General features: G+C 42.0%; 1 protein-coding gene and 1 long non-coding RNA gene across 4 annotated transcripts; one reads left to right on the forward strand and one right to left on the reverse strand.

Moving 5' to 3' along the window:
• The first annotated feature begins 206 nt into the window (after positions 1 to 206).
• Positions 207 to 265,880, forward strand: Mllt3 (MLLT3 super elongation complex subunit). Of its 3 annotated transcripts, none has more exons than XM_087904864.1 (11): positions 207 to 463; positions 1,818 to 1,998; positions 158,599 to 158,681; positions 164,673 to 164,816; positions 201,084 to 201,794; positions 244,428 to 244,503; positions 246,529 to 246,658; positions 249,088 to 249,187; positions 254,904 to 254,975; positions 256,237 to 256,308; positions 265,617 to 265,880. In XM_087904864.1, the coding sequence occupies exons 1-11, from the start codon at positions 452 to 454 to the stop codon at positions 265,746 to 265,748; spliced, it is 1,713 nt and encodes a 570-aa protein (XP_087760990.1). In that variant the 5' UTR covers positions 207 to 451; the 3' UTR covers positions 265,749 to 265,880. The 3 variants fall into 3 exon arrangements, with proteins under 3 accessions (XP_087760990.1, XP_085542362.1, XP_048309008.1); XM_085686236.2 differs by lacking the exon at positions 207 to 463 and adding an exon at positions 757 to 894; XM_048453051.3 differs by lacking the exons at positions 207 to 463; positions 1,818 to 1,998; positions 158,599 to 158,681; positions 164,673 to 164,816; positions 201,084 to 201,794 and adding an exon at positions 232,525 to 232,679.
• A 92,068-nt stretch (positions 265,881 to 357,948) lies between these two features.
• On the reverse strand, positions 357,949 to 363,641 carry LOC146895075 (uncharacterized). The gene is made up of 3 exons (XR_015737573.1): positions 363,458 to 363,641; positions 361,271 to 361,423; positions 357,949 to 358,192 (listed from the first exon to the last, which is right to left on the reverse strand). It is a non-coding gene; the product is annotated as an uncharacterized LOC146895075 (long non-coding RNA).
• Positions 363,642 to 576,716: the final 213,075 nt, after the last annotated feature.

Raw genomic sequence — 576,716 nt, forward strand, 5'->3', positions numbered from 1 at the left:
AACCTGTTACTTTAAGCGAGGCGTTCCAGTGTGGCGCTGCGGGCCGCCGGGGTTTCGGGAGGCGGCCGCTGATTGGCTCTTTCGAGCTCCCCCTGGCTCGGTCGCTCGGCCTCCCCGCGCGCTCCGCCCCGCCCGCGCGCCCTCCCTCCGCCCCGAGAGGCTTGAAGCCCGGGTGTCAGGCGCCACGGCGCATGCTCCGGACTCATCCTCTGGCCCCGGAGCTGCTGCTGCTGCTGCTGCTGCTTTTGCTTTTGGGGCTGAGTTTAATAAGCGAGCAAGAGAGAGAGAGAGCGCGGGGTGGGGTGGGGGCAAAGGCAGAGCATGTCCGCCATCTACCCTCCGCTCCCGGGCGCGCTCTCATTCATAGCAGCCTCTTCATGAATTACAGCTGAAGGGGGCGGGGGAGGGGGGGTACCACACAACACCCCGGCAAACCTCCGGGCCCCCAGGCATGGCTAGCTCGGTAAGTACATGCAAAAATAATAATAAAAGCCCCCCTCCCTCTCCTCCTCCGCCCCGCCGCAGCCCAGACAGCGCCAGCGCTCCGCGGTTCCAATTAGAGAAAGGTTGGTTTTGCTCGCGGGGAGCTGCCGCCTCTCCCTCCTCCCCACCCCCCCGGCGCGCGCGCACACACTCGCACACTCGCCGCCACCCCCCCCCCCCCCCCCCCGCGTCTCCCGCCCGCCTCGCCTCTTTGCAATCGCAAGAAGCGCACTCACACTCCCTCTGGCTCACACGCGCGCACACACACACTCACACCCGGTGAAAGGAGGCGAATAATAACTCAGCCATATTTCAGCCGCCGCCGCCGCCGGGAGCTGCGGGCACGGTCCGGGGACGCGGCGAGCAGCCTCTGCGGCCGCACCTCCGCCGAGCGCCGCGGCCGCCACGATGGTGCGTTCTCCGCGGCGCGCGCGTGAGCCCGAGTGTGCGGGCTGACAGCGGCGGGGCTGCTCGCAACTTTGCCCCAGCGGCCGGTGTGCGCGACCGGGGCTCGGCGGCGGTCCGCCAGCAGCCCTGCCTTTCTGCATTTCGTGGCTTTCGGGGAGGCGGTGGAGGGGGGGGCAGGAGGGAGTTTGTGACCACTTTGGCTCTTGAAAGTGTGCAGCGGGGGCTGTGTTGGGCTGGCCTCGCCGGTCGTGGGGGGCTGATCGCTGAGGGGTGCGGGGTGCTTTGAGTTATGGATGCCTCGGCGTGTTTTCGTGCGGGCTTGTGTGTGTGTGAGTGAGACGACGGCTCATTCTTGTGCATGAACCCCGTGGTAAGAAAGAACACGGGAGTTTGTGCCCATCAGCAGAGGCTGCCTGTAGTTTCCATTCCGCCTGGCACCGCGCTCCACACGCACACACACACGTACACAAAGACTTCCTCGGCGTGTGCCTGTCGCCGCTGTACTTTCGGGGAGGGGGCTCGCCAGAAACCCCCGATCCCCCATCTCAGCCACCCCCCCTCCCACGCCGGGAAAGCGCCCGGGCATTTCCTCCTGATTGTCTCTTAATTTGTTACCGACGCGTTTGTTGTGCTTGCTGTGGTGGTCGTGTTCTCCCCTTTCTCCGACCCCCTTCGCGACTAGGGGTAACATTCCGTTACAATCCCGGCCGCTGTGTCGCGGCGCCCGGGGCCCCTGCGGCCCCGCTCGGTGTATCTGGGGGTGTGGGGTGTGCGCGCCCACGCGCGTGAAACGTGGATGCAGAGGGCACTGCCGTTTCCTTTTATGTGCGTTTCAAGGAGGAGGGAAAAAATGTCAGGCGCAATGTTGAGCAGTGAACAGTCGCCTTCCTGTTGTTCACGGCTGTCTCTCCTCCCCCTGCCTGCAGTGTGCCGTGCAGGTGAAGCTGGAGCTGGGGCACCGCGCCCAGGTGAGGAAGAAACCCACGGTGGAGGGCTTCACCCACGACTGGATGGTGTTCGTGCGCGGCCCGGAGCACAGTAACATTCAGCACTTTGTGGAGAAAGTCGTCTTCCACTTGCACGAAAGCTTCCCTAGGCCAAAAAGAGGTAGGGCTCGAATACAAAAGAGACTTGATAAAAAATGTCTTTGCTCCAGAGGAAACAATCGCGGGGCCCGGGCGCTCCCTGGGCCGTTCCCCGCCCCCCGCGTCGCGCTTGCCGGTCTAGCCTGGGACCCGGGGGCGCGGTGTCTTGCTGGCCAGGTCCCTGCTGCCGCCCGCGGTCCCTGCTGCCGCCCGCGCGCGCGCAAGCGGTCGACTGGGGCTCCGGTAAAGTCAGCGCAGAGAAAGGACCGTCAGGTGTCGCGTGTTTATTCATCCCAGCCCTCTTGGGTTGCTGTGGGTCCTTTGGGGAAGGTACAATTAGTTACTGGGTTTGGAGCTTTGGAGAGTGGGGCTGGAGGGAATAAACACTTTGCGCCTTTTCTTCTCCTCCTGGAGAAATTGAGATTCACCTGTGTTACTAGCCACGCATGCATTGGAGGGAGTTATTGTTCCGTTTTGAGAAGTCAGTTCTCTAGGCTTCTGTGGCCTCAGTTTGAGCCACTAGGTGCCAGTTGCTGTAGACTGTCCCTTTGGGAGTTAGCCTCCAGCTCACCTCAGCCTGAGTTTTCCTAGTTTGGGACTTACTCCCCACTCCCCCCCACCCGCGCCACTTTACTGCCCCAGCAGATATGGAGCACATTCTGAAGTGTCTTCTGGTTGGGACTCCCAAGGGAAGGGGGGGAGTGTTCCTTTAAGGTTGAAAGCTAAGTTTCAGGGAATGATACTGTGTTGCCTATGAGTTCTTTCTACACCTTGATCCTCAGTCATACATTCGAGCTTTTACATACTGTTGCTGAGGCTCAGTGGTCCTCAACATCTTCAATAAAAAGCAGGACAGTTTGGGTGGGTGCAGAAAAGGGATGCCATTTAAAACGATGTGTGAAGAGGTTATGAAAAATACTGGTTTCCCTTCCCTTCTGCCTCTGGAAAGCTGCTGTCTGGTTGCTTTAGTTGGATTACTGGAGGCAACAGTACACATACAATAAGGTGCTTTGTTTGTGTGCAGCTTTATTTATCTAAGTGGACACAATGGTTGGTAGTTATCTTCCATTTGATCTGTAATCTTTATTGGCATCTAGAACTCCTGCCGTTTCTTAGAGTAACATCATAATAAATCCATTCTGCTTAGAGTGATGTGGAAATTATTGAACATTCAGGGGCTGAATAAAGGAAAGAGAAAGGAGGTGTCCCTTTGAGGTGGCAGAGTTTGTGTTTTCTGTGTTTATTTTCATTTTCGGTGCTTGTGTAATGGGAAGTAGGATTTTGGTTTTGTGCCTTTAGTGGTTAGGTTTATAGCTCCTTTCCAAAACTTGACCAGTTGAAATTTTGATAGGCTTTGTTGAATGGTTAAGGAGTCCATCCATCTTCTAACAGAGCTAGGAATATACGTGGCCCTATAGGAGGTAACACTTAGCATCTGTTAGCGTTTTATATGAACATATAGACAGATACTCTGATTTGCATCTCCTCCAAGCCATGATGAGAATGAGCCTTGCCAGGCTGCCTGCAGATGACTGGGGGGATGTTGGTTGGACCCTCTCTCTCTTCCCGAGTCTGGAGAGCCTCTGCAGAGGAGTTTAAACAAAAGAAACACCTTCCGAGCTCCTTGGTATTCTGCCCCTGCAACTTAGCTGCTGTTCACCTCAAGGCAAACCGCATATTAAACAGCAGTATTTGTTGTGATAGGGAAAATCAACTCAGTTGTTAGAAAATGTTGCTCTTAAGGTAACTTTGTTTGGGCACCTTGCTCAGAAGCTAATTGGCCCATAAAATCGACGCCCCCCTCTTTTCTACTTACCCCCATTTCTCTGCTTCTGTGGGTTGAGTGGTGATGCTGCCCTGTAGTTCCCATACTGAATGATCTTCTGTCCAGCCTGAGGGAGGCGGGTTTCTGTTCACAGGGCACTCACCTACCTGCAAGGTGTGTTGAGCCCTTGACAGTAGCCTCGTCTTCTCCATCTCTCTAGTGAGGGCCGTCTGTTGATTGGACTTTACGGCTTTAATTCTCAACTGCGGAGTTTCTTCTTTATGCCGTCTATAAGCCATTGTTTTAAAATGTTTATTTTTGGATTTTTATTTGTGTTGTGTGGTTCCCATGATGTGACAAGTCCTGGGAAAAATGCCAACTTCTGTCGCCCAGGAGGGACCTTGTCACACTGTAATTACTGTGATTCAGACTGCTAGAGATTTCACTGTTCGCTGGGAATAACTAGTTGTAAACTCAAGCACACCAAGCGTGTTGCTTAATCCCGGGATCCATTTGTTGACTTATCAAATCTTTGAAAATGATAAGAATAAAGGGAGAATAAGATTGCCAGGCATGTATAAGGCTTCTACTAGTATCGTTTAAGATGCCGTGTCTTGCTGTATAGTGGATATAATTGATAGGATAAAATTTAATTGATTGGAAATCAGAGGAACTGCAAAAATGAATTTGAGAGAGCTCTGAATCCAGTATGCTTAAAGGAATACTTACACTCTCAACTATTAGCAGTGACAAGTTAATGCCCTTGCATTGTATACAGTAGCTAATAAGCTGAGGAACCCCAGATCTGAGCATGAGCTGTTCAGCCATGAAGATGGATGAGTTCTTAGCTTTGTAATCCTTAGTTTAGAAAAGCAAATTGATTTTCAGGTTGATTTCCTTTACTTCACAATAATATTATGAGAACTTGTAGAGGAAGAAATTATGGTATTTTCAACTTGTTGCCAAATGAGAATTATATATACTATTTCAGAATTGAGCTAATTGGATTTGAATTAATGAGGTTTTATTCTGTCACAAAGATGTGTGGGAGACCTTTAATTTAAAACTACTGGCACACAGTCCTAGAAAGAGATTTTGATGAAATAGTGAAGCCTAGAATATCCATTAGCTAATGAAGAATAGGCAGGTCAGAGTTGATGCATTTTCAGACTATCTATTTGCAGGAAAAGACCATAGCTTATGTATTATTACCAAAGATTTATGCTGGTCTGATATGACTGAAATGAATAGTTATATTCAAAACATTCCATTTAAAATATTAATGTTTTCATTTTTAGTCAGATCTAAGTTTCAGCGAACTTCCAATTATAGCCATTCTTACTATTGCCATCTGTTCTATTGACATTTATGATGTGAAAGCTGCTGCTTATTATTTTATGAAAGCTAATTTGGCCACTGGTATGATTTGATAGCTTTCTATTTGTCACCTTTAGTCCTTTGAGTGGGCAGATGAGACATAATCAGTACACCTTCACAGCTCTTGCTGGTTTAGGCATTCGCGATTGGCTTTATTATTTGGCTCTGATTTGTGTCTGTTAGGTAATTTGGACTAGTATTTTTATGGAGGTACCTAGTATTTGAAGGTTTATTAGTTGAGGACTTTGTATACAGCCTGTGTATTTTGTCTTTGGAGACATTTAAAAACGTACAAATTAAAGGAATAAGGATGGGCGAATCTCAGTTGTGTATGGTTCTGATGGGAATTGCACTGATCAGCGAATAGGGTGAAGTAGCAGGAACACCTTCCCAAGCCACTTGACAGATTTGTTGCTGGAGGATCTCATCTGCGGCTGGTAGAAATGTCAACTGGGCATGGGAAGTTTGGAGGGCTTTTGGCTAAAATTGATTATGATTTCAAAATGTCTGTATCATTGAACCAAGCAGAATAGTAGGAATTTTCTAGCAGGTGTGACTTTGCAAGTACGCGAGCAGATCAAATATTTCTTGCGACTTTTTAGAAAGCAAAAATTAGGAAGGAAGCCAAATAGGGGACTTCAAATAAGTGCCCATAAGTGATGGAAATCTGTAAAAAGTGGCAGATCTGTGTGTAAATGTCAGGACATCTTAAAAAGCTGTTAGCTGGTGAGGCAGCTTGCCCAGGTGATCCATTAAGGAATGTGCTTCCCCAGAGGTTCTGGTTGCTGGGCTTCTGTCTTGCCAATGGTTGCCTTGAGGGGGTGCTGGGATTTTACTTGAAGAAAATCCCCTATGTTTAAAAGACCATGATGATCACAGAGAACTCTGTGAGATTGAAGTAGAAGTACAATCTGATAGAATAGCTCTCCCGTTAGACTAGCATGTGGCCATGTAAGAGTGATCCTTAACTATGAATGTACTGTTGCTTCATGGGAAGAGAAATAAGGGCCAGGAAGTACAGACTTGTCCCCAAGGCTGGGTTAGGCTCCCCCTTGGGTCACTGTCTTTTTTGTTGTTGTTGTTTCTTTTTAAAATTTAATTTGTGTTGCGAGAATAGTTGTAGAACTACAGCTTGTAAATCTAAGGTTAGATATGCCATCATTCTTAAACTTAGGAAATTATAGACTGTATTCTCAGAAATCAGCCTTGAGAGCCTTTCTATGTAAAAATAACCAGCCTATGATCTGCCAGTATATATTGTTTTAATGAAAAATACTTTTTAAACAAGAATTAGTGTGGAGTAGCATGCGTTTACGGTACAAGTGTCTTTGATGTCTGGTTTCATCAGTATGACCAGTGGTTACTGTATCCACTGCTGTATTCAGTCAGCTGTGTTGCTTCCTGCCACACAGTCCCAGATACACTGTGTACTGCTGAGAATGAGACAAAGAAACTTAGAGTCACTGTGAAAATGTACTGTCACCATTCTGAGAAATAGGTCTGAGAAATAGTGGAGTCTGCAGAGGACACCCGGGACCAATATAAACTAGGTATACAGCCTGACATGGATAGAAAGCCTACCATGTATAAAGCCAGTTCCCTTTGTAGTCATTACTACTGTTGCCAGTGATAATACTCGTGGTACAGAAGAAGAAAAGGCAGGAGTTACAAGGTTTTTCCCTCCTCAGATGCCAAGGGAGGGAACAACAGTTATTTCACTGTTTCCTTTCACAAGAGGATAATCCAAATTGGAGTTTGGCTGGGTGTAGTTTATAGGTGTCTCTACAATCTGTCTGATACTGTACTCTTTGTCTTATACAGAGGTTTGTTAGTACAGGAATTATTTTAGGTGAGCCCACGCCCCATAGAACTTTCTCTGTGAACTAAGAATACTGAGGCACCGATTGGTTTGATGATTTTACCTTATTGATGGTGCGGCTGATGCTGTCTCCCTGCCTCTCTCCCCTTCCTCCTTCCTTCTCTTCCCCTTCTCTCCTCTCCTTATTCCCCCCTCCTTTTCCCTTCCATTACTCATCTCTTGGTGATCTATGTCACCCAAAGAGATGGGAAATTACTGGGCTGGAATCATTGCTCAAGGTTAAGAGTGCTGGCTGCCTTCGCAGGGGACCCTGGGTCAGTTCCCAGCACCACATTGGTGACTTCCAGCTGCCCTAACTCCAGCGCTGAGGAATCGTTGCCTTTTTATGGCCTCTGCAGGCAAACCTGCACAAATATTGCATAATCTCAAAGAGACCTACATATAGACATATAAATAGATTTATTTATTTATTTACTTTTGTTGTTACTGTTTTTTTTGGGGGGGAGGGGTACAGGGTTTCTCTGTTTAGCCTTAGCTGTCCTGCAACTTTCTCTGTAGACCAGGCTGGCCTTGAACTCAAAGACCAGCCTGCCTCTGCCTGCCTAGCACTGGGATTAAAGGCGTACACCACCACCTGTCTGTAAGTAAATCTTTAAAAGAGTAGGAAATTGCATGCTGCAATTGGACAGTGTTCTTTATGAAGTGTTCATATCATTTCAAATTTAAATGAAAATCGTGTTTTTTTCTAAAGTGTAGATATACATACATTTATTTTAAAAAGGCCTAATACAGAGAAAGAAGTTATTTGAAATTTTTATAGATAATTGGTTAATATTTCTGTAGTCAGGTATTGTATCTATCTACTTGTATGTACATGTTTTAGCTGTTAATGTCTTTTAATATTTTTTGTAATGTATAATAATTTTGCATATATTGTATATAATATATGTAACGTGTGTAAAATAAGCATGCAATGCATATGTAACTAGAATATTTGCATTATGTATAGTGTATATATTACAATAATACAGAATAACTATTTTCGCAACCTTTATCTGTCTATATCTGTTCATTTTGGGACAGGGTCTCACTTTGTAGTGACCTGGAACTCTATGCACACAAGGTTGTCCTTGAACTCAGAGACCCATCTGCCTCAGCGAAGGGATTAATGAAATACACATACCTAGCCTGGTGGTTAATGTTAGCTCACTCAGCAAGGGTGTTTTAGAGTGATTAGAAAACATCTTGGTTCTGAGGGTAGACAGATGAGCATTTCCACTCTCATAGAGAAGCATCTCTTTACACTATTCAGTTTCATACCATGGATTAACTGTGCATTTATCATGCTTTGCTTGAACCTTTAGATTGCTCCCTATTTTGATTTTAGTTTGAATAATGTTGCAGTGGATAGCCTTGACATTCATTTTTTATGATTTTCTGATTTTTTTATAGGGGAGATAGTCAAGTAAAAAAGCATGCAGATTTGTTTTTTTTTTAGCTGGTTGTGCTGGTACACGCCTTTAATCCCATTACTCTGGAGGCTTTCTCTGTGAGTTCAAGGTCAGCCTGGTCTACAGTGAGTACCAGGTCCATCTGTAGGTAGGCCACATTGTGAAATCCTATTTCAAAACCCAAAACAAGCAAAAGGTATACAGATTTTAGAGTTTTGTATGTGTTCATAAACTTTCTATCAAACTTTGTAAACTTTGTAGTTTATCCTTACTCAGGGCTTAGAGCATTACCCTACTCCTGCATGGTTACCTAAACTTGAAATTAACAGTTTAAAAAAGAAAAAGAAAGGAAGGAAGGGAGGGAGGGAGGAAGGAAGAAAGGAAGGAAGGAAGAAAGAAAGCCTGTCAGTTTGTGGCATAAAATAAATACTTTATTTTATTTTGCATTTATTTGAGCCGTAATGTCAAATACATATTCATTCACATGCATTTGTTTGCTGTTTGCATTTTGTGATGTGCTTGCTTTATGGCCTGTGTAGTTCATAGTTGCCTTTTTTCCTTTCTTGAGACAGGGTAGCCTTGGCGGGCCTGGAAGTCAGGGATTCACCTACCTCTGACTTCCGAATACTGAGGTTAAAGTCTTTCAATATCACACCCTGTTTATTCTCCAAATGAAAATATAAATAATTATATAACAAAGACTCAAATTTGTACTACCAAAAAAGAATAACTATTTATATTCCTATCTTAGTTTTTTGTTTCCGTTCTAAAGCATTAAGTCTTACAGGTGTAGCCGAAGGGTTTTATTTAAATGCTTCCCAAACTTTCCCTCTCCTTCTTTAGCCTTTCTTCTTCTCTGTTTATCTACACTTGTGCGCTTAGATTGTGTAAGTGCTAGTGTGAAATCAACATGGAGGGTGTCTCCACTGACTAAATTGGTTTATTTTTTAAATTGAGATACAATTCACATACCATAAAAGTTACCCCTTTACAGTACACAATGGAGCGTATTTAAGATAGTATCCTAATTGTACACCCATTGCTTCTATATACTGTAACACTTTCATGCATGAATACTTTAGTATCTTGTCCCTTCTCTCAGGGTGTACACCTCTAGCCACCTTTCAGCTGTCGGAGCCGATTCGTTTCTTTTAATGCCCTTCCCCCAGTATTTCATCGTGGGAGTATATTGTGGACTTGGTTTTATTTTTCTTTTATTAAGGAAGACTGTATAGATCATTTTCTGCCCTCTGCAGTGTGCATATTTGCACCTTAAACCTTATGCACATGGACCAGAGTTTGGAAATCAGCCTAGAATTTGAGCCATTGATTGCTGACATGTGCATCTTTATTTGTGCTAGACGTGGTCAGAAATGAGTTTCATTTTTTTTCTCTACATTTTTGTCAGTATAGGCTATTTATGTTATTTTTGATATATAATTTGATGTATAATGGAAATGGAATATTTTTGTTTGTGGTTAGTTTTCATTCATATTGGAAGTATTTTAAGCATTTTCCCATGTTTATTGATCATATGTTTTCTTTGTTTTTTTTTTGAGACAAGACTTATGGTATATTTTAGGTTAGCCTAGAACTCATCTCAAACTAATGTTCATCTTGCCACCATGCCTTTGCTTCTAGATTTCTGTTTTTTATTGAATTCTTTTTTTTTAGTTTTTCAGAAGGTGATTAGGATGTTCCTATTTTGTTTTTGTTGCTGTGTATAGGATGCTAATCCGTTATTTGTATTGAACGCTCTTTTCTCATAGCCTAGTTTATGGTATTTTTGCTGTATACAAGGAACTAATTTTGTCAGATTGATCTATTTCATCTTGTCTTTCTTTGATTTAGAATCTTGTTTATAGATGTGAGAATTTGCTTAACCAGCAGCCTTTATTTGTATTTGCAAGAGATGCAGTAGGAAAGAGTTGTCCCTGCCTTCAATGAACTTTTGCGTCTGAGAGCTGGAAACCACACTTGAGGGTCTTCATTTTTGTTTACTCTTTATTTATTTATCCATCTCGAGGGGGCCTCGTGTAGCTCAGGCTACTTTGAGTTCCCTCTGCAGTTGAGAGTGGCCTTGAACTTCTGATCCTCCTGTTTCCCTAAGTAGTAGGATTCCAAGTATGTGCCGGCACACCCAGTTTACGTGGTGCTGGGGATCCAACTTAGGGTCTCTTCCCTGCTAGGCAAGCACTTAGCCAGCCGAGCTAAAGCCCCAGCCCTCTTTTTTTACTTCTAATCAGACGGTTATAAATATGTGGGGATTGTGCATGTGGACAGAATGAGTCATAAGTGTCCCTGTGCAAAGAGAAGTGGTAATAAATGGTGGTCAGTGTTTACTCTGAACGCACTGGGTAGCTGTTCACTTATATTAGCAGAGAAATGTTTAGTAATAACCGCTTTTATCGGCTAGGTTTAGTTATGACTAAACCTAGGTTTAGTTAAGTGGTGACGACCACGGCAGATAATATTTTAAATGAAAAAGTACTGGGGCTACTTTCATATAAAATCAAATTCCTTTTAAAGATTGATTTGAGGTATTCTCCTAGGGTGGGAGGCTGGAAAAATTGCTCTGTGGTTAGGAGAACTCGCTGCTTTTGTAGAGGACCCAGGTTCAATTCCTGGTACCCATTGGCAGCTCACAACTGCCTATAACTCCAGTTACAGGGAACTGGCTATTCTTTTGCTTCTGTGGACACTAGGAGTGCACATGGTGGACAAACATGCGTGTAGTCAAAACATTTACACACATAAAATAAATATTAAAATAATTTCCCTTGTACCAAAGTCGTTAGGAAGTTGGTGCGTGGTGGCAGGCTGTCTCCGCTGTTCTCTCTGGCAGTCTTGCAGTGGAATGAAGGGTATAGAATCTTGCTATAAGAAATAAGGCCGCGTTACTACATTATTTAAAATGTAATAAGTTTGCTGTGGTTGAGACCTACGAAGGCTATTATTGAATTTTTAAAATGATGATACTAATATTTGGGTTTGATCTATTTAGTATATAGCAGGAAAGCCAGTGACCATTGTCATTTTTTTTTTAATTTAAAAAGCTAATTTTAAACACCTTTTCAAAGTTAGTTTTTTAAATTTTTTTTTTTTACCATATGTATGTGTGTTTTTTCCCCTTGAGGCAGGGTTTCTCAGTAGCTTTGGAGCCTGTCCTGTAGCTAGCTTTTGTGGACCAGACTGGCCTCGAACTCAGAGATCCGCCTGCCTCTTCATCCCGAGTGTTGGGATTAAAGGCGTGCACCACCACCACCTGGCTTTTTGTTTTGTGTGTGTGTTTTGCCTGTTTTATGTATGTCTGTGTTTCATGTATGTGCCTGGTGACTGAGGAGGATGCAAGAGGGCGTTGGTTCTTCGGGAAATGGAGTTATGGAGCTGCCATGTGGTTGCTGTGAATTTAACCCTGTCCTCTGCAAGAACAGCCAGTTACTTTACCAATATCCCACCGCTCCCCCTTTCTCGACAGGGTCTTACTATGTATTCTTGGCTGTCCTAGAACTTTTTATCTAGACCAGGCTGGCCTCGAACTCACAGAGATCCTCTTGCTTCTGCTTCTTAAGTGCTGGAATTAAAGGTGTTTATTATTTTATATGATGTCCCTGCAACGGCTGTTTTTATATGTGTGTATGTGTGGACACGTGATGTCCCTGTAACAGCTGTTTTCATATGTGTGTATGTGTGGACACGTGATGTCCCTGTAACAGCTGTTTTCATATGTGTGTATGTGTGGACACGTGATGAACCTGTAACAGCTGTTTTTATATGTGTGTGTGTGTGGACACGTGATGAACCTGTAACAGCTGTTTTCATATGTGTGTATGTGTGGACACGTGATGTCCCTGTAACAGCTGTTTTTATATGTGTGTATGTGTGGACACGTGATGAACCTGTAAAGTTGCTTTTATCCTTCCACTTTGCTGGTCTCAAGCACACAAGGTGAACTTGGCAACGAGCGCCCTTATCCACTAACTGTGCCATTTTGCTGGCCTTCAATGTTAGCTTTATTAGAAGAAATGAAGCTTGCCTTTACTTCTGTTTCTGAGGTCAAATTACTTAGAGTAATATTCGTTATTGATTATAAAGATGATTAGTTATTATGTTTGAAGATTGACATTCTCAGAGTCAAATACTTTTTTTTATTTGAAAATATTTAATTTTGTCAGAACAGTTTTTGTTTGTTTGTTCCTTTCTTTCTTTTCAGTAGAACTTATCAATTACGTTATCACCTAAACCAGGTCAGATGTTTGGTGCATATATAGTAATCTTAAAAATCAAACTATATTTTAACAATTTCTTCAAATGTTAGTTACCTTTCAGTGTGGGCTAGGAGTGTGGCACAGTAGTTAAGAGCATGCAATGCTCATGTAGGGGATGTGACTGATTCCCAGCACTCCTGTAGGATGCTTTTTATGACCTCTAACTCCAGCTCCAGGGGATCCAGTACCTCCGTAGCACCTGCACTCACATGCGCCTACCTGCTTCCCCCAGTTAAAAAGTTTCCATTATAAAAAAGTCTTAACAATGTCTTAGAGAACAGGAAGCTTGTCATGTTTCTAGGCATAGATTTAGTTGCAGGATACCTTTTAATTTTCGTAACAAAGTTTTGTGTCTGTTTCCTTCTCCCATTAAGTGATTATTTCGGGTGTCTGTTCATTTTGATAAACATCTAATGTGCTTAGAATAGTAAAAGACAAGGTGCACCGTACCCCTCTCCTGTCATCTACACTCCCCACTGTGTATATGCATTGCTGGGTAGTGAACGGTTTCTTAGTGTAGAAGAAACATTGTATTGAACAAAACCCTTTTCTCTTTTGTTTGCTCTTCTGATTCTTGTGTTATTGGTGGCTGCTTTGAAGCAACTCAGTAAGAACAAGAGGGTTTGGGCTGCTGGAGTTTGCTTGCTTTTAGGGATGTGTTATTTAGTGTGCACATGGCCCGGAGCTGCCACATCGTGCTTCTTGTATGGCTTCTATATGTGCTAGGTGAGTTGCTTGCAGGAAGCTGCGCCTCGGATGCAGCATGGAGTGTCAGGCGTAGGTGTCTCGTGTCACATGCTTATCCATGCTTCACTTCCCTATCCTTGTCTGTGTATCTGTCCGTTTTCTCTTAGATTGCATCAGAGTTGGGCATAGGACAAGCCTGGGTTTCTGTGTCACTAGATCCTACTGACATGCACTTTCTAGGTACTGGAAGTTTTGGGCATTATTGGAACAAAGGTAGATGATACAAATAAGAAAGGGTTTTAGAGTCCTGGATGCATCTTCCAACCTGCTAAACTGTAAATTGCTTCTCATTTCTGAAAATCATTTCCTCTACAGCTCAAGCAAGAACTGATTGGGCAACCAAAATCATTATTTGAGTTTAGTGAGAAACATTGTGTATGTTGAATCACTTTTGCTAGGATGGGTCTAGCTTTGTTAATAAGAAAAAATAAAGTTCCCTCCTTGAGACAAAATCAAATTTTGTATCCTGGTCTGACCTAGAAATCAATATATAGACCAGGTTAACCTCAAACTCACAGATAACTGCCTACTTTTACTGGGATTAAAGGCAGGTACCACTACACACATACTTTTTTTTTCTTAATAATAATTATTGTTAATAAAACGTTCGTGTGTATCTGTGTGTGATATGTTTGTGTAAAAGGGGAATGCATGTGTCATGGCGTGTGTGGATAGGTCAGAGGACAACTTTTCAAAGTCCACTCTCTCCTTCCACCATGTGGATTGTGGGGATTGAACTCAGGATGTCAGGCTTGTGTGGCAAGTCATCTTGTCATTTTTTTTTAACCCTCATGTACCGTTCCCCTCCATCTTAAAAATATTGGGTGTATATGTGTGTGTCAGTGTGTGTCTGTGTGCACCGGAGTGCAGTACAACAGAGGCCAGAAGAGACTACCAGGGTTCCTAGGAGTTAGAGGAGGTTTGAAAGCCACCTGATACAGGAGCTAGGAACCGAACTTGGGTGCCCCGTAAGAGCATTAAGTGATCTTAACAACTGAGCCGTCTTTCTAGCTCTGTATTCATCAATTTTTGGTGTGTTTTAGAAAAACTGGACAGATTTGAAAGAATTGGCCAACCCCGGCAATTATTTTACTGAGTTCATGCGACACAGCCCAACTTTGGGCTGTCGAAAGGAGCCCAGTGACTGGGGAGCAGTATTTGCGGGGCTGCGGGAGGCCCTGCCTGCCCTGAGTATGTCTGAATGATAAATTGGGTTCTTTAAGCTTGGGAAAAAAATACTGTTTTTGTGCTTTTTAAAAAGGACAGATCCATGTTTTTAATTGGTCTAATGTTTTATAACAACATAGTAACCTACATTTGTTAAATACCCATTCCTTATCTTGCCAGGCAGTGTCCCTGTGCTATTGTATTTAATTTTTACTTTTTCCTAAGGAAAATTATTTGGAAAAGATTACTCCTCCCCCTTTTCCTTTATGGAGTCTGGAGATCCGACCCATTGTCTCTGTGTGTTCAGCCACTAAGTGTCCTACACTGAGATACACCCCTAGTCTGGAGAAGACTCTCTTTGCAAATTGATGTATGAATGTCAGTATTTTAGGATCTTATGATTAGGTTCTGGTTCTGTTTCTGACTGGACTGATATCATTTACATCGACCACCAGCAACTACTTCCATGTTGAAACATTTTAGGGTTTACAGAAACCCTGTGTTTATTTGCACCTTCTGAAAACTGAGAGTCTTGGTGGTGTCAGTGGATCCTTGGCCTTTCCTGTCTTCATTCTGTTTAACATTGCCATTTGATTTGAGACTGTGTTAGCTGATTTGCTTTTCGGAGCTGTAATTTAACGTGTATCTGCTTGTTTTCATTACTAGAGTAATAATTGATGTACCGGATCTGTATTGTATCTGCAAGCAGGATGGAGGGAAAGATACCCAGTATTTGGTCATTCCACATGCTTGGGAAGTTGTCAGTCTAACAGTTTGGGTAGCATTGTAAAATGCTTTTAATTGAATCTTAATTGAAGTTGCTTTGGAAGGCAGTTGCTCCTCATTTCTTGTCTGTAACGTGCTAGGTACCTTTAGGTCAGGGGAGAAACTGAAGATTGTTATCCTTGTTAAGACAAACTGTCAAATGACTGAGTAGAGCCCAAGATGGAAGCTGTGTAAGATATACAAATTCAGCCGCTGTCTCTAATGAGAGATTTGTCTTGTTGGAACGGGGACGTTAGCCTGTGTGTAGTGTTTGATGTTACATTCTTTGGCAGAGGCTCTTTCTTGAAGTTCATTCTTGCTGATTTTAGGACTTAATTTAGTTTATTTTCTTTGTATCAGAATGACCATAATTGTTCATTTTTGCACATATTTGGAGAATCTTGTGATTGGTATAATTATATCAGTGAAAAGAATGGAAGGAAATGCTTCAGCAAAATGCTTCACAAAAGTGTGTGTGCATTATAATGCTGGGGTCTGAACCTTGTGCAAACCCAACCCAGTACAACACTAATGGGAATTAGCCCCCAGGAACAGGAGATCAGGAACCTCTTTTTGTTGCTAGTAAAGTTTGTTGGATTTTTTTACAAGATTTTCTTTCTTTCTACTTGTACATATTGGGCATACACTTGCTTGAGGCCTGAGGGCAGGTGTTGTTCACTGTGGATTTAAAAAAATATTAAGATAATATAGTCTTAATATAATTACACATGCATGCAGGCACACATGCATACACACACACACACACACACACACACACACACACACACACACCAGTCTCCCTACATGGCTGTCCTGGAATTAACTACGTAGACCAGGCCGACCTTGAACTCAAAGCCACCTGCTTGCCTCTGCGTCCAATGTTAGGATTAAAGGCTTGTGCCACTGTTGGCTTTTTGTCTGTTTTTGAGACAGTGTCTTTCACTATCTTAGAACTTTCCAGATATCTAAGGGTTGACTGGCTGGCTACCTGACCAGTGAGCCCCAAGGATCCTCCCGTGCCTACCTCCAGGGCACATGGCTTAAAGCAATTCATTTTTAGTGTGGCCTCTGGGGATGAAACTTAGGTTCTTGAGCTTCTAAAGCAGGCACTTTACCCACAGAGCTGGTGTCCAGCCTTTGTTTCTGAGACTGGGTCTCACTGTCGCTTTGGCTGGCCTTGAATGTGTAGCGATGCTCCCGCCTCTGTCCCCCAGATGGCAGGATTACAAGCGTGGACCACCATGGATGAGCTTTCAACTTAAAAAAGTCAATTTGAATCAGGACCTTTCTTTCAAGCTTTCTTGATTGTAGACATTACCTTTGTGAAATCAAAACTAGAAGTTTAAATCTTTGCATAGACACTTTTATAATAAGCTGTTTTTCTCAAAAAGTAGTGATGTCATTTGGTGCACAGACAGGACTGTTTTTGCCCAAGGCGTATTTTCATTTCTCATGATATAAAATTTTTGTCACCATGTCTTATTAAATCCTTTCCTTTGATATCACTATAAATGCAAACATCGATGCTACCTAAGTGAAGTTTAGGCTTTAAAGAGACATGTAGAGCATGTTTTAAATCTTTCTTAATTTATATGGTTATGGTTATTTACAAGTTTAACTTATTATCTCATTTAAGGCATTTTTTTTTTTTTGTGTGGCAGATACAGCCACGTTTCGTACTTCTGTTTTGTACTGTTGGCCCTTGCTGTCTAGAGGGGGTGAACATCAAGGTGACTTTAAATACTATGATCTGTGGCTCCTGAAATTCCTTCTATGAACTGGCTTAGAGGTGCCTGGAATCTACAGGTTTCCATGTGGATACCTTGAACCATTTCTTGATTGCTTATAAAATGTAAATGCTGTGCAGCTGGTTATTTTGCTGTCTGTCCTTGACTGTTGTTTGTTTGGGAGCTGAGGAAGGTACCCAGGGCCTTGTGCACTGTTCTGTGAGCTAAGTCCCCAACCCCTAACCTGGACGCCTTAACTACAAAGTTTTTCTCTTCTGCCATGCTTGATTAGGTCTTCAGATGTGGATGGAGCCTGAAGATGCCTGAAGATGATGAGGGGTAGCTACAGTTTGGAGTACATAGGGATCTTTTAGATGCTTGTCTTTTTTTTTTCCTGTAGAATTTTGATAACTTTGTTAATTATCTTTTTGTTTTGTTTTGTTTTGTTTTGTTTTTCTTGAGACAGGGTTTCTCTGTGTGTAGCTCTGGCTGCCACGGAACTCTCTCTGTAGACCGGGCTGCCCTCAAACCCACAGAGATGCACCTGCATCTCCCTCCCGAGTGCTGGTACTAAAGGCATGCGCCACCACCATCTAGCTTTAACCTATCTTGATGTATAGTGTTAGAAACATCTGACTTTGCAAATGACATGATGCTCAAGAAGTTGGTCAGAATTATTGTGACAGTGTTAATAATCAATGAAGTCTATCTATACTTGGAAGGAGAGGCCCATTCCTGGGTCGTTGATCTTTGTACGTAAAGTTGATCATGAAGTGATAAATAAAAGGTATCAAAGTCAGGCCGAATAATACACTTGGGGCAGGGAAACATTGGGTGTTAACTTGGTATCAATTGCATAGCAACAATTTTAGGAGAGTTGGGAGAGTTAGTGCAGCATTTAGCCTATACCACACCTTCAGAGGCCCTGAGTTTGGTTCTCAGCATTCACACTGGGTACTTTACAACCACAGGTAGCTCCAGCTCCAGGGGATCTCATGCCCCTGGTCTCCACCCACCTACTTGCACTCACATGCACACACACACACACACACACACACACACACACACACACACACACAATTAAACAAAACAAAGCTTTAAAAGGCCAGTGATACAATACATTTTAAAAATAATTTTTGTATTTATTTTATGTGTAAAAGTGTTTTGTATACATGTATGCCTATGTAACATGTGTTTCTGGTGCACAGGGAGGCTATAAAAGGGTGTCATATGCCCTGGAACTGGAGTTACAGACATTGCGAGCTGTCTTATGACTGTTGGAAACTAAACCGGGGTCCTTTGAAAGAGCAACAAGTCCTCAACTGCTGAGGCATCCATCCAATCCCTCTATGTAGTCTTAATTGGGTTTCATATGTAAGCTGTGAAGTAAGTTTTGAAAAATGAAAATAAAATTACATGCTTTATTTGTAGTATGGATGAGAGCTAAGACTGTATCACAAAAATAAAGAAAAAAATTCAAAATAACATGGTTAATTTCAGTTTTCTTCAAAGACACCTTTATTGCATATTTTGTCTTTAATTTGTGATTTCCTTTTTTTTAGGAAGCATCTTTCGCTTTTTATCAGAAAGATGAACTCATTACAAATGTACTGTGGACTAATGCATAGCAAAGTTGTAGGCCGAGTAAAAGTAACTATTTTCCCTTTAGCATTAGGTGCTTTTTACAAAGTCATGGTTAGACCGGCTCCACTGTAGGATTCTTGCTGCATGCAGAACCCCATGTTTGTGCCCTGAGTGTTGCCTAATGATCGGGTGTGAAGTTGAGATTTCACGTTTTATATGCTAGCGTTTGGAATGACATTGTTTTTCTCGGACTTCATTTAGTTCTGCTAATTAATTTTCTCCTTAGCTATTTCGGTTTCTTTTGAGAGAACTGCAGATGGGCTTTGTGGGGGCCGTGGATTCCCTTCCTTAGCACTGAGGTATGTGCGTGAACACGGAAAGCAGCCCTGACTCTGTGACTAAGGCTCGCAGCATTTATGTGCTGCTGTTTCTAATCATTAACTTACGTAGCTGTCATAGCCAGAAATAACAGGCAATAAAGTAATTGTTTTTAAATAAAGTCACTGTTTTAAGATTTGTTCCGACTGTGTGCCCAGTGGGCTAAGTTGAGGGCTTGAGAGATGGAGTAATCTGGAGGGCCAACTTGAATACCGCGGATTGTTGGAGATTCCAGACTCTGTTAAATGAGTACGCTTGTGTGTCTTGTTGCTGGATGGGCAAGGCCATGGTCGTTCCAGATAGTGGATAATAGCCTTTATTTGCAGCTTATGTAGTGGAGCATATTTTGAAGTAAAGAGGAACCGAAGGACAAGGTGTTCTCTACTTGTGGGCTTGTAAAAGGCTCAGGGTTTTCTTTATGCTTTTGTAGAAGGACATTATTTTTGCTGTGGCATGCTTAAAACTAAAGGGCAAATGATCCAAAAGAATAATCTTGAAATTCAATAGCAAGAAAACTACTTGACATTGTGGGCCGGAGGCCAGCAAACGTGGGGCTTTCATTGAATGCGTGGGAAATGGGGCAGGCCTGGCATTTAAAGGGACAGGGTGCAGTCCCCCAGAAAAGAAAAGCCCTCATGTATGATTTGCTTACTTGGAGAAAAAAAATAGACTTAAGGTTTTCTCTAAAGGATCTTTATTGGATCAACCATTTAAGGCATTGAAAGACACTGAGTGAATTTTTCCTGACCCCACCTCCCACACTCTTCAGTCTTCTCTTGTCTGAAATTAGTGTGGAGTAAAACGGTTTATAACAGGAGAGAAGCAGTTTTTCCAAATAAAAGTACTTTGTAGACTGTTGAGACGGAGTATCATGTAATTCTCTCTGAAACCCAGCACTCACCACTTTGTTTATGTAGCCTTTTAAACGGTGCGGGTAGAGTGAGGAATGGGGGTGCTCTAGGGACCTGGGCTTTAGACTTTTCTGCTTTTTTCTGTCTGAGTTTTCCTCCCCCATCCACTCCTGAACCTCCCTTTTTCCCCTCCACCACCTCCCACAATCCCTCAATAAAATAGTATTTGAAAGACTTGAGTGACCAGTCCTGTGTGCTAGCTTCTTGCTTGGGGCAGTAATATACTGTTTTCAATGGGTGGTCTTCAGTCTCCATGGGAGATTTTACAGGCAGTGGGCTCTGAGATCCACTAAGTGCATTATATTGAACATGACCAGCTAAATTCCCAAGCTATAGAAAATTCAGAGATAGCTTTACTTTGCTGAATTCCCATCGGTAATTAGAAGAAATACTAATTTGTTTAATTGTGTTTGAAGAATTTATGGCTTAAGCTTACAAAAGTGGGAGCGTATTAACCTAGTATTTGGGATTTAGTTTTTAAAACAAGTCATGATATGTGAATTGAGGACTATCCATTAATATGTGTATTTTAATTCGTCATTTTTAAACAGTTCTTAATCCTTTAGAAAATCCACTGAAGCCAGATTTCCCCCACAGCATTGTACAATGATATGATCTTCTCACAGTAGAAAGTGTATCTGATATGTTCTCAGTCAGAACCTCTTAGCTTTGGCGTGTTCTAGCAAAACAACTGATAAAATAAACAGGATTAGAATTATTATAAATTAATACTGGGTTAAAATTAGCTTTTATAAAACAAGATAAGATGCTCCTGAGACCCATGGACACAAATGAAGTAATATATTTAATGTCTAGAGTCTAAATATTGAAGTGGAAATGTTGAAGTCATGCCCCTTTCCACATAACTTTGTTTGTTATTTAGACTCTTTCCCGCATTAGCCTGTGATTCCTAGACATATTAGAGAATAACTATAATTATAACTATATATACATACATACACATACAAACACACACACACACACACACATATATATGTATATATATATATATATATATAAAATTAGGTCACTGATTTCTTATTCGCATACTTCAAAGACTTGATCTATGAAGACCATTGGGTTTCTATTTAAATAAATATCTATTCTTCCCAACTAGATGGAATACTTGTTTTTCACAGGCCAGGTAGAAGAGACTTGAGGGATCCGTATCTCATGTGTTAGTGAGACTGGGTGATGACAGTCTGTAAAAAAATGGCTTTTGTGTTTATTTTGGATGGTGTAAGTCCTTTAGGTGGAAAAATCCTTGGCCTTGAGGAACCGAGTTTGTTCTTTATGAGAATCATTGCACAGTGTCTTAGGTCACGTAGAAATGGCACAAATTCAGCAGTTTTCTTCACTGATTGGGTCAGAGATCTGTGGCTAAGCCTTCTATAGCAGTGACTAAATGTTTACCTTCTCCTCTTTGGCTCATTTCTGCCCTGGAAGGGCTAAGACATTCCCAGTAGTCTTTATAATGGTTTTAAAGAAGCGGTAGCTATCTGAGGTTTCTCTCATGCAGCCAGCATTTAGAAATTATTATGGTGTCTACGCACACGGAAAGACACGACTCTTGTGGATTCACAGGAGGACAAACGCTAAAGGTTGGTAAAAATTAGCTTGTCAAGAAAACTTACTGACCGAGGGATGATTTTGTTCTCAGTGTCCCTTGGCTGAGAATGAAATTGCCACGGTCTGGTTACCAGGCCAGTGCTGCCTTGGATGGCTTCCTCGGGCTTTGGCCGTGCTCGGAAAAGCACGGTTAGGCAGTTGCTGTAGGTTTTGCGTGGCCTCAGGAAGAGGTTGTTTAACTCCTGTTAGTTTCTGATGCTGCCATTTCTAATCTGCAGATGAACCTGCTGTGTTGGGTGTGCCCTCTGCGCTTTCGGTGTGACTGACCTTCTGCCTCCTTGGTGGGCCGGAGAGCAGGAAGAGACTCGCTTTTTCCAGCAGGAGTAGAGTTTCATGTCTTGGAGTATGACGCGTCCCTTACCTTGTCTGCTTCTATTCAGGCAGAGCTAAGAATGTGGAGACTGAGAAGGACTCACGAAAGTTGAGCTGTAGTCTTTGAAATTTGGGCATCTTGGTGTACTTCTAGGTGTAGTGGAGCAAGAGGAAAGACTGAGTCATTGACTCTAAACTCATTTTGAGTTAACTGTAGGATTAGAGCAAGGCCGTGTATCACCAACATCGGTGTAATGATGTCCAGAATTCCAACACTGCTGGGTTTCTCTGTATCCCGTTTGCGTTATTGCTGTAGGTTCGAGGGGCAGGGAAGTCCTGCACTGCTAAGGCTGAAGAGGGCAAGAGTTCGAAGCCACTGCTGTGTGATTAAACCCGTGTGTTTGCCCCGAGGCTCCAGCCATTCCTTCTGAATTCATAGCCTGAAATTTTGGATTCCTTCTCTATTTGAAAATAACACTTTTTAAACATTTTAAGACCGACTTTGCCCACCAGAGTGCAAACTATCGAGATTATGAGTGTTAAGGGTTTAACGCAGTCAGACTGATGGTGCAGTTCGGTATTTTAAAGAGAAAGTTCACAGCCATTTAACATAAAATTTTACCGGTCTTTTCATTAATCTAAAATAACTGGTCTATAAGTACTTTATCAGTGCAAACTGCCCAGCATGTGAAATGAGGGCAGAAGAGCGCAAAGCCTTCCTGCAAATTAAAGGCACAATGCGGACTGACGGACTTCCCGGCCATCTCCAGCTGGGAGATTATTACAGTTTCTGCAAACCCTTTTCTCTCAAAACTAAATCAAGAATGGTGGAGTCCTGATAAAAAGAAGTGTGGAAAAGCCTAAGTAATCCTTAGATGAGTTACTTCAAACGGGCCAAAATAGAATAAAATCAGTTAACTAGCACGGATTAAAGGTTACTTTTAATGCATTTTTGTCACTCGTGGTGAGAATTTTCTTGTATGTTAATGCATTTAGCCTTGCTTAAAAAGCGCCGGAGGGGGAAAATGTAATTAAATTTGAGAGATTACACAATCACGTTGTTATGAAGAAATTTAGTACCATTTCTCGATGCCAGGCTACGAGATAAGAGCTGCTCTGGAGAGCAGGCCTGTGAACAGGTGGCTCTTGTTTTGAATGGGGAGATTTGGGTTCCAATGCGAGGAGTTGCGTGGCATTCTAAGAACCGACTTGTCCAGATTTTAGCAAACAGGGTAGCTACATGTCTTTGGCTACGTGTGCAAAAGTGAGTCCTCGGTGTGATGACTGAAGATTGCCAACTCAGCTTGGGACTAATGTCTGAAAAGAGTTCAAGAGCGGACAGGGTGAAGTTCGAGGCAGATCTCTGGTAGCAGATACTCTTTACTTTTTGGGCCTGTGTTTACAGTGCTCTGCTTCTCTGTGAAGACCATGCCTCCTGTACCTTCCATTCCCACCTGTTTTGACAACTACCTAGTTTGAAGTCCTGGCATATCATTATCGAACTGCCAAAGGTTTGGGGTTAAGGAAAATCCTTTTGGCTTCGTGTCATTGATGGGAAGATTTTTTTTTTTAAAGGCACACTTAGTAAACATGGTATCTTTTTTTGTGCTGATACATGTGTTAAAGATGTATGTGACTATATCTGCATGTGTTAATAATTTTTTACATTTATTTTATGTATGTATGTGACACGTGCTTACCATGGCACGAGTGGGATGTCAGAGGACAGCTTGCGGAGTCTTTTCTCTCTTTCCGTCATATGGATTCCAGGCACCCAACTCGTTTCATCAGACTTGGCTGCAAGTGCCTCCAACCTCTGAGCTCTCTTGCCAGCCCAACAAAAATTTATTTGAAGAATTCGGGCAATGGGAGAGTTCAGGTTATATTTGCCTCCGATCCAAGATGCCAAGTAGTAAATGTCTGCAGTTGCTCTTCATACCTTCTCCTTATTGCAAAAGATGCAAGCTAATGCTGCAACTTAACTGGTGGCCTCCTCACCGCTGCTTGTAGTACCTGTGTGTGCTGTGTGCATTAGGTGTTCGCGTGTCACCCCACACCGCAGTAATGTTTTATGCACCCCTTGAGAATGCAGTCCTGTTAGTTTATAGGCAAAACACACAGTTGCTCAGAAGCATCCTCTGTTGCTCTTCAAACCACACTTTCCCTGATTCAAAACGCGCTGCCTTAGTGAGTTATGCTGTATCACATAAATGTGTGCTGTGCAGTTATTTATGTGCTCAAGACCCGAAGTTCCCTTCTATCCCAGTAAGTTCCCCGGGGATAAGTTATTTTAGTAGATCAGAAAACTTCTCTGAAAGCAAAGTGATTCCTATTTTTTTTTTGAAGTTGAAAATGGGCACAGTAGCCTTTACGATTTCCAGGAAGACAGTCTCATGCGCCCATACCATACAAAGTCGATTCCCCAACTCCCTAGTTCCCCAATTCAGCTCTGCAGAGTGTATAGTCATGTCTTTGTGTGCCCGTGGGAGCTGCAAGCATTCTCTCTCCTGTGTTTCTGTTGTTTCTCAGCAGTGCCCTCAGAACAGTCCTAGAGACTGGCTTTGAAGCTCCGGATAACCTGGTATCAAAGAGCAGTAGGAATTTAACAGTAATTGTTTTATGGCTGGCTAGAAATCAGACCTATTTGTATCGGCTGCACACAGAATAGCTGTGATTTGACAATTTGGTTCTATTTATGCTGACCATAAAAAAAAAAAAGCAAAGAAAAAGTTAAAGGGGTATTTTGGAAACAGGAAATAAGCTGTAAATGCAAATTGCTCCACTATTTTCTCAAAGGAACAAAAAAGGAAAAGGGTTTGGAAGTTTTTATTGAAGGTGTGTCATTGAGGGTCTGTCTACTCCAAGGGCTTAGTGTTGCGCTCACTAAAGCGACACCTCCTTTTGTGGTGGATTTCTTCTTTCTTCTTCTGTTGCCATCTGACTAGAATAATTTTCAGTGCAGCAAAAGAAACTTTTCCGGAGGAGAGGTAGAGAAGTCAGAATTTCCAGCTCTACCTAGCAGACATTTCCAGGCCGTCTTCCTTTGGCTAGTTAGCTGGGGGAAGGACAAACGGTTGCACGAAGTGAGTTTTTCCACTCTAATGAAACCCGTCCGTCCAGCACACAGCTTCAAGTTATTACTGTGATGTGCGGCAGGCTCTGCCAGGCAGATTCCCGTGGCCCTTGGGAAGGAAGCGGAAGAAAACATTTATGACTTCCTTGACCGCCAGCCGGAGAAGTCTTCTGGAATACAAAGTATCAGCATTACTTGTTTCTCTTGTCTGAAGTTTATTTTCAACTCAAGGTGGGCAGAATAGCAGGTACGCCCACATTGAAGTTTGACTGTTCCCAGACCGTCCTTCAGACTTAGGGTGTCTGTTGTAAAACGCCTCATTGTTGTTTTGCAGTCTCCACCCCTAGAGCAGTCTGAGTCTGGGGCAGCAGAGCAGAAAAAAAAAGCAGACGTGTTTGTGATTGACTGTACTTCAGAAAAAGAAAAGAAAGGAAAGAAGCCCTAGAAGTGCTTAAGTAGGTCTTTGCCCCAAATTAAAATATGATTTTCTTTCTTTTTTCTTTTCTTTTCTTCTCTCTCTCTCTCTCTCTCTCTCTCTCTTTCTTTGTAAATCACAAAGACTGTGCTGTTGAATTCGTACTGTTAATTTGCCTTTATCTTAATTTTTTTCTCATTGGATTCTGATTCTCCCATCCTGAGTGGAATTCGTGTTTATTAGGTGTCTTCATTTCCCAGTTTAGTCTGCAGTCTGGATGAAGTGGAGACTGGTTGACTTGGTGTTACTTTCTCTCTCTGATTCCAGCACGAGGGTTTGACACTCTTGTATGTAGAGGATCACAAGCTTTGCAGTGAGGATGTGGAATACGAAGTTGCCCAAAGCAGAGAAATCAGCAGATTATCACGGTAGCTTCCCACTAGGGAGATAGCTGTAGCCACTGTGAGAGAAGCAATGCTCAGGATCCTTTCATTCTGTAGACTGAGTGCTTGGAGGGAGACAGGTAAAGACGAGTGTGGAGGGCCAGAGGGATAGTTCAGTGGGCCAAGGGACTTGCTACTGCCAAGCCAGCTGACCTGAGTTCAGTTCTCTGGGGTCTCACATGATGAAAGGCAAGAACAGACTCCTACAAGCTGTCCTCTGACCTCCACGGGTGCACTCTGATACACACACGTCCATAAGAATACACAGGCAAATGTCATAATAACAAATGGTGTGTAGTTATACGTGTCGGTTTGAGACACGGTTTGTCAGTCCTGGAACTCACTTTGTAGCCCATTCTAGCCTCCTTGTCAATTCTAGATCATCCTTCCTCAGGCTTCTGAGTGCTGGGATTGAGTGGGTTCTGTGTCGCTGTGAGAGTTCGAACAAAGTATTTGGGAAAATTATAGCAGAGCTGACTGGTAACAGCTTAGATTAGAAGTTCCCATAAATCAGCTAAGGGTAGGTTTGCCTCTCCAGTGCTTCCCTTTTGTGATGCTTACGGAGCTTTTGAGCCTCTGAACTCTGAACTCACTAGGTGTGCTGGGTAGGATGTAGCTGAACCCAGCTGAAAGAGCGGAGAGCAATTCTGGCTTACTCTGAACATGTGAATCTCATGGGGGAACACTGATGTGGTAGGCCAAGGTAGGCGATAAAGTAAGATGCCCATGGAGTTTAGGGATAGAGCCACCCCTATGTTTCTTGAGAACAGTCCCAGGTTGTGCCTATTATTACATTACTATCAAAGCTATTGCTTTTTTGATTTTTTTTTGGGGGGGACAAGTTAATTACCATATAGCTTATACTGGCTTCTTTAATTAATTAAAATTTATTTATTTATTTATTGATTGCACTATATAGCCTTGACTGTATAAAGTTTCTGATCTGGAACTCAATATTTAGTTCAGGTGGCTTTGAACTCATAGAGATCTGCCTGCTTTTACCACCCTAGTGCTGGGATTAAAGCCATGAGATAATATGATTGACCACTATTTAATTTTTTAAAATTTATTTTTATTTATTTATTTATTTTATTTATGAGCCTTGGTATTTTGCATGTGCATCTGTGCAAGGGTGTTGGATCATCTGGAGCTGGAGTTACAGACAGTTGTGAGCTGCCATGTGGGAGCTGGGAATTGAACCTGGGTCCTCCAGAAGAGCAGTCAGTGCTCCTAACCACTGAGCCATCTCTCCAGCCCCTTATTATTATTATTTTTTTGACATGGACTTTCTTTGTAGCCCTGGCTGTCCTACAACTTTCTATCCTGGCCTCAAACACACAGAGATCTACCTGCTTCTGGCTTCCTAGTGCTAGGATTAAAGATAGTGCCTGGTCTTAAAAAACTGTTTGGTGTAACAAGATTTTACTTATTTTAATTTTATGTATTTGAGTATTTGCTTAGATACAGTATGTGGGAGCTGGGGATTGGAGTCACAGCCTCTGGAAGAGCAGCCAGTACTGTTAACCACAGAGCCATGTCTTGTCCCCAGCCTCCCAGCTGTCTCTATGACCAAGGCTGGCCTTGATTTCCTCTGCCCCTCTCACCCTGTACTTCCCAGTGGCTGAGATTACAGGTGCTGGCCGACATTCCCAGTTTTAAGTGGTGCTGGGGATCGAACCCTGGGCTTCATGCATGTTAGTAAAGCACCGGACCAGCCGTCTGTGTCTCCAGCTATATGGTCTGTGATATCTTGTGTGTGTGTGTGTGTGTGTGTGTGTGTGTGTGTGTGTGTTTAAAACATGAGCACGTGTGCCATGTGGGTCACATGGAAATGAGAGGACAGCCTTTCCTTTCACCTTGATACCAATTGAGTCTGTCTTGTGACTCACCCCTGTGTGGAAGCCGTGCTGGCTAGTTAGCCTCCTGTCTCTGTCTCCTCTTTACAGGGGCACTGGGCTTCCAGAGATGTCACCATTATGTGCAGCTTTTATGTGGGCTCTGAAGAGCTAAGCCCAGCGTGTCAGGTCAGGTTTGTGCAGCCGGCACTACCCACTGAACCACTGCAGTGTTTGAGTCTGCTGGATCAGTGAGGGTTTGTCTTCCGACCATTGAACATGGTGCTTTCCCTTTAGCACCCCCTCCCTTTCCACCTAAGCAGGAGCGAGAGCAGAAGATCTGGTCTGAGGAAAGTGATTGTAACTTGGGGAGGAAAACTGGAAACTGCTGTGATTTGCTCTGAGTTTCTCCACCAGGCTTGCTGGGCAAAGACTAAATGTGTCCCAGTGCTCCTTTCCGTGGACCTCAGCATTTTCTTTCACAGAGATGTGGATTCAGTGGCCCATGATGGAGTGATGGAATATGAATGGATTTGATTTACAGATGATAGTGTGCGTTCTCCTGTTTTGTAGTCTTCCGTCAGAGGAGGATAGCATCTGAGCAAAGTCTATAGACAAGTTCATGTTTAGAATGATGATGGTGGGGTACGGGGAGACTGGAGAGATGGCCCAGTTGTTAAGAGTCATGGCAGAGGATCCAGGTTCAGTTCCCAGCACCCACGTGGCAGCTCATAACACTCTGTAACTCAAGGTCCCAGGAAGTTTGATGCCCTCTTCTGGTCTCCATGGGTACTACATGCAAGTGGTGCAGGGACATAACATACGGACAAAACACCCACACACATTAAAAAAGAAAGAAAAAAGAAAAGAAAAATGCTTAATAGCAGCCATCAGTTTTGGAATGAAGTAGAGGGGAAGAAGCAAGCCAAGGTCTCTGTGGCAAGCTTTAGGTTAGATGATGATGGGGTGAGCCGACGTGCTTCATGCTCTATGCAGGCATTAATTTGCTCCCAGAGTTACACACCTCTTCAGCAACATGGCTTCTTTTTTGTTTGCATAAGACCAGAGACAAGGGAAAGGGAGCCGGCTAGTCAGTCAGCAGGGAAGTTACTTTCTTACAGTTGGGTCGGGTTACAGTTATGAGGTGTGGGATCAGGGGGCAGTAGAGTGATGCTCACACTTCTCCAGCAGATGTTGGAACTCGAACCTTCTCATGGTCTGTCCCGGTTTTGGTTTATGCAGCATTTAATGTTTTGCTTTTCTTTTCAGAAACTGTTTATAATGCAACCTGACCAACGCAGCGAGATTCTTTAGCTCAAGTTGTTATGAAGCCAAAAATAGATCTGGGCTACAGTTGGACTTTGTGGGACAAATTGTGGTTTGTAGGTTTGGCTGTTATTTTTCTAACAAATAACTGTAATTTAAAAATTATTTAGAAGCAAAAAAAATGCTGCTTCGATAAAAAAGGGGACCTGGTTGATTTTGAAGGTTGCTTTTAAATGCTAACCAGATGTCTAAGTTTAAGGGAACGTTTGGAGTGAAAATGTTTTAGCTAAAAAACTCTCGGTAAGTGCTGTCAAGTAAGCACAGAGGACGCAGGGCTGTGGGTCTTGCCTGTTGCGCTCTCCTTCCTCTTGTTCTTCATTTTTCTTGGTTTTCTTTGGAAGTCAAAAACACGAATAGGTTTGAGAGAAAGGGAAACCAAAGTTAGGGATACATTCAAACCACCTCCCTGTCACGTTGGTACAGCGCTGGACACCAGCATCATCTTGCAACAATACTAAATTTAAAGAGATACATAATGTTCAGTAAGAAACACAAACGTTAAAAATCAGGAGAGGTGAACTTCATTGCTCAGCTTAAAAGCAAAGGGTTTCCCGAGGCTCTTAAAGGATGAATGGGCAGTTTTGTTAGAAAGGAAAGCTTGCCATTGAGGGTCTTCACATCACACGATGAACGCATGGGGCTCTTGTCTCAAAGTTGTGAGTTTCTTGTGGACAGTTATGAAAAGATTATAGCACAGCCTTTTCACGTATGCATCGAGGCAATGTTTTATAGTAAACTATCTTTATTATAAGACATTTGAAGAACATAAGTATATGTTATAATAGAAACTGGCGTACAGCGTCTATGTATCAGCCTGAGGAGTATTCTGCAAGATTCACTTCGTTAGGCTACAGGGTCAGGAAGTATAAATCAGTTGCACATTTTACACATTTGTAGTGAACAATCTGAGGATTTAAATTAGTAAAATAATGTACTTAAAATCAGAAGACAGCAGGGAAGATACTTAACAAAATAAGTATAAATTTATTCTCAAGTTATAACATATTAGAAAAATGAAAGAAATAGAAATAAATGAAAAAATTCCTATGTTCGTGGGTTGGGAGATTATATTAAGATGTTGATACTCCCAAGTTGGTACAGTTTTGGTAAAATCTCTTCAGAATCTCCTTCATATGATATCTTTGTAAAAACTGATGAACTGATTTAAAATGCAGATGTAACTCCAAGGGACCCAGAACATCCAAAATACTATGGGAAAAGAATAAAAAGCTGAGAAACTCACACTTTCTAATTTTAAAACTTACTTCAAAGCAACAGTAATCAAAATAGTGTGGTACTGATGGTATAAGGATAGATATACATCGGTAGAGCCAAATTGAAAGTCCCAGTGTAGACCTGTGTACTCTTGAGTAACACACGCTTCACAGGAATAGCAGTCTTTTCAACAAGCCGTGCTGACAGAACTGGATCTATATGTGAATGAATTAAGTTGGAATCCTCCTTCACATCGTACATAAAATCTATCTCAAACTGAAATGAAAAGTTTACCTCAAAAAGACTATATGTAGTAGAAGAGCTATAATTTTTCAACTTTTAGAAGAAAACCTAAGGGTCCAGTTTCATGGCCTCAAGTCTTCAGCTGAGTATTGAGCAAGGACAGCAGAAGCAAGAGCAGTAACACATGGTACATTCTATAGAAACATGGGATATCTGTGTTCTAAATGACACTGAGTATAAAGACTCCCCAAAGATGGGAAACATTTGAAAATCATTTCTATTAGGGAATTGTCTTCAGGCTCTATCTTTTATAACTCTAAGACTAGCCAATTAAATATTGGTAAAAGATCTGAGAAGCCCTTTTATTCTTAAGTTGACCAACAAAAGACCAATAATTACATGAAAAGAATGCCATTAGCCAGTAAGGAATGGAAATCAAAACCATAGCGAGACACCAGCTTTATCCTACCCAGCAAGATGGCTGTCATAGAATGCCAGACACAGGTGATGTATTGATGCGGACACAGAGAAATCTGAAACTTTGCCCACTGTTGAAGAGAGCGTTAAATGCTGCGTGCACTGTGGAAAACTGGAGTTGAACATTTCGGAAATGGTGAAGTGTAGGGTTCTTGTATTACCCCGCAATTCTATTTCTTGGTCTCTCTGTCTCTCTGTCTCTCTGTCTCTCTCTCGGGGTTTGGCCTGTGCACAAACTTAAACATGAGTATTTGTAATAGTATTGTTCTTAGTAAAAATGGCAAAAGAAAGCCATATGCTTGTTGTCAACAAAGTGGTGGTGGCAGGTGAGGGGTGGTGGGATGGAGGAGGAGACTGGCTACAACAGAAGACGTTATGTCTCTCTGTTATGTAGGTATCTAGAACAGGGAAGTTTATAGAAACAGGAAGTAGCCCAGTGATACAAGTGGTCGTGTAGGGTAGTCATGAACCATGCATGGCTGCTCTTTGAGGTAATGAAGATATTCTGAAGTTGACTGTGGTACTGGGTGCAGACTTACCAGTATGAAGCCATTGAATTGCATACTTCTTTTTGTTTGTTTTTTGAGATGGGGGGTCTCACTGTGTAGCCTTGGCTGGTCTGAAACTTGCTACATTGTCTAGGTTGGCATTGAACACACAGAGATCCGCCTATCTCTACTGCCTTCTTGAGTGCTGGGATTAAAGACCCGGCCTGAACAGCAAACTTTGAATATGATTTGTGAATTATATTTCAGTGAAATGGTTTTTTTTTTTTTTAAAAAAAGGCATTTGCCCAATTTCATTGATTAAAAATGTTGAATTCAAATAGTTTCATCATAGTTTTGTATTTGGGAAATAAATTGCTTTGGTAGCTTGGCTGTTCTCTCCTTCCTTCCTTCCTTCCTTCCTTCCTTCCTTCCTTCCTTCCTTCCTTCCTTCCTTCCTTCCTTTTTTTTGTTGGTACATTACAGCAATCCAAGGTTTTTAGTTTCTCTAAAGTTATTGTTAAGTTGAGGAAGACGTAATTATTTATCTAGCAGTTTCTCTAAGTTTGCTCCATGTAACTCTTAATGTGTTTTGTTTCAACCCATTGAAAAAACATGCTTGAGTGCTTGGTTAGCGTGAGTAAGGTCTAATCCCCGGCACTGAAAAGACAAAGAAGTCAGAAAAAGTTCCAGTTTGATAGGTAATAGTGGTAAAGAAGATTAATTGGGTGCTTATGTGTAGGCACTATTCTAAGTGATTTTCTTCTTAACAAAGTTGAAAAAGAATCTATAAAGTATGGAGACTACATTTAAAACAGATAGTAGCATAAGTCAGGTGGCAGGTTCCAGGCTGGCTGTGGTACTAGGTAGGGACGATGGTTAGTGGTAGGTACTGGCGAGGCAGAGCCCGTGTTATACAAAGGATGCCAGTGGCAGTATGTGTCTAAATAGGTTGTGAGTGCCAGCCAGGCGGCTCGGTGGTAGAGTGCTTGCTGCTGAGCCTGCTGATCTGGATTTTAGACGTAAGGAAAGAACCAGTTACTACCAGCTGTCCTCTGAACTCCAGGGTGCTGCCCCCCCCAAATTAAAAATGGAAACAACTTTGTGAGTACAGTCATACTTTTTTAAGAATTTACTTTAAATGCACACTCCAGGGATTGACATTTGTGACCTCCTAAGTCACATTAGCTCAGGGCAGTTGGCGAGTGCACTGTCCTGTCTGACAGTTATAGTGACTTGGAGTAGGTTTAAAACTGAGTTTCATTCTGTGAGCTTTTAGTAAGGGCTTTTGGTTATTTTGAAGTTTTTCCTTAGTTTTGCCCTTTTTAAAGCTTATGAATAACAATGTCCTTTTTTTTCTAGTTCTGCATGAACCATATAGTTGCAGTGTCCAAAATAATAGCCACAAGGCACACATTACTATCTAAATTTAAATGCAAATTAGTTAAAAATTAAAACTCAGTTTTCCAGCCTTAGCCAAATTTCAAGGATTAAGAGTTACATGTCGTTAGTGATTACCACACTGACTGGAGCTGGGTGGACAAATAACTTTGTCTGCAGGGCATTGTTTTATGATAGAATTAAATGATTTATGGTATTATTTCAGGAAAGGAAAAATAGGTAAACACCTGATAAGACTTTTTGTATAAAAGTAACATCTAATTATGGTCGTGTGTGTGTGTGTGTGTGTGTGTGTGTGTGTATAAATGTGTATTTAAGGAATTCATTAAGTGCCATTGGCTCCTATTTATGAACATGTAAACCATGTCGAATGCATGTGTATCTCATCTGAAAGTGATATAATTCTCTATCCTGAAGGCTGAAGGTCTTAATATGTAGGACAAATCCCCTAAGAGCTTTTTTTTTTCATAAATACTTCTATCTTCACACAAGAAGAGAAAAATCAATTGCTCTCTAGTATCATATAGATTATCCCCCCCTCACCCCAGAATTCTGAAAAGGATCACTTAGGTCTTTACTCCTGAGGGTCCCCTCCGTGACATAGCAATGGTATCACCTCTCTTTTGAAGAGTTTCAAACACACAATAAAGCGGAGGGAAACATTGCAGGGGGTCCTAGGTTCACTGCTAGTTTTTGCGGATGGGCTTTATCTTAGTTTATGTTCCCGTTCTCCAGTTCTTTAGAAGTAAGTTGCACATATCATGACCTCTAACTCCTAAATGTTTATAGCATTTCTCCTAAGCACAGTACTGTTTTCCTAAAGAGCCCTCCCACAGCCATCACGCCCAGGGTGATGAGTTGGCCTTTAAGTGTTATGTCTCTTCCGTGTCCGTTTATCCAGTTCATTTCCTTACCTCCTCTCATTGCTCCGGTTTGCCTTTGACATCTCTTCAGAGGCGAGGCTAGTTGATCTTTATAGCTGGTGAGGGTGTGTGTGTGTGTGTGGGTCATTTCCATATAGAGGGGTTTACCGTGAATGCGCCTACTTCTTTTCTTGAGAATTGGAGGGTCTAGTCTACACCCACAAGCCTTGTTCAGTGGAGGCCAAATATTTTTAGCAGGAAAGTTGTGTGGGTGTTCTCTGTGTCACTTCCTGTCACCGAGCACCTAGTGCCGATTACTCCAGTATTGGCTTTATCTGCTGACTAAAAGTGGCAAAAGCCATTTTGAAGATAATTTTCTTTTTCTAGTCACCAAGTGATTGGGCTGATGTTTGTATCTTTCCAATGTCAGGTTCCACAAGCCTTTCACCTACTTTGTTAAAAGCATCAGTTGATGATGTGGTATTAATGAACATGAATTTGTATTTCTCTGGGATTGGACATTGGTGGTTTTCGGGTTCAATAGCACATAGCTTTAAAAGGACACATACAAGGTCTATTCCGGTTCCTCTTTCATTTTTCCTCATTAACAGAGTTACTGACAGTTTATATAATGGCAGATTTTTCCTGTTTGTGATGTTATAGTCAATTTATGTATTATAAAATTCTCTCCATAACTTAATTTCCCTAATAATTTTTAAAATTGTTTTTTATTTATATGTATGTGCGGTAATATGTGAGCAGAAGATAATGTGTTCCCAGGGAAGCTAGAACAGGGATCAGATCCCTTGGAGGTGGAGTTGGAGGTAGAATTGAGCCTCCTGCTGCGGGTGCTAGGAACCAAATGTTTTTTTGGAAGAGCAGCAAGTGCTTTTAGCCACTGCACCATCTCCAGCTCTCTAGTAATCTGCAAATGTTGAGACCTGGGGCTGGGTGTGTGTGGCGATAATTCTAGGGTGGGAAGTTGGTTTTAATCAAATGTTTATGACCATTTAAATTTAGACTATTGACACCTTTGCTTTTTCATTTTATGTGCGTCTCTTCTGAAGAGTCGTGCTGCCTCTGAGACATTTCTGCTCATGTGAATATAGCTGTAGCCCAGGAACGTTTGTGAGCTCTTACTAAGCTCTGGGCATGGACGTCAGGAATGCCATCATACACTTAACAGCGTGGAAACAAGCGCTGGAATGTAGCTGTATAAACTTCCCCCCATGTGGCCTTAGCCTTCATTGCTTCTTTGGTTTTATCACTGGGATGGATGTGAAGGCAGCTTCTCTGAGATTTTGTTGCCCTTATGAAGTGACTTAAATTTCCCAGGATAGTTTAAATTTATTGACAGTTTCATGCAAGCTTACAATATATCATGGTCATATCTACCCTTTCTCTCTCTGCTCTCTCTCCCAAGAACCCCCACAACCCATCTTTTTCCCACCTCCCTGTCTTTTTTTTTTTAAGTCCATTTACTACTGTCCATATGTGCACGGTTGTGAGCACTGTTCATTTATCAGCAGCCATGTCCTTGAAGAAAATTGACTCTCCCTCCCCAGTAGCCATTGATATCGGAGGGTCATCTGTGTATGTGTTACTTTCATTGGTTAATAAAGAAACTGCCTTGGCTTTTGATAGGACAGCAGCTTAGATAGGCAGAGTAGACAGAACAGGATGCTGGGAGAAAGAAGCAGAGTCAGGCAGACGCCATGACTCACCTCTCCGAGATGGACGTGGGTTAGAATCCTCCCGGTAAGCCACAGTTTCATGGTATTACACAGATTATTAAAAATAGGTTAGTCAAGATGTGAGAGTTAGCCAATAAGAGGCTACAGATAATGGGCCAGGCAGTGTTTAAAAGAATACAGTTTTCCATGTAATAATTTCGGGTAAACTAGCCGGGAGCTGGGTGGCGCAAGCCATCAACTTTCAATAACTCTTCAACTGGAGGTAGGGCCTTGCGAACCCCTCCTCCAGCCCTTGCTGGAGTGTCTGCTGGTTTGCTCTTGTGCTGATTCACTAGGGATGTGTTCATGAGTGCGATCACATGTCCAGGAGACAGCGTTTCACAGCGTTTCAGCCTGGAGTCTGACTCGTTCATTCTTTCTGTCCCGTCTGTTGTGATGCTCCCTGAGTCTTGCAGGCAGAGCAGGGCTTGGTGTAGATAGTGTGTGCATTTAGAACTGAGCTCTGTGACTAGCTATGAGAGCCTGAGTTAACCTGCCCACTGCAAAAGGCAGCTTCTCTGTTAAAGGTTAAGAACAGTACTAATCGAGGAAGATGTGGGTAAGACCAGCAGCCATGGGACAACTTCAGAGCTGATTCTAAGGATGGTAGAACAGAATCCTACGGAAGTAAATTTGAATGTCAGGAGAGGCCTGACTAGTCCTAAGTATACATTTTTGTACACTTTGCTTGTGGGTATTTGATAAGGCATTTTAAGGATTTTTCTGGATGCACGCATGCACGTTGCTTTTCTATTTTAAGAGTATGAATGTAGATCGATCCTGGCACAGTGTTGTATACCTGTGATCCCAACACTCAGGAGGTGTTAGGTAGATGATACCAAGTTTGAGGCCAGTCTAGGCTACGTTGAGGCCCCATCAGTGCATACCTATAATCCTAGCCTTTTGGAGACAGGCAGGAGAATTGCTGCAAGTTTGAGGCCAGTCTGATTTATTTAGTGAGGTCTGAGACCTACTAGGACTGCATAGGGGAACCCTACCTACAAATCCCTTAAAAAAGTGGTGGTGAGGGTTATGGGTCAGAGATAGTCAAAGGATAGAGTTACTAGTTAAAAATGGGTTATAAGGTTAGGAAAAACTGAACTGGGAAAAGGCCACTCTTGTTTTTAAAGCATCAACATTATTTGAAAGGTATTTGTATTTGAAGACTATAATTTAAGGGTCTGTAACTAACTTAAAATGTTATAATTATCTTCTGTTTACTCTGAAATAGATTCTTTTGTGTGTGTACAGGGACTAATGTATTTCGATGTCCTTTGTTCACTAAGGAAGTTTCAGGATAAGAGTTAAGTGCATAGGTCTTCTGTGCTTAACCCTAGTCTGAAAGGGTCTTGTGACTCCGGGGAAGGCAGGACCGATGCTTTCATTTACCCTGGTATCTTGGATCCTTACAAGGTTGGAAAGTTGGCACTCATTGAGGTGGGTGGAACTGTGGAGGGTTAGTAAGCTGGAGGGGCTGGTGAGAGGAAAAGTTGAGACGGGCTTTTCAGCTTTTAACAGCTGTCCTAGGTGATTCTGTAAATGGACTATTTGTTGTCTACAAAGTGGCAGGCCCTGGCAGGTGTCATGCTCCCTGGAAATAAGTTAGCACCGTGGTCTGGAACGGTTGCTATCATAAAAAGAACTCAGAAACTATAAGCCTGTAAGGAACCCAAGCCATGAGCCTTTTTAATAACAAGGTACTGCGCTGTGCTCTAAAACTACACCGGAAATGTTTCTCTCTAGATGTGTGGAAAGAGAATAGTCACTTCCCGGTGACTTGCATGTTAGGCATTGTAAGCTAGAAAGAGTAGACGCCTTCTTGGTCTTGGAGATGGACATCTAGGTTTGAATCCTGGTTCTCCAGCCTGCTAATGACCACGTGCCTAGACTTCCCTGACATCTGGGAGATGAGGCTTTCAAACTGCAAACAGAAGAGACAGCAGCTAGCTCTCACCGGTTACCTTGCATAATGGCGCTAACAGAAATGAATTCGGAAGATTATGTGGGACACCATCCGTGATAAGATGCTAGTAAATCAGTGGCTTGAAAGTTTATTACTGCATGTTAGCGGCAAAAGCGTAGAGCTTTGAGAAAATACTCTAGAGTTGATTATAGCTGAATATTTTAACCATGAAAGAATTTTTTTTGATGCTTTTTGATATATTTTATTGGCATTATCAAAAGTTATCCTTGCCTGGCGGTACAGGCCTTTAATCCCAGCACTTGGGAGGCAGAGGCAGGCGGATCTCTGTAAATTCAAGGACAGCCTGGTCTACAAGATCTAGTTCCAGGACAGGCTCCAAAGCTACAGAGAAATCCTGTCTCAAAAAAACAATAAATAAATAAATAAAATTTATCCTTGAAGATATGAAGTTGTTCAGAAATCACGTTCTCGGCTTGCCTATATGTTGGCACTATGCCATAATTAAAATTTCAACTGTGTCATAAAATGTATGGGAAGTTAGTATGTTAACACTATTTTATTTCAAACTGTAGAACCGTTCGTTCCGTTTATTTCGTACTTGATATTTTGCTAAAAACTTATCTGGTTACTACCTGGAAAGTTTGAAGGAAATTAATTTACCAGATCTTTTACTTAAGAAAGAGTAGCGTTTAGAGACAGAGTGTATGCTTCATTTTTAGGCTGTTTTCTAAAATAAAGGATGTAAAAGATACGTAACAAAAAAGAACATTACTCAGAAAATTCGAGCTTGATTTGTGTCCTGTCATTCTTGGAATAGCTTTTCTCCTTGTTCCTTTGCTTAGCTGAGCTTCCAGCCACACACCCAGCCTCTCCCTCTTCTTGGTAGGTTAGTGTAGCTTATTTTAGGGAGTGGGTGAATCCTTCTACTCCCTCTCATTTACTTTTTAATTCTATGTGTATGAGTGTTTGTCTACATATATGTATATGTGCCACATATGTACCTGGTGCTTATGGAGGTATGAAGAGTGTCGAATCCTGGAACTGCAGTTAGAGATGATTGTGTGTACCCCTTTGGGTGCTGGGAACCCAGGTTCTTTAAAAGAACAACAAGTACTCTTAACCACTGAATCATCTCTCTAGACCCCACTGCCTTAGCTAGGGTTTCTGTTGCAGAACAGAGACACTTACAGACATGAGAACTCTTATAAAGGAAAACATTTAATTGAGTGCCTTACAGTTTCAGAGTTTTAGTCCATTATCATCAAGGCAGGCCATGGCAGTGTACGGGCAGACTTGGTGATAGAGAAGGAGCTAAGAGTTCTTATATCTTGACCCACAGGTGACAGGAAGTGGTCTGTCTCACTGGGTGTGGCTTGAGCATATATGATACCTCCACAGTGACACACTTCCTCCATGAAGACCACACCTACTCCAACATGGCCACCTCCTAATAGTGCCACTCCCTTTGGGGGCCATTTTCTTTTAAACTACCACACCCAAATTCAAAAAAATATTTTAATTAAAAAGTCAATGAGTGATAAGAAGGTAACTGCTTTCAAGTTTCTTCAAAGAATCCACTAAGAGTGTGGCGGCTTATTGATGATTCCAGTCATTTCCTTGTCTGTTCACCTAATGGTCCTTATCCTGGGGCCTGGACATGACCTGGTCTTGTGGGTTTCTAGTAAGCAGCACAGGTGAGCTTTCTCCAAAGTGGACATGGTGCCACACTCTGGGAACCACGACGAAAAGGACATCTGCTCGTATGTCCTCACCAGTAGCACATCTGACGTGAGAAAATGCTCAGTGTGCTTGTTAGCAGAGGATTGCCCATCCGAACAGGAAATGACGGGAGATAGCTCAGGGGTTAAGAGCACTGGCTGTCCCTGAAGAGGACCCAGGTTCAATCCCAGCACTCACGTGACAGCTCACAACTGTCTGTAACTCCAGTTCCATGGGATCTGATGACCTACACAAGCACCACGTGCACATAGGGTCACAGGCATACATGCAAGCAAAACACCCATATACATAAAATAATATATACATATATGTGTCTATATACACACACTCAGACAACAAGCAATGAGGTGCTACTGCATTCCCATGAGAATGCTGGGAATGACGTGTTACATGAGCTCCTATTCACTTGGGACTGCAAAGTGATACAGCCACTTTGGCAGTTTCATAAGAAGATAAACATGTTTTTACCATATGTTATGGGATAAATGCTTCCGTCCTTCTCAAATTCCTGTGTTGATTCAGCCCCCAGTTTGATGATGTTTGTACGTAAAGCTTATGGAGGTAATTAAAGTTAAATGAGGTCATGGGGGCAGGGTCCTTATATGACACAGCGCTGTCCTTTTGAGGAAACTTAGGGCGTGGGTACCATGCCATGCACATAGCCTGTGTTTTGTTATCAATTACAAATAAACTCAGAAAACACACACACACACACACACACACACACACACACACACGTGCATGCACACACATGGAAGGAAGGAGAGGAAGAAAATGGGAAAGAGGCCTTCTGTTGCTGCCGTTTGAGGAAATAGTGGCTCACTACAGGCCGGGAGTCTGGCCTTCACCTGACTTCAGCTCAGGAAGGACATTGGCCTTGGATTTCTTAGTCTCCAAATCTGTGAAAAATTATGTTCTTTAAAGTACTCGTGTATGCGGGGCATGGTGGTGCACATGAGAGGTAGAAACGGTTGATCTCCGTTGAATTCAGAGTCATCCTGGTTTACATAGTGAGTTCCAGGATAGCCAGAGCTACACAATAGAGAGCTGTTGTCTCAAATATAATAATAATAATAAAAATAAATAACACCCAGTCTAGGGTGTTTGTCTTGGAAGATTAGCACATGGGCTGGCGCAGAGACCATGATCTCAAGTTCTTACACAGAGGATTTGGAAGTCTTTGTCTTTCTGATGAAAGTACGCAAGTGCTCTTGACACCAGTGTTCACAGTCGCCTCAAAGCTGGGACCAGATATAGTGTGGTCCATCCAGACAGCGGAGTACTATTCAGCAATAAAAAGAAATGGGCTGATCATGGAAAGACGTGGTAGAACCTTAACTGTGTGTTGGTTAGTGGAAGAAGCCTGGCATTCAGAGAAGGTAAAACAGAAGACGTTGAAAATGTCCGTGACTGTGGCGGTCTTGGCAGAGTGTGGAAGGGTGATGGAGGGTAGCGGAGTTTTAGTGGAGTCAAACTGTTCTGTATGGTGATGCCATTATGCTCTTGTGAGAAAGCACAGGGTCAGAATGGCATTTATGAGTTTGTAATGTGCCATTGCTGATTTATCCATTGTAGCAAATGTGCTCGCAGTGCAGAATACTAACAAGGAAAACTCAGGAGAGATGGAGGGGCAGACAGAACGTGTGCGAGTGTACTGTGCTCTTGGTTGGATTTTCTGAAACAGGATGCAGAGTTGGCTCAGTCGTTAAGAGCACCGCCTGCTCTCTCAGAGGATCCCAGGCTCAAATCCTAACAATGGCAGATCGCAACCTCTATAATTCTCGTTCCAATGTACATAAAATAAGAAATAAGTAAAAATAAAAGCAGCTCTTTATAGTTTTCTGAAATCTCAAATGTTCTAAAATATACAGACTATTAATTTCAAAAGGGGGATTTTTTTGTTTGTTCGTGTTTGCTTTGTTTTCAAAAGAACTGGAATTAAGGAAAATAAACTCAAACTTTTCATTGCAGTTGGTTGGAATGAGGGCTTGGAGCACACCTTTAATCTCTGCACCAAGGAAGCAGAGGTAGGAGGACATTGTGAGTTTCACAGTTCAAAGGCAGCTTGGGCTACTTAGAGTAGGCAGCTAAGAGGAAAGCTAAGGGAAGCAAGATGGAGGGAGGTCAAAGGAAGAACGCTGGAGTGCCTGTTCCTGGCTGACCGTCGTTTCGAGAAAGAATGAAAGGCAATACTGTTATTTTCTACCTAACTGGAAAACTACGTCCGCAATGGAGTGTTGACCGTGCCGTGTTTCCCTGGTACCTGTTAGAATTGTGTACCGGTTTCCATGGGTTGTGGAAGATCAGCAGTATTTCTGCAGCTGCCCTGGGTTCTGTGCAGTCCAGTCTGCTGGCTGCCGGTCCCGACAGCTTGAGCGTTTTCATCTCATCCTTGTTCTGCATCTTGAGACCTGCCTTTTAGACGTGTTCGGAATAAAACCAACCACTCCAAGAGCTAAAAGAAGTGCGTGGTCTCCTTTAGTTAAAAAAAAAAAGTTTCAAGTGAATTTCTAGTGTGAATTAAGGAGACTTAGGCTGCCTTTTTAATCATTAAAGTGGCCTCTTAGAGCTCCTGATTTAATGAAAAGATAAAAAATGTTTTGTAATTAGCAGATCAAAGCGCTACTGGGGCTGATGTTTACATTGTCAGTATGTAAATGAAACTTCTAAAGGGATTGAAAAGAATTTGTTTAATACCTCTTTAATTTTGTTTATGTAATTCCTTGGCTGAAAATTCTCTCCCCTCTCTCTTTGCATCAACAGTTCTAAGGTAAGCTTCACCCTAGCCACTCTCCCTGTGTAGGGGAACTTAGCGGCACTGGAGCTGTAGCGCTTCACCATACTTAAGTCAGACTGAGTTTACCCATACTTAAAGCAACAACTCTAAAACATAAAGGAATCCGTTGATGGATTTGAAAGAAGTGTCAGACGATTGAGTGTGCCCGTTGTAATCTTGCACTAGGATTTGGCACTATTCTGTGTAAATTAACAAGTCCAGTGTGACTTAGCTTGCACAGCTCCTTGGAAGTGCAGTCACAAATACTAGTGTTTGTGAGGGATTGGCTCCAGAACCTCCATCCCCATCCCAAATACTGAGGATGCTCATGTTGGCAGTATCAAGAGGTGTAGAACTTTCATATGACTTTCACATCCCTCTCCCATTAAACAAAATCTACAGATTATGTATACCTAATACGATGTCTTAGTTACTTCTTAGTGCCTTCACGAAATACCATAAGTCAACTTATAAAAGAAAGCATGATGTTTGGGGTCATGGTTCACAGAAGTTAGAGTTTATGACCTTTAGGTGCTGCAGCAGCAGCTGAGAACTACATCTGATCTATCTCAGGGAGGTGGATAACTAATGTGGAAGGACGTGGGCTTTTGAAACCTTGACGCCTACATCCAGTGGTGTGCTTCCTTCGACAAGGTCACAGGTCCTATTCTTTCCCAAATAGTTCCACCAACTGGGACCCAACCAATCAAATATATGATACTATGGGACCCATTCTTATTCAAACTACCACATACAATATAAGTGTTTAAATTGTATTGTTCAAGGAATAATGACAGACGTCTATATATGTTCAGGACAATATTTTAGAATTTTTTTGAAAGCAAGTGTTTACTAATCAGTATATATATTTGCATGCATGATGGCTTGTTTGCTCATGCATATATTATGCGTGCATGTGTAAGTCAAGAGAACTACCCTTGGGCATTAGGTCTCTCCTGGCACCTTCTAAAATCTGGGGCTCACACTCAGGTAGTTAGACCTGTGCATGAATGTCTCTACCCACTGAGCCATCTTACTAGCTAACAGTTTTACTTACTGAATTGTGTGTGTAATTGTGCACACACATGAACTGTTTCAGTTCATTCCTGGTTAGCAATCCAGGACTCAACATTATACATGTAGTGAACAGGGTCCTGATCAAATTGTTCAAAAACAGTTTCATTAGAGAATTATTCAAGACAGTTCATCATGGGTGTGAGAGAGGCTCATGAAGCCCGGCTCCCTTCCTGAGGAGCTGAGGTGAGGGTGGGGTAGGGGTGAGTCATTTTCTTCAGTGGTGTGGCCACTGGTAACCTGCCTGTGCTTCAGTCAGTAACCCACAGCCCATGCTTGAATGAGGAACCCTAATTAAACTCAGTCACAAAGAGGTGAGCAACCGCAGGAAGAAGACAAGTGGCGGTGGGGGAGAGGAGACTGGGCCTACAAATGACAAATGCATTATGTACGTGTAATTATCAAAGAATTAAAGAAGTTGTCCAAAAAGTGTCCCGAAAGCTTGCTTATCCAGAGCCTCAGCTCTTCCGTGGTAACTCCCAGTTGAAATTGCATCAAGGCAAAGACAAGAATCGGAGGGTTTCCATGGAAGAATATCTTCCAAAAAGGGTTTGTTCTGAGGTCCAAACTGAGCATAATAAAAAGTTAGGTTAGTTCGCAAGCAAGGGTTAAATGTAACTCCTTGACTGTCTAGCTAGAGCAGTGGAATTGATTTCCATGAGTGGAGAGAAGGGAGTTTGAGCTTAACCTTTGTTGTTGTTGTTGTTTGTTTTGAGGAGTGATACCTATTCCATGCTCCCGGCGAAGAGTGGGGAGGTGGGACCGAATGGCATAGTGGTTTTGCGCTGGTCCTGCATGCCTGTGAATGAATGGGGCAGGTAAACTGTGTATAATGACAGGCTGTGGTAGGCCAGAGCCCTGGGGTCCAGCTCAGGCGACAAGCCAGGGCTCTCTATTTAATGGGCTTCATTAGCTTAACTGAAACAGGAGCTGGTGCTTGCTGTTAACCGCATGCAAGTCCAGTGAGATTTAATTAGTTATATTTACACGAGGCTACCCGGGCTGACGTCTGAATCTAGCCCGTAGCCATCTTTCTCTGTCAGACGTACTGCAAGAACAAAAGATAGGGTTGGACATGGTGGCACAGGCCTTCAACCCTAGCATTTTAGAAGCAGAGGCAGGTAGTTCTATTGAGTTCAGGGTCAGCCTACTTGCCATAGTAAATTCCAGGACAACTGCAGCGACTTAGTGACAAAAAAAAAACAAAACAAAAAACAAGCAACAACAACAACAACAACAAAACCAAACATCCCCAATCCCCCAACAACAAATGAAATCCCCCATTAATAAATGAATAACAGAAAAACACCTTAACAAACCATAACCTGATAAAAGGTGGTTTCTTACTTCTCCACCTTAGAGTGTTGGGGAGAAGAGGTCCTGCCCCTGTTCTCGGTTCTCCAGTGGGTCAGCAGGATGGAGGCCTTTCCAGCATCTACTTTCTTGTCCTGCCCTTTCTTGTCTCCTGCTGGGCACAAGCACAAGGGTAAGGCTAATGAAGAGCCCGTCCTTGTTCTAACCACAAGACTGCTTCTCCATGACTTTCCCACTTGTCAGTGTCATAGAAAATTAAAGCATATCCTTAAAATATAAAATATATCCCAGTGGGTTTTTTTTTTTTTTGATTCCCTGTGTGTCAGGTTTGTTAATGATGAGTGAGATGTCCCCTTAGGTGCACACTGTAAATAGAAGTGTAATAAGCATAGTAAAACTCATGTAACTTTTAGTTGCCTAATAGCTACATGCAAGAAGGTAAAAAGAAACAAGTTGAAACTCATGCCATTGATTTAACTGTTTATGTGGATGAGTGTGTGCGCGTGTCTGTGCTCATGTGTGTCGGTGCTCATGGAGGGCAGCAGGAGTGTCTGACACCTGAAGCTAGTTACAGTCGTGAGCCAAAAGGTGTGGGGGCCGGAAACCAACCTTGGGTCTTCTGGAAGAGGAGCAAGTGTTCTTAACTGCTGAGCCATATCTTCAGCTCAGTGATGCATTCTTTGAAGTCAGTGTTGCAGTCTGTACCCCAAGATGTTACAGTACCCCAAGATGGCCCTCAAGCTGTAGTTCATTTCTAACACATATTCGTGAAGTGGTGGGATTACAGGCATGTGGTACCATACCTAGGTAAAGTGTATTTGTAGTTATTTTGGAGACAGGGCCTTCTCTGGCTCAGGCTGGCCTCTCCTTTGAGTAACTTCCAGATCATCTAATTGTGTTTTTCTATTGCTATATTCCTATGATTCCCTTTCTAAAGAATACCCCTTGCTAATCATGAGAATATAAAGGAACTTCCTTTCCTTCCTTCTTCCTTTCCTCTCCTTTCCTCTCCTTTTCTCTCCTTTTCTCTCCTTTCCTTTCCTTTCCTTTCCTTTCCTTTCCTTTCCTTTCCTTTCCTTTCCTTTCCTTTCCTTTCCTTTCCTTTCCTTTTCCTTTTCCTTTTCCTTTTCCTTTTCCCTTTCCTTTTCCTTTTCCTTTTCCTTTTTTGTTCTTTAGGCCTAGATTCTCCTGTTGATAGCATCAATTGCTCTAATATACTTTAGCAGGGAGGGATTTGATAGAGGGATTAGGTGCTTAATATATCTTGAAGGGTCAGAAAGGACTGCCGTGGTCTGACTTTCTAGGAATGACACCTAGAATGAAATTGTAGAGCTGGCTTGTCAAGGGAGCTGCAAGGCCTGCTGGGAAAGGCTAGCTGAGCAGCCAAGCAGCTGCTCCTTGTCCCAGCAGCCTGTTTCAGGGGCTGTAGTCTCCTGCTGGCTACTCAGTGTGGTTGTCAGCTACACTTGAAGCCGAGGTCTGACTGACAGCCCTGTAGTGTTAGGAGCTCAACCCGACCACAGAATTTCCCTCTAGCTGTCTCATCGTTTCCATTGGCCTTTGGCTTGAGACGCTGCCCTTCAGTACGCTAAAGTGTAGGATGTGTTCCACATGCAAGTGTGCACTCATTGCCCAAGTGGTTAGCACATAGGCGTGAAAGTCAGAGAGTGGTTACTGGTTAGCATGTGGGCGTGAAAGTCAGAGAGTGGTCAGGTGACTCTTTGAGGCCTCGGGACTGTTAGTCTTAATGGGAACGTTTACTAGATTTAAAGTTTTGTGAACTGAGATGGCACTTTGGAATGAAAGCTGTGTTTTCTTCTCTGGAGGGTAGTTTTGGTTTTCAGGTCAGTGTCTCTGGAAAGATAAGAACAAATCTTCAGATTCCTGAATGGAACCGATTACTTCATGGTTTGAAAGATCCGAGAGTTCAACTCCACAAGTTCAGTGTGTCAGTGTCGTTCCCCTTGTCAGGTTCCTGTTCCTGCCTCGGAACTGATGCTTTCTTGCAACTGAGTGTTGAGCCTTTTATAATGACAAGAAAAAACCGCTAACTGAGACTTCTGCTGTCTTCCCCGGGTAAGTAACTAGTCAGATCCAGGGATAAATCATTACAAAGAGTGATGTGCTGTTCTGGAGCCCACGGTAGAAGGAAGTATTTCTTAGACCTTCTCTGGGAGAAGATACTGGACATGGGACAGTGTTGCAGGACCTATCCTGGGTCACAGGCTCCGCATCTACACTATAGTGACTCTTGGAAGAATTGTCCTCTGCAGAATGTGTGGCATACGTTAAATACAGTCGTTTTTCAGTGTCTTCAGGGGACTGATTCCAAGATGCCCCATAGATATGAAAACCCAAAGATGCCCAGGTCTTTCATTTAGGTAGAATAACCTTTCTGTGTAACTCATGCACATCCTCTTATGTACCTGAGTTGTATCCAGATTCCTTTTAATACCAAACAGAATGTAAATGCTATCATTTTAAATATTGCATTTTGAGGAATACTGAAGACTAAAGGAAGCCCGTGGATGCTTAGTGCAGATGCTTAGGGCTTTTTACATGCAGTCGATTGAATCCGCAGCCCTAGAACCGTTATGCTGGCTGTAATTTGAGAACTCAGGCTCTGGAATCAAGTTCAGTTAAACACTAGTCATTCTTCTCTGCCTGCACTTGAGATCTTCAGCAGCTCTCCTGTTGATCAACGTACAGAAGGCAGTGGGTCATTAGTGTGTAGACGAGCCTCAGCGTCTTCACCTCCCGGCTTGTCAGAAACAGAAATGATCAGGCCTTCCCTCCAGCCTGTTGATTCAGAGACTCTGGGCACAGTGCCCCAAACTCAGCAGTCTGCTTTTTAATAAGTCCTCTGATTTTAATAATTGATATGAGGATTCAGTGTTCTCCTAAGTATCCTAGTCTGGTCTGTGTCACTCCAAATCAACAAATGAGCAAAACTACAACATGTTTTATATTGGGCAGATTCTCTTAAGCTCATCTGTAAGTGGGAAAATACAGTTTTGGCTTTATGGAGGGCTAAATGAGATAGATGGTTTCTGTCATAATTAATGTCATGTATGAGATGAGTTCAGTAATTAATTATCATTATTACGTATTTATAAAAATCATCTGGGAGGTTAATTCCATGTCACCAGGGTTAGACTTCAGCTTATTACAATTTTGTTTTAATCTAAAATTAACTGTACTTGAATTTCCTTTAGCTCGTTCTATCTATCTATCTATCTATCTATCTATCTATCTATCTATCTATCTATCTATCTATCATCTATCTATCTATCTACTATCTATCTATCCATCCATCTATCTATCATCTATCTATCTATTTATCTATCATCTATCTATCTATCTATCTATCTATCAATCATCTATCTATCTATCTATCTATCTATCTATCTATCATCTATCTATCAGACAGGGTCCCAGTATATAGCTCTGGGTGCCTGGAACTGATTGTATGGACTAGGCAGGCCTTCAACTTACTGAGATTTGCCCTCCTCTGCCTCCCAAACGCTGGAATTAAAGGCATTTGGTACTGCCTGGCTGTTGACTTATTTCCTTATTTGTTCTCTGTGTTGTTCAGGTGGCCCTTGAATTTCTGCAGTTGAGCAAATCTGCCTCAGGCTCCAGAGCAGTTAGGTTACGGGGTAGTAGCTTTACTCTGACCAAAGTCTCAGACAGGGAGGAAGCTGTAAAAAGACTGACATCATGACCAAGTATCTTGAAGTCATCTTGCACAGCAGCCTGCAGACACTTCTTTTTTTAATTTTTTAAAATTTTATTATTATCATTTTATTACTTAAAAAGTTTTAAAAATTTTAAAAAGGTTTTGTTTTAAATTCATAACGATGATGGTCTCATGATATTCTCACATGTATAGTGCATTTTTATTATATTTATACCTCCATTAATGCCCTCACAATCCTCTTCTGAGAGACTTTATTTTGTCTGTGCAGATATGCTTTTTTAAAAGGAGAAAGTGTATCTGTGAGTGAAAAAAAAAAACATTTGTTTGATTAAGAAGAGGCTTTGTAGTTTTTTTTTTTCTCTGTGTGTGTGCTTTTAGGAATAGAACCAAGGACTTCAAGTGTGCTAGACAAGTGTTTCTCATCTGCAGATGGAGGCTTCTTAGTGTTAATTTCCCTTCATATAAATAATAATAACAACAACAACAACAATAAAAACAACAACAACGAACTAACTCATGAGGTTTTTTTGTCCCTAAAACTAAACAAGTGGAATGAGAAATCTTGAAGTTATTATTGTTAATTAACTTTTAATTGACATACTCTTATACTTCTTGGAGTATGTTTTTGATATGTACATATAGAAAGCGAAATACTAATGTTAAGTTAATTAAATTACCTACCACTTCATATGCTTTTTCAAACAGATGTATTATTTTTACTTTATGTATATGAGTGTCTTCCCTGTATGGGTTTATATGTACTGCATGCATGTCAGTAGTAGCCAAAAGAAGAGGGTGCTGGATGCTTGGATCTTCTGGAACTAAAGATGACTGGGGGTGCAGAGAGAATTTCAGACATATAAATGCTGTGCTTCATTTTTCTAAAGCTGGAACTTTATTTGGACCTTTGTCTGCCTAAAAGATAGCCTTCATTATCATAGCCGACACTCAACTGCTGTTAAATATCAACAGTTCTAATAACTTGAAAGGATTTTTATCTACAAAAGTATGAGACGTTTTCTTGGTTTGTGTTACTTTGTTGACATATTTACTATGACTAAAGGATTGATGTGTTATATTGATTATATAGAAAAATGCACATTGTGGTGAGAAGTAGTGTAAATAGAATAAGATTTTTTAAAAAGGCTACCATGTAGGTGCTGGGATCTGAACTTGGGTCCTCTATAGGAGCAAGTACTCTTAACTGCTGAGCCGTCTCTCTGGCCCCACCCTCAAACTTTCTGTAGTGAGAACATTAAAAATTATTTCTTAGAAAGTTTAAAATGCAGATACATTATTATTAACTGTGGTCACCAAGATCTCCATAACTTACTCTACCCTCCCACCCTCCACCAAGTGAGTGCAGTCCCTGGTCACACTGTGCTTCATGTTTAAGTGAGGTTATGCAATATTTGCATTTTGATGTTTGGCTTATTCCACTTTGGTCATTTATGCTTTTGCGAGTGTGGAGGCTCTCCTCTAAAGGTCGGCTGATCTTGTGTCCCTACACACCTTCCGTATTTGTTCACCGGCTTGTGACACCTGCTGTTCTGTGCCTTGGCTTTGTGAACGGGGCTGCAGTGAGCCAACAGCGCCGGCATCTCTGGGGCAGTGTGCAGGGTTTCCCTTCCTCCGTGTCCTCACCTACATCCGCTCTTTTCTTGAGTTTTGAAGAAAGCCACTTTAGCATGTGAGGCGCTGTTTCCAACGTGCATTTCTCTGATGTTGACCATTTCCCACATGCCTCTTGGCTACTACTGCCTGTCTTAGAAATACCTAGCGAAATGTTTTTTTTTTAAATTTTTCTTCCCCACTTTAATAAATTTTTGTTTTGCTATTGAGTTGAGTTTCTCATTTATTTTGTATGTTAGTATTTTTCAGATTTGCACATATTTTCTTGCATTCTATAGGTTGTTTCTTCACCGTATTACTTCCTTTACTGTGCAGACTTTTCTTCAGTTTGCTGTAATCCTGTTGGTCTAGTTTCATTTTTGCTGCAATTACAAAGTGTCTTTGGGAAGGGAAAAGCGTTTGTTGGCAGTTGTTCGGAAACTCACCTGTGTTTGTTAATACCTACTAAAAAATTACTCATTTCCGAAACCCAATAGAACTATATGAAGATAAACGTATGCCCAAAGGGAGGTTGTGTGTATGTGTGTATACCTGGTATACCTGTGAGGGTCATTGTTGTCTTGCTCCTCTGACTAAGTGGCCGCCTTTCTCTGCTGCAGTGACAGGCCTGTCTGCAATGAGTAAGAAGCCCTGGGTTTTACCCACAGTTTCTTAGCTTTGTAGGAAATACAGTCAGGCAATTGTGGAGTTAGTTTACAAGGTCTGCCCATGACTCATCTCCAGTGGCTTTTTTCACATTAGACTTAAAGGTCAGAGTCCTTAGTCCTTAACCCCACATTCTAAGTGGGGAGTAGAATCAAAAGGAGTTTGAAATGGGAGTGGAGGGGAGGGGGGAGGAAGAAGAGAGGAATTTGGGAGGGGGGCTGGATCTGGGCCAGTAGGTTTTCCCTTTAAAGGGTTGTTTTTCAGAGAACAATCAGTTTTGCTATGATTTCCCAGAATTACTGACTTGAAACTTTCTGTATTTGACAATGCTGTTCATGGAAGTTGGGCTTTTGAAGTTTTAATTTTGTTTAAACCTTTGATTTCTTTATCATACCAACAGTCACAGAGAGTTCTTAAATGTTTAGCGTGCCTTTCCCCACCCGTGTCATAAGTGTACATGCATGTAAATCTCCTTTATTGTGGACATGCTAAGAATCTTATTTAAGTAAAAATACTTGGAAAGTAATTAGCTTGAAAAAAATGCAAAAAATTCTTATGGGTGAGGAGAAGTCGTTTTCATGTGTGAAAGTGTGGTGTTCAGCCTTACGGATTTGAATTTCCCTTACATTGGAATCAGCGAGCGACACTGAAAGCAGAAAATCCTTTTAGTCTTCGGTTACATTTTCTTACTACCCCGCTAGTAAGGTCGATGGGAGAAAATTGAGACACTCTGACAGAATTCTCTGGAATTCTGACTGCTGTCCCTGTTTAAATAAATAAAACAACTGCCGGCAGCTCACAGAATTTTTTTTGTCCCTGGGACAGATATGGTGTCCTGGCGTTTTTCATATTCTATTATCAACGCCAAGGTCTAGGATTTTAAGTGGGTAGCTGGCACTGGAATAATAAAATGCCAAACAAAGCCCATCTGAAAGTCCAATAAAGTAAAATTGCAGCATTGAGGAATAAGAGAATTACTGAACTAAATCCCCCAAATTTGAGGATCTTCACTCTGAAGATGTATTGTGTGGGAAGAAGGGAGGGAAAGGAGTTTAGGCTAGCTGGGGCGTTCCTCTGCTCCCCAGATGAACAGCCAGGTTTTTGTGAAGTAGGAAAAGTACTTGTTGGAAGAGACCCATTGCATCATGGGAGGAAGCTTGGTTGAACTTCTGATCCTTGTTGAGGATTGAGCAGGAGTGCCATGTGCTCTACCTATAAGTAGGTACTGTTAGCCCACTTAGTAGGAACCAGGAGTGAGCTTAAAGTAGCCAGAGAAAGACTTCTCAGAGCCATGGAAAGTAGAGCTTCCAGGGGGTGACCTCCTCACCCCTCCCCACTTCTTTCTAAAGCTGCTGTTGTAAGTGCTGAGGGCTCCGCCATATTTTCCTTAGTTCCTCTTTGTGGGGTTTTATTGAAGTTTGTCATGATCAGCTTGCACACTTCTTGTAGTGTCAAGCCTCGTTCCAAATACGTTGTAAAAAACCCCTTGTGTAATTGTCCTGACAGCTGTAAACCTTTGGGAAGTCTGGAGACATCTTGATAAGTGTTGTGATTGGGGGCTTATCGTGTGGGAGTGGAGATGCTGGCTGTTCAGAGTGGACATAACCACGTCTGCGGAGCAGTGAGCCACAGTTTCAAGGACCAGCTGGGCTTAGTGGGTCTAGAAGTCAGTTTCTGCTCACCAGCAGCTATGCTGAGTACGTTCTCTGGCTTCTCTGAGGCTCAGTGTTTATAAAATGGAAATAATATTTCTTCACAGCATTTATGAATGATACAGTGTCCGTTGTTGGTACTGGTCTTACTGGGATTTGTACCGTTGTTATAACTCTACCTGGCAGGTCCCATCTGGGATTTCCTCGTTGATTGTAGAGATGGGCGGGGGTGCTGTTCTCACGGAGTTTATTGAACCCAAGGCTGCAGATAGTTTTCTTTGGGGGATTCTTTTGAAATAGATTTTACACCCCTCCCTTTCAGGTAAGAACTAGTTTTTGTATTTATCTCTTTTTACATCTTCAGTCAAAGATGTGATTCTCAGATCCTTGTTTGGAATCCGTACTCTAGCTCACCTCACTGTGATTAAATTCTCTGAACCCGAGTTTCCTCAGTTCTGAAGTTAATACTGTACTTCCTGTTAGGACTATCAAGAGGATTAGGTGGAAATACAGACAAGTTATTTGTACATAGCAAGGGCGCAGTCAGCTTTAACTAAAAGGGAAAGATGACCCCTTTTTAAACAGAGGCTGTTGCCTCTCAGGTAAAGGAATTTATTATTTGTTTTAATTTCTGTTGGGATGTTTTTGCCACATTCTTTTCATTCTATACTTGTATCCTCATTTGAAAGGATGTAGGTTCTGGTGTGTGTGTGTGTGTGTGTGTGTGTGTGTGCGTGCGTGCCTTGGGGCACACTAGTTTGAAGTGTGGATCTTGCAGCAGCTTGGTTTGGTGGGATTCACATGACTGTCTGGAGAGGAGGGTCTCACCAGAAAGGTTTTGAAGCACTATCATGAGAATAATACGTATTCATGTTCTGTTTGTGTTTGAGACAGGTCTCCTGTAGACCAGCCAGGTTGGCCTCACCCCGATTCCTAACTGATGAGGACCTTGAACTCCTGATCCTCCTGCCTCTACCTCCCACTTTCTGGGTTTACACACCACCACACTTAGGTTTGTCCGGAGCTGTGTCTCAGACCTAGGCTAGGGATTGGTGCATGCCAGGCAAGCACACTGTCTGAGCTACATTCCAGCTTTTAGGTATGTATGTATGTATGTATGTATTTATTTTGAGACACAGTTTTTCTGCAGCTTTGGAACCTGAAACTAGCTCTTGTAGACCAGGCTGGTCTTGATCCACCTTCCTCTGCCTCCGAGCGCTGAGATTAAAGGCATGCCACCACCGCCCGGCCATGGTATTTATTTTTTAAACACAGAAATGGTGTGATTTTTGTGGAAAAGCTAACAGAAGAAAGCAAGAAAGTCCTTGATTTTCACCATCAAGAAACCATTAATATTCACACTTTGTTACATATACTTTTGCTCACTCGTTATCATGGAAATGAAAATATTCAGAAAAGTAGACTATTATAATAAATCATTTGCATAAGTTTTCAGCTTCAGGAATTATTAACTTACTATCTTGTGTCATAAAATGCCTCACCCAAACCTCATTTCTAACTAAATTAATTTTCAGATCATCCCTAGAATCTTTCCATTTCACCCATAGAAGTGCCTCACTGGCATATACTTTTGAAATGCTATTTATCACAGTTGCTATCACCCACATCCTCTGTTCCTTCAGGACATATTAAGTTTTTATTTCCGGTGACTGTATTTCATTCTCCTTAGCTTAGGTTTCTTACTTTGGCAATATCAGTGAGCCCCATAGAATCAGGACTGCGAGTTACCCTCTTAGTTATCTCTAAAGGCCACTCTGATGGGAAACGGAAGTGAGAATTCTTGTGGGTAGTGGAGGAGTTGGGAGGTGGGTATTAAGAGTTAATAAACTCTGTCCTCAACCACAACAGAATAGGGAGCTGTTAGCTTTCCAGACTAGATGCCATATATTGGTCTATGTAGCTTTCTTGATTCGGAGCTATCAGATCTGTTCATTTAAAAACGTGTTACTATGAGAGACACTCATTGTCTTGATGTTCCTCTTTCTGTAACTATGGATAATGATGTTAATGTGGCTAGAAATATTTTTATTGACCACATTGTGAGATGCTTCATGAACAAAATCTTGAAGTTACACTTGTTTGGGGCCCTGGCAAGGAACAGACAAACTAGTAAAGACAACTGACTCAATTCCAAATTCCATGCTGAAGACTCAAGTTTACTAACACAGTTTAGTGTAGAATCTCGACTACATATTTTATGTTTAGTACTGTTTTTGCTTGGGGTGATCATTGGTTGGTAACTTTGAGATTGCAGCTTAGATGACTAATAACTTTTTTTTAAGAAGTTGGAAATGGTGAAAAATTTGTGCTTCACAATTGAGTTATTTGCTAATCAGTTAAATAAAACCTCAAACAGTCTTACTGAAAAAAGAACCCCTTTCAGCTCTTGACTTTAGAAACGTGTGATTCAGCTGCCTGGAGAAAAGACTTACTCTAATTTGAATTTTTTAGCCCTATGTCTTACTATCTCTTTTCTTAAAAGTTTTTGAAACTTTGAATGATAATATTTTCTCTTTTGGTCAGATCCTGAAATTACAGCTCTTTTTTTGTCACCTAAAATATGTTCACACATTTTCAAATGTACGTCTAACATAGTGTGAACCTATGAGTGACCTATTTCACGAAGACGTGGATGCCTTTCGAGCCCTAGAGGCAGCTGCTGGGATGCATTTTGAAGATAATTAACAGGACTGCTTTTGAGATGCAGTACTTAACAGTACATAACAGCCTACCATAATCCTGAGCAGATCTGGTCTGTTGTGTTCCCTCCCTCCCTTCCTTCCTCCGTCCCTCCTTCTTTCCCTCCCTTCCTCCATCCCTTTCATCTTTCTTCCCTCCCTCCCTCCCTCCTTCCCTTCGTCCCTCTCCCTCCCTTCCTTCCTCCATCCCTTTCATCTTTCTTCCCTTCATCCCTCCTCCCTCTCCCTCCCTCCCTCCCTCCCCCCTCTCTCCCTCTCTCTCTCTCTCTCTCTCTCCTTCTCCCTCCTTCTCCTCATCTTCCTCTTCCTTGTTTTGGTTCTTCTTTCTCTTCTTCTTACTCATTTTTTTTTTAATAAGAAAGATTTCTGCTGTGCTCAGTATCCCTGTACTGACCCTTACTAACCATTTGGTTATTTTTGTACCACCTGGAGCTCCACAGTCAAGTGCTTTCTGACCCCTCAGTCCTTTAGCCCTCAGGTAAGCATAGACTCTGACCTGTTTTTAAAACACAGCTATTTAGTTTCTCCTGTGTCCAGGGCCACCGCGAGTACTCCTCTCTGATCATTGATTGGATGTGTTTTTCTTGAGGAACTATTTGTTTCATCAGTGTGCCAGGCCCTAGATGCAGATGCACATAAGGAAATCTTGTTCTCATGGAGTGTGAAGCCTGTTAGTTGTGATCGTCTGGAACCAGAAAGAGTGTGCCTGTCTTACTGCAGGGATCACATATTTAATGAGGCTTGGAGGGAGGTGAGAGGATTGTTTTTGCTGTCCATGCTAGTTATTATTTGAGTTTGTGGGCATATATTACTCATGCAGTTAAAACAAAGAGATGATGTCTAATGATAGTTTCAAGAAGTGTGTGAAGAACACCGGGAAAGTGGTTAGCTCTGTGGAGAGAATGAGGTAAGAAACAGCCCCTCTGCCCCCAGTAGTGGAAACTGAACTCAGGTCCTTGTATATGCTAGACAGATGCTCAACCACAGTGCTATTTCCCCAGATCCCAGGGAATACTTTTTCTTCCCTCCTTTAAAAATTATATATATTCATTTGGCACGAGTGTGGAAGGTCTGAGGACATTTGGTAGGCTCTGGCTCTCTCCTTTTGTCATGCAGGTTCTGGGGATTGAATTCAGGTTGTTGTTGGGGTTTTTACAGGCTGAGCCATCTTTGGGAGTAGAGCGATCACATGAGCAAGTGCATTCTTTTGGCACTTGTGATACTTTTGATGCAATAGATGTAGTCTATGTGACATTTTCGTGAAGTCGCTATACTTGATGGCTTGATTTCCAGCGAACCTGGAAAAAATTAAAAGATTCCTGACCCGGGTATATGGCAGAGTTTGACTGTGGTCAACTGTCTTTCAAGTCCTTGTCATGTGGAAGGCCACCAGGAGGCAATGCATTAGACTGGGTGAGAACCTGGGGCATGTCTATAGCAGTGATCCTGGAACGTGAACCGTCAGGTTACTTAGTCTAGGGAGGTACTGAAAACTTTCCTTTTTGAGTTTTTCATGGTGAGTATTCCCTGCTGAGGGAACAGCTGCATGACATGTTAGTGCCTCTTCGTCATCCCTCCCAACTGTAGAGCACGGGTGTCTCAAAGTGTTGTGAGTCCTGAGTGGATTGCCATACAAACCGGCCAGCGACTGGAAGCACGTCACTGGCAATGAATGCTTTGACAAAGAATGCCCAGTGAACTATCCTTGTATTCCCCCAATTGATGGGAGAAAACTCAGTGCAGGGGGTGGGGGTTACATGGTTGGGCAATGAACAGCTACTTTCCCCAATTTGTGTGAAATAAAGAACAGAATTCATCCCTCTAAGCGTTAATGCTGTAGCAGTAGCCTTTCTGAAAGTTGCCAGGTGGTTTTCTTTTTGCTGCTGTTGCTCTCTAGCTTTTCACAGATGAATGACAGGCATAAGAGCTGAAGTTTGTGTAGAAAGTAACCATATTAAGTGCCACCAGTACTGTGGTATTTTCCCCCTTTGCCTGTTGGGAGAATAGATGGCTCAAGGGATTAGTGATCGGAAGTGGAGGTTTTCACATTGGTTCAGATTTGACCTTGGTCAGTGATGCTTGAAATTCAGTACTATTTAATAGGCATTAAGAGAACCCACTTTTTGATCCACTTCCAGTGGATACATGTCCATAGTTCTTTAATGCCATAGTTGCGGAACTAATTGGCAGAATTAAATGACTTAAGAACTTTACTCCCCCTTTGCTCTCAGAAACTAGTTGGTTGTTGTTTCAATCAGAATTTAAGAGATGACTGGGGTTGTTCTGAGGATCTGAGACCAAGTTAGCCTTTGTAGACTCTACCGGGAGAACTGTGTGCCCTGAGTCTTTCTGTAGGGAAAGCTAGGGAAGGGGCTGCTTTCCCCCATCTCAGCTGGCCGCCCCACACTTAGGACTTTGCTCACCGCTTCCTAGGCACAGTTGAAGAGCGGCGCAGTCATCCATTGTCTAAGACCTATCCCCTCTTCTCTGCCATCAGAGAAAGGGAGTGTGAGGGTGATTTATTTTCTGCCTTCTTCTTTTCCCTCCCCGGAAAGAATTTGAGAGCGTAACACTTATTATGACACCCTACTTTTGATTGATACTAGGGACTTTTGCTCAACTGAAGTGAGCAGTGTTTAGCGTTTTACCCTCTGTAACTGCCGGACTTGATTACTCTGTATTTATAGAGCTTCCAGGCAAGGGTATACGCGCAGGGATGATATATTACCTGCTAATTTGTTTGCTGAAAGATGGGCCCATATATTTAGAATGATGACAGATCAGAATATTTGGCTAAATGTATCAGTCAGTGTCTCATTTTTCAAAACAGGAAAGTTCCAGCATGTTGCTGTATAAATGCCATGCTGAAGATAGATTTTGCTTGCTAAGTTTCTGCCCTTACTAGATTCATTTGTTCGTTTAAAAATGCCATTCCTAAGTTATACCCTAACTTGGGTAATAAGAACTTTGGGTAATTCTTTGGCAAGTTCTGTTTGTCGTTCCTGCAGCTGAGATCCCTTATCTCACGGTATTGGTTATCAACATTGGTACCATGGATAGAAGGGCGAGCACCAGAGGCCAGAGGTCTGACTTGTCTGTGACCCAGAGCTTCACTGGACGGAAACTGGAAAAGACAAAAACAAACTCAACTGATAACTTTGCTTATAAGACGAATAGAAGAAGCACCTGGCTGGGCGTGGTGGCTCACACCTTTAATCTCAGCACTGAATTGGGAGTGGTAAATCTCTGTGAGTTCAAGACCAGCCTGGTCTACATGGCAGGAATTCTAGGTCAGCCGGGGTTACATTGTTGTTTGGGACACTGAAAAAAAAAAAATCAATGACAGCAACAAACAAAAATAAAACAATAACCCACAACATTTTGTGACAGCTGCAAATTGGATGTTGTTTATTCCTAATGTCCCTATAGACCTTTGTAGAGCTGCAGAGCTGTCGATCTCCCGGAGAGCCTAAAGAATCCATAGCTGTTTAGGTTTGCTTCTGGGAATGGACTGTTACCCAGAGGTCAGGAAAAGGCTGTCTTCAGCTGTCATTTGTCAAGTATGTAAAGCTATGCCTTCCTCAGCTAGGGGTCTGGGCTCACTGACAGCAGGTTTAGACAAGAAGAGATGTCCTCCATTGCAGTTTTCCGGGTACAGCAAGTGAGGCCAGAGGAAAGTGTAAGAATGCTCGGAACTCAGGCAGTAGGATCCCAGGCAGACTGGCAACACTGCTCCTCAGTGACGGACGTGTCAGCCATTTCCCCAGGACTGCAGTTGTGATCTCTATGTTTAAAAGGTGTTGACCATAGCCGGAGCGTAAGTTTCCTCTCTTGACCTCTTGGAAGCCTTCCCCAGACTGTCAGTGGGGCTCTGGGAGGTAACTTGTATTTCTCAGTTTTGGCATCTAGGATCCCAGCTTCTCTGGGTAGGTGTGGAGTGGGGTTTGCTGGAAGGTGTTGGTTTCATGCGCAGTGTAACTATAGTGAAGACTGAGCTTTCTTGTCTACCCTAGGAATTTTAGGGAACACTTACTCTTTTCAGTTTATGCAATGGAAAGATAGGCCCACTGAAGCTATTATTCTTAATAAGATTGTCTTAGAAAACCTGGATGAATAATCCTCTCTACCCAGTCTTCCTTGGTGCATATCTTGCCTGTGTAGGCAAGAAGGGGATTCTGTGACCATTAAAAGTGCTTATTGCTGGGCTGGTGAAATGGCCCAGTAGGCAGAACACCTACCCGACAACCTGAGTTCCATCCCTGGAGGAGCCTGCCATGGAAGGAGAGCACTGGTGGACACTGGGGCTTGAGTGTCTTCAGTTTCCTCTGTTGCATTTCGGCAGCTTTTGTCATTGAGCAGATTTTCTCCGGGATCATCTTTGCTGCTCATTTCGTTTACAAGTATGCCTCTTTGGTGATAGAAAGTTTTAACTTAGAAAGTTTTGAAAAATACAGTTCGACTGTGAGCTTTTCGTGTGCATGGGATGCAGGAGGATGGCATTAGTGGGAGCAGTGCCATGCACAAGAAAGAGGGATGGCAGAATTCACCCACATTTGAACACTTCATTTCTTTTGCCAAGCCATATTTTTGTTGTTTTATGTAGCCAATCACTGAAAAGTTTCACAGATTATTAAACTTTTTTTCTGGATGATGCAGAACCATTTAGTATAAGAACCTGTCTCCTTTTACAAGTGTTGTTCTATCCTACATTGTAAACATTGACGTACATGGCTTTGTCTGTCTTCTCAACAGTCAAAGTCATTAAATAGCATATGAAAAGAATCACATGTAAAACATTCATAAGGAAGACTTTTGAAATCCTTGCATCTGAGTCGTGCTTAGAATTCTCTCATCCCCAGCCCAGATCCTCTATACTTTTTTTTTTTTTGCTCTAACCTACCCAGCACACACACACACACAAACAAACCCCAAACAAACTCTAAACCAACACTCTCCATTCTTCCAAAGGACCAGAGAAAGTTAATTGTAGTGATATGCAGCCAGTGGGACAGCAAGGGGGTCAGGCGTAGTTGTTGGTCTGTCCTGAAGCGTACAGAAGGTTCTTATTTCATAAGCAAAGATAATTTGTTTTTCTCTGTGTGCCATATGGTTTTACAACTGCAGAGATCAAACAGATTTGTGGATGTAAACTTCAGTTCTCTGCTTAAAAATCTGAGTTGTGTGGAGATTTTCATAAAGTACTTGGATCACTGCTGCCAACCAGGTCTGCTGGAGTCAAGGATCGCTTGTTGGTTCTGTAAGCAACTCTGGATGGTGGTTTTTATTTGCCTTGGACTTTAAAGACAGCTTTGGAAAGGAAACTTGGAACACAAATTGTCAACTAGAATGCAGTGATTTTTTTTTTTTTAATAGAGAAGATGATTAAAACCAGCCACTATTAGCATACGAGAATGGTTCCGAGTCTGCCCAGGTGGTCTCTGGAAAGGACCGGCAGTTTCTCTTAGAGAAGTTTAATTACACTAAACTGTTTGGGAGATTAATTATTTGGGGGCTAGATTTCAGAATTAAGAATTAGTTTTTTGACTGCTATGTTTAAAAGGGGGCAAAGAAATAATAAGTGTGTCAGTGATTTCCCTGACTTCTACATCTCCAGGTGAGAGTGTTCATATTCATCACTTGGTGCTCTTATGTTAGGTAGCTACATGGTTCCTGTGCCCCTGGTTTTCCTAATGGTTTTCTTTCCTATATTTGAGAGGGGGTTTCATGTAGCACAGGCTGACCTCAAACTTGCTATGTAGTAAGGCTGACCTTGAATTCTGAACTTCCTGCTACTACTTTGGAAGTGATCATTTATGGATGATTGCCAACACGCCTGGCTTTCAGTTACAAAAACTAACAGGTAGATTATTTTATTACTGTCCTGCCCTTGTGACAGAACATCTGACAAGAGCAAGTTAAAGCAGGAAATATAACCTATAATACCAGGAAGGAAATAGTCATCAATGTCAGGAAGGAAATGCAGTCATCAGTATCAGGAAGGAAGTACAGTGGTCAAGACCAGGAAGGAAATACAGCCATCAATGTCAGGAAGGAAAATAAAGTCATCAGTGTCAGGAAAGAAATACAGTCATTAATGTCAGGAAGGAAATGCAGTATCAATGTTAGGAAGGAAGTACAATCATCAAGACCAGGAAGGAAGTACAGTGATTAAGACCAGGAAGGAAGTAAGTCATCAAGACCAGGAAGAAAATATAGTCATCAAGACCAGGAAGGAAGTACAGATCAAGACCAGGAAGGAAATACAGATCAAGACCAGGAAGGAACTACAGTCATCAAGACCAGGAAGGAAGTGCAGTCATCAAGACCAGGAAGGAAATATGGTGATCAAGACCAGGAAGGAAGTACAGTTACCAAGACAAGGAAGGAAATACAGATCAAGACCAGGAAGGAAGTACAGATCAAGACCAGGAAGGATTTGCGGTGATCAAGACCATAGGGCACAGCAGTAGAATTGGGTCATCCATAGGCTCAAGTTTACTTTCTTTCTTCTCCTTTTTAGTCTCTGGTACCTCAGCGCATGAGGTGGTGCCATCCACATCCAAGGTGGGATTTCTCACCTTAGTTAGACCTTTCTGGAAACTCCCTCATTAACATCCCCGAAGTTTTATCTCTTAGGTGGTTCTAAATTCCATCAAAGCGTCAAAGGGTGCCTCTCCGCTTGAACGCGTTCTCCTGAGAGCAAGCACTGCACCTATGCTGTGTCAGGGAAAGCTCCCGGCTCTCACTTCCAGCTTCTCATGTGTTGAGGTTTTCTGGGGATGCCCTGCACATATTTCTTTTGTGTTACAGTCAGCACATTTGTGGTAATTAATTCTTTAATTTTAATTTGTTGGGCTCTTCCTTCATTTAACTGGCTTCTATCTGTAGGAACTGCTTGTCTTATTTTTGTTCTTTTCCCAGTTCTGGGCACACAGTAGTTGCTCAGTAAGTATTTGTTGAACACATGATAGTACAGTTAGTGTAAATCATGCTTACTTAGTATGTAAAAGTATCGCTTCTTCTTCTTTGGATAATTTGCCTATAGAGAATCTTCCAAAAGAACAGTTGTGGTTTTTTTTTTCTTCTCTTTTCTTTTTAAAATGACTGTATACCTTTTGCTCTCTTTTATTCAGATCTAGTGCCTGGGTATCCAGATGTTTCCCCTGATTTTTTTTTTCACTTCAGCTTGTGCATGACAGCTATTATTTTATATTTCCCAGACTTATAATTCCATAATCCACAGTGGGAGTAAGCAGATCGTAATGAATTTCTCTGCAAGCCTTGCAGTATGTTTCATCTTTGCTGGTTTGGAGCCTGCTTGAAACTGCACGAAGAATCCAGAATCTGAGTGAGCTCTAAGAATCCCATTGTCCAACTTGGCTCATTTTACTTCCGATGAAACCTGGGGCAAAGGGCTTTGCCTGAGGTGAAATTGCAAGTTTTTTTTAGGAGACCCAGTCAGCTGTCCCTTACTTGGTACTTTCCTGCTGCAAACCTTTTGTGTTTGGCAGAACTTCAGTTGTTCTGTTTAACAAAATATTGCTGTACATATCAAATATTCATGAATGGCTGTTGCACACATGTGAGTTTTATACTCTCCCAGGCAATGGCAATAACAGATATTTAACACTGGTAGCATGAATATTCTGTCTTATGTAACTCAAGTTGATGTGGTACTCCAGATTGAAGGATACAGTGTGATGCTTTTCAGGACATAATGAGTTGGCCACAGGTTCTGCATATGGTGACAGAGAGGCTACAGTCTGTCACCATGCCTTTTGGTCTGTCCAGTCGAAGGTGTTGGATGTTCTACCAAATATCCTCCTTCTGTAAACTCAGCATTGTGTTTGTGGGCAGGGAAGTCAGGTAAGTGGAATGCTGCATCTCACTTCTAAAAAACAAAAAACAAAAAAGGGAGTTTTATCTTACTAGAGTGTTTTTCTTAATTCTATTGCAAGTGGAAACCATTTCTTCGATACCTCCAGATAAAAAGCATGGGAACGGGAGTGTCACTTGAATGCCAGAAGCTTCAACTAGTTAAACGGAGCTTTGTTGGTTTTATGTTGCATTTTAGTAACAGACTGTAAACATGTCTCATATTTAAAAATTTGAATATTTTATGTGCACGAGTGTTTTGCATGTGTGTTTGCCTATGCATTGGGCGTTGAATCACCTGGAGCTAGAGTTAAAGACAATCGTGAGCCTCCATGTGGGTGTTGGGAACCTGCGCTCTCTGGACGAGCAACCTGTGCTTACTGCTGAGCCGTCGCTCCTTTTCCTCGCTTCATCTTCTAAAAGAAGTCCAACATGGTTTCCAAAGGAGTGTCTTTTTTTTTTCTCTGTATTTTAAGGAACAGAAATATTCCCTCAAACAGGTATTAATATTAGTATTTAAAAAGTGGATCACATTATAATGTATAAGAACTGTGTTTTTACAGAAAGTTGCTTACAATCAATGCATTAGGGAAACTGGCCAAGGAAGAGAGATTTCTAGGGATTGTATCCTGTGCAGCCCCTCTGCCAGCTCTGGCCCTCTGCGCATAGCGTGGACAAGAACGGGATAGACTACCATCACTATTCAGCCTACTGGTGGGCGAGATTGGTAGCAGCACAAGGAAGACTGATATTTCCCTTCATGTTAGGCTAATGGGACCCTCAGCAGACCGTGTAGACTCTCTGGGAAGATGCTCTGTCACCCTGTGTGCAGCGACTGCAAGCTTCAGACCCAGAGACATTTACAGTCATGATTCCAGCCTCGTGGAGGTACAGCCTGCCAAGGAAAATGAGGCCAACAGATTTCTCAGAGTGGGGAAAGTGAATGTAAATTGGATTTACCAAGTGATATTCCAGGGCTGCCTTGCAGTCAGAGCCTGTAAAATTATCCTGTACTTAAAATTTCTCTGAGAATTTGTTTTAAAAGGCAGATTCTTGATCTCTGCCCGTGACTGAGTCAGATCCTGGGCATCCAGGACACTGTGTTTCATACGAGCATGTGATCCTAATATGCCTGGGTGCTGGCCCATGGGTGAGAATGTGAAGTGGTGATGCTTATGTATGTGTCTGTACAGTGAGGTTTAGACTTATGCACTAACAATGTTATATCTTGGTTAGAATGGAAAAGGTGCTTCCCTAGGACCAATTGTGTGGTCACACTTATTACAACAATTTATTAGTTACCAGAAAAAAAAAATGAAAAAACCACGTTGTTTCCCAAATATGTGATTTTTGAGATGGTCAGGAACATTGCTGCGATCACTGAACGTCTGTGATCTTATTCATTGCCCTCCCGCACTTCCCAGGCCTCTGCTTTGACAGCCTTCTGCAGTCTTCTTTTTCTTTGCATACTCAGTTGTGGCCTGAGTGTCTGAGAGGGCCAAGCAACAGTGTCCATATCTATTTAGGAAAGTGTGGCCTCTTCACTTTCTGGTGTTTTCGTCGGCCACCAATACAGTCAATTCTTTACCCCGATTATTTTCTATGCATTCTCTTCTGATTCCTATAAGGAATGGGAAGAAGTCCGGGCTATACAGTATGACTTTGAAGTTTTCTCTCCTCAGGAATGAACTCCTTCCTTCTTTTGTTGCCTACTACTGTTAATTTTATTTCATTTTGCCCCCCCTTCCCCGCCCCAAACACACAAGCAGAAGGTATCACAAAAGCCGAGGGCATTGTGGTTAAAAACATCCTTGCCCATGTTTTTTTCTTAGTTATTTTACATAAACGTTTTATGGACTCTCCTGTGTTTTCCATAGCAGGTTTTTTTTTTTTTCTTTCTAGGCTGCTGGGACAAATGTGGTACCTAGATAGTCTTGTTTGCTCCTTTAAATAGGTGAGGGGATAGAGCTCAGTTAAAGCTGTACACTGGAGCATACGGAATGAAAGATGTAGACCGGGGGTGATTCCGGGTTCTAGTAGCAGTGGTGACTGTGGTAGTCCTGTTGCCATGGCCGTAGAAACACCATGCTCAGCAACCTTTCAGGGTTTAAAAACAGTAATGCATGCCATTTCTATAAAATCTCACCGTGGGTTATTATTACCCCCGCTTCATAGAGGAGAGGAAACAGGATCACCAAAAGTTGACCCAGTTGGCGTAATTCGGGGAGTCGCATAGCCCGACTTTGAACTCAGAACTTGCTAGGTGTTTTCTCTATACTAAATACAACCCAGTATTTTTTGGTTACCTTTCCAGATTGGCCGTGAATGGTACCTGACTCTAGCTGGTTCTTACTGGAGAATGATCGGATGAGGATGAGGGCACAGCCTGCTGATGTGGAGCTGGTTCATTTGGGGAGAAGGAGTGGGTGGAGTCTGTCTCGGTAGTATAAATAGGTCTAGTGGTTGGAAAAGCAAAGCACCAGTAATGGCGAATCAATCCCACACCAGTTATGTTTTAAAGGGGTATTTATTTTGGGGGGTAAAACTTACATATACCATAAACCGTCAGGAAGGGAGCCTAGTCACTGGAGCAGGAGCCGGGAGCAGGAGCTGGAACCAAGAGCCGGAACCAAGAGGCTTGCCGCTCTTCTTTTAAAGAGAAATATACCACGCCCCAGTGGGCTGGTATTTCAGCGGCTATTGGCTGATGGAGCGGAAGGTACTTCTGCAGCACACCAGGGTGTTAATGCCCTGAGACTCCCAACTGCAGGTGCAAACTCAGGAGCTGAAGAGGAGAAAGTTTTCCTCAGAGAGTGGGTCATGGGATTGCTGCCTAAGGCTGTGTGGTCTTAAAATATCATGTAGGTAGTTATTTTTCTTTTATTTTAGGCTGCTTCAAATGATGTAATTTTGAGCTTGCTGTAAAAATTGCCATTTAAAAATCAATGCTTGACATGATGCACTTAGTATAGCTAATAGAAATGTATGATTTTCACATCAGCTACTAGTTAAAAAGGACAACTAAGCTCTTTAATCATAAAGTTTGTGTTTACTTCAACTTTCTCCTTTCAGATTTTTATTCTTTAATTTTTTATTAATTAAATGTATTCATTTATTTTATATCTTGACCGCAGTTTAGCCTCCCACCTCTCCTATAATTTTTCCCCAACTTCCCCCACCCTTTTAATCCGCTTTTCTGTTTCTGTTCAGAAAGGGGCAGGACTCCTGTGGGTGTCAAGGAAGCAGGCATATCAAGTTGAGGTAGGACTAAGCTCCTCCCCTGTAGTAAGGCTGGGCACATCACTCCAGTATTTGGAATAGGTCCCTGGAAGCCAGTTCATAGCGGTGTTACTCATAATAGCCAGAACCTGGAAACAGCCTAGATGCCCCTCAACCAGATTTTTATTCTTATATAATACGTGTTTATGTTTCAAATTCTTTTATGGATTATCATGTCATATTTGTACAATAAATTGTGTCAAAACTTAAAACTTTATGCTGGTGAAATGGTTCAACAAGGTACATGCTGGCAAAGCTGATGACCTGTGTTCAGTTTCCTGGTCCTACATGGTGGAGGGAAAGACTCTCTCAGGTTGTCCCCTGACCCCACAGCACATGTGCACCTCTGTACATATGCGTACACATTCAATAAGTGTAATTATACAAAATAAAAAATGTTCTGTGCCTGCAAGGACTACTCATATCAGAAGCTACTGTCCGTGGATGTTTCCATCTTAGTAGAAGAGAGTTGATCAAAATATTACAGTTATTTTCCTACTCTGACAAGTGACTAATAAAAATAAAACGTTGAAGTGTATCTTTCTTACATCTCTATGAGTGCTTCCAATTACCGTATTTATCTCTTACTAGATGATAAAAGATTTATTTCTTTTCTCTGTCCTTTTTTGTAGATACAGGCACTGAAAAAAAAAATCCTGTTACCAAAAATGACAAGGGAGGGCGTGTCCTCAGAGTTGGCTCTCTAGATTCTTTCTGAAGTGAGGTGGAAAAATCCTGGCAGTGATCTGCCATCAAAAGCTACCTTTAATGATCTACTGACTGGCAATTTTGCCTGAAGCAGCAGAGCTAACAAAAATGTTTTTTCCCTATCCTTTTCAGTATTATTTCTTGCTTGTTTCTCGGAGTCAAAACCAGTTTCTTCCCGTTGTCTCTCTTGACTGCTGCCCTGGAGGGTTGTTTTGAGGCAGGGATACTGCTAACCTACACTGGCCTCAAGCTACACATAGCCAAGGATGGCCTTGAATTTCAGTTTCAGCAGGGCTACTGCAGCACTCAGGCATTTTATACACGTGGGCAGCTGATACTGGGCACGGGAGAGGGGGTGTGGATGGCCAGTGGGGATGCTTAGTTTAGAAAGCGAGAGAAAGGTAGTTAGGAATGATATGACTTTCTCAGGCAATTTTTTCAAAAAAAAAAACAAACAACCCAACAAAACAGGATTCAATTTAGAATTTTATTTTACCATCAAATATGTGGAACACTTTGTGTTTGAGTGTTCACGAAGTCAAAAGTTGATGAATAAGAACAAAGTATACTGGTTTGTGTGTAAACATGTCACATTAAACTTTAACAATAGCCATCGCACAAATTGCCCAGAAAAACTATGCGACCGAGTCAGCTGCCTGACCGTCCACGAGCTCAGCTTCTCTCCTAAGACAGCTCACAAACTGTGCTGAGGGCGGAAGTGAACAAAATGCTCCGACTTTGGGAATAGCCTCAAGTTCTGCTGCTGAGGTTTAGAACAGGGGTGAATACACTTCCAAACACTTAGAAGAAGCCGGGCTTTGCACCAGTCTGCTATTTCTGGCATTTCACTAAGCCAGAGAAGCCAGCCACACTTTAGGCTCCAAGGATGACTTGTGAGGTCAGTTAGGTGAGCACCAAAGGCTGGGTGGGCAGGAGTGGGAAGGAAGCTGATAGAGAATGGAGTGACCCCCACTTCAGGCTCCTCCAGCCTCACAGCCTTTCTTCATGCTCTGTGATTGCACTGCTTAGCTTTGTTCTTGTTGGTTTAAGCTCGTTAGAAGAGAAGAATTAAGATAAAAGATGAAAATTACTGCTTCTTCCAGTCTCACGTTATTTTCATAGTTCATCGAGCAGATATTAATCCTCCTGCTTGTTTCTACTATTTGCAAAGCACTTGACTTAAGTTTTGCGAAGCAGTCATTATTCACCCTTATTTCAGCGGTTTATGAAATAGTAAATTACATGATTACAAGAGCCAGTGGCCCAGAGCAAAAACAAAAATCTAGATGTGGGAACAAACAATGCCTCTCTTGTGTTAAGAATGTTATTATTGGAAAAAGTGTATTAGTCAGTGTTCTTTAGAGAAGCAGAACTTAAAGGATGAATCTGTCTGTCTATCTATCTATCTATCTATCTATCTATCTATCTATCTATCTATCTATCTATCTATCTATCATGTCTTAGCTGGTCTTCAGTATACACCAGAATCTCCAAGAATTAGTCTCTAATGCCAATGAAGAAATGGACTTTCTGGTGAAAGTGAGGAAAGGCAGGCAAAGAGAGAGCAAGCTTCCTTCTTCATCCTTCATCAGAGAGGCTGCCAGCAGAAGGGGTGGCCCAGTTTAAAGGTGGATCTTCCCCCCCTCAAAGATCCAGGTTAGAAGTGGGTCTTCCCACTTCAAATGACTTCATTAAGGAAAAAAAAATCCCTCACATGTGTGCCCAGCCATTTGGGTTGTATTTAATTCCAGATGCAGTCAAGTTAACAGCCAAGAATAGCCATCACAAGAGTGTTCTTAGCTATACCTGTCCACTTTGGGGAGGGGGAGGGGCACTTTATCTTAAAGAGGGAAAGTCAGGTAGCAATTAAAAATACACATAGTTGGCTTTATTTTGCTGAGATCTGTTTTCAGTGAGATTTTTGCCAACTAAGAATCTTAATTGGGTGATGGTGACATGCCTTTAGTTCCTAAACTAGGGAGACAGAGGCAGGCCAACCTGGTCTACAGAGTAAGTTCCAGGACAGCCAGGGATGTCTTGAAAACCCAAAAAGAAAGAAAGATACTTAGAAGGCAGAGACAGGCAGATCTCTGAGTTTGTAGCCTTGTCTACAGAGTGAGTTTCAGGAGAGCCAGAGCTACACAGAGAAACCTTTCTTGAACAGCAAAAAACTCCTCTTCCATTCACTAGTTTTCTTTCCTATTGTATATGCACAGTTGACTGTGGAAAGACTGTGTGAGTGGGCTTTATTCCCTACCTGGTTTTGATGTTTAGATTCCCACCCCTGCAGACATGGTCTCACCATTGTCATCCTGGCTGGTCTGGAGGTGGTCAGTATTTTAACAATGAATTTGTTGGAAGGGACAGGAGCCTGGATATGGAATTTGTTTTCTGTGACGGTGATAGACACAGTTCTCTGTTGAAGTGTCACGGAACTTGTTGTTATTGTTATCTTACCTAATGAGGAGCACAGGTTTTTAAAAATTGTGAACTGAGGACTGGAGAGATGGCGTGGGGGTTAGGTACACTGATTGTTCTTCTGCAAGATCCAGGTTCAATTCCCAGCACCCACATGGAGGCTAACAAACATGCGTAACTTCATATGCCCTCCTTTGGTCTCCTTGGGTACCAGGCATGCAAATGTTACTCAGACAAGCAAGCAAAATGCCTATCCACATAAGCTACAATAAGATTTTTTTTAATTGTGAACTGAGATTTATTTTTCTCCCCAAAGGTGAAGTGAAAGCAGCTCTGTACAGACAACTAAGTTTTGGGGTGAGGAAGTGGAATTGGTCTGACTTCAACCATTAATGTTCACTTAAGGAGGAATTAGGTGAAAAATAGGAGTCAGAGAGTATGATGCCAGGTAACAATCAGCAATGTGAAACTGATCCAGGTTGAACACACAGTACTTAGTACTGAAGAGAGACAGGGAATGTCTTACGTGGAAGGAATTGGTTGTCATTTTCAAGGGTGTGGAAAACCAGTGGCCCATGACACTGGTCTGACTTTTCTCTAAAGAGCAAAGCCTGACTCAGAAATATGTGGTTTTAGTTCCCTCAACTTAATATCTTGTTTTCTGGGAGCATTTTCTTTTGCTGGCAATGTTGCCAGTGTCTGCTATTGTGTAAGTTAAGAAACACTGTTTGTCTTTTAGCTATGAAAGTTTTACATATTAAAGGTGCTGTTTGTTTTCTGTCTTTGTTATCTATGAGATAAGATGCTTAAAAGGGCAGATACTTGGACTAGCTCCATTAAGGATGTCTAATGGGCCCCAGCACTAATATTTAGTGATGAATTGCCAGAGGTGTGGGTTAAACGTCTGATGGAGGAGGCAGGAAAAGAAGCAGGACCTTATTTAGGAGTTGCTCAGTGCCTGCTGTTTAATGAGAGTGATGGATGAGTTGAGGTCAGGTGGAGTGTGCGTGGATGGTTGGCAAATGTGAGCGCTTGCACGCTTGTACTTCTCTGCACTCGTGAGTGCCCAAACACATTCCTGGTCTGGCTTGTGGCACTCTGCCATCTTTTGTGGAGGCTGAGATGAATGCACATTCAGGGGCAAGGTCTACTACTACCTCTTGTGAGTGTGTATGTTTACATAAATGCTTATATTTTGAGGGAAGAAATAGCCAGAATGATAGTTGATAGTTGTGTTATGTCATTCTCCCCCCACCCCATCTGTGTGCAAACACATGCTATTAAATCCTTTTTTCAGTCACCCAATGTTGAGAGTTGAGGGATTTGTTGTTTGTGCTTTTTGTTTTTGAGGCACAGTCTTACTCTACAACTGTGGCTTCCTCTCAAACTCAAAGAGGTCCTCCTGCTTCTGCCTCTCAAGCACTGGGATTAAAGATGTGCGCTACTATGTAGGCTAAAGGATTTGTTTTTGAAGTGTTATTTAAAGTTAGTCTAGGATTCCTGAAGTTCAAGTATTGAACTGCAGCCATAAAACAGGGACTTAACTTTGTGATTCTGACATTTGCCAATGAAGAAAGAATCCAGTTGTTATTTTTAGCGAGGTTAGATTTTTGGATGTTTTATAATACTTTCTGGTTGTCTATTACAGAGACCATCTACTAGACAAATATTTTGTATTTAAATTAAAAAATATTATTTACCTTATAGTCTCTTATCAGTTCACCAAAGGACATTTGGGATGTCCTTTTAATAAGGCTCATCTTACAAACTTGTTTTTGGGATATATTAGATGTCAAAGTACAGTCTGAATGGGGTTTTTATTGGCTGATAATACTCGTCCATTTGGTTTTGTAAAGCTTTTAATAAAGCCTTTTCCTTTGTAGAACTAAGGTTTATAGGATCAGAACCACTCTGCTACCAAGGAAATCAGGAACATGTTACTGATAAAGAGTGCTCAGGTCGGCTTTTTGGGGTTCACATAAACAAAACTCAGAATCACATAGCTTTATGCTCAGGTCTGCACAAGCCATGGGGTTTGTAGGTCTTTTCATCCCTTTCACTGTCCCATGTCTGCCCTCTCTTTTCAGCCATCACACGACCTGGAGCAGAATATGTTCCAGTACCTATAGTCTGGTCATCAGTGCCGCTGTTAAAGGTGGTGACAGGGCTGTGGAGTCACCAGACAGAGCAAGGCTAGCCTTCAGTTGAAAAAGAAGTGTGGAGTTTGGTAGCTCCGGGATTTGGAAGTCATACAGCCCAGCTCTTCTGATAGCTATAGAGTCACCGGCACTCTCTTATGGATGTGTCCTTCCCTAACACCTTAGACGAAGACTCCGAGGTGACTGAGGTTCTTTCCACATAGACTTCCACGTAATAAAGCATTTGAAATGTCCTTTACTGTTATTGTTCCCTATTATCCCCCCAATATGCGTCTGAGAATTGACTAGAACTCTATAAAAGGAAAAGAGGTTATAGTGTATGTGTCTGTGTGTGTGTGTGTGTGTGTGTGGTGGGGGAGGGTTGGACTTGAGGAATAAGTAATCCATAAACTTTATAGTTATCGGGTATCCAGGTGGGTGGATCTGATGACTTGGCAAACCAGAGAGGGAAGCACGTATAATTGTTGATTTTATCAGAGCAGGTTGAGTATGCACGCATGGGGTGGGGGTTGCATATAGACTTAACGATTAACATGGATTTCAAGAGGTTATAAAAGTCACCTGCTATTTGAATTCCTCTCTTGTCTGTGCGTGTGGAGGCTGGAATAAGCAATGTTTTGTGTCTGTGGGGTATGCAGACTGTAGTAAGCACACATGCAGTTTGCTCAGTTCCTGGGGTTTGTGTTCTGGGCCTCCAGGTAGTTGGTGTTATCATTGGGAGTTTACAGAAGCTAATTTTATTTGAATTAGCTTCAAGCTGCATCCTGAAATCGCAGACTGTTCCCTTTCTTGGTCGCACAGCCAGCCTTGTTGGTCTGATCCTGGAATCTCAGCACTTGCAACTTTGAAGATTGCTTCATGTTTGTTTTTGAATAGAAACGAGCAGAGGGAAGGCCGGCTGTTACATTCATGATTAACTATGAGTTCACGGCACTCAGAATGTTTGGTAAATTCCTTTCATAATAAGACATTTCTTCTCGATCTTTCCCCGAGGAATGTGATTCTTGTTATAATTTTCCAAGGAGGTTGAGAAAATGACCCTTTGTGGGTGGGTGTACATGATGCTTTAGAATGTTCTTTGCTGTGTAGAATAAAGAGTTCTATGAGGGCTGGAGAGATGATTCAGTGTTCAGAGCACTGGCTGCTCTTCCAGAAGAGCCAGGCTCTAGTCCCAGCTCTTACGTGGAAGCTTACAGTCATCTGTAAGTCCACTTCCAGGGAATCCAGTGTTGTCTTCTGACCTCATGGGCACTAACCACACACATGGTTTACAAATATACATCTGGATAAAACACTTACGTGCATAAAATAAAACATTTCATGGGATACAGCCAGAAACTGGGATACCAGATATGAAGTGCCTTAAAAATTAGGCAGGTAAGTTATTCTTTCTTGAGAAGCTTAAAAGTAAAATCAAGAGTTGTTATTTCTTTTTATTCACAGGTCTGGTGATGGCTGAAGCCGTTTGGAAATTGTAACCAAGAGATTAACCCATAAACTTTCATGACAAGTTTTTTTTTCCCTCTTTAGTGGTATTGGTCATCTATAGTAAATGTTACAGTGCACAAAACAAACTTCAACAAACATACATGGTTAAACAGATGGCACCAAGGAAGAAATCTGTGCGGAAAGAGGAAATGCGTAATAAGGGTGGGAAGCTATCACAAAGTGCACGTCTTGGATGAAGCTAGGTCCTTTTCTCTGCTCTTCAGTTCAGCTATCCTGTTATTATTCGTACATCACTTCTATCACCAGGTGTTTGGAGCTTAGGGGAAGTGACACTGGGGGGACCTGAGGCAGCCAGTGGGCAATTCACTAACAGCTCTGATGTGAGGAACTGGAGTTCCTGTCTGAAATAGGAGTGTGAGGTTTTGAGTTTTAGCTAGTATATCTTTGCATGCTCCTATGCGCTCTTACTAAAAGTTGTTTGGAGTTTGGGATATTCATAGCAATTTTTTTTTTTGGCTAAAGATTCCTGCAGATTACGGGTAAATATTGGGATTTCTGTTGGGATCAATATTCAATTGCATGAAATCCTTGGGAGTGTAGTGGTATAAGAATTTCCTAATTTGGTTGTATTATTTCTTCTTGAACCAATATTTCTTACTGCGTGCTTTAAGAGAATCTACAACAGTTAGACATCTTCATATTTCTGGGTATCGTTGGTGTGCAAGTGTGGAAAGTGTTTTCACGTATTCATTTGAAAGTCCAAGTTATTAGTGACGTTTCTGTTCTCAGTAGTAAATTCAGTAGTTTTTGGAGTATAGAGTAATGGGGAAATGGAGCATGTTGAATCGTGCTAGCTTGCTTGGATCTCAGATCTTATTCCAGTCATCTGTGTGACCTTTGTTCATAATTTTTTTTTTGTTCTTTCATCGTCTTCAGAATGGGCACCCTAAGTGTGCTAGTCAGACATTTTGCTGCTTCAATAAAGTTCTTGACATAACTTGAGGGAAGTAGTAAGAGGGGAATAGTAATAACTTTTGCTTACAAATTCCAGTGGCTTCAGTCTAAAATCGCTTGACTTTGCTGCATCTGAGGCTGGCAGGATCATCATGGCAGAGAAGGAGGAAGGGCAGAACTGCTCACTTTATGGTGGCCAGAACGCAGAGATAGGGAGAGACAGGGTACGATATATAATTCAGATATCCCCCAATGACCTACTTGACCTACTTCTCCAGTTAAACAGATTATTAATTCCTAATATCCCGTTTACTATAAACACACCAGTGGGTTACTCACTGATGAAATTAATACCCCCATGATTCAGTTACCTCTCTGTAGATCCCAACAGCTGGGACCAAGCTTTCAACACTGAAGCCTTTCTAGTATGCTTTATACCCAAACTGTGGAACTGAGATATCTACTTGATAAGGCGACCACACAAGTGAAACAAGGTAATAGATGGAAAATTCTCAGAAAAGTTCCTTTTTCAGAGTAAATTCCAGATGTCTAGGGAAGAGCTACTTGTTTTGGTAGCTCTTACTATCTGAGCTGATGGCAGATGAGTGTCCTTATAGAGAAAGCAAGCCCATGTTTTTTTGTATTAGTGTTTTGGTACTTACACATTGAAGTTATTTCGTCTTATTTTCTATTTTGACATTTCCAAGGGATCTCTTAATTTGCTGGTAGTTTAAATGGTCTATGTCTTATCAAATGGAGGTGATTAATATTCATAGTTCTTGTTTTGTTTTGTTATTTTAATTTTAAAAATTGTGTATTATATATAATTTCTTTCCTTCCTTTCACCCTTACTTTTTTCCTTCTTCTTCTTCTTCTTTTTTTTTTTTTTGAGAAAGATGAATCCTGTCTTATCTAGGTTGCCCTTGGATTTCTGCTTCCCTTCAGCCTTAACACTTAGGAATATAGACATGTGCCCCTATACCTCTCTATTAGTTTGTTCCCCTGTTAGTGTCTTACCGAATGTGTGTGTTGGTAAATCTGAGCAGACTGGCATTCTCAGAAAGGGTACCATTGGCTGCAGATAACCTTCAGAGTATGTGGGTGAATGTTGCTCCCTCTGCATCTTCCCTCTGCCTTTTGATCAGTCTCCTGTTGAAAGCAGATAAGAAGGACTACCTTTAAGACACGAAATGACTTCTTACAACATTCCAAATGGATATGAGTTCAGTTTTACATAATTAGTGGGTGGAAGTTTTTACTCTCATATTTCTGATTATTTTAATTATAGTCCATTTGCTGTGTTGTACCCCAGTGGGATATCAAATCTCATCTGCATTTACACTTTCTTGACTAACTTAACATATTTTCACTAATTATTATTCAAATTTGTAATGCGAACTGCGTTGTTGAGTGCAGAAATGGCTTCCTTGGGAGGATGCTGGTCTCAGGTTGTCCTGACTATATTCTGTGTGTAAGACAATGTAGATGTCTCTGTATGCACTGGTAGTCACTGGCCACTTCTGACTTGGCAGTACTCCATATATAGCTATTAACTAAATCCCAAATTTTAATTTTAATTCAGTCTAATCAGAGACCTGATTCAGTTATTGGAAAAGTTGTAAATAAGCAAGCTGTATATGGGAAACCTACTTTTTGGATATGTTGTGTTTTGGACTCTGGATATAAGTGAAGAAGTTCTAATGTAAACATGTGCCAACCATCAGGTTCTAACCACGACTGGACATGGCTAAAAGAACGTATCAAAATCTTAGGCTTGCATCCAGGTCCTTGTGCATGTTAAACACATATCCTCAGCTAGTCAGTAGTTAAAAATAGTATTACTGGTAAGTCATAGGTGTGGAGATACACAGATTAATAGAAGTTAATAGCTAGTAATAAGCCTGAGCCATTGACCAAATATTTATAATTAATATATAACCTCTGAGTGATTATTTTATAAATATCTCAGGACACAGAAAAGCCTCCAGTTACATTTGGCGCCCCATGTTGGGCATCATGTATAGGAGGAATTTTCTTGTCTTGACTACCTGTTCCCAATCCCAGTAGCTGCTTTCAGATTACCACACAGAGACTTAATATTTATTAATTTTCTGCCAAATAGCTTAGGCTTATTACCAACTAGCTCTTTTAAGTTAACCTATATTCCTTATTTACACTCTGCTGCACGGTAGCACCTTTTTCCGTATGGCGTGCCCTTATTGTTCTCTCAGCATCTAGCTGGCATGTCATTACTCCGCCTTTCTCCTTCCCATCATCCTTAGTTTGGCCACCCCGCCTATACTTCCTGCCTGGTTACTGGTCAATTAGCACTTTATTAAACTTTTGAGTGACAGATCTTTAGAGTCTACAAGAGGATCATTCCACAGCATACAGTGATTTCTCATTTTGGTTTTGACTAGTGTTTCTCTAATTTCCGATCTAACCTCTTTTGTGTAGCTCTACGGTGACTACCAACAGTAGCTTTTCAGGAAAGAGGCTTATGTTGGTTGGCTCATGATTCTAGATCTGGGGTTCTCAACTTGTGGATGGCAACCTCCCACAGAGGTCACATACCTGATACCCTACATATCAGATATTTACATTATGTTTCATAGCAATAGCAACATTTCCGTTATGATGTAGCAACAAAATAATTTTATGTTTGGAAGTGTGTTAAAGGGTTGCAGCGTAAGGTTGAGAACCGCTGCTCTAGAGACTGAAAACTTCAGTTCAGGTGATCACTCCTGGCAAGGGCCTCACACTGTTTCATAAAGTGGCAGAAAATACCAGAGGGCAGACGTATGTGTGAGAGCTGCTAGCAGTGTGTGTAGTCACACGGAGAGAGTGGGTTTGCTTTGTAGTAGCTTGCTTCTCTCGGAGTCCCACAAGACCTAACCCATTCCGTGCTGATGAGTCGTAATCCTCCCCTAATCCCTTCTGAGGGACCTGGTGCTCCCATCACCTAATTACTCCTGTTGATAAAGATTCTACCCTTCTTTGGTGCCATCTCACTGGGAATCACACTGCTAGCCCAGTAGGCCTATATCAGACCATATTCTGGCGCTTCACTCCTTTTCTTTTCCTTTTTCAAAGTTTATTAAATTATGAAAGTTTCCATTTCCGCCCCTCCTCCCAACTCCACTCCTTTTCATATGCATGCTGGCAATTTTAATATCTTCTTTGGAGAAATGTCTGTTCAAGACCTTTGTCCAACTTTTAATTACATTATATTTAGTTACTGAATTGTAGGAGATCTTTATTATGTATTCTGGGTATATCCCCTTATAGGTCGTGACTTTTTTTTTTCTTCATTGATTGTTTCTTTTGTTATGTGAAAGTTTGTAGGTTTGGGACTCGGTGCTAGCTGAGCAGTAAAGCATTGCTGCCTAAGCCTGACAGCCTGGGTTCAGATGCAGTCAGCTGTGTCCTTGAGGCTTCTCTGGCGGGTGGGGGTAGAGCCAAGGGAAGCCCTGGAGGTTTGCAGACTAGTGAATCGAATCAGGTGTATGTACAGTGGAGAGCAAGAAGTGAGACCCTGGATCAAACAGAGTGGAAGGTGAGGACCAGACACTTGAGGTCAACGTCCGAGCTTGTAGTCAGAGAACAGTGGTATGTCCAGACACACGCCACATTATAGAACACACATGTGCACAGTTGATAAATTGGATACAGTGACACTTGTTTTTTTTTTTGTGCGTTTGTTATCATGGCCAATAAGTCCCCACTAAGCAATGGAAGGAAACTGGCCCTCTGTTATCTTCTAGTCTTAAAATTTCAGAGTTGAAGTGCAGATTGAGTTCATTTAGAGTCAGCTTTTTATATGATGTTAGGGTCCAGCCTTCCTTTTGTTTTCTTTACCTGTTGCTGTGTGGGATCACCCTCTTCTCATTGCATGGTTTTGGGGCACTTGTGAAGTACCATTAAACCACTTAGAAAAAGAGTTCTCTGTGAGCTCTGACTTCTTTTCTTTTAATCTATTTAATCTATATGTTTTTTTTAACAGCCTCTCCCTCTCCTCTTCCCTCCCCCCAACCCCTGTGTGTGTGTTGGGGAATCTAACCTACAGTCTCCTGCATGCTAGGTAAATGTTCTTCCCGTGAACACTCCTTGCTCTCCATTCTAGACCATTGTATTACATTTAAGAAGCATCGTTTTATCCATGGTCATAGGGCATTGACCACAGTAAGAATGCATAGAAAACTTCAAGTTTAATTCTTTATAGCTTTTGGCATTCTGTATCTACTGTCTCTATCCTGGAGGTGGAGAAGGATTTCTTCTCCTTGCCTTTAATCTCAAGCATCTTTGGAATGATTTGAGGAAGTGAATCTACCTTTTTAAAAGAGCTGGTGGTGAATCTTCGCCATCTTAGGTATTTCTCCCAACCCACCCCAGTTAGTGTCTCCCGTTGCCCAAGCTGGTGTTGAATTCACTATGCAGGGAAGAATGATCTTGAACTTTTGATCCTCCTGCCTCCCACCTCCCCAGTGCTGGAATCTCAAGCATGTGCCACCATGCCTGACTTTTACGCAGTGTTAGTGGAGCTGGACCCAGGGCCTTCATCATGATAGACAAGTACTCAACCACTCGGTATATCCCATCACCCTCAGGTATTCCTGGTCTTCAGGTAGAGATGGGGAGTCAGGGATGGAAGATGTGAAGTTTGACGTGATCTGCTCTACAAAGATGATTAGGTTAAAGATGGCCTGGCTTTGAATCTCAGGCAGGATACACACTTAGCTGTCTAAGTAATTTGATTCCTTTAAGTTTTATCTCTGTAAAATGAAGTTAATGTTAACATTTAACTCACAATATCTTGGAGGTTAAATGGATTAAAAATAGTTCTTGGCATGGATTAAATGCAATTTAAGGATAGTGCTTTTTTGCTCCCGCCCTTCATGTTTGCTAGGTAAATACTTGACCACCGAGCCACTCCTCCAACGGTAGTCTTTTTTCATACTTTGAATAGTACAAATCAAAATGAGAATTCTGGCTAAATTCTTAGGCTATGCAGTGTGGATAACCTTTTACTTCTATCTTAAGTAACAGTGAGAACTTGGGTCATGAATGATTTCTGTCTATAAAAATTCTCTGACCTGTATAAGGCAATAAGGTTATAAAGTCTTTAGTCAGTGGAGGTCTCTAAATCTTCTAATGATTAAATGAGCATTGCATTTATATTAAGGAATATTATAAACACTGCCATGTAGTTTATCACTTGTCTTCAGGTTTGTAATTAGTTTTTAAAATGTATGTTTAAAAACTAGGTGAGATGAAGATTAATGTATTTGAACAGTATAAACCATGATGAGGTTTTGATATTACCATGCTTATAATATGCCATGCCTGTCAAATAAATTTTGCAACTCAGACTTTATTTTCATAGTGTAATAAATCACTCCGAAGGTTATAAATTTAATGGTCGTGCTTTTAAAACTGTTTTCTTGGTGTTTTAATTACATTGAACTTTTAAAGTTTGAATTGCTTTATATTTAAATTGTTTCAGATATTTCAAGTACAAAAACATGGAATTTCGACTTTTCCGCTTCCCCCTTCTCTCTTTCTCTCTCTCCTCTTCTCCCCTGCCCCTCTCCTCTTCTCTTCTCTCTCTCTCTCTGTCTCTCTCCCCCTACTCCCCTTTTTCCTTCCCCTCTATAACTGCTCTAATAAATGTTCAGCTTTATCTACATGAAAAAAAAAACCATGGAATTTCATCTTGAAGACAAGGATTTTTCCAAGATATATCCATTATATATTCTATCAAGTGCCAGAATTTTCTCTCCTTTCTTTTCATTTGTAAGTGGATGAAAACCCCCAGTTTATTTTTATTAGGGAATATACACTGAAACTTTTTATTCCCCATGTAGGTGAATGACGAGCATATACCCAGAGAGGCCAAAACATTTTTTAAATAACAAAGTATCTGAAATACCTTTCTTGGATTGGAGAGATGGCTTCAGTAGTTAAGAGCACATAGTGTTCCAGAGGACCCAAGTTTACTTCCCAGCACCCACATCTGTGGATCACATAATCTCCTGAACCCCAGTTCCAGGGCATCGAATGCCCTTCTCTGGCTTCATGAACACATGTGCTCATGTGCACATACCCCACATAAACTTGCGCATGTGCACGCACACAATTAAATAATGTATTTTAAGAATAGAAAATAAGCCATCTTTTCTCGTATAGAAGGAATCTAATGGACATACTTTTCCTCCAAGTCACTTATGTTACTGAGTAAAGTAGCCACCCTCCAGTTCTTGACAGTGCTGGCGCACCCTTGCCCTTGTTCGGTACATCTTTGAGAAGGAGTGTTTGGCAGTGCCAATCCCCTGTGGAGGTATATGTTAATTTTTCCTTAGGAGTTTCTTGCCAGCTCTAACACTTGCGTTCTTGTTTACTTTTTTTCAACCTGTTTGAGAGCGTGCAGTGTTTTTGGTATTGTAGGTAAGCACAAGGTGAGTGTGTGTGATTGTGCATGTCGAAGAGGCTCACGTTGGGGCCTTAAGTAACTGACTCAGTCGGGGCTCCCAGGCTATGGCTTCACAGCTGGCAGTGCAGGGCTGGTTCCGGGTGTTTATGTGGCTCAAGTCCTCATTCTAAGTGAAGAACCAGATGGTTGTTCTTCACTCCGGCTGCTGAGCTGCCATGTCCGACAAAGCTGCTCCTGTCTCCAAACGCAGCGCTTCTGTTTTCTGTGCCCTGTGTGCCTGTTGGCACGGCTGCTGCTTCCTGAGTTAAACAGCCACTACCTGCAGGAGCAGCCACATACCGGAGCAGTCACAGCCAGTGGCCGTCGCATACTGGGTGGGGAAGAAGTAGTCTCAGTTGAATAGTTTGCAGTAAATTCACAGTAAAAAATAAATAAATAAATAAATAAATAAATAAATAAATAAATAAATAAATAAATCCACACAGTGGATTTTATTAAAAGAGCCCTTCTACAAACAAGTACCCTTCCGGAAAAGTCATGATTATTGCATAGCCAGTTTAAATTGTGAAGACCTGATTAAAGGGCCGTGCGGGCAGGAAGAGCAGCGTGTCTGTCGTCTGAGTACTGCTGTCCTGCAGTCTTTTCTTCGGAGTGCACTGTGACTTGAAGCGGTACACTAGATGGAGTAACGTATACATAGTCACGAGACTGCAGCATCTGTGGTTACCACCACCCAGCGGTGCATAGTGGTTTTTAGGTCATGCTCACTCTTAAAGAAGGTAGGGGAAAACCCAAAATGACTCTATCATGTCCTCTTTTATTGCTGTGTGCACCACCCACACCCGGAACACCAGCTCATCCCCAAGGACAGCGAGAGAGCTGCAACTCACTGGAGTCAGAGCAAAGCTCTGGGTGTAGGATGGGCGTCTTGTCTGCTGTCTGTTAGTCTTCGCTGTCCAGCTTTAAAAAAAGACGCTTGTGGCAGTGCTCTTCGCATGGCTGAATTAATGACAGAGTGCAGATTTCTGGCTCTTTGATTTTTCTAATGGATTGATTGGCTCTCTGCCTGCTAGACTGCACAATGAAAAAAAAAATTCCCTCTAAAAATTACAGTCCAAAATTATACCTGTGATGGACTTTTAAAAGCTCTTTTATATTTAATAAGCATAGGAGGTCCTCGTAAGTTTGAAGTACTCTCTCTTCGCTGCCCCAGCCCTTTGTTTCCTAATAGAATCAAATGGCCACGTTGGCCTCTTTGTGTACTAAAAGGCAAAGCAACCTCACCGGGTCTAATTTATGGCTTGTTCGAGTGTTTCTAGTAAGAATAGACAAATATTTTACCATTTCTCCTTTTTGAACATGTTTCCAGGATCAGACAGTTTGGTGGTTATATCAGCAAGGACATGGGATGTCACAAAACTGATCGTGGATCTCCTGATGGACCGTGTTGGTGTTGAGCACATCTGCCCACTGAGAGCCGGCGCCTGTAGTGCTGTGCCGGTTGCCAACTCCGATCCTTGCAGGGTCTGTTTCTGTGGACCGAATGTGGTTTTCTTGTAGTGACTATTTTGTCTCTCATTACTCAAATATTTTATGATTGATTGCTTTTGGATGTGCATTTCCTTCCTCTTTGTTTCTATTAAAAGTACATTGTGTTTGCAAAAGCCTTTCAGGGTCTGGCCTCTGGCAACCGGGCTTTTCTGAGGTAGCCCAGATTACTCTGTGAGGTGGCGCTGTTCTTTCCTTGAATCCCTGCGGCTGAGAAAGCCTCCCCCATGGGCTTCTCAGTCCTCATTCTCCTTTATAGAAAGCTTGATTGGTTTCTTTGTCATCAGCCTTTGCTTTCTTCCCAGTTCTGCTTTTACTGAGAGGGATCACTAGAAAGTGTACTTTAAAGTCAAACTCCCTTCCCCTCCCCTAGGGAGGAGAGATCAAGTGAGAGTGAAGGAAAATGGTCTCACAGCCCAAAACTTGTGTAATTCTGTCAACTACTCACTCTATGTAGAACACTACGATGTTTAAATTGTTTATTTCACTTAGTACTTAGAAGAAACAGAGACATAGGATCTCTGTTTTAACTGACACCTTCCCAAGGCGTTTTAGGTGTAGTAAACTCTGAAGAATAACTTTACAGCAGAACTATTTTTTTTAATTATTTAGACATTTAGATTTATTAGTTTTGTCATTTTATGTGTATGATTATTTTGCATGTCAGTATGACTGTGTACCAAGTGCATGCCTGATGCCAACTGAGGTCCTAAGAGGGCATTGAATCCCTTGGGTCTGGAATCATAGCTGATTGGGAGCCAGCATGTGTATACTTGGAATTGAACTGAGGTCCTCTGCAAGAGCCACAAATGCTCTTAACTGTTGAGCCAACTTTCTAACCCCAACTTTTCCATTATTGCTGTTGTGTTTCTTGTTCTTTGAAGATTAGATCAGTTCTCTCCTAACCATAATTTTTTAAAGACCCGTCTTATAGAATGAACACAGGTATGCTGAATGTTTTATTTTATAATTCTGAATTTTGTGTATCCACTTGAATTTTTTATGTATCTATTTTTAAATTTAATTTTACATTCCAACCATAGATCTCAACTCCAACCCCCGCCCCACCTCTTCCCTAGCCCACTTCCCATCCACTTCTCCCAAAGGGTAAGGGCTCCCATGGAGAATCAACAAAGCCTGGCCCATTAAGTTGGGACAGGACTAAGCCCCTTCCCCCTGCATTAGGCTGAGCATGGCATGCCACCATAGGGAGTGGGCACCAAAAAGCCAGCTCATGCACTAGCTTTGTACACCAGCTAGGTACACCAGGGAACCGTCAGATAGACCAAGCTACACAACTGTCTTCCACATAAAGAGGACCTAGTTTGGTCCCTTGGAGGCTCAAGAGCTGTCGACCTAGAGTTTATGAGTTTCCATGAGCTTGGTTCAGATGTCTCTGTGGATCATGATTTCCCCATCATGATCTTGACCTCCCTTGTTCATATATTCCCTCCTCCCTTTCTTCTGCTGGATTCCCGGAGCTTGGCCTGATTTTTAGCTGTGGATCTCTGCTTCTGGTTCCATCAGTTGTTTGACAAAGGCTCTATGATGACAGTTAGGGTAGCCACCAATCTAATTACAGGGGAAGGCCAGTTCAGGCACCCTCTCCACTATTGCTAGGGGTCTTAGCTGGTGTCATCCTTGTGGATTCCTGGGGCGATTTCCCTAGTACCAGGTTTTCCCCTAACCCCATTGTGGGTCTCTCTATCAAGATATCTCTTTCACTTGAATTTTCTGTGATACATTTTTTTGGTGGGCTGGATGATTCTATTTTAGTTATAGAAAATAATGAATTTATGATAAATTCGCATTGCGCACGCTCACAGCATGCAGTGTAATGATGTGATATATGTGTATCCTGCCTCTCCCAGCACAGCCTTTTCTGTCCCATGATGGTGGAGATTTTGTGGTATTTTTTTGTCTGGTTTATTTCACTCAATGTGGTGTCTTTCAGGTTAATAGTGTTGTTATGAGTTACAGGAATTTCCTTCTCGTGACTGAGTAATACTCCCTTGTATATGAGCACCAAAGTTTGTTTCTCCATTTGTGGATGATCACTTAGGGTGTTTTCACATCTGGCTTCTAAGAATAATACTGCAATGAATATAGAAGTAGAGATTTCATTTCAGGTCTAGGGCTGGTACCCAGAAGTGAGATTTCTAGATTGTAGGGTAGCTGTGTGTGTGTGTTTTTTTTTTTAAAATAACTATTACTTTTCCATTATCTTTTTGTTTTTTTTGAGACAGGTTCTTTCTATTATGTAGCCGTGGTTGTTCTGGAACTCCCTATGGAGACCAAGCTGGCCTCTAACTCACAGACATCCACCTGCCTCTTTCTCCCAAGTGCTGGGATTAAAGGGTGCATGCACTCAGACATACATGCAAGCAAAACACTTATACATAGAAAATAAAATAAATCTAAAAATAAAATTTAAAAAAGTTAATTGTGTTTACTCCGAGGCTGATGAGTATTTCACGAGTATTTCCTAAGTTACTATATTGCATTTCTACCAAGGGGGCAAAATCAGCGTTGAAGCATTCCTGAGAATTTTTGAAGATCCAGCTTGAGCAGTCATGACTATATTTTTGCAAAGACTTTACCATGTAGTTGAATATCTTATTTTTACAAATAATATGATAACTGGTCAGGTTCAATATATTGCCTGAAGTCATGACATATTGGGGCCAGTACCGTCTCTGTAATTGAACACAGCTGTGAAACCAACTGTGAGATTAATTTAATTTGGTAGTTTTTGAGGGAACTTGAATAGCGCTGCCATCACCATTCACAGTGATCTTTTATAGTATGTGTTTAGTTCCAGTGTATAAACAATTATGTTTTCGGCTTTCCAGAGAATCAATGGTTTACAGACACAGTATCTCAAGAAACCTAATGGGGAATTGGAAAGGAATTTTCAAACCATTCTGCAAGAAGATTTCTCAAATTATTAATTATGTTTAAAGAAGGAGTCTCATTGTGTAACGCTAGCTGTTCTGTAGCTCTGAGAAGTCTGCTTGCCTTTGCCTCCCAAGTGCTGGGATTTAGGGCACACACCCGCCCCAACTTCACGTGAAGTTACTGCTTCATATGTTCAGTACTTTGAAAACGACAGGGAAGAGACGGTCTGTGAATCTGAAGTGCAGTTCCACATTGAGTTGCGTACATCCTGCCTTGTTTGCATTTCATCCTAGTGAAAGCGAGAGAAAAGGTTAGGGCAAGATAAGGAAGATGTATAGGCTAATTTTCAATATGGTAGGCACAGAATTAGAGTGGTCTCCGAGAGGATGGAGTGCAGAACTTGGTGAAATTTAAGTAGCAATAGGACTGGGGATGTAGCTCAGTGGGTAGAGTGTTTGCCTAGAGTACTTGAAAGACTGTAGTTAATCCTCAGCCTCGAAGTGTGGTGCTTGGAAAGAGGAGGCAGGAGGATCAGAAATCCAAGGCCATCCTCAGCTATGTTTGAGGTCCTTTCTGAAGTAAGAAAGCAAACAAATTAAAAATTTAAGTAACTTGTGTTTTAAAAACCCATTGTGTAATATATAGACGGAGAGAAGCTGATAGGTGCAATCCTGGAACCAGATACAAGCCAAGCTCATGTCTGAGTGTTTGAGGCCAGCCTGGTCTACACAGTGAGAAATAGACAGGGCCTCAACTAAGTACCATCAGCAAAAATCCTTAAAAGTAAAATCCTGGAGATTTTGTATGCATGATTGTAGGCATGATATTTTATGATTATAAGTGTGTGCAATGCATTTGGGTAAGAGAGCGTGATATAAAGAAAAGCTGTAATTCACAATGTTTTCAAAATCTGCAAGCAGGTTGTAAAAGACTTTTGGATTGTGACTTTACGTTTGGTAATCTTGAATAACTGTCATCTAGGAACTGACGCAATGTTTATATTTTTGTATATTTAAGCCCTGAAAAATAATGGGCGACTTTGTTTTTAATAAATTGGATTTTTCTTTTTCTGGAATTTTGAGACAGGGCTTTACTCTGTAGCCCAGTCTGTCCTTAAGCTTATGCCGCTGGCTTCCCAGTTCTTTATCAGATGAATAGTTTGTTGTTTTTTTTTAAAAAATTTATTTATTTATTTATTAAAATTTTCCACCTCTTCCCCACCCCCTCTTCCCTCCCCCTCCCCACCTCCCCCTCCCTCTCTAGTCTTAAGAGCAGTAGGGTTCCCTGCTCCATGGAAGTCCAAGGTCCTCCCCTCTCCATCCAGGTCTATAAAGGTGAGCATTCAAACAAACCAGGCTCCCACAAAGTCAATTCATGCAATAGAATAAAAACCCAGTGCCATTGTCCTTGTCTTCTCAGTCAGCCTTCATTGCCAGCCACGTTCAGAGTGTCCATTTTGATCACATGCTCCATCACTCCCAGTCCAGCTGGCCTTGGTGAGTTCCCATTAGATCAGTCCCACCATCTCAGTGGCTGGACACACCCCTCGTAAATATTTCCTCCCCTTCTATAGATTGCCTCCTAACTCTTGCTTTGCCTTCTTTTTTTTTAAAATCTCTGCAGTAATTTTAGTTTGTATGATCATATTGGTCAGTTTTCATTTTTATTGCATGTGGCTCTTTTTGGAATCATACCGAAATCTTTTGCTTGCACCAATATTTGGAAGTGTTTCCCTATGGATTCTTCTAGTTGCTTCTTAATTTGCGGTTTGCATTTATGTCCGTCTTCAGTTTTGAGTTCTGTTCTTCTTTTCTTTTTTATGAGAGAGAATGACTTAGTTCCCCTCTTCAGCATGGGAATCTCCAGTGCCCCCAGTGCATTTACTCAGCAGACTGTCATTTTTCTAATGAATGTTCTTAGTGCCCTTGTTGAGAGCCAGGTGCCTGTAAGTATGTAGATCTGTGCCTGAGTTTCTGGTTTGATTCTAGTCATCTCTGGGTTTTGGTGCCAGCCCTGTGTTCTTCTACATCGGTTACTGTGGTGTCTTCAGCTTGTTCTTGCCCCCAGAATTGCTGTGGTTCCTCAAGATCTTTTGTGGCACCCTGACATGTTAGAATTGCCTTTTCTATTTCTGTGGAGAATGTCATTGGTATTTCCCACGCATTAATTTTTTTTTTTTGTAATCGTTATCAGTGGGGTTTTCTTGACTTCAGCTCATTTGTTTAGAAACACTACTGAATTTTGTGTGCTTGTAAGCATCCTACATTGCTTTACATTTATCCTAAAAGTCTTTTTGTGGTTGGGGGTTTCCTATATAAGTCATGCTGTCAGAACATAGGAGTGATCTAATTTTCTATCTATTGTCCTTTATTATATTCTCCTGCCTAGTTGCTCGGAGTATGGTTCCATTTTTAAGGATCTCTGAAATGTCTTTTTCCTATTGGTTGTGTGTAAGGTTTCTCTCTTCTGCCCCATCCTGTGGCCATTTCTAAATAATCACTCAGAGGCTTAATATTAATTACAGAATGTTTGGCCTATAGTTTAGGCTTATTATTAACTAGCTCTTACATTTACATTAATCCATTTCTACTAATCTATATATTGCTATGTGGCCATGGCATTATGGGTTGCTCGCATCTTGCTTTTTGGGCAGCTGACTCGTGCCTCTCTTGACTTTGTCATTTTTTTCTTCCTGTATTAATTTTGACTTTCCTGCCTAGCTGTATTCTTCCTTGCTATAGGCTAAAGCAGCTTTTATTATCAACCAATAAGAGCGACATACATTCACAGCATATAGAAGGGTTATCCCACTGAAGTTAAGTATTTGGCATTTCAGTGTATCTGAATATAATACGGTAAAACCAAAGATTGATAACTCTTATAAAACAACTTAAAGATTTATTTATTTGTGTGTGTGCATTTATGTAAGTATGCGTGTTCAGGTGTACACACTTGTGTGTGAGTACATGGAGGCCATAAAGAAGGCATTAGAGTCTTCTGTCATTCTTCCTGAAACTGGAACTTGAGACTTTCCTCGTACCTTCACAGCTCGGCTAGAAGTCAGCCATTGGCCCTGCGGGTTCACCCCCATGAGTTACAGGCATAGGCAGGATGCCCAGTGGGTTACACGTGTGCTAACATATTAATTTCAGACCTCATGTTTACCCATACACAGGCTCTTAGCCAGTGAATTATCTCTCCAGCCTCCTTAACAACGGTCATAATGAAACATTCATCTTTTGGTCTTGGTAATTATTTTGTCCATGTAAGTGATAAATAGGTTTAATGATGAAGTTTCAACCATACATGACTTTTTGGCGTGCTCTTTTTTCATTTGTGAAATTAGTTTCTTAAGGTATATTTCTGCCACCTTTGCAGTCATTCATTATGCTAATCATCCAAACAAAACTCGACATTTTAGTGTGTAGCTGATCAACATTGACATTTCTGCCTATCCTTTGACTTTCAAAATATTTCAATTTTTTTAAATTTTAAATTCACTTTTAAAAATATTTATAAAGATACATCTATAGAAATGGAATTAACTGATTTTTTTTGTTAAGTTTCCTTTCTTATCTCTCCATAGATAAGTCCATTGAAATGATGAACTAAAGTACAGCTCCAAAGAAGGAATAAGAATTACAGACAAAATAACATCCTGGAGTTGGGCTATTAGCCTGGGTGAGGGTAAAGCATTGGGTTAATGATCTTGCTCAGTCTTTGATGGACATTTCATTTAAAACACATGTGTAAGAAGCAAGGACAATTCTGAAATGATTTTACTGTTCTGTGAATTCTTTCTCCAGATAGTGGTTTTAAAGCAAGCATAGCTTGCGAATGTTTAGAAAAACATCAATTAAATTAGATGTAAGGTTCTATGTTATGACGTGAGTGACTCTGTTTTCTAAGAACTGTGTATAAGTGTGTGTGTGTGACCATGCCCCAGGGTTGCTATGGAGATCAGAAGACGCCATGCTGCAGTCAGTTCTCTCTTTCCACCTTTCAGGTTCTAGAGATTAACTTTAGGTCACTAGGCTGGCTTGCTGGTGAGCACCGCTATCCACGAGCCAACTCCCAGCCCCAGGTCAGTTATTAGGACTTCTCTTAACATCTCAAGTTAAATAAAGGACATGAGTTTTAAAGAGATTCTTTTTTCATCAGTAAAAAAGGTGGTTGTCTTACACTGATAGGGTTCCAAACCAGGGAATGTTCTCTTTACCAAAGATCCTTTCCCTGGGTAGCTAATAGCTCCATTTCATTGTGTGTTTCCTGCTTCACTCGATGGTTGCACGTTTAGATCATCTGAGGCATACTGACCCCAACGTGGATTGCATGTCCATTTAGTGGTCTCTGATGGGGCCCTAGCATCAGTCCGGTAGAATGCTCTAAGGTGGACTTATTGTTCGGTCAGAATTGGAAATGCTTCACTAGACTCTTGCAGTAGTAAGCTTTAATGGCAGATACTGCCAGTCTCCCAGGTTTCTAGAGTATAGATTTCAGTGCGCACCTGGTCTTTCTTGCAGTAACAATTATAATTCCATAAATTTCCTCTCTCCTATGTAGAGCTTTAAGATCTTAACTAATGAGTAATTTAAACACTCAGACAGCAGGCTGTTATCATGAGTGGAACACTGGCCCGAAGTTACGCCTACTTTCTAATCCCTGCAATCTGTAAATGTCACCTTATTTGGAAAAATGTTAAGATCAGGAGATCATCCGAGATTGCATGGCTATATCCGACATGTCCTACTCATGGAAAGGAGACTGAGACATGACAGACAGAGAAGAAGACAACGGGAGGATGGTGCCACAGATTGAAGTGTTACCGACATGAGTCAGGGCATGTCTGTGGTCCTCAAAGTTGTAAGAGGCCAAGAACAAATTCTCCTAGAGCCGTTGGAGTAGCACAGCCCTAGTGACCTTCACTTAAGCATGGCAAAACTGAATTTGGACTTGTGCCCTATAGCATATTGCTGTTTTAAGTCTCCAAACTTTGGTAGTTTGTTTCAGCAGCCCCAGGAAAGTAAATATCATTATATAAATTATATAAATATAATTGCCTTTCAGGCAGAGCAGTGGGGTTTGATCTATGTTATCCTTTTCTGCACAGGTCTAAATTTTATCTATAGTAGTGGAGACTTGCTTTGTGCATTTCTGTATTTTATGAGAGCGGTTAAAGCCAGAGAAAGTCCTCACAAGTGTTTAAGTGTGTATGATAGTGTGTGCAGCGTGCATTTTTCACCCCCTCTTAGCAGGAGTGGTGTAGCTAATCTAATAAGTGCTAGAGTCTTAACATGACTGAGATAAAGGTAGAAATCATTACAATGGCTTTCTAACCTACATTAGATGCTCATTATAGTTAAGCTGTGTTTTTAACGATCAAGCAAAAGGACGCAATTAATGAGCATGCACCAAAGGCTAGAACTATTTTGTTGAAAATTGTTTCTAAAAACGTGAAAGATAATTAGGAATTTTAATAAACGTCTGGTACAGTGGGAATAGCTTATCCCTTACAACATTTACTGTGCTCCTTGATTCTAAGGTGTACTACTTTCCTTACCTTGGAAATCAGGGTATCTTCATCGCAGTGTTGACATCTTTTCCTCTGCTTCAAGGTGTCACAGAATTAATGGTGTCATTCTGACCTAAGGGTGGTTTATAATTGTACTTCTGCTTCTTGACTTCTGTTGGATTCTTAGTTGCTTAATTTGCACACTTCTGGACAGTGTTGGACAAGACAAGCAGCTGCTGTGTGAGGTTCTGAAGGTTCTGTTGTCCTCTTTTCTTCTAATTTTTTGCTTCAGTTCCAAGAATTGCCATAGTGCAAACTAATCTTGCTGGCTGAGATGCAGGATGTTTTCTTTTTTGTTGTTGTTTGTTTTTTGTTTTGTTTTGTTTCCCCCCAAAATCATGGCTTCTCAGTGTATGGAGATTTCAACTCTTAGGTTTATTCTCTGCTGATTGTCTATGATATTAGGTGAGCCATTTAATTAGCTCCCTTGCTAAGTGGGAGAGAATGTCTGTATGTCATGTGACTGGATAAGATGAAGTGTTTAAAGTGGAAAGGCTGTCTAGAACTCAGAGCCCATTGTTATCTGCCTTATTCTTACCCGACTTAGTTACCTGATGCCTAGTAAAGTCTTGAACTAAGGAAAGAAATATCTGCCCAGGAAGAAAGCTCAGGGAAATTTGAACTTTGCTGCTGATGGCTCCTTATGTTCTTGCTATGATCCCTCTGTTTATTTTATTTACATCTGTCACTGTATTGATGGCTTGCCTCAGTTTCCCTTCAATGCAATATCCTTCTGGGTCAACAGCAACCTTAACTTTATCGTTCCTTCTTCTGGACTGTAGAGTAATTGTACACTGTTCTTGGACTTTTCCATGTATATATGCATTTGATGTTTGTTCCAAACAGATTAAAAGCTTCTGCCCAAGTATTTATGTGCAGAACATGTGCAGAACTTTGCCAAATCAGTGCAGGAAAGACAGCTAATTCAGTCGAAAAGCGAATGAAAGGCTCCCAGCAGACCCTTCTTACCATGTTCCATATGTCCCATAAACATAGGAATGTTACCATAACCTCATTATTCATGAGGCAAGTGCTAACTAAGCCACAGTGTGATCTTACTTCCTTCTCACCAGAATGGCTAAAATTGAGAAAGGCAAAAGTGTTGGCAGGAATACAGAACAGTTGAAGCTCTCACCTTCTACAGGTAGGGATGTAACTTAGTGCAAGCATGCCGGAAAGCTCGCCGCTAGTATGCTAACCGCAGATACACCTAGCAATCCAGCTATTCTACCCCTCAGCATGTGTTTGTGTACTTGGGTCTTTGTATGTGTATAGCATGTAGAAGAATATCCGTAGCTCTACTAGTCATGAAACGGTCCGTTACAGAATTTGCCTGTAATGGAATGATAAATTACGAGTGGGAATGAACTAACTACACTTCTGTACTCGCCGCGTGAACTTCACAAACAGACTGTTAGTTTAGGAAGCCAGACCCCAACGAACCTGTATTCTGTACCTCTGTTAATACAAAGTTCCAGAACCAGGATGGCATTCCCCTAGGGCAGGTTGACTTTGTGACACAGGACTGGGGGCGGTCACTAAGGCGAGCTTCTGGGAAGTGTATATTTCTCTCCTGGGTGGAGGAGGGCGCGCATCGTTGCATTCTTCTGCATGGGAGCATCCCCTTCTTCAGTTCAACTACCTTAAAAATGTTCCTTGTTGTCAGCCAGCAGAGTTTGTGGGTCACTTGTGGGCATCTAATAAGCATATGGGTGTGCCTACTTTCCTTTCTTTTAATGCCTTATGGATTTTTCCCATGCAATATTACAATGTTTTCTGCTGGCGAACCCTCATTTTCCCCCATGCAGTATTCCCCACCACCTCCCTCATTTGCCAATCTCCAGACCATGACCAAAATTACAAAAGATACTGCCATTTTGGTCTTGTTACAAATGTGCTTGCTGTGATTTTTTTCACAGATGCTTTTAAAGAATGTCACAACATGTAAATTGGGAGAGTCAGGCTTCACGCGGAACTCCTCTGGGTCTTGCGAGACCAGTTACAAGTAATAGTTTGATGAAAGGCATTGAAAGCCTGAGCTGACACATTAAAAAGACTGAAAAAAAAATCTTACCACAATGAGGTTGTTCCCCAAACCTATTAAATGGAGGCGCATGTGCGCCCAATGACCTTGGACTGACAAGCTTGTGTTTGAGAGTTGACAGGAATGGCTTACAGATGAATGAAATAAGAAGCATGTGTAGGGAGTGGGGGCTGCTTCGTTTGATAGAAGAATTGAAACAGAGCTTTACATTTCACTCCAAATCTCTATACTTAAAAAACAAAACCAGAAACAAAAATATCCAGCCCCCTTATTCCACTTAACAACAAACAAATAAACAAACAAACTGAGCCAAACAAAACCCCGAGGATCGTATCTTTCTGTGAGTAGACCTTGGAAGTTAAGGAGCTGAGAACTCTCCTCTGTTTTATTTTCCCTGTTGTGGTGACATCCTCTCTGTTCTCACACTTCTCACACCTCTCCCTTCCCTTCTCTCAGACCCACACCCTTCCCTCTTTGGTCCTAGCCAGTAGGTGGCCTTGAATGTTGAGGACAGCTTACCCCGTCTCTACTGCAGTCAGAAGGGTTGCTGATTCCTTCTTACTGAAGATGCGTGTAAGATTTTATTATTTGGTTTTATTTCCCTTTTTGTAAAATCAATCTTCCTGTCTCTTTTGGGGACTGTGTTTAAGAAAATGAGCAGGGGTGAGGTTGACTGTGGAGTTGAAGCAACTTAGTGAGGGTGCCGAGTAGGAACCTCATCTAGGTATTAGCTGTTGGGGTGAATGGAATTTAAGCAGTTATGAGTGGAAGTCAAGGCTGACTATTACCAGAATGTTCTAATTTGTTATTTATGACAACTTCTCAGTGCCACAGTAAATTTCATTGATGTGTTAATTTTAATTAATATTTCCTTAAACTATTTTAATTTAAAAATGTTACTTCTAGTTAACCATATACATTCATTCCTTCTGCTTTAAAAATGGAAAATATATTTTTAATTTATATATTTTCTGGCAGAGAGATTTCATCATTTCATTTTACCGTGGAACAGTTTATAGAAGTTCTCACAGAGTGCTGTGTAAGAAAAATGGCGACCTTATTTTTGTGTCTCCACCCAAAGTTTCAGCAGAGAGAAAAACATTTGTATTTTAAAAGTTTTTCTTTTAGGAACCGTCTTGGGCTTCCATCAAAATTAAACAAAAGGTCCAGAGATTTCCCATATGCACCCCAAGTGGTATGCTTGCTACAGTCTGTGAAGCTATACACGCATCATCACCACCCCAGAGCCTCCAGCTGATCTCAGTGCTAAGTCGTGGAGCTCTGTGTTCCGTGGATTGAGACAAGTTCGTAATGGCGTGTGTCCACTGTTGTTGTAGTACATGGCGAAATTTTATGGCTGCAAAAATTACCCTGTGCTGTGCTTATCTCCCCCATTATTGTTAGTTCTCGGCCACTGTTGACCATTTCTCCTGTCTCTGGCCTTGAACTCACAGAGATCCATCTACTTCTGCTTCTGCAGGGTACTGGGATTAAATCCGTACATCACCAAGGCAGGTGGAGAACTAATTACAATGGTTAACATTCAATTCATCTGTTACAGCGTGAACCGTAGGAGGGTTGTTTAAAGTGTTTAAAACCTGCATATTATTTATTTAAGTGCTTGTATGTGTATTTCCGTGTGACACTTGTGCCACGGCATGCCTGTGGAGGTCAGAAGATAACTCACAGGATATGTGGTTCATTCTGTCATGTGAAGCCTGGGGCTGGAACTCAGATCATTAGGTTGGGTAGCAAGCATCTTTATCTGCTGAGCCATCTCACCAGTAATTGTAAAGTGGATGCTTCTTTGGGGTCATTTTCAAAGTCTAGAAAGCTTTGATTATTCTTATATGATTGAAATATGAGTTATCTGAAGGTTTTGCTTATGAACTTGTCTCTACTCTGGTGGTACTTTTAAAAGTTGACCCATTTCCATGATGGTATCTTTCTTTCCTCTGGAAAAAAAAATAAGAATTAAAACCTGTTTATGGGTTCTAGAAAAACATACTTCTTCGTTTCTGTATCCTGGGTGGTGAGGAAGCAGCTCTGTTTTACCACACCAGAAGTTCTGTAACCCAGAGCTAAATTATAACCCTCTCTCTGAACGGCCCTTCCCCTCTTCCCTGTCGTACTTCCTGTTTTCTTCTACGCCATTCTTGTGCTCCTTCTTCAGACTGCTGAAGCTGTGAAATAAGTGGAATGAAAATATTATACTAACTTTTTAATAATTAGTGTTTTCTAGCTGGTCATAATTGCTCATGGTATCACAAACAATAATTTTTTTTCAGTAAATTCAAGATTCAGTAATTATTGAATATTGAAGAACGGAAAGTCCTGAATTATCTTTTTCATCTGTTACTTGAGAACACATTTTCTCACCTTCCTTTTCTGCCCAGAGCATTGACATTTAAGTTTCTTCCAGTTTAAAACTTTGTTTGGAGATTATAGAGGGTGGTTTGTGAGATGGGGTTTCAACTTTGTGGACCAAGTAGTCCTCTAGCTACTGGTAAACTTCTTATGGAAGCTTGTGGGGTAATGGCATTGCAGGTGTGCGTCACCAGGCCTGCCTTAAAATGTCCTGTTTTGGTAGAAATTCTGAAGTGTGAGTTTCAATGAAATGCTTTCTTCTGTTGTCTTGAGGGTCTTGTACACACCGTTTTCCCTCTCTTCCCTTTGACGCTCCCTCTCTCCCTCTCACCCTTTTTTGACAGTGTAAGGCCCAGTTAAGGATTCAGTCAATTGGTATAGGCTGGCCATACCCTTGTAACCCCAGCACTTTGTAGATGGAGGTGTGAAGACAAGAAGTGCAGAATTATGCTCAGTTACAACATGAGTCTAGCCTGGAATGCATGAAACCCTGTATCCAAAAATAAAAGCAAGCATAACTGTAAATACAAATCTAAACTTCTGGCCATTAAGTATTTTTAAATAATTTTTCAATTTAATTATTTAAAACCTTGATTTTTTTATTTTCTATCTTTTATATCAAGGAAGAGTTAACTCATTAATTAAAACAATAGCTAGTTTTGAAAAGATCATAGATTACCGTATCGCTCAGCTTTTGTTATTGTCACAGAATCTAGCGGTGTTTCCCTGGTTGCCTAGCACTGTGGATTTAGCCCAATTTCAGGGTGGTCAGATGGATGGTAGAGGTAGAAACAGAATAGATAACCAGGCTGAGTACAAAATACACTTTTAAAATCTTACCAGTGACTATCTTCTTTCAACCAATCACCACCTCCCAGTAAACCCACTGAGGTATGAATTTACTGGTGAGTTATTCCATTGATGAAGCTAGGACACTCATGATCCAGTAATTAGCCTAGCAGACTATTAGAGGGTCCATAACCCTTACAGGGAACATTTTAGATCCAAGTCATAAGGGTCAAAAAGACTGAAATAGCCACCCCCCCCCCGAAATAAAAAGTAATGGGGCTGGAGAGGTAGCTCAGCAGTTAAGAGTACTTGTTGCTCTTGGAGAGGATCCAAATTTGGTGCCCAGCACCCACATGGTGGCTCCCAAGCATCCATAGCTCCACTTGTAGGAGATCATACGCCCCCTTCTGACCTTTGCCAGCATCAGGTACACACATGGTACATAAATATACATGCAGGCAAAACGCTCATACACATAAAAAAATGCCCAACATCACTCACACACCGAAATAAAAAATTAAAATGGCTATTGTCTTTTAAAACTTGGTTTAATTTAATTATATTGTGTCTGAGTGTTTTGTCTGCATGTCTGTCTGTATACTATGTTGAAAGCTCAGGACCTGAGGAGGCCATAAATGGGCATTGAATACCCTTCAACTGAAGTTACAGTCGGCTGTCAGCCACTATGAGGGTGCTGGGAATTGAACCTGGGTCCTCTGGAAGAGCAGTAATTCTTGTAGTTACAGAACCATCTCTCCAACCTGGTTACCAGGGGTTTATTTTATTTTATTGTGCATTGTTAACCTGTTTTGTTGTTATGAACATAGATTATTCATAGCTTTTCTTTTGTGTCCTATACTTTTTTTAAAATCATTTTATCTATTATTATACTGCAGTTTTGGTCAGGTTTATGTCTAGTAATGTTTTGTGGGTGGAATTGGCATCATAATCTTCCATTAAGCTTTTAGACGTTGAGATGATTCTGGTTGTAAAGATTTTCAAAAAGCAAAGAAGAACCTGACCCCGCATTATGCAGCCTTTCCTGCCTTCCGACTGAAGGACTCACAGAACAAGCCCCAAAGCAGAGTTGGCCTCAGTTGGCATTTATTCGGATTTGTCAAGTAGGTGTTTTTTTTTTTTTCTACCCCAGGATAGACATTACAACCCCCCCCCCCCCCACACACACACACTTCATTTAGTCGTAGTGTTTTAGTTTCTCCCGCGGGTGGCAGTTCTTTCATCTTTCCTTATCTTTTTTGACATTGAGGTTTCTGAAGCGTACCTTCAATCCTCTGTCCAGCGTCCCTTGGTTGGTTTATCTGACGTCACCCCCCCCCCCCCCACATTTGATCATGATTAGATATTATTAGGAGCGATTCCTCCTCTTGTGGAGCGCTCCCTCTCTTGTCAGTGTGTGGTATTAGTGGTAAACTCGTTCATTTGACTAGGGTGGGGTCTGCTAGAAGTCTCCCATATCGAGTTGCCACCCTTGTTTTTATGCTTTCTAATCTTTTGAGTGATACCTGGACCGTGTGGCGTCTTGTTTGTGCTTAAATTTTACCGGTGACTCTCTGCCTCTGTCCCCGTGACTTCTTGCAGTAACCACCTCTGGGGTGTGTCAATTGTTTTCCGGACTTTGTTAACTGAGACTCTTTTGTGATGAGAAGGTGCTGTTTTGTTGACTTGTATTTTGTATGCCACCGGCCTCACATGGTCCCTCCTTTGGGTGGCCCTGTCCTCTGTCTTGTTTGCATTGTTCTAACTCCAGCCAGTGGGAGTTCTTTCACATTTTCCCATAAGCTTTTCCACAGGTCTTCATCTTTTAGTTTTGCCGTCTACGTCTTTAACGTCTTTATTTCCTCTCCTGCCAGGCACATCTCGTGTTTTCTCTGACGCTGCGCTGGGTTCAGCCACTTTCCCAAATAGTTTACCCAGTGTCCCCAGGACCCTGGTCTGTCCCATATTGGAACCACACTTCGTTAGTGAAGATTTGCAATCCCTGTGATGGTGACTTTATGCCCTTCTCAGTAGCCGGAGCATCAAGCACTTCCTTGATGCTGGTGTCTCTGCAGTCTACGCAGAAACTATTTATTGGCTGTATCATTTCTTAAGACTGCAATACGGATTGGATTCTCATTTCCCTTTTTATGTTTCTTAGGAAATATGTGCACAGTTTAATGACATTATAATACTCGTTAACTATTCTATAACACTGAGATTGGAGCTCCTTAAAGTCTGGAATGATGTGCCCATGCTGCAAACGAACAGTAAATAAATGTTCATTGGACAAAATGAAATTAGACTAGCTTAAATAGATACGAAAACTACCTCAGTATAATTATTTTCCTTAGCTAATAAAATGGAACATTTATCCTTAAGCTGGATAGCAGCTTCCATCATATTAATTGAAAATTTGCTAGATACTTAAAATGTATGTATTTAATTTATTTTAATATATTTTCAGATGTTAATTTTTAAATCTAATATTCTCTTCTTGGGACAGATTTTGCCTTTTACTATACGTACTGAACTTTCTGAAAAAGAGTTCAGGTACAATCTGTTTCTGACTTGAGGTTCTCACCCAGTACCCTCAATTATTGTCGATAGTTGATGCACCATTAGAAGAAACATTAGGTTTTGATCCAAGTGTGTCTGGAAATGATTCTACACATTCTGTAGGTGGAAGAGCATTGTAATAGGCTTGGATAAAAAAAAAAAGTAGGTTTTTTTTTTTGCCCAGTGTAGTAACTAGACTTTTGTGGGAGAGTGTGCCTTTCTGCCGTGGCACAGAAAATGAGGAGTAGCAGGGGGTTCCCAGTAGTGGAATGGAAATTTTGGAGGGAAGCTGAGGAATAGAGAGAGCAGGAGACTGTTGAAGCTCCTGGCTTGCTAAATTTAAACTAGCTAAAGTGTACTGTGTAGCACAAATAGTAACAACCCAGAGACAGATATTGGGGTTGTGTAGCTGAAGATGAGAAAAGCAAAGCAGCCAAGCTACTAGAGAGTTCTTACCTCTACCAAGGTAAAGTTCCGGGATTAAAGGTGTGTGCTATTTCCTGGCCTGTAGCGTCTTAGCTCTGCGCTCTCATCTTCAGGTGAGCTTTATTTATTAGAACACAAATAGAATATCACTATAGTACCATATGCAATGTAGAGTTTGTACGGTTTTTTTTTAACCTATATAGACTGGATTAGTGTGATTTTGTGTATTAAGTTTGCTAAACCTTGTACTGGTTATGACAGAAGTTCTGGGTAACCTAAGCACTGTCCATGCTGATGTGATAGAGCCCGTGAGATGAGAGTGAGGAAGATGTTGGGTCACAGGTGGGATTGGAGTAGCCTTGTGCAAGTCAGAAGATTGTGTCTGTGTGGTGCTTCCAGCTTCACTATCCTGGAATTGGGCCTGAGGTTTTTGGCTGACACCTCTGAATGCTTCTTATTGGTTTGTTTCTGAGGTTCTGTTTTTATTTTTCTGTCAGTATAGATTGTACGCTTATGGTGTATAGCACAGGTTATCTAGTGGCATTGTGCGCCGTTTTCTTATGTGAAGCCAATGTACATTATTCTGATGTACATTGGTTCATTGGTTTTCAGACAGATGCCTAAGCCATAGAGTCTTTACATCGGAGTACCTGCATGGACTTGGAGGGAGTTCACAGGCACCGGGATGGCATAAGTGAGGTCATTTTCAAGAAAGGGGTAATTGCCTGTGAACCCAGCTAACAGGAATCAGAGGTTGAGGTCACCTGCCATAGCAGGGGCCACTTAGGTGAGCTTGCCTGATAAACCATTCAAAGAAAAGCCAAACACTAAACACCCCCTCTCCCCTCCCAAAAAACAAGCAAAAATTCCCACTCTTAGCCTTTCTACAATTCTGCTTGTACCTCCCACCTGCCAGCTGAAAAAGGCACGTGGGTGGGGTAGGTAAAAGGAGACTGGTTAGATTATGGCTGTTGGCCATACTGAGGAAAGCCTGCTGCCTAGGTTCCTTCTTCCTTCCTCACCATTTTCTTCTTATCCCATCAGATACAGAAACCAAAAACTGGCTTTATGTGGCTGTAGCCCAAGGAGGGGCCAGAGGAACTGCAGCTCCTTGCGCTCTTCCATACACAGAGAGTATAATGGCGACCAGACTTTCCTGATTTAAAGACACAGCTGTCAGATGCTAGTCTCAGCATTGGAGCCTCCAGCAAACAAATAGTCCAACCTTCATATTTGTTATGAACAATTGACCAATTGCCTAGATACTGTCTCTCTTAAGACATGAACTCTGGGAGTCTCTTGCCTCACAGACTCTATTCTGTAACCAGGACACATACTTTACTTTTTAGATCGCTCATATCAGGGTTCTTGAAAGAGCCACCAACCCCTTTGATGTCATTGATGGGTCCAGATAAAAGCTTGGAATATATAATGATTTCAAATGACCCCTTTCATGTTCCAGTCCAGCAAACCCTGAAGATGTCTGCCTTGCCTGGTCTCTTGCCCCATTGTCTCCCTTACCCTCATTCCTTAGTGGCCAGCAGCCAGATCCAGACCTCCCATTCTTTTGGGACCCATTACTGGTAGATTATCCTATGGCTCCAGCAGCTGCTCATTTGATATGGGAGCTGTTTGGAAATTAATTCCACCACAAAAACAAGAATAGGGACCTGCTTCACTGGGCCACACCCACTATTCTGTGCACTCTTGGCTTTCAAGTGACTTGAATGTTTTATTGGCTCATGAGCCAGAAGACACATTTAAATGGGTATCCACTTGAAAAGGACACCCTAGGCCTCTATCTCAGATGATATCACCTACTCTAGCATCTCCCCAGAGGAGATGACTTTCTCCTCTGTGCCAGGGAATCTCTCACCTCTGGCATTAAAGCTTCCACCCAACAGCACCCGTGGACTGTGTCCCCTAAGGTGTATTCAACACAGGGTCTTTTCCCTCCTCTTCCTGCTGGATCCCTGCCTGCTCAGCCCACTCTCCTGGGATACTGTTTGCTGGCTGCTTTACTGTCATCCTCTTGCCTTCTCAAGATGACCCTATTCCCTAAAGATTTTATTTTCATTTTAAAAATTGTGTGTATGCACATGCTCATGTGTGCACACAAATATTTGTGTGCCACAGAGGCCAAAGGTATCAGACCCCCAGAGACGGAGTTCTGTGTGCTTGTGTCCTGTGCGAGTGCTGGGAATTGGACTCAGGTTCTCTGAAAGAGCAGTGTGTGCTCTTAACTGCTGAGCCATCTCTCCAGCCTCTGGTGAGTTATTGCTTTTTCATTGCCTTGGAATCTGTTCTGAATCTAGGTCTAACTTCCTCACTCCAGATTCAGGACGTCATCAACCTTAGCATGGCTTCCTGTCTCCATTTCTTTCTGGTTTGTCCGTGTTGTGCGGCCAGATCTCTGCCTTATACAGCCACCTCCTGGTGGCCACCTGCACCTGGGACATCCGGATAGCCTTTGTTTAACTGGCTCCCGTGCCCTGCCTGGGCCGTGCATGTGTGCTGCAGTGACCTGTCTTGGTCGCCCTGTGGGCTCACGGACTTGTGCTGATTGCTCTGTTTCACCCACAGGAGTCCTGCGTAGGGGAGGCCCTAGGCTTCAGTAAAGGCCTTGGCCCAATGCGTCTCTCTGGCTCCCCGCCTGCTGATTGAGCTTATTAGCCCATGCCCTTTCCATCAGCCACCACCACTGCCCTTGTTCCCTCAGGGATCTGTGAGAAATAACCTCCTCCTGTTATTCATGTGTTTCTGTTCTGTTGTCCCTTTCGAGTTTCATTGGATCAGTGTGCTCAGACCTGACTTTTCTCCCAGTCAGATTCTCAGAGAGTTTCTGTCGTGGCTTGAATAAGTTGGCTATGGGTCAAATAAGAGCCATGAGAGTGTCTGCCAGTGAAAACCTGTTTGTTTTTTTTTTAAATAATAGGGACACCTGACCAAAGGTCAGACACTTAGACATTAGGCTGTCTGCGATGATGAAGAAGCATCCCGTGAAAAAAAGCACATTAGAAACATCTACAACTGCATCTCACATAGCCCCCTAAAGACAGAGCTAGAATGTGTAGCCACTCTCAGAGAGAGAGAGAGACCTCAAGGCCAAGTTATAGAGAAACACAAGAGCCTAATTTGGTCTTATGCCAGAAGCAAGTATCCAGTAGATGTCTGATTGGCCCCCTTACTCCGGGAATGAACACTGCCAACTTCCTCATGTTTGTCGACCACCTTGCTCTGAGTTATTCTGCACAGCAAAAACAGCCATGCATGTGTTTCTTGACATAAAGCATAAAGGTAAAGTCTGTAAGCGCAGGAATTCTATCTAGAAGCTGCACTCTGCAAACTGCTCACTTACTGTGGAGAGGGTTTGGCTATGTGTCGAGCTTTGTTGTTGATGGTGGAGATGGAAGCTGTGGTGGTGGTGGCTACATCTATTTTGGTAAACCCAGTTACTGGCCTCTGGGAACAGTTTGTTGAAAACACAATCAGCTGCATTGAAAAAACAAACCCACACATGAACCTTGGTTAATGATATCATTACACGCTATGTTATGGAAACAGCATTGTTACTGTTGAACTTCACATGTGTGCAGGATAACAACACCCTTGCACATAAATACTGTTTATAGATGGATAGCTTGAAGCAGCGGTCTGAAACTTCAGTGGGGGTCAGAACGAGAACAGGCTGGAAAGGTTGTTTTTACTTTCTGCTTCCCCCCCCCCAATCAAGCTGGACTCCCTCCCTAAAGTTTTGCCTTGCTCACTTGGAGGTGGGTGAGAGAATGATGGTCCTCGGTTTGAGGATCACAGGTTTAAGGTAAGGACCCACCAACAGCAAGTGTCTGATATGACCAATCCACAGTGGTATGCTGTTGCTTTTTAAACTTCTAAGAAAAGCCTACCATGGAATGAAAACATGTTGGCTAATGGAATTTCAGACTGGGAGCCAGATAGGGAGACATCTATTGCTCCACAGCCCCTTAAAATAACATCCTTGCAGCCTTCTTTGGAAGCAGGCCAAGCATGAGTGTTTTCTCCTGAGAGAAATGGAATAAATTGAGAGGGAGGGAGGGAGAGAGGGAGGAGGGGGTTAAGAGAATAAGAGGGACTTTTAGGTTAGCAGTTGTTGGGGGATTGAACAGTGTAAGGTAAGAAAGGGTGGGCAAGAGACCTGGCTCTCTGTTTCAGCCTGTACTTGGAGTTTTTCTCTGACAGGCTCAGCTACACTTTCTGCCTGTCTGAGCCAGGGATGGCAGGAGGGGTTCTCTGGCTTTAGCGCTCCAAGGCTGCTGAGGAAGAAGAGTGTACTGATTGGTAGCTAATGTTTGGTGAGGTGGTCGCTGCTCTGCTCTGTCTTCATCAGAGCAGTCCTGAAGGTCTTCCAGTTGCTATCCGGTAGATGTAGGTATCTGTGATGCTCCTGGATCTGTCTGTGACACATTTAGTGTTGATGGTCATCTAACCCACCCTCCGTGATCCTATGACATAACACACTTCTGCTTTTCCTTCTATTAATGGGTATAGCCTGGCACATGGACTTGCGAGAAGGTGAATTATAAAGCGTCTTTCACGAACTTTTTTCTATTAGGACCTGCATTGTATTGCATTAAAAATAAATTAAAAATATTATAACCCTTCCCTCTTTTGGAAAACAACAACTGCAATTTACTCATTTTTTTATTGTTTATTTGTGAGTATTCTTTCCAATACTGGATGTTATCAATTTAATTTGGTCTTAATCATTTATTTTCCTTTAAGTTTTTTTCAAATTATAAAAGCAATGGATTTAGTTTTACATGTGAAGTGCCTCAGAAATAAATGGATACCAGTCCCCTCTAGTAAGAGCCTAGTTGTAGTGAGCAATGCTGGCCTGCTTCTGTTTTATATTTTTATATGGTCCATTTTAATATTTTAAAGTGGATTTTGAAAACTGTATTATGTCATCTGTATCCTCCAAGTTTAATTTTTAATTTTGACATATCCTAGATCTAGTTGAAGTTAACAGAAGCAGAGATATTTTTAATTTTTTTCAGACAGTGCCTTGCTGTGTAACCCCTACTGGCCTGGAACTTGTTGTGTAGACCAGGCTGGGCTTGAACAAGAGTACTTTTATTGTTTTACTGTGTGTGTGTGTGTATCTTTGTGCATGTATACCATGTGTAGTGTGGGTGCTCCAGGAGGCCAGAAGAGGGCGTTAGATCCCCTGGAGCAGGAGGTGCAGGCAGTTGTGAGCCCTCAAACTTAGGTCTGCCAGAAGAGCAGTGAGTGCTCTTTGCCCCTGAGCCATCTCTCCGGCCCTGTAATTCATGGTTTTTAAAAGGTTGAATAATATTCTGTATAGAGACTCAACTGTGATTTAGTCATATTGAATATCTTTTCATATGTTTTTGCTTACATTGCTTGAGTTATTTTTCTTACCAAATTGTTGGAGTTCTTTAAAGTTAATATTCCTTTGTCTTATATTATAGAGCTTCACCTTCATGGCTTTGTATAGAATTTCAAGGTCTGTAGGGTATTTACAGTTTGCTTTCATAGTTACTTGACATAAATAAGAAATAGTGTTGTTATTCTTCGCCTTAGATGCGAATCCAGAGCTAAAAGGAAGCTGCATAGTAGAGAGCATATTTAAATTAAACTTTATAAAATTCAGTAACCTGACCAGGGATCTACTTACAGTACAAATTATCATACAAATCATTTATTGGAATATAGAACAAAAGTGAGTAGTGTTAATGAAGTGTAATGTTTGGAAGGATAGGTAGGGTGCAGGATGTACATTTTGCTAGTGAAAGATGCATTGTATACGTGGCAAGTGGCTGCGGCCGTGGTATAATCAGCAGTACAGTGCCAGGCTGCTTTAAACAAAGGATCACACAGTATTTCAATGATTTATACCTAAAACCCCACAAAATCCAAAATGTTGAGATAAGCGCACACCTGTTTGAGGAGAAAGCGAGGCAGAGGAGTAGCGTAGGTTCACAAGGGCACTTCAGTGACTCAGCCACAGGTGTGACTCAACTGGATAAGCACCTTTACCTGTGACCGAGGAGAACTGTAAAGGAAACACGCTCTTTTGCTTGGTGTCACCTGATGTTCAGGCAGACCCTTCCTTTCTGCATGTATTTCAATGTGTGCACTGTCCATAGTGGAAATACTCAATAAACTCAAACAATCGATAAACAAATCAAAATCAAAAAGAAAAATAGTAAGTTTGTCAGGCAGATAGGTAGACAGGCAGAAAGGCAGATATTCATCCATAATGTGTAACTAAGGGTTATGGGTCTCCCTGTACTGGAGTCCAAACAGAGATGCTGCTCCCTAGGGTCTTCACGGGACACAAGCGTTGTGAGTATTAACGCACTTGGAAAAGTGTGGAGCCGGTACACTTGGTTTCAGTCTTGTATGAAGAGAACAGAGTTCTCCTTTCTTCTTATTCCCATTGGATTTTGACTTCTGAATCCTTCTTGAGTCTTCAGTTCCTCTCCCTAACAGTTACAGAATTTTAAGAAGTGTTAGTTTTCTTTTGCATGGAATTATGTTCTTTTGTCATGAGTTCTTTGAGCAGATAGAGCTGACAGCCATCTGAGTCAAGGGGACATAATACTGAAACCATTTGAGTACATGAGACTTGGGGACTTTTGTACCTGTATCTGTAGGGTCTGTCTGTTGTTCTCCCTGATTACCTCAGTGAACAAGTTTGCTGCCTGATTTTAAATTAAAAAGAAAGAAAATATTGCCTTTAATTTTCAGGTTTGGTTTTGTCCTTTTCCCTTCCCTTCCCCTCTTTTCCCTTCTTTTTTCTTTTCTTTCTTTTTTCTATGCTTTTCTGGTTTTAGAAGAGGCAGTGTGTAAACTTCTCTTGTATAAAGTCCGGCTTTGTGAAGCGCCTGTGTGCTCCTCTGTGTCTAGTCCTATCTTCTAGCCCGAATCTCTGACCACTCTTTTGTCCTCTTTATTCTACACTATGAGATTCACTTTCAGCTCCTCCTGAAAGCTATGACTGGGGTTTTGTTGACTAGAATTTCTTCTCTTTAGGTCTCTAGATCCTGGGACGATAGTGTTGGCACTAGGGTAGTGCCTCACCTATCTCTTTCTGCCATCTGTAAACACTTTCACTCCGCCTTTAGTGGATTGGCCTCCTGAGGATACGCGATGCAGAGTGTGTGTGAAAGAGCTGCTAAGACTGTAGACATTTTCCTTCAGTGGAGAGGAAGGGTGGACTGCGGGAGAGGTAGGGGATGGATCTGTTGTCACCACTGCACACGCTCCAAATGTCTGCTTTAATTTACCCACAGTTTTTTGAGGTCAATAAATGAATTTTATGACTGGGAAGTTACAAATATTTTGAATTTACTCTAGTCTCAAGAGCATGATATTTGATTATGGCTGGTGATAAAAACTGAACCATATTTCTGCGATTCATCGACATAGAGCTTATCATTCATATTCAGGACAGAGAATATAAATGGTAATATTCTTTTTCTTTTTGAGATTGTAGTATAATTACAACATTTCTCCTGTATGTAGATGTGGCTGTTTTAATGTAATTTAATTTCCCATTAGAGCTCACCTCTTCTTCCAATTTAAACTATTTGCGTTCATATCCTTATTCCCCATCTCCACTCCTACCATAGTCCAAGTTGGCATGGAACTTGCCTGTCTCAGCTTTCCAGGTGCTAGGAAGATAGACATCAGCCACTGTGCCACTGTGCCTGACTTTTCATTCTTTTTTATTTTAATGCCTAGACTGGGCCTTTCATATAAAGATAATATATCCTTTCTGTAACATATACCCTCGCAAGACAGGATTTTCCTGTGTAGCTCCTGGCTGTCCTGGAATTTGCTCTGTAGACCAGGCTGGCCTTAAACTCAAGAGAACTTGCCTGCCTCCACCTCCCAAGTGCTAGGATTAAAGGCATGCACCACTACGCACAGCCAATGCTTTTCTTTTGAATTATAATTTTAACATTTAAAATGTCGAACCAATTGACTTACTTATTCTGAGTCTAGGGAGTTGTGGGTTTTTTTCTTTTGTTTTGTTTTTGTTGCCTTTATATATATATATATATATTTGGTAAGAACTACATGGTCTTACATGATTGGTTAACATGTTTTGTTAAGGAAGGCCATGAAGTTAATATTTTTAGTAAATAAAATCCTATGTACACAGAGAGGATGAAATTGTGCATCCTTGGAGAATTTATCTAATAGCTTTGGTATCTGATAGCTTTGGACCTGAGGTTAATTTTGCTTAGGATTACTGTGTTATATCAGGTTTGGGACGGAAGTGGGCACTGAAGAAAAGTTATCTTAAGAAAAGAAAAATCTTACCTTGTTAAATTCTTTTAAAATATTATACTAATATAATAATAATCAGAATCTGAAAGTACATTTATATGTTTGTGTATGTGTGTGCACATGTGTGTGTGCCATGGTGCACATGTGTAGAGCAGGGGACAACTTGTGGGAACTGGTTCTCTCCTTTCATGATGTGGGTCCCGGCAACTGAATTCATGTCACCAGGCTTGATGGCAGCTGTCTTACCTGCCACGCCATCTTTTTGACTGTAAATATTTTGAATAGATACCATTGTTATTTTTTTAAGTGGTAGAAGTTTTGAGTGTAGGCACAGACTACATAGCAGTGCTTTTATCTTTAAGAAGCATTTGCTTAGCTTTTCATTGGCCATTGATATTCTCCCAGGGCCTTGAAGGTAAGGAATAGATTGCTCCGGAATCCAGCATTCCAGATCTGAGGCAGCAGAAGGATCACGATCGTGACCCTGGCAACATAGGAAGATCCTGTCTTAGATAACTTAAAACTGAAAGGGAAACAAAGTAGATTGCTGAAGATGCCGACTACTAGACTATACATATGAACTTGTAGATCTGGTCTCAGTTTACCCCTTCTCAAAGATAAGTTTACTACTAACCTTACATTTTAAGGATCAAAAATCTTTGCAAAAATATAAATGTCCTCAAAATTGACTCTGCACTTTAGCGTTAAACCAGGCCTCCGTCTCTCCAGTAAGGACTCAGGAGTATTTTCACTCTTGCTACTGCCAACGGGAGTGCATGGTAAGTATTGATTTGGGACAAGAGAATTAATTTTATATGTTTGAGACAGATTCACCTTCATGTAGTATTCTTTCTCTCGACAAAACAAGTGATTAACCACTACTTTAATTTTCAATTAATCAAATTAGGCTTCTACTGGTGGATTTTGATTACATGCAGCCCTAACAGCTTCCAGACACACTTCTCTTTCCCATGTGCTTGCCATATGCTGAGGAAAGCCGATGTAGAATAAATTAGTGTGCAAGTAGGAACACTCAGTTCTTTTGTAGAGTTCGTCTTGAGTGACAGAAGACAGCTCAGAATCATTTCAGCTGGGAGGCACCTTTGGAAAAGTGATATGGGAAAGAACCCATTTATGCGTGCCAAGGTCTGTTTTCATAAATGTAAATTTGAAAGTTCATTAAAATTTTGGCATGTGATTTGGAATGCATAATAACTGGAAACGAGTCAAAGGCAGAAATCTGTATCCTTATACCAACAGTGTGTTTCACTGAAGACTGGCCTTGTGTGGTTGTTTAATATTTAAAAGGTTAAAAAAAAATAGTATTTACTCGATGGTAATGACTCTGGAAACACCTCGGGATGGAGAGGCTGCAAAGGCAAGGGGGTGTTTGCCATCTCAGAATGCTCGCCAGCCATGCTCTCTGCATAATGAGACTGGTGACTTCTTCACAGTAACCGCTGGCCCTCTATTTTAGGGACAAACGTAAAATGCATATTCACTACTGACTTTGAGACTGGGAAGGTTGACCGTGAAGGACATTTCAGTTCCCATAAGAACAGCTTAAAGATGACCCCTGTGGGCTGAGACTAGGTGTGTCTAGTGCTAGTAGTTAGTGTGCACAGTTGCTGCTAATCTGCAACACTGGCCTTTCAAAGTAAGGCTGCAAAAGCACAGGCAGCAGGAGAGAGCCACCAGCAGTTTGTTCAGGCGGCCCCATTTCTCCTGCGGGAACAGAAAAGCATGTTTCCACCTTCCTTTCAGAGATTTACCTGTGAGGCACACAGTAGGCAAGGTAACAGTGAATGATGAGAAATTAGCCAACACGGGGACATTTGTATTTTAAAGTTTGCATAACTTCAAAATTTTGTATTTATCCCCTGTCAGTTGTTGCTTTTGCTGTTATATGTGTGTGTATGTCTGTACAGATTCCAATTTTTATTATTCTTGCTGCTTTAATATTTTAGTTTGTGCATACAGGTGTTTTGTCTGCATTTGCGTTTGTATACTATGTGCTTGCCTGGTGCCCACGGAGGCCAGAAGTGGGTATTTGATGCCTTGGAGCTGGAGTTACAGATGGTCATGAGCTGCTGTGTGGGTGCTGGGAATCAAGTCTGGGTCCTCTAGTAAAGCAGGCAGTGTTTTTAATGAGCCATCTCCCCAGCCCTCTTGTTATGAGTTTGGTTTTAAAGGGTCTTTTTCTATGACATGTGGGCTGCCTTGTGTCTACATTCCGGTTTTGTCAGACAGGAAGAAGGTTAGCAGTGTACCATAGTAGGGCAAAGAAGGGGGTCGCCAGCATAGCATGCTGTGTTCTCTGAACTCGTGACTGTGCCCAGCTTACCCTGCCACATAGTGTGCCATTTACGGGTAATGTTTATAATTAACCAAGATCCCGCACAAAGTAAGTTTATAATCACTGTCGTCTTGGCTTATTTCCTCTCTTAGCCTTTGATCCGCCTGACTTTGACACATGCTTCTCACTAACTTCTGTAGATTCTCATTCTGACAGGATGCTTTGATTATCCACCCCCTTCCCGGCTGAGTTCAAGCTTGGAGTCCCTGAGCTGAGGCTCTAACATTTGATTTTCACTTCTCCAGTGCACTGTTCAGGGCTTTTCTGGGCTTGAATTTATACTTCTCCTCCTTCCACGTGGCCTCCCCTCAAGTGATTTTTCTACAGCATGGCCACTTCGTCTAAAAATGGGTCTTCCATCAAAATTTTCTGCTTTCTTGAAAACCTATTTAATTTCATGATTTTAGCCAGGTCTCGTGCAACCTGGGCTGGCCGCATCATGCTTGTTGTCAGCAAAGGATGGACTTGAGCTCATCCTGTTGTCTGTGTCTCCCCAGTGCTGAGATTACAGGCGTGGGTACCATGCTTGGCTCTTAAACCTTTTATTTGACATAAAATTGTATATATTTATGGTATACAACATATTTTAAAGTATGTGTCACATATTGTGACTGATTAAGCATATGTATCACTTCACGTATCATTTTTTTTTGTGACAAGCACTCTCAAAATTTATTGTCAAGTGATTTTCCAAATATAATATATTGTCATTAACTATAGCCCACTCTGTAAAGTGTTTCCCTTGGTCTAATCTCTCGTAACTGGAGCTCCATATGCTCCGGGTAGTATCCCCCACCTCCTCCTTCCTTATTGAGAATCCACATAGAAGTGAGATCATGTGCTCCGTCTTTCTGTTTCTGGCGCATTCCACTCCATGTAATGTCCTCGAGGCTCATCCAAGTTGTCGCAAGTGCTAAGAGCTCCTTCCTTTAAAGGTCGGGTGATATCTATCAAGTGTGTATAACACAGTTTTCTTAGCTATTTCTCCACCCATGAGCACTTAGACCACTCTGTGTTCTGGCTCCTGGGAATGCAGTTCTTCATTGTATATATGTATGTATATATTACTGGAGCAGTAATTTTATTTTTAAGGATTCTACGTGGTGTTCCCCATAAGGCCGCCCTGATTTCTATGCCCACCCCAGGTGTGTAACTTACCATCTCCTTGCCCCAATAATGTTTGCTCCATCTTTCGCCAATAGCCATTCAGAATGGACTGTGGTGAATTCTTCTCATCCTGGTGCTAATTTGTCTCTCCTTCATGATTGATGATGCTAAACTTTTACCTTTATATGTCTTTTGGTTTTTTAAAAGAGATATTTATTTAGGTCCTTTGCATATTTTTTAATTTTTGTCTATGTATTTATCTATGTATGTATGTATGTATGTATGTATCTATCTATCTATCTATCTATCTATCTATCTATCTATCTATCTATCTATCTATCTATCTATTTATCTGCTGTTGAGTTGTTGGCGTTCCATCCAGATTTTGGAGACTAGCCCCTTAGGAGATGCATGGCCTGCCAATATTTTCTCCTATACCACCAGTTTCCTCTTCCCTCTCCTGGGCATAATCCCATTTGTCTGTTTTCCCTGTTATGGCCTGAGCCTTTGTGTTCATAGCCAGTGAATCATCACTCAGTTAATGTCCTGAGCCCTTCCCCTTGGTTTCTTCCTAGGGTCATTCTTCATGGCGGAGTCTCCTGTGCTTTCCCGTCGCTCAGGCCATGTATTCTGTGTACCCTGGGCATTTAAATCTCACTCTTATCTATTTTGGAAAGGAAACTTTTGGAGACAGAACCTTATGTAGCTCAGGCTGGCCTTGCATTCACCATGCAACCAAGGATTACCTTGAAGTTCTGCTTTCATCTCATGAATTCTGGGCTTACAGGTGTGTGTGCCACCATTCCTGGTTTTGTGTGGAGCTAAGATCACTCTACCAACTGAGTTACATCCTCAGTCCCGATTTTTGAGATTTTAATTAGCATGTGACATTTACATATATTTATGAGGTACCTAGAGTAGGATAATTTTATATATATAGCATGTAAAGACAAGGTTAGAATAATTGGCATTTCAATTTTTTGAAAATTTCCTTTTAATTGAAAAAAATGTTGTATTTTTAGTTTTAAAATTTTTCGTAATTGTGTGGGGGGCATGTACAATGGAGGCCAGAAGAGGTGGTCAACTTTTTCTGAGAGAGAGAGAGAGAGAGAGAGAGAGAGAGAGAGAGAGGGAGGGAGAGAGAGAGGTAGATACTTTTGGGGGACTTAATCACAGGGAGACCATCAGAGTGGATGACAAAGAAGATGATGCATTTTCAGTCAGGAAATGGTCATCACCTCTGTTAACTTATACTCTGAACCCATTGTCTATAACACAGTACACTCCCCGACCCAAGTCTGTATTTTGTGTTAGCCTATTGGAGACAGGTGGAAAAACAGTATTGGCAGAAACAAGAAAAGTAAAGCCCCTAAGTTTCTCCTTAGCCATTCACTGAACCAAGCAGGTAAATGAAGGCTTTGGAAGCTGCAGAGAAACCTGTCACAGGTTCTGAGGCGAGATGCAATTTCCAAATACTTCTGCCACATTTCTGTCTCACCTGCTTGGTTTTGACAGTCTGTCACTGGGAGATGGGTGGTGGTGGTGGTGTTTACTCCTTTTGTTCTGGCTGGCTGAACCAGAGAGGTGTTGCTCCAAGGTGTCTGAAACTGCATCACAATAGACAGCGAAGCTTGTTCTTGTTGGAGTGCAGCGCGGGTTGTGGAACCTGGAGTGGTCCGGAGGCCGTTCTGTCGTGGGAGAGACCCCGCCACAGGCTCCAGCTCTGTTCTCCATCCGCTCTGCTCCAGCTACCTGACTAGAACCCTGTGAGAACTACTGATCCAGAACGACCCACTTGTGCCTTGCTTGGTTTCTGACTCAGAAGCTAAGACCTACAGTAAAAGCGCTGCTGCTGTTCTAAACTGGGTGTGGCGTTGTGAGATGACCCCAAAGGTCCTCATAGCCTGGTGGCACAGAACTCATAGAGACTGCCCGGAGAGAACCATCTCCAGAGAGCGGTCCTCTGATCTACACATGTGCATGTATAGGTACACCCCTTCCACACACTAAATGTCACTTTAAAAGTAGGTTTTTTAAAAAAATAGTATGAATTGACCTTTTGAGGGGTAATTTTACGTTCACTACAAAATTGAGAGGAAGGTTGAGAAACACCTCTTATCTCATTCTGGCAGATATCAGCAATGTACTCTTAAAGAAAATACTAAATCTGAGTGCCTGTTATGAATTGTGCCTTCTGATGTTTTTGTTGAATTTCTAACCCCTAACACATTTGAATATGTGTGACTTCTTTGGGAGTCAGAGCTTTTTGCAAGAGTGTCCTTTACCTGGTGTCTGCTGCAGAGGCGCAGAGGGGAGAGGGTCATGGAAATGTATAGGAGAGATGAGGATTGCATTGCCACAGCCTAGGAACCACAGGGTTGCCAGCTAGACAGTGGGAAGGATTTCTCTCCCAGAGCTTTCAGAGGGGCATCACATGGGTACAGGACTCACAGGACTGTTGTTGTCAATGCCCAGTGTTTGGTACCTAATATGGCATCTGTAGGAGCATAATACCATGCCTCAAGTTAAGTGAGGAAAATGACATAGTTGTGCCCACCAAAAGCTGTAAAAATGAAGAAACACCACAGCATGCAACAAAAAAAATTGTTAACCGTCTAAGAACATGAAGTTAGAATTTGCAAACAAAGCCATGTGACAATTCATTTTAACAGTAGGTTTGAGATCGGATCTGTGGTGCCGCTTGGCATTAGTCTTAACACTCAGGTGGCAGAGGCAGGCGGATCTCCATGAAGTTGAGGCCAGCCCAGTTACACAGGAAGTTCCATGCCAGCCAGGGCTATTTAGTGAGGCTGTTCAAAAAACTAAAAAGTGTAAAAAAATGTAAGTAAAGACTTCATCAGAGAATAAGCATAGTGCTCATTTTTATTAGTGATAATATTTATTTCATATATTATTTTATATTTTATAAATCATATTTATTTATAATATATTTATTATAATTATAAATATAATACTATTTTAAATAATAACATTATTTTAAAATAAATTTATTATTATTTTTATTATTCATTATTATTAGCAATGAGATCGTGTTAATGGCTAAAGTGTGTGTGTGTGTGTGTGTGTGTGTGTGTATGTGTGTGTGTTGGGGGAGTTTACCATTCTCTGTGAAGAGAGTAACAACTGAAATCTATCTTGTTTGTGGATAGATACAAAATATTATGATATCCGTGGGAAAGCCTTTTATCTTCTTAATATGCTAAGTGTGTTAGATACTTTTTTTTTATTACTCTGACTGCATCCCTGACAGGAAGCAATCTGAAGGAGGAAGGCAAGAGAGGCTTGTGGCTGTGGTGGTGGTGGGGGGGGGGTGAGGAGGGCCCCTTGCACCTTATCTGATCACAAAGCAGCTTGGGAGAGACTAGGGCTAGAACTGGGGCAGGGATCTAACTCAGAAACCTGCAGGCAGATCTGGCCTCTCCGAGGATCTGTAACCCCTCAAATAGTGCCGCTAGCTGGGGATGAAACTTAAACACATGATCCTCGGGTGGAGGTGGATTTCACGAGAGGACTATAACACTAAACATATGTGCACCTAGTCATGTTGTTGTAGGTAATATTCTCTTATCCAAGATTATTGAAAGCATGTGTCCATCTAAGGACTCCTGTGTGTATCTGTGTTTGTTTGCTGGAGCTTTATCTAGCTGGCCCAAACTAGAAGGAACTCAAATGTCTACCAACAAATGGGTGAGTAAACAGTCTGCGTAAAAAGGAACAAGCTGATGATGTTTACATTGGCGTGGGCGAATTTCTAAGTCTCTAAATAATTACATTGAAGAAGTTAAGAAGTCAATCCAAAGAATGCATGTTGTATATATTACATATTAGAAAAAACTCTAGGACGGACTGGAGAGATGGCTCAGCAACTAAGAGCGCTTGCTGCTCTATCTTTAGACCTGGTCCTGATGCCCAGCACCCGTGTGCGGTGCACAGTCATCTGTAACCCCGGCTTCAGGGGATCTGAGGCCCTTCTCTAGCCTCTGTGGACACCACACAGGTATGTGGGGCACAGCCACATATGCACAAATAAAACTCTTACGTCTAAAAATTAGGAGAAGGTAAGATATTAAAGTGTTATGAAGTACTGAGCATTTACATTGACAGAAAGATGCAGTGTGTCCTGGAGATGTGAGATGCACAGGCAGGGAAGAAACGGGATCACTAACAGACAGCAGGAAGTTTGAGATTGACGCTATGGTACCTTCATTATATTGGTCATGTTGATGGCATTTTGTGAAATATATTTATGTCAGGACATATGTAATGTTCCATGTTAAATATATGACTTTTAAAATTTCACTTCTGTCTCTGTAAATCTAGAAGAGGAAGATTAAAGGTAAGAGAACATGTAGCTTTGTTTAAGTGTGTGTGTGTGTGTGTGTGTGTGTGTGTGTGTGTGTGTATGGGTAAACCCCAGCCCTGCTGTTAGCAGAAGGCAACGTGTACTTATTTGTTTACTTTTGGACGCCTGTCTTTAATGACAAAAAGCCATTTAAATGCAGAGTTAGTTAATTACATGTGGAGAATTAGATTTTAATAATGGAAGATAAGCTACGGTACATTATAAAGTAGGGAACTTAGCAGAAATTAAATCTTGAGCTGTAGGGGGAAGTGAAGGTCCAGGAGAGAGGCTAGAGGATCAGTGGCGCCTTGACTTAGTGAATGGGAGACCCACAAGTCACAGCTCATAGGAAAGGGTCTGTGGAAGCTGTCCCTCCTGCCTGCTCATCTAGAGGGCCGGCTGGAAAGCTGAACAGGTTTGAGTCTACCAGAATAGCCATACTGTGCACTCTCCTAACCATGGTGTCTTTCTGCATTCCAGTTTGCTCATTAGGCCACTATAACCTGGAAAACCCACAGAAAAGAGGATTCTGGGAAAAGAAGCTTCTGCTTGATTGACAGCAAAACAGATCTTGTTGGTTGATGAACTTGGTTATTGTAGGGCTTACTATGAACCTAAGGCCCACACTTCTCCTGTAATAGGTGGGTTTTAATCAACACATGGAGAATGTATATCAAATGGAATGCAGGTCCACGCACAGGCAATTGGAGCAGGCTTTTTCACTGTCGGTGCTGATTACAGTATGAACAATGAGCAGACTGCATCCGCTTGCACACAGAAGGTGTTTATAGTGACATAAACACCTTTTCTGCACAGTTACATAAACAGTTTCTCAAGGAAACATTCTCTAGCATTCAGAAATGTGTCTTACTTTACAAACAAAAAGTGTGTTTTCCTACAGATTTAATTTACTTAAGGGCTCTGAGTAGAACAAGGCTGTGATTGTAGAGGGGTAAAGTTACTCCGAGAACACTTTGGGCTTAGGCTCTGGTTAAGTCCTTAGAGACAGCATCTTGTTTGAATATCCGTGGATTAGCAGAGCACAGGTCGGTACAGGTGGGCCATATTACATATTGGACACACTCGAGAAAGTTGTACTGTTGTGAGTCTAATTGTATTGCAAATTCCCATGAGCTTGCAATTGTGTATTTGCTTATTTCTGAAGAGCCTCTATTGTAGGCGGTTCTGAGCTCAGGACCCATGCTAGGGAGAGTACTTTGTGTTAACCAAGCACTGTTTACTCATTTCTAAGGAAAAGAAATATTTCCTAGAACTGGTAAGTTAGGGTTCTATTAAAACATTTAACTTTTAATGTTAAAGGTAGATTTCATCCATAAACTCATTGTAACTTGGAAAGGACAGGGGTGGTCCCGTCCTCTTGGCACAAGGGAATCCCCCAGGAGTCTATGAGGAAGACCCCAGCTTAGACTCCTTAGCAGTAACAGATACATAGCAAATACATCTGTCCATTCCTGTGACCAGATTGGTGCCTAGCCCAGCTGTCATCAGAGAGTATTCATCCAACAACTGATGGAAACAGATGCAGACCCACAGCTGCAGAAGATGAGGAGAAAGGATTGTAGGAGCCAGAGGGGTCAAGGACACCACAAGAAAATTCACAGAATCAACTCACCTGGGTTCATAGGGGCTGACAGAGTCTGAACCAACAAACATAGATCCTGCATATGATCTATGCATATATGTTACAGTCGTGTAGTTTGGTCCTCTTGTGGGACTCCTAACAGTGGGAACAAGGACTGTCGCTGCCTCCAACTCTTTCCCTGGCTTTTGGAAGCCTTCTTCTAATACTGGGTTGTCTTGCCCAGAGGGACATGCTTAGTCCTACTGTGACTTGATGTGCCATGTTTGTTAATATTCATGGAGACCTGCCCTTTCCTGAACAGAAACGGAGGATTGGGGGTAGGAACAGAAGGAGTATGAGGAGAGGGACTAGGCAGAGAGGAGGGAAGGGGAAACTGGGGCTGGGATGTAAAATAAATTCAAAAAAAGTAGTGTGGTAGGAGTGAACGCCAGGCACTTAGGGCTTAACAGATAAATGGTTAATTCATTTTAGATTTATGAAGGTGGTTCAGTTTTAAGGTCACCCTCTTATCTATATGTAGATTCCCCTAGAAGTAAATAAACTCATACCATATATCTGTGGAGTATAATTATGGACCTTTGTCTTTCTCCTGGAAAGATCCATTTAATGTCTGTAATGTCAATGCAGGAACTGCTAAGAACAGAACACTTCCTTAGCATGTGGGAGGCCCTGCATCTCTTTCTCCGCACTGAAAACAAATTCTCTGTTCATATGTGAACTCAATGACTTCTTTGTGGCTATTCAACTAAACACCAGGCCAAATTGTGATTTTTTACATAATATTCCAAAACGGAGGATTGTTTGCCTTAGGGAAACTTGTCTTCTCTGAGGACGAAGACAGGGCGTTAATTTTAAAATGCTCTACTGGTATATGTTTGTATGTATGTGTGGATATTTATTGAGTATGTATGTGTAGGTGTGTGTGTGTGTGTGTGTGTGTGTGTGTGTGTGTGTGTGTGTGTCAGGGGTGAAGAGGGGAGAATGCCTTCATGCTGTGTCACACGTGTGCAGGTCAGAACACAGCAGTCAGGAGTTAACTCTCCTTCTATTGTGGGTTCTGGGGACTGCACCCCGGTCACCTGTCTTAGATAGCAAGCACCTGTTATCTGAGCTGTCTTGAAAACTCCATGACCAGTCAGACCCAGGGACCTCTGCCTTCCCATTGCAGGGATCACTTTCTTTGCTTTCCGATTGTTGCTGGACATCCCAACTCAGTCCCTGCTTGCGTAGTGAACACTTCATGAACTGAGCCTGCACCCTGAAAATAGGCATATTTTTATATTTATTTATTGGCTGATTGGTGGGATGGTTGTGTGTGTGTGTGTGTGTGGTGCCCTGGCAGAGAACAGAGGGTAACTTAAGGAACTGGTTCTCCTTTTTACTAGTTCAGCTTGGGCATTCTTCAGCGTGGTAGAAAGAGCTTTTTATCCACTGAGCCATGTCATCTGCTATGAACATGCTTTTTGACTGTCAGCATTTATGTTGATCTTTTTAAGTAGGCATCCTGAAAATGTATGTAACATTGGACCACAGGCAATCAAAATTGGTTGTTCTTTTTAATGTCTTCAAAGAAAACTCGAGGCTACTAGATGAATTTGGAGTTAGAAAGAAATATTTAGAGAGGGTGAAAATATAAATGTTCTATGTAATGGTTTACTCATTTCTTAAAGTTTCCTAGTATTTGTTCATTGTAAGTTGAATGTGGATAGTGTAAAACAAAGGAAATTTATAAACAAGAGAAGGGTTGGCAAGATGGCTCAGTGGATGATGGTGGCTCTTGGCAAGCTGGAAGATCTAACTGGATCCCTGGGACCCATGTGGAGGAAGGGGAGGCCTGCACGTTGGCCTCTGGCTCAGTACATGCTGTGGCATATTTTCTGTTTCTCTCTCTGTTTCTCTCATTGCATATGCTCACAATTCTGTTTTAGAATTAAAAGACTGCCAAGGACATTGTTATATCTTCCTGGACCGGGGCATGAATTGTACTCCGCTTGAAGCTTGGTTCGAGATGCCCCCAAGTGACTGTCTCTGTGGAGGGTGTGATGGGCCACAGAAACCTGTAAGCATCCATTGAGCTGTTGAGGATCCTGACATAGGTGGCCAACAGAACTTGTAGCAGTCTGAAATCCCAGTTTTGCTTTATCTGCTGTGCTACTCATCACGGTGAAATGCATTTTCCAGCCCACAGCATTTCGCGGTGCCCAACCTGACTTTATTGTCTGGTTAGTTAATAAATGAATACTCAGCAGATGAATGCATCTTCCAAAGACCAACGCTGTAGGTTCTGTGGGAGAATTTCTCACTCGTTCCAGGTGATCGGGCAGAAAATATGCTTTTTAGGAGGAGCGTATTCCATAGGAAGAGACGGGATAGAGGTGTTTAAAGTCGGAACAGTAAGGAAACTCTTGGGGTGGCAGGGGAAAGATTATATACATGCATTGAATGCTGTTGGGAAATGGCAGGAGTATAAACACTAGTGGGGTTTCTAATATTTTTCCAGTCTTAAGAGATTTATTATGTCATTTCATTTCTTCACACATTCTGTAACACATTACATCAGCCCCCTTTGTAAAGCATTTATTGTTCTGTTGTTCTTGGACTGTGGAGCCCAGGCTGACCTTGGACTTGGTATGCTTCTACCTCAGCCTCCTCCTGTAGTGCTGGAAGAGTTGTGAGCCCCCAAACTGGTGAATATTATTTTGATGTGCATATAATGTTTCACTTATAAAAGAGATAGTATTTGAACAGCATCCTGTGGTATGAGGTGAATAAGTGGATTCTGTCTTTCTTCATATGAAAGACATTCCCTTGTTTGCATGGAACTGTCACCTCAGATTAGATTGCCAGAACTGCAATTTATATTATAGGAAAGCTATCCTTTGAGGCTGGTCTATGAGGCTGAGGGACTGTGTACAAACACACATTCGCTAACCTTAATGTGGAGGCGTTAAAAGCTAAGCTGGAGTCTCATGGGTCAGGTCAACCTGCCGTTACCTTTCTCAGGTATTTTTAACAGCTCTTTGAAGGGCAGGTTGGGGATGGGAACACCAACCAAACCAGGCTGAGAAGTCTCTGGATAATGTGAAATGTTGATATGTAGCAAGTGTTCCTTTATTTTGAACTAGTACTTAAAAGTCTAAAGTTGAACATGTTCATAGATATCACTTGATACTTTAATTAATTTATATAGGATAATGCTTCAATCAGACTAAATCTACTTATCTCCTCAAACATTTGCCGTTTTTTTCTGGTCAATGCTTCTGCCGTTAAGGACTTCACACGGTGTTATCATCGCCCATCTGTGTAATAAAGACATCAGACCTTTCCTTCCTGTGCGCCGTGTGTGAGCGCTTAGCAGCCAGCCCTCCCCAGCCCTCCTCCCCAGACTTCACCCCCCCACCGTGTGTGTGTGTGTGTGTGTGTGTGTGTGTGTGAGAAAGAGAGAGAGAGAGAGAGAGAGAGAGAGAGAGAGAGAGAGAGAGAGAGAGAGACGTAAGCTTCATTTCACCTGCGGCGGAGGTAATGCAGTCTTTTGCGCTCTGACCGAGAAAATGTTTTGATCTATAGTTGTACCCATGTGCTCACAGATGACCTAGCTTCGTTCATGCCACTGTACACAGTGAGGTTGTGAATGGCGCTCCATCCTAGTGACCCTGCCACACAAGGTCATGCACAGTTCTCTTGGGCATACTGATGTCATATCCTTTGGATTGATCCAGAGGAGGGATTGCTAGGCCATTTGGCAGTCCTATTTTTAATATCTTGAAGAACTTCCATATTGTTTTCTAATTTACATTTCTACCCCCAGTGTGCCAAGGCTCCATTTGTCTGTGCCCACACTTGTTACTTTTCTTGTTTTAGTGATAAGCACTCCAACTTGGAGTGATGTCTTTTAGCAGATATTTTTAAATTGTCTTAGTATTTCCAGCTGTGATGATGTACACCTTCAATCCCACCACTCAGAGTGCAGAGGCATACAGATCTCTGTGAGTTGGAGGCTAGGGCAGTCTACATACAGTGTTCCAGGCCAGCCAGGGCCACACGGTGAGACGTCTGAAAAACAGACAAACAAAATCAGTACATTTTCTTTATATCAAGAGCAGAAGAGCACTTAGAGACAGTTTTTGATCATAAGATCAAACTTAGATGGTTTAGCCTATCATCCTCTGGACTTTATAAAAAGGTGTTGGAGTCATCATTTACTAAATGGCAGCAACAGATAGGATGGGCAGAAGGCTCAGGAGCTGAAGGGTTTGCTACTCGAGCTCGGGGGGCCTGGATTCTCATCCCCATCACCACACTAAAGAGAGGGGAAAAAATCGAAAAAGCTTGGTGTGGCCATGCATGCCTGTACCTAGTACTGTCTGGGATAACAGGGACGGCCAGTGCTTGACTTGCCAGCCTAACTGCATGTCTAGTCAGAGGCCCTGTCAGAGCAGCGGGGTGAAGGACTAGAGCGGATGTCCGATGTTCTCCTCTGTGCTGCACACCGGTGTCCATACCTGCATATATATGTTGTGTGCACACCACACCCTCTATTCAGTGCTCCCTACACACACACACACACACACACACACACACACCAGAAGTGTGGGAAGTGAGATCGATAAATGTAATAGAAAAAGAAAATATTAGATGATTGAGATTACAAATTGATTTATGATGCTCATTTTTGGCCAACGTTTAGAGGTAAGACAAACAGTTGGATGGACTTATTACAGGTCCACCCTGGGCTGGAGAGATGGCTCAGTAGTTAAGAGTTTTTACTGCTATTCCGGAAGGCCCTAATTCCATTCCCAACATCCACTAGCATGGCTCAAAATGTCTGTAACCGCAGTTCCAGGGGACCCAGCAATCTTTATGGATTCCAGTCTCCTGTACCATATTTATCCCCACCTTAATTAAAAATAAAAAAGTATATGCTCTGTATATCAATACCCCTAAGCTTTGAATTAGCCATAGGATTTTACAGAGTTGCCTAGCAATGAATTTGAAACCAGAACAGACAAACCAGCTGTATTAGTTGTATTTTTTTCTGTATAATTTACTAAAATAAATTTAGTTTTGAAAACGTAGTGTTTTAGGATATTCCAGTTGTTACATTCTTATGCTCCTCTGTATAAGTAAAATGTCTAGAAATTATTTTTTTTCTGATACAAAACACCAATGTACCTAGAAATGTATGCAGGAAGTGGAATTAATGTGTGAGAAGGAAGGAAATAGTTTTCATGATCTTATTTCTATATTTATAACTATATTTTGTCATCTATCACCGTATTTATTCAAATTTTGCAATACAAGATCCACATAGGAGAATGTATGTTATATGTAAATGACCATGCAAAATAGTACAATAAGCATCTGTGAAAACCACTTCCAACTCAGCTGAACTAGAACATGGCCAAAACTCTCCCTAGATTCCTCTCCAACCCTATTTGGTCTTGTGAGGTTTACAAGTTAAAAAAGTTTCAGTGTCTGCTCTGTGTGTTCTGAATTGTATTCAGTGTGCGGCTAGCCTTTGAGAAACTAAAAACGGACATGGCTAATTAACCTTGGGACACGTGCAGATTCATGATTGATGCTGGTGCATTTGTATAATTCTCTAAGATGAAGGTAGTATGAAGCTTTAAAATAGAGTGACAGTATTGGAAGCTAGTAATTGTGTGGCGTGTGTGATGGTTCAACAGTTTGTCACTAAGCTAGATGACCTGAGTTCAATTCCCAGGACCCATATGGCAGAATGGGTTGCCCTTTGACCCCTGCATGTGCGCTGTGGCATATGGACTTTCTTTCGCTCTCTCTGTCTCTTTCTGTTTCTGTCTCTGTCTCTGTCTCTCTCTCTCTGTGTCTCTTTCTCTCTCTCTCTACACACACACACACACACACACACACACACATGCACACACATACATACATACAAACAAACAAACAAACAGTAATTTCTGGCTAGATTTAAATTTTGTGGGGTTTCTTTTTGAATTAGAATTAGTTTACTTTTCTACATAGTTCAAAAATTACTTTTATAATTAGATTTATTTTGAACCTAGAAACATGGGTATATATCATTCATACATCCATGCTCATTTAGCAACAGAAGTTAAGTTATTTAGTGGCGGGTAAGATTGGGCGTTTGAGGAGGAAGTTAAATATGACATGACTGAAGTCCTTTCTGGTGTCTGCGCCTTATTCTTGGAATTGGTGACTGTATTGTTAAATGTCAGACAAGAAGACATTAACACTAGAGAATTGGTAAGTTAGTTAAGTCCATGCATACATGTAGAGAGTTGACATTTTCCTTTTAGTATTCTTTCTCCATTTTTACATGTGGTAATGTTTCTGAACCAATTCTTTCTCTATCCTGTAGTGCCAGGGATCAGACTTCAGGTCTTATGCATTCTGGTCACTGCGTTGATTTTTTTTAAAAAAAATATTTATTATGTATGCAGCTTTTTTATTATATATACGGTATTCTACCTGCATGCATGCCTTCATACCAGAAGAAGGCATCAGATCTCATAATAGAAGTTGTGGGCCACCATGTGGTTGGCAAGAACTGAATTCAGGACCTCTGGAAGAGCAGGCAGTGCTTTAACCTCTGAGCCTTCTCTCCAGCTCAGAGTTGATTAAAAAAAAAAATGAGTCTTTTAAAGACCAGAGACTTGAAAATTCTTAATCCTTAAAGTTTTTTGGGAATCCTTTGAGAATCAGTGTGTGGTTATTTACAAGTATTTTTCTGTTGTATAAGATAAATATTAGACCCCAGTTTTGATCTGCAGAGTCTTCTTGGTATCTCTCTTTGTTCTTTCATTGCCGGTATCTGGAATTCTGCTGTCTTGACAGGCGACTGTGAGACTGAGAAGTGGGATATATTCAATGCCAATTCTTACTTTGTTTTTCTTTAAAACTACCATATGGCTCTTCTAATCCCTCAAACCTGTTTTTTTCCTTGTGTATAATGTCTCTGTGTGTACATCTTTGTGTGTATATCTGTGTGTGTTTGTGCCTCTGGGGGTTAGAGATTGACATGAAATGTCTTTCTTACTCTTTCCTTTTTGAGTCAGGGCGCTTACCAGCTTGTCCAGACTGACCAGTGAGCTCTGAGTAACCTACCCATCTGCTGTCCAGTGTGGGGACTACAGGTGTGCACACTCAGCTTTGCACACTGCTGCTGGTGATCCCATCCTGGGCCCCCACGTTTGCACGGCCAGCACGTTTGTGTAGGCAGGCACAGCTGTTTCCCTAGCCCCACCTTGTTTTCTATGATACCTTATTTAAAATTGAATAAAATGACAGCTGACTTTACATTAAAATTATCCTTTTATTGAGTATCTTGAAAAAGTAATTAAATAGTTTTGACTTTCTTAGTAAAACAGGTCATTGTGTATATCTTGCATAAGGACATTATAGTACCCTACTGATTGAAAGTGTATATGTTGTAAACTATTTTATTTTTAACTTAAAAAATTATCATTGTGTTAGCTGAAATTCAGCCAGATTGAACCTGGAGGTTTTAGCTCATGTTATTAATATTAGCTTTCTTGTCCATAATAAAGTACTCTATTATTACTATTAAGCACATGCGTGTTTTTAAGCATGGTCTTTAAATTTTCTAGTTCTGTTTTCGTTTTTTCTTATGTAGAATAGAGAGTGCTAACTTTTTGGGGTCGTTAGAAGAATTTGATTTTTATATTGCTGCTGTAGCAAATTCACACAATATTTAATGGCTTTCAATAACACTTGCCGCTTAGTTCTGTGGAGCAGAAGCTGGGACTGCTCTGTTGATGGTCCTAGGTTTCAGCAGATTTGACACCTAGGAGTCAGGAAGTAGAATTCCTGGACTCCTGGGCTTGTTGACAGAATCTGCTTGTTTGTGGTTACGGTAGAAATTGCATTTCTCTATGAATTGTCCGAGCAGGTTCTCAGCAACTAGAGAGACCTTTCTCTGGCTCGCCCTTTTAAAGCCAGCAGTGGAGTGACCCATTCTCTCACGCTGGTCCCCCATCTGGATGATCCAGGACCGTCTCCGTGTTCTGTGGACCGCTGTTGGTAACCTTAGCAGGTCTCCTCAGAGCACTGCCTCCCTTGGTGTTTGATTGAATAACCACAGGGCAGGTGTATCTCAGAGAACCGCCTACTGGTGGAATGATTAACCATAGGGCAGTGGAGGACGGTAGGGTACTTTCCTCTTCCTTGTACCAAAACACTCAGCAGTAGGAATGGAAGGGAGGAAGGGCTCACTGGACAGTTCTAGGCTTTGGTGACTTTCAGCTCTTGATGGGGAGGTAAGAGTGGCTCTTGCCAGGAGAGGTTGAGATGGCTGGGCAGACCTTAGCCCGAGGACAGAACGCCTAGAACACTGGAACTGGAGCCAGGTCTAGGAACTCCCGAGCCACGCCCTTCATGACGCATATCTCGCAGGTGAACGTACATCCCAGAGGTTCCCGACTTTCTAGGCTAGTGCCACCAGCTGTGGAGGGAGTGCCTAAACACAAGAGGTTACAAGGAGAATTTCACATTCAGACCCCACGGACAGACACAGAGAGCCTTAGAACGTCCCCATCCTGGCGCTCGGTTCATTTTGGTGGCAGATGGAGGTTATGAAGGTGACTGGCGCTGATGAAGGAAGTTACTTTGTTCAATTTGGAGATTAAATTCCTTGACAGCAGGCACCTTCTCTTCCTCCCCCTTTAAAATTTTTTGGGACCTTTAAATAAGTACTTTCCATTGACTGATGACTTGTAATAATAATGTAATATAAATATAATATTCATTTGTTCCCTCTGAGTCAGTAGCGGTACTATAGGAACCCCCAACCCTTTAAATCAATGGCACCTTACTGCAGAGATTAACTGCATATACGACATTAGTTTCTCCTCATTTTATTTCCCAGTTTTGAGTTCGAGTCGATCGTAAAGAAAGTGACTTACTGTTTGTATAGGAAGCTGCCGTGACAGAATATGACCTCCGAGTTGCTTTGTCACGCCAGTTCTCAGGTTTTGGTGTAGTTTTTTTTTCCTCTTTAAAAAAACTGTGTTTCCAGCCACTTCTTCTGTGAGTAGTGTGTATTGTTCTTGTTGAGTGTAGAGCTGGCAGTCACTCAGGGGAAGGATGCTCCTATTACAAATAGGACCCTTAATCCTGCACCACTTGGCACAGGCCATGAAAGGCGATAATAACCCGCTGTTCTTCTTATCATCTGGGAATACTTTATTCATCAACAGAATCTTTATAATGATTTTGTTTGACTTGTTAGAGACCTGCTAAGAAAGTGAGTTTTATCGCCATCTTTGAGATGCCAAGACCTGCTGGGCCTGGTGCCAAACAACTGTTATCTGTAGGGGAGATAAGGAAGGATCAGGGGATGGAAGGATGGGGAGACATCAGCTTTGAGGCCAGTCTTGGTTATAAAACAAAACACACAAAACTGGAATGGAAAACCCAAGATCAGGGGCTCCAGAAGGCGTGGTAGGAGACAGGGTGTAGCACCGTCATGAAAGGGCCTTGGGTTTGTTGGAAACACATGGTTAGTGGAGTGCTGCTGTATGTAATGCTAGCACTCGAGGATCATAAGTTCGAGGTCATCCTCAGCTACATGTCAAGGCAGGCCTGGGATACAGAAAACCTTATCTCTAAACAAAAAGAAGCACCCCATCCTCTGAAATACACACTATGAAAGCCCAAATCCCTAAAACAAAAACCAAGATTGGGAGACTATCATTGGAAGACTCTTCTAGACTTTCTTTTACTGATTACATTGGCATTACTCAGGGCCACTTCCCTGCACCCCACCTCTCATAATCCTTGTTAAGATGAAAGATATGAATTTGTTTAATGTTCCTTGTTAAATAGTGTTCGTTTTGTCACTTCCTTTCTTAAGGAATCTCTTGGGATTCTTCTTCTTTTCTTTCAATATAAATCATGTCCCCAAATATGTGTCTCTCTCTCTCTCCCAGAAGAGACTATAAAATGAAAGCACTCTTTTGTGTCCCTTCTTCCCTCCCTGCCTTTGAACTGAAGTAGCTGGGCTGGCTGGAAGTCCTGCTGCGCTCCTTTCAAGATGCCTCTCTGTCTAAATCAAGGGTCAGTGTGTCCACTCCCTGCTCAGACCTTCTGTAATTCTGTAGACTAATGTGACAGTACATTATCTATTACGGGAAACTGTGCGTGTATGCTTTTTGAACTGAATTTGAGCCTTATTAAGTTGTACTTCAGGAGAACAACTTAAAAGAGTTGAGTAACTCTTTGAATGTCAGAATCTTTGTTCTGTTCTTCATTAACTTTTTTTGAGGGAGGATGTTGTGTTGTGTTGGCTGCACTGCAGTTTGGTGAGATGCTGGGACTGATCTTGATGGCCCTGTTCTCCTGCCTCTACCGCCTAAGTTCTAGGCTGACTCTTGGTTCTTAGCTACTATTGAAGAGTTAGTTTTATCACCAGAGTACCAAATTTGTTTAATTTGTTAATGAAATCCTCATTCCTATTGGTCTGATTAATCATTAATTAGGGAAATGATATGCACTCATTTAAATTACTGATACAGTTTTACTCTTTCTCTTCTGGTGTAGACTATTTAATTTGTCATGCAGTTTAGATCATCAGTCAGGTTTTTAATTCCCTTTTTATTGTAAATTATAAAATTTGCTTTTCATAGTCTTTAGTTGTGCATTTCAGTGGTTTAAGAACATTGAGATTATCTAGAGAAGGTACTAGATTTACAGAGACCAGACTATACTCTCCAACTAAGGAGTTAATGGCCTCTGACTGCTGTGTATATGTTGATTATTTTTCACGGGCCGAATTTGAACACCAAATGCATTAATATAACTTGTTTTTTATGTAGCTAGCTATGCTATTAAAGCAAAGAATAATGGGTTGAGCTTTCAGGACGTAGTTTTGCATTTTTGCATATTGTCTTATTTTGACCAATATTTCTGTTTCTGACAGTTTTCACTGGAGTGACTTTTTTCTGCATATTTGATTTCTCTGTGTTTATGACTTTTAAAATTGTAATCACTATAATTTTCAAAACAGTTTTTGTTTTTAATTATGGTGGTGCTGGCAATCATTCCTTTTTTTTTTTTTGTCTCCCTTCGAGATAAGGGACTTAACTGTGTAGCTCAGATGGGCCTTGAACTCATGCATCAGCTTGAGTCGATAGAATTGTGGGCTTGCAAGCATGCACCACCATGACTGGGGCAGTAATAATTCTTACTAAAAGTATTCAAAAGTTCAATGATACCATTTTGGGTAAAAAAAAAAATGCGGATCTTTGTACCTGACAAACATGAATGGTATAAATGCTTTTCAGGAAATGTATGGTTTGATCATGATTTCTGTACAAGTGAGTGCTGCTTACTAACTGATGATAGTGTGTGCGCATCTGTGCTTAGTATTGTGCCATTGTTTGGACACTTGGCCAGAAAGTGCTCCATACGATTTTAGACTTGTTTGTTCAACCTTATGACACCTAAAAATACCAATTTTTATATCATTTTTGTTTGATAGAGAAAGCAGATTTATTAAGGAAAATTGAGAAAGAACACCTGAGAGGGACTCCAAGGGAGGAACTCTCTTAATGACCGTTAATTTAAAACTTATTTACCTTTTTATTTGTGCATGTGTGTGTATGCACACATGTGTATTGTTAGTGTCATGGAGCATGTGTGAAGGTCAGAGGACAACTTGTTGCCCTTTCTTTCTATCATGTGGGACTTGGAGATTGAACTCTGAGTGTCAGGGTGGAGGCAATGTGCCTTTACCGTCCGAGTCTTCCCACCTGCTCTTATTTATCATTTAAAAATGGAAAAGGTTCTCCTTATTATAATCCCACCTCAAGTAGGAAATCAAAATAAAACTGGTTTTGCACTTTACTAGTGTTTTCTGTATGTGTTTAGTCATTTCGTACACACATGCATGTAATATATGCCAATGCATGTATTGTGTTTATATATGATTTCATAAAATAGAATAGTTTCAATCAAAAGATGATTGTAATGTTTAAAAACAGAAATATTTTATACATCATAGCTTTTTAAATGCATATGAGAAATAAATAAATGGCAATATACTCTATTAAATAATTTATTTAAAATTAAAATGTATTATTTGGGTATGTGTGCATGTAAATTAATTCTAGGAGCCAGCTAGCTAAAAATTGTCTAAAAATCATGTGTGGGATTTCTAGTTCCCTTAGAGAATTTCACCGGTTAAAATAGATTAAATGCAACAGGTATTTCACATGTAAAATAAAAATACTGAGTCTTGAATATGATCTTGCTGTAAAATATGATTAAGAAATATAATTATGAATTTTGCAACAAGGGACTTATATAAATTTGATTCATAAATTCAAAGATTTTTACCATAGTCCTACAAAAGTATCTCACTGTACTCATGATGTAGGTGTGGTTATTAATCATTGTCTATGAGATGTATTCTCTTTTGTTCATAATTGTCTTTAGTATTTCATCAGACATTTGAGTATTTTGTGTCATATACCATACCAAGCATTGGTAATACTCAACAAGAAAAACATAATTAACACTAAAAAAACTACCCCCAATGAAAACAGCAAAAATACACATTCCAAAACAAGCCTGCAAGGGAAAATTCCATTAGCAGATGTTACAGACTGTTGTGAGAGGTGGGCTGGGGGCAGAGAAGCACATTGCATATGTTCAGAATTCAGTCAGAATTCTAGAGTCCACAGTGGAAATGCCAGGTGCTTTAGGAAGAAGATGCCAGAAAAATCTCAGTGAGCAAAAAGATGAGAAACATGAGTTTTCAAAGATGAATAGGTGCTGATTGGTGGTGGTGCACACCTTTAATCCCAGCCCTTGGGAGGCAGAGACAGGTGGCTCTCTCTTAGTGTGTGGCAAGCTTGGTCCACAGTTCCAGGAGTGAGGTCCAGGACAGCCACGGCTACACAAAGAAATCCTGTCCCCCGAGATGAATAGGGTTCCAGATAGGTGGATGGGAGAGGAATCTCGTAGTTGAGAGGTGGGAAGTAAACAAAGAACCCACCTCTGGGTCTAGAACCCATGGTTGCCTGACAATGGCCATTCAGGAGAACTTAGCGGAGTGGGTCCTATAGTGTAGCAATACAGGCAACGATGATAGAACAACTATTCTGTGTTAGAAAAAGAAGTGGAAAGAGCTGAGGAAATAACCTGGAGAGCATCAGGCTGAGGGAAATGTACCTTCATTAGGAAATTTTGAGTAAGGTTAAAACAGCAAAAATACACATTCCAAAACAAGATGGTATTAGGGAAAAAAGAAACATTCACTCTGATTTGTTCCCATTACCAATTTTTCTCTTAATTAAAAAATATTTATTCACTTGTATGGGTGTTTTGCCCACATATATGTCTGTTCATTTTATGTGTGCCTGATACCCATGGAGCCCAGAGACTTAAAACCTGTGGTAATTTGAATCTAATTGTCCCATAAGCTCATAGGAAGTAGCATTATTAGGAGGTGCAGCATTGTTAGAGTAGGTATGGCCTTGATGGAGGAAGTGTATCACTATGGAGGCAGGTTGTGAGGTCTCCCACACTCAAGCTGTGCCCAGTGACACAGCTCACTTCCTGTTGTCAAACTGGAGCACTTCATCTGTTGCGACTGTCTCACTATTCCATGACATAATACCAAGTTTGAGAATCAGGGCATTTTACCCCTGAATGTGCCATTAACTTTATACTAGTTCCTTTATTTTAAAAGTTACATATATATGGTATGTGGAAAGATTCTGGTTGTTTTTAGTGGTGTGAGGAACATCCATTGTGGCTATCACTGGGCGTTTCTGATCACTCCTTCAATATGAGCTCTAGGGTACTGGGATTACCATTTAGCAGCCAGGAATCCGAAGTGGTCACAGTTGTTGCACTTCAATTGCTTCTTTCTTCACATTTTTTTTTCTTTCAACCCAGAGAGTGCCAGTCACTTGTCATTTGTCATTTCCGGTTCTTAGTAGGTTCATAGATTCAGTCTCTGCATGGCAAAGACAATTTAGGGTAGCTGGGGCAAGAGGCAGCAGGCCTGTCTTTATAATAGGAGCAGTGAACTAATAGCTTGTAGGGTAATAATGTGTTAAATTCATGACTTTTATAAAAGTATCAGGCACAAGTAAATGACAAAGACTGACATGTGTTGTCTCCAAAGGCAAAGAAAGACTTATTTCCCGAGAGATAATATATATTCAGTTGAACTCTTCTTGGTGAAAAAGAATCCAAACATACCTGTAATAAATACTCTTGTATTCATCTTCAGAGTCAACATGTGCTGCCTCTCTTAGAGCTTAAGGGAATTCAGTATTTTATAAAAATCGACTAGTGATAGTTGGGAAATCGTAGTGAAATATGTTTTATACATGTAGAATATAATTTTTTAAATTCAAGAGCAACTTAAACAGGGCACTAGAATATGTGATGATGATCCTAGCTATTGACATGCCTTCTCTAAAGAGTGTATAGAAGTTTCCCAGAGGATAGGAAAGGCCTCGATTGGGAGTATGTTTCCCAGTATAGTTTGTAGGCTCCCATTGTTGGATGGTTTGTTTTTGGACTATGTAAATGGGTTGTGGAAGGCAGACTGAAAACTGTTAGTGTGTGTGGGTCGAGGTCTTTAGTGTCAAGAAGAATTGGGAGCCATTTACTCTAGTAATTTTTTAATGGGCTGCAGGGGGTGATGTCTTTTCCTGACAGTGTGGTCCAAATTGGGAGATAAAATTTTAACATTAATCATGATTTTTTTCCTCATTCAATAGTATTCTTTTTGTTCTATGAGGAAAGAAACCAAGGTTGCAATTGCTTTTTATTTTTTTTAGAGACAAATTTTTAACCATGTAATTTCATATTCACAATTCTGCCTCAGCTTTTAGAGTACTTGGATTACAGGCAGGCATCATTTTACTTATTGAGAAAATTGGTTTTCTTTTACCTGTACAGCAAAGCTGAAGAGAGCAACATTTGGAACTTGTATAACTCAGCGTACTTAAATTTCTAAGCAAAATTAAGTCCTTACAGTAGCACCAAGCTATATGTTGCCAAAAATTATATAGAGATTTTTTTTTTTACCCTGTAGTCTTAGGGATGAAACCCAAGACCACACAACACTATGGAAGATATGTAGTACCACAGCGTGATTTCCAATTGAAAATAGGTCTTGTCTTGGAGAGGGAAAGACCTTAATGTACATGAAGTACCTTGCAGCTGTAGAATATATGATCGACCCAAAGCAAGAGACGGAGGGATGAGAATAAACTACAGCCGGAGAGATTAGAGGTGACATTTCCCCTCGCACCCAACACTAGACGGCATTCTTTGCGTAGTCTTAGGAAACCACCGACTTCTTGTTTGGCGTGATTTTTAAGGTACATCCACCCAGAATTAGACACAGTTTTTTATGCTCTAACTGCCCCTTCTGGCCTGGAGATTTAATATTGTAACTTTGATATTAAGATATTTATCAAAATGACATTTTCTGGTTAAACTTGTTGAGGTAGGAAGTTGACAAAATGGAGTTGAGGTTGAAATATAAAAAGGAAAAAAAAGAAAAAGAAAAAGGGAGGAAAAGAAAAGAAAAACATGAGGGTTTGCTCCATCCCAGTTTTCTTAATGGATGGCTCACTCTTTTCCCATTTCATTTGTCTATAGTTCATATTCCATGTTCTGAACTTCTTTGCTACATAGTGAGAGACACTTGAGGTCATGGACTTTTGTATTTATATGTCCTGATTGGACAGAACAGTGTTCACTACTCTTTGCAGCTGCAGGGCGCATCCCTGGTTCTCTCGATAATTGACATTAAATGGGTCACTAGTCTAGTCTTAGCCACACTCCGTGGAACTGCTTTTTTTTTCTGTACTAAGGACGGAAATTTTATCCTAGCCTTTAAAAATGCCATTTAGCATTTTAGATGCTATCTTGACTTTGATAAATATCCTGTAACCCTTTTTAAGTACTTGTGGAGTAACTAAATGATCTTCAATGTCCCATTCCTAAGAAACCTTAATAAAAGGCGTGTCAATCTGATGATAACCGTAGCCCTCTTTTTACTATAGTGAATTATTTCCTTCGAACTCAAGTAGATGTCTGAAAGGTCAGATACTATACAGATCCTGCAAAAATTATGTTTTCTTCACTCTATATAAGTATCTGGCATAAAGTTTAATTTGTAAATTAGGAACAACAAGAAAAGTAGCAATAATAACTCACATTGAAATGGGAGAATTATAACAATATACGGCGAGGAGATTGACTTGGATGTGTGATGTCTTCCTTTCCTTTTACCTTACCTGGAGGTGACACTTTGTAGTTTCTCCTTGGCAGTTTTGAGTTGGCAGTGTCCACCCTTCTGCTTTAGGGTCATTATTTAAGTTGAAATGTTACTGAATTAAGGCTATGCACGTGGCGGTTGATCTGGTGATGAGATGGGGGAGAAGGGACTAGTCACTGGCTGTGCTGGAAAATAACTGAGAGGGAAGCAGGAAGGGGAAGGATTTTATGATGTCACTCATTGTGATAGACACTTCAAAGCTTCTGCAAATCTTTTTTTCTGGCGTTTCTCATCTAATATTTTGGGATTAATGTGAATCCTGGCCAACTGAAAATGTGGATAAGGGGTAAGTGGTGAATTATCGAGGGAAGGATCCACTCGGTAGGAAAGGAGAGTGACGCGGGAGGTATTGGAACGATTTGATTCCCAACTCTTCTTGTATCTCACATGCATACCAAGAAATTATGGACCTTGAGTACATCCTGTTAGATATATCTCTTAAATAAAATTATTCTTCCTCCGGGGACCTTCAGGTTCCCAAAGGAAATGGAAAAATAGTGAGTTTTGTGACATTCATTGAAGAGTTAAATGAGAATTCGACTGAAAAATTTCAGCATTGAGAACCTCATAGTCTTGCCCGGGTGCTAGTGACACACATCTTTAATCCCAGCACTTGGGAGGCAGAGACAGACGGATCTCTGTGAGTTTGAGTCTAGCGTGGTCTATAGAACAAGTCCCAGAACAGGCTCCAGAGCTACACGGAAAGACCCTGTTTCTAAAAACAAAACAAAGCAAAGCAAAACAGAAAAGAAAACAAAACAAAAAAAACCAAAACAGAAAAAGAAGAAAATTAATAAAGAACTTCTTAGTCTCTGGTGTGGTGGCACACACCTTTAATCCCAGCACTTAGGGGATCTCTGTGTGTTTGAGGTCCTCATGGTAAACATAGTGAGCTCCAAGACAGCCAGGGCACAGTAGAAAGGGCAAACGAAAAGAACCCCTCTGACATCTGTTTGAAATATGCAAGTTTACCAATGTCACTGTTCTTGTCGCCAGAGCTGTTCAGAGTTCTTGTTAGGGAAGAGACAGCTCTGCTGTGTTCACCTTCAGTTCCCGCCCTTCTTACCGCTGGGTCCAGCCATAGGAGTGCGGTTCTGCCTAGAGAACTTCCTTCAGGCATATTGCCGAGCAGCCTCCTGTGGGACAGGCCCTGCCATACTTGTTCTCTTTGCTTTTCTCGCAGCACAGTTTGCTGTGTTTAGGTTCTCATTACCTGACAGAATTCCTGTCTGAAAAGATACAAGGAAGGAGATGATTAGCTTGCCTCTTGATTTTGCAGTGTACACTCAGGATGACAGGTACACAAACAGGAGCTTGTGGCTACTGCTTCTTTCTGGGATATAGAAAATAACTTGAGGCTATTAACCACCACGGCTTGCTTCAGAATGGCCCACCTCCACCCACCAGCTGGAGACCTGGTGTTTAATCCCATGAGCCCACAGGGATCATTTCACATTCAAACCACATCTGCTTACAGCTTTTCCTTTGAATGCCATCTTTTTGCTCCGGCTATTTTTCTTTTTGACATTGTAGGTGTGGAGTGGCTATGGCCAGTGAAGAACTGACTGTCTAGCATCGTTATTATGACACACTCTGCAGTCAGATGATGGCTTGGTCTCTTTAGTTGAGGACCGTTGCCACCTTTGGAACGAGTACAGGGGCCTATTCACCGAGACAACACATCTGTGTACTCTCATGCTAGGTGTTTATCCTCCTGATACCATTGGGCTACAGAGAGCACATGGTGCCCTGAGGAGCAAGATTTGGGTGAAGTTCCTAGAAGTGCCACATGGTCTGCCTGACGCACGGAAGAATCTTGACCTCTTGGTCGATGCAGTTTTGAAGTAGAGCACTGGGCTAGCCTGGGTGTGGCTGCCAACTGGAAGGTTTTTAATTTCTTGATGGAAGTTGGTTTTTGTTCTGTTCACCCTGGGAATAACTCAGACTCATCTGTTTGTATGAAGGGAAGCTTGCAGAACAGGTGTCGCTCAGAGAGATGGTGAGGAGCAGAAATAAAGCAGCAGCAGCAGCCTTGTCCCTGGAGGAGGGGCTGCCTGTCTTCGTTTCTAGGCATCCTTCTCTGTGGAAAGACTCAAGGATAAATGCTCCAACAGGATTGTGACTTAGGTAGAGCGCAGCCCTTGAGACCACAGAATCATCTCTGTCTGAAAAGTTAAAAGTTCTGTCGCAGTTCTCCAGTTTGTCTCCAAGTTTTACGTATTTTGTTTCCTTCGGCCTGCTTTCCAACGACCTGAAGAATGAGAGGAAGAAAGATTTGGTAATGTAAAAGAACAGAGAAAGTGCCTCCCTTGTAGTAAGGATTGTGCCCTGTTATGGGCTGTGGCATATTCCCCGTTTCCATTGTAAATCACCAGATGCTAACTCTGGCCCATGGCAACGCAGTATTCAGGTGGCTTAGAACATGGGTATTAGGTAGCTTTGATGGGTATTTACCTCAGTCTCTTCTGTCTGAAACCATCTATCTATCTATCTATCTATCTATCTATCTATCTATCTATCTATCTATCTATCTATCTATCTATCATCTTTCTATGATCTGTCATCTGTCTGTCTATCATCCATCTATCTATCTATCTATCTATCTATCTATCTATCTATCTATCTATCTATCTATCTATATCTGTCTGTCTATCTGTCTGTCTGTCTGTCTGTCTGTATGTCTGTCTGTCTATCATCTATTGTATGTGTGTGCGTGTTGAAGGGAGGTGCTTGCTGTAACACTTAAGTGACCGTCAGAGAACAACCCTTGAGAGTCAGTTGTGTTTTGTTTCCATGTGAGTCTCAGGAATCCAGCTCAGGTTCTCAGACTTCGTGGAAGGTACCTGTGTCTGCTAAAGCCATATTGCTGGCCCACTCCTCCTGTGTAATATATACAACAGCATAACTAGGGATTGTAAAGTATTTCTATGTCTTTATTCAATTGATTATATGCATAAGCAAGTGTATTATCTATGTGTTGCTTCAAATGTTTTAAAATATTTTTTATTTCTACAATAATTTTTCTTTTTTGGTAAAATATGAAGAGTGTTATTTACAGTCTAGGAAAGAAACCTAGACTAGATATCAATGTCTTCTTAAGGAAACTGAGGTACAGAAAGGAACATTAGCAATGGAATTACTCTTACGAAATCTTGTAACCACACTGTTATTGGCAAGCAAGAACTTTTACTTTCCTTTCTCTAATTTGCTTGGTTTAAGTCAAACAGTTTGACTTTTCCCAGAGGAAGGTTTCAACTATGAACTTGGTATTTGAAAAATGTCTGATCCCTTTTAAAGATTTTATTAGAGTTTATTTCAGATGGAGAGAGGGATTTCTTGTTTTTGCTCCTGCAATCTAAGAAAGAAAAAAAATCCCCAGTCATATATATTAAAAAGATAAAAATCAGATGTGGTGACTCATGGTGGTATTCTTAGTTCTTGGGTGGTAGAGACAGGAGAACCAGCAGTTCAAAGACTTGAGGCCAGCCTGAGCTACATGAGACCCTATCTCTAAAGAATTGGGGGTGGTGAAAAGAAAAAAAAAGACAAATAGTTTGATCTAAAAGTGAACAGAGACCAACAGTAATAACAACAAAAATGTAAATTAATTAGTGAAATAATTCTACTGCTTAAAAGACGCTGGGTACAGTAATTGCTTTGGAACACAAGTATAAAGTCTAAAACTTTCATAAGATGCCAGAGCACATAAAAAGAGAGGGTGCACCCCTTCCCCCAACACTCAGCCAGCAGCATTAAGTCATTTTAGAACCATTAGACTTGTAAAGGAAACCAATTTAAGTAGTTCCTCCCAAATTACCTAGCCCTCTCTAATTAAAGAGATTCATCATCTTAGGGATAGCATGAGAAGGAATTCGGGCCCTGCCAGATGAGGGCAGAGCGGGATCTCTTTAATTGAGAGCCTTCAAGTCTGAGCTGTCGCCGGGGCTTGTCAGTCTCTCTGGAGCTGCTGTTCTGAGCCAAGCCCTCTGTGGAAAATTCCATTTTGAAATTCCTAGAGATGGAGCTTCGCTTCTTCTGAAGCTTAGGCTTCGCAAGACCCTATTTTGTTTCTTTGGTTTTTTTTAAACAAAACAATAACAACAACAACCAAAACAAACAAACAAAAAGACAATAAATAGTTCTCTCCCTTGCTGCACACAGTCCCTATTGGTACTGTCATAAAGTAGACACCTTTCTCAGTGCAACTGGATGGAGAGTGAATGCATACTAGCCCATCGTTACACACAAGCAGAGTTGAGAGGTGCAGGTGAGTCATTGTGTAAGTGGTGGATTTAGAGTTTGAACCCAAGCTGCCCCATTTAGCCCTGCACTCCTCCCAGTTGCTGTTGTGCCCATCCTACCCTGTTCCTACCATGCTGTCTCTCTGTCCTCCACCCTAGTTTCAAGATCATTAAGAGAGAAAGAAAAAGATGTTTGTACCTATCTTTGAGCTGGAACTCTTTTTTTTTGGACAGAGTTTTATTTTGTAGCCCAGGCTGGCCTTTGTGCAACCCTTGTCTCCTGAAAGCTGAGATGTATTGGAAAATAAACAAGAGGTGGAAAGGATACTAGCTCTGTCTTCGTGTTATCGATATTTCATGTCAGGAAGAAATTACAGAGCTCCTATTTGGGTCAAGCAACCCAGGTTTGACTCTAGAGAATGTAGGGAAGGAGGTATTCCTGTCCAGAGGTTTATCTTCTCGGCCATTAGAAGAATATTCTCATCAGGATAGACTGTCAGCTTTAGTTTTGGTAGCAAATTGCTTCCCTAAGCTGGGGTCTGTTGTCCAAGGTCTTTCTCTAGGGTTATGAGAGGGGCTTTTTCAGAGTTTGAAGGCCAAATGCTGTGGCAAAGCCTTTTTTTTTTTTTTAAATACTGCTTTAAAACTTCTGGGCACAAGCAGTTTGTAGTGTTTGTTGACTAAGATAAAAAGCTTTGAAAATTCCTCTCAGGACACAGTCTTGCAGCCAACACATTAGACTTTTTATTTTTGTTCCACGTTCCTTTGGCAAGGAGAAGAATGTAGTAAGAAAGAGCCATGATATTTCAAAACACATCAGATCTAAGACCACGGCATTCAAAGGTTGTATGGAATCCCTTCAGCAGTTCATCCTACTGGGCCCCAGGGAAGGGAGAGGACAGAAATCTATCCTGGCTCTGGTCAGTGTTTGTTCAATTAAAGGTGAAATTGTTGACCAGGCTATTTATAGCATATTCATAACATGATGAGAGCAACAAAGGACATTCATTGGTTTTGAAACCTGGCCTGGGAAAGTCTGTTTTTAAATAATAGACAGAAGTTTTTGTTTTTAAGTAAAAACCAAAGATTGAATTATTGAAGTGCTCTGCCATTTTTGACATGAATTTAAATCTTGGCACTTAATCAATTTTTATCATAATCATTCCTAACAGTTTGTGTTTAATATTTAGAGATCAGTGAAATGTCAGGTTTTTGGATGAAAATTTCAGTTAAATTGGGCCTATCTGGACTTCAATATAATATACTGTCTTAGCATTGAAAGTTTTCATTTTGAATAATAGCAGATAGGTTTTCATTGGCGTTTCTGATGACCCTGACCCAAGTGGAGCCACCAGCTATATTAACTGTATCAGCTTTGAATTTCTGGTTTACAGTACAGACATTCTCAAACTCCTTTCATTCTTTCCCCGTATCAGTGAGGTCATTGAAGCTAAAGTTTCTCATGTTCTAAACTCTCCAGTCCCCTAGACTTTCATATCTTTTAATTTAATATGTCCCTGTCTTTTATTTTAAGGATATTAATGATGTGATTGGGATTTATATCACAAAACAGAAACCTGTAGACTAGGCATGCTGAAGTACAGAGGAGCTATACTACATAGAATTGTAAGATCTGTTAACTAGAGTTTTCACAGCTTGTGTCAGTGTTATGGACTATTAAGATGCTTTACATTTGCTTATGCTCTGGAATATTTGTTTAATGATAGAAAGATGTGTTGCATTCTTTTATTTACTATTTGATTATCTTTGTGAACTTGTGTTACTTTGCTTGTCTCACACACCTAATTGGTCTGATAAAGAGCTGGACGGTCAGTAGCTAGGCAGGTGGAAGGGTAGGCGGCGCTGGCATATGGAGAGAATAAAAGGGAGAAGAGGGAAGAATGAGACGAGGAAGCAAGGAGCATGTGTGAGGAGTGGGGTTGGGGATGGGGGACAGCCACACAGCTGGACATTGAATAAGAACGTCAGAACAAAAAATACAGAAATAGAAAAAGTTAAAAACCCAGAGGCATGAGATAGGGTAGTTTAAGAAAAGCTGGCTAGAAACAAGCCAAGCTAAGGCTGGGCATTCATAAGTAAGAATAAGTCTCTGCATATTTATTTGGGAACTGGGTGGTGGGCCTCTAAAGAGTAAAGAGTAGGAAAAAAAAAACCCAACTACATGTCAGTGGTTCTGTTCCACAACATTCTCTGATTTCAGCATCTCTAGCTTCTTTAAAAATCAAACTGGCGTACCTGCTTTAAGATGTATGGAAAAGATCTGGGCATGGGACTGCATGCTTTTTAGCACTTGGGGGACAGATTTCTAGGCCAGTTAAGGCTATATAGTGTGACCCTGTCTCAGACCAATTAACCAGCTAACCAACCAATGTATTCAGAGATGATCCAATGATGTGCACATTTTTCAAGCATCTTCCCTCCTATTTTTAAAGCTCTCTTAATCATATGACATCCAGAAATGTCTTCACTAAACAGAAACAAGACTGTTGAAAGACTAATTTCTTATGTTTGGATTGACAAAATAAATGTGAAATGACTTGGAGAATTTCAGGTAGCACTCTTTTTTTCCTCTTTTTTATTGTTTATATTGAGCTATATATTTTCTTCTGCTCCCCTCTCTCTCCACTCCACTTCTACCCTCTCCCATGGTCCCCATGTTCCCAATTTACTGAGGAGATCTTGTCTTTTTCGACTTCCATGTAGTTTAGATCCATGCATGTCTCTCTTAGGGTCCTCATTGTTGTCTAAGTTCTCTGGGATTGTGAAGTGTAGGCTGGTTTTCTTTGCTTTATGTCTAAAAGCGACTTATGACTGAGTACATATGATAATTGTCTTTATGGGTCTGGGTTACCTCACTCTATATGATGTTGTCTAGATCCATCCATTTGCCTGCAAATTTCAAGATGTCATTATTTTTTTTCTGCTGTGTAGTACTCCATTGTGTAAATGTACCACATTTTCCATATCCATTCTTTGGTCGAAGGACTTTTAGGTTGTTTCCAGGTTCTGGCTATGACAAAGAATGCTGCTATCAACATAGTTGAGCACATGTCCTTGTGGTATTGCTGGGTCTTGAGGAAGGTTGTTTCCTAATTTTCTGAGAAACCGCCACACTGATATCCAAATTGGCTGTACCTGTTTGCACTCCCACCAGCAGTGGAGGAGTGTTCCTTTATCCTAAATCCTCTCCAGCATAAGTTCTCATCAGTGTTTTTGAAGTTGACCATTCTTACAGGTGTAAGATGGAATCTCAGAGTTGTTTTGATTTGCATTTCTCTGATGACTAAAGATGTTGAACATTTCCTTAAGTGTCTTTCAACCATTTTAGATTCCTCTGTTGAAAGTTCTCTGTTTAGGTCTGCATTACATTTTTTTTAAAATTGGATTATGTCTTCTTTTTGTGACCAATTTCTTGAGTTCTTTGTATATTTTGGAGATCAGACCTCTGTCTGATGTGGGGTTAGTGAAGATCTTTTCCTACTCTGTAGGCTTCTGTTTTGTCTTGTTGACCATGTCCTTTGCTTTACAGAAGCATTTCAGTTTCAGGAGGTCCCATTTATTAATTATTTCTCTCAGTACCTGTCCTGCTGGGGTTATATTTAGGAAGTAGTTCCCTGTGCCAATACATTCAAGTGTACTTTCCACTTTCTCTTCTATGAGGTTCAGTGTGGTTGGCTTTATGTTGAAGTCTTTGATCCATTTGGAGTTGAGTTTTATGCATGGTGATAGATATGAATCTATTTTCATTCTTCTATATGTTGATATCCAGTTATGACAGCACCATTTGTTGAATATTATTTCTTTTTTACATTTGATATTTTTTGCTTCTCTGTCAAAAATCAGGTGTTCGGAAGTGTGTGGATTGATATCTGTGTCTTCTATTTGGTTCCTTTGATTCTTCTGTCTGATTTATGCCAATACAAGGCTGTTTTCAGTACTATAGCTCTATAGTAGAGTTTGAAGTCAGGGATTGTGATGCCTCCAGAAGTTTAGGTAGCACTCTTAAAATTTCCACTTAGTAAAATATGTGCACTATTAATTAATGAAATATGTGGTTCAGCATGTAGGATAAATTTGTTACTAATTAAAATAACCCCTGATACACAGCTTTCTTGATAGACGTTCTTCAATCTATCAACATAAAATATATGCACTTTTGGATAAAGACTTACTATTGATGGGTCATTTGTTCCCACATTTACTTTCCACCAAGTCCTGGAAAAATCAAGAAATGAGAAATGAAAGTTAGTTGAGGTTTTCTTCATAAAGTCCATGACATCTCTCCATTCTTTTCCCGAATATCTTGAACTGGTTTTTATTTTGCTTTTTTATTATTCAAGCATCATGTTTACTAAGTTATTAATGATTTATTTCTGATCTTGATGGATTCTCTTTAATGTGTACATGACTCATTTCAATATAGAAGCATCATAAAGTTTTATGAAACTTTAATACAAGTCAACATAATCTTACCTATTACTTAGTTGAGCATGATTTGTTGTCTTGGTTTTAATATAATAGATCAGATTTAGGAACTATACCATTAAAGTTAATAAGATCAATTATGGATTCAAGGAAAGAAGAATTGATGTGGTATCATTGTGAAATGTTGTTAAGATTTAGGAATATGTGACAGGCCTTTTATGTAAATTATTAAGGGACATGTGTTTGGCTGTCTTCTTTTGCATTATGCAAGCTTAACTGCCACAGAGTGTCACCATGCACAGCAAAGTCTTCAGCATTTCTGCTGTGTTTATTTGTGGATCAGCTATCTTATCCATACAAATGACTTCACCATGAACCTCTAAGGTTGTCTACATCCTACTGATGTTTGTATAAATAAACTCTTAAGAGCGGGTTTCTCACCCACTTCTGCTGCTGCTTCATTATGTCAAGTAGCCTCAATATTGGCTTCCAGGAGGCCTTACTAGGCATATGGTCTATTGGTGAATTCATAGCACCAGGCTGTTCTAGATCTGTTTTGAGTCTTATACCAGCTTAAATTCTGTCTTTAATCATTTAGGACAACCTTGTACAATCTCTTAAAAATAGCCAAGAGATTCTGGTGGGATTTGGAATAAACATCCCCGAGCATATTCGGTGATTTTTTTCAAGTACTCTTAGAAGTATTGTCTCAGTTTGTTAGCCTTCATAACCAGTTCGCTAATTTTCATAACTGGTTAACTAGTTTTTATAATTTACTTGCTATAGGGATTTTCTTCATTAGCATAGTATCTTAGAAGACTTGTTGGTCTCTTTCTTTTCCTCTCTTATCTCATCCAGCCACAGTTTGGGCACTTTCCTTGAGAAGGCACTGTTTGTAATATTAACTCAAGCCAAGATTGAACACAAGTTAATATGGTTTTGTGGTTTTTGTTTCTTGTTATTTTGTTAGCGAGAGGCAGAGAGAGTAGGGAGCAAGAAGAGAGCAGGGGGAGGGAGAGAAAGAGAGAACACAAAGTTGCGTGGGTAGGGAAGTAGGGAGGATTTGAGAGGAATAGGAGGAGGCTGATCAAAATATATTGTATGAAAAGTTTTTAATTAAAAGAAAGAAGTTAGCGCATAGTGTCATAGGTCTCTGCTGAACTAAGGCAGAGACTTCGGGTGCAGGGTGAGGTTTGCAGTTTGTGGACAATGAGATTCATGCTCCAAGGCAAACTGGCAAGATACGAAAGAATCGTTTTTAGTAGTATCTTGAAAGTAATTGAGTTAATGTAATGAATATTAATTGTGGGTCAAGTAGTCATTGAGAACGAAATGTGCATTAGCTTTCTTCGGAAATTAATATATATCTAATCCTAACTCCCTGGACACTGTAGTCTTCTGACTCTGTGCCACCATATCAAACACCCCTCTAGTTTGTTCAAGTCATTTATTTTGACGGATTATCATAAACATTTTTGTGTGATCTTATGGTGAAATTGCTGAATAGTCTTTTGTTTCAAATTAGGCTTATAAGAAGACATGGGAATGATGTTGAGATCTTCAGAAATCATGTGTGTGTGTAGGTGCATAATGTGGTGTGTGTGTGTGTGTGTGTGTGTGTGTGTGTGTGTGTGTTACAAGGTCCAAGAGACAGAGAAAAAAATTCTCTTAGGTGACATTTGAAACCAGAAGCATCTGCAACAAGGTCATTCTCCTATGTGGAGATGTCCTGGCCACATTGTCACCATTTGGGCAGTCTCCTTTAATCATGTCATTAGGCATATGACACTTCCGTTGGACATCATCTCTGGCCTTCTAGGAACAGACGTCAGTGGAGAGTGTGGCATAACACATTCTATTTGTGCAATGACCAGAAAGTACAGTAGTCATTTTGCAAGTTGCATAATACTTATTTATGTATTGTATTTCAGTGTTGCATGCTGGCCAGGCTTGAGCTAGTGTTGCGAAGTTGCTGGCAGCTGCTTTGTTCTCAGTTTATTAACTTGTTCTCATTTTTTTCCCCCTTGTTCTTATTTATTTATTTTGGTTGGCATTATTTTTTAATTTAAATAGGACTTTTGGATTTTATTGCACTGACATAATGGGATTACTCTGTTCTTGATATTCCTTTTGGGAGAAGTTTGATTTTATCTGCTGAACTCAGCTTGAATTTTATGCCTTATCCTTTTCCCTTATAATTAAAGCAACAGTTGAACATCATCTAGAAAGTTCCTCACATGATCTTTCCATCCATTTTTGGCAGAAAATCTCAAGCAGGAAACATGTACCTCTTGTGCTATATTAAGATCCATAACCTTGCTAGGCATGATGGCACATGTAATCTTAACACTTTGTGTGGCTGATTCTGGGAGACTGTGAGTTCAAGGCCAGCCTGGCCTATATATCTACACAGTTGAGAGTTAGCCTTAAAATAAAGGTGTGTGTGTGTGTGTGTGTGTTTTATTTTGTTCTCTAAAAAATTACATTTGGTGATATAATGATTTTGATATTGAAGTAGTATTAGAAAAGGAGTTTTTAGTGGGTGATAATACAGAATACTCTGGCCATTAAAAATTTATGTCTTAGTAAGGGATGCTGTTTTATAGGGCTAGGGGGAAACAGTGATTCAGTAAGAAGAAAGAAGAAGTATGAGAAAGACAATGGATGGCTTCTCTCACCATGGTGACCGTGTGAGGCAATCTCTTGGCTTTGAGCGCTGAGCATGTCAGAATCACTCAAGGTTTAGGACAGCAGACTGCTGGGCTTACGCCGGAGAAGTCTGAGACAGTCAAATCATTGAATTAAGATGAGAATTTCAAATGAGCCATATTTGTAAGAGAAGAAACATCTGAATTCATTTTCCTTGTTGTGTTAATGTATCTCCTTCCTACTACAGTTTCTTTATCCTCAGTGTTGGCAACGTGTTAAGGTCCGTTTAACTCTTGGTTAGATACTTTGGCTAAACAGCACCATGTCTCTGTTCTTGTCTAGAAATAAGCATGTCAGCAAAATGTTTCTTTTTGAGACTAATATTTCAGTCTGGTAGGGGTTACCTGACCATGACTGCAGCACTTGGAGGCTGAGGCCGCCTTGTTCAAGGCTATCCTTTAGTTATCCTGTAAGCTCTAGGTGAGCTGGGATTCCAGAGTGAAACCCTGTCTAAGGAACAAACTAAAGCACTTCACTAGTATTTGGTAGGAGCTTATTAACATTCACAGAACAACTTTGTCTTAAAATGCACAGTATATTTACAGTGAATCTGCTTGGCCCTGCAGTGTGCTGTTTGTGCCTGGAAGAATCAGATGGAGAGAGAACCTATGCTACTTGCCTAAAGCTAGTTACCGTGGGATAGGAAGTGGCAGAGAAATAAAAACACAAATTAATCAGCTGGCTGTATACCTGGTTCCTCCATGAAACTGAGCTGTTAGTGTCTTGTATTGTGGAGCTGTGGGTTGTATGCACAGGAGGTACCTGGAGGTCTCGGTGCTTCCTGACTATGAATAATTCGGATTCCAGACTACTGTTTGCCGAAGGATTTTCTCACATCACTCTTTAAAGATTTTTTTTTTTTATTATGTGAAAACTGTTCTGTAAAATAAAGTAAGAAGAGAAATTAGCAGGAAGAAGAAAAAAAAACTTTAAATCTAAGCATCCAGTAGGGAGTGCTGGGCACAGAGACCATTAATAAATATCTATTGATTGAATGCCAGGAATTAGCTTCCTGACCCCAGAGTAAATTGCTTAAGCTGTCATATTCTGTCTGCACGAAGGGGTGGTTGGCAGGGCTCCTCTACTGCCTCTCTTCTCCTTACGGATTTATGTGACATCAGTGATCTTACAGGGGCTTGGCGAAAGCGTTAAATAAATCAAACCTTTAATCCTGTATTCAAGGAAGAAGTGATTTTGTATTTGCTGTCTTTAACTATCTTACTGCTCTTTGCCATAGTCGGGAATCACGTGGCATATTGGCAAAGTTTCATTTCTACTTCTTTAGAGGGGAGGGTATGTGGGAGGCCAAATGCATTTATTTATGAATAAATTATTGTGTTATAAAATATTAAAAGCTTCTTCCTGTTAAATCAAGTTCTCTTGCTAGATTTCTACCTTTTCCAAGCCCAGATTACAGTCAATGGAATTAGGGTTTACCTACCAACATTTCTTCCTAAAAACAAAATAACAGGGCTGGAGAGTTGACTCTTCCTGAGGGTTCAGGTTTGAATCCCAGAGCCCACAAAGCTTCTCTTAACCATCTGTGAGTGTTTGTACTCTTGGACCTTTTGTGCGAACCTACATATGCAGTCCTAGACTAATAAAAAGTAAAATATTAGCAGAAAATATTAACAGAAAATGAATTTTGATAATAGTTCTATTTTTATAGAAACCGATTCTAGTCCCAGGGGATCTGATCCCTCTTCTGTCTTCTGTAGGCATCAGGCATGTGTATATTGCATATGGACATATGCAGGCAAAATACACATACACACAAAATAATAAAATCAATAAAACTAAAAGAAAGTCACAGTAACAATGATGTGGGCTCATGTATATTAGTTTATGTGACTTTCTGTATTAGGTGATATCAGTGTCCTGTTACGGTGTGTGCCTGTGTGGGAGAGAAACTAAATGTGATAGTATATTTTTAACATAGGCAATGGTGGCAAAGAAAGTATGATTTTTCCTCTTGGTTATTAAAAATCTGTATTGCTGTATATTTGTTGTATGAGACAGTATCTGCACATATGCTACTTAAATACATGTATGTAATATACTTGTTATATATATATATTATATCATGAAATGTAATATCGTACTCACTCCCACTACCTCTTGTTCACCTCCCCAACTGACCCCCTTAAAAAAAATTATAAAACAAACCACACAAACTTCAAACAGGCCTGGATTCTCTCCCTCTCCTTGTTTGATAACAAAAATTTTGTCATCCACATAATTATTTATTCATATAATAAAAATATTTTCTTATTATTTTAGCTTACTTTATATTCCCCACAGTTTCTTATGGATAAGTTTGTATTTCATTTCTGCAGTTCTGTATGTAGAGAGATGCTGGCAATCAACCATGTGACTCCTCTGGAGAGATGTGTCAGAACTGGTGGCAGGACCTTAGCAACTAATGTGGGCAGAGTCTGCCTACAAACCAAAGGTTCAGGAACTGTAGCCGGTGCTCTATTCTTTATAAACCCCCTTTCTTTTTTTAAGTAATAGGTTTCTATAAAAGCATAAAGCTCTTATCAAAATTAATAGTTCTATTACTATTATAATTTTTATAATTCTGGGATTTATTTTTATGGTATGATGTAACAGGAGAAACTGCATGTGTAGGTTTGCACAAAGGGTCCAATGGCTTTTAACAGTGGGTTTCTAAGGTGACCAGTCTGACTTAAAATTTATCAGAATTACCCCGAGCAAGTGAATGCTAGCAGCTCTTCATTGCTGCAGTCGTAATTATTATCTTGTTTGACCTTTGCGTATAAAATTTGGTTTGCGTTGTTTTCTTTTCTTTCAGTGTTCCAACCACTGGCAGGAGCTTTATTTAATCTCTGTTGAACCATCCCATCTCCTTCAATAGGGCACAAACCTATTCATCAACCTATCTTTTATATGTGCAGTCAGGAATACTATTAAGATTGACTGCATTGTGGCAGGGTGCTTTGTAGTTAAAAAGTAATATAATAGGCTTCAATGTGATTAAGACCAGAGGTTACTGCAAACGCAATATATGGTAAAATCACAGCACGAAGAGCTTTTTACATAATGTACTATGCCTAATGTGCAAACAGTTGATTTAATTTTCTGTTCTACCTCTCTCTAAAAATAAAAGCACGGTGTTTCTCATAAATGCCTGCATTGTATCTTGTTGTTTCATTTTGTACCACTTGAGTTGATATGCAGCTATAACTCAATTATATCAAGTCCTAAGGAATGAAGTTTCTGTTTTGATTTATATATGTGAAATGGGGTCTTGTTCAGCAGATTTAATCACACTCCACAGTAAGGATGGAAATGAGTAAATGAAAATCTAATTTATAGAATTTCTTTTTTTTTTAATGAGGCAGCCTCTGTTTAAAAAAAATCAGTATTAATGGTCTAATAAAAATAAAATTTGTCACTGATTATGAAAAACCTTTACCAGAATGCACTTGAACGAGTTCAAGTGTTGAAGCGGAGTGTGTAGCTCAGTCCTAGAGTATCTGGCCTGCTTGGTTGAAGCTGGGGGTTCAGCTCCCAGAATTATAAGACAAAATCCAAACCTGAATATGGTGGTGCATGCCTGGAACCCCAGCATGTGGGATGTGGAAGCACAGACATCAGGAGCATAAAATCTTCCTTTTCAGGCCAGCGTAGGCTACCCGAGACCCTGGTCTCAGTCCTCCACAGGTAAATGTACACGCACACGCATGTACGTTCAACACAGCAGCAAGAAACCAGTTCAAGAATACTGTTGAATCCTTGTTGTGTTTGTTTTATCTCAGGTTTCTGATTTTTGTTGTAACAGATGTGTTAATCAGCCCATAGAAATTTTATGCTTAATTGAAGCTACTAATATGCATTGTACATTCCCTTTCAAGTTAGTAGCGGCGTACACAGTTTGTCTTTGGAATAATAGAACTTTTGGGTGCTGAAGCAGCCTCTGAAGTGGAAGCCGGTTGCTTTGCGATGACAGAGGTCCAAAGCAAGTGTTTAAAAGAGACTTGGAGCCAGAGCCTTGTCTCTTGATTTCCTGCTAATTTGTCTTTTGCTATACAATGTGGGTCTTAAAGCGAGATTATGTTACCATTTTCTAGTCTGTTCTGTTGCAGCATTTCAACACCCCTATTTTTCAATATACTTGAAATGTTAGCTGAGAATGTTTAAACTAATTACACATATGTGTATTTTAGGCTGCTTTTGGAGAAGGGTTTTAGGAAAATCCAAAACAAGTTTCCGTGCATTTTCGGTTTGTATTTGACTACTTTTCGATCAGTGGGTGTACCTCAATATACAGAATTTTCTCAGTGTTAGTAGGGATTACCTCTAGACCTTTAGAATGGATGTTGTTTTTAAGTATGCAGGAGCTATATGAAGTAGGAAATAGTGTCACTTCATTCTATAAATGATGGAACAGAATTTATCTTGTGAGTGCCCAAGCTGGATTTGCGACCAGAGGTCCTTTTCAGCAACCCTGAGTACTAATTGACCACTAAACTCCTGTCTGTTTGTCTGTCCATTGGTTCCTCTCTTCCTCCGTTCCTATCTCTCTCCCCCTTGCCATAAGTTTGTTGCTGAACTCGGTTTCCCAATGGGCCCTTGATTTAGGTGAGCAAAACACCAACTCTTCAAGAATCCTTAGCCATGTGCTTTATCGTGCTTGCCTTCTTAATGAGTACCATAGTGATTTCCAAGAGCATCTTCACCCACTTCCTTTTATTATAACTTCCCGTTTTCCTGTTCTGTCTCATTTTTCTGTACTCCCCATCCATCCCCTTGTTTATTTAGGGCAACATTGCTCCCTGCCTATTGTTTGGATGCCATTGTTTCTTTCTGCAAAACAATAGGTTTCGGGTTTGGTGTTGTGTTTCTTTCCTGCTCTTTGATTCTGGAGCTAAAGCAGTTCCTCTGCTTGGATAAGCTACTCAGTGCTGACCGCTGCACAGAGACCAAAAGCGTTGAGTTGATAAGATGCTGCAAAGAAGTCTTGCTCCTCTGCACCCTTTCTGTGAGGTTCGGGCAGGTTTTGATCCTTCTCTGGAAGCATTTTTTTTTTTCTGTTGGAAAGAGAATAAAGCAAAAATTGAGGAGTGAAAGCTAAGTTACTGCCCTTGCTGGACTGCCCTCCTTTAGTGGCTCTGTGAAGTTTGATTGTGGTGGTCTCAGCTGTTTATTTTTGTTGGAAATGGGTTTTGTATTTGATTTATTATATTTGATTACTTCATAATGCATGGCCATGTCTGTCACCCGAGCACAGCTGGTAGCTCTCTTGCGTGTGTCACCGTGTATTGTTCTCTGGCTTTGGAAAAGAATAACACATCAGAATAAGAAATTGAATTGTGAGCAATACGAGAGAATATTATTGTTATGCCTTTAAAAGTAGCTCTGAAGACACTACTGATTTAAAGGGAAAAAAACCCTTCTCATTTTGGTTGGAAGGTACATTTTTAATATGAGCTTATGCTTGAGAAAATAAACTTTTCTCTCCCAGTATTCTGAATAGTCACCACTCTTGTGCTCCCCTTCTGAAACCGGTGTTTCCCCCATTGTCACGTGGTTTTCTTACCCTAAGAAAATAGCTTTGCACTTGCGATCTTTTATTTTTGAAAAATTGCCCTTAAAACTCACTGCCTTTTATATGGCTAAAACTCTTCAGTTTTAGAATGCTGCTTTTGTACTGTTCAGGAACAGGGGCAGGTTTTTATTTAAAGTTCATCATATGCTAAGAATATGTCTAGTTATCAAATCTTAAGACCCATTGCTTTCTCTGGAGCTTGTAGCACTGAAAAGTGTAAGGTGCGAGAAATGAGACTGAAATGTGAGGCATATCTGTCCAATCAGGACAAGGGGGATTTGGGATGGATGAGAAGTCCTATTAGACACTATGTAGGAAAGAACGAGTGCCCCTCACCTTAGAGGAAACCAGGTGAGAGCTGAAGGAGCGCTGAGAGGTCGAGTAAGGACAGGCCTCTCAGTGGTTGTTTGTGCATCTTCCTGTGTCATCGTAAAAGTTATTTATTTTCTTGCAACCCCCCCCCAAGCCTTTGTCTTGTTTTTCTTTTAATTCTTACACATGACCCGCTTACTCCATGCTCCTTGCTTCCGCCTCTTTTATTGTTACTCCACTCTCTTGTCTCTTTGTAGCTCCCTTCCTTAGTATTTTCTGTGTGCATATTTCTTCTCTATTCTTCCCCTAATTTTCTGTGTGCGTGTTTCTTTTCTATTCTTCCCCTAGCCTTGTTTCCTTTCTCAGAATAAAATGTAGCCTCAGATGTAACATTATCTGGGATGCAAGGTTGGGTCAAAACCAATGCCAGAGGAGTTTTCTGCGTAGTGAAATCATTAGGTGATGCTTAAAATAATACCCTTTATTGGCCTTTTATATACTTGATTTAAAAATGCAAACAGAGGGCTGGAAAGCGGCTCAGCAGTTAGGAGCACTTGCTGTTCCTAGGGAGTATCTGGATTCTATTCCCAGCATCCACAAGGGAGCTCATAAGCATCTATAGCTCCAGTTCTGGGACTCTTGACACCCTCTTCTGCACTTCAGGTACATACATGGAATGCACATGTTCAGACATCTGAACAAAACCCTTATATACATAAAATGTGCAAAAATTAATCTTAGAATAAAATTTTAAAAGCTACAGAGCTTTTAACACTGGGACCATTTCTCAGTTGCTTCCTTGGAAGGTCATTCTCTATCTACCAAATGCTGCCTTTTCAGACAGACCTGAAATATGACTGCTTTGTGTGAGATTTTGGTGTTTTTTTTTCTTTTTCTTCTTCTTCTCCCAAACCTCTTATCTTTTTGCTTCTTTCTTTGTTCTGTTTTTCTTTTGGGGAAAGAAAGTGCAGCTTTCCATGTGTGGCCTACCCTGTCATCTAACTCACTTCTTTCACCACAGCCTACCAAGTGCTAGGATAGTGGTCTTTCATGGGATAAAAATCTCAGCGCGTTTCTGTCTGAATAACTCTCCTTAAAAATTAGGTTTATCTCTGATATAAACTTTTTAAAGATGGAGTTTTGCTTTTCCCATCCAATTAGCCTGGAAATGTATTTCCATTGGGCTATTTGTTTAAAATTGTAAGATCAATTTCCTGTGCTTTTGGAGGAAATGTAGGCCAAGTTGCTAGGAGAAGGATCAACATTAGCCTGGAGAATTGTTGACTATTTCCTAGCAATTCCTATTGTTTTCTAGTTTGGGATAGTTTTTGTTTTGGTGGTTTTAACAAATATTGTTACAGTAAGTTCCTTAAAAAATGGTTGTGATTGTATTTTCTTAAAAGGAAATTTATTGACTTAGTTTTAGCTACCTGGGCTTGGCTAATTCTGACAGAATTTGTGTCAAAAGGCTGGAGGGGTCACTCAGTTGATAGAGTGCTTGCCTAACATACCCAACACCTCAGTAAGATCCTCAGCACCATGTCAGCTACAACAAAACACAGTGTAGAAAACAAACAGCTTTCTACTGAATTCCCTCTTGGAGAACATACCAGTCCTTTTTTTGTTGGGTGATAAACTACCATGACCATGAGCAACTTAGAGAAGAAAGAAGTCATTTGGTGGTGCGGGAGAATTGTCTGTATTCTGTCATTCATGTTTTAAATAAAACGCTGATTGGCCAGGCAGGAGGTGTAGGTGGGAAAACCAGCCAGGAAGTGGAGATGATGCAAAGAGAGCAGGAGAATTCTGGGGAGGAGGAAGTTGATTTCTCCCAGTCATGCCCAGATCACCGAAGAAGCAACATGTGAGCTGCCCCACTGAAAAAGGTACTGAGCCACATGGCTAAAATAGATCAGAAAAATGGGTTAATCAAAATGTGAGAGTTAGCCAGTAAGAAGCCTGACCTAATGGGCCAATCAGCATTATAACTTATAGGGATATCTTGTGTGGTTGATTTTCTTTGAGGCCTGCCAGCTGTGGGGTACCAGGCGGGGACAGAAAACACAAACAAGCAGGCCCAACATGTTACAATTTGGGGCTAATGATTTCTGAGGGAGAGTCTATGATGGCAGAGAAGCTTGATATGGCTGCTACCAGTGTAGCCAAGAGGTGACATCTTATCTACACACAGGAAGCAGAGGGCACAGGAAGTGGGGAGAGGCTACAGCTTCTCCAAGCCCACCATCAGTGACATAATTCCTTCAGCAAAAGTACACCTCCTAAAGGAATGGTTCTTAACCAGTGGGTCACAGCCTCTTTGGGGTGGTCACATACCAGCTATCCTGCACAGCAGATATTTACATTAAATTTCATAACAGTAACGTAACACTTATGAGGCTGCAAGAGGATAATTTTATGGTTGGGTCACCACAACATAAGTAATTGTATTAAAGGGTTGCAACATTAAGAAGGCTGAGAGCCCCAATCCTAAAGGTTCTATAATTTTCCCAATGACCTGAACCAAGTGTTCAGATAAAGTACATGATCTTTAGAACACACAGAGAGGATAAAGATTTTCCAAACACGTATGGAAACTTCTAAGTTACCAGCAAGTGAAGTCATCGTATGGGTCCTTGAAAGTTTTGCAGTTTGACCATCTTAGAGTTGGGAGCTCGTAGTTTAGATCTAGGGCTATTCTGGAGCACTGTGACATAAATGGCCCTTTCCTATGTGTAATTTACACCACCCCCACAGGCTGCGTCTGTGTTATTTTGTGCCACCATTTTCAAAACTGCTGTGTATATGATGGCCTTTTTGTCATACTCTGCTTGACGTCTTGTCCTGTTTCCTTTCTTTCTAACTCCCAGGCCTGTACAGTTCCTACTTTTAAAGCTTACATTAAAGTTACATTTTTTTAATTCAATCCAGTTTTATAAATGAAAGAATGTACCTTGGGTAGAGGTTGATGGTAAGAGTTACATCAGGACTAACTAGTTTGGTATGATAAGAAATAGAGAGTACGTTTGGCGTCACAGTGTTAGCAGAAGGCTCTCCGGAGGCAGTGTTGTTTGAGTTGGGCCGTGTGGTAAATCTGAAGGAAGTAAGCTGTGGTCCACTACTACTCCAGTCAGAGGGCTGTGTTTCGTTGGTGGTTTCTAAAGCTTTATGAAAAATGTTTGTGTTCATACATAGTTGTCTGTTGCTTGTGGAAAGGTTTATATTTCAGAATTGCACATGAACTTTCAAAATGAGTAAGGTGAAAAACTCCACAATACAGTTCAAAAAGGCCTGATGCTATCTTTAATCCCTTTTCAGGAAAATGAAGAACATGTAATAAAGACAAAGGGAGAAAATTTCGTTTGTCTGTTGTTTAGAAACTGGCCAAATAGAAGCAGTGATGAATAAACATGTGTGTGTATCTCTCTCTTTCTTGTGTGTTTGTGAGGGGGGAGACTTATAAATATGAGTCCACATGTTCTTATAAAAACAAATACAGAACCCAACTGTTGATTTTTGTTCTTTTTAGAATGTCATACTGCACAGGCATAGGCCATGTTTAGGGATAGTGTGGTAAGCTATCCCCCTGGTGCTCCAACTCTTAGATGTGGATGCCAGGCTTTCAGACGCTGGGACGATGAGATGAGCTGTGTCGGGCACTGTGTTCCCTGTTTCTGGAGACTCTGCTGAGGTGAAACTGAACTGGCAAGGGCAGGAGTCTAGAAATGCGCAAGCTGGAAGCAACAATTGACACAAAGCAGTGATAATAACCAGTCTATATATAAGGAGATTGGTGTGTTTCCTTCCTGAAGGGTTCAGTGTAGTAAATAAAGTAAGACCAATAATTATCAATGGGCAGCTGGGCCATGTTTTTTATAGAAGTATTCAGACCAGCATAAATCATAGTGTCTAAGCAAATAGTCTTTAGAGAACTGCTTTGGAAGGGAATTTACCAGCTGTTTTCTTGAGAAATAGCGAGATAGGTGTTGCTTAATAGTGTCTTTAATGCTTAAATGATGTCTTTTGGATTTGATAAAGGATTTTTATGAGGCTTTTTTAAAACCAAAAACGGGTCCAGTTATTGTATAAATTAAATTTATTTTTGTATATGTAATTTGTTGTGTGACCACTAGTTTGTTTATTCATCTAAGAAACTTTCTTTTTCTGTAGTAAGTGTACCTCTTTTTCAGACCTTTTTTCATAAATGAAAACAGTAAAATTTTCACTTAGAGTTTACTCATTAATAAGTATATGGATTTGTATTATTCTTTGTTAACAAAGTTATGGCCTTTTGTCTTCCTGTGTGTCTTTCTTCCCCTTGTATGATTTTCCAAGGTCAGAATAAAATAGGCCCATGTTCAGTGTGTGCAATTAGCTTTAGCCACACATTGTGTGCCTGTGTCTCTGCTGTACCTACTGTTTTGAAGAAGTTGCTTTAGGAAAGCACGCACCACCCTCACTGGCTCCATGTCTTCAAGTCTGATCCTGCTTCTTCTCTAGAACTAGCCCAGACATTCATGTTTAGGGTTCTAGCATTCTAGAGTGAAGAAAGCTCCCCGATATTCAGACAAGAACTATATATTTATATCACTTTATTTGTTATGTTGGTTTGATCTAAACCTGGCTAGGAAGATGGCTCTGTCAGACAGGTGCTTGCTGTGTGATCCTGAAGACTAATGTTAGATCTGTAGAACCAATGTGAAAACTGGCCAAGCTGGTATGCTCTTGTAATCCCAGTTTTGGGGAGAGACAGGCAGATCCCTGAGGTTTGCTGTCTAGCTATCTTAGTCTTAATCAAGTACCAGGTCAGTAAGAAACCCTGTCTCAAAAATTGGTACATGGCTGGGCATAGTAGCACACACCTTTAATTCCAGCATTCAGGAAGCAGAGACAGGCAGATCTCTGTGAGTTGCAGGCCAGCTTGGTCTACATAGTGAGTTTCAGGACAGCCAGGGCTACATAATAAGATCCTGTCTCAAAACAAACAAACAAACAAACAAAAAAATAAACAACACAAAGGTGCATGGTGTGTGGGGGGAAATGAAACCCAAAGTTGACATCTGGTTTCCAGAGGTACATGCACGCATACCTGTATGAACATACATGTATGTACATCTGTACACATATACACAGTTTTAATTTGTCTTTTAAACATTTTTGTTATATTTAAATTTATAATTGTATGTGTGTGTGTACACGCACATATGTGTGGAAATCAGAGATAGCTTGGGGAAGTTGGTTCTCTTCTTTCTTTGTGTGTGTTCCAGGGATTGGACTCAGGGAGTCATATTTGTGGCGAGTGCCTTTACTGGCTGAGCCACCACACTGCTCTTACTATTTACTTCTAGTTAAGAATTCAGGGTACTGTATAGGTATTGTTTGTTGTAAATGAAAACTTTACATTTAAAAATAATTGAGATGTTAAGTTAATAAATATTTTCCCGTGGGACCAGACTTATACATAACATTAGTACACAGCAGATCGCTTCCTTTAGGAGGCTGGAAAAAAAAAATCCCAAGATTTTCAACTCGAAGATGTACCCACTAACAGCTGTTTCCTATAATTGGAGCAATTCGCATGCAGAATAGAGAAAATGAATTATACAAAAGGGTTCAGAGAGGAGCAGCCATAACTCCCTGGCGGGTGCCGCAGTCCACAAAATAAACTTCCTTCAAATGACACTGGCATTATTAATCCCAAGCAACCTGGACACCAAAACCGCTGTCTAAAAATAATTCCATTAATTCTTTGAGGATTTCATACACTGAAATTGCCATTTTCAAGGGCCCCACAGTTTAGAAAGGCCACATGTGTAATGATGCCAGCCACCAGCACTGGGTGGGGCTGCATGTTCACCCCAGTCTTCAGGTCATTTGAATATTCATGAAGATTGGCAGGTGGTCAGGGGATGAGTGACCGCCACTATTCTTAATCCTTTTGCTCTTTCTTTTTCTTTTAAATAGAAAAATGTTCAAGATAAAGTGAGTTGCTTAATTCTTGACTTTTTCTGATGTCATTTTGGGAGATGATTTTTATCAGGTGGGCTAACAGAGATAGTCGGATGTTAACATCTCGGCTTCAGCTTGTTTGGTGGTACATTTCTATCTATAATTCTTGAGATTGAGGCAGGAGGACGGAGAGTTTCAGGCTAGCCTGCGCTACACGGTGAAACACTGTCAAGAAGAAACAAAACAGACCCTCGTGGTCCACTCACTTTTGTGTAGCCATATTCCTGTCTGTGTCGTGTGTAGCCAATATTCATGTGTATCACCAACATCCCTTTAAAAATAAAACTCCCCATGTTTGCAGTGTTCCCTGCCTGCAGTCACCTCGCACACTGCAGCAGTGCTTGCAGGTGTATAGATGGTGCTTTTTCCCTGTTCGAGGGGAAGGAAGCGGGAAACTGCCTACAGATCTCCATCCCAAAGCTGTGGCTCACAGTCCTGTGTTCCAAACCCAAGCCTTTCTTCTTCTTCCTGTTTCCATTTTGTTTTCATCTGAGAGGTTATGTGGTGATTGGCTTGCGTGAGAATGGGTTTCTACGTAGAGCCCCTTGCTACATTGTGTGTATGGATCATCTACTTGGTTTGTTCAAGCTGTCATGACAGAGTACAGTGGACCTAATAGCTTAGAAACAGGACGTGTCTATTGCTTGTCATTCTGGTGGCCTGAAGTCTGATGTCAAGGTGCCATCACGTGCAGATTCTGATGTGAGGGTTCTGTTTAGGATTGTTGACTAGCGTCTTGCTATGTGCAGATTCTGATGTGAGGATTCTGTTTAGGATTGTTGACTAGCGTCTTGCTGTGGGTTCACAACGGGGGGGTGATCAGGGTGCCATCACGTGCAGATTCGGATGTGCGGATATTGTTGAGGATTGTTGACTGGCGACTTGCTATGTGCAGATTCTGATGTTTCGGATTGTTGACTGGCATCTTGCTATGTGCAAATTTTGATGTTTCGGATTGTTGACTGGCGTCTTGCTATGTGCAGATTCTGATGTTTAGGACTGTTGACTGTCTTCTTGCTGTGGGTTCCCATGGGGGAAGTGATCAGAGAATCTTTGGACCACACTCCTACTAGTAGTTCTTTGGGAATTTTGCACAGAGAGTTGAGTTTTGACCATTTTCATCCCCTCCCCTATCTTCTCAGCTTCACCATCCCCCCACGCCCAGTTTGTGTCCCCTCTTCTCCTGATGCGCATCATGCCCAATTGATGCGGTCCAGATGTGCACAGGTCTGTAACCTGCTAGAGCATGGTCGATCTAATAGGGGCCAAACTCCCGAAAGTTCTCACTGTGAATAGCCCTTCAGCTCGGAGTGAGGTTCCATATCCTTCTCCCCTCTGTCCTGTGGTTTGTTTGCTCTTGGTTGGGTTTGCATAGGGGTTACCGCAGCTGCTGTGACGTCATGGATGCAGCTACATGTTGTGTTCAGAGGGTATTGTAGCTCTATGTTCATCCACTGTCTCTGGCTCTTACAGTCCTTTCCTCTCTCATCTGCAACCACCCCAAACCTTGGGAAAAGGAGGTACGTTCTAGGTGTTCCATTACTGTCTCATATTCTCTGCACCTTAGCCCGTTGTGTTCATTGCATCTACTGCACATAGAAGCTTCTCTGAGGGTTGGGAATACAAAGTAAACTCATTCATGAAGGTTTCACCTCTTTACTTGATCACCTCTCAAAGGACTCTTGTGATACCATTAACATCAGAGATTAGAATGTCAACACAAGAATTTGGGGGAGCACAGACATTAAGGATATGGCAATCACCATGCTTGTTCTTCAAACTATTTAGAGGAGGATTCCAAGGTTCAGGGAAGTGAGGCAACTTTGTAGAGGTAGACTGAAGATTGAACAAGATCGTAGATTGGCACTCAGGTGTGCCAGCTTTCGCACCTTGATCACCTGACCTAGCTTTAACTTTCCAAGGTAAAATAGTGTTTGTTTTTACTCTGTCCATGAGGCAAGGGGAATAAACAGGCTGGGTTTTTAGTATGTGGTTTGAAGGAACTCTGTTTAGCTTCAGAGTAGTGTTTAGATAATTAATGCTTCAGGTGGGTGTAAGGAGGTACTCTGTGACCCAGGAAGACTTGGTGAGGAACTTGCGGTTTGGATAAGGAAAGAAGAGTGGAGGGAAGCATTGAGCGTAGGTGGGAAGTGCTGGGCATGTCTGAGGGAAGCCAGAGTTTGAAGCCCAAGGGTTGTGGTGGGAAACACTGTAGGGAAGCCTGGGCTGCTGATGAGGGCTTGGTGTCCGGGAGTGCATCTTGACATTTAGTAGATCTAGTTTTACGTTGTTACACTATGGAACCACCTTCTTTTAAAGATGCTTAGTGTACTGTGTGTGTGTGTGTGTGTGTGTGTGTGTGTGTGTGTGTGTGTGTACGCGCGCATGTTTGAGCATATATGTGTACCACATGCATGCAGGAGGCTGTCAAGCTTAGAAGAGGGCAACAGATCCTTTGGAACTGAAATTGTAAGGTGCCATGTGCATGCTAGATAATGAACCCAGGAGCAAGTGCTCCTGACTCTCCAGCCCACAATACTTAGCAAGAGTAAATTCAGTTGGCTTGTGATTTAGAGAGTTGATTTAGAGAAATAAATTTCATTTTCCAAGGTCTCTAATTCTCCAAGATCTTGCTTTAATTTTGTTTTAGTCTAGGAAATATGAAGATCGTTTATAGTCTTACCATGTGATTGAGTTTTGGGAGTTTTGTGGTGGAATCTCATTAACCCTTATTTTTTGGTGGCTTGGGGAAGATGGAGACATTGAATCTTAGTATGCATGAGAAATGACAGAGCCTGGGTTTCAGATCTCTGAGGAAGGAGACCACACAGGACATCTCAGAGAACAGCAGCTTAGGCAGGGAGTGAGTTTCCTCAACTCCCAGTTTTGGCTGTTTCTTTACTTAGAAAATTCTGTAGTTCATTTAGTCCTTTTTAGCTTTGATTACAGGCCCTGTCCTGTTTCTGAGAATTATAACTAAGTCACTCACTGTGACCATGGTTGACTGTAATGAGCTATACTCCACCCAGATTTTAATTAAAAATATGGATAGGGAAGTTATTGTTTTAGGTCCCTGAGAAGAAGGAATCAGAGACTTTACTGTGAAATGGGAAAGGGTTGTGAAAATTGGGCATGCTTTAGATGGTGGAATGTTTATAGCAATGTATTTTCGTCTGCCAGACTTACCTTTCCTATTTTCTTTTTTAATTTTGCAGTGTGCAAAGACCCACCTTACAAAGTAGAAGAGTCTGGGTATGCTGGTTTCATATTGCCAATTGAAGTTTATTTTAAAAACAAGGTATGTAATCCTTACCCATTAATCTCTCAGAAGATCCTCTGTTAACCAAATAAATAATGTTTAAACTAATACATTGATAAAACTTCTAATACTATATAATATTAAAGCTAAACTTGACTGTAGAATTTTTCGTTACCACAACTCTTTAATCATAGAGGAAATGGCTATAAAAATAATTTCAGTAATATAAAGTCAGGTTATATAAAAATCACTAGATATTCCTTGGTAGAATGATTACCATTCTGAACAAGATTGGAGATGTTTATATGGAAGAGAAGGGGAATTAGAGGTTTTCCAGATGTTCCTGGTCTTGCTTTCATATTTAGGATTACAAAAAAAATCCTGTATTATCTTTAGATGAAAAACATACATGATCGGTATATAAAGTTATTGCATTCTGAGGTATTATGGGTTCGACTGCATGGAAAAGATGCCAGCACTCTATGACATGGATGATTGCTGAACCTCATGGGCTTTCCCTTATTCATGATCTGGTAGGTAGGAGGGTCCATCTCAGAAAGTAGTTAGATGTTGTAACATTATCTCATTCATAAGTAAACATTTATTCAGTGCTGGGCTTTTTGCAGCATTAGTTTTCTGGGTTTTGTTTATAAACATGATAGATGATTGTCTTTTTTCCTTGGGCTATACCTTTGGAGACAAGCAGGAGCCGAATCAGCAGCATAAGATGCAGTGGGCTGTGCGTGAGTGGGGAAGCTAGTACACCTACCACTAAGATCCCATGCCCGCCTGCCAGAGCTACTGCTTGCTGCTTATGCCCTGTAGTCATGGGTCAGTGATTTTGGTTACCTCCCAGGAAAGCATTCAGCCTCGTGTCAGGCCTGCAATAGTGCTTGCAGCTTTTAAATAATGCTGTTCCTTGCTTTTCATTCAAAGGTATCGTAGTTTCTAAATGTGCCCTAAAGTGAGACAGTTCACTTTCAAAACAAACGAAAAAGCAACCGAGAAAACAGAATTCTGTTCTTTGAGTCAATATTCCATTAAGTCTGGTCCTGCGGACAGTAGCAGCAGCAGCTCCTAAGAGCAGATGAGAAAGACGTTTCCCCAGTCCGCCAGATTTACACAAGCAGCGTCCCCAGAGTGCAGCCTAGGATCTTCTGTGCTGAATGGCTTCGGTGCACAGGGTCAAAGCAGTGACAGGCCACTCTTTAACACTCAGCACTTTCCACACCAACAGTGGCTTTTCCATGCGTACAAGGCTCAGCCTTTCAATTCATCAAAGATTTCCGTGTGACTATAAAGCTACATTAATATCATCTCATAAAATAAGAATGTGTTAGTGACAGGGTATGTTTTATTTTTCATATTTTTTTTTCTCACTGTATGTGTCTACTTACCACACTTCTGTCATGTCATCTTTAACAAGTCTTCAACCCCTATTAATTAGGGTGTACACACACACACACGTACACACGGGGCTGGGGAACAGAGACAGAAAGACACAGAAAGAGACAGACAGTCAGGGAGACACACAAAAAGACAAAGACATGCTTGGCAAGAACATTTTTCTGTACTAGTTTGGTTTCCTACTTTGACTTTGAGCAGAGGCTCAGTGCTTTCCTAGGTTTGCAAGAACTTTTGAGAAGTAGAATTCATCCCTATTATGAGATGTCTTAATACCTATTCTTTTTTTATACCTGAATACTATTCTATTCATCTAAATAATTCACATTTTGATTTTCATTTGTGTGTTGATGGGTATTTGACTTGACTCCACTTTGTGACTCTTAGGAGTGAGGCCACTCTGAATAGTCATTTATTGGTTTTCATGTCAACCTGTGTTTTGAAATCCCCCTGGGATCATATAGTCCTATTATATGTATGTACTTATGCTTACCTTTTGGGACAACCACTAATTGTTTTCAGAGTCACCATGCCATTTAGTGCATTTTATATTCCCTTTAGCAGTATTAAAAAAGTTTGAATTTTTCTAATGGATTTTATGTTCATTGTTTTCTTTTTAACTATGATTATCCTGGTAGTTGGGAAACCACTCTTCATTGTGGTTTTGATTTGCATTTCTTTGAAGACTTATGATGTTGAACATCTCTTCATATGCTTATTGTCCATTTATTTATATTCTTTGGAGAAATGCCTTTTCTTATTTTACAATGTGTTTGGAAATGATTGTGTTTATGAGAAGGCATTTGGAGCCTTTCTTCCTTTCATAACCACTGTCTTTTATTGCTGTGGATATTTAATTAATGAAGATGATGTTGGGCTTCTCGCATCCTGTCATACCCTCATAACTAGTGTTCTAATTTTATCCAGTGGTTAGATTATACTGTTGGAAGAGTCTAGGCCTTCACCCCCAAAGCGTTTCTCTCACAGAGTGAAGCCCCTGATTTCCTGTGAGAGAGATTGTGACTGTGGGTACTCTCTGTCACTCAGGTGAATCTGATATTGCACTGCCTTCAGCTTGGACATAATCCCCGCACATGGGAGGCAGTGGCAGGCAGAGCTTTATGAGTTTGAGTCCGGCCTGGCCTACATAGTGAGTGCCAGGCCAGCTTGAGTCGGGGTTGAAAGCATGTGCCACCACACCTTTTTAAAAGCTGTGGCATGTGAACTGCGGTGCTGCTTCTGATTGATGCAGGACTGTAGCGGACCCCAGGAACTTCTTTGTTTTGTATCCTGAAATGCAGTGCTAATGTTGATATCACCCCCTAATCTCAGATTCTGGCAGCTATTATTCTAGTCTTTTATTTTATGACTCTGGTCGCGTAACTATTTTAAATGCCTCTTGTAAATGAGTCATACCGTGCTTGTCTTCTGAGACTGGCTCATTTCATTTCGTGTAGCGTCCTTGCAGTCTAGATAGACACACTGGTTTTCTTCTGACTGAGCTGACTAATGTGTAAACTGTCTAGCAACTGTCGGTCATTTCTGCAGAATTTTCATTTCATTTTGAGTGTAGTGTTTATTATTGTCCTTATTATAAGTATCTGTGGTCTCGAAGAGTGCGTGTGCACTGTAGAAATAGTTCCGTCCTCTCCCGGTCTTGGGCTTGCTCTGATGAGTGTGTCTTCAGTTCTGCTCATTGGTTGGAGACAGCAGAGTCAAGAGGGCTAGTAGAGTCTAGGTTGTTCTCTTGAGTCTCTGAGTGTCGTTTTGTATTTGAGTACAATAAAGCCAGCCTGTCTATGAAAAACATTTGTGTTTCAGAAGATAAAAACAGCATTCACATTGAACCTAGATCAGTCCTGGTGCTCTAGTTTGAAAAGACTCCATGCTTCTTTCTCTCAATCTGTTCTCAGAGACAGTGTGTGGGAATGACAGGGACTGGAGCCTGTGTACAGTGAGGGGAAATCTGATGTCACCAAAGCAGATTGCCACTCCAAGGAACATGTTTGTCTTATATTTATAACAAATTCACATTTTTCTTATCTAGATTTGTTTTATGTGTTTAAGTGCTTGCATGTGTCTCTGTGTATCATGTGTGTGCTTGCTCCCCTCAGAGGTCAAAAGAGGCACCGGATACTCGGGAGCTGTAGTTATGGCTGCTCTTCCATCACCTGGAGTTATATGCTGCTGTGGGTCACCATTCACAGCCGGGAATCTAACCTGGGGCTTTGTAAGCTGCTGAGTCACATCTCTAGCTCCTTTTATTTGAACTTTGAGGAGTAATCTTTTCTGAGGAGGAAAACTTAACATCATATTGATGTCTGTCTTCTAAGCAGAGATTTCTAGTTGATCAGAACACAGCTCTATGGGCATATTCCCCTCACTAAATTAAAAAAAAAATAAGCAAGACCAAACAAACAAGCAAACACCTTTAAGAGAAAATTGCACCCGGGATTCAGAAGCACTTTTTTAGTCCGAATCCTTAGGTTTCTCTGAAAAGTAATGGCCTTTTGTTTTGTTTAAACCTTCTGAGGGCTCATAAGGTTACTACTACTGCTCCATTCTTCTATTCTTTAGTGGTGTTTATTTATATTTGTCAATATATTTTTCTTTAAAAGTACACAGGAATGAATGTTTTTATGAAGAGAGTGTGGAATAAAATTACCAAATTACTTAACTCTACCTAATGATTGTTGAGTACATGATGTAACTATTTTCAAGTTTCTTTCCATGTGTTAAAACATGTTTAAAACATGTTAAAACATGTCGGCACAGAGCCTGGCTGGGTTATGATATGTCATACTTTAATATTTTTCTGTGTATTTCCCTTAGTTTACTTACATATATATCTCCAAGTAATAATTTAAAATATCTAAATGAAGAGGCTGGAGAAATGGCTCAGCCATTAAGAGCACTTATTGCCTTTGTAGTGGACCTCAGTTTGCTTCCCCTTACCCACAACTCCATAACTCCAGTTAAAGGGGATCTTATGCCCTCTTCTGACCTTTGTGGGTATACATAGATACACTAAGATACCTACACATATATATGAAGTAAAATAAATAAATCTGTAAGATATCTGAATTATAGTCTGTGGCAAAATGTAGCTCATTCTTAAGTTTTTCTATTGTAATCAGTGCACCATGAATACTTGCAGTCATATTTGAATATTTCTATTCAAGAGATTCTTAGTACTAGAGTCAAATATGATGGACATTTATTATTGCTAGATCTTACCAAATTGATTAAAATGTCTTTATCGATTATATTTCCAATTTCAAGGTTGACTACTGCTTGACTTCTTAATTCTAAGGTTCCATTGAATAGTTAACAATTTTGAGGTGAGATGAGACAAAATTATCATAATTCAGAGGGTGATAATTATGCTAGTGGAGGAGGGGTATATGAGAGATGCCTAATTCAGGTTGCATTGGGTGGGCTAGGACGACTCTACAGAGGAGCGTATACTCCGCTAGATCGCCATCTGTCAGTGTAGTCTAACATACTTAGCCTTGTAGGGAAATATAGCGGCAATGTTAGGTATGGGGGGAGCATTCTGTGATAAAACCAAAGTCATTAAGTACACAAAACATGTGGGGACTTCAAGAACTTCAGAAATGTGGAAGAAGGAGAGAATCTTGTAAGAAGGCAAATAAAATACAGGAAAGGTGCTGAAAGACTATGCTAGTTGTTGCTAGAAATGAGAATGTATCATTGAAAATGATGTGCCTTTAAAGGCTTTTTAAAAAAGTAATGGAATGATAATCAGATTTTTTTGCATTAGAGAAAAGTCAGCCACTTGTCATTATGGAGTGTAGACTGAGGCAAGCTTGAAAGCAGAGGACTGCAGGAGAAGTCGTGATGGTCTAAGCTGAAGTGAGTAGTTCCGGTGTCCAGAGAGGAAGACTAGGTAGATCTGGAAGAAAATTTGACTGAGATGAAGACGAAGGAAAGAATGGAGGATGAGTTTTATGAGCTTTAATGTTGATAAGCAATCACCACTACCTTTGTGAAGATAGTGGCATGGCAGATGAGGGAGAGCTGGCCATCAGTTGTGTAAAGGAGGTATATTGAGACAAGAATCCCAGAGCCAAATTACGAAGGCTCTTCTGTAGCATATATTTCTCATTAGATTTTTAAGCTGATATCCATTGGAAACTGATGACATTTTAACCAAGGAATAAAAGTTAAGTAGACATTGGATTTCTATAGATCGTTTTGAAGGCTGACTGACAGAAGTACTGAGAAGAATGCATCATTGGAAGGCCTAGCAGAAGTAGGATATGTGATAGTTTGGACAGTAGTCAGCAAGGCAGTAGGACGGAAGTCTTGACTTAGGTGCTGAAGGTAGAAGGAATAACATAGGTTTCCATTGGGTGGCTGTGTTCGTGGTGTGGTCTACTTGAGACACCAAGGGGAGATGGTGAGTTTATTCTTCTTGGTTTTCCCCTAACACAAATGAATTTTTCACGTATTTGTAGATTGCTTTATATGTATTCCCAGAAGAATCCTTTTAAGAACTACTTTGACTCAACTGTTAAGTATCTAGGACTTTTCTGTTCCATATGTGAGTAAATCTTGTTTTTAAATTTTCTGCTTTTGCCTCTTAATTTCCTTCACCTCCAGGAAGAACCTAAGAAAGTCCGCTTTGATTATGACTTATTCCTGCATCTTGAAGGCCACCCACCAGTGAATCACCTCCGCTGTGAGAAACTTACTTTCAATAACCCCACCGAGGACTTTAGAAGAAAGTTGCTGAAGGCAGGAGGGGTAAGTGCAATCTCTTTAAAAAAAAAAAAAAACTTTCCTCTTAAAAATATTGCTTGCTAGTATGTGCATTGACATTCTGGAAGAGTTCAAAGAGCAAAGTACAATAATGATTTAACTGTGGACCCGTGGTTTTGAATATAGAGGAAGGCAAACCCTGAGGCAGGTGCAAATCTGAAATGACATCACTGGTTAGAACAGCCTTAACATCTCAATAGGTCAAGTGTTTTTGACAAAGCTGTGTGTGTTACTTCTCCTAGGTATATGTGAACAAACACCTTCATCCTTGAGAAGGTGCTGAAAACAGGCCAAAGGAATGATCCTGCCCAAGAGAACTCAGAACCATTGAGTGGCTGGAGTTACTTTTATGAGCCTGGTTAATTCAAAGATATCAAAAATCCCAGCTAAACAAAGGCAATAGTAACTCATGAAATCCACGTCTGTAGAGCTCCCTAGTCTAGCTGAGGTCAACTCTTCAAGAGAGTCTCTTCTTCATGAGCAATTACTTGCCAACTACTTATAAAATCTTAGAGATGGGCTTGTGAGTCTTGTTTTATGCGCTTCTCGAGTCTTGTGACTCTGTTTCCTCCCACTTGGAGGTGTGTTTGAATATGGGAGAAATATCTATGTAACAAAGTCCAAAACAAGCAACAAACTGCACACAATTAAAGACTAGGATCTGCACTTGTCCATGTCAGTTTATAGAAGGCTTTTGGAAATGTTGAAGGTTATGTGAAAAAATACATAAAATGGAGTTGCTGTCCAAATTTTCTTTATCGTAATGAAGGGAAATATATTTCTTTCATATAACATGTTTGAGTTCTTTGAATATCTATTTTTTATTTTTGAGCTGTAAGTAGGAGAAATTTCTTTTAGATGTAGGTAATGGGTGGGATATTTTTGTCCTTGTACTTGGTATTGCTGGCACAAGCATTTAAGATATTTGTTTTTAGCCAGTTCAGTGACACAGATAAAGATGATGAATTGACTAAAATCTGCTGTAAGATTAGTGTCACCCAGGCCATCAAACCCCTTCTTCAGATGAGCTTTCTCAGTCAGCGTGTGTGCACAGCTCAGAGGCACGGCAGATCCAGTTCAGACGTCGGCTTGAAATTTGTTCATCACTCTCAGGTCCTCTGGATTTAGCTTGTCTGGAAGGGTTCTATGTAGTTTTGTAGTCATGAACTTAACATTTTCTTTAGCATTTATAAGCTCGTTCCACATCACTATAAACTCTGCCTTACGGCTGTGTAGGACACAGTGGATTCTTTTGGTGCCATGCTCTTCCCCTTAATGGGTCATAGACAGTTACTCTACAAACTGTCGCACAGCTTTGAACCCTGGCACGAGAAGTTGCCTGGCTACACAATTGTGTGGCCATTTTGAATTATGTGGACCCATTTCTTTTACAGCCCTGTTTCACTAGGTTTTTGTCCTTTTGATTGAACTGCTAAAAATACATTTGAAGCTATGAAGTGTTTTTTACCGTGTTTAGTTCTTCACTATACTAATAAGTTTGTAGGTGATGGGTTAAATAGGTTTTGGAGAGCAGCCTCAGAAACAAGGAAATATGTGTTCCTGACAGAACGAGCTTTTATAACATGTTAAAATTTGGGACTTTATTGCTTCTTGGCAGTTTGTATAAGTGTAAAAATGGGGAATTAATATACATTTATTAAGAAAGTTGTTTTTTTTTAATGAGCCTTTTGAATTGTTTTAATCATTAACAAGAGTGTAGTGTAGAAGCTACCTATCTACCTGTCCTTAGCAGTAACGTGGTCTGTTATAATTCCTGGTACCCTCAGTAGTTTTATTTTTATGAAGGTGATGCCTTAGGCTTTTTGGATATGTTTTTGGATAAGTAATTGAATTTGTGGATTATGGGACTTGAAGTTATCAGATTAATGATAATGGTTATAGGGAAAGGTAACTATGATGTAGAATATTTTATAATAAGCACGTAATCCCAGAATGTGGAAAGGTTAGAGGTAGAGATAAGGCAGTGCCACATCCTGGTGTAGTGTTTATTTTGGTCATTTGTTATACTGGTGTTTTTTTCCCAGTGACCTCTGTGACTTCTAACTTCCTTCTTTGTGTTTCTCCAAGTAGCCTTTTAAGCCTGGGGATATTTTCCTATTAAACTTCAAATGTGTCTTGATAAGTTTAAAATGTTTGCAATGTGGAATATTCCTTGTAGAGATCATTTGGCATGCTTACTAATTTATTTAAGGGACTTACTCCAGTGAGTTTCATTACAAGGAAAAGCTACAATTTCATTTGAAATCGCCGTATCTATAGATTCATCTTATATGTGGAGATTAAATTGTCTTCTATGAAAATGTTCAAAGCACTTGTGGACCAATCACACATTTTTTTGGCTAAGAATATTTTTAACTGACATTGCAAAATTTACTGTTGTCTTAGTGTTAGCACAATCTAAATGCTACAGATTTTTTGATACATTTTACTTTCATTGAAAATTTTCTGTTCAGATAGGTTCTTTTTTTCCTTTCTAATGGCTATATTTTGGGGGATGGCAGACAGGGAAGGTGCTGTGTTCTTTATTCCTAAATACTACATTAATATATGTGGCAGATGTGTGTGTGTGAAAGAAACGAGACCTTCCTCATTTGTACTAATGTAATCATTATGAAGAGCTTCAGGCATGAGTGAGCCTTTATGGCTTTCTTAAACTTCATCTATTTGATGACCCTTTTCACCTGAGAAATTTTTTAATAAATTGTTTTTATTTTACATCCTGGTCACTATTTCCCCTCCTCCCAGTCCTTCCTTCCATCCCCACTTTGTTCCCACCCCCCAGTCCACTCCTTCTTCATTTCTGTTGAGGACAGGCCCAGTCTCCTATGAGTATCATGGCATATCAAGTTACAGTGAGACTAAGCTCCACCCATGTATTAAGGTTGGGCAAGAAGAGCCAGTATGAGGAAAAGGGTCCCAAAAGCCAGTAAAAGAGTCGGAGACAGCCCCTGTTCCCACTGTTAGAGTCCCATAAGAGGACCAGGCTACACAGCTGTCACATATATGCAGAGTGCACAGGCCAGTCCCATGCAGGCTCCCTGGTTGTCAGTTCAGTCTCTGTGAGCCCTGATGAACCATCACCTGAGAGACTTTTAGTTGTGCTTGAAATGTAGATATATAACATAGATGAGTAAATGAAAATTACTGATAATAAATCATAGAGAAGTATATTTTAAAACGTGGATTCAGAATGCGTATAATTTTGCCACTTATTAAGGACTAAGTAAGATTTGCATATTGAGATGAAGGTATTTCATTATTTTTACATGAAGAATTAAATCTTGGCCAAATGGTTTGCATGAAAGAACTTAGAGAATCTTAAACATTTTTCTAGAGTTCACCAGTCTTTTGATTTTATAGTAACGAATATTGAGAATGCTGATTTATATAAATAATATATCATGACAGAAATATGTATCCATTTCAGAAATCATTTGGATTCTGCCCTAATCTCAAACCCAAGTCCATTAGATTTTTTTGAAAATGAAACTCAAGCCAGAAACTCAAATAGCAACAATTTCACCACAACACAATACGACTCAAATATATTAGGTATATTAATTTGATACTTAATGTGCTGAGGTATGATCATAAAAATACTGCTATGTTTCAATAGCAACAGAAAAATTTGGTGTGTCCAGTGAAATCACATTAAGCATTGGTGTTGCGTGGTGTGATGTACCCGCAATGTTAAGTGCTCATGTTCTATGTTCAGGACTACAAGGAAGCTTTGCCCTGTAACACAGGCATGTGCTTCCAGAATTACTGTAGATTGACTACGCATATGATTTTGTAGTAATTTTTGTTCATTGCATACCAGAAACTGCATGCAGATATATATATGTATATATATATATACATATATATACATGTATATATATGTACATATATGTATATATATGTACATGTGTATGAAGGCTGGAGGTTAATGTCAGGCAGGCATCTTCCTCAATTCTCTACCCGACCTTTTAAAATTTAAGAGTACCCATCTTATATTATATGAGTGATTTTCTCACACGTATGTGCCTGGTATCCAGAGATCAGAAAAAGACACCGGATCCCCTGGAATGGGAATTATGGGTGGTCGTGAATTGCCGTGTCGGTGCTAGGAATCAAACGCAGGTCCTCCTTAAGAACAATACGTGCTTTTAACCGCTGAGCCATCTCTCCAGCCCCTCTACCTTTCTTGTGAGCCAGGTTGTCTGCACAATCCTGAGCTCAGTGATTTTGTTCGACTAGTTGGCAGCAAGCCCTGGGGGTCCTCTTTCTCTAGTTCTCTAGCATTGGGGTTACAGATAAGCACCACTCTGCTTGACCTTTTTATGTTGTGGGCACTGGGGGTCTGACCAGATTTCTGTACTAGCTCAGCAATACCAATGGTACCATTATTACAGCTCTGAAAGCTTTTTACTGTTGCCAGATTTCCATGGCCGGGACATTCAGTTACATGACCCACTATGGGCTCGCCACCCACAGTTTAAGAAGATGGGCGGTAGTCATTGTTGGCTTCTTCTCTTTCCCTTTTTTCTTTAATGCCGAAAGTACACAGTGCTATTAAAAGTTGAACTCGGCTTTTCTTGAGATCAGAAAGGTTACTTTTAGAGCTGGAAAGCCTCTTAAAAAAATGTTTTTCAGCCCTTAGAAGAAAACGATTCCAAAGAACTTTTGCCAGAAGAATCTTGAAAACTTGCAGATTTTTTTCTACATAATCATCTTCAAACCAACAGCTAGATGTCAAATTTCCCTCTTACTAGATTTCTTTCTTTCTTTTTTAACATTATAACTGTTTTCCAAACTGTCTCAAAGAAATCTTCATGTACATTTTCCTGGTGAGAAAAGTATCTTGTGTTTCTCTACTGAATCACCCCTTAATATTAAAAATTTCTTTTTATTAAAAGAATAAAAGTTTCTGGTCCAGGTGCACTTGGATTTAGGTATCATTTTCTGAGATTATTGAAATACAGATGGTCTTTTAAAACCGAATCCCAGATGATAATTTCCTCTAAATATGAGATACCACAGCAGAACTTGCTGGGAACAGTGGATATAGTTTAGTCTCTACCTAGCCCTGCCAAGCCTTGAGTTCAAGCATCAGAGAGTAGGGCTTAGATGGAAAGGACCAACTTAAGAGCGTCTTTCAAAGGCCATTTCTATTCACTAATAAGTATCCATTTTTATTTATATTCATGAATATATTAAGGGAGAAAATTGCTATATATTACGGGAGGAAATTCCTTTATTTTGAGGTCTTAATTTTTGATTAGCAAAGAAGGGAGCAGTGAGCAATAAACCTTTGAATTTCAAGCAAAAGGATCAGGATTCCCCACCCCCACCCCCAAGGAGCAATACCTGTCTGTTCCGTGAAGTATTTTGGTTATTTCCTGTAAAAACAAACTGGTGATCACCTTTAACTCAGTCCTGGAATTGTGTTGCTCAGAATGCTGGGATTAAAAGGTTTGTGTCAGCGAGAGATGATTTCCCCTTCCCTTCTCTTCTTTTAAATGCTGAAATCGGCTTCTCCTCTGCGTTTACAAGTGCAGGCGTCTGTTACTGTTGTGTGTCCATACACCTGAGACTGCTGGTCTAACTTGTGTCTGTCTTTCTGGTGAGAAGGTGCTACAGGTCTTTACTCAGGCAAGTCATGACCTCAGGTCAGAGCGTCAATTCTGCTGTCATCTAGACCTCTTGTCCTGGAATCTCAGTTCTTCTCTTGTGGAATGGATGGGATGCTGGTTTCGCCATCGAGGATGTGGAGACATGTTGAGCTGCCCTGGAGACCCTAGGGTCTTGGTTCTTCATCTTTGGGTCTATTCTTGGAGGATAAGCAGCTTCATATTACTTTTATACTAAACACTTGAGGATTTAGTGGGAAAAGTTTGTTATTTTTGCAAGCACCTTGGTACTGACAGGAGGATGTGGTTAGCATTGGAGTAAACAGTGGAGGAGTGATGGACCCACGCTGTGTGAAATGCTTGGTCTGTGTCACTCTTTTCCTCTACCAATTTATACTCTGCCTTTTTGTGTTTTGTTTGCCTAAAATTTAATTTCAGGTTTATTTAGAATATCAGTATTAAAAGATTTGAGTCTTCATTAGAAAAATTAGTGATTCTTGGACTGAGCCCCCAAGGTCCAAATGAGGAGCAGAAGGAGGGAGAACATGAACAAGAAAGGCAGGACCGTGAGGAGTGCGTTCACCCACTGATACAGGGGACTGATCTAATGAGAGTTCACCAAGGCCAGCTGGACTGGGACTGAATGAGCACGTGATCAAACCGGATTCTCTGAATGTGGCTGGCACTGGGACTGTCTGAGAAGCCATTGATAATGGCACAGGGACTTGTTTCCTCTGCTTGTACTGGATTTTTGGGATCCAGTCTGTTTGGATGCTCACCTTCCTAGACCTGGAGGGAGGGGGGAAGGAACTTGAACTTCCCACAGGGCAGGAAACCCTGACTGCTCTTAGGACTGGAGAGGGAGGAGGAGAGGGAGTGGGGGGAGTGGGAGGGTTTGGGGAGGAGGGGCGGAAATGAAAACTTTTATAAATTAATAAAAAAATAAATAAATATAAACTTTCTAAAAAAAGATTCATAAATTCATATATGATATATCAGTTGATATATCAGTATCAAGTAGTTTGAGGACAGACTGTATTGCATGCTAAATGAAAATTTATGGAGTTACATCTGGCTTCTGAAGTATTAAACAGTAGTTACTGGTAAAAAAAAAAAAGAAAGAAAAATTAGTGATTCTTACCATTCTTAACTCTCAGATTTTCACAAATTAAAGACTTGTGAAAGCTTTGTCCATTTAGAGGCATTCACATGTGTTACATGCAGCAAGGTGGTTGCATCCTTGTGGTGCTGTGACAAAACCCCCAAAGGGGCCGACTGTCTTGGAGTTAAGTTTATTCCATAGCTGCTTCATGCTTTGGCTGGACATCAAGTGTTACCTAGTTCTCTAGAGGCTAGCGGTGGGGTGTTAGTCTCCTTCCCTCCCACCCCCCATTCCTCTAACTCTACAGGGCAAAGTCTAAACATGTTGTTCAGACTCTTTGCGGATCACTGGCAAGCAGTTGATTTTGAAGTTTGAAAAATTAAAACTAACCACAGCAGTTGTTACAGCCAGGGTTTCTATAGGCAGAAGTCCAATTCTGTTCAGACACCACCTGCTTCAATAGGACATCTCAGGCATCCGTTTGGCAAGGACTGCTAAGGCATGGGGCGCATGCTTCCAGTCTGTATTAAGTCTGCAGCAAATGCAGCCCTGGTCCTCAGAGTGACAGTTTCATTTCTTTAGGATCTGGTTGTGTGAAGAAATAGTTGGCACTTCTCTGAAATGCTGGTTGTCATGAAGTGGACCTCCAGCAAAGAGTTCTGCTTGTTCAAGCACCAGAGTGATCTATGGTAAGGAACTTTAACCCCTCAGAGGTGCCACGCCATTTGAATGTGGTCATGTAAGGTCTGGAAGTAACCTAGGCAGTGCCATGCAATATTTTCTCCTTAGAGTGTTCTTAGGGACACTTTTGACTTCTCAACTATAAAGACTACATCCCGTCTGCTTTTCTATTATAATTCCTTGAATAAAAAATGCAAACACCCATCCAAAATGATACACAGTGAACTTGCTTGCAGTCACCAATAATACTGAAGCAGATACTCCAGTTCTTGCTGACGGAGGAAATTAAATTTCTATGCCAGTAAGAGAAATTCCAAGGAATACCGTTGAAGATTCAAGGCACAAAGTGGAATTTAAATTTTGATGGGCATTTACAGATATCTTGTTAAAGAGGCTCTGCTACTTAGTGCTTGCACTAACAACCTATGAGAGTACTCCTTTCTCCACACTGTGATTTATTACCCAGCCACGGTGGGTGGAAATAGTATCTCATTTTTAACTCACATTGCTCTTGTGAGTGATGATGAACAACTTTTCATATGCTTAAAAAGCCATTTTCATTTCCTTTCAGAGGCCACATTTTAATGTATTTTAAATTGGAATATTCTAAGTGTTTCAGCTTTGACTTAAATTTATGGGTATTCTTCCCACATACTTAAACTTGGAAATGCTACAAGAAGATACGGAAGCCTTTTAACCAAGGTCTGTGTTTTCAGGCTTTCTTCAATTTGTAACAAATTATGTTCTTAGGAATTGATTTGTCAAGACTTTGGCTTCTAAAAATATAAGTGGCTTTTGTGGCAAAGTCATCCCCACAGTGCCCAGAGATGAATGGCTGGCTGCTGCTTATAAAAATGACTCAAAGCAAACAACCCAGAGAAGATTATTTTGGTGGCTATCACTAGGCAGCTTCATTGGACTTTGGATATTTGTTTTGGAACAAGTATGGCCGTGTTTGTTGTTTTCTAATATATATCATCCTGTAGTTGTCTACCACAAAGGATAAGGGAATGCTGCAGTTTTCACTAGCACTGATAAAGGGTGATTTATTTAAATAAATCTAATATGGTGGCCTCATTCATTTGGTGGTTTTGCCAAAGTTATTTTTCTCATATTAGGGTTTTTTTCCTTCTCATCTATGTTTGGCTGCCTCTTTCCTGACTCTAAATTAAATCATGAAAGTGGCACATATATATATAAATGAATAGTAGGATGTCAATGTGTGACACACTGCTGTGTGTCTGCTATGACACAGATCTCTTGAATCTCTTAAACAAAGTGCGGTCTTTACAGTAGAAAGTTATTTATGCCATTCAGCATATTTAGTGGCTTTATGGTTTAGTGTCTTCTGTAAGTCACGCAATCGATTGCAGGTTAGCTCAAAGCTTTGGAACCATGATGCTCACTCAAAATAATCAAAGGACAATTTTGTCCTCTAAAGCCATTCTCTTGCCTTTGTTCCTTCCTTCTCATCTACCTGTTTACTTTTTAAATTAGGAAGGAACCTAAATAGGAAACATACTGTTCATGTCATTCAGAGTTCAGGTGTTCTGCTGGAACAGTAAGTAAATACTCAGAGGAAAGAAGGACAGATGGGTGTTCCCATGGTGTGTGATATGCCGTCGTAGGATGCAGTGTTTGGTTCTGGATGGTGTTGCTCAGAAGCTGGACTGTTCCCATAGTGTGTGATATGCAGTCCTTGGTTTTGGATGGTGTTTCTCTGAGGCTGGATTGTTCCATGGTGTGTCAGTCGTAGGGTGCGGTTCTTGGTTCTGGATGGTGTGTCTCAGTTCTTTGTCGGCTTCTTAGGAGTAGAAGTTCAGCTAACTGGATGTCGGAAGCTAGTAATGTTGTAACCTCAATTTGGGCTTGAAAGGTCTGTGAAGGGTGATGATGTGTGGAGGGATTGGCCACTCAGCCCTGCTCTCTTCCCATCCCCAGGACACAAGAAACTAAGAAAATAAGACATGAACACAGAAGAGAAAAAACAAACAACAACTTAAGCAAAGACGAGAAATGTGAGCTTCAGAGGACTTTTTAAAACTAAAAATAAGAAAAATTTAAAATACAAAAAGACTAAAAATGAAATGATTGACTCAGTTTCCCTCTTCCTGGGTTGACTGAACCTCAAAGCTGCATCCAGAGTTTCTCATGTGACCAAGTCTCTTCCCTTTCGTATGGTAATGAGAGAGTTGTTTTATAGAACAGCATAGAACAGCTAGATGGTCTGATTGCTCTCAGCAGATTCTGTTTTGTTTTGTTACTGCTCTGTAGTGCTAAGTGAAAGCAGTCTGGGAGTCGGGGGTAACACAGGAAAGAGGGGCCCTGCTCTCTGATTTTATATCATCCCATGAGTTACAAGAAAACCTGACAGTGATCAGGATCTGAACATCACAGTTTAAGAAAATAAATGCCTGAGAGCCTTGAAAGAGACCTTTGTGGTTTATTTCCGGGGAGTGAGGATAGATGATTCATGGTGTAATATAATAATCTTTATTACCGTGAGGGACACAGCCATGGGGTAAGAAAAAGAGTGTTTGAATTGATATCTGTAGGCACAAATTCGTTTTTGAATCTGCTGCCAATTTGCCTTGGGCTTTAGGTTGGTATGAAAATAAGCATAATATCCCATACTTTTCACTTGAGATTATTAAATACAGTTTGTTACTTGGTTAAACAACCAGCAAATAGCTTTTATTTATTGAAATAACCTTCCCTCATTTGGGGGGTTAAACCATGATTTTTGTTAGCTGAGAAGGGGGAAACAAAGAGTTTCCCACTGAAAATATTTAAAATAATGATCGTGTTCTACTGGAAAGAACATACTTTAGCTTCCAGGAGTATATGGGGGCACATGTCTGTAATTCCAGCTCTGGGGAGGCTGAGGTGGAGGAATTTTGAGTTTGTGGTTTGCAAGAGCTACACAGTAAGACCCTGCCTTAAAAATAATGATAATAAAAATTTTAAAAGAATGAATTTAACTTTCCTCCAATTTTAAAATAAAAATTTGCTAATTTTTTGAGAGTATGGGTTTTCTAGAGGAGCAAAGAGAAGAAAAATTGCCTTGCCTCCTCTGTGACTGTAGCCCTGGGCAGGTTTCTGAGTTGGGGTAGGGGGAGAAGACCTCATGGAATGTTTTGTCTTTTACATTTAATTCACTAAAACCTAAATTGTACACTTTTTAAACCATGTGACTTTATACCCCTCTCTCCCCTCCCCCTTGTGAGTGCTCTCTCTCACTTTCTCCCCCCCTTCACACACACACACACACACACACACACACACACACACACAACCCCCCCACATTTGTATTTACTGCCCCCTTGGCTCTCTACTTTCCAAAATTGAAATTATTGACTTAAGAGTACAATGATAGTTATATTAAGAATAAGAGAACTGACTTTGCATGAATTTGAGATTTTATCTTATGGTTCTGACAATAAGAATTATGTTTGCTAATTTTGAGTTATATGGAAGCTCTTGTATGTGACAGGAGTTTGCAATCTCTAGCTTGCTACAGTGGTCTTATCTAAACCCTTGGCTTCTGCATCTTAAACCAGTCAGAGGTGCTTTATGGGTACCTGTGAATGTTGGATGATGCCTTAATAAGCCAAGAGCAGCTATTTGGAAAGATTTATATTTTAATCTAGGTTATTGTAGGTGTAGATTTTAGAAAATGGTTCATCTCTGTCATTGTCATTTCTGTCTTTCCTCTTGTAGGGAATTTCAGGGCCTGTGATATTATGAAATGATGAAGTATCAAATATTTATTAATTTTAAGACCTTATGAATTTCAACTTTGGTTACTCAAGGTAGCAATGAAAACAGAAGAACCCTCCCTCCCTGTGGTGTCCATGGTATCTCTAGCACATGGAAAACAACTGTTCCCACTGTCCCCACCCCAGAAACCCAGGCCAAGATTCATGACAGCTGGGTGATCACAGCTCACCCTCATCTAGTCCCCATCCTACCTTGTGCGGGGGACAATTCTGCAAGCATTTTTATCAGTATGATTGAAATTCCTTGGGAATAGGTGAGTTTGATGTCAAACAAAATTATCCTGTCTGAGAAAAATAATTATCTGCAAAAAATATTACGGTTTTCTTCGGGGCTAGGGGATGGTAGAGGGCTTGCCATGCACTCACATGAAATGCTGGGCACAGCAGCAACATGTCCTTGTAACCCCAGATCTGGGGAGGCGGAAACAGGAGGACCCTTGGGCATGGTTGGCCACCCCTGTTCTAGCTGAATTGGTGAACTCCAGGTCCAGGTAGAGACACTCTTTCAGAAACTAAGTTAGGGAGTTCCCGACGGAGACAGCTGCTGCTGACCCCTTGTCTACACACATCACCACCACCGCCACCATTATTGTCATTGTCACCACAGCCAGAAACATTCTTATCTGGGCCTGATTAGGTGGCTTTGGTTGAAGGTGCTTTCTGACAAGACTGTGGACCTCGTTCCGTCTGCAGATTCCTCTCTTGGTGGAAGGAGAACTGATTCCTGTGTGTTGTCCTTTGACCCCTGAGTGTGAGTACAACATGCAATTAATAACTGGAAAAAAAAACCCAAAACATAGTAACACACCTTTCTTCAAAATAGGAACTTCACCATTAATTATGAGTAGTTATGTCTTTCTGAGTGTTAGTCTGGCCACTTTCTGCCAGCCCGCTTCATGATATTTAACCATGTTCCTACATTCACAGGTACCCATAAAGGTCTGACTTAAGTGCAGGGACATTTTCTTTAGTTAAGACCACTGTGGCAGCCAGGGGTTTCGGATGGCAGGGATCATGAACTTCTCTTTGAAAGATTAGGGCTCCAAACCTGAAAAACGTTAAATAAAGTTTTGTTTGCTGAGGGGTATGTCACACAAAATATTATGATTTATTATCGTCTTTTGTTTGTTTGTTGAGACAGGGTTTCTCTGTGTAGCCCTGGCTGTCCTGAACTTGCTGTATAGTTCAGGCTGACCTCATATTCACAGACATCTGCCTGCCTCTGCCTCCTGACTGTAGATGAGAGGTGTAGTCTACCGCACCCTGCTATTTATTTACTTTTTTAAAGTAAGATTAAGTACAGTGGAATTTTCCTTCTTGTTGCTTTCAACTCTGAATACTGTGGCAAAGTGATCCTCACTGAACCATTCGGGTCACTATTACTATGTCCCCAGGCTAAGATGCAACTGTTTAGGAGTGCTGGGGCTCAGGCTAGGACCTGTCCTTGAATCTTTTTCCCTATGCCCTCTGTGCTTTCTCTTCCTAGATTTCTCTTTTAGCACTCGATAAGAAAGTCTGGTTTCTGTTGTCCACCCCCCAGCCAGGGCCATGTTTCTTGAGTTCCACACTCTTTCCTGGGACCATCTTAGGTTGAATTCTTCTGTTATTTCTTTTCCTTCTTTTGAGCAGATCCTTGTGATTTATAGACACACTCCAAGTTTACTTTCAGTCCCTTTTTTTTCATCTAATTAAAAGGAGCAGTAATTCCATCTTTGTTCTGATTTATGTTTCCTTAAGTGCAAAGACATTCAGGTCAAAGGTATATGTGGCTCTGTACTGAAAACCAGCGCAGGAAGCGACTGCCTCAGACGTACGGGGTTGAGCGCTCTACTTCACCACGCAGGCTTGCCGGGTAACAAAGCCTGCACGAGTTGTGGCCATGCATAGCGGCTTTCTCTCTGCTGTTTTCTGCACACCTATCCTCATTTCTTTTGCCTCAGCGAATGTAAAAAAGAACAGACTCCAAACAGATCCTTTAGTCAAAGGCTGCTGTTGGTGTCTGTCGATCTGTTTTGCTGTGACTGACACACACAGGACGCTGCAAAATTCATTATACAGACGAGTAAAGAAGGCATCAGGACGATGACGATCCGTCCCCCAAGGAATGCTGGTCAGGTTTTCCTCCACTGACCTTGAGTGCCCTGCAGCAGCGCTGTGTGGTGCCCGTTTTCTTTTTAGAAAGGCATAAAAGAACATGGCGTGTTAAAGCTGATTCCCCCGGGCCCCTGTTTGCAGCTTTAGGGCCCATAGAACAGTCTTCTGTGAGTCCCTGGGGATAAACTGCCAGATCAGAGTGGCTCACCTGCCAGCAGAAGCCTTTGTTCTGTTTGCTTCTCATGGCCTCACATCTCTGTGTCCTCAGGGTCTCTATAGTTCTCCTGCTTCTGAAAATACAGGTTAGGTAGAGAAAATGATAACTTCGCCCAATGTTTTCTCAGTACTGAATTTTAATTCTTTAGGAATTTCATATCTGTGTGTATGCAATGTAGGTTGATCATATTCACTTCTCAGTGCCACTCTGGAGCAGCTTTGTGTCATTTTTTTTTCCTTAATAACCTATTTGCATTGCCCATATACATTCATGGATGTCGGGCATCCACTGGCCATAGCCCTAAAGAAAACTGACTCTTCTTCCTCCAGAAGTCCTCAAACATCAACAGCTCCTTAGCTAGAGATGGGACCCCTCCCCACTGCCCCCTGCCCCATCCACGTTGGAGTGTTGACTAGCTTGGTCTTGTGTAAGCCTTGTGCAGTGACTGGTTGTTATGCGTTCGCCATGTCCAGAGTTCACTGTTGCCCTCTGGTCTTTTCAATCCTGGGACTTACGGTCTTTCCATCGTCTCCTTCCTTGGTCTCTGAGTTCTGGGGTGGGGCAGTATGTGATATACAAGTCCCACTTGTGGCTGAGAACTCTACTGCTATTCAACCAGTTGTGAGTTTCCGCTTTAACTACAATCTTTAACTACAATCACACCAAGAAAGTCCTAGGCTGCACCAGTCTGCTCACAGACTTTCTTAAACCACCATAATTAATCTTAATCAATAAAAACCATGAGTCAGATATTAAGGTTAAAACCTGAAAGATCAGAAGGGAAGCTGGAGCAGCCGCCAGTTGCTTCCCACCTGTCTCCTTCCTCTGTCCATAAAGGCTGAGATCCTAACTATACCTTATCACTTCCTGTCTCCATCTCCCAAGTGATCGGATTAAAGATGTGTGCCACCACTGCCCAGGCTTCTATGGTCAAGTAGTGGCTGAATCTGCACTCTGATCTCCAGGCAAGCTTTATTTGCCAGAGCACAAACGAAATATCGCACAGACCTCAGCCTGTCTTCAGGGGGCTGGTTAAGATTTCATTCCCTATAATCTAGAGAGAAGCATAATTGGGGGAATTGCTTAATTAAAAAAAAAGTGAGCGACAAGGATTGGCATGACTTTAGAAGAAGTGTTCCCTGGCCTTAACCGTCATTTGACAAAACGTCTCTGTCCCAAAGGTAGCGACGTTGGAAGTAGAGATGCATGTGTGTCTTGGGTTATGGTGCGTCTCTGAGTTATTCAGCAGGTAGCAATACGGTCTGGGCTAGTCGCTCTCTGGATGCTCTGTCACAGTTTGGTCCCCTTATTGTGCACATGCCGTGCAAAAGCGGACATGGAACTTAAGAGTAGAGAATATTTACAGGCCAGGGAGGACAGGTGTGGAAGGAGCACGATGCTTTTTGTGCTTCAGGTAGATTGCATCCCTTTGCATTTTTTTCTCTTTTTTTTTAATGATAGATCTAAGACCCCTGAATAAAACGGTTTTCTTAACTTCTCAACATCAAGTTTAAGGGAAGGACGTTCCTCAGTGATGTTCTGCCCCTTTTTGTTTGCGGTTACCGTCTCTCGTCCCTCCTACAATGGAGTAGGAAGCTGCGTATTTAATAGATTTTAAAATAACAAAATAAAATGTCTTCCAAGGTCTTAAAAAAAAACAAAAGAAACACAAAAGAAACAGAGCCTGTCTTGTTGAGGGCATATGAATACTTTTCCCCGAAAAATGTCTGAGGACCTCCCTATGGGCAGCAGACTCTGGGTATGAACCAATATCGAGTTGCTCTTGTTTCTGTCCACCCTCACCCTTATTCAGTTTTCAGTGCATAGCAACGTCTCATCCCTTCAGAGGACGAACAGTGCATCTCTGTTTACTAGGAAGACAGACTCCTGCCTACTACTTCAGGCTTCATTGGAGTGCTTTTTAGGAGAACAGGCTGTAGGACTTTAAGACACCTTTTAGTGGGGAACCACCCAGCCCTCAGCTCACCCAGAGAGCAAAGGACAGCAGACAACAGTGCCTTCTATTTCGTAAACCTGATCGTTTGTCTAAATTGCCAAGGCGAAAGCACAATTTTGTCCGTGCAACAGATCCTACCAAGTAGAGCTGAGTTTTCCCAGTCAGCCAAGTGAAAGCTGCCACACACATCCCTGAATTTAGATTTCAGTCTTACAGCCCTCCGCTACAGCAGGGGTAGTGGTTTCCAGTTTAGAGGGGACACAGACGAGGACTCCACATCCCATCTGAGATTTGTTTGCCGTGTGTGATAGAGAATGCACGCTCACTTGGCATTCTTCTTAGAAGCAAGCTGCACTGCATCTTCTCTCGGTAAGAACACCTTGATTTCAGTGAAAAGTCTAATTTATCTCAGGAAGTCTTGTTTCCCCTGGAGGGTAGATCTTTTGATTCTTGGTAGAAGACTATAGCACACTTAAAGGGTCTGTTTAGTATCTTCACGGGTTCTTAGAGGAAAAGGCAGATGACACGAATTTCACCAGGCTTGCAGACCCTTCTTGGCCTCTGCTTTAAATGTTCTTCTCGTGGTCCTTAACTCGCTGTTCATAGACTGAGGAACAGGGCACTCCCATATACCATGACTTGTTCATTTTCTGTTTTAATACTCTTGACAGTGTCCTCAAATTTTAGGAAAGTCACAAGCTCAGTACAAAGAACTTTGCTCTTCTGCACAGTGAGTCACCAGAGCATTGCTCCATTGTCCTGAGTACTCTAGGATCTGTTCCCCCAAAACAAGGGTGCTCACTGTTAGCACAGCACAGAGATAAAGTCGGGAGTTAGAATCATTGCACTAACAAACCTTCACCTTCAGGTCCCTTTCAGTTGCTCACATAGTTCCAGTAATGTCTTTAATTTCGTTGCAAAAGGCTCCAGTGTGGAATCAACACCTAACGGTTCATTCTCACATCTTAGCTTCCATCCACTGGGGATGGTGTCTTCTTCCTCGCTCTTGCTTGTTTTAGAAGTTCAGTCCAGTTTTTGAGTAGATGGCCGACCCTGAACTCATGTGATAGGAGCTTATGACTAGGTCCAGTTGTGCATCATTGGTTGGACATCACAACTTTATCCATCCCACAAATTGTTTTCTTTGTTGTACCTTTGACACTCATGTTGACTGCAGTTGGTTCAGTGTGTGTTGTGTGTCATGTTGCTTTCTTTTCTTCTTGTATTATTTCATTGAGAAGCATTTTGAGAAAAATATAAATATTCCGCTATTTCTCAAACACGAATTTATTCTCATTTTCATTATCTTGTCCCAGAGTATAAATATGTAGGTATCATTTCAAAGGGTTGCAATCCACTATGATACACATTTGTTTTCTTGTCTAAGTCTCTTTTGTTCACTAGTCAGAGCTCTTTAATTTCTACATCTAGTCAGATTTGTATACTTTCTACTTAATTGCTACAAAAAGATGTTCTAGCTTTGATCCCGTATTCAACTATTTCCCCAGTGAAGGAGTAGCCATCACCCACTACCCAGAAGCCCTTTCTCCCATTACTTTTCCTCCCTCCCTTGCTGTCTACTTTGTTAGTCTCTCTACCTAATGGCTTTTGGGAATTGAATCATTTATGAATAAGGAGGGTACTGTTTATTTTGATTTAATGACTTGTGTTAGCTCTATGTGGATGGGGACTATGACTTATCTGATGAGACATTCCCTGGAGTCTACTACATATAAATGCTCAATAAGTTATAGATTCACTCCAAGGCAAATACTTGTTATACACCTATTAGGAGTTAGTTGCTATTCCAGACACTGGAATACAGCCATCAATCAATAAGGAAACCACATAAAAGATTACTTTTCTAGTGGACATGACATGAATCAAATTTAGAAAAATAAAAAGTTATTCACGTGTTTATCGGAGTTGTGTGAATGTTAATAGCTCATTGTGAGTGATGAAAATACTTTCATAAAGTTTCAGTTAGTTCACATTAATGTGTGCTCAAGGATGGAAGATTTGGCCTTTCAGTTTCTTTCTTGCTGTGCTGTTGATTGAACAGGCCCTGCGTATGGTACTGCTTTGCTTTGTGAAATTATAAGGATGTGTACATGTGTATGTGTGTGTATGTACACACATATATATGCTTATTGTGTGTGTGCTTATGTGTGCTTATGTTCATATCTGTGTACATGCATGTAGAGAGCAGAGTTTAGTGTTGGGTGTCATTCTCAATTACTCCCTCCTTTGTTTTTTTTTTTGAGTCTGGGACTGCTGCTCACTGCACCTGGAGCTTGCTGATTCAGCTACGTTGTCTAGCCAGTATGTCCCAGAGAGCCACTGTCTCCATCTCCCAGGGCTAGGTTTACAAGCACACGCTTGACATTTTAAATGTGGGTTCAGGGGGATGCTCAGAGCTCATGCGTGCATGACAAGCACTTTGTCAATGGAGCCATCTACTCAGCTTGAAGTTGGTTTTCATTAGAGTGCACAGAATAAATGTGTCACGGTATTTTTTTTTCCTTTCACTGATTCTTGTGATAAGACAATTCTGCTTTCTCTCCACATGCAGAATCTGGTGCCTAGACTAGTGCTAAGTGCTTTAAAGGGCAAAATGGGACTCTTAGCAACATAAACATTTATATTGCCACATTATAGACGATTAGTTTCTGTATCTTTGATTAAAGACATTTTCAGATGAAAGCTTGATTTGAGTATTTTCTGTTATAATATGTGTATACATATGTTTGAAACAAGATCCAAGCTGGGCTTGAACTCCTGGAAGCCTTCCTGGCTTGATCTCCCTAGTCCTATTGTTACAGGTTTCAAATGCCAATCTTTGCTGTAAATTTTTGTCTGTCTGTCTTTCTGTCTGTCTATCATCATGTGTATGCGTGTTTTGACTGCATTTCTTTGCAATGCATTTCTTTGTACCACATATGCACATCACCCACGGAGGCCGGAAGAGAGCATTAGATCCTCTGGAACTGGAGTCACAGATAATTGTCTGTATTCATATGGGTGCTGAACATCAGACTTGGGTCCTCTGAAAGAGCAACACTTTCTCTTAACCCCTGAGCCCCATCTCTCCCACCCCATAATTTTTTTTTAATTTAAAGGCACTTTTTAAAAACTACATGTGTGTGTGTGTGTGTGCAAGTGTGGAGTTGTGCATTTAAGTGCAAATGTCTGTGGAGGCCAAAGGAGTGCCAGACCTTCTAGAACTGGAGTTATAGTTCTGTGGGCTGCCTCCTGTAGGTGCCGGGAACTGAACTCAGGTCCTTTGCAAAAGAAGCAAATGCTCTGAACGGCTGCACCATCTCCTCAGTCAGCTCTGTTATACTTCTGATAATACATAATAGAGTATAGGAAAAATAGAATCAGCAACAATTCTTTACGATCAAGCGTCTACACTTCAGTTAATTTCCTGTCATAATTACAACAAATGTTTATAGACTTGAGCTCTCCCTTTTCAGTATTAGAATATTATACCAATATGAACTCATCCAGCGCACAGTGGATTGCCCGTTCTTATCCACGTAGCTATTTTGCAGTACTCTTAGGAAGATAAATGAGCTGCTTTGTGGACTTTGCTCATAAACACTAATGAGTATGTGAGCACTAGATGTGAATTTCTCTTATTACACTATCAGGAATTACGATCATTTTAAAAAATAAAAATGTTGCAACTTTTATGCACTTGGGGATTTCTCAGTTGTGCTACAGGGATTCTTGTTTAGGAAGTCTGGGATTGGTCTAAAACCCTGACTTCTCCCTCTCATATTTTTTTATTAGCTCATAGATAATTCAAAGCCATAAGTTTCTGACAGAATCCAGGTAGTACCCATGCTGTTGTCTGCTGACCCCCTTCAGTTTTATGCTGGTTTTGTTGTGTAAGCCATTTGCATATTTAGCTTCATGTTATTTTGTGCAACCATTTGGAGCCCTGGACTCCAAATGAACACATTGAGATGTACATTCATGTTTAGTTTTCTGAGCAGACTTACAGGCGTAGCGACACGTTTAGAAGACATGTTGACTTCTGCCGTACTGTTTACTTGGTTCACGTTTTGGTGTGTAATACAGTCGGTGTGTTTTCCGCCAGTCACACCTCTCCTTTTGGCATATGCATTTATAACTTTTGCTTACTTTTTATGTTCTGTAGCTATAAGTTCATTGTTGATTATATTTACAATTAATATATTTTCCTAAATTCCCTGTGACTTTTTTACCTTATGATATCCTTTCATAGAAGAGGAAACCCTTTTTAAGAATAGATTTATCTCATTTTTAGTTATGTATTGTGTATCTGTCCGTGTGTGTAGGGAGTGAGGGATTTTTGCATGAGGGTAGGTGCCCATGGCTAAGAGTTCTTGGCTCCCCTGGAGCTGGAGTTGCACACTGTTATGAGCCACCTGGTAGGGGTGCTCAGGTCCTCAGGAAAAGCAGTGCTTCCTCTTAACCACGGGGCCCTCTCTCCAGGCCCTAGATAAAACCTAAATTTTTTGAGACATGGAAGTTGAAAATTCTTAATTTTAATGTTATCAAATTTCTTTTTAAAAACATTTACTGTTTTTAAAAATAATTTCTTTAATGTTCATTGGTGCTTTGCCTGAGTGTGTGCTCATCCAAGAAAATTCAACTCAGAGGGGCAACAAGAAACAGGGATAAATATATTGGGGGGGGGGATACTTTAATTTTAGCATTCAGAAGGCAGATCTCTAGGCCAGCCTAGTCTACATAGTGCCTAGAACAGCTCCAGAACAGCCAGTGAAACCCTGTCTAAAAAATAAATAAAATAAAATAAAATAAAGGAGGAAGGCATGAAATTCAGAAGATGCCTTCTTTGGAAGAAGGTGCACAGAAGAAGTATAAGGGGATAAGCAAGGATAACCGTTGTGAGCATGAGCAAGATACATTGCACTTACGACATTGGTTATAAACATGCATGAAACTGTCAGAAAATAAAACGTTTATTTTTTAAACAAAACTACTCCCTCTTCCCCCAAAATAGTAGCTAGGAATAAACAAAACTTACGAGCAGGCAAACATTTCCATAAACTTTCTTCATACTTTAGCAGCACTAAAGAAGGCCTAGATAAGATGACAAGTCGAGTTCACGGATGGGGATATTCTATCATCTGAGGATTCAGCGCGATTTCACCACAAATCCTAGCAGTTTCTCCAATATTAAATTGATCCTAAAACTTATGTATAAAATACTAATTATAGCCGGGTGGTGGTGACACACATCTTTAATCCCAACACCAAGAGGTAGAGGCAGGTGAATCTCTGTGAGTTTGAGTCCAGCCTGGTCTACAAGAGCTAGTTTCAGGATGTCTCCAGAATTACAGAGAAACACTGTCTTGAAAAACAAAACAAAACAAAATGAAAGAAAACCAATTCTATAGTAAAATTTGTCAATCCTCCTGGTAAACAGTCTTATAAAATGTCCCTCGTTACAACAGTATGTGCTGAAAACTCAGACTACCCGATGGGATGAAATTTCCTCAGTCAACTTCCAAATATGTTAAAAATCAAAGTCTGATGGGAGATTGGTGGGGAAAGTGTAGACATCTCAGGAAAATATGCTGCATAGGATTTTCAACACAGGAAAAAAATTGTAAATTAGATCCTTATCTCATACCATTCTTGAGGTGAATTCTACATGTTTAAAAGTATTTCAGTATTAGACAGAAATGCTAGATGTGCATTTATATGACATTATGTAATAGAACTTCATATTAAATGAGAAATAAAATTGAATTAATCATTAAGTAATTTGATCATGGACCAGAAGGACAGAAGACCCGGGTTTAATTCCCAGCACCCACATGGCAGTGCCCACTGCCCATAACCCCAGTCCCAGGGCTTCTGACAGCCTCACGCAGACAGACATCTAGGCAAAACACCCATGCCCATTAAAGAAATAATTTGTAAAAAACAATAAATGTTAAGAAAAAGAAATTAGGTAACATTAAAATCAAACATTTCCATCTTCCACGTCTCAAAAAAAATTAGGTTTATCTAGAGCCTGGAGAGAGGGCCCTGTGGTTAAGAGGAAGCTCTGCTATTCCTGAAGACCTGAGCTCAATTCCCAGCACCTATACCAGGCGGCTCACAACAGTGCGTAACTCCAGCTCCGGGGGAGCCAAGAGCTCTCGCCTTTGTGGGTCACTTATCAGTTGCTATGGCACTGAAGAAAATGACTTCCTGCCCCTAGCGTCTTTACTGCCAGTAGCTTCTCAGGGATCGTAGGGCCTCCTCAGCCCCTTTCTTGTCAGGTGGGCGTGTTAACCGGCTTGGTCTTGTGCAGGTGGCCGCACCTGCTGTGTGTTTATTAGTCCTGTCTCCTGTCACCACCCAGTGTCTCACAGCGCTCCTCCCCATCCTTTTCCTGTATTCATGTTTTCCTCACTATTGACATACAAGCACGCAGTTCATCTTTGCACTTGTCATGCTAGTCATCTTACAAACTTAACCAATTCAAGGAGTTCTTCTGTGTAGAGCATTGCTATTTCTATGTAGATAGTCATACATGAGCATTCGTTTTTCCTGTATTGTATGATCATATGTCAGTAGAAACACAACAAACTTGTTGCTGGTTCTAATGGGGCTAATTCTAGTGACTTGCCATTGAGAATGTTGTTTGCACGGAATTTTGTTAGCTGCCATTGTCACTATGGATGTAAAATCATGACTCCATTTTAACGGAAATAAAATCGTTTTTTCTTAGCCAAATATGTGTGTCTATAGGACTAGAACACAGATTCAAGTTATTTTGACGTGTTCTACCATGTAAGAAGTTACATGAATTTTTGTAGTCACAGAGCAGAAGAAAGTCATTAAGTAAACACATTTGTGATTACATTGGTGGGAGCATCAGATAGACAGTAGGCATGGGTGAGCCAAGGCAATCTCGTCCATAGGTTCCTAGCATTGTCTTTTAATATTCTTCGCTTTAGGATTGGTGGAGACAAGAGTTCTGCTAAGCTTAACAGTACATTCCGAGATGTGTTTCTGTTAGTAAGGAGACTGGTAGGTCAGATACAAAGTCGGGGTATCTGGTTTTTAAACGGTCAAAGACAACCCAGGATGATTTTGGCTCTGGGTCTACGACATTCCCTCTCTGCTTAGTCATGGTCCTCCAGTCAGCCAAGGTCAAGCAGCTGGGGGATTTAATATGGAGGCTGCTTCTTTAGAGAATGCCAGTTCATATTAAGTTAAGACACTTTTTTTTTTAAATTTCTGGGTGGATTTTGATTTTATCAGACAACTTTTCAGCATTACTTAAGATAATGCGGTAGTTTTGTTCTCCTCTGGTCTGTTGCTGTGGTCCTTTACAGGCCTTTTGTCCTAGTAGACTGCTCTTGAGCACTTGAATTAAGTACAGTTGGTTTCTGCCTCTTTAGGTGTTTCTCCCCGCTGCAATTGGGTTGATTGTGCGCTATTGTTTTCATCTGTATTATTGAGTTAGATTGGTCTGTTTATTTTGCATTCTTGGCTTACATTGTTGCTTTGGTAACATTAACTGTATAAATCAATGCTTCCTCTACTTATGGGAGACTTTCTGGAGATTCAGATTATCTTTTTCAAGAACTTGCTTCTAAACTTCTTGGTCCCAGTGTTGTGTTTGTAGGAAGGTTTTAGACTACTTCATTGATATTAATAAAGTTCCCTTCCTGAATACTTTTTTTTGAGGTGGGTGAGTATCAATTTGGGTAGCCACATTTCCTTAAAAATTTACTTTCAAATTTGTTGAAATAAAATTATTCTTTCCTGATTTATCTGTGTTGTTCTTCCAGGTGTATTTACCCTTTTTGAAAATTCCTACTGCTAATATGCATTTTCTTTATTTTGTCTGTTTTTTTCTTTAAAGTTTGTTTCTTATATATTTTGATTATGTTTTCCTCTCCTATAATGTCTCCTAGATCCTCCACATCCCACCGTCCCAACTTTATGTTCTCTTTCAAAAGCAAAAATCAAACCTCACAAAATAAAATTAAAACAATCAAAAGACCAGTAAGACAAAATACGACAAAATGAAACGAAAAGTTCACACAAAGTACCACTGAGTTTGTTCTGTATTGGCAACTACTTCTGGACAAGGGGCCTGCCTTGGAGTATAGTTGGTGTGCCCAGTGACACTCCCATGGAGAACAATTGGTTTTCTCTTTCCCTACTGGTATCAATTGCAAATAGGCCTAGGTTATGGGAAGCACACTGTGTATACTTTACCTTCTTAGTGTCGGGCCCCTGGTTGGTTTGAATCTGCACAGGTCTTGTGGATGATGCCACAGTCTGTGAGTTCATGTGCGTATCAGTACTATTGTGTCTGGAAGACTCTGGTTCCTTGGAGCCTTCCATCATCTTTAGTCTTCTATCCTTTGTAACCTTTCTACCTCCTTTTCTGCACAGTATCCTGGGCCTTGGCTGGTGCTACTGGTGGGTGGGTGGTTGGGGGTATGAAAATTATCATTTGGGATTGAGTGCTGTGGTTCTCTGTGCAATAAGATGATTCTCTGATGAAGGGCAGACGAGGCACTGATCTGTGGGTATGGCAGAATGTCATTTGGAGTCATTTATTGCTATGTTCATTTAGCATAATAATAGTATTAGTTTTTCCCCTAGGGTCGTGACCTATCTAGTCTCAGGTTCTTGGCCTCTTTACCAGTGTCATACATGGGTTCTATCTCATGGAGTGGGCCTTAAAAATCTAATTTAAAAAGTGGTTGTTTACTCCTAGAACATATGTACCATTGTTACCCCAGTATATCTTGTAGGCAGGTTGCTATTGTAGGTTACAAGTTTATAGCTGGATGATATTGATAATCATTGATTATCTTTGCTAGTGTTCAGTTTACCTTTCAGCATCGTGAATGCTAGTCACTAGGGTTGAAGCTTCTCATGGGGCACCAGCTCAACTTCTTCATAGTCAGTTCATAAGTAAGTGTTGCCTTCATCAATAAGGCCTTGCCCTCAGGTTGTGGAGGGCAACCAATAGCCTTGGCAATAGTCTATGATGTTAGAGGGTTTCATGGGACTCCTTTGGCCAACACTTCAAGGTGTGAACCACCTTGAAGCACTGGAGGTTTTACTTGATGACATAACATGTCTAGTTGGGACATTATCCCTCCTATTTTTGGTGATCCGTTTAGATTGCTTTTCACATATGTATGTTCTTTATTAAGCGTCTATAGAAATAGGTTTCTATGTAGCTTTTCAAAAGGGCTTTAGTGTTAGTTGCCCCTCTCTGTATTCCCTCCATTACCCCTTTCCCTTTTCCCCTCTCCCATTAATCCTCCTATTCTCATTTCCTCTTTCTTTCTTAACATTATATTCTATATGCGCTTCCCTGGAAGATCCTCTTTTAGCCCCAGCCCCTTACTATCTGCTTAATGTCTGTATTCATTCAGATTGTAGCTGATGGGTATGGAAGCCCCGTCCTGCTCAGAGGAAAGTGGTCTTCAACATTTGGCTTTTCCTCCAGCCTTTGTATTCTTTCCTAGTCTTCTTTTTGGATTCTAAATTGTATTTCTGTGTTGCCTGCCCTCCCTCTCGTCCCTCCTTCCCCTCCCTTCTTCTGTTTTGGAATTTTTATAAGTGTAAAAATAGTCTTAAGTATACCTAAGTCTCTCTCCCACCAGCTACTGGTACGCTCTCTCCTCCTCTTGCTTCACGTCATCATGTCTTTCTTCTAGAACCTACTGAGTTTTCTTTGTGTGGCCCATATGAACAAGGATTTGGGTTCATTCACTGGGGCCTGGGCCAGCTGCCCATGGCTGCACCCCTGAAGAACAATGACTCTCCCTCCTCCGGTAGTCAGTAATTGCCAGGGGCTCCTTAGTTACAGCTGGGGCCTTGGGAATCCCCACCTGTGTGCTGGAATTTTTACTCACTTGATCTTCTGCAGGTCTGCGCAATAATCATAACTGTGGTGAGTGTATGTGGGCAGCTGTGGAGTCGTGCCCAGGGGACAGCATTGTGTAGCCCTTGACCCTGTCATGCAGCTCTCAGTCTTTCTAACCCCGCTCCCCTTGCTTGATGTCCTGGGTGCACAGGAAGGCGTTAGTGTAGATGCTCCCTTTGCCACAGAGCTCTCAATCACGCTGCTGTTTCTTAAGGAGGTAAAAGCCCGTCTCCCTCCCTCTAAGACGCAATTTTAAGTTCTTCTCTTAGGAACATGTGTACGATTCTAGATGTTGAATTCATCTTTGTATTTCATTAGCTATGGTCCATATTTGCTCTTGCTTCATGGACACTAAAATTTCTCCTTGGTTCCCCATTTCCATCTTCCGAGTCTTTTATTCAAATCCTTTTTATCAAGGTTAGGAACATTGTTTTATGTAATGAAACATTAAATCTTCTATTCTCATTTTAACTGTAATAATGGTAGTAATTAAAATTGTATAGTTTTTTCCATATTCTAAGCACATTGTTTATGCTAGATATATTATTTATAATACTTACTGAGTATCTTTTTTACTGAAATGATTGGGACTTTTATTTTCATGTTTTTGTTTTGGGATATTTATTCAGACTTAATAAGATGCCTTAGGAAATTAGGACCCAAGTCTAAACATTTTTTGGTGTAGACATAGCCTTTAGGTGTCTAAATGTGCCACCCGCCCCCTGGCTCCGACATTGTAGACGCCATTGTCAGCTATCTTTCTCTAGCTTTCTGCCTCGTTTTGAGACAGACTTTCTCACTAAAATGTAGATAACCATCTCAGCTAGACCGGGTGACCAGTGGGCTCCCAGGACCCACCACCTGGCTTTGTCTCCCAGGGCTGAGGTTGCAGGCATCCCTGCCACCCCTGGCTTTTCACCTGTGTTCTGGAGCTACAAATCAGGTCTCTGTGGTTGTTGAGCAGACCATTTCTCAAGCCCCAAAATGTGATTTCTTAAAAAAGTAAACAATATTTTTGGTAACTTTGAGTTGTGACTGTAACTTTAGGACAGATGTGGAGGTTTCCACTCATGGTGTCAGGTGAGCGGCCAGAATTCCCTCGTGTTGGTGATGGAAACCTCTCTGATTTCTCAGCGTTTATGATTTCAGACTTTGGAGGTCAGATCTGTGCAGCCTGTACATCTGTACATGCACTCATGTGTACATACACACATACATATATGCACAAACATACATATATACACACATACATGTAGTTTTATTTGTGTTAAACTTATTTAGTCATCAGGTTGACCTTACTGTGTAGATTAATACTAACAAGAAAATGTAAAGTACTTAGCAAGTTAAGTAGATTTCTAAAAACTGAAAATTGGTGAACATTGTTTATTGCTATAGTTAGGTAAAGCATCTATTCTGTAAGATGTTTATTGTTGAAATATTTTCTTGCAGTCATTAATTTCTGTGGCTTTATAATTTGTTGTATTTTGCATTGCCACATAGTTTTTGAGATAAATTTTTCAAATTCGTGTTCTTCCCTATCACTTCCTGTAAGGGGTTCTGTAGGGTGTTCTGATTGTCTTCACCTTACTGTTTAGGAGGTGTTATTTAGTATTTGCTCTGAGTACTGTAAAATGTTAATTCATCTAGCTTACAGGAATTTAATGATTGTGAGCTGAGAATTATTACATAAGCCAACTAAATACAACCCTTCAAATGAGTCAGTGAGCCTTAAAATATTTGGCACTAAATGATCCAAAATTCAGCAACCTTTAAGTATACAGAGAAAGAGGCCTATTTCGAAATAAATTATTTGCTACTTAACTCTATCAAAAACCAAACAAACAAAACCACCACAGTGTACCCCCACCTACTGCAAGTAAATGGAACTTTGTTGATATGATTATGTTCCCGCTGAGACTACAGTTCCTGTCCTTTTCCGCATTGAACTCTTGCCCTGTTATTCTCGTTCTTTCATTTCTTGCTCAAGTTATGTTGTCAATGTTGACAGGTTTTTTTCTAAATCAACAGAGTTAATGTAGAAATCCACAGAAATACAGCAAAGACTACAGGTACTGGAGTCGGACAGCTTGGACTTAAATTTTAGTTCCACCACTAATTTTGTGTGCATTTGTATATGGGCATATAAGTGTATATTTTTGGGTACGTTTGTGTCTATGTCTCGGTTTCCCCATTTCCCTGAGGCTGGCCTAGTAAGCATCTCTTCAGTGACCTGTCACCGTTGCCACCCCCACCTCACATCCACATAACATAGTCCTCTGAGTGACTTATTTCCTTGCCTCTGCCCACCCCAACCTCTCTACCACATTGCCACTGTTTGTCTTTCATAGAGTGAGCAGTTTGGATGGGTGGAGACTTTAGATTCCTCATCTCTTTGCTTTCCACATAGGGACGGTCTTCGTGGTTATCCACAAAGTCAGGCTGCTCTCACGAAGAAGTGGCCGAACTCAGTCCAGGTGGCTGAGGCAAATCTGTCATCAGGACCAGATTCTCTCTCTCTCTGAATAGTCAGCATCCTCTTGCATGTTACATGCTCACTTCACATAACCAATAGGATGACTGCAGCCCTTACACCATGCATGCAGTTCCGACGTCTCTGTGTCTATAGATGTAGGTGTCCGTTCTAGTGGGGTATTTCCAGATGCAGACAAATTGAGGGGTTTTAGGCATAATGCAACGCTGCCTGCTCTCTTTCCTGGTCCAATTTAGAAACGGCTAGTTGCCTGAATTTCTTTGTTTTCTGTGATATTTAGTAGAGTTCGCCCTAACTTTCTGGGTTGAGTTTAAACTTGAAAATGAGATCACTATTGAACCGTCAAGGCCAGCACTCCTCATGACAGCCTACCTTTCATGTTCTTTTTTTACTTTGGCCACTCAGATAGTGGCTGAAGGAAAGATTCCAGTTGCTATTCTTAAATGCCGTCTCTCTTCCATGCCTGGCGTGTTCTTTTAGGCCCCCTCCCACCCACTGGGAAATGCTAAATTTTGAACCTTGTTGACTCTTGTTAGTCTCAGTGTTTAAATTAGTTTCACTAGCTGTTTACATATTTTCTACCTCACCATACTCAGTTCCACATTGCCTGATATTAACATAGCCTGGTGCTTTCTTTTAGGTGTGCTGAGCTGATATTTTATGGCTCACCCAGTTGTTTTAATTTTTTTATTTTGCAATCAAGTGATGTTACGGATTTCTCACAGTCTATGTGTGATCTTAGCTCTTGTCTAGCACGATGTCAGCGGGAGAGGTAATTCAGCACTTTGATTTTGATTCCAAGTGTCTCTTTGTGCATTGTTTATACTTGCTAATATTTTTTCCCTTAATTCTGCTTATATTTTAAACTGATAACCAGTTCTCACTTTCTGTTATTCTTCTGTCATTATTGGCAATGTTTTTTTCCAATTCCTTATTATAAAATTTTTTTGTATTTATTTTTTAAAGAAGAAACAATCTATCTTTTTTCATTATACATACGTAATCCAAGTTCCCACTCCCTCCCCTCCTCCCATTCTCTCCACTTACCTCTCATCCCACCCCTCGCCCACTCCACAGAGAGGGTAAGGCACATTGCTTTAGGGAAGGTCCAAGGCCCTCCCTACTATATCTCGACTGAGCAAGGTATCCATCCAAAGAGAATAGGTACAATCAGTAGGGATAAATCCTGGTGCCACTGCCAGTGCTCCCTCAGTTTGCCTCAGCCTTGTAACAGTAAACCACATTCGGAGGGATTTGTTTTGTCTTATGCTTGTTCCTTACTAGTCTGGCTAGTGTTGGGAACTCCCATTGGCTCAGGTAAGCTGTTTCAGTGGGTGACCCCTTTGTGGTCTTGACCATTTTGCACATATTCTCACTCCTCCCACTCTTCAGCTGGACTTTAAGAGCTCAGTCCACTGCGTCGACACAGGCTGGGAATCAACCTGCCTCATGATCCAGCAATACCACTCTTGGGCATATACCCAAAAGATGCTCAATCATACTACAAAGACATATGCTCAACTGTGTTCATAGCAGCATTATTTATAATAGCCAGCACCTGGAAACAACCTAGATGTCCCTCAACCAAAGAATGGATAAAGAAAATGTGGCACATTTACACATTAGAGTATTAGAGTATTACTCAGCAGTAAAAAAACAATGAATTTTTGCATGTAAATCAATGGAACTAGAAAACACTATCCTGAGTGAGGTTACCCAGACCCAAAAAGATGAACATGGTGTGTACTCATTCATAAGTGGATACTAGTGATAAACAAAGGATATTGAGCCTATAGTTCATGATCCTAGAAAAGCTAAGTAATAAGGTGAATCCTAAGAAAAACATATATAGATCTACCTTGAAAGTCAAAATAGACAAGATTGCTTACAAAATTGGGAGCATGGGGGTTAGGAGGAGAAGGGAGTGTGGAAGGACAAGAGGAGGTGAGAAGGGGAGGAGCAAGGAGAACTTGAGGGAATGGGATAGTTGAGAAAGAGGATGGGGAGAGATGAGAACAAGGAGAGAGATATCTTGATTGAGGGAGCCATTATGGGGTTAGCAAGAAACCTGGCTCTAGAGAAATTCCCAGAAATCTACAAGGATGATCCTAGCTAAGACCCTTAGCAGTAGAGGAGAGGGTGCCCGAACTGGTCTTGCCCTGTAGTCAGACTAATGAATATCTTAAGTATCACCGTAGAACCTTCCTATAAAGTTTTCTTACACTGTATAATGAGAAAGTTTACTTTCTTTTCCGTCCCATCACTCCCTGCCATTCACACATTTCTGTGTGGATGATGCACTTGTGTAGGTCTGGGTTTCTGCTATGCCTCTGCTGTGTCAAGAACCCATATATTCGTACAGTTCGTTGTCTATTTAGATTTAGTTCTGTGTCGATTGCAAAGCCCATTGCATTCTCTCTGTTTGCCTCTTGCCATCTTCACTTGTGTAGAGGATCTGTTCTCTGATGTGGTTTTTTTGACTAGAATGTCTTGTCCTAATGGATGGGGCAGTGGACCGTGTGTTCTTTAAATCATTACACATTGGCAGATTCTTCGTTGACACTGCCTTGTGTGTTATGTTTGAGTTATATAACTGTCTCCTATTAGCACAATTTTACTCTCTGTGGTTTCAGTTTCCTGCAGTGAACCAAGGTGCAAAACTATTAGATGGAAATTTCCAGAAATTAATAAAAATTTTAATTTATTTTAATATCTATTACAATCTTATAATTAATGGCTACTGTTCTCTACTGTAGATAATTTATAAACTAATTGTATCACAGGTAAGTATGTTTAGGGGAAAGTGTAATATACTTAAACTTCAGTACAAGCTAAGATTGATAAGGGGTGGATACTGTTGTTGGTTATTTGTTTCTTTTTTCCCCACAGGCATTTTTATGCCCCGTGTATTAGATCTCTGTGTTACAAATGAGAATTCTAATTTCAGTAGATTCTTTCTACTTTGAAGTTACTAATTATCATTGGTAATCGGTCAGCCCTTTAATTCTTAAGATTTTCTAATATGTTTTTTTTAATATTCTGCACACCTGTATGCATGTGAGTGCAGTTGGCTATGGAGGCCAGACAAGGGCATCAGCTCTCCTGGAGTTAAAAGGTAGCGTGAGCCACCTCATGTGGATATTGGAAATCAAACTCAGGTCTTGTGGAAGGACATTCCAGCCTCCTAACCACTCAGCTTCCTCCACTCCAAACCCTTGATGTTTAGGAACTTTAGTTAACACATGTGCATATGTGTCTTTTATCACTACTTCCCCCTGGGCGCTGACAGTTCCCTCTTTCCTTTAGTTCTTAGACATTTTTTTTTCCACACCACTTTCACAGCCCCCCATTTTGTCCTTTAGACTCTTTTAGAACTTCTCTTGTGCCTTGCTAGTTTGCCTCCCTCTATTCTTGAGTCCTTTCATTTCCCATCATTCACTTCTGTGCCTTTACTCTGTGGTTTCTTCTGACTCCTTTCCTGCCACTGATTGCTGTGTTTCTCTCCTTGCCCTAGTGAATTACCTAGCTTGATAATTTTAATTTTTATTGTTCACCGAACTTTAAAAAATTTAGGAATTACCATTTTATTACACTTTATTCTCTTTAATTTAATCATGGTTTTAATGCCAATACTTCGTATGTCTTCTCCAGAAGTCTATTAGGTCTTCCCTACTTCTTCTGTATGCATTGGGGCTCATGTAAGTGATGAGAGGTTCAGGCTCTTCAGCCCCCAATGCACCAGCAAGCATGTTTACAGTTTCTTCTCTATATAGTTATACATGTCTTTGCTTTTCTTTTTGTCTCCTTGCATTGCGTAGCCTCAGGAGTAGAGTGGACTCCCCATCCTATGGGATACTCTGGGGCTGTGCAGTCATTTGAATGATAAACTCCTGTGGTCCTAATTTGGAGCCAATGAGATCCTATACTAGCCCTTTCTCACAAGAGTCCCACAAACCTATGGCCAGCTCACCTGCCTTCTGCCTCTAGAATTGACTGGCTCAATAAAAGAGAATTGAGTTGAGTTGGTTGCATTTTAAATCAAAACCAGGAAGTAGATCAAATTCTAGGCCCCTTTCCCCTCTTCTACAGGATCCTCAATTTTTATATTTTATTCATATTCTCAAATGGTATCCTCATCATTATTTGTGATCTATTTGGAAGCTTATTTTTAATATTATTCCTTCCTATACACAATCTCTTGAAGTACACACTGCAGGTTGTACGAATTATCCTGGTTAGATGTTTGGACAAATAAACTCCTCCGGAAAATTTTATTGGTTTTTGTTAGCAAAAAATTTGTGTTCATTAATTTGTCTGATTCAAGTTCCATTAATCTGAAAATCTTCCACAATGTAGCAGAGCAGTTAGAACAAGACAGAGGAGAGCTAGAGGGAGGAAACAGGAAGTGAAGCATCAGCATGGAGTCGTCAACATGGCGAAGACAAGGAAATTGAAAGCCACACATAGTTAGAAAGTTCAGTTCCTACAACCTCTCTTTTCCTTCGGCTATCTGCTAGAGTTATGGACAAGTCCAATTAGACAGAATTAGACACCAAAGAGACCATTCTGCTCCAGAAAATGAAGACAAAGAAGCATTCAATAAAATTGCATGGATGAAAGTTGTATGCCTCAGCATTACAGGTTGCAAAGTTTATGCATGTATATTTATGTTTAAATAGTCATTTACTTTTCATATTTGAGATTTGAATTATGCACATGTCTTCTCTGTGCATTACTCGATATTCAGTCGCTCCGATTCATCTTTAGGCAAAGAGATTTGAATTATGCAGCACGTGTAAGCTTCACATAGAATGGTAATTAGTCGGCGCTCTTCAGTAGCATTTAATGTTGAGGTTAATGATTTAGAAACAGTTCTTAAAAACCCACTGACTAGATTCAATATATATGAGTTAGATCAGCTTTTATTCTGTGTCAGTGGCAGTTGGATGCAAATGTGTCTAAGCTACCATTTTTTATGTATAGGAGTGTAGAGTCTGGTGACATGTCTTTAAGCTGTCTGCTACCAGCCCCAGCTAAAGGAAATGTTCCTCTGTGTGTGGCAGAAACCCTCTATACTTTCGTTACTTTCTGAATTTTGCCATGGATGTTCTTATGGAAAGTATTTGTCTGATATTTGACTTTTTGCTCAAAGAAAGCTTTTTAGAAATATTTGATTTAATTTTTTATATTTACTTATTTTGTATGTTTGAGTGTTTTGAAGGCATGTATGTATGCACACCATGAACATGCAGGGTGGGTGTAAGATACCAAAGAACTGGAGTTAGGAATGCTTGTGAGCTGTCACGTGGGTGCTGGGTGTCAATCTCTAGTCTTCTTCAAGAGCTGCTACTGCTTTTAAGCACAAAGCCACCTTTCCAGTCCTTATTTGTTTTCCAGACAGGGTTTCACTATGCAGCCCTGGCTGGCCTTGAACTTGCAGTATGGAAGAAGACTAGGCTGGCTTTGAACTCTCAGAGGTGTGTCTGTCCCTCCCTCCTGAGTGCTAAGATTAGTAACTCTCCTGCACCCAAGAAAGCTTTGTGAGGTGATGATAAAGGGAGGATAGTGGAGCTTGTTTGAATAGATAAAGAGAGCATTGAATAGCTCACTTTATAAAAAATACATTTCTGGGTTTCTTATATATACACTCATGTGGTTAAGACAAAAACACAAATGATCTACAACATAAAAACTTGTATCTAGTATCACTGAATACTTTGTTTATGAATTTGAGTTACATTTATTTTGTGTGTATGTGCTCACATGTGCATGCATGTGTGCATATAAACATGTGGGCCACCTGTGGAGGTCAGAGGGCAGCTGGTATGTGTGTGTTTTGGTCCTTCCACCACGCTGGTCCTGGGAACAAATGCAAGTTATTAGGCTTGACAGCAAGCACCTTTGCCTGCTGAGCCAGCTCTCTGACCCACCACTGTGTCCTTTATTAAGAATTCCTGTTTATTCTACAGATATTATTAATAATTTAAGTTTCACTTTAGACGTCCCCCACTTCCTGATGTTTATTGGTTTTTAATGTGTAACATTAGAAGTATGTTGATCGTGTAGGAAGTTATTTATTAAAATATGTGTAATGCTCCATATAGATCAAATGTTTAGCAGCAATGCTTGGGTATAGGCATAATTAGCAAACTGATTTCAAATTGCCAAAATTCAGTGAGTCAACAAACCAATTAAAAAAAAAATCTCAAGGATATTAGATTTGAAAATGTTCTTCCTTAATTTAGTTTGTCCGTTATATGTTATTTTAATTATTCATAGTATTGCTGAACATGCCAGGAAATGTCCTGTAATAGAATTTATTAAATAATGTAGTTCAGTAATATTGAACATGCTATATTTAGTAGCATGTTTTAAAGTCTCATATTAAAATGCTTTGTAAAGAGCTACCTAGCCACTTCAAAGCATGAAAGCAAGTCTTTGCTTGGTAACTCTATCCATTCTGTAATTTTAAAACCAAATGCTCTTTTCAGAAAAGGAATAATTTGAGCTATTTTGCTATACATAGAGGACAGATGATTTTTCTAGGAAACAAAAATACATATTCCCATTGTCATAGAACAGTGACCTTCACGTAGGGTATCGCTTTCTGATGTGTATCAGTGAACATAGATTCCCACCCCTCCCTCCTATGGGTGCAGTAAATAGGAGATTGCTCCTTTGGCTGAGAGGCTCTGCATACATCCGCTTTGTTGTGTCGTGCCAGACGGTTAAGGTGTATCAGATGGGTTATACAGCGCTGGGCTTAAGTGAGTGCATTAGACGTGAAGGAGAATGAACCTCAAGATGGAGAATCTGAATGGAATTTATCTTCGGTTCCATTAGGAGGTTGAAGGGAGCATGAAAGAACTATTCTTATAGTATTGATGTGGATTTTTGCATGCCCAGGATCTCCTATTATTTATTTTTGCTATTAATAGTAAAGACTCACAAATATGGTAAGTATAGACTTAGATTTTGTTCCTAAATAGATTATGTAGAGATTTTATGTAGATATGTGTGTGTTTGGGAGTATCTATTTTAAAATTTACTTATTTTTGTGTGGGGCTGTTTTTCCTTTATGTGTATGACTTTGTACCATGTGCATGCAGTGTCTGTGGAGGCCAGAAGAGGGCACCAGATCTTCTGGGGCTGGAGGTTGTGGGCCACCTTGTGAATGCTGGGAATTGAACCCAGGTCCTCTGGAAGAACAGCTAGTGCTCCCAACTTCAGAACCATCTTTCCAGCTCAGGTTACATGTTTTATGTTTTGAGGTATTGTGATGAGTAAGAAATGGAGTCACATTTAAAATAAAATATGAATAGTTACCTCCTTCTCAGGATTGTTCAACAGTAATTGCCTAAGATCCTGTCCATTGATTGGTGAGGTCTTTGATGTGTTCCCTTGCTTTCTTCTTTTCCCCTCTTGTCCTTAGTGAGAGAAAGATATTCTTCAATTGATAAAAAATTTGCCTTAAAAACCTTTTAGCTTACACTGAGAATTCTTTCTTTTTGTGACCGTATGGTTGGCATAGATGTTTAGGATCTCATGTAACCTGGCTTCATTGTGTTGCCTGGACTGGTTTTCTGCTTCTGTCACAATCTTGTGCTGTACCTAGGTGCTGCTATTCAGATGCAGTCTGTGTTGCTCCTTCTTTGAGTTTTCATTCTGGTCAATTAGTGCTACCTCCCGTTCTTCTGTTTCTGATAGCAGTAGCCCGCTTATGCTACTGGTTCCTCTGTCGGTTTCTTTAGAATTAGGATGTATTTTTCCCCCATGCTCTCAGCAGAACTCAGTAGCCCCCCTTCTTGTAGTTGCTACGTACTTTGGAGGTGGTGCTTTCCGTGCCCATCGACCATAGATAGGTATGCCGTAACTGTTATTAGTGGGGCCGTGCGCCACTCTTATGTCTTCTAGAACAAGCATATTGTTAGCATTTGTTGATTATAAAATTTGCCTTTCCATGGTTGAAGAGATAGCTTGTCCTATGAAATTCTCTGATCATAATAACTCTCTTATATATGTTTCCCTGTTAAACTGCAGTTAAAATATTGGGTATTTTAGGGGTGGCTTAAAAGCAAAAGACAGATATTTTGTATAGCTGGAGTTCACAGAAGTTGACTTTAGGCCAAGGGTTCTTAATCTATGGATCGAGACCCCTTTGGAGATTAAATATCAGATAACGTGCATATAAGATATTTGCATTGTGATTCGTAACAGTAGCAAAATTACAGTTATGTAGTAGCAATGAAATAATTTTATGGTTGGGGGTCACCACAACATGAGGAACTGCATTAAAGAGTCACAGCATTAGAAAGGTTGAGAACCAATGCTTTAGGTTCTTCATTACTATTTTGTTTTGAGAGTTTGATTCTCTTCTCCTTTTTGCAGGACCCTAACAGGAGCATTCATACCAGCAGCAGCAGCAGCAGCAGCAGTAGTAGTAGTAGCAGCAGCAGCAGCAGCAGTAGCAGCAGCAGCAGCAGCAGTAGCAGCAGTAGCAGCAGCAGCAGCAGTAGCAGCAGCAGCAGCAGCAGCAGTAGTACCAGTTTTTCAAAGCCTCACAAATTAATGAAGGAGCACAAGGAAAAACCTTCTAAAGACTCCAGAGAACATAAAAGTGCCTTCAAAGAACCTTCCAGGGATCACAACAAATCTTCCAAAGACTCCTCCAAGAAACCCAAAGAAAACAAACCACTGAAAGAAGAAAAAATAGTTCCTAAGATGGCCTTCAAGGAACCTAAACCCATGTCAAAAGAGCCAAAAGCAGACAGTAACTTACTCACCATCACCAGTGGGCAGCAGGATAAGAAGGCTCCCAGTAAAAGGCCCCCCATTTCTGATTCTGAAGAACTCTCAGCCAAAAAGAGGAAAAAGAGCAGTTCAGAGGCTTTATTTAAAAGTTTTTCTAGTGCACCACCACTGATACTCACTTGTTCTGCTGACAAAAAACAGATAAAAGATAAATCTCATGTCAAGATGGGGAAGGTCAAAGTTGAGAGTGAGACGTCGGAGAAGAAGAGGTCGACGTTGCCGCCCTTTGACGATATTGTGGATCCCAACGACTCAGACGTGGAGGAGAATATGTCCTCAAAATCTGACGTGAGTAGCCGTGGGCCCCCCTCCTTCCCTTCAGCAAGTCTTGGGTTTTATTTCAGACAGCTTCATGGTGTGAAATGAGAGACCATGGACGCTGTCCCTGCAGGAAAGAGGAAGGGGTGTAGCCTAAAAGTGAATTTCCTTAACTAATGGGAAGAAGGAAATGCAATCCTTGAGGAATCTGTGGAGGTCTTTAGACTGTAATCGCAGTTGTTAGGGAAAGATATATCCCACAATGCAGTAAAGGTTATTTGAACGGCAACATAAAGATTCAGTGCCTTGCAAGCTTTGTTGTCGCGCTCTGTGCTGGTTGCTGACTTAAATTGTGTCCAAGCATTCAAGCGTGAAGGGAATGGAAAAACAAGTTCAGAGAGAAACCTAAGAAGCACGGTACCACTTGTGGTCATTAATATAAAGTAATTTTTAAATATTTTTAAAAAATAAATGGAGAATTGGTTACAGTTTGCTGTTTTTCTGTGTGGTGCTAGGGACTGAACCAAGGCCTTGCCTGTCAAGCAAGCACACTCTTCCTAAGCCAGACCCTAGTGCTAGTATTTTTAACAGAGTTAAAGGAAGTTTTGTTGTACCTGCATACTATGCATATTGAAATGTTGATATCCATACGTACCTGTAAAGCTATTTTCAGTTTGAAAATCAAGCTGTCTTTTTCTTCACGGGGTAGCCTCTGACTGGGAAAGAGGTAATGCATAGTCTGCTGCGTGTTTGCCGGTGGGCAGGATTATCTTCTGAATGCCTGAGAAGGCATCTCACCATCTAATACCCCAGTTGTTTGATATTGTGATGTGAGCTTATAATTACAGATTTGCAGAGTTGGCCGGCAGGGATTTGGTAGTTATCTGTTTCAGCCTCTTACCTGCATAAGAAATCTTGCACATCTAGTGATAGGGCTGTTGGAAGGCATTTGTTTCTGTTTTCAAGACTAAGTATTGCTTGCTATGAGGTTCCATCCTCTTCCAGGCATCCTTCCTTCTTTGACTGTCAGGATGCTAGATCAAGGTCAAGAAGGGTCACTGACTACTTTAGAGCACCTTTCTTTCTGTCCTATGATGTTTACTGTGGATGTCCCTTACTTAAATACCGGTGAAGGATAGGAGGCCTTTCCCATCTGACTTGGATTTGCCCTGTTCTATATCACAAGCCAGCTAGAATCAGGACAGGGTGCCGGTTCCAGTTCTCACTGGTTCAGAGATACCTTCTCCTCATATTCTGTAGGGCTGGTCCCAACTTCTTATTAAAGATCAGATTAGAAGCTTGTGTCACTCAAAATGCTGCGGACCGAGTGGTTTGTGCAGCGCTAGGGAAGGATTAAATACTCACAGCTTGTGAAGTGAAAATAGGTAGAAGGAGTTATTCCACTCACCCAAGTATTTTTTTGTCCTTGTTTGCTCCAAACCTCCCTCTTAGCTTGAGACTTATTCGTAATGTATATACTACTTTTATGTGTATTTAGCGTTTGTTTCAGATCACCCTGAAATGCTCTCAGCGTGTGATTAATCTGTCAGGATTCGAGTTTGGCAACTCTCTCTGTGTTCTGAAATGTTATGACTTTTCTAGAAAGAAAGCTCTGAGTTGGGCTGTGAGTCACTGGTAAACTATGGGATCCACTTAGCGTGTCATCGGCAGCGTTTGAAGAACCAGAATGCATTGTCATTAGTATGCATAAGTGATGGTTTATGGAGATTCTATTTTAGAAAGAATGTGTTTCTTCAATGATCAGAATTTTCAAAGGCCCCTTTCTAGGATGTTTGTTGATTTGTTACGAGACCACACGGCAGTTGTAAGGCACTGTGGATCTTTTGCATGAACTTGTCACACATGGGCTTCCTCCTCATCTGGAAATTTCAGTCTGTTCTTTTATTCGTTCCTTGTTCTTTCCTCTTTAGGCATGTTTTATAAAACGTGCCTTTCTTTTAATGAAAGTCTTATTCAGCTTGGTATGTTCATCCAAATGGATCCCCTGAAAGGTCTTTGAAAGCCAAGAGTTAGAACTGTTAATTACTTACAGTGGATAGTAAGTTTTTACAATTATTGGGGACGTAAGACCAGTGATCACAAAAGAAATGTCAGCCATGTGCTGTGTGTAGCATGGCAGACAAAGCATCAAAAGCTTTTGAGTGTTGTTTAGGTATAAAACTCAACAACTAGGCTTTCCTTATACATCTTTTGGTACTAAATGCTTTTATTTTGTTGCTGTTGGTCCAATTCTTTAAGCCATGGATTCAGGAGACTTTGCCCTTAGCAAAGGGTGCGGAGAGAACTAGAATTCAGCTTCTCCAGTGGTTTAGATAGCCATGTAGATTGTCCCCTATTGCCATGTCACCCGTGTTCAGGGCAGTACCACAGGAGCTGGAATGCTTCCCCGAGCATCCAGGATCACTCTCAGCTTTAGGAGCATAGCTCCCATTGTCTCAGGGAGGGGGGTGAACTTGTTGGCCTCTGAGTATGGCTGTGATCCGATGACCTGGTTTTTCCCGGGTCCTTTCAAGTTTTAGGATTCGATTATGTTCATTTGTGGGAATGGGGTAGTAAGTAAGCTTAAATAGAGCAGGTAGAGATCATGGACTCTGGAAATGAATAAAGATGTATGTATGAGAAGAGTTTCAGAATTAAGAAAGCTACAGAATAGTCTAAGGAGAGGGTCAGTCTTAAAAGGGCTTGCTACACCAGTGTGTTTTATCTGTAGTGCCTATATAAAAATCTAGGTGTGGCAGGACACATCTATCACCCATCTAGGGTTAGGTGTAAGACAAATGGATCCCCAGAGTTTGCTGACCGGCCAGTGTAGCCAGAGGTGAGCTCTATGTTCAATAAGGGGTCCTATGGGGCGGGGGGGGGGGGGCGGCGGCGTAAATAAGACCTGAAAAAGTGTACTACCAATCAACCTGAAAATACGGAAATGGAGAATCTCATGGGGCCCTGCTCCTAGACAAAGAACTGCAGGTAACTAAGGAATGCTGAGAGAGGGAGAAATCATCTTCCTCGGGGAAAAGCCTAATTGATTATTCGATAAATACCAAGTGGCCAGCCCTGAAAACAACACAAACTGAACAAGTTATATATTTAGGTGTGTGTGTGTGTGTGTGTGTGTGTGTGTAAGGCATAAGAAGTAAAGAAAAGGAGGCTATGATTTCAGGAGAGAGCAAGGGGAATAAGGGAGGGGTTGGAGGTAGAAAAGGGGAAGGAGAACACGATGTAATTATATTTTAATTTTTAAAAATTTATTTCAAAAGTGGAGAGTGAGGAAGACACCCAGTGTTGGCCTCTTGTTCCCACATATATCCACCAACATATCTGAACATGTATATAATTTATACAGCACACATACAACAGCAGCCAGCAGAAGGCTGGGGGGAGCAATTATACATCTGATATGTTTGTAAGGACATCTTGTCTCTGTGTAGTCTTCTTGTTGTTGTTTGAAATAGGGGTTCTCTGTGTAGCCCTTCCTGTAGCCTGGAACTAGCCTGGCCTTGAACCCAGAGATCCACCTGCCTCAGCCTCCCAAGTGCTGGAATTAAAGGTGTGTGCCATCAGACCTGTCTTCATTCGGGATAGACTTTGACAGTTCAAGGGAACAGTATTCTAAAGAAGCTCTTCCATAGCCAAGACTGGAGTTGTTGTTTGTTTGTTTGAGGTAGGTTCTCATTCCATGGCCCAAGCTTGTCTGGAACTCACTATTTAGTCCCAGCTGGCTTCAAACTCACAACTATCCTTCTGTTTTGGCATCCTAAGTGCTGGAATTACAGTTATCATTCCTGGCTAATGTGTGTGTGAGTGCAGAAAAACATGTCAGAATCAGTTATATCAGGAAGCATTGGGGAACCTAACTTGTTGATTCGTACGGGCCCTTTTGGCCAGATTTGCATGTGTATTTTGTATATGAGAAAAGGGAAACCAGCTGAGTGCCCACAGTTTTGCTGCACGTTTTCCAGAGGCCTCGTATTTGTTGGAAGGTCATGAAGAGACAGGTGACGGGAAGCCTGCCAGCTGTTGGTGATAGCCCGTGTTTGTGTCCCTGGTGCCATCAGGATTCTGGGCAGTAATGTTCAGAGGTTCTTGTCTGATCTGTGCTGTGGGAGTGTTATGAAAATTAAATCAGTCCAAGTAAAGCCGTTAACACACTAATCAGGAAAACAAAATGCTCGCTACTGCTGTGTGTAACCTGGCTTCTGAGAAGCTTCACAACCTTGGCCCTGAAAGAGATGTTCTGGTCCTCAAGAAGGGACCGCAGAGCTCCCTCCCTTTTCCGGAAGTGTAGCTCTATATGGTGGGGATGGGGATATTGCCATGTGCCATTTTGTCTTGGCATAGTCCTGCGATGGCATGGTCCTGGGAAAAATAGGGCTCAAAGTGTGGTTTTATACAAAAATTAAGACCCGATTTCACAAGATCTTTTAGCTTTGTATTAAATGTGATCAAAGAGATTATTCCACCTAGCAATGCAGTAGGTCGGACATGGGACTCTTCCTTCTGCCTTCCCTCCCTTTCATGGTAAAAGAGACATATCCAGAAATGATTCATCCTCGAGTTCCATTAACATAACCAAGGGAGTTCTTTCTGAATGTTTGTGATCCTCTAGATAAATTTTCATTTTCAAAGAAACTGAAGTTTATCACACCAAAGTTCATCAATAACCTTCCCTGCAGAGGAATTTGGATAGGAGGAGGAGGGAGTGGAAAGAAGAGTCCTGACTCAGAGAGAGCAGGCAAATAGAGGAAACTTGCTAAGGGGATGCTGGATTGAGACTACTTTACACCCAGGAACCTTGGGCCACTTGTATTAGACTGTGCTTCTCAACCTGTGGGTCACAGCCCCTTTGACAAACCTATTTCCAAAACTATTTACATTATGATTCATAATAGTAGCAAAAATTATAGCAGTGAAAATAATTTTATGATTTGGAGTCACCACAACGTGAGGAAATGTATCAAAGGATCCCACTATTGGGAGAGTTGAGAGCCCCTGCTTCAAGGCAAGCAGTTCCTGGTGTAGAGTTTCTGATGCTGCATGCTGACGCTTGGGCCTTGCTGACTGACAAGCATCTGCTCTTGCTGCCGACTGTTATGAACAGTAGTCGAGAAAGGTGAGAGTCTGGGTATATCATTATCCACATGGTATTTATAATTGTGTTTCTTTTATTAAGCTGCACATATTTTAATGGATAATAAAAATAATTCACACCTTCTGTAATTTCTTAGTTTCTTGCAGTTGCTTTTTATGTAAGTGTTTTAAAGGAAGCCTATGGAATCGAGTGATTGATTGTGGGGGGGGCAAAGTTTGTATTCATAGAAAAGTAGGAAAAAATAGTAAATAAGATTTTGAGATGGCTATTTATGATTGGGTATAGTTACAGTGAGAATTTCCCCATCTTCTGCCTTCGTGTCTTTTGCTTTGCACTGTAGAGATTTATTCATAATGTACAGGTCATGCTCAGTTCCATCATCTTTTCTTGAAGATGGACGCATGACACCTGGTGAAAACATTCTTTCCAGTTGCAGTGGAGAGAGTGAGACTTCAGCCGTATCTTCTGTGGAATCTGACTGACCAAGGTGTTCTCTTGCTTAGAAATCATGAGGGACAAAAATAAAATCTCAGCATATGGAGCTTCCCCTCCCTCTGACACCCTACCCCATCCCCAGTGGACAGGGGGGGCCAATACTTCAAACCACAGTAGCAGGGGTTTCTTTGAAAAAGTAAAAGGGAGACAGAAAGAGAATCAACATCCCCTCTTTTGCTGCACCTCATTTCCTCGCGCCCCACCCTGTTCATTGCCCTTCTGAAACTGTCTGGGGCTGGCAGTAAATGTCCTGCTGCTGAAGGCCTGGCCTTAGGTTTTTATGTGGGGGAAGGAAGGGCACTGCAGCGGAGAAGAAGGTCTTTATTGTGTTTTCAAAGTGGCTTTTTAATGACTTGTAAGTCCTGCGCATGCAGGGGCTGTAAAGGCTGTATATGGGGAGCTCCAGCTGGAGAGGCCATTCATTAGGGGCTGCCTCGCTCCAGGGGGGGAGCCTCTCATTCTGGGCTCCTGTTTTCTGTGTTTTATAACTGAAGGTGGAATTACCTGAAGGGGCTACAGTTCTTTATTACCCTTGGCATATTTAGCTCGGTGGAGAGCATTCATTAAAACAAGTGGATGAAAGTGAACATTGTGGTATGAATGGACATTCTCACCTGCCGGTCTCCACGGACTCTTGGTTTTCTGGTTGGAGGGGATCCGATTGATGATGATATGCGCCAGCCAACCACATTGTCACGGATTCATTCGCAGACCCAACTTTAAAAAGAGGAAGTCAGATAAGGGTAAGAAGTAGCTAAGATATTTTTAGGTTTTTTTTTTCATGCATATGATTGTTTGATTGTATGTGTGAGCACCCTGCGTGTACCTACTACCCATAGAGGCCAGAAGAGGGTGTTGGATGCCCTGAGTTGGAGTTACACACAGTAAATAGCTCTGTGGTTGCTGGGGTCTAAACCAGGTCCTCTGCAAGAACAGCAAGCTCTCTTAACACTGAGCTGTCTCTCCAGCCCCTAAAAAAATAAAATAAAATAAAGACAATCTTAAAAAAAAAACAAACAACTACTACTTCCTTGTTTCAATACAGGCTAAACTCAGTATGATATCTTAGCCTCAAAATTAAGTAATTCCTAAAGATCCTTGGGTTACGAAGGTTATAAACAGACAAAGGACTTTGTCATATAGTTGGCTGTCACCAGCACTTGTCACTCGCGTACATTGGTCTGGCATCCTTTCCAGTACACTCTAGATCTTTGAAAGGATTTCATCACCCACCTATGCAGGGTACTATTTCACGTTTTATTTTCTGTGTAACTGTGCTCTTTCTCATCGTTAGGCCCAGCGCAGTCTCTGCAGAGCTGCTGTTCCATACCAAGGGAATGTCCCACAGCTACAGTTGGACTTCTCCTGAGCAATTCCCATGCTCATTACCTTGCTAAGCCCTCAGCACAAGTTTGTGAACTAAGGGTCACAGTGGCCATCATTCTGTAGATGAGGAGATGGAAGCTGGGAGATTAAGAAACTACCCAGGATTGGCATGTTCAAAGGTTGTGGAAACTGGCCCTGTGTGATGACACACACACATACTTGATCCTTTAAGACGGGCGGCTGAGGCAGAGAGGCAGAGGCAGGAGCTGCCAAGTCTTCTGACAGCTGCTCACTGTAAAGTGTCTTCTGACTCATTCCCGTGCTCACAGATAGTTCCCGCTTGCATTTGCTTGGGAGTTTATGTTCCACAGAACTAAGCTGCAATATCAAGCCTACCCAGGAGGTGCCACCAAATAGCAAATGCCCCTCCCCCCACCCCCAGTTGAGAGGCTCAGTTTGGACTCTTTGGCTTCTATTTTGTAAGTCTATAAGGGCTGTGCATTCTTGACGTTAGGTGATAGGGAGAGAGTGGTTGCCTTCGCTGGCTATGCAATTATTTAAACAAGTCTGAGAAATTGTCCTCGGTGGGCAACAATTTATGACTGTAAACTTTAAAGGCTGTGTCATGGTCCACAAAGAAAAATCACCCGTGCGGGGCTTCTTTAGGTCACTAAAGGTCACTGCTCCAGAGAATGTCCAAGGTTCTTCTGTTAGGCAGGAGAAAACGGAAAAGCATTTACTTAGGTGTTTGGAGACAATATTTTTGCTTGGGAACTCTGAAAACACCCCCAAATGGGGATTTTTGTGTGTGTGTGTAGGCTTGGAGCAGGACGTCCTACAGTGTGCAACACAGAAAAGACAAACTCCTTCTTCTTCCTTAGAAGTATATCGTCGGTACTTCCCTAACCAATCAAGATGAGCAAGCAGGCCCTAACTAGGGACAGCAATACTTAGAACTACAGATCCTTGCTTTATTATGAGACCTTTCCACCATCCCCATCCCCCTCCTCCTCCTGGACTTGCGGTGAGCTCTGTAGTGCCAGGGATAACTCTGAGCCGCTCATCCTCCTGCCTGCATCTTCCAAGAGCTGAGATTTTGGTGCGGCCGTGCCAGCGTATGCTATGTTGGTATTAAAGCCAGAGCTTCCCATTTGGTAGGCAAACACCTCCCCAACTCAGCTCTGAAGTCTTTTATTTGTTTTAGAATATCACAAACCACCCTCGGACTTTGAGTCATTATGTGTGGGGTGGGGGTGTGCACATGTGTGTGTGTGCACGGTGAGTGTAGGCTGGAGGCTGCCTTCGGGTGTCTTTTTCTGCTTGCCCCCATCTTACTTTTTGAGACAGTCAGTAAGACTGACTAACTAGTGAGCTCCAGAGATCTTTGTGTTTCTGCCTCCCCAGCACTGGGGTTGTAAATGTCTTCCGCCCCATTGTCTTTCACATGAGTAATGGGTTTCAAGCTTAGATCTTCATGCTTACGCAGCAAAGCATCTCACCCAACTCTCTCCCCAGCCCTGAGGGTGTTTGTTTGTTTGTTTAATGTTTTAAATAAAGTTTTTCCCTGTGTTTATATATATGAATATAAAATAATGGGCCTAATTATGACATTTTTATGTGTATTTTCTGCATTATACTTTGCTCATGTATCCCTCTCTAGTACCAACCCTTCCTTCTCTTCCCACTGGTCCCCTTTCTTCTGTGGTTCCATTTCTGGGTTTTTTTTTTCTGCTCCTGTCGCTTTCCTCCTTCCACTCCCATTTCCCCTCCCTCCCCATCGTTTTGTGTTATGGAAAACATTTTTTTGAACATGTTTTACTGTAATATTTTTGTGTACAGATGTTGGATCATAGTTAAAATGCAAATGATTTTGTTGCTCTTTATGCAGTGCCCTGTTAGACTTGTCCAAATGGCACACAGTTGGAATTTAACATGTCCTCTTAAGTATGGCTCGGTGAGAGGAAGATTTGGGTGAGAGGAAGGTCTGCAGAGCTTGGAAAGTGGAAACAGTATGAAAAAAATATTGGTGACCAGTGTCGACAGTATATGTCCTCTTCACTGAAATAAAGAACTGTGGTGCTTACTGAATGTGTATATATATATTTTATATAATTTATTGTTAGTGTATGTGCTTAGTTCAAAGGACAGTCTCGGGAGTGGGTTCTGTAGAGTGAATTCAGGTTGTCAGGTTTGTGAGCAAGGGCCTTTATCACTGAGCCATCTCACGGGGCTCACTAATGTTTTTGAGGGAAAAAATGGAGTTTAGCTTTCCTCTTTCTGGCTTCCTTTGGTCAGCTGGTGCTGGTGCTACGCTCTGGTGAGATGGTAAGAAAGAGGATGCCGCTTGCAGTGTCTGAGAACCTGGATCCGAAAAGGAATGCAGGGAGAACGGAGATGATTTCTAAGACACTGGTGCTTCATATGCATTTGTATCATTTCTAAGGAGCACAACTGAAGAGTCTGTGCTAGGGAGCTTGTTCATCAGTGTACTGTCTTACTGTGTTCTTCATGCGCTGTCATCTGCATTGCTCCTGTCTGTTGTTCTGTGTGACCTAAAGTTGTATACATGAGGTACCTGAGGAAGGGAGATCGGGTACCCTAGTTCTGAAACGTAGCCATGCCTGACTGTTAACTGTACCTTAGGAAGAATGCCCATGGTGTGTGTGTGATCCAAGAACAATACTCCGAGGGTCAGAAGACAGACAGGTTCCGTTTATTTATAGAGACCTATAAAATATAGATTTTAGTGATAATACTTACCTTGTGAGATTATAGCTTATAGATACAACCTGTCGTTTAGGTATTAATTAGGTGAAGGAAAAACATGTCTTTTGCAAAAACATACTACTTGGTAATTTTATGGATTGTATTCTGTGAAAACCTAACAAAAGTGAGACAAAGACCAAGACACTCTGCAGAAACATGATGGTTGTGTAATCCATGACATGTTTCAAGGTTTCTGTATGTATTTGTGTGTGTGTGTGTGTGTGTGTGTGTGTGTGTGTGTATACATGTGTATGTTGGCTAGATCTGGCTGGCCAGAGAGCCCCAGGAATGCTCCTGCTTGTGTCTCCCCAGTGCTGGGGTTTAGGAGATATGCTGCCATTCCTGGCCTTTATTGTAGGGTGCTGGGGAATGGACCCCGGTTCTCATACTTGTATGGCAAGAACTTCACTGATAGCCATCTTCCCAGCCCTGCATGTATTTATAAAATAATTGTTTTCCATTTGCCTGGCCCATGCTTTTGTTGGAAATCAAAGAAGAATCTTTCTGAAACTGGTCTGATTTTATTTAGTCCGGCCAACCCCACTCAGAGTGACCTAACACACTTCAGTTTATGAAGTGCTCACTGCATTCCAGCTTTCCTCTGCTTCTCCATTGTTTTTTCAGCATTGATTTAATTAAAAGTGAACCTCATACTTATTCCTGGGATTGCAATAGGGCCTTTCAGTCACACTATGTGGATCCTGTGGGTTAAAGTTAATCTGTCAGTCAGACTTCATAGTAAGTGCTTTAACCTGCTGAGTCCTAAACTTTTGTGTGTGTGTGTGTGTGTGTGTGTGTGTGTGTGTAGTAGGTGTGTGCACAGGTGTGAGTGCAGGTGCCTGCATTCCCTGATATCCTGTGGAAGCTGGAGGATAACTCTAGGGAGTCAGTTCCCTCCTGGTAGCTTGTGGGATATAGGGATCGAATGCAGGTAATTAGACCTGCATGTGGTGAGCATTTTGACCTGCTGAGCCATCTCGCCAGCCCCGTGATATGTTTCTAATTGCTAGTTTTCTTATGCCTTTAAGTCAAAATTCAGCCACACTAGAATGCTAACTGCGGCTCCCTCCACTGTTGAGACACTCTCGGAGACTTGCCATTCACCTCTTGCCCCTCACCCAGAGGTAAACCACCCACAGTTCTTGCTTTGTGTAATCAAATCAGGGATGTCATAGTTTCCTTCCAAATGCAGAGGTTTGACAGACGAGATGTGTCGTGTCCGCCTGTGTCTGCTCCCATCAGGCCTGTTGGCCTGCTCAGAGCTCTGTGGTTCCTTTACTCTTGTCAGGAATTGTAAAGATGAAAACGCATTCTTTGGTGTGAAGGTTTATGGTCAAATTTAGAAACCGTACAAGACATCTCTGCAGTGCTGGTGATTTAGCCACAGGGTTCTCAGGCAAGATTTCAGGACATCTCTAACAGTTGAGTTTTGCAGAGGAGAGCTGGAGGCCATATTCAGTAATTTACATGAGATACAGAAGATTAACCCTAGGACCTAGGCCTTCATCTACATGCTGTTGGCACTTTGCCCACTGAGTCGCCTCACCAGTGTGTGGCCACCCTTGAACATTTGAAAGTGTCCCCTAGCTTGCCATTACTACCAAAGAGTGGGTCCACACACAGTGCCTGAACCCCAAGCTGGTCAGCTGTTGTTATCTCAGCCTGCGCACCTGTCTTGGGTGCATGTATCTGCGGTTTCTTATCCGAGCAGACCTTCTCTGGAGCATCTCTTGTCCTGACAAACTGAGATTAAAGTGTAAACCCAAGTGGATATGACAGAGCTGACCAGTGAACATTCTGGTAGACTCTGCACTGGTCATCTATGACTGTCTTAGAATTACTGACCAGAATAATGATTCCATATATTTTAAGGAAGAAAAATCCCTAGGCAAAATAGCTAATGATACATTTAAATATCTGACAGGTCCAAAGTCTTCATGCTGTTTAATATGAAAACACACAGAAAGCATCATAGTCCTCTAGTGTAAACGGAGTCTTCACACGTACAGCTGGAACTTGGATGTGATGTCCGGTGCTCCAGTTACTATAGTGTGGGAATCTATGCTAAGCATACAGAAGCATGGATACAAGGAGGAACTGGGCTCCTCGCTCCTAATCTCATGGAACTACCGTGCTTACCCTGTCAGTCATGCTGGATTTCTCGTTCAGTGAAAGACAACCACGCTCTACAGTTCATTTCTCACGTGTCTTTTACTAGTGGAAGCTGTGCCTTGCATGAGTTCACCCCACCCATATCACCAAGCCCGTCTGTGCATAAGTAGGTTGGTATGCAGTCTGCCTATGTACTAGTCCCTGGGCAGTCGGGACAACACAGCAAATGCATACAGATGCTTCCAGTGGCAGCTGTCCTTGGTGCAGTGCAACGTATGTCTCCCTTCAACCTCTTTTCAGTTGGCCGGCTTTCCAGGTTTAGTCCCGAAATGTCTATGGATCTGTCACCTCCTTTTCTCTGCTTCATGAGAGCGAGCTGCTGTTCCGTGGTTCCCCACCCTGACCTAGCTCTCTGAGTTGAGACTGCATTGTCACCTCCCAACTCCTGCCTCATGACTTTTGGCCAGTTTTAAAAATTTCTCCCTTGAGTATGTTCCTATAGGTCTACAATAAATATGATCCTGTCTATTCCCCCAGAGTCCCTTCCAACTTCCTCTGGAATCCCCCAACTTGTCCACATCCCAGCTTTATGTCCTTAAAACATTAATCCACTTTCATTTTTGACATTTATTTATTGTAGGTGTGTTTGCGGCGGGGCATGCATGTCCCGTGGCCTGTGTGTATGAGTCAAAGGTAAGATAGTGGGTTGAGTTCTCTTATTTTCATCCTCTGGTGCTGAACTCAGTTGCTAGGCTTCATAGTGTTTTTACCTACTAAGCCACATCCTACTGACCCTCAAGTTGTGTCCACCCCCTTTCCCAATTTTCTAAAACACAGATCCATTCTGGAAGGAAATAGACAAGAGAATAGATATTAATTCATTAAAATGATGACGTTATTGGTCCTTTTTGGAACAATATTGTATCTTTATGTTTTGCGAGACAACGTCTTACTAAGCAGCTCAGACTGGCCTCAGAGTTACTGTGTATTCCATGCTGGCCTTAGTCCCTCAGTGCTGGAGTTTCTGGCATAGGTCTCCCTGCCTGCAAAATACTAGCTTTAGAACCTGCCATTTTTCATAAACCATTTCATTGTTTCACACATGAGATCCATTTGCGGATAAGAGCCAAATTATATTGAAATGTCCCATTTTTATTTTTACTGTCTCTCATTTATAAGTTTTTCATGTATATGAAATATAGAATAGTATAATGAACCTTTTACATTCCATCAACTGATAGTTGATTTGTTTCTTTTATTCTACAGTCGAATTCTCCTGATTTCTAATAAGATTCAATATACCTTATTCCACTCATAGATATTTCTCTGTGAATCTCTGGGAAGATCAGGGTTTTCAAAGAACAGAACAAAAGCATCATGGACATAGATAAACTATTTCGTGATGCTCACTGCCGTCGGCTATCCAGCCACCGAGGAGATTTTTAATAAAATCAAAATCGCGCAAATTCTTTGCGTTACCTGTATAAATTGGAATTCAAATGAAGTCCCAGTTTTATACTCTGTAATAATATCTGTTACCTGTGTTTCCCCTTCTCTACCCCTTGAAGCATTAAATCATTAAATGCAAGGGGAACTAGGTCTCCTGTCCTAAATTGTCCGTTTGGATTCCAGTGTCTTTGTGATGCACTTTCTGCAGATGAGTTGTCGGGGAAGGAGCACGGTCAGAGTCAGGTTACACTTCAGGAGGGGGGCAGAGGATTGTTTCATGGGGTTCCAGGGTCTTGTCCCTTAGGCACTACCAGGAAGGGTTTCTGTGTTAACAGCTTTAGCTGTTCTGTGCCCACAGGCTCTAATTTATTAAGAGTTTTAGGGGCTGGAGAGACGGCTCATTGGTTAAGAGCACTTGCTGCCCTTGCCGAAGATGGGACTCTGGCTCAGGCAGCTCACAAGCACCTGCCACTCCAAGGGTTCCAACACGTTTCTGGCCTCTGCGGATGCCTGCAGTCACACACACTTTCCACATGTGTGTTTATAAGCAGTTCCGCTTTTCAGTAGTAAATTGGAGATATGTATGCTATTATCCCTCCTTTTTGGCCCCTCCTGCCTTGTTATGTGTAGGCAGAGGTGCAGTTGTGAAGGAGAGGGAGGCTGTCTGTCTCATACTTCCCCCTTATCACTTTTTAAAGGAAAGAGTTTGGTTCCTTGGCACACTGCAACAGTTTCAAGCACTTTAAATTTCAGTTATTCACTTATGTATGAAACTCTGGGTGTTGGATGTTGGGCTTGGCGCATTCCGTCAGGTGTTTTGCCACTGAGCCTTGCCTTCTGTCCTTTACACTGCGTTGTGTGCCTTGCTCTTTATCTTTTAAACCTGACTCTTGGCTTCCTCATTTTTCCCCCTCTCCCCATGCTTTCTTCCTTCTATAATGTTGGAAATTCTGGATATCCGGGGAAATGAGTTTGAGCCTTTTATGATCTGCTTAACTAAGGCTTTTTCTAAGTAATTGCCTCCGCCTGTTGTCCTTCACAGCCTTGTGCTTCTTCCACAAACGGTTTATATATATACTTTGAGTATAATTGCTATTTTCTTATCATATTTTTTTCTCAATCAGTTCAACCCGTTAAGGACATAGCTGGTTAAGTATACAATTTCTCAGATCTTTGCACTGTGCCTGTCCATAATTGCTCCTTAGCAAATGTCAAGGAGTACAAAGATGTGTGAATGCACATACGCACATCCTCTTTACTAATTCATATACTTATAAGTTGACAGTCTTCGCTGTGAATCTATCTTAGTAGTTACAACCACTGATGTTTGGTCTGTCCCCTCTGGAGATAGAGTCGGCAGGGGCAAGAGTACTCACTGTATCAATAAGAGATGTCTTGGCTCTCACACCAGCACACTCACAGAGTCTAAGCCACACGTGTGCAATCAATTTTATACAGTAAAATCCTGGGGTAACTTGGGAACCAAAGTAAAGGTGTCTGGGTGCGATTGTGTGATGGTTGCCTGTCTTTGTGTTTGAGCACATGAACTTGCCAAGTGTGAGAATTCCAGAACGTCTTGGAAAACCCTTTATAAAACTGCTTCTACCTTGAAGAATATTAAACAACAAGAAAATAACGGGAGGGGGAGCGAAGATTACAAATTAATCTTTTATTGTGACAACAGAAAGATGTGGACCTGAAAATCCCCAAATATTTGCTTCTGTGTTTTAAAAAAGCAAATAGTTTCAGAGAAATTTCAATAACAGGATGTTGAAGTGAAAGAAGTTTCTGCCTCCCTGTTTCCTACAGAGGACTGTGCAGAGGCCTGATAACGTGAGACTTTCAGGACCACCTTGTTTTTGCTGTCTGCATGGTGAAATACGAGTCCATTCCCTCTAATGTTTATATGTGCTTTTGAAATTATTGCAACTGGTAAAATGCCACTTGTGTGTAGTACAAAATGACAGTGTTTTTCCCTGCCTGTTTTCTCAGGTTGCATAATTGTCAAGACAAATTAGTTTAATAACTTTAATTTGATGGGCCAATCTTTACTCCACAGTCATGCTTGCGTATCTGCAACCGCGCAATTAAATGTTTATTATATATGTGGAAGAATTAGTTAAAAAAAAAAAGTACCGCAGGAGGTGTCTGGTAACGCAGAGTTAGCTGCGCAGTCATCCAGCAAGAGAGCAAAGGTGAGGGAGTGCAGTTAGTTCCCTTGAGGAAGTCACTGTATTTGTGTTACCACTGCTGCTCCCAAACACATATTTAATTATGCACACTGGAAGACCGGTCCATAGTCAGAGTGGTTTTACCAGAGTCATCATGACCTCTAAAGAGCAAAACTTAAACCCAAATTAATTTTTCACGATGGGAGTTTGAATCTCCTAAGAGAAAAAGTTACTATTTCGACAGAGGAAAGGTTGCTGCAGCCATCTTTCTTTCAAACTTACTTGATCACACCCAGCCCTCCTGTCTCCTTTCTGTGGACCCTCCTACCTTTATGTCCTCATTGCTTTGTTTCCTGTAAGGCTCTGAATTCGATTAGTTCTGCCTGCATGAGCACGGACAGACTAGCAGTGACCACAGCCACGAAGGAAAATGACCCTCCATTCACCAGTTACCAATAGCCCCTCAGCTATTGGAATGCATTCTCGGTGCTGGCCAGCATTTCTTAGCGCTGCTCATCCACTGGCTTCTTCTTCTATGATGTTCCCTGAGCCTGTGGGATTTGATATAGATGTCTCATTTAGGATTGAACATTCAGCGTTCACTTTTTATCAGCATGTTGACCAGTTATGATTCTCTGTTTACCGCTTCCCACTGAAAAAAAAAAAAAAAAAAAAAGCTTCCCTGACCAAGGTCGACTATAGCACAAATATATAGGTGTGAGGTGTGAAAACAAATATTTAGAGTGTCTGCTTAACAAAGGCAGCAGTCCTGGATCTGCCTGCCTCAGCCGTGTGCTTTTGACCAGCTTTATGACAGCAGGCATGAACCTTATTGTCTAAAGGGATCCTATCTTGCGTGTGAAGAAAGCTGATGTGAGTCTTTTCTGTCTTTATTTCTGGGATCCTCTAAGTTGGAATCTGTGTGCTGCTGGGTTCTGCACAACTATCCTTCTTCCCTGGCAAGTGCCTTCAAGTGTTACACACAAAGGTGGGTGGAAGTCTTGCACCAGGAACATGCCTCTCAGTCCACTCCAAAGGTTGAATGAAGGGTTCACTTACCAAAAGCCGGCGTCGCTATTCCCACGTGATCATGTCGTCCCACTGGTAATTGCATCAATTAGATAAGATATGTAGGTGGATGTGTGTTTAATGAGTTCCAGTGTTTTCCGTCTGACTGATCTCTAACAGCCGGCTTAGTGACTGCTCCATTCTCGTGACCTGCTGTGCCTCCCTTTGCTCTTGAATTAGGACAAGCCTTACTCCAGGCAAAACACACCGTTGCCTCTCCCTTCGTCCTTTGGTCCACTTTGGCCACGCTAATCTTGTAGGTGACTCATGTCTGTACACACAGCTTGCCGGTTGACTCCAGAGGCTCTTCGGCCTCGCAGCGCTGCTCCTGTTACCAGATGCCTTCACTGCACCTGTAAACGTTCATCTTTCCTTTATGTGGCTTGAGTTCAAGTCTTCCCTAGTCACTTTAAATAGAGGACTAATTGTCATCAGCTAAACTTACCCGACAGACTGCTGGAAAGCACCTCTCCTACCAGACTGTGTACGTAGAGAGAGCCCGTAGTTTTCCTTTCTCTACTTCCGCTCCCTTCTTTCCTCATGTTCTGGCAATCACTGTTCTGTCCTTTACAACCGTGAGGTCAGTGTTCTTAGCTTACACATATGTAAAAACATGCTGAATTTTACTATTTGTGTCTGGTTTATCCCACTTAATGCAATACCTTCCAGTTTCATCCCAGTTACAACAAATGGCAGGATTTAATTCTTTTGTGAATAATAATAATAATAATAATAATAATAATAATAATTTCATTGTTTTCTCTGCCCCCTTCAGCTGTCAGTGAGCAGTCCATGTGTGGTTTTTTTTTTTAATTAATAAAGCAAAAAGCTACTGCTCCATAAAGAATCCTGAGGCCTGGGTCTCATAGTTGCACTAGCTTTGTGGTCTAGAGCAAAATGCTTATTGATATCTTTGAGAATTATTTTTGCAATCTCTGAAATGTGAATACTCTCTAACCAGATTGTCTAGTAGATCAGTAGGTAGTAAATGATGTGTGGCCTTAGTTGATGCTTTGCTAGTACTTATAAAATTACATGTCTCTAAACAAGTTTTCTCTCTTTTGTAATAAAATGGGCATCCAGGTAATGTACAGCCTGGACTATATGTTGGGCTTTATTTATGAGGGCCTTCCCCAGGTTTGAGTGCTGCTGCAAGATGTTAGGGATATGTCTTTATCTGCAAAGTATAACGTGAAAATGCAGTGGCGTGAGCATTTGATTGCTTTAGTTGATAGTTTATTCTGCTTTCATACAATACAGTGCCAAGTGCTGTGTTTCCTTGTGGAGCTAACATTTGATAGCCTGCATCTCTCTGCCTTATGGATTTTGTAGGTGAGGGTTCCCTTTCTTTAATGTAAGCCTCCATGAAGACCCAGCCACGGAGTCCGGTGTTGAGAAGACTTTGTGGTATAGTTAGTCACCTGTTACTTCCTGTCACCCTAATACCTGCCAGCCCTTCAGTAGCTTAAAGCCCATAAAAAAATTAGATGTGGCTAAGATGTTTTAATCCATCGGAAGCCTTATTAATTATTATTATTATTATTATTAATTATTATTAGTCCACCTTTATTGTGTGTGGTTGAACTGCTTCAGAAAGCCAAGGAAAAGGCTCTTAGTTGCTGTAGGAGGAACAGTTAAATGCGTTTAACCTAGATTTCTTTTCCCGGATGCCAAATATTCTTCCAAGGGAGAGAGATGCCAATTCCTCTTTCTGATTAGTTCATTTGCAGAATAGAGAGCACATAGCCAAGATGAAAAGGTAACACGATTTTGAATTAGATTCATAACTCCATATTTTAAGGAAGCTTTTTAAAGCTACCCATAAAAATGCCACTTTAAACCTGGCATCAGATCTATTAATTTGACTACTATGAATATGTAGGGATATTTTTGAAAACTCCTGTGGTCTTGTAAAGCCTCCAGGCCCTTATTAGCTGAAAACTCCTGCCTTCTGTCAGGGCATGGAGCCAAGGTAAGGTCCTTAAGTAGATAACGTTTAGCATTTGAAATAATAATAATGAAAGGGAAGTCCATGTGGAGCTTTCAAGTCGCGATCCATTGAAATATCCGTATGGAGCTGGAGGCCGAGGGAGAAGATGAAGCAGATGTCAGGTTTGCTTTAGCAGGATGCCCTGCCTAACCACCTTCCCTCTGAAGAGTTTGATGCCCAGCATCCTGGGGAGGCAGTGACTAATTCATCTGATCCATCTGTTGCCTTGGGAGGCACTATGGACTAGTTCCTCCAACTGTTAGTATCAGTAGAGAATATGACCTTACTTTATTCTTGTGGGGCCTTTTTCCCACCTGCCCTTCTCTCACATGACTCACCTTGGACTGACACCTCCCCTTCAAATCTCCTCCTCCCCTACCACAGAAAAAAAATTGGGAAAATTCCTTTCATAAGCCCATTCAAAATTAAAAATGAAATAGGCTGTGACTTTTTTTTAACCTTCTCCCCTTAAAGACAGAGTTTCAAAGCATTTCATGAGCTAGTGTCTTACACTCTGACTACAAGCAGCCCCAACCGAGGTGTAGGGAAGTCACAACTCTTCCGTGGTCTGAGTGTGCAGGCCTCCCTCCAGGCAGTGCAGATGGATGGTGAACATGGACTGGTGTTTTCTTTGTGTGCCTTCAATTTGCCTTCAAGGGGAAGTGAGCTAAATAATCATGATCCATTAGTCCCCCTTCTACACCCTGCCCGGACAGGACATTTTAGCTGTAGGCTCTCTATTTCACGGCCAGGCTGCCGCTCAGGGCCTACAAAGGGAGAATCGTACCTCCCCATCTTCTCGTCTGTATACGGCTGTCTTCCAGTGTTCAGGGAAGGAAGGGCTTAGCTGCCTTCTCACAGACCCAGCAAGCAACAAATAATTGAAACATTGAGTCTGACTCTAGGAGAATTTCCTCCACCCCAGCTGTTGTCTCTACTTTTTTATTTGGATGAACCCAGTGTTTGATGTCTCAGCCTGTAGCCAGAAGCCAGAGTGGGAATTCAGCCAGGTCTTCTGTGTTATCTAGGTGAGAATTCTAGGACTTGCCTGTGAGCCATTTTTTCTTACCTGGAGAGAAGCAGGTATGGCTCACTGAGTGATTTCATAGAGTTGCTAGGCAGGCTAATCAAAACGACACTTTTAAAGATATAAAATATTAATCGGTGTCAAATATCAAAACATTTAAATGATGCCATTTATATCTCAAGTAGGGTCATCACTTTTTCTTTCTGCTGTGGTAGTCTGTGGCCTTCAAAGTATTATCTAACTGTTCCAGTTAAGACATTTTTGCCTTTTAAAAAAAGTCATGAATAATTATTTTATAGAACCAATAATTACTTTTTTCCTTCCAACCAGTGTTAAAAGTCCAAGGTTAAAAGTCGTTCAGCTGTTGGAACAAAGCAGGAAAAAGACAATGCACGCATTTGCAGGTCCTGTGATGACTGAGATCCTAAAACATTTAGACCTTCATTTAAATGTAGGTCACAGCAGATGTATAATACCCTTCACAAGGAAAGTATCCCAAATGAGTTGTTAGCATGGAAGCTTGGAAACAGAGCAATCGACACTCAGAGACTTCCAGAAACTGTCCGTTGGTCCATTGAGTCTTTGCCGTAAAACTCTAGAGCTGACTTGGCCATATGTACTAAGGAACAACTTAAGAAGTCCTACCAGGTTCTATCTGGTTACTGTACGTAACTAATCTGTTTTCTTTGTGTATGAGGTTGAGAACAGATCATAATGACTCATGTTACTTCTGTAAAAGTACCCTCAGGGTAATGTAGTGGCACGCTTAGGCTTGGGATTCCTGACGTAGGACAGCACTGATTCTTAAGTGCATTTGGAGTCCATGACAGCCTTTGAAGAAATCTCTTATGGCACAGTACATGACTTTGCATTTTGCTGTGTTATTTTTACAGGAAGGCATGCTCACCAGTCACTCAAAGCTAAGAGGTATTCTACATCACCCTAGAATTATGATAAAAATCTTGATCATCTAGAACTCTGGACTCAGCTCAAGAACGTGAAATTTAAAACTGTGAAAAACAATCTAAATTCCTTCATTTAAAATCATGTAATTGTTATGATTAGTAAAGGATTAGGGAAATCAGCCTTAGAAATAGTTTACCTAGAGAGGCATGGTATTACAGGTTTAATAGTTGTCAGTTGAATGTGAATTGTATTCATCTAAGCCTGTATAATAAGAAAATTCATATGGAAAAGTGCAGCACTCCCATCAAGCTGCATTTGGATCCTGAGTTTGGCTGTATGGTTTACAGATGCTAACAGAACAGAAACTTCATTCAAGAGTAAGCTGTGGGCGTTGGGGGCTCCGAGAAACCCATGTGTAGTTTTAGGAACACTGGTTAGGAGCAGGCATAGGAGCTGGTTAGAATTGTGTTCCTTGAGACTCTCAGTGTGTTCTGATCAACAGTGGAAGGACGTAGTGAGCAGGTGGAGGGGCTGATCTGGGGGAGCTTGCTCTGCCTCGGGAGGTGCACTGATTCTTGTTGCCAAACCTGCTCTGGTCTACCCCTTCCTAACCTCTCATTTGGCTGTAGTTTTCTTGTTCCTTTCTAATTTTCTGCCTTTAATCTTAGGTAGTATCTGGGCTTTAAAGTATCCAAACAGTAAAATAAATGGAAAGATATAAGAATAGATAATCCAGCTGGGTGTGGGGGTGCAAGTTTTTAATCCCAGCACTAGGGAGGCAGAGGCAGGTGGATCTCTGATTTCAAGGACAACCTGGTCTACAAAGTGAGTTCCAGGTCAGACATAGCTGTTAGACAAAGAAACCCTGTTTCAACCCGTCCCCTGCCAAATAAATAAATAAATAAATAAAATTAAAAAAAAAGAGATAGTATTATTTGGGAGTCAGAGGCCAGCCTGGTCTACAGAGTGAATTCCAGGACAGCTGGGCTACATAGAGAAACCATGTGTCTCAAAAAACAAAAATAGATGATACTAAAATCTTTATTTTCCAAAACTTGAGTACTTTCTGTTCATTCATTGGATAGTGATCATTGCGCATGTTTTCTATCTGTTAATTTTGTTTCAGAGAACTGCTTTTGACTGTAATGACGTCATATTCTTTGTTTATCCGACTCTGGGGGGAAAACAAGTTTATAGAGGCAATGCTAATATGCAGCCTCACAAAGTTATGTGTGTATAAAGAGGTAGAAGCAGAAAATGGGGTCAGGGAAGGGAAACATCAGTCCTTGTTCATAGGTTGGCATGTTTTTTCATGAAAATTTTAAGTGCATACATTGATGGGTGCACTGGACAGTAATTCTCTGTGATTTAGGCTGGTCCCCTCCCCACCTACGCTCACCTTGCGCTGCTTCTTTGAACTAGTTTGAAGTGTTTTGGTCCCTAAGACTGGTAATTTCCTCATATTCTCTACCCTCCTATACAGTGTGTAGAGTCGACATGACTCTTGCCAGCTTGGGTCCTTCACCATTCGCAGGCCTGGTCTGCTTCCTTTCTTCTTTCCCTGCTACACACAAGGGATTAGTCATTTACATATGATCCTATTCCTCCAGAATGATTAAGATATGTCAATGGAATGACATTTGCTGAATTCCCTAGGAGAGGGCAGGAAAGCCAGCATCGTGACTGCCCTGTCACTATGCAAAGCGGGCCTGCGTTGAGCTGTGCTGTGTCTCGATCTGATGGTGCTTACCTCAGTGTGTGGCTATAGAAACATTGACTGAACCTCTCAGCTTGGTTTGTATATTTTTACAACATTCAAATTACATCTCAATTAACCTATAAAATATCTTGTCTTATAGACATTATTTTTCCAACTGATTAGTTTGTATTCCTAACTTTAAGAAAAAAGAAACATTTTTCTCTTAAGTATGTTAGAGAATATTGCTGTTTTCATGTTTGAAGAATTCTTGATGTATTTCAAATATTATAGCAAATGTCAGGTCAGCTTTAAGTCATATATTAGAGCATAAAACTGGTTAAGGGATCATATCTGACTTGTCCAGCACTGTCTGTCCAGTGTGCTAACACTTTTAGACACATGAAAATATAAGTCAACAAAAGGACTGTGCAATTTCTATATATATATATATGCTGCTTAATGATATTTTATAGGAACAAATTGACTTTAATATGGGTAACAATACTTTTATCATGTGTGACCTTTGTATATGCTTCTTAATGTCAAACTCTCCAATCTATTCTTTGTCTAATGCTTCACATTTTATCTACAGTTCATTAGGTTGCTGCCGAACTCACCATTAAATCCTCTTGGTTGATCCTCATGACTTTCCACTTGCAAATTCATTTGATAGGACACAGAATTGCCTGGTACTGCCAGATGTATGTAACTGATTTATATTTTAGTCTTTTGAGATATAAAAATTGAATCACCTGGGCAGGGTGCTGTACTTCTTTAATCTCAGCACTTGTAAGGCAGAAGCAGGCAGGTGTCTGTGAGTACGAAGACAGTTTTGTCTACAGAGTGAAAACAGTCTCCAACAAAACAGCAAAACAAAAATCCCCAAACACAAGGAGCTGAATCAAATTGCCATACTAGATAGAGGAGGGCAATGAAACACAATTAAGTGAGCATCTGGTGTATGTTTGATATTGTTTAATAAAAACGCCTTTAAACTGTGCTGGAAATGCAACGCTGCTATTGAGGGGATGCCATTGGATAGTGCACACACATTTGACAGATAACTGTTTATACTGCCTTCTTAAAGGCAGCGGATTCTCCATCATTCACAAGAGGATTTATTTAACTAAGATATGCTCTTAAGCTTTCTCCAAAGATGAAAATAAATAAATAAAAATCAGCTTTTATTGCAATACAGTTTGCCTATTTGATATAATCAGTGTAATGTAGAATGTTTATATTCAGAGTAATACAACCATTACTACCACCAATATATACCCATTAACTCTTAGCTTTAATTTTCCCATTTCTAGAGCCTTGGGCAACCATTAATCTATTGACAGAATTTTCCTATTCTGAATAATTTGCATCCATGAAATAATTTAAATAATATGTGATCTTTCGTGCCTGATAAAAATATACAGACATGGTATTTTGAAGGCTAACACATAACACGAACAAAACTTTATTCCTTTTGTGATTGAATAATGCTCTAGTATGTAAATTTGCCATACTTTAAAAAAAAGATTATTAATCCTTAATGCATGGTTGTTGTCTGAGTGTATGCGCACATGTGTGCATTGGTACACTAGTTGTGTTTACTCACATGAGACAGAGAGAGGACTGGGCACCCTTTCCGTCATTCTCTTCTTATTCTCTCCAGCAATCCTCCTATCCTTGTCCAGTTTGGATTTGGGATTGCAGGTTACAACGCCCAGCCTGTTACTGGATGTTGGGATCTGAATTCCAGGCCTTATGCTTACAGAGCGCTGTTAACCATTAGACCCTCACTCCATGGATATTTGCATTCTCTTTACATTTGCCTATCCCGAACAATGCCGTTTTGAAAAGTTAGGTGCTGGTTTTTCTGTGGCTTCCATGTAGTTTTACATAATATATTATTAATGACGCAGTCCCTTCTGATCCTATAGCAGTATTCTGGATTCTTAATGTTGTTGATATGGCTTTCCGGTTTCTCTGTGACTTGGTGTCTTGAGGAAATTTGGGGACTCTGGTAGATGTTGAAGGGAGTGGGCCATTTCTCTTTTGATTAGACCACCCCATTGCGTCAGTTGTTCCCAACCTTTTCACTGCAGAAAAGAAGGAGAACTAGATGGTCGCAGTCACATCTTCGTGTCTGGCAGGGAAGCTCCTTCCCCAGTTTGCTGGCATGCAGCTTTATGAGACATTGTCCTCCAGGATCTCGTCTAGTGGTATCATTTCACCCTCAATTCCTGGTTGCTTTTTATGTCTGGCAATTATATAATTATTGTTTTTCTTTACTTGCAAATTCTTTTGAAGGGAAAATAAATTTAAAAAGAAAAAGACAAAGCCTACCATTCCTTCTCAACATTTTTTATCAATTATTATTATTACTGATATTTTGCCAACTGTTTTGCCTATTAGACTAAGTGCTCACAATAAAGTGTGGACTTCTTATTCGTTCAGTACTTTATCCACTTTTTAACTCAAAGTTTACAAATGAATCAATTTAATTAGAATTTCTAGTGTAGTGATTTTTTTTTCCTAGGTGAAAATCAAGGCATTGATCTTCCTCAATGTCAGTTTGAACTTGGAGCTGTGTGTGGAATGACTTGATTGGCTGTTATTTTTAGTGCAGGTGATGTGAAGGCCCTTCCCTTCCTACCAGGAAAAGGAGCCTGTCCCGTGTTTCTGTTTACAGACCTTGGACTTATCAATAGCTAAAATTTACTACTCATTTTAAATACCCACCTTACCAAAGAGTTAATGGGTTGCACTTGCTAAAAGAATGACCTGGGTCTAGCTCTCTTATAGGAATTTGTAGCAACTTAGGAGGTTTATAACTTTTCCCCTAAATGCCCTTTTCCAAAACCTTGCTATGTTAGCACTAATTGCTTATCTGGTATAAGTAATTTTATTTTATTGGTGAGACTTTTATTGGTATTTGTACACATTCAACAAAACAAATGATATAAGAATGCCCACTTTAGGATAGTATATTACAGTTAGGTTCTCCACAGTAATTCCTGGAAGTGTAGACAGCAAGGTCAAATCATTGCTCTTCCAGGATAAGATGTTGAATTGCTATAGAACAGGAGAAGTTGGAAGTCTTAAAGGAGCAAGCAGAAAAATGCAAGGCTTGTGTGTGGGATCATTAAACAGCCCTTTCCTTAAGAAAATGCCATTTTTAAAAAGTTTCCGCCTCCTCCTATCTCCCATTTCCCTCCCCCTTCCCTCACTCCCCTCCCCCTCCTTCTCCAATCCAAAGAGCAGTCAGGGTTCCCTGCCCCATGGGAAGTCCAAGGTCCTCCCCCTCCATCCAGGTCCAGGAAGGTGCGCAACCAAACAAAGTAGGCTCCCAAAAAGCCAGTACATGCAGTAGGATCAAAACCCAGTGCCATTGTCCTTGGCTTTTCAGTCAGCCCTTATTGTCTGCCATGTTCAGAGAGTCCGGTTTGATCCCATGCTCTTTCAGTCCCAGTCCAGCTGACCTTGGTGAGCTCCCATTAGATCAGTTCCACCGTCTCAGTGGGTGGGCGCACCCCTTGTGGTCCTGACTTCCTTACTCATGTTCTGCCTCCTTCTGCTCCTCATTTGGGGGAATAAATAAATAAATAAATAAATAAATAAAATGCCATTTTGTTTTTGTTCATGAAGGAAAAATAGACAAAGTGAAGTCACATTTTAAACCAAGCCGGAGAAATATGCCTTAGCAAAGTTACTAAGTTCCTCACCACTGTGAGTATGCAGCTGTGCTAGGTACCCATAGGTAAAATGCAGCCCAGAACCCAGACATCATCTATTGCTTGTTTTTGTAAATAAAACTTTATTAAATACGGTCATAATCATTTGTTTATATTTTGCACTTCTCTTATGTCATGAGATCGTAATTGAGTAGGTCTGACAGAGATTGTAATGCCTGTGCAATGCAAAATCTTTGCTGTTAGGCCTTACATGGGAAAGAGTTACCAACTGCTACCGTAGAGTATACACAAGAAAGCAGACTCTTTTAATTTTCCTTACTGAGTGGAATCCTGGGGGAAAGTGGTTAGGACAGATTTTAAGATAACTCATGCCCAAAGTAAAATGTACACAGTAGACAGACATGAGAAGGAGGACATGAGTGGCCATCTTAGTACTTTAAGATAGCACAAACCAGAATGTGTGTGTGTGTGTGTGTGTGTGTGTGTGTGTGTGTACACTAGCCTGTTTTTCACTGTAGCATTACACTGGCTAGCACTAATAGCCAAAAAATAGGCAATCAGCATTTTTTAAACTGGGGATTCTCTCTGGTCTGGAATATTCGTTGTACTTAGATAGTCATATAGCTGTATCATTCCAGGGCATCTTTAGAATAGATGGCCAGGGCATCCATGGAATGGGGTCTGCCATCTCCAGTGATGTCTCTGGCAGCTGAAAGCTTCTATAAATAGGCTTTATTCCTTCCTACAAGCTCCATTACTCTGGAGATTAGGCCCCCAGACACACATTGATGACAGGAACCAAAAAAACCTCCTTTGTTGGTCCTTTCTTTAGCTAAGCTATAGCCAAAGCAGAGAATCCTTCATAGACACACACACTCCTCAGGGGTAACCTGCCAGATTGTGGGTTTATTGGCTTCAAAGAGAATAGACATAGGACTGCCGACCTAAAGTACATTTGAATGGCCCTATTTTTTCTGGCATTCTGTGTCTCTGCAAACTCTTATCTAGTCCATTGTGTTACTTTCCCTACAGAGACTTTCCCTACATGAAAAACACCAGTGATGTGGCTTGATGCTCACTGATCTCACTGCAAACCCTCTCATTCAAGTAACGTTATATGAAGAACGGTACATTTTGAGCCCTGTTAACCAAATATCTTGTGTCTTCACTTGTTTTGTGCATGACATACAGAAATGGCAGTGTCAGCTGGAAATGGGAATTTGGTTTCAATCTAGGACTGGTCCACCAGACCTAGAGTGAAGACCAGATCACTAAAGAGGAGGGTAGAACCTAAATACCTCAGGAGCCAAAGAGTCTGGTTTGCTCCAAACTGTGCATTAGCATCTAGGTTAGAGGGAGGCCACTGAACTGTCTTGTCAGACCGAAGGTGGCAATTCTCAGTGATCTTGAGTGTGTAATTTTACTACAATGTAAAGCCAGTTGGTGCCTCACTATTATGTAAGGCTCTGTAGATGACTTAGATTGTTTGGGGTGTAGTTCTTAAGCTGGACTAATTCTTAAGTGCACTGGTACCCTTGACATATGCAATTGTCATGACCTGAGTATGTATGTGTCTGGTTGAAATTTGGGCATTTTAGAATAAATTATTAAATCTAAAATTCTTCTGGACTTGGAAAGAATATTTGGGGTATATTCTCATTTGAACCAAGACAAATGTTTTGTTTTTATATTTCAAACAGAATTATTATAAAAGTATTTGGAAAGTACAGATTAATTTTTTAGAGACTATAAAATGCTATGGTCCTAACATACAGTCTTTTGGATTTTTTTAAAATGGAAATAGAATTACATCATTTTCCCTCCGTTTCCTCCCTGCAGTCACTCCCATGCACACCACACCTTTTGCTCTTTCTTAGATGTTCTCTTGTGTTCTCAACATTGCTCAGTGGCCTGTAGTTCTTTGTCTAGGGTTAGGGTCCTCTTGAGATTTCCCTCTTCTATGTTAGTTAGCCTGTTGGTGTTATTCTTATTTAGGTCTTGTGTAAGCAGCCATGTCCAATACCAACTTTATTTTTCATATTCTTCATCTGTCAGGATAGGGAGTCACCTGAAAGAGGGTCAGACTTGTTTGGGGTTGGCTTCCCTTCTGTTATCTCCTCCTTACCCCTTTTCTGTCAGCAAACATTGCTGTCACACACAGTTGAGATCCATTTCATCAGAAAGTGACTCACTGAACCCTGAATGCCAGAGCAGAATGTCCAACACCAGAAGTTATTTCCGATATTTTTAGATAGTTAGTGTATTACTATCTTAGAGGTTTTTATTAAGGGCTTTGTTTGTTGTGGATTTTATCAGTAAATAAAAATATATATCACTTCCCAGTCTGAACCCAGAGGTTCGCTTTTACTCCTGGGTGAAATTTCGCTTGATTATGAGCTTCCAAAAATCAACAAAGAGGAAAGCATATAATCTGGAGTGAGACCATCACACAGTGGGATCCCTCAACTTCAAAAGCCAGGGGAGGGCTGCACGCAGCTGGGGATTGCTATATTTTATGTATTCCTCATAAGTTAAATTTGGCTTGGCAGAGAATTTTTTAGGAGTAGATAAGGCTCTGTAAGTAGAACTTTGCAGTTTTAGCCAAAGAAAACAGGCTGTAGATTTGATGACTCTATTTGATTTATTAGTGCCATATGCAGGGCCTTTTGATCTTGAGGACTCCGTAAACCAGTGAATTGATATTTATCAGAACTCTGTCATATGGGAAAGAAATCTTAATTTGCCTGTAGTGTTGATACTAATGTAATTATCCAACACCTGCATCCCATTGATGGTAATTGTGTTAGGTTATATTAAATTTTAATGGTATGTACATGCAGCATTAACAACAAGTTTGGGGATTGCATTAACACCAGAAATACTCATTTCTTAGCTCTCCCACATTTGCTCTGTCTCTACCAGAGACTCCTTTTAGGGAAGCCGACCCTGGACGACGCTAGCAACTGTGGTGAAAGAAAAATCAGAAATAGCTTAATCAGTAATGATACTATATAATAAATTCTCTGTAAAATCTCCATTTTTAAGGGTAGCATAGAGGAGCTTCAATGAAACATGAGGGTTCACTCTACCTCATAATTCCTCTGTCATACTTTTTGTAAGTAGCCAGAAATCCTGGCAGATATTTCTGCCACCAAGCAGTCAACATCCATCTGTTTTGTCTTTTCATCCCCAAGACCCGTTCCATATGGCAGAACTGACCAACTTTGTAAAATTAAAATGAACTGTCAAGCACAGTATCATACAGTTAGTATTTTCTTTAGGTGGATCTTATTCTTGATAGTCTGAGCAGGAGAAAAAGCCTCTCAACCCCAAAGAATGCATTTCACGTCTCATTTCTGTGCCTTCTGAGCAATTGCATGACCAGGCCTTTTTTTTTTTAATTTTTATTTTTTTTTAATTTTTTTGCTTATAAATGTCTTCTGTTTATCTTTTTCTTTAATTTTTTGGTTTTATTTTATATGTATATATATTTTATTTACATGTTTGTATGTCTACCATGTGTGTGTCTCATATCCACTGAGGTCAGAAAAGCATGCTGGATCCCCCAGAACTGGAGTTACAGATGATTGTGAGCCACCAAGTTGGGTGCTGGAGCCAAATCTGGTTCTTCTGCAAGTGCAGTAATTGTGATTTAGATGCTGAGCCATCTCTCTAAACCCAGCACTTACCTTCTTAAATTTTTCACTTTTGCTTATTTTATTTGTGTAACTGGATGTTGTCAAAGCTCCCTGCTTGAGAAGTTGGACCGGTATAAAAGAAGTCTCCCTATTTCTTTGAAGTACCGAGTGTCTTCAGGGAAAGCTATTATAAGAAGAGGTTGGGCAAGCCCAGTGGCCTCGGCGGTGACTTTTCTTAGATCATAATTTCATAGTTACTGTTATATTCAGCTCAGACCACTCTGCACTACCTATGCACTCAGTCACCATATCAGTTGGTACCATGAGGCTCCCTCCCGCCCCTTAGACATGAAGGTGCCATGGAGACATGTGCAGACTGTCTGTGTTGCTTGGCTAAGGTCACACACTGCAGTGTGGTGGAATCAGGCCTGACACTCCTAGAGCCTTAGCCCCGAATCTGTTCCATTCTTTCCATCTGTATGCTGAACTCGAGGTTTCAGATACTTGACATTAGACTCATGTCAAATGAAGCATAATTATTTTAAGATTGTTTGGCATTTTAATAACTCGTCTCTGTTGTAGAGTGAATAGCCACATTTTCCTTTTGCTTCTTGTTTACTAACATGGATTTTAATACCTGAACACATTTATACCCCAGCAGCCTTGCTGGCATAGTTAGCAGCCCTGTTGTAAATAGTGACATCTATGGTTTCTCTCTCTCTCTCTTTTTTTTTTTCTTATTTATTAGAAAATAAGAGTTCCATTTGTGGGAACTTTAAGTTCCCATTCACTGTCTTCACCTTTAACATTGCTAAGCTTTATTTGCATATACAAAGAAGGTGCCTCTCTCTGGTGACTTTTCCCTGTTTGCAGAAGAGGTGTGTGCTGCTGTAGATAGGAGGGGCAGGCCCTACAGTTAAAGCAGTCTTGTGACAAAGATCCTGAAACCCTTACACAGTCAGTCTCTCTCTCTCTCTCTCTCTCTCTCTCTCTCTCTCTCTCTCTCTCTCAATTGTGAGCTTCATAAAACTACACAGTTGAGATTAAGGGATTTCCTAAAACTTTTGGTGTCAAGATTTATTTTAGAAAGCTCCCTGGAATTACAAAGCAACGTGACTGAAGGTCCGGGCCCTGTAGGGGAGAGTTAGGCGTTTGACATCTGATCTCTAGCAGAAGGTCTGCTCGCTGCACATACAGTAGGATCAGATGGAAGAAGCTGTTTCTAAAACAGTTCAGGGTGGATGTTTGCTTCTGATTAGCCTGTGTGTGCGTGTTGGATGAATGAGCAATTGCCAAGTCATGACCATGTGTTTGCTGTCATTTAAACTGCCAATCTAATCTAAATATACAGAGGGCGCCTAAGCAGAGTTCTTTCCTTTCAAGAGAAGTAGCCGCTCTCAGTTCCTTCCTGACACTTGTGAACTTGGGGACGGCTGTGTTCCTGAGGGCTACTTGGTTTGATTTTGAAGGAGGTGAGGATGATTTCTTTGCTTGCTCTATTGCTTGTTTGGGGTGGGCAGCTGTGTGTTTACTTACCCTGACTAGTAACTATATAGGAGAGAGTTTCTAAGGTGTTCCATTTGCTGATATAAAGAGGGTAAAATTGACAAGACAGAGGCACAGGTTATGGACGAAGTCAGAAAAATCTTTCCAGTTATAGGCCATGAATTTGCATGTAGCATGCCTAATCTAATTGAAAAACTCTGAGAAAGTGTTATGCATAGGCAGTATTTTATAAAACCTCAATGTATAATTGGAGCCTTGATATGTACTCTCTCCTCCCACTGAGTGATTTAAAGTACAAGAAAAATCTTTCTTCTGTAACTTCAGGACATTAAAACACATACATTTTAATGTCATTGAATTCTTAAAATGAATATTAAAAGAAATATAAACTCCCCTCCCCTATTGGCAACTGTATTGCTGAACAAATTCTATTACTTTCTGCGAGATGGCTAAGGTTCTGTTAAGGTAAGTTAGAACTGCCAGCACCCAGCAATCAGAGATGAATCTTTTCATGGAGCAAAGTATAGTGCTGGCCTTCCTCCCTGTGTCATATTTACGTAGCGTATCACTTTGAGAAGTCACACTTCTAAGATGGTTTTCACTCTCACATAATTTTTAATAGCAAATACTGTAAAATTTCACTTCCCTCAAAGAACTAACAACACTGTCATTTAAGCATTAGAGTAGTTCGTTGAAATTAGTTATCAGTTAAATGTATATGGAAATATTTTTCAATAAGCATTTTAAAATTTATGGCTTCAAATTCTTATCTACATACATATACTTCCATTTTAAAGGATCTAAACCTGTTTTAATGGAATTTGAGTTGATTTCCAGATTATTATGTATGACAAATATAATCTAAGTAGTCACAAAATTGAAACAATTTCCATTCAATGAATATCATTAGATCTGTATACATGTACAATAACATTTGCTATTTTTCCCTGAAGAAATGTTATTGAATTGTGTATTTAAAATCTCAGAACACAAGTACATTAATCAACAAATAAATATATCCTGGAAATACATTCAAGGAGTTTTTTTTCCATGTGTATCTGTATAAGCTAATGCAGTCGCATGATACCCAAATAGTTAGTCTTGTACATACATGGGCAAACTAATGACATAGAAATACTAATCTTAAAATATATTTTCCTGATGAGACAGAATGTATTGGGTTTACCTACATGTAGAGGTATCTAAAAACATAAAAGACATTTGATAGAATTTTGTTCATTTGTTTGTTTGGCTTTGAATGTTTCCTTTCAAAATTTTTCGTCCTGTTTTGACTTCATAGAGTTGTCATAAGTCGTTCCGTGGAGACTCACACTCAGTGAGTTGTCTTAGAGCCATGAGCAGAACTCTGCAAAGCTGCGCTCCCCTCTGCTTGCCCTCCCGCCCTTCGCCTGCAGTTGTCCACCCTCAGCCAACTGTGAAGTTTGCTCGGCTCATCAGGAAATTGAGAATCAGAGTATCAGTAGTGTTAGTTTCCCTTCACAGGTTTCCTTGAGGAACACCACTCTCTAGACCAATTGACTTTAAGGTTTTCAGTAGCAAGCTTGCAGAGAGGACACAGTTATATTCTTTACGTTGTTCATAAGATGAAAACCAGCCAGTCTCTTAGGAGATGTTTAAGTCAAGTACAGTTAAGTAAGAAGAAAGAGCTGTGTTTTCTTTGCGTTTTAGCGCCAGTGATTGTGTATAGTGGGTGAAATGTGGCTGGTAGCTTTGGTGGTGTGGGAAATAGTTAAAAAGGCATGTCGTAAACTAAATGCTGAAGTTTTAAAATACCACATACATATTCGCAACATATATATATATATATGTCTCCAAATCTACAGTAATGTTCACAGAGTTGAGCTTCCCTGAATAATGATTCTACAAGTACAAACAGGAAATGGTCTTGTTTTGTGAAGATTGAAAACAAGGTTTGACTTCTAAATCATTTTTGAGATACTGAAATTAAATGTGGTTTTGAGGATCAGTTCAGAAATCGTTGTAAACCATCCTCCAGGAGAGGAACAGTGTCAACCTTGGATCCTCATTAACTTGACTGGAAGGAAAGCAAGAGAGGCTGAGAAGACCTCTAGCTGGTGCTGTCCTTAGCTGCCATTGTTGAAGGACATCTTTTGTGCTGATTTCAGCCCCATTGGAAAAAAAAATCTATTTAGTGATTAGTAACCAGTGGATAAGAGCAGAAAGCCCGAGTGAATTAAGACCATAAATACTGAAGTCTTTGGGATCACAGCCTGTAAAACTGTCAGAAGCACCGGGCAACTGACAAAAGAGAGACCAGAGTAGCAAGAAGTGTTAGCTGCAAGGCAATGCTCCATATTCATGGACAGAAGACATCATTTGGTGTGCTTGAAAAAATTGATGTTCCTGAATTCAGTACCTGCTCCTCATTATCTATTTGTCTTGCATGGAGTCTGTCTGTTTGAAGTCTGTGGCTGACTGTGTTCGCTAGTGGGAATCACAATGCTTGTTTAAAGATAGCTTGTTTCCAAAATTAGAGCGATGATTCCTGAGACCCGTGTTTAGATCCATCAAGATCCACTTACTTGCTGAGAATGTCAAGCCTGACTGGAGTGAGTGGGTGAAGTGCGTGTGCGTGTGTTTTTTAAAAGGCAGATGGTTGAATTAGAGGCTGACAAGTGCTTTTCCCTTGTTTTTAAATTCAAGTCTAAAGTTCATAATTCTTAAATATTTCTCCCTAAGGGGAAAACATGAAGTAAATAAAAACAGAAGTGTACAAGACTATATTGCAAACTGTTTTTATTCTTCTTATGCAGTGTGGAGATCTAGATGACGAGAGTCTCTTACTAGCCCCACTTTAAGTTTGCCTTTTGGATTGGAGAAAACTGAAGATGATAAAGTCCAGGTCTTTACTCTGAATTCCCGTTGTCTGCTCATAGTAATGATTAGGTGGCAATGAGTGGCCATGTTCGCTTTCTGAATTCTGTGTTACTGTATAAACTTCAAATTTAAATGTGTGTTGGAGAGATGATTTCAGTGGATTTAAAGTATTGTGCTCCTTCAAGTGTGAGGATTTTTTATCAACTTAGGGTATTTGCTTTTCAACATCCTGACTGTGAGAACTAGACATGTCATTCATTTGAAGGGAGCAGATGTTAAAGGTTCTTGCCCCTGTCTTCCTAATCCTAAACACCCTTTAAGAAGAGAAATGTTCTATTACCCAAATAGGGATCTTTCTGATGGTGAGAAAAGGCGGTAAAAGGCAGTAAATCTGCCTTCTCATTATGAAGTGCAACAATAGATTGATTTATGAAGAAAAGCAACTGTTAGGCTTATGAGATGTGTGCATGGAGATGCAGGTTCCTCTGGAGCAGGTCAGCGGCGGCATTCCTGCTATTCTTGTCAGGAGTCTAATACCGCCCATGAGGAATATGTGATGCTGGACACTACATTTGTAAAGGGGTTTCTCTGAGAACAAAAGAATCCACCTCCCAATGTTTTCACATGAGAAAAGGCTCTTGGATGTGCCATGTTTGTGCTGGGTTCCCCCCCACCCCCACTCCACATTTTCATTAGGACAGAGAGGACATATTTAAAACAGTCTCGTTTTTTACACATTTTGTTAAGACTTGCATTTTAAGTTAAAGTTAATGTAAGTATGATGGTTTTAAGTATTTGACAGGTATAAGTCATTTTGCTTTGCACTATTTAATTTCTTTTAGCAAACACTGTAAAAGCAGAGCATCAACTGGAACCATGCTGAAGATAATTGTACTTCTGGGGGATTGTGTAAACCTCTTTGTATTAAATTTCTGGTTTAAGGAATTCTGTAGGCATTTCAAAATCTTCTGAATAAATTTTGTTGCATCGTGATAAGAATCTCTATTAGAATATTTTTATTTAATTGAAAATTTAAAATTTTTGACTCTAACCTGAGCTTGAGCATAAAATATTATAAAATGAGAAAATCCGGAGTTGAGTAAATTGTGCCGATATTGTCTTATATATATAGAGAACATTTTGCTGTGGAATTTGAAACCTGTGTAATGCAGTTGCAATTTGAGCAGGTAAATTGCAGGATTAAAGCTGATAATTATCAGTATGGTTAGCATTGTACTCGCTTTTCTCAGTAAGCACCTACCTCTAATAGCTGTACATTTCCTAGTTGTGATAACAACCATTGTATTAACATACAATGCACAAGAAAGATAGAGGAAAGGGAACCAGTATGTTACTTGATAAATATACCAATATCCAAAATAGGAAGATAGACAGAATACAAAGAATACTTGCTGCTAGTAATAATTTTTGTGTAAATTCGCAGTGAGAAAATATTACATTTTTGATTTGGTTATAGTCAGATAGTTTAAAATCAATTTTCTCTGGATTTTAGTTATTTAGAAATTCATATGATGGAAACCATGTAACTATGCTCTTAACAAATAAAATGAACTTTTAATGTCACTGCCTTTATTAATTGCAAGCTTCACATTTAATGACAAATCTCTGTAAGAGATTAATTAGATTAATACTACTAAATCTTCTTGGGACTTGTAGCTGTTTATTGCAGTTCTGTTAGTGTCAGCCAAACGCTCTATGTATGTTTTTGCAGTAATTCATTTTTAAGAAGGTCTAAAATGGTAAGAATGCCATTCAGTGGCTTAAGAGGCTCTCTTCGGGTTTATATGTGTTTTGGTTAGTCCCTTTCATTTTACTATCATCTGTATTTCTCAAATTCATTCAGTTTGCCATTTTAAATGTTAAATGTTATAATCCCAAGCTGAGGCTACATATACTATTTAAAACGTTTTTCCCCCAGTGCAGTGCTGCTCTTGCAAGTGTGGAAAATAGAAAATATTCAGAAATTACAAGGCTTTGGTGGTCTGCATAGGTGGCGTTGCATACTTAAAAGGAAGAGAGTGGGAACAGCAGACAGTTGTAGAACGGGAGAAGACCGGAGGAGCCCTGTCCTGATGTCCATTGTTCACTGAGTAACTCAGTTTGCAACAATCTAGCAGGGATCCTTTTTCTTCTTTTCACACTCTTTTATGAGGCATTTGACCTTTTGTTACTTGCAACTTTTCCTTTTGGAACCATGATCCTCAAAATCCCAGTGGGGGTGGGGTGGGAGACATAGCACGTACCAATCCCCAGCATGGCAATCAAATAGTGTTTAATGCTCAGGTGTAAGACTGTACACTCTGCTCAGATGTTCGTAGGGAGTGTTGTGACTGTACATAATGTTTCCAGGTGAGTTTTCACACTCCTAAACCTCTCAGCAAGTTCGGATTCTGAGCCTGTAATCTCTTCGCACACATCTGGCCCAGACACCGCCCTGCAGTGACTGGCGTTTTCGAAAGAGCACATGTTCTGACTACAGTAGTCGGTAGCAGCCTTCAAAGTAAGGCGGGTGATGAGAGATAAAAGACTTGAGGCTCTTCTGCTTAAACAGAGGAAGCTGAAAGAAAATTATAGCCATCCGTAAGTGTGGAAAAGGGTCTTAGAGAGAGATTTATAGACCCTTGTTCCCCAAGGCCATTTTGTTTCCTAATGAGATTTTGTGTTCTCAGACAGGGTGTGGGGAGTCAAAGGATACAACATTTAATAGTAACAGTGAAGATGATAATGAGGGAGACAGCAAGTGCAGTTGTTATAGAGATGCTTCAGTATAAAGCCAATTATCTTGGCGTTTGGGATGATTTTTTATATCTGAAAGTTGAAAATATAATAGCAATAAGGACTCCTTGTTTTGCTAACAGTTACTTGAGAGGGTAATTCTGAGTTTCTTGCTGCGTTATCAAAAACTGACGGGCACAACAATAGTCTTTGATCATGTATCAGCCCAACATGTGAAATGTGATTCTGACTTAACATCAAGCTCATTGAAGGTTTTCAATACAAATGTAGAGTCTGCTAGGAAGAGGCACAGCACCTTCCCACGGCCACAGGCTGCATCAGCTAGCAGCAAAGGTTGCAGCTTCCTGTGGCTTTTTTTTCAAGCGCATTGTGTTTTCAAAGAAAATGTTGTTAATGTGTTAAGACATTTATTTCTATGATGTTACAAAATTTGATACTGTAGACTCAGAAAAAGAAGGTAGATTATCTTTGAAGGCAAATGAACTGTTGTACTGTATTTCCCGATATATCCTCTTAATCGGCGCCTGTGTCAAGAGCAAGGGGGCAGTTAAGAGTAGAAACTTCCCTGCGAATGAGGTGCCCAGCCGAGACTCTTAGGACTATCAATTGGGCAAATGTGAGAAGCAGCGAATGGCAGTCCCTGATCTGGGATGAAGGGCTTGCCTTACCGCTCCTTTGCTCAGCCTGCAGGCCCTCAGATGTCTCTTGTAGACAGGGAGAGACTCTTTCACAGTGACACAGAAAGCTTTGCTTGACACTAATGCCATAAAAAGATGCTGTGTTCTGAGCGCTGCTTTAATTGTTCCTTTATCAAAGATACAGGTGTAACAAAAAGAGATGTACATGAGAAACCAAAGCAGTTGTTGTGATCTATGTAAATATCACCCTGTGGCTACCACGTCAACGTGATTCAGTCTCCTTGGTTAGACGATAACTATTAAAAATGTCTTACTGTCTTTGTCTACTTGAACCTATATATCATAAACGTTGTGGCTCAAATAATAAATTCTGAGAGCGCAGAAAGGCAAAAAATCATGTAACCTGGAAGGGGCTTTCCTCTTGGCTTGCAAGTGGACACCATCGTGCTTGGGAAGAGACTATAGTGGGGCTGGTTCTCTGATGTTCTTCTTTCAAGGGTCCTAATCCCATCGTGAAGGTTCACAGTCATGACCTCGTTTAAACCTACCGAAGGCTTTGTCTCCAAAAACCCTACCCTTCGGGGGAGGGCTGTAGTAGATCACGCGCAAGGACACAGTTTAGTGCATAGCACCTGCTCTTCTGCACATAAAGCAGAGGAAACTAATCATTTGCCCAACTGCATAAAGATATGTTAAGGGCTGATCCAAGTTTGTCTTCATATATCTCCCTTGTAATAAGGTTTTGATCTTTTTGAAAGTGTTTTATTAAAATTTCTCATTTATAAGCATTTTACAATTCTCCCTTGTGTTAATCTTCTTAGCCTAAGTTATTTGTCATTTCATTTTGGTCTTGTCATTTGCTGACATAGCTATCTGAAAGCTTTGCCTTGCAGTGTAATCAGTAAGATACCCTTCACTCATCCAATGGAGAACTTTTCTATGGCTATTCAGCATGGCTATGATGGTGCTACTCTTTAAAAATAAATGTATATTTGAAAAATGAGTGGATAATTTTCAACTTCTTATAGAGGAGAAAATAAATGAGTTAATCTCATTTTTTTATGTTAAGCTTAAAGGTACATAATGTATAGGGTGAGCCATTCTTAATGAAAGAATGAAACTGACCAGAACTGAGTCTTCAGTCAGTTGTATTGAAAGGTAATAAAATCAGTGAAATACACACTTTTCTTTGTTTAACATTCATCTTCAGTGTGATCTTTCTGGATATTTGAGCAAGGAAGAAATCATTTCTATAGCAGGATATGAATTTTCTTTTTCTTCATGTAGTGAAAGCTTTGTATAAAACTCTGAAATCTATCTAAAGTAACTTCTGTTTAGTTTTTATTCCTTCTTTATTATTTAAAAATACTTAGTTTTTCTGTATTTTTTCTCTTTTATCTAAATGTAGATACATGTTCCTCACTTTCCTTCTAAAGTCTGATTGCTGCAAAGATCAAAGTTGAAATTCTGCTCATGGATGCAGTCGTCTGATCGGACAGAACGAGCGATGTGTGTTTTCTAGGAGGAATCTGTTTCTGCAGGCTTCACTTGTGATCCCACTTAGCTTCTAGGCGTTAGAAGCATAAGGACTTTCTTATTTGTCCTGACAAAAGTCATCCTCTGTAGAGAAACCATTGCAGGATGATTTTACATACCTGTTCAGTGGTGAAGAATGTATCATGATAGAGCTCTTGTTTCACCAGCTAGGAAGATATGCCTTGTTTTAGGCAGTGCTGACGCTTGTGGCTTCTTGCACGTAAATACTTGTATAATGGCAACCTAATGTTGATTAGTTACCATTATAATAGTTTTTGATAATCCAGGACATCAACAATTTTTTTTTCAGTAGGGAGGATTTTGAATTTGTGAAAACAAGCGTCAAATTAGCCCACAGGGGAAAGTGTGAGAGCATCATTAGCTTCCTTGGTCATTGTTTCTGGTACGTCACTCCCAGGTTCACACGTACACAGGTGAGCACACAGATTTAAATACTTCTTAGGAGAGAGAAAGGAGGCTGCTGTATCGTGAGGGCCTTTAATCTGCCCAGTTTAAGTTTGTTTTTTTTTTAATAAAATAAATAATCATTGGGTTTGGAGGGGTTGGCAAATGTGAATTTCTTAGAGTAAAACATACTTAAAGCAGCGTGATGATCGAGAAGACCGTGTCTGCCTCTTGTGGTGGCGGAAGGACTTCGGGGTAGCTGGCATGCAGCTCAACTGTGTGCTAATCAGTTTGTGTGCAAGATTAGAGTTTTTGTCAAGTTGGCACAAGCTAGGTACAACTGAAAAGGGGGAACCCGACTGAAGGATTGTCTCTATCAGATTGGCCTGTGGGTATGTCTGATGTGGGAGAGCCCTGCTCACTGTGGGCCATACCATCCCTGGGCAATCAGTCCTGAGCTGGTTAAGAACATGAGCCAGGAAGCAAGGGAGCCAGTAAGCCGTGTTCCACCGTCCTCTCTGCCTCAGTTCTGGCCTCTGAATTCCTGCCTTGGCCTCCCTTGATGATGGACTGTCACTTGGAAGTGTAAGATGATGAGATAAAATAAACTCTTTCCTTCCCAAGTTGTTTTTGGCTAGTATTTTATCACACCAGCAAAAGGGAAAAAAAATGCAAAAGGATCCTTCTACCACCACATGAATGAACTTCAGAATGTTTCTATTGAGTGACAGCCAGATTCTGTCATAGTGTGTTCTTGAAAAATCCGTGGAGGAGAATATAGAGAGAATTCCTATGGGTAGATTAACACTTCTGGTTTTTTCATGATGCATTTACTTTTTGTTTGTGTGTGCATGTCTTCACATGAGCACATGCCCATCCACTTGTATAAGTTATGGAGGCAAGAAGACGACTTTTTCTATCTTCTTTCAGCTAGCACCCCCTTGTTTTTTGAGACAGCCCCTTATTGGCATGGAGCTTGCCAAATAGGCTAGACTGGTCAATGAGTCCCAGGGGGCTCCTCCCCCCCCCCCCCCCGTGTAATTGCAAGCCCTGCCATCATAGCTGGCTGATTCTTCTTCTTACGAGATTTTTTAAAAAGATTTTCCCCATTATGTCTATGTTTGTATCTGTCTGTCTGTCTGTATCTAGGTATAACACATGAGTGCAGGTGCGTGCATAGACCAGAGACATTGAATCCCCCCCCCACACACACACACACGTTCTTTGCTCTTTGTCTTTTTTCAGATAATTAGCAGCTGTGAAAATGTTTACTGTGCCTGTGGGTAAGATGCTAAAAGGTTTGGTTTGGGGATTTGCATAAGCTTGAAGTAGAAGGGTCAAGATTAATGGTGTGTAGTTGGGGAGATGGCCACTATCTTCGCTTGTTTACCCTAGGTTGATTGATTGGTTTGTTTCTGAGACAGTATCTGACTATGTAACTGTGGCTGGCCTGGAACTCACCATGTAGAATAGGCTGGCCTCAAACTCGTAGAAATCTACCTGCTTCTGCCTCGTAAGTATTGGTATTAAAGGCATGTACCCTGACATTCAGCCCTAGTTACCATAGTTAATGTCATTCTCAGCAAACAGTTCTGGCAGCAGATTCTTTAGGTCCAGTGTAATATACGCTGATCAAGAAGTATGGTAAGGAAACATTTTGTTGTTGTTGTTGTTGTTGTTGTTGTTGTTCCCAAATGGTTTCCAGGGCTATTAAAACATTACCATTTGCAGGCATTTTTCATGGCTGGAAAAAACAGTTTGGAGAGGAGATAGAGCTACTCCCTGGGCCTTAAGAGAGCCGTTTCACACAGATGGGCGCGGCACTTCTCAGTTGTGTCACCTGCCACTGGGGCTCAGCCCTGGAAGAAGCACCTAGCAGAAGTGAGGAGTGCGTCACACAGGCATTTGCACCTGTCAGCCGGCTCTGCTTTGTAGCCTGCAAAGAGTGATGTGTAGGACACTGTACAGTTCCCGGGTAAATCTCGCGGTGATGAAGAGGCGGTGAGCCGCCTGCTTCTCATTAGAAGGCCCGTCTGGCTTCTTTCCTGCAGGATGAGTTAGATTGCTGACACCTGTTTTCCCATCCACCCTGAGGATGTGAAGTGTGCATCAGGAATGCCCAAAAGTGTTTCCTCATGTCCCGTTCTATGGAGCTTAGTGCTGTCTCGGGAGGGGGAGCACCCCTTTGCGGGAGGGGAGATGAAAAGAATTCAATGGCGAGAAACTGTCATGAACACTTAACTGAAATCATCATCATCATTTAGTGTCTTCTGATTGTGCTTGTAGTTGTATCCCAGCTGTTTTATGCCTTTAGCAAAGGATAAAAGAACACGTGACCTATTCATGGGAGCACCTCACATGTTTCCGAAATAACACAGCTATGTCTTTGAAAATATGAGGTTATTGGAAATGGGTAGAAATAGTCCATTCTTAAAACTAAACACATCAGCTTTATTTAGTTACTTAAAGTATGAGCTTAGTCTTAAGATGCAAAACAGGAGTATGTTGTTGGTGGGGTCCGTGTCTTGCGTATCTCTTCCCATGCATCTGGTGTCGCCCCTTCAAGCAGCGTAAACTCTCTTGTGTGAGCTGTTAGACAGTGGAGCAGACAGACTGCAATGCTGCCTTAAGGGACGGATAAAGATGGGGTGCAACATGCAATGCATTCTGCTAAGTATGGAAGAAACAGCAAGAAGCACGTGACCGTTGAAGTGCTGGCCTTCTATAGCTTGTCTGGGGGAGAACACAGTGTAGGGACTGCCCCAGAGTGCCACAGTGTACCAGGAAGATGCATTTGACCTGCTTCGCAATGGTATTAGTGGTTTGTGAAGGAAGAAAGTGGTTTGGGTGTGTCCACGAGTTGAATGTGGGACTTGTTCCGGATACTAACAGATGAGCTGAGATCACAGAGAATCAGAGGGGGCATGTATGAGGGCGGCTGCTCTTCTGCCAGTTCACAGGCTGTGAAATTAAACAGTATTTTTCTTCTTAAAATAGTGGCATTTTCCCCTGACTTGTTTGTGGGACTTGACCGGATGTTGTGAATATTGGCCTCCATTTGTGAACTTGGGGTGAGTGGGGTTAGTTGGTTTGTGGCCTTGGACCAGGGTAAAATTAACTGGCCCATAATGTGATTGAACTAATGACCTTGGCCTCGTGACTACTATGTCTGAACCATTTGAGTCAATCAAACCTCATGGAAAGGACAATGGAGGTATGTGTCCCTTAGGAGGAGATGTGCAGGGCAGTGAGCAAGGGTGAAGTCGCGTGGCATGCAGGCATCTATCTTTTCGTCCTTGGCATTTTATATGTGTATTACTTCTAATAAAAGCAAGGCTGTCAAAAAAAATGACATCACAGCTCTCCTGTGTTCGTTTTCTAACAGAGTGATATGTGTGGTCGTTCTCCTTGCATAGCCTCCGACTTGCTGTAGACACCACTTTGAACACGGGTCGTTTTCATCTTAATGCGTGGTATCCCACAGATGTATTGACGATGCTTTTCTCTTCTTCTCTGAAGTCAGAGCAACCCAGTCCTGCCAGCTCCAGCTCCAGCTCCAGCTCCAGCTTCACGCCATCCCAGACCAGGCAACAAGGTATCTGCAGCTCCCACCACGCGTCCTAATGAGTTGATTTATGACCTATCTTCTACTGTTTTATTATTTGAATGGTAACGTGGCTTTTATGCAGTTGTGTTTATTTCCCCCAGGAATGAACTTGAGTATCGTTCTGATATATGAGGCCTGGCTCTCGCAAGTCCCCCTCTCTTCCAGTCTCTGCCATCACATTCCCATTTCACAAATGGATTATAGACACAGCCCATTCCAGGGAGTTCCCAAAGGAAATACTCCTGTAAAGCAGCGTCAGAGGCACTGACATAGGCTCCCATTCTTCATCCTTGAACAGCTCTCATTTTACTTACCTTATTTTTTTTATAGTTTAGTGGACTTTTAAAGCAAAAGTATATTTGCTATTTTTAAATATGTATATTTCTGTATTCATATAATACTCACATAGATACTCACATGCTAACCAAAACTCTGGATAAGTTAAGCCAGAACATACAGTGAAGTGTGTTTTTCACGTGTGTATCAAATCTCCAAAAGTGGGCTCTGTTTTGCTTTTACACAATAGAAGAGTGTCAGAGAGTAGCTTGTTTTCTAGTATCATGGCGACCATCACCGTTCTCATTGACTACGCTCAACTCCAAGTGGCCTTGCATGCTTTGAAAGAGGATTAAATTGTTGTGTGTATTTGGACTAAGACTAAGCTTCCAAGAAAATATATAATAAAAGGCAGTGATAGTTTTGGCTATTCAGAAATCTTGTTTCATTGGCTTGCAAAGAAGTAAGCCCACTACAAAAGCAGAGAAATCTTGAGTTTGCAGAACGTGAGATTGCAGGGAGTCAGTGCATGTTTTCGAACTGAATACTTGGCGACAGCTCAGACAGTCTTGTTGTAGGTTAGACTTTGGGGCTTGCCCAATCCAGAATGAAAATGCCCCTTTCTTGGATGTCTTTACAATCTTCTGTTAAACTAAAAAAGAAGCTGTTTTTGAATCCCATTTTGAGTAGTAAAATGGAAGGAAAGCAACGCTGTGTGTGTGTGGGTGGGTGGGTGGGTGAGTGTGTGTGTGCCCATGTGCACGTATGCGTGTGTTTTCAGTTTTGTCTGGTCCTAAATAAAATTAGTTACACCTCTCCCCACCCCCATCTAATACTGGATATTATCTGGATTTTCTGGGCACATGATTTATTACAGCCTTATTTATGTTAATACATGCTGATGTTTTGCCAGGAATTTCTTAAAAATAAGATAAAAATTGGCCACATAAAATTGTTACAGCAAGATCTGCTGTCCAAGATCAATGGAAAGATCAGGGATAGGACATTACACCATAGAACCGAAACACTTTCTAACCTGAACTTGACTGAAATGCTTGCTTGACCTGAAACTGACCTTGAAATAAAGGAGCAGCTAAACCTTAATAGATCAGAAACTACGACACAAAGGCTGCGTTGCCAAGAACCAACTACAACCACAGTGATTTATTAATCTCAACTTTTCAATACATGGATTAACTTAACAAAACATCCTGTTTACCAATAGATCTATTTTTCTTTTTGTTGTGATTTGGGGTGGGAAGGTAAGAAATAAAATTACACAGAAAAAAATCCTGTGAAATGGAAATTCTTTAAATTTTTTTGTTTGTATTTTATGTGTATGGATGTTTTACTTACCCATGTATCTCTGTACCTTGTGCATGCCTGGTACCCGAGGAGGTCTGAAGAGGATATCAGATTCCCAGGAAGTTACAGAGTAATAATCGACCATGTGGATGCTGGGAATCAAACCTCAGGTTCTCTGGCAAAGCAACAAGTGGTTTTAGAACCATCTCTCCAGACCCGAATTAGAGGTTCTTTAATAAACATTTTAGGGACTCTATGATGAAATCAATAGTGTTAAAGTAGAGATTGTAATCTGGAAAGTGTCCCGAATTTGCTTGCAAAGTCTTAACTGTGTAGGATGATGGTCAGCACTACACGTGTCCCCAGTGTCTAATATGGTCAGGTGTGTCGGAAGTGTTTGCTTGACTGCCTGTGGCCCATGTCTTTCCTCAGGTCCTTTGAGGTCTATCATGAAAGATCTGCATTCTGATGACAACGAGGAGGAGTCTGATGAGGCAGAGGACAATGACAATGACTCTGAGATGGAAAGGCCTGTAAATAGGGGAGGAAGCCGAAGTCGCAGGTAAGAAAGAGATTCCCTGGAGTGGAGGCGTACTGGGTCACTAGATAACCACAGAGGTGAGAAACACCTCAACGCTGGCAACAGGGAGGATGGGCTATAGCTAAGTCAGCAGCATGTTTGCCTAGAATTGTCAAAGCACTGGGTTTGGTCCTCAAAACGTTGTAATCCCAGCATTTAGGAGAGAAAGAATGGAGAATGAGAAGTCCTCAAGTTTGGGGCCAGTCAGAGTAGCGTGAGGTTCCTTCTCAAACAGGAAGAAAGGTACAGCAAATGGATATATTTCCTCTGAATACAGAGTGGTATGTTTGTCTTCATTTTTATAAGAAACCACTTTTGCTTTTTTTTTTTTTTTTTTTTGCTTTTTCCTTAAAAAAGGTTTCCTCCAAAGCATTTATAGGAAGAAGCCGTGTCAGAAGTCCTTGCTATGTAACACATAGCATATTCATCCGAAGAGTTGGTATAGACCTATCACTTGGGGTCGGGGGCGTCACGTGTGAAGAAACAGCATTTGCTGCTTGCAGTTAGAACTACATAATTGGCTCCGGTGAATTATGTTGTGACCTAATTAAAACTAAGTTCACCTGTGTGTGTTTTCCAGCAAATAAATTCCTTTTAAGTGTGCTGACAATTAGGTTCCTTAAGTAGTGTTAATGCTATGAGACATAATTCCACATTAGAAGATGGTAATTCATGTCACTTATAATTAATAGTCAGCTTGAAATTGCCTTGAGGATTTTGTTTATCATGAGGAAAACAAATAGGCATGCACACTTTAATGTGTTATGAGTAGAAAATATGAATCTTCTTGAACTTCAAATCCAATTACATTTGTAATATATTGCAATAAATCTTTTCCCATTATCTATTACTGTGTGGATGGCCCTGGAATACCTAAGACAAAGGCGATCCAAAGGGAACCGAAAGTATGTTTCCTAATTGGTGGTTCACTTGTGTCACTTGAGATGAGCTGCCCTTGCACAGAATGGAAGCTGTTAGCTCCTGCAGTGACCCTGCCTTACAGCGCTGCGCTTGCAGCATCTTTCTGCACCTTACCTTCTCAACGCATCTGCATGCATTCCTTTTACAGGACCCTTAAAGACATGACCCTGTAATGCCTTCTTTGATCTGACAAGAAGGAAACTGAGCTGGACCTAGGTGTTTTGGAACTAACTTGACCAACCAAAACCCCAGCCAATGACTGCTCTCCAATTTAGCCTATTGTAAACACACACACACACGCACACACACACACGTGAACTCATGTCCTATTCTTGTAATTTTCTAAGTTGCTGTTTAGGAGATCTGGTTAGCTGACTGTTACCTGCCCTCTTTCTATCCCATCCAGAGTCAGTGTGGGTTAGAGCACACACAGTCCTTGTCTGTGAGCCCCTGATGTGGATGTACGTTATCAGGGACTCATCTTTGTTTCCCTGTCTGACGTATACCGTCAGTGTGATGTCTCCATCTAACATTTGATCTTCAGAGCACTTGTGCAGTCTCAACTGTTTAATCAGTTTAAATACTCAGCCTTCCACTTCAGTCAAGAAGCATTTGAAGGCAGCGCTTCAGCAGAACACTTCATTAATGTAATTTAGTTAAGAAAAACAAGTTCCATCAGATTTTGCTAAAAGGCTGTCCCAGTGTATCCTTTTCGTTTCCTGTCTTGTATCGCGTCTGTCTGAATGTATAATAGAGCGAGCAGGATGTGATTGCCTATTCAGAGTGAAAGAGAAACTGTCCTGATTCCTATAGCATTTGCTATCTCAGAAGAATATTCTGTCAGGTTACTATATAACCAGAGAGGAAGCGGATACTGAAGCGCCCTCCGGATGAGGGCATACATTCGAATAAGCAGAAGAAAGCACCATCTCCTCTCTAGCTAGGAAACGTTCTGTTTTATTCTAAGTAGAAAAAATAAATAGAGAGAGAGAGAGTTGTGTTTTTGTTCTCTAGAGTAGAGATATTTTTTAAAAAAAACAGTGATGTTTGAAGCAGTTTGTGTCCCGAGTGTGTTTCTAGCACATTATTATAGCCATGTTTTGTAGTGGAGACATCACTGAACCGTGACGCAGCAGAAATGTGACTAGCGTCTCTCCAATGCTAGGCTTCCCACAGTAGCTCAGGTGGAGACTGAGCCCCAGCCTTGTGTCACGTTACTGGGCTTTGAATCCTTGAGCCTCCATTTTGCAACTGTAACTAGATCTGGAGGACACATATTTCTACATCCTGGTTTATTCAGTCGCAAAGACTGGGCTCATTGAAAGCACACCAGCGGTGGATTCGCCTGACGCGTCCAGATACAGGCAGTACCGACATATGCCCGCAGTTGTGTGTTACAGGCAGCCTTTCAGTGGCGATGTTGGCCTTCCTTGCTTTCCATACTTAACTGTCTGTGGTAGGGTGTGTGACTGTTCAGTGTTTCTTCTCAGGGTCAGCTTGAGTGACGGCAGTGACAGCGAAAGCAGCTCCGCCTCTTCACCTCTCCATCATGAACCCCCGCCGCCATTATTGAAAACTAACAACAACCAGGTAAAATTGTGGACTTTGTGCTCAGCAGGATTCTGTAGAACTGTAAACACGGTCATTTTTAATGCTGCATGTAACTGTTTTACCTCTTAATTTTAAACAAGGTTCCTCTTCATTTCAAACAAATGGGAATCCTCAACCTTAGTATTAAGCACACGGGGTAAAAGCACTTCTCTGTTCATAAGATGAGTGTGCTCCATTGCGTGGGTGAATTAATAGATGCAGGGCAGAAGGGGGCACAAAATGTTGCACATATTCTCAGCTTCTCTGTATTTTATCCCTTAGCATAAATAAATAACGTAATTAGAAAGAACATGACTTATAGGACTAGCCTTATTTGATGGGTTGGGAATACACTTTTAAGTGCCCCACTTTCTTCATTAAATAATGTTAGCGCCCTGCAGCTTAACAGAAGGACAACAGTGTATATAAAGGCAGTGCGCAGCATCTACTTGGCACTCAGTTTATATAAATGTTTATTGTAACTGCTTTGGCCTCAGTTTCTCATTCAAGAGAGAACTGTTGCTTGGGGGTGCAAAGAATAATTAACAAAACAGTGATTATTATCATGCTACAAGTTGAGCTAAAGAAAGCTTATTGATAGTCAACTCAGAATATAGCTATTCAGATAAAGTCTAAACAGTTTTGAAAGCTGCAATGAAGAGCTTATATTAAATAAATGAGTGAGATTGGGATATTTCATAACTTACTAAAATAAACTGTTTTCAAGCATCATGAATATTATAAAAGTCCCACTATGCATTGAGTTGTTGCTCATTCCAGTAAGTTATTTTTATCTTTTGTGTAGGCAGATTTCCTATGACCTCTGCAGTAATTGCTTAATTCAAGTTGCCATATGAATATTAACGCGAAAATTAAAGGGTTGCGTTTTCTAAAATTATGCCATTTCATAAGCGTTCTGCTATTTAAAATATCTTGCCCCTGAATTAGTGATATTTGTTTTGAGTTGGAAAATGCGGTATTACTGCCGTGAGGATATTCTTGTGTTTTGTATAAAGAAGCAATGCTCACTTAAATTCTAAAATTCATCATCTGTAAAGCTTGTCTGCACCCTGAATTCTTCATTGTTGGGTAGGAACAGCCCCTGCACTGTTACAGCTCAACTGTAGTTTCTGTCCTACTTGAGAATGGAGTCCAGCTTCCTCATTCCTAGCCTGGCTTTGCTGTGTTAGCTTACCCCATCTTAGCAACTAGCTATGCCGTTTGCCTTCTTGCTTCCTAGCATAGCTGCCTTATGCCACAGACCAAGAGTTCCAGGGGGAAGCATCAGGACCAGGCAGCTGAGGAGAGCTAACTGACTGGATACGTAGAACAGAACAAAAAACATAAACAGTATTTTTATAAACATGTGCTTTTAGAAAAAGCTGACAGACGAACAGAATTAGGACCTTGACCTCTTCTATGCCTGCTCTAACCCTCTGTAGGCCCTTTTCTATTTCCAGGGGACACTGCATCAGAATTGGGATTCTTGAAGTAGGATTTCAATGGGTTTGCCTTTGTGTTCTCTCCAGCCGTCTTCGGCATCTCTCCCAGGCACCGGTCAGATGGCTGGCCGTGTAAGCGTGGCCCCCATCAAGCCCCTATCCTGAGTGGACAGTATGGAACTGACTTTGGTTCTTGGGGAAAGTATAGATTCTTTGTGAAAATTGGTACCTGTCTAGCAAACCAAACCCAAAACAAATAATGTCATCTGTCTGGGAAGGTAAAGATATACTTTATCTGATTGAAGAGTAAACCACTGTTTCCTTGGAATGTTCATTTAATACCTTTAGCTTCTCACGTGTGTGTAATCATCTCATCACTAACACTCAATGGTGTGTGCCTTTCTCAGTGCACCTGTGTGCCTAAGACCAAAGTCCATATGCCTCCAATGTTAGCTAGTCTGGAGTGGGACGTTATGTACAACTGAAGTACTTAGCTCCTCATACCCGTGTCTTGAAACTTAGAACAGGAAAGGGCTTTTGTAAATCACTAATGATTTCTTAACCCCATTTACCTGCTGTGGGTCATGTGTGATAGGATCCCTTTAAATCAGTATCATTAGTATTTCTGTTATACAGTGAAACAATGAAAATTTCTTAAAACCCCAAAAGTCCCTTAAATTTCATCCTGGAATGTTTTTAGTATTATAGGTGAATGTGTACAGGAGATGCACTGGAGAGCTCATGCGTACCAGCATGGGTTGGGACATGGGTATCTGAAATTTCCCATCAAATTAAAAGGGTGGTGAAAACAGGAAAGGCCTGATTTTAAAATCCCCGAGTTTTCCTCTCCATACCCATCAACTAGTGTATTAGTTGGCTTTATGCTGCTGTGACAAAACACCCAAGACAAACAATTTTAAGCTAAAAAGGTGTATTTTGGCTCAGTGTTTCGAAGGTTTTAGCCCACGGTCCCCTGGCTCCGTTGTTCTGAACGGAGGGCATGATGTGGCAGGGCATCATGGTGGGATTCATTTGATGAGCAAACCTCCCATAAACAAGAAGCAGTGTGATAGGAAGAGAAAGGACATGGAAGTAAGATCTGACCTCCAGGTTCTCACTGCCTTCCACCAGATTCTTCTTCTAAAGTTCTACCAACTTACAAGCCTGCCAGTAGATCCAGCCACTGATTAAGACAGAGCCCTTATGTTCTCAAATCCCCACCTATGAAGATTCTGTAGCAGGAACCAAGCCTTCACCGCAAGAGCCCTTTAAGAACACTCCAGTTCCAAACCAAAAATCTGCGCTCTTTCCGTACTTGATAATGATCTTGCAGCTTTGGGTATCAGATACAGCAGAAGTGTCTGCTGCCCCATCTCAAATCTCCCAGAGTCTAAGGCAGGGATAAAGTGCTAATTGAGTAGTTAATTTTCTGTCTACTGAAGAAAGGACATAGAGCCACATGTCAGCAAAGCGAAGAAGTCAATAGAAGTGTCATTAGAAGTTAATAGAGGCTAACAGAAAATCTGCCATATAGTCCATCTGCTGCATGATTGACTTGATATTTCTTACAACAGGATCAGAAAAATATAATCTTAAATTTTATTCCTAAACTACTTCCTCAGATTAAGGATGAAGTCCTGAGCTAGGACACACACCTTTAATCCCAGCATTTGGGAGGCACAGGCAGGTGGATCTCTGTGAGTTCAAGGCCAGCCTGGTCTAAAAAGAGCTAGTTCCAGAACAAACTCCAAGGCTACAGAGAAACCCTGTCTCGAAAAACCAAATTTTTAAAAAAAAAGAAAGGAAAAGAAAAAAGGATGAAGTCCTACTAATCTTGTGTGCTCAGCTTTAGAGATTACATGTCTGTTGGTGGTTGGTGGTTTAATTCGGTGGTTTGGGTGATTGTCCCTCTCCTCAGTGTATTGGCAAATAATAAAGCGTTTTATGATCATTTAGCCAAAGGTGACTTTTTTTCCACCATAGGCACACCATGTATAAAGTGCAAATAAACAACCCACATCTGTATAGCCCATTGTAGTACGGGGAAGGGAGATAGGAGGATTCAAGGGAGGAAGTGATCCACTGGATCCAGCTAATATTGAAAGTATCATAAATCGCCTGCCTGCCTGCCAGGCATGAGTGAAATTCAAAAGCGACTCTCTAGCTAAACTAGTTTGAAATAAGCCTGTGAAAGACAAGGTGCTGTACTTTTATATTCTGGAGTCAGTCCCTGAAGATAAGAAACCATCGTAAATAAAACAGTTGTCTTCAGCATGGCACAGTTCTCTCAGAACGAGGTTTTGACAAAGCTGTTTATTTTGGAGCAGGGAGAGATCAAAGAAGGAAGATTAACTGAGCCCTCTCTGGGCATCCACTCAGTAACTTGAGGAGGGTCACTGACACCCGGGGCTTTTGTTCCTGCTACCAGGGCCTCAGAAGAAAGAAAACCAGGGTTTCAGTGTGTTTTGTCCTTGGGTACTGTCGCCCTTTCGGAATGTGTGGGGTTGGACTTCAGCACCCAGATGTTCTGCCTACCCTCTGCTTTGAAGGGGGGCTTCAGGCCTGTCTAAGCCTAGCTTGTAAAGTTCTTTTGAAAACATAGCATCCTCAGACCCTTGGAGAGCGAGGAGTGGGGGATGGGGCCGTGGGAGGGGCAGACGTGATGGGAACAAATTCAGCCCTCTGAAGCACAAGGCAAAAGGCTGGGCGGCCTTCTCCTTCCTGCCTCCCATGGCAGATTGTCTCTGTGTGGCCCAGCCCAGTGCTGAGTTGGCCAGGAGTGCCATCTACTGACCTACTTACTCCAGGTCTCTGGGCTGGTTTTTCCCTTGAGGTCTCATTTCTAGCAACAATAAAGAGGAGGAAATTCCAAATGCAGTGGAGAATTTGGGGCATGGTAAACATGATTGCCTTGCCTGTGTTATTTGGCAATTCCCTTTGGTTGCCAGAAGGGTAGTATTTTAAGTTAGCTTGGCCAAATCAGTCATTTGCTTATTTTAATGTTAAGAATGAAGGCATGAATGTGAAAGACCATTAGAAATGCATTTTGCTTATGCACATTTTCAACTCGAAGAGAAGTATTTTATTTAGGCATATTCATGCCAGAATACCATGGTCTTATTATTGCCAAGTAGAATACTTATTTATTAGTAGTATAAAATTTTATAGCTGAATGGGAATAAAGCATTATCATGTGTCTCTTTCATTCATCTTTGTAGGCCCTAATGTGTTGGATGATAAGGCAGGACATCCAGCCCCATGCTTTTGTCACGAGTCATTATAGTATATAGTAGACGGGAAACAAAACTCTAAACTGAATTAGGACAGGAAACAGTATAGTGAAGAATAGAAGTATGGGACTTTGAAAGACCACCCTCAGCATTTTCCTCTTTGATATTAGTTTCTGATTCTAGGATTGAGGTTATAATGAGAGAAATATAAACCGCTTTGCTTGCATGTGTATGCACATGTGTAAGCACTCATTATCAATAAATGCGGTCACCCGCAGCCTTTTCAAACTGGGGTGGTTTGCAGGTACTTCTCCCAGAACCTTCAATTTTGAAGCGCCTGCATAACAAATCAGTGGTATTTTATTAAATAGTAGTATTCTCTTTGCTAATTACGAGCATAGCTCCTCGCCCAAGCTTCTGAACAGTGTGTGGAATTACAGTTGGTCCAGATGAAAGCAAAGGCACTTGGCTTTGTATCACACACAATCACATCGTTTCTTGGAGCACATCAGTTTCTGTCATCAAAGGACCCCAGACGGTGACTGACTGATGGCCACCTTCACGCCCAACGTTGCATCCGTTTAGCGGAGTAAGCGGCTAGCATCTGAAAGGCAGGTGCTCCAGAGGGCAAGGCTTGCTTTATCATTCCGCGCCCACCAAGCACTTATGCTCATGCTGAAGCAGCAGAATAAACAGGAAAAAAGTCCTGCCAGCAGGGACAGCAATCTCAAAATAACTCAGCTGCTATGCATGCGCGAGCGCTGTCAGGAAAGAAAAGGGCCCTGGGAAGCTTAGATCGGTTTCCTGATCATCAACGTTTTGTTTTCCTAAGCTCTGCTTCTCTGACTCAGCATTTCATATACAAGTAATTTATTTTCCGGGGGGGGGGGGGGGCGGGCAAGATTAGAAAAGAAGCAAATGCGAGGAGAAATGCTGTTTGGGAAGCAATGTTATTGTGCATTTTGAGTGCTTTTGTTTCTGTGGATAGCTGCTAGCTAGAAGGTGCTTGAAGTGAAATTTACTAGTGTTGTCTTTGATTTCTAGATTCTTGAAGTGAAAAGTCCAATCAAACAAAGCAAATCAGATAAGCAAATAAAGAACGGTGAATGTGACAAGGTAAGTTTCCAGTCCACTCCTGGGAGTGCTGCAGACAGCCTGGCATGTCTTTGTTTCTTTGGGGTCCCCTCCATCATTCTTGCAGGCTCTCCTCCCATCTCCGACTCCCAAGTGAATACTTCATCCCTGTGCTTTGGAGTTCCTTCTCCCTGTCTTGCTTTTCCCTTCAGGGTTAAGCAGGACCATTACATTTACCAAGAGACTTCAGCCATATCACATTGGGATATTTGACGATGGTAGCAGAGGCAGATTAAATCACATGCATATGTAAAGAAGATACCTGCCATCTGTGCAGGGAGCTTTCTCGGTGTGTGTATGATGTGTATAAACTCTGGCTTGAAGACTCCGAGAAATGCCAGTTACCAGTTATGGGCGGGGCTTAGCCTGTCAGTAATCTCCCTGTTTGCCTTCACTGAAGTTGGCCTTGAAGCAGCCACACAGTCAATTAACGAGGACTGCTAAGTCTGAAGAGATGCAGGAGAGCCCAAGTGCTCTTGAAGAAGAGTTGTTTGAACTGTTTGCTTCGTTGCATTTTTAGAATATTCTGTTCTTTAGCCACCTACTTGCATCATTTATGAACATTTGGAAATGCCCGGAAACCTTTTTATCTTTCCTTATTAAGATTTTTTTTCCTAATATATGTTGATATTTTCATGTTCAGGCTGAAGTGTTTTGTCATTGTCTAAAATTGTTTGAGATTGAAGAATTAAAAAGGAAAACAGCCTCTGCTGTCATTCGTCCAAACCGACAACACGGCATTGGATTTCCAGTATTCCTTGCAGAGGCCTTGTTTTGGGAAACTGAGTCTACTCACTTGAATGTTGTTGAGAGCAAATAGACTCAAGAATTATCCTCCTCCATTTAAGGCAGGTTTGAAAAGGTCAAAATCAGGGCAAGAAACGTCACAGGCTTCTGCCTGTGAGCATGGAATCCATATAACTTCGTGCAGTATGGTAGAATCACTCTAAGTTTTACATGGATGTTTTTATTTTTAAGATTTATTTTACTTGTGCGCGCACGTGCGTATATGCACTTACACGCAAGTACATGTGCATGTGGAGGTCAGGAGAGGGTGTTGCATCACCTGGAGCCGGAGTTACAGGCAACTGTGAACCGCCTGACATGGGTGCTGGGAACTGAACTTGGGTCCTCTTCAAGAGCAGTACATGATCTTAGCTGGCAACCCACCCCTGCATGTGTGTTCTTACTCACCAACTGCCTTTTAAAGTTTTGTTCTTTGGGGAACACCCTTCTCTTTCAGGCATACCTAGATGAGTTGGTAGAACTTCACAGAAGGTTAATGACGCTGAGGGAAAGACACATTCTGCAGCAGGTGAGAAATGTTTTTTAGTACAACCCTTCCCCCCAGCCTCACGGCCTTGTTTGTCCTGGGGTAATGTGTTAGCACATGGAGGCCACAGCAACCTCACACCGACAGAATCGGAATTGTGCTTACGGAGATATTTGGGGAGGACTTGAATATTTGAGGCTACCCAGGGTGCACTTTGGAGCACTCATGAAACTCATACCAGACGCAGTGTTCCGTTCCGTCCTTCCAGCTCGTACCGTACGTGGGCTAAGAGAGGGTCAGGAGAACGCAGAAACTTTGGGGACCAGGCTTCTGGTTTCATGGGAAAAACAGTGATAAGAATTTAAGTCAAGTGTTATAAACATTTGTCATTCAATTTGGTAACCTTTTGCCAGTTCTATTCTACGGGAAAATAAATATTTTTTTTCATTTCCCTTATCTTGTACAACATACAGTGTATTATCGTTAGCTCAACTCTGGAATGCTCCGAGCATGAGGAAACTTCTTTTAGCACAATGTGATGTTTTGAGAAGATAAGAGGGGTGGGTTTTAGTTTTTGTACAAGTACAGTCCATGCCTTTATTCCATGAACAGTGGCTATTGATAAAGTTATTTCTCTTTAACAATTTGGAGACTGTGGGTTCCAGATTCCATAACAGATTTATGCATTACTTCACTTAAATCTTCTTACTACTTTAAAATGACTTTAAATTACTACTTGTTCTACCGTAGTCATATATCAACTATTTTTTTAAATGTTGGTGGTTGCATTTATATTCTGTGTAGATCCGTTCTTCAGTCTGTGAGTACTCTCAAATTTGCCAACTTCTCTTGGTCTAAATAAACTTTTAGCCCTTCTAGAATTTGAAATAACAGATGTTGTCTATAGACCTGTGGTTCTCAATTTTAGTTAAATTCTAGGCTTTGCGTGTACCTTTAAGTGAGCATAGGTAGAGACGCTGGATTTGAGTGTCTAACTAAGGCATGGTTAGCGCCTTACTGGAAGTCATCATGTCTTCCTCATCCATCACCAGAGCGCTCAACTCACGTGGGGCATATTTGCATATCACCTATGTACAATCCCATTTGTCTCATCATGTCTGGTTACCTCTTATACTTAACACAGTGCAGACGCCGTGCACATCAGTGCTATCCTGTACTGTATGGGGACTAATGACAAGTTCATTAAAGGCACGTTTTCCCCCAAGAATTTTCAGTCCATAGCATGTTGTATCTGAGAACAAGGAACCTGGGGATACAAAGGACCAACTGTACTTTCTTCAGCTTTTTTTTTCATAGAACAGAAAACTGCTCACCGACTCAATGCTGATGGTAAATCTGGTAGCTGGTCTTCCTATCGGCTCCCAAACTCTAAGTGACTAAAAAGCAGTTGTCAGAAAAAGCTGCTGATGCCCAAACTGGGCCCCAGTTGCAGGTTTCATGGGTGTTGGTGTCTTGGGCAAGTTAACTGTTGGACAAGGTCTCACTTGGGAATATCGCTGGCATCCTCTGTCTAATGTTTTTTATCCTGACCTTTGAAAGAACTGTGAGTGAAGGTGGCTTACTTGAGAATTGCATGCAAGTGGATTACTTTAGCATTCTAGAGAGAAAGAGCAATATCTATAAATTTTTAACCTGGCATAAAGGCCCTCCAGGGCACACAGCATTTCACCCTGATTGCATTCCCAGGCCAGTTGAAAGCTCTATCTTCGGCCATTTGCCTTGTAATGCAGCCAAGGCTTGGGATTCTGATACTGTGATGTATGTCCTGTCACAGTTCACTGCTTAATTAATTCATATTGTAAAACATAGCACAGTGGAGGGCTGGTGTTATTCTCCACCTGGAGGGGCGCTCCTCTGGTGAAATGCATGCTGCAAAGTCTGTGTAGCCTCCACTGGGTAGAACTGAACGTCTGAACCAAAACTTCTGCTGAGGCCAGAATAGCATCTTTGGTTTCTTCCTTTAATGTGTCCCTATTCAAAAAACCTATTCTGACAATTTTATTTGTCTCACAAAAGCTGGCTAGTAGCATTATTTTACTCTGGGGGGATGCTGTCCTGGCTCCTAATATTTAATTTCATGAACAGACAGCATTAGATCTGGAAAGAGTATATATTCCTAAGTGTTGACAGAGGTTTCTGTCCCGCCCAGTCCCACAGCCATTCAGTCCCAAAGAAACACACAGAGGCCTACATTAATTATAAACTGGTTGGCCTATTAGCTCAGGCTTTTTTATTAACTAACTCTTAAATCTTACATTAACCCATAATTCATGTCTGTGTTAGCCACTTGGCTTGATCCCTTTATCAGCAAGGCATTCTCATCTTGCTTCCTCTGTATCTGGTGATGACTGCAGACTGACCCTTTCCTTCCCAGAATTCTCCTGTTCTGGTTGTCCCGCCTGTACTTCCTGCCTGGCTACTGGCCAATTTGCATTTTATTAAACAAATACAAGTAACAAATCTTTACAGGGTACAAGACCATTGTCCCACAGCACCTCAGCCTCCTTTCTCTTGGGTAAAAATACAGTAGGTACAAAGCAGGAGGGTTATTATTATTATTAAATTATTAACCTTTGTTAAGCATTAGTTTTCTTGTTAAACTATATATTCCATATTTATTTTCAAAATGAGGTTGAACATTTCTGAACTCCTCATCAATTCAACCATCAATTCAGCATTTTATTATTGAAGAAAACAGTGAATACCCACGTGTCTACGCACATGCACATGCATGCGTGAGCACACACGCACGTGTATATTTGAATAAAGGAAAAGGGAGGAGGGGATAAGAAGAAAGAAAAAAAAAACAGTTTTCCTTAATGGACAGCTTATTAACTTTGATACCTTCTAGGGTTGTTTTTTTTTTTTTTTTTTTTGTAGAATTATCATCAAGGTTGCAGAAATGAGTAACATAATGGAGTATTCTTAGCAACACAGAGAACCTCTCCCAAGAAGTATTCCGCTAAATGTGACTACTTCTCTCTGGTAGATTACCTGTCCTAAAACCCCAGTAAACTAGAGCCAGGTGTCCTCCCCTGTGAGCTCGGGTGGGACTTGTGTTCTCATGTGTCGGTATGGTTTGTTATATACACATGAAAGACCGACATTACAACAGACCAACCCCATTCTCGATAAAGTCAAAGCAAAGATTGTTCATGACTTTTCACTCAGTGAGCGGCCACTTTGGATGGGAGTAACCTACTCTGGTATTTGAAAAAAAAAAAATGATCAGACTAAAAATAATGTATCTACCATTTTCATTTTTAAAAAAATGGATTTGAAGAAGGAACCACTGAAATAGCAAGTAGGTCTTACCCTGTTAACACAAAACACCTAGCGGCTGCATGCTAACCTCCCCACCCCGTGAAGCAGTTCACACCTTCTTCCTTCCCCATCCCAACATGTACCCTGTCTGCCTGGGCTTGTCTTAGCTGCAGCCTCTCTGGCTTCTGTTACTATCATGCATGGGCATTGAGACCACTTTCTGAGCAGCATAGCAGCGCGATGGTTTAGCCACATTGCATCGGCAGGCAGGGCAAGAGTTAGTCCTTCAGGGATTAGTGGGGTATTTTCAGGATTTGTGGCCTATTTGGTTGTAATAACACATGCTAATGTTGTGTTTCTGATGATCTGGCGTCAGGAGTCCCGAAAGGAGTGTGTATCTTTCCAGAGCCTTTGCTTAACTGAGGACATTAGGACATGCTCTAATAATGCAAAGGATTGCAAGCTATTAATGCTGTTCCTGTTGGTGGATAGGACCAAACTCTCCCAGATGCATTTGCCTTGGCTACTGCTTGAGGTCTCTATTTGCTTCTGCCTTGATGATTTTTCACCAACCCCATATAAATGCAGGGGTCTTAGCAGGGTTAAAATGCAGGGTTAGCACCATCAGCTCCTATATGTGCCCTTGCAAGAGGGAGACCTGGTGGCGGCAGAAATGGGAGGCTGGCTTGTGAGCGTTGGAAACCCTTACTATACGGAGTGGGTTTCCTAGTGGCCAGAATGTTTTGTGATTTAAAATTAAGTGACTTTCTTCTATAGACAATTCTTGTCATCCACTTTTCAATTTATTGCTTAGTAACATACTATGCTGAATCATAGGAAGCTATTTTCCTGGAAGGGTGCGTTCCCTGTTGTTCAAAACAATAGTAACACAAATAGAATCAAGTGCCGGGTTCTGCTGCAGCTCTACACTGGGGCTTTCAGTCACTCTGACAGCTTGGCTGTGGCCGTTTCCCCACCTGAAGCTCTAGTTATTAAAAACAAACTAGCTTAGGCTTTTCTGGGTTTTCCTCCCTGCATTTTTTTCCCAACATGTTTTTAATGATTATTTAGGAATTTCACATCATGCCCCCTGATCACACTCAATTCTCTGTCCTCCCAGGTCAACGCACACACACACACACACACACACACACACACACACACACACACACACAAAAGTGGGGGGGCCAAGTCCAGTTTGTGTTGTGCATATACTCAGTGAAGCATGGTCAAACTCCCACTGGTCAGACTTAAGGAAAACAGTCCTTCCCCGTTGGCACCGCACCCGAAGCCTCTGATGGCGGAGAGCTGCACTCCAACATCCTCATCACAGTTTTTAAGAGTTCTCTTCAATGGTTTCTGTCTAGTGTGTTACTTTTGGGGAGAAGAGTTGGTAGGGGTTGTCAGAGAAGCCTTCTGTGTTTCTCTTTCTTGCCTAATTTGTTTTGTGGAGGGAAATGGCGTTGAGGGCTGTAGGGAGATGGACCAAGCCTGGTGGTCTGGTGCTGTTTACCTCTCCCTACAAGTAATTAAGGACAAACACCTTTCTGTTTATAGGGTAGTCTTAGCCATAGTGCCTTGATCCCTGCAGCAGGTGGTAGTTGTGCCTTATTTGATCCTCTGCCAGCCTGGCATGTGGGGCGGAATGTGTGCTTTAGCCCCTCCCCCCATCTTCCGTTTGAGGGCACAGTGATGCTTACGTGGTAGTGATGGTCAAGTAGAGAGCAGTCAGTTCTGCATGCGCCAGATCCGGGATCCCTTCTCAGTGAGCAGTCAGCTCTGCATGCGCCAGATCCAGGATCCCTTCTCAGTGAGCAGGCAGCTCTGTGTGCACCAGATCCAGGATCCCTTCTCAGTGAGCAGGCAACTCTGCGTGTGCCAGATCAGGATCCCTTCTCAGTGAGCAGTCAGCTCTGCATGTGCCAGATCCCTTCTCTGTGAGCAGGCAGCTCTGTGTGCACCAGATCCGGGATCCCTTCTCAGTGAGTAGGCAGCTCTCTGTGCACCAGATCCAGGATCCCTTCTTAGTGAGCAGTCAGTTCTGCATGCACCAGATCCGGGATTCCTTCTTAGTGTTGTGCCATTCACTACTGTGCATGTGGTAGAGGAAGCTCTGGACGACTTGACGTTTTCCTCTGATGTATGAATTACAGTAGCTCTGAGAGGCTATTTGTTCCTCTTTTGATCTGATTATTATTATTTTGAGACGGAATCTTGCCATGCAACCCTGCTAAGCCTTGAACTTGGAATCCTCCTGCCTCTGTCTCCTGTGAGTTATACTGACAGGTGGGTGCCACCGTACCCAACCTCCTATAACAGTGGTTCTCAACCTTTGGAATGTCATGACCCTTTAATACAGTGTCTCCTTTTGTGGTGACCTTCAACTATAAGATTATTTTTGTTGTTACTTCATAACTGTAGTTTTGCTATGGTTATGAATTGTAATGTAAATATTTCTGGAGATGGAAGTTTGGCAAAAGGGTCATGATCCACAGGTTGAGAACCACTGTCCTATACCAAAATCTACAAGTTTTTACTGAATTCATAGTTTACCTTCATAATGTAAGAAAAAAATAATTTACTCAGGAAAGAATGCTTCTGTTCAACCAGCTCATCCTTGTGTATGTTAAGTATCTGATTCCATGAGAGTTTTGTATGTATAGGAATAATGATGCTGGGAGTCTCTGTGTGGGGGCATATGTGTACTAACTTTTCCAGAGTGCTAATAAGTAGCTACTAAAACAAATGTGTGTCCATTTAAGATCTTTGTGTCAATTGGTGACTTTGTGTGTTTGGTTGGTTTTTGTTTGTATATATGAAGAAATAACTGTATTGTTTTTTTTTGCTTTGGACAGAACCTCAGTTCCTTAGCCCAGACTGGCCTTCAACATAGCATACTCATGCCTGAGCCTCCTTGAGTGCTGAAATTACAGCATTAGCCACTGTGTCTCTATGATAATAAGCTCTTGTTTAGTCCCATATAAGTGATATACTTTAGCAATAAGATCCCTTCTAATAGTCTGATACGTGGAGCAGAAGCCTGAGTCTAGTAGTATAAGGGAGTAAGATGCCCTTCCCTGCTTCATCCTAAACACACAGCAGTAGGCCTGCAGCTGAGTAATCCAGGCTCCGTGTTAGATTTTAAAAGATGACACCCAGAAGGTCAGCCCTGTCTCCATTCTGCCTCTTTCATGTATCCATCTTTTGAGAGAAAGAGAACTGTTAGACCCCCAAACATGCATCTCCATTCCAAGTAAGAAAGACAGAAGATAAAAGGCACATGCCTGTCATCCATGACCTCAGGAATTTTCATAAGACCCTAGTGATTTATGAGTGGTAGCATCTGCCCAGTGTACAAATGGGTCTAAGGAGACAGACTTTTAGCTGGGCGCACCACCGTGTGAAAAGGTAACTTTTAGGGAGAGATAAATGCATTTTATAGCATCGGGTTGTAGTGTCTGTCGTGGTTCCCCAACCTGAGTAACTTTTGTTATTAAAGCCAGAGTTTTAGCTCACAAAATAGTTCTGGGGGTCAGATAGCGCAATCGGAGCTCAATCTAGAATTGGACAATTAATTGGATTGAGGTGTGTGCATGCGTGTTTGAATTAATTGGATTGAGGTGTGTGCGTGCATGTTTGTATGTGTGTAACCAGAAGCACATGTTAAGACCCATGGGTATTCATTCACAAATGCTTTCAGGAAACGAGCTTTAAGAAAACAAGGGTTTTAATCTTTAGTTTTGCAGTTTTCCACCTTAGTGTTGCATAATGTAAAGCTTCACTGAATAAGTCATAGACTAACTCATTACAATCGTTTTTAAAGATAATTGAACTAAAGAGAATCAAATAAGAATGGAAGTTGCCAAGTGAACCCCCTGCGAGAAAATCTGTTCTTTTGCCCCATCTGCCCTCTCTCATGAAGCTTGCCAAAATGAGTCCACATCCCTTTTCTATATAGCATGTTAACTTAACAAGCATTTACCCAATGAGTGCACATCCATTTTCTATGTAGCGTGTTAATTTAACAAACATGCTCCTCAATGAGTGTGCGTCCCTTTTCTATATAGCGTGTTAACTTAACAAGCAAGCTACCCATGAACAGCATACTTTTGTTGTTGTTCCAGTCTTTCGAGACAGAGTTTTTCTTTTAACCTGGCTGTCCTGGAACTTGCTTTGTAAACCAAGCTGGCCTCGAACTCAGTGATCCGCCTTCTTCTACCTCCCAAATACTACTGGGATTAAAGGCGTGTGACCCCACCACCCAGCAGCAGTGTTTATTTATAATAACGTTATTGCTAATGAAAGAATATTTACATGGTAAAGGAATCCCTCAAAGTCATCCCATGATTATCAGTGCTGACCTTTGGAAGTGTTCTCTGCAGTCCCTTTGACCCCACAGCTGGTAAACATGTTACCATTGTGGGTGTAGCCAATATAGTAAGAGATGAAGTGTGATTACTTTACTTGTAGGGCAAAGGCATTGATTCTTCTTCTAGGTAAATTTCTTATTCACAGTTGTTCAGGAGCATTTGTTGAACACAACAGGAAGCAATACATGTGTGTTCTTATGTAACATATACAGTGCAGCGAATTTTCACAGAGTAAATGCAGCATGCAAAGCTTCTCTCAAACTCAGCAACAGAATAGTTCAGGCATTCCAAAGGCTCTCTGGAGCTCCTCCCTTGGTCCTCCCAAAGGCTCCCTAGAGCCCCTCCCCTGGTCCTCCCAAAGGCTCCCTAGAGCCCCTCCCCTGGTCCTCCCAAAGGCTCTCTGGAGCCCCTCCTGTCATCCATAATGGGTTAGGATAACATGGGTGGTATCTGTTTCTGCTTTGTGTATTCCTAAATTTTCTAAATATTTCATAATTCTATGTTCAAAACATTGACTTTTTTAACATTTAACGTTTTGTCTACTAGTGTTTTGCCTACATTTATGTATGTGCAACCATGTGCATGTCTGGTGTCCGCAGAGATCAGAAGAGTGTTGGAACCCCTGAACTGAAGTTACAGGTGTTTGTGAGCCACTCTTGTGGGTGCTGGGAGCCAATGCTCATAACCACTGAGCCATCTCTCCAGCTTCTGGAACTTTTTTTTTTTTGAGACAGGGTTTCTCTGTAGCTTTGGAGCCCATCCTAGAACTAGCTCTTATAAACCATGCTGTCCTCAAACTCACAGAGATCCGCCTGCCTCTGCCTCTCAAGTGCTGGGATTAAAGGTGTATGCCACCACCTCCCAGAAATGTATTCTTTTTTAGGAAGAATTTTATTTCTAACTGGGGGTCTTCTTACATCTACTAAATGTAGTCATAGTCTTTTAGGGACTAATTGTTTTAAAAAGGTCTTGAACTGTCATCTCTCCCTACCCATTTTAGTAGAATGTTCAGTTAGTGACTTGAATTGGTTTATTTAGTATGAGAAGTAAAAACAGTCATCTGTCCCTTTGAGGATTTTATTTTAAAGTCTTCCATTATCTTTGACTTACTGAATTGACTAACAAACAGTTTGGTAGTAGTTGTAATGGTAAAAATAAAACAGGGACATTCCCCGAGGGCTGGCAGTGGGCTGCGGGCCATGACTGGGCAGCAGGTCCCAGGCAGGGAGCTGAGCAGCCCATGACAGATCTCAGCTGGTCAGCAAGTCCCACAAGGAGTCATGGTGCATGAGAGGCAGAGATGGATAGGCATGCCATGCAGAGTGACGTTGGATATTTATTTAGTGGGTTATGGAGAGGAAAGGGAAAGAGAAAAAGGAGAGAAGGGGGAAGAGTGGAGAGAGGCAGAGAGAGAAATAGAGATGGGGAGAGGAGAGGAGCTACCTCTTCAGAAGAGATGGGAAGGAAGAACTCATGGGCAGGAAGTGGAAGAAAGATCTGGAGAAGAGTGGGTGGGGATTGTCTCTTAAAGGGACAGGACAGACCATTACAGTAGTGTTGCAATAGGACCTTGTGATAAATAAGAATGTTTATCCCTTTGTTCCACTTGGTTCCATGTTTGAATCTCCCATTTCCTTCTCTTTGCCTTTGATGTCTGTTGCTTACACCCACACTTTTTCTTCTTTATTTCTTCAGATCGTGAACCTTATAGAAGAAACTGGACACTTTCATATTACAAATACAACATTTGATTTTGATCTTTGCTCGCTGGACAAAACTACAGTCCGTAAATTACAGAGTTACCTGGAAACATCTGGAACGTCCTGAGGATACAACAACTGGATGCATCAAAAAACTTATTTTTTTTTGGTTGTGATTTTTTTTGTTGTTGTTGTTTATATGAAAACACTCAGAATGATACAACCAAAAGGGAAAAAAATAAAAATCAAACAACCTTCAGCTTTATTTTTCTTTAAAGCCAGTCATCATCTCTTGATAAAGGAGAGGTTACGCAAACCAGCCTCAGAGGACGCGCCTCTCCGAGGAAATCCCAGGACGAGTTAGCCTGGCTAGCCTTGAAAACACGCAGACGCAACACAAGAAAACCTAAAGAATGTGTATGGTACCATGGATCTTTCTGTGGTGGTTCATTCCACAGGATGAATGCATATTCAACACACTGCCTTATTACATAACTGATCTATTTATTACCACATACAGATAAAGTTGTGAGGGGATGACACCACCAAACATTACAAGCACTTGGTCCCGTGGATTCTCTTTCAATGCAGCGCCCTTGCCGTCCCAAGCCCAGTGACCTTACTCGTATACCGCGCCACTTTCCACCAACTTTTTTCCAAGTCCTTTAACTTGTTGCCGTCTATGTTTGCCACCTTTGTCTTTCCAGTTCCAGGACACACGTATCAACTGGGGGGACCAAATAGCCACCTCGATTTTATTCCTTGTGGTCTTTTTCCTAAAAGTTGAGGCCCAGTCCTTGGCTGTATCCATGTAATGATCTTGGACGTGGTAGATGTACCAAATAGGATCATTGGAATTGCTGTCTAGCCTTAGTCAATAAACCTGTAGGACTTTGTACAAAAGTGTACCTGTACTGTCCACAGTCCAGCATTGTCGAGCTGTCGCCAACACTCCTGTGTCTATTTTACTGTTGCAATACTAGGCGAAGGTGGAAGTATAGGCATTCCACAGAGGCATCGTTTTAAAAGGAATTCTGGTCCTGTTTTCTAAAACAGCAGTGTAGACACTCTTAATTTGGATCTATTTGCTAGGGAGTCTTTCACCTGTCTTCAGCTGCCAGTGTGGTACTCATTTCTTCTTAGAAACAAAACAAAAACAGGAATCAGTTTTGGGGGATTTTGTTTTCTTTCATTGCTTTTTAATTTTGGGTCTTTTTTGGGGGGGTTGTTTGCATATGGTTCTCTTAGACTCTCTTATATTTGTAAATTAAAACCTTTCTTTGGGGAAAATTCTTGGTTATTCTGCCATGACAAACTATGTATTGACTTGTAGATTTGGTATCTGTTGGGTCTCTTTCTGATGTTTCTTGAAGGATTTCCTGTATAGGTAAAGGTAAAAAGGGTTGGGATGGGGGAAAGTCTTGTCCTTGTTGTTTCTTTGTTTTGAAATTAGATATCTGTCCTGTGGCATGCAAAAGAAGGCAAATTATTTTCAAAAGAAAAAGAAAAAAAAGCAACCAAAGTACTTCTGGTGTCATTATTCTACACTCTGTCAAGGAAGAATTCAGAGTTAGAGCAGCCACCCTTCCAAGCTGCTGCCAGAACTCAACTGAGAAGAAAAATGAAGAAATACTTCTGGATCCAAAGGTTCGCCACTGGATCGGCCTTACGAGAGTCTCTCCCTGTGCTAACAGCCTGGTCTCCCCCACATTTGTTCCCACGACAGATGCTGTCCTTTCATTGAGAGATTAACTAGTGTCTGTGCAGAAAATGGTCTTCCCAGACCTGCTCTTTCAGGCGGTAATGTAAATGCAGATTAATAATGGAGCGATTTCTGCATTTTAAAAAGGAGATTTTTTTACACTGTTTCTTTCTATCCAAAGAAACTATTTTTTCTTTTTTTTTAAAAAAACAAAAAAACAAAAATGATAATACAGCCATGGTCTTTGTAAATTGCTTTCCTGTGATGTCCTAGAGGGCAAGTGCGTACAGTTTCAAGAATGTTCTGACTCCTCATGATGATTGGCATGAGCCGTACTTGAAGCATTTGGTGTGTAGTCCACTTCTTGGTGTACAGTTGCATAGATATATTCCCTGTCATTGTGGACAGTAGGTGGTTGGACTGTGTGGTTTTAGTTGTGTTTTATTTCTAACTTCACAGGTGAAAAGAGAAACAATGTTTCCAACATTCAAAAATCTTTTTAAGTTTCTAACTGCAAATCCACATATTCTTAAACTAGAATTGGTTTAACTAATGTATTTATATAATTTAACTAGAAACGTACATAGGCAGTTTGGGCCATTTTTATTTTTTGTAACCAAATTATGTGGTGAAATAAGATTTGGCTTCTTTTGTTCCTAAAGTTACAGAGAAACTAAGATAAAAGATTACCCCGCCACCTGACGCCCAAAGAAATCAAATTTAAAGGGGGTGCGGGTACGAAGAAAGGCAGCTATTGTAATGATGACATTAGAGCTACAAGAGTAACTCATGAAGATGTCTCCAGAAAATCATGAAATGTAAGTTTGTACATGGATAGCAAAATTCAGAACAACTTCCCAGCATATTACTCAGACAACAAAATTGTTTTCTGTAAGACTCTGGCAGATTAAGAGTCATGCTCTAGAGTTAGCCTTCTTTCAAATGATTGTCCTGCTCGTAGCGTGTGGTTTGAAAACACAGAAATCGTGAATCCCTCGGCTCATCCCATGCGTCTCTGAAGCAATCCGCTCCCTCCTGCCACATCCATGGACACTCACTTTTGAACCCTGTTCATATTTTGACACATGTACCCTGACAGTGGCTTTGGTCTTTTAAGCACAAGGGGAAATGGCAGGGTTTTATTTCATATATATATGGATATATATATGTTTTTGAAATAAAATTAATTGGGTGAATGTGAATATGGTTTAAACCAGCAAGGGTATGATAAACTATCATTAAATTTTTTCTCCTGTGATTTGAGGAGGAAAAAAACTATGTACAGATCTCTCTCTCTCTCTCTCTCTCTCTCTCTCTCTCTCTCTCTCTCACACACACACACACACACACACACACACACACACACACACACACACTTATAAATTAGCTTTTGATTTTAGATTTGCAACAAGTATGTTTGTGTGTGTATGAGGGGGCTTCTATCTTAGGATACACCAGTCATGTTAGCAAAACAATCTATGCAGTTACTTCATATCATCACGCAGTCTACCCCCTCTCTTAGGTGACATAGATATATCTGTGTCAAAATTAGGGAAAGCATCGAAGGAGATGAGCTTTAGATAAAAAAAAAAGTTAAAAACTTGTTAAGCAAACCTCTAAACTGAATGATTACCTGATTTGTGGAAATAGCCAATAAATTTGGGGGTTTTATTTTTCTTTCATCCAAATCAATTGTACCTTTTGCAGGTATACCAACCTAAACTTAAAAACAACAATTATTAGGTCTATGTAACATCCCATTCACCATTTCAAGCCCTACAAATGTAGTTACACACTTAAGAGTGTTTTACTCTTAAATGCTTTAGCTCTACCTATATAATGAGTTGGTTGTTCAGTGTTGAAATGGTCAGTGTCTGTGCTTGGTGGCTTGTGTTCATTTTTCTCGCTGTGGAAGTGGTCAGCTCTAGGGTAATTTGCTGTATGCTTATTACTTTCCGCCGTTAGCGTTTTTGTGTACTGATGCTATGTATTCCTATATTTATATATATGCATATATTATCAGAATAATCTTGCTTTGGACTGTTGCTCTCAAGCTATGACTATGATGGAGAGATGACAACAGCTGCAGAGAATGTGGCGGAATCCATTCCCACGGTGTAGGTTAGTCTTGGGCTGGAAGTCTCCATCCTTCCCCCTCTTCTGTTTCCTATGATGCTCTTTATTATGTAGGCACTGCCATCCTGAATATTCCTTGTAAAGATGCCGTCGATTTCGAAGGAAGACAAAGCCACTGCTGTCTGTAAACTGTAAATATGTATTTTGGCACTTGTACTCCAGTATTCTGAAAGCAGAGTTATGATGGAAATGCTGACAGATCCTTGATGGTGGCCAGCGCTACCCTGCAGTGCAAACATAAATTAAGTAAAAATGTATTCTGAGATTAGTGGTGCAAGGCCAACATGTTTTACAAATCTGTCAGTATCTTTCTCATGGAGTGTGTATGTGTAGTTATGTTGAAAGATACACTGTGTATGTGTGTACATGCTTTTATGTGAACTACAAGGCACACGAAAGATGTATTTCCCATCTCTAAAGCCCATGTTGAAATGTTAAGTGCGGATGGACAGAAATAGGTGTTTTGCTTAAATTCATACCTAATCTATTGTGACTCCTTTTTTCTTTTTTTTTTTTTTTAACAATGTGTAGTCTTTGCAGATTCATTTGCTCAGTCTAGTGTCACATAAGGGAGAATAAGTCCTTAGCCTTTCCTCATAAAAAAAAAATGTGTTTCTAAAGGAAAATAGAGAGATTGGAGACTCCCAAAGAACGGACCATGTACCCCAAACCACCAGAGTACTGAGGCCATCCTCACTTACCTTCGGGTGCCCAGTTCCTAGCCCTGTTTCATGTGTCCTGAAACCAGTACATAGTTTAAGCTCTGTAAAGAATCATCAAGAAACGGCATATACATTGTTTCTTTTTCCTTTTGCACTGTCCCTGTGGAAGGTCCTTCCTTGTAAACTCTAAATTATGCTATAGCTAAACAAAGTCAGCCGACAAATTCTATCATTTAATTAGCATGGAGAATGCTGCTCTGGTTAGGCAGGAGGGGCGAAAATCTATAATGCATTGTTTGACAACTAACCGAGGAATTGGATGTGATAGTCTCCTTAGAAACAAAGAGATTCATACTAAATTTTAGAAGCTGGCCTTCTTTCATTCAGGCCGACAAGCCATTTAGAGGATTATTGTGGACTGCCTTGGCTCTCAGCTGGAAACAATCAGAGGTGTGGAAGCCTCCGTCCCAGATGGGCTGACATGAGAGGAAAACTATTGACCACTCCTGAACTGCACAGACTTCTGTTCTTCCAGGATAGATACCCATTTGTCTATTGGAAGTAATGGCTTTGCATCTTCTCCAAAGAAAGAGCATCAGGGAGCTACTGGAGATGGCTCTGGTACTGTCCCAAAGCCCTACTGGGAATGTGCTGTGCCATAGAGTGTCTCAGTGTGCCTGTTGGTCCCAAAGCAGTACTCCATTTGGGTAGGCAAGGATACCCAGAGGGGATTGGAAGATCAAGGCCCAATGCCCAGACCCCTGCGGGTGGTAATTCAGAGACACACTGTCCAAAACTAGTGTCCTGTGTTTTCCTTACTAAGAGCAAAACAGTTAAAGGTAGTTTGTTGGTTTTCTTGGCAGGGTACCACCCAAAGAGAAAATGCTGGGTCCATTTCAGTGCAATTGCTTCCTCTACCACATAACAGTATCCACACCTTCGTATTTAGAGGCATTTCCAGTCTTTCCCAAAGGTGGTAAAGTCGCCCTTGCGTCTTAGCTTAGTTCTCTTGGTCTTAATTTCCATTTAATTAAAGAAGGGTAACCAATACTGTCCCAAGAGCTAGCCAGTGAAATACATGACAAAAACCAAAATCACTCCCATGATTGTAAGTGGGCCCTGTGGCTGTTCTACACCACACCCTGAATGGAAGGGCTTTTTGATTCCACTTGTATAATAATGGGGTGATTATTGTGGCCCTAGGCAGGCCGCACAGAGTAGGTGGCTGGGACCAGTGAGAGCCACGGAGCACAGGCAAAGCCACTTGCTCATTTCCCCTGGTAACCATGGCTGCTACACAGCATGCAGCCCCCACCACAAAGTTCTGTACATTTCAAAGGGTAGGAAGGGATAAATCCAGGTCATTAAAGGGAAATAATCAAAGCTATTGAAAAGATAAAACAAATGAGACACACCAACGGGGCTGTCTGTGCAAGTAATAAGGTTGAAATGCTCATACTGATTTCCAGGCAGAGCCACATTCCTCACACATGTGGTTTGTGTATCTGCGTCTGGGTGGGTGGTCTGGGGGGAGAAGTGCTAAACGCGGCAAGATGGCTTAGTTTCTGAGCCGTGGAGGGAAGCTTTGAGGCAGGCGCAGCCCATGGCATCTGCAGTCCCTGTAAGAGAAAGAAGCTTTCCTTCTGCTTTGTTCCAGGAGAGAAGGTTTGAGCGTGGTGTATTCATGCACAGCGAGCCTCTGTGCAGTCCATCAAAGGGTTGGCGTATGGGGGGTTGAGTGAGTGAGTGTCCTGGAGCCCTCCCTGCCCTGCCACAGCTCTAGGGGTGGCATGTGTGGCGTGGAACTGAACTCTGTTTATCCCACTGTATCCCCTGGGTGCTAGGAATGCCTTCAAAGTGATAACAGTTTTGAATAACACCTTAGTTTAGATAAGACAGACATATGTGGTCATCAAAGAGCCAAAATGAGTTACCCTCATGCAGATGCCAAGGGAAGCCTTCTCAATCTAAGACAAGAGGGCTCTTAAGAGGAATGACCCGTCTGGACTCCTGAGACAACCAACAATAACTTTGACAGCCACGAATCCTGCTGGTTGTGTCACTTCCTAAATGTCCCTCAGAATCCCTATTTATTTTGACTTTTATATACTTGAGTGAAAAATCATTATTTTCCAAATTTTATATTTATTTACTGGGAGCTCCCAAGGGCTAGGACTGCTGTGCTCACTACTGGGGCCTGGAACAACTTTAAGATAGAAGTGTGGAAGCGTTTTGTGAAGAAATTTTGCATTTAATAAGTTTGGGAAGACTGCCCAATATTTAAACCTCTCAGAAACTTATGGCTTAGGAGTCACGTGCTCCAGCTGAACGTGTTTGACCACAGTACAGCATTCCCAAAGGCACACACACAAGGCAACAGTAGACACACAGGTTATTGGCAGAGGTTTTGCTTCTAAGGGAAAACTTCCTTGCTCAAAATCATTTTAACTATGTTCTTTGCAATTGTATTTACAACTTCATTTGGAATGGTCGTGATTAAAAAGAACATAGCAGTGGACACGTTCAGAAATAGATATCTACACTCAATTGCCACTTAAATTATTCTCCAAACTGGGATGCTTTTAGAATAAAGTTTTTATTTATAGTCTTCCTAAGACAAGGCAAGGAAATGGAGGCTTTTGACAAACCAGGATACTGTGCCAAGGAGCACCCTTTGAAACATGCTAAACTGAAGCCTACCCTTTGATTTCTTTTTGTCCTTTTTGGCACATGTTTGAGGGAAAGTGGACCAGACCCTATAGGGAAGAAAATACCTTCTTTACCTGCTGCCAAATTCATGATTGATATCCCTGTAACAAATATTAAGAGGGGAGCATAACAAATTTACTAAACCTTTCTGTGGCTTGGGAACCCATACAAATGACCCACAGACCCAGAGAAAATTAGGTTTTTATGCTTACATTCAAAGCACAGGCAGTTGGAGTATAGAAGGGAGACTGAACACAGTCAGTTATACCTGATAGCAATGAACTGGGGAACTTAGCGAGGTCTAATTCAGATTCATCGTGGCCTCCACCTATTGGCCAGGATCCCTCTGGAATGGTAGTCTTTTGTGACCATGCTTCCAGAGAAAAGGGTGGGGGTCAAGTGAGAGATTCTTTGCCTCTTTTGTTTAGTATACCCGGTACAACAGGGTCATATTTGCAGGTAAGGGGTTCTCACCCCAGCTGTCACCCATACAGTAATTTAAAGTGTCTCCCTCCTAGTAAAGGTGCCCTAGGGTCAAAGGTTTAGAGGATGCTTTCAGTACTGCCAGAAAGCCTTAGCTCTTGACATATTCAGTGGCCTCTCATTTCTGCATCCCTGCTTGTGTTAGCTACCTCAGTAAGTTCTAGATAGAATCTGAGCACCAGGCTTGTTTTCAGGAGGAGGCATTCCTTATTTGGGATCCTGTTTCCAGAGCCCTACTGCCTGTTGACGCTGTAGTCATCCTCCTTACACTCAACGCTTTGGCTGGAGTTGCTGCCTTATCGTTATCGCCTGCTGGGTTCTCTGCTGATGCTACATCTATGCCACTGGCAAGATTTGATCCAGCGCCACTGGGGTTGTTTAGTTGGCATGTCCTCACACCGTGAGCGCATGTCCTAGAATTTCGCTGTTCTCTGCTCCGTCACCAGGCTATGCTATCTGATTTTATTTGACATTTTAATGGTTCTCAGTTGCATAAGCATAATTCCCAGCTTAGAACAAGCATTCAAAGAATGCCGAGCCAGTGGATAAGCGACTTAAAAAAAAAACAAAACAACAAAAACCTCACATCCTTGGCTTGCAAGAAGGTTGCTACCCTGATGGCATTCCCTGCTTTCTCTTTCCCCAAATCATCTCCCATATTCTGTTATTATACTAAACATGGGGCAGTGTGCAGACAAAAGCCATGGGCACCTGAGTCAGAAAAGCCTGGGTTTGCATTCTGAGCTGTGTAACCAGAGATGTACTTTTCTGAGCTTTAGTTTGCGTACCTATGAGATGGTATTAATGTGGTTTTGAAGATTTGGGGGAGGCCAGGCGGTGGTGGTGCACGCCTCTAATCCCAGCACTCGGGAGGCAGAGGCAGGCAGATCTCTGTGAGTTTGAGGCCAGCCTGGTCTACAGCGTGCTAGTTCCAGGACAGGCTTCAAAGCAACAGAGAAACCCTGTCTTAAAAAACCAAAAAGAAGACGGGCGGTGGTGGCGCACGCCTGTAATCCCAGCACTCGGGAGGCAGAGGCAGGCAGATCTTTGTGAGTTCGAGGCCAGCCTGGTCCACAAGAGCTAGTTCCAGGACAGGCTCCAAAGCCACAGAGAAACCCTGTCTCAAAAAAACCAAAAAAAAAAAAAAAAAACCAAAAAGAAAAAAAAAAGATTAGGGGTTTTTGGTTTGTTTAACTGTGGTTGGTCCATAGCAAAGTACTCAACAAATGGCACTTATTTATTTTATATTATGGTAGTAGAGTTTGACAGGAGTCTTCTATCCACCTTTCTTTGTGTAAAACTGCCATATTATATGCTGGCACTGTTTATCATCAGACCTTAAGTAGATTTAAGCCTGAACGTTAGCCTGTTGTAGTATGCCACATTACCAGCCGCTGTCACTGCCCTTATACACACACATGCACACACACACACACACACACACACACACACATTATTGTGGAGAAGTCACTGTAATAGGCCTCTGCTCCTCTGGAACTGTGTTTTAGCCCATGGAAAGGAAAGGAATCCATAAACCAAGCACTTTGCGTGTCTCTCTAGCCTCAGAGTTAGGTGACCTCTGACAGAGTGGGACACGTTTCTACTGCTTAAGCTGGGTTGCGAGGGGAAAAGATGGCAAAGATGAGGTCCTCACCATCCCACTTTCGCTTAAATGCCACGTGATATATTGGTTTCTCTGTGTTAAATGTTGTCTGGCTTCAGTTCTCTAGGGTGGAATCCATGTCCTCACCTCTTCCAGCCTCCCGAGCCCTTCCCTCCGCCGTCAGAGCTCACAGTGTGACTTCCTCCAGCGTTTCTCTAGATCTCATCTATTTCCTTCTCCTCCCACTAAAGCTTGGAATACCTTAGGACCACTCAGATAATCAGGAAAAATAGCCCCACATCAGGATTAGCTTCTGTCCCTTGGCCATGTAAGATATTACATCCATCAAATCTGAAGATTACTACATGGCCATTGGGGGAGTTGTTTTTGTGTTAGGGAAATGTCAGGGTGAAATCCTCATCTCTTTGGAAGTTTGAAAGTAATGTCTGTTAAATTACTTAAGCAGAAGTAAGTTATTTGCTCTACCTTAAAAATGAAAGCAGTTTGCTATTATAATTGTTCAGGACATTACAGTTCATGACTGTAACTATGGTGATAATATTGTCAGTAATCGGAGACAATCCATAGGCATCTTCAAAGGTCTTTTAGGGCTCTAGCTTGTTGACGTTCCTCAGTCACTCAACAGGCACTCACGGGTCTGACCATATGCTAACCACTATCCTTTGGAGTTCGTGACCGTAGAGCTGCTGGGCCTGAGTATTCCCTTTCCATTCTGTGGAGGGAAAGGTCTCTTCTCTCTGGAGCGGCAATGTAGTGTCAACCTGAGGCTACAGCGGTCTGCATTGGAAATCCTTGTAAAATGAGGGAGCCTGCTTGTTTGTGGGTTTCTGTCCCTCCTGGTTCCCCCAAGGTGTTTAGTCTCAGAGAAAAATCACACACAGATCTCTGTAAGTTATAATGCTGATTGGCCTATTAGGTCAGGCTACTTATTAGCTAACTCTCACATCTTGATTAACCCATTTTTCTGATCTATTTTAGCCATGTGGCTCAAATACCTTTTTCAGTGGGGCATCTCACATCCTGCTGCTTCGGTGATCTGGGCAGGAGTGGGAGGAATCAACTTCCTCCTCCCCAGAATTCTCCTGCTCTCCTTGCATCATTTCCACTTTCTGTCTGGTTTCCCCGCCTACACCTCCTGCCTGGCCAATCAGCATTTATTTAAAACATGATTGACAGAATACAGACAATTCTCCCACACCAAATCCTAATGTGGCAGGCTGACTGAGTAACCTCCCTGGGCCTCCAGCCACTTTCTCTCATTACTGGTGGGAAGTTTCTTGATTTGACCAGAGTGTCATGGACTTCTTAAGATAGATCGGAGCATACAGTTCATCTGACAGGATGTGTCCAGGAGCAGTCTGGGGGCATGAACCTAACACAAGTCCACCTAGCAGGGCCAGCCTGTTGGGATTTGTTGAGAGAAGATTGAAAGCTGGTGATTCCAGCTCCATCTTGTACCCCCTTCCTCTGTGCTACCAGATGCTGAGCTGTGGTCTGGCTTCGTGAGATCACAGAGGGAACTTTGATCAGCTCCACCTCTTGTGGAAGTTCTGATTCAGGGCTTCTAAGAAAGTGTGAGATACTGCTATTTTCAAGTTTGCCAGATTATTCTAATGTATAAACCGGGTGATAGAATAAAAAAAAAAAAGTCCTGGTTCCATCTTGCCAGAGTTTGTATTGGAAGTCTAGCACAGGGGACAGAAAGCCCATTGATGAATTTCTTCAGGTGACTGGAAGGTACCGCTGGGTGTGCAGCCTATATTGGGGATAGTCTGCTTCCACTTCTCTGAGCTGCTAGGGTTCTGTTTCTTTTGTCAGCAGTACAAACTCCTGAGTATCACTACCGTCTGACTTCGTGACCTAAATGCTGGGGCCATGCCTAGAAGGCTGTAGCTTTAACACACACCTGGTTATTCTAATCATGAGATCATAGGAAACACGAGTATTTGCTTCGTTTGGCAGAGAATGTTAAGGTGTGTCTTGACTTTCGTCAAGCATCCAAACCACAGATCAATTCTCATTCCTGATACTGGGTGAATTCACCTTCATCGTCTGGGACGTGTGTGTTGGTGTGTATCTGGAAAGTAGAGGTCCTTGTTAGTAGGTCATCTGATACTTATCAATTAGATGGAGGTGGAGGAGAAGGGGAAAGATGTGCATGCTGCTTAGGGAAAAGGCAAATCAAATGCAAATCCATGTGGATAAAAATAAACTGGAAGTAGTATGTATGAGGTAGGCAGCTTGCTGGCCCTGAACAGTTTAGTCTGTCTTGATTCCACAAACCATCTCAAGTATAAATGTTCAGGTTTCTTCTATATCAGCCAATCCATAAGCAACTCACGGAAAGAAGAAACTGTTTATTCTTGTTTACTTTTGCCTTCCAACAAATGCATTGTTTTCTCATGGCCTCTAAGCAATAGCTAAATTCAACTAGCCATTTCCTGGGGACTGTGTGCTCTTCTCCTTTGGTGGTGTCTAGTGGCTTTGTCAGTCTTAGTGTGATTCACAGTCTGGATCTTCAGATTCAAGGATTCTGTACCGACCCTTTCAAGGCTTCCTTCGAGGGTGCTTCCCCAGTGCGTTTACGTGGTTGAATTGTCAGTACGTTCTGTTCCTACACAACCAACTTATAAAACTGAAAACCATTGCCCTACGAGGGAGCACTGTGGCGCTGGCAGCCAAGAAAGAGACCTCAGCTTAGGTCTGGGTGGCTTTCCGTCTGTTACCAACACTGTGATCAATCTTAGCAATCCGGGGCTAGGGACAAAGTCACCTCGGTTTCCCAGGCATTAAAGTGTTTTCTTCTGGGTTGATGGCTTTGCACTGACATGCCTCTCAACAAAACCACTCTATGGACACGAACTTTTGATTAAATATGGAAGTTAAATATTTTCTGTTTTTTTTTTAATTGAATGTAGCTTTGCCAATCAGATACCCGTGAGTGAGAGGCATTTAAAAGGGATCCCTAGATGTCCCCACCTGATGACCAACAGCTGTGAAAAAGACATTCTTTTTTCTGACTAAAACAATAGAGTTTCCATAGGAGGAAGTGAACGGTTTCATCCCTCGAGAGATCCTGAAGTTGGTTGAACGTTGGTCATGCTTGAAATTTCAGTTGGTGACAAATGGAAATAAATGAAGGTTTCTTGAAAGGCTTAAAAATTAGATATTCATTTTTAAAATCCCTCTCTTTGAATTTGAATTGCCTGGACTACAGAACAGAACTGAAAGACTAGAAACCTAAGGAATCATGAGAAACCTTGAGAACACAACACTGTTGTCTTAACTCAATGGGAAATCCTTAGCATAAGCCCACATCCGATGTATAGGCAAACTTGTAATTCTTGGAGTTTTCTTGCTTATCTCAGACAAACAGGGTAAAATGTAAACCTGTATTATGAGAAATACACCTGCTGCTTGGAGAATTTACTTTTCACCCTTTTATGATGTTTGTGTGCCACTAATTAAACTTGCTTGAATATAGGTCTTTATTGTAAGCTACATTTGATTTCAATGGTGTGATATAATTTATATTTAAGCTAATAAGTAATCATCCTCTTGGAAGGTTGGTACCGTGGTTATTGGAGATTGATTTGGCATTGGTTTGGTTCTAAATTGGCTGTGAAGACACCAAGTTGAGCAAGCATGTCAGTGTGGCACTCAGAACTAGCCAGTATGTGAGGTGAGACATTCCAAAGGTTCTAGGATATGGGAGACACTCCATGAAAATGGCAGTGAGCGGGTTTATATGTAGTTCTCTGTAGCACTAAGGAGGCAAGTACTCACGCCTGTCCTGTTCTGGGCAGACGGCCCAATGTGGGAAGGATAGAACCCTGGAGATAGCTATATGCGTCATGACATGCTTCAAAACTCATATGCAAGAGGTTGAGGGAAAGTAGGAAATAAACTAGAAAAATGGGCAGGGGCCAGACAGTGGCAGCCTTTACTGTTCTGGGAAACTTGGATAGATGGGCATCTGTGGTGGCTAGTGAGGTTGGGAGAGAGAGCTGCGCTGGAACATGGAGTCTGTACTATTGCCTCCGATAGAATGTCCACTGAAAGTGTCCTATGACCCTAAGCTTCTGTGCCCCCCCACCAGACTCTTAGCAATAATCTTCACTACATGTGTCTCAGTGTATTTTCACTGGTTCCCTGTTTCTGTGTAGTAAATTTCCTCAAGTCTAGCAGCCCAAAACGTTTTAATATTAAAAGTCATGTGGTTTTGGTTTTCTGTTTTGCTTTCTGTTTATTCATCTCCCATTTTTATGGCATATAAGCTCGGCTAAGCTGGGCCCTCAGCTCAGGGTCCTCCACATGGCTATCATCAGCAATCTGGCCAAGTGATCTTCTCAGGGTTTAAGCTGGAACATGATCTCTTCCAAATTCATTTAGTAGCTATTGATAATATTCAATTCTGCATGGGCTGTATGACTTGGGGCCTTGGTTCTTGTGGCTGCCGAGAGGAAGATATGCTCATTTCCTTCCCAAGTAGCTTTCCCAACTGTCAGCTTGTTTTGTTAAAGCCAATAGGTGGGAAAAGTCTCCTGGAAAGACAGAAGTTGGTCTTTGTAAACTAATTATGGATGGCCCATCCTGCCGCTTTTTCTTTCTTTCTGTGCTGCTGGAAAGCAAACTCGAAGCCTTATGCATGCACAGCACCTACCCCACCATTCCTTCTTTTCATTTCTGTAGAATTCTATTCATTCGAAACAAGCCACGAGGTCAAGCTCTGATAGGCATTGCCTCTGCTGCCATTCCAGTAGCAGACTCTTTGCATATTGTCTGGGTGCATCTAGGTAGACTGGCTTTTCTCCCATAAGGACTATGGTTGGATAAAGAATAATACTGCTCCTCAAACCCACAGTTCTGGGCACCGGGAAGCACATCTGACATCCCCGATGCTCAGACAAACCTGAGGAAGCAGGGTTCTTTTGCTGGCATCCTTCCCCCTCTGTGAAAGGAAGCGTGACAGAGCTCTGAGCCTCTGAAGGGGAAGGGGAAGATTTAGGTAGAGATGATAGAGATTGATGGAAGGGAGACAGGAACTGGCAGATGGAAATGGGGATACAGATTCAGACAGGTCGAGCTGCAGACACCTTCAGATTCTCAGTCAGGTTTACTTATGCATGCATAGTTTGTGCTGGGAGGCTTTTAGACTGCCTATTGGTGGCTTCGGTGGGTACCCTTCAGGGCTAGAAATCGTGGACATTTACCTTTGACTCTAAATGTCATTATAACTGAGAAGGACCCCATCTCCTGACATAGTCCAGCAAGATGTCTTCCTGCAAAGCGATGAGACAGGAGAGTCAGCCCTGGATATATCTTTTGTATTGGAGGAGATTCCATCCCCCTGGATAGCTCTTTCAGTTTCCAAGCTTGCTGTAAGTATCATGACTTTCTCTCCAATGTGGCTGGCCATATTTCCCCCTAGAGGTGCATGAAATTGGCTGATCTGAAAAGATTCCCACTACCTGAGTCTGTTCGGAGACAAAACTTCAGTTTCGTTTTTAAAGACATTCATTCATTCAATAATGTTATTGAATGTCTACAGTGTCTTGGTGCCAGTTAGAGAAAATAAAGTAGCTTGTCTGCTCTCTGAAAGCAAAAAGGCTAGTTGTTTGGTTTTTCTTGTTTGTTTTTAAGGTTAATTTGTCTCATTTCATATAATTTATAAAATTACATATCTGTCTAGTAATTAGTTGTTGTTCTTAAAACATAACCTTGTCATTTCCATCCCTTTCCCTCTTCCAACTCCTACCCCTACTCTCTCTCTCAACTTCAGGATCTTTCTTTGGCTACACACACACACACACACACACACACACACACACACACACACACACAAACACACAAAACCTACTAACCCCATTTAGTCTCACTTTTCTGTACTTGTGTTTAGGGCTGACCACTTGGAATTGGATAACCTCTCAGGGAGCTTGTACTTGGAGAAGGCTGATCGTCAGCAGCAATTGATTGCCCATAGCTCCTCGTCTAGAGCTGGGGTCCTGTGAAACGTCCCCATATCTGTGGTAGCATATCAACTGGTATTGCCATTGAGCAGTTCTTGTAATACAGTGCTCATGCATGGAATTCTTAAAATAAAAATCACTATCTACACTGAAGCACCAGTAGCAAATTGTTCTTGAAAATACTGAAAGTGCACATGCTCTGGTCTACCCTGCGTGTTGATGGTGTGTGTGGTCTGTCTTCTGGAATGAACAACTGTTGTTTTCCTCATGCTTCAGGCATTATATAGTTCAAATGCATTATTCCATTTAATCCACCTCCTAAACTCCAACTCTGCTGCTGGCCCTTCCCATCCAGGGCTCTCTCGCCACTGGTATCTATCTCAAGCGGGGAAACCCAGCCCTTTCTCTCTGCCATGCTTTCTCGATGACTTAGTCTATATTCTAGCAGTCTTACTGTTCCATCCACTCCAGAGTGAACTGTTCTGCCTCTGCTAAGAGTCACATCATGTCTGTTCTCTCCCTAGCACCTGTTGGAATGCTGGTGTGCCTGTTGGAATGCTGGGGTGCCTATTGGGATGCTGGTGTGCCTGTTGGGATGCTGGCATCACGGTTTGGGTAATACATTTTCAAATAGAGTTGCTTTACAAAACAAGATAACTTTTTTTTTAGAGTGAATGGGTATTTTATTTCTGGGGACCAGAAAGATGCATAAATGGTTGAAAAGACCTGGCTGTTCACTGCTTCATAGTACTAAACGATAGCTGTATGGAAAGAAGCCACAGCTCAGAGCGTGTCCACAGGGGCAGAGGAGACCCTGGGTACATTTTTGCTAATGGTTTTGTACAGACTTGTTTTATTAAATGTCATTTCATCTGCCATGCTCTTTTCTGGTTTAGGAACTCCAGGGTAGTTTTGAGGCCCAGAAGTATAAGAAGCGAGATGAATGAGGGGAGAGGCCAAAGGGTAGGTAGGGATGAAGATGCTGTGCCTAATTCAGTGTCAGTAGCACCCGGGGTGTAAAATACATTTGAGTGGAGACGCAGATCATCGTTTATGCAAGAGCTTTGCTCAGAATACATGCTGCTCCATAGATCAGGCTGGGAACCGCAAATGAGCCAGAGAGGGGGAGTGTGGACGCTAGCCTTTGGCCCCATAGGCAGCCGTGGAGGGCCTTGGAGGGAAAGGACTCCGGTTTGCAAATGTGAGTGAATTTTTGAAGTATAAAAGGAAGCATCTTGGCAGTTCAGTCCTTCCTAAGTGAGCATTCCAAGAGAAGGGGTGGACACCGAGTCCCTGGGAGCATCCTGTGCCCCGAAGGGTCGGGGACAACTAGGAAGTCAGGCAACAGGGCTCCTTCTTGGTCTTTTCTGGAGGATGGGAAGGATCTCCAGGATGTCTGGGAGTCGGGGGTGCTTTCAAGACCAGTTTGCCATCTCTAGCCCGTCTAACTTCAGAGGTTTTGACAGGCCGGTGGTGTAGCCACAGTACAGCATCCTGAAGTCGAGCCAGCAGCCCTCAGTGCCTGTATTCCCCTTCCCTTCCTGCCTTCATTTCTGTACCCCACCCCCAGGTCTCCCTCGGGTCTCTTCTTCCTTCTTTTTCCCTTGTCACCCGTTGCTCTCTTTGGCTTTGCTTCCCCCCCCCCCCCCTTGACATTCTTTCTCCCTAGATTCTCTTCTCATCTCCGCTGAGTGTAGGAGGCAGCACCTGATCCAAGTGCTGGTCCCTACCAGAGTGTGCCTTCGTCACAGGACAGAGATACGAAGAAGCCTTCGGTCTCATCCATGGGAGGAGGACAGCTTCCTGAAGGGGTCTAAGTGTGGAGCGGGAGTTTGATAGTAATATAGAAGGCAGGGATTTGCCTTTGAAGCTTTAGGAAGCTTCAGAGGGCAATTTATAATCCATCAGGGGATTAGGCAGAAAATAGACAGGCTCAAGGATATTGCTGTAGATCACCTAGACAAGAGGAAAACGCAGCACAGCTAAGGAAATGTGTTTATAGATAAGAGGCAAGTTTAAAAGAGCTGGGCCGTGAGCATGGAGACATTGATTGATCACACCCACTAAATAAAGCATAAGTGAGTGCTATTCGACAAGTGTCCATGTTGACCGACAAAACAGCAATGAACAGATGACAGCAAAAGAAGGAGCCCCAGCAGCCTCTGAAACCCGTCTCACTCACTCACTCACTTGGCCCATGCCGAGTGCCGTACCACTACTCATGGCCGTGACCCTCGTGTGCTCCTACAAGGATACTGGCAGCTTGCGGGGAAGGTGCTTCTCCATCTTTTCATTCACTTATGACCACACAGTTGTGTGGTGCGAATCTCATTGGTTTTAATAATAAAAACCCGGAGTCAGATCTTAGCGGGTGAAAGCTGAAAGATCCGACAGGCAGAGCAGTCAGGCCAGGCAGAGTTCTTACCTCTTCAAGTGCTCAAACCAAATAGGCAAGATCCTGTCTCTACGAATCCTCAGACTCAATGTTCTGAGCTCCTGTCTTCTCCCACCTTGTACTTTTCTCTCTACCCAGCCATATCCCTTCCTGTCTCTACCTCCCTAGTACTGGAATTACAGGTGTCAGACACCACTGCTTGGCTCTGTTTCTCTTTTAGACTGATTTAATCTCCTGGAGCCCAGGGTGGCCTTGAATTCACAGAGATCTGTTTGCGTCTGACTCCTGAGTCTTGGGATTAAAGGTGTGTGCCACCACTGCCTGGTCTCTTTGGCTAGCTAGTGGTTTAGCTCTGCACTCTGATCTTCAGGCAAGCTTTATTTGTTAGATCACAAACAAAATATCACCATACAATTGAGTATTTGTGTCAAACTGGGTCTATTTAGGAGAAAAGACACTACCTTGAACATGAAGGACTTCACAGGAGGAAGAAAGGAATGTTCCCAGTTAATAAAATTAAGAATGAAATTTTCATAGACCGTGATGATTAATCTTCATTGTCAACCTGATTAGACTTGGAATTGCCTAGGAGATTCACTTCAAGATGCGTCTCTGAAGGCATTTCCTGAGAGACAAAGAGGAGCCCTACCATTCCACAAGATGCAGATCCAGACAGAATAGAACAGAAAAACGAGAACCCAGCTGAGCACCAACATTCCTCTCTCTACTTTTTGGCTGTGGACACAGTAGGACCAGCTATGTTATCTTCCTGTGTTCATGCCTTTTCCCTGGGTCAAATAATATCCTCAAACTGTGAACCCAAATGAACCTTTCTAGAAGTTGCTTTTGTCAGATAATTTTGTCATAGCTGTGAGAACTGTAATGGATACAGAGGTGTAGAGACGTCATCACCATCATCATCATCACCATCATCAGGGAGGACTACCTCAGTCTGGGAGATTCTTTTCAGTGTAAGAATTTGCCGCTCCGGTTTGGATGTAGAATGTTCCCCAAAGCCCTGTGTGTTAAAGTCTTTATCGCCTGCCACTCTTGGAAGATGGGGACATTTTTTTAAGATAAGGAGCCTTGTGGGGGATTGTAGGTCCCTTCTGGTGGCTTAGATGATCTGTTAGGGCGAAGAATCGACTCCAACCAAAGAAAGACAGTTTGCAACATGGAGGCAACTTTTGCTTTCTGAAGCAGGGCAGACAGCTAAAATCTCTAGCTCATTCCTATCCCATTTCATAGCCTTCTAGCTCATTCCTATCCCATTTCATCTCATGAAGACTTGAAGGCACCAACATGTCAAGGAAATTCATCTCTTAAGTGACCATATTCCGAACATGATCCCACATACAATTAAAAGTAACAGCTCCTCCTCACCCCGGTTGAGGTGCAAACTTGACTCCTGTCTGGTCCCAGCTTCCTAGTGTTTGATATATCTTAGTGTTGCTACAAGACATGGGTCTTTTGCATACAGTGCCCTGACTGGTTAAAATTGATACTAAAAATGTACCAGTGTCTTGGGACACTCCCGTCAACCTGTGGAAACCTGTCAATTACGGCGCCCCTTGTTTTAAAAACTCAGATGAAAGACATACTAAGAGCTCTATTAGGAGTAGCCAGGGTGGATTTTTTTTTTTTTTTTAGAAGTATGGGGAGAGAATTTGCCTACAGCAAATAACACCAGTGTGGGCATGCCCAGAAAACATTCTAACTGGAGGTGGAGTAAGTGGCACTTGGCAGGATGTCCTCTTGCTTAGTCTTGATGTCAGAATGAAGTTTGTTAAAGTACATTCTAAGGGAGACATTGTGTGAGCCTTCCCAAGACAGTTGCCACAAAGTCTTGCCTTCTTGGAGAGAGACTTCACTTTCAAGCAGTGGTTAGGGTGGAGCTGTCTCCCAGCTGTCCACACTCAGATTGCCTGAGCCCTGGCCCTGGGCTGACCTGGGGTTCCTGACACCTTGGTGTACTCCGTGTGGGGCTGAAACTAGAAACAGAAACAGAGTAACAGTCAGAAGCCGCTTCCTCAAGCGCAGTGAGATGGGAGTTTGCACACACTGAAAGCCGTCCACCCTCATTCTTTCTAGCATGCTATGGAGTCAAAAGCCATTTTTATGCTCCTTTATAGTTTCGGATCTAAAAGAGACCTGGATGGGGGCAGAATGAGGACTTGGCTGTTTTTATATATCTTTCGTCCCAGTAGCTTGGTGCGGGCAGCAGGCAGGCAGCCTCTGTGAGCTGAATCCAGGCTCTCAGCACAGTGCTCAGCTCACAGGAACCGTTCAGTTAGCTGTTGAATGAATAATTGATCTCCACCTTAGATTTCCCCGTCTATAGTAGCTAAATTCAGAAGCATTCTAAGAAGGTTCAAAGCGCTGAATGGATATAGCCTGCCCAAAGCAAACACCCACCAACAGCTCCGCTTTGGATGCTCTTGCTTATCACATTCCACACTACAAGTGCTCATTAGAGTTGGATTTTTTTTCTTTTTCTTGAAGGTGTGCGTTTGGCTGAGAGTGTGCAAGTGTGTTGTGAGCCTAGATGAATGCCTTCTCTCTTCTGTACTTGAAATCCTATTCTCCTGTGCTGAAGAGGAGATGACTGGGGGGGAAATGTGACTCAGAGCAAGTGTTGTTATTAAATCACCTTGAAGTGTCTCTTGTAAAAGATAACTCTCTGCATTGTAGAAACGTCTTTGACAAGAGAGGATTAGGGTAAAATTGCAATTACCTTGACAAAAAGGAATGAATTAACTTTCCAACTTGCATTTTTTTTGCAAGGCACCGATTCAAGCTGCTTGGAATATAAACACAGAACGCATTCACAATAGCTCGGGGCACTTGAAAATTTCAAAAGATGGGCAGGGATCCCTGAAATGCTAGGCAACTTCAGAGATAGTCCTCCCAGTAAAGGGAATGCCTGCCTGGACAGAGACCCTGGTGTGATTTCAGCGTCAGCTCACTGTCGGCAGGGTGGAAGGGACTGCCAGGGCAGATGCCTTCTAGAGTTGATACACAGGGCGTGTTGTAGGAAGCAAAGTAACTCTCTTCCAAGATTTGGGAATTCCAGATTCCCAAACTGCCTATTCACCCATTCAGCAAATATTGACTGAGCACTTCCTATGCATTGGGTTGTGAGCTCAGGCAGACAGTTCTTGGCTGTCGGGGACTTGGAAAAGTCAGACATTAAACAAATCAAATGAGCACAAACCTGAGTGCACAATTTATGTGCAAATGTAAACAGTTTTGTTTGCTTTCTTTAAATCAAAGCTGACTCTCATCTCTCATCCTGCCTGGGCAGCAGGAAATTCCAACTAGTAGGTTCACACCAAAGCCCCAGGCCTTAATGAGGACTCTGGATGCACAGGAAGGGCCTCTGGCTTCTGATTCATCGCGGGCACAACAATCATCCTTACTTTGCCTTGGATGTAAAGGAGGTTTGTGACTCAAGGCACGGCTGCTTGGAAACATGCTTCTGCTTCAGTACAACCTGTGGCATTGGAGCTTTTGCCCAAGCTTCAAATCCTTGACAAGGTCTGACTTCCCAGGTATATTACCAGCTTCTCTCTGAGACCTAGTTACCAAGGCCCACAAACTGCCCCACAGAGTACTGTGTCTGAGCCAGAGACAGGCTCTCAGTAGTGGAGTGTGGGTCAGTGTGCAGGGCCTCAGTCCTGTTTTTTAACAACCATATCAACTTATTCCTTACGATTGTTTAAAAGACTGGAAAAGTTTTGGAAAATGAGATATTATTTCATTATCCCTTGGTTTCACTTCTCTCTGAACCCTGTTAACTTGGCAGCTCCTCATAGTCATTCACTTGCCCATTTTCAAAGAGATTATCTCTCTCTTTTTTTCATCAAACCAGAGCATTCTTCTTTGACATTGCCTGCAGAGGATATTGTCTTCATTTAGCTTCTATGTCCTCGAAAAACAAAAACAAACATATAAACAAACAAAGCACCCATAGCAAAGGAATCCAAAGCTCAGCCATGGTGGAAATGGAGAAGTGGAAAAATAGAAGATCACTTATCAATTACTAGTTCCACAGGGTATCCCAGGCCAGAAATAATAAATGACATAAACAATGTAAAAGAAAGATTATCCACAGCTGATGGGACACACAGTAGATTGATCCAAGGAGTCAAAGATGAGGAATTACTCTGAAGTTAGCTAGAAGAAGTAGGCTAGGCTCTTTGCAGGGAGGCCAGAGAGGTGGGAGGGAAGGAAGAGGAGACCAGGGAGAGGGGAGAGCAGTCAGGCATGCTTTGACATCTGAGAAGAGAACAACGGGTGTTGATGGTGACCGATGGGTTGTTGAGTCTGCTCTTGCCCACTGTGCCTCTCACAGAAGGGCTTTCCTACAAGTGATTTGTTTGTAAAGGACACAGTCCACTTATAGATGTGCAGACACGAGACACAGATCAACAGGGAGCCTGCAAAGACTGAGGGGAAGTATCTCGAGCCCCAAGAGCAGCCCCTATACAAATCCAAAACCAAATGGAGCTTGGGATGGGTGATCTGGACACAGCTGCTGGAGTTCCCACAGTCTTGTTTGTCTCCATTTGTACGTTAGGATAGTGGTTTCTTGGGCACAGGTTGCTGTGAGGCTTAGTTATAGGGCAAGGTACACTGGGCAAGCCAGCCCTGAGTCTTCTTGCCCTCAGTTCTATTCCTTACCCGGCCCTGATGCCTGAGTGTGACAAGCGGGCTCAAAAGTCAGCTGGATGCTTGCTCACTAATGGAGGCCTTGCCGAGAGACAGGGTACAAGGAAGGAGGAATCCCAGTGGTCTGTCTTCCTGTTCCATCCTTCTGGAAGAGCCAGCCCTGCCCCTCCACTATGACTGCTCCTCACTTTGTCCCTCCAGGGTAGACAGAGCAGCGCCTTCTGCTCTTGCTCCTGTTGGGCCTGTCCAATGTCCTCTGCTTGACTTTTTTCCTCCTTCTGCCACCTGCTGTCAACTCCCTTCACTGAATCCCTTCTGTTTTAAACTCCCAGGACAGAGTCTCCCATCCTCCAGGAACCAAAGCTATGACTGTGAGTGGCAGCATTGTCTTCCCATGGATTGTGTTCTGGGACTGAGTGTGTCCTTGAGAAGCTATGCTCTGATGGAGTTTAACCACTGTGCCTGTGGATGGGACCCTATGGAAACTGGGTGTTCACCGGTGTAAACAAGCCACAATGAAGTCCTTAAGGTGGGTTCTGTCCCAATGACTACTGCTCTTTTGACAGGAAGAAACGCATACACTCGTCCATGCAACTGGGGAGGCACAGGGGGAATCACCAAGTCATCACAGGCATGGGGACTGGAGTTCCACAGCTGCAGGGTAATAAATGACAGGAACTAAAGAGCATTCCAGAAGCTAGTAGAAAATAAGACTACGTCTCTACAGGTTTTATAAAGAAGATAGCCCCATCATCAATTGCAGACCCCCCCCCCCCCAACACACATACCTCCAAAACTGCAAGAAGCACATTTCTGGTACTTTAAGTCACTCAGTTCAGATGGTAATGTGTCTCCACAGCTGCAGAAATGCATATGACAGCCATGTTGGGCTTTGGAGGATTCGTCCTTTCTCCAGTTCTTCCTGCTCCGTTCTGTACAGCCCGTTTATCAGCCCTAACTTCTTAACCCACCCAGACAGATTTCCTTTCAATCACACATGGCTCAAGTTTATCTTCACCTAGAAAGCAATTGGCCTTATTCCATGCTCTCTCCTGCACTGTCCCAAGGAGGCTGGGTCTGCTCTGTTCAAAATGGCTGCATTGCTCTGTATGCTTTATTTACAAAATCAAAACAAATGAACGCACAAGGTAGAAACCAAGTCAGCTGACTTAGAAGAAGAAATGAAGGGGGCATGGGTGCTAGGATCCTAGAGACATATCACAGAATCCAAAGACTCATGTGATTCTGTCTCTGAAAGAGACTGAGACCAGAATCTGGAAGCCCTCTGTGACCTACTCTGTCCATTTTTTGAAGGACATTTGCCTTTTTTTTCTATGACCTTAACTCACAGTGCTCACTCCTGTGTATTACACATTCATCCACATAAAGACAGACTTAATTCTTGATTGGTTCAAGTTCTAAATTTCCCAAAATGAAAATGGGGATAGCTCTGTGTGGGTTACGTGTGCACTGTGTCCATGTTGGAGGGAGCACACCCCTTTGGAGAAGGGGACTTTCCAAGTGCTGAAGAGCTGGGCAAGTGTTTATTACAAAGTCCGTTGCCCCAAAAGAAAGGTGTGCTCTGGATTGGCTAGCCTCTGGGACTGGTCTGGGGAATAAAACACGGCTGCAGGCTAAGCTCAGCTCTGACCTCACCTGTAGACCCCTGGGAGGGTATAGCTGGTCTTCAGCCAGATGCTACCCTCTGGGCGTGCGATGCAGAAGGTGTAACCAGAGAATCCACTCTACTCTAGTGAGATCTGTAAAACCAAACCTCCCACTTCTAAATGATGTGTGATTCTGTCACACAATCTGTGTGTAATAACGGCCAGCATTTATTGGACGTCTAAAACAGGCCAGGCACTCTGCTACGTGTTAAGAGCGATCTAATGCTCATAATTCCTCAAGATCAACTTTGTTGCTCACCCTTTGACAACTTTGTCACCTCCACCCCTCCCACATACCCTAATCTTGAGTCCCAAGATAAAAGGACCGCATCTCTATCTTTTGGCTCCTTATTGGCTTTTAATAGGAATGCAGGCAAATAGTTCAAACCCAGGGTTTTATAAAGCAAAGTCACCTTTCCATTCCTATGTCCCCATCATCCCATTTCCCTGCTGAAGGCAGCCATTGTCGCTGGTTTTTTACAGGAACAAACAAAAATACGTAAATTCATTTTTCAGAAAGTGCGGATTGCCCTTCTCATTGAAAACAATGAAAATTCTATCTTGAAGGTGTTTAATTAGTACCAGAGAGAGATTTTTTTGGATGACTTCTTTGAAAGTATAAGGCAATTCCACTATTAAACCAGCTCTCACTGGTGACTGCTAGGTTATTTCCGATCCTTCGCCGACATCAACAGGGCTGCCAGGATATCGTCGAGGCTGGATTTACATGCACTAGCACCAGTGTATCCGTAAGATTCATTTCCCAAAGTGAAACAGCAGAGCTACAGAGTGTGTGTATGCTGTATGTTTACACGCTCAACTTGCCCCGCACTAAAGTTGTATCGATTTATACTCCCAGCGGGACATACTTGCGGTTTATGATCTCAGCCACAAACAGGGGCTCGTTAAAAGATTTTGATAGTTGCTAATTTGAAATATGAGACATGCAGTTTATTTGGTTTCTCTTAAATAATTTTTTAAGTGTTCTAACTCTTTTTGTAGCATGTGCGTGAGAGAGAGAGACAGAGAGACAGAGATCTATTCAGATCCTTTGCTTTGATTAGATAGCTTTCTACTGTGTTGTTTGAGCCTTTTTGAAATGACATGCAGTGTTTGAACATATTTAGATGATTATATCTTTGTTATATATGTTACAAATGGCCTTTCCAGGTAGTATGCCTTTTGATTTGGGGAAGTGGTGGTGAATATAATTTTGTGAAGTTGAGTTTTGCATGCTTATTCATTAGGACTCCTGTGTCCCCCCCGCCCCCCCCCCCCCAGAGTAGGCCTTTCCACTTCTAGGATTACGATCACTCCACATTTTCCCTGTGACTGACGCTCCTAGGGAATGTTCTTTGATCTGTGGGTAGATTTGGCGGTTCAGCTTTGAATGTTCCTGTGGGATTGCTGTCTGTCTCAACACCATTTGCCAAGGTCCTTGTTTGGCGAGCGGTGTGAAATGCCGGCTTTGTCACGTTATCCATCATCAGGTTTTGGAAGCGGCCTCTGGATTTCCGTGTTTTCAAGCAGTTCTAGGATGTTTTAATTGCTCTAGCTTTGTGTTTCACCAGCTGGCGCAGCCTGCCTCCCTTTCTGGCTTCACCCCACCCCACCCCACCCCCAGAATTCTTCTCAATGTTCTTGTTACTATACATTTTCCATATGATATGAAATGTTTGGTTAGTGAAAAAAAAGTTCTAGTATTTTCAGGGGAATCATATTCAGATTTTTATTCTGTCTATCTATCTATCTATCTATCTATCTACCTACCTATCTATCATCTATCTATTTATTATGTGTGTGTGTCTATCTGTGCTGTGGGAATATACAGTTGTCATGGTGTGCATGCAGGGGCCAGTGGGCAACTTGAAGCAGTTGGTTCTCTTTCTACCACGTATGTCCTGGGGTTCGAACTCAGGTTGTCAGTCTTAGCTGCAAGGGCCTTTATTCCCTGAACTATCCTGCCAGTTCAGAATTACATTTCTTATATTTCTAGTTTTCTTTTTGTTTTATTTTGTTTTTTGTTGTTTTGTTTTTTGAGACTGGGTTTCTTTGTGTAACAGTTCTGGCTGTCCTGGAATTCACTTTGTAGACCCAGCTGACCTCAAACTCACAGAGATCCACCTGCCTCCGGAGTGCTTGGATTAAAGGCGTGTGCCACCACCGACCGGCATATTTATAGTGATCTTATTACTTAGACTGCTATTGTAGATGAAATCTTTTTTTTCTACTATACTTTCCAATTTTCCCCATTTATGATTCGATCTAAAGCTATTACTTCTTTTAGTACTGACTTTAAATATGTTGCCTCTGATATTTATTTCTCATCTGCCTAGCTTCTTTATTCTCCCGCACAGAAATATGATAAATGATGGATATGGTCGATCAATAAGTTAGAATTAACCAGATCAGCTTAATACAAAAGATTTAATAATTGGGGAAAAGGAAAACTTACACGACCAATGATCCAGCAAACACCAGGAGAGCAGAGAGAACAAAGACAGCAGCGAGAGGAGCTGCACCTGGATGCTTTTATCCTTTTTTCTTGGCTTCAGGGGGCCACACCCTAAATAAAATGTGATTGGCTGAGCTTCCCCATCATCTCCCCTTTTTGTCTAAACAAGATCGAACCAAACCCAATACAACGATGTACAGTAGGAACAGATACCAAATATAAAATTACAAACAACAAACAATATTAAGCAAGAAACACATAACAAAAGTTTTACTAAGCATTCTATTTCAAGGAGTCTACATAACGTATTGAAATTAAGTTTAGATAAATCATGAGGAGGGTGACTACAATTATCTAATCTTCAACTCCATCAAAGATCTGAGAAGGGAGGTAACATTACTTGAGAAACCAGGAAGTACAAGCGAGAAACTTCCAAAATGTGCCACAAATGACAGAGACAACTGACTACCTGGGCAATCACCCAAAGTCTCATTTGCAATGTTGAGGCAACCAACGTTGGCTAAGGCCTAACATAACTGACATGCCATTTTCAAAGTCAAGAAACTTTTTAGAACTATCTTACCCTGTCTTGGCAGGATAAGACAATCCTGTTTTTAATCCATTTATGGATACTCTGTAACTCTGTCAGTGGTCGAGGGATGGGCTTTTCTTTGCCCAAAGGCCAGTTTGGCCAAGAAGAAGACAAGCTCCAAGTGGAGTGTCTTTGGTGCTCAATGTTCTCTCCGGAGTAGAGCGGTGTTGCCAGGAGTGCACATAATGTGCTAAGATAGATAATTTTGGAGCTCTCCCTTTTGTTCTTTGGAGTAACCTCAGTAGCTGGAACAGTCTTGATACATATTTGTCACATAGTACGTATCTGTTAATTCCTCATCTTTGATTGGCCTGTGTCTGTTGCACTCAGCGCTGCATAGCCGTTCCAGTGGGAGAAGATGGCAGTGCCTACAGCAGGCCTTGCCTTGCCAGTAACTTCAATAGACATGTTTCTTGTACCTGTCCATTAAGCGTGGACCATTCCATCACCTTTGGTTGATGTGTCATGCTTTGTTTCCTGGAACTTTGCCACGGAACCCTTTCTATACCTTTGCACAAGCCACCGCACCTCTCTCTACTTGAGGAACATCACCAGGACCCTCTTTAGACGTCATCCTCAGTGGGGATTGCTCATGGTGTGGGCTGTTAGTCTTTCTCTTCTAGATTTACCACACCTCTAGCTCCTGTTGTTATTGACAACTCACACAGTCTCTTCTCTGTCCTGCCAGAGCAGGTACCATGCCCAGAGCTTGACAAGGAGTAAACAAGAGAACAAGAGGCAGCTTCTGGGAGCTCAGGTGGTTTTAGTCTTTATTTTATTTATTATTACTAGGTGTCTGTGTGTGTGTGTGTGTGTGTGTGTGTGTGTGTGTGTTGCACTTGTGGAGGTCTGAGGACAACTTTGGGGGATCAATTCCATCTTTCCACTGTGGGCTCCATGGATCGAACCCAGGTTGTTAGAAATGTGGAGCCGGCACTTTTATCCACGGAGCCATCTTGTCTGTGTCCAGAAAATGCTTCCAATGGGCAACACTTGGCACACCAGCAGACTTAATTGCTGTTCCTCTCTCTTTTCAGCCCCATGCTTTAAAATACATCCATCTACAAGTGAGTGTTCACAATTTCTAACTTGTCCTGACCTGCGCACTGAGAAAGTATGTCCAGCTGCTGAATGCATGAGTAGAAATCCAGGCCATGCCACCATGTGCTCATATCTTAACGGAGTCATTGGTCCCCTGTGCATGAAGATCCATTGCTACTTTCTGCCCCTCGTACTGCACCTTAGTCAGTGGTGTTTGAGTTGTCCTTGACTCTGTTCCCTGTCCCATTTGCTGCAGACAGCAAGTCCCATAGACTCCCCTCCAAAATGCATCCTGGTTGCACTGTTCATCACTGCCTCCGCCGTCATCACCCAACTGCAATCACAGTCCAAGCCAGTCTTATGTTCTGCTTAGATTCCTGGAACTAATCTCAAGTGTATGTCCACTTTCTGCTCTTTTTCCCATAACAATCCATTCTCCACACAGTAACTGGCATGATCTCTTAAAAGGGTAAACTAGATCGTGTCCCTTGCTTTATGAATCCCTTTTATGGTTTCCCATCACACTCAAAATAAAATTTAATCTCCTTATCATATCTCTAAAATCTGCACTCTATCCTCCCACTCCATTTTCCCTCTGTCTACCCCTGGGTTGCTTTGCAGCAAGCCCTTCACCTCCCTCTTCCTCGACACCTGCTACTGTTGGCTTTCCATTGATTGTTGGCTCAGCCTGGACTGTATTTTCCCCAAGTCTTTGCATGAGTATCTTCTTTTGATCAAACAGTTCGAAGCTGAATTACAAATAAAAATCACACTGTTGCAAAGCAGGGTCTTTATTGAACTCAGATAGCCTGAGCCCTTAGTCTCGAGCACATGGTTCCGTTTGATTTCCCTTGTTGAAATTACCACATCACCGGCTCTGCAGATTTGTTAATTGTGTGTTATTTTCTCTCATGAGTTACTAAAATACAAACCCTTTATGACTGAGTGTTATCTGGTTTCAGCTTCATTTGCTTCAACGGTCTTGGTACTTACTGGCACGTAATATAATTTTGCTAAATGAATAAAGTAAAAATTATGGATTGAAAAATAGTTGATTAACTTGGGTGACTGATGACTCCCGATGCAAACAGCGTAGTGAGAAGAAGTTGTCTCTCTTGCTGTAGGAGACACTATCCTGAAAATGAAATGCTAAGACCCTCTTCCAATGCCCAATGAACTTGACTGAGCATGTGCCCTGGCAGGCACGTGAGATTCACACAGTAAACCAAAGTAAGCCCTAGACCACTCAGAGAACAGTGGTGTGGATGTTGCAGGCAGGCAGTCACAGTTATGAACATATGTAAACCGGGACAGTGCTGTTTTTTGGCAATGAGTAAATTACTTTATTGCCTAACCTTGAAATTCTTTAATATATTCCTCATCCCTAAGGAGTGAGGTGACCTAAAAATAAGTCTAAAAGGGGGAAGAAAACAAGAACTTTAGAAAAGGACATTTTTTGAATATTTTATTTTAGCTAACAGAGGTAAAGTATATGAATTAATTTCTGCATACAATGGGCATTACTTCATCTTCCCATCCCCTTGAAACAAATAGAAAATAGCTAATAAACACCCACTTAAAGTGACAATGGGTAATGTACACTGGCTTGGGGCCTGCCTTAGGTGACTGTGTTTCCCTCCTGTCCTCTCCTGGACCTTTGGTGAAGGCTGGGGTTGAGAAGCGGTTTGTGAAATGAATGGGGCAGGTGATAGCTGGGGGTTTTATCCAGCACCCAAACAGCTGTAGTATGTGGGCTCTAAGCATAGACTTCTCTGAGGGGAGCCGTTTCATGTGGGAAGCACTCTGTGTGCCCTAAGGGCCCTGGAAGAGTGTACAGCAGAAGACTCAGATACACAGAGTTCTGGCTGGTGTTTACATTACCTCAGACCAAGCGAACAATGCTGGCAAACTCCATTTACAGCCTTCCTTCCAAGGCTTGAAATCTTTAAACCATCTCTCAGGGTGTACTGGAAATCTCTGTGTAGATGCATTTGGAGTAATTACGTGCAGCCAGCCTTGGCGACTGTGGTATGTGTGATGTAATTAGTAAAGCAACGAGCTACAAGGCATTTATGCGGGCCCCCAGCTCCACTTGGAGGAGGTGAGATGCTGTCATACTGCTCAGAGACGGTGTGGCTATAAACATTGTCTGGGGCAGTTGTGGAAGGAGAGCACGTTCTAATTAAGACCGCTCAGTGGCTCCCCTCTCTCCAGCAGGGCTCTGAGCCCTTTTCCCCTGGACCTGACACTTTCAGATTTGGGCTCCATTTAACATAAAACTCGACTTTCTTTGTCTTAGATTTGTCAGGGGTACAGGGATTGGACAATGGCGCTCTCTCTTTCAGTGGAGAAAGGTAGGCTTTTTTTTTTTTAATTGAGCAAGCAGTGTCTACAAAATGAATGGAGATTCGTAAGAATGAAGTCATCCCAAACTAGAAACACCTGGCAGAGTTGCTCGCTTGCGGAGGTGGGGGCGATAGTTGTGATTTAACAAGCGTGGCAGTAAATCTCCCACGGCAGAAAGCTGTTGCCAAGAAAAGCTTGCCAGGAGAGGGGCTTTGTGTGGTAGGCAGAGTAATGGCCCCCCAAAGATTCGCCAGGAACCAGGAACATAGGTTAACATGGTAAAGTGGAACCAGGCTTAACAATGGCTTTAAAACCTAAGCCATCTGACTTTCCCCAAGGAAGACCTTAGAGTATGCTTTTGGCCAAACTGAAGGAGAGGAGATTCAAAGTTCTCATGGCAGTGGCAGCAGGAAGTGAAAAGGACGGACAGGAAGCCAGAATGGTGGCAAGGATATGCTCAATGGGAAGACTTTGTGGCCAGCAGTGGCAAACACTGACCCACTGCAAAGGCTGCTGGGCAGGGATCAGCTCTGCTTCCAAGTCCTAGGTTTCTGTGGTAGTGTCTACCTCAGTCACAATGATCTAATTTGATTCTCAAGCGTAAGCTCGTTGACACGACCATAATGGAGATTTTGTGTGAATATATGAAAGCATATATTTTATGCATTTATGTGAACGTTGTTAATGACATGGAAGGTACTATTAAAGTACAACATTCAGAGGGAAGAGCCCTGGTTCTACCACACCAGGCTGCTGCTGCTCAGAGCTCTGGACGTGTAGCTTGAGAAAAGAGTGCCAAGGACCTTTATCCTGCCTGCAGGGTGGCTGAGTCAAGCTAGAGCAGGCCTAAGCCTCTCGTGAACTCAGGGCTTTTGGATCGCTAGCATGGCGGGATGCCCTGGTGAGGTTTAAGCCTCTCAGACGAGACACCTGTCTTCCCTTTGCTCAAAGTCTTCTTGAATACCCGATGAGGCTTTGGGAGCAACCTTGGAGGCACCAGACCTGACTCCTTGCTAACACTGCCTAGCTTTCGGTAAAAACCTCAGACCTGACCTGCTGGCTGCTTTGGGCATGGTTGGCTTACTTATAAAATCAGCAGAAAATCCACCCCAGCTGGGAGGCATCAACTCCCACCCCCCAGCCAGGAAACAGGGACAGCGAGAAAAGGAGACTTCTATGTCTCTCTTCCACATCTCTGCAGCCCTTGGTGAACATGCCTGCATCCCAGGTAGGAGTTGGGACAGGCAAATCCCCATAGACCTAACCCAGGGGAAAGGGCCACCCTTACTCTCCCACAGACTCTGTATCTGTCCTGGGGGAGAATATCTATGGCTTTCTGACCAGGAGTGGGTGGATGTGGAGGACAGCAGTGTTGAAGGGGAGATAAAGACCACGTGAGGAACCCCAAAGCTTTAACTCTACAGGCTTCTCTAGTGACGCCCCAACACCAGCTAGCCTATCTTTTATTTTCCTCCTCTGCTCTAAGCCTGGTCCATATCTTTTTGCACCCGTCACTAGCATCCTTCCTGTTCGACACGCTACCTACACATCTCCATGGGCCTCTCTCCCACATTTGCTTCTTGAGTGTTGATTTCTCAGGCCAGTGCCCACTCCCGTTCTTGCTGCTCACGCACGGGTTTTATGGCCTTACGATCTCCCAGCCGTGCTTTCTTTCCTTCTGATCTTATCTGCCTTGTTCAGTGCCATGGCCCCCCTAGCCTGGATGCAAGCCTAGATGCTGTGTGTGCTCAGTGCATATGTGTGGGCTGAATACTCACTGCATGCTCCCCAGGGAGCACACACGATCGTGAACAGTGCCAGACAACTTCGGGAGGAACGTGGTGCTCGCCTTGTTTTATAGATGTTCCAAGGGAGGCCCAGAGGTGTGGAGTTGCTCAAGGCGCTTCAGCTGATAGGAAGCCTGGGGTTGAGTCTGGTGCTCGGGGAAGTTGCGTCATTCAGAGGGGCAGCATCCAACTCGGAGCCTGAGGACCACACACAGCCTCGACTTGAAGTTCTGAATGAACTTGCGACCACAGGTCTTTTTAAGACCTCTAACTTCATGTGCATCCAATTGCCGGGTGACTTTGTTAATTTGGAGAGTCTGGTCACACTAAGGGGTGGGCGCCAAGGGTCTACGAGTCTTCACAAGGTCAAATGCTACTGCGGCCAAACTTTCAGGTTTAGACAGGGTCCTCTAATTTGAGAATTGGGTCAGAAATTATAAAACGAAAGCAAGACCGGAGGGAAACTGCTGAATCTTGTGGTGACATCAACTCCCACAGCTGAACAAAGAAAGCAAGCACTGGTCCCCCTTCCTACCATGGATGTTATCCTAGCACCCTCTGCAGCTGGGTCAGGGGCTGAGTCTGGAAACTGGGGTCTAGCGTGTGTCTCTGAATCAAGATTTGGTTTCCAGTTGTGTAGCATTTGGCTTGAGACCAACCAAGGGCCTGAGCCAATGCAGAAAGTCACCTCTATTGTAAGTGTTCCTGCCCTCCTCTCGTTCCCTGGGCTGAATTCCATTGCTGGACCCCAAGTATAGTTTGTCAAGTCTAAACACTAAATGAGAGTCCTGTCTGGGTTCCAAGGCTTCTAAGAATGGCTACAACTCACGGGAGTTTTCTCTGATTGGAAAGCACGAATCATCGGCTGGGCTGATGGGAGAGCCTTGTTTACGGTTTTGAAAGCTCAGGAACCGCAGTTCCCATCAGGATTAGGACGAGTGTTCCGTAGGATAGTCCCAGTTAGACAACACTGATCAAGAATGAGAAAGTTGCCCCCACACTCCAGTGAATTGGAGGGAAGTCTCAGATGAGCACTTGTAGATCTTACGCTCTTACAGCTTTTAACTGGTGTTTTGTTTTTGTTTTGTTTTGTTCTTTTTTTGGAATGGAAAGTAATTGGGTCTAATTAGAACTCAAAAATGATAACTTATTTTCCTATTCATTTTTGTGGTTATTACATATGTTAAGTGGTAAGGTTTTTCCTTTTAATATAATTAAGTCTTCCTTATATGATAATTTCTGAGATAAGGTAGGTATTCTTTAATAGCAAATAAAATTATATGTTGAATGCAGGTATGTTAGAAATCTTACAACAGCATTCTAAACAATGCAAATGGGCATGACTTGGACACTATTCATGAGAACAAACAATGGCATCTGACATAGCCACCTGGCTAAGTCTTACCCACTCAGGGGTGCTCGGTATAGATGCCTGGTGGGTGGTAGCTCCATTAGAGGGTCCTCAGGTTGGAGCTAGAACCCTAATAGTTAAGTGGCTATTAACGCTCTATAAAGATGTGCATCTAAATGCCCGCCAAGGGGTGGCAGAAACCTTCCGTGGTCTTTTTCCATCTGTGCAGACTTTGGGAAGAAGCCAACAGGATGGCTGGCTGAAGGCTCATTAGTTTACAGACGCAAGCATCAGAGACCAATCAACTGCCGTGTTTTGGGCCTTGAGTTACTTTGTTCATTGTAGTTAAAATAGCTATAGAGACTGTAAATAGATATTTTCGTTTGTGTGGTTATCCTATAGTGATTATAAATAGATGTTGTTGTTTGTTGTTTGTGTTGTACACAGAAGGACTTTCAGACTTCCTGAATTTATCTATCTATCTATCTATCTATCTATCTATCTATCTATCTATCTTGTTTTTGTTCTTTTTTTTGAGACAGGGTTTCTCTGTAACTTTTGGAGCTTATCCTGGAACTAGCTCTTGTATTCCAGGCTGGCCTCCAACTCACAGAGATCCGCCTGCCTCTGCCTCCCAAGTGCTGGGATTAAAGGTGTGCGCCACCACTGCTCGGCTCAGACTTCCTGAATTTTAGAGCAGCTTGGAAGAGTGAAAACCATGCCAGCTTCATCCTGGTCTCAGATCTGGCCTCCGCTACAGCTCTGATGCTGAGCCCTTGAGTTTATTGGTGGCAATGAACCCAAGCCAGGCTTGCAGAGCAGAATCCGAAGCTGCTCTCTTTCATTGGACACTCTGGTCACTCAGTATAAACCCAGACTGACTCGTTCCTATTCAGAACTGTTTTATAACCATGCTGCTAAATACAGTGAAGCTTCTCAGTGAACTTGAATTCCCCTGCTTTGCAGGCTGTTTGGCTTCTTGTTTGTTTGTTTTTCTTTTAAGCTTGGCACAGATGTAAGTCATCTGAGAGAAGGGAAACTTGGTTGAGAAAATGCCTTTGTGGGCAAGCTTGTGGACATTTTCTTAATGATGGGTGGGGGAGGTCCTAGCCTGCTATGGGTGTCATCACCTCTGGGCAGAGGTGGTGCTTGGTGGTAGAAGAAGCAGGCTGAGCAAGTCAGGGGGAACCAGCCAGTAAACAGCACTCCTCCATGGCCTCTGTTTCAGTTCCTGCCTCCAGGTCCCTGCCTCGAGTTCCTGCCCTGAATTCCTTCAGTGATGTGATGATCCCTTCAATGTCTGTGATGCGAAGTGAAAGTGGAATCAACTCTTTCCTCCCCCAAGTGTTTCTCACAGCAAGAGAAGCCCTAACTAGTACACTGCAGATGGTCCCTGTCTTTCGGAAAGCCTGAGGCTCCCATCTGAAGGTTCTTTCTCAGTGCTGTCCCGGCCACCACCCCAAAGCATAAGCTGTCAAGTGCACTCAGCCTATAACCCATTTTCCTGTCTCCATATTAGCTTCAGTAGGTTATGCGGGACCAGGGTGAGCTACTCCTCCTGGATTCTTCCCAGACAGAACCATGTTGTCTGTGGTCTAATGAGGAGATAAGTTAGTTTAGGGTATCAAAGCTTAGTGGAATTTTAACACATGCCTCTTAATCAGCTAGACAGAAAACTCAGGGTCCTGAAAGAGTCACGACTTATGTGCACAAATCTTGGCAGATCTGCAAGGCTTTGGGGTAAATGTCTTTGCTTTGTCCTTTTAGCCAAACGATAGTGATTTCAACCTGTCTGGATGAGGGCTGTCATCTTTTGTGATCTCCAAACCATGTGATCAGAACTAGATGACTTCATCATGCTGCTAGGAAAAGGATCCCAAGTGTGAGATTTTAAATAAATGTATTAAATTTTCTAAACATCAAAAGGAAAAATAGAGAAAAACAAAGTCTTACAAAACCTTGGCTGAAGCACAGAGGTCAAAGTTGAAGTCATGACTTTCCCCCACGTTCGATGTTGCATAAGAGCTTTCGTGCCCTGCCTGTCCCTTCAGGTGGAGGAAGGCACACCCTTCAGAGACGGAATCCTGGGGCTCTGATGAATGATTTGTAATGTAAGCAACAAAGAATGTAATGGTGTTCCAGAGTGTGTGTGTGTGTGTGTGTGTGTATTGTGTGTGTGTGTGCATACATGTATGTCTCAGTAAAGAATTTAACGATTCTCTCAGGCAGGTAGGAAATAAAGGGGTATATAGCCTTTTGAGGGATAATGTTAGCGAAATATGTCAAATACTTCAAAAATATAAATTGCCTTTGACTCCTAAATCATTCCCATTTGGGCAGTCTATCCAAAGGGAATAAGCCCAAATAACTGGACCAAGACTGTGGTGAGATGCTATAAGCGCCTTGTTCATAACAGTAAAAAAAAAAAAAATACCACCTCAGTGCCTACCGTGTGAGAAATAATTGATTAATGCTGGCCCAGCCCCACCAAGATATCCTCCTTTCCAATTAGGGTAAATTACAACTCTTCCAAAGATGAAATCCCTGAAACAGATAATTGCTAAGACAGACTGCATTAAATGACAGAATCTGTGAACAGCAAGGGCATGAAAAGAAGACTAGCAAGTCCCTGGAAGAAAATGCTGGTGTGTGATCAATCACGAATAGTTACCCAGAAGAGGGAAAGACTCTTAGAGCTCGCAACCCTACTTTAAAAAAATGGGCCAAACAGCTTAGCAGACACTTCACCAGATAAGACGTTCAGATGATAACCAAGCATAGGAAAAGAGGCACTGAGTCCTGTGTTATCGGGAAAATGCAAATGAAAACAAGAATCAGATACCATGATAACCTATTAGCCAAAATCCGAACACCACACTAATGAATGACAATGACGACTGGAGAAACTGGGGCTCTTGGTCCATGCTGGAGGGAGTGCAGAATGATATAACCTCTTTGGAAGATAGTTTGACAGTTTCTTACTCTCTTCTAAAACCTATCATGAAACTGCTACCTGGCTCTGGGCATCATGTGATCGCAAGTCCTATCATTTATTAAAAATACTCTTATCACATGAGCCATCAATGAGCTCATTGGAATACACCCCAAGGAGCAGACAAATTGCATCTACTGTATCTACAAAAACAAAATAAAACAAGAAACTCTACAGATGCTAACCATGGATTCACTTGTAAATGCCATAACTTGGAAATAATCAGGCTCTCTCGTGCCGGAAAGAAACGAGCTGGCAAGCCACAAAAAGACCTGGAGGAACCTCGACTGCACATTACCAAGTCTAAGAAGCCAGTCTGAACAGGCCGCATACTGTATGATTCCAAGTAACTCTCTGACATTCTAGAAAAGCGCGCTGCGGAGACAGGAGGAGAATTAGTGGTTTCCAGGGGCTGGTGGTGCAGGGAAAGAAGGTAAACAGATCAGTGCACTTTCCCCGTCAGTGACACTTCTCTGAATAAACACAGTGCATGACAACACCGTGGCAGACGCGCACTACCATACAGCTGTGGGAATTCATACTAGCAATCACCAAGAGTGAACCCCCGTGTGAGCTGTGAGATCGGATGGTCTCAGTAAATCAGTGTGTTCTCAGCAGTTCACCGCACGTACCGTTCTGGTGGATGGCCATGGGAAGGAGGGAAACTACGTGGGGAGCTGCAGGGACTGCAGGAGAAATCTTGGTGCTTTTGATTTTGCTGTGAACTCATTTTTTTTAAAAAGACTTTTATTAAAGAAAAACCAACATAGAAGGAAATGTTCTCCTCACTATATTAGAAGATCCAGGAAGTAAGAAGATAAATCCATGGTACTGACAGTTTTGTGAAATCACATAGAGAGGTAGGGAACTACGTATAGGACACCTCTGGTCGGTAAGGTTGGGGTTAATTAATTTCTTTTTATATTTCCTATGTTTCCAAAATTGATCCTTTATAATAATAATAATAATAATAATAAGTGGTCCCCAGACGGGTGGTGGCGGCACACACCTTTAATCCCAGCACTTGGGAGGCAGAAGCAGGCGGATCTCTGTGAGTTCGAGACCAGCCTGGTCTTTAAGAGCTAGTTCCAGGACAGGCTCCAAAGCCACAGAGAAACCCTGTCTTGAAAAGCAAAAAACAAAACGAAACAAAATGGTCCCCAAGCAAGATGAGCTGAGAAGCAGTTGTCTGTCCTCAGCTCACAGCACAGAAGGGCACCCTGGGTGTATTTGCTTGCTTCAAGTTCATTAGCTCTGGCTTCTCTTACCTGCCCAAGTGATGCTGAAAGTACAGCAGCGAGGGCCCTTGCGCTTTGCTCTTGTCTGCTTGGGGAGCAACTGGCTTTCTGGCCTTTCCAGTAGGGAGAAGAGCTCAAGGAAGTGTTCTCCTGGTTTTAATCCCTGAAGCTAATTACCAGAACTTTCTAGTGGTTTTACTGGGGCTCTTTTGACTAAGTGGGTGGATTTACACTGTTTGTGTTTGTGTGTTGAACTTGGATTATGCCTTCCTGTGTCACCAGGATGACAAAGGAGTTTGCAACAGCAGGCGAGCTTCCCTGCTTTTAATCGAAAGCACATTCCATCACTTTATCTGTCATGCATAAAGTGCTTAGAACAAAGCGTTGCCCCTAAGACATGGTCCCCAAGAGTCTTTAATAAGGACCAGACCTCGGTGAAGGTATTAATTAAATATTTTAAGCAGAATGGCTTTAGCTGGCTGGAGTACTTTTATGAGAGGAGGGAGGACATTTAAACCCAGGGCTGTGTAATAGGAACCTGCTTTGAGGGCAATATTCTTGGGTGGGACTCTGTGGGTACCAGGCTGTCAAACCCCTGGGCTAATTTGATGTCAAAAGCAGACATTCTGAAAGTTTTCAGCAGCACTTGAATTAGGCCCTTGCTGTAGAATTTGGACAGAATTCGAAAGGCTGGTTTTGGCCCCAAGAGAAGACTATTGAGGGTCTGCGAAGAAGCTATGCATTGCTCAAAGTAACTTTCTCACGATGATTGTGTGAACGAAGCATTGCGAGGCCATTTTGCAGGAAAAATGAATGATTAACCAAGGGCAAGAAGTTTTGATAAAGGAGTTAAGACCTAAAATCAAATCTTTCTGCCTATCCATATATCCATCCATTCATCGTCATCTGTCTGTATGTCAAAACTCGATCTTTCTTTAGAAAATATATGAAATAAAGATAAGTGTTAAGAACAGATTCAGGTTCAATTGAGCAATTTTTTTGAATTCAAACTGATCAGCAGTTCTGGGGTGCTCTTGATTATAGAAGCACACAGTTCACGGATCTCTCTAGAAGACAGCATGGTGAGGAGACCTGGAATAAAAGATTCCCATCGTGCTCAGCCACTTACCAAGCTCTCCAGCATTGAGCAAACCCCCCTCACTCCCAGAACGTTTTCTCGTCTCAAAATTAGACTTGTGCCCATTCCTCTGTGCTGACAGCTGTGCAGTGAAGGCTGAATGAAGGCTAAGCTGGGGCTTAGTAGTGTGGTGAGAGTTGTTGTGAGGACATTCTTCTTTATGTTAGTCATTTTGTGTAGCTCTGATGAGATCTCCAAGGAGAACAACTTCAAAGAGGAATATTCAATTTGGGGCCATGGTAGCAGAGCTTTTGGTTCATGCTTCTGGCAGTTTGAATGAGTTGGCTCCCATGGGCTGTATTGGAATGCTTGGTCCCAGTTGGTGGACTTGTTTGAGAAGGATCAGAAGGAGGGGCCATGTTTAAAGAGTTATGCCACTGGGAGGAGGCTCCGAGTTTTCAAGAACGCATGCTTTCCCAGTTAGTTAGCTCTCCCTTTCCCTCTCCGTCTCCCTCCTCCCCTTCACCCCTCTCTTGCCTGGTGCATGTGGTTCAGATGTTAGCTTCAGATTCTGCTCTAGCACCCTGCCTGCCTGCTGCCATGTTGCCCATCATGGCCGTCATGGACCCTAACCCCCTAGAACCATGAGCCTCCAGATGAAATGCTTTCTCTCATAAGTTGCCTGGGTCATGGCATTTTGTCGTGGCAGTGTAAAAGCAAGCTGGCTCCATTATTGTGGGCCTGAGGAGAAGCTGAAATTTACAGAGGAAGTCATGGCCGAGGAAAGCTACTTCCTACCTGGTGTCCAGGGCGATGTCAGTGACAAGATATACACCCTTGAGAGGCATGGGACCTACATCCTGTTAGGTCCCATCTTCTACAGCTTTTATATCTTCCCCATAGTCCATTCAATTATGAATACACCAGTGAATTAATCCATTGATCAGGTCAGCATTCTCAGGATCCAATCACTTTCCCAAAGCTACGCCTCTGACAGTGGTGTTGGGAATCATGTCTTCAACATAGAAACTTTTGGGTAATGGTTTGCATAAAATTCCCTAACAGCTTCCTGTCTAATGACAATCAAAGGACCACATGAAGTAGACACATGTCCAAGTGAGATATTGGAGTCCCCAGGAGAGTGGTCATGCTCCAGGGCTTCAGGAGTGTGACAGGAGGGGCCTGATACTGCTGTGACTTCTCCCTGAATTCATTCTATTCACTGGGAACACATCAACCGAGGTTCCACTTTGTGCAGTGCAAGAACATTACTCTTCCCCACGCTCCCACGCTCTTTGCCTTCATGGTATTCTTCCCCATCCATGGAACCTGTGAATCTGAGGAAAATATTAATTCACACTTGTCAAGATTTTGTTTAATCTGAGACCAAGGGTTGCCCACATGGAAGGGCTGTTAGGACCACAGGCTATTGTCCCTATGGACTGTTTCTGCCTGCTCCTATCCTCTCTTCTGTGAACCGTCAGAAACCCACAGACTTTTCCATCACACCACTGTTGCCTCTTCGGCACAAGGCCTATGCGTTTTTCCCACTTTGCATGATATGTCATCCTGATATCCAGAGCATCTCTCAGAGCTATGTTCCTAGACATGAACTCCTGCTTCGGCATGGGTCTGTGGATCAGCTCTAAAGAACCGGAAATCAAACGGGCTTGTGTCTGTCCTAAGCAGGAGAGGTAGAGGCGAAAAGCAGGCAAAGGAAATGAGAAAGGCAAGGGATCGGTCCACTTCCTCACCTCTGCATGCCTTATGTCCTCATCTTTAAAATGAAGACAATGATTTTATTCTTCAAGTCAGCCTTTTGAAGAATTAAATGACTTGGTACATACAAAGTGATGAGTGCGGTGTCTAACCAGCGACTGCCGTTGCTGTCACGGCTGCCACTGTGGATAACCTGGGTGATTTGCAATCAAATGCTGATGTTAGAAACAGTGTATCTAGCTCGGGATCTCAATTCTTGCTCACTTTAGTGTCTGCTCGTATTAATGCCTTCGAACCCCAGTTTCCTCATCTTTATGGTGATGTGTTAACTACTGTGCACAAGACTGTGGGATATGACAGTTCCGTCTCACACTGCATCCTGAATATAACTTTCCGAGGTTTGTAGCTGCCTGGTCTTCTGTTGCTTTTTGTTGCAGGGACCTGACAGCTGCTGCTCCTTGTAGACTTCACCTTCAGTTATGGCAGGAGGCACAGAAGGCTAACAGATGAGGGTTAAAGCAGGAATACTGTCTACTGAGCTGACAGTGACTCACACGCCTGCCCACATTGCTGAGAGTCTAGGCATTTACCCAAGTCAGGGAGATGGTGCGTAGGGGTGGGTGGGACGTGGGTTTGTGAGCAAAGGATGTTCTGTTCTGGGGACTATAAACATATGCCAACATGCCTTCCATAACCTAAAAAGGCTTGGTTGAAGGCCCCTCAACCTCCAACCAAGTTCATTGGGTGGACAGTGCTAAGCCTCCTCAGGGAAGTACTCAGGGAGCTACCTTGTTGTGTCTTGGAGGTACCTCTTGTTGTGGGTGAGAGTCTGTAGTACTGGACTCTGTGAGGGTTTGGGGTGGCTGTCTGAGTGGGGACTGCCACCACTCCTTCTTGGACGGCTTACTCTGCTACTGCAAAGGGAGATGTGCCAGGAACCTGCTAGATATATGACTGCCAAATAGAGCATTTCTCCAGCCTCCTGGGTCTGTCCCAGACAGGCAAGTTCACGATTAGTCCATGACTGATCACACTGAGCCCTGCTTCCCTGACCTTATTAGCAGTTCGTGTCTAAGCCTATGTCCCACGCTTCTTGGTTTGCATCCTATGGGCTTTCAAATGAGTACCCGGATCCTGTCTTCTGCCTGACATCCTGTATATAGCCTGCTCCAAACCCTTCATTAAGCATCTTGTGTCTCTACATTACTCGTTTTGATCAGGATTTAGATGTGAGACTGTGGTGCTCTCTTGGAACTTGTTCTGGACTTTTAAGCTCATTCTGGAACCTTCCTCTAGGCTTCCATATACCACAACAGCCCTAGTCTTTTTTAAAATTTTATTTTAGTTAATTAATGATTTTAAAAAACCTATCTTTTCTCATTTTACATACCAATCCCAGTTCCCACCCTCTCCCCTCCTCCAGCTCCCTCCACCTTTCCCCCATCTACTTCCACAACAGCTCTTGTACTGACTTTAGTTATAAACATGGTCTTGGAAAGGGTGAGTCAGGATTGAGCCCTTGTACATTTAATATTCGTTGGTTATTTGAAATTAAGCAAATTATCGGTTAAGGCTCAGCTTCCTTGGTTGTAAAATGAAGCAAACTATGCCCGCTTCTTAGAGTAAGGTAAGGATTAACTGAGGTAATCTAAACTCATGAATGGGGTAAATAAAGATGTACGCCTATTGCAGAGCCCAGAGCCCACACAGGGAATAGCCTAAGAGTAGTCTTTCTCTTTTTAAGACAGGGTCTCACTATGTTATCAGAGTGACCTGAAACTCACTGTGTATATCAGCTTGGCTTTGAACTCAGATCTATAGCCTCCTGAGTTCCGGGGTCAAAGGTGTATGCCACCATGCCTCAGCCTGCTAATATTTTATTAAAGGTCAAATACTTTCCTTTACCTGCTGTGGCTTCCTCTCTCTTCTTGGGCCACTTTAGAGCCTCAGTTAACCCTGTGTTAGATTGGTGCTTTTGTTTGTTTTCTGTTGCTCTTAGCAGAATATCTGAGGCTGGATGCCTTATAAAGAATAAATTTAAATGATGGTCATGGAAGTTGAGGACTTAGAGACCAGGACAGTCAGCAGCCTCTGCCCACTTCTCGTACACCGCAATGTGGAGAGTATCCCAAGTGAGGCAGAGTATAGTGGTGTGGGTCTGTGTTCTTCTATAGCCACTAATGCTGTCCCAGGGCTCACCCTAGGAGTGTATCTAACCCCAGGTACTCCTGAAGGGCCTCTTTTACAGTACAATCAAGAAAGGGATTTGTGGACTAAATTTCTGATGCATGAGCATAGGGGGCTCACATTAAACTCACAAAAGTAGACGTTTAAGAAAGCAGTTATGGCGACAACAATATTATGCCTGATGTCCACATGCCTCTTAAAAAGCATATATTGACATATGCTATGTATTTATATATGTACATATATGTATATTTTCATTTTCATTTATTTATACCTGGTCTAAAATTGGTGTGTTTGTCAGGAATTTGTCAAATTGGAATTTGTCAGGAATCTTAGTGGGGTGGTACAAATGCAGTCTGGGATTAGAGGGAGGGGGGAGGGCCTATTAGCAAAAATGTGACCTGCACCTGCCTGATGTTCCCCTGCCACCAATGTGCGCCCAGGACGCTGAGAGTGGAGCCTTATTTCCTTGTGTCCTTTGTGCCTGAAACCTGATATTTATTTGCCTGGAAGATGTTTCTAGAAAGAAACAATAGTTCTTGTGAAGTGGCCAACCTCTCTTTCAATGAGGACATGTTTTTCCCTTAAGAAAATCAATATGTGATTTCTTCTGCCTTCAATAGAACTCAAGGGGCAGGGCACAGACTTTTCTCTCTGTACAGACATCTTGCCACACACATCTTAAAGAGACATTGAGTGAACTGAGCGAAACAACTGGCCCTTTGAGGGAGCGTTTGAGCTGCTCTGGAGATGGGTAGAGTGCCATGCTTTCTGAGAAGGCAGCAGCAGCAGCAACAACAATACTCCCTCCCTGGAGTGTTCAGCTGGATTGAGCAAGTTAAACCGCTTCTTTCATGAAGTCTGTAAAAAACATCACCCCAGAGGGTGGGTGGCATTCCAATTTATCAGTAATAACAGAGACGAGCAGCCAGGTGGAGAAATGTGACCAGTTTCTTTTTTCAGACCTCTCTGAGTCTTGGAAAGGGAGATTGTAGGGAGGCAAGTCAAGAGGAAGCAGCCAAGAGGTCTTTGCTCTGCAAGACAGTATGCCTGTGCCCGACTGTTATCATTCATTCCAGGAGGGAGAGGGATGCTTCAAAATCCTGGGCACAGACTGAAGACTATGACCTGAGAGCAGAGTTAGCATGAGAGACGCTGTGCTGAGCCAAACACACAAGCGGGATTCAGCATCAATGTAAAGACAGATTGGTGAGTGGGAGCATGGGGAGAGCAGAGCCATTTGGGAGAAAACCAGGACCTAATTCACAGGTCATGGCTGTCTGCGGAGCATTCCTCCTTCATGGAGTCTGAGAGCTTAGTGGACAAGGGAGGCGCTAGCCGGTGCGGAGAAAGGGGGTGGAAAGTGGGCGTGGAGGTCATCTGAGAGTCTTCGTGTGTCTTTAGGAGAGTCAGATACAGAAAAACAAACTGGCCGCAATAAATTTGCTGAGAAAGGAGAGACAGACAGACAGATAGACAGACAGACAGACAGAAGAGAGGGTTCATGTGCCTGTGGAGGGGCATGTTCACGTGACATGGGAGGGCACTGTTTATGCCTTCCTTATGTTCTTAGCAAGTATCAGAGGCCATCAGAGATGGCCAAGGCTCATATTTCTACTCTGTGTGAAGACTCCACCTGGAGAGGAATATATTCACGTCTAAGCCTGAGGTCTGAGGAGACTCCTCTAACTGCTCCAACCAGAGAGGAGTGATTATGACATTTCCTTGTTAATAGTGAAAGGCACATGACTGTCCAGTAAGACTCCACAGGCTGTAGAGATCAGCTGACCTCTTCTCTGAGTTGGAAAATCTTATAGTTACAGTGTGGCCTGGTGTGTGAGTCCTCGGGGGATTCTCTACATGGATATGAATCCCTTTTGTCTCCCTGGAAAATCTCTAGGGCAGAAACGGAGGAAGGAGTCTCTCGGATAATGCCCTTGTTGGGAGCAAAACTTGTCTTTCACGGACTGAGACGGGGAATGTAAAGTGAAAAGCATTCAATTTTGTGTCATTAAAAAAGAGTACCTGACCCCCCGATACTTCAGGATATGGCCTGGGTTGGGAACAACTTTGTTCTAGATTGTTAGTTAGGAAGACATCATACTAGACTAGAGAGTGGGTGTCTAATCTAGCATGATTAGTGTCCTTATAAGATTTACGAGATATTCAGAATGCTGTGGGATGACTAAGGCACCTGCAAACCAAGGGATGCCAATGATTGCCCACAAACCATGAGAAACTTAGAAGACAGTAAAGGATTCTCAACCGTGGCCCTGTGGCCCTGCTGACATGGTATGATTTAGGACTTTGGACTTTTAGACTAAGAAAATACATTTGTATCGGTCAAAGCCATCCAATTTGTGGTTCTTTGTTCCAATGGCCTTAGCAAATGAATACAGAAGATGCTGTGGTTTGCATGTAGGTTGGGCATGTCCCCCAGGGTGTCATGTGTAGGAAGCTTGGTCCTCAGTGTGGCGATATGGCGATGTGGAGCCTTTAGAGGGTACGTAGGGAATCAGCGGCACACAGTTGTTTGCACATTCTCAGAAGGGATTATGGGTCCTGGGGAGATAGTTGAGTGGGAAAGGGTACTGTGCGAACATGAGGACCCGAGTTCAGATCCCCAGTATCCTTGTAAAAACCCAGGTATGACAGTGTGCACTGATGACCCAGCACCTAGGCATCAGACAGAAAAATCCTGGGGGTGGGTAACCAGCGACTCCAGCCCCGGGTTCAGGGAGAGACCCTGTCTCAGTAGGATAAGGGCAGTGGTAGAGATAAACCCCTAATGACTCTGTGGCTTCATCCCTGTTCCACAGATCTCTATCTCTGTCCCTGCCCCCATTTCCCCAATCTCTTTCCTGCCCATGCCTTCCAGAGCTTTGGGGGTGTATTTCTGGATTTCTGGGTCGGATTTCCAGGCCCTTGCCGTATTAATGGGACATGTCTGTGTAGCATCAAAAATGCTTGGTCCCTGTTCTTCAGTCACACACCACAGTAAAAGCCTACACCACCACAGGTAGGGTATCACCTCAGCTCAAGATCTAAGAATCCTTCCCATGCATTAAGGCATGAAACTTTCCCTGTGAACAAATAGAACTCACACATGCCTCTGCAGAACCTGCAGCCAGAGGCATGTGGCTAGCACTGACTGCTTAGAGAAGCTGGCTGGCCCCGAGAGGGACGGGGAGGGTGGGTCCTGATTATGAACAAGAGGAGATGCATTTGCAACTGAGAAGAAACTGTGTTGGAAACTGGAACAGCTGTGGGCGCCTCCGTGCAGCAGATGGGTATGTGGGGAATGCTATGTAGCTTTAATCACATTTAACACGCCTGTCAGGGAATTGGGTTCATCTCTGTATTAATTCAGGTTACAGACATTGTTTGCTTGATAGGGTTCGGCTGTCCCCTGGTACAGCCAGCATGGTTGGAAAGAAAATGGTTGAGTCCATTTTCTGTGGAGAGCACCTAGTCAGCTCTTCTAGGTTCGGTTCATTCTTGGGTTGGCACAGCGTTAAAGTGGGTGCTGGAAATGACTCCTCCAACGTTAGAGCAGGGGCAAGGGCAGATCCCTAGAGAGTGGGCACCTTAGTCCTAGTTTGGGATAGGTGGGATGGCACCAGTGTGTTTCTGTGTGTGACTGTGTTTCAAATCTAGAGTTTCAAGTGCCTCTATCAACCAGAGATCCATGGAGGCACAGGAAAATGCCCACCTTTCCCATTCTGGGTCAAGCACACAGTCTATTCAGTATTTGCTAAGCAAAGCCCAACTTACTAGTCCCACTTAGGATTGAGGCGTGGAGACGGAGAAATGGAGGGCAGATGGGAGCTCGTCATTGCTTTATTCACTTAAGATGGCCACAGAGCACAACTCCTGTCAAAGCCGCATGCTTCTGGAGTGGCTAACAGGCTAGTGTTCGGTGGTGTGCCATTCTGTGCTTGGCTCTGTGCTGGGTGCCACACACACGGGGTGACACCCTGCGACAAGTCTGTACTATACAGCGGTGGGATTTTAATTCCACACTTTTAAGAGCAGAGGTCGCTGGCTGAACTTTCCAGGAGGTAAGAGACCCTAAAGGAGAAATGTCACATTGCAGCCTGTCGTGAACCCCCTGTAGAAATCCAGCAAGACTGTGGAGAGCAGCAATGGTGAACAGGACGCTTTGCCTGTCAGTGATAGAGTTTCCTAGCCTGTAAAGCGGGGGTGATGCAGGTATCTCTTCGTGAAGTTAAAGACTGAAGAAAGAACCCCCCCCCCCCCCACCAAGAATGCTGAAGCAAAGCAGAAATAGTTGTTGGGTTTCTCTAGCATCATGGAGAAACATGCCGATTCAGTCACCACGGCTGTGTAACAAATTACCCCCAAAAGTCAGTGGCTTGAAACAGTGGTGATGTATGCTACTCATAAGCCTACGAACCAGAGAAGGATGTTTAGGAACACACTGTCTCCTCCACTTGGTGTCCGCTGGGCTGATATAAGGCAGTAGCCGTCATTATCCGAAGATTTTCCTGGCTGGTGGTTGGTCCTGGCTGTCTGCTGAGGCATTTCCTGTGACTGCCATCTGGAGCATGGCCTCTCTCGGTGGCTGACCTTTGCAAACAGAAAGTCTAGAGCAGGGGTGAAGCGGAGTGCGCAGATGAAGGGGTGGTACTTGCTGGGAGAGGGCTGTGCTAGGCACCCAGAGGTGCGGCCCTGCCTCCGAAGGGCCCTCCCACTGTCCTCTACGGCTTGGCTGCCTTCTGCTCCAGTCCAGATTCCAAGGATGGGAACAGCCCCTGCTTCTCAGCAGGAGGGGTGTTTAAATCACCTTTTGAGAAAAGCCAAAATCAAGGCTTTGGAAAATATGAACTGACATGGGAAGCCCTGCTCTATACAAGGCACCGTCCCTGGCCTGGATGGCACTACTGATCATACCAGGGCATTCAGCTTCACCGTCTGCATAAGGATGGGCAGATGATGGCTTCACCATCCTCCTAAGGACGGGCAGATGACAGCTGGCAGTTGCTGAATTCTGCAGTTCTGTCATTCTAAAATCTTCTCAGCGTTTTCTGAGGAAACCTTCAGAGACCTTTAGAATTTATAAGCATTTTGTTTGAAAGATTAATTTGTATTTGTTTATGTGTGCCTCCATATGCGTATGCCCCATGTGGAGTGTGTGCATGTGCATGCCCCTCAGATCCCCAGAAGCTGAGCTTACAGGCTGTTGTGAGCCTCCTGATGTGGGTCCATCATCATCAATTTGTTTGGACTAGAAGGAACTGACGTGGAAGGGATTAACGGGAAGAGGTAGAGAGGCAGCCTTGGTGCCCAGGAAACTCTCTTCAGATTGGCAGGGCCAGAATGCATGAGTTCACCAGTGCGACTCTATGATTATGGACTGTCTCCTTACTGGGTGTCATGGTACATGCCTGTGTCCCAGGTATGTGGGGGCTGGGACAAGGGAATCATTTGAACCCAGGGGTTGAGGTCAACATGAACAATGTAGCAGCAATACCTCAACTCAAGAGAAGAAGAGAAGAAGAAGTTTCCTATTCTGGGAAGGATCTTAACCTGTGTCCATCTTGGAGAGGAGAGCTATAGCGTCTGCCTCATTGCCTTCTTCCCAGCATTCTGTTATGTCTACTCCACTCACCTATGTTCTGACCTATCAGGCCAAGCAGTTTCTTTATTAATTAACCAATGAAAGCAACAAACAGAAATAAGACCCACCTTTTTCACTTAGCTTAGTTCTGGGAAGTATTTTCTCTTCAGTTTGGCTGGCATTAGATTACGTCAATAGAGAAGGTTTTTAAAAAACCGTTTGCCGAACATGCTTGCTCCTGTTTGGGATTTCTCCCAGAGTGTACTAACTTCTGCTTTACAGGGATTTTTCCACCCTCTATCCCAGCTCTGCCTGGGGAGCAGGGGTTACACCCCAGTGTACAATAATACCTGGGCCGTCAGGAGGTAGGCCCAGCTCTGGGTATCTACCACCGCCATCCTCCCACCCCCAGCCTCCTGTTCTTTGGCTCCCCTTTATAGGCTGATGGTGACCTTTGCTTCCGGCTTCACCAGGTCTTGGGTGGCCTGGCTTGTCAGGAGGACTAGTGCCTCTGTATTCCTTGTCCGTCGAGTCTACTCATTCTCAGACATTGAGAAAGAAGTCATTCTTCCTGCAGCTGAAGCTAAATCCCCGAGGAGGAGTTTCATTTGTGTAACTACTCGTTTGTCTCGAAGCCAAAGCAAGGTTTTCTTAAAGGTAGCTCCTGGGCCTGCGTGGGACGTGCCCTGGCATATTTACCCAGGAAACTGACTTCTGGGCACCACTCTAGCCCAAGTGGATGTGCATCCCTGGTATTGAGAAGGCAGCACTTTTAGAGAGTACTTGAGAGTTTCTGAAGCAAACAGCCTTCCTCCTGCACTCTGATGGTTCTGCTACTCTGGCGTAGCTGTCAAGCAGCAGAGTGTTGGAGTCTGACTGAGTTTGGCTTGTGACCCCGGGTAAGTTCACTCCTGTGTCTGAACTTTGCCCATAGGGTGGTGAGACATTTTATTCCGGACAGCTTTCGCTTGTGCTGTCTCTCCTGTTGTTTTTATTGATAGCAAGTACCATGATTTAAATCATCGTGGGTGTGCACAAGAGGAGCCAAGGTAAGTACTGCTAGTTACTTGCCCAAAGTCATGCTCTTCTTCCTCAGTTTGGCTAAAATGACAGATCCTAGCTGCCCTTTCTGTATGCCATGGAATACCTAATGAACTTGCATTGGAAGTCATTTGGACCCATTAGTAAAATATATATATATATATGCTATAATATATAATATAATATATTATATGTGCTAATATATAAATGTATGTATATTTATATATACTATAGCATCAAACCACTGGTGTACTTAGATCTTCCTTATACAAAACATTTAAAACTAGTGATGTAGTTAGGTTTTACTTGCTTGTGGAAAGGCATCTGGGGAGAAGCTGATCCTACCTACAACTATAGTCTTTCTGTCCCTGAAATACCCTGGTAGACGTTAATACGTAAAGCAAATATCTGTGCACGTCACATGTCGTTCTTAAGAAAGCAGTGCTTTTACTTCATGGAGAAGACGGCCGAGGCTATGGACCACATATGGACCACACCCCGCTGTACCTGCCATCTGGCTCTTTGAGACCCAGCCTTGATTTACATCCTCAGTTTCATCCTTTCAAATTTTCTCAAAGGTTCACAAACCAAAAAAAATTATCTTCTGCTTTTAAAATCTCTTCTCTTGCTGTATGTTTATTTTGGCATAAGTGTTGAACCTGCCCTCCTGGCTTGACTGCACCGCACGAAATGGGTGTAAAGTGTATACTTGTGGTCAGCTTCGAATCCTGTACCTCAGCAGGTCACAGCAGTTACCAAAACCATGCCAGAAAACACATGTGAAATTTTACAGAAAAAAATGAACTTTCGTTTGCGGGTCACTGCTGGCTTTGTCTCGTCAGTGAGCCAGGTTCTTGCTATTTAGTCTTCTTAGCTGCTTCTCCGTGTACAGCGTGCAGACTAGCTAGAGGAGAGGGTTGAGGATAGCCATGCATTTGCATTCCAGCAGAACTCAAACAAAGTCAGGCCTCCCTATCTGACTCAGCAGTTGGGGTTTGGAACTTGGAGGTCTGCATCTTTAGGATGCAGCTAGGCATTTTGACACAGCTGATCCAGAGATTATTCTCTGAGAAACCCTGAGGTCCAAATAGAAGGACGCATGTGGCCAGTAAGTATGTGCTCAGAACCATTGGAGTTTAAAGAAATAGAAGTAAAAATGCTAAGAGCTTCTAAGTCCATCCAGCTGGCAAATGTTTCTCTCGATACAGCAGGAGGTCACTTCCTTGCTTAGTGGAGCGGGAAGGAAAGATGGCTTACTGCGGAAGTGGACAGGGGGAGGAAGGGAGGGTTTGAATATGGATCTTAAGAATTTTAATATTTCAGCCTCTTCAATTCTAGCAAATTCTTGAAGGGATTTTCATGAGGGATAACAGGTGTGTGAAAGCTTGTAATGATCCAGACACATAGTTCAACACATCCTTACTTATTATAAGGAAAATAGAAATGATTTAAATGTCCAGCACAAGAGACATTTGGTTAAACATTATGGCTGACTTAGCTGATGACATATTATATAAACATTAAAATGCTGTAGAAGGATATATAAAGACATGAGGAAATTATCATAAAGTGACATCAACTGAAAAATAAATACATTCTGGAAAATCCATTTCTTCAGTGCCTTTCCATATTTTTCAAAATCTCTATAATGAGCATGTCATTAATTTTGGTAGTTGGGGACGGTGATTAATGCTACTTGAAGGGGCTTCCTTTGGTACCTGTCACACTGGGTTTGCATTTCCATCAATGACAGATTGTGATGTGGGGCATTAATCTCTTCGTTTCTGATCCCTCAGCTGTAAAATCGAGTAAATGTTAGCAGCATATGGGTTGTCACGAGCACTGAACGAGTTATTTATGTAAACGCACTTGACATATAGCAAGAGTGCATACATGTTTCCTAGTGTCTCTCCACTCCTTTTTTTAAATATTTGGAATTGTAAGGCGCACTGAACTCTGAGGCCAAGTATCAATGAAAAGAGGTTTATTTCTTTTCTGAGTTCTGAGTTGTTGCTGTTGACTCCTTCTGTGGGAAAGTCCCTCGTGGCACACGGGGCACTTCTAGAAGTAAACGCTGAAGTAAAGAGTTGAAGTTCGAATTGACTAAGTGTGGCCTTTGTTCTAGCATGGTTCTCCTCTGTCCATTTCAGCAGTTCGGGATGTTTAAAGACTTCTTCTCTGCCTCAATTTTAATAGAAAATCCTATCATCCTGTCTTCAGAGGGAACAAAACTCAGCTGTTAACGTCTTTCATCTCTTTCAAATTCCAAAGTCCTAATCCATTTCTAATTGTGAGAAATGTTTGAAGCCCAGAAGTAGCTCTAATAAAAGATATACCAGACCTTAACAAAGACAACTACCACACATTGAGAGAAACATTTTAAAACATCTAAATTAATTAAGGGATATTATGATGCTCATACTTTGGGAGATTTAATACTGTATAGCTATCAGTTTGCCCTCAGATTTGCCTATATGTAGATATATGAGTAACTTTCATGTATTCTGCAACGTCTACACTAGCACTGCTTAGAATAGCCCCAAATTGACGGCTCAGTCACCCATCATGAGAGGATACATAGACTCTTTTATTTCAGTATGAAGTGCTACACAGCAACGGCAATGAGCAATCCACGATTACGTGCAATGATATGGATGAGGTTCATCAACACTGTAAGAACAAAAAGACACATTTAAAGGAATGAATACACCGTGATTTTGTTCATTTAAAGTTCATACCCGGGCAAAATCAATCTATGTAGTCAGCAGTCGGTCTTGCTGAGACTTGAGGAGTGCGCAGGTGGAGAGGGGGGATGCAGGTTCTGTACTGCTCTCGCTCTCCATCTGTGTGCTGGGTTGTGCTCAGTTTGTGTGATTCATCCAGGTCTGGCCCCGTGCTATGTCTGCGTGTAAACATGTTTGGTATTTAAATAAAAATGTCTAAAATGTATTTTATGTAAAAGAAGAAATGTAAATAAGACAAAGCCTTATTTATGGGTCATTGAAGTAATGGCCTTGTAATCTTCGGTGGCAAAGCACCTACTGTCCATCCGGGAGATAAATGGAGCCCTGAGTTCAGTGTTGAGGTTGGCATTGGTGAGACTCAACTGCAGGAGGTTTTGATTAGTGCCAAAACCGACGGGAGAGGCAGGACAGTGGGATGTGATGGGTAACCATTGCAGGTTGTCATCAAATTGGTTTTGCTCTAACATCTTCACCAATCCACACAGCAAAGCTATGGCATATTTTTACCTACTAGAAAACTGACACTCGTGGGTATCTCATTGACCTGGTCAAGATGAGAAAGAGCAATAATTTCTCATGGTTGCTATAACTAATTGCTACACCTTGATTGACTTATAATAGAAAGTTTTTCTCTCACAGTTCTAGAGGCTATATGCCCTCTATCTTGATGTTACTAAGCCCATACTCAATCAAAATATTTTAGAGAAACATTTGCCCTTTACTTTACTGTGCTTCTAGTAGCTCCTCACATTTGCTCCATCTTAAGTCCCTCTTGTCTCTGTCTCTGTTCTTTCCAGGATGGTATAATGACACTTGTTGGGTTTAGGGCTCAGTTAGAAATGTGGGATGATTGTATCTTGAGAACCTCAGCCATATCTGCAAAGACATTCTTTTTTCAAATGTCACTTTAAATGACCTTTAGGATAGAAATAATCCTAATAAAATAAAAGCTAAATTTTATTTCAGTAACCTTATTCATTCTTCGTGGAAGTCACAATTCCAATCACTACAGACAGTAGGAAAACAAGACAATTGAAAATGACCAATCTGATGCCACTTCAATAGTAGAGCTTTCTTCATTTCAGTAAGCGGTCACCACTGGTTTTCACATAATCATCCAGGGACACTTTCTGATATGTCCCAAAACATCTTGAATACACCGGTGCACAGTGGTGCAAGAAAATGACTCAGGAATGTGCTACCCATCATTCTTGCTTCTAGTAAGGGTTGATGCTGTGAAGCCCAAGCATCCGTCACCCTGTGATCCTCTGCTGTATTGACTTTAATAGTTCACAGTACCTTCTTCTCCAAACAATTTCGTTTGGGCAGATTGTGGCACAGCCCACATTCTCTCACCTCTTGTCAGAGCCAACATTTGACAAGAGGTTACCAGGTGGCACCCTTGCCTGAAGTTAGGATCAACACTATAGCCAGAGGTGGCACCCTCGCCTGAAGTTAGGATCAACACTATAGCCAGAGCTCCCTGCAATACCATGCCAAAGTCACCCAAACAGCGTTCTTAATTTAAGTTTCTTTTTTTTAATTTTTTTTAAGATTTATTTATTTACTAAGCATACAATGTACTGCTGGCAAGGAAAGCACCAGGTCTCATTGCAGATGGTTGTGAGCCACCATGTGGTTGCTGGGAATTGAACTCGGGACCTTTGGAAGAGCAGCCAGTGGTCTTACCCTCTGAGCCATCTCTCCAGCCCCTAATTTAAGTTTCTTTACACCTCTATTCTGCTTGTTTCTTTCGACTTGATCCTTCTTTCAACTTGATCCTTCTTTCCCAATAAATTACTTCTTCAAGAATTCCCAGTTCAACGTCGGCTTCTTGGGAAACTAAGATGATGCTTCTGTTGGCATCAGCCTATCTTTCTTGTCAGTCCTTGCTGTATCGAGCCCTTCATTTGTCTGCAGCTGTGGATTTGCGTGGCTCTCACTGACAGGACCATTTAGGAAGTTTGATACCCATGTCCTGACCCTCAGTGTTTCACTGACAGGTTTTTGAAGACTCAGCTTGAGAGATCAATGTCCCTAATACCAACAAGCTAAGTGTTTGCTTCCTGGACCTATGGCCGTCCACACACGTGGCAGGAAAGAACACTCATGTTAGCGATGGAGAAGTGATAAGTTCATCCATCCAAAGAAATATGTTTCATTTCCCTTAAATATGATCTCGGCTTCCTAATTATACTTCGTACAAAGAAGTGAGAATTTAGAAGGCTTTGACATTTAATTCTGTGAGCCAAGTGAGCAAGAAGTCTGGCTGGAGTCTTGGCCAGACGTCTTGGTTCAGTAACTGAATGGGCTACAAAATCATCCACATTCGCTCCTTTTAGGAGCCTTGAAAAAAAGGAGTAGACACAGAATTGAAAGGTATTTATTGCCACAGACATACTCTTAGAGGGAGAAAAGCCTGCCTGTAAACTTGGCGTGCTTACAGAGATGCTTAAAAAGGATTTGAGGGCTTATAATTAGAGGTGTGGAGTGAGTGGCTATCCCAAGAAGAGTGTGCGGTGCTATATCGACCATGATCTTGAGTCCAGACTGGTGGAGCTAAAGGCCACCAAGAGCTTCACCCAGGAGCAGATGCCTCCAGCTATAAGTGGGATGCAGCCATGGGAATCAGAGTATGTGTGTGTGTGTGTGGGGGGGTTGTGGTCCACCTTCCGGGTTCTGCCTCCCAGAGCCTCTCACGCCCCGTGCTCGCTGGCTCTGCCGCTCTCTGTGCTTCCGTTTTATCACTAATTTGCCAATAGCTTCACGTTTTTCTTTTATTAATTAATTATTTTTTTCCAGCCTGATCACAGGTTCCCCTCCTTCTCCTCCCAGTCCCTCCCAGCACCCCATCTCCTCCTCCTCCTTTCTCTTCAGAAAAGGGTAGTCCTTCCGTGCATATCAGTCAGCCATGGCTTACCAAGTTGCAGTAAGACTAGGCACCTCCTCTCTTATTAAGGCTGGAAGAGCCAGCGATCATCCCTAATCCCATTGTTAGGAGTCCCACATAAACACCAAGCTGAACAACTGTCACATGTGTGCAGAAGGCCTAGTCAGTACAATGCAGGCTTCCTGGTTGTCAGTTCAGTCTCTGATTGCCCCTATGAGCCCGGGTTAGTTGGTTCTGTAAATCTTGTGATTTCCTTGATCCCTCTGGCTCCAACAATCTTTCCTTCCGCTCTTCCCTAAGATGTCCTGCTAACTCACTTCCTGTTGGTGCTGTTCCTTAGTTCTGTTCCCATGAGGAGAATCCCACCGGCTCTGGTTATCTCTGTGTGCCTGGCTGTACCCTTTCTAGCCATCCTTCCTACACAATGACTTAGATTAAGATCCCACCACCTCCAATCTTATCATCTAGGATCTGACAGGGGGTAGAGGTTGAGAAAGTGACATGTTACAAAAGACAGCGGCTTAAGGCCTGCTTCTGTCTATGGATGTGACAGGAGTGGGCACAGCAGCTGTCCTGTGTGGTAATAGCACTCAGACTTCTGCACTGTGGGCTGCTCATTCCACAGTGTTGGGGAGGGGCTTTGGAAGGGCAGAGTCAGTTTGTCCCCTCACAATCTGGACAGACGAACAAGTCAGGATCTCACAGCCTTGGGAGATGAGAGGGATGGCACTTCCTTTATCCTCACTGTGACTTAGGGATAAGCCCCACCCCGGCTCACACCTCAACCCTGCAGTAAAATGTACTGGGCCGCTCACACTTCCAAGCCTGCTCACCGTTTATTTTACCTACTTTCCTTTCTGTAACAGGAACAGTTTAGGGCGCAACTTAAGGGGAGATTTGTCTTTCAGTTTCAAAATGCACAGGGAAGGCATGGCAGCTGGAGGGGCTGTGCCAGCTCCTGACGCGGCAGCAAACTAGGGCACAGGACATGGCTGTGACCCTCAGAAGCCTTCCCTCAGTGACCTACCTCTGCCTGCTGACTTCTGCCTCCTAAAAGTTCCATACTCCCCAGAGGGATCATCAGCTGGAGAGCAAGTGTCCACGCACATGAGCCAATGGGAGCCATGTTCGGTTCAAACCGTGACAGGGTGGTTGATCGTACCCTTCCCACAGACTCCTATACCTGCGTGCTCTCCTCGTCTGAAGCCGTCAGGATAGAGAAATGTGTGTCTCTGGAGTCTCCCCTCTTTCCTGCTATACCTCAAACGTTGGTTCTCTACTCAGCAGCCAGATCCATTAGGTGGGTCAAGCCACTCCTTTAATCAAAACCTCCTAAAGGCTTTTTATCTCCCATAGAATTAAGGACCAGGTCCTGCATGTGGCGTAGAACTTATTAGGTAACTGGATCCTTCTCCCTAAAGACCCATCTATCATCCCTTTAAGCCGCTGTCTGTGGAAGGGCTTCCCTCTGCACGTCTAGCCTTTTTCTTCCCGGGTTTAGTTGTATCATAGCTCCTGCTTGCCATCCTCCCTGGCTGCCCACCTCCACTGTGTTTACCACACCTGTTCTCAGTGCCCGCAGGGATTCTGGCACAAGCCTGTTGACTGAATGTCGGAAACACAAGTTAGTAGGTGTTGGGGAATACAGACAAGAAAAAGCAATTATTTAAAATCACCATGCATAAGGTTCATGGCTCGTATACCTATAAGCAAAGACTAGCAAGAGATGGTATTGAATAGGTTTTATGTGACATGGGAGATTTCAGAGATGAAGGGCAGAACAAAGAGAAAAACTGTAGTGAAGAGCGGTGAGCAAAGGACAGCCTAGCACTGAGGGGACTCAGCATCCTTCTCGCCCCACATTCTTATCCTTTCCTCTGGGCGAAGCGGGGCACCTTCGCATGAGAATCTCATGAATTACTCTCAGAGGAAGGAGGCAGAGGATGTTCTCACACACCGAGGTGGAGGCATGGGGAGAGAAAACCTCTGCCCCTGCTGTCTTCTCGGGCTCTCGCAGGCTGTATTTGGGGGTGCCAGGTGCCCCAGAAGCAAAGTTTCCTTTGATTTATAGTAATTGATGGAGGAGGGTCATCTGTCTATATGTTACTTACATTGGTTAATAAAGAAACTGCCTTGGCTTTTGATAGGACAGCAGCTTAGATAGGTGAGTAGACAGAACAGGATGCTGGGAGAAAGAAGCAGAGTCAGGCAGTCGCCATGACTCTCCTCTCTGAGACAGACACAGGTTAGGATCTTTCCTGGTAAGCCACCACCTCGTGGTGCTACACAGATTACTAAGTATGGGTTAAAGCAAGATGTGAGAGTTAGCCAATAAGAGGCTGAAACTAATGGGCCAGGCAGTGTTTAAATGAATACAGTTGTGTGCTGTTATTTCTGGGTGCAAAGCTAGCCATGTGGGAGTCAGGTGGGAACGCAGTCCACCGTTCCTGCTACAAGTAATCATGGTGGAGAAGGTGTGTCTGTGAAGCTCACTGTCTCCTTTTTTCTCTTTCTAGTCTGCTCAGGACTCAGCAGCTGTGACCCACACTCAGGCCAGGTCTTCCCTCCTCAGTGAGACAGGCCCACGGGCATCCGAGGTGATTCCAAATCTTGTCACATTGGCAAAGAAGATAGGCCATCATGGTCTGTCTCCCATGGCAGAAGTCAGCAAGGGGAATCATCTTTGCTGCAGCTAGGCCTGGCTGACAGATTCCATCTTGGGATTGGGATCCAGTGAACTAAGGGTCCCTAATTTCTACCTACAGAAACAAGGGATCCTGGGAAACCCCATGGACAGTCTCTTGTGCCTATGAACACCAGCATTCATGAGTTTTGGATCAACTTCTATAAACCCTTCTGCTAAACAGAGCCAGGGTAGATTGCTAGAGCTGGCAACGAAGAACCAGCACTACAAAAAGAGGTACCATTCCTCGTGAGCTGCTCAGAAGAGGCTGTTCTGCGTTCCCTTCTTTTTGTTGTGGGGAGTTGCCTAATCAGTTTCTCAGTTTTGTTGTTATTGTTGTTTTTAAACACTGATTTCCATGCCTATAGAACAGATCTGTTCCAGAATCGGAGGTTTTAAGTCATCATATTCTTGGCCTACTTTAACAAGAACTGTGTCCATATTAGATTGGCTCATTCAGAGAGAAATCACTCTCATTGTGTTTTATATATAGTCTCAGACAACAGGACCCAGGGCCTCGAATACTTTCCAGCAGTCTGTGCATTTTTGTGAGATTAGAAACAGTTTGGGGAATCTATGATAGACACACTGGTTAGGTCCAACTTCGAAATCCAGCGAAAGGCCAAACCACAGGATTTCCCTACAGCAAGGATCTCATTCTCATGGACAATCTGACCAGGGTTCTAGGACCCCTTTGTAACATGGGCAAGAAGTCTTGGTGTCTGTGATCTCACTTGGTCCCCTTCAGAAGGTCTCAGAAAGGACTTTGTTTTCTAGCCTCAATGACAGTGCTTCTCCTGAATTCATGACAGTTTTTAAATTTTTATATTCTAGTAACCATTCAAATCCATCATTCTCAAATCCATCCATCATACAAATGACATTGTGAACAAATTGTTCTGTGTCATATTGTCTTACGTACCATGAGATAGCTATCTTTTCTGACCTTCCCCCACAAAATGTAAGAAACAGAATAATTCCCTCTTTCCACTCCAGTGAGTAGCACTCAAAGCTAATCATACCCCCCACCCTTCTCTTGTTTTGACCACTAGAAAGGTCAAGGATAAATCTAATTAAACACCTTCAAGAACTATACTGTACTTCAGTCTATGAATATAGCTTAAGCACGTGCAAGACCCTAGGTAAAAATAAAAGTGAAAAAGAAAATAGAAGAACTGCATGATCTCGTAGCAGGTACTTTCATGCCGTCTCTATAACATATTTGAATTCTTTTTATTGTCTTTAATTTCTTTGTCCATCTTTGGGTCCTCTTCTCATATTATATGCAGTTTGCAAGCTATTTCAAGATTTAAATAGTTTTAGCAAATTGGAGTCTGAGTGACCAGAATTATTTGGGTAGGGCATGGTGACTGCAGACGGCTTTCCTTTGCCTATGACATCTGCACCATCTCCTTTCTCCAGCTCTTCCTGCCTATGATGCTTTCTGAATAAAGTCACCTGTGGAAGCAAATCGGATGTCATTTGTCTGCCGCACCTAGCAGTGCTGGGGGAGAAGAAGCCATCTGCTTGCCGATAAGCTCAGTCAGTTGTGAAGTGACTCTGCGAAGGTGATCTGTTGGGTTTGAGCGGAGGAAATAAAAGAGGAAATCTTATCAAAGAAAGAAACAGCAGCGTCTCTCTGGTGGAGCCGGCTAGCCCAGGAGGAGAGGAAGAAGAAAGACCGAGTGTAACCCTCGGAGCTGCGGGAGAGCAGATTCTGGCTAGGATGTAACTCCCCAGACATCTGTCGGTGACATCTACAGTCAGACATGCATCGTTGGAGGGATCTGTAAATTATACAGGGGGCAGTTTAATGATCTGCAAAGCATTACATCCAGCCAGCTCAGATAACATCTTGGAAATAGGGCAAGGGAATTAATTTGGGTGGGAGGAGAGTAGAGAAATGGGTAGTGGGGAAAGGAGCTCTCTAGAAAGGACTGCTGGGGGCGGATAACCTGGATGGTCTGGTGGGGTGGAATGAGAGGGGGGAGGGAAGCAAAGCTTTGTGTATGTTAGGGAGGATTAAGCAGGAGACAGGGGAGGGAGCCCAGCCTAGGGAACAGAGGAGGAAATGGTCCTTTTACAAAGAGAACGATTAAAAGGAAACTGGGTTTCAAAGAACAGAAGCATGTTCCCCTCTGTCTCCCATTTACTTAAGGCAAGAGTTTAACAAGCTGTTATGGTTGACTCTAAATTTTTGCTTGGAATATCCTGAGGGGCCAGGAAGATGGCTCCATAGTCATAGCAGTAAAGGTGTTTATCGCCAAGGCTGAAAACCTGAGAGTGATCCCTGGAGCCTACATAGTGGAAGAACAGAACCAATCTCTGTTAGTTGTTCTCTGACCTTCACACACACACACACACACACCACCACCACCACCACCATGCACACACATGCCCCCACACACATGCACTAAAAAGTAGGAAAAATATTGTCTTCTAAAGCTTAAGCTTTCTAACTCTTATTGTGTTGAAGTATTTCATTTTCGAAATGAAGTTTATGAAGTTCCGTCAGAATGTGAGCTTCGTGAGGGGAAGAATTTCTGTCCTGCTGTTCACATTTACTTCCCCAGAGTTCATCACAGAGTGACACTGTTCATTGAATGGATCAGAGAGTGAACAACCTTGCAAGACCATTAGCTCCCTTTCCAACAGATGACACCCTTTCTCAAGGAGGAATCTTATTTTAGGGGAATGCATTGATAATTCAGGTGTGTGTGTGTGTGTGTGTGTGTGTGTGTGTGTGTGTGTACATGTGTCTGTACGTTTATTTTCTAAAAAGAGTTGGAACTGCTGAGAACAAAGATGAATGGACAAATTAGGAGCCAATGGGGAGTAGGGAGGAGGAAGCTGAACCGTGGATAAGTAGGGATTCGAACCCAGGAGCATCGTATAGGGGCTATTACTCAGACGGTTGGGTGCCCAGTTGAAAGCCTGCATGCTTCTCATTGCCTTATCTACGCACCTGCCCTCCAGGGCTTGAAAGGCTCATGGATGTTTTATGGCAGGGGAGATACAAATGTGTCTTCTTGCCCCTGGCCTACACCTTCCCCAGGACCCTGCCTAGCTAGATGTGCAAACGCTGAAATCCAGTGATTTTCTAGAGTTACTTGCAAGTGGTCAAGTCTGCGGACATGTGAATCCCTATCTGCTTACATTCCCCCCACCCCACTTTTTTTTTCCAAGTAACTATAATAAAAATCCCTAATTACAAAGCCTCCATGGGGGATTCCTCTCTTGTCACCTGACTATTGGTGTTAGTATTGCCCAGAATGCCCTCCCTCGAGAGTCTTCTTTCCATCCCTCCCTCTACATTCCATCTCTTCTGGGTGGGCATTGCCCACCTTGGGCAGGGGAGGACCTCTAGGAGAGGAAGGCAGCTCTGGTGCTGTGCTGTCCCCTTCCAAGGCAGCTTCCTTGACTCTGTTCTGTTTGGATGGCCCTTGTCTTCAGCTTTTATTGCTGTGAAGACACCATGACCACAGCAACTCCTTGTTGTTGTTATGTTTTGTTTTGAGGGGACAGGGTTTCTATATGTGTACCTCTGGCTTTCCTGGAACTCACTCTGTAGACCAGGCTGGAGTCAACCTCACAGAGATCCACCTGCCTCTGTCTCCCGAGTGCTGCGATTAAAGCGTGCATTACCACTGCTCTGCTAGGCAAACTCTCTTTTTTTAAAAAGAAAACAAACTATTTTTTTTCATTATACATACCCAATCCAAGTTCCCACTCCCTTCCCTCCTCTCATTCCCTCCACACACCCTCCCACCCCACCTACATCTAATCCTAAGAGAAGGTAAGGCACATTGCCTTGTGGAAGGTCCAAGGCCCTCCCTACCATATCTAGGCTGAGCAAGGTATTCATCCAAAGTGAATAGGTTCCCAAAAAGCCAGTACAAGTAGTAGGGATAAACCCTGGTGCCACTGCCAGTGGCCCCTCAGTCTACCCCAGCCATACAACTGTCAGCCCCATTCAGAAGGACTAGCTTGGCCCTATGCTTGTTCCTTCCCAGTTTGGCAGGAGTTGGTGAGCTCCCATCAGCTAAGGTAAACTTTTCCAGTGGGTGAACCCATCATGGTCTTGACCTCTTTGCTCATAGTCTCACTCCTCCCACTCTTCAGCTGGACTTTGGGAGCTCAGCCCAGTGCTCCGCTGCGGGTCTCTGCCTCTGTTTCCATCAGTTGTGGATGAAGATTCTATGGTGATATTTAAGATATTCAACAGTCTGACTACAGGGAAAGTCAAGATCAGCCCTCTTTTCTCTATTGCTTAGGGTCTTAGCTGGAGTTATCCTTGTGTATTCCTGGAAATTTCTCTAGAGTTGGGTTTTTTGCGAACCCTATAATGACTCCCTCAATCAAGATATCTCTTTCCTTGTTCTCATCTCTCTTCTTCCTCCTTCTCGACTATTCCATTCCCTCAAGTTCTCCTCACCCCTCCCCTTCTCCCCTTGCACTCTCCCTTCTCTCCCCACCCCTATGCTCCCAATATTGTCAGTTGATCTTGTCTGTTTCCAATTTCCAGGTGGAACTATATATGTTTTTCTTAGGGTTCACCTTATTACTTAGCTTCCTTTGTTTATAGCTAGTATCCATTTATGAGTGAGTACATACCATATTCATCTTTTTGGGTCTGGGTTACCTCACTCAGGATAGTGTTTTCTAATTCCATCCATTTGCATGCAAAATTCAAGATGTCATTGTTTTTTACTGCTGAGTAGTACTCTACTGGACCACGGCAACTCTTATAAAGGAAAACATATAATTGGGGCTAGCTTACAGTTCAGAGGTTTAGTTCATTATCGTCATAGTGGAAAGAAAGCATGGTGGCTTGCACGCAGACATGGTGCTGGAGAAGCAGCTGAGAGTTCTACATCTTGATCTGCAGACAGCAGGAAGTGAATACCACACTGGGTGTGGCTTGAGCATTTTAGACCTCAAAGCTGGCCCCCAATGATACACTTCCTCCAACAAGGCCACACCTACTCCAACAAAATCTCGTCTCCTAATAGGACCACTCTTTATGGGTCTATGGGGCCATTTTCTTTCCATCTACCACAGTACTATAGCTAAGCAGTTCTCACCTGGGTGGGAGAAGAGCTGATCCCCCAACCCTGTTTCCCAGCAGAGGCAGCTAAGGCGGTTGGCTTACACCTCAGCTAGTCACTTCCCATTCCCTCCTTCTGGCAAAGGACCTGAGCAGCAGGGAATCTGACTGAGGGCCAAAGCCAGAAGCCAGGCACAGCTTGTAGAGCCTGGAGCTAGGAAGAAGTCCTGGGATGGCTGGGGACACTGAATGAAGACCCATGAAGCGCAGAGGCTTTCGCCCGTCTCTCTTTCCCTGAGTTCCTCATTCACTCTCTCCAGGAACCATGTTCCTCCTAGACAAAGGAGTAGAAGAGTCTAAAGACCATGAACTTCCTCTGGAGGCGAAGATTCTCCACTATGTGCCAAGTGCAATCCATTGATTTCTTGATCTGCTACTATATGATAGACATTATGCTGGGAGGATGGTGGTTGGGGCTCTGAAGAAAGCCACTGGAGGGTGGGGCATCTAATGCCTTGCTTCCAGTCTCCTCCAAGTTTTCCCAGCGAGGGGACAGTTAGACATTTGTCAGATGTTTCTCTGTTACCACCACTGAACCCCACAAAAAAAGTCTAGCTAAGGGGGGATGGGGAGCAGGAAGAGGGCCTGGCTCAAGTGACTTGCTTAGAAGTCCCCAGTGGGACACGAGCAAGCAGTTGCCATATTAGTAGGAGACTTCTTTTATAGGCTTAAGGGAGGCAAAGGGTGGGCATAGCTGGATGACTGGTTCTTGTGAAATTATATGCATAACCTAGTATCTTTCTGCTTACAACCACTATATAGGGCTGGGAGTGTAACTTAGTGGTAGAGTCCTTGCCATATATGTTCTTGTTCATGGATCGGTGTTGATTCTTGACACTGTAAAATGAAAGGCTATTTCATTTAATCCCTATTGTACAATACTGCAGGTGGTTCAAGTCTGTAACCCAAACTACTTGGGAGGGTGAGGCAGGAGGATCATAATTTTTACTGTGTCCTGGGCTACAGAGTGAGAGTTTAAGGCAACTTAGAATCTGGGCCACTTAGAGAGAACCTGTCTCAAAATAAAAAGGATTTAAAAGGCTGATGTATAACTCAACGGCACAGTAGCTGCCTAAAATCTATAAGACCAGGGCTCAATCCCCAGTACTGAAATCAACCAATCAATTCATAAGCAAGAAAGAAGGAAACAAAACAAAACAAGAAAAGCTCGGTTAGTATTTTCTAACTTGTATTGGTGCAGACGTTTTAAAACTCTCCTGTGGTTTATATTAACTTCTGATTTGTTGGCTAAACAAAACCAAACTTGTGTCCTTTGAACTGCAGTGGGGCTCAGGTTTTGTTGATGTGTGTGTGTGTGTGTGTGTGTGTGTGTGTGTGTGTGTGTGCGTCCCCAAGGTCTGCAGAATACAGGTTAAATCCACCACATTCCAGTTTTGGAATATCATTGTTTATAGAGTATCCCCCCCCCTCAAATTTCTCTAGAAAACCCTATACTGATATCTTAGTAGAAGTATAATCCAAGCTGAGCTGCATCTTGGTAGAGCCTAGGAAAACACCTATCCAAGGTCAGGGGCCGGCTTCCTTTCCTCAGTTCTCAATTATGATGCTCCATCATCAAGAGCCTCCCATGACCATGAACCTGAAAAGCAGACAGCAGCGCCTGTTTCTCTCACTGCCAGCTGTTCTCCCAGAAGCCATCCATGCCCTCCTCTAGCCCCTCAGTGGCCGAGGAAGGCCTCCACCATATAGAAAGTGAGCCTGTAACAAGAGCGGAGACATGTCTCCACACTGGTGGCAGGATGGCCCTTGGAGTGAGAACCCCAAGATAATGGAGCCATTGTTGGGGTTATGGGCTAAGTCTGGCTGGGTCTCTGTGCTCACTGCTGGAATGACTAGAAGTGGGTCTTTGCGCATTAAGAGGAGGCTCTTGTAATACGTCCTTCAAAAGTGATAGACCCTTTGGAACCATACCATCACTGATAGTTTCTATGTTACAGACACGCTACCTTATAGGGGCTATGTTACTCCTTTAGACTCTCCAGTTTTCTATGAAACAAGTGTTCATGGTCTAGAGGGAGCCAGCTAGCATTGAACATGCTTCACCACACACTGGCTTCATGTTATCTCATCCAGTCTTTGCCAGGACCCTGCAGTGTAGCATTACTTATGGGAAAATCTTAAGGTGAGGTGGCCTCTTGCCAATACTTGTACATTTCCCGAGTTAGTCGGTGATAGAAACAGGTGTGGATGCTAATCAAACTCTGTACTCTTGTCCAAGCTTTTTGCTCCACTATTCTACAATAAAAGGACTAGTTTTAGGAGTCCCAGACTTGGTATCTTCTTAAAGACAAATCTGAGGAAGGGAAGACCAGCTATTGTACCCGAACCAGACTTGACTGTCTTGAATTGTAGCTTTTGGCTGGCCTGGCCCCATGTGGATGAAATGAACTGAGCTGTCTGAAAAAGGGGCTCACTTTGTTCAAAATCCCCTACAGGCAGGAATACATTGAATCTCTTCAGTTACTCTGAAAAGTAAAAAGGTTATCTTGGTTTTCAAAATGTAGAAACTGAGGCTGAGTGGCTCTGTCAAATCTGAGGTCTGCGGTGAGTACCTCTGCTCGGGCTGCGTGCTCCCAGCTTCTGGTCTCCTGCATTATTTATGGAGCCCTGACAGTTTGCCTCGTGTTGCTGGAGATGGGGCCCTCAGGGCTGACTATGATGGAAGTCAGATAGGCTGGAGGAAGTAGCATCAGGGCTTTCTTGTCAAGAGTCAGTCAGTCTTGACACCTAGGCCAGCTCAGATGTGCAAAGCAAGACTGGAGCGCCCAGGGCCAGAGAGAGGGGATCTGTATCTCCCAGCCAGAGGTGGAGTTTACTCAGAACATCCTTTGTGTTATATCCTGGAAGGGAGACACTAAGAGGGATAAAGGAGGAGAGATAAAGGTTTATTCCATATAATAATGGAATGTACAGGGTTGAATTTATCAAGGAACGTTATAAAGCTCCTGTTGAAGGAAGGCTAGACTGGAATGGGATAACCTGGTTCTTTTCACTAGAATGCATGAAAAGAGTCACGAGACATCTTTCTCTCAGTCTCCTGCCCCAGGTTTTGGTTACTCTTATTGCTGGGTATCTTTCTGAGTTAACATCAGAGCAAATAATAGAGGAAGAAGTACGCGTAAATTTTGGATTTACTTTTGAGCTAGGGAATGGGTTCGTTCTTATCTTGTGACAGCACACGCTAATGACAGCGTGGGTGCAGACCCCAAATAACTGAGGGCAACTTACGAATCTCCCCATTCCGGTTCTCAGCCCACTACTTCAGCTCTGGTTTGTGTAGCATATCCCCTCAGTGCATGTTACTGGTACTAACCAAGGACTGTCTGCCAAGGTTTGGGGGTAAGGATAAAAGCCCCGATCTTAAGATGAAGAGAAAAATGAAAGCCAACTTCAGAGCACAGAAAGACACGTGTTGGTGGGGAAATGTGGAAACTCCAGTGCAGACACAGATGAGGGCACGGCCAAGTAGAGAGGACACTTTCTCGGGGCGGGGGGGAGGTTCTCTGAAAGCTGGCCAGGGTGCAGCATGCAGACAGCCCTACGTGAATGAATACAGCTTGTCTGATGTCCGGTGTGAAACCACAAATGTTGACAGGGGTTGGTACAAAGACATGGTCTTCTGGGCTGGAGGAAAGGCTTCTTTCAGCCAGGTGCAGGCCTCCAAAGACCTGGGGCAAAGCTGTTCGTCAGAATCTCCTGTCTTCAGTTAAACTTCCCGTAGACATCACTTTGGGACCAACAGTGAACAGTGATCGTGTCCCTTTCTTGGGCATTATGCCAGACCCTTTGTGTAAGTTATTGCCGACCATGACCAAGTGCCTGGGTTAGCTGTCATTATTAGTCATCAGTATTTAGCTGCCGTCATTCTTATTTTACGGGCAAGGAAACCTGGCTGCCAGAGACAGCTGATTTGCAAGACTCCCTCAGATAGGGATGTTCTAACCTAAGATTCAGGCATTTTTGACCCCATTGAAAACCCCTTCCCTTGGTACACAGATCATTCTTATTTATGAATCAATAAGCTAGGAGCAAGCTGGGTCTCGGACCCCAGCTCTAGAGGATTATTGTCCTTTATGGCCTTCTTTCCTATCTGTTCACAGGAAATGGAGTCTGAGCGATGGATGAATTGAGGGCATGGCAGCTCCTGGGTATGGGTGAGGAAAAGGGTTTTATTGTGGATATGAAGGAGAACACAGGCAGAGGTGTCTGGGGGAGTCCAGAGTGAACATGGCCAGCAGAATAGACTGGGCCATGGTAGAAGGAAGAGAGAGGAGCAGGAGAAGAGCAGAGGAAGAGAAGAGAGGGCAGACAAAGACGGGTCTAGGAGTGGAGCCAAGAACAGGACTCAGAGAACCAAGGGAACACATGGCCAAAATGCTTGGGTTGTATAGGAAAGAGAGGCTGGGAGAAGGGAAGTAAAGCTCGGAGACTGGGCAGGTTTAGGGTAGGGGTGAGAAGGGCTGAGAGGGGCCAGGACTCTGTAACAGGTGCTTGAGATGCTGAGAAACACTGGAGCCCAGAGTCTACTTTGGTAGGTCTTTTCTCTCTTTTTGAAGATCAGTAATTTATTCCTTGAACACTTTATAAAGGTATAAAATGTATCTTGATCATAACCACTCATTTCTTTAGTTTTCAAAACATCTTATTGATTCTCTTTGGATTTGACATCATGCATTCTGATCCCGCTCATCTCTCTGTTCCTTTGTATCCACCTTCTGCCCTTGCCACCTCCCCCTCCAAAAAATAAAACAAAATGTAAAAGAAAAGCAAAAAGACAAAAACAAAGAAGTGAAGAACAAGAACAAGAACAACAAAATCTTGGTGTGGAAGCTGTCGTGTGGCCCAGCGAGTGACACAGTGTACCCTGTAGGCTATAAATCTGTACTGGGAAGTGTTCATTGCAATGAGTCATTGGTCTGGTTGGAGGCCTCTGGCTTCTGCTATCCCATCAATACTAGGCCCTTTCTGGAACTCCTCTTGGATATCCTATTGATGCCTTGTGTCATGGAGACCCTGCAGCTTTGGATATGCAGGCTTGGTCCCTTCACATTCCCCAATAGTTCATAGATGGGTTCGATGGTTGGGCTAATTCATAGTCCTGGTTCTGGGCCTGGTCGGTGGCTTAGTTGGTCAACCTGCCAGCTCTCCCTCATTGCCATCCCCTGGGTGATCTCTCCTGCACTGTCCTGTCTATCTCACCCAATGCAGCAGGCAGCAAGGAGCAGGTCCAGTTCTCCTCCTCTCAACGCCCTTGGGTCCAGCTCACCCGCACCTAAAACACCAGGGTCAGCTCTACTCTTTGGCCCGGGCAATGTACAGGCCTGCTCTGCTGAGTGCTGCTTTGGGTGAGGGGTATAGTCAGCTCTCACGCTCTCATGCCCCCGAGGCCAGTTCTCCCATGTGCCACAAGTGGTAAGGGTTTGGGGAGAACATCTTTCCCTCAACTATGCCACCACGTGGCATATGAAGGAGGTTCAGGGTCAGCTCTCTTGCTCTTATATCCTCAGGGTTGGCTCACCCGTTCCCCTGCCAAGAGGGTCAGCTCGACTTTGCTGCCCAGGCTAGGTGCAGGGCCTGTTCCTCTGAGGGCTGTAGCCCAAAGGGCAGGACCAGCTCTCCCATCTCATGACCTCAGTGGCGAGTGACGAGAGGGGCATCTCTCTCTTGACCATGCCACAGTGAGACAGACAGACAGTGGGGCTAGTTAGCCCACTCTGATGTCTTTAGGGCTGGCTCACGTGCACCCCTGCCAATGGGATCAGCTCTATTCTGCTGCCCAGATGAGGCACAGGGCCTTTTCTTCCGAGTGCTGGAGCTGGTGAGGGGCAGCACAGGTTCTCCCTAGTGTTGCAGCCATTGAAGGGCAGCGTCAACTCTGTCTAGTTCTATCCTCACTGCCTTTGGTGGTAACAGGAACCGTGGTCGTCAACACAGACCATGGCTATGGCAGGGCCATGGAGCCAGACATGCCCTTGGCAGAGGCCCATGCCTGGACAACACCATGACCTTGGGTGACAGTCAAGGCCACTCAGATCTGTATGGCCCCAGCAGCAGCATGGTCCTCAGACAGTAACATGGCCCTAGGTGGTGGCCCTTGGCGGCAACAAACCCAGACATGGTCTGTGGCAGCAGCCTGGGCCTGAATGTCACCATGACCACAGTTGACAGTGCAGGTCATTCAGATTGGCACGGACTCAATGGCAGGGTGGCCCTTGAACACCAACATGGCCCCAGGTAGTGGCCCAGATCCCAGGCATCTGCATGGCCTTCAATGGCAACAGAAGCTTCAGACATCAGCGCAGACCCTAGCTACGGCAGGGCCACAGACCCAGACCTGTAGCTCCGGCCTATACTACCCCATGGTCCCAGGAGGCAGCCCATGTCACTCAGGTTTGTATGGGGCCCTGCAGCGGTATGGCCCTTGGACACCAACATCGTCACAGGTCCAATATCATCCAGCTCCTAGGCATCCATGTAGCCTTTGTTGTTAATGTGGGCCATGGATGTCAACAAAGATGTTGTGATTAATAAAAAAAAAAAACCTGGGCTGTGACAGGATAATGAACCCAGACTTGGCAGCAGCAGACATCATCATAACTTTAGCTGGCATTGTAGGTCACCCAGATTGGCATGGCCCCAGTGGCAGGGTGACCCTCCAATGCCAACATGTCTCTGGATAGCCGTCCAGAGTTTGGGCATCTTCTTGGCCTTCGATGGTAACAGGAGCCACAGACATCAACACAGATCTCCATGGCCATGGTCCAAGACAGGGCCCTTGGCAGCAACCTGGGCTCGAACATCACCATGGCCCCTGGTGGCAAACAGGCCACCCATGTCAGCCTGTTCCTCGACAGCCTTGCCTCTTCAGATCTGCCTCTCTCCCAGCACATGAGCTGTTCTGCCTCTGTCTTCCTCCCATTCCTCCCACCCTGTACTCACACACCGTTGATGGTGCCCAACCCCAGCGGCTCGTGGTTGATTCTGCTCACCCAGGTCAAGTGGCCTGGAGTGGAGCCATGGCTACTTTGATATATTAATACGCACCTCAGTTAGTCAGCTGTCCCAGGTTTCTTTGAGACCCAACAAACAACACTGCCTCTGATGGGCGATTTAAAAGAATGATGTAGGCACTGAGATTTACTGCTCTTGGAAGAGGACTACAGTTTGAGTCCCACCAGCACCTCATCAGGAAACTTACAGCTACCCAAAGCTCTACTCCAGGGCTTCTAATACCCTCTTTGGACCTTCCTGGGTATTTGAACACACACACACACACACACACACACACACACACACACACACACACGAGAGAGAGAGAGAAAGAGAGAGAGAGAGAGAGAATGAAAATAAAATGAATGTTTAAAAAAAGAAAAATGATGTAATGTTTTCCATAGTTTGTAAAATATTCAGGCTTTACCAATAAGAGAATAAAATATGATTATGGCAATATTTGAATCTGACTTATATTTAGAGGGTTTCTAAAGATAGCACTGAAAATAAGTATGTGGTTGTATTTAGCTACCTGAAACCAAAGTATCTAGTAGGTACATCCTACTTCTACCTTAAAAGTTAATATTTCCATTTAATATGAAAAAGGGGGTGTTGGGGTCGACCCAAGATAATCCCTCTGGGTATTCAAAATAAGCCTTCTGTTACAGAGTTACTCCCTAGCCTTTAAAGACAGTGTCCCCTCACGTAGTTCAGACTGACATTGAACTCACAGTATAGGCCAAGCTGGCCTCAATTCATGATCTTCCTAGCTTAATTTTTTTAAGAGCTTGTTTTGCAGGCAAGGGTTGCCATACTTGGCTCCCTCTAACTTTTTTTTTTTTAATGAGAATGTTGTTTGTGGGGTTATTTTATTTTGTCTTGTTTTTGTAACTGGGAGCTTTGGGGGATTATGCAGTTACTTAAGACGCTTATGTTCTGGCTAAGGTCACTGACGATATTCCAAACAGTAGATGGGATTCACTCATCTTTTGAGGAGTCTCCAGGGCTTTTCATCAACCCTCATTCACTCATTCACTTTTTATCTTGGCTGGGAAGCAGGGTGAGGCATTGGGAGCACATTAAATTCACACTATTATTTTCAAAGTATTTTTGGTTCGCGTAGACAGCTTTAGCTGTCAACTTGACACAGCCCAGAGTTATCTGAGGGAGTCTCTACTGGAGAATTGTCTCTACCAGACTGGCCTCTGGGCATGCTTATGGGGGTAATTTTTTGATCGCTAATTGTTGTAGGAAGGCCTAGCCTACTGTGGACAGTATTACCTCAGGGCAGGTAGTCCTGGGGTCAATAAAAAGTTGGGTGAACTCAAGCCTGAAGAAGCAAGCCGGTAAGCAGTGTTCCCCTGTGGTTTTTGCTTCAATGTCCTGCCCTGCATATCCTCAGTGATAGACTGCTACCCGACAGTGTAAGCCAAATAAGCCCTTTCCTCCTCAAGTTGATTTTGGTAATGGTGTTTATCACAGCAACAGAAAGCAAGCTAAGTCCCTGGTTATTAAAATGTAATCTTCCCACTTATGATGGTATGCAAAAGAATTTTCTCTGGGGTTGAAGTGATGGGATTTTGTCAAAATAAATATCTGTGTGCCTTAGTTTTTCTGTTGGTGCTAGAACACAACTATAAATTTAAGGGCTTAAAACAGACTTACTGTTTTATGATTCTGGAATTTTAAAAAAAAAATCTAATATGGCACTTATCAAGCCCAAGTCAAGTCTTGGTAGGGCTGTATGATCTGTCTTTGGAGTCTGAAGAAAGACTGCTTTTTTGGCTTTTCCGTCTCCCATGCTATCCACATTCTTTGGCTGGTGTTGCCTCTCTCATTTTCAGTGAAAGCTATATAGCATCCTTCTCACCATTCCCTATAGCCATATATATCTTCCACTGACATCTTGTCTCAGTCCCTCTCTGCCACTTTTAAGGGTTCCTGTGATCACCCAGATGTCCCAAGGTTTATCCCATCCCAGGGAATGAAAATCAACACAAGGTTTTAAGGCCATTTGCAGGGTCCCTTCTGCACATGGTGGCAGTCCAGATTCTAATGAGGGTCTTTGGGAATCATTCTCCCTACCACACTGGGTGTGGGGAGTGGTAGGGGGGTAAGAGAAGGATCTGTGGATAGGGAAATCATAACAGGAGAAGGTTTTGAGGCAATGCTGTTTAACCAGCTAGCATTTAGCTTGTTTTCTAGTGAGGGCCCAGGGATATTTCTGGATATCCATCCCCCTTCTTAGCTTTTCATACACCAATTTCAAGAGCTAAGGCCCATGCCAGGGTCACAGGGGACACAGGCTGTTCATGGGGATGTTCACCATGAAGGCAGGAAGCCAGCATTCAGTAGGGAATACTCTGTGGTGGGTCATTCCTGTAGATAACTTTCCTGCACGGTCTTAATGGACTGATGAACTGGGTCCCTTTGCCCTCATTCTACAGATGAGAAGAAAGTTGGAATGTTAAATAAGCTAACGAGGTTTCAGAAGGTCAGCAGGTGGGAGAGCTGCGATTCAAATTTCACTTAATCTGATTTAGAATCCACTTCTTCTTATACTTCCTTGTGTACCGTTCCTTAAAGGCCCAAGGCCACCGCACAAGTTCAAGCTGAAACTTAATTTTAACCCTGGCACGTTTTCCTTTGTGCTGTACTACTGGCACAATGAGCCGGCTTCAGGTTCCTGGGGTAGGATAAGGCTACAATATGGTCAAGGAGGCACACCAAGTTGGAATACGCTAAAATAATGCTTAACCGATGAGCTTGCGGCTTCCGAGAAGTATCCGAACCTTTAAAAACATTAAAAAACAATCTTATACTGTATTTGATACTAATTGCAACCAGAATCAAATCTGGCTTGGTGGATATATTGCAGACCAAAGGGCTTGAGGGGCGAATTTTTAGGCATTGAGCAGACCCTGAAATAAAGCTCTCAAAGGTCCCACAGCTAGGTTGGAAGCAGGCTGACAAGGTTACTAATTTCCGTGAGCTCAAAGTGCTGAAACCTCCGATTCTCAGGTGTGCTACACTTTTGTTAGTGGAGGGATGACAGATGAGTGCAAGAAGAACAAAGAACGCTCATACTATGTGTACTCGCTTGCCATGAGAAGTGTATACACGCTCGCATGTGTGTGCTGAGGTTTATGGCATTTTTTTTTTCCTCTTCTGTTTCCTTTCTGTCTTCCCGTGGGAGCCGTTTCATGCTCAGTGCACATGACAGGAGCACATAAAAATAGGGAGTGCCACAAGCAAGCCTGGGGTTCATTAACTCTGCAGGTCAGTCCTGGATCCTTGGATAAGGCAGATTCACCCTCTGCCTGTTAGGAAGCCCTGACTGCATGCAGTTAGAGAACTTCTGAACCCAGTCTCTCCCCTGTACCCATGCACGGCACAGGTGGCTTTGGAAAACTTGGCATCATAAGCATCATAACTCAGCCCGTGGGGTGGGAAGGAGAGTCAGCCCAGGAGACAAGGACAAGAGACAGGATGTATAGAGTAAGAACATCCACTGGACAACAGCAGGAAATAACACAAAATTATGAAGCATAGGTCCAGGCACCCCATATCCCAAGATGATGAACAGGCACCTGGCAGGACTCTGCCTTCGATGTGCACCGTGCAGCACTGCTGAGCCTGCCAAGAAGAGCAGGGACTAGGCAGCAAGGCTATGCCAAGCCAGGCCTCGGTGCAGACCGAATCTCATATTCTGAACTACATTTTCCCAGCCAGCAATCCTGAGATTTCTACTCAAGTCTTTTCATTATGAATTCAGCATAAAAGAAGCTCGGGCTCGGCTTGCCTCACAAAATGGTCACAAATTCTTTGATACGCTTTCTCACTGAAGTGAGTTCAATGGTCCTTTTGCCTCGTACATAGGAATGATGTGAAGAGAGGTCACTTTCTAGGGCCAGTTCTTAAGAGGGGAGCAGCTTCCACTTGCCGGATCTTGGGATCCAGCCAGTACACTGCGAGGAAGCCCAGACTGGCTCCAGATAAAAGACCCATGTGGAGAAAAATGGAGGTCCCTGCCTGGTGGCGACACCAAACCAATGCCTAGACAAAGTGAGCGAGGCAGCTTGGAAACCAGCACCAGAAAGCTTCTCTAGGAGATACACACACACACACACACACACACACACACACACACACACACACACATATATATATATATATAATAAATGGTTTCCTCTCGGCCCCACCAAACCGGAAGATTCACCTGGGCAATCAAAGACTGTGGTTGTAGGTCACTAAATTAGAGGGCTCTGTTGTGCGGTCATAAAGGCCTGGTGGGGACGGAAACTAAGCATTTTAGTGCTACCCATGGCGGACATTAATAGTCAGTTGCTAGAGTTTTTACCCTATGAAGTCTTGCAATCTTATTGGAAGTGCCACAGGCATTCATTACGGCTAGCTGAGAGGTGGCGTGTGAAATGGAACCGTTTGCCATCTCCTGGTTCAGGGATGAAGAGTTGAGGAGGGTGGTTTAGATAGTAGGCACACTGAGCCCCGAACTCAAGAGTTCTTCTGGTGACACTGCACTCTAGGGAGCTAGGGTGACACTTGGTTGGACCCCAGCTTCTCACAGTGATTGCCAGTGGAGGTTTAGTGCCCAGTGCACTGTTACTGGGAGGTAGTAGAAGTTTTGGTGGAACATACTGGGAGGACTTTAGATCATCAGGGAGGAGTGTACCTTTGGGAGTGCTTATGACATATGTCCTCTTCTTCTCTCTTGGATCCTGACGGTGAAGCATGTAACATGAATTCTAACTGGTCTCAATAATAAAAACCCCTAGTCAGATATAGGGGTAAATGTTGAAAGATCAGAGAGACAAAGGAGTGAGCCACGGCCACTTCTTACCTTGCCAGCTCCTCAGCCTATCTCTATGAATCCTCTGATCGAAGGGGCCTGAGATCCTGTCTCCACCTCCTTAGTGCTGGGATTAAAGACCTGCGTCTCCCAAGTAGTGGGATCAGAGGCATGAGATCCCAAGTTCTGGGATCAAAGGTGTGAGCCACCATCACCTGGTCTCTATGGTTAACTAGTGGCTAGCTCCATCCTCTGATCTTCAGGCAAGCTTTATTTGTTAGAGCACAAACAAAACATCACCAGAGAAGCAGGTAGTTTTTGTTGCCTTGCCCAGAGCAGTGGGGCCAAGGGATGTGGTTTAAAGCCTCCGAAAGCGAGGGCCAAAATAATCCTTTCTCTCTATAAGCTGATTTTCTCAAGAACTTGGTGTCGTAGTGGAGAGCTGATTAACATTGGGTGACAAACTCCATCGAGAAGCCTGCTTGGAATCTGAATTATGAAATCAGAAATTGTCACCTCTGCCCCTTTGGTGGTTCCTTAACTGGTGGTCACTCTTGACTTATTGTGGGGTCCCTGAAGTCAGGGATGATGGGCTACCATTCTCTCTTTACACTTGAACTGGCTAATGGATAGATGGATGGTCATATCCAAGTGATCCTATTACCAGCAGTTGCCTCTATTCCTGTCAGTCTGCTTGAGAGTTCCCACCCACGTAGTACCCCAAACAATGCCTGGCATATGTTGTTGTTGAGCATACCTGTTGAGTAGACATGGTCAAGGAACAAGGTTAGTCTCTTTCATTCATTCTCACTTTCCAGTTCCATACAAAGAGCCTGGCACATACTGGCTGCTAAACAAATACTCACTGAATGGATTTTAATGGCATCTATTTAAAAATACTGCCTCTCCTTGTATGAAATTCCAAAAAAAATTTTTTAATTGAAAAAATATCAACTCCAAACAGGAGCATGAAAGAGACAGAGTTCAAAGAAAGAATTATTCACAACTTCCAAGTACTTCCATCTATGGGTTTTAATGCAAGTCATTCTGCAGTTGAGAATGTTGTAGTAATTACAGGCAAGCTAATATCGCTGCCATATGGGCTTGAAAGCAGGTCTGAATTCTGAAAGCCACTATCGCAGTTTTATTTTCTGGTGTGCTTCTCTGCACACCATGCCCCAACCCCCTGCCTGTCTTTGTCTCTCAGTTTGCTTTTATCTTCTTTTTTTCAGCTCTACCTTCTTCCTCTTCCACCCCATTCTCCCTCACTGGTCCCTCTCTTTCAGCCTTGAGCCACACATTTTGAAGCCATTCTTATAAAACATTCAGTGGACCTGAGAAGTAATTGCAGTGCTTAGAGGAGGTCATGACACACCTCTATCTGATCCCCGGCAAGAAAGGGAACCAAGGATGTTCTGACCTTCTGTGAACTGACCAGGGCACTTTGTCTCCCAAGTGTGGTCACATGATTGAAAGAAAAATAATCCAATTAATCTCTCTGCTACCGGATCACCCTAGTGCTACACTTTAGACCTGGCTGCACAAAGAATAACCTGGGGAGCTATTTAAAAAGTACTGATGTCTGATCTCCTCCCCTTGAGATTAGATATTGAATTAATTGTTCGAAGTAGAGTCTGAGCATCATTGCCTGTAATGTTCTCTTGATAGTTCTAATGGGGAGCCAAGGTTGAGAAGCTGCCCTAGGTTCTTAGTTTTGGATAAATAGCATTAAGACCTATGCTTTCTCCTCTTGCCTCCCTGTTACCCTTGGAAACGAGGCATTATAAGGAGTTATCAGGAAAGCAGTAGCAGTTGTAAGATGCACTCACAGCTATTTAATCAAAACAGTTACAAATCTGCTTAGCTCAAAACATATTTATAAATGATCTGATAGTCTTAGGAGAGCGCTAGGTAGTGAGCTGGGCTTCTTGAATGGTTTTCTTTAATAAGCAGAAGCTTATAGGTGGTAGGATATTTAAGTCCATGCGCTCTCTCTCTCTCTCTCTCTCTCTCTCTCTCTCTCTCTCTCTCTTTCTCTTTCTCTCTCTCAGGATAGCACTCTTTCTAGGTTTCTAAGGTCTAGGAGTCAAGACTTCTCTAGCTTGCCCCGAATTCACACTACAAGGATAATTGCCTTGGGATTGAAAGCGAAAGTGCTGGCTGGTCTCTCCTGCCATTGTTCTGGTTCCCTAGAATGGAAGCGCCTACAGGCTTTCTTTAGCAAATTAGTTGATGAGATTAGCTAATGATCTCTCTGGAAGGTCAAAGAGCCTAAGGCAACACTGAAAGGGGCCAAGGCCAGAACTGGGAAGGGAGCATCTGCTGTGCAGCCAGACACGGTTGACAGTTAGTGCAGCCCCCAGCCAGAAGGCGCCTAGCGTGTGACCGTGTACAGTGGGGGTTGCATGTTGCTTTCTGATTTAAGGGCCAGTGTGAGAAGTGGCTGTGGTATGGATGGAGGAAATAGCTATTAACTGGTAGCAAAAAGCCAAACAAAGCCAGTTCAGTTCACTAGACCAGAGACTCCTAAAGCCATCCAGCTAGAGCCTCAGTATCCTTACCTGTAAAATAAAGATAACCTCACCCATTCTGTACATACCATATAGTTAGGTTAGGGCTCAAGTTGAGGGGTGTGTGTGTGTGTGTGTGTGTGTGTGTGTGTGTGTGTGTGTGTGTAAAGTCAGGGTGCTCTAACCTTGTAATATCTTTATTGAAAGAACAGCATGGTTATTTGGAAGACAAGTGGACAGAGGATGAAAAGGCCTGGTCTCCTGTCTCACTTCTGTCTCTTGTTAGCCACAGACAAATTGCTCCACTAATTCCTTTTTTGTGACATGTGACAACAGTCACAATACTACCCTTGGAGATAGAAAGCATCATTGGCAATACTTATGAGGGAAGTATAGCACCATTAACACATACACACACAGGAGATACACACACACACACACACACACACACACGGGATATATATATATATATATATATGTATATAATATATACATGAGATATAATTGAGATGGTAACACATTACTTTCCAGAGTCACCTTTTTGATCAGTATTTGAGCCTTTAGATGACCATCAGGGTGGCTGTATTTGTGGAATATTAGTTTAAGATGTGTTACGTTCCTTTATGCGGTGGAGTATTTGTTTAGTTATGCAAAGATGTGTTGCATGTGTTTAACTCTGTAAAGTTGTGTTACTTTGCCTACCTAGAACACCTGATTGGTCTAATAAAGAGCTGAGCAGCCAATAGCTAGGCAGGAGAGGGAGAGGCGGACCTGCCAGGCAGAGAGAATAAATAGGAGGAGAACTCTAGGCTCTGGACAGAGTAAGGAGCAAGAAGAAGAGAAGAGGAGGATGCTAGGGGCCTGTCACGCAGTCACACATCCAGCCCCACCCTGTCTGGACAAGAGTAAGTAGAAAAGAAAGATACATAGAATAAATAAAGGTAAAAAACACAGAGGCAAAATGTAGTTAAAGAGAATGTGATAATTTAAGAAAAGCTGGCTAGAAACAAGCCAAGTTAAGGCTAGACATTCATAAGAATGAGTCTCTGCATATTTATTTGGGATCTTGGTGGTAGGTCCCCAAAGGGTAAAAAACAAAACCCAGCAACAACAACAGAAAACCAAAACCACCAGCTCCGTGACTGTTCTTACATAGCAGTCCACATTTATAAGACATTGTCTAATACCCCACAAAACTGCTTCCCAACTTCGTCCCACTACAAATATCTTGTGTAGATTATTCATGAAAATATTGTCCTCTTGGCTGGTGGCTGATTTAAGAAGAGTCAGTTGACCCAAACCTGGGCAATCAAGTGTATGGTAAGCAGGCAGACTGATCCTGTTCTCCATCTGGACACTCATCTGTGAAGGGCTGCGATGTCATGAGGCCCTACAGCATCAAGATTTATTGTGGGTGACAGGAGGGAAGACAGGGAGAGTTCTAGGTCCTTGAGAGTTATTGAGCAATTGAATCAACCACCCCTGAATCCCACTTTTACTCACTTTAAAAAAAATTGAAGCTTAGACAGATATGGTGGCACACACCTTTGATCCCAGCACTCAGGAGGCAAAGGCAGGTGGATCTCTATGAATTCAAGGCTAGCCTGGTCTAGGAAGTGAGTTACAGGGCATCCAGAGCTACACAGAGAAACCCTGTCTCAGAAACTAAAACAAAACCAAAGCAAACAAAACAAAAAATAAACAAACAAAAAACCAACAACAATTGAAGCCTTAAAAATTGCTGCAAAAAAAAAAATGCTGCAGAAAAGGTGTCTGAACTGATTTCCATTGTAATGTGGCCAATCAGTTTGTAATTCTTGATGCTTACTTTTTCTTATTAACCTTTCCTATGGGAAAAGAAGTTTCTGCCCTCCCTATTATAAAGATGAGGCTGTAGATTTGGCAAATATGAAAACGTTTAATGAAGAGAACGCAAGCTTCTTGCACCCTTTCTTTCTTGGAGGAAGCCATCACTGACATTTTGCCCAACCTTCCTTGGTGTTCTCTTTTAGCCTGCTTGTGCTAACTTGGTGGGTTTGCAGAGAGGGGAAAGAACATCTCAAGGAGATTTGATGGGCTCATGTACTTCTTTTAGAAAAAGTGCTGGGGAATAAAAGGATAAGGGATGGGACCAATCTGGAAACTTGCTGGGAGGAACATCAAAGCGTCCAAGAGGTGTGGGAGGAGAGAGAATACAGGAGTTTTTCAGACAAGTGTAGCTCGCAAGGTTTCCCCAGCAGTTGTTGGTGGTTCTTGCCGCCTTTCAGTGCTGGACAAAGGAAGGTATGTCATTTCTTTTCTCCTGTCTGCTTCACTGGGCTGAGCTTGCAGATATAAGGCCTGCCCTCCCTGTCTGCTGGAAGCTAACACTGCAGCCAGCTGGTGCCTTCATCTTTTGAGCAGTTCATTAAAGGCATCCCAGTGATCTAATTAATCGAGGTGAGAGCTGTGTTTCCAGGAATCAAGCCATGAAGCTTGTACAGATGCTTATAATTCAGGCAGACAAAGATTATAATGCTTCATTTATGGTCAAGATTGCTACAGAGAAGCACTAAGCTATGTGGGACCCGTACAATCAATTTGCTTAGGTCAAAAATTGTTAAAAAAAAAAAACCTGGGTACAGTCCCAGACTCAGATATCAATATCTATCTATCTATCTATCTATCTATCTATCTATCTATCTATCTATCTATCATCTATCTATCTATTAACCTACCTACCTATCTATCTCTCTCTCTGACACATGGATACAATGATGTTGAACATGCTCTTCAACATAGGAAATCATTAACTGAGGTCAATTGGATGCCCCTCCATTCAGGAACATGAACTTGTGTTGAGTGCATTTCAATGAGGTGTGCATAAGTACCAATATTCTTTCTTTTAAAGACTTTTTTTGGGGGGGGGGGTTGAGACATGATTTTTCTGTAGCTTTGGAGCCTGTCCTGGAACTAGCTCTTTAGACCAGGCTGGTCTCAAACTCACAGAGATCCGCCTGCCTCTGCCTCCCAAGAGCTAGAATTAAAGGCATGCACTACCAACGCCCAGAAAATATTCTTCTTGTTTAATTATTTCCAAGGCCTTTGCTGTAGAGGTTAGGGTTCTTCTTTTCCTTAAGGATTCATGCTTGGATGTCAGATGAGTTCCATCTCATTTGACCGAGTAGGCAGAATAGTAGTGTTTCCTGAAGAAAGATCTAGGGTTCGTTAGGAAAGAATTGATTGGCAATATCTGTATGTGCACCAGGATGGACTCCTTTTCCTTTATGGTCTTAAGGTTAACAACTAAATGCTTCCACTAGACCTCAGGACTTCAGTAATGGTACCAAAAAAACAGAGAGCCAGGTCAACGGAGTTCTGATTCTGATTGTGTTTTAATTTCAATGTGGACTGCCCATACAGGTGCAAATATTTGAACACTTGGTTCCTCACTAGTGATGTTGATGTGAGTTGTGGAGCCTTTGGATATGGATCCTAATAGAGAAGATGATTCACTATGGGTGAATCAAACTAGCCCCAGTTCTGGTCCGGACTCTATCTGACCCTGGACCTGCCAAGCTATGCAATATGCACCTGCCACCATGGACTGTGTGCCAGCTGCCATGTCTTCTTCACTACAGTGTACTTGAGCCCCTTAAACTGTGAGCCAAAAACAAACCACTCCTCCCTTCATTGCTTCTGCCAAGTCTTTTGTCACAGGATGGAACAGCACCAAATGCAACTGCTTTGTCTACTTCCCAGTTTTCTCGTCTTCAAGTGGTTTTAGTGATTCAGTTTCTGTCTGCATCATAGAGTTGTCATGGTGATCAAGTCTGATGCTGTGCACAGAACAGGGGTAGCAAAACAAGTTCTGTCCTGTCCTCTTGGTACTGATGTGGTTTAAAAATTCTTCTCGGATAATATTTGTTAGTTAGGAATTTTAGATATTTCCTTGTCCAAGACAATGTAAAGATGTAACTTTTCTTTTTCGGTTTTAAAGGAAGATTCCCATGTGTTCTTTACCTTGAATACAGAATCAGGAAGAGGCCCTCTGTATATCATTCTGCTAGACTTGTTTCCTGGTTTCAAGAACTTAGTGTTGGTAGTCAGTTTAGCTGGTTCCCCAGTCCTTCCTCATTTCCTATTGGGGATAATCATCCCTCCCATCATCACAGTGATAAATAACAGTTATTGATTATTCAGTGCTTCCTATAGCATTTGCCAGATGGATGCTCTCATTTCATACTTATGAAAACCCACAAGGTATTACTAGCCTCAGATTACAGTGTGGAGATGGAGACTCAGAGAATTAAATAACTTGCTTGTGGTTCACAGTTCATTCTTATTGAACACTATCTGTACCTGGCACCGTCCTAAGCACTGACTTTAACTGCATCATTTGATCTCAAAGGCAACCGTGTTAAGTAGATACTTAATTATTCACATTATTATTTCATGAAAAAACTGAAGCTCAAAGAAGTTAATAGCCACTTGAGGTCATATCGCTCATGTGACTTATGGGCAGACAGGCTGACCCCAGGGTCCAGTTTACTTCCTTGTCTTCCTTGGGTTCAGGACTGTCAGACCTGAGCCTGTGTTCCCTTATATTATTCAGAGTTCTCTAGTGTATCAGAATTTATAGAATGAATCTGTCTGTCTGTCTGTCTGTCTGTCTGTCTGTCTGTCTATCTATCTATCTATCTATCTATTTATCTATCTATCTATCATCTATCTGTATAAAGGGTATTTATTAGATTGATTTACAGGATATGCTCCAGATAGTCCAATAATGGCTGCCTATGTAGAAAAGGCCCAAGAATCCAGAATTGTTCAGTCCATGAGGGTGGATGTCTTCCAGTTTGTGCCACAATCCCAAAGAAGTAGACCTTAACCCCAGTGAAGGAATGAGCTTTCTATTGAGGCAAAATTAAAGGTGTGTCTTCCCACCTTGAAGATCCACTTCTAATTAAGCAAAAATCCCTCACAGGTATTCTCCTTCATTTTTGGGTCTTAATTAATTTCAGAGGTAGTAAAGTTGAAGACCAAAAATAGCCATCACATCCCTTCACTGTACTCCATGGCAGGCTGTAGTTCTATCCTTTAAAGCTTCTTGAAGGAAGACACCAGGTGAAGAAAAAGTCATGAATGTAGTTCCAGAGGAAATGACATATTAGAGGACCTTATTGTCTATAAGGCTTTATAATACCTCCACCAGATGCATGCCTCAGAGAAACAGATACTCATGATCTATTTGCATATAGATGGCAGAAAATCAATTCTCAGAATTCTACTTGAAAGAGCCAGAGAAAAGCTTCTCTCTGTGTAGAATGTATGTGTCCCCTCAAATTCATATGTGTAGCATTTGGAGATGAGGCCTTTGAGGAGGTAATTAGACCGGGAGGATAGAGCCACAGAGATAGGATTAGTATTCTTAGAAGAGAAGCGAGAGCCTGCCTCCTCTTTCTTTGCTCTCATGAGAAGGCACAGCAAGAACATGGACATCTGAAAATCAACAAGAATGTGCTCAACGGATACTTGTTCTGCTGGAACAAGATCCCCCGCTTCCCGGACTTATGAGAAATAGATTTCTGCCTATTAAGTCTTCTATATTATATACCTGCAGCAGCTCTAGCTCACAACAATATGTTCTCTTGTTTTAGGGATTTCGGTCAGTTTCTGTTAAGGTCATGAAGTGAGATAGATGTGTTCTTGATCTGTAACTTTGGATGTGACATTATGGGTTTGGTGGAAGATCCTCCAATGGTTTCTAATAGAACATGTAGATGTTGCAGCTAAAACCCAACAGGCAGCTGCTCAAAATATTCCATCTCAATTCAGGAACCGGACTCAATAAAGAGACTGTATACCAAGACCACACAGGTAATTGATATGAGAGCAGGGACCAGAATGTAGGTATTCTGTCTACTTTCTTGTTCTTTGTGTTATTTGCATGTGAACAGACAGGAGAAATGAATCAATAAATGTTCACTAACTGTTCAGTAGGTCTCTGCATAACACTTTGTATATAATAACTGAATTCTTATAGACATACTGCAAAGTCTAATTACTATTCCCATCTTCTGAATGAAGAAGCTAAGGCTTCTTATATTGTTATACAAAAGAACAGACATAAGAAAGAATGTTGTTAGACAACATTCTTATATTTGCACAACAAATCAAACCCATATTCTTAGCAGTTCTGTGCACTCTTGGTTCTCTGTGATGGTTTCCCAAAAAGGTTGTAACCGAACAGTTGAAGGTGATAGGGATGAAATCAATAAGATCCTATAACAAAACCTAAGACTTAGTGGCATATTATCAACAGAGAATTACTATTTCCTATAGTTCTGGAGGCTGTGAAATTCAAGATCAAGGTGGTACCTGATTTGGATCTGCTGTGTGGTCTCTTCCAGGCCTTTTTTCTAGGGACACAGATTTTATGCTTGGAGACTTTGCACCTGTGCCTGCTCCCCCAAGGTCCTCTCTTCCAATACTGAGGTGTCAGTTTTAACACATGTTTATTGATGCTCCTTGAATTATGATGGGATGATGTCTTGATCCACTGGCAGTTGAAAATACCATAAACATCTAATGCACTGAATCACAAGCATCACAGTTTCTCAATGCCCTGTACTAGAGGATGGAATTGTAATCATGGGATTGCCTGGAGTTGGGGCTCATGGCTGCTGTCCAGCATGACGCGACGGTATCACAAGGTATAATGTTGGCGTGGGAAAAGATCACAGCTTGAAACTTAAAGCATGGTTTCTACTGAACGTGTGTAAATCTTAGCATCATAAAGTGGGAAAAGCGTGAGTTGAGCCATCTTCAGTTGAACCATTGTGAGTTGGTGACCATCTGCACTTAGACATCCAGACTGTAGCCGCAGGGGAAGCAGTTCTGGAATGTACGTGCTCGCCATTCCTGACGAGGTGGGGTTTGTTGAAAAGAAAATGATCTGCTGATCCGTCAGAGGATGGAGATGTCACCAATGCGCTCCTCCAGGGTGAATGTTTCTACACACGTCCTGATTTTTATGCCATTGCTGAAAACTATTTTTTACGGCAGAATCTGTGCAGATTTAGTGATTTAATATCTGAATGTTAGTTTGGGTACTTTTTAAGTTCAAGAAATGAATCGTCTCAAATGATGTTTTTTGTGAAAGGAATTCTCATTTTACAATGATGAGGCATATTATAATGGTCAAATAGCACAGAAAACAATAAAGGACAACCGTGTTCTCTGGAAACTATGGAGGGTTCCGGTCTATCTATTCACTTTGTATGGGCACACTTCCCTCAGCAGCTGTGTTTGGGGTCCAGTCTGCATGGCAGGCTCCACTGGACCTGGCACAAATGTAAGAAGCACTCATGGGTTTGATGGTTCATCTTCCTCATCAACTTGGCTGGATTTGGAATCACATAGGAGACACCTCTGAACATTGTGAGTGAGGAAGAGAGTGAGGGGAAAGACCTAACCCAAATGTCAGTTGGTACTGTCTGCAGTATGGAGTCACAGACCCATTCAGAGGGAAAAGGAGAAACCAACTAAGGACGGGTTTTCTTCTCTTTCCGATTCCTGGCCACGGATGCACAGTGACCTGCTGCCTCACTTCAGCTGCTGTGTCTTCCCCAAAAAGGTAGACCATACTCTCAAATCAGGAGCCAACAAAAAACCTTCCTTCCTGAAGTTGCTTTCGTTAGGTAATTTTTCACAGCGACAACATTTAACTAATAATAGGCTCGCCAACTAGGACACAGAATCTAAGGTGGGCTGGTAAACGCCATGTTTGGCTATACCTGTAGGTGGTACAGTTGAGGTGGGGAGCCACTGATGGGTCCCTTAGCACACAGAGAAGGCAGGAGTGAGTGGGGTGCACAGATGCATGCTGTGTAGTTGTCCCTGTTTGATGGTGCTGGAGATCAAACCCAGATTTGCACTTACTGCAGAGGCCCTCACCTCTCAGCTGAACTCTGTCTACCCCAGAGTCAGCCGCTTTCCCCTTCCTGAACTCAGTGTTATTGAACTTTGTGGTTTTTATTTTTTTACACTCACTTTTAAAAATTTCAGACGGATGGCTATCTGCCTGTGTTTTTTCTGTGGGTTACCCTTTACTGCTGTAGGCTTCCTGTTACATTACACCAATACAACTCACTGAAATGTATTTATTTTATTGTTTCCTGAGCCCATCATATGTGCTGAGTGGTTCATAAAATTAAAGTGAACTTTCTTCCTGACTGAATACTTATACATTCATAGTGTACTTCCTTTTTAGAAAAGCCAATATGAATAATTCCTGAACCATAAAAACAGGTGCTCAGGTATTGAATTGTTTTCCGAAAGAGCTATCTTGGAGTTGAAGGGTATGCATTATGTATGGAGCTGAAACTATTTGCCATACTAAAATTACAGACATGTACATGCACACACATGTGCATATACACACCACATTCATGTACATGCACATGTGCACACACAAACACACAGGCATGCACATGCACACACATGTGCACACACACTACCACATTCATGTACATGTGCACACACAAACACACACACAGGCACTTCATATTGGAGGAGCTCAGTAAATACATGGTGATGTCATGAATGGGTCCATCTCTGATGCAGCCTCTCTAACACAGGTGCCTAAGTTCATGAGTTAATATTTGCTGAATGAATGATTCTGTCTTTGAGCAGCAGACTTGTTTTCTCAGATATTGATTAGATATTTCTGCTTTAATAGCCTGTAGCGACCTCAAAATCATATTATCAAGGCCTAACATATAATCACAGCTTGATAAATTATTTTTTCTATGTTTCTTGTTACAAAATTGAATTAGGGGCCAGAGAGATGGCTCGGCAGGTGAAAGTGCCGGCTGCACAAGCCTGATGTCCCTGGTTCGGATCCCCAGAGCCCATGTAAATGCTGGACGTGGTGGTGTGTGCCTGTAATTCCAACACTCCTATGATAAGATGGGAGGGAGGGATGAAAGAATCCCCTAGAAGCTAGAGAGGCCAGAAGATCTGGAGTATTCAGTGCAGCAACAAAAAAGATGGAACACAAGGCTTCACCCGAGACTGTCTTTTACCTCCTCACACACAAACATGTACATATATATGTACATATATGCATATGAGCACACAACACACACAGACATGCACACACATACGTATGTATGCATGTGAGCAACAACACACATATCATACACATATACATAAGCATTTTAATATCTATAATATTTAATTATGTATAAGTATAATAATATATATATAAGCATTTTTAAAAGTCAAAGTATTCTCATGCTTATTAGTTACATTTCTCATACTGTAACCAAATACTTGAGAGAAGCAAATCAAGGGTTAAAGTGTTCATTTTGACCCACTCTTTTAGGGACTTCCATCCTTCATGTTGGGGAAGGAATGGTAGGAAGAGCTTTGACAGATGCCTGATCACAACTCCACAGATCAGGAGGCAGAAAGACAGGACAGGAAGCTGACCTGGGGTATGGAGCCTGATGGCCTGCCCTGGAGACTCACTTCTTTCAGTTAGGCCTCACCTCTAGAAGGAGCTGGGAAGGCTCAACAGCTTCCCCAAATAATGTCACCTCCTGGGTTTAGGTAAACACATGAATTTATGAGGGACATGTTACATTTAACCCATAAAACACAGAGCTAAAACTCTTCCAATGGGAATGCATGATTTAGGATGTGAAGTTCCGTGTGATTCTGGCATCTGGTACTTGTCAAGGTTTATATATAGCATTTCAAACATTTGTAATGCAAACATTAACACGTATAACTCTTTCCAAATGCAGCAGGAGTAAACAATGATGACTCCCAAAAGCCCGGTTTTTAAAATAAGAGATTAAACCTGCCCTATGTTGGGTGGACTTAAAAGCACAGCACTGCTGTGTCGTAAGGAAAGTAAGCATGGCTCCAAAGAATCAATAGTGTTATTCTGTGATGCCCTTGGTTCTATAGGAAACCTACCGTCATACTTTCTCCACTCACTTGAAAGAGGAAAACCCCAACACACAAAAAGATGGTACAAATTAATTTTTCTTTTGCACCTGAGGGGGAGCACAGGCTTGTATCAAATTTCTGTTTAGTTCTAGGGGCAGAATGATTTGTCACAAGGAGTTCACGCAGAACACCGATGTTCAGCATGGGTGGCCTTCTTGGGGTGTCACAGGCAGAATGTAAGTCTGGCAGGATCTCAGGGCTGACTGTGTGGGCTCTACAGGGGCAGAGGGTAGGGATGGATGTGTCCTCTGCCTGGCCTGAGGGTGAGGGCCATCTGGATTCCTTTATCCCTCACCGCTGGCTTTAGGACTCCCCTTTCTTCTGTTCCCAGTGCTGAGATGATCATCCGGCCTGTCACTTGCTTTCATTCCCCTTCATTGTCTTCTTGAAGCTCATAAACACTCATTTTAGTGTCCTGTCCATAGCAGTTCAAAGGCACATGTTTTGACCTGAATTTATCCCTTTCTCCCTCGCAAAGCAAGCTCACCAATCCCTTAATACCCACAAACACTCATTCACTCTGCCCTCACTTTTGTCTGCAGGAAAAATTGTGTTTTCTAAGATATTATCTATGCTGATCTTAACATTCTAGAATTCTTCTTCATTTGTTTTTTTTATAAAGAACAAATTGAGAAAGAATATGTATCTAAATGTGTATGTGAACGTGTGTGTGTCTGCGAGAGAGAGAGAGAGAAAGAGCATGTTTATGTTTAAAGCTGGCTAGAGTTAAGATCTCTTCAATTACTGATGTGATATTTATGTTTCCAAGTATGTTTTAATATTGTCACTATTCTGTGTATCTACAAAGAGTATTATGCATCATGTAGTATGCTATAAATTTTATAAATAATATCTCATCACAAGGATCAACTACTCCATAACTATAATCACAGGAATAGAATGAGGGAGTCAGTATGTCAACATTGTATTGATGTGCTTTTCCAATTATGAGTCTCATGAAAAGGGGATTTTAATGCATCTTCACTTGAAATATGGCTGGTGTCATCCAGGAGGGAATGAAGATGGTAATTTATAGGATTCTAACAATGGAACAGAGAAAAAGTAAAAAAGAATATAATTGCAAACCTAGCAAGAGAAGTAGAAACATACCAAAGAGGGCTTCCCGTGAGAAGAGGATGCACGTTCCTATTAATTTGATAATAGAAATTGATTTATCAGAGAGGTAGTGTCCTGAGAACGTAGCAAAGCCAGAAAAATTCACACTCGGCAATTTGTTCATTTCATAGACTAAAACTCTGAGCTAAAGTACCTGCATTGACATTTAAATTTCCCTTAGACTGGGATGAGTCAAATGCTATTGGCTTAATGAAGAAAGGTCTTGGTCTCTTACACACAGGAATGGGACTTTTTATTTTAGAAATGGGCTGATGACTTTGTGATGCCCAGAATCCCAAAGGCTGAAGTACAGTCTGGAGCTGAAGATGTAGTTTGTATAGGTTGTCAGTTGGCAGCAGCAGATCAACAGAAAATTCATTGAACCAAGTGCTATGCCTGCCATCATAGTTAGAATTTCTATTGCTATGATTAAATACTATAGCCCAAAGCAACTGAGGGAGGGAAGGATTTATTTTCTCTCACAGCTTGGAGGCCACGTTATCGTACTGAGGAAAGTCAGGAACTCCAGACAGGGGGCAGAGAGCTCCGCTTACTGGCTTGCTCCTGTGGCTTGCTCAGCCTGCTTTCTCATAGCACCTATGACCACCTGTGGGCACCACCCACAAAAAATGGGCCTTCCCACACCCATTATCAATACAAAAAATGCATCACAGGCTTGTCCACAGGGGGAATATTTTCTCAACTGAGGTTCTCTTTTCTAAAATGACTCTAACTTATGTAAAGTTGACATAAAACTGCTAACACACCTACCCAGGGCCCACTTTCCCTGACAAGAAGCAACTTAAAAATTTGAGGGGCTAATAGATAAACACACACACACACACACACACACACACACACACACACACACATGCACACACCAAACTTACACATTGCATTTAGATTTCCAAAGAAGTACTAAAAAGGCCTTTCAAAAATTTAGAAACACAGAGTTGGGGAGACAAGGGTGCTCTCTGGCAAGCTCTATAGGGCCCCAGAGATTGATTTGTTTCCTAAAACAATTATTTAAAATTTATGTGGCCATCCTAGCTCATAGGGCATGAACCCCATTGCTTTCTTCACTGCCAAATTAGTCTGGCGTGAGTTGCCGACTGTGAGCATAAGCTGCTTGGCACCTCAGTTTAAGAGAAATTTAAATGCAGGTGAATTCATTCAGATTTTTAGTCTATGAAATGAACAAATGGTTAGTTGTGCGGTTCAGTTTTTCTGGCTTTTCTACATATTCAGAATGCTACCTCTCTGTGTCTTACTGTTTTCATCTTTAGTATTTGAAAACCCCTCCAGCCTCCTGGGGTGCGTGTGAGGCAGGAATGAGAGTAACAGGTAATAGTATCAAGGCACTTGGTGGGTGTTGGGCTTCATTAGTGTAGCTCATTGGGGGTGGACAAAAACAGACCCCAGCCTTTTTCTACTCTGTCTCAGATGAACTTCTAAATGAATATGTTTCCAGCCCAAAGGTCCTGTAATCTTTTGGAAAAACAGGAAGCTGGTTCCAGGACTGGGACACCAAACTAGGAGCCCCCGAGTCATGGAATAGGATATCTCTAGCCAAGCTTCCTAGAACTTGTTGATAATGAACCTAGGGATATGATCTCCTAGACCTATCTAGACCAGGGCTCCAGGTCTGCCCATTTAGAATAACTCTACAGCATTAGCACCACTGGATTCATTCTGTGCTGGTCCAAGGAGGACACTGGCCCTCAAGATGATGCTAAAACACCCACTGGAACGCAGGCACGGCTCCCCCTGCTCTCTGTGAACATGCTGACAGAAAGTCCAAAGAAACCTCCGTCTGCGTAGGGTCAGGCAAGCACTCTCTTTTTGAGCACAAATATCAGGGGATAAAAAGAGAACTGTAGGTAACTTTCGCACTCCAGTCAGTGCGGTTGTGCGCTCAGGGTCTCTCTCGTCGCCTCTAGCCCACCCCTAAAACACTCTTCCAGTTCCTTCTCCTCCTTCCTCCCAGGAAATTAGCTTCTAATCATCTGCTAGCGATTTCTAGGAAGCACTGCAGAAGGACGAGTTACATTGTAGAGCTGAGAGTATCAAAAAGACCTGAGTGTCGGCACTGGCTCCTCCACCGTCAGACTGTGCCGCCATGGGTAGAGTCATTAACATTTGGGGCTTCAGTCTCTCTCACTAAAAGTGAATGCTGTGGTTCACTTTCCCTTATCACAGTGTCTGACTCCGAAAAGGGCTTCTTACAGTATTGCTACTGCTCCTCATTGAGGTGGACACTATCTGTAAGATGATGCTTTGTTTTCAGTAGGGTACAGTGTCAGGCGCTTAAGAAAGCCCCATCAATAGAACACACGTTTAGCTGTAACCATCCCCAGCTGCCTGCAGGACCAAACATGCAGGCTGCAAGAATGAAGAAATCACAGGCACATACCTTGCAGATGGCATAATCACCTCGGTGTCTGGGACTGATGCCCCAACAAGCTTGCTGAGGGGTCCCCCCTGCAAACGGTTACACTTAACCACAGGTGGAAACAAGTCTCCGTTTCAGGGTTGGGAAGGCTTACTTTCTCTGGTGGAAGTCTTTCCATCATGGAGGATGTTAGAATCTTTTCTTTTCATTCAGTTTTTTCAGGGGTTCTGGGCACACAGTTGTTAAGTTCTGCATCTGTTAGTCCTGCAACTTGGACTTGATTGATTCCAATCCAGTCTGCTTTCATGTGCCTTTCTCAAACATGACAGTGGATGCAGGCAGGATAGATGGACCTCCCTTTGAAAGAGAGTCCAATGAAGAGGAAAATTTATCTTTGGGAATGTTTGCTTTGAAAGTTCTAGCAATATACAGGGCTTGCATCCTTGCATGATGGCTTTGTCCTTTCCAAAACAACACTGTTAGAAAGATATCTGGAGATCAACAAGCAGCAGTTTATGTATAACGAAAGACATATTTATTTTGCTCGATTCACCCTCTCTAGCAGTATGTCCCTCTGGAAAGAGGCATTTTCCTGTTTCAAGGGAAGTACTTCCTGGTGGCTGGTGATAAGGATTGTTCACTTTCACCATTTGTCTCCTGTGGCCTGGAGTCTGAAGAAAGCATATAGTAAGCAACAATTTGGCGTTTCTTTTGGATCATGAGTTCGTTGAACAAATACTGACTAAGGATTTCATATGTGATGCTCAGTTGGACAATGAGGCTAGGACAGGATATAGAGGGCAGTCTCTACCCTCTGAAGTCAGGTTTGAGATATCACATAAACGATAAATCAACATGCTGTAAAAATAAGGGTAAAATGGGAACATATGACAAGGGAACTAAGGCAATGGATGGCCAAAGGAGGATGGGCTGGGTAGACAATGCTGTCAGATTTAGTTGTTCCAGACTCTCCCACTGTAGCTGCATGGTGTCACTATTATTTGAGTGAAGTTTCTCTTCCTTCCTTCCTTCCTTCCTTCCTTCCTTCCATCCTTCCTCTCTTCATTTCTTTCTTTCTTCCTCTCTCTGTCTTTCTTTTTCTGTGAAAAAAGAAATTTCTGTGAAATTACTTTGATGAAGCCCTTTTGTTCAAGAGGCTCTGATTTTGATACATAGAAGCTCTCACATCTTATATCCTGAGCACCTTACTGTGGAACAGACACAGGAGATGTCCTGTAGGTGAATAAGCCCCTGTGCCTCCACAAAAACCTGAGGGGTAGGTAGATACTGGTACAATATGCTGCCTTCATGGTATACATAACTAAAGTGGAGGGACAAAGGGATTCTCCTGGTTAGTTTCTATTGGTGTGAGGAGACCCCATGGACAAAAGCAACGTGGGGAGAAGGGGGCTTATTTCATCTTATAGCTTCATCCATGCAATGAGGACAAGAACTCAGGGCTGGAACTTAGAAGCAAGAACTGATGCAGAGGCCAAGGAAAAATACTTTTTACTTGCTCAGTCTGCTTTCTTACACGTCCGATGGCCCCTGACCCTGACCTAGGGGTGGCACCACTCCCAGTGAACTGGTACCTCCAGTATCAATCACTAATTAAGAAAATGCGCACAGGCCAGTCTGCTGGAAGTTTCCTTTATTGCGGTTCCCTCTTCTCAGAAAACTCAACCATGGATCGAGCCGACAAAAACAATCAATCAAACAACAGCAAAGACAAAACAGGACAGGGATGACAGCTTTGATCAAAGTGACACAGCTGTTTGTGGCAGAACCTGGCCTTGAACCTTGGTCGCTAGACTTCAGAGCTTCAGCCTTCAACGTCAGTGATGCACAGCTTTTCCTGAGACAGCAAGCACTCTGTTGGCCTACGAGGATGTTAGAGTCAGATGTCAGCAGGCTTGAAGGTCGTTGGGAATCCATTCTTCCCTCAAAATCATCAGCTTTAAACCCAGGATGTGAAATGATATGACTCTGATTACTTGTCAAAAGCAGAGGGATCTCAGCTGCTTTTGTGGCCCTGGTTGGAGACATGATGGCCGAAAGTCCCCAAAGGATCATAGGATTACTCTCTGGTGAAGAAAACAGATATACTGTTGTCCCACACTCAAGAGGTAATGATGACCATAGATTGCAGCTTCTCAGCCCTACTTCCAGGGTAGGCCCCTGGCCAGGGTATCTTTCTGGCAAAGGAGTCTTCTGGAAGTGGAACTGGCCATGTAGACTCAGCCAGGGGTGGGTCCCGAACAGAGGATGCTCAGCTGGTACTCTAGGCAGAGGAAGGCAGGGACAGGAGTAGACTGCAGTGTTGTGAGATATTTGTTCACTGTGTGAAGATATATTGTTATGACTGGTTTAATAAAGAGCTGAATGTCTAATAGCTAGGCAGAAGGTATAGATAGGATTTCCAGGTAGAAAAGAAAAAGGAGGAGGGATCAAGGGGCAGGAGAAGCCAGGAGACATGGAGAGGAAATAAGAGATACAAGATGGAAGAGAGAATGCCATGTGAGAGAATGCAGATGAATAGAAAAGGGTTAATTTAAGTTATAAGAGCTAGTTAGGAATAAGTCTAAGCTATAGGCCGAGCTTTCACAATTAATAAGTCTCTGTGTGGTTATTTGGGAGCTGGTGGGACAGAGAAAGACTCATTCCACTGCATTCTCAGTCTACCTGCCCATAGCTCATGACCTCAGTAAAGGTCCCATGCTCTCCTCCTCAGCACAATGGCTCCCCACAACTCTGTATGTTTGCCTCATTCAACCTCTGAGAACCTTTGACCAACAGCACAATCTTGTACCCTGCAGTCTGATCCCATGCTCCTCACTGAGGGCAATGTGGCCAAACAGTGTGTCCCTTTCATTAAATCTTGATGAATTTCAGAGACTCCAAGAAACAGCACAAATCCTGTTTTCCCTTTTAAATGTAAATCAGGCCAATGGTCCTTTTAGCTATTTCCCACTCTGAGAAGTGGGAGATAGATTATTGGGAGCCTCATGGTATTTAGTAATACTCTCTGCCTGCCTTCTGAACTATGCTCGGAGTCTTGTCTGAATTATTTAAAAGACATCACAAGGACTGGAGAGTTGAAGGGAGGCCTGAGAGAGATCCCAGTAACCACGTGACAAACTGTGACCAATCGGAGAAACAAGTGAAGACAGAAAATGGGTGACATGTATTCCTCCAGGGACCACTGGTGGTACAAGAGAGAGAAAGCAATATGGTCACTAAAGCAGAGCTCACCCCATCATCTACACCAAGGAACCACAGCATCATTACACCTCTTTCTTCTTCTGTGATTCTGCAGTAGTCCTCGTTGCTAGGGTGACTGGCTCTGGGTGCCAGTCTTTGGGGCTTGGGGAAAATTCACATACTGTTAGCACTATGCTTTCGCCTTCCCTTTAACATGGTTGGTACTGCTCCTCTGGAGTGAGTAGTATTGCCACCATCTCTCCGTCTTAACCTGGAGAGTCTGACTGGCCCTATCTTTCTTTCTTCTTCCTTCAACATACTCTGAGTCACATACAAAGTAGGTAGACTTCACATGTTGTCAGGTTGTGACCTGGATACCAAACAGGATTTTATCTAACTTTGCATATCTTTTAGGCCTCCATCTCTTCCTGGATCAGGGGCAACTGAATGCTGTCTTTTCCTTTCTTCTTGGGGGAATGACAAAGAGCTTCTGTGGAAATTGTCACAACAAGTAGTCAGTCTTCCAACTAACCAGACCATGCCACGTAGAGAGAGTTGCACTGAGCTCATGGCTTCTTATACTTACTCCATTTTGACAATTGGTTTTTATTTATTCATTTAAATTGTGGATGTCAGCTCCTTTCCTATATACTCTATCATCAATTTTCCTTCTCTGCTTATAGAAGTGGGCTAAGCTGGGTTTTCTGTAGCTTGACCAATGGTTTTATGACATCCATGCCCTTCATCACTCTATGCCTGCCTGTTCCAGGGAGCAAACACTGGAATTGAGCTGTGTCTTAGAGGAGCAAATAAAGGACCTTGACTTTGAGCCCTGAAATCTGGTCCTCAGAAAACACAGACTAAAATATCTTCTAGGCCATAAAGAGTAATTAATGCAAATCTAAATATCACTTATTCTCAAGCCCTTATAAGAATTGTTTAAAAATAACAACTGAAAATTAGTAAATTGATCTTGTTGTGCAGTCTGAGGTTGGTCTTGAGCTCACGATCTTCCTGTCTTGAACTCCAAATGTGGAATTACAGACCTACTCTGTCAAAAACGACCAAGCCCTCTGCTTGATATACTCTGTTATAGCTTCCCAACAACAGCTGTTTCCGTTCTGTTTACTCGGCTCTCCTTTGGAGATGGCTGACTTGCGTAAGAATATGCTCTCTGTTCTCACTATGAATTTAACTCGTGCCCCGAGCCGTCAGGAAACATTCTTGAGGCTCTCTGGGTATTGAAACACGGGAAGATGATACAAATAGGTTCAGGCCACTAACCTGGACCGCTTGTAAGGTTAGTAGAACAGAACACCCTGAAGAAAAGTGAGATTGTTACCCTGTTGCATACCAAGGAAATCATCAACAAAGCCAAGGTTTTCATTGGCAAATCACAGAATAGTTAACTGAACCCAGCGGCAGAGTCAACATATCACATTTGTGTTTTAAAACTGCTGGCTCTGTGTGGCATGATGCAGAGGAAATGGACAGTTTCCAAAAGGCAGCGTTTCAAGGGCAGTGGGTATAAATAGCCTAACGGGGGCATATTAATAACACGGAGAAGCAACTTAGAGTTATAGAATGATTGATGCAATTAAGTTCCTAGAAATAGTTTGGGCCTTTTGCTTTCATTTGAGGGTGGGAAAGACATCTGTTCAAATAGGGTCTTACAGTTAGGCTCCTCCCCCTTAGCTCAAATCATGACAAATGCTCTGATCGCAAGAGTTATTTTTCTGATGACAGCCACAGCCTACCTTGCTGGCTGGATGTACCTGTTTGTAGCCGGTTGGGTTGGAAGAGAGAGGCTGTAAGATACCTTCCGCTGATGACTGAGGCCACACAGGTCGGTGCAATATAGAAGCACATATCTGCGATGTGTTTAAATAAAGACAGAGGGAAGAATGCACCTGTAGATGACAAGACGGACATATGAATGTGTGTTTTTCTGATCTCACACCAGGAACTGCTTCATCTCTGTGTCAGGTATGTGTTATATCCCTCAGTATGTGCACGCACAGACCCCAGGGGGATCTGAAGAGAGGAGATTGCTGTTAGCATGCAATCACCTCTAGCCACCCACCCGCCCAATGCTGGCCGATGACTTTGGGTCACAATCCACATGCTGTGGACCGTGGGTTGACCTCTCTGGGCAGCATGTGGTTTGGAAGACAAGGGCCGCGATTTTCCACTCCCAGAGGCTGTATGTTTGTGGGTAGTGGATGACTGTGGTCTCTTGATGCATACACAGCCACAAATCATTAAAAACGGAAGCCAGGTTGAGGGACTGGGTCTGAAGATTCTCCCAAATGAGCTGAAAGCACTCAGCACTGACAGCTTCTGCACAAGCCTCCACTCTCAAGGAACGCTGTGATGTGACGCTGTGGTAGCCTGAGAGGAAGAGATACTTTCTTGGTCTCCTCTCACATTCAAAAACTAAGGGGTGCAGGGGTACGTGGTTTGCAATCTGATGTGGTTGGCTGCTTGAAGGTTTTCAAAGATTCATCTCTAGGAGCAGAGAGAATGGCCATCTCCCACAACAGAAGGATTTCCAGTCATAGGCTCCACAATCCTGTTTCTTTTTTTTTCATCGCTACTTTCTTGCTCTCTTTCCCACTCTTTCCTTGGTTCTACACACATCCTTATTTTTCTCAATTCATAAAGGATTTGGGACTGTAAAGGAAAGGAAAAGAAGAAAGCACAGACTGACCGTAGAGACCAGCTTAGATGGTTGTTATTGGGCTTCCAGGTAACAAATACCCTGAAGATCAAAGACAGGAAAGACCTCCGGTCCCATTTTATTATAAAAGTGGAGGAAATAGATGACTTACTTAAGGTGTATGATTCCGTTGGTGTGTATTTGGACAATGAGTGTAACTGAGGATTTGGGTCCCCAAGATTGTGTGTGTGTGAGAGAGAGAGACAGACAGACAGACAGATAGATGATAGAGAGAGGCAGATAGACAGAGACACAGAGATAGTCAGAGATATGAGATATTTAAAATGTATAGTTAGGTACAGAAAATATCCCAAACTGTAATCCATACATCTCATGACTTTTAAGTGTAATACTATTCCATATTTCTTTAAGACATTACAGACGTGGTAGATCAGATATCACTGAAAGCTTCTGCATGGCTCTCCTAGCTCCTGCTTAGTTTAGTTTGGTTTCTAGTGCTGTGAAGAAACACCATGACCAAAAGCCACTAAGGGAAGAAAGGCTTTGTCTCCTTTTACCCTTCCACTGAGGGAAGTCGGGACAGAAACTTAAAGCAGGACACTTTCTCCTGACTTGCTTCCCACGGCTTGCTCAGCCTGACTTTTCACCCAGGACCGGCTGCTGCCCAGTAGCACTACTCACGGTGAGCTGGGCACCCCCACACCTATCTTCAGTGAAGAAAATGCCCTACAGACTTCCCTACAGGTTGCCTGACGGAGGCATTTCCTCAACTGAACGGCTTCTTCGTGGATAATACTAGCTTGTGTCAAGTTGACAAGAAACCCAAACAGTACATCTCCTAACTACCTAAAGAAAATTTTAACATTATTATTTCTGTTCTATCTGTCCACGATCCTGCGGATAAATATTCAGACTGTAAAACTGTTTTCTGTGTAAGAGCCAAATCTTCTCCCTGAGAAGGAGTGTTTAACTGCTAAAAATACATCTGACCTCACAGCACAGAGTGTGTGCATAATCACAAAGGGTACAAAGGGTACACAACCTCCTTTCTCAGGCTCCCTAGCACCCAAATCAGAGAAACAGAATTTCTTAGGAAGGCAGTCTGTAGAGGAGAGATGAAAGCAGTATGGGGCCAGGCAGCAGAAGTGGGAAAGCTGTGCTTTCCCGGGGCTAGCCTCAATCTGCTCCCTCGGGGAGTTCTGGACTACGAACATCACAACTTTGTCTCATCTACAACCAGGAGTCTGGCTATCATTCCCCTTACCTGTCAGTTGTTGGCTGCAGGACAGTTGGTGAGGGTTGGGGGAAGAAGGGGGAGATTTCCAAGCATTAGTGGTTAAAGTGGCTCCGTCAGCCATCAGCGGAGAGCAAGTCTTTGGATCAGGACAGCCATGAACGGTCAGCAGTTAGCACAGATACTGGAGTCTTATGCTGGCCCCATGAAGAGATTCCCGGCAGTGCGTCAGCTGCGTGGCCACTCCTTCCGTCCACCCTGCATTGGTACATTATGCTCGCCCTCCTCTCCTCCCCTTCCCCACTAAGTGGAGTTTATCTTCTTACTGCATCTTAGCCTGTGTTTGAAAACTTTGTTCTGGGATGTACCCTGCAGGAGAACTGAGGGAAAATAAATGGCTTCCACATCAGCAGATGCCACTTCTCCAGGGCATTGCCATCAACTTACTGTCTCCCCCCACCCCACACAGCACATACAAATTCTGCTTCTGTCACTGCATGTCAGTCCTTGCCACACTGTTTTCAGACTTAATCTATGCCAAACCTAAAGTTAGAAACCAATATATGATTGCTGTTGAAATCACATTTCTCTAGTTATTACTCACACTGAACAGTTAATTCCTTGTGTTTATGGATCAACCAGGCCTCCCTCTCATAACTGTATTGTACAGATTAATTCGCTTTCGAGTTTTATTTTTATTTTCTAGAAGCTCTATATATATTCTAAAGAGTTTATGATTTTGGTTTTTTGATTGAATTATTTTTTCCCGCTGGGTGGTGGTGGTGATGCACATCTTTAATCCCAGCACTCGGGAGGCAGAGGCACGTGGATCTCTGTGAGTTTGAGGCCAGCCTGATCTACAAGAGCTAGTTCCGAGACAGGCACCAAAGCTACAGAGAAACCCTGTCTTGGGAAACAAAATAAATAAATAAAATGTATTTTTTCCCATGTATAACTTTTTACTCTGTGGTATCTTTTGATATGTGGGAGTTTTAACAAAACCAAACTTCTCTATATCTTCTGCTTACGTGATGTGATTATTTTTTTCTGCCTTGGGTTCATGTTCTTTTTGATTGAGGTAAATGATTTAACAGTTCTCTTATGAGGTCTGTTTTCTGTGCTGTTGTGTGGTGAGAAGTGTGCTCATCTTGTGTGATCAAATAAAGTCAGAGAGGGGGACAGGGAGAGGAGGAGGAGGGAGGGAGGGAGGGAGGGAGGGACGGGGGAGAGAGAGAGAGAAAGAGAGAGAGAGAGAGAGAGAGAGGAAAATGAGCACAGACATCCTGCGCCTTAGATATTTACCTGCAGGAGGAAGACGAAAAGCTTTTCTGAAATCCAACACTACGTTGAGAGACTTGAGGAATAACCGGAATGACTGGTTTGGTCTTTTGACCCGGACTGTTCCAACCCTGGACTCAATGAGAACTTAAGGGCCCCTCCTTCCGTGGAGCCAGACTGTGTCTCACTGAGCTGGGTTCCAGTGTGCAAATATAGTCCACTGTACTCTTTGTTTTGCTTTAACCTTGTCTATGATTTCTTAGTTTATAGTCTTTGGGTATAAAATCATGGTCTGAAGTTCTTTCCTGCTAATGCTGATGATATCCCTGTATGATTTGTTTTCTGGTTTCTATTGGCGCTAAGGGAAGGTCTGCTTTCTGTAGGCCTTGTCCTTTCCCGTCTGTTTCCTGCAGGTTCACTGCCATGTGCCTGGATATGGCTTCAGGCTTCTGTGCCACACTCGAGACTTGAGCATGTGCTGTCACTCTAAGAGTTTATAGACTTCTTTTCACTACGAGAGAGCACTTACTGCAGTTTCAAGCCTTTCTTTATTCTTCATTCTGTTCTTTCCTAATTTACTATTTCCTGTATTTTTCTCTTTCTTCAAACATTTAAAACTGTCTTCCTCTTTACCACCCCATTGTCTTTATCATCCCATTGTCCTTTATCATTCCATTGTCACATTATTATTCCATTGTCTATATTTGCCTCTGCTATAGTAATATTCTTTTTCATTTTTCCTCTCAAATTCAGTCTATCAATAATCAGCATCCTTGCCCACCTCATCATTCTCCCCTTGGTCAGCTCTTTCACATAACTTCAGCAGACTCCATAGGCAGAGATACAGCCCATACAAGTTAGAATCACAGGAGGATACACTGGATGTAGGCACCCAAGCCCCCATAGCTGAGACACCATATTAGACCTGAAGACCTGCAAATCACCAAAATCCTTGGCCATTCAGGCTAGAAGACAAGAAAACAGACAATAAAAGAACAAAATTCCCACCCAACAAAGAAAACACAAGAATCAACACCCAAACTTATAAGCATCCAAACCCAGATGACAAAAAAAAATGCAGCTCAAACACAAGAAAATGACCTTTAGAATAACTTTATGAAGATGATAAACACCCTTAAAGAGAAAATAAAAATTCCCTGAAAGAAATATAGGGAAAAAACAAAAATGGAAGAAATCAACAAATCCCTTAAAGAAAGCAAGAAAAAAAAATCAAACAAGTGAAGGAAATGGTTCAAGACTTGAAAATTGAAATAAAAGCAATAAAGAAAATACAAAATGAGGAAATCTGGAAATGGAAACTCTGAGTAAGTGAACAGAAACTACAGAAACAACCAATACCAAGGGAATACAAAAGATGGAAGAGAGAATCACAAGCATTTAAGATACAATAGAAGAATTATATTCATCAGTCAAAGACATTTTCAATCCATATATCCCTAATGTAAAACATCCAGGAAATCTGCAACATCATGAAAAGACCAAACCTAAGATATAATAGTAATAGAAGAAGGAAAAGAATCCCAACAGAAAATATATACAACAAAATCATCGAAGAAAACTTTCCTAACCTAAAGAGGGAAATACCTATGAAGATACAAGAAGCAAAAGGAACACAAATTAGACTGGACCAAAAAAAATGTCTCCTTACCACATTAATAATCAAGATACTAAACATGCAGAATAAATAAAAAAATATTAAGAGCTACAAAGAAAAATGGCCAAATAACCTATCAAAAATACACCTGACTTCTTAATGGAAACTCTGAAAGTCAGAAGGTCTTGGGCAGATGTTCTGCAGACACCAGGAGACCATGGGTGCCAGCTCCAATTACTATACCCAGCAAAACTTTCAATCACCATAGATGGAGAAAACAAAATATTCCATGACAAAATCAGATTTAAACAATACCTATCCACAAATCCAACTCTATAGAAAATACTAACAAGAAGAAAAATTTTAACCCAAGAAAGATAGCTGTACCCATGAAAACATAGGCAATGTATAATCTCACACCAGCAAAAACCAAAGAAGGGAAACACACACACACACATACACACACACACACACACACACACACACACACACACACACCTCTACTACTACTACTGCTACTATCACCACCAACAACAACCCTCAAAATAACAGGCACTAACAATTATTTGTCATTAATATCTCTTAATATCAATGGACTCAATTCACCAATAAATAAACACAGTCTGACAGAATGGATACAAAGCCAGGATCCATCTTTCTGCTACATACAAGAAACATACTTCAACTTCAAAGACAGATATTACCTCAGAATAAAGGATTGAGAGAAGATTTTCCAATCAAATGGACCAAATAAGCAAGTTGGTGTACCTATCCTAATATCTAACAAAATAGACTTGAAACTAAAATTAATCAAAAGAGATGGAGAAGGACATTCCATATTCATCACAGGAAAAATCCATGAAGATGAAGTCTCAATTTTGAACATCTGTGTCCCAAATACAAGGGCACCCACATTTGTAAAAACAAAAAACAAACAAACAAACAAAAACATTACTAAAGCTTAAATTACACATTAAATCCCACAAACTAGTAGTGGGAGACTTGAACATCCCACTCTCTCCAAAGAACAACTCTGCCAGACAGAAATTTACCAGAGAAATAAAAGAAGTAACAGATGTTATGATTCAATGGAATTTATAGATATCTACAGAACATTTCACCTAAACACAAAAGAATATACTTTCTTCCCAGAACCTCATGGAATCTTCTCTAAAATTGTTTACCTACTTGGTCACGAAGAAAATCTCAACAGATATAAAAATATTATAATAACTCCCTATGTGTTAATGGATCACCATGGGTTAAAGTTAGAGTTCAGTAACAACACAAATTACAGAATGCCTATAAACTCATGGAACAGTTCTCAATTGAATTATCAATGGGTCATGGAAGAAATAAAGAAATTAAAGATTTCCTAGAATTAAATAAAAATGAATGCATAGCATACCGAAACTTATAGTACACTATGAAAGCAGTGCTAAGAAGAAAGTTCATAGCTCTAAATGCCTACATAAACAATGAGGGGAACCCTAATAGCACACCTGAAAGCTCTAGAACAAAAAGAAACAAACACACCCAAGAGAAGTAGATGGCAGGAAATAATTAAACTCTCAGCTAAAATAAATAAAATAGAAACAAAGAGAAGAAAGAGTACAAAGAAATAATGAAATAAAAAGTTGATTCTTTGAGAAGATCAATGAGATAGACAAACCCTTATTCAAACTAACTAAAAGGCAGAGAGAGAGAGAGAGACTATCTAAATTAACAAAATCGTAAATGAAAAGGGGGACATAACAACAGACACTGAAGAAATCCAGAGAATCATTAGGTTATACTTCCAAAACCTGTATTTCACAAAATTAGGAAATCTAAAATAAAAGTACAATTTTCTTGATAGGTACCACTTACCAAAATAAAATCAAGACCAGTTGGATAATTTAAATATACCTATAGCCCCTAAGGAAATAGAAGCAATTATTAAAAAGTCTCCTCACTGCTATGGGATAATGCTCTTGCACCCTGTAAAAAAATTTTCATTCATATTGGTTTAATGAAACACTGATTGGTCAGTAGCCACGCAGGAAGTATATAGGTGGGATGACCAGACTAAGAGATTCTGGGAAGAGGAAAGGTAGAGACATAGTTGCAAGCCAGCCACAAAGGAAGCAAAATGAGAATGCCTTACTGAGAAAAGGTATCAAGTCATGCAGCTAAGCATAGATAAGAATTATGGGTTAATTCCCATGCTCATGGATTGGTAAAATTGACATAGTAGAAATAGCATCTTACCAAAAGTAATCTACAGATTCAATGCAATCCCACCAAAATTCTGACATAATTCTTCACAGACCTCAAAAGAACAATACTCAAATTCGTATGAAAAAAACAAAAAAGCCAGGGTATCTAAAACAATCCTGTATATAAGAAACTTCTAGAGGTTTCACCATTCCTGACTTCAAGCTCCACTATAGAGGTATAGTCATAAAAATAGCATAATATTGGAATAAAAACAGACAGGTGGATCAATGCAATCAAATCAAAGACCTTGAAGTAAATCCACACATCTATAAAAACCTGATTTTTGACAAAGAAGCCAAAATTATACAGTGGAAAATAGAAAACCAACTAATGATACTGGCATAACTGGATATAAGTATGTAGAAGAATGCAAATAGATCCATATCATCATGCACAAAAAAGTCCAAGTGGATCAAAGACCTCAAGATAAATCCCATTACATTGAATCCGATAGAAGAGAAATTGGGAAGTAGCCTTGAAAGCATTGGCACAGGAGACAACTTCCTGAATATAACACCAGTAGCACAGACATTGAGATCGACAATTAATTAATGGGACCTCATGAAACTGAAAAGCTTTGTAAAGCAAAGGGCATCATCAATAAGACAAAACTGTAGCCTACAGAATGGGAAAATGCCTTCACCAACCCCATATCTGACAGATGGCTGATTTCCAAAATATAAAAAGAACTCAAGAAACTAGACATCAAAATACCAAATAATCAAATTAAAAATGGGGTACTGGTCTAAGCAAAGAATTTTCAACATAAGACTCTCAAATGGCCGAGATACACTTAAAGAATTGCTCAACATCCTTAATCATCAGGGAAATGCAAATCTAAATGACTCTGAGATACCATCTTACACCAGTCAGAATGGCTAAGGTCAAAACACTAATGACAGCTTATGCTGGAGAGGATGTGAAATAAAGGGAACATTTCTCCATTGCTGGTGCAAGTGCAAACTTGTATAGCCACTTGGAAATCAATATGGAAGTTTCCCAAAAAATTGGAAATCAATCAACCTCAAGACCCAGTTATACTAATCTTGGCATATACCCAAAGGATGCTCAATCATACCACAAGTATACTTGCTCAGCTATGATCATAAGAGTGTTTTTCATAAGAGCCAGAACCTAGAAACAATCTAGATGCCTCTCAACCAAAAAAAATGAATAAAGAAAATGTGGTGCATTTACACAATGAAATTTTACTCAGGTGTCAAAAAAAATGATATCATGAAATTTGCATGCAAATGGTTGGAGCTAGAAAAAAAAATCATCCTGAGTGAGGTAACCCAGAGTCAGAAAGACAAACATGGTATGTATTCACTTCTAAGTGAATATTAGTTGTAAAGTAAAGGATAACCATGCTACAATCCACAGCCCCAGAAGGGGTGAGGTAACAAAGAGGGCTCAAAGAGGGATAGAAGAGATTTCTTGAGTATATTGGGGGCTTGAGGCAGGAGGTTCGAGGGGTAGAGAGATGGGGGATGGGGATATGAGGGATTGGGTTGGGTGGGTTGGGGGTGGGATGGAGGGGGAGAGTAATGAGAGAGATGCCTTGATGGGGGTGAGGGACTTTTCTGGATTAGGGAGAAGCCTGACAACAGGGAAACTTCCAGGAATCCATCAGGATGACCCCAGCTAAGACTCCTAGCAATAATGGAGAGGGTTCTGAACTGGCCTTCCCCTGTAATCAGATTGGTGACTACCATAATTGTCATCAGAGAGCCTTCATCCAGTAACTGAGGGAAACAAATGCAGCGATCTACAGTGAATCACTGGGCCAGGCTGCTGGAATCCTATTAAAGAGAGGGAAGGAGGAGCCAGACAGTTCAAGGGCATCACAAGGGAACCCGCAGAAACAACTAATCTGGACTCATAGGAGCTCACAGACTCTGGACCGACAGCTAGGGAGCCTTCATGGGACGGACCTAGGCCCTCTACATACGTGTGACAGTTGTGTAGCTTGGTGTATTTGTGAGATACTAGTAGTGGGATCCCTGTCCCCAACTAAGTCTTGAGCTGGCTTTAGGGAGTCTGTTTCTCATACTAGGTTGCCTCGCCTAGCCTTAATGCAAAGAGAAGAGCTTAGTCCTGCCTCAACTTGGTATGCCATGCTTGTTGACATCAATGGGAAGCCTGTCCTTTTCTGACCAGAAACAGTGGAGGAGTGAATGGGGCGGGGGAGACACAGGGGACATGGGGGGGAGCAGGAATGGAAGGAGAGGAGGGAGGGGAAACTGTGGTTGGGATGTAAAATAAATGAAAAACAATTAATAAATGAGAGAGAGAGAGAGAGAGAGAGAGAGAGAGAGAGAGAGAGAAGCCCAGAAAATGACTACTTCTCTGAGTCTCACTGCCCTTCCTCTGTTTTTGCATCAAGATTATGTTTCTGTCTCTCCCTTCTCCCTGGGAGACAATTTGAATATTTATACTGTATGCCCAGCCTGTTGTCTTTTCTGTATGTCTGCATGGTACTCACCTTAACTAGCATGACATCATCTCTAAGACTCTTTTGTGTGTGTGTGTGTGTGTGTGTGTGTGTGTGTGTCTGTGCGTGATTTTATTCATTCTCTTCTCAATAGTTTATAAACATTAGTGATAAATATTTTTAGATGAGTCAAGATCTGTGCTGATTTTCTTAATCGTGTGTTTTCAGCACCTTGAATGCTGCTGTTCTTAGCAAGGATTCACCATGTGTTTGTTAAATGAATGAATGAATATATTTGAAGGAAGTATGAACTTGTAGACTTTAGTCTAAAGTATTTTCTTTGGAGCTGAAAATTGTTCTGATTGGATATTTTCTGTTTAGGTTGATGAGATTAAGAAACTCAAATATACAATGTAAAATATATCTGAAATAGTTTTTAAAAAAATACGCCAGTATTTCAGTCTCAAATCTCTTGGATTGTCACTATACCTGATGTTTAAAATCAGGGCCTTGTGGCTGCATTCTAAGTAAGGAGAAGATAGATACCTAGTAGAAAAGGAAGTAGGAAGGAGCAATCAACCACCCAATGGGAAGCTAAACAAACAAACAGACAGACAAACAAACAGCCAACTGTCTTTCCCAGCTTACGGTGGAGGTGCTGGAAATCACAGGAGACTTTCCTGGGACATGTGTTGTATAACAAATCCTGACAAATACATGGATCATCAAAGAGATTTCTATTTTATATACTGAGAAGCTTTATGCTCCAGGAAATGGTCAGGCCATCTGGGATCTGCTTACCCAGATGGAGCTCTGATTGAGTATGTGAGAAGAGGGAGCCGAGGTTGTAGCGAATGTGGCCTGTGCGGTGTCAGCATGGGGGTGAATCAGAGGTGGTGGTGGAACAAAGGGGTTACTTTTCTCGTCAAGCTTGTTCAAGAGAAGGCAGTCTTGGAAGTAAAAAGACAAAGATGGAAAGAACAGCTTCCATTTCCTCAAAGTGGTGATGTTATTGGATGCTGTCATTGGCCATGTGTCGACTTGGAAGGAGAATTTGGTGAGAAGTACATGCAAGCATCATGTTGTGAGAAAAGAAAATTATTTTTAACTCTAAGAGCTAGCATTCTTCCTCCAGTCAAGAAGAATAACTTGCATTTGTATAGCATAATATATATACCTTTGAAAAGAATATAAGCCCCCACATTTGACATGTTCACTCCTTTGAAGCAAGTAGGTTAGATAGTCTGAAAACAGGACCTGAGCCATATTTCCTAACCATTCCCCATCTCACCCCGCCAGGGTCTAGTATAGTGCCAGATCCACAAAGCACTCCCTAATCATTCTTTATTATATGAATCTAAATTAGCAGTTGAGATGGAGAGAAATTATGCAGTCAAATATCAGCTAGCCTTGGCACAGCTGGAGCTGGGAGCAAGGCTCTTCATTTTAAGTCTGTGCACTCAATATTTCATCATATGTGTTGCCAAGTGTGCCAATGTCCAAGGATCACGCTGATGCAGGAACAGGAAATACAAGTGTTCTTGGCAATTATCCTGTGCCAAGGGTCATCGATCTTGACAAAGAGCTACTGTTGATTTACCTAAAGTTCAGTAATCTACCAATGAAAGCACTATTAAGAATTGCTTACTGTCAGCACAAGCTGCCAGTTAGGGAGCACTTGGCATATCTGACAGACTGGCTGGAATGCCCAAGTCCATTTAACTTAGGAAATTTTATTAAAATCTCCAAGATTGGCCAAGCTTCAAGGAAGCTATGCCAAAGAAGTAGGGAGAACAAAGCCATGCGTCTCCAAGTCCTAGGTGTTCACTCAAGAGGGCACTTTTCTCCCCTGTTAAAGCCAGTGCCCACCTCCCACACTGGCATATGATTTCTATTCTCTGAGGCTTCCACTGTACTTCATACTTCAATGAAAACCCATCGAAGCCACAAGTATCCACCTGTCCTTAATAGGAATCTTGCCCTTACTTTATTTACTAATGGTACACATTAGTCCAAATGCCTTCTGCTACATTTGTTAAAAGAAATGCATCAGAGGGCTGCCCAACTTCAGTGAGCAATTAATAAATACAGGTTTGAACTCTCTGAGTCTCCCCCGTCCCTGTACAAGGACAGAGTAGTGCCGTCACTACATTTGTCTTTTCTTGACTCCTTAACTTTCTCATTTTCTTAAAGCCAATCAAGTCACTCGCATGCTGGCACTGGGATGTCCTGCTCCTTGGTCCAGCGATTTTCCTGGTCGTCCAAATGAGTCTCTCCTGAGCCTGAAGCTCTGGGTGACACCTGACCCCAACCTAGGAGACTTCCAGGTGGAGAATCCAGTCAAGCTGAGTCTAGCCTTCTGACCTACAGAAATAATGAGAAAGAAATATGTGTTGCCTGAGATGCTAAGTATGGCTGTATAACATAGAAAGCTACTGCAGCTGGCCACAGAGAGATATGGTACTGGAGCCAGTGAGTTGATTTGACAGAAGTTAGAGTCATCGGGAACCCACACCGAGAAAATGCTTCACCCTATTGGCCTGTGGGTAAGGCAAAGGAAACTTTCGGGACTGAGGGTTGGTGTGGGAGGGCTCCAGCCATTGTGGGTGGTGCCATCCCAGGGAGGGGGTCCTGTGAAGGTGTGTATAAGAAACAGGGTTGTATAACAAACCGGAAGGACCATGAGAGTGTGCCAGTATGTGATGTTTCTCCACGGCCTCTGCTTCAGTTCCTGCCTCGACCTCCCTCGTAAGCATCTCTTGATGCTGGACTGTGCTCAACACAGTTCCAAATGAACCCCAAATAAGCCCTTTTCTCCCCAGGGCGTTTTTGGTCAGGCTGTTCTATCTCGGTCATAGGAAGCGAAACACGGCTGATCCTAAACATGCTCGCACAAACTTCTTTAAAACATTCTGTGCTAGAAAATTCCAGGAGATAATCCTTCGACAGCTGCCCCTATTATAAGTGCTTTTCTACTCACCTGTAGAAACCCCCAATTTGAGGACAGCCTTTTCTGGGGGGCAGTTTTCAGTGACTTTAACATAAACACATCTGTGGGTTGATTGGTTGTGGTGTTGTCAGGATGTATTTAAGGACAGCCATCATAGTAGCGGGGGCCATTATAAGTCTTGGAGAGAATAGATTAGAATAATTAAATTTAATTATAGACCAATGACACAGAAGGGTTTCCTTTTTGAAAATTGGGGATCAAATCTAAAATACTAGTTGAATAAACATGTGAGACAGAGCCCATGGGTATTCAGATATTTAGAAAACCCAGGGAGCAGATGAATGGGTGCATTTGCAGGCCCGAGTATTTTTGGTTTTGCTTGCTTCTTTGATTTTTTCCTCCGGAGACAGCCATTTGTTATATCACCTGGGCCTAGACAGCTCTCATCATCATCTTTGCCTCAATCTGAACAGCTGTGGCTGCAGGTGTGCCACCGTACCCGAGATCTAAGTTCTAATTCATCTGAGCAGCTGTGGCTACAGGTGTGTGCCACCGTGCCCGAGATCTAAGTTCTAATTCATCTGAACAGCTGTGGCTACAGGTGTGCCACCGTGCCCGAGATCTAAGTTCTAATTCATCTGAACAGCTGTGGCTACAGGTGTGTGCCACCGTGCCCGAGATCTAGGTTCTAACCCATCTGAACAGCTGTGGCTGCAGGTGTGCCACCGTGCCCGAGATCTAGGTTCTAACCCATCTGAACAGCTGTGGCTGCAGGTGTGCCACTGTGCCTGGAGATTTAGGCTCTAATGCTGGTGGCTTGTCTCTTTCTGGTTCAGAATGAATTTCACCCAGCATGACTTTTGGACTCAAGACTCACCATTGCGTGCCTGCCTTCACTCCATTCTACAGATCGTATGCAGAGAAGAGAAGGCAAATAGGTTGCCTAAAGCAACATAGCAATAAATCTGGGGTTTCTTATGGCTAGATGATTGTTTTCTTTGAGATCCTTGGAAAAAGGAAATAATTGATTTAACAAAGTGCTTGGGGGATACAAAAATGGAAGGTGTTGAAAGTTCCAGTGAAGATAGAAAAGCAATCAATACAAGAGCAAATGGAGCTCAGGCACACAGGCAGGAAACAGCCAGATGTGCTTCAGATTAGACAAAGCCAAGCCAGAACATCTGGGGAACAATAATCGGAAACAGATATTCTCTAAGCAAGAGCAATCTGGAAAGCAGTCATGCGGTGGGAGACCTGGACAGTGCCGCTATGAAAAGTGGGTTCTTCAAGGTTTGTGCTTCAGCCAAAACTGACTGTGAAGGGTTTTGGAAACCAGAACTTGGCTGACTCCATTGTGCTTTTGTGAGCGAGCTCACAGATCTGAAATTGTGCACTTCCAGTCCTTCCTGGCTGTGTCTGAGGAACTCTCTAGATGGGAAGAGCAGAGCTGATGCCCTGCAAAGGAAGAAAAAGAAGGTTTCTGAGAAGTCCTTTCAGGTCTTGGGCCATGGGGTCTTGAGACTGACAGTTGTAGTCCCTGGGCCAGTTTAGAGGTGTATCAATCCCAAGTCCACTCAAACATCATGACCTGACTATACCTAGAAGACCTTACTCTCTAATACCAGCTTTGTTTTCTCTCTAAATACTGATTAGTTAAAGTAATTACTGTAGTGATATTTCATTTGTATTTTAATAAATAAAGCTAGCCTGAAGATCAAAGGACAAAACAGCCATACAAGTCAACCATCCAGGCCAGGTAGTGGTGGCACACACCTTTAATCCCAGCACTAGAGAGGAATATATAGTGGGATGAGACAGGAACTCACTCTCTTTCAGTCTGAAGATTTCATAGATTTCACTAAGAGTTCTGTAGTGGCTTTACTGCCTTGCTTTTCTGATCTTCAGGTTGAACCCTAGTATCTGTCTCTGGGTTTTTATAGTCCCTGGTGCTATAAATTACATAGAAGATGTTGCAAACATACAGAGAAGAACACATATAAAGCTTCTAACTCAATAAATTAATGAAGTGGGAAAGTTGTGGAATGTTCTTCCACTTATGGCCTTGAATGACCCCGAACTGCACAAGTGGCATCCTTTCTTTGTCATCTCCTTCTAGAAAAATTATCACTCATTCTTTTAAGGGTAGCACACACTAGGGGTCTCGTTGTAAGCCTTATATAGACAGAATAATTATAAAGTTGGCAAAGTCTTTGCCTGGCTTATTTGACTCAACCGTATATGTACAAGTTTAGCATGTACATGTCGCGTGTTGCATGTCGGTTATAGGGTTTTCATCCATACTGCTGTACACTCTTGGTGACACTATACCACATTTGATTTATGCATTTTCTTAGCAATGGCCTTTGAGTTGTCTCATCTTGGGGCTATCAACAATTATCTCCTTGACTATTGTCCACATGTGCACATATCCTCCTTCCTTTCTTGGAGACAGGATGATGCTATGTGTTTTAAGCTATCCTAAAACTTACAGTCCTCCTAAAGCAGCAGTCCACCTGCCTTAGCCTCCTGAGTGTTGGGATTGCAGGCCTGCACCACCACACTTGAATTATTTCCTTTAGTCATATATAGCTTTAAAGAATAAGACAATTGCCTCTGAGTCTCCTTTTTATGTACCTGAAGACTCAAGAACTTAGACACATTTAATTACGTTTTCCTCACTCCTGCTTGGAGAAAAGTTCCAAACAACCAGTTGCAATTATTAATATTCTCAGAGAATATACAAGGGTATTTATTTACCTTTCCCAGAAGCTTTAGACAAGCAAATGGAACACACACTGCTTCCAAGAATCCTTTGAAAAGTTTTTGTTTAAAACATGGGATAGTTCCTGTTCAGTGGTACTGAAGAACTGATCAATGGGCGTCCGTTTTCCATGCCACAGATGAAGCCTGGATGCCATTGCTGTTCAAGGAGAGAGAACAAAAGAAGGTCACAACTGGGAGCTGCCATCACAATTGTCTTTTACAAAACTCCTATAAACAGTGGCAGACTCCTTCTCGACATTTCTAACAGAAACAGCTTATAGTTCTTCCCTCTCCACTGGAACTGATAGAGTTTTATTACCTGTCTGAAGGTTGGATGCTTATAACACACAAACCTTCCGTGCCTGTTTTCTGGTTCCTCTCAACCATTTCTTGCCTTAGACAAAATTTATTTCCCAAGGAAGACCAAGTGTGTCCTCCAGCTCCTATTTGGAAGATGAAAAACCAAAATCAACTTCAACATGAGACAGGTCATCCTGTTCTTCCTGTCCCAGCCTTTCTCTTGTAGCACATGTTTTCCTCAGGCAAACCAGATCCAACATGATGCATTATTTAGAGAACACGGTTTGCATTAGTCTGACTGCCTCAGGCACTATTGATGTGGTGAGCTAACATTGCAATGGAAAATGAAAAAAAACAAAACAAAACAAAACTTGCTTTCTTTGTTCGAATGGCTTTGTGATTTATCATAAAAAAATTAGATCCATAAATTAAGGCTTTGTCTTCCTATTCTCCGTAATGAGAAGGGACTCAGGCTAACTTGAAGAACAACAACAAAAGAACCTATTGGGTTATCACAGATTCAAATAAACGGTCAAACAATAAGATCTCAGGCCCAGGAATGAGTGTGAAAAAACTTGCATGCTTTCTGTCTATGGGGCAGACCAATCCATTTTAGATTAGTGCTCACAGCTAATTACTGGGAGTGGGAATGGGAGGGGGATGAGGTAATGGGAGTGGATTGTCTTAGACTGTGCCTTGGTCTCTTTTCTTCGGGTGTTGGAGACCAACTCTGGCAAAAATACCACTTACCAGGATAGGGTTATGGGGATCAGAAAAATTAGTAAGGAATATGAAGATGAGAATAAAAATAATAAAACTGAAACATAAGATAGTGTCAGAAGAGAGTTCCAGTGAATACCGAAATCCCCACATTTAATTTTTCATACACTTTTATACCCCAACACAAAAGGGGAAAGAAGGCAGCAAAAGACTTAACATGATACAAAGGACAATTCGAACAGTTAATTGCTTCAACACTTTGAGACATCAAGTCATTAGCATTCTGTTGTTTAGGCAGTTAAACCACCTTAGAACAAGTATCCTGAAGGCAGCCACTCCCCAGGTTAAATCTTAGATTACAAGAGAAAGAACAGAAGTATGCTTGCATATCCTGACCATCTGGGGTGGGGGGGAGTGGATCTACCTGTATGGGCCATATGAATGTCAAAAGAGCCAAGTCACCACATCCTGGATCTGGATGTGTAGCCCTGGCTGTTGGCAACAATTTTGAGCAACCTCAAACTCCCTGCCCTTCAGACAAGGAGGAAATAGATTCACATTTTTGGGCCTCCACTACAGGGATAGGTTTGTTAGCAGAAAAGGTCCCAAGAAGGTGCTGGCAGACAAAAGCAATGGCGTCGTGCTACAAGGGTGACAGCTGAAGCCATCAGATCGCTGATGGAAGTCATGCAAGAAACAAGGAAATGTGGTCTGATAAGGAGGTAACCTTGCTAAGTGGGTTTAGGAAGTCCTGGGTTTAGAAGTGACAGTTCTAGAAGGTGTAAGAGAGACTTTAATTAAGCACATACCATATCAGGGTGTGGATTTGTTCACTAGGCTACACTAGGCTTCCCACTAAAACCACTGGGCTTCCTGAAGGAACTTTGTTGCTGGGTTTTTCTTACTTTCTCCACTGGAACCTTCCTTTTCTAGCCCTCCTACTTTCATTTTTTGTTGTTGTGCTGAAGGTACTCCTAGCTGCAGGTTTCAGCCCATCAAAGCAGGGACGTCTAGGCATCAGGAGCTCACAACAGTCCCTCACGTCACACCCACAGTCCAGGTCAGAGAGAAACAAAGCACGCATGCTCACTGCCCAACTCATTTTCTCTACTTGTGTACTGTTCAGAACCCAACTCCAGGCAATAGTGCTGCCCGTGGTAGGTTAGTACTTCCCACCTCAGTTCATGTAAAAGACCACCCTGCACAGACACACGCACAGCCCAGGAATCCCTTCCTAAGACTCTCTACCCAGGTGACTCTATATTATGTCAAGTTGACAAAATGAACACAGTCATAAGTAACGTGAGGGTTCTTGGTGGCATGGAACACTTATATCCCCTTTCAGAATGTCTATGTTAAAGTCCTAGCCTTTAAGGAGATGACATCTGGAGGGGATGTCTTTAGAAGTTGATGCCCTCAAGACGACATAACCTTCATGACTGAGTACCTTAGTAAGCAAGACCTTATGGATCCTAGAGAGCTCTCTGGCCTTTTCTCCTGTATGAGGCACAGCAAGAAGTGTCCATTCATGAGCTATAGAATGGGACCTCATTTGACAAAGACCTTGCCAGCACCTTAGTCTTGGTTCTCTTAATGTTCAGACTTGTGAGACACAAATTTATGTCATTTAGTCAATACTGTTTGGCCATAGCACCTAAATGAATCAAGGACAACCACAGTGGTTGACCAGCTAGCGATACAATTGGATATAAGTTGGATATAGTTTTTACATAAATCTACATGTGTGAAACTGGACTACAATTTTTCTTTGCCCTGCTTGCCATGGTAGCTCCAGTATTCTCAGTCCTTTAGCAAACTTTATTGAGTTACACTTGTGTGACAGCCTTTATGGGACTATATGTGCTAGGGCAGAGCAAATGGGATGGGCACAGCCCTGGTTTCTGTTATACTGAGAATTTAGCAGGGAAGATAGATAATAACAATAATGGTAGAACACTTACCATGAGATCTGCCTCAATACATCATTGGGGACTATGGCTGCCATGGGGCACATGGACACTTACCATGAGATGTACCCTCAATACATCGTTGTGGACTATGGCTGCCATGGGGCACACCAGTTCTCTAGAGTTGACTCATTTCACTTGACTGAAGCTTGATGCCTCTTGACTGATAACCCCCCACCTTGTAACCAGGCCCCAGCCCGTAAATCAACACTTTGACTGTATACATTTGGTTACATTCACTATAGCATTGCTTTCAGTGTCCAAAATGTGGAAACAAACTACATATTCTTAGATAGAAAAATGGCTAAAAATATTCTGGTGCGTGTGTGCAGAGGAATGCTAGTCAGCCTTGAAGAAGACAGGGATTTTGTTATTTGTGACAATAAAGATAAAATGTAAAGAAATTATACTAGGTGAAATCAGTCAAAAATGCATATACTCCCTGATTTCATGTATGCCATAACTTGCAAGGTTCTTTTTTAGTAATCAAAACACAACAGCCAGAAAATTCCACATATCTTACAACTCCAGTGCCAAGACCAATGAGAAGAGCAAATGCCTCTTAAAACTCTGCATGTATCCAGCTGACGAGGCGGTTCAGTGAGTGGAGACATCTTCCACCAAGCTTAGGACCTGACTTTGATCCCCAGGACCCACGTGGCAAAAGAAAAACCGAATCTTAAAAGTTGTCCTATGTCCTTCACATACACATCCAAACACACACACACTGTAATAGTAAAACTTTGCATATCTTTTTCTTTCTGACTGTTTTTGAAGGATGTCTTAGAATCTGATGTATATTTAATAGGGAAAAATGGGCATTTTTCCTAATGCCAAAGTTATAAATTGCTTCCTCTAAAAACTGAGTTTCTGTGAGGGCCGGGACAGTCTTGACCTGGTAGGCTAAGTGTTGGCTGCTTGTGTTGGAGCCGAAGACTCCTGAGACTGCAGTGTGCACTGCTTCTTAGCCCTCCCCCGACCCCAATGTTAATAAGCTGTCATTGTGTCTTCCATCTGCAGAAGAACTTCCTACACGGTGAATTTGTCTATCTTTTCTTCTCTCCCTTAAGTGCTAGTTAGTCAAATGTTTCTCTTCTGTCCCAACTTTCCTGGTGATTTTTTTTTTCTTGAGCCAGTTGATTACTGTCATAAATTCCTTTCACTTTCTGGCTGCCAGTCCTTACTTTATATTCACTAAGTGATGTGTCACTTCTCACTGTGGGAGGTCCCAGGCCTCTCTGTCACTCTGTCAGGTGCAGATGGGTGTTAAAACTGCACCCCCAAGCCAGGTGTGATAGAACATGCCTGTAACCCCAGAATTTGGGAGGCAGAGGCAGGAAGATTTCTATGAATTTGAGGTTAGCCAGAGCTATAAAACAAGTTTAGTGACATCAAGGGCAACATAGAAACCCTGTTTCAAAAAATTAAATCAAACAAACAAACATCAGTGACAAAAACAACCCAAAATGTGTCTCCAAACCAACCACATGTGTCTTCTGCCTTTCGGTACTAGGGTGGGTCCATCCATCCTGTATGAATTTGAACTTCAGAGAACCTCAGAGTTTTTGGACTTCACAAGATGCTCCTGGAAACTCTAACAAGGAACTGTTCCCTGTTTGGGCAGTCTATAGGTTTTAAAGCATTGCGAAGCTCTGAGCAGTTTCTTGCAGGGTTGAAATAATCTGGAAGAGGCCCCACGCAAAAGCTGGGTAGGCGGGGCATCATTGTAGCACCTTTATACTGCAGGCGTCCTTCAACCAAATGTATACACTGACAGCCTTTCTTGTTTTTCCCAAGGGCAGTCTCCCTGTGGTCTGGATCCTGGTTTCACCTGGGTTAGGTCAGAAAGAGTCACTTTGCTCTGAGGGAAACTTTTGCCTTTGAAAGCTATCCTTGTCTGTGATTACTTCATGTTCTACCCGGTCCCAGGGTGAGCGTGTCTGGTGGCTTCCAGGTGGGATACTAAACGAGGGCTACAAACACTCTCAGGTCTGGCTGGCATTCAGGAGCCTCATGGTAAAGAATGATGTGGGCACAGTGCTCTTCAGAATTGCAGGGGCTGTTTCCAGGAGTAAGGGAAACAGTTGGTAGATCCTGTGACGAGAGGTTTTGGAATTGATTAGAGCAGGGGTTCTCAACCTTCCTAAATGCTGAGATCCTTTAATACAGTCCCTCATGTTGTGGTGACCCCCACCCATAAAACCACTTTGGTTTTATATGATTTTGCTACTGTTATAAATTGTAATGCAAATACTTGTGTTTTCTGATGATCTTAGGTGACCCCTGTGACAGGGTCGTTTGACCCCGGAAGGCATCACAACCCCCAAATCAAAAACCTCTGGGTTAGCATATAGCAGAAAAGGCCTTCTACGAATATTCTCATAGAAGATAGATAATACTATGTGTGATAAGGAAAGAAAAAAAAAGTAATTTTTCTTGCCTGGCGTTTGTTTAGCTAGGATTTTTATAAGCATGAGTGTTATCTGCACAAAGAATAAAATCAGGGTGATTTGTTATTCAAACAATCCTTATGGTGCCAGGCAAGTGTTTGTAGTTGGTGGTAAGATGGCCAGTGTGTCTGTTCCTGCAGCTCAGTCCCCGAGGATTGGAAATACTCTGGGCTGATTAACTCCCTGTGAACAATCCCGATGGTAACAGGTAATATTTATTCTGCTAAATAGTGACTTAATAGCAGCTCGTGTAGCATTTTTGACATTTTGTGATACAATGTTACTTATGTCTCTGTTGTCTAGGAGAGGATTTGAGTGACAGGCTAAATGATTCAATTAAACTCCCGCAGCCTCTGCAGGGCAAGCTGAGCTGGTGCTTGAGTCTGCCTTAGGACTAAGTACAGGACCTGTGCCGTGGCTTGCCAGCCCTTATTTCCTTGTTCCATTCAGAACCCCCTGAGGAAGTGTGAGGAACTTGGTGGCTCCCCCTGCCTGAAGGGTGAGCTGCTCCCAGCTGCAGCATGGTACTCCCGTTGGCTGTGACGCCCTGGAGTTGGGTTTTGGTTTCTAGGCAGTAACCCTAGTGGGGGGCTCGGTCTACTCATTTTGCAGGCAGCCTTCGTTGGGCTATTTTTTCCTTTATTTATGGTTTGTGATCACTGCCAGCAATTTTTTTTTCCGAGGAGTGCATTTAAATATGCCACATTTGTATTACTGTATGTGGATGCTGGGTGAACAGCCTTGATAAATCAAGTTTTAGGTGCCCTATGGGGGAAAGTGCTGATGGAGAAATACATTTGAAGAAAACTTTTCTCTTAGCAGTAGTTACTTGAGAAAACAGGCTCCATTTATCTTTCTGGGGCTTATGTGAGATGCATACAGACCACCCAGAATCGTGGGGATGCGTATCGGAGGAAGAAAATGAGGACAGGGCTTAGCGCTGGGTTTCTTCAAGTATCTGCGCCGTGCTATCCAAGCCCTGCTCCTGTCTACACCCGCGCCCCGCCCCCCCAGCTCTCCACCCCACTTTCCAAGCCTGGCAAATACTGCCTTCACCTTGGCCTTTCTACCTCTGCCTGGTCACAGCCTCCCGCAGCGGGACCGCAGCACGCCTGTAATCTGCACCCTTGCTCCCCCACACGCCAGTAGTTGAAGCCACTGCCTCAGAAACACCTTTGCCAAGGCTTGCTCCCTCTTCAGTCTAAAGTACCCGTGATAAGGATATCTTATCACTGGTTCCCCTTCCTGATTCTGCTCACCATTTGTAATCGGAAATGCATTTGTGTAATGCTTGTCTCTTTCCAAGTCTTTAAGGGTGCATGTGTCCATTGGTCACTTGATGAATGTCTTGATCTGTGGAATGTACTTTCAATGTTTTCTGGAGGGCTGTGTTCATTCTGGACGATATAGGAACGTGTGTGTGTTTGTTTTGCCGTCCATAGCTCTTCCATGTTTTCCCTGTCCCTCTTTTTTTGGGCCATAACCTCATAGATATAAATACTTAAAATCCCCTATGTTCTCTATCATATCTGACACCTGGAAGTGTTCAAAGCAAGTGAAATTGAATGGCCCTTGTGTAATTTATACCTGATCTTTACCACTGTGGAAGAAAATATTTCAGTTCAGTCTAGGTAACATTTAGAGTACCCATCAATGCCTGAAAGTCAACAACACAGGATCTGAAACCAGTCTTTCTTTTTGCTATTGTATGTCTTTTAAATGTATTGGTCTGTCTTCTGCTTCTGAATCTTTTTGCTTCAGATTCTATAGATGACTCTGAGCATCTGGAACCGTGTGAGCTGACAAGAAAGACAAGAAAGACACACAGAGCAATAATTAGCAGACAGTGCTGTGAATTTAGTGGGAAGTATACATAGAGTAGAGCCGTAGCCTAGGCAGTGGAGAGAGGCTTCCACCCCCAGTCGGGACTGGATCTGCAAGCTTCAGAACGGGAACTGTAAAACTCGGTGAGCCGAGGAGTGGATTCTGGGAGCAGAGGACGGTGACAGAGTGTGACCATAGATGCTGGCTGCTGCTTACCTGTGGAGCATGGGGCAGGGAGAGTTGACAGTGAGACTCTGGAAGGACCACCCTCAGTGGTCTGAGAGGGCCCTGAAAAACTGTACCCTTTGGGATTGTCTCCGCAGCCTCTGGTCAGTCTTTTCACAGAACATAGGCTGATGTATTGCTGAAGTTTCTTCTACGCTAGAGAGACTGAGGCTTCTACTGCAGACGACAGAGGCGTTTCAGATACTGAAGTTGAACGTTTCATTCCTACTTCCAAAGGAGTCTCTATTTAGTATCTGCTAATTACTAGGAACTAGGTATAATTAGATTCACACAGGATATGATGTTTACGCTCAAAGCGATTAGTCTAGTGAGGGGCAGACATATAAACACAGGAGAAAATACAACACAGCACGTGTCATAGCGTAAGTTAGCGGTTCCCGAATATGTCAGTTTTAGGGCGCCTTTATTCTCCTGGAGATTGTTGAATAGCCCAAAATATTTTTTATGAGGCCAATATATCAATGTTTATTATATTATACAGCGTAAGAGGAAGTTGAGGAGGACTTACTAGCAGCAAATCGTAACCTAATTAAGGTTAACATAAAAGGCTATATAGTTAATATTTCTAATAAAGTTTAACGAGATGAGCATCATTGTTTTATATGCCTCTGAGACTCTTTCTCTGACTCCATAGACACTGGGTTCTCAGGATATCTGCTTCTGTGTTCAGTCAGCTGCAATATGCAGTTTTGGTTGAAATACATGGAGTGAGTCCACCCAGTTTCCAGTTATGAAGCTGGAAGTATGTGAATGTGTGTGTGTGTGTGTGGGGGCTTTTAGATTACTGTTACACTGTCCTCAGAACTGCAAGTGGTAGTTTCTTAATAGTTAGCTGCAATGGGGAATCTGAAACCGATCAAATTTTTAAAATTGTGTCGCATTCAAATTCATTGCTCTGTCTTGTACGTTGAGTGGCTATTTTAACCAAGCACTCTTCCTAACATCAGACGTTAGTCCTGTGAAAAATACTGGCTTCCCGAGCAAACTGCAGGGGCAGTTCACGATAAAACATCAGACCCTAGAAATATAATGGTATACAATAACAACATAAAACACCAGGAAAGCCGTTAATATCATGCCCAGTCTCACAGAAGAGCCTGGAAGAACCAGGGTGTAGCCAGGCTGATGGTACTAAGTTGTCCAAAATTGTAAATTTTGCTTGAAAAATATAACTTTCAACGCCATCAAATACGAACAATTGTTTCTTTAGAGTGACAGGCTCATTTCACTCACTTTCCAGAAAATCCATCACGTACATATTAACAGTCATAAATTTTTTACGTAAGTCGTTTTTTGAAGTACAGAAATAGCATCGTCGGAACAGAAAGAGCGGCACAGCGTACAGATCAGCTGCGGAGGTGCTTTCCTTCGAGGCATCCGTCAAAAAGAACCACGGCATCCCGTGCGGACAAGCATGTTCTGTGTGAACTTCCCATTTTATCACCTGTGCAAAAAGTATGTCCTGAAGGTTCGCGTTTACCAAACTGACACATTTCTGTAATGACATCATTAAGTGTGACTGAAGCGCGTATCTTGTTTTCTTGTTTTTCACTTTTGTTGTAAGTTTCTGAAGACTGCAATAGTTAGTGGCGCGGTTGGTGCTGCTACCATGGTCCAGGTCAAACTGGCCCCAGCTTGACTCACCATTCCTTTTGTCGTACCGGCACCAATATTGCCACCGTGAGCCAAGTAAACAGAGTCTATTCCATACTTTGAGCATCTCGGCACATCTTGTGTGCCAAGCACGACAGACGATCCTCAGTAATGGTTAGCTGCTGCTGGACAAACGTATGCAAAATGGTCATGTATGTAGGTTCTCCCATGGATGAAGCAAATACATAATTTTGAGAAAGGCATGGGTTCTCAGTCTTTATGTTTCTCCCCAAGGCTTTAATTCAACAAGGCACTGTGTTGCTGGGTGGTAGTGATTCCGTGAACACTTTTTCTACAGAGCAGGCAAATTGCAATCAGATGTAGAGGGTTTTATTGTCTCTAGTCTTCTATAGGTTTCTCTAGCTAATACAGTTTGATGACTTTCCTTGTAAGCTGCCTTTGGGGCATCTTCATTTATAGTTTGAAAGATGCAAGTAATCACATGAATTATTCCATTGAAAGATAGAAGCAATTTTAGCGTTTAGGAGCTCATTACGCTCATGTTTTAAATATTTCATTCCTTTATCTTTAAACTCAGAATCTGTTTCCATATATTTTGTTGAATTTGATTCAGCCAAGGAGGAGAGATTAGTAACATGCCGATTTGTTTATGACTGCAGAATTTGGTACCAGAAGGGGGTTCTGTTCATTTTCACTAAAAACATGTCGTGTGAGTATTCAAATAATATTAGTTTGTGACATTACAAGTCTGTCAATGTGCGGACCACTGCAAACCATCTCAACAAACATGGCCAGTGGGGCACCATTGCCCCAGAATTTGGGTTGTGTTATGACTTGAATCTGAAGCATCCCTTCTGGGGGCTCATGCTTTGAACTCTTGGTCCTCGGCTAGTAGTGTTCTTTTAAGAGACTGTGGAACTGCTGTGAGGTGAGGTCTCACTGATAGAGTAGCAGTGGGCTACTTGGAGAAGGCCTTTGAAGCCTTGCCCCCATATCTAACTCTCTGTTTCATGGCCAGCCATGCCACCAACCTCTGCTATAGACTCCTGTGCGATGTATTAAGCTGTTAGATCATGCCTTCCTGCTGCGATAGACTTAGACTTAGATGAGATCCCCTGAAACCAGGAGTCCAAACCAATCATCTCTCACTTAAGTCATTTTTGTCAGGTTGATTGAAGCAATACAAAAGGAACACAGACAGGGATGAATTTTGCTGTGGAATGATCCTTCTATACACTGTGAATATGTATTGTTCTTATTGTTAATAAAAAAAACTGATTGGCTGATACTTGGGCAGGACGAGACAGAGAGAATGCCAGGAAGAGGGAAGCAAGATGAACATGCCATACTGAGAAAAGAGACCAAGCCACCTGGTAAAACAGATTAAAAAAAAAAAAACAAAACATGGGTTAATGTAAGTGTAAGAGTTAAATAGTAACAAGCCTGAGTTATTGGCAGAGCTTTTGTGATTATTATAAGCCTCCATGTGTTTATTTGGGAGCTATTGGTGGGACAGAAACTTCTGCCTACAGATTCCGTTTCTCCAGATAAGAATAAAATGCACATTTCCCCCTGGCACTCACTGAGCCATAGTCCTAAGTGGTAGCAGTAGCTGCCAGCTTCAGAATGAAGCCAAATAAACTAGCTCCCATTGAATGGCTCCTCCCTCCTTGAGTGATCCTGTCACAACCTAAGATATAGCAGACAGTTAAAGTCCAGTGTGGTGTTATCTACCTGCAGAGGAGGTTTTAAGTGCAGTGGCATGGGCTATTAGGGCAAGAGAGATTTATAGGCTTGCTGGTTTGCAGTGGAGGTCCTATGGGCTTATGTTACAAGCTCGAGTTCACTTGCTAATTAGTGGGAGAGCTAATGCTTTGATATACAGTAGAATTGAATTAAGAGCAAATTTATATACTCGCTTCCTGGACAGCAACTTCTCTGCCATAAAAACTAGGTTTAAAGCTACCACGACAGAAGGGTCACAACGTGGAGAGAGGTACTAGGAGAGCTAACTAAATAGAAGGGAACTTCGCCATACCACCAATACTCGAAAGAAACTCTAGAAACTTCTGCTTTTCCTCTAAAGGAAAACTGATTTGCTCACCCCTTGCTCCCTCCCTCCCCCACTTCCCTTCCTTCCTTCTTTGTTTTCCCCACTTCCTTTTCTCTTCACCTCTCCTCTCTTCCTCCTCCTATTCCTCCCTTTGGTCGACGCTCTCTTAATTTTAGTGTGGATAGGGGCTATTATTCTGAGAATGCCGAAGTGTAATTCAATGGCTCAACATTTTTAGAACATGTCTGAGGTCCCAAATTTGGTCCCTAGAGTTGGGGAAAAAATGTAATGATTATTATTTATTTATGGATATATGTAACTAATAGGGCATTTAGAGATATTCAAGTCAATTTCACTAATAAATAACATTATCAACCTTGATACTATTCTTTTAATGCAATGGAAATCTACTTCAGTTCCAAAGCATCAGCATTTAACACATCTAAGAGTTTAAATAAATAAAAATTTTGAATCTGAATTTTCAAAAAACCAAAGTTGGAATGCATTTTGACAAAATACTGCAGCCTTCCCCATTCTTACTAAGCCGTCCACACCATGCACTAAAGGCTTAGTCATAGCTGCAGTATGGAAACATCTAGTCCTTTCTCTTCTCCTGTCAGGCAATGCAGCTAGATATCTGACTCACCTTTCTTCTCTCCGTTTCCTTGTCCCAGATCACTCTTCTCTGAAGTATTCAAATCCCACTGAAGAACTGTAAACACTAACCACCGCGCTAGCATTTATAGCATCTTATTTTATACATGTGTAGCTCAGTAATCCTACCCGCCCCCCCACCCTGCTCCCCAGCCACTTCTCCTGCCTGAAGTTCACAACTGTCCCCTCTGGCCCCACCATGACTGCTTTTTCCCACCTGGCAAACAGTCTCACTGAATTCTGGGTGGCAGGCATTGACCAGACTTCTATACAAATGCTCCTGTCGAAAATGGCACTGAGTTAGGTGAAGAACAAAGACTTGCTGGCTTCAAAGGGAACCTCCAGTTTCTGCACAGAAGGGGCTTCACAGCGCTTCAGTTAACAACAACCACCTCAGGGGAAGAAAAGGCCCTGACTACAAAGAAATGCCGAACAAGCAGCCGGCAGCCTCCGCTTTCTTTCTCTGGTGTGTTTAGCACAAAATCTGACCAGGACAGCAGTTCTGTGATAATCGTTTGGACCATGACCGCTGCTTGTCACACTTTTGCCTCATATATCCCGGCGATTTGTGGAGCTCAGATGGGTTTTGCTCATTCATGCTTAGAGATGGAGCATATATGTGCACCTGCGCGCGTGCGTGCGTGCGCGCGCGCACACACACACACACACACACACACAGAGAGAGAGAGAGAGAGAGAGAGAAGAAATTCATGACCCATTCTGTAAGTGTCTCTCTCTCTTTCTCTCTCTCTCTTTCTCTCTCTCTCTCTCTCTCTCTCTCTCTCTCTCTCTCTCTCTCTCTCTCCACCCTTGTTCTAACTGCTATGTATTTGAGTAGAAGAAACACAATGGTGGGAACAGAGCTCATTTTAAAAATTAAAAACATATTTTAAATGTCACCTTTCTCTCTTTCTAAACTCAAAGAAGAAAATAGGAAATTGTTTCCAGCTTGCCGTAGCCCTGATTCAAAATAAAAGGAGGCTGAGTCCCGGATGGAACCAGGCAGGGCACAGAAGCGCTCGAGTGCAGTATGCTGTGTTTCCACTCTCGCTTCCCTTCCCAGTAGGTCCCTTTCTCACCCAGGTTCTCACATGTTTTCCCCCCTTCATCCCAAATGTCCAGGCCTTTTCTGTTCTCTCCCTCACCTCTTATCCCTCCTTGTTTCAGTTAGCTCAGATGTGGACAGGCTCAGGCTTAGCCACGGTTCTCTGCCATCTTCTTAGCCACACCAGTTGGCAATGGAAATCTGGCACCGGGAGATGCGGCCATCTGTGGTGAAGTTTAAACCTATTTACCTCCCTGGAAAGCTGGTCGACGGCCTCTCTTTCTCCGTACCCAGTGAGGCTGAAGATGACAAATGCATTGGGATGAAAGCCATGGGATGAAGTTTGGGGCAAAACAAAACCTTCTCCAAAGACACAGCTTATGGCGGCTGTTGGCTGCAAGGGATAAGCAGACACCAGTGTCTGGAGCCACAGCAAGGGACATTCCTGCCCCAGGCCCACTCTGAAGTGGAAGAAGGCAGCCAATTGGCTGAGTTACAGGCTGGATCTTGGGTATCAGAGATGAAAGGAGAACCTGTCACTCCTTTGTTAAAGACCCTTGAAATAATTCTGGCTGCATTTTGTGGCTCGCAAGGTAAACGAAATGCTCTGATTTGGAGACCTGTGCTTGGGTTTAGTCAATGAGCAGCAGAAGAAAATGTCCACACTTTTGACCTTCAAATAGGACCCCACAGCTTGACCAATTACCTAAACCACAACACTGGAGTCCAAAGGGCCTTTTTGGCTGTTTCCAAAACCCAGCCAAGCCTTCGGGCTTCTGGTAAGGCTATTCAGGGAGCCGCGAAGGAAGCAGTGCCAAGTGCCTTTGACAATGGCAGCACCCCTGGGCAGAGGCCAATTCACCATGAAGCTGCTAAAGCTGTTAGGCCTCTTTTGAGGCCCTTCGCGCGATCCCAGCAATGTGCTCACTTTTGCATTTCTGGTGCAAAACGTACAGAAATGGGTTATTTAAGATTCAGCGAGTCCATTGCCGTCTCTGGCTCAGCTTGCCTTCTGCTAAATTTCTCCTATTTTGTGGGGTTGCAGAGATCTAAGGTGAACTGGAGATAGATTCCGTTTTGGTTTAATGGGGCAGATCTATAAGAATTAAAGTCGCTTCTTTGTAGGATTCCTTTATTCTTGGCCATCTTGCCACAGAAATGACTTCTAGGTCCATGTCCATAGCATAGTGTGTTTACTTACCTGGCCGTGTGACAATGACTCGGGCTATGGAGCAGTGTTATAGTCTTGTACACGTGAGGATCAGGAGGACAGCTAAGGTTTAAAATGTGTGAAGTCTGAGACGTGTTTGCAGAATGAGTATAGCAGGCGCAACATTAGTAAGATGATTATTAATATTAAATAAAATGAGGTATGTGGCAATGTTAACCAGTGCTTTGGATAAATGGGTGACCAGACAGGCTTTTTCCTTCTCACTGAGGATCTGAAACATAGATATTAGAATCCTTGGGTGATTATGCCAACTCTAGAAGTATACTTTTAAAAATGACCTTATTGTCAAGGTTGAGAGAAAACTATTGAAGATCCTGGTATTTGGATACCAGAGAATAGAGTCTCTCCCATCCTAAGTGTTAAAAGAGTTCCAAACACCAAGTGGGTGATGGCTGACCCGCAGTCTTGGCATTTGGGAGGTGGAGGCAGGAGGATTGCAGCATGCTTCAGGTCAGCATGGAGTATAGAATGAAGACTGTTTAAAAGCAAAAATAAACAAACAAAAACACTCCCCCTTTTTAAAAATATCTTCAAGATACCATACAGTGACATTTCTAAGAATCAGAAGCCCCCTCCCTCAAATGTCACCGTCAGAAGTGACGTCCATCTGATAGTATCAAAGAGCTCTCTGCTTCATTGATTGCCTTGCTCTCTGAGAATAGGGAGAGCAAGTGGTTGTGCGTTTAATAATGTCTGGTGCCCATCTGAGGACATAGGTGCTCAACAGTGACTAACACCCTGCTCTGATGGCTCTTTTTATTGGTTCTTCATACACGGCCTCGATCCAGCCTGCGTTTTAAAGGTGAAGTTGAAATAGATCACTTATTCTCTATTTGATACCATTTCTAAAGTAATGGCTGAAATCATCTCTAACTGAAGAGGTTTTTTCTTTCTTCTTTTTTTTTTTAAAGGACACCTTGAGCATTTTTGTCAGTTAACAAGTAATAGGCTGGCTGGAAGCAAGTTTTTCTCTCTAAAAGAAGCCGTGTATCTCTCTCACCTGCCTAGTTCACTTTCCTTTTTTCTCTCCCTCTCTTTCCATCTCCCGCTCTGTCTCTCTATCCCCCCCCCCCCCCCCCGCCATGCTCCCCCTCCCTGAACTCTCTAAAAGATAAAAGGTGCCTCAGCTAACTGAGAACCGATTTCCCCACATTGGACAGCCCCGACTTCATCCTTTTCACGCCGGCATCACCTTGGTGAGACTTCAAGAATGTGCCCATACACAAAAGAGACCTCTCGTCTTGTGGGAGGCTGTGCCCTCAGGGCCCCAGCAGGTTTGCCAGGCCAGTTATAGTTCAGGGATCTTAACTGTGATTCAAGACATCGGATGTCGTCTCATACAGGCTAAGCGTGAACACCTATGGGTGAATGGAGGGAGAAAGAACACGAGGGGGGAACCGCATGCACCACAAATTGCCTTTCCCACTTGCACCCACCCAGCCAAGAGAGTTCCGAAATAATTCCCCTTTTGTCCGCCAGCTGGCTTTCAAAGCCGCGGGGATGAGCCTGCTGGACCTGTCTTGGGAAGCTTGTTAAACTGTGAGAGTAAAGTCAGGAAGAGGGAGGGGTAGGGAAAAGATTAAAGGGCGAAGAACAATCTGTGTGAGGCGGTGGCCCAGCCTCCAAAGAAGGAAGGGAAGAGCGTCCCTCTCAGACCAGAGGCTGCTTGCAAAATGCAAATGATCCGCTTGCAGCTGCCTCTGGCAGGCAGCCACCCTCCTCCCGGAGAAGAAAGTGAGAGCAACAATTCCTTCCTGAACCCCCAAGCTTAGAGACTTCAAACAAGAGAAAAGAAAATTGACATGCTCTTCTCCACGCTTACCCCAGTGAACTCATCCAGCCCCCAAATTGTGCAGATGACTCACCATCGGCAGCTGCGCGCTCCAGACGCACACCCTCGATCCCCGAGAATCACATCTGGCACGGAGCTTTGGTACCTGGGGGGATGACCATAACTGGCTTTCAGTCACTTGATGCGGTGAAAGGGTAGTCTTTGCAATGGTTGCTTGCAGGGGGAGCACCGGGAGCCCACGCCTAGGACTGCGGGTACCTTTTCATTTTTCATCTTTATATTCATGACCTTAGGAATAATATTTAGTCTTTTTAATTCAGTTCTGCCTCTGTTTTATTACGGTTGAGCAAGGACCTCACTGACAGAGCTAACGCTGTTATGCATATTTTGTGGGTCAACATAACTGCTTACAAGAATGCTCAAATAGTTTATAAGAAAACAGTGAAGCCGTGCAAGAGCCATACTCAGTGAACTATGGGTAACCTTTATGGAAGACCAAGATAACAACAAGGAGTGGTACATGGTATCGTTGCAGCGCATATAAAGGGTTATTATTAAATATATATCGAGAACTAACATGCATCAAGAGAAAAGGGCAGATAATCAATAAAAAATGAGCCAAGATTTGACAAACAGTTGACAAAAGAAGTCCAAATGACTATTAAATATGTGAAAGTTTCCTAAAACTTAGACATCAGATAAACATAAATTAATATATCATTAAAACAAACCTATCAGATGTTTAGTGTACCAAATTTGTATTTGTTACACTACATTTTTGTATTTGTATTTGTTATCTGTTGTTGTCGTCCCCCTTTTTTTTTTTTTTTGAGGTTTGGTTTTGCTCTGTAGACCAGACTAGCCTGGAACTCACTATTTGCCCAGGCTGATCTTAAAGTCATGATACTACTGTTTCAGCTTTCAGAGTGCAGGGATGCCAGGCATATGCCATGGTGTCTGACTAGTGCTAAATGATTTTTAGGGTGAGGAATATCATCAGGAATTCTCATAAGTTACTAGTGGGACTTTATGATCAAATTTGGGCAAAAGTATGTATTTTAGACACATATATCTTATGCACCAGGGAGATTAATCTATATAAAATATAGATTCACATTCCTAGAAAATCTGTTCTCTCTCTCTCTCTCTCTCTCTCTCTCTCTCTCTCTCTCACGTGTGTGTGTGTGTGTGTGTGTGTGTGTGTGTGTGTGTGTGTGTTAGTTTTATGTGAACTTGACACAAGACAAAACAGAGTCATTTGGGAATAGGGATTCTCAAGAAAGTGCCTTCACAAGATTACCCAATGGGTAAGTCTATACAATTTCTTGACTAATAATTGATGTGGGAGGGCCCAGCTCACTGTGGGTGGTGCCACCACTCCACCACTCTAAAGGTTCTGAGTTGCATAAGAAAGCCATGAGGAACATGGCATTAGTAAGCAATGTCTCTTGGCTTCTGCCTCGGTTCCTGCGTCCTCTTTCTGGTGCTGACTTCCCTGAGTAACAGAGTATCACCTGATCATTGTAAAATGAGATAAAGCTTTTCCTCCCCAAGTTGCTTTTGATCATGTTATTTTGATGTTTTGATTGTTAGTGTGTGTGCACATACATGTGCATGTGTGTGCATACATGTGCATGTGTGTGCCTACATGTGCATGTGTGTGCCTACATGTGCATGTGTGTGCATACATGTGCATGTGTGTGCCTACATGTGCATGTGTGTGCCTACATGTGCATGTGTGTGCATACATGCACATACAGAAGTGGGTATGTTTTCTTTAAACTGGAGACAACTCAAATAGCCTACAATAGTATAAGAAAATAAATAAACTATGATACAGAAAAACTAACACAGTTGTAATCAGACCTAATAGTACATACCCATAACCTCAAATATCTGGCAAGCTAAATCAGGAAGATCACAAGTTCAAGGCCTGCCTGGGTTAAAGTTAGCTCAAGGCCAACTTGGGCAACTTAGTGAAACCTTCTCTCAAAGCCTAAAAAGGGGGCTAAGGCTGTAACAAGTAGCCGAGCATTTTCTGCCTGCATGAGGCACCAGGCTCAATCTCTAGACCTGAAACAAACAAAAAAAGTCATACAGGGTACACATGGACACACTAAGTTACATGGTTACAGCATATCAATAACTTTTGGGAAAGGAAACGGAGACACATAGACCACATCTGTTATTCTATGAATAACATTCGGCAGACAAGCCAAATAATACAATTTAGTGATGCCTACACAGGTAAAAAAGCTGTAAGGAACAAGGGCTGACTGTGTTGGAATGTTGTTTGTTTTGTTTTGTTTTGTTTTTAGCAGGGAGAAGAGTGGTTATGATGGGGAAAGTCTCTTTCCCCCAAAGTATCATTGATCTTACTTTGTTTCTTTGTGTGTATTTTCTATTTGCTTTTTGCATCTTTTCAGTGCAGATGATATTTGACTACAAAGTAGAAATTAATAAAATCAGTGAGCTGTGGTGAAGAGAAATTGTGTGAGACAAGGTGCTATACAGATAACCAGGGCAGAATCTGGCAAAAGAAGCATGGTTAACTGTAGAGTTTAAATGCTGGAGTTTTCAGAGGAGGTTTTAGGACAAAATGGTAGCTTTGATTTAATATATTTTATCTCATTATAAACTGTCAATAGTGTTAAATGTAGAGATGCTTTGGATAATGCTGATTTCTCTTTGAATTAGACAAATCAAAAGAAAAGAAGCAGATTAGCATGGAAAAGAGAGACAGCTGTGGGTGGGTTTAGACCAAAGACTTCTGAGTGAGGTGTGACATGGTCATAAGAATGTGAGTTCTTTCATGATGTCATTATTTTTTTTCTCCATTGTGTAAATGCACCACATATTCCTTATCCATTATTTTGTCAAGGAGCATTTAGGTTGTTTCCAGGTTCTGCCTATGACAAATAATGCTCCTCTGAACATAGTTGAGCACATGTCCTTGTGGCATGATTGAACATCCTTTGGGCATATACCTAAAAGTGGTATTGTGGGTCTTAAAGTAGGTTGTTTCCTAATTTTCTGAGAAATAACCATACTGATATCCAAAGCAACTGTACCAGCTTGCATTTCCACCAGCAATGCAGGAGTGTTCCCTTTACCCCACAACCTCTCCAGCATAAGTTGTCATCAGTGTTTTTGATCTTGGCCATTCTTACAGGTGTAAGATGGAATCTCAGAGATATTTTGATTTGCATTTCTCTGATGACTAAGGATGTTGAGCATTTTCTTAAGTGTCTTTCAGCCATTTCAGATTCCTTTGTTGAGAGTTCTCTGTTTAGGTATGTACCCCCATTTTTTTTATTGGATTATTTGTTCTTTTGGTGACCAGACCCAGAAAGACAACTACCATATGTACTCACTCATAAGTGGCTTTTAGACACAAAGCAAAGAAAAACCAGGCTATAATTCACAATCCTGGAGAACATAGACAACAATGAGGACACTAAGAGAGACATACAAGGATCTAATCTACATGGGAAGTAGAAAAAAAAAAGATCTCCTGAGTATATTGGGAGCATGGGAACCATGGGAGAGGGTAGAAGAGGAGGGGAGAGAAAGGGAGGGGAGCAGAGAAAAATGTATAGCTCAATAAAAACAATTAAAAAATGGAAAATCAGAATATAAGCTCTTATATGAATATAAAAATATTTTCCTTTAAAATAGATTTTATTTTTGTGCGTGTCTCTCTTGTGTATATGTAGTACCTGAAGAGGACATTGGATACCTGGAGCTGGAGTCACAGGTTGTTGCTTGTCACCTGATGTGCATGCTGTGAACCTAGCTCTGGTCCTCCACAAGAGCAGTGAGGACTTTAAAGCACCACGTCCTCCGTCTAGCCATAAATATAGACATCTCGAAGAGGGCATGGTGTTGTGTAGCAGTTTCCTCTGAAAGTAAAACCTTTCATCCTGGAGGAAAACTTCTTAAGACAGAATGTTCACAGAGAGGTTAAAACAAAACAAAACAAAACAGCATATTCTGATGGCAAGTGAAATACTCCAAAGACCCTCCTTAAATAAACAGAAAATAAACAACTCAAAATATCTTTAGGAAGTTCCTGAAACTTAACAGATTCTCTAGGCTTCTCCCTCTGCCAGTGTTTGTAAACAGTGAGAGTCATTCCAGACAAGTCCAGCCTGGCATCCTGTAGGAACAGAGACCTGCTGAACAGCCTAGGGGAAACAAGGACCAGTTGAGCTGCTTGGAAGAGGCTTAGACCAACTGAAGACTCTGTAAAGAACACTGTGTGGTCATTTGAATGAGAATGGTACACCCTAAGGCTCACATACTTGCATGCTTAGTCCCCAGCTGGTGAACTCTTTGAGAAGGATTAGAAGGATTAGGAGGTGTGGCCTTATGGAAGTAGGTGTGGCCTTGTTGGAGGAGGTCACTTGGGGAGGACTTTGAGGTTTCAAATGATCATGCCTGGCCCAGTGTCATACATTCTGCCTGCCTGTTTGTGGGTCAGGATATAGCTCTCAGCTACTTCTTCAGCACCATGCCACGTGTGCCACCATGACGATAAGGACTAATCCCCAGAAACTGTAAGTAAGCCCCCATTAGATGCTTTCTTTGCAAGTATTGCCTTAGTCATGGTGTCTCTTCATAGCATGAGGACAGTGACTAGGACACGTTCCGATCTGTTGATCAACCCGGAGGCTGTGCAGTGTGCTCAGGTTCCTAACTTTGTGAGCTATCACCCATGTCGGGGTGGGCTTTGGTGGTACCACTAGACAGCGAAGTCATTTCTGCCCCTCACCCATATTCCTCTAAGTAATCCTAATAAAATTCATGGGTTCACAAAGTTGAACTTCAGTGGTGTCCATCTTTGGTCTCTGGTTGGTGTTGGTTCCCTATTTAGTGTGAGTGGAGACTTACTCATATTTTTCCCAGGAAAAGTCTATCACACAACCCTTGTGTTGTCCCTTAAGATCTGGAATGTGGCTAAGGCTAAATGCACTCACCTCTCCAAAGAATGCCACGTTATCTGATGTTTAAGATACTGGCTTATGGCAGAATGTTCTTCTTTTCATTCTTCTCTATTTCATAGAGAAATCTTTAACAAACAATACAAATGTGTCTATTGTATGCATGTGCGTGTGCATAAGCATGTACCATGGCATGTGTGGGGAAGTCAGAGGACAGATTTCAGGACTTGGTTCTCTCTGGCACCATGTGGGACCTGGGGATTGCGGTCAGGTTGTCAGCTTTGGCGGCAAGCAGTGTTACCTGATGAGCTATTCTTCTAGCCTCCTGCATAAAAATCTTAAATTTATGCCTTCCTAGATTTGACTTTCTGATATATTATTTTATGATATTTTTGGTGGATTTTTTTAGTAATTTTTAAGCATTTAAATATCTAACTTGCCTATGATTCATCTTCATGTGAAGATGGGGAGAGCATTCAGTTCATTCTTCTAGAAAGCCAGAACACTATTTCTACTGTTAATTAGAATGCTTCATGGAAGTATGTATTAATTTTGATATTTGGATACTTTCTACTTTATTCTATTGTTTATATTCTAATACTGTGACTAGTGGTTTTGGTTTTAAAGTTCCTTGATGAAATTCAAAACCTGTAAGGAAAGGCTTTGTCGCTGTTATTTTCTTGGTACTTCTTTTGATTTTCTTTTCAAATTACCTGTGGAATCATTTTGCCACATTCCAAAACACTCAGCCCAGTCTTCTTCCCTTCCCTTCCCTTCCCTTCCCTTCCCTTCCCTTCCCTTCCCTTCCCTTCCCTTCCCTTCCCTTCCCTTCCCTTCCCTTCCCTTCCCTTCCCTTCCCTTCCCTTCCCTTCCCTTCCCTTCCCTTCCCTTCCCTTCCCTTCCCTTCCCTTCCCTTCCCTTCCCTTCCCTTTTCCCTTCCCTTCCCTTCCCTTTTCCCTTCCCTTCCCTTTCCTTTTCCCTTCCCTTCCCTTCCCTTTTCCCTTCCCTTTCCTTTCCTTTATTTCCCCCTCCTCTCCTCTTTTCTTTCTTCCCCTTTCTGTCTTCCATTCTTTGTGTGTGTGTGTGTATGTGTGCGTGTGAGTGCGCGTGTGCGCATGCACGTGCACATGTGCACACTGAGGGGTCAAATCTAGACCTTGTACATGCTAGACAAGCACTCTAACACTAAGCTACATTCCAGCCATTGTTTTTGAGACAGAGTCTATGTAGCCTTTGTAGCCTCAACTCATGATTCCCTTTTCCACCGCAGGGATGACGATTTTAATAGATGTGTGCCACCACACCCAGCTTGTTCTGTGCGCTTTTCTATGAATATGTGTGCATGTGTGCACTCGTAACATCTCAATATTTATCAGTTTTAAAATTGCCTGCTTATCAACTTTAGTATCCAGTATTAATTCTAGAATTTTTTTGTTTTGTTTTGTTTTGTTTCGTTTGTTTTTTTGTTTTGAAGCAGGGTTTTTCTGTGTAACTTTGGAGCCTGTCCTGGCATTCGCTCTATAGACCAGGCTGGCCTCAAACTCACAAAGATCCACCTGCTTCTGCTTCCCAAGTGTTGGAATTAAAGCTGTGTACCACCGCCATCTGGCTAGAACTTAATTTTTAAAGATATTTGTCTATATATTGTCAAAAGATTAGTTGCATTGCATGTTGATTGGGGAGGTCAGTTGAGTTTTAAAATACTTTTTTTTTTTTACTCTGAAAAGTCTTTGCAGATTCTGGCACGGAGTTGAGAGATGCTTGTGTGATTTTTCATGTTTTCTGTCCCTTTGTCTCTCTGTAGATGTTTTACAGAGAAGAAAGAGAGGAGACCCCAGAACACTGTATCCAGGCCCCGTCTGTGGCAGAAATATATTCACTAACTAATCCGTAATCCAATTTTAAGGTATAATGTGTGCCTTCATGCTGCCCAGGGTTGCAAAGCCAGTGCATTACTTTCTTATTTCAAAACTATTGCTCTCACCTTAAGTTTCTCTATGCATGTAATATTTACATGTCTGATTTTGTATGTTTGCCTTTACAAGGTGTTCCTGGTGCAATAATAAACAAGGCATGCCGCATGCCCTACCACCTGCCGTGGCTGCTTTCTGTCAGACTAAACGGCATCAGTGATTCTGTTACTTTCATTTAATCCTAACTGGATCCTTTTTATGATAATCAAATGTCCATTGCCCAAGGCCAAGGATGGAAAAGTACTGCAGAGTGTGCCTAGGGGTTTTGGAAGTAAAAGACTGGGTAATTTATATTTTTAATATAAGTGATTTAGAGCCTGCGGCTTTGATCCAATTAAGTTGAGAATCAAATTAGCTGGAGATAAAATGAAGATGGAATGAAGGGAAGTCTTCCTGGCTCTCAAATGTTCTAAAAGAGGCTTGTTGGAGTGCAGGAGTTCCCACCCTTGGCTGTACACTGCTATCACGTGGGAAGTTTTACCAGTATAGATGGTCAGGACCCGACCCTGTAGATTTCAGTGTAACTGGGATACTGATCATTTCAGGTATCAAAAAAATTTAAATCACCACACATAGTTTTAATAAGCTCTTGTGGTTGAAAATGACATATGTAGGTACACAGGTTCCCCATTTTTCCGAGGCGCTATGCAGGGCTGTTCTGCTTCCTGGTTCCACTGCATCAGCTTGAGGGTGTAGCATAGAACTGCCCTCTCCTGTTATGTTAATTTCACCTACAGCCCAAGGGTGTAGCTTAGAGAGAACTCTCCCTTTACTGTTATGGTAATTCCACCTGCAAGCAAGGTTCTCGCTGCAGGCAAGGTTCCCGGGTCAGCTTTTCTCTGAGCCTGAGCATGCCCACCTGGCTTCCTCTTTTCTCTGTTCAGCTGCTCTCCGACCTTGGGTGTGGCCCCCTGACTTTTCTCTTTCCTTGTTCCTGATGGGGGGCTGGTGTCCTTTTGCCCCACAGTATATATGCCCGACTTATGCTTAATAAAGCTGCCATTTGCCACTTGCTCCTTGGCAGATGAGCCCGGTCTCTTTGTGTGTGTGTCATGTGTTCAAACCCTTAGGACAGTCGTCCGTTCTTGTGGGCTCGAGTCAGGAAAAGCGCGCGCCTGTTTCGAGGTTCGGGTGTCCACAGAAAAGTGCGGAAGCTTACAGACATAGTTCTTAATTCTCAGTGAACTCAGTGTTAATCAGGAGTCTAATCCAAAAATGGAGACTCCAGAGCTGTAGCTCAATACCTCTTGGTACATGGACTAAAGTCAAGTCCAGGGAGCTGAATTCCTAACACACATCCACATAGTTTGTTCTACCCAAGATGTGGCTCTCTGACTACATATGGCCCCATCTCCACTCCACCATATGATATTACCTCAGTTCTTACAATACATTTACAGTATACATATATTTTCCCAGTTTGAAATATTCTCTGGCTGCTCAGTATATAGCAAATACTCTTTGGAGGGGATTCCAGGTCCTCCCCTGCTCTAGCCACTACCCATCTTCTTGACTTTCTCAAGTACACCATTCCAGTTACTTCCCATGTGCACAGTGCCCCCTTTCTAGAATTCACTTGTACCCTCTTTCAGAGTCTTTGCTCAAGTATTTACCTCTGCCTTCAAAGGCCCTTATTACCTTTCTCCAAGCCCATTCTGCCCTCCAGCAGTTAGAGTGCTCCGACTCCTGCCCTTCTCCCATGAATTTCCATCTCACACTAATACCCATCCCACACTAATACCACCTTTCACACTTTCCTCTGAGGGCCTCATGCTGCCCACTTGCATATTCTTCTTATTTTGTTTGATCCGACTGATTCTGGGGTGTGGAAAGATGAACTGATCATATTGACCTGATCATATTTCTCTGTACATGGCACACAGTATCTCCACTGATTGATACCAGGCCCCTTTAACATGCATATTTGAATATGTGCGTACTGTTACAGTTTAAATCTTTATGTCCCCACAAACTTATGGTCTGAGTACCTGGTGCTATTTTAAGGCTGTGGAGCCACAATAGAAGCAGAAGGATCATTGACAAACTCTTTTCATGAGTCTACAATTACCCTGATACCCAAACCACACAAAGACATTACTAAGAAAGAGAATTACAGACCAATCTCATTCGTGAACATGGTTGCAAAAATACTCAATAAAATACTGGCAAGTTGAATCCAAGAACACCTCAGAAAAATCATCCACCATGATCAAGTAGACTTCATTCCAGAGATGCAGGGATGGTTCAACATACGAAAATCTGTAAATGTAATTCACCACATAAACAAACAGAAAAAAAAAAACCCAAACTACATGGTCATCTCATTAGATGCCGAAAAAGTCTTTGACAAACACAATATCCCTTAATGAAAAAGGTCTTGGAGAGAGTAGGGATACAAGGAACATAACCTAAACTTAATAAAGGCAATACACAGCAAGCCAACAGTTAATATCAAACTAAATGGAGGGGAAACTCAAAGTCATCCCACTGAAATCAGGAACAAGACAAGGTTGTCTACTCTCTCCATATCTATTCAATATAGTACTTGAGGTTCTAGCTAGAGCAATAAGACAACAAAAGGAGATCAAGGGAATACAAATCAGAAAAAGAGAAATCAAATTCTCACTATTTGCTGATGATATGATAGTTTACATAAGTGACCCCCAAATTCTATCAAGAAACTTCTACGACTCATAAACACCTTCAATAATATAGCAGGATAGAAAATTAACTCAAAAAAAATCACTTATCCTTCTTTACACAAATGGTAAATGGGCTGAGAAAGAAACCAGAGAACCATCACCCTTCACAACAGTCACGAATAACAAAGTATCTTGGAGTAACTCTAACCAAACAAATGGAAAACCTGTATGATAAAAGCTTTAAGTCTTGGAAGAAAGAAATAGAAGAAAACACCAGAAAATGGAAAGATCTCCCATGCTCTTTGATAGGTAGAATTAACATAGTAAAAATAATAATCTTACCAAAAGCAATCTACAGATTCAATGCAATGTGTTCATCAAAATCCCAGAATATTTTTTAACAGATCTTGAAAGAACAATACTCAACTTCATATGGAAAAGCAAAAAAGCCAGGATAGCCAAAACAATCTTGCATAATAAAGAAACTTCTGAAGGTATCATTATCCCTGACTTCAAATTCTACTACAGTGCTACAGTACTGAAAATAGCCTGGTATTGGCATAAAAACAGACAGGAGGGACCATTAGAACTGAATCAAAGACCTGGATAACAATCCACACACCTATGAACACTTGATTTTTGACAAAGAAACAAAAAAATATCAAATGGAAAAAAGAAAGCATATTTGACAAGTGGTGCTGGCATAACTGGATATCAACATGGAATGAAAATAGATCCATATCTATCACCATGCATAAATCTCAAATCCAAATGAATTTTAGACCTCAACATAAAACCAACTACATTGAACTTCATAGAAGAGAAAGTGGGAAGTATAGTTGAATACACTGGCAAAGGAGACCACTTCCTAAATATAATCCCAGTGGCACAGACACTGGAAGAAACAATAAATGGGACCTCCTGAAACTGAGAAACTTCTGTAAAGCAAAGAGCTTTATCAAGAAGATAAAACAGCAGCCTAGAGAATGGGAAAAGATCTTCACCAACCCCACATCAGACAGAGGTCTGATCTTCAAAATATACAAAGAACTCAAGAAATTAGTCACCAAAAGAACAAATAATCCAGTAAAAACTGGAAGACAGATCTAAACAAAGACTTCTCAACAGAAGAATCTAAAATGGCTAAAAGACACTTAAGAAAATGCTCACCATCATTAGTCATCAGAGAAATGCAAATCAGAACAACTTTGAGATTCCATCTTACATCTGTAAGATTGATTGACCAAGATCAAAAACACTGATGACAACTTATGCTGGAGAGGTTGTGGGATAAAGGGAACACTCCTCCATTGCTGGTGGGAGTGCAAACTGGTACAGTTGCTTTGGATATCAGTATGGTGATTTCTCAGAAAATTAGGAAACAACCTACCTCAAGACTCATAATACCACTCTTAGGTATATACCCAAAGGATGCTCAATCATGCCACAAGGACATGTGCTTAACTATGTTCATAGAAGCATTATTTGTCGTAGGCAGAACCTGAAAACAACCTAAATTCTCGTCTACCAAAGAATGGATAAGGAAAATGTGGTACATTTACACAATGGAGTACTACTCAGAAGAAAAAAACAATGACATCTTGAAATTTTTGGGTGTTGTGGGATTCCCCTCTGTATGCTATGCATACCATTGGTGAATAAAGAAACTTCCTTGCCCTGTTGGTAGGGTGGGGGGGGGGAAACTAAACTGAATGCTGGGAGAAAGGATGCGGAGTCAGGGAGAAGCCATATAACTCCACTGGAGCCAGATGGAATTTTGCCGGTAAGCTACTGCCATGTGGCGATACACAGATTAATGGAGATGGATTAAATTCAGATGTAAGAGTTAGCCAATAAGAAGCTAGAGCTAATTGACCAAACAGTGATTTAAATAACATGGTTTGTGTGTGATTATTTTGGGGCTGAGCAGCCGAAAACCAATAAGCAGCCCTCATTGCAACATTCAGGGAAATGAACGGATCTAGAAACATCATATTGAGTGAGGTAACCCAGACCCAGAAAGACAAATATCATATGTACTCACTCATAAGTGACTTTTAGACATGAAACAAAGAAAAAAGAGTCTACAATTTACAATCCCAGAGAACCTAGACAACAAAGAAGACCCTAAGAGAGATATACATGGATTTAATCTACATGGGAAGTAGAAAAAGACAAGATCTCCCAAGTAAATTGGGAGCATGCTGGTCATGGGAGAGGGTAGAAGGGGAGGGACGAGGAAAGAAGGGGAGCAGAGAAAAAAAATAAAGCTCAATAAAAACAATTTAAAAAATAAAAGCTGTGAACTTTTCAGGAGGTGGGGTTTGTCAGGCAGAAGTAGGTCACCAAGGGTAGGCCTTTGAAGGTTGTGTCTGCCTCTGGTCCCAGCTTGTACCCTCTGCTTGTAGGTCAGCCATGACATGAACACCCCCTTTACCTCATGATCCTGCTACCCTAAAGGGGCTGCTCTGTCCTCCTTTTCAGCCGAATGGAATGGAATCCTTCTGAGATTACCAGCAGAAAGGAGCCTTTTCTTCCTGTAAACTGTTTCTACCATGACTTTGGGAACACTCCATGATAGTAACTAACACAGGCCCTCTCTTGAAGCAATGCTTGGGGACAGAGAGATGGACTGATGGTTAAAAGGACTTGCTCATCTTTCAGAGGACCTGGCTTTAATTCCCAGCAGGCACACTGGTGACATACAAGTAGCTATAATTCCAGTTTCGGGGATTCAACACCTTCTTCTGGCCTCCTGGGGCCATGTTGATATTCATGTGCACATGTGCACATGGTGCACAGACCTACAGGAAGGCAAAAACATCCAGACACATAAAACAAAATGAAGATAATAAAAAAGAAGTCTTTCTGTCTTGTGTGTCAACACTTTAAATTTTTGCAAATGCTTGTGTGTTTCACCTTGCTCTTTCTTTTTCACTTTACCTCATTTATGATCTGTGCGCATTGATGAAATTAAATCAAATTTACTGCTTCTATCTGTCACACAATATTCCTTAGGGACCATTTGCCAGCACGTCTTTTGTTTCTGGTTCTCTTTTCATGGATGCCCAATTTGTCCATAACTCCCAGCTGTCACAAGAGACCACACTAAATATTATATTACATAGCCATTGATGGATTAATGTGATTTCTCCCCCGACCCCTCGAAATGCATACCAGTGTATGGGAATCGCTTGATACAGGACATGAGCTCTTTTTGTATAATCAGGTCTCATTAGATGCTCTCTGGCTGGGTGTGTAGTCAGGTGCTTACCTCCTATAACTTGAGAATCCTTGGGAGGAATTATGTTCTCTTAAATTACTCTGGTAAGGGAAGACATAGGTTTTGATTCAAGACATTACAGTAAAAGGTGTGTTATGACATTGGGGTTTAAGAGATTCCACAAAATGGCTTTGAGGTATTCATATATCCACTAGAACAATATGTATAAAAGTAAGCTTACTTACTAAAGTGATTATCAAGAATCTGCAAACTAACAGCATTAGGAAATGTTTTCACAAGTGGAAATCAGAGAACCAAAGGTTTATTCTGTCCAAGAAAAAGTGGTGTAGAAAACATGACCACTAAAGCTGATTATACCAACTTTCTAACCTCGAAAATGCTCAGTTGGAGATTTACAAAGTTGCTTATTGTGTGTGTGTGTGAATGTGTATGCCTGCAGGTGCGCACATGCCACGCTCCACCTACAGAGGTCGGACAACTCACAGGAGTTGGTTCTCTCCTTCTACCATACGAGTTCCAGGGATGAAACTCAGGTCACTAGACTGGGCAAAAAGCACAACAAGCAAACAGACAAACAACAACAAAACCACCACTGAGCCACCTCTCTGGCCCCTCAGTTGGAGATTTTTGCTGTCGTAGAACATTCTAAAGTTAATACAGAAGACAACAGAGAGGAGAGGGTGTGCTGGTCAGGACTTGTTATTGGAGGGTGAGGCCCTTGAAAGCAACATCATTACATGTGTGAAATCCTGGCACAGAACCTACCATACTACGTAGCGTGCACACCCCATCCAGTGCATACCAGCTTTCTTTAAACACAAAAATGCCAAGACTTAGAGAATTTGTGAAATTAAATCTCAAATCATGCAGTTAATAAATAGCAAAGCTGACACTTAAATCTAATGGCTTATTGTTTTAAGTGCCAGATATTTGGCTCATAGTACAGAAAGAAGCTTATGTTTAGAGTCATGTGGACCAAGTTGAACTTCTTCCTTTGTCTCTATCTTACCAGCTGTCTTGTGATGGATAAAGTATTGGACATGCTCAGAATCTACTTTTTATAAAGATAGCAATGAAAATGAGCACACCATGTGACATGTGTCTGAGGCTTAGTAAATGTCTTCTCCTCTATCAGGTTATTCTTTCTACTCTGGGCACAGATTAATGACTCATATATCTATTGAATAAATGTAATATGGTATTAGAAGTTTTCCGTTATTACCCGAAGTTTCACCTAGTTTAACAGTAGGGCCCCTATCTAAGAAGGGGTGGGGATACACATTTAACAGGAAAGGACACTGAAGGATTGCTTTGACAAGCCAAAGGCAACCTTGATCTGTTTGGGTATCCCTGAAGACGGCCTTGGCGGCTGTTCCTGAGTAGCTGTGGGTGACTGACCTCTTGGGATGGAGAAAGTAAGATATGGCCGGACAATCAGAAAGTAACTCACTTTGCCTCTTTCCCTGGGCCCCATGCAGGGAGTGTTGTGGGTTCACACAGCTAAGAACCCGTGTAAACTCTCCCAGGAAACTGCTGGAGAGGAAATTAATTAACCCCTGCCAAGGCTTCCCAGCTAGGGGGCAGGAATTAAGCTGTCTTTCCTGCTGGAGGCTTGGATCAACTCTGCTTTGGCTGGCCCAACCTCTGGATGAACAGCCCCTCCCCTCTAGGCTGCCCTTAGACTGAGAATGCTGCTCCAAGCAGGTAAGAGGGGCATTCCGTTTCTAGGGCAGAATTGTGCAACTCCTGCCGTTTGTTTCCAGGGTTGGAAACTCAGTAGAAACCTCTTCCAGGGGGTTTAGCAGCGGCCACCCGTAGCTAAAGGAAAGCGATTTGCAGAGGCCTTGAGAAGCGAGCTTCAGCTGTGCGCACCAAGGAAACGGCTGGGTTTGGGGCTGCTCTGGCGTCTAGACCACTGTTAGCTCTCCCGAGGGAGGCTCACGCCATGTGAAATTCAAAGCTGCTGAGAGCGCCACTTTTAATGAGCATTTTCAAAGGGATCAGCTCAAATGGTCTGTCAGAATCATAATGTCAGGTGAATTTCATGGTCTACACACACCATGACATTCTCTCTCTCTCTCTCTCTCTCTCTCTCTCTCTCTCTCTCTCTCTTTCTCTCTCTCTCTCTCCCCCCCCTCCAACAGTAATAAAAATAACTTGCAGTTCTTCTGGGAAGATATTGATTTATTAATAGGAGCTCCTGGTTTTCTGCATTCACAGCCCCAGAGACTTTCACTGCATGGCTGTGGTGCCTGGCTCTCCGCACCAAGCCTCCAGAGCTCCCAGCAATCGATTCATCAACACGGGATGACAACTTCATTGTTGTTCTTTGGAAACTCTGACTTTCCCAACACTCTCAGAGTGTCAAGCTCAGAGATGGTTTTGGAAAAGCATTCTTGTATAGGTAGGAGATCTGCTCGAAAAATCCAGATCTTTTGAAAATCAAGATAGGACGGGTTTCTTGCTCCCTCTTACCCATAAGGTTCCTTTCTGGAACTTTCTAAGGAACAAAATCATTTGGAAATGAAAACCTTTCTGGCTGTGTGGGTCTGTGGGAGTTCAGCTTGGGCAGGCCAGATGTTATCACATTTTCTGGCTTGTGGAAAGGAATTTTGCATTAATGTGAAAAACCCATGAATTTTCCAAAATTGCTGTAACAAATTACTACAAGTTTGGTGGCTTAAAGTAACTTACATTTGTTCTCTTAGAGTTCTTGAGGGTAGGTGCCCACCCTCGGGTGCTTGGGGGTTCTTTCAAGAAGGCGCCGGGAGAGAATATTTCTTCACTTTCTATAGCTGGGCTCATGGCCTTTTCTCATCCACATCTGCCTGAAGTCTTGTCTGCTTTTTAGACTGTGACCCTCCTTCTTCCCTCTTCATTCCGGCCAGCCTGGACTACATAGTGTGGCATTATCTCAGAAGAGAAGACACACACACACACACACACACACACACACACACACACACACACACGGAGATCCCGCGTGCGTGCCATGCTGCTATATCAGAGAGAACCCGGGGATTTCAGGGTTAGAACGCAGCAAAGCCAGGATCCCTTACTCTGCTCCCATGCTACTCTTCCCACATTGGCTCATGTAGGACCTTTCATTCCGAAATATTGTCTGGGGTGCCTTCCATACATGCTTTCAATGGACTATCTGAAGGTAGTCCATTCTTCAGAAAGGGTACTGATGACAGAACCCAGGGCTCCATGGGCCAGTAGTGCGGGGCTCCGGAGAGGAGTAGAGCCTGTGTGTCTGTCTACTTGGGGCTGTGCTTTGCCATGTGATCAGGACTTCTACAAGGCCTCCCTTGGGAACAGGTTCTGGCCCTTCCCAGGGAGGAAAAACCAATGCACCAGGCTACATGGTGATCAGGTGCTGGCACAGCGCCCAGGTTTAGTTCCCGTGGTATGCCAGGTACCGTGCCACTGCTGGAGGTTCAGAGACGAAAGGCAGTCACAACTCCTAAAGCTCCCTCACAGCCTACCTGTTAAAGCCGGTTCCTCAGACTCCAATGAGCCGAGGAGTCACCTGAAGACGCAGTGCGATCGGTAGTGAAAAGTCCCCAGACTATCTTACAAAAGATACAGCTTTAATGAAACAGAAGGAAAAACTTACACAGAATCCCACCTGTCTGGAACGCTGGACCCAGGCCAGGTCGAGAGGGAGAGAGAGAGAGCGGGGGGGGGGCTTTCACCTGCCAGGTTTATAGGTAAACTTTTGCCTTAGGGCAACATGCCCCAAGAAGAGAATGTGATTGGCTGAACTCCCCTATCAACCTGGGAGCTTGCTCAAGCAAGAGCTTGAATTCAACAGGGGTGAGGTGGGCTGGAGATTTTGCGAATCACTCTCCTCGTGTAGCAAGGGTCTAGAGGCGACAGACCATCCATAGGTAGTTCATTTATAATACGGCTTAAGTGCTTTGCCACAAGTGGGAGAGTAGGGGAATGGACTTAGCCAAGGCTTGGGAAGAAAGGCTGAATCCTAGGGGAAATGAACCGAATCTTTAGGCTTGAGTAGCAGCTTGGCCGGTGAAGCGCTGAGGAGAGAGGAGGGAGACAGAACAGCACAGCACAGGCAAAGGGATGGGGGCAGTGGCGCCTCCAGAATTGCAGAAGGGAAGAGAAGAAGCAAAACTTTGGCGGTGCTTAAGGTTGGAAGGGTAGACTGAACTGAGGCCACTGGGCCACGTAACATGAACCAGGTCACGTGGGACATTCTACTCCCAGCTTAGAAGTTTGGACTTGGTAGAATAAGAAAAGGAGAAAATGGATTCAGAGAGTGACTTCTGCTGCTGCCCATTCTGGGAAATGACCACGTGGTTTTGACTGGTAAACGGCAGGGTACTTAACGGAATGGCAGGCGTTGAGGTCAGGGACAGCATGTGCTACAAAGTGATATCCTGCCTTAAAAAAATGTATAGACGTAGATGTGAAGGTGCCATTTAGAGCCCACGGACATGCCAAAAAGACATATTTGAACTCAGTCAAACTCTACTCTTTCAGAGTGACGACAGGACTAGGGAAGTTCCAGCTCCTTTGGAAATCAGCTACCTGGGTAAGGTGGGGATGGCAGGGCAGGAGCTGCATGTGAAGGTGCGCACAGGCTGGGTCTCTGCATTCAGGCTGCCTCCCTAATCTTAGTCTGAACAGTATCTGGTCCGCACACAACCCGTGAAGTTGTTGTAAGATGCCTCTTTCATCCCCATTCTCCATTCCCATTCCTACCACTGCCTCAGTTGGAATGGAAGCTGTAGAAACAGACCTGGGTTTAGGGGCCAAAAGAAAATTACAGTCCTCCGGGGTAGTAGGGAGATGTCCAAGATGAATACAAAAGGCCATCATTGATTCGATAGTTGGTATCTCCCAGACTTGGCATTAGGAGTTTGAAATATAAGCATGTCGTCCTATATTATCTGATGAGACAAGTATTATTTTCCATTTTTAATATTTACTGATGAGAAAACTAAGGCTCAGAGAGAGAATTCTATTTTTCAAGGTGGTATAGCTAGGAATTGTAAAATCTAGAACTTAAACTCAGGACTGTCTGACTCCAAAGCTGACTCTACAGAACACCTGAACCAACAGCCAGAATGGGTTCCAGTTCCGCTAGGTAATTGTCAAAGGCTGCATTCAACATGGAGGGGAAATATGCAGTCTAGGCACAGTGGCTACAATCAGCGAGTGCCATACATCCAGCCCCATGAAAGTAGGTGTCAAGCATTCTGTGCTAGCAGGACCTACTGGTCACTTAGAATGCTCTGGCCAGAACAGACAAAATACAGAAGCACTACAGAGGGGTGGCCAGAAGTCAGGCAGTGGGTAGAGAGAGCAATAGATTGAATCAGAAATACTTACCTGCTTAGGGCAGTAGGTAGAGATAGGTGTCTCAGAGACAAGGTAGGAGTCAAATTTCTCAAAGCTGGTGGGCTGGTCAGAGGCAGATGCCAACTGCCTTAATTAACCATTGTAGTCAGGACGTAAATCACCTTCTGTGGCCACCACGGTATTAAGGCACACTTGGACACTAGGCAGATCCAGACATCAGACTCAGGAGTACAGGAGTATGTGCTGGTGATCCACTTTTGAAATTTCATCTTCCTCTCACATCTAATTTGTTTCTTTTCTGGATCATTGTATGAACTTTAGTCTGGACAGACTCTTAATATCGAGAGTCTTACCGAGAGTCCTGAACATACCCTATCCCATCTGACCTGAGAAACTAAACATGGGAGGATCACCCCAGTGGGCTGTTTTAGGATAAAAAAAAACTTTGAACACTGAGATTGGTATCAAATAGCTTCTGTTTTAAGTTTTCATTTGATAAAACTTGTATATATTTATCATTTACAGCATGATGTTTTTGAAATTTGTATGTCTCATGGAATAGATAAAGAGAAGTAATACACACATGCTTTATCTCTCTTGTCTTTTTGGTGATGAGAACATTTTTTGGTGATGAGAATATCACTTAGCTATTTTTAGGAATTTAACACATTGGCATTAGCCACAGTCATAATGTTATACAATAGATCTCTGAACTTATTTACCCTGTTTAGCCGACATGTTATATCCTTTGAACAATATTTCTAACCCATGTTCATGTTACCTTCTATTCTTGCCTCTGCTTTTATGAGCTCATCTGTTAACATTTCAGTATGTAAGAAAAATCACGCAAAGGTCTGTTTTTGTTTTGTTTTTTTTTTTTGTTTTGTTTTTGGTTCGTTCTACATAACATAATGTGGTTGGTCCCTGTGGTCACAAATGACATAACTTACTTTTTAAAGGCTGAAGAGCATCCATTTGTGTGTGTATGTGTGTGTGTGTGTGTGTGTGTGTGTGTGTGTGTGTGTGTGTGTGTGTGAGAGAGAGAGAGAGAGAGAGAGAGAGAGAGAGAGAGAGAGAGAGAGAGAGAATGTGTTTTCTTTATTCATCAGGCAATGGGCATTTAGGCTAATTCTTTATTACGACCTGTGAATAATGATTCAATGAGCATGGGAGGGTAGGGGGTGTGCATTATTTTGACATGTTGATGTTGTTTCCTTAGGGTGTATACCCAACAGTGAGATGACTGGTTCATATGGTAGATCTATCCGTAATTTTTCAGGAATCTTCATACTGTTTTGCATAATGATTGTATAGCTCTCTGTTTTGACCAACACTGCACAAGAGTTTCCTTCCCTCCAGATCCTTTTAAACACATGCCTCATCCTGTCTGATAATACCTTTTTGCACCAATGTGCAGCAATGTCTAATCGTGGTTGTAATTTCTCTTTCTCTGATCGTCACTAGCTAATGTTATGCACTTTTTCATGTACCTACTATCCACTGGCATATTTTATTTTGAAAAAAAGTTCTACTCCTTTGTCCATTTTTGAATGTGGTAGTTTTCTTGGTGTTGGTCTGGCTTTTTTTTAAACTTTTAATTTAACTCCTCACCAATTTCATGATTTATAAATATTATATCCCATTCCATATCTATTTGCCTCCCAGCCACTGTGCTCATCATTTCTGTTGCTATACAGAAACTTTTTAATTTGACAAGTCTTGAGTACCTTTGAATAAGCCCACCCTGATGCAGGTGAGCCCAGACTGGTCTTCCTTAAATCCCTGTTCTATTCATTTTTGATGCTATGTTGGAGCCGCTTGACTTTCCTTCTTCCCACCGGGCCTGCCTGTGCACCTCAGGACCAGTTTTGACCCCTGTACACATCCCAAATCTGTGCTTTCACTACACTTCACCTTCTGAAGCATTCACCACCCATCCTTTGCTCCTTCCAAAGTCATCCATTCTTCAAGCAAGTGCACTCCCTTCATAAATCAGTTTCTGTTAGCGTTAACTCCAAAGTGGGGCAATTCTAGGAGTCTCTGTTCTCAGAGACACTGGGAAATGGTAATTATTCAAAGGGTAAAAAGTCCCTTTGCTACTGCCTTCTCAGAATGATCAGTAGAAGACAATAGGAGTCCTAGTGTTTCTGAAGAGGATAATGTGGGATGTATTTCTTCATCCCATGCTCACCCAAACTCTCAGAGCTTCTTTTGGGGTGTTTATGCTCCATAACGTGAGACGGGGCTCTTAATTGTTCTATGTCTAATCTTTTCTCTTTAGTAGTTTAAGTCCTGGGCTCTGAAGTCTGGTATGACACTCAGTCTTTGGTGTCTTCCCCTGTATTGAGGATGATCACACACTAGCAGCTCGCTAACACTCTGCTGAAGGGGAGTTCCTCTGGTCATACGCAGCAATGTGTGTTTATGTGTGTGGACGTGTGCGTGTGGTTCTATACTTTAGACCCAGCCAAATATTGCCTTCTTCCCAGGGAGTGTTTTTTCCTAAGTAACTATTTTTTTAATGAAGGAATGCAGATGTAACGTTTCTTATGTTTATATAGAGAGAACTGCAAACTTCAAAAAGGGGATGATTTCAACTGCTCTCTTAAAGAATGTTAGAACATTCAGACAAGAAGGTTGTGGCTCAACCCCATCGGTTGGTTAGACTTGGGTTATTGCTACCTGTAAATGTGTGCATCAGACTTCTTTATGTACCTGACAAAGTGGGAAAACAGCGTCACTTGCATTTCTGGCTGTACATTTTTTGCCAACCAGGGGCAGTGCCGTTTTCCACCTGATACTGGCCAGCCTCCCACAGTTGGGTACCAAAGACTCACCCTCTCCATGGTGCCAAGAACTTTTCTGTCTGGCTCTCTCCAAAGATAATTTCTACTTGACATGACTATACACCACCTGTGGCAAGAGAAGCTGCAACAAAAATAACGGCAAAGAAGAGTAGAACCCTAAGAACAGGGTCTGTGTTGGAAAAGGCCTGGGATGAAGTTATTTCAGGACTCAAAGAAGACATAGGAAGAAAAGATGTGGCACTTGATAGCATGCTATACAGCAAGGAACAATACCAGAGCTCTTAGCTTCTCATCTTCCTTTTCTTCCAAATTAAGAAATGCAAACTCAGGAGGGCCATGTGCATCCCAAGATGCAGGAGAAGCACCTTGCTCTGGAAGAGCCATGTATGGCCCAAGATGCAGGAGGAGAACCTTGCTCTTGGAAGGCCATGTGCATCCCAAGATGCAGGAGGAGCACCTTGCTTGAGGAATGAAGAGCGAACAGAGGTGTGGTGGTTTAAATGAGAAGCTTCCTTTTATATTTAAATGCTTGTTTCTCAGTTGGTGGAACTGTTTGGAAAGGATTAGGAGGGGTGGCCCTATTGGAAGAGGTGGTCACTGGTGGTAGTCTTAGAGGTTTCGAAAGACCATGCCAGGTGAGTCCCCGTGCGGTACCCCTTTTCCTTCCCTGCTGCCTGTGGATCAGGATGTATAGCTCTCAGCTACTGTTTTAGCAACATGCCAGTCTGCTCCCTGCAATAGTCGTGGGCTAACCCTCAGAAACTGTAAGTGAGCCCCAATTAAATGCTTTTTTTTATTATTTGCCTTGGTCATGGTGGCTTTTCACAGAAACACAACAGTGAGTAGACAGGGAGTTGATAACTATGCCCCAGCCTATAGATTCCGATTATTTATATATCTAGAACCTCAAAGCAACAGGGAATATGGTCATCACATGGCATCAATAATGTTCATAGAATCATGGAGAAAATGCTGGAAAAATTAAGGATTTCTAAAAAAAACTTGGGGGATGGATTTTGAAATTGGGAGTGTCATTAGCATTTGCTAAAAAGAAAAAGCTAGAGGTCAGCATGTGTTTATTACAAAGAAACACTCCAATTCTTTCTAAAATAATGAGATTTGGAGCCAGGGTGATTTAGCCCATGGATGGGTAAAGGTGCTTGTGCCAGGCTTTACAATGGGAGTTCAATCCTTGGAGCCTGCATGGTAAAGTGAGATAACTGAGTCCTGTGGATTGTTCCCTCACCTCTACATATGGGCTGTGGCATGTATTCATGTGTATGTTAACACAGATAAATAAAAACACGTCACACAAAATTTTATAAAAATTAATTAGAACCAGTTGATGGTGGCGCATGCCTTTAATCCTAGTACTTGGAATGCAGAGGCAGGTCAGTCTCTGAGTTTGAGGCCAGCCTGGTCTACAAAGTGAATTCCAGAACAGCCAAGGCTACACAGAGACACCCTGTCACAGAAAACTAAGAAAAAAGAAAGAAACGAAGAAAAAGAAAAATAGCTAATACATCGAGATTATGGACCTTAACTTCCAAGACCTTTTCTGTTTTAGATATTTTATCACTGATTTTATCCTTGGAATATATTCATAAAGAAAACTGATTTTCTACTCTCATGGAGTCAAATTGCATTGGACATGATGGGTTAAGATATAAAGAATGAAAAAAAGTATGTGAAAAATAGTGCCAGACATGGTGGCTCATGCCTTTAATTCCAAGCCTTTAATTGGAAGGCAGAGGCAGGAGGATCTCTGTGAGTTTGAGGCCAGCCTGATCTACAATGTGAATTCCATGACCACCAGAGCTGTAACACAGAGAAACCCTGTCTTGAAAACAACAGTAAAATAATGGAATTTAAATAAAATTCACCCATGCATGAAGAAGAGTATTTAGCCTCTTCATGTGGTCAGCATTGATCATATATACATGGCTTCTGTGGGCTGCCTATGCTCACAGTAAGTGTTTAAGATGGACATTGCTAAGAGTTTGACCTTTATCTGTACTCATAAAAAGACAATAAAGAAAAAAGAAACCTTAGAGAATTCAAAGAATTTATACCATCTTCTTTGTAAGTAACAGAGTTTAGATAGAGCTATTCTGACAAGACCTACACTTATTTCTTGCAGCGTGTCCTTCATAGACATCGTGAATATTGATTTCAGCCAAATAATTATGATAATCTTTAACATTATTAATTGGTCTGTAATATTTAAGTGATACAGTGTGTCATTTTGAAACACGTAGACAACGATTAGATCAAAGTAACTGGTGCATCTGTCACCTCGGACATGTTGCTTCTTCATGGTGGGGTGTTCTGAAGCCTCTCTCTAGTCACTGTTTTTGAAACATTCAGTTAATTTTGTTTGCCAGTCAGCACTATCTTATTATTCTATGAAGTCTTTAAGGTTATCCATCAACTCTCTTCTCTCCATTCCTCTTTCCCAAGCTCTGGTCACCTCTTCTGCATTTTCTACCTTTTTGGAGATCAATTTTTCAGCTTCTATGCGGAAGTGAAAACATCCATTGTCTTTCTCTGTCTGACTTCTGTATTCTTAGCAATGCCCTTGTCCTCTAATTCCATCCATAGTGCTGCAAATGACAGAATTTCATTCTGTCCTAGGGATGACTAGCAATGCTAAATCTTTATTGATCTCCTCATGGGATCAGTGCAAGAATATTATGATGTCGTGAATGGTCGAGTAAGTTTAAACTATTGATATGATTCATGACTTGATAGCATTTTAGAAAAACCATCAGTTGGTCTCATTTGTCCTAGAGTCTCTTCTTGTTCAGTTTTGTTTAGTAATTTTTAGCAATACTTAGATAAGAAATGTGACTGACCTGCATATCAAGTAATAATCAGCATACTGTGTAACTCTGATGTGTACAATTGTAATTTTTAGTTTTGCTTCTAGCCCATTTCATTAAGTTGGCATTTTATGTGCTGGTGTGTGTGCTTACATGTGGAGTCCACAGGACCTTGGAGATACAGGACATCAGCTCTACCTACCTTTTTGTCATTGTTGTTGAGACAGGGTCTTTCGCTGGCCTAGAACTTGCCAAGCAGGCTGGTTAGAAAGACCTAGGATCCTCCGTTCCCCTCTTCTCCAGTGCTGGAAATCATGTGCCCCAGCCCAATCCTTTCATATGTGTGCTGAGGATGGGAGTCGGGTCCTCATGCTTGCAATGTTGGCACTACCCACTGAGCCACCTACCAGCCCATGCTAATTTCTACTGCTAGTCTATCGCATTGTCTTTTCGTGTACTTTCAAATATGGTGTGGTCTTTCAGAACCGCTTCCCCTTCCTTCTCTTCTTTCCTTTCTCATAGAAGACACACACACAGAGGACACTCTCAGAAACAGCATCATGGCTGTGGGAGGAGGGCCCTCCAGTCTCTATATCTGTTGGTGATGAACTGGGTCCCATCTGCCCTTCGAGCAGGGCTCATTCTCTACCATTTGAAAATCCTACCACGAATTCACTTGGTATAAGCTCACCTTCTGGGTCTCCTGTGTGCTGTTCAGGTTAGTAGAGCACAATGTTCCTGTACCACAAGGACTGTGGATTACTGTCTTTCCCGGGTCTCTGAGTCTTCCTCCGTGACTCAGGAGTTCAGTGGTTCTCTGTTCTAGCTACCCTCAAAGTCTGAACTCTTGAATTGAGATAGTAAAAGATTGCAGGAGATGAAAGTGGTTAGAACCCTTTTGTAGCACTGCCTTAAAAAAAGAATTTCACAAACTTTTCATGAACATCCTCTATGTGCTGGAAACATAGCTTTTGACACAACGTTGCCTCGTCTCAAAGACTCAGGTGTCATAATTGGATGGTGCTTTATGCTGGCAGTTTTTTGTTTGTCTAGTTTTTTGACACAAGCTAGAGACATGTGGGAAAACAAAACCTTATTTGTGGAATTTCCGCCATCAAAAGCCCTGTAGGCATGTCTAAAGCATTTTCTTCGTTACTAATTGATGCGCAGTGGGTGGTGTCATCCCTGGGCAAATAGGCCTAGGTTATGTAGGAAATCAAGCTGAACAAGCCCTGGGAAGCAAGTCATTAAGTTATTCCTCTGTGGTCTCTGCTCTGGCGCACGTCTGCAGGTTCCCCTCAGAGCTCCTGCACTGACTTCCCTCTGTGAGGGACCATAACCTTACGATGCAACAAATTCTTACCTCCCCTAAGTGGGTTTTGATCGTGGGGTTTATCACAGCAACAAGAGACACGCTAGGAGAGTGCTCAGTAAATGGGAGTTGTTCTGAGTTCCCTCCTGGGCGTTTGGATTGAGAGCACATTTGTTACTTTGGCTGAGCTTCTTTGTGGAGGCTTGAATGTTCTCTCCTAACTGGAGAACTCTGTTGTACCTACCGGGAACATCTTCACCTCCTCCTAATACGAAAGCAGGGTCCTGGATCTAACTATTTTGTTCTGTTAGTTCATTTATTTTAATTATTGTTTATTACTTCTGTTTGTCTTGTTTTTGAAGTGCTGTGGATCAAACCCAGTGCCTTACCTATGTCAGGCAAGTACTGATTCACATCCCCAGCCCTGTGTCTTCTAGAGTGAAGGATCTGTTATCTATGTTTCTACAGGTGCCAGTCACGCCTGGTCAGTACTGAGAGATGGAGGCCAGGTCAGCGTAGAGAGACTGGAAATGCTGCTGAGTATACCCTCTGACCAGAGGTATAGTCTTCAACAGTTTCCTGTATTGGCTTGGCCATGTTCCAAAGGATGGCAACAGAAAGCGAGTTCCTGAGAGGTGACAAGGGGAAAAGTAGAGAAAGGAAATCTACATCTACCATTTGTCTCATTAAATCTGTCGAAGGCAGAGGAACAGAAGGCGGCAAAGAGTGAAAATCAGATGTCGCTAGCTTTCAGAATATGTTGATGTGTATGCGTGTGTGTGCATGTGTGTGTATTTGAATATATTGATGTGTGTGTGCGTGTGTGTGTATTTGAATATATTGATGTGTGTATGCGCATGTGTGCATGTGTGTGTGTGCATGCATGCAGGCGTGTGTGTGTGTGTGTGTGTGTGTGTGTGTAGGGAGGGGGACAATGCAGCCTTCGGTTTCTTTGGCTCTCAGCGAATAATAACAAAACCATCTGACAACTGCAGTGAGGATGCCGACAGCAGTCTAGCGTGGAGGGCAGAAGGTGCCAAGGACAGTAGCAGCTGATGGGCAATGGGACATCGGGTGGCTTCCTCTCTGTCTGGAAATGTTTCCTCGTGTTGACATCAGCTTAGGAAAGCCACTGTGACTTTGTTAGGGAAATGTTCTGTGAGTCAGGATTCACCACAAGCAAATCAGTTGGGAGACCCATTTAGCTATGCTTTAAAGGGTGATGTGATTTGGCACTTATATTAGAGAATATATTATATTATTATATATATATAATATATATAATATAATAATATAATATAATATATATTATTATATTATATTATTATATATTATATTATATTAGCAGGGCCTCACACGTCCAAATTGGTAGAATAAATACTTTGCCTACAGTGAATGAAGTTGAATAAAGGTCATGTGGTATAGTGACAGTGTGGATCAGGGAATAGACTTATAGGGATTCACATTGGCTGCTGCCTACTTTGTTGAGTGCGGCAAATTATACAATTCTTAGTGATCCGATTTCTCTCATATATGAAAAGCTTTATTTCTTGCTTTCAAGGTTATTATGAATACTCATATGGCAATGGAATTAGCATAACAGTATACAGTACATAAGTACTGAATAAATGAGAAATTTCTCATCTTGGGCATTTTCTTTGTATTTTAGAATCTATACTTGATCTTTGCCTAAAAGTCAAGAAGCAGTTATATTTTAGAATCTACTTATTACTTGTCTGTAAGTCAAGGATCACTTTGGCGCTGTGGTTACTGTAAGCTAGTCTGTACTCCCCTGGCTACATCTTGCTCTGTAGGTTCTGAACACAGCACCTACTTTCTCTCGGTCTTACCCACATCATACCCCCATGCTCACAGCTCTACCAGAATGTCAGATCCTCAGGGATAGGGGGTGTTTGTATCTCTTGGCCTGAGTCTTCGTGTAAGTATTGATCTGTTGCTGGTGAGACCTCCTTTAGGTGATGAACAGGGGAAACACGAGTAAATACAGAAGTAACAAGAGTTTTATTGACTAACGAAAAAAATCAAAGTCAAGACATCTGGTCTGATAAGGTCTGTTTTAGTTTTTGAAGGTTTAAATACAATCTTCTGAAAATGTAAAACATGTGAGTTCCTATGTTTACAAATGACTGTATCGTGAAGAATAATAGTAAACAAAAGGAGAACATGTCAAAGCCATGGCTGGTTGTAGAGAGCAGCCGACTTAACATGTTCTGTGGAGATAGATGGTAAAACAAGCTTGATGAGCCAATGACTTTTTTGATACTATATTTTATTTCCTTAAAGCAGCTTTACATTTTTTTTCATTCTTTGAGAATGCTAAAAGAAACCTTTTACTGTTAAAAGTTGGAATTCTTGGCACTTAAACAAAATAGCCACCTCTCTTTCTTCCTTCATGGTCAACATGAATTTGTTGTTACATACAATCAGCAGATCAAACTAGTATATATAGAAGTGTTTAAAAATTTTTGCTTTTACACCAAAGTTTCTCCATCCTCTCCTCTTCCCAGCTCCTCCGCTCCCCTCCGGCCCCATCCTCTCCTCCTACACTGTTACTCTCTAGAAAAGGGCTGGCCTCCCATGGATATCAGCCAGTCATGCTATATCAAATTTTGTGAGACTAGATACTCCTATTCTATTAAGGCTGCATGAGGCAATCTAGTAGGAGGAATGGGTCCCAAAAGCAATCAACACAGCCAGAGATAGCCCCTGCTTCCATTGTTAGGAGTCCCACAATAGGATCAAGCTACACAACTGTAATGTATATGTAGGGTGAGTGCTTAGGTCGGTCCCATACAGGTTCCCTGGTTGTCATTTCAGTCTCTGTGAGTCCCGATGAGCCCAGGTTAGTTGGTTCTGTGAGTTTTCTTGTAGTACCCTTGTTACCACTGGGTCCTCCCCCTCTATCTCGGGATTCTTCAAGCTCAACCTCGATGCCCTTCAGCTGAAGAATGGATAAAGAAAATGTGGTACATTTACACCATGGAGTATTACCCAGCTGCTAAAAGCAATGGCGTCAGGAAATTTGCTGGCAAATGGATGGAACTGGAAAAGTTCATCCTGAGTGAGGTAGCCCAGACACAGAAAGGTGAACATGATTGGTGCCTAGCCCAACTGACATCAGAGAGGTCTCACCCAGCAACTGACAGAAACAGATGCAGAGACCCACAACCAAACATTAGGTAGAAGTTTTTAAAGCTCAGATCAAATGGTGTAAGCTGGAAAGAAAAATGTCTCGGCTTCCTTATGGAGTTCCCTTCCTAAGTGACAGAACAATGGGGTATGGAGGTGGAGCCAGCCTGCAGCTGGGCACTGGGGACAAGCATTGTCATACACTCCCATGGACACTGCCACAAATTCTCTACACTGGCTCTTTACCCAATTACTGACTTGATTTGTTTTGTTTGGTTTGTTTGTTTTTCTTTTCTTTTCTTTTCTTTCTTTTTTTCCTTTCTTTTTTCTTTTACTTTTTGGTTTTTGAGACAGGGTCTCTCTGTCCCAGAACTTGCTCTGTAAACCAGGCTGGCCTCAAACTCACAGAGATCCTCCTGCCTCTGCCTCCCTAGTGCTGAGATTAAAGGTGTGTGCCATCATTCCCCGGCTCTGACTTGTTTCTTACTGGCTGTGTGCATCTTACATGAGATGGGAATATGGCTGTTCTGTCTCACATACCTCCAACCACCCTGGGAGCTGACACAGGTCTGGCTGAAGCTACCTGGAGAAGCAGTTCTGATGGACCACTTTGGGTTAGGTGCTCTCTCCACACCCTGTGAACCTCCCCTCCCCTCTACCTAGTGCACTCAACCATAACCAGGGTCAGAAAACAGAACTATAGCTACCAGTTAGAGGGCAGTTATTTTGGACAGAAGACTTAAAAAATAATGAGGTCCAAACTGAATAGCTCCTTAGAGGGAGCTACAATTTTGCTTCTCTTCTGAGATTTGGTTTATCTGTGCTGCTGAAGGGACAAGACAGAGCCAGTCTGCCTGGGTAAGAAACCTGCCTCTTTGGTCACTGCTGTAGCTTCCATCTTAAATGTCCTCTAGAGCTCCTGTGTTCAACGTTTGTGACTATTCAACAGTGTTCAGGTGTGAGCCCTTGGGGTAACTTGGGAGGCTTTAATTTCATGAATGGATTAATCCATTTATATTTTAAAGAACTATTGAGGAGTGGTAAAAATTAGTAGGTGGGGCGTAGGTTGAGAAAGTAGGTCACTGTGGTATGACCTTGAATAGTTTATGTTGCCTTTGAGCTCTCGATTCCCCTGTCTCTTTGACTCCTGTTTGCCATGAGTTGGGCATCTTTGCCGGGTACAGTCATGTGGAACAGCAACCATTGCCTTTCAGAGTTCAAAATAGGCCATTTTGTGTCCTGAACTTTAGACTTTCTATTGAGAAGTCTGCCATTATTCTGATGACCTTGCTTTTGTATATGATTAGGGTTTTTCTATTGTAGCTTTCAGCATTCTTCCTTTGTTCTGAATACCTGGTGTTTTAACTACAACATAGTGTTGGGAAAATCTTTTCTGGTTCTGTTGGTTCAGTGTTCTGAATGGCTTCTATGTCTGGATAGCCTTCTCTTCCCTAGATTTGGGAAGTTTTATCCTTAGATTTCATTGAATGTATTTTCTATGCCTTTGGCTTGAACTTCTCCAACCTGCCTATGATTCGTAGGTTCGGTCTTTTGATGATGTTCTGTAGATCTCATATGTTGTTATGTCCATACTTTCTGATTATTGTCTTCACCATTGTTGGAACATCTGAATTCATCTACCTTGTCTTAAAGCTCAGACATTCTGTCTTCAAGTGGGTCCATTCTGTTGGGGGAGGTTTTTTGAGACAGGATTTCTTTGGTAGCCTTGGCTCTCATAGAACTAGCTCTGTAGACTAGCCTGGCCTCCAGCTCACAGAGATCTGCCTGCCTCTGCCTTCAGAGTGTTGGGATTAAAGGTGTGCACTACCAGCACCCAGAAAGATTCCATTTTTAAGTTCTTACCTGATCATCTGAAAGATGGGAATTTCACTGTGGTTTCACAATGGAAATACAACCAAAAGTCTGAAATATTCTCTTTACCTTGGAGCCCCTAACAGCAGAAGGGAAAGTGCTTGTTAGTTCAGAAACTTGGGACTTTTCCAAAGTGTGTTCTAGGTTCACTCTTAAACATCCTCCACGTCCTTCTCAGTTCAGCTTATGTTGCTCTCCCGAACTCTCCTTTGACCTTTTCGGACTTTTGCCGAAAAAAAAAGTTTTGATTTTATTTATGTGCATGTATTCCACTTGTGTGGCAATGCCCACAGGGCCCAAGAGAGTGTGTCAACTTCCCTGGAGTTGAACTACAGGTGGTTGTGAGCCATCTAGCACTGGTGCTGGTAGCAGAGCTTGGGTCCTCTGGAGGAGTGATCAATGCTCTTAACTGTTGAGCATCTCTTGAGTCCCATTTTTGCTTCTCTTTAAGTATGAAAAACTCCTGGAATTCCTACTCTAATTAATTCATGTCTCTACTATTCAATTATTTATATAATAACATTCTTGGATCACAAAAGTAAACAAAATGATTCACAAACTAAAGTCATTCAGAGTTTAATTAGATTACAAAAAAATATTAACACAAGTGTGGTAATGCTTTCCTAATATCAGCACTCAGGCGGTAGAGACAAGAGGCTCCTGAGTTCAGGACCAACCTGGGTTACATAGGGAGACCCTATCTAAAAGAAAAAAATCTTTCCTACACACACACACACACACACACACACTCACAAACCCACCGAGGTCAAATAGTTTTGCTCATATGTATGTTGTCCATGTTTTTTTTTTTTTGGTTTTTTTTTTTTGGTCTGTCTACTATACAATGGACAATCTGCTGACAAGGGTCCCGCCCCTAGTGAGAGCTGACTTTCCAAGGCAGCCATTGACTCCCTGTAGCTTATCAACTAAGGGTGCAGCTCTTCGAGTATCCTTGTTTGAGCATACAGCCAGATCAATTGTGTGCAGGTCTTGTATGCTCATCCACAGCTGCGGAGAGGTCGTGAGTGCAGCTGCTGTCCTCTCCATAAGAGACTGCTTCTCCGCTGTTCTCCCTGCCCTCTGACGCTAACAATCTTTCCGAACCTTCTTCTGTAGTGTCCTTGCACCTGCCGGAAAGAGAGTGGCATAGGTGTCACCGTTCTGAATGAGCACTCCACAGTCACTTGCTCTTCACATTTGGACTGTCTGTGGTTCTCTGTGTCAGTCTCTGTCCACCGTACAAAGACACTGCTCTGGTGAAGGGGCAGAGGTGGACTCCTTTCTATGCACAATGATAAGTAGTTAGAAGGCAATTAGATACGATATCAGTTTAGCAAAATGATAATAGACGCCTCCTCCCCACTCCCGACCCCTGGAGGTCTGTGACCTCTTTACAACCTTGGGTTCTTAGCCAGGTTTAGAGTACCAGACATGAGTTCCTTTCTGCTGGCTGGGCCTTGAAACCAGGGAGATAGCTATTGGTTATCCCCTGAGATATTTGTGTCGCTATTGCACCAATGTGCACATCTTGATGGATGAGTAATTATTGTGGTTCTCATGCTGTACAGCTGGGTAAGGAAGTTAGCGCCTTTCCTTCTCTACTGGCAGCCTGCCTGCTTGCTTGGTTTCAATGCAGCTTGTGCCGGGTTCTTTAGACTCAAGCTACAGAGGGCACTTTGAGGGGTTCTCGTGTATTTTCCATTGCGTTAAAGTCACGGAGGATCCCACACTCCCACCCTGCTCTTTTTTTATTTTAAAAATTATGGAATACACACACATACAGAACATAACTTTTATTGTTTGTAAGGATATACGTCAGTAGCATTCAAAATATTTATAATATTGGGTAATCACTACCATGCCCTACACCCATAACTTTTTATTTTCTCAGTGTCAATCTCAATGTAAACACTGTTTCCATTAAACATTGAGTTCCTAGTACCTATCCTCTCGGCCCCTCATAATCGCTTCCTACTTCTTATCTCTATAAATTTTCTCGTTCTAGGCACCTAGTATAATTTTCAGTCTCACAATATCTGCTTTTCTCTGTCTGGACATTTCCAAGGTCCACTTCATTGCACTATTCTTCAGCACCACATCCCTTTCTTATGCTTAAATAACATTCCATTCATTAGAACACATTTAATTTGCCCATCTGTCTGTAAAATTACATGAACAATGCCTATCTTTTGGTTACTTTAAGTAGTATTTCTAGAAGCATCATGTACCAACATCAGTCTGAGATCCCAGTTTCAATATTCTTAAATACTACTCTGCTGGGTCCTATAGGCTGCTAAAGATCTGTTAAATCATTTTCCAGAGGGGCTGCATCATTTATTTTGCATCTCTACTAGCAATGCACAGACGACTCCCACTTCCCCACGCCCTTGTCAGCACATGCTATTTTTCTTTTAAAATCATAGTCATCCCAGGAAGTGTTAAGTAGCCTCTCATTTTTGCATTTCCCTGGTGAATAATGATGCTGACTATTTTTCCTTGTGCTTATTGACTGTTTGTGTATCATTGATAAAGACGCCTTTATTCTCTTTTGCATTGAATTATTTGGAGGTTTTGTTGAATTATAGGAGTTCAGTATTGAGTTTGGATTTATTGTATTTATATGATCTAAAATATTATCTCTCATCTTTATACAAGTTATAAAAATAGTCTTATGACTTTTAAAACTTTCTTTGTTTTAAGAATTAATTCCAAGATTGGAGAGATGGCTCCGTGGTTAAAAGTACTGAGTGATCTTCCAGAGACATAGGTTTGGATCCCAGCACTCATATCAGGTCACTCAATTCTCCCTGTAACTCCAGTTCCAGGAAATCCCATGTCTTCTTTACATTGTCAACATTCCCATTTCATCAGCTGAGCACTGGGATTGCAGGCATGTGCCAACACACTGAACTCGAAATTCCATAATTTCTGTTTGATTTTCTCTTTCACTCATAACTTGTTTAATAGGATATTTTGTAATCAGGGAAATGGTCTCTTTGTTTCATAATAGTCTAGTATCTCAAAATTCTAAACAGGAATTGTTTAAAAATGTTTGTAATTTGTTGAACTTTTTTGTAAACTAAAATGAGCAATGTTCATGAATAGTTTAATATGTACTTGAGAAAAAGACATATTTCCTATTGTAAGGACATGGAATTTGATGTAATCAAAATATAACATCACAATCCACATTCTTTATAATCCTTTTTTGCCCAGTTGGTCTAAGCCTTAGATCAACCTAAGAGGGCAGTGTGAAGTGACATTAAATTCCTCTGTAACAAATGTGGCTTTTGTTTGTTAGTTTCTGAGTTGTAGTTTTTGCTATACCATTGTGTACACGGAAGGGTTTTCCGTGTGTAGGTTTAAATGTGCCATTATTTCTGGAAGACTTTCCATGCTTATACTTTGAACAGTCACATCTGCTCCACAGTTATTTGCTTTCTTTAAAGACTCTAGTTGTCTGGACGTTTGATCTTCTTCACCATCTCTTCTTCCCAGCTTCTCTTTTTTTCTTTCTTTTCTCACTTTTATTTTCTAAGTTATTTTCAATATGTCTCCTTTGATCTCTTTAGATTGCTCTGGGAAGTAGTTCGGGTCTGAAGAGTATGCTCAGCAGTTGAAGGCGCTAGCTGCCCTAGAGGACCAGACTTCAATCTCAGCACTAACATGGTGGTTCATAGTCAAGTGTAACAATAGCCCCAAGGAGCCCTGTGCTCTCTTCTGACCTCCCCTGGCACTGTACACACATCACACACAAACATGCAGGCAAAAACACTTGTATGCATCTAAAAAGAAAAGGCTTGATAATTTATAAATAGAGACACATCTCTATCAATATTTTAAGGACAGACAAGTCCCATGGGCTGGCTTGTTTTTGGTGTCTGGTGAAGGTCCCATTATTAATAGTCAAAAGTCTGCATACCCTCAAGTGTCACAAGGGACATAGGGACAAGTGGATGTCCTAAAGCTGCATTATTAAATACTTTAATCCCATTCTAACTGTGGAGCTCTCTTGGTCTCCCAGATGTCCACCTCTTAGTACCATCATGAGCATTCCAGTCTCAACCTGTGAGCTGTAGAGAGACAGAAAAGGGACTGTAGAAGGCCATGAAAGCTTCACTTTAATCTACTCCATCTGTGTAGCTTGTAATTCCGTCTTCATTTCTAAGATAGCCTTGTCTTTTCCCTAACTTCAATAATGTTGAGTTTCTTGCAAGTTTTTCTGTTTTTAGTCTTAGTTCTCAAATTCCTAGTCATGTCCATTAAAGGAAATCTCTCCAAATAGCTGCATGCGGATATTTAATTTACTTTAGAGGTTAGTTATGATTTTTTTCTTTCCTCTTTCTTTTCTTTCTTTTTCTTTGAGTGGAAGAGAACATTCAGTAGACATTCATTTTTGTTCACTTATCTTCTTATAGGGTATGGCATTGAACCCTGTTGTTTTGTTGGATTTTATTTCTAAGCATTTGGTGGATAAGGGTCCTCGTTCCAAGAGCTCCTTCAATGGCACTAGGCTATGCAGATTTGCTGACAGTGCCATGTTTGTGAGACCAGCATCTGAGCAGCATAGTCTTTAAAAATAGGGTTATGTTTTGTTTCTTTTTATTTATCTCTTTCATTTAGCTGTTGTATCCCCAAAGGTCACCATATTGTCTATATTTATCTCATTTTTCTTTAGGAAATAGCGATGCTTTCCTGAGGTTTCCACTTTCAATGTATTTCATTTTAAAGCCCTTCCACATAGATCAACTTGTAAAATATTGAGTCCCAGGTCTTTGTTGAGAATTTTTGCAACTAATGCCTAACTTTCAGAACGTGATTTCGTCCCAGGTGCTGCTGCTGCTGCTGCTGATGCTGCTGCTGCTGCTGCTGCTGCTGCTGCTGCTGCTGCTGCTGCTGCTTCTTCTTCTTCTTCTTCTTCTTCTTCTTCTTCTTCTTCTTCTTCTTCTTCTTCTTCTTCTTCTTCTTCTTCTTCTTCTCCTTCTCCTTCTCCTTCTCCTTCTCCTTCTCCTTCTCCTCCTCCTCCTCCTCCTCCTTCTTCTTCTTCTCTTTCTCCTCCTCCTCCTCCTTTTTCTTCTTCTTTTTCTCGTCCTCCTTGTCCTCCTCCTCCTCTAACTCCTCCTCCTTCTCCTTCTTCTTCTCCTCCTCTCCTTCACCTCCTCCTCCTCCTTTTCCTTCACCTCCTCCTCCTCCTCTTCCTACTTCTGTTTTTCAAGACAGGGTTTCTCTGTGTAACAGCCCTAGCTATCCTGGATGTAGCTCTTGTAGACCAGATTGGCCTTGAACTCACAGAGATCCGCCTGCTCTGCCTCCTGAGTGCTAGGATTAAAGGCGTGCACCACCACCATCCAACATACCCTGTGCTTCTTTTGTGCTCTCTTTTCATTTTCATGGATCTGCTCAAGCTACCTAATCCCACTTGCTGAATTCACAGACAAGTAGGAGCAATGAGACTCTGCAGAAATTTGAAAGTCAGTGTTCATAAAGGAAATTTGAAATATATGGTACTTTCAGGTAATCCTAAATGTATATGTACAAAGTATAGAATTGTTTATTTCCTTTTATTGATCACATAGTTTGTATATGTATTTAATTCAAATTCAACTCACCATAATTATCCTTAATAGAAGACACTAAGTTAAAGTTTAGTGTATTTTGTATTTCTTCTATGTCTTTCCTAGTTATTTATCAAAGACATGAATGAGTATTTAGTGGATTGCAAAAGTGATTCTATCTAAGTAAATTATAATGAATCGTTCTTTAACATTTCCTGTCTTCCTGTTTTGAACAGAACTAATAAGGGCTTAAGAAATATCTTACTGTCCTTTCTTTACTGTAAAGATAATTTATTTGTTAAAAATACTGTATTCAAAAAGTGTCTTACTTTATTTTCAAATGATTTTCACAGTTCATTCTATTCATTTACACATAGAAACACTGGGTGGTGGTTTGAATCTGAATGGTCTCTATAGGTTCTGTGTTTAAATACTTGATTCACAGTCAATGACACTGTTTGGGAAGGATTAGGAGGTGTGGCCTTGTTGGAGGAGGTGTGTCACTGAGAGTGGATTTTGAGGTTTCAAAAAAAAATATGCCATTCCCAGCTAGCACTCTCTGTGTCCTGCTTATGGATCAAGATGTTGAGTTCTCAGCTGTTCATTGCTCTGCTTTCATGGACTCCAACCCTCTGAAACTGTAAGTCCAATTAAAGGTTTTCTTTTGTATGATGCTTGGTAATGGTGTTCTGTCTCAGCAATAAAAAGTAAGTCACACTGAAGATTAGAGAAAATGAAGAAGAAAATATATATTCAGTAGCATGGCAGAACCAATACACCCAGCCTTTTTTCACCTGCTTTGAGACAGTGTGTTACTATGGAGAGCAGATTGGCCTCAAACACACCACTATTCTCAGCACACCCATCGTTTGGCTCCATTGGATCTGGGAACAGAGAGGAGTCATTTACTAGGAAAATTTTCACTTGTAAAGTATCACTCCAACTTGTAGGGAAGTCTGGGCTGGGTGCCTAGTGCTCTTCGGTCATGTGATTCCTCAGGGACAGGATAGGATTTCAAAAGAGTTAGTATTTCAAATACTTATCAACATTCTATGGTGATTCTCTCAAAAGGCTCAAAAGTAGGAAATTCACATGACCTTATTCCTTTTCAGACAAGCAAAGGTCTCACTGAAACCTGAGCCACACAGGAAGCACCAGTCTGACATTCATGGATTCTGCCAAAAGTATAGCAAGTTGGATACTCATCACCCCAAAGGTGTTCTTCCTATATATCTGTGCCAATTAGTCTCTGGTTGATAATGTGCCCTAGATGATCTGAGGGATGAAATTCTTTCTCTAAGACTCTTCCATTTTCACACTAGGCCCACCGCTGGCTGGGTGCAGTAGCCAGTGTATATTCTCTTCTCACCACAGACACATTTGTTCTTTTCCCTTGCTGTAACATGAAGGGCTGGCTTGTTGGGGTTTATGTCCTGCCCAGTTCCTCACAGCCAGCAAGTCCCAAAGAAAATCACACAGAGATCTCCACAAGTTATAAAACTGATTGGCCCATTAGCTCCGTCTTCTTATTAGCTCTTGTAGCTTATATTAACCCATTGTTCTTATCTATGCTAGCCGGGCAGGTCACATGTTGCTTCTTCAGTGGTCTAGACTGGAGTGGGAGAAGAGCTTCCTTCTTCCCAGAATACTCCTGTTCTCATTGCGCCACCTCTACTTCCTGTCTGGTTTTCCTGCCTATACTTCCTGCCTGACCAATCAGCATTTATTTAAAACATGATTGACAAGATACAGACAATTCTCCCATACCACCTTCCCTTCTTATACTTTTCAAAGCCTTTCGTCTTGTTGGTGGGCTGCAACTCCAGCTGGAGGTTTGCTCTTTCATGGCCAAGGCCCCTGCAAGCCAGCTCCCTTCTGTCATTAATACCATACAATGTGTCCCAGGATTGGCAAAGTTGGAAAATCAAGGCTTAATCTCAGCTAAGAATGGAGGGAAGATATTTCACAAAGAAAAAGAATGAGCGTTAGTGGTTGTTTTTCCACTCCTTTCTTTGGGAGGCCCACCTCCAAGCTCCCAAACAATCACACAGAGGCTTATTCTTTCTTATGAATGTCTGGCCTTAGCTTGGCTTATTTCTAGCCACCTTTGTTTTTAATTCTCTCATCTATCTTTTGTCTCTGGGCTCTTATTGTTCTCTAATCTATATACTTTTTTTTTTTACTTCTTACCCCATAGCTTGCTGGGTGGCTAGCCCCTGATATTCTCCTCCCTTCTCCTTTTCTCATTCCCTGATCCTCTCTTTTCAGATTGCCCCTCTTATTTATTCTCTTTACTTGACAACACCATCTGTCCTTTCTCCTGCCTCACTATTGGTCATTCAGCTTTTTATTAGGCCAATCATGTGTTGTAGACAGCTTCACAGGCTTAAACAAATGCAACATAAAAGAATGCAACACATCATTGCATCATTAAACAAATGTTCCACCACATAAACGAATGTAACACATCTTCAACTAATATTCCACAACAAATGAAATATTTTACTTTAAGGTTTGATTTAAGGTCTATATAGCTCAGGCTAGCCTCAACTTTATGATAATCCTCTCTGGCTTTGGCTTCCCAAACTTTAGTATTACTGGTATATACCAGTATACCTGGCCCAGCCCCCTATCCTTGACACAGCCAAGAACATTTATAGTCAAGTGAGTACTGATTCTGGAGCAGTCTGCTGGAAGCCCTACATAAATATCCTATTCCACAAACCAATCATTTCCCACGATTGCAACCTTAAGTTGTAAAACCAATTGCAACTTTGAACTTAGGTGTAGCATTTTCTTCTTTTGCCTTAGCCACAAGTAGTTAGATTGTTTCGATTTGGCAAAAATGTTTATCGATCAATTTCAATACTGCAATAATAGTTGCTATTAAAGTAAAATAGCTTTCTTATGTTTAATGCTAAGAGAACGGGATAAGGCTAATATACAAATATAATCTAGATATCGATAGAACAGTCAATAGGGAAAGGAAAAAGAAAAGCTTAAGATAAAATTCCCCTTGGGCAGGTTTCAGAATGATCGGGAAAAGGAAAAACATTTTTTTTTTCCTTCTGAATTATGGAGCAAGTTTAATAACATATGTGCCTGGAATGAAGAGTTGATGAATAAAAGATCTGGGGTGGTCCTGTGGCTTCCAAGAAAGCAAATGACAAAAATGCTGTGAGAGGAGCCAGAGGGGAGGTCAAGCTGGCCCCAGAGGGCCGGAGAGACAAGGTGTCCATCCAGCAGAGCCAACGGGAGATATCCTGAGACATGGTACAGAGTCATTGCGTGGAATGGGATAGTGGGAAGCTGTGGAGTACCGTACAGTATCAAATCTCTCCCAAGGTTCTGGATACGTGCTCTGAAGAAATCCTGGTGTCAAGATTTGTGAGATAAATTTGTTTCACCTAATTAGGCCACCTAGGAATAGGTGGGGTTTGTATGCATTTTGCCCAAGTAAAGTTTGACATGACCATCATACAATATTTTCTGTTAATTAGATTTCTCAACACAGCATTGTGGTGAGCACACTTGGATTTTTATGAAATCTCAAGAGTACTGGGGAGGAAGAATATGCCATCCGGCAATATTTTGCAGACTAATTACCTGAGGGGATACAGGGACATTTGTGTGGATGGATGTACTGCACAAGTAATAAGCTTTCATAAAGCATGGAGTCGTCTAATTACAAGGCAATTATTATAATGCATGGAAGTTTCTAATTCCCTTCCTTATTTTGTGTGGTTTGTTTTAGTTTTTAGTGAAAAGAAAAGCAAAACATCTAAGAATTTGCCACTTACTTTTAGTTTCACTGTTTAATTATTCCTTAGTCGTCTTGGTCGGCCAGCATTTTTAATTTTAAATACCATTTATGAACAACGTTAGCTTGTTGAAACATTAGCTGGTAATGAACGTATATTCACCTTTGGGCATGAAAACTATGTGGATGACTACGGACTGCTAGGAGTTGCTTCGATTAGGCCTTAGGCTGTACAGCTCCTATTTTGCTTAAATTTCCCTCCATGCCTAAGGGCGTACAATGATCATCACTTATTCTATACTTATAAAGACATTCATTAAATGTTTCTTTGGAATTTTTCAGAAAAAAATGTAAGCATTACAGAATTATGTGTTTGTGCCTTTTATTCTGTTGCATTACATCTGAAACAAAAGAAAGTTGACAGAAATTGAAAATGCAAGAGTTTTGGGCTGGAAAGATGGCTCAGTGGTTAAAAACACTGGCTGCTCTTCCAGAGGATCTGGGTTCGAGTCCCAGTACACACACATTGTGGCTCACAACCATCTGTAACTCTAGTTCCGAGGGACCTGGTGTCATCTGGTCAAGTCAGATGCCAGGCATGTACACAATGCACAGACATGCATGTACGCAATGCACAGACATGCATGTACGCAATGTACAGACATGCATGTACGCAATGCACAGACATGCGTGTACACAATGCACAGACATGCGTGTACGCAATGCACAGACATGCATTCAGGCAGAAACTCATACATTTCTAAAAGTCAGAATGCAAATGTTGTCTCTTTTGTATTTTTAAGACGGTAGTGTTCTGTTAATTCGACCTTAAACAAATGTGGGAAGAGTAAAGAGAAAAAAGTAAGACCAGAAGTGATTTTTTTGGGGGGATGGATTTCCCTTTAGAGTTCCATCTTTATTTTAGTTATGATTACTAGCTACATTGGTTCCCTATTACATCACATCTAACACTTTACATACATACTTCACTTAGTAGTGGCTATAGATTGCCTTTTGCTTCCTGTAAAAATTCCATGGGGAAAATGTCAAGTTTAGATATCCTCTTAATTCAATTCCCAGAAATCAGTAACCTTGAAACCTCCAAATTTCCACACTGGAACCACCTGAGATGTCTTTAAAATATAACTTTGCTTACTTTTAGAAGTCTGAATTTCCCTGGGGTAGAGTTTAGGGACTATGATTTCTGAAAGTTCCTCAGGCACTTGCAATGTGTACTCCAGATTGAGACCAGCAACTGCAGATATAGTGACCCCCTAATGCAGCTTCTGAATGGCTGTGCTTGCTGGGCTGATCCTGCAGGGCTCTGAATCAGGATCTGATGTATGCACGAGAAGCCTCATTCAGGATTGCATTTTCATCTCAGAAATACTTCTTAGAATAATATTTCATGAAAACTTGGGGTAGGAACGCTACTTAGAATCTTTGTGCAAAACTGTATATCCAAGTGATACTTCTGTTTAAATACCCAATAGCATATACACTAACAATAAAAATTAAGAAGTTACAGTGACATTTCTATTAAAATTTTTAAGAAACCCCAGGGAGTGCTGTGTTAAACTTTTTGAAAAATTCTTAACGTTTTTAATATGAAAAATTTAATATCTAACAAATATAAATAATATAAATTTCCAAGTTGCCATCTTCTAGCTTCACCCCCCCCCACACACATAATATTTTTGTTGATTCTTTGGGAATTTCACATCATGCACCCTGATTACACTCACTTACTAGTTCTTTCGTCTCCCCCTTGTGATCTACCCCCCAAATTAAAAAAAAATAGTAAAAAAGAAAATCTAATTTGCATTTTGGCACACTCACTGGAGCATGGTCAAACTCTCAGTAGCCTGCCCCTTCAATACAACTTCACCTTGTACCTCGGTGAAGCCACCAATTGTGGAGCACTGCACTTGAGCATTCTCATCATACTCTACAAGAGATCCCTTTGATGACTTCCTGTCTAGACTGTTACTCTTTTGGGGTGTGTATGGGGGAGTTAGGGTGGGAGCAGGGGTTGTTGCAGAAGCCTTCCATGTCCCTCTCTCTCAACTGTGCGCCTGCACTCAACGATACCACCACAAAAGTAGCTTCTTTGCTCTCTACAATCAGAGGGAGCAGAGATCATGGGTCTTCTCATGGTTTCTGGTTACAGGACAGACATTAAACACGCCCCAGCTGCAGCAGGACCACAGACTGGGCAAGGCCCTTGGAGGCAGCCTAGATCAGGGACATCAACATGGCCTCAGGTGGCAGCACGTACCCCTGGCAGTAGCACAGCCCACAGGCATCAACATGGCTTCTGGCTGTTCCGTGTGTTTGTCAGGTGTGTGCGGGCTGTGGTATGTACAGTAGAGCTGTCTTTGATTTCAGCAATGCTTGCGAAAGTAATTAACTCAGTAGAATCACGTTGTAAAAGCACTCTATTCTGTAGGGACGAAGATCTGGTGTGTGTGTGTGTGTGTGTGTGTGTGTGTGTGTGTGTGTGTGTGTGTGTGTGTGTGAGAGAGAGAGAGAGAGAGAGAGAGAGAGAGAGAGAGAGAACTTCCAGGGAGAGAGCCCTTTACTTGTGGATTCTACACACAGAGAACTGCTATTTAATGTCTTTTTTCAGATTAGAAGCTGAAAATGCGGATCCTTGCTTTCCCCCTGACTTTGGTGGGATGCCCTGTTCGACTCAAGTATGGCTGTGGATATGTGTGGAGAAACTTGTCGGGAGAAGCCAGTAGAAAATATTCTCCCGGACAGAGATAATATTTTATTTCTTTTCCTGTCCCTTGGATTAAATGCTCAGACAAAAGCAGCTGAAAAAGGAAATCTTATTTTAACTCGGGGTTCTAAGTACGGTCATGGCAGAGAGCAGGAGCTGAAGCTGTGGGTCAATTGACCTCCCCGATCTGACCAGGAGAGCAGTGAATGCATCCTCATGCTCGGCTCACTTTCTCCATCTTATCCAGTCCAAAGTCCGCTGCTGAAGGGCACCATCCACAGTGGCGGGTCTTCTTACCCCAAAGCAGCCAGGATAATCCCCACAGGCATATCCAGAGGCTCCTTCCCCAGGTGTTTTTAGTCATTTTCAAGTTGACAACTGTGATCCACCATCACAGATGGCCACAGAAGAAATCCATCCATACCACTCCGGCCTTCCTTGTCCCATCTCCTCCAACATGCTTCCCTACCATGACGAAGGTGGATTGAGAAGATGGTGCTTAAAATGGCTGCAGCCATCCTGAAACTGTGGGGAAAGCCATGACACTCAGAGGGTGGCAGATAAAAAAATCAGTTGGGAATTCTATCTTGAGTTCTGGTTTCTGTTTCCTAATTCACTTTTAGTTCCTGACATGCTCAAATGTGACATGTTCATCATAGTCTTATGTACTGATGGCTAGATTGCCAGTGGCGAGCAGTCCATTGGTGGCTTTGAGGAAATGACGAGTGACTGGATCTTGGGGACCCTAGCATGTGAATGAATTCATCCCTTGATAGATTAATAATGGAAGTGAACAGTAGACGCCTAGTCGGAGGAAGTAGGCCATGGTGCTGCGTGGGCAGGCCTGGAGGGGCTCTGCCTTGCCCTGGTCCCTTCCTGTGTTCCCTGCCTTTGCTCCCTGTTCATCATGAAGGAAGTAATGTGCCCCATGCTCCTGTTACCTTGAAGACATCCATAAATGAAGCTATTTTAAAGAGACAGAGACACTTTAGACGATTAAAACAACGGCCCTGGAGAAGTGAGACTGTCCAGGAGTCTCGTGCTGGGAGAAAGAAAGTGCCGAGGGGGCCTTGTCTCCCTCAAAGAGATTTCACACGGTTATGACAATGTCTTCCAGAGTGAGGCCAAAGCCCAGAAGATGCTGACTGGGGCTGTGTGGGACCACACCTTGACTAGGACTGCTTAGCTGTGCACATTCCTGACCCTCTCTTTAAACTTTAACCTCTTTGCAGGACCCTGGGAAGGCCATGGAGGAGTTCCTGAATCTCTTTGTCCCTCTCCCCAAGGTTTCTCCTTCTGTTATTTGTTTTCTGCTATTGATTTGACTCTTTTAATTGACTTGAGGGTGAGTAGCCAAGCCTGGCTCGGGATACCGACTATGACTTCAAAGCTTAATATCACCATGGGGTCAGCAGAGCCGAGGACTTATCTGGAATCCAGTTTAATGAATTTCTTCTTTCCTTAAGTTGTTGTTGTCAGTAATTCTGGTCCGAGTGATTAACAGTTAACATCGTTCGATATTTTCTCTATTTAAGTCAGGTATCTAGTTTTTTTTTATGCTCAAAGATGCAAGATGAACTAGTATGGTGTACAGTCCACCAGGGGTAAAATATTAGCTGGCTGAATATCTTAATCACGTGATTTCTTTTTGTCACCCTGAGGTCCAGGGCCTTCCCACAGCTGGAGCTTGAGAATTCCTAACCTCCAGATTCTATCTCCCTTCCTTTCTCTACCTCATTAAAGACACACAGCCATTTCTGTTGTCTTCGTTAGGTCCCCTCACCTGTCACCTCTCCTACTACTCGACACGGAGTCCTCCGCTGGGTCTGGAGTGTCGCTTGTCCGCACACGGTGCTGCACTGCCCAATATGGCTTCCCTGCTTACCATCTATCAATGGGATCTTTTTCCCCGCTCAGACACCACTGGGTTTAGTTTTATTATTTTTTAAAATACACCCAGGACTTCTTTTATGGCCTGAGCCCCTAAGATCGTGCGCATTTTCAGAAATCGGTCACACTCACATTTATAAAGTAACCGTAGATATTAGACTAAATTAAACAACCGATGCAATAATGCAGTGTAACCGCCTCCACCAGACTAACTTAAACAAACGGGATCGGATGTGCAGATTACAGCTCTCCCGTGGAATCCGAGCTATGTGGCTGCGTGATGTATGCACAGCAATCCGCACAGAGCAGCTTTCGAACCGCCCTGCTGATTGCACATTAATCGTGGAAGGGTCGTCGTTTTTCCCCGTCAAAATATTTAAGACCTTTAAAATGAATATGTTTATATAGAAAATTCAAAGAATCAAACAAAAATTCCCAAGTTCCTGTATTCAAAAGCTGTTGTCAAGGCTGTGTTCTACTTGGTCCTCTTCTTCTGCAGAGGCTTTGGGGCGAATGTTTGTCTGTCTGCTGGCAGCTGTTGGCAGCCAGAACTGAGATTGTAGAAGTGGAGGAGGCAGAAGGCGCCAAGGAAAGCTTCCGTGGACGTTTTGAATTTCTATGAATCATGGGACAATTGCTAGAATTTTCATTGTTTATTAGGCTCGCAATGATGTCCTCGGATTCTCAAAATAATGTCATTATGAAGCAGCGTCACTATTGATAATTTAAATATGGCACCTTCTTCAGATAAGTGAGACAGTTCCCTCGAGGTAGCTCAGATGGTGGGTCCTGGATGGCTGGAGTCCACAGCTGACTGGACTTCCAAGCAGGTGTTTCTCTTTCTCTCCAGTGTTCAGCAAACTGCTAATCAACACGATCAACAGGGAGTCGGGATTGGGTTGGCATCCTTTTTATTTTTAGATGTGTAGACCATCAAGAAGAATGCCCTGGAGACCAGGCCTTTAGCTTTGGCCCCATCGAGAGTTTTAAAGCTCACCTACTTTCTTTGCTTGGTCCTTCTGAACCTTAAATGAGTGTCTAGAGCCTCTGCTGGCCATCTTTCTGCCTTTTCTCTACTCAGGAGTCAGTCGTGGGCAGCAATCATTCCAAATGGTGACAGCCAGCCATCACAAAGACTCTTAAGCGTTTGGAAGTATTCCTGACAAATGGCAGGGTGTTTATTTGATTTCCTCTGCTTGAGGTGCCGTCCCTAAAGACAAAAGCATGGTTTGCATCCCATCCACCCTTTGAGCAGGTTAAGACAAGGCAAAGCGAGAAAATTCTAGAACCTGAAGCTGACAGACCCAGCTAGCACACTGGATGTGTTTACTTTCTTAAGCCTGAATTGTGGTCAAAACTCGACACAGCTGTCGTTTCTCAAGGAGATTTCGTTTCCAGACTGTGTGTTTGGATTTTAGCTCATTGTTTAATCGTTCTAGAAACTCAAGCTGTCACCTCGAGGCAGGAAGGTTAGCACTCTGGTGAGATGGATGGGGAGTTCGTGCTTCTCACTTTCACTTTGTTTCTTTGCTTTTCTTTCCATTTGCCTGCAAACTCAGCAAAAGTGAAGCACGGTCGCACCGCAGCCTGTTTTTACACCCCGTGGGCTAAAAAGTGGATTTACTGAACAGCATGTGGATTTTCCGAGAAGTGGATATATCCACAGAGAGTTTTAAAAATCTGTAAAATATGGCAGGATTATGAGAGGGAAAAGAAACATTCACTGAGATCCTTTGGTTCTTAGATCTTTCTCCAGAGAGGTTAGAAAGCTCGTGGGCCTCATTGAACGGTCATTCCAAACCATCTGATAAATGCCCTTTATCCAGCGTCTGTTAAGTGGAAGAGAACAAACCAGCCCCCTTCTGTGACAGGGCACAGAGACATTTCTGGTCTGCTGCAATTCACAGGCGTTGATTCAAAGTGCCAGGGAGAGGGTTAACATTTGCTGAGTACCTGCTCTGTCACCCTACCTTGTCAGACACTATGGGCAAGAATGGTTTTGTCCCTTCTCTCTGGTGGCAGAAACATACATGCTATCTCTGATGCAAACGAGATTCTGGACAGAGTTATAGATAATAGAGCGTCATGTAACAGCACCACGAAGGAAGGAATGAGCTCATTTGGGCGGGGAGATTTTGAAAAAACTCCTTGGTGCTGTGATTCATAACCCCGTTGGAAGACCTGGGAAGAGGAAAATTAACTAACTGAATGCAGAGTGCTTTCTAGAAGGTTTAACGTAAACCAGACAGATTCTATAGCATAGAGAGATAAGACCTATGCATGGGCTTACCCACCCCACTTTCTTTTCCTGAATACACAGAAAGGTGACATTACCCAGCTTGCAGTGGAGTTAAGCAGGGTCATGTGACTGTCTTCTGACAAATGGAATGAAGGTTAAATGATGTATGTCTCTTCTTCTAAGACTCCTGGTTTGTTTGACTACTAGAATGCAGGGGATCCAACAAATGCCTGGGAGGGCTTCCCAGACAGTTATACCATCAAATGGAAGGAATCAACATGCGGGAATCAGAGGCCTGGTCAGGGGTGGGCGGGAAGGGTGAGCCACTGATGTGCTGTTGTAGCACTGGGGACGGAGGGCTGCAAAGCTGTGTCTGACAGACCTCGGAAATGCCCAGGAAAGTGTTAGAGTCATGGCAGTTGCCACCTTAGACATGAAGAGGGCTCAGATTAATGGGCGACAGGGCTAGGAAGATCATTTAGACTCTTCTCTGTAGATGTCTGTGGGCCATTTCGAGGACAGGGTCAGTTTTGTGCAGCCATGAACTTGGGGTTGTAGGTCAAAATGAGAAGCAAAGCAGCAGGTTCACTTCACCAAGTGAGCATCCTCAAACATCTTGAAGTTCATAGGAAAGGGGGAGGTGCTATAGGGGGAGATCTAAAGCTTGCTGGTTCAGGACTACCACCCACCACCTTTCTGAGACAGGGTCTGAGCGTGCAGCCCTTGCTAACTTAGAACTTGCTGTGTGGATCAGGCTAGCTGGCCTCTGCCTCCCGAGTGCTGGGATTGCAGGTGTGGGCCACAATGCCTGGTTCACAACTACTTAAAACAAACTTTTTTTTATCTTTCTAAATTTTAATGAAACTTTTTGATGTAAATATATTTATTTATTTTAGTTAAACAAAGTAAAGTTCAACTGCAAAGTCCATTTAATGACCATACTAAATAAATTTGTCAATTCTTTATTATAATGCCTGATTGAGTTAATAATTATAATGCACTTTAAAAAAATTTTAGTTAAAATATAATTCTTTTATTTTCCTTTTCCTTTTCTCTGCAGGTACATATAACTCTTAAAATATATGTAAGGGTAATACATGTTTCTTTTAATTAAAAATAAAAATATTGTAAAGTCAAGGAATAAAACCATATTTATAATCCTGTGTTGCTGTAAAGGGTTTCACTGTAGTCCTTCTTGTTTCTCTGTATCTAATATTGCACAAACCCAATGCATCCCTGCATGAAACAGATACAATACACCCCTGCATGAAACAGATGCAATACACCCCTGCATGAAACAGATGCAATGCACCCCTGCATGAAATAAACACAATGCACCCCTGCATGAAACAGACTCAATGCACCCTGCATGAAATCATGTTAATTATAAACTACAGAACACATATGCATGCAAATATAATCTGCTTTCTGCTATTAATTTTCTGTTATGTTCTTTTTGCTGTTGTTGTTGTTGAAATGGGGACTCATTTCACTTTGCAGCATACCCTGACCCGAACCTCACAATCTTCCTGCTTTGACCTCTTGTGTCCTGAGTTACAAGTAGGAGCCATTGCAACTGGCTACTTTCTAGACTTAATTTGTAAGAAATAGCATACCTTTTTCTTTTAATTTTGGGATTTCCTATATGAATTTACTGTATTTGCATCATCCCAAACTCCAATCCCGCTAACCTTTTTTACATGTAAGTACAACTAAAGTTTTAGCTTTTCCCATAAAATTAGGCACAGTTATTTTCTGGGAATTTTGTTGTTGTTGTTACTTTAATGAGAATAAATATCATTTGCAAATATTTACCTGGGTTCTTAATTATTTTTTTAAGACTAGAAGATAAAAATGTTTGAAAATATGTTGAAATAAAATATATCTCAGTGTGTATATGTGTTAGTGTGCATGTAAAAACAGTCCTCAAAAATTACAGTATTTAACATTCTAACAAATGAATACGAAATCATCAGATTTGTAATATTTTTTAATCAAAACTGAACAGCAGCATTAAAAAATCTATACCACTTTTATTGCATGTCAAGTACATTACATTCATGATATATTTGGCAACCTATTTTCAGTTGACAAATGACTGTCTCCTGCCAAAGTGGGTATAAATATTTCATTTTAAGCAATTGTTGGCACCCTCTGATTACAGTATGGGGTTAGTCAATTGCGTTTAACACAGGCTGTGCTAAACCATGAAAACACCAATTTTCAGTGGCTTAATGTAACAGAATTTCAGCTCTAGCTTAGGGACCACCAGTCAGTTTTAGGTTTGTTGTCCGTCATGACGCTTTAAGGGGAAGAGAGAACATTGCTCACACCTCTTTGGCTATAGCAAGTGGCACAGGTAACCACACTGAGTATAAAGAAGTAAGAAAGGAGAATGTGGAAGAAATATCCAACGGGCAGGGCTAATGATGCCATACTCTGCCGTTAACTCTGGGGCAGGGGCTGCACCCGTAGGTAACTTCTCTGTAGTGACCTGGAAGCATCTCTCAGTATTATCTTTTCTGTTGGATTTTTAGGATAAGGATCAACAAATTTTGACCTTAGGCTGGATGTTTGTTCTTGTATGGTCTGCTAGCTAGGAACATTTTTTTACATTTTGAAATGGTTTGAATAAAAAGAAAATTAACATTGGGTAAAAGCATGACAATTGTGAAATTCAAATGTGTGTTCATAAATAGCCATATTGGAATGCAGCCATATGTACTTGACTATGTGCTGTCTATTGCCTACGACTGGTTCCACGCTCCAGTGGGAAAGCAGAGGATTCATGGCAGAGACTCCATGACCTGAGAACCTAAACTCTGATCTTAGACATGGCTGTCCTCCCCATCACTCCCTGGGAAACAATTATTTTCTGGATGCTTCACATTCAGCTAGAATCATTTAGCTGCTAGGTGAAAGCAGAAATGATCTTAAGATTTATGGCTGCCGTGTGTCATTACCATGGCTGTACAGAGCCATGGATAGAAGCTGAATAGGAATGGAATCCCAATGGCTGGCCTGGGCTGGGAGCAGACAGAAAAGAAACTGAAAACTACTGGCAAGGGAGGTTGCTTGAAAGAGGCTTCAGTCGCATGCCGGACTAGATGAGCTTCTTGCTAGACTTTCTAGCCCCTTGACGATAGATCATGTGAATCTGCTCAGTGTAGGAAGCCACCTGGAGGCACAGGTGGTCCTGCAGTTTGGAGGTATACAAGTCCATACCTGGCTTAGCCACGTGGGGCTGAGCACCCTTGCCTGCACCCTTGCTTGCACATGCTCAGACCAGCAGAATGGCATTAACCAATCAGGACAGCGTTCAAGCCTCTCCACCGTTTAAAAGCAGCTGCCTTCTGGGCTCAACTTCCTCTCTCTAAGCTTTCTCTCGTCCCGGCTCTATCTTCCCTTCCCCCAATTTTCCTCAATCAAATGCTCCGAATAAAGACGTGACCAGGGAAGGAATTCTCGTTTTTAGTGGCGTTCATTCCTGCTGGTCAGGATGCGCGTCGCAGCTCAGCGTTTTAGAATTAACATGGATAGAAACACAAGCCTTCAATGATTGTGGATAAGATACATACATGTACACATGTATACATTTATACATACATACAAAAAAAAGAGAAGGAAACAGTAATTCCTCAACTAGGGGAAAGAAAATTAGATTTTGCAATCCACTTTCCCAAGTCATTGTTTCTGGGACTATTTCCCTTTCAACTCTGACTTGTAAAAATGTTTCAAATGTCTCTTAGAGGTTCCATACCTGTGTGAATCAAGCTGACTTTCTTGGAGACTCACTGGCTGTGCTGTGTGAGGTATTTAAGGAACATGGGTCCATCCATTGCCAATCTATTACTTGTGCTAAAATGAGGACTCCGGAAGCAACTTGTCTGCCTGGTGACACAATGCATTTTTCTTCATTTAGTGTTCAAATAATTCTGCATAGTAAGGACGGCTAAAACTGTAACAGAAGACATATCACATATGTCTTCCAACCAATACCTTAAACACCCTAAATGGCATTCCCTGATACCCATGTGTATAAGTTTCATTTATTTGTACATTTAAACCAACTCTTCAAATATAGCTTCCTGTGAGAGACATTCTCTTCAAATACAGTCCTAAGTCACATCCAGTTCTGACTGGAAGATGTCATCTCTGACCTTGTACCATAGTCAGAGCCACCAAAGCCTTTAGGTCATATCAAAGAGTGGGTTCTCCCCCATCTGGAAATAGGCACCCTGGCTCTTTACCTTCCCCAAGACAGTTCGAGGTGTTTTTTTCTTCTTTTCATACTTGTTCAATTTTATTGTTAATAAAATATTTTTGAAAGAGTATTCTATTAATTGAGAAGATAATTCTTGTGATAAAATATTGTTTGTGTACGAGATTCAAACCACATTATATGTACTTGTTCGTCTCATTCAGGGCAGAGTGGACATCCAGATTTTTTCCAGCACTGTTTGTTGAAGATGCTTCCTTTCTCCCATCGTATGGTTTTAGCATGTTATATAGCAGATGGCTGTAGCTACATGTGCTCATGTTCGGATCCTCTATTTTCTTCCATTGGTCTACATGTCTGTTTCTGGGTAAGTTCTACTCTGTTTTTATTACGATAGCTCTGTAATATATCTTGAAATCTGAAATGATAATTCCTCTACTGTTTTCTTTTTGCTCAGGATAACTTTGGCTAGTTTGGGTATTTTGTGGTTTCATATGACTTTAGGATTTTATTTTTCTATTTTTATGAAGAATATCATGGGATTTTTACTGTTATTACAACAAATATGTAAATAGCTTTTGGTTGAATGGTAATTTCCATAATGCTAAGTTTAAGAATCTGTGAGCATGGGAGAGCTTTCTATTTTCTACCATCTTTCTCAATGTCTTTCCGCAGTGTGAAGTTTAGATTGTAGAAGTCCTTTGCTCTCTTAGTTAGAGGTATTCTTGGACTTTTTCCCTTTTAGGCCATTGTGCATAGGGGGTGTCCATGAACTCTTCCTCAGTGTGTTTATTGTTGGTTATACAAAGGTTAAGATAAGTTGATTTTGTATCCTCCCATTTTGCTGAAATTGTACCATAAACTAAGACAAGCACCTGTGCCTGGTGAGGCCATAGAATCTAGAGGAGGACCCATTACTGCCATTTCCCCAGCAAGTATAACTTCTAACTGTATTCTAACTGTTTATCCCTATACCACAGATAAGTGCAGCTCTCACCCCTTAGCAAAGAAACTCCTTTTTGCAGGAGTCAGAGACCCTTATAGGAAACCACAAACAGCTGACCATGGGGTGACCAGCTCCACTTCATTTTTCTGCAGCACAGCCCCTGTACCTATGACTCATAGAGCACCACAGAAAAGGGGTCAGAGGACTGGGACATCTTCTGGGAGACAGTGTCTTCTAGAAATGGCAGGGAAGTTATGCCATGAAATCTCAACAAAATGGTTGTCTAAACAAGATCTGACCAACAACACCACAAGTAGACATGGTGACCTAGATTGGGGAAATAGCACAAGGCCTCACCTCAAGAACTAGAGGCAATTAATGATGAGAGAGAGAGAGAGAGAGAGAGAGAGAGAGAGAGAGAGAGAGAGAGAAAACCAGTTTTCCCCAGAAACAAGCTCCCTAATTAATTATCCAGTATCAAGTAGTCAGCCCTAAAAGTATACACACATGAGCAATGCTAAATGGACTTAGCAGGTTGCGTTCATATATTTATATGTAAAAATGTATCATAGCTGTAATGTATTCTCACATAGATTATTTACCTTAACCAATTCTGATCTCCTTCTGAGTTTGAGAAGGTAAGCTTTGTTATTCACATTTTCCTGAAGCCTATGGAAATTATCACTAGCTAGAGCCTCAGTCTAGTTCTCAAAGCCTTAGCTTTGAGTTCCTCTGTGACACCATCTCCCTAATACTGGCAGAATAGGGCCCAATGGTGTACCATCTTTGGGAATTTGTAGGTGGCTTTTTCTTTTAAAGAGAAATTCTCATTGTGGTCTTCTTTTCCGTGATAAACTTCTCTTGTGGAGGTAGAACTCAAGTTACAGGTTGACTTTTATAAGTTAGATTCTGTTTGGTAACAAGTGCATGTACACATATTTTGGGCATTGACCAAACTGGGAACAGTTCTTTTCTCTAGCTTCAGTTCAAATTTTGTTTCTCCTGAAATAAGATGTAAGAAATTTCTAAATGTCTAAACCTAAAAAAATGCATTGTCTCAAAACATTATTACACAGTACCTCATCTTACCATATGGTTTTCAGCCCTCTGGAATTTTTGTCTTTCTGATACATAGAAGGTTCAGGCTTCTAACTTTGAGGAGAGAGCAACATCAGAGATTTGGGTATTGGATTCAATGGTGAAATGGTACTGCAGAGTTTTATGAATGTCCTTGAGAAATGACTGACAGGAAAGATATCCAAGTATAAGTCTGTGTGCTTTGCTTGAGGTGAGTTCATGGTGAGGGTTCTTAACATCAGGAGCAGGGTAAAGAACAATCCAGAGCATCTTCAGACAGACAGGATCCTGGGACTTGGCAAATATCACAGTCACTTGTACTATAAGAAAGGCAAATAAGAACCTCTCAGGGAAAAATGTCCAGCGCTCTAATGACCCCATACTAGAATAACATTTAATAAGCAAATTTGTTGATTTCTATACTTTTTACAAAGTCAAAGTAAATGTTAATTTTGTCATAAGTGTTAACTTGAAAAAACTGACTGGAGATTTTTCTAAAACAACATAGTAAGTGATTGTAGGTAACGTTCAGGAAGCAAGTTCGGAAAGGGAAATGCCGCATTGGTCAGTTTTAGCAAACGTGTTTCTCCCATTCAATGAGTACTCCTCTCTTTGTTCAACCCCAAGAGAAAGTGGCATGTCTGCTCACTGAATGCAGATGAAATTTCTTGAGTTTCTCCCCCCTTCCTCTCTTCATCTTGGCTATGCTGGGAAGACTGAGAGATAATACAAGTTTATCTTCATAAATCATACCCACTGTTCCACTCTTGAGATAAATAGTGATATGAGTCTATACAATGAACATCTCTGAAGAAACTTTTTCTTAAACTTTGCTTTTTTGGTGGATATCTCATGGCCATAACAAGAGTTAAGGATAGGGTAGGGTAGGGGACAGAATGGCAGGTGAGTTCCCAACTGTCCTTCAAAGATCTCCGCCTAAGCTTCTTTAATCACTAACCCTTGTCTCACTACAGAAGCCGCTGCTCCTTGGTGAGATGTTTATGCCTTCTGCCTTATAAATGTATTTTAAAATTTTCAAAATAATAAATGAATAGAAATATAAAGGTCCTTCCTAAGGTAAGAATATTACTAGATACTTGGTGTGGACTTTGATGTTAGGCTCTATCCCCCGCTCAAGGTTCAGATTCCTAGGCGATTTCACTTTGTCTTACGATAAGCACACTGAATAGAAGCAGAACGAGACTGGAGAAGTAAGAAATGAGCCAGCTGCAGGCAGTACTGATGTTGTGGATGAGGGGGAGACCAGGAGTCTCAGTGGGAGTGAAGTGGAAGAGAGAAATAGAGAGGACACTGAGGAGCTGTCTTGACAAAAGATACCCATTCCATCGCTGTCCTCTAGCCATGGTGACAATAAACGGAAAATCAAGGGGGACTCTTGTATTGTGGGAGTTTACGGTCTGCAGTGGGGGCAAGGTGCTGATCATATGGACACAAGATACCTTTCTACGGCCCCCACAAAGTGGTAATTCTGGAGATACAAAGTCTGATTTTATCAGCATACTGGGAAAATTCACGTTTCAGGGAGGATTTACTTAAGCAATCCAGGGGCTTGGTTTACTATCTGCCCTTTTTCTTTTATTCAGTTTTTTTTCTCTCAATTTAGGTATTAAGGAAATATTAAGGAAACCTTATGGCATTCGTGACATTGTCTAGTGAGCATAGTACTTGAGAAAGTTACATAAATCAGGTGATAGTGAAATTAGGGTGAGGGTTGGAGGTAGGGATTGGGATTAAATTCAGGGTTAGGCTTAGAGATGGTGTTAGGGCTAGTTTTAGGGTTGGGGTTGGTGATGTGTTTGACGTTAGGATTAGGGTTGTGGCTGGGGTTAAAGTTGGGCTAGGTATTGGGATATGGATTAGAATTAGAGTTAGGTTTGGGGTTGGAGGTAGGGATTAGGATTAAATTTAGGGTTAGGGATTGCATAAGGTTAGAATTTAGTTTGCGATAGGGGTTGGCGTTAGAGTTAGGGCTGGTGGTTGGGATTATGATTACATTTAGAGTTAGGGTTAAGGTTGAAGCTAGGATTAGCATTAGAATAAGGGTTAGAATTGACGTTGGGGGGTGGGGTTGATATTGGGGTATGGTTTAGGGTGGGCTTAGGGTTAGGGTTGGAGTTAGGGTTTGGGTTGTAGTTGTATTCGGTGTTAGTGTTAGCCTTAGGTTTATGATTGTGGGTTAGTGTTAGGTTTGGAGGTAGGGATTGGGATTAAATTTAGAGTTGGCATCTAGGTTGGAGTTAGGGTTAGGCTTTGGAGCTATTGTTATGGTTATAGTTAGTGTTGGTGTTGGGTTAGGGACGGGTTTAGGTTTAGGGTTATGGTTAGTGTTAGAGTTGGAGGTAGGAATTGGTATTAAATTGAGGGTTAGGTTAGGTTTTTGTTAAAATTAGATTAAGAGCTAGTGTTAGTTTTATGTGAAGTTGGGTTAGTTGTAAAGAGGATTTGTGATTATATTCAAAATTAGAGTTAAGTTTGGACCTACGATTAGGGTTAGATTTGGATGTAGGGATTGGGATTAAATTTATGGTTAGGATCAGGGTTGGAGCTATGGTTTGGGCTAGATTGAGGATTGGAGTTAGGTTAGCTTTAGAGTTATGGTTTGTTTTAGGGTTATGTTAGGATTAGGTTTCTAGTTTAGGTTGGGGCTTTGTTGAGGTGGATATTAGGGTCAATGTTTGAGGTAGGAATAAGATTAGATTTAGGAATAGGGAGATGGTTAATCTGAGGTTTTGTGGTTGAGGTGTATTTTGGGATTAGGAGTAGGGATAGTGTTGGAATTTGGGAATTTGATTAAAATTTAGCTTCACTGCTAAGGATGAAGCTATATGTGGAATATTCCTTATGCTGTGTAAATATATGTTACTATGATTGGTTTAATAAAGAAGCTTCTGCCCAATAGCTAGGCAGAAAGAGGTTGGGTGGGAGAGCCAGACTTGGGGGATACTGGGAAAACTAAGGTAAAGTCAGGATTCACAAGCAGACACAGAGAGAAGCAAGATGGGCATGCTGTACTGAGAAAAGGTGCTGTCTATATGGCATAGCATAGATAAGAAATGTGGCTTAATTAAATGTAGGAATAAGCTAGTAATACGTCTAAGCTATTAGATGAGCATTTATAATTAATATTAAGCTTCTATGTGGTTATTTAGGAGAATATTGTAGGACAGAAATACTCCACCTACAACTAGGGATAGGGTTAGGGTTAAGGTTAGGGTTAGGATTGTGGTTAAGGTTAGGATTAGGGGTTGGGTTTAGGGTCAGGGTTAGGGTTCCAGTTGAAAGTAGGGATTGAGATTAATTTAGGGTTAGGTTTAGTATTATGATGAGGGTTGGAGTTAGGTTTAGAGTTAGGTTAAGGTCTAGGGTTGGGATTGGAATTTTGTTCATGGTGGGGATTGCAATTATGTTTAGGGTTAGGGTTGGAGCTATTATGGTTTGGGTTAATTTTAGAGAATAGAGGTGGGAACTGTGATTATATTTAGGATTAGGGTCAGGATTGGAGCTAGGTTAGGGTTATGCTTAGGTTTTAAGATGGATTAGGGTAAATTTAGCTTTAGGGTTAGTGTTATGGATGCATTTTTTCACTAAAACTCACTATTCAACTAGAAATGCTTAGTACAGTTTAAAAAAATGTGCTTCTTTTCACTGAAAAGATCATACATTTCTTTCAAGAAAAGTTACTATTTATGGTTATGGGTTATGGCTAGGGATTAAGATTAGGATTAGTATTGCAGGTAGGGACTGGGATTAAATTTAGTGTTAGGGTTAGTTTTAAGGTTGGAGGTAGGGATTGTTATTAAATTATGTTTACAGTTAGAATTGGAATTTTGGTAGGGTTGGAGGTTCACAAAGCTAATTCACAGAAGCTCCCAAATTTCAGATACTGATTCACAGATTATGTCCTCTTAGGTACTGATCTAGCCTCAGCACTTTTGGTGATAGTGGATAAATAACTCATGCTATGAATTCTTGGGGCTGGTTTAAGCCACGTGATACTCTCTGATCATCACCTTTGAAGTCGAGTCTACCATTCTTCATCTTTGGAGAGACAAGACTGATTGCTTGAGGTCTTTTCAAATCATTGAATCAAGTACAGGAAGCTATCAGAATAAAATGGACTACCACTAAAGACTCTTTCTTCCTTCTCCTCCCCCCTCCTCCCTTTCCCTCAAGCATTTCCAAAGAGTATTTACACAGAGTTTTATGAGAGCTTGTAGACAGTAACATTGAATGAGCAAAACCTTGCCTATGAGGGCAGCCATATAGTTAAACCCAAGCATGAAAGATGGAATGACCCCATTGGCAACCTTTGCACTCTGTTTCAAACAAACGGGATGAAGAATGTGGTCCATGCATAGTTTGCTGGGAGATCTCTGCACCATCCATCTCCTCCTTCCCTGATTTGTGTGTGTTTTGTTAAAAAGTGGGTCTTGCTATGCTTTTCAGAAAGCTGACAAGACGCAAGCTAAAAATTAAAAATGGGTGCCAGGAGGTTTTACGGGAGTCTAAATAAACAGCCTGGCAGGAAAGACGTGTGGCAGGCTAAAGTTTCAGGCTAGTGGTCAGAGCGAGTTAACAGACATCCGTGGATCAGAAGGTTGTGTTTGTTTTCCCTGTCCCTGCCCTACCAAATTTATTGGGTTATCTGTCTTATTTTGACATTCGGGTGTTTAAGGTTTCTGTTGTAGGTGTCTAAAGACATAAAAGAATTATTGTACAGTTTACATTTCTGGCAGAAGTTTTGACATGGGTTATCTGAAAAGTTCCTATCTGCCAGCAACTTCGCAGCAAAGGCCTTGGAGAACTGTGCTTTCATAGAAGTTCCGGGAATCATTTGTGTGAAGTGCCAAAAATCGAGGGCTTCATTAAAAAAAATTTGCTTGTATTGCTTTAGCAGCTAGTGAAGTGTGACTCTCTTCCATTGCTTTGTTCTCACTTCTCATGTGGCAGAGAAAGGAGGTTACCTGTGTCATGTAGAGGCTGCAGACGGTATTTTCATCAGGAGAGCTTGCAGTCAGCATAGTCTGACCAGAAACACTTTGATTTTGTAGACAGGTCAGGGGTGCACAGGTGTCTAGTGAATGCTGGATGGAATGATAATGCATGCATAGTCACATGCTGTTCCATACATAGTTGTATGTAGAAAGATTGGCATTTTGATGACTACTGCAGCAAGCCACTCATGAGCCATGTTGATACATTTCTTCTTTTCAGAATACCAATTTTGAAATCTTTTACTTATCCAAACTCGACGTTTGTTCTTTTAAAGGGAATGTGTACTGATGGAGGGATTTAAACCATTCTTTGTTTGTTCACTTATAATCTCACTCATTTGAATTGCATTCAGTAAATATTCATGTATATAGTTATTGACATGCAAGAATTTTACATGGGAGAATGATGTGGGATTCCCCTCTGTATGCTGTGAATATGTTTTACTGCCATTGGTTAATAAAGAATCTGCTTTTGACCAATGACTTAACAGAGTAAAGCCAGGTGAAAAGTTCCAAGTAGAGATAGAGGAGAAAAGAAGGTGGAGTCAGAGAGATGCCACATAGCTGCTGAAGGAGACAGATGCCCAGGAATCTTACTGGTAAATCATGAGACTTGTGGTAAAATATAAAATAGAAATGGGTTAATTTAAGATGTAAGAGCTAGCTAGAAATATACGTGAGCTAATCAGCCAAGCAGTGTTTCAATTAATATTGTTTCTGTTTGATTATTTTAGGCCTGGGTGGCTGGAAAAAAAAACCAAGCAGCTACTGCCTACAGGAGATAAGTAAAATACACTGTCTGTAGCTTAAGAAATGCTTCTCCTTTCTTCTTCTAGCTGATGTTGAAGGCAAGCTTGTTGGCATAAATGACTCTCAAGATATTGGTGATCAATATCAAGTCAAGGCAAGGAAAAAGACAAAAAAGGAACCTTAGTTTTTCTCTAAGGAAATGCTTTTGTAGCAGCTAGGTAATTTGAACATATTTCTGATCCTTTTTTTGTTTGGCCTTTTTTCTCTGTGATCTCAGATTGAATATGGTAGCTGGTGCCTATAGTCCCTGGTCCTCAGAAAGATTTTGACTAAGGGTTCACATCCAGGTTATTGACTCGTCTTGTCTTGGTTCATTGCCTACACTGGCATGTCCTTTCCAGTTACTGGACTGTTGGTCAAAATTACCTTCTTCGTGTCGGTGAATAAAGCAAGAGTTTTAGAAGCAGCAGACTTGAACTTGATGAGGCTATGGAGATGGTGTGTGAGCACTTGCTTGCATGTGAGAACACACATGCCTGGAGAAGCTTGACTCCTGGTTCTGACAGGTGAATCAGAAAGACAGCTTCAGTAGAAGCTGCAGCCCCGGAGTGGGGACCAGATCTGAACCCATGAGGTCGACATTTAGAGTGCTTGAGTTGAGGAATGAATGTCTGCCCAAACTCCCAGATTTTTTGGCTAAATATGCCTCATAGATGCCCACCATGCCACAAATAAGAATCAAACAATGGAGACCCGTCCAGGACCAAGGGCAAGACAGCCCTGCAAGTTATTGGTGATCGTTTGCCTCTAACACTGCAGACCGGATGAATTCCCAGCATACCTCCTTCAGTGGGTTCAGCAGAGGAAAGGGGTTCGGTAGTCAAGTTGCAGGAACATCAGATTGGGGCTCTGTCCATCCCCATGATCAGTGAGGTCATAGAGTCCCCAGAGTTCCTATAAGACAAGAGCTAGAAGTGAACTACTCTGTCCACCCTAGGAATGTTTGCTCTACATGGATCTAATGAGAAATCTTCACGAGCTCCTTCTCTCCCAGTCTGTGTGTCTGAATGCATTTCCCCACGGCACAATGAGGAAGTCCTCATCACAATCAGTGTTCAGTTCTGGAAACAGGACTGCCTCCAGCAACTTTGTGTGGATGGTACCCACTTCCTCTAAGGCCACCCAAACCAGATGATCATATGAGTAAGACCCTTGGTACCCTTTTAATAATTAGCTCTCGGCATCAGACCTCACATATTTGTCCCACTGTCTGACATCCATCAGCTTGACCTAAACGTGAACGCTGCCATAGTGAACTTCATACACCCTGAGCCCTCTGCTCAGTTCCGCTAGAGAGAGTTGCTCCACGCATCTGACCATGGACTTGGCCAAATGTTGCACTGGAGACTCCTACTCATTTCTGTTGTGCCTGCCCTAAGCCGCTGCTGCTTGTTCATCACGTTCAGCCTCTATGAAAACCCAATCTCCATGTCCGCTGCAAAGGACCTGCTCTGTTACACGGCTAGGTCGATGCACCTAAGTCTAGAACTTACTATATCTTTCTCCCTGGGAAAGATATAGTAAGTTATGTGAGTGCTGTCCTTACGGGGCAATTGCTGAACTCATGGACACGCTCGGAATCAGAAGGTGGCTGAAGATGGCCTTGCTCATTGTGGACAGTTGCCTTTGACGTGGCAGCCAATATATCTATAACGTGAACTCCATTCTCTGTGGCTATAGAGCACATGGCTAGTTGGGTAAAAAATGTCAATAAATTCCTTCTGGCGTCATGGGGGAAAGGTTCCCATGGGAAGATGGAACCCGGTAGGCAGGTATCACATGGAGTGAGAAATAGGAATCTGAATTTCTGAAAGTGGATTCTCACGAAGGCTCCACCCCAGCTGGTTCAGGTACAGTCAGAACCTAGAATCTGGAGCTCATTCTTGGTGTCCTCAGCATAGCAGTATGTTTCCGGAGCTGGCGTGTTCTGTGACTGTTGGCAAGGAAAAGGAGCTGGCCTGTCTGATTACTGAGGCTGAAGCCTGAGAACTCAGGCTGATAAAAACAAAAAAAATAAAGCAGGCAGACAGGAAGGCATAGAGGGAGGGAAGGGAGGAGGGAGGAAGAAAGAAAGAAGGAAGGAAGGAAGGAAGGGAAGACTCTCCAAGAAGAGGAAAAATGAGTGAAATGTTATGTACTTACTTGGCTGTAGGACTCTAACTTCTTTTAATTTTTAATTTTTTTATTATTTTTATTTTTTGGTATACTAAGTGAAGAGAGTCATGAAAGGGCATGACAAAGACTTTGAAGGGACTTCTATTTTCATAAAGAACATATGTCAGTTACTGAAGTGAAAGTTCAGGGAGGCTATGTCTCTATGGATGTGTTGGGCCACAGTGAGAGTCAGAAGAAAGATATCTCCAGTAGACTGGTCAGGATAGAAGCCAGGTTATAGCTAGCTGGAGTTGAGGCATAGAACAAGTTAAGCTGGTTGTAGCTTAATAAGGTGTCCTGAACATAGGAGACACCAAGCAGGAAATTGTTCAGGATGCTCCCAAAGGAAGATGATTGTGGAGTCTCGTCTTTAGAAGCCGCTGAAAAGAGAGAGGGCATAGGCAGCGGGTAGCCAAGGGAGGCGAGGAGAAGACGAAGACAGAAGAGAGATGGTCATGGGGCTCCGATTTTCTCACTGTCAGCGTATGTGCCACATACACTCATCTCCAACTCTAACCACAGTGCTGTGTCATTGAGATGACAGTTTCTAATTGTAGACGTGCTAACTTGTCTGAGTTCACACAGCTACCAAATGCATGTTGGCATTTGGCTTGTTTTGCTTTTGCTACCTCCAAATCCAGGAAGTAGAGGGTCTGGGGATGTGAACAGGCTCCTGGGTGTTTATGTGAGTAGCCACAGGGGTTAAGGTATACAGAAATGTTAGGGTAAAGGGAAAGATTTGACATTTTTCAATTTTAGAATGGCAGAACTTTCATGGGTAAAGTAGTACTAGAGACATGATGCAAGGTAATGAGAAACTTTTATACTATAAATATAATTTATAATATATAATAATATAATATATAAATAATTATAAGATATTTTGAGAGAAAAGGTAGAAATGAAGTAGCTGGGGTAGCATCTACTGAACAACAATTATAAACTGGTGGGATATCTCACACCCCTTGGCATCCCCCTAAACAGCTTCATTATTGTAATCTTGCATAGACATTTCTGAACTTGGGCAATCTAGTAAATGGCAGAGGCTTTGACAGGGGCCAGTGATGGTCAGAGGGTAGCCACTGGTTTCCCTGAAGACTAAGAAGAGGCTTCCAGCATTTTTCCTGAGTCAGCACTGAGTCTAGTCTGGATGCTCCTTTAGGGCACACAGCCTTGTCACGTTCATGCTCCCCAAGCTGAGAAGGAAGAAAATACGGCTTCTCCTTCCACCACTGTGTGTGTATTTTATAGTTGTGTGTCTGTGTATGACTACATATGTGTTTGCTTACGTAAAAAGATGTCACTGAGAACATTGTTTTTCATTGTGGGGCTCAGTTGTACAGAAGAAAAGAACGTGTTTGCTATAATGAATTTAAACTTATTCCTTGAGCATCCTGACCTCTGTGTCTATAGGGGGATGGTGGAAAGCGATGACACCCACACTTACACTTTCTGAATGATGACATCCTAGTGACCTCAGTTGAGAGGGTAGGGATAGTTCCCTTGAGAAGGAAACATGGAGAACTTGGGGTGCTTCTTATGTGTCTGGGCACTGGAACCGTTGCTGTCCTTTGCTTGGGGCCTAGCTGTCTATCATTGGGTTCTTCCTTCCCCTGGGTCTTCTCTCCTCTTCCATGCCACCCTGTCTCTGTATCTGAATGCAGGACCTTCTCTTCAGTTTGCTCACACTTTGCACTGCGACTCCTGGGCTGCATCTGTGACTCTCTGCTAATCACCTCCTGGAACACGAGGGAATGTTTAGATCCCTTCTATACGAAACAGAACAAGGGTTGTCTGCTTATCATTTCAGGCTCTCTCCTTCTACCAACATCCACGAGGTCAGCACTGCTACACATGGCCTAAGTGACTTCTCTTGGATTTATGCCACCTGATGAAGACAAGTTCCTAGTGCAGCCCTAGAAAATGGAGACATTTCCCTCTTCTCTCCTTTTCAAGTCACCTACCTTTTCTAGCTGGTTATTGGCTAGCCTCCAAACTGGCTGCATCCTGGATGCTCATGAGGAATTCTCACGTCTTGATTTTCCTTTTCCCGTCTCCTTGGCTTCCCCTCAACTCTCTTGGTGGACTACTGTGCCTTCTCTTGTTAGATTATTCCCCGAGTGTAGCTCCTTCATTGTTTATTCAAGCTGCATGATTTGGCCATAACGTCAGAGAGAATTTTAAAATAACTTCTTATAAATATAATGTGTATAATTATTGATTTATGAAAGCCTAATGCACAAAGGTTACAACCTAGCACAGTTATCAAATGAATATTTGACTACTCATTCCAAATTAATTCAACAAAATCACATATAAAGAAGGCAAAAAGCAAAAGAATTGACTTGAGATAAAGAATTCTGGCTTTGAGAGAATCATAATCTTTCAGGTGAATAATACTATTTGGTCCATGAAAAGGAGGACGTAGCTATAGGAATCTATAGGTGGAATAAGTTGTATCAGGCTGAGATACCAGGAAGGACATTAAGAACCTGGCTTTGGAGTGGAGCCTGAGAGAGTGGCTAGATGGTCAAGGCTATAATTAGTGATATTTAAATTAGGACTTCTCTCCAACTCTTGCAGAACAGGTTCAGAAAGGAACAGGTGTTTTATTTGTTTGTCTGAGATGCTGGAGGAAACCCAACCCTCCACATACATCACTGAGCTCCCAGTCCCCAGCCGTGGCTCAGAAATGAACTTGGAAATGGAGTGGAAGAGCACAGACAGTTAATCATGATGCGTGGATGTAGCTGGCCAGGAGGCCAAAATGCAGCGAAAAGTTTGCCTTGGACTGAAGAGGCAGAGGATGGAGAGGCAGGGCACAGGTGTTCTTAGTGAGAACTGCGAAATGTTTGAGAGCGAGGCAGGGGTTAGAGAGGTGGAGCATCCCAGACTCAGGCCATGGGTGCCACAGAATAGCTCACCCGAAAGGAGGCATGGGTGAGGCAGGAGGGCAGACATTCTGAAGCCAGATTCAGGTGGATGATAAATTCATAGCTGAAAATGGATGATAATGATAATAATAATTATTATTACAGTATGCCCATTGATAATAATAATTATTATTACAGTATGCCCATTGGAAGGAACTGCACTCTATGACTGTTAGCACAGTGGTCTATATTTGTCTTTGCGCCTTAGAAAGCTCACCGCTAGAAGATATCGAGTCTAACCCTCACCCAGCTACGTCCAGCTGTGACTTTGTCAATTACGGCTGCCATCACACCCTTCCATGTTACTTGGTCAGCTTGTCCCGCTCTTTGTTCGAATTCCTTCATCGCAAGCAGCAGGGGTTGAGCGAAAAATTTTCACGCTCTCTGCCTGCAAATCTAGCAGAAAAAAAAAAAAGACAAAAGTGTCCAGGAACACCTGAGTCAGCTTCCATAGCTGGAGACGTAGCAGCTTAACGCCGAATAAAGGCCTGCTCAATGGCTGGTGAATCAAATTAAATTCTGAACAAACAACTCTCTAGCCGCATCTCAGTCAGTTCTGAATCAATGCAGGTGATTTACGATTCCTTAGGGTTGCATTCCGTTTGCAATGTGCTGGGATTTCCACGCGAAGCTACCATTTACCACTAATGAGCAGCGTGAGTCGGTCCCAGGGCGCCTGCAAGTAAGGCATCACGTGGTTTTTACGCAGCATCGTGGGCTTTCTGTGCTGAATGGGCTTCTTAGATAGGTCAGGGGCTGGGCCTGCCAGGAGGAGCAGTTCATGCCAAGCGCCAAGAGCCTCCAGTCTGCTTCTCCCAGAAGCACCACTGCCTTTTAATTTAACGGTTCTCTGGTGTGCGAGAACCGTTTGGGGCAAATTTGGCTCCAACCTCAGCACACTGCTTCAGACAGGAGCTGCACAGGGCCAGAGGCTTTTGGCTTCCCAAGCTGTGGTTTTCTTTGTTGATAACTGACAAAAGCCAATCTTAGGAGGAGAAAAGAGTTCTTCTGCCTTAGTCCGGTACCTGGCGTATAGTGAACTCCATAGATAATTGTGCAATACGCAGTGGGTAGAGATACATGTGTATCTCCGGAAGCAAGTGTTTGCGAATTGTCCGAGGAACTTCTGAGAGTCCAGGAGGATGCTAACCAGAGAAGAGGCTCTGTGGCAAGGCAGCTTTCCTACCGCTTTCCTGGACGTCAACCCCTCTCTAACTCTTTCTTCATCCCCTGCTCGCGATGTTATTTTTCAGGAAGGCATGGCCACTTCCGTTGTATAGATAAGTAGATCGGAGCACAGAGGGCCACACAGGTAGCATGGTGTTTTGTAGTGCAGGCCCCCTGCTTGTACAGGGCCAGCGTTCCCTATGTTACTGGGGATTACCTCATGCTACTTCGATTTGATTTGCGTGCCAGAGCTTCCCACCACTTGCTCCTCATGTCTGTCAAAAGACTAACGGCATTTCCAAAAAGATGTGACCAGCAAAGATGTTTTCGCAGCCTCTGAGTTCTCAGCTTCCACGGCAATTAAAAATGTAGACATAAATTCATTTGCACAATTGGTTTCAGACCAGAGAGAGTTGAGACTGGCGGTTTGGCGGGAGACACGGGGCAATGACAGGTCCCCATGCCGTTCTCAGAGCAGATGTTTACGGTTTAAAGTGAAAATGGAAAAGGGAGGAAAGACAGGAGCCACGGATAAGGACTTCTACCTGAACTGAAACCTTTGGTGCGGTGGGAACTTGAGCCTCGGCCATTTGGAGTAGGCTCTTCTTAGGGACATAGAAAAGTCCCCTGCTGTCTTCAAGGGGTGAGGTAAGTGTGCCCAACAACAGAATAATGAGGACCCTGAAGAAGAAATTTGGTAAGTGAACCTCAGTGTCTTGGGGATTATATCTTCCATGGGGCAAAGAAGCCTCTATCATAGACCAGGATGTCTGGCTCCTAAAATCCTGTGCTGGGGATCCTTCTACTCTTGCTTGTGTTCTCCAGTAAAATGTCTTCTCTCAGAAGTGACCTTCAGTTTCTTATAGAGATAAAGTACCCACCGACATCGATACCCACATCAAAGACTCTACAAGTCAAATAAGAATAAAGCATTTTGGATTATGTTTTCACATTCAATCTAACATTTCAGGATTCAGAGTTCCCAAGGAAAAGACAGATGCCGGTTTTAAAATTTTATTTACGATAGTTACTAGGAAAGCATTAGTAAGACCAGTGCCTCCTGGGAAGACACGTGACTGCTAAAACCCCAAGCTGTAGTGTGGGGATTTTTATGAATGAGCACCATATGGATTAAATTACTCATATTTGAAAACAATTCAAATGACAAAGCACATTTGACAGTTTTACTGAACCTGCTATTTGGAAAACAGTCCCAAGATACCTTACAGGTCCCAGATGGGACTGAGTTTACCAACCTTCTTTGGAAAATCAAATTTTGCTACTCCAATGAAACAAAGATGGCCTCTCTTGACACATATCGAAGCTAGAATGGAAAAAAAAAATGTCTGATCTTCCTGCGTTCTTGGGGCTGCCACACAAATGGCACACACAAATCCTACAGCCTTGTGGCTGTGCAGACCGAGATGATTCCTAGTCCTTTGGTCCTCGATCTCCATTCTTCTGGCTTCATCTTAGTATGAATTTTGATGGATGGGCTAGACTACTGGCTAAAGACCTGTTCCTTAGTTTTGAATTGTTATGGTCAATGCTAAAGGCCTTAGGCACTCTTCTATTGATCTGAAGAAACACCATGACCAGGGTAGCTTATAATAGAAGGCATTTAATTAGGAGCTTACTTACAGTTTCAGAAGTTTAGTCCATGATCGTCACAGTGGGGGCTGCCGCAGCAGGCAGACATGGCACTGGAGTGTAGCTGAGAGTTTGCAGTTTATCCACAAGCACCTGTCAGGAAAAGAGTGAGACTGGGCCCATGTGGGCTTTTGAAACCTCAAAGCACACTTCTAGTGACACACCTTCTCCAACAAGGGCACACTACTAATCCTTCCTAAACAGTTACCAGCTGGGAACCAAACACTCAAATATATGAGCCTATATGGGTTATTATTATTCTAACCTCCACAGTGAATAAGACAAATTTCCTGAAAAATAACCTGTGGTCAGTTAACTGTATGTATTATGATTCTTGGGACTGTCTGTCATTCACATTGTGAGACTTTGAAGAAAACTCCAACTCTTTCAAAATATAGTTACTGTTTAAATATAGGCAACTCTAAACTATTTCAGACTTTTTGAACAATGAATAAGTAGAGGTACCCAAGGGAAGTGAAAAACTCCTTTTTTGTTGTTACTGTTGGTTTGTCTTTCTAGACATGGCTTCTTCTGTGTAAATCTGGCTGCCCTGGAACTCAGCCTTGAGCTCAGAGATGCATTAGCCTGCCTCTGCCTACCAGTGCTTGAAATAAAGGTGTGCACCACCACCGCCTGGTCAAGCTCCTTTATTGCTAGTTACTGTTAAAGATACCAAAGGATTGAAGGACATGACCATTGACTGACATGTGGCCAAGTTACACGAGACTCTGACTTCCATCTCTACTAGAACACAGCTAATCCCAAGTGGAGACAGAAAAAAAAAGTTAAAGACTATTTTGAAATTCCTTGCAAATACTATAAAGTGCTGGATATCAAAGATATCACTTGAGATCTATAAATGTTTATACTTTTTCTGTCAAGTGGCAGGACCTGAACCCAGGTACCCTAATTCCAACTCTAAAGCATTTTCTGTCAGAATCTATGTCTTAGATCTGTAAAAGTCTAAGGTTCCTTGATTGTATTACATACCCAACAGGAGTTTATGATGCAGAGACACTGTATAGTGCAGGTTTAAAATAATAAGATGCAGGTATCAGTATTATTTTATTACTTCACATGTGTCCTTTTTATTATAGATTTCACGACTCCTGTGCATTATTCATTCATATACAGCACATAACTGGGTTGTTAAATACAAAACATATATGCATTTTTGTGGCTGGCCTATAGGATATTCAAGGATACTTTGGACATATTCGCTGTGTGTTTTATAGTCCAACGTCAGGCCTATAACCTGTATGAGACAGGACTTCATCTGTGTTCACACAAACTAGAGCAACATCCCTTATAGTCATTACATTTTTTTTGCCCTTGTGATAAAATACCATGACCAAAAGCAACTTGAGAAAGAAGAAGTTTGTTTTGTATTATGGTTCCAGAAAGTCTAACATGGCAGGGAAGGCATGACATGTGGGCAGGAGAAGGAAGATGGCTGGTCACATTTTATCAACACACCAGAGAGTGAGCAGAAACTGGGACAAGTATACAAGCCCCCAAAGCCCACTCACAGTAAAATACTTCCCCCAGCAAAGTTGCTCCTCCTAAAGATCCAGCAACCTTCCCACATAGTACCACCAACTGGAAATACATGAGTGTGGTAGTTTGAACGTACTTGGTCCCCATAATCCCAAAGTGGGTGGCACTATTAGGAGATGTGGCTTTGTTGGAGTAGGTGTGGCCTTCTTGGAGGACATGTGTCACTGTGGGGGCAAGAGGTGGGCTTTTAGATCTCTTTTGCTCAAGCTTCACTCAGTGTGACAGACAGACCACTTCCTGTTGTCTGCAAGATGTAGGACTCTCAGCTACTTCTCCAGTATCATGCCTGCCTACATACTGCTATGGTCCCCATCATGATAATAATGGACTGAACCATTGAGCTATAAGTGAGCCACTCCAATTAAATGTTTTTCTTTATAAGAGTTGCCGTGGTCATAGTGTCTCTTCACAGCGATAGAAGTCCTAAGACAGAAGTTGGTACCAGAGACTGGGGTATTGCTTGCTGTGATAGGCCTGACCATGTTTTTCTTTGGAGGAATTTGGTCTTTGGTACTTTGGGTTAGGAAAGCAGTGGAATGCTTTAAGCATTGCTCAATGGGCCATGCTCGTAGGAGCATGGAAGACAGTATTGTTAAATGTTATTTGAACTGTCAGAGGCTGACTCAAGAGGTTTCAGAGGAGAGCTTTAGTATGTTGTCTAGGGATTGTTTTTATTACATTTTGTTGAAAAGAATGGTTGCCTTTTTCCCTTGTCTGAAGAGTCTACCTGGAGCTAAAGTGAAGAGTTTTGGATTAGTTCATTTGCCAGAAGAAATCTCAAAACAGCTTAGTATAGACTGTGTTGTATGGTTTGTAGTGGTAGCTCTAATGAAGACTTATAATGAAAAGGAGCAAGCTGAGCAAGGTAAATTGCGAAATGTAAATTTTTGAGAAGAAAAAGAGCACTAGGAAGTAGGATTTAACTAAACCTTGTGTTCGAGGAGATAAACAGATTAAGGAATAGAATAAAGGGAGTGGTGACCTCAGAGCAAGATTCCACCCAGCGAAATTTCCCACTTGTGAAAAGAAATTAAAGAAAAACTTAGAGCAAAGTGTGGTGGTGCATGCCTTTAATCCCAGCACTCTAGAGGCAGAGGCAGGCAGATCCCTGAGTTTGAGACCAGCCTGGTTTACAGAGCAAGCTCATATAAAGGTAACAATCAAAAACAGAAAGCTGGTGAAGATATAATTGAGCAAGTATACCATGTTCCACCCTCAGCAAGCAGCAAAGCTTGGCAGCTTTTGCTATGTGGTTCTGGTTTTAGAGTCAAGGATAGAAAAGAAGGTCATTATAGAACCTTCCTCTGTGACTAAGGAAAGCTGCTGAGGCCAGGTATGTGTCAGAGGTGTCGCTGAATGCAGGCCTAGTGAGGCCATTGTGTGAAGCTGTAAAGTTGAAGCCTGGATTGCCTTGGAGACCCCAAGATTTTAGAGATGCCAGAATCCTGGGATATCTTCTGAGGAGAGCTGCTAACAGGGAGTGGAAGCAGCCTAAGAGAAAGAAGTGTGTTGCAGTCAACAAAGCTGAACAAAGTTGGAGATCTGAAGAGCATATTGACATTAGACATGGAGATGCAGAGTTTGGGGTTTGCCTTACTGGTTTTCAGTCTCATTTTGGTCCAGTATTTCCTCACTATGCTCCCTACCCTACATTTTGAAATAGGAATGTATATCCTGTGCCGTTATATGTTGGAAGTATGTGATCTATTTTTGATTTTGATTTTTATAGGTGATTACAGTTAACAGATTGCATGAATCTCCAAAGAGGCTTTGACTTTTAAATAAGTGAAATAAGTGTGGGACTGTTAAAGACTATGAAACTTTTGAAGTTGAACTACATGCATTTTGCATTATGATATTGCTACAAACTTATGGGGGCCAAGGAGTAGGCTGTGGTAGTTTGATGATTACCCCACATAATCCCAAAGTGAGTAACACTACTAGAAGGTGTGGTCATGTTTAAGTAGGTGTGGCCTTGTTGGAGGACATGTGTCACTGTGGGGGTGAGAGGTGGGCTTTGAGGTTTCTTTTGCTCAAGCTTCACTCAGTGTGACAGACAGACCACTTCCTGTTACCTGCAAGGTGTAGAACTCTCAACTACTTCTCCAGCACCATGTTTACCTGCATGCTACCATGTCCCGCTATGATGATAATGGACTGAACTTCTGAACTGTAAGTGAGTCACACCAATGAAATGTTTTTCTTTATAAGAGTTACCATGGTCTTGGTGTCTCTTCACAACAATCGAAACCCTGACCAAGACAATGAGCCTATGGGGGAGCTTTCTCATTCAAACCAGCAAATACCTCTTACTTAGCATTAGCATAACAAACTTACCAGTCACACCCAACTTGTCCATCTCCCTTGCTTACCCATAATGCAGTGGTTTATAAGAGGTGAAAATGTGGGATGGGCAGGGGAAATTCTAGAGCTAGAGTTGTAGGAGCTGGGTTCAGGCATGGCATCAACAAACACACCATAAACTACAGGCAGGATCATCTTTTACTTCAGTAAGATGGTCAAGAAAACACATGTTTTTGGCACTAACCAAATTCCCTACATTTCCAGAGTCATTGTACTCATTCTTGATTCCTCTAGAGAAGTTGGGACTGGAGAGCTAAATAGTGGCCATTCTTTGGTAATTTCAGGATAAAATTTCTCTTTGCTTTAGAAAAAAATGATAATTAAGAAAAATGGTCTAGAGAAATGTTCAGTAGCACTTTGGTGAGCCCTCCTTCCAATAAGCCGCTGGTTTAAAGTAGCCACCTTATCCATGTCTGGACACCTGGCTGCAGACTGCACCTTATCAGCATCATCCCAGAGCAGCTTGGACTGAAGAGGGGTGATCCAAGTGTTGATGTTGGAGTCCCCTCTGCATACTGTAACTACCATTAACGAATAAAGAAACTGTTTTCGACCTATAGCAGGGCAGAATTTGGGTAGACGGGGAAGATGGAATTGAATGCTAAGAGAAAGGAGGCAGAGTCAGGAGAAGCCATGCAGCCACCACTGGAGACAGACGTGCTGAAACTTTGCTGGTAGGCCACAACCTCAGGGTGATGCACAGATTATGGAGAGTAGTTAAATTAAGATGTAGAAGTTGGCCAATAAGAAGCTAGAGCTAATGGGCCAAATGATGATTTAAATAACACAGTTTCTGTGTGATTATTTTGAGTTAAGCAGCCAGGAAGGTCCTACTACAGAGTGTGGTTCTACAGCTGGTGCCAGAAGGGCAAAAGATTGACTGTTCCCCGGGAGAGGAACATGAGAGAGACTTCAGGGTCTCCCCATTCCCTGGTGAGGTGTGTGTGTGTGTGTGTTGTATTCCTTCATTCAGAGCCCCATCTTTCTGTTTCAGGCTATAGGAACCCCCACTCACACGCTCTGCTCATCAGTCCCCTTTCCAGATGGTAAAGCCTTCCCCCCATTCTCTATGACTGCTCTTGGCTCTCCCATGCATTCAAACTGAGGTGCCAGCGCTGCCTAGAGATGGGTAGCAGAGGGAAAAAGAAGGAGGAAGGGGAAGAGAATGTGAGCTTGGACCACTGATGGTTTGGCAATTGAAGTTTTTCCTTCACTGAGGAGGGATGCAGAGGTTGGGGTGCAAGAAGTATGGAGATGGGGTTGGAGAGGAGATGAAGTAAAGTGATGACGTTGATCATTAGTCCTTCAGTCATTGTTTTTATCCTAAAGAAGGAAGCCCAGAATACAGCAAAACAGGTAAATAAACACAAATAAATGCAAAGTGGTCTAAATGAATTTGAAAGTCAGTTTCAGAGCGTGGAACGCAAATGTTAAGTGTGGAGTAGTTGATTGGCCTACCGCTGCTGTTCTGGTCATTTCTCTGTTTTTGCAGACTGAAGTAGTTACTTTGTTTCTTTCCTGTGACTGTGATAAAATACCACGACCATTTATTAATAAAAGGAAGGGTATTTTGGCTGATGGCTCCAGAGGGAGAGGCCATAACAGTGGGGGAGGTGTGGTGGCAAGCAGTGGGAATGGGAAACTGAGCCCTGACATTTTCAGCTGCCAACAGAAGGCAGAGAAATGGGATGGGAAGTGGGGTAAAACCATAAAGACTGCCCCAAGAGGACTTTCTGCAGCAAGGCTGTCCCAGCCTGTAACCTCCTCAAATGGTCCCACTAAAGCAGGGACAAGTGTTCAAATATGTGAGCCGCTGGGAGACTTTTCTCTTTAAAGCCATGATTCAGACGTTTTCTTGCTGTCCACAGGGCTCACCTGTTTTGTGTCAGGCTACCCCTCCCCTTCCTGGATGACATCATTAGATCGTTGTGTCCTCCAGAAACTTCCTTTATCTCACTGGCCTGACTCAGATGCCTGTTCCAGGCTTCCAGGGCAACATGAAACTTAACACTTCTCTAGGATTTCCTTGTTCTGCAGTATGAACATATTTGTATAGTAAAAGAAAAAATTGACTTCTTGGGTCCAAGGATCACGTACACCACGCCTCTTTGTATACCCTACCCTCAGTCCAGTGTCTGACTCAGGAGAGCCTCGCTAACGTTTGGTTCCTAGCTGAATAGTAGGAAGCGGTGTTGTTGCACACCGATCCCAACTATGCACAGAAGAGAAAAGAATCAGCGTTCCTTTAGGATACTTCAGAATAATGCCTTGCTTCTGGAAAAAGAAAGCCAAGACATTCCCAGCACGTGGAGATCTACGAGTATATTTTAAAATTTGAAGCGTGATGCTTTATCCGGAGAGGAACGCTTTAGTAAATCAAAAAGTTTTAAGAATACAAAAGCCATTTGATGCTCATAGCCCACAACAAAACCACTTCGTCAAAGCACGCCATTTTCAGCCTCATTCACACACTGATCGGTTTCTGGGCAGGTTGCAGCCCCTCTGTGGTTCTCACTGAAGAGGACTCATAATTGCTTATTAAGCCTCTTCTGTGTACCAGGGGCAATGACAAGTTCTGTGTGGGTTATTGCACTCAGCACATACATGGCTTCATGTTCATGCTAGAATTGCTATCTTTGTGCTGCAGATAGCATAGCCCAGGGTAAGCAAAGTGATAGTTTATTGAGTGGCAGAAACAGTGCCACTTGGCTGAGTAATTGAAAATTTAAAGCTTAAGTTAAGCTTAACTTGTTTTTACAAATTAAAATTGAAAATAAATTATTTCATGGGGTCACATTTTTTTTTGGAGTGAACCTGTTAGAGTTCATGACTAAAAGTCTTTGCTAAATTAATTTCTCAAAAAATGAAGACTGTAGGCATCTTCCCTATCTGGCAGTCGTTTCTTGGAAACATCTGAGTTTTATCTTCCTAACCTCGGCCTCCAGGGCTGGGTGTATGGAGGCTTCTGAACAGATGTCTGATGAATGGATTATCAGATAAATGGATGCAGTCCCTGACATTTTAGCTTTTCTTTGAAACCCACATTGCGTGATGCTTGCAAACTTACAAAAGGCAGATGGCTTCTTATCCCGGAATGTAAGAAGATGATGAATTCTTGGAAAGCAGACGGACTGTTGGAGAAGCAGTTAATGTCTGTACTTGTGTAAGCAGCAGAAAATGTCCTTCTCTCTGCAGATAAGGACTTGGTGACTCACTCGGGAAGATCTGTCATCTGAAGAAGCCCAGTTTTTGCAGGCTGGTGCACTCAAGACTCAGGGTCCAGCGAGCAAGTCAAGCAGTGAGCAGTTCTGGGCTTTACTGGAAAAATGCAACGAGAATGAAGCTGAATCCAGTCACACTCTCAATAACTCTTCTCTAGCTTTGTCATCTGTATTAAGTTACTCTCATCTCTATTAATCTCTAAATCTCCATCCTCAAAATGTTATGCAAAAATCTCCTGGCCTCTTTAACCTGAGGGTCCTTTTGGTGTCTCATCTTGAAATTCCTGCTGCAGAAACTCTGGTTCTCTGGCCTTTGTCATCTGCGACTTCTCTTTCTCATCCTTGGCAGAATATTCCTTTTGCTGTCTTTTTTGTTGTTTTTAAATGGTGATTCCCCTGGACACATTTTGCTCAAGGGGCTAGGGCAATCCTGCGCTTCATTACATATGCTTTGGAGTTGAGTTGCAGTGTTTGTAATTCACCCATTAGACTCGAGGTTTCCTCCTCGTTTAGAGTAGAGTCCTTCTGGCAGCTTTTCTGTGAGAAGCTGCTGCTCCTGCGGCTATTCTGACTCTATCCTTGCAATTTTCAGCCTTTCTGAGCATCGTGTCTTCCTGGCACTGCGATGTATGCTGCTTCTGTCCACTTCGGCCTCCATAGTCTTTTGGTTCCTCTTCCTGACCCCTGTTCTCTTCACCACAGACACCTGCTGCTTATCTGGGCAGTTTCTCTCCAAACAGCAGGGATTCAAAGAAGGCGTTACCTTAAACTAAAACGTACATCCAGACAATTCTCACTAGTATTTGTTTTTATTTTTTCTTACTTTTTGTTTTTATTGAGCTATATATTTTTTTCTCTGTTCCCTTCCTTTCCTCTCCCCTCCCCTTCCACCCTCTCCCATGGTTCCCATGCTCCCAATTTACTCAGGAGATTTGGACATTTTTCTACTACCCATGCAGAGTAGATCTATGTATGTCTCTCTTAGGGTCCTCTTTGTTGTCTGAGTTCTCTAGGATTGTGAATTGTAGACTGGTTTTTCTTTGTTTTATGTCTAAAAGCCACTTATGAGTGAGTACATATGATATTTGTCTTTCTGGATCTGGGTTACCTCCATTCAATATGATATTTTCTAGAAACAGAGCCTCTGACACACTCATAAGTTGTAATCTCTTGAACTGGGTTTTGTGGATTGAGATGGTCATTTTACCACTTGCTTCATTTGGGTGAGTTACAAATCTACCTGACTCAAAGTCAGGCTGACTTTTATGATGTGAAGAAGTAAAGTATCTTTGGCAATATACTCAACTATATACAGAGGAAAAAGGAAATAAAGAAAGCATAATTGAATTTTTGTGTTATGAAGGATTAAGATAATTTTATAACCCTGTTTGTTATCTTAAACATTTGAAATATTAGGACAAATTGATAATTTAGTTTTGAAGTTGTAATTCATAATGTTTAGCTACTGTTAGTTTTGCAACTTTTACTTTAGAAATAGAAATAATATGATTTGCTTTTTAAGCTGTGTTGCTTTAAAGACCATCTGATTGTGTGTGTGTGTGTGTGTGTGCATGAGTGTGCGTGTGTGTGTGTGTGTATGGGTGTGTGTGTGTATGGGTGTATGTGTGTGTGTGTGTGTGATAGAGAGAGAGAGAGAGAGAGAGAGAGAGAGAGAGAGAGAGAGAGAGAGAGACAGAGAGGGGGAGTCTTGTTATTTGGTTGGCCTTAAACTTTAGTGGCTCCTTCTTCAATTTCACAAGTACTTCCATTACTGGCATATGTCATGAGACCTAGCTTCAAATTTTGATGTTTAAAAAATATTTATTTAATTTTGTATGTTTGGGTGTTTTGCCAGCATATGTGTCTACTAAACACATGTGTGCCTGGTGTCGAGGGAGGTCATAAGAGGGCATTTTATCCCATTGTCATGAGATATAAGTTCAATTTGCCTTCTTAGCATGTTGATGTCTTAATTTTTCAAGTCCCATTTACTGAAGATCTAATGCTTTGTCCATTGAGTGGTCTTAGCAGCCATGTTGAAAATCAATTGACCATAGACATATTTATTTGTTTCAAGGCTCATTTACAAAGTAAATGTTGCTTTATACTACAAATATATTTTGAGATATTGGGAAACAGAGCCTATGAAAATTCTAAGTTCCAGTTGTAATTAACTGGCTTTTTCCACATTAGTGTAATGCAGCCCCAAAGTCAGGTCAGTTGTAACTACTGCACTTCAGGGATTCAATTTTCTGCAGAAATGATACTGGCACATTGTTATTTTATAGTAACAATAATAGGAATTTTAGGCAGTTCTCTATTAACATGAACGTCAGCATTTTTAAACGCACAATCCAATAGTAAACACTAGATTAAAGTTTCATACCCTAAGTGTCTTCATTTGGTAATATTGGAAAGGGCACATCTCTTTCAGGACCAGTGTGATGATTTGAAAGATAATGTCTCCTTCCCATAAGCTCATATTTTTGAATGCTTAGTTACCAAGGAGTGGCACTATTTGAAAAGATTAAAATGATCAGGAGGTGTGGCCTTGTTGAAGGAAGTGTGTCAGTGAAGGTGGGCTTTGAGGTTTCAAAGGCCCAAACCTGGCCCAGAGTCCCTTCCTGCTGCCTGCAGATCAGGGTGTAAAACTTTCAACTCCTTCTCTAGCTCCATACCTTTGTGCCTACTGCCATGTTTCCCACCATGCTGATAGTGGGCTAATCCTTTGAAACTGTAAGCACCCCAATTAAATGCTGTTCTTTGTAAGAGTTGCCATGGTCATAATGTCTCTTCACTGAAGGAGAACACTGACTAAGACCGTGATCCTACCAGAGTGTTGCTCTTCCTCCTTTATCACCGCTCCTTGAGGCTGTGGCCCATCTGCCACTGTCATTACATTCTCATTCTTCAGTTTTTGAGCCCAAGAAATGTTTATTGAATAAATGAGTGATTTGAGTCGTGAATGCCTAAACAGGGGAATTCGGGAATTCTAGGGTAAGAGAACAGCATGCATAGGACAGAAAGTCCGAGTCATTCACCAAAAAGAGAATAGTTGGAATCGTCTGCTTGTGTCTGGGAGGCAAGACATAGATGGGAAAATAGCCAAGAGTTATGCAGAATCGAGGGGTTTGGAGATGATTGTTCATGATTCGAGGAGCCCTAGACTGTGTAGGAGCCTGGGCTGGTGACACAGGTAAGGGACTCAGTCATGTGAGAAGTTGCAAGCATTGTAATCATGAAGAACTATAGACAGAAGATTTGCACTGGTAGATGGGAAGACGATTTAGAAAATGTTTGTGTTCTATTTATTACAAATTCATTATCTGTAGTTCAAGAGAAGATGAAGGGAAACTTGAACAATGTCTGTGAACACAGAAAAGGTTCAGGACATTTTGAAAGTGAAATGAGGAGGATGAGGCCTGGCTGCTATTTTGAGGATGTGTGTGGATTACAATAACAATAGGAACAATAACGACAATAACAATAGCAAGAGTGGACTTGGGAATGAGGCAAGTAGAAAGCACTGGGCTACACGGTACAAAGAGTGGGTAAGGATATGAGTCAGCAAAGAGACTGGAAAAGTCAAACTCTAGATCTCTCTTGTTTTGCTACCAGCAAGTCCAGAAAAAAACAAACAAACAAAAGATCATGCTTTGGTAAAAAAGGTTTTCTGTAATGTCTTAGTTGCTGTTCCATTGCTGTGAAGAGACACCATGACTGAGATGACTTATAGAAGAAAGCATTTAATTGGTGGGTTGTTTCCTGTGTCAGAGGGTTAGTCCATAGTTATCATGGCAAAGGCCTTGGCAGCGGGCAAGGATGGTGCTGGGACAACAGCTGAGAGCCTATCATCTCCTGATGATATCCAGGCGGGAGGCAGAGAGACTGGGCCTGGCATGGGCTTTAAAACTTCAAAGCCCATTCCCCAGTGATACCTCTTCCAACTAGACCATACCCCCTAATCCTTCCCAGACAGTTTGACTAACGAGGACAAAGCATCCAAACATATGGGTACCATTCTCATTCAAACCACCACATTGTAACCTGTGGATGTGATGGTCCAGCCCTGAGACGTTCAAACTATTAGTCATCCGAGGTTTGTATGAGCATCATGCCCACTTGGAACATTTATTCCTTAAGTATTTTATGTTATTAAATATGCTAATGTTACAACAGTCCTAGCCTTGTGTCACAGACTTGCATGTCTTTCATTTCTTTGCTAGTTTATGGAGAAGAGCTTTATTGTTTTACAAAATTGATGCCCTGGTTAGAACTTACTCAAGGCCGTATCTATGTCAGGTAGAGCCAGGGATAGAATTTGGTTTCTCTACTTTATAATCCACATTTCATCACTAGGCTAAAATTTAAAACCTTTCTTACAACTAGTTTCTATTTGAATCAATTTAATACCAATTCATATTTTCAAAAAAATTAAAGAATATGTATGTATTACACCTTTCTTTTGATTGTTTTTGTTGTGCTCTACATTTTTCTCTGTTTAAGCCCCCAAACAGAGCGAAGATTATACAGTGTGTGTCTGTGACTGGGGTAAGAGAAGGTGGCCATGGTCCTTTAACCTGGAATAGAAGAACATTCCAAGAAGGAGGTGATTTTATTGCCCTTTTAAGAGGGTAAGATTTGCAAACTAAGTGGAGAGAAACTCACAGTGATCCTACTGAACAAGAACACGACAAGGTTGTTCACTCCATATCTATTCAATATAATTCTTGAGGTCCTAGATAGAGCAATAAGACAACAAAAGGAGATCAAGGGCATACATTTCAGAAAAGAAGAAGTCAAACTCTCACTATTTGCTAAAGATATGATGGTTTACATAATCGACCTCAAAAATTCTACAAGGAACTTCTACAACTCATAAACACTTTCAGTAATGTAGCAGGATACAAAATTAGCTAAAAAAAAATCAGTAGCCCTCCTTTACACAGATGATAGATAAATGGGCCAAGAAAAAAATCAGAGAAACATCACCCTCACAATAGCCACAAAGAGCATAAAACATCTCAGAGTAACTCTAACGAAACAAGTGGAAGACTTGTATGACAAGAACTTCAAATCTTTGAAGAAAGAAATTGAAGAAGACACCAGAAAGTGGAAAGATCTCTCATGCTCTTGGGTAGGTAGAATTAACATAATAAAAATGGCAATCTTACGAAAAGCAATCTACAGATTCAATGTAATAACCATCAAAATCCCAGCAAAATTCTCCGTAGATCTTGAAAGAACAATACTCACCTTCATATGGAAAAGCCCAGGATAGCCAAAATAATCCTGTACAATAAAGAAGCTTCTGGAAGCATCACAATCCCTGACTACAGAGCCACAGTACTGAAAACAGCCTAGTATTGGCAAAAAAACAGACAGGAGGAGCAAGGGAACCAAATCAAAGACCCGGATATTCATTCACACACCTTCGAATATCTGATTTTTGACAAAGAAGCAAAAAAATATCAAATGGAAAAAAGAAAGCATTTTTGACAAGTGGTGCTGTTGGCATAACTGGATATCAACACGTAGAAGAATTAAAATAGATCCATATCTATCACCATGAACAAAACTCAAGTCCAAATGGATTAAAGACCTCAACATAAAGCCAGCCACACTGAATCACATAGAAGAGAAAGTGGGAAGTACAACTGAATGCATTGGCACAGGAGACCACTTCCTAAATATAACTCCAGCAGCACAGACACTGAGAGAAACAATTAATAAATGGGACCTCCTGAAACTGAAAAGCTTCTGTAAAGCAAAGGACACGGTCAACAAGACAAAACAACAAGAAATTGATCATCAAAAGAACAAACAATCCAATAAAAAATGGAGTACAGACCTAAAGAGAGAACTTTCAACAGAGGAATCTAAAATGGCTGAAAGACACTTAAGGAAATGCTCAACATCTTTAGCCATCAGAGAAATGCAAATTAAATCAACTCTGAGATTCCATCTTACACCTGACCAAGATCAAAAACACTGATGACAACTTATGCTGGAGAGGTTATGGGGTAAAGGGAACACTCCTGCATTGCTGGTGGGAGTGCAAGCTGGTACAGCTCCTTTGGATATCAGTATGGTGATTTCTCAGAAAATTAGGAAACAACCTTCCTCAAGACCCAGCAATACCACTTTTGGGTATATATCCAAAGGATGGTCAGTCGTGCCACAAGGACATGTTCATAGCAGCGTTGTTTGTCATAGGCAGAACCTGGAAATAACATAAATGCCCTTTGACCAAAGAATGGTACATTTACACAATGGAGTACTACACAGAAAAACAAAAACAAACAAAAACCAAAAACACACAAAAAAAATCCAACATCTTGAAATTTGCAGGCAAATGGATGGAGCTAGAAATCATCATTTTGAGTGAGGTAACCCCGACCCAGAAAGATAATTATCATATGTATTCATCATAAGTTGTTTTTAATAATAAAGCAAAGAAAACCAGCCTACAAATCCCAGAGAACCTAGACAACAACGAGGACCCTTAGAGAGACATACATGGATCCAATCTACATGGGAAGTAAGAAAAGATAAGATCTGAGTAAATTGGGAACATGGGGACCATGAGAAAGGATTGAAGGGGAGGGGAGAGGCAGGGAGGAGAGAAGAGAAAAATGTATAGCTCAATAAAATCAATAGAAAAGAAAAAGAAAGACTTTGAACTCAATAAAAAAAGAAAAGAGAAAGAAAAAGATGGTAAGATTTGATGGGTAGAGAATCGGGCCATGACGGGTGCGGGTGTTAGATTTCATGCAGAGTCAGCATGTGGTATCATCTCAGTGATGTTATTTGGGGGACTTTATACAAAACCAAGAGATTCAAGAACGGAATAAGCCCGGGTTTCTGCATAATAGGCACCAGTCGATTTGGGACCATGGCACTTCACTTTGCTTTCCTGAAAGAACTGCAGGTATCATCGGGAAATTAGCAGTTTGAGGGGAAAGGGTAGATATTTGTAAGGCAATCACGTCAGTCCGTTTAAGGAAGTACCGTGGGATCCTAGCAGATCGTGGTTGATCCATTCATCATCAGCCTGCTCACTCCCGCTGTTCCCCCACTTCGTCCAGAGCAGGGTGGCTGCTGTGGGGCTTCCTTGTCCCTCTAGTCAATTTTTTTTTCTCTACTGGGGAATGTCCTTTGGTTAAGTCACCAGCTACAGTAGCAAATACCTTCTTTTATGTTGTCTTATTGGAAGCTTCGAGAACTCTCCCACATGCTAAAAGGATTCCAGAAAAGGAAATCGAGGCTCAGAGGGAGGCTCCGCCCTGGGAAGAAATGGAGCTGGGGTTTGAAACCGCTGCTTACTGAGGAGAAGATTCTTTATTTTTTTTCCAGCACTGTCTTTATGAAGATCCTTAAACATTTGTACATTTTTATGACCTTAAGGAAGCCTCTTAGTTGTTAAAATGACTTTTAAAAATGTAAATGATGCTTTAATTTAAAAAAGAAAGATGTTTTCCTAAAATAGAACATTTAAAGTCAACTGTAAACGTAATCAAAACCACTCAGTCAACGAAAAGTTTCTCCTGTCTCAGAGTGTTGACTGGCGTCCTTGGCAGGGACTCAGGTGATGGAGAGGATTAGAGTGAAAGGAAGAAGGAAGGAAACATTGCCCCGGGCAGAAAGGGAACCAAAGAAAAGAGAAAATGTTTCCTGAAAAAACAGAAAATGTGAGCAAAGGGGAAAAAAGCCTAGAATTTAAGAGGAGAGGAATTAGGTGGGTGAGGTAGAGAGAGGCCAAGGAAAATCTATAGACCAAAGGGATGTAATCAAGGTTCGTCTGGCTTTAATTTATATCTGTTGTCAAACCCTTGAAAACCATTCTAAGCATGAAGATCCCTGCGTAATGTGAGTAACCAAAACCAGTTCAGAGTGAGCCTCTCTCCTTCCCTACAGACTCAGTGTACCCTAAAGACAAAGGCAAACCCAATCATGCTCCCTGCCTCTGGCTTCCAGGCTCCTTCTCCTCCCCCACAATGCCTCTGTTCCAGATTACAGTTCAGAACTGGTATAATTAGGGGAATTAAGGATATTCATGAACATGTTTAATTTTGCTGTCGAAAAAAAAAAGACAAGTGGTAGATTAACAGAATTTCCTTTTTTATTTAGTTGAAAACTTTTGATCCTTAAATACACAGCCATTTCCAGCACGTTCCCCCACATTCGGGTGAGGGTCAAAGCAGAAGGTTTACTCAGTTGTATTCAGACGTGGTTTTTAAATGCTGTGCTTGTTGTGTTCGGAAAGAATTCAGAGATGATTAGGTAGGTGTGCTCGGTGCCTGTTTCTACGGAATGAAAACTGTTGGTTGACTTCCATATGCAAATGAGTAGACGCGAAGCTATGGCAATTAGCTGACAGAAGTGAAAAGGATTGCTGTAGCACGATAAAAACAGGAACAATCTGGTCTGATGGGGCCTCCACAGCAGAAGAGATATAAATGTTGTCACAAACATGCGAGGAGATGCCCAACAGAGTCGAGATATTACCAACTGAAAGCACAGGAAGACGTTTGCACACTCACCAGCTTGTCATTAATACAGCCAGCACCAAAAGCCGAGGGGGATCTAGAGCAGAGGAAGCCTCATGCAGTGTTGCTGTGTTGGTAGGTGTGAACAAGCCAAATTACTTTTGGGGAAAGATTTGGATATGTCGTGATGGTGTCAACTTGTGTATGAAGCCTCCGAATTTAAGAAAATTCATATATAAGGAGATATGATCATAGAAACCTTGTCTGTAAGGTGAACAGCAAGGAAAGCCTTTTGATCTGTGTTAGTGAGCTTTCTGTAATAACAAATACTTGAGATCAGTCAACTTAAAAAGAGGAAAAGATCAGGGCCTGCAAGAGGCTAAGTGGGTGAAGTGCTTGCTGCATAATCCTAGCAACCAGACTTCAATCCCTAGAATGCATGTAAAGGTGGAAGGAGAGAGCCCATTCCACCAAATCCTCTGATCTCTACATGCATGTTGTGACTTGCCCCCATGTTCATTAATAGGGATAGATCAAAAGTGTTTTAACTAGAAGAAAGGTCCATTTTGGCTCACAGCTTTGGAGATTTAGTCCATGATCAAGTGGTTCGGTTGCTTTGGGGCCTATGGAAAGATGGCAAGAACATCATAATAGACAAAAGAGGAAGAGAAAGACATTGGCATCTTACACCCCCAAATGACCCAAAACCTTCCTTTAGGTTCTACACCCTAATGTTCCTACCACCTCCTGACAGCACTAAACTGAGGGCCAAATCTTTAACCCATGGATCTCTGGAAGTCATTTCAGATGCAAACTCTATAGCTGTACAGGACCCAGCAGTAAAGAGTGGGTACACAAGCTGTACTCTATGTGTTCAACTATAGCACTAAAAGCACCCCACAAGATACCCAATGTGATTCTATCAACATCAAGTTTAGACACAGACAGGGTTTTAAATAAATGATCAATGGAAAATTATATTATAGCCAGATAGCAATATAAAGAACAGGGTACCAGTTAACATCCACACCAAGCTGATGCCCACCTCTGAACAGATAGCGAGGTAGACAGAACAGAGGGCATAATAATAATACTCAAAGGTATTATTTCTATTGTGTGTTGTTAAAATGAGTGCCGAATGTTTGTCTTTTTGGCAGTTATCTTTTGGTATGTTTTATATTCCCTTTTGCATGTATAAAATATCTCATAATATTTTCACCAGAGAAAAACTTAAGTAGATATAATACGAAAGCCGTGGTGATTAAAGAAAGTCAGTCAGGTTGGAGTTTGGTGGGTGTTCAGAGTGGTGTCGGAGGGCTCATCTGTTTAGAAGACTGAGACCCATATGGCTTGACTCTCCTGGGGCCATAGAGGCCTAGATGGCCTGAAGAACTGACCTATTGCCTCAGGTCACCAGCCCTGGCTTGGCCGCCTGGTCTTGGTGCCACCTTGTCTCCATTAGGAATTCCCTCTCTTTTCATAGGATAGACGAGATGTGTGTAGACTGCGTGAGCAGCAGAAAGGGATTCATGTTTTCCTGTGTGTGAGATGATTCTCTTCCAACAGAGACTGTGGGGAACACTGGACTATTGCTGAGAATATTTCCATTTTTCGGGCCTCTCAGAGTAAAACAGTCAAGAGATAGAGTTTGTTGTATACTTAAATTCCTTTTATTGTACTTTAATTGTTATTATTGTGTGTGTGTTGTAGGGGGGTCAAGTGCATCAGAGTGCATCTGTGGAGGTCACAGGACAATCTGTGGAGTCATTTCTCCTTTCTACCTTTGCCCAGCTGCCAGGATTGACCTGGGGTTGTCAAGCTTCTGTGACGAGAGTCTTTACCCAGTGACCCATCTCACCAGCAGTATGTTTAAAATCTTAAGTCGAATAAATTCCTACTTCTAACATTTATAAACTACAATGCAATGCAATTAGAATATTGGCATATTCACTGTGAGATTTTATCTTTCAAATTCTGAGTGTGAGAAAACTGTATACTCCTCTCATTGGGCTGGCTTTAAGTCACAATGAGTCCCTAACCATGTAAGTATAGTTTTATCTGTGATAGGCTACGATCTAAAGTTTAGACAAAGTTTCAAAATGAAGTCAATGAGGCTGCTTCAGTAAGATAATGTTACTGACATCTAGAGATAATTTTATAAATGGGTTTGAAATGTGTGCCAAGCATCCCTGTCTGGCTTTTTCTTACTTGTGTGGTTGTGGCTAAATCACTTCCTTTCTCCAAATGTCAGTTTCTTCATCTATACAATAAGTACATGGTCCCAACTTTCAATAAGATTTTTTTTATTAAGTGTTATGATTACATACACATTCCTTTAAGTATGACTCAGTTATTCTCTTAGTAAAGTCCAAAAAGATGCAAATTATGACTTATTCACTAAAGAAAATCCAACCGCACTTTGCACTTTGGCTTGAAAGGGAGCTCTCATTCTGGTAGGCTTTGTACACTTGCTACTCATTAAAGCCTTGTGGTGAACTTGTAAAATTGCATTTACCACTTCAGTGTGACTTGGAGCTGAGAACAGTTGGCCACCAGTGAGGAGGGAGCCTGCTTGTCTGTGTCCTTCACTACACCATGATGTCATCTCCAGTGGGATTGATATGTTTGTTTAATGAATTTCAGGGTCTTACTTTTAATGAATAGCCCTTCCCCTGGGTTCCTTCAAATTCTTACTCTCTGGTTTCCCTTCTGGAAACAACAAGGTCTTACAGTGCCATTATTGACCATGGGGGTGTGGAGAAGGATGTCGGAGGAAGCTTAGAAAGAGTGCTGTACCCAGGAAAAGGTGCCAAATGTGTTTGGCTTTGAGGGTAGAAACTTGTCGTTTTTAAATTTCTATTCATCAGTAATTAGGTTTGATTTTTAGATTTTTTTTTGCTTTTTTTCATCCATTTTTTGTGATGAAGAAAATTCCTTATGAACTCTCATTTAAGAAGCAAATTGTCCTTTCTTGCTATAGGTTTTCAATATAGAATTACAAGATAATTACAGGTAAGTTTTATCTTTATTGAACTTATGGAAAATCTGAAAATATTCTGCTCTCAATCCCCCACTGCTATGAAAGCAACTACCATATCTTACTACATAAATGACATTTTGCCAAACACAGGATAAATCAGAAGGAACTGAATCTTTCAAGTCCAGAAGGAGGAACATGGGAGTTATAATGTGACTGGGAGAACACTATAACTATAAGAACACGTGTTATTGAGTATCCACCTTCTCTGCGTACTTATGTTGCCTCCACATGACAAATATATTAGCTTTTTTGTCATTATACAATTGGGGAAAATATACATTCACAGATTAGTATTTTCTAATGTACCATGCATATATACACAGCTCTAAGATGAGAAACAAGATCTGTCTTCTTTTGATTGGATTATTCGACTACCACTGTGTATTTTTTCACATCAATTACTGACCTCTATGACACTGAACTTTGTCATTTGAAAAAGCAAAAAAAAAAATTCCTTTCTCAGTAATTTTGTTCTGAGGAGGAAAATCAATATACTATGGTCTGGATATTCGTAACCCTCAAAATTCACATGCTGAAATCTTAACTCCAAGATGATGATGATGATGATGATAGAAGAATGGGTCCCTGGAAAGTGATTAGATCTGGAGGCTATACCTCTCATAATTGGATTCACATACTCATAAATGAGACCCCCAGAGACATAGCCTGACCCTTCTATGATGTCAGGACACAAGAAGGTACCATTTTAACCAGAAAGTGGCCTCATTAGGCACCGATTTTGCCTTGATTTTGGACTTCTCAGCTGCAAAAATTATGTGATATAACTCCATGCTATTTATAGACCATCCAGTCTAAGATATTTTGTTATAGCAATTTGGATGGACACCAGCAAATATAAAGCATATAGTAGGAAATCAGTAGATGGCACTCACTTTTCAGACAAAGGCTGAAAGCATCAGGAAGAGCATTCAGTGACTAGCTCTCGGGGAAGGACCTGCCCTTGCAGTCTTCCCGTGAGTTAGTTCTAGTTACTGTGCCTGAATACTTGACATACAGTTTAAGCGATGATGCAAAGTTTACTTTGGTTCATGATTTCAGAGGTTTTAGCAGGGAGGGCATGGTTAAGCAGAGCAGCTCATGGAGTAGGCTCAGGGCAGCCTGAAGAAGGGAGGCAGGGAGGGAGGGAGGCAAAAGAGGGAGGGAGGGAGGGAGAGGAGAGAGAAAGAAGAGAGGGGGTAGATAGAGAGAGAGGGAGGGAGGGAAGGATGGATGGAAGGAGGGAGGGAGGGAGGGAGGGAGGGAGAGGAAGGAGAAAGAGAGGGGAAGAGAGAAAGAAGAGAGGAGAGAGAGAGAGAGAGAGAGAGAGAGAGAGAGAGAGAGAGAGAGAGGAGAGAGGGGGTAGATAGATAGAGATAGAAAGAAAGGGAGGGAGGGAGGGAGGAGAAAGGAGAAGGAGGGAGAGAGGAGAGAGAAAAGAGGGGGTAGATAAATAGAGATAGAGAGGGGGAGGAGGGAGGGAGGGAGGAGAAAGAGGGAGGGAGAGAGAAAGAAGAGAGGGGAGAGAGAGAGAGAGAAGAGGGGGTAGATAGATAGAGATAGAGAGAGAGAGGGAGGGAGGGAGAGAGAGGAGAGAGAAAAGAGGCAGGTAGATAGAGATAGAGGGGGGGAGGAGGGAGGGAGGGAGGGTGGGAGAGAAAGGAGAGTGCTTCTAATAGCTTTTTTATTTGACTTTGAACTCCTGGTTATGGGAGGTGGATCTTTACTCTGGAACTTCTTCCCTTAGGGACTCTTCCTTTGGATGTCTCCCCTTAAGGGCTCTTCCCTGGGAAAACCCTCATGGATGAGCTCAGGGGTACGCTTTACTAGTTCCTGTGTGTTTCAATACAGTCCAGTAATAATCACGATGAGCCATCACCATCAGCATCCCCGACTGTCCATGTGTGCACGACTGTGGAGAATGGTCAATAAAGGCAAGGAAACTCTCAGTGCCAGAGAGAGAGAGCAACATATGCATGCATCAAGGCTGGAGCAAAAGGAAATGATTTGTGAAGTCAAAGGAAGGGATAAGTGAAAGATGATGAGGCAGACTTTAAAACAAAACAAAATGAACCATCGTCACTGGGATAAAGATGTAATCAAGTGTTGTCTTTCATCTGCCGACTCTCCAGTCAGAGTGCAAGAACAGCTGAGCAGACAGAGGATGAGGGTCCTTCAAAGGGGAGCCGGCTTCATCAACAAGCAATCTTCCCGTCTACACAGGGCCCAAGCTAAGAAGAGCTTCGTGTCATTGTTGTCTCAAAGTTGTCAATACATTTGGAATAAAGGACCCATATTTTTATTTGATGTCTAGTCTACCAAATTATCTTGCCACACTTTTTTGGGGACCTTTGCACCCCCCTTCACTGAAAGGCTCTCAATTGACTGCACACAATCCCAGGAGACACTTGGAATGTTCTGTTATTGGATTTCTCTTTTGCTTTTATTTCAGTTAGCACCAAAATTATACATAATATATTCTGCATATGAATCTCTAGGTATGCAGGAATGAAAGTAATATAGGAAAAAAGGAGCTTGATTTTTTTTTTTGAGTAGGAAAAAATAATAGCACCGTGGCCAAAATACGTATGCTGAACACAATAATACTCAGGAGTGATTTTCTTAAAAGGGAGTTTCAAATTTCTGCTTATGGATAGCTGAAGTAGGATCTGGGATGCTGTGTTTTCTGAAAACACCCAGCTCTTTTTAATGTGGAGATGAGGTTGAGAAGCACTGAATTACAAAGCTACTGGGAAAAGGGCATTTTCCTGGCAAGTGTTATGCAGTGTCTTTAAAAATCCTCTGAGTAGGTATAGGGCATTAACCCTGTACTCCTTTGGTGGCTAGAGCTTTGCATATATATATATAAAAACTGATATATATATCAGTTTAATTGACAGATAGGTGATCAAATGATCAAATTAAAGATGACTTTAATTTCTTTCTTGAAGGACGTTGAACAGAAAATCTACTTCAAAGCTTTGGACTCTTAAAAAAAAGTTTGCCGATCATGGGCAATCTCCAAATTGGCCTACACCTCAATCTACTTCCAGTTTCAATTCATACTGGCCTCTGTACAGATTCACAAGGTAAGTTTACATATAACAAATATATCCAAACAAGTCTGAGTAAATACAGAAGAAGAAGGAAAGGCTGGAAGTGCTGTATTTCCTCATTTCAAGATTTATGAGAAAACTTTAGTACTTATGACAGTGTAGTGTTGGCCAAAGATTTGCCGAATCCCTCCAGAGAAGAGGCTAGATCGTGCGAAGAGGTCTACGCATGTATAAGGGACTCAGGGGGAAAGAATACTTTCCACAGATAGAGTTAGATCCATTGTCTATCTGAATTAAAATATTAATTTGAAATGAACCCCCAAATTGTCATAGACCTAGCCATGAAAGTTTAAAATAATATCTAGAAGCATCATAATTTTGGGTTAGAAAAAAGAAATTATTATTTATTTATTTTTATGTAAGTTAAAATTCTATGTGTGTGTGCATAAGCGTGTGTGTGTGTGTGTGTGTGTGCGCGCGCGCGCACGCGTCCACGCAGACACATATGCATGCATGTGTTTCAACACTCATGTGAGGCAGAAGACAACTTTGTGGAGTCTGTTCTCTCTTTTCAACTTACAGGTGTGGTAGTTAACGAAAAGGATTCTCCTTTTAACTCTCACCGGCTACGTGCTGGAATAGACAGGTCTTGTAAAAGCCACTAAACACACACCAATACCTTAGCATCAGGAGATTGACTCTCTTCTAGCTTCAGGTTACGAGAGGGTCCTGAACATTCCCTTTGTAACTGCTTAACAATTTAATCTAGAGACTGTTCACAGTTAAGCGGGGAGGAATGGGGCAAGAAGCTCTAGAGTCAGTCAGAAACTGTTTAAATTGCGACCTTGCCTGTTGCTAACCCCAAGTCCCCCTTTCTTCACCCCTGAAGTAAGTACAACAGTGTTTCAAAGAGATGCTGGGATAATTAAACGAGTTAATTTATGCATAATGGATTTTATGTGTAATAAGTTTTGACACAGAAGAGATTCCTAAACGCTAGCAATTGCTGTGGCTATTGTTGGACTTCACGGTTAAGCAGACCTGGCAGCAGGTAGTTAACGTCTTTGAGCTTTAATGTGCTGACTTCCAGAGCGGGGGGTCATGGAAAAGAACATCCTAGCATCACATCGTTGTCTGGCACAGTACCTGCTGCACGCTCAGTACCTCCTGGAGGTGGATTCTCCGCCTTTCTCAGTTCTCTGTTAGAAAGTATGAAGGTGGAGGCTGGCTTCTTGTTACCCATTTGACAGGTGTAAGTAAAGAAAAGGGCTAGACTGTGGAAGAAAACCCTCAACTATCCAAAAAGCGAGTGCTTCCTTCGTGTGAGGGACTAGGGTCGCCTGATGTCAGGGATGCAGATGCCTTGTGTGCTTTTGCTCCTTGCTTTTCCACACTATGTATTCCCCACACTTCCTGGGACAGGAAAGAAAAGAAAGAGAACGTGCTGCCGCTTCAAGGTATTTCTCCGGAGTCCTGTGCCTTGCTTCTGCCAGGACTCCATTGTCTACAATCTAGGTAGCTGGCTTCTCGTGCTTCAGGGGAGAGTGATGTTGCTTTCGGCAGGGCACAGTGGTAGGGTGTTGCATGTGGGGCCATGAGTTGTTGACAAACTACATCTCTAGTCTATTCCTACTAGAAGAAATGAGGACAAGAGAATAGATTTCCTTTTCCAAATAATGGAGAAGTGTGATTCTAGGGAAATCAGAGTAGAAAAAAAGAACTGTGTTGGCTTGTTCAACATATGAAGGCTGATGTGCCAATAAAGCCAGTGTTGTGTTTGCTAATTAACATGCTTTAGCATGGTTGTGCTTCTGTTTCCTCTCATTCCTCTCATATTCTTGCTTGCTAAGGATGACCCAAGTTACCGCTTATCTTCAGGTTTCATTGAGCACAGAGGAAAACAACTTTTTATTCTGTTCTCTTACTCCAGGTCAATGAACTGACCGGCAAATGGCTGTAGCGTTTTTAGAATGCTCAATATTTTAGAGTTTACTAGAAAATTAGCTTCTTCTCAGTTATTCTCATTCCGTAAGTATCCTCTGAGGCTTGACTTTGGACCACGTTTGGGACTAGTAGTGTATGCTAGAAATGATCTCAGTGTCCAAAGCACTCTAATTAATGATTGAGAGAGAATAGCATTGTAATGATCACAGTGGACTGAGGTAGCATCCAGAGCACATCTGAAGGATAAGCCTGGGAGGGAGTGGCCCATGGACAGAATTTGTTGCTTTGATAGATGTGGCAAGACCTGGCCATTCTTTCTGGGCTCTCTCTAAAACAACACATAGCACAAAAGGAGTACTCCCTTGGGAACCATGACTCATTAAATGCTTAAGAGTTCAGAAACTTCCAACATCTGGGGAAGAGGGAAGCCAATAGGCTGAACTGCACAGCAAAAGCTTTTGGATAAGTAAGTCTGAAGAAGGCTTGAACAGACTTGAAAAGGCTTGAACAGTGTGGGTAAGAACATGGCATTCCAAGGTGGGTGTAGTCACGACAGAGTAAATGCTGGGTTCCTGAGGGGGAAAAATGAGCTACGTATTGTCTCTAGATTTCCTTCAAATGTCTTATTTTTTTGGTCTTGAGACAGTTTCAAAATAAACCTGAGCAGCTCCCATCCTGTCCCATGTGGATTCTTACCAAACACAGGGCATAGGATGAACAATGGCAGGGTTGTGTTGAAGGATGCTAAGTCTCCGCTCTGAGTTGGCAGCCTCGGGATGTAATTTTCTCAGATAGAAAATCTTCTGGCTTGGGATTTTGATTTGAGCAGAAATTACTTTCTCTCAATTAGATTCTAGTTTGATACAATCATCACTCGAAAATGGTGTCCAATTGAAACCACCTAATAGCGAATGTTCGAACGGAGAAGGTAGGAAGAACTTACTGTCCTACAGACAGGCTATTCACAGAGTCTGCAGTTCGAAATAGGAAAGCGCAGAACCTTCCATGTGGCCTACCTTGGACAAAGAATGCCATTGAACCCAGTAATGAGTTTTCCTGGGTTTGGCACCAATCAAGTCAAACCTCCACAGGAAGCCCATGGTGAGTCCATCTTTGGTAACCAGGTTAGACAGGCTCGTCAGATGTGTGTCTTCTTTTGTCTTCACCACAGTGTGTTCCAGAAATGCTGTTTGGAGGAGGTTCTGAAGTTGGGCCACATCTGGTTCTCAAATCGTGGTTTCGCAGCAGGTCTGTGAGTGCACTATGGGGAAGAGAGTGCCTTTCCTAGGTGATTTAAAATGTAAACGTCTCTGAGCAAATGGAAGGCGCTCCTTCTGTCTGGATGAGTTAATGAATTGACACTACTGTACCAAAGTGTCCCCTCTTTCACGACAGGTGAGCTCCTCTTCGTCTAAATGTCGCTTCCCAGGTTGGCACGGAGCTGTGTGAGGAGCCTGCTTCGCACATTCCGGCAGATGGTAACAGTTAAGATCCCTGGAGATGATTTTTCCTTTCCAGTCTTGCTTTTAAACTCTTTTCTCTGAGGCCAGAGAAGACTTTAGTTTAGAGCTAATTTTTCTCCACAGTTAAGATAATTGCCTTTTGAGCGCTTTGCCATACCCCGGGTACTGAGAGGAACAGATTCTTCCTGGCTGAATGGAAGCGCATGCATGATTTTATGTCCTCCTCGGTGTGGCTCTTTCCTTTGTCTCCGAGAGTTCCCTTATTCACACATGGTGTTTGGAGGCAGGGTGGGTTTTCTGTGAAGCTTTCCTTCTGTTCAGCTTCCTCCTCTCTGGCTCTACCCTGAACACTCCAGCTATGTGAGTCTGACTGAAGACTTCACCAACCCAAGGAAACTACTGGCGTCTTTCTCTCTGTGTTCTCTCTTCTGGGGATGTGATTTAGAATTTCCAGGCAAAAAGACAACCATTCGCTCATCTCATTTGTTTCTGTTCTCGTGGAGAGCATTGTCTCGGGCTGTCTGCTGTCCAGTGTCTGAATTCAGTGTTTTGTATTTTTTTTGATTGCTTTCGTCGTTTGATGTGGAAAAGTAAATCTGGTCATGGTTACTCCATCCTGACTGAAAGAGGAAGTCGATGCATAAGAATGTATGTAAAAGACCGCTCATCAAAGCAATATTGTTTATGAAGAGTAATTGGAAATAGGCAAAAAGCAAGAAAAAAAAAGAAAGAAAAAGAAAACAGGAGTTGGGGTAATATATTGTGGCATCCATGTAATCTGATACTTAACAGACATTAAGGACCATGTTTTCTTTCTTCTCTTGAGGCAACGTTAAAGTTTATTAAGACAAGGTTTTAATATAGATGTAATCACAAGCATGTGGGGGCTGGGCAGAGCTAGTTAAGAAAAAAAGTTATACATACCCAAGGCTAGAGTGGATGCCAGATTTCTCAAGACACAAAGAATCGCATTTGAAGTCTCCTAACTTACATACAAAACCTCATGTTTTCAAAGAATAATTGTTGGCATGAGGATGCAGTTATGTTTAATTAAAAAGGTATATTGAAAATAAATTAGATGATTTTTAATTTTAAAAATGTACACATTCATTATTCTGTTACTGCCACGCACAGTGCTCTCTTAGCAATATACTAAACTTCATTATGAAAAATGTGCATTATAATAAAACACACTTAAGATGTAGTTCATCTTAATGTATAATAAATTTATAGTGACTTCAATATAAAAATAAGTCATATAAATGAGATACATTTATGTGGTAAAAGGTACATGTATATAACATGTTTATTTTAGTATGTGATACTATTTTCATAGTTAATTTTGTTGCTGTGATAAAACAGCATGATCAAACAATGACTAATGCAAGAGTTTGCTTGACTCCCTATTCCTGAAGGGTAAGAGCCCGTTATGGTGTGGAGGCATGGCAGCAGGTGGCGGGCAAGGGGGCAGGCTGGGCATCTGAGAGCTCGCATCTCAATGGCAGAAAGACACACTGAAAGTGGTGAGGGTTTAAAGGCTCAACGTCCACCTCCAGCGCCATATTTCCTCCAGGAAAGACCACGCCTCTGAAACCTCCCCCAGACAGTGCTGCCAACTTGGAACCCAGTGATCAAATACCCGAGCCTATGAGGGACATCTCTCATTCAAACAATCTCAGAACAAAAGATACAAATACATATTTATAATAAATTAAATACAGGAATGTTTATGTAAACATATGGTTAGACGTTTTAGTATTTGTGTATGAGAAAGACCAAATAATTGTCGCTAATGGATGTGCATATATGTACATTTCACGAGTATATTTGGAGAAAATATTGAGAAACAATTCATTAACATGCTAGCAGTTGTGTGTGTTACAGGGTTTTTGCAACTAGTATATAATAATAATCTAGCAAAACACTAGACGAACTCTCAAAAGGTGAGGATTTCACAAAAGAATGTGGAATGCTAACTCTTTATATCCTAAGATTTATTGATCATCTTATGTTTGCAGAACATTATGCTCATGGCAATAAGTACAAATATATCCATTTTATTTGCCAAATGTTATCCTAAGTGCTTTAGTGTATTAATCATTTAAAATTCAAAACAATCTCCTTAATAATAGTAATTAGGTCTCCACTAATGAATGTGGGGCACAAAGAGTTTGTCCCTTTCTGTAACTGTTAAGTGCAAAGCCAGGATCAGCTCTGTGTAGGATGTGGCCGGAGTCGGTCCTTTATCACCTTGCTGTATACATTGCTCTTAAGAACCGAGGCTAGTACCATTTGATCTTAGGCTGTCTTTTCTCCAGAGTATGTTTCTACACTTTTGTCAAAAAAATAGTTGTTCACAGTTGTGTAGGTCTATTTCTGTTCCACAAATTAATAAAACCCCAGAGACAGATATTGGGGTTCAGCCTGAAGATCAGGAAAGCAAAGCAACCAGCCACTGACTCTTACCTCTACTTCAAACTGAAAACGGGTAGTCCTACCTCCACAAATCCTCAGATTGAAACTGAGCTGAGATTTGTCTCCTCCCATTTTATATTTCTCTCTAGTGCTGGGATTAAAGGCATGCACCATCACCTTCAGGCCTCTGTGACTGACTAATGTGGCTACTGGGATTAAAGATGTGTGCCACCACTGCCTGACCTGTATGACTGCCTAGTCTGACTGCTTTGCACTGATTTTCAGGCAAGTTTTATTTATTAAAATACAAATAATATACCACTATAATTTCTGAGATCATCTATTCTGTTCTGATGGTTTACTTATATCCTACCTTGGAGACACTTGTACATCCATATTTATTGTGGTATTATTCATAATAGTAAGGAAATGGGGCCAGCCTAAATGTCAATGTGGTACATATATACACAGTGGAATTCTATTCAGCTGTGAAGAATGGAATAATGTGATAGGCCGCATTATAATAAGGGAGTCACCAGATTCAGGCAGACAACAGCTACGTATTTTCTCTCATACACAGAGCCTAACCTTCAGTGTTTATGTGTGTGTATTTAACTGGGCGTGAGAGTTACAGGATAACTCTCCTGTATATAGACAGGATAGTAAAAGGCGAGGAAAGGGGGACTGTAGTGGGCATTCTAATTGGTCTTAATAATAAAAACCCCAAGTCAGACATAGAGGTAAATGCAGAAAGATTAAGAAGCAGAGCAGTCGACCACTAGTTCTTACTTCTACTGAATTCTCAGACTGAATGTGTGACTTTCTCCAGGAGTTCTCAGACTAAATGTCTTGAGCTCCTGTCTCCTCCCACCTTATATTTCTCTCTCTGCCCAGCCTATCTCTTCCCATCTCTACCTCCCTAGTGCTGGGATTAAAGGTGTGTGTCACCACTGCCTGACCTCTAAGGTTAACTAGTGGGCTAGCTCCACCCTCTGATCCTCAGGCAAGCTTTTTTTTGTCAGAACACAAGCAAAATATGACCATAAGGAACTGAGAAGGGGGAAGGCAAAAACATACGTGATATAAAAAAGAAAGGATGTCACTGAGGGTGAAAGGGAGCAGAGGAACAGAGGAATGAAGGAAAAGGAACAGGGTAGGAGAATCAACAATTACATGGCCAAACGAGCTACTGCTTCACCTGTGCTTACTAACTATGACCATAAGTCTAAATCCAGGGACTGAAGATCTGAGCTTGCTTTCTTGTGTTATTCTGACTACATAAAAGAAAAAAGTAGTGGTGATGCTGTGTTCAGGCCGGGGGGACTGTATTGGCTTTTACCAGGCCCTCTGCCAGAGGCTCAGGGACAGCAGCATCACAGCAAATTTGATGGAAGAGGGTCATCTGTCTATGTGTTACTTTCATTGGTTAATAAAGAAACTGCCTTGGCCCTTTGATGGGACAGAAAATTAGGTAGGTGGAGTAGACAGAACAGAATGCTGGGAGGAAGAAGGCAGTGAGGCAGTCGCCATGACTCTCCTCTCCGACACAGACACAGGTTAGGATCTTTCCTGGTAACCACCACCTCGTGGTGAGACACAGATTATTAGAAATGGGTTGAATCAATATGAGAGAGTTAACCGATAAGATGCTACAGATAATGGGCCAAGCAGTGTTTAAAAGAATAGAGTTTCCGTGTAATTATTTCGGGTAAAGCTAGCAGGGCGGGCAGTGGGAAGCAGCCCACTGTTCCTTTTACACAAATCTGAGCAGGGAACACAAGGGCTGTCAGATGGTAGATGTCCATATAGCCATGGTTTACCATGTATCCCATACAAGTTAGGGCTATTGGCTTCCTAGTGATAATTGAGAACAGAGTGCCTCATTACAGGCTTAAATCCAAGCTATAAACCAAGCATTTCCCTTTTAATATGAGAAACTTTTAGACAATTTTTCAAGAAGACTTGATGCAAAGGAGGCAGTTTGGTACAGTCAGGAGGGTGAACAACCGAAGCTTCCTTTCTATAAATGTCTTTATCCAGCAAGGGGTCTTTAGATCTGGTTATATACATTTAAGTCTCATTTTCCTCTAAGGAATGTGAAATGTTTTAAATGGACTAGGAAAGTCACAGAGCTCCAAAGCCTCCCTTGGAGTCTCCCTTGCTCTTTGCACCAGGTAAGTGTCAAAAATTATTGAAGATTGTGTTCTTAAATTGACTAAATGTTCTTTTTGTCATCCAGAGCAATCTTGTTTACAATTAGTTCTTCATTCTAAATTCCAAACTTCCAGTTTGCAGAGGTAGAAAAATCAATATAATAGCTTAGTGCTGACAAGCGAAGCTCCAATTATCAATACTTACAGCCAATATGGCAGATTCTCAGACAGTTAGCTCTGCTTTTTTTTTTTTTTAACGATGTTTGGCCTAGGTGGACCTAGTTGTTATTCATGACTAGATCTGTAAGTAGTGTTTTTCTTCCAAATATGCTACTGATTTTAAAATGGAATCATTTCAGAGATGAGAACAAACAACTTTTACATAAGATTCTGAAAGCTTTCCAGATAAGGATATTTCCATATTAGATTTTGTATTATCTCTTCAGTCGAAACAATAAATATATAAAGAGGAAGAATAATTCCCCAATGGATAGTGAGGATCAGACAACAATCTCTTAATAAGCCATTAAACACTGGTGCTAGATTTGATCATATCTACTGACAGGCAAGGCAGTGCTTCTCAAACTTCAATGTATGCCCCAGTCATGGAGATCTTCCTAGGCTAATTCTGACTTGTCAGGGAGGGGAGCCAATAGTCCTCAGAGCTCTCAGCTGTGGCTCGATGAGAAATAAAGAACATTGAGTCTAGCAAGCTTCTACTAGACATGGATATAGACTCGAATTGAGAATTTTGAGAATATAGTAATGGACTTACAAAGGTGTGGGCATCATTTAGGTAAGCAACCATTAGAGCTGCAGAGACAGCATCAACTCTACATCTCCTGGGGTAAGGTAAACAAAGTGGCTGGTTGATCTACTGTTTTGCTATTCAGTGGATACTCTAGTCAACCTTGAATCCCGCAGGAGAAAAGGAAGGAGTGGAAAGACACATCATGTCTCAGCCCCTCCCTACCCTTTCTCTCTCTTGCTAGTGTCTCCCTTTTGCCAAATCAAATCAAAAGCAGTAAGGTGAGAGCCTTATTGATGTCATCTATATGAACTAGATTCTCAGGGAAAGAGGAGTTGGAAATGTGACAGGAAGATATGCACTTGAACATTTTACTGAAATTCACAGATTCTTTAAGCATTTCCACCAAAGCTCATCTTACAATCATTCATAAGAGGCACAATTTCTAAAGTAAATACCACCAAAGTGCTTCCTATTAAACCACATGTCATTGATTACTAATGGACCTTGAATTAAAGGATGTTAATGCTTGAAAAATATGTCTGTCTTAGCTTTGGTGAAATACAGTAATAACTTTTCTTTTTCACTAAACCTTGTCTAAAACCAGTCAAAGGAGTGGCTTACATCTCTAATGTGAGCCCCTGGGAAGCTGAACTAAGAGAAACGCCATGAACTTGAGGCCAGCTGAGACAGTCTGGGCTGCAGAGTGAGATACTTGTCCAAAGTCAAGGAACAGATAGTGTGAGACTTAGCCAGGCATGAAGTAGCTACCATGGCTGGAAGCATTGACTCCACTTGAACCCACAGGGTAACTAAAGGGTAAATGAAGGCTTTGAGTCTCTGCCTTCATCTTGTTGTGTCTCCAATGCTTCAGGTCGCCTACTCAGCTCCTTTGTGGAAAACAGCTCTTGTGCTCCAAGGCTGAAGGCTCAGACATAAGTCATTGTCCCGACCCTGTAGTCACTTTGGATTCCAATAACAACATGTACAGGACAAATCCCGTTTCCAAGATGAAGGTAATTATGCAAATTCCCACGAATGTGAGGCTGCACCTACAGTAGAAGTGGTCATCTTGAAGGAACCAGATCTATCCGCTCGAGTGATAGCAGTGACAAGGGTCTGAGGACTTAAGACCGCCCTCCAGATCCAGCAAGCCAAGGAAGGGTAGAACTACACCTTGACCTTGACTAATACGGCTTGATATGGATCCCCGTTAACCCAATTTTCCCTTTGTTTAAACCTAGTAAAACTCATTCCCGCACCCCTAAGACAAAGATAGACTTGATGTCACGTGATTTCTGTTACTCTTCCGGTGCAGACCCACAGCAGCTATACATTATTCTGAATTCCTCTTATAATGTGATTGCATCAGTGTTGAGAAAAACTGAAAGCTCCAGCTGTAAAATAGAGATTTTACTATTTCCTTGCTTTAATATCAACATGTAAACTGCTTAACACATTTACTTCATGCTTGGAATTTAAGGGTCTAAAGCATAGGCCTCAGGTTCAGGTTTATAGCTATTCGTGCTGACTTTCAATGGGAACACGATGACTTCTACCTCAACATTCTATTCTCCTGCCCTTTTTTGGTGAGTTTTTTGTTTCTGTTTTTGACAGCTATTTCTGTAGTCTATTTCTCAAGAATGTATGTGGGTTTTTTTTTTTTTTTGATCTTAAATCTGTTAAGAGTTCCCGACTGCTGCAATCTTGTCATTACAGAAGACTGTTTCACCATGAACCAGGCCTGCGTTTTGGCTCTTATAGACTCTCTTCTTGCCTTCTATGATGGTTCCTGAGGCTTGTGATATAAATGTCCAATTTGTGGATGAACATGCCACAGACACTTAGTCTCTGTCTTTAATGAGTTGTGATTATCTATGTTAACCACTGTCCGTTTCACAAATAAATTAATCTGATGAGATCTGAGAACTACACTAATCAGTAAGTATAGAAATACACATTTAGAGGGCAGTTTGATACTATATTCATTCAGCAAAATAATATAGTGGATTCATCCCTGGGGCCTATAAATTTAGCCAGGGTACCAGGCAAGCACAGCCTCCTATGGAGTGGACTTTAAATCCAATCAGAAAGTGGTTGGTTACTCATATAGCATTCCTAGCACTCTTCTCTCCAGGGGCAAATCTTGTCATACTGGCCATTACTGTAGCTGGCAGAATTCACCTGCACAAGACCAAGCCAGTATATTTTCCAGTTTGAAGGTGGGAAGTACTCACCAGCCCCATATTCCTAGCTAAGGAGCTATTGATGCTGGTGACTGCTGGGTGAGGGGAGTCAGTTTTCTTTAAGGGTGTGATCCGGTCCTGGGTAGGTTAGGATGTTTGAATGAATGAACTCACACTCTTAAGTATAAAGGCAGTATAAATTGGGTTATAATAAAAATAAAAGGAGATCATGAAGTTGGGAAGGAGTTTGGAGTGGATCTGGGAGGAAACTGGTGAATACAATCAAATACTTTATATCCATGAAATTCTCAAAAAATTAACAAAAATATTATATTAAAAAGAATATGTGTGTGTGCTTTCTGAACCCCAGTGTGTGTGTGTGTGTGTGTGTGTGTGTGTGCTTTCTGAACCCCAGTTAACATAATTTCAAGTCATCAGTAGTTGTAGTCCAAGGCACTGATCTGTAGACTGAATCTGGCTAGATATCCATTCCTTTCACTGTAGGGAACTTCCCATCATGCCTATAAACTCACCCCAGAGACCTCTACATTGGGTCCCTCTAGAGATGCTGGGCAGGAAAGCATTTCGGAAACTAAGAAAGCTCTGTCTACCATTCCTCCAAAGCAACAGTTGTCTACTTTCTCATGTTTCCCGACTAAAAGGCAATTCTTGGTCAGCACTCTCTGCTTCAAGGTAAACACCGCAGTTAACATAGAACCCAGAGTTGGCCCCAGCACCTCGCCAATGGTGGTTTCTCTTATGTTAGTGTCTTGTCAAAATGAAAGAAACAGGTCTGGGGAGGGTCATAACAGGCTGTCAGCCCAACCTTCGATAAATTGTGATCAGGGACACTTCTGTTCCTCTAGTGATTTCCCCTTGGCTCCACCTGCTGCGGGATGCCATCACCATTGTTCAAATGTATTCACAGAAAACCAGATGAGAACTCATAGAGATAGTAAATGAGATCTGGATCAAAGTACTTGTCTCTGGCAAGGATTTCCATTTGAAGTTCCATTTCTGATTGAAAAATACATTATCTCACCTAAAATGAAATTACCAACATCAGAGAGAGGTGGTGAAGGAAAATAAAATTTCTTTAAAATCCCAGAAATGAAGCCTCAGTTCCACAGCAAGCTCGCCTGGCCTAATCCATAGGAAGCACCACAGGGATTTTGTGCTCTTGGAACGTTAGCTTCCAGAGACATGATGGGGTGCCCAGGAAGAGCTCGTCTGTAAGTAATTTTTCTCTGCGAAGATAAAACAGCCTGAAGGACAAGTGATGGGAAGGAATGAAAAGGCAGCAAGATAGAAATCAGCCTTAAAAAGAAAGTGAGCAAAGGAGAATCTTAAATGATTTCCCCTTATTAATGGGGCTGTGCCAAAGAAATGAGGTGAGAATAACACTTCAGCGTAATTGTCTAAGAAAGGAAGCTTTAAAATTATGGCAAAAGGTGAGCAGAAGAAAGGGAAGCGAAACATCACAAAAGACGACACAGGGCTGGAGGCAGAGTTCGGCAGCAGAGCATTTGCCTGGCTTGAAAGAACTAGATCCAGGCCCCAGTATAGTGGGGAATGGTGTGTGTGTGTGTGTGTGTGTGTGTGTGTGTGTGTGTGTAATAACATGAGCAGCAGCCAACATAGCACACTAAGACTTCATGACTCCCTTATGGCTTCAAGAAGACGTGGAACCACCAGGCAGAGAAAGACTTGGGTGTCTGGATAGGAGACGACAGCAGGGCAAAGTCCATATTAGCAAGTTGTTGTAGTGCATCACAACGTTGTTCTTATAAGGAGAATGGACTGATCCCTAGACCTGATACCTAGAAAGCCCAGTTGGGTCTGATCAGTCCACCCTGGAGGCCAAAGCAACTGTAGTTCTAACTTCTGATTGTTTTATGTAAGGCTGGAATTTGATCTATCTCTGGGGGAAGCCCGAAAAGAATCTCCGGAAAGCCAAAGGGGCCCAGCCTTTAACTCGAGTACGGAATGGTTTATCTTCATTTCATTATGCTGAAAACTAGTCCCCCCTCATTTGTGTATAAGAAGAGTCCTGGAATGTTACTGCAATGAAAAGGCTTTATGGGATATACATGCTTTGATCAGTCTGGTAAATGAACAGAAAAGTCGGTACAGAAAAAAAAAGTACAAGCAAATTTTATCTCAGAAAAGGTAATGACCTCGTTGCTAAAGGGGGACACAAATAAAGACAAGCATCCTTTTCCAAGTGGATGAATTATTGTGGTCATGCGATTTATGCTCACTGACTGGCAAAGGACAGGCAGGAAACACTGTTCAACAGGTTGCCATTTCCAGTCTCCGATAAAACTCTATTCACACATTCCAAGAAATAATGTTGTCTTATTACTTTTCTCTCAAATACCTCCCAAGGAAGCCACACAATCTTCTGAAGGAAGACTGTGTCGCGTCTTTGTCCTCATATGATGGGGATGTATGCTATCTTGTTTCCTCTGGTGCCTGACCTTAGTTTGGTTGCTGCTACCCAGACTTTAATTGTTTAGTTTAGTTTTGTTTTGCTGGCAGTGGAAGGACAACTGTGTCACCATCTTCATGATGCTGTTCTTGAAAGCTTCGCCCCCTCCCCCACTTTGGCTTTCTTTTCATTAAGCTGTGCCTGTCCTAAATCAATGGCTGCAAGGCAGAACAGTGTCCAAAGTCAGCAGCAGAAGAACAAGGAAAGTAATCAAGGAGCCCTTCCGAAAACTCCAGGCGGAGCCACTGTTTGTGTCAGTAACAGATTATGAGAGCGTTCCCGTGAAGGATATTCCCTGGGGTGGAATCCGGTCTTCTCTTCCCTAGTCAGGAACTGTCGTGGGCTGTCCAGAAATCCCTGACAGATAGACTTCTGCCTGGGCTTCCTCATTCAAGAGACATGACAGACATGATTGTTTCTTCCCACTTGACAGATGAGACAGCAGCCAGTGAAGGTTTGTGGGGAGCAGAGAGAGCCCTGAGTGACGTCCTGAGTGAATGTGTGCTATTTGACACTGGAAAGGCCATGTCAAGGACCCCTGCCTTTGACTCATAGGAAAATGGCAAAGATTTTCCCAGGGTAGGCTCAGGACTATAATAAAAGTTTTCCTTCTCGCTGTGTGAGAATGTTGATAGTGTGTGCAGAAAATGTCCACCGTCCTTTCCTCCCCACTTGAGGGGTTATGGCCTGAAGACTGCTCTCCTACAGAGATTGTTTCTACTGAGCTGTATGCAATAAACCCTGCCTCCCTGTCCAGCTGTAAGTAATGAACACACTGACCTGGGGTGCTGCTCCATCTGATAGTCCAGTCTACCCACCTCCAGCTGTTTCTGTCTGTGCTTCTCTGGGTGTCTTTTCCTCATTACCTTGCTATCCTAGCAAGTGTGTCCCTGGAGCCATACTGGATACAGCCCTAATGAAGCATTTTTCATACTTAGAGCAAAAGCCACTTTCCTTTTCATTTGCCCTGGATCCAGTAGATGGTGTTTGATGAGCAAATAGAGATGGACGGATGGGATGTATATAAGTGCACGGAAATGTCTCAGTATTTAGCTGGATCCTGCTTCTCCTAAATCAGCAACCTCCCCACTCACCTTGTCCTGGATTCCTAGAGTTCTAGATTTCCCTGGTTTGAGACTCTGGAGATAGCCTGCCGTCAATGAACATTTGAAAATGTATATAGACAAACAAATGGTCTTGAGTTTCATCACCCCAAAGCCTGGCAATTTGTTCACTTCGGCGGGGTCTGATAATAAAGGGGCTTTGTTATCTTCTTGTTACACGCGTGTCTGTGCTTTGACACTTGGTCACTTTCCACAGTTATTATGCTTACACCCTGGAGTCACCTGTTAAAGATCTAAAAACACTAGACTCATTTTTGACATGCAACTCTTTGGCTGGTGTCCATACTGGGAATGCCTCCCTCACCTTGAAGAGGAATTGGATAGTCTGCTCATCCTGGGAGAAGTTTGACCTATAGTCCTATGTGTGGAGCTAGTTCATAGGCTTTACAGAGCTACAAAAACTTAGACATTTATTTAATATTTATAGTCTCTATGATATTGTTCTATACCTATATCCAACTACCATATTTATAAAGAAACAGAGAAAAAGAGGAAAATGTTATCAACACTGATAAACCAATCTATTAGACAACCCAGTACTGGCAGTATTTGCTCACTATAAATGTAATGCAGTTTTAAGTAGAGTGGAGACAAATTACTCAGAATTCGTGTCAAGTTACTATGCATTGTGGGGCGAGTGCTTTCGTGAACGCCCTTGTTGTCAATTATCAGATTATATTAATGAGAACAAGGCCAAGAACTGGGCGAAGAAGCAGGTACTGAATTGTGCAGCAGGTTTGGCTAATTCTCCTAGGATGGCTTTCTAGGTCAGTGTTGCAGTTAGGATGCCAAGATCCTGTTTTCCATTGAATTATATTGCTTTACAGTGGTTGAAATCAAGCTGTGGAGGGCAGACACACTATTACTTTGGTAAAATAAATTTGAGCTATGTGAAGGCCCACAGGGAGCCAGGACTGGATTAGGATGTAAAACATGTCTTCAACCTTCTTGGTGTATCTGAGAAGAAGAGAATCATCCCTACAGAGGCAGGGAGAAAGGCCAAGGTCTTCACCCCAAAAAAGTGTTTTCTGAAAACAAAACGAGCAATAGAGATGAAAAAGACTGTCCCAGTGACGAGATTAGTGAGGGGGAAAAAAAAAACGTTTAAAAAGAAGAGAGAATCAAGCCTGGGCCAAAGAAAGAAACTGAAGAATCAGAAAAGACTAGATTATTTGAAAAATAGTGTTCTCTTATTTAATCCAGAAGAAACCATCTGTAAAGGACAGAGAAGAGAAATGCATTACTTCTGAGAAGCAGAGTAGAAAGGAATGAGGAATCAACACGAGACTAAGAAGAAGAGGGTGTAATGAGATGCAGGAAGGATGGCAGAATTAAAACCTGTGTACCACAGTTGAAAGAAACAACATGCTGACAAGGATCATAACTGACATAGAACAGAGATGTGAGAATGAGGCAGTAGGTAGCTGGAGTCCCCTAAAGGGCAGCATAGCTAACACCTGGAGGAAAGGATGGTCTGTAGTTGAAGATAGCTTTCCCAGAGTCAATGGGAGGAGGAGCACCTGTGCTTATACCTTGGCAATACTTTTGATAAAGGGATGCTTAATATGTATTTAATAATAATTGTCAACACTTTCGGTCTAACAATCATTATCATATTAATATTTAAACTGAAGGACTGAACAGATGCCCAGCAGTTGGGAGTGTACACTGCTTCTGAGTTCAGTTGCCAGGACCCACTTTAGGCTCCTCACAACTGCCTGTAATTTAAGGCCCAGGGAATCTGATATGCTCCTCTGGCTTCCGTGGATACCTGCAGTCACATGGGCACAGACTCACACAGACACACAAAGCTAAAAAATAGAAATAAAGCTTTAAGTTGAAAATTTAGAGAAAATATTTATCCACTTAAAATAACCTATTTTCACATGCCTTTAATCCCAGCACTCAGGAAGCAGAGACAGACAAATCTCTGAGTTCCAGGCCAGCCTGGTCTAAGAGTGAGTTCCAGGACAGCCAGGGTTACACAAAGAAACCCTGTTTTGAAGAAAAAATATGTCCATTACATATTAACATGAAAACAGTTTTTAAGAACTATATATTTTAAAACAGAAAAATTGTAATTGTTTTTATATTTTTGAAAATTTCTTGTAGGACCTGAGCTAGCAAAAGGCAAGAAAGAGTCATATCTGTTGCATTTAATTATTTAAAAAAATCTTATTGTATTTAAGTATTTTTTTAAAAGTCCCACAACACACACATACTTTAAAAGAAAATATTTTAATAGCCTTTACAGATGATTATGAAGAGTATCAAAACACTGTAAATAAAATTTGCAAGCCGATTTTTGGAACTGCAGGATGATGAAGCAGTAGGAGGGGGAGGCGGATGAGAGGGGACGGTTGGAGATGACCATAGTTCACTGGATACACTATGGAGTTTTCAAAGAAAGAATATCCTCTTAAGTTATGCAGTTCTTCCAACATTGACATGTCATCCCATGCAACTTTTAAAAACCATCTTAATTAGTATTGAGCACCACTCGTATAAGAAAAGTCTAATTTCATGGTTGGATTAAAAGTTTTCCAAAATTCCGATGGTCATTTGAAAAGCCGAATTTTATCTTTGGTCAAACATGATGGCATTTTTTCTCTCTCTTAAGGTGATAAGATCATCTAATTTATTTAAGGAATACTTGTTTGATTTACCACAGTTTTTCTTTTACAACCATTGGTTGTACTTTCAGATGAAAAAGGCCAGTCTAGGAAAATGTGGTTAGTTCAGCTTTTGACTTGAACAACTGCCCAGGTGAACTTTGTCAAGCTTGCGGTATCTTTAGTTACACTGCAGAAGTGTCTTGCTCATCACCACGTTAGGGGCTGTGTCGCAGAGGTTACCTGTGAATCCGTCCTTCCCATGTTGTTAAGCATGGCATGCAGAGACTCAAGTGCAAGAGGATTTGATCATTGTTGAGGCTCTAAGGCAGAGCACCAGTTAAAACCTCAACACCATAGAAGAAAATGACATCTTGGCATTACGAGTGTAGTCTGATCTCACAGACTCCTAGAGATCTGTTGAGCACACTCTAAGAAAGTTCTCTGCCAGAAACCTGCATACGAACATATTTCAAAAAATAATTTTTAAAAACCTGCTTACCTCTGTAATACTGAATGTAGGAATAAGGGGAGCTACAGACACTGAGAGACAGGTTTGTGGTCTAAGTTGTTGTACCTATTCTTGGCAGGTTTATCTCTGTGCTTAAAAATACTTTATGGGAAATAAAAATATGTATTATATATAACTTTAAAGATACAGATACCATAAAACTGACAAGAAAAATAAAAATTATGAATAAGTTAAAAATATTAAAAATTGAAAGGCCATCAAATATACTTTGTATGAGAAGTCATTAAGCAAACCAATGACTTACACCCTATAAAAAAGCAACTATTTAAACCAACATTGCTTCATTTTATCTGGCAACCAGCCTCTGGAAAATACTATCTTCTTGTCTGTGATTTCAGCTTTTGATTAGAAGATGAATTCATTTCTGGGGACTTAATGTACAACTTGGTGATTAAGGCTCATAAATCTGAGCTACTTATTTGAAACATGATAGGAACAGATTTTGAGTGTTCTTATCCCTCTTCATCCTACAGAACTGTACTCATGATGGTTGCATTAATTAATTTAATGTGGTAGCCAGTACACAGTGCATATGGACATAAAATTACTTTATGGTGTGTCTGAAATATATACAGGTTTATTAATTAACAAAATAGTAAAATTAAATTGTCCTTTAAATATTTATGGGTAAAGAGAAAAAAGAAGGCAGTATTGTTTAAAGCATCCTCTACCCAAAATATTTCACATATTAAAATAAAACTGCTATATAATAATAAGTCACAAGACAGAGTAGAAATACAGCTAGCTTTTCTGATCATTCTTAGATCAAGTGTGAAGGAAGCAAGGGAAAACCTCGTAAGACACAAAGATAACACAAATTAACTTTATATTGTCTTTGCTTGGAGCAGACCAAGACAACTTTCAACAATTCAGAAAGAAAGCATTATTTCTCCTTAAGACTTGAGGTTTGTAGATTTGCATAGTTTCCAGAATAGTGAATCTAATATTAATATTGAAATTTTAGATAGGACTGATCTAGGAACCTAGCGAACAGGTGTATCTTGAAAAGCAGATAATTTAGACTCTTTGAGTTCACTCTGTTTGTGTCTTTTTGTTAACACCCATTTTTGTGTAAACATTCCTTTCTCCTGTCCAGGTGTACTTTAGGGAAGCTGGAGAGGATAAAGAATAACCTCCACTACCACTAGTATTTAGATGATATAGAAGACATATAATAAGCAATCAATAATACTTACCAAGGGCCTGAATAAATAGGAGCAGAATAAACCTGCAACTCTTCTAGTTCTAAAGCTAGCATGTTGGGGTAGAGCAGGGTAAGTGTTTGTACTTGTTTGATCCAGCTGCTACTTCACATGTGGCAAATAATTCCCATGAATACCTTTGGTGGAATTGAGCTATATTATATTTAGCATGGTTACCATTCCCTTACGATCTCATTCTAGGAAAAAGCACACCCTGGGACCCTGTGTTGGGTCTCAAGTGCCAAGCACACAAATAACCTTCTACAGGTGTGGCTCCAGACAATGCTGGAACATATAACCAGTCTCTGAGCTTCTCTGTCACTCCACACCATTAAGTGTATTCATGGGCAGGGGAGATGGCTCAGTGGGTAAGACCATCGGCCTGTAAGCATAAGGACATGGGTTCAAAATGCCATCATCCATGTCAAACTCCAAACACAGCTACATGTGCCTGTATCCTTAGCAGTGAGAGGCAGGAATAGGTAGATCCTGATGCCTCCATGTCTAGCTGGCCCAGTTCAAACAGTGATGAGAGACTCTGTCTCTAGATAACAAGGTGGATGACAGAAGAAGACATTCAGCATCCTGCTTCGGTCTCTCCTTGCATGCACCCATATGTGCACACCTGCATGCTCACTTGCATCTTTCTCTCACACAAATATACACACACCCCGATATTCCAATAATGTAACAATTTCTCAGAAAAGTTAACAATGTCTGGGCTTTAGAAGCTCTGGAGTAAAGAGAACCTGAAAGAAAAAAAATGAAAAGCAGTAACAGATGACTTATGGCCAAAAACTGAAGACCCAGAAGTAGTTCTTCATGGATGGGAAAGCTAGACACAGCAGAAACTCTCCACCTCCAATAACAGGCAGTGCCGTGCCACAGGGGAGATCATGGGCACATGCTCTCCTTACATGGGAACCACTCAGTGTTCTATGACTTATATAGCAAGCTGAGAAAGGGCACTTCAACAAAATGAGCACACTTCTCTTTCCTGGTCAGTTGGAGACAGGCCATATGGAAAACTACAGCTGGGGTGTAGTTTGGATGTGACTGAACATGAGCTATGTCTTGTTGTTGTGTGTCAAGCTCCCTAGTTCTGAGACATGGGTGTAAGAAGCAGGGATCTTGGCAGGCTGGGCCATGCAGTCCAATAAACGACTGGGAGTGGGAAGCAGGAGGATGAGCTAGCAGAGGCTGCGTCCAGGGAATTCTTGGTTGCTGCTATTGCACTGTCAGAGAGCTGGCATTATGAACATTTTGTGAGATTTCTAAGGACTCTGACTGTGGCAGAGAGATCCCTAGTCTGAAATGGAAGAGTGACATTGGGTGTTATTGTCTAGTGAACTATGTTCTGAACCTGCCGTTGAAGCATTTTGGAGGCAGAAGCAGGAAGAATGAGTTCAAAGCTAGCCTGGACTACACAGCAAGCAAAACTTTACCTCTAAAGTAACCATGTAAATAATTAGCTCCGCACACTATGATGGGTGTGGGAGCCAGCAGGTTGTGATACTCTGTGATCATCTCTTTTTCTTTTTCTTTTCTTTCTTTTGCTTTGGTTTTTTGAGACAGGGTTCCTCTGGTGCTTTGGAGCCTGTCCTGGAACTTGCTTTGTAGACCAAGCTGGCCTCGAACTCACAGAGATTCACCTGACTCTGCCTCCTGAGTGCTGGGATTAAAGGCATGTGCCGCCATTGCCTGGCGTTCGTTTGTCTTTCTAAGCAAAAAGTCACTAGTAGGATTGGAACCAGTTCTTGTCTAAAGTTCTCATGCATCTTCCTTTTCATATTTGGGTTGTGTTGATAGAGTGCTTTCAATGGGAAAGCAGCAAACACACAAGTTTTAAAAATTAATACTATAAGTTAGCCAGTTTAAATAATATTAATGAGCATTGCTCAGTATCAGTATTGCTGAGTAAAGCGTGTTTTGGAAAAATTCTGAAAACTGTTGTGCGTTTACATAATGACTATTTCATAATCAAAGTCATTTGACACTCAAACACACTACTTTAAAGATTTTTAAAAATTTCCCATTTTCCCCCACTTTGCTGTGAGCTCATGGACACACTGAGGACTGTAAGACATGCCAATAGGCCTGCTTTACTCCTGGCAGGAGTCTGGATTGTTTGTGCTTACTGTGTCTATAACATGAAGGACATACTATGTTCCCATTTGGCAATAAATAAGGAAAGGTCACTGCTGGGCTCTGAGAATTGAAAGCCAAGACTCAGGTGACTCATTTAGGGGACTCAAAGCTTATGCATTCAAACCCTGTTTGATATGTGTGGGAAAGAAGACTGTACAGCAGGTTCCAGTTTAAAAAGAGAAAGTGGTCATGGAGAACCAGAGTCTCGTGGGGACAAATGTCTTAACACAGTCAAAAAGATAATTCTCACTTTTCAAATGTGGCTTCTAGAAAGATGGGTGAATGAGGGGTTTCTCACTGGAATAATAGCAAGGTAGTCAGAACACGGATGCTACCTCTCTGGTATCCTCTGCTGCCCTTTAACCTGCACTCCAGTTTCGAGGGCTGCGAGGTCCAAGGAGGTAGGGAAAGGAAATCGGGCTGATGACCAAGAAGTGAGAATTACAATATAAATTGGGGCACTTTTTGCTTTTCAAGACAGGGTTTCTCTGTAGCTTTGGAACTGGTCCTAGAACTAGCTTTTGTAGACCAGGCTGGTTTAAAACTCACAGAGATCCTCCTGCCTCTGCCTCCCGAGTGTTGGGATTAAAGGTGTGCTCTAGATTGGGACCCTTTGTTCACTGTGACATCCCACTTCTGTTCAGTGGTCATGTACATAATGCTCTCAGCCTAAGGTTAGCAGTACAGATCCATCCACTGGCAAGAAGAAGAGATTTGCAAATGATAGGGGATTTCTTGCCAGAACACTCGGGCTGCGAGGGATCATAGGCACATGGAAGGGGCTAAATTAAAAAGATGTTCCGAAAGAGCAAAATGGAACGAGTACTTGAGGGCTTGTTCTGTTTCTCCTTCTCTTTTTCCCTCCGCTCCCCTCTCACCTGCAACCTTTTGGTTAACCACTTCACATAAACAACTTCAATACGTGAACAAATACCCCTTTCCTGGGCGGAAGGCTTGACCTATCCCCGTGAACAGATGTTGAGCTTACAGGATTTGGATTGTTCAGATGTGATCTCCATGTTTGTCTTGCTTGGGGAGGCTTTTGAGCAGGCTGTTGCACCCCTGCCGTCCTGCCGTCCTTAGCATCTGAAGTTCCTATGGGTGGCAATAAAATAGTTTTGCAATGAGGGGAAACATTACTCGTGTGTGTGCGCGCATGCGTGTGTATGTGAATTGTAAGCATAAGTGCACATGTCAGTGTAGGGGCCTAGGGAGCCCAGGAGAGGACATCAGAGCCCCTGAAGCTGGAGTTTCAGGCAATTGTAAGCAGACAAACATGGGTTCTGAGATCCCAACCTGGGTCCCCTTCAAGAGCAGTGCTCGGTCTTAACTGCTGAGTTATCTGTCTCTCTAGCACTAAACAATGATAACAATGAAGGGAGAAAAAGCTTTGTTTCGAGCGTTCCATTCTCATGAGCCCCTTTTCTTCTCTGTCTCCTTGCCCTACACACCCAAACCTTTTGATAGTTGCTGAGTGTACTTCACAGCAGAGTGAGTGTTCTGGATACATAGAGCCCCAAGTTTGATTCCAATGCCCAAACAACAAATCATTTTCTTTTATGCTTGATTACAAATACTGGTAAGTATTTAAATTATGGAAATCTGGCTCATTAATAACGAAAGCCCCGGACTTCGGGAATCAGGAGCTTAGGAAAGACAATAGACACCATAGTAGAAACAATCCCTACTTTGCCTCCTCCGTTCAAGGATACATACATCTCACTTCTCATTAGCTTTCATAGCTACATCCCTAAAATGCTTATTAATTTTATTTTGTATCTTTCATAGCTGAGTATAACAAGGCTCCTGGTCCTTGAACTCTAGAATCTTCCTGTCATGATCTAAGGCCACAAGAGGTGTTCCAGTTTCCAGAGCTGGGAAATGAGCCACATAGAAATGGCCGGGCTAAGGTAAGCAAGAGCATGTATATGGTCAGCCTCCAGACATGGATGCTACTCGGCTGTATCTGGGGAACGGGTATACTCTGCAAAGCCTAATGGGGTGGTACGAAATGATACATGCCAAATACTAAGCTTTCTGAGATGACAGAGGAGAGAAGGAAGGAAGGAAATAAATTCCGATTTGCAGCATTTCTCAGTTCAGGCTCCCAAGCTGTTAGATGGGAAGAGCCATGAACCACTGGAGCACTAACATTAGGATTAACTTGGGATATGTTACAGAAATATATACCGACCAATATTGATATCTGAATCTATATATCTATACCTACCCACCAATATTTTTATGTAGCTAGATGATTAATTAGTCAACTTTCAACACCCAGGCACCTGCTGAGAACGTCACGGGATTTAAATGGAACACCATCTTCACGGAGTGAGTTAGATGCTTCTGCAAGCCGTGAGAGATGAGGCTGCTCATAAAATCTCCCCGTCCCACAAACACCAAGATCTGCTGCCTAACAAGGCATTATTTTTGCAGGAAAGCGGGTGAGCTCTGGCCACTGGTTTATTATTTTAAATAATATATTGCCCTGGAAAATCATTTAAAAAGGAGCAATGGGCATATGGAGAGAAAAAAATGACTGTGGCACATAGCGTACAATATAACAACACGAAATGGAAGGAAACAGGATGTGGGAGCCTGAGTGTCAATCTGTAGGTAATGAGAGCCTGCATTCCTAAAGAAGAAGCCCACAGCAGAGCCCTGCATTAGCATAGCCAATTTATCTCAGGTTCTAGTATAGGCAGAGCGGCTCCGAGATGAATAATTGCTGAAGGGGCAATTGTGGGAGTCATCTTTCCAAGAGACACATTTTATTTTTTTTTCCTAGACCTCTGCAACGATGAGCTTAATAATCCTTTCAATGGGTATTGCGTTATCATAAAATAATCTAAATGCTACTAAATGGTATTTAAAATGATTTCCAGACACTGGCAGACTTGCCTGAATGGCAGTCCGGCTGCTAATGCATCCGTAATACGGTGGGTGAGGAGCGGGTGAAGCCACATCCCTGGCATCCAGCTCCCCTGTGATTCTTTTGGCTTCCTCTTTGGCTCCACCCCCTTCCTGGCACTCTCTCGTATGTCTTACTCCTTGCCATCTTTCTTCAGGACCCGCCTAAACCCTGGCTGGGCACGCGGAGGACAGCTCTCACTACCGTTTTCCCCAGTCCCAGCAGCTAGTGAGGCAGGGCACAGCTGCTAAGAGAGGGCATACTGAGATACACACAGCTCCAGAGAGTCATAGATACATTGAGGAGCAGAGAAAAGAAGAGATTAAAATAGAAAAGGTCCCAGCAATGAACTTCTGCGCATGATGCCCCCTTCAGAGACGAAAATGCCCAGGGCTGCATAGTAACCCCAGGACAAAGGTCTTAGTAGCTCAGAATTCATGATTCGGTTGTGTATTGCTCCGGAGAAGAACTATGGATCAATAATCTTGATGTCCCCACATTGTGGCACATGGGGCTGCATGGCCTGTCAGCACTTGGAACCCACTGCTGTAATGCCCATTGGAGGCATTGTGGTCTTTGTGTTCTGCTGTTAAGCTACATAATGCAGATAGGGATGATAGGATCTGGGGATCAAAACTGCACATAAATAAAGATCAATTTGGGGCTGGAGAGATGACCCAGTGGTTAAGGGCACCTATTGCTTTTCCTTTGGTTTAAATTCCCATCACCCACATGGTGGCTCACAACCATCTGTAACTCCAGTCCCAGGAAATCTGATACTTTCTTTGGCTTCCTTGGGCACCCGAAACAGACACGGTGCATAGACATTTATGCAGGCAAAGCACTCATACACATAAAATCAATTAATTATAATAAAAAATTAAGGTCATCTTCGTGGAAGGAAAATAATTAAGAAGGTCTCCGTTCTTAATTTTTGATTATCCTTTTAGTATGGTAAAAATACATTCAACTAAAGATTTTAAGTTGTTCTTAGCAAGAATGTTAAACACATTCCAAGCCTCAGCCAGAAGCTCCCTTTCCCTGCCCTTAGCATGGCGAATGCAGGTGGGAAACAGAGTGTCTTCTGTCTCCGGCTTCAGATTTCAGAACATGTCAAGAAATGGTGAAGGAGGGCTGGAAACACAAGGCCATTTCCATCTCCCAGCGCTGACAGGCAGCCAGCTGGCCGTGGTGTCCAGAGCAGCCATGCAGAGACAAAAGCAGTGGCAGAGCGTGGAGCCTGGTGGGAGCACAGGCTGTAGCCCTGCTGGCAAGCTTGCCAAGAGAGCTATGAAAATGCCATTTGCAAGACAGCAGCGAGTCTGCTGCCTTGGGTGTCACTGAGAGCTGCAAGCAGACTGTGAATAAACTGGGAGAAGCAGGAGGTGGGGGTGAGCGCCTCTCAGACACTCCCTGACATCTGTGGTTTCCCTAGAAAAAGACGTCTGAGCCAAGGGTTTCGGCATCAAAATAAAATCAAGAGAGATAAAAAGAAATAAAAAAAATAATCCATGACCTGCCTGCCACCTACAACTAGGAAGATAAAGGCAGTGTATGTCTGCAAGAAGTGAGTTACCCCAAATAAACACAGTGTTCTTCCGAGACAGGCGGGCCTTCTAGTTGACAGTATCAAGTTTGTACCTTAATTTCTAGAATGCTGTCAATCACTGCCAGGTGATCACTATGTAAAATCTTAGTCAGTTGGAACAGAGACCTAGGGCACAGCGTGCTACTGACAACTTTACCCAGCATCAGCCTGATAGAGCAGCGTGAATTCATCCGGTGTCAAACATGACTTGAAAAATCGAACTACTTCTCAGGTCTTGGTGAGTATTCCCTCAATGGTGAAATTAATACCATGGTACATATTAGGGCTAAAGGAACAAAATGCTAACATGGTCACTTGGAGAAGGGGTGTAATGTTATTAGAAATTGTATTTTGAGTGTGAGCTGTAAGTCCAGGCATCTAAGTTTTCTCTCCCCATTCCCATTCAAGACCTCAGAAGATTATGAAAAATGTGGGCCAGTAACCGTCAGAAATCAACCGCAATGTCTGGTGAGGCCAGACATAGGGAAATGATTCTTCCCATCCCCGCCAAGAGGAAAACTCTGTAATCCCCCTTTTCTTCCCTTAATTTTTAAAATGTGTTTTATGTGTATGAATTTTTTGTCTGCATGTGTGTCTACACACCACACGTATGCCTGGTGCCTGTGGAGGCCAGAAGAAAGAGGAACTTCTGTTCCTCTTGCTCTGGATTTACAGATGTTGTGAGCTGCATTGTGAGTGCTGAGAATTAAACTCAGGTCCTCTGGAAGAGAAAGCAGTCCCCTTAACCACTGGTCCACCTCTCCAGCTCCCATCTCCGCTATTGTTTTTGAGAGTAATTAGGTAGCACCTGCCTTTTGACCTATAGGCCTCTTTCCAGGGTTTTATTCCACAGATATGCTTGCCAACTACACAAAGATGTATTTATATTGTGGTTACTATCTTATAGTTCAAAAGCACAGCATCAGAAATGATTTAAATGTTCTTCCCCAGGGACGAGTTGAGTAAATAGTGATCTGTATATGATGTCAAAACTATGGCATTCAAGCGACAGGCAGAAGCAAGTTGGAGAGATGGCTGAGACATTAGGGGCTAAGATCACAGTCAAAAATAAAAGATGGGGAAATCTGTATGTGGCTGATGTGTGATATGTCTGTGATATAAAAACAATACCTAGTGAAACAAGACAATGAGGTTCCGTTTTTGTTAAGAGAATTAGCAAAGTGCCGGCCCGTTTGTGCTTGCAGAACAAACTATACAGAGGGCGATTAGAAGTCCTCTAAGCAGATACACACGAAAGAAGCTGCTTGATTTCTTTCTGTTCCCTCCCCTAGAGCATTTTATTTGACTCCAGAGCTCACTTTTGTACTGCCTTTCACGATCCTCTCCTTTCCCGCCATATCAAGGCAGATTATACCCGAGAGGCAATGACATCTCTTTCAATTAACAAGTTCCCCGAAACTGTCATAACACATCACCACCATCTTTGAGGCTTAAAACAGCATCGTCTTATTTTCTGAATTTTGAAGTTGAGAAGTTTCAGATCCTTGGAGCATCAGGTTCTTGTTTCCTCCAAGTGCATTAATCATTGCTTTTGCCTCTGCCAACTCCTGGTGGCTCCAGGTGTCTCCAGGTGCCCCTTGTCTTGTAGGGACAAAATTACCTTTGCCTGCGGGGCTGGGTTTTCTCCCCTTCTGACTCTTACTGGGGTGATCCTTAGATGTAACTAGCATTTAAGGTACAGCCTAAGAAGTATGGTTATTTCACACTGATTTGAAAGCATATCAGACTCTCCTGCTTTTATTAACATAGTGGCTTTTAACATTTAAATGCAGACTGACATCTGCCACGGCAACTGTGGGGACTTGTATGTGGAGTATGGTTATTACTTTCTGATGAGGATAAGGGACAACCTACCAAATGGTTAGAGCCCAAGTAGAAAGTACAATTGAGGACAGCTGAGAGCTGGAGAAATGGAGCTGAGGGCAGGATTTTGTGGCTTTCACTCAACTCTAATTGCGGTGGAGCACGCCTTTAATCCCAGCACTCAGGAGACAGAGACAGGTGGATCTCTGCGACTTGGAGGCCAGCCTGGTCTACCAAGTGAGTTCCGGGACAGGTTCCAAATCTGATTTGGATTGTGGATAGGAGAGGCAATACGCATGGCCATCTTATTTTCCCAACCAATGAGGAGACACGGGTAGGTGGATCTGGGGTAAACAGTCCCATCAAAACCCATCCTGCACACGTGCATGGAAACGAGGCGCTTGGAGTCTGGGATTAGGGACCAAGAAGCGCTCTGATGCTGCGCTCACAGTGCCCTCTGCACCACTCTGCTTGGAGAAGGCTGGACCAGTGAGCGGTCTCTGGAGAGGGGTATGAAGAGCGTCCAGAGTTCAGAGTCACTTCCTACTGCAACTGCCAGGGGCTCAGGCAGAGTCTGCCAGAAACTGTTGTGCTTTGGATTTTATGTCTCCTCAGAGCTCATATACTAACGACTGGGTAACCAGTGACACCGTCAGTGTATTTTCTTACTATCTCCTTAGCTCCATGTATTAGATTCCTATAGTTCGTCATAGGACATGGAGTGGCTCAAAGAGTAGGGGTGTTATCTTCCACTGTTCTGGAGGCTAGAAGTTCCACTTCAAGATGCTGCAGGGTCATGGACCCTTTGGAACCGGAAGGGAGAGTCTGCTTTGGCCCAGCCCGTTGCTACGGTTTGCATGGAACTCTTTGGGTGGCGGCTGCAATCTCTGCCTCTTTCACACTAGCCCCTCCACCTTTCAGAATTTTCTGGGAGTATAGAAGGCAGCTCACCAGATGAACCAAGAAGCTGGCGTCTATCCCATTAGCCCCCTGTACAGAGAAGCTGTGTGATGTTTACCAGTGCAACGATTTCTCTCTTTTTATTTGTAACCTAGGAAATGGAAACCTATCTGTCATTTATGTATGTTTGCTTTGTTCACCTTAAATTTTTATGCACCCTGCATTTATTTTACAACAATGTCTTTTAGATTGGGGAAAAATACAGGTATGCTCCTGCCAGCAATTCCAAACCAGTAAGTCTTTTGGAAGGCTGAAATGCAAGGCATCTTCTAGGTTTTTCAGCAAATGAACCATGGCTCTTAAAGTCCCCAGGAGGCTGACAAGGGAAGCAGAGATCCTGCGAGGGTGAACTATATTCAAAAGCAGAAGAGGGTAGCTCTGCTTACATTCCCCTATAACCTAACAGTGTTGAGACGGTGACAGGTAACCATGATCCTGAGGAACACAGTCTTTGGGGTCTGGTAACACGGGCTTCCCTCTGAGCATTATGACTGAGGAGCTCAGTAATATGACCTTGGGGAAGGGCATCTGACCTCGTCTTTCTCTTCAACCTCTAGCTCTGCATCTGTGAAACTGAGGTAATAATTCTGAAAGCCTACCCAAGAATGCAACAAAATGTGCAGAATATTAGGCATGGCAGTAGGCACATACTGATATCTTTAGACAGTGGCTTTCTATTATAGCTTCCCAATTCCATCTCTGCTTTGCTGTTAGAGCTAATATGAGTGGTTTCCAAGCTATTAAAAAGCAATAAAAGTAGTAACCCCAAAGTAGTGAGAGGTTGTGTTTTACCAAAGAGATCCTGAATTTCATTTGGACCTAATTCAGCAGAACCAGAGAGCTACAGCACCAGCTCCAGCTCCTGCCCCAGGCTTTTGTGCACTGTAGTAGAAACTGGAGGACCACTGAACAATGCAGCATAAACCGTACTGACCTGTGACTCCCTTCTGGAGAAACCTTGGAGCAAAAGCAGCACAAAATATCAAAACACAGCTCCTTCCCTATTTCCTTGCTCTCCTTCCTCTCCAGTCTTCTTCCTAATCCCCTTTACTTTTTCTGGTACCTTCCAAGAGGGTGGGGATTAGGAATCAATCAGGATGTCAAACTGTAGCTGCACCGTAGTCCCCAACAAAACCATTGGTTGTCCCGAGTGATCAATTGTTGGACTCCTTGGTTAAGTGCCGGGACAGAAGTCTTACAAACAGTATGTGTGCATTGAGGCCTGGGTCTATGTCGATGTCATAGGCTCACATTCAAGGCAAGAGTGTAATATTGGTGCCTAATTCCTAGTGTTGGGAAATTAAAGCTTCCCTTGGGGGTGGAGGGAAACACCAGCATTTGTGACAACTTGTGTTATAGTCTTCTGAGAGACATGACTAAGATGAACAGTGTATGAATCTGAATTCTAATACAGGGCTTAGAATGTGTGTTCTGACAAGGAAAGAGCAGCTATTTTATAGTGTTGTAGATAGAACCTCAAACAAAAATTCCTGAGGCTTGAATTTTGATGTCAGCCTTTGCCGTCTTGTTCTTTTCCTAATTCTAGGTTAGTTCTGCTTTTCTCTAAGATCCTTAGGCAGGAAAAAAGAATTATTTTCTCCAAACCAATGTATCAATATGAAGATTTAGTCTCATTAATATTCCATAAATATACAGAATATAATGTACACATATATCATGTAGAAAAATCATTTCCTCGATTAGATTTTTTTTTTCTTCAAACAGTATGAGAAGTTTAGTTTAAAAGCCAAGACTTGGTAAAAACAGGATTGGTATATGGGCTTTGTAACATTTTTTGAAAATCAAGTATTTACTATTTAACTATGTTTAAAATGGCACTGAAACTATAATAAGTGTCATTTTATAGGTCAGGGAAAGCAGGCCCTGTGATTCCCTAATATTTCCACCCCCTCAGCATCCTAGTAGAATTACCTCTCCAGGATAGTGAGCAGGGTTCCTGAATGACTGGGATATATGAAATATACTTCACGACGAGGGTATATGGTGGAATTAAGATACCAAGCATTGAATTGTAGTTAATCAAAAGAGAGATCATTCCAAGTGGGCTTGGCATGGTCACATGGTCTGTATGTAGAGATTTGAGAATCAGAGGTGGGAGGAGTCAGAGGCTCTCTCACCAAGGCATCTAAGTTCAGAAAATGAATTAAAAGAGGCTCCCAAATCTCAGACAGCATCAGCAGAGGATGCACATACAATTGTGCCGGAATCCCTGGTCCTTAAATAGCATATTGTTTTAAGTGATACTGTTTTATACAATAATAAAAAGTTAATGTCGTATCTTGATTTGGTTAGAAGGGCTGTATGATGTATGATTTGTTATCTATAGCTATAAAATAATTTGTTGTCAACAAACATAATTAATGGCTAAAACCTAAGTGAATGTATTCTCTTATAATTCTGGAGGTTAGAAGTTCAAAACCAGCCTTTCTAACTCAGCATTAGACTGTCAGCAGGGATACTTCCTTTTGAATGCCCAGAGGGGAGGGAAGGGTCTTGCCTCCTTGGGCTCCTTGTGTTCCATGGCTTCATCTGCCTTTAATGACTATCACTCCAACCACCATTTCCATCACTCCAATGATTATGTCAAGACAATAGACAGTCTAGGCTACTCTTCCCATCTCAAGGGCTCTAAATCATGTTTGAATTTCCTTTGAGTCTAAGGTGACATTCATAAATTGCAAAGATTAAACATGGACACATTTAGGGAAATATTATTCATACTGTCAAAATCTTTCTTCTAGTTCTTAAAACTTCATACCCATGTCATATTTGGAATGTGTCAAACTTGAGGTACCCCAAGTCTAATCCATTTTCACAGATGCTTGCTGCTGGGATGACTGTTGGTATTTGCTGTGGTTTGAGTCTGGACAGTGCTCCCCTAAGGTCCATGTGCTAATGGCTTATTTCTCGCAAGGCACTATTGGAAATGCTGTAGATCTTTAAGAAGTGGGACCTTAAGGGAGATCCTTAGATCACTGGTGAGTGCTTTAAAAGGAACTGTGGGACCCACAGTTGGTTCCTGTGGGTGTCTTTTTTTCTTCTTTCTTTTTTCCTCCCTGACTTAAGATGTGGGTAGTTTGTTCCTTATTATAAAACACTTTTTTTTTTAACCAGGAGCTGAAAGCAATGGATCCAAACTCAGACTTGCACACTAAAAACTGAGATAAATGAACCTTGTTCTAAGTTAACTGCTGCAGGCATTTCATTGTAGTAATGCATCTCTGTCTAAGAAGTAGTGATACAGGTAAACTCTGAGCCTTCCATCCCCTATAATAATGGAACTCTATCCAGTTCCCAGTTGTGACTGCTTAAAGCATTGGTTAGTAAACATATTGGCTCAGACACGTATTTGTCAGATGCCCTGGTGCTTTTCTCTCCAGTGTTCTTAGAAAACAACTGTGAGGTCAAGTAGTCTTGTTCTGAATGTCTATTCTAACTCCTTGGAGAGTTGCTGAGAATCGTTTATACCTGGTTCTGAGAGCCTATTCTTAGACCTTCTCAGTGTCCGTTAAGAAGCATCTGGTCTTTATGAATTGATGTCTCTGTACGGCTTTGCCTCTTTGTTGTTCTTTATGCAGTACTGAATACTTTAGCAGCAGCAGGAGTGTTGTGTAAAGCCAAAGATCACTGCATGTCTAACTTGATACTCTGCCTGTGGTTTACTTGTTTTATTTATGAACAAACAAATAGTCAATGGTTGCTCCCTGTATCAAACTGTGATAAGACAAGGATGGATTTGCTCTCATTGTGAGAGTGGGATGGTTATAGAATCATTACCTTTAGCTTGGTCAGAGTCCTGGTGCCTTTCAAAAGGTAAATTCAAGAGACTTATAGAGGCTTGGATTCTTGTCTAGGGCAGGCTCTTCAGTGAGAGGCTTGGTTGGACTGGTAAGAGCCAAGCTGTAATTACTCAGGATTAGTGGATATACCAAAGCAAGATTGAGAGTCAAGGGTTTGGAGAATCTTGGAGAGTAAACAAGTATTTTAGTTGCTCAATGCTGTCTATGAAAATTGGACAGTTAAATGGTAATTTAAATGGATTTCATAAAAAGCTTTTAAAATAAACAATAAAGCTATTTGCAACCTTTATCTTCCTGAAGAATATTTTTCCTGAATAAGTGGGGTCAAGTGGCATAATAAAGTTACTATAACATTGGTTGGAACTGTAGATGCCAATGGCTTGGTTATCACAACAAATACTTTGAAAGCAGATACTCAGGAGTGGTGAGAATATGATGATGAGCAGAAGGGATAGGGAGCTGAAAGTCCACTACAGGAATAGCTTCCGTTACAGACAGAAATAGAGGTTACTCTGATAAATGCAAATGGCGAGGGATTAAGACTGACAACTAGTGCTGATTATACCACGATGCAGCGGGAAGAGCCTCAATCAATAATCCAGAGATGCAGACCTCCACTGACTTGCTCTTTGCACAATCCTAGGCAATTCTGCTTTTCTCTAAGATACTTAATTCATAAGTATGCTTTTAACATAGCATACCCAAGACCTCAAGGTTAAGGCACAAGCCCTGTAAAAAAAAATAGTAAATAAATAGAAAAACAAAGAAGAAAAGAATTCACAAAGCATACTCCAATTTTTGTAAATGTAAAAGCATCCACCAAAGTGAGTTGTTCATGTTACCTAGGATTCATAAAAATCTGAAAATTCTGTGCTGTGGGAAGGAGGACGGCATGGATTACTCGGGATGTCAGTGATGTTCTCTTCCTTTATCGGTGTTTTTAATTATGCAAGTATTGGCATCAAGACCATTTTTAAACTGTGCTTGTGTACTTTTCAGTTTTCATGTTTACATTTTCACAGCAAAAATATGGATGACACAGCCAGTGTAATATGCTATCATCTGATGAGTGCTGTGACAGAAAGAGCTAAAAGCACAGTAGCAATCGCTCCAACATTTTATGGAAGATTGAAAGTCAATGTGGAAGGCAAAAATGTGCTTTTTGGTCAAAATTTCTTAAAACCCAGTAAAATGATGTGCTATAATGTTGCAAACATCTCTTACTAAATCCAATAAAAAGCATAGAATTATATTTTCATAATTTTAAAACATGATATTCCCCAATGTAATAACCCAGGAAGGAGGTGATAATAACCTTGGTGAAAATAATACTATTGAAACCAAAGAATATATCAGTGGTAATTAAATAATAGGAAAAAGAGAAAAAAGTTATCCCGAGTGAGGTACCTTAGACTCCCAAAGAATAATATAGTTTGTATTCTCTTATATGTGAGTGTTAGCTTTGAAGCCTTCAATGGTCACATTATAATACATATGATTACAGAGGTTAGATACAGAGTAAGAAAACAAGGCAGAGGAAGGATCTCCCAAAGAAGGGAAGATAGTATATATAGTTATAGAGAGTTAGGAGGTTTCCCCATTCCACAGTCACTTTTAAATAATCACACAGAGACTTAATATTAATCACAAAATGCTTGGCCAAATGGCTCAGGCTTATCACTGACTAACTCTTACTTTTAATTTAACCCGTTTCTATTAATCTAAGTTTTGCCACATGTCTCATGGCTTTACCTATGCTCTAACGCATCTGTTCCTCTAGATGCTGGCTGGCATTTCCCCTGACTCCACCCCTCTTCATCTGAGTCCTCAGTTTGATTGTTCCACCTGACCTTATCCTGCCTTGCCATAGGCCAAACAACTTTTATTATTAACTAATGGGAGCAATGCATATTCACCACAAATAGAAAGATTATCTCACAGCAGGTGAGAGACTAGAACAGGAGAGTTAAATGCAGGAGGGAGGGAAAGAGAGGGTAAGGGAGAAAATATGGGGAGGGATAACTAACATTAAAGGGTTACTTGAGGGATCATATGAAGACCAATTACAGTAGAAGGTTCTTAAAATATATACATATATGAAAGAAGTATAAACGATGGAGTCACCGAATAATGGAGGCACCAAAATCCCAAATGTTATCCCTCAGCACCAAACTAAGCCTCCAGTACCACACATGGGTTACATCTAATAAAGTTATTGATCAAGGGGACTCCATGGAAATCCTCAGACAACTCAAGGCTACTGTTAATGCTATTGGTTGCTCCCCACAAACTGATAGTAAGGTCCTACTGCTGAAGACAACGCCTACATAATTCACTAAACACAGAGAAGTCAGGTTGGCTCCTACCTAGAGCCCTTCCCCTTACTGACTAATGTTCATGGTATGGAAGTTACTATGCACACTACCAGAAGAGAAAGGTAAACACCAAGCTAGCTACAAACCCTTTCAGCCCTGACTGAATGATGCACTGGTACAATAGTGGCACAAAGCTTATGGGAGTAACCAACCACTGTTGAACTAGGAATGACCACTCCATCTGATGAAACCCATGCCTGACACTGTTCTCTGTTGGCCAAGAAACCTGAGACTAGGCAGGCCATGGACCTAGGAGAAACCCAAATAGTATTGTTCTGTTAAAGGGACGAAGCAACAAATGACGCCTGAGTACATTCTGAGATACCCATAGATCAGTGTCCTATTCAGCCATCATCAGAGATACTTCCTCCTGCAGTAAATATAACTAATATAGAGACCCACAACTGGACAATATGCAGAAAGTGAGATACCTTGGAATACTCAGTTCTAAGTGGAATGTTTCCATCAAATCCTTCCTCTAAAGGTCCAGAAAGCTATGCAGAAGAGAAGGTGGAAAGATTGTAAGAGCCAGAGAATATAGTAGCTTGTACAGGGCCTGCACAGGTCCAAGTCAGATGGAGTCTCAGTAGTAAGAGAGTTAAGTGAGCATGAAATCCTACCCCTAACCAAAAAGCTATCTCAGCTGACAACCGCTTATAAAGAAAAGATGAGTTTTTTCATTGGAGTCTTACTGGGTATATAAACTACAAGCCCCATGCCCAGCAGTAGTTGGCTAGCACAAAATGAACTCAAAGGCATTAATGAAGTTTTTTTTTCTTATATTGCTTTGTTTGGGCCACCCCTTCTTGTCTTTTACTTGTACATTATGGTGTCAGATCTTATGTCTTTATGATCTGTGTGAGCATTGTGGCTTTTCTTTCTCTTTACATTTTAATTTGTTTGCTTTGTCTGGTTTTATTTGTTGCTTGTTTGTTTAAGAGAATAAGAAAGAGGGCATGGAGTTGGATGGATGGGGATGTAGGGAGGAAAGAGGAGGAGATGAGGGAGTGGAAATCATCCTCCGATATTTTGTATAAAAAGAAATGGGTGCACTTGGAAATACACCCAATGCAAACTTATATTTCTTAGAAAATGTCTTTATGTAACACACTGCATATATATACACATATACACTCATACCAATGAACACCATCTTTAAAGAAAACCATGTGTGCATTAGGAAGAAAAAATAAATCGCCCCAAACAGAATTAAACAGAAAAAAAAGAGAATTTCATCAACCAATTTGGTAGTTACTTGGAAACACAATACTCTCTACTCTACACATGGCTCGTGTTTATGTTAGATGATAAAATCCCCCACTCTAGCTACAGTTTAATTACCACAATCACGAAATTGAACTTTGCTGTACTATTTTCCCATCCTGAATCTATATTCACATTTCATCAATTGTCCCAAAGAGAAGCCGTTCTGCGTGCTTCTGAGGAGCCATCCAGATCGTGCTTTTCCTTATAGTCATGCCTCACTGGTGTTTCCTGTCTGGGAGACTCCTGAGATTGTTTCCCTTGGTCTCGACACTTCAGAACAGTACAGGGTGGTCAGGTTGGGTGTATCTACTTCCTCATGGGTAGACAGAGTGTATGCATTTCAGCTGGTACTTCAGATGGGCCGGCCTGCCCACATCTGTGAGTTGAAGTGGAAACTCTTGTTGATGTGTTTGGTCTGCTCCATGCCAACATGTCCTCCTTAAGCAGATCCTACCTACCAGATCAGCTGTTTTCACCTGGAATATCCTCGGTAACCAAAATGAAAACTGAAGCATAAGATCCATATAAATCCCTATTACCTAATCAGAGGCAAGTCCTCAAGATGTTGTAGATTTTTAACAGCCCTGACTTGACGGTGGTGCAGAAGCTTGTGGGGGTGGTGACGGTGAGTCAAGTCATTATAGCAGAGGTAATGGGCCACCGAGTTTGTGCCAATACAATACTGTCTTTTGCTAGAGGAATTAGATGACTAACTTCCTGATTTGGGCAGCATCTTGGATTGAAATGAGTCAATTTAAATGATTATGTTAGCTGGATTTAGAGTTCTTAAAATACTTTCAAATTAGAAGACTATCCAACATAGGCACAAATCAGCACCAGCTAGGAGAAACACACAGAATCCAGCCACATGCCCCAGAAGCTTCTCCTTCAGCCACACAGTGTTTACCTTAAGGAGAAAGAGGAAAATGGAGGAAGAGAACTGTGATGTGAGGACATCTTTATGAATTTTTTATCTTTAAAAGGTCATTTGTCAATGAATGTCTTTGCTGAGTTAATGTCTGGAGTCAAAGAACTCTTTGAGAACCATCTGAGATCAACAGTATCTACCTATCACTGTAATCAAGAGCCCCAATCAAAATCCCCAGCAGCTGAGGCAGCACCTCTTAGACTTTTCAGGCTAACTAATGAAAATGTGAAACAACAAATTAAATTTAAGTTCACATAGACAAAAATTACTTTTCAGGCATAAATATGTCTCAGATTCTAGGTGAGGAATTGACCTATCTATCCTAGTCAGGGAAAACTATCCCATCTTGCTTTTCTCCCCTGACTCTACCCCTGCCCGACTACTCTGGAGTACTCTCAAGTATGCTTGTAACCATCCTATAAAACCCTTTCTAGAGTCCTAACTTTAAAAAAAAATTCTAGTTTTGGGGTGTTCACGCTTGTAGAATATAAACGATTTTACTTTGCCAGAGAGGAGTTTTCAAGAGACCGCATTGTAATGTGAACCACCAAGATTTCTCAGGAGCAAGGGAAGAAAATAACTAATTTTAAAAAAATCAGACAATAACCAGCAGCTACCAAAGACTAAGAAATCCCACAATTTTTATTGTCCCAAATGTAGTGCCCCATTGTAACTAACCCACTGCCACTACTGTTTTATATGAAGATCCCAGTATTCCCAGAAACCAACTTTGTATTTAGAATATAATGTAATAATTTTATCCTTTTAAAGAAGTAATAATAGAATTAATCACAACCAAACACCGTCAAAGAAATAAAGCAATGATGACATATTTGAGAGATTTAAAAACCAGTAAATATAAGATGACAATGTTTGATTGTTTCATAAAAAGGAAAACCTTTCTTGTGTGAGGAAAACCCATCTAGAACAAATCGTTCTTGAGACTTCCAGACCACAGTTTTCCTGTGGTTACTTTTAGGGTTGGTATGTTTCAGGTGAGCGTGCTGAGTTGAAATTATATGGATAGTTTTCTTAATGTCTTGTTTTCCTTGGCACATGGAGACCCAGTTCTCTAAAAACAATTAGACTTTGAGGTCATAGTTTCAAGTGACTCAAGTCATACCTGTTGCTCTGAGTAAGAGTTGAAGAAGCTTTTAGAAGCCCTAGAATTCATAAATATCGGTTAAGCCACCTTGCTGGGGGTAGGGAGAGAGTGTGGGATATTTCATGTAAAGAGTATGTCTTTAAAAGACAGTGGTTTATGGGTCCTTTTAACCCTCAAGCCTGCCCTGTACTGAAGGGTCATTTAATTAATACTCACGCTCTGTAAATTTCTATGCCTCTATCTCTGCAAAGAAAGATAAATATGTCACAAAGCTGGGCTGTGCAGATGGACAGAACTCTCTGAAAGCAGGTCTTTAAAGAGTGGAATATGGATAAAGACACAGAGTGAGACAGTCAAGTGTCAAAAGAAATCTGTCGGCTTTTTAGCGGTTGAATAATTCAGAAGACTCGTGGTACGCCAACTTCTTAATTTCCTGCTCCCCTTTCTAATTCTTTCCTATTCATCCTGTGATCTTTCTTTCCTCTCCTCAAAGCGATTTGCTGCAGAGATGCCCTGGGAAGCAGGTGGCCTTCCTTCTATGACAGCAACTGCTGCTCCGAATGAGGGGAGAGAGATCTAAAGGCCGAGGAAGTGAAGTCTATACCCCCACAAATGCCTTTTAGAAAGACAACCCCAGTTTTTAGTTATTTTTTGTTGTTGAATTGATTGGAACAATTTTATGTTCACAATAAAACAGATTGTCTAGAGGCAACAATCCTACTATTTTTCTATTTCTGATACCTGAGGTTGCTTCTTTCCAGCCCCACCCTTCCTCCTCCTCCTCCTCCTCCTCCTCCTCCTCCTCCTCCTTCTTTTTCTTCTTCTTCTTTTTTTTTTTTTGGCTCAGGTCTCTTTCCTAGGATTTACAAATGGTGTGGGCGGCTACAGATACTTTAAGGTTTTTCTTATGCCTTGTTAATAATGTCCCCACACTGAATCCAGCCTTTGTAGTTGTGATTGTTCATGATGTTTCAAGGGCACAATGATGATTTTTGTTTTGCTTTTCTTCATTCTTTCAGCCTGAAGGGAAAAAGAATTCCCAGGAGGAATTTCAGCTGCTTATTATCACACCAAAACAAGGAACCAGAAAGCATAAACTGGAAGGCTGAACATTCAAAAAAAAATCCATCTTAAATGGATAGTGAGGTATAGCATCTAGAACAGGATTCATGTGGATCTGAATTCAAGCCATGTTCTGCCATGTACTAAGTTTTACATTTTAGGTTTTGCATTTTAGATTTGTGTCTGCATGTAGGTATGATGGATAATTGTAACTTGAGGGTTGGCTTGTTGGGGTTTATGTCCTGCCCAGTCCCCCACAACCGGCAAACCCCAAAGAAAATCACACAGAGATCTCAATAAGTTATAAAACTGGTTGGCTACTTATTAGCTCTTGTAGCTTATATTAACCCGTTATTCTTATCTATGTTATCTATATGGCTTGGTACCTTTCTCAGCGGGGCAGCTCACATCTTGCTTCTTCAGTGATCTGGGCAGAACTGGAGGAATGGGCTTCCTCCTTTCTAGAATTCTCTTGTTCTCATGGCCCCTCCTCTACTTCCTGTCTGGTTGACCGCCTATACTTCCTGCCTGGTCAATCAGCATTTATTTAAAACATGATTGACAGAATACAGACAATTCTCCCGCATCAGATAATGTCACCTGTCTTACAAATAGCAAGGAGAGTTGAGATCTCAGTCACCTTGGTGGATGTATTAATGCCCACACCACAAGGTTGTAGGAGGGACTTAGTGAAAGTACCTTACATCACTTGTCTTGCAGGATTTTAAGTGTCAGTCCCAGTGGGAACACCTGTCATTTCCCTGTCTCTCTGCCAAGCCCACATAAGCCCAGGTAAATATCCATGCACTCCTCTAAGACAGTGAAGCCAGGATTCTTATTGTGTCCCCTGCCATTTACCAGGAAGACCTGGGCGAGGCAGGAGTCTGTCCCAGCCTGTCATTCTTGCATTGAACTTGGACTTGTGAATGATATCCTTTGTCTCAGTCTGGAGACCCCTGCAGGCAGAATGAGATTCAAGCCCACTCTTGGAAGGCCCTGTAGAGAAAGGAAGTTTGGACTCATTTTGGCAGAAGGCATTTTCATTTTGAATCTCTGCCATTTTGTCCCATTTTCTGGTTTATTTCAAAACTATGGAATGTGATTGTACACTCCTGGAATGCCCTGAGGACCTTGAGATAACCATTCCTGCTTTCTGAAACTACAAATGGCCTCATTCTGCCTTGGCATCAACAAAAGTTGTTTGTCAACATTTTTTCTCCCTTCTTGTTTCCCTGATCTATCTTTTCTCCGATAGGCAGGTATTTTCCTGCACCAGACTGGCTGGCTGGCTCTGTAATAGTAACTGCAGTGGGATCCTACATCTTCATGAGCACAAATTCAATGATTCTTGAATAAAGTTCTAAAGATGATCAACCTTAGTACAACCTAAGTTTAGAAACTTTCATCACTCCCTAATTCCTCATAGATCTGTTTGCAATCAATCCCCAAGCTCTAGAGGTCATTAATCTACTTTCTGTTTGTGTCAATTTAAACTTTTGTTCAGTTTACGTAAGTAGAATATCATAGTACACATAGCCTTGTGGTTCTGTCATCTTTAACTTAAATTGCTTTGAGTTTCCCATCTCAGTATACAATGGTGTTTTCCCTTCTTTCTCAGGTTAGAAAGTATTTTGCTATCCTTGTGGTCCCCTTGACCTCTCTGGCTTCTATACCCCTGGCTCCTATAGTTCTTCCTCCCCCGTTCTGCAGGGTTCCCCAAGCTCTACCTACTGTTTGGCTGTGGATCTCTGCATCTGCTCCCATCAGTTGCTGAATGAAGCTCTGATGATGACTGGAGTAGGCACCAATGTGTGAGTATAGCAGAATATCACTAGAAATCATGTCATTGAATTTTTTCCCTAGTCCTGTTTGGTTCTATCCTAGGTCTTTGGGCTATCCAGTCTCTCTAGTTTCTAGTCACTCAGGTAGTATCAGGTGTGGGCTCCCTCTTGTGGTGCGGACTTCAAGTTGGACCAGTCAGTGGTTGGCCACTCCCACTGCACCACCATTAATTACCCTAGAATATCTTGCAGGCAGGGCAAATTGTAGGCCACAGATTGTGGCTGGGTGGACGTCTCAGTCCCACCACTGGAAATCTTTCCTGGTTAAAGAAGATGGTGGATTAAGGTTCTGTATTCCATATTACTAGGAGTCTTTTTTAGGGTCATCCTCATAGATTCCAGGGAGTTTGCACTGCTCTAAATTTCCGCATTGCACCCCCTCCCAAAATGCTCCCAAATCCCACTCACTCTCCCAGTACTTTCTCCTTCCACCCTCCCACCTGACACCTGATGTGTCCATCCCCACCCATCCTCAGTCCACATGTAAGATCTACTTCCCCTTCCTAGGGAGGTTTGTGTATTGTCCCCACTCCCTTGAGCCCTCCTTGTTACTTAGCCTTTCTGGGTCAATTATAGCATGGTTATCCTTTACTTAACAGCTAATATCTATTTGTGAAGGAGTACATACTGTATTTGTCTTTCTGGGCCTGGGATGATTTTTTATAGTTCTATCCTTTTGCCTGCAAATTTCAAGGTGTCATTTTTTTTTTACAGTTGAGTAATTCTCCATTGTGTAAAAGTATCACATTTTCTTTATTCATTCCTCATTTGAGGTACATCTAGGTTGTTTCCAGTTTCTATCCATTAAGAATAAAATTGCTATGAATCTAATTAAGCAAGTGTCCTCGTGGTAGGATGGGACATCCTTTGGGTATATGCCCAAGAGTGATATAGCTGTGTCTTGAACTAAATTGATTCCCAGTTTTCTGAGGAACTGTCATTTTGATTTCTATACAATTTTCTGTACAAGTTTACACTCCCCACACACAATAGAGCAGGGTTCCCCTTGTTTCACATCCTAGAAGCATGAACTGTCACTTGTAGTTTTGATCTTAGCTGAATGATGGGTGTGTGTAAGATGGACTCTTAGAGTAGAATTTGGTCCACAGAATCAACCAAGCTGGACTCATAGAGGTTCACAGAGACCGAACTGACAATCATGAACTGACCTAGGTCCTCTGTGTATATGCTATGGTTGTATAGCTTGGTGTTCTTATGGGAGTCCTAACAGTGGAAGTGGAGGATATCTCTGACTCTTTTGCCTGCTCTTGGAACCCGTTTCCTCTTACTAGGTTTCCTTGTCCAGTCTTGACAGGAGAGTTTGTGCCTAGACTTAAGTAGTTTTTCTGTGTTAGGTTGATTTCCCTGGGAGGCCTGCTCTTTCCTAGAGAGAAACAGGAAAGGAGCAGATCTGGGGGACAGGGAAAGTGGGGAGGCCTGGGAAGAGTGGAGAGAGGGAAAATTATAGTCAGATTGTACCATATGAGAGAGGAATAACAAGAAAGTATTCTACTGTAGTGTGTACCGTACTTTATGTGTGCATTCATCAACTATAAGGAACTTACATCATTTCCAGCTTGAGTTATTAATGCTTCTGTGAACATTATAATCAAGTCTTTGCACATCTGTTTGTTTTTTCAGACAGGTTTTTTAAGTGGGCCCTTTGCTAAAATCCCTGTGTAACTGTTTTAAAAAAATTGCTAAGTCCCTTTGCAAAATGCATGGGTCAGCTTGCATTTCTGTGACCAATGATGAGGGTGCAGTTTCTGCACACACTCCACATGCTTTTCTCTTTGAATTACTTAATTAATTAAATAATTTGAGCTGTTGGTAATGATAACTCCATGTGGGTTTGGTTTCCCCAATGACTGATGATATTAAGCAGTTTAAAATCTACTTGTAAGGTATTTATATGACACTTTACTTATTTTTTTAATTGGGCTGTCTTATTATTCTTGAGAATTTACTTCTTTTATATTCTGGATGTAATTGTATTACCCAACAAATGATTAGCAAGTATTTTTACCTGTTCTAAAGCTTTTCTTTCTTTCTTTCTTTCTTTCTTTCTTTCTTTCTTTCTTTCTTCTTTCTTTCTTTCTTTCTTTCTTTCTTTCTTTCTTTCTTTCTTTCCTTCCTTCCTTCCTTCCTTTCTCTCTCTCTCTCTTCCTTCCTTCTTTTCTTCCTTCCTTCCTTCCTTCCTTCCTTCCTTCCTTCCTTCCTTCCTTCCTTCCTTCCTTCCTTCCTTTCTTTCCAACATAATATTTTTATTCTTTATTTGGGAATTTCATGAAATGAGCCCCATTACTTTTGCTTTTCATTCTACCCTCCACCCTTTTCCCATTCCCCCACAAAAAGAAGAAAAATTACACCAAGTCCAATTTACGTTGCCCATGTACTCACTGGAGCATGGTCAAACTTCCAGAGGCCAGCCTCTTAAAGGTAACTAAGTCTGTGTTGCCATATCCTGTGGGAACCCAATCCACAGAAGCCATCAACTGTGAAGAGCTGCACTTCATCATATTATCACAATTTTTAAGGACTCTCTTCACTGGCTTCTTTCCTGGATTATTTCTTTGGGGACGGGGAGGTTGTCACAGAAAACTTCCATGGGACTCATGCTCAATTATGAGTCTATAGTCATTGATATCACTACAAAAGGAGCTTCCTTGCCTTTAATAGTCAACAACATCATAGTTATGATCTTCCATATGGTTTCTGTCTGCAGCACAGACCACAGACATCCACATGGCCTCCAGTGCCAGGACAGAAACAAGAACTTCAACATGGTCCCCAGTGACAGCAAGGGCCACTGACCTCAATATGACTTCCGGGACAGCAAAGCACTGTTGTAGGAAGAGCAGCGGGCTGCTTGTTGTTCCAGCCACCCAAAAGGAGCATGGGGTTTTTGTTCCATCCCACCCAGCTAGCTTACACCCAAAATAATCACACAGAAATTGTATTAATTAAATTACTGCCTGGCCAATTATCTCTAGCTTTTTATTGGCTAACTCTTACATCATGATCTAACTCATTTCTATTAATCTGTGTTTACCACGAGGTTGTGGCTTACCAGAATGAGTCTAACCAGTGTCCATCTTGGGCAGGAGAAGCATGGTGTCTGCCTCTCAGCTCTTCTTCCTAGCATTCAGTTCTGTCTCCCCACCTACCTAAGCTGCTTCCCTATCAAAAGACCAAGGCAGTTTCTTTATTAAACCAATGAAAGCAACACCTAAACAGAATTTTATGAGACCATTTTTTAAAAAGTATTTTCCCATAAGACCTGTCTTTTTTTAGTTATTCCTGAGACACTATGCACTCTGTAGACATATCCTCCACTGCCTCCAAGCCAGTCTGGAAGTTGCATCCTTCTTCTTCTTAGAGCAGAATCCCAGCAGGAGCTCTGCACTCCTAAAGACTTGGAGGAGGACAGGTAATGTGGGAAAAGGGGTAGGGTCCTTTTACCCACAAACTAAGTGCTGGGAATCCTTCCTGGCACCCAAAGTAAAGCTTTTTGCTCTGCCCTTCCTTCGTCACTACTCCCTGTCTCCCTTCCACTTTTATTTTTTTCTATTTTTTCTTCTTCTTTTTTCCTGTCTTGCTGTTTCCCAAGTTAACCTTACCTTAAACTCCCCATCCTCTTGCATTAGTACTGGCATTACCCTCCACTTCTTTCTTCTTCCTAAGGAGGTCTTTTAATGCATTCTTAAGTCAGAAAATGTTCAGTTTACTCTTTCTTTGCTGTAGTAAACTGGAGCGGGCCACAATGGTGTAGGAGGTCCTTCTGTATCTGTATTGCTTTCATTGGTTGAATAAAGAAACTGCCTTGGCCTTTTGCTAGGACAGACTGAGATAGGCAGAGTAGACAGAACAGAATGCTGGGAAGAAGGGAAGTGTGGCAGATGCCATGTTTCTCTTGCCCAAGAAGGATGCTGGTTAGACTCGTGCCAGTAAGCCACAATCAAGTGACGATATAGATTATTAGTAATGGGTTAAATCAAGATGTGAGAATTAGCCAATAAGAGGCTAGAGATAATGGGCCAGGCAGTAATTTAATTAATACAATTTCTGTGTGTTTATTTCAGGGGTTAAGCTAGCCGGGCATTGGGACATGGCCCGCTCCAGTTTACTACAGAGTGGTGCCCAACGTGGTTGACTAACTAAAGGCCAAGGCAGTTTCTTTATTCAACCAATGGAAGAAATATAAATACAGAAGGACCTCCTATACCACTTTGCCTTCATGGCTTGTGCTCTTGGTGTCATAGCTATGAACTTTCTGTGTAGTCAAAGGTTTTAAAGAAGTACTCTAGTGTTCACTCTGAATTTTTTACACTTTAGCTTGGGACACTGTCAATGATCCACTCGGAGTTTTTATTTTGCGGTGTTAGTACAAATGTTTGTTGAAAGACTTTTCTCATTGGGCTATTTAACACCTTTGTTAAAAATCAATTGACCATCAACACAAAGCTTATTTCTATACTCAATTCTATTCTGTTCCATTGCTCAATGTTGCTATCTTATTGACAGTGTCCCTCTGCCTGCATACTGTAGCTTGTATTAAGTAATTTTTCAGTTATTGTGACTATTTTAGGTGACTTGCATTTCCATTTACATTTTATTACCTCGTTAATTTTCATAACATAGCCTCAAATCTGTCTGTGAACATAAGTTTCCTCTCTACTCATGGAAACACTCTTTAATTTCTTTCAGAAATGCTTTGTCATTTTTATGGAATAAATCCTAAATTCCTTTTGTTAGATGTGTAGTCATATATCTCAGTCTGTTTCCCTTTGGTCCATGGATTAGATTGTTTGCTGCTAGTTTGAACAAATACAGTAAAGTACTGTGAGTTGATCTTGCGTCTTGTGAACCTAAGAAGGTTGTCTAAGTAGTTTGGCATTGGTCATGTATGTCAGTGTTTCCTAAGAATGGTCATGATGAGGATCATGTCACCCCTGAATACAGAAGAGCTTGTTTCTTCCTTTATGGTCTTTATGGCTGACTTTAATTTCTTACATACAGAAAACTCAATCTTTCGTTATTAACCATAATATTAGCTGAAGCATTTTCTTGGCTATCCTTTGAGCTATCTAGTTTTTTGTCAACTTGATACAAGTTAGGATCACCTGGGAAGAGGACACCTCAATTGAAAAAAATGTTCCCATCCAATTGACCTGTCTGTTTAGCATTTCTTTGATTAATGACTAATGTGAGATGGCCTAGCCAAGGGTCTTGTATTGTCTAAAAATGTAGGCTGAGCAAATCATGGAAATCCAGTGAGTAAGAAGCACCCCTTTGTGTTCTCTGTTTCATTTCTTTCCTCCAGGTTCCTGACTTGAGTTCCTGCCTGAACTTCCTCAAGAATATCCTGTGATATGTCAGCCAAATAAACTCTTTTGTTCCCAAGATGATTTTAGTTGGTATTTTATCACAGCCATAGAAAGCAAACTAGAACACCCTCCAACAAGTAGAGGAAGCTGAAGTAAGTTCTCTTTTATTACAGGATGGAGAGATTTTAGTCATGAATTAGTATTAGGTTTTTGCCAAATACTTTTTCTACTTCAGTTGAGATAGTCTTGTGGTTTTATTCTCTGTTGTGTTACAATGGTGGTTTATATTAATCAATTTTTATATACTAGGACTACCTTTCACTCCCAGGACAAATTTCAATTGGTCCTTGATAATAATCTGTTTTTATTGTTTATGAATTTGATCTCATAATATTTTAAGTGTGTTTGGGCTAGTCAGATAGCTTAAAGAGTAAGTGCACTTATTGCACAAGTGCATCAACCTGAGTTTGAATCCCCAAAAAAACATATAAAAAGCTGGGCATGGCTATGCAGATGCTTGTAAACCCAGCTCTGTGTGTGGAAGAGACAGGCTTGCTGCTCACAAACCTGGCTCCAGGTTCAAGAACAGAAACTGTCTCAAGGGAGTAAGTTGGAGGCTGATAGAGCAGGACACCTAATTTTCTGCCCTGGTCCTTGTCTGTACATATGGACACAACTATGTATACATACATGTGCACATGCACCATATACACACAGAGAAAAATGCATTCCCACATACAAATACACCATATACATACAAACATATACACACAAATATATCACACACAAATACACAACAGACAACACACATACACACACAATGCACCAAAAAGAAATGTAGCATGTACACACACACACCACACTCAAATACATCATACACACATGCACACACACAAATACACCAAACAAACATGCACACCAATACACCACACACATGTAAAGCACTATGCATACAATTGCACTACACACACATACACATAAACACATGTAAATATATAACACATACCACACAATATATACTACTCACACACGCAAACACACAAAATTAAGTATGTTTGCATCTACATGTGTGTGGGAAATACTACTTTGCAGTCTTTGAAATGTCATCATTACCTAGCTTTAGACTCATAGAATGGATTAGGGTTATTCCTTCTATTTTGGGGAGAGTCTGAGGAGGGTAGATGATATTATTCTTTAAGTGTTTGGTAGGATTCACCAGGGAAACAAATTGGTTCTCATCTTATTTTTGTTAAATAGTTTTCAATGACTGATTAAGCTCTTGATAAATCTGCTCAGACTTTTCTTTCTTTGTAAGAATATTTTGATCATTTTTGATTTGTTCGTTTAATCCATCATCCATTTTGTTGTTTTACAAATGTTGGTTGTGTTTTCTCATAATTCTTTTTACTTCGGTAAGGTCTGTAGTAATGTTTCACTCTTATTTTACTTATCTCTCCAGTCCCCTTTTCTTAGTCAATTTAGCTAAATTTGGGCTTTTCAAAGACCATCTTTATATTCCACCATTTTTCTGCTCTTCATTTTATGCATTTCCATTATGGTACTCACTCTGTCCTACTTCACAATCTTTAGGTTTAGTTTGCCTTTTTCTAATTTTTAGATTGGATTGTTGGTTTGATAGCTTATTCTCCTTCATTTATTTTTTTAATCTCAGGCATTAATAGCAAGTGTAACATACTCAGAAATTTCAAGGAGTAAGATGTGGATATCATTAGGATTTTATTATCCAGCCTACCAAATACTCTTGACTATCAGCCTACTGTGCATTCTTTGCTTAGATACTGTCTACAGTTAGCAAATCACATTTCTATGATAAGACAAAGACAACATTGATGCATGATGTGGGATTCCCCTCTGTATGCTGTGAATATTATTGGTTAATTAATTGGGCCTAGATTAGAGCTATAAGGGAACAGAACTAGGTGGGAAAACTAAACGGAATGCTGGGAGAAAGAAGGGCAGAGTCAAGGAGAAACCTTGTAGCCCAGCTGGAGACAGATGCTGTAACTTTAGCAGGTAAGCCACTGCCACATGGCGATATACAGATTAATAGAAATGGGTTAAATTAATATGTAATAATTAGCCAATAAGAAGCTAGAGCTAATGGGCCAAGCAGTGATTTAATTAATATAGTTTCTCTGTGATTATTTTGGGGCTAAGGGGCTGGGAACCAACAAGTGGCCTCCTTCTACATATGTATAAATATAAATAAGGTTGTACAACTACAATAACATCTATAAAATATTACTATCAAAAGACTCTTGGGTTGGCTAGATGGTTTAGTGGGATAAAGACACTTGTATCTTTATGACCTGAGTCTCATACCTGAAATCCACATGGTAGAAGGCAAGAACCTACTTCTACAAGTTGTCTTCTGACCTGCATACACATTCTATGGTATGTTGGCACCCACCAACATACCTATACACAAATATAAACAAATAAATGTAGAATAAGTTTGTGTTTTAAAATAGTACTTTGAAGCATTCTAAATCTTTCAGAATAATAAATATTTTTCCATTAATATAAAGGGGCCTTCAAGTTATAGAATTCTGAAAACTAGGCCAGAAAACTACATTTAATTTACTTATTATATTAAAAGCACTTAATGTAACTTGCTATGAGGTTTCTCAAAATGGGCAGGACTTCTTTATTAGCTTTAGAGAATCTGACTCTTCCAAATATTTCTATTTATTGGGGTGATTTACTTTGGGCATGTAAGGACATAAGTTTTTATCATACTCACTACACTTAGAGCCTCTTAATATGAGATTTCAAGGTACAATTTTTGTTTCTAATAATAACCAGGCCCTTAATCCAACATATGGGTATGCTATGCAAAACGTATTTCAGGGTATAAAAGGTTTATAACATAGGTATTATGTTTTCCACTGAGGTCTTTTACAACTGAATTAGAAAAAAAAAATAGTTCATCTTCATTTGTGATGTCCCAAAGCTTGAAAACACTTGATCTGACTTCTGTCCAATTAAGATTAATCACTTTGTGTGCCAAAGATAACCCATAACTATAAACCTACAAGAAAAGTTATGACTGAAAGAAAGAAGGTCACATGTTAACTGCCTTCTTTCCATCATTTAGAAATCTCTAGCGGTGAGCCAGGATGTTTCTGATGCTTCTATGTCAGATTCTATGTTTTGTCAGCAGAGGTAAGGACTTTTGAATAATGGACACAAAATCCAAACAGAAAATAACATGGGAATTGTTTTGATAATCTACTGAAGTGCAGTCAGATGGTGGGTTTTTTCATCTTGTTTCTGAAAATCACAATTCACATAAAACCTGGGGGGAATGAACATCTTGGAATCTCCTTCTCATCATAAAATGAAGCCAATACCCACTCATACAGTTTTAAGAGCTACTGGCATGCTAATGGCATAAACAATGCAACATATTGAACAAAGGAAATGCATAGCCACCACCCTCAAATAGAAGCCTTTCCAATCTTGAATACTAATTACACAGTGGCAAACGTATGGATAGCCAGCAACAAGAATGGATGCATTTCTTTGTGGGAAGAAAACAACTGAGTCAAGGGTCCCATAGATTTCCACTGACGGGGCTGCTGAGAGATTAAATGTAGATGCCCTATCTCCGTGTTGGGAAGTGACTCTTTTCTCTGCTTCTGGCTTACATCACTGACTCTCCCCAGGCGTCTCGCAAGGATCTAGCATGTTGTTAGGAAGGTTTCCATAGGCATGGTGGATTTAGTTCTTACCAGAGACAGCAACTGAAGACACAGCTCCTTGGGGGGTCAGATGTGTAAATTTACCCCCGTGAACTAAAACACTGAGGCACATTGAAGCAGCAGAAGTTGTGTCAGTAATATTCGGGGAAAATTAATAATTGTAAATGTAACAAGTATCACACACAGATTTAGTCTATAAAAATGGTAGCATAAGTGATCTAGGAGGAAATTAACTGAATATATGACCTCTGACCAAATATTTGTCACACACACACACCACAACTAAGTGAGTACAAATATGCTTGCACTGTAAATATTGGACTTTCAACCTCCTCTATAGTGCAATAAAGATAGTATGTGTGTTTTTTGAGATAAGGGAAATGGCTCTATCAAAATAATTTAAAATTATTTGGAATGCAGATTTTTAAAACTTGTCTGGAGAAAGGAAGAACAGGAAGGAGGCAGTCTCTCTGCTCATGAGTGTCATTGAACACTTGGAGTATGTACAAATGCTCTCAACGTGCAGAATACAAAGAACTAGTTCATTTGGTGATGATAAAAGTTTGACCCAGCAAGGAGATATGTAGGTGGATGCAAAAGATAGCTATGAGTCTTTAAGCTTCCTGAATATCTAAATCTATAACATTCTTGCCCCTCACATATCTCCTTTCTTGCTACATGTGTTCATAACTGATAAAAATTGCTGGTTTTTTACACTGCAATTTAAAATATAGAACCACTGAACAGAAATGACATAAATTCACCAAAGTCATTCAAGACAGTCATTTTTAGGATTCCTTGCTGAGTTTATGATTGGGTCATTATTAATTAGTTAGTGAAGCTGGGCATGGGGACATATGTCTTTAATCTCAGCCCTCTGGAGGAAGAGACAGGCAGATTCCTGAGCGTTTAGAGCCAACAGGGTCTCCATAATGAGTTTCAGGATAAACCAGAGGTACATTAGAGACTCTGTTGTGTGATATTTTATTGTGTTCTGACACATAAAGCTTGCCTGGTGATCAGCAGGTGGAACTAGCCACTAGTGAACCATAGAAACTAGGCACTGGTGGCTCACACTTTTAATCCCAGCACTCAGGAGGTAGAGACAGGAAGTGATAAGACAGGGTGCAGACAGGATCTAAGCCCTTTCAGTGGGAGGATCCAGAGAGGTGAGAGGTCCCTGGTGTCTGTTCCTCCATTTCTCTGATCTTTCAGGTTATTACCCTGATATCTGACTCCGGGTTTTTATTGATAAGATTAGATTTATGTTTCAAGACCCTTTCTTAAAATAAGAAAAATTAAAAAAAAATAAGTTAATGCAATTGTGAAGAATATGGAGACAATGTTAATGAGTGTCTGGCTGCCATATGGACTATATCCGTTAAAAATATCTATTTATAAATGTAGTTTAACACTCAGCTCTGTTTTGTAATCATGACAGAATTTTATCTCTCTTGTGCAGTGCTGGTCACCCAGTTTGTGCTTTCAATTAGAGGTTTCAGCTCAGTCACTTGGCCGATGTCCTTCCAGGAGCTGTTTCTGTTCTCTTAAGGTCAGCAGTAAGTCGGGGGCCGTCTAAGGGCAGCAGAAGGCTCAGAGAGTAGAGATTCTACAGTACATAGAAGTCAGAAAGAGGGGCGCACCAAACCGCTCATGCATATTCAACACCAAATGGAGAGCAAAGATTCTCACAATGGGGAAATGAAAAGCAGCTAATATAGTCAGAGAAAATTCAGGTGGGAGTATCTCGGTCTGTTCAGGCGACCGTAACAAAATGCCATTCTCTGGGCGGCCTGGAAGATTAGAAACTTATTAGTTAAAGTTCCAGCGGTTGGAAACTGGGAAACCAAGGCACCTGCAGATTCACTGTCTGATGAGGGCTGGGGTCCTAGTGTTGGCTGAGATCCCATTGCTCCACCTGGTTAGAAACTGTAGGTGGACAGAAGCTGCTCAGTAGCATTTGCATTCTCCGTGCCCGACAGTAGTGGATAGATTGGTGGGCTCCCTGCCTGACAATCACATGCAGAGGCGGTAGGTAGGTGGGAACAGCAGCAGGCTGGGCCCTCTAGTATTAGGTAGGAAGTCTGGAGCTGGCTAGTCAGGGTAAAGGCCGTGGGGCGTGGTGCGGGCTCCAGTGGCTAGTTTGACAAAACTTACATAGAATCCCATGCTGGATCCAGGCCAGAGCTACAGGGAGAGAGAGAGAGAGAGAGAGAGAGAGAGAGAGAGAGAGAGAGAGAGAGAGAGAGAGAGAGAGAGAGGGCGGCGAATTGCACATGCCAGGTTTATAGGTAAAGTTTTGCCTTAGGGCAACACGCCCCGCAAACAGAATGTGAATGGCTAAACTCCCTTATCACACCTTGAGTGCAGAGAGAGAGAGAGAGAGAGAGAGAGAGAGAGAGAGAGAGAGAGAGACCCTCAGCTCTACAACTACTGCAGCTATTCTGTTAGCCTGGGGGCTCAAGTTTCCTTAGCTCTAGGCAGCAACAGGGCAGACCTAGGTATCAGGAGTCCCTAACACTTAACAATGGCTAGTGTTATAGATCCAGGTCTGTGGTGTCTCAAGTCCTTGGCTCTAAGGGTTGGCAACCTTCTGAACCTCTTCCAGTGACCAGGCCCTGCAGCTTCCCTCCTCTGATTATACAGCCTTTCTGCTTTTTTCAGTTCCAGACTTCCATCTTCTACTTCTGCCCCCACCTGGTTCTGTCTGTCCTGGCTGCCATCTTGAAAGGTTCGCTGGCCTCTTCTTCGGCTGTCACACAACCAGCTGCCTTGCCACTGCTGCAACATTGCAGGCAAAGCCTTTGGTTGTTGCAACACCAGGAGAGGCAGCATAGCAGTCTCCCAGGTGGCTCCCTAAGAAAGCCGGAGCTACCTGAATCAGCACACTTCACATGCAAATGAAGGTTTGGTGCACCAATCACAGCCTTGCCTGTCCAACACCCATTGGACAGAGTAGCAGTTGGCGCTACTCTGCCACCAGGAGAAATAGACCCGCTCTGACCTACGTGGAAATGGTTGCAGGGGCATGCAGAGTTCATCAAGGCTTGTAATCGCCAAAGGTCTAGCATGGATTATTAAAGATGGTTTTGACAGAGGAGGCCTGGCCTTCAGAAGCTAGGGCAATCAGTTGTGGTCATTGGATAGTTTTTCCCAAGCTATCCAGGGAGTATTCAAAATGGCTGGTGCTGGTGTAAGTGTAGGCCACTTGATTGGCTGACAGTACTCAAGGCAACAGAAGAGAGTCCTACAGCTGCTAAGCAGGTAGATTCGCAGGAAAATAAACACAAGAAGGAGTACTTACAATGAGAGCTGAACTTATTATCAGCCCTAATGATGTTGGCGTATCTTTAACAATGCTTCACACCTTCTCAGTTCCCCAAGGAGAGGTGGCCCCTTGAGCATGTCACTGTTCAGCAGCAGGCATCTTTTTCTTCAGCAACGACACATGCAGATAGTGAAGGAGATCTCTGGGGTCCCTTTTACAGGACGTCGATCCCATTCATGAAGACACCTACCCTCATGGCTGTAACATTGGCCAATGGATTTCAGCCTAAGAGTTTTAAAGACCATAGAGCGGGGACCCCGGAAGGTGGTGGGGTTAGACATGGAGGCCAGCACGGGGAAAAATCAGCTAAAATGATGAAAATGCCCTTTTTGTAAGGAATGAGAAGGAAAGCAACCAAAAGGTAGTGAAATACAAGCGGCACAAAAAGTTGCCCCTCCCCGACACTCCTTCTATGCCTCTCTTCGCCGTGTGCCAGGACGCCCCGGTTTGGTGACCCTTTGCCATCTCTCCAGGGCATGAACAGTTCAGTGGCCAAAGGACGGGCTAACGGAAGGAGGGAGATATCTAGGGAAGGAAAGAACATGGAAAGGCTAGAAGACTGGAGCTGATCAAAACTTAGCAGTTGCATATACAAAGGCAGATGGCATCCTTTACAAGGTGGCCATTAAGGCCAGGCAGGGGTGTGGCTCTGCAGTAGAGTGCTGGGTTAGCACTGGGCCCCGGGTTCAATCTCTAACACGGTGAAAATAAGTTTTTAAATGAAACAGAAAAGCCTGTCTCCTTTTGATTTGCCATATCTCAGTTTTAAACATTTTAGTTCAGCAAAACCCAAATGCTGAGTTTCTGCTTTTAAAGCAGTGGAGGTAGCTTGGGAGGATGAAATCCATATGTTTCCGATTCATTTACACAAACTCATTGAAATTCAGTGCAGTGTGGGGCGATTGAATGTCACTTAGGCAACACACAGCACGGTGATCGTTTCTAAGCCATTTTTGACGCTCCAGGAAGTCTCCAAGAATAAACAACACGAGGCCCCAAAGGCCTCCCAGAGTAGCCTGAAAGGGAAAGCCAAGAATATCTGAAGGAGAGTCTCCATTTCCAGATTCAACAGTCTGCTGTGAAGAATCCAAGGATATTTTACGATGCCCGGGAGGCAGGGAAACAGCAGTCGGGGCCTGACAATCAGAGAGGCTCACCAGCAAACGGGATGAAAAGACCACACCAGACTCAACCGGAGGAGACAGTGAGGCTCTGTGTGAGAGTAAGTGCAGGTGGATGGGAGAAGAAAAAGGGATCCAGAGAAAAAGAGACTAGAAGAAGATCAAAGGGCTAGAAACAAACCCCATCATTAAAGAATGAAGTTTTAAGGCTGCAGTGTTAATGGGGTCCTGTTTCTCTCTATGTCAGCGTTCTATTGTGTTTTTATGTCTTGACTCGGCAGTCCAGTGAGGCATTGTCCATAACCCCCGGGGTTGAAGATGACTCAGAGTGCCTTAGCCATCAAGAAGCTCCATGGCGGTGGCAGAGAAGGACAGAAAGCAAACAGAGAACTGAGGGTGAGGTGACATTCTAGTTTGAATATGGCAAAGGTGATCAGCTGTTCCTGGGATCTGTTGGACTTTAGGAGGCTCAGATACAGCCCTAGGGCAACAGCAGTGCGGGAGACGTGTCTGTGTTCTGTCAATCATGTTTTAAATAAACGCTGATTGGCCAGGCAGGAGGTGTAGGCGGGAAAATCAGACAGGAAGTGGAAATGATGCAAGGAGAGCAGGAGACTTCTGGGGAGGAGGAAGTTGATTCCTCCCACACCAGCCCAGATCACCAAAGCCGCAGGCTGTGATCTACCCCACTGAAAAAGTTACTGAGACATATGGCAAAAATAGGTCAGAAAAATGGGTTAATCAAGATGTGAGAATTAGCTAATAAGTAGCCTGACCTAATGAGCCAATCAGCTTTTATAACTTATAGATATCCCTGTGTGATTTTCTTTGGGACCTAACAACTGTGGGGAACTGGGCAGGACAGAAAACCTCAAAAAGCAGGCCCCTTCATGTTACACAACATGAAGTAAGTGACTGGATCTCCATAATCCTCCAATAATTCTGAAATCTGAGATGAGCTGAAACTTATGAGTAAAAACAGGTGATAGGAAATGAATGTTTCAGTGTGCCAAGTATGATTCTGAGTGTTTGATGAAAATCCTCCCATTTATTCTTACAATGCCCTGTGCATCAGGAACAATTGTTATCCAGAACATTTGTAGGGAATCAAGGCCTTAAAAGATTATTCTGTGTGAAAATGAACATGCCAATAACAAAGACTACTACAGATAGGTAATGGGAGGTTCCCAGCAAGCAACAAAAGCATGGGACCCAACATGGGAAGCTTTGAACTGGGCCTGCAGTTCCATACCATCGAACATCGTCAAGGATAAGCATACATAGTTTAAAAGCTTCTAAACTGAACTACAAAGACTACAAGCAGATGGACAAAACACCAGTCAAGAACTTCTGACCCAGCGCTCACACAGTAACAGTTGTAAAGAATGACTTTGTCTTCATCTGGGCTTCAGCAGAGGTGACCTAAGAAAGGCTCAGTGCATCTTCACTGGGTTCTACCCACAATGCAGTGGTTGACAGTACTGTCCTGTGCAAGTCCCCAAGGGCAAAGTTGTTAATCATAGGCATAGCTTCTCAATGCATGCTGCTTTGTCTCCTATTTTTCCTCTGAGGTATCTAAGACATCCTAGATGAGTGTGATTATTATACTAGTTTTAGCTTGTGTGGGGGCCAAATTTAAAGTATTTAAAAAGTTTTATGTTAAACAAACCAAAGTAAGACTGGGCTCTCTCTCTCTCTCTCTCTCTCTCTCTCTCTCTCTCTCTCTCTCTCTCTCTCTCTCTTTCTCTCTCCATACCAGTGATCAAGCAGAGGCTCTGGAGGGTCTTGCATGTGCTACTGTATCACAGAGCAACAGCCCCAGGCAAAAATTTTAAACACCAGCTATAATTATATCATTATAAAGCCATTTTCATTATTTTTAGCAGGACTTTTGTCTGACAGTTTGATAGTTACATTGTTTTTACTTTGTTTTGTCTTTGTTTAGCATGTCTTTTCCTACCATCTCAATCTAAACTAACTCAAGTCTCTTCTGTTAAAATGCACAGTTGTATTTGTATTTTTTGCTTATTTTTTTTTGTTTTTTCAAGATAGGGTCTCTGTAGCACATATTCTAATTGCTCTTAATAATAAGAATCCTGAGTCAGATATAGGGATAAATTCTGAAAGATCAGAGAAACAGAGCAGCCAGTCACTAGTTCTTACTTCTACCTCAAGGGTAGAAGGGCGATCCTGTCTCTACAGATCCTAAGATTGAATGCTCAGACTGAATGCAATGAACTCCTGTCTCCTCCCACCTTATATTCCTATCTCTACCTAGCCATATCCCTTGGTGTCTTCACCTCTGTAGTGCTGGGAATAAAGGCATGTGACTCCCAAGTACTGGGATTAAAGGTGTGAGTCACTACAACCTGGCTCTATTTCTTTTTTAGACTGGATCAATCTCGGATAACCAGGGTAGCCTTGAACTCACAGAGATCTGCTTGCCTCTGCCTCCTGAGTGCTGGGATTAACAGTGTGTGCTACCACTGCTTGACCTCTATGAATACCTAGTGACTTGCTACGCACTCTGATTTTCAAGAAAGCTTTATTTGTTAAAACACAAACATAATATCACCACAGGTTTCTCTGTGTGGCCCTGCTTGTCTTGGAACTTGCTCTGTAGTCCAGGCTGGCCTGAAACTCAGAGATCTGCTTGTCTCTGCCTCCTCCTAAATTCTGGGATTAAAGACATGCACCACCTTGTCTAGATTTGTATTTGTATTTTTATCCATTCAGATATTTATATTTTAAATATATAAATATTTATAAAATTAAAATATTTATATAAATTTTCAGCTATTTCATTTAGTCCATTTATTTTCAATTTAATTGGAGATACATTTGCAGTAAAATATGTTAAATTTAAAGTTGTATTCCTTATTTGTTCTTTTACATCTTTGTAATTGTGACATCATTACAACAGGCAACAAGCTGCAGTGCAGTGAGCGAAGCTCACATCCCACGTCAGCCATGCCCAGGTTGTGCTGTCTATGAGACTTTAAAATCTGACTAGCCACTGTGCTAATCCAAGTTCAGACATGCATTCTGTACTTTCTAGGTGCTATGCTCGCTTCATTGAGGTTCTATTTAAACTGAAAAGAAGTTAATGTTTATAATGACTTTTCATGCTGTTATGAAGATGATGTCTGAACAGCACCGGACAACTAGCTCTACCCCAGGCTTCCCTACCATTGTCTTTTTCTAGAATGGACATGTTGGCCAGATTAAAAAACACTCTTGATTCTTAGCATTGCAACCATTTATGATTTTAAATTGGCTAGAAAGAAGCTAGCCTTATTCATTTTATTGCTTTAAATTTATAGTTTTAATTCTGATGTTAGAACCAAAGTGTGTGTGTGTGTGTGTGCGTGTGTGTGTGTGTGTGTGTGTGTGTGTGTGTGTGTGTAGGAGTGAATTAAAAATTAAAGTGATGTGTTTCCACTTTTGTGACTGTAATCCTCTATACTGCTTGGGAACGGTTAACTATTAAACTAGAGCCACCGAGATACTCCAGGATAAGAGACTGTTGAAATCACCGAGTAACTTAATGTACTCCGGGGTGTGACCCTATGAATGCAGGAACAGTTTGTGGGTATCCGGAGATAGTTGTTAGTTGAGTGATGCTAGAGTTCTGAAACAATAACCATCAAGACCAGTTCCTCTCCTGCTTGGGGTTCTTGTTCATTCATTGAAATCAAGTAGAGTTGTCTCCCATTTGACTCTCTTTCTATTGCTAAACAATCCCAGAGAAGTCGCTTCTACATATCCTTGTTCTTCAATATCTGTCATCCAAATGGCAGTGAGATCCCTGAAGAGCTAGCAGCTGGGACTGCTGATAAAATACCATCTAAGAGCTAAAATAAAAAGTGGGGGTGGCGAGTTCTGGTCCTAAGTTATTCTGGGGGGGTTGTCTAAAGCTTAGTTTTGATATCACGCTGATTCCCGTTAGAAATCTGGAGCTCCCTGAAGAAAATGGAGCAAGAGAACGATTCCAGGGTGCTCCAGTTTTTCTCAGGGGTGGCTCGGCTCCTTGGCGCTCGCCTTCCCAGCTGAAGCTGCGCTCCTGTTTTATTTGTCTCAGTGCCTGTTTCAGATTTTCACTTCCTTGTTTTGAATGTTGTATCCTTTAATTACTTTGTTATACACGTGCCAAGAAGAATATTTTTCAGTCTAACTCTGCGTGCCTGAAAAACACGAAGCAGTTTCTCTAAATAATATCCCACTTGACATATTATTGGCACGTGCTGCTTTCCTTCAACTTAGGCCAAGGCAGCAAAGCTTCTCGCCCATGTAGCCAGATCCCCATACCAGATTTGGTCACAGATGCATGTCCCACTGTGCTTCAGGTGGTTGAAAGTCAGAGGCTGATAAAACTGTCTCCAGGTTTGCGTTGCCCAGCCGGTTACTTGTGTTCGAAAGGGATAACCTAGGGATGCTCAAAATATTTCAGTGTCAACAAATATTTACTAGACATCTACTATGGTACATGGTTCTAACAACTAAACTCACAGTTATGTGGAGATTAAAATGAAACAGGTTGTTAAAGTGTGGCATGTTGTTCCTGGTGTGTAGTCATGCTCAATCAGTGGGATTTCGTCTCCAGCGACTGGCATCCCGTAATGAAATCCCATGCTTTAAGTGTGGGTATTCTAGGTCTTGTGCCCCAGGATCCTGACCTTGGCTTTGTCTGCTTCCCATGATATCAGCTTGAAGTTAACTTCTGACCCATCTGCTTTACCTGCCTGCTGTTGCTGTTGTTACTGTGTCTTACACATCGATAACATGTGATCTCGGCTCCTGATGGTCTGATGGTGCTTAAATTCTAATTCCTGCGGTGATGGTTATTAGGAAGGGAGACCTTTGACAGGTGGTGGGTGACTAGACAGCCAGAACTGAGTCCTGGTGCCCTCAGGAAGGAGAACACACAGAGCCAGCGCCCCTTTTGCAACCGTAATTCCTGTGAACTTGCAGTAAGTCAGCTCCTGATCACCAGACACTCCGTTGGGCTGTGTCTTGACCATGGACGGACCTGATCGTCTGAACTTTCTCTTATTTACAAGTCACCCAGTAGCTTCAAGTGACTAAACTAATTCTAGTTTATGCTTTTCCTTCCTTCCTTTAGTAAAGGCAGCTGCTCGTATTTAACCTGGCTCTCACGTTAGCCCAGAACTATGCTAAATGCTTTGCTAGTGTTCATTCAGTCTGGTCGCTCTCCCTTTGCACTCTTTAGTAACTAAGGCTTAGTATTGTCCATACATCCCTGGTACCTAGAAAGCGGCAGGGCTAGGATTTGCCTCTAAGTGACTTAAGGACAAATCTGTAATCTTAAGTGCTAGATTACCAGAGCCTTGAAGCCTCCATGTCAGTCACCTGTTCTAACCCCAGGCCATGCAGACACTGTGCTGGACCCATGCTCTTAAAGAGTTTTTAGGGCCTAGTCTCTCAAAGGCCTAGTGTAAAGATCTTGAGAGTTATTTAAGAGGGGAGGAACCAGCAGATTACAGATATAAGGGTCCCTATGTAGTTCTCCTCATTCTTCTCTTTGGACACAGGGAAGAGGAACTTGAACTTAAAATATGGCTGGGCATGATGGTGTGCTCCTTAAGTCCAGCATTCTAGAACCTGAGGCAGGAGAATTGCAAGTTGAAGTTCAGCCTGGGCTACAAAAGGAGACCCTAACCCACAAGTAATTACTTAAAAGAAATGAAAAACGACATAAAAAGTGGCCCTGCTTTTTTGAGCACATAGAGAGAAAGCAGCAACACCGGGAGGTTTACTGTAAAGATAAACAGCTTTGTGGTTGATAGTTTTTGATTAAAAAATAAAAGGAGCCAGTAAGATGGCTGGGTAGATAAAGGAACTTGTGTGCAAACTGGACAACCTGAGGTAGAGTCCCAAATACTGTAAACTGACAGGAGATAACTGATTCCTGAGGGTTGTCTTTGACCTCCAAAAGCCTGCCATGGCGTGCTTGTGGGCACACACACACACAACACACACACACACGTATGCACAGACAGAAAGATACAGACACACATCATACTCACAGACACAAACACACACAGACACACACATAATCATAATCATAATAAATAATGATGAAGTTGAAAGGTCATAAGCAAAACCATGTAGTAAGGGAGATTTCTCTGGGAAAGGACCACAGACAGGGACTACAGTATAGCCTTCCTTCCCATCACTGGAGATAACAGACTGCTCCTAAGCTTATTATACATCCTCTTCTCTCTGAAGATGTCCAGGCTCCACTACTGCTCTCTAGGCGTCTCCCTTTCCTCTCAGTGCTCCACGGACCACCCTATAGCATGCTCTGAGCTGTAAGCAAGCCAATCCTGGCCAGCATCCTCCGCATGAAAAAATGTTTCTATCCCAGAGGACATATGGCTTCAAGACAAAGATGGGCTTAATTTGCATTTTTGTTGACAAAACCAGTTTTAAGTGACCATGACAAATGCTTGGTGCTTCCATTGTGTCTTAAGGTTGGGCAGTGTCCCCCTGAGTATTTCTTTATGCTGTAAGTTCCAGTCCCCAGATGGAACAGAAAAGCCTACAGGAGCAAACTAATTCTTTTTGCTCTCCCTTCCTTCATCCCTCCCTCCCTCCCTCTCTCCCTTCCTCTCTCTCTCCCTCCTTTCCTCCATCTCTTCTTTCCTTCCTATCTTTCCTCTTTACTACCTCCCTTTCTTTTTGTTTCTTTTCTCCTTTTTCCTAGAAGTGGTTAGATGTTATGAGAATTAACACCAGCAAGTGTTGGGACACTTGGTGGCCACCCCTCCCAAGGTGGCCTCTCCTTTATTTTGGGCCATTCATCCCCAATCCCTTATCTTCTAAAGCAGGTATGCATTGGCCCCATAATGGTGTCTTATAGATGAAATAAGACGGATTACATCCCGCCCATCAGACTTCTTTGCACGGAAAGTTGTCGGGGTTCAGAAAGACCATCTCCTTTTTTCTTAAGGTTATGATATAATTATATAATTTCCCTCTTTTCTTTCCTCTCTCCAAGCCCTCCCATGTACCCCTCCTTGCTCTCTTTTGACATCATAGCCTCTCTAAAAATCATTGTTACATGCATACGTGCATATGTATGTACATTCCTAAATACATTAGTACTGTTTGCTCAGCCTATGTGATGTTCTTTGTACGTATGTCTTCCGAGGTGACCGCTTGGTATTGGATAACCAGTTGGTGTGCTCTTCCTTGGGGAAGAATTCTTCTCCAGCTCTCAGCATTCCTTAGTTGCCTGTAATTTTTCGTGTAAGTGTGAGGCTTCATGGGCTTTCCATTCCACGTTGGCATGTCTATTGTTCTGTACAGTCGGTGTCGAGGTGGTCATAATGGTGAGACGTTATAGGTGTAGCCTCTAACATTCCTAGAAGACACAGTCTCACAGGAAACGTTCCTCCCCTCTTCCACATCGTTCCTTGAACCTTAGGTGGAAGACTGGTGTTGTAGATGTAGCCGCGGGGACTGGGCTGGACAGTGCTGCATTTTGATTGGCTATTGTTTTCTATAATCATCTCCATCTGTCATGGAGAGAAGTTTCCACGATGGAGGGCGAGAACCACACTTATCCATGGGTCTGAATACAAATATTTAGAATACGGTTAGTGATGATGCTGGTTTAGTAAAGTGCTGGTTATAGCTTCTCTTTGGAGATCTGTGACTTCCCATGACTCTAAAGCCAGTCCGCCAAAGGCAAAGAACACATACCAACTCTGCACCCTGGCCACATCATTTGACCAGTGGCACCTTGCTTTCCACTTCCATATAATTAGGCACAATGAAGCCAATTCCACTGCAGAGATATGACAATGAGAAGAGTATATAATAAAGCTAGAAGAGCAGTGTGGACACAGAGTAATTACATGTAAGAGTCTTTTTATGCCTTACTGGAATATGTTAATCCTCATCACTCTTTCGCTTTGGATTTTCTGTCCACGAAGTCCATACTTCTGCAATAACGTGTTCACTGATGTGACTACCTGGTGGCTTCTGCGTCCCCTCAAGGCTGTAAACCACCCTTTCACATTACACACTCAGTGTCACAAACCTGTGCAGAAATAAGTCTTCAATAATTTTTTTCTAACTGCACAAATGAATGATCTTCATGGAAATGCTAAAGGCAACTAGATTATGTTTTATCGAATTCAATACAAATATTCTAAGGGCTGACTCTGTGTCAGCCGCTATACCAGAACCTGGTCAGGCTGAGATTGGAAAAAAGGCAAAGTTCTGGAGAAGTCTCCAGTTAGAGTCCGACAGCCCTGTACCAGACATCTGTCATGGATGATGGATGGAGCCTGGATAAGCCATGTGCCCACTCAGTGCTGAGTTACCCAACAACAACCAAGCATGAGTGGTTGAAATCGTTTTAGCTTCGCTGAACATTATTAACCACAATGAGTAGATGTCTGCATGACATACTACTAAAGACTATATATTTTTTAAAATAAAGGATAATCAGAACTCTCATTCTGTAGAAAATAATACTTTGCATTCCCTGGGGCTATGCTGCTTTTGTAGCTCTTTACCAGTGCTCGTTTGTGCTCCCCTGGATTAGCACGTAGCTTTATCCCCAGTTTGCTAAATAAGAAGAAATCTTCAGTTCTTCCAAGAGCCCAGTGAGGACCCATCCCTTCCCCTAGATAGACACCCTTGCCTCCTAAGGTCCAGCCAAAGGAATGGCTTAGGAGGTGACTCTGCATCCCTGCCTCCCAAATCCTGCTGTGTTTACAGTAGAAATGGTAAGTTTTCTCTTGTTCATTCCAAGTCCCTTTGTTTCACTCTTACCATGTATCTCCCACTACAAGAATGGGAGTATTGGGGGCTCCAAAAAGCATGTTCCTCTTCAGTGAGGCCCTGAAGTCAGAAGGAGGGTACACTCAGTTTGTGCACAGTGAGAGAGAGGCCCTCTTAGGCCCCCCACCTCCAGAATTTGACAATTGTTTGGGAATCTTTTTTCCAGGGATTGTAGGATCTAGACTTCAGCCCCCAAAATCCTCATTCCTGTTACCTTCAGAAGGACTCCTGGGTGTGTCCTCAGGTGTGCTGGAGTTCCTCAGGGGACCGAGATAGAGATCCGTGTTTCTAATTTTTAAAGTGAGTGTACCTTTTATGCCTTCCCCAGACACCATTGATTTTTCTCGTCTCTTCCATGTCTATTATACGACTGCACTAAGAGGCTGCCCTCTAGAAAACGAGAGATTGGCAGGCTGGAGAAGCACCCCAGGGCTGAGCTGTGTTGGCCCCAGCTGAATGCTGTCATAGCCTGCCCACCAGAGACCGTGTCTCCCTATGCCAGGAAACACCAAAGAAATGGCTTCCATGATATGACAGACTCCCCATTCTAGGTGTCTGCTTCCTTTCCTGTCCCATGGTAACTCTAGAATCGGTGTCGCCTCAGAGCGGAGTCTGGCACCTGACTGGCATGAGACAGAATTGCTCTCAGCAGCAGGTCTACCTGTCAAGTGCCTCTGGGATTAGGAGTCCCCACTGCCAGCTCGCCCTTTTGGAAGAAACGATGGGTGGGCCTCATGCCAAGAGGCAGAGCTCAAAGTCCTTCTGTGCATGTGCTTCTCAGACCCCCAATTGGCTACTTAGCCGTTTGGCTAGATCCCAGCTCTTTCAGCAGTGTTTCCAAACCCAGCCCATCGTTAGTTTGACTGGACTGAGCAGACTCACCGTCAAATGCTATCAATTTTCCTTCGCACTTATGAGGCAGACTCTGAGCAGTTTGTTGGGCTGGGTCCATGTCCTTCCTTTACCCTAACTGCCGGTCCCTCTCTCTTCCCTCCGCCAACACTTTGGATGATACAAGGCTGGCTTTGTCCTTCTGAAACAAAGCCCCTGTTCTGGGTGGATGTTCCAAGTCAGAAAGCCTGGTTGTGTTTATCCCAGGACACTGGCTAAGCATTCACATGCTTTTTGTATTTGGTAAGTGACAGTATTTGCAAAAGCTGATTGCCACAGCAGGCAGAACAGAGACCAGACCACCGAAAACATGTGTCGGGAACATATGCTGGAGGCTTTTCTTCTTTGCTTGAAGGACTGACACTTCCTGCAGGAAGAATTAATTATTTTACATGTGCATAGATTATACTGGGGTGAAAAGGAGGGCCTTGCCCCTTGGTAACCTGAAGGAGGAAATGCACACACTTTTTTCTCCCCTTATCACAGATTGCATGACCTGCAAGATTCAATCAGTTTCTCTACTTCATCTGCCACAACAAGAGCGTGGACATCTTAGCTCTGGTTTATTTGGAGAGTCACAGTTATGAAGTACCGGGGGTGGGGGAGATGGGGAGCACCTTCTTCAGCCTTGGAGGAGGGAAAGGGGAGTAGAGGCATGTGCTCCCCTCCCATTTCCCATATTAACTTGCCTTGCTAGGAGGTTGCACGCATCCAGGACACTTCCCTTTAGTCACATGGTCTTTGACCAGTGGCAGCCATGGTGGCTCAGGACAATCTAGCATAGTTCTGGAACCACTTAGAACCTAACAGTTCACTTCATGTATTTTCATGTAGCCACACACATACAAAAATGAATCTGAAAGTGGATCTTGGGGAAGCAGAACCAAATGGAACTCAGATTCATGCATTTTAAGGAATTTTGCCTTTGTCATGGGTGGAAGTTCAAAAGAAGTGGGTGACGCACTTTGGGATGGAGTTGGCAAGAACTTCTTGTGCCTTGCTGGAAGTTCAGAAGCCTCAGCAATAGCACAACCACACTTAATTTCCACTCCCTCTTTCTCTTTTTTTCTTTTGGTTTTTCAAGAGAGGGTTTCTCTGTGTAGCCCTGGCTGTCCTGAAACTTGTTCTGTAGACCAGGCTGGCCTCAAACCCAAAGAGATCTGCCTGCCTCTGCCTCCTAAGTGCTGAGATTAAAGGTGTGCACCATCACTGCCCAACTTTGATTCTTTCTTCCATTGTAGCCAGATCTCTTTCCCATTTGAAAACTGCAATCACTATGCACTGAATGGTTTACATGAGTTTCCCCAGCTGCTTTCCATATTCCTCAGAGAAAAACATCTCTCACACACCTCCCAGCTACCTGCTCCTGCTGTTCTCTCTCTCGATGTAAAGTCACAAGACAGGACACATGAACACACGTTGAATGAATAAAGGAACTGCTTCTTATTGAACACATACTCTGTCCTTGGGATTATGCCAAGCGTGCAATGTTAATATAATTTACAGCTACCCCAGGAAACGCCCTCAACCTTATTCTACAACTGAAAGTTAGACAAGTTTCCTTACTTACACAACTCCATGGAGTCAAGAAGTAAATGTGAGATTTAGTCACACGTTAACACTACTTTAGAGCCTAGCATTTGACCACTGTCTATTCCAAGTCAATAGACATTAGATTTTCAGAGAACTTGGCCAATAGCTCCATGTCTTGCACCCGTGTTCGCTGTTGATTCTTCCCTACAGCTTCAGTCCTGACTTCCCCCTAACATGGGAGCCACTTTGTAGCCTTGTTTCTTGATTGGCTACATCCCACACTCTCTGGTTCTTACAGCCAAATCCATGTTGGCTTTCTCTATGGACTTTTATTTCACGTTCCCAGTACTGAGTTTGTAGGTGGAGGCTGTTCCTTTCCCAGTTGCCCAGAACCAAAATGATCACACAGAAACTATATTAATTAAAACACTGCTCGGCTTGTTAGCTTGGGTTTCTTATTAACTAACTCTTACGTCTTAAATGAACACATTTCTATTCTGTGTATTGCCACAAAGCTGTGGCTTGCTGGGCAAAGTTCCAGCCTCTGTCTCTTTTGGCAGCTACATGGCATCTCTTCGACTCTGCCTACCTTTGCCTTCTATCTCTACTTGGAATTCCCGCCTTGCTCTAATCTGCCCAGCCAGCCATAGGTGCGAAGCCGAATACTTCTTTATTAACCAATGCTAACCAAACACATTCACAGTGTACAAAGGGGAATCCCACATCACCGAGTTCCACATTGCCTAATTAGGAAGCCATCCCAGGGCAGTGAAGACAGAAACTGGGGCCTTGCTGTCAATTGCCACAGTGCCAACCTCTTTCCTTTCTGCTTGGTTTCACCTCATTCTAAATTCTCACCACTACGGCTGAGCTACTTGTCTCAAAATTGTCCCAGCCGCAGCCTCTGCGCTCTGCTCCACTGTCTTTCCTTCATCTTTCTCTCTCCAAATCTTGTTTCCTGTCCCTTGCTGGATGGCCCTTGCCACCTTTTCATTCCCCCTTGTCCCACGCCACTGACAGGCCCCACTCCAGACGAGCTCCTCCAGATCTGTGCCACACCCCAGTCATTACGCAGAGCAGGCCCTCTGTGTCTGTAGACAACACAGACACAGCTTCCCCAGGCCTCAGTGGCGTTGTTCAAGGCTCAGGAATGTTTATGCTATTGTCAAGGTCACAGCCTAGACACACCAGAGCTAAGACTCTGGGCCAAGCCCTAGCTCACTGTCTCACAGTTCCCCGGCTCCCCTTCTGTTCTTCTTCTTCTTCTTCTTCTTCTTCTTCTTCTTCTTCTTCTTCTTCTTCTTCTTCTTCTTCTTCTTCTTCTTCTTCTTCTTCTTCTTCTTCTTCTTCTTTTTAACCCTTGCTTTCCTTTCTTTGCTCCTTTAACCACACCTTTTTAATTTAAGTTTTCACATCTGTTCTCTCTTAGCCCATTATTTCTGCGACATTTTGTCTTATGTTGAATTTCCATTTTAGACCATTTTTCTTACTTGGAAAACACATTTGAGCCTGTTTTTAAATGTTTTTATATAACTTTCAAAACTGCTCTGGTTCTTTCAAGCACCTTTCTTGCCTTCTCTTTCCTGCTTTCTTAGCAGAAGCTTTTTTTCTGCCTTCCGGTAGGCTTGCTTCTATTCTGCACGTACGATAATCAACTCTGTCATCTAGTAATCTATTCCTGCTTATTATTTGTGAAACCAGTACCTTTCAAATTCAAATGACGAGACTGGTGCTGGTGGTGGTGTTAGATTCCTGATTTTTATCTTGGGGGAAAAAAGAGAGGACTTTCCTCTCTCTCTCTCTCTCTCTCTCTCTCTCTCTCTCTCTCTCTCTCTCTATCTATCTCTATCTCTCTGTCTGTCTGTCTGTCTCTGTCTCACTGTCTCTCTCTCTGTCTCTCTCTCTCTCTCTCATACTTTTATTGACTCACTGGAAAAAAGTGAGGATCGAGGAGGGAAAGGAGAGCACCATATGTAAATGGGACTCAGCATGGCAATGGCATTGCTTCAATATTCAATTTTACTTTTTTTCTTTTGTTTAAGGCCCCCTGCAAAGAGCTCTTCACTGTGCCAGCCCGGTGAAAGGCTTGCTTTTCCCTTCTGAAGCCTGTCTTCTCAGGAGCTTCACGTAACAGGGAAGACAGAGGAGGAAATAAATGCAAGCTCACTGAAGCACTTGTCCAAACAAACTTACCCAGCCACAGCTGAGGCAGAATTGGGACAGCACCCAGAATTATATAGGACTATGTTGGAGAGACTTAGTTGCAAAACATTGGCCCTACATTAGAACTAAAATGAACCCAGTAGGTCCACCCTTCATGCTGTTGGACAATGGGGGAATGATCCCCTCCTGTCAAAGCTCTGCCAGCTACAATATTGTAACAGTGTGATGATAATCCTAACAACAATATCTTGAGATTCTATCTGTCTGAAGTTTCTAAACTTCCATACTTTTAGTTTGGGGACTAGATAATCCTTGTGGAGAGCTGGACTTTTCCTTGTTAGAGGTTCCCCAGCATCATGGCCTCTGCCTGCTGCACATCAATAACGCCCCACCCTTTGCCTTGCCTTTCCTTCTTAACAGTCCTGAGACCAAGACAACCAAAACTATACCCAGACATTTCCAAACATCCCCTGAGGGACAGAACTTGTCCCCAGCTCATAATCAGTATGTAGGATTGCCCAGATCTGAAGCACCTGGCTTGTGACCCGCTTGTACGGGGCTGCACAGTGCACTCTTTTACTGAAGCCCCAGAGCCCCAGAGCTTAACCAGAAATGTTGTTGCCGCTTGGGAGATGGTGACACAGTGACGTGGGAGAATTGTCTATATTCTGTCAATCATGTTTTGAATAAATGCTGATTGACCAGGAAGGAAGTATAGGTGGGTCAACCAGACAGGAAGTAGAGGCGGGGCAGTGAGAACAGGAGAATGTTAGGAAGGATTCCTCCCAGTCCTGCCCAGACCACCAAGAAGCAAAATGTAACTTGCCCAGCTGAGAGAGATACTGAGCCATATGACTGACATAGATAAGAACAATGGGTTAATATAAAGCTACAAGAGCTAATAAGTAGCCTGAGCTAATGGACCAATCAGTTTTATAACTCATGGAGTTCTCTGTGTGATTTTCTTGAGGGCTTGCTGGCTGTGGGGTGGGACAGAAACTCCAACAAGTCAGCCCCTCATGTTACAGCACAGCTTCCTGAAGCTGCATCTCCTGCTTTCAGAATTTCTGTCCAGCGAGAACCCTCAATTCCTAGATGTCCACATTCCCTCTCTTTCTCTATTCTCTTGTGCTGTGACCTTCATACAGATCTCTGCTTTCATTTCATTCCCACCCCTCTTATCTAGGTCAGATGATAAGTTTAGTAATTTCCAATAAGGCATAAAACTTCTGTTATTGCTAACTTTTCCTAGGGAATTAAAAGGCGGTTATTTTGCCATGAAGTTGACAGGTGGGAGAGCTCATTAAACATTTCCTACGTGCGGAAAGATGTTTCTTTCAAGATCTTGACAGAAGTTTCCTTGGGCAGCTCCATTTCTCACTGCAAATCTTGGCTTTTCCCAGGAGTTAGCACATTCCAAGCAAAACTATACATCTCTGTTAAGTTTTCAACAATTCAAAATGAATAGCCCTAGTGATAACAGCTAATATTTATCGAGCACTCCCTATGTGATGAGCTCTCTAAGTGCTTCACAAATATTGCCTTATTCAATCACCACAGTATCTAGAGCTTCGTTGCAGGCATCGAGTCTGCATGCCTCAGCACTGCAGAAGTTCTAGAAGACGGAACGATTTTTCCCAACGTCAATACAACCAGAACGAGCACTCAAGCCCTGATCGTGTGGTAATGTATATCGTTACCTCCTTTACTCCTGCCCTCCCGCCTCAGCTTCGAAAGAAAGATCAAATAACACCTTTCCTAGCGTGTATTTTCTCCATGTAATTATGCAGCATATTTCGGCTATATTCTAGTCAAAAGGATTTCTTTTAAGTCTGGGGAACGTCACCACATGTGACATTTCTATAAAAGAAATGCAGTTTGAATTTTGTTCGCTCAAGTTCACCAATATAATTTTGTAATATAATCTCCTTTAACATGGAAGCGATTTTGCCACTCACTGTTAATTACACCACTGGGTCTGATTCTATTTTAAATAGTATCAATTAGCTCTTGAGTTTTAAAAGACCAAAGTGCTTAGGAATGAGTAATTTTTTTTCCCAGTAGTTGAGTGTATTTAAAAAATATCCTCAAGAACACAATGAGACAAATGTGATATAGGACCTTAAAAAAATATAGCAAGCCAAGAACCTGAGACTGGATATGTCGTGCACCTAGGGGTAAACCCATTGTTCTATTAAAGGAACAAAACAATAAAATGACTCATGATGACATATTGTTATACACACAGAGCAGAGCAGAGCTCAGCTCTCCTCAGAGAAGCGTCTCCTTGCAGTAGATGGTGATTAACAAAGAGATCCACAACTGAGGCAGGAAGTGGGAGACTTTGGAGCCCTCAGTCCTAAATAAGAAGTCTTTATCAAACCCCTGTCCTCAAGGCTCGAGGATGGAGGCAGAAGAGGAGGGAGGAGGATTGTGAGAGCCAGAAGAGGTGAACGACTCTCAGGAAACAACATCTTTCAGACATGGTAGAACTGAGACACAGACAAACACATCCACACCGAGACTGTAACAGCACGTACATGACCTGCCCAGGCTCAAACCAGACAAAATCTGGGCACTGAAAAGGGGAAGTGGACCAAAAGTGGACCCCCTAACCAAGGAACTATTTATTTCTTTCCGGAAAAAAGGAAAATCAGTTTACAATGGAGTGTCACTTCGCATTTTAAGCATACCCCAGGACAGAGCCAGCACTCAGGCGTAGCTGACCAACACAAAGCAGACTCCATGTTTGTTTGTTTGTTTGTTTTGGTGTGTATGTATGTGTTGTTTGTTTGTTGATTTTTTGTCTTACTGATTTCCTCTTCTTCTTCTTCTTCTTCTTCTTCTTCTTCTTCTTCTTCTTCTTCTTCTTCTTCTTCTTCTTCTTCTTCTTCTTCTTCTTCCTCTTCCTCTTCTTCTGTTTGTTTGTACTGATCTTTTGTTGTTCATCCCATTTTGGGAGCTTTTCAGGTTTTCTTAGGAGAGAGTAAGAGAAAGAACATGCAGCTGGGCAGGTGGGAAAGTAGGGATGAGCTGAGAAGAGGTTAAGAAAGGTAAATGTGTATAATAAATATATTGTATGACAAAAATTCTTCAAACAAAAACTTTTTTAAAAGAAAGCAAATATAAATAGAATCTTTTATTACATCTGAGGAGAAGTCCCCAAAGGGAGTTGATATAAATCAAATATTACATGTTGGCATTAATTTATATTTTTTAAAAATTGAAAAAATATTCCTACAATAACGTTATAATTTTTAGCAAGGTTAAAAGTCTTTTTGAAAGGGGGCAATGTTTCTGGACCTGTGCAGAGGAAAGCAATTGTAGAGGTGAAAGGGCTTTGGGGCAGTCCCAGTTCTCAGCAGATCACAGCGAAAACTTCCCTTTGTCTACAGCTCTCTTCACTTCAAGCTCACTGCTCCAGTTCAGTCTAAAAACCTAGTATTCTTTGTTTAGACTTATAACCTGCTTCCTTGGCCGAGGTGCGTACACCTACTAATGCCAAGTGCACAATTGCTCTGACAGTAGATACTGCAAGTCAAGCATTTCTCTAGTCATTGTTCAGTTTTTCACACCTAAAATGTGAAATCTGTCCATTATTTCAAATATTTTTCTAAAAAGTGTCTACCTTGTCTACTGAATTCTAATTTCCGGAATCTCCCAATTACCTTTTCATGGATCTCTTTTAGCAGCCCACCGGATTAGGTAAAATATCCAATTCATAGATGAAGGGATGGTGGCTGGTCAATTAAATGGCCAAACCAGAGTCTTGGACCAGTTCTTCCAGAGCCAAAAGCTCTTCTTTTCACCGTGCTGCTCGGGGGCTTTTAAAACACTAACAGAGACTTCCAGTTTAGGAAGCCACAGGGTTGTGTTCTTCAGGCGTACAAACACCTCCTGCAGTGATTATTCAACACAATTTTTTAAGTCCAGGAGCTCTAGACCTATGGCTTCATACCTGGGCCTCTGACTGCAAATCTGTTCTCTTGTGTGTTAACTGAAGCACGAGCAATGGATGATCCACGCTGTGAAACATGTTACTGTAAACAGGTTAGAATTTGTGTAGAAGAAAACAATTAGAGTATTCTCTGTTGTCTGAAGTCTACAGAGAACCAAAAACAATGGTAACATGACCCTTGGGCAACTTCGCAGATAATTATAAAACACAGTTCCATATTAAAATACAAAAGATGTAATTATTGCACTTTATAAACTAATTAATGAACACTAACTCAGTTCAATAATTAATAATTCATTATTTAACCTCTAATTAAATAAGCATCCATTTCTTTGCAAACTTTGCCGGTGGTTTAATTACTCTGAGCTAAATATACAAGCAAGCATTCTTTCTCTCTCAATTAACAGGTGAAGAGACGTGAAATCATTGTAGCAGGGAGAATAAGGGAATTTACACAGAAGTGCCTCTCACCTGACAAAGGCAAGATCGAGGTTCTAAAATGATCCAAGGTAAATTCAGGCTGAAGAACTAAGTAAGATGGTTGATTAGTGGGGGATGTTCACCATATAGGGCAGGCTCGAGGGGTAATGTGAGAACCCATCAGAATATCAGAAAAGATAAAAACCGGTTTCCTGGAGGCCTTATGGGCACAGGCTCCTCTGGTCAGCTGTGCACACGCCAATAGCTCTGTGTTGTCTGACATCTGTTGCCATGGTGAATCAGTCATCACGGGAGTTAGTAGATACACATTAAGCCACCTTCGCTTCTACTGTGACTCCTTTCCCTCACCTCTCTGGATGGGATCATCTAGATAAATACACACCGGAAGTGTTTCACAAGCCAGGGGCCCTTCCTGTTCCTCTCTCCCATTTCCTTTCTGTTCTTTTCTTCCATCCTCCCTCCCTTTTTCTCTTTCCCCTTTCTTCCTGGTTTAAACATTCACCATCACACTGTTGTCCCCACAACAATATAGGTGACTTATACCTAAGTTCTAGACTATCTCCCTAAAATATCAAAATCTCAAAAGTGAGGCTAGCCTGCGCACTGTTGCTCAATCCTTGGTTCCCTGGGAACAGAATGATGTTTCTTACATCTGTGCTGTATGATCAGTCTTGGGATTCATTTCAGAGAATCTTCAACAGTGCCATGATAGACATTGTTATTATTCCTAGTGATTTCCTGATTAGATAGTATCTTAGGGGTTCTATTGCTGTGAAGAGACACCATTACCACTGCAACTCTTGTAACAAAGACATTTAATTGGGGTGTCTCACTTACAGTTTCAGAGATTCAGTCTGTTAACATCATGGTGGGGAGCATGGCAGCATGCAGGCAGACATGGTGCTAGTGTCGCTGAGAGTCCTACATCTTCCAGGCAACAGGAAGTCGACCGACTGTGACACTGAGCAAAACTTAATCCAAAGACCTCAAAGGCCACCCCACAGTGACACACTTCCTGCCACAAGGCGACCCCTCCTCATAGTGCCACTCTTTTGGGGGGTCATTTTTTCAAACCACACACACACACACACACACACACACACACAAACACACACACACACACACAAACACACACACACACATATACACACACTTGTACACACATCTTATGGGAATGGTGGCACATGCCTTTGATCCTAGCACTCAGGAAGCAGATTCCAGTGAATCTCTGCTCATTCAAGGTTAGCTTGGTCTACATAGCAAGTTTTAGACAAGACAAGACTACAGAGTGAGACCCTATCTCAAAAGGAAGGTCTCATAGCACATTCTTCTTTGACAGTTATTGTTCATTAATTGTAACCCATTGACAATGTTCAACTCTTTAATGACTTCTTAACATTTCAACAAAAAAACAAAAAAAATCTTTTCTTTTTGAGGTAAGGTTTCATGAATACTAGGTTGGCCTCAAACTCATTTGTAACCAGTGAGGTTCTTGAATTCCCAATCTTTCCGCCTTTTTCTCTTGAGTACTAGTGTTCTAGGCATATGCCACCAGGCCTCTTGTATATGGTATAATGCTAGGAATCAAATCCTTGCATGCTAGGCAAGGGCTATGTCAATTGAGTCACATCCTTAGCTCTTGTTTTCTACTTTTAAATAAATTGTGTATGTGTTCTGAATAGCATTTATGTTTTTGATTCTTTTGTGTTTATTGAAGGCAGAATGAAATGATCACAGCACAGACCACACGATGTTTTGTGTAGAGGCCAAAGGGCAACAAACAGACTGACCTAAGGATTGGTGTCCTCACAGAAGGGCTGTCCTGTGGCAGGAAATGCTGGTGGGAGTGTGGAGCGTTCTGACTGATGTCATCAATTAGTGGTGGAGCATCAGATACTAAGATACAACACACCAGCTGTTTTCCTTTCTCTCCTCCTTCATGTTTTCCTAAAAGAGCTCATCTTACTTAACAATAACTAGTAGACACCTCATTTTCAATGTCATTTTCGTTATATCCCATTTTATTTTTTTGTGTGTGTGTGTGGGCGTTTTGCCTGGATGTATGTCTGTACACCATGTGTGTGCAGTGCCCATAGAGGCTACAAGAGGACATTAGGTCCCCATGAGCTGGGGTTAATGACAGTTGTTGGAAGTTCAATGCAATAACCAGTGTAGGGTCTTAAAACGTCCCTTGGGATCATACCCCTCGCCATTACAGAATCAGCACTGTGGGTCAGCGCAGCCAGCCTAAAGAAAGCTGGCCATAAGGTCAAGGACTCAGCAGTTAGCTGGACATCTTCAGTTTCACATTCTAGCATCAACACAGACTGATTAAAATGAGTTCTTAGTTCACACAGTTACTGGAATGGAATCAAGGAACTCGGTTCTCCATGTCAGTACTTTCTAAAGTGAGGTATCCGTTATTAGTTGGCAGCTACTTAGGATTGCAAATGAATGGCGAGCAGGTCAAGATGGACATTCTGGTCTGTTGCCAGTGATTGCCTGGGACATGGATCGCTGCTCTCCCCCGGCCAGGCGTTGACCCATGGGCTTTACCATGACCACTGTGCTCAGTCTGAGACCATAATGTTTGGCTCCTTTGTCTCCCAAATAGCATTGGTGGCAAAGATCTGGCTCTGGCTACAGTTGCTCCTAAGGCCCCACACTAAATCACAGCCAATGATAAACTGCTGGGACATGGGAGCAGGAGTGATGGAGGGGGTGTACATTCTGGCCAGAGAGGCTCGCTCAAACTTTCAAGTAGCTTCAGCCATAAATCCAGGACTGTCGCTTGGCGATTAGTTAGAGGAAACAGAAACTGCAGGACAAAGCCAGGAAATGACCTTAGAGACTAAACACGGTGTATTTTATTTTAGGGCTTTTTCTCACTTAGAAGTGCTGCCAGGTTGTGCAAGGAGAATGAGAGCTATCAGGGAAGGATTTGGGGGATCTGCCAGGCTTTGACAACATGTGGTAAAAGATTTACAAAGCCCGGAATCAAAGAAGGAGGACGGACAGGAGGATGTGTACTCAAGAGATGCCACATGGGGGCTTTTTATTGCCCTTCAGGGAGTTTTCTAGTAAGCCTGATGAACTCTGGGGGTGCAGGGGAAGAGACAAGCAAGTTTCTGTGAGAGTCAGAAGGCTGACGGAAGGGTGTGACCCATTCGGAACCCACGGGAGTTAATCAGAGAAAGGGAGTGGAGGGGTGAGGCAAATATGAGGGTGAGTGAGATGCTGGGCACAGTCTTACCCCCATTTTAAGACAGATGGAAATTGGGAAGATATTTGAGCAAGACCAATAGGACAAGAATTAAAAACTCTTCACGGGAAATGGAGCAGACAAAATGTGAAAGACATCAAGCCCATCTTTATGCTTGGCGCTGGGCTGTCCGTCAAAGCTGCCCCAGGACCACCCGAACATGACAGAGGAGACAACCCACAGCTCAGTCTGCTTCTGCTCGTGGTGTGTACTGCAAGTGGGAGAATGGGTTTAGAGCACAGGAGCCTCTGACTCCAAAGCCTTCTGTGGTCCTGCTCACAGGAACAGGCACAGAGGGGTGAGCACCAGCTGGCAGACACCCGCCTCTCCCAGCTTCTCCTGGCAACTGTCTTGCCATGTATCTTAAGGATGGTATAAGAATCCCTGAAGTGTGTGGCCAGAAGTCTCCGCTACAGATTCCCAGCATCCTCTGGATGCTTCCGGCTTACCGACGGCTATCTCTAAGCTTCTTTGTTATGAAGCTGCATTGACCTAAGCCTGTTTGTCTAATGGAATGATGAACCAATGTGTTCTGTCCTAGTTATGGTTTTGTTATTTCATCGTGCAAGCTCCAGGTCACAGTTCATCACAGGGAAAGACGGGGCAAGAACTCAAGGTTGGAACCCAGCAGTAGGGACTGAAACAGAGGCCATTGAGGAGCGCTGCTTACTGGCTTGCTTGGTCTGCTTTCTTATTCAGCCCAGGATACTACCTGCTCTAGGCTGGTATCATCCACAGTGAGATGTGCCTTCCTAAATGACGTAAGCTTGCGTCAAGATGACAAAACAAACACCAATCAAGAACCACGGCACATACCAAGGGATTCTTCTGGAGCGATTCATGTGTTCTATAAAAGACACTATGTGACTCATGCCATAAATAGTTAATAATTGCTCCAATGTATAAAGTGCTTATTGTATTCTAAGCCCGGGAGGAGCATTTTACGATCACTCTCTTGCTTGGTTGCAAGCTGCTGACCATGTAGGCAAAGCCCGAGCCTGAATGTCTTCAGACAGAACCTGGGCACCCCTTAAGCCACTGAAGTTCTCACTAGGGCAAAACAGGTGGATGCAGACACAGCTCTATTGCACAGTAGCCTGGTAGCGGAGATCATAACGTTTTACTCCTGAGACCAAGAAAGAATCTACAACTTGGCTTGTCTCGCCCAGTGAGAAAGTGGAAGGTGAAGCTTCCAAGGCACATTCTTCTGACCAGAGAAGGATCTTTTCTACTAGTACCTTCTATCCCTTGATAGCCACAGCGAGGTGTTCATGGTATGGTATAGTATCGTTCATGAAACACAAGGAAAGTAGCTGAATTGCTCCCTGTGGTGGTTTCGAAGTTATGGGTCTTGAAATTAATTTCCTTTCCAAACCCATTTTTGTTCAGGTTGGGAGGTAGAGGTCTAGGTTCAGTCTCCCGGGTGTTACAGCTTTCCCGGCACCGCTTTTTCTAAAGGCTTCTTCCTCCTTCGCGCTTGGTGCTGTTCTTAAGAGTCAGGTGGCTGTCATTGCATGGGCTTGTTATTTCTGGTTGTCCTGTATCGTTGGTCTGTGTGTCACAGTTTTTATTGTTAGCATTGAAACCAGCGATAAAGTGATGTCCACCCAGTTGTCAAAAACAGAAGGGTTACAAGTGCCTTTTGTTCTATCATTATATATTTCTGGTTTAATTTGTAAATTAAATAATTGTGTCCTCGCTGGCCAGAATTTTTGTTTTGGGTGCTGACCATAGAATATTAGCTTCAGTTTATTCATTTACAACTCATTATTCGCCAAATACTTTTCAAGTGACCAAGTGTTAGGAACAGAGAGTGATTAAAATTCTTGCCCTCAAGGTTAATACATTTTATTGCAGCACTTTCAAACAGCAGGACGCAATTCATTAATGAGGCATAGAATTAATTTAGTGGGTCACGACAAGCATTAAGGAACGAAAACAGAATAGAAAATACCAGAATGAACTTGGGGTACTATTTTATGAGATTATGGGAGTGTGGCAAATATCCTGAGCTGCAGAGTAGAATCTGTTTCTTACAATGGGCTGAGATCAAAAAGCATCGACCACAAACACCATTGGCCGTGTGGTCTCGGAAGAGGGCACACAACAACAGATGCTTGCATAAGAAGGTGACCAGATGGCTGAGTTGCAGGGTTTTCTTCCCCCTCAGGTGTTGCTCGGTGAGTCAACAGATGTCCACAGCCTGAAAAGCACTTGGAAGCATCGTCCAGAATCTCTCTGGGCATCGATACTTCATGCTTTGTGACTAGACCTCTTTCTTGGTCTTAAAACCTTCTCCCTCCTCTATTCTTAGGGCTAACGCTAGTGACTCACTCTTACAGAAAGCTGGGCATACACAGCATACACATGTATGCTCACATTCTTTCTACATTTGTAGACCCGGAATCTTTCCTTATCAGAGGGTCCATGAGTGCTAATCATACAACCACGTGACCAATGTTACAGATAGCTGAAAGATTTACAGGGTTGAGTGGGAGCCAATGAGTGTAGCAAAGCCGTCAGACGTGGCAACCTTCTTAGAAACCTAGTAGTACTCTGCTTGCTGAAGGTCCCAAAGCTCCTGTACCAAACATGGGCTCAGTATAGTTCCCTTTCTACTGGCCCGCTCTTGTGTGTATGTGTCCTTCAGGATGTGAACAGCTACTGTTTATTTTTCCTGGGCGCTTTGTCAGCTTTCTTGAAAACCTTCTGCCACATCTGTGCCTGGAAATCTTTTTGTCCCCCATTCCCCCGAGTTTCAGCCAGAGTCCAGACCACATAGTCTCATTTTGTTTAGGTTTGTTTTCCTTTGAGTAATCCTCCAACGAGGCTTTGAAGCAAGCACCCTAGGATGATAGATGAGAGACACTCACACCTCTTTGAAGGACTGTGATTCCACTCTGCCTGCCTGGAGCCCATGCCAAGCAGCTCCAAATTGACTCATAGAGACAACTGGGAAACCGGGGAGGCGTCTCAGTGGAAATGCCGCTGGTTACGGGCGAGAGTCACCGACTCTGTTTTGTTTTGACTTTCTTCCTCTGTGTATCTTGAGAACCGCACTCCAGCACAGCAGGTCCATGACTCTGGGTTGCCCACAGGGCTTTACCTCATGTTAAACGGGATTCCTCAGCAGAGAGGCGGGCACTCCTTTGAGATGAGCCATTTGCCAGCATCTAATGGAGGGAGGTGGGCGAGAGGAACAACTATTTTTCTTTCTAGTTTGTTTTGGAGAAACAGTTGCTTCCCTAGACAGTTGGTTAACTTTTTTCTAAACCTGAAGAAAATTACTAGCAACAAGAACGGAGTAAAGAACGAGAAAGTAGGTGCCCTAAGGCTAAACAAGTTATGCAGTTTCTCTATCTAGCAAGATGGGGAAAAGGTACTTGACATAGTTCAAGATTGGTGGGGGACAAAGGGCTTAAAGACAATGGAATGAATTAAGCCTTTTGACTTCCAAAGAAATGTGACATTCATAGATGAGTGGCTACAAAAGTTACATAATCTCCAAAAGTAGCAATTGCTACCCAGGTAATTATTGACAGTAACCAAGGTTGCCAATTTTCTTCCCTTTACTCTGTTGCCTCCTGCTCACTTCAATGAGAGTTCCATTTATGTTTCCATGGAAACACAGAATAGTTTACATGAAATATTTCTTAAAAGAAACCATGGGAAACCCATCCTTTGTGTATTAATCTTATTAACTGCATCCGGTTGTACCACTTTGATATCAGATCAGAAGGATCATGTTCATGGATCTTGCTCCCATGTCCTCACCCGGCTCTATTTTAAAGACAGAGAGTGGGTGTGACGTGAGACTTAGTATTCTGTAGCCTTCAAGACTGAGTGGACAAATTCTTCACACTGTTTAGTATATAAGTTGCAATAAGCATGCTGTGCTATTTTTTATGTTAGCCATAGAAGCAGTAATTCCCATTTAAACCTAATTTCAACTTCTGCTTTCATGCCATTCCCATGATTGACTCAAGATCTCTGCCCTAACTATACCCACACCTCTCTTGCTTCTCTTCCAGGATCAACTAAATTAATGAAGGTGAACCTGTCTAGAATAATGCCTGTCATATACTAAGAATTTCAACACATGCATCTTAGTCCTCAGAGGGTCTGTAATGTGATCATTCTTGTTAGCAAATAGATGGCTATTCACAGAAATGTTTGCCGTTCAAGCCAAGGTAATAGCCAAGGACTGGTTTGTTTGACTACTTTTGTTAGCAAAGGTCAGCTATTTTTTTTTCTGTCAAGCTTTTGGATGAAGATTTCGGAATGGAATTGGTAAGAGAGAAGCAGCAGAGAATATATTCTTCAGAAATATAGTGTACTTATCAGGACCACTTAGTGACTAGACACTGGGGGACTGGTGACCCTACTGCATGGGTATATTGAGTACAGGGCCCCTGGTCCTGAAGTGACTTGGTATGGGTTTTGCTTGTACCACTTACCAGATATGAAGTGTGGACATTTTGTCAGCCCATCTGGGCTTTAACCTCCTCACCTATAAACCGTGAGCAGTAAGGAACTCTTCCTGGACGGCTATTGTAGAAAGTTCAGTGTCTATAAGTTGCCATTGCAGGTAAAAGCAGCTCTCACCTCTCATCAAATATCCTTCCCTTTATATCAGACACAAGGTCATTACAGAAAGCCGCAGTTAATCAAAATGGAGAAACTCATGAGGTGCCCAGCCCCATTGGATACTTCTAGTATGCAACCCCCATACCTAAGGCTCAGGGAGCATCATGGAAGGGAGAACTGAAAGATTGTAGGAATAAGAAGACCAGAAGTTCGCTTGAAGATTATGTGTCCTAGAGATGACGGGAGATCTATATTCACGATACCTCAACAATATGGCCGCCTAAAGAAGACTCCAACAATGACAGTACCAGTAGACATGATGACAAAGTGCTAAGGAGGGAGGAGGGAATCTCATGTAGCCCCGCCCCCAGACAATAACTACAGGCATCTGATGATGGCTAAGAGAGGAGAATTGGTCTTCCCCAGGGATGTGTCCCCTAATTAGTTACTCAATACCAACTGGTCAACCCTGAAATCGTATACATACAAGCAACACTAAAGGAACTCAACAGGTTGTGTGTGTGTGTGTGTGTGTGCGCGCGTGTGTATGTATATATAGCAATACTAACAAAGAAGAGGACATGAAGTTGAGAGGTAATGAGGGGGAATATGGGAAGGAAATTTATGTAATTAAAATTAACTATAAAAATTGCAAAAAGTAAAAATACTTGAATGAGGAAAAATGCTATTGTTGTATGATATAGACTGTAAATTTTTGGTCTTATCATCACTCCCAAACTGTCCTTAACTTTGTGATTTATACCAGAAGGAGATCTGGTGGGTGGTGTGCAGAAGAAAAGATGTGTGTCCTTAGAGGGAGAGAAGAAAATTCAGAAAGGCATGGACAGTATTTGGATGGGGCACTGAGTGGCACTTGACAGAAGAGAAGCCTTCAATGTAGCTAAGCCTGGAGAAATAACAGTGTGCCCGTATAAACCAACTCAGGAGGTTCAGGGACAGTGATGGGAAAAGAGGAGACATAAGAATATCAATTGCTTAGAGTCTAGACATCAGCAGAAGGAGAAGAGTCTGACCATGATTGGTTCATCCAACTCAGGCCGCTGAAGGGCTCGATTCAAGTTACTCAACCCCAGCTCCAGCAAAGATGAAAGAAGTTGATGCTGGCGTGTGGGAAAGAAGTATCTTCTTATACTAAAAATAATGTAATGAAAATATCAGATATAAAGTAAGTGAGAAGATATTCAGAGAAGCATAACACATGAGAGGAAATTTGAAAGCAAACAAAGAAAGACAGTGCCATAGGGATTCACAGAGCTGTCCATGTAGAATAGTGATTCTCAACCTGTGGCTCATGATCCCTTTGGGAGTCCAACAACCCTTTCACGGGGGTTGCCTAAGACCTTCGGGAAAACACGAACATTTGTATTATGATTCATAACAGTAGCAAAATCACAGTTATGATATAGCAATGAAACTAATTTTATGTTTTGGGGGTCACCACAACATAAGAAACTAATTTTAAAGGGTCACAGCATTAGGAAGGTTGAGGACCACTGATGCAGGAGATGATGCTAGATTCGGAAACCTCTTTGGCACTCAAATATGACTCCATGTGAACGTGTGTTTCTCTGTCTGCTAGAGAATAGCTTTTGATTGACAGGAAGCACTCTATTCAGAGCCAGAAACCTTAGAACAGATTCCCTTTTGCAGTAGCTTTGGAGGTGGCAGGGATTTGGTAAAGTTCTCAGTAAATGTTCTTGCTGATCTGGGAGTGGCAGGTTGGCATGACAGAGTTCTCCCTGGGTGGGGGTCAGCATGACGGCCAAGATTTCCCCTTTCTGAGTGTGAATGTTGATAGTAGTACAGGAAATGTCCACCATAGCATGAAGACGCTCCCTACAGAGACTCCTCTACTGAGATTCGATAAACTTGCTCAGCTGTTTGCAATAACCCAGCCTCACAGTTGAACTGTATACAATAATCCTGCCTCCTTGTTCAGTGGTATGTAATAACACTGCCTCTTTGCCTGCCAGTATACAATAAGCCCGCCTTCCTGTACAAATGTATATAGTAAACACAATGAGCTCCCAGGGTGCTGCAGCTTCTCCATCAGAGAGCTCAGATCACCAGAGCTCAGCTTTTCTGTGTGTCAGTGTGTCTGTTTTTTCTTCATTTCTCCACTTCCCTAGTCAGGGTTCCAGGACACCAGCCATACAAGAATGAATGGAGAGGTTGTTTCTAGTGTGGTTCCTTCCTGTTCATTTTATTTTTATTTGCCCGCTTGAGGAATTACAAATCATAAGTTTACCCATCACATGCATTCATAAGCTGTATTCCTGACATATAAACATGCATATATTATAGGTGTGCAATATACACATGTATATAATACATAGATATTATGCATACTATATTATATTAAAATTCTAAGTATTATGTATGTATATATGTAATATGTGTGTTATATATTATATACTTAAGTATATTTATATATATATATATATATATACATTCAAGATGAGTAGACTGAAATGGACATCTTCACATAACTGAATATAACCTTTTCCATTTTAAAAGATTTACTTTATTTTTTATTTTGTGTGTGTGTGTGTGTGTGTGTGTGTGTGTGTGTGTGTGTGTATCCATGCGTCCATGGAAATGACTAGCAATTGGAATTGCTTCTTTTGTTGATGATGTGTAAGTGGATCTATGTGTATGACTACATAGGTGTATATATGTATGTGACCTGTCACAAGTCCTTATAGAAATCTTAACGTACGAAGAAGAAAGCAATCACCACAACTTGCTAAATATGCTCATTTGGATTGTACGCACAAAACCACATCTGTCTACATTTACCTTTCAGTTTATGTAATACTTTAAAGAATGAAAATTGTAGGACTGGAGAGATGGCCTGGCAGTTAAGAGTCCATGGTGCTCTTCAAAATTCATTTCCAACACCCACATCAAGCAGCTCACAGCTGCTTGTAACTACAGCTCCAGGGACCCAACACCCTCTTCTGTTCTCCTTGATCACCTGCATACATGTCTGTGTGCATATAACACACACACATACAATATCTATAAAATAAGTCTCTTAAAATGGAAAAGGTTATACTCAGTTAATGTGAAGATGTGCATTTTCTACTGGTCTTAAATTTGAATATGTGTGTTTGCATATATGCAATATATGCATGTTTGTATGTCATGAATACAGTATGTGATCTTGAAATGTTTGAATTTATGTGACGGGTGAACTTATGATTTGTAATTCATCAACTGGGCAAATAAAAATAAAATGAGTGGGAAGGAACTTCATGGGGAACAGTCTTTCATAGTTTTTTCCTTTTTAAGAAATCATATTTTATATTTGTTTATGTGTATGTCGGGTAGTATGCATATATGTTAAGTTGTGTATTTTATTTTATTTGTGTGTATGAACAGTGAAAGGTGGTCAGACCCCCTGGAGCTGAAGTTACAGGTGGCTGTGAGTCACCAGACAAGGGTGCTAGGAACCAGACTCAAGTCCTCTGAAAGAGCAGAAGGTGCTAAAGCCCTGAGCCGTCTTCCCAACCCTCAGTCTTTCATATATTTTTATTTAAATTTGAATTTAACAGGCCTTTCAGCTTCAATATTTTCATTTAACATCCCTAAAATTTTAAGGTAAAGACAAAAGTTTTAATAAATCAACTTTGTAATATAGAGGAAGTAGGATCAACTCTGAAGGTCAATATATTTAGTTTTTTGTTGTTGCTATTGTCTTAAGAAGAATTTAAATAAGTCACTCTATTTTAATACTTGTGGGTTTTTTCCCCATGTATTAAATGATAATAGTCATAGCTGGGTGGTGATGGTGCTTGCCTTTAATCTCATACTCGGGAGACAGAGGCAGGTGGATCTCTGTGAGTTCTGGGTTAGCCTGATCTACAAGGACAGGCTCCAAAGCTACAGAGAAACCCTGTCCTGAATAAAATACAATAAGAAAATAATAGTCGTGTTAGTCAGCATTTCATCACCATAATAAAGAGCCTGAAATAATTAACTTCTAAAGAGTAAGGAGTGGTTTTGACTCACAGTGCACTGTCAGTTGGTCCATTGCTTTAGGATTATGGAGAGAGAGCATGGCATGGTGGGAACACGTGGTGAAACAAAGCCACTTCTGTTGGAAGCAAAAATGTCCTTAAAGTGAACACCCCAAATAGCCTAAGAATTTTTCCAGGCCCCATCTCCCAAAGCTTTTGCTATCTCTCACTGTGGCCCCTGCAGACCAAACCTTTATTTAATACATGAACTGGTAAGGAACATTCAGGTTTTAAACTGTAATGAAATTACTGATAGAAAGAGCTGGCATGTAGTGGATTTTCAAAACTCCATTATGATTATTGTAATGGTCTGCTCTGTCCCTTTAAGAAACAAGCTATGCCCATTCCTTTCTGCCCATCTTCAGCTTCCAGCCTGAGTCCCTTCTTTTTCAGTCTCCTCTCCCTCTCGAAGAGGCTGCTTTTTCTCTCACCACTTCTCCCCCTCCCCCTTCTGTCTGTCTGTCTGTCTGTCTGTCTCTCTCTCTCTCTCTTTCTCTCTCTCTCTCTCCTCTTCTCCCTTCTCCCCTTCTCTTCCTTAACCCACTAAACAAATATCTAACCTCACTCTGCATGGGGTGCCTATCCATCTGTCTCTTGCCTGCTGCGCCTGGGACCAGCCACCTTTGGAGTCCCGCAGTGTGGTCTCGTGGTTGTGCCCACTGCAGCCACTTTGGGAACTACGCTATTCCTGCCTGGGACTGGCTGCTCTAGGGACCCACTGTCCACTGCCTGCCACCACTTGGGGACCTGCAGTGTTTCTGCCACTGCAGCCGCTTGGGGATCTGCAACATTTTTATTTAATCCATTGCAATTATTGTTATGATTACCTATTATTTACTTTTTATGTTTATAACGTTTCTGAGACAAGATCTCACTGTATAACTCTGACTGGCCCAGAAATCTCCCTGTAGACCAGGCTGAACTCAAACTTTTCAGGGACTAGCCTTGACAAAAATACCTTTTGCCAGGGTAGAGTCGTGGGGATTTAGAAATATAGCAAAGAATATGAATACGTGAATAATAATAATAAAATGTAGAAACATATAGAATACTATCAGGAGGGAAATCAGTGAATCCTGAAATTTACCAATGTTTAATTTCCAATTACTTAAAATACCCCTGACCCCAAAAGGTAGGAGTAAGAAAAAAACTGCAGTAACACTGAACAAGGAAATGAACAGACCAGTTGAAGGTCGTGGGCTACGCCCAAAGTTAAACATTCTGTTGCTAGAACAAAATACGTCATCTCAAAATCTAGACCAAAACATTCTGTAGGCAAAGGACTCCCTGTGTGGAATCCAAAGTTATCTCCTTAAGGGAACTGGAACTTACTTGGAGCTATAGACTTTTGTTTGAGGTAGAAACATATCTACTTCTCTATTCTTGGAACACAAGGTCTGGCTATTAGCCACACCTGTTGATGATAACCTTGAGAGAGCAGAACTCTCTGACCTAAATCTAGGTGGGACCTAAATCTTGTTTGAGGTAGAAACACAATAACCTTGAAGGAACAGAGGTAAGTTCCAGCACTCTGACCAGTGTGGAAATAGGTTCACATTTTCAGACCTCCACACAACCTCACAAAGATCCACTGCTTCCGACTCCGGAGTGGTAGGATTAAGGTAGTGTTCCACCATACCCGTGTTTATAACCTTTAAAATGCAAAAATAACATTTTAAAAGTAATAAAATAGAGACAAATGAGTATGGGGAAAGGGTAAAACGAGGGAGGAGGAAGGAGATGCAGCAAAAACAGAAGCAGAAAACTAGGAAGAGAAGAAAGCCCTTCTTTCCCTCTACCTAGGGGTGGCCACACCATTTAAAAAACAAAGCAAAGCAAAAATAAAACAACAACAACAAAAAATACCAAGGTCTTACTGTGAAACCTTGGCTGGCCTGAAACTCCCAGAGATCCACCTGCCTCACAGAGTGCAGTGATTAAAAGCATGTGTCTCCACAACCTACTGTGCTGTTTAAAATGTAAATTATCTAGTGCAAATTTCTCTACATATATATATATATATATATATATATATATATATATATAATACAGATATATATTCTAGCTAAACTTTTGCAAAAGGAAGTGGCTGGATGCGTTCCTGCTGGGATACTGGCTCCCCGGCTAGTTTACACCCGAAATAATTACACGGAAACTGTATTCACTTAAACACTGCCTGGCCCATTAGTTCTAGCCTTTTATTGGCTAATTCTCACATCTTGATTAACCCATTTCTAATAATCTGTGTAGCACCATGAGGTGGTGGCTTACTGGGAAAGATTCTAACCTACAACCGTCTTGTCAGATGACAGGAGGGCACATTTTATAAAACTGTGACCTACCAAGACACACTTTTAAGTACTCTTATTTTATTTTCACATTTAAATAGTAAAAATCTTTCTGAATAGGAAAGTTCATTATAATAAAATGCAGGCAGAACTGTGCATTGATACTGATTTCTCCTCATTCATCATTCTTGTCTTTAATTCAAAGGTATGTTATCTTTTAATTCAAACCATGTTTGCTTCCATAAATGCTCAAACATTCATTAAAAAAAATCTGCAAAATCTTTTTTAACCCCCCTGGTACTGAGCTGTGACCCTCTTTCTGCCCTCTTTGTACCCATTCTTTTCCTCAGAGAGAACTGCTGTTCACAGTTGCATAGTACTCCCCTCCCTCCTTCCCTCCCTTTTCCCCCTCCCTTCCTCCCTCTTTCTCTCTTTGTCTCTGTCTCTCTGTCTCTCAGCCTCTTCCCTCCTGTGTATGTGTGTGTATGTTGTTCCATTTTATTTCAGTCGGTGCATGATTTAAATATATTCTCTAATTGTTGAAAATATTTATTACTTAGAGAAAATATTTATATTGCTTTAGTGTTAAAAAAACTAAAACAAATCACACATAGTAGTTTATCATAAACTATGACTAGAATTAGGTTAAATCTAGAAAATTAGTCACCTCAAAAATTTTGGGTAGAAAGCGAATAGGGGTGAATAGAGAGAGCATACTTCCTGAGAAAATCATGGTTGGAAAAGTATGTAGGGGTGAGTGGAAACATTTTACAGGCAGTTCATGAAATCTCATGAATGTCTTCACATACAATAAATCTACATTTGTATCTTGGGAGTGTCTCTTTCCAGCCTCAGCCCCGAAACTCAACTCATACATACAAACTAATAAGAATGCATTGCCTTGCCATATTTTCCCTAGTAACGGTATCCCATGGAAAGAACCCCAACTTCTTTAATATATAGTAAAGTCAAGCAAAAAATAATAATATGACGGCATTCTAAGATAGTATTTCTAAGAAAAGAGATGGATTATACAGATAAAGTAAGCAACATTCCACCACTGTCACTTTGTATACTCTTTCCACAAGTTAAAAGGCCCTGGCCTGAGAGCTGGGGAAAGGGTTCCTTGGATAAAGTGTCCACTGTGTAGGAATGAGGATCTGAATTCAGATCCCCAGAATTCATGTGGAGAACCAGGCATGTGCCTGTAAGCTCAGTCTTGGCAGGTCGAGAGGCAGAGGAGAGATGAAGCAAATGAATCCTGAAGCTCCCTGGCAGCCTAGCTGAAGTGATGAACTTTGGCTTTAGTGAGAGACCTTGTCTCAAAAACAGTAAAGGTGAAGAGTGATCAAGAAAAGACATGACTTTGACTTCACATCTCCACACATATGTACACAAACACCCTGTTCCCACATGAGCACACATATATCCACACCCACACCTACCCACCCCTGCCACCCCACATCAAACATTAAATAAAATAAAGGGACTATCCTAGGTATTTCAATTCATGGTATAGATCTATACCAGTAAAATCGTCATGTATATTTTCAAGTTAACATTACATGTTTGGATATTTTCCATGTGATGATGGGGATGCTTAGTTAGCTATACCAGAATGAAAAGTGGATCCATTTCCTTTCTCAAGATTCATATGAAATGTCGTTTTTACATAATTTAGGCCATTAAGTAGACCTTGAAATTGGTAGCTTGGATCTCAAAAGTTGAAGCAGAAAGAATGACAGAATCTGTCCAACACTTAAGAGTGAGTCTCTGAAACTACGCTAGATCCCACTCATGGCCCACTAAGAGGTTAGTTCTGCGGTCATTACCCACTTTCCAGTGCCTCCCCCAAATCTATGTAAGAAGGCTGCAGTGAGCAATGGAGAAGGGGATCCCTCAGTAAGAGCTTTGTCAGGCTGTGGTGCATTTGTACTATGTCAATTAGCAGAAACTATTTCCAAGAACTCCCTACGCTTTGTTGTCCCTGTTTTTGAAATTGGAAGGTAGCAGGTGAAAGAACCTGACTTGGGTTTCTGTTTTCTTCCCCTTTCTATCCATCTGACCTTTCTGACTACCTGTACCTGCTAGTGTTGGTTCAGCCCCAGATGCAGAAGCAGCAGGTGCATATAAACCATATGCAGTCAGGGAGGCCCACCACATCTATAGAGTAAACACATCGTGGATTAAAATGTTTGGGAAAAATGCATCTGAGTACGTCTGTGTTGATATATACAGATGTTTTCTTGTCTTTAAGCACTCGCACATACATGCACTTCACAGACATCACAGTTGTTTACAAAGCATTTACATTGTAATTAAGTCATTGAAGAATGTGTGTGTATACATGCACATCATAGTTGTTTACAAAGCATTTACATTGTAATTAAGTCATTGAAGAATGTGTGTGTGTATGTATGTATGTATATATATATATATATATATATATATATATATATATATATATATATTGCAAATACATAAAGTCGTGTTTTATTAAGGGACTTTAGTAGCCTAGGGTTTGGTATCTGAAAGTTAAGATGTGGCGATGAATGGGCTCTAAAACCAATTCCCCAGCCCCAACAGATGAATATGTCCGTAAAGAGACAATCCCTCACAAATTGAGGATTCTTGCAAAGTAGGGGCAAGTAGTGCCAAGAGTGTGGTTGGAGTAAGGGGAATAACTTAACAACTCCTCCAGAGTTGAGAGCACAGGCCAACATGAAGCTTGTAGATTCTGTGAGCAGCAAGGCAGTCCACAAGGGTGTAGTACCCTTGGGAAGAAGATGGGAGTAAGTATCACCTATGAGGGTGAATAAGGGCTCTGTTTCATGATCTAATGCAGGAGTCAGAAGCCATCGGGTTAGGCCTTTCAGGTGACTGTCGAGGGAAGACTGTTCCATGAGGAAAAGGGGAAGGAGGCACAGAACTTCCAGGGGAAACAATGGCAGACACACTCTCCCTTCAGTAGAATAGCGGGGTAAAAGTTTATGATCCCTTAAAACCACATTTAGATTACCCATTCATAAGTACCACTGGCAGCAGAATTGGGCTATGCTCGGATGTTATCAAAGATGTACCCCCACCGTTATCAGCAACTAGAGACTCATCCTCCTCCCAGGGAATCAGAGATAATGTGGGTGAGGCAGAAGGAGGGATAGCATCCCAGACTCAGACCTAGCAAGGGTTGAAGAAGGGAAATTGAGGCCTAGTTGTATAGGTCTCTGAGAATCCTGACCATCTGTGCCACAGGAGAGGTTTTCAATAACTCAAGGACTGGAGTTTTAAACCTGGGCAGAACAAATCCTTTCTAAAGTAAGTTTTAAACAAAACACGCCCCCAAAACTCTGGGCCATAACTAAGCAGAGCGATTAGCGCCATATAAAACCACATCGCGCCACAGCCTGCACGGCTTTCAGACCTTGCCATGAAGTGAAGACTTTGCACGGAGATGAATTTATATGTGCATATATTCACACATACACACAGTTATATAAAGATAAGTGATTTAAAAGTTTGCAATCCCAGAATAAGTTTTAGCAAGTGTATACCACGTGTGCCAACTCTCTCCTCCTTCAGCCTCCTCACACAAGCAAACATCACTAATCACCCCACTCTTTCACACAGACCCAAGACTCAGACGTACATCTCTTTCCCACCCAGCACTCTCGGGAGCCTGTTGATCAATCTAATTCAAGATTCCAGAACACAGTTAAGGAGTACAAAGTCTCATTCCAAGCTATTAAAATTGGTCCCAGGAAAACAACGCCTTGCATCTGTTCTGGGTCCATTTATTCTCACTGGGAGCAAAATTCTAGTCCACTTTATCAGAAGTTGTCTGGTTCATCAGGCCTAAGCATTATGAAGTTGGCTAATTAAGACCGAGGAAAACAATACTGGCAGCAGAAAGGTAGGCTTCTACCAGAAAAAAAAAAATCAATACACAGAAACAATCTCGGCTTTCTAAACATTGAGCTGGGTTTGGCCCTTGATATTCATTTTGCTTGCCCCCATTAAGAGTACCTTTAGAAAGGCATAAAAGATATTCCCATCTTAGAGATCATCCAAAATGTGCACAAGAAGAAGGGGCTTCACAGTGACTGGACACAGTCATCAACTGTGGATGAAGGGAATGATTGCCATTTGTCTTTAAGGAAATAACCCAGTGCATGAAGAGTAAAATTACATATGTGTATATATGTGCATACATACACACACACACATATGTAGAGAGAGAGAGAGACATACAGAGAGATAGATAGATACGGAACTTCATTGTAAAGGTTTAATGCTCAAAAGCCAGTAAAAAGAGGCATAGTTTGGGAAATTATTTCTTTGTTACAGCTAACAAGCTGGTGTAGTAAAAAGAAAAAAGTCTCATTTTTAATATGAGATTCTTGAAAGAGAGCAATGACCATACTGCTTTTTCTTCCCGAGTAAGGCTGTCTTCCAGTTTGTCTCATTCAGAACGCTTTCGTTTGCAACAACGCAGTTTCAGTTAGGGAAGAAAACTGGTGTCTTCAGCTCAGTGTTGGACTTTTTAATAGAAGAATGTCTGATTGTTTTGTTATAATCCCTTAGTCTTTGGGAGGTAGTGAGACAAGATACTGGATTTTCAAATGAACACATATACAAAACCAAGTTGATTTCTTATAGAGATAAATCCCCTCTAAAACTGCAGCTCTACAAATTTAAATATAATAATGGCTTTGACTAAATCTGTACATGGTGAAATCTGCCCATGGAGACCACCCCCATAGTTCAATAAAGGAAAAAAATAGAAAAGGGTCTTTTAGGCAGGTGGTCTGTGTTCACATTCATGGTGGTTTATATTCAATTATTCACTAGGAGGATTCATGGTAATCTAGTGTTAGCACTATTCTTTTTCCTTCTGAAGGAATGTCACTGTTCTTTCTTCCTCTACCCTCTGCTGATTCTCGGGTGCTTCCATAGGAGCTGAACCTCCCTGCAAAAGGCCAAATAACACAACGTCATAAGCTTAGCTGAGCTCTGGCCAACAAAAATGCCCTGCCCCTCTCTAGTGTTAGCCCAGTGACAGGAAACACCCAAAGACAAGGGACGAAAGACGCAGAAAGAAAAACGACTATGCAAATGGAGGCTGCCTGAGTGTAATTCATGCTTCTTTCTCATCTCTTGGCTGCTTGATGAAGCCTATTTTGAAGGCATCAGCATCCAAATGTATTTTATACATATTTAGCATTAATGTATGAAAAAATATCAAAACTGAGAAAATCTTTTTCAGAGCAAAGAAAACAAGATAACCCTTCTCTGTTCAGCCACTACTTGCTTGTCTGTGCTTTATTCCCACAGTTTTGCACAGACACATATGCACACACATACACACATGCAGACACACACACACACATGCACGCGCACACATACACATGGGGTAGAAATTAAGAGGATAGCTTCATCCTACTCTTTTACATTAAACATTTGGTAACACTCTATAATCGTTGACTAGATGACAGCATTAGGATCTGAAAAGCTTTCTCACACATCTGGACCACTGCCTGTTTGTAAGCCAAGTTTGGTTGAAACACGGCCACGGCCACATCCATTTCCATGCTGCTTTTGTGTGACAACAGAGTTTTCAGTCATGACAGCCCTGTAGGCTGCAACGCTAAAATAGCTATTGTCTGGCCCTAGCTATCCACCAACTTCTAGCTTACATTTCATTATGTGTATACTTTGCGACTTTTAAATCATGATCTTTCTTCCCCCCTGAATATTTAGGTGATCTACTCTTGAGTTCTTGTTAGTACCTCAAAGAATTACAGAGCTTTTTTTTTTTAATTTTAAAGGATATTTTGGTCTGGGGAGACGTTTAGTGGGTAGGAACACTTGCTGTACAAACAGCAACATCCGAGTTCAGGTCCTTAGGACCCATATAAAATACCAGGCGGGGTCAGTCACCTGTGCCTGTAACTCCATGGCTGGTGTGTGTGTGTGTGTGTGTGTGTGTGTGTGTGTGTGTGTGTGTGTGTGTATGTATCAGGGTATGGAGACCCCTGGATCATGAAAACTTACCGACTGGGCACAAGGCTAGCCAAAAAAAGTGGTTAGTTCCAAGTTCAGCAGGAAACCCTGTCTCAGGGAATAAGGCAGAAAGCAATGAAGTGGACACCTGGCATCCTTCTCTAGCCTCCGAGTGCACTTGTGCACATGCAAGAGAACATGTAGGCACGCACAAACACACATGCACCTAAATATGTCATAGACATATGTGTACATATCACAAACACAAGATTTTCGTGGTCTAAATCTATACAGACCCAAATTCCTGAAGGCTTTAGAGTCTGTTAGAGCTAAGTAAAACACTGAACAAAACAGTTCTCTCGTAGAGTGTTTCTCCCTAATGATATAGGTCACTTACCTTGTAGGCACAGAGCAAGAATGGACTGGTATTGACTAGTTTCCAATTCAATGAACATAAAATGAATGTTGACCACCTGGAACCAAATTCCTAATCTTTAGCACCTTAGCACAAAAGGAATTGAACTGGCTCACTTTTTGAGTCAGGGAAGACTTCAAAATGGCAGCAAAGAGTAATGAAACAACCAGAGGGCCATTCCAAGCATGGGGGTAGACATTGTGTGTCGAGGTCGCAGCTACCAATGACCTTGCTCAGCAGAAAGTCCACCAAACAAAGGCAGGGGTTGGAAAAGAGAAGAACATCTTGAAGACATGTTTGTCCTCTCCTCATCTGGGCTCCTTTGTGGCTTTTAGTGACAGTCACGCTGAATATACCTATCTCGAGTCTCAATTGCCTTCCTGTCGGTATGGCAGTGTGAGCTCTCAACTCTGACTTCCTGAATTAGCTCTGTGTGGTATACCACCCGTGGGGGTCTCGAAGAAGTAACTGCCAACTTCCTCATCTGAAAAATGGGTCAAATGAAAGTTCTTGTTCGTGGGGTCTTTTCATCATAAATACAATGAAGGTCGTTCTATTTGCTTCCCTGACTGTGCCCTCCAGTCATCTGTGGGTTTTCTCCTGTCTTTCAAAGAGATTACTAGGAAAAAAAAATGGCTTGATAGCTTTCAGTAGAAAAACGTGCTCAATGTTTTTCTTCTGTGGAAGTCACGTGTGCGGCACAGAATCACCTTTCAGTTCCAGATGAGGCAACCCTGACTTTGCAACATGTTGGGGTGTCAGTATTGTTTTGCAACATGTTGAGGTGTCAGTATTGCTTTGCAACATGTTGGGGTGTCAGTATTGCTTTGCAACATGTTGGGGTGTCAGTATTGCTGTTTTGCTTCTGTCCTAAGAGGCAAAGTGCTGGTACCTGGAGAGGGTCGCTTGGTGGTAATCTGTCCTAATTCTGTTGGTATTTTAGCCAAGTGTGTTCCACTAAAGGGAATTGCCTCTATAGTCTGAAAAATATTCCTTGGACAGATAATGATGTTTTAGACTCATATAATTTAATATACTTTGTTAGTATATATTATAAATACATTTATATCAAACAACATTATTTTATGTTTTCCAGAAAATATTTTGCTGTAAATGTGCCATAGAGATAGTATTCTAAATGCCACCTTTGCTGAGATACAGCTTTTCTAGATATTTTTATGCTGAATTAAAATAGAGCTATGTCTTGAAATATCATTTATTGGGAGAGAGGTCATAGATCGAGACCTCAAGAACAAGAGACAGGTTGAGCTAAAATGTAAGTCTGTGCACCAAATACTGGCTTTCCTTAAGACACCACATGAGAATGTTTAGCAGTCATAGGTGCTGGAGCAAGCAGGTCACTAAGGTCGAAGGCAGCATGGGGCAAAGAGGTGAGTGTCCCTCAAGCCTGGCCATTGCTGGGGGTAGGGAGCATGACAGGGACAGCTAAGCTGCTTGTTTTCAGCATTGCAAGGTGGATTTGTTTGTGATTCCCTGGGATTTAAGGGAGGGGAGGGGAGTTCCAACATCCCAGAAACAGTTGTGTTTATTCTCAGCATGAATGGTTGGGAGAGAACGACCTGCAGCATAGGAAAATTGGCTCTGCCTTCTTCCTTCTTAACTTAGCAGCGTCCTTCTGGGAGTGATATTGTGGTACAGGATAATTGTCTGTATTCTGTCAATCATGTTTTAAATAAATGCTGATTGGCCAAGCCGGAAGTATAGGTGGGTCAGCCAGACAGGAAGTAGAAGCAGGGTGATGAGAATAGGAGTATTCTGGGAAACAGGAAACTCCCTTCGCAGTTCTGCACAGATCACTGAAGAAGCAAGATGTGAGCTGCCCCACTGAGAAAGGTACTGAGCCATGTGGCTAACATAGATAAGAATAATGGGTTAATATAAGCTACAAGAGCTAATAAGTAGCCTGAGCTAATGGGCCAATCAGTTTTATAACTTATGGAGATCTCTGTGTGATTTTCTTTGGGGCTTCCTGGCTGTGGGGAACCAGGCAGGACATAAACCCCAACAAGCAGGCACCCTCATGTTACAATACTGCCCTTCCCCAAGTAGACCAGAGCTGACATAGACCACTCACAGGCCCAATGGCAGCTTCTCTCCGACTGTTCATGCTCCACTTATTGCCAGATATACAGACAAAATGTCTTGTATACCCAGGACAAGGTAGGCTCCACTTTTAGAAGTAAAGAGCAAATCATCTGGACTTCAGCTTGCTCTTTGGTGACCTACATGACAGACCTCCCACCACCTTCTTACCTGCTTGAATGTTGATTGCCATGAGAACCAATGGATGGGGAGAGAGAAGGGTTTAAAACATGCCTTCTGCTATTGATTACCAAGATATTATAATATTCATCTTACTATCTAATAGGGTCACAGGACTCAAACAATATTCCAGCATAGGCTCTCTCCCTCCCTTTCTGTCTCTGTACCCTCTCATGCATAACTTCCTTGTCCTATCAATCTTTCTGTTTTTCCATGAGAAGTTTCTTTGTGTTTAAAAGAGAAAAAGTTTCATATTTTACCCTTAACTGTGTCTCTAACATATGTGTTTCCCTCTTTTTTACTTATACCAAAGCCGTATTCCATCATTTAGTTCAAAATCGGAGCTTTACGGTGACAAAATCACCTGCATAGGTCCAATCTTGTCCCTGCTACCTTCATACTCCAGATCCTTTATAGGGGTCAGACATGGAGGTCTCCATGCCATTTCCTTATAGGAAAGTGGGGAACTGTGAATGAATTCCATCAGTGTCTTTAGCATGGTTCCCAGTAACACTCCTTAAATGCCAGCCATCATTACTATCAGATGAAGCATGAATTCTCTGTAGCTGTATTTTAGTGTACATTGGTTTAAATTGGAACTACCGCCCACCATTTCACAGCTAGAAAAACACCACGTCACAGAAATCCAGTTTCCTTGTCCCAGGTCAATGAGCACCGGCACCGGTGAGCCAGCCTAGGTCCCTCTGCCCCCACATCTGGAATCTGCGTGTTCCCTCACTTTCAAGCATTAGATCATCAGCATCCCAAACGGAGGAACCCCAAGATACTTCCCTACCATCTGACTAAACTTCTACTCATGCCCAGAATAACGAGATGGAAAACAGGCTCTTTACGGAAGTGATTTGCCAGCCACGGATGCTGAGGCTTTCCGGTACCTCCTGAATCTCCAATGACCATGTGCTGGGACTCTGGCTCCAGAAGTGAAGGGCAGTAGACAGGAGCCCAGCTCTGAGACTCTGTAACTGCTCAAGCGCTCGCTGCTTGGTAAGAAGCCATCCTGACAGCAGACATCCTTTCCGTGGTGAGTAAATGCCCCATCACAAAAATCTACTTTAGACCACATCCTTCTGGCGGTGCGACCACCAGTTGCTTTAAAATGCCAACCTTGTGTAGATTGTTGCCAGAAGGGTGAAATATGAAGTTTACCTAGACTTTTCTTTGCCGGAGCATTGATTGTAAATCATTAGTTACCGGGAGTTGCTCTCCATTGCTCATGCAGTTCCGCCACGGTT

Source organism: Myodes glareolus, chromosome 3, assembly GCF_982192425.1.
Source record: "Myodes glareolus chromosome 3, mMyoGla1.1, whole genome shotgun sequence".
NCBI classification, from domain to species: Eukaryota; Metazoa; Chordata; class Mammalia; order Rodentia; family Cricetidae; genus Myodes; species Myodes glareolus.

Excerpts from the sequence above, each read along its gene's own strand:
- Mllt3 (XM_087904864.1), top strand. Across the intron at positions 249,188-254,903 it reads TGAAAACTAACAACAACCAG|ATTCTTGAAGTGAAAAGTCC; the intron begins GTAAAATTGTGG and ends TTTGATTTCTAG. Across the intron at positions 256,309-265,616 it reads AAAGACACATTCTGCAGCAG|ATCGTGAACCTTATAGAAGA; the intron begins GTGAGAAATGTT and ends TTATTTCTTCAG.